General features: G+C 40.0%; 2 protein-coding genes and 1 pseudogene across 16 annotated transcripts; 1 reads left to right on the forward strand and 2 right to left on the reverse strand.

Annotated features, from left to right (window-relative positions):
- Nucleotides 1-12,407: 12,407 nt before the first annotated feature.
- LOC135700178 (uncharacterized) lies at nucleotides 12,408-13,360 on the reverse strand (annotated as a pseudogene).
- Nucleotides 13,361-29,964: 16,604 nt separating this feature from the next.
- gro (groucho) lies at nucleotides 29,965-472,743 on the forward strand. 15 transcript variants are annotated; one of them, XM_065220640.1, is made up of 15 exons: nucleotides 29,965-30,990; nucleotides 214,600-214,691; nucleotides 259,211-259,274; nucleotides 328,574-328,618; nucleotides 408,220-408,357; nucleotides 408,770-408,805; nucleotides 447,788-447,991; nucleotides 457,473-457,574; nucleotides 458,013-458,069; nucleotides 458,466-458,648; nucleotides 458,722-458,966; nucleotides 459,045-459,294; nucleotides 459,368-459,791; nucleotides 459,862-460,061; nucleotides 470,847-472,743. In XM_065220640.1, the coding sequence occupies exons 1-15, from the start codon at nucleotides 30,955-30,957 to the stop codon at nucleotides 470,952-470,954; spliced, it is 2,184 nt and encodes a 727-aa protein (XP_065076712.1). In that variant the 5' UTR covers nucleotides 29,965-30,954; the 3' UTR covers nucleotides 470,955-472,743. The 15 variants fall into 15 exon arrangements, with proteins under 15 accessions (XP_065076712.1, XP_065076713.1, XP_065076715.1 ...); XM_065220641.1 differs by having other exon boundaries at nucleotides 29,966-30,990; nucleotides 408,773-408,805; XM_065220643.1 differs by having other exon boundaries at nucleotides 29,966-30,990; nucleotides 408,773-408,805; nucleotides 447,794-447,991.
- Nucleotides 472,744-472,886: 143 nt separating this feature from the next.
- Nucleotides 472,887-473,823, reverse strand: LOC135700249 (Kruppel-like factor 1). The gene has a single exon (XM_065220694.1). The coding sequence runs from the start codon at nucleotides 473,679-473,681 to the stop codon at nucleotides 472,887-472,889; it is 795 nt and encodes a 264-aa protein (XP_065076766.1). The 5' UTR covers nucleotides 473,682-473,823.
- Nucleotides 473,824-474,339: the final 516 nt, after the last annotated feature.

Below are 474,339 nucleotides of genomic sequence, written 5' to 3' on the forward strand. Positions count from 1 at the left end.
TACGCACTCTTTGCACACTGTCAAAGAATCATTGTACACAAAATCAACTTTGTTCAAATCAAAACAAAAAAACTAACCCATCTGGTGGATGATGGCACAAGCTTCCAAGAAAATTCTATTACAGTGAACCACATCATTTAAATGGATTTCTTCGCCAGTTAGTCGTCTGTCACTTCGTTTGTGTTTGACAGTGTGCAAAGAGTGTATCATTTTGTCAATTTTTTTATGCATTTCAGTTTAGAGTAGAGTGAAAGAGATAGAACCAAAACATTCTAGTACATTTAGTGCTGCCATGTGGTACAATCCATTAGTAGTGTTGCCATGTGGTACAATCCAGTAGTAGTGGTGTTGCCATGTCGTACACTGAAAAATTGCAATAGCAGGTGCGTCACCAAAGTTTTCGACCCGCTCCGTCTGTCACTTTGTTTGTGCTTCGGAGTGTTGAAACACCCTCTAAAGGCGTTCCCTTTTGTCATTCAAAATTGGATTCCTTAGCAACAAAATTAAGGAATGACGCCGATAATGACCATGCATCAGAACCCTAGTCTTAACCACTTCAAACTAAAGAACAATGAATAGAAGATTAGGCATCACATAGGTGAAAACTAATACCCCGTTCACATTACAGCGTATATCACGTGATATACGCTGTCTTGCAATGAGCTCTCATACATCTAGTTTTCACTGGAAATCCCATGTATGAGTGCTCATTGCAAGACAGCCTATATTACGTGATATAGGCTGTAATGTGAACGGGGTATAACTAACTCATTTTTTCCTTGTTTCAAGATCATCCTCGGTCCAGGCAACCCGAGGACTTATCACTATCAACAAGGCATAAAATGTAACAAGGACTAAGATGTGTTCCTTTGATTACTGAAAAATCCTGTACCCCTAGTTTGAAATAGTCAAGACTAGGAATCGGTGGTAGATCTAACATCGCGTAACGTACCACGAAAAGGTGATCTACCCACGTTGCGGGGCAGTAATGGTTAAAGTGTTGGTTAAAGGCTTCACTATACATTTCCATAAATACTCATCCCACAAACAAACTTGAACCCGCCGAGGGGGGTGACACATCTAAATCTCAATTTTAGATGCTCAAAAAATCTCACACTAGCGAATCAATCTTCGAAAAATCTTCTTGCATTTCTCGCATCTGCTTGCATCGAGCAACATCTTTTTGCAGGAAATCTTCAGAATCGTCATCAATCTTCTTTCTATCTACTCAGCGTGCGAGCAGCTAGCCACAGCACAACACAATCTTTCCTGCAGCGTAGATAGAGTCGTCCCCCTCGAACCCGACCGAGAGTTGAATATCCATACATTTTCCTATGAAGTACCCTGAATTGTCTTTTATAGTCATAATTACTTGCGCCTTTTCCATTTCATCCTATCGGAATATTCGTCATTTTTTACTACAACCCTATGACAAACTTTAACCGCCGCACAGACCATGATGAGATCGATTACCTATAAAAAAAAGCATCAAGATGTCATACTAAAAAAACCTATATTAGACTTATTTGCTTGAATTAATCCAATCCCCTCAAATCACTATCGCCCTCTAAGCTGTTAACGAAGGCCCTCATAATCTGGTTTCACATCCACCGGAAGTTACATCGCTCAACTCTGGCATTTCCTTCGAGGTCAAACATTTTAACAACCCTACACAACTGCCCCTTGCGTGTGTGACAGCAAGCTTCCTTGGAATTAAACTCACAAAATATTATCAACAAAGACGCGAACAGGTGACTGATTACGATTAGAAAAGCAAAACATAACCTAAGAGAAACAGAAGTCAACTGGCTTATAAACAACAATTTCGGCATCAACGGGAACCATAATGCTGGGTTTACACAGGGCAAGTCAATTGATCAAGTCAGTTGAATTCAACTCACTTGAACGCGAATTGAACGTGTAAACCATGCCATTCAACTGACTTGATCTACTCACTTGAATTGAAAAAAGTTGAACCAGGCTCTACTTTTCAAGCCAATTGAATTCAACTTAGTTGATCATTTGACTTGCCTAATCTAAACGTAGCTTAACAGTTGGCCAAATTTTTCGTTGTAAGGGGAACTCAACTATCATTGCTCGGATTTGAAACGTCACAGAAGCTGGACCTTATCCGTGTGGGCCCTCCAAAAACAGATGAAGATAGGAGTGGTTATGTTCAAAAATCTCAAACTCTCCTGTCAAGTTCAAAATGGACGATTCGGTAACTCCGAAACAAATTATCAGATATAACATTCCGAACGCTTTTGAGAATGCTACTAGCGATAGGCTGCGGACTATGGAGTTGAAGCACAGACAAACAGACGTAACTCTTTGAAAAACTTGTTCTTGAAAACATCGTATCTCAAAACATATAACCTCAGTAGCGACATCTCTCTGGCTTCTCGCGGAAAACAAGCTTGCTCGCTAACTCGTAAACAATATTGCATGAAAGTTCTATAGAATATATAGAAACGTCAAAGTTATCCGATGCCAGCGCTGCGGCGAGTAGTTCGCGGAACTGATAATATTCAAATCAACCGTTAAATGCATGAACGAAGATACACAATGAAGAGTTACGTCTGTTTGTCTGTGGTTGAAGGGAATAATTGAGCGAGCAGATAAGGAACATGATATTATTACACACGTCTCACCTCTTGTACTAGGGGAATTTACGTATTCTCGGCAACCTAAGCAGCGACCTTCTTTCAATAGCCTTTTTCTCTAAGGAACGCACACATATGCAGTATTGGTTTGTTTACAATCTTTTGCTGTCAGCTGCTCTAACAATTTCAGTCGAAAGAATTGTCAAAAACTGGTTTGAAACGCTTTTACAAAGCTCCAATCTTCTCTAGTGAGAGCGAGTATTGTCGGCAACCAGTTTTTCTTCGGCAACCGTTCCATTTGAACTGCATGTAAATCTGCTGTTCTATTATCGGCAACTTGAAATCAGCTACAATTTGTAGTGCGTGTGTTGCATTTCAAGAAAACCTTGCTAGATTGCTTTTTCTCAGTGGTAAAAATATAGTCAAATTGAAGCTGAAAGCATAAAGAATCGTTTGCATGCATTCAGCGAAGTGTTTTCGTAAGAAAATCCAGTGAAAATAGTGTTTCAATTTGTGTTGCCGAAAATAGTCTGTCATGCCAAAGCCGTCATTTCCCCTAGTACCAAAATGCACAAATGATTTCCGGATAATTATCGATTATAGGGCCGCACGCTATGTATGATGATGATGATGCATGATAGTGGTTTACCACCCATTGTAGCACGGAAACTAAGTCCGACAGCAGTGGGCTCTCTTCTCTGTTTGTCTTGATCAAGCTTAATAACCTCTGATTGTCCTCAACATGTCGCTGTATGAAGGGCCAAAAACGGATTGGGTAGATCGATAGGCAAAGTCGCCTATACGCATCTACGAAACAAGAGAATCTCCTTCCAGCAACTTGATCAGCCAATTGGTCAAAAAGACAAGCCCCCAAACAGGAAGATGCCTTAATGAGTGGGGAGAAGAGCCCGCCCTTTATCCACGAAATGTTATCAACAGGGAGTTGGCATTCCCACTCTCCCCGTCCAAATCGCTTCAATCGGGTGCCCTGTTGGACCGTCCCTTCCCTTTTATTTATGTATTTCAATGTATATACGAGTTGATTGTAATGATTATTGTCAATAATACTTACATATCGATGAAAATCGTGATACTTATCATTTCAGAAACCAATTTTGAATCGTAGACCATGTCGTTCAGCAATCCACTCGTTCCGAGACGTTGCTCTGTGATAAAGCCATATTCTTCATCATGTTCGCTCGTCACCCGGAATCATGCAAATGAAAAAGAGATACAACCAGGATTAGTTTTTTTTTTGCAATAGTCCTTGTTACACATTCTCTGTCTTATCTTTTTTTCTTCCAGTGTTTATAATTTCCTTTTCCTCGATCTTCTTCCTCTGTCGATACACCATCTGAAATTTCGCTATCCTCATTATTATAAATTTTTTCCACTTTCTTTTTTAATTTTTCTTTGTCCTTAGCTAGTTCTTCCCATTCTTCTATATTAAGTTCTTCATATCTATCAAAGTCCTGATTTAATGAAGTAATGAAATTGGGTTGTTAGCGGAATGCTAAATAAAACAGCAAAAGGGTTTATCTTCCATTTAATTCCACTTAATTAATTTTGGTATCCATGACAGATACGTATTTCGACTACAATGTGCAGTCTTCATCAGTGTCATTCCCACTAAAGAACTTATCAAAATCTAACCCCCTTAAGTACTCATCCCCTAGGTAAAAAAGTCAAGATCATAGGTATAAAAATGAAACTACAATGTGTTGAATCGGAACCTACCTAACTAATAAAAACCAAAGATTTAAGTAATGGCTACCAAGCCTTTGGGGATTTTCCTTATTAGAGATTTGTTTAGATTTTTCTCCTTTAGCTTACTTAAATCTTTGGTTTTTATTAGTTAGGTAGGTTCCGATTCAACACATTGTAGTTTCATTTTTATACCTATGATCTTGACTTTTTTACCTAGGGGATGAGTACTTAAGGGGGTTAGATTTTGATAAGTTCTTTAGTGGGAATGACACTGATGAAGACTGCACATTGTAGTCGAAATACGTATGGATACCAAAATTAATTAAGTGGAATTAAATGGAAGATAAACCCTTTTGCTGTTTTATTTAGCATTCCGCTAACAACCCAATTTCATTACTTCATTATGATGGCTACCAAGCCTTTGGGGATTTTCCTTATTAGAGATTTGTTTAGATTTTTCTCCTTTAGCTTACTTAAATCTTTGGTTTTTATTAGTTAGGTAGGTTCCGATTCAACACATTGTAGTTTCATTTTTATACCTATGATCTTGACTTTTTTACCTAGGGGATGAGTACTTAAGGGGGTTAGATTTTGATAAGTTCTTTAGTGGGAATGACACTGATGAAGACTGCACATTGTAGTCGAAATACGTATCTGTCATGGATACCAAAATTAATTAAGTGGAATTAAATGGAAGATAAACCCTTTTTGCTGTTTTATTTAGCATTCCGCTAACAACCCAATTTCATTACTTCATTATGATGGCTACCAAGCCTTTGGGGATTTTCCTTATTAGAGATTTGTTTAGATTTTTCTCCTTTAGCTTACTTAAATCTTTGGTTTTTATTAGTTAGGTAGGTTCCGATTCAACACATTGTAGTTTCATTTTTATACCTATGATCTTGACTTTTTTACCTAGGGGATGAGTACTTAAGGGGGTTAGATTTTGATAAGTTCTTTAGTGGGAATGACACTGATGAAGACTGCACATTGTAGTCGAAATACGTATCTGTCATGGATACCAAAATTAATTAAGTGGAATTAAATGGAAGATAAACCCTTTTGCTGTTTTATTTAGCATTCCGCTAACAACCCAATTTCATTACTTCATTATGATGGCTACCAAGCCTTTGGGGATTTTCCTTATTAGAGATTTGTTTAGATTTTTCTCCTTTAGCTTACTTAAATCTTTGGTTTTTATTAGTTAGGTAGGTTCCGATTCAACACATTGTAGTTTCATTTTTATACCTATGATCTTGACTTTTTTACCTAGGGGATGAGTACTTAAGGGGGTTAGATTTTGATAAGTTCTTTAGTGGGAATGACACTGATGAAGACTGCACATTGTAGTCGAAATACGTATCTGTCATGGATACCAAAATTAATTAAGTGGAATTAAATGGAAGATAAACCCTTTTGCTGTTTTATTTAGCATTCCGCTAACAACCCAATTTCATTACTTCATTATGATGGCTACCAAGCCTTTGGGGATTTTCCTTATTAGAGATTTGTTTAGATTTTTCTCCTTTAGCTTACTTAAATCTTTGGTTTTTATTAGTTAGGTAGGTTCCGATTCAACACATTGTAGTTTCATTTTTATACCTATGATCTTGACTTTTTTACCTAGGGGATGAGTACTTAAGGGGGTTAGATTTTGATAAGTTCTTTAGTGGGAATGACACTGATGAAGACTGCACATTGTAGTCGAAATACGTATCTGTCATGGATACCAAAATTAATTAAGTGGAATTAAATGGAAGATAAACCCTTTTGCTGTTTTATTTAGCATTCCGCTAACAACCCAATTTCATTACTTCATTATGATGGCTACCAAGCCTTTGGGGATTTTCCTTATTAGAGATTTGTTTAGATTTTTCTCCTTTAGCTTACTTAAATCTTTGGTTTTTATTAGTTAGGTAGGTTCCGATTCAACACATTGTAGTTTCATTTTTATACCTATGATCTTGACTTTTTTACCTAGGGGATGAGTACTTAAGGGGGTTAGATTTTGATAAGTTCTTTAGTGGGAATGACACTGATGAAGACTGCACATTGTAGTCGAAATACGTATCTGTCATGGATACCAAAATTAATTAAGTGGAATTAAATGGAAGATAAACCCTTTTGCTGTTTTATTTAGCATTCCGCTAACAACCCAATTTCATTACTTCATTATGATGGCTACCAAGCCTTTGGGGATTTTCCTTATTAGAGATTTGTTTAGATTTTTCTCCTTTAGCTTACTTAAATCTTTGGTTTTTATTAGTTAGGTAGGTTCCGATTCAACACATTGTAGTTTCATTTTTATACCTATGATCTTGACTTTTTTACCTAGGGGATGAGTACTTAAGGGGGTTAGATTTTGATAAGTTCTTTAGTGGGAATGACACTGATGAAGACTGCACATTGTAGTCGAAATACGTATCTGTCATGGATACCAAAATTAATTAAGTGGAATTAAATGGAAGATAAACCCTTTTGCTGTTTTATTTAGCATTCCGCTAACAACCCAATTTCATTACTTCATTATGATGGCTACCAAGCCTTTGGGGATTTTCCTTATTAGAGATTTGTTTAGATTTTTCTCCTTTAGCTTACTTAAATCTTTGGTTTTTATTAGTTAGGTAGGTTCCGATTCAACACATTGTAGTTTCATTTTTATACCTATGATCTTGACTTTTTTACCTAGGGGATGAGTACTTAAGGGGGTTAGATTTTGATAAGTTCTTTAGTGGGAATGACACTGATGAAGACTGCACATTGTAGTCGAAATACGTATCTGTCATGGATACCAAAATTAATTAAGTGGAATTAAATGGAAGATAAACCCTTTTGCTGTTTTATTTAGCATTCCGCTAACAACCCAATTCCATTACTTCATTATGATGGCTACCAAGCCTTTGGGGATTTTCCTTATTAGAGATTTGTTTAGATTTTTCTCCTTTAGCTTACTTAAATCTTTGGTTTTTATTAGTTAGGTAGGTTCCGATTCAACACATTGTAGTTTCATTTTTATACCTATGATCTTGACTTTTTTACCTAGGGGATGAGTACTTAAGGGGGTTAGATTTTGATAAGTTCTTTAGTGGGAATGACACTGATGAAGACTGCACATTGTAGTCGAAATACGTATCTGTCATGGATACCAAAATTAATTAAGTGGAATTAAATGGAAGATAAACCCTTTTGCTGTTTTATTTAGCATTCCGCTAACAACCCAATTTCATTACTTCATTATGATGGCTACCAAGCCTTTGGGGATTTTCCTTATTAGAGATTTGTTTAGATTTTTCTCCTTTAGCTTACTTAAATCTTTGGTTTTTATTAGTTAGGTAGGTTCCGATTCAACACATTGTAGTTTCATTTTTATACCTATGATCTTGACTTTTTTACCTAGGGGATGAGTACTTAAGGGGGTTAGATTTTGATAAGTTCTTTAGTGGGAATGACACTGATGAAGACTGCACATTGTAGTCGAAATACGTATCTGTCATGGATACCAAAATTAATTAAGTGGAATTAAATGGAAGATAAACCCTTTTGCTGTTTTATTTAGCATTCCGCTAACAACCCAATTTCATTACTTCATTATGATGGCTACCAAGCCTTTGGGGATTTTCCTTATTAGAGATTTGTTTAGATTTTTCTCCTTTAGCTTACTTAAATCTTTGGTTTTTATTAGTTAGGTAGGTTCCGATTCAACACATTGTAGTTTCATTTTTATACCTATGATCTTGACTTTTTTACCTAGGGGATGAGTACTTAAGGGGGTTAGATTTTGATAAGTTCTTTAGTGGGAATGACACTGATGAAGACTGCACATTGTAGTCGAAATACGTATCTGTCATGGATACCAAAATTAATTAAGTGGAATTAAATGGAAGATAAACCCTTTTGCTGTTTTACTGATTTAATGATTTCCTCCAAGTAATGCTTGGTCTACCCTCTTTTTTCTTGTTGAATTTGAATCCATACGCTAATTGCAGTGGATGATTCATCTCTCTTCTTCTGATATGTCCAAAATAACTTATTCTGCCTACCCTAACTCGTCTATTTATTGTTTTTCCTGCTAAAATTTTTCATGCATTAAATTTCATATTACTTGGTTTTTTTACAGCTATTAAAAATGTTCCTTAGAATATTTTTTCGTAGTTTGCCACCCTGTTTTTCTTTGTTAATTCCGCTACCTTAGTTCCGTATAATAACGCTGGTGCCAAAACTGTATTATATATAAGCTTTCCTAATTCCCAGCTCGGATGAAATCTTGTACAAAAATTTACTACTAATCTTGAAGTTTTCAAAGCGTTTATAGATCTATGCCTATTGGTTAATTTCTTGTTTAGGGTTGCTGTCAGACAAACTCCTAAATACTTAATATATTCACTAGTTTTAAAAGCAGTTTCATTAAGCATTAATTCGTTTGTCTGTACTGCTTTGTCATTTGGGTATCTGACTAAAATTTGACTTTTCTCCCTATTGATTTTAAGACCTACTTTGTATAGTTCCTCTTCTAGTACTTTAAGAATATTCTCTAACTCATTTATACCAACAATCAATATGAAACTGTCGATTTGAAATTGGCTCACTACTTGACTAGCCTATTGGTCCCAAGCAAATGATTAACGTACCCCATTCTTGTCGAAATTCTAGTACTACACAATGTTTGTTTTGATTCGCTATGAAAGTTTGACAGATAAAATGAGGGGTTATTGGAATTTCCTATGTTTCGAGGGGTGAATCGATTAGCTTGGGACCGAAAATAGTACCAGAGCTGAGCCAAAAAGTAGAGCTCGTTTCTTCGGGACCTACTAGTCTTAGAGTTACCTCTATGTTTATACTTCTTGCTATTATTAATATGTCATCGGCAAATGCTAAAATTATCGGCAGTTTTAAGCAATCTACATCTATCAATTCTAATTCAGGAATATCTCTTGCAACGTTTTTAAGAACATCTTGTATTAAATAATTAAAAATTTGAGGTGACAGGGGACATCCTTGTTTAATTCCCTTACCTCTTTTGAACTCTTTAGAAAATTGAGGGCCGCACGCTATGTATAAAGGCGACTTTTATTCAAAGTGAATGTACCTAAAAAATTTTCATAATTTGTAACATTTAAAATATTTCATCGGTGAAAATTTGATTTTTTTCACGTAATTTTTTTTTAAGGGCTAGAGGAAAAAACTACTGTTTTTAGATTTGTGACATCTTGTTTCAATATTTTTTTAAAAATCAAAATGTATTTTTATGTCAAAAAACATAAAAAATGAAAAAAATTCAATTTTTACCGATGAAATATTTTGAATCTTACAGATTATGAAACTCTACAAGCCGGCGCCGGTGGTGTAGTGGTAAGCGTGACTGCTTTCTCACACCCCAATGGGTCTGGGTTCAATCCCAGCCGAGGTCGGTGGGATTTTTCTGAGGCATAAAAATCTCTGGTCACGTCTTACTTCGGAAGGGAAGTAAAGCCGTTGGTCCCGGCCCATGTGTGTTTGAATGGGTGCGATATCCTACGCAGGTGTGGAAGCTGCCTTCCTGCACATTCGATTGCCGTCAATAGATGGCAATCGATGTCCGTCGGTGATTGGCACTAGATTGCGGAATAGAGACCGACGTTAAATAAAGGAATGAAGAATGAAGATGAAGATTATGAAACTCATGGTCCCAAACTATCATCTAGTGAAATAAAATTTTAGGTACATTCACTTTGAATAAAAGTCGCCTTTAATCATAGCGTGGGCCGTCAACAAAGCACCCTATGCCATCGCTAGAGGACATCTGGTCAGACATTCCAACAGGGACAATGTTCTTCTCGAAGCTGGATTACACAAAAGTGTGCGCCATGTCACAACTTTCATGACCGCGAATGGACTTATGCACCCTTTCGGTCTGTCATGTGCACCCGAAAATTTCCATTTGTCTAGAGCTGAAGGTTGGATGTTGCGGATGGATCATTATTGCTTTAAGGTCGAGCATGTATCGGGAAATGACAACATTGCTGATGCGGTTTCAAGAACTGGCAGCAGACACGACGATCCGCCATTTGGTATGGATAAGGAACCCCATGAGCTATGTTCAGTTACAGCGGACCCAAGAATTATCAATGATCATCTACTAGCTTTGACCACGGTTGAAGTGAAGGAAACATTGATCAAAGATAACGAACTCCAGACTGTTATCAAATGGCTTGAAAAGACCGAAAAATGGACAGAACAAATCGCAAGTTATCAAGCTTTCCAACGAGATAATTTTGTTATATTATGATAGTATGTAGTAGATAGTAGATAGTAGATAGTAGATATTATGTTCGTGCAAGGTGAATTGTTGATGAAGCAGGAGAAAAAGATTATACCAAGTGCACTGCGTACTCGCGCGTTGCAGTTTGCTCACCGCAGCCATCCTGGAATGTCCACTATGGAAAATGTTTTACGGCAATGATTGTGGTGGCCGAGCATGGATCGGGAGGCGGTAAATTTTGTCCGAGGCTTCCCGGAGTGCCATTTGGTAACTGCAGCAAGTAACCTATTGCCTATTGACGGAACTACCAATCGATCCATGGGACTATGTCTCTATGGGTTTTTATATATTTATTTATATATCTTTATTAAGGTGACTTTCAACCCTGGCCTGGTTCGTCTCCTCTATGGATTTCTCTATGGCGTCGGACATACACAATTGGAAAGCCCTTGTTCTCACTGACAACTATTCTCGGTTTTTAGTTGCGTTGCCGATGGATAAGACGGATACGGAAGCAGTAATGAATGCACTTAAGCGGGTTTTTAACATATACTACATACCAAAAACAATGAAAGCGGACAATGGTCCTCCATTTAATAGCACTGATCTCAAAATCTGGCTACGGAGCGTCTGGAGAGTGACACTTATTCACAGCACTCCATTGAACCGCACAGAAAATGGGCTAGTGGATCTCTTCTACAATAGATGCTTTATTAAAATTTTAAGATAATTCCACAATCTCCACTTTATTATCACCGACGAACCGACGTGTCAGTTCATAGAAGCTACATTCAAATTTTTGCCCAAGACGTCATATTTAAAATACGGTATATCCTACCGCCATCTACTCATCCGATTGGGTCATATCGCAAAGACACGAACTCACGTAAAATTTATATTGACTTGGTTTGCGTCTCACCTCGTTTTACAGATCTGATCGAATTGTGGACAAACGAAATGCTCCAGTGGCATGTCGGTTCCAATGACGTTTATATAAGGTCTGGCCAAAGGGCTTATTGGTGTTAGTGAAATGTGCAAATGTTTAGTGGTGTTCGTATTTTATTGCAATGTTTATCTTTTTATTCGAAACAGCTGTTGGCAGTGACGTATTTCTATCTGTTCAGAGATGTTCAGCAATGTTTACAACATTTTTGCTTCTAACACCAGCAAGCTGCCTGTTGGCCCAGACCTTATATAAATGTCATTGTGTCGGTTCGTCGGTGCACGCAGGCAAAAGAACGTAAGAATTCCACAAGAAACACTTGTGAATGTTAGCCATAAGAAATGAGTGTGAATTTCAATGATTTGCCTTATGAAAAATAATGTTGACGAAAAAATAATAAATCGGAGCAGACTGGAACCGGCAAATGGACGTTGAGGTTAGGGGGCTCGTATGTTGACCACTTATCTTTCAACGCTTGTGCAAATGAAATGGTTAAAGGCGTATAAGAACTACCTCATGCTACCCGAAAATCATTCATAAGTCGCGCTTATGAATTTCATATATGTTGTTCATAAGTCGAGCCTTATGAAATTCTTAGGTCTATTTGCCTCAGTGTGGTATTAGGTTCACACTCTTCTTTGCAGCCCGAGCAGGAACTGAACGTTGACAACACGCCAGAGATGACAACAGAAGCTTCTCCTCCTGATGATATAGGTAATGATGAAAAGTTCTTACCCAAACGCCGCAACACAAGAGACATCAAGCGGCCGCAAAGATATCTTAATACGTTATTGTGATTGTTGGACATTGAGTTTAATATTAATTAACATAGGACACTATATGACACTACACTATACAACGGTTATTTTGAAGAAGATGGTGGGATAAAGCATACACAAAAGTAGATAAAGCTCATCTATGTCGACTCGTTCGTGCTTTGTTCAACTTGACTGTGTGTATTGTTTCGTGATCGTTCTCTGCGTGAGAGATTAGCTCTCACGGTATGGAAAATACCAGCGTACGTTGTGTTTAGCCCCGCTACATCTGTTCTGTAATTAACGGTGTTAGATGTGCTGTTTATATGACACATTTCTAGCTTCGATAAAGCAGAACTTCGGTAGGTGCGATCGATTATTTTTGTACCTTCAAGATTGAACGTGTGCTGGTGATCTGCTATGTGTTGTATAAGTGTGGTTTTTGCATGGATGTGCTGCGTCGTTTGTAGGATTTCTGCGAGTTTGTTTATATTGGATTTGTGTCCACTTAATCGTTTTTTTAAATGGTTTGTGGTCATACCAATATAAACTTTTTCGCAATTCCAACATGGGATGCTGTAGATGACGTTGTGTTGTTATTGTGGTAATATTGGATCCTTTACCGGTTGTAGGAGTGTTTTGGTTGTTTTGATCGTTCTTGGAGCTATTTTTACTGTAGGGTATTCTGTTTTTAGGAATGCGGCAAGTGCTGACGTCAAGATTGGGATGTTTGGCATTGATCGGTATTTTACCTGTTCCGAAATTTGGTTGTTGTTTTCGTGTTGTTCATGGGCCGTGGAAGGCTGGACTGAAGGTGAACTATTGGTGTGATGCTGTGATGTTGTTGGTGGTGTTGATTGCGTAGGCGTTGGATCTGGATATTGGATGCTGTCGATAGATTTTCTTGTGATAGCGGTATCGATGATGTTGAGTGCTGCGAAGGTTTTTCCTGAGTTGTATTACGGGTTTGGTTAATTAACCTGTTTATCAACGATGAGGGGTAATTATTCTGTCGGAGATGTTGGAAAATTATTTGTTTCTGTTGGTTTCTTGTTGTTTTAGTGCTCAGCTGTTGAACGCATTTTATGAAGTTGTTTGCGAGGTTTATCTTCATGGTCGTTGGGTGGAAAGAGTGTTAATTTCAAACAAATGAAATATCTTTGAATTGATATTCGGTATACAGAATATCATGCTTTATAGTGCCCAATATTGAAACACAATAAATTAAAAAAAAAAACGTTGAGATGGTTATCAGGCGGATAGTAACTATCCGGATATCCGGATAGTGAAATTTCAAATTTATTCTCTCTTTAACAGTTTTCTTTTTTACTGTTCTAAATATTTGTCAAAAAGTTGGTTTTTAGGTGCCCATGTGACCTGATGTGAAATAGCAGATCTTTTTATTGCCAAAATTTAATAAAATTGAAAAATAAAAATATCCGGATTATCCGAGTCCCAGCACTAGTTACCGCGACGTTCTGCGATTGGATTCCTTCCCCTTCAATAAACGACCAATTTAAAATCATCTGTCATACACAAACTTCCACCAAAAGCCGCTGAGAGCCCCACAGAGAAAACGGTCTTAACGATATTTTTGGGCAGCCATTTTTGATTCTCTCTGTTTACCAACAAGTACTTCGGGTGGATACACGCACACATTTACACATTGCACGAGTTCGTTCGGTACTTTGAACTTGTTAAGTGCGCCCAAACATTTTCGGTTTGCTTTCTAGATTATAAAATATGAAAATAATAGTCAAAATTCCACATTATTTCAATGATTGAACATTGAACCAAGTTCTTCAATGTGCCGTTCACAATAAAAATATCGAATGTTTATATTACGTCGTTGCTGGTACCACACGTGAACCATCACACTCTCTCACACAACGAACGATCAAACACTCACCGCTGGGCAGCCGAAGTTTCTGCTCTCGAGCGAGAGAATGAGAACGGCGAGCGAGCATACCGGCACACATACGAAAATAAAAAAAACGTGCATTCAGTCAGTCGTACCGTTGAATCCATTCGGAGTGTACATGTGTCGGCAGTGTGCACAGAGATAATCAGTGCTCGCTCGTTCGTTCGTCGGAATTTCTGGCAAGTGTCACGCGCGCATTCACGCATTTCACACTTTCACAGCTTGGTGTAGTAATTTACTGTTTGACCATTCCGCTGCCATTCAGCCGTCGTCAGCAGCGCCATCGCCGTCGGTGCAAGGTGATTCGAAGTGCGTGCACTAACTTTGCTTGGAGCTCCTGCCGCGCGAGGGGTGTGTCAATTACGTGTGCTCGTAAGTGTGCAGCGGTGCGGGGTGGGTCCAATTTCAGCGCAGACGGTGGTGTGTGATTTCTCGGGTAAATGACCAAAGTGTCAAATAGCGCGAATTTTCCGTCAGTCGAAGTATCTCAGTAGGTTCGCTCGCAAATTCTTCTAACCGAGTGCTAGCAGTAGTGTGCTGTGATTGTTATGCAAATGCGCAAAAGTGTGTCTTTTCTTCGAAGAGTAGATTGAAAACAATTCCAGACCGAAACGGCGAGAAAGGCAATCACTGTGGTAAAGTGTGAATTTTAGTTCCCTTGTATGTTCGACGACACGACGACGATGATCTTTCGTGACGACGACAAGGTTGCCTTTTTCAACGGAAGCGCCATCTGCGAAGCGAAGGGGTCGCCCGAAGAGGAAGAGTGAAAAATAGAGTGAGAGCGGAGGTGAGAAACGTTTAACATATTGAGGCTTGTTCGCACCGGTCGTTTTGCTTTTGGTTTTTTTTTTCTGGAATGTTTTTGTGTATACCGATTATGGAGAATCTAAAGCAAAATGGGTTGACTGTATCGTTTTGTATAGCAGTGTGGAGAGCGCTTATTGTATTCTCACATCGGACGAGTACCTCTACGAGTACACACGAATTGAGGAGAGTGCTAATTGACTTTTCGAAGTGTTCTCTCTCTCTCTCTCTCAATTAGTTAATTAAAATGAATTGTGCGGTTTTCCTGACGTGCTATTAATCGTTCCTGACTTGGGGTGGTGGATTCCGGCAGTAAAAAAACGAGAAAACCAAACCAAAAGAGTCACATTCTACCAACCGCGAAGTGCAGAAAATTAGCGGAGCGTCAAATTAGCGGTTTCGTTCTCATTTTTGAAATTCTAAAATTGACGAGAAGCAAAGAAGCAAAACAAATATGCTACACTGTTTAACGTTGTACGAGCACGGGATGGCACAGAATCCGTGCGGATTGGGGGAAGGATTCGGCACACTTGAGTGTGAAACGAAACATGACTTCTCAAATATAGCCGCCACTAGTGTGCTTCTGCTGGTGATGCTGCTTGCCAGATCTGAACTGCCCCGTTAAATGGTTTGGCGCTGAGTGAGCAAGTGTTATGGGTTTAAGTGGGCGTGAAAGAGAAGAGATACGAGCGTAATGCTTTTCTCTACGGTTTAGTACTTTGTAGATAAAGTGCGAGGAGTGCTTCTACGAAGAGCAATTCGAGCGAGTTTAGATGCTTGAGGGGTATATCTATACAATGCTGCTGGTTTGCTCTTGAATGTGAGTCGAATTGATTGATTGAACAATAACAGAAAACATGCTCATCATCGTCGCCATCATCGCCGTGTTCGTCTTCTCCGTTAGTGAACGAGTTGGGAGTGGAACAAATTTGGAAGGATTGGATGGCGGTACAAAATTGATCGAGCTGTTAAAAGTAGACTGGAATTATGTACGTACATATAACAGGGAGGGATGTTCCGTAAAATGGATTGGTTATTGATAGAAGCGGATCCGCAGTAGTAGTAGTACTAAGGAGATGTTATGTTTTTCATACAGTGGGCTTCACAACTTGAAAGGAATTTTAAAAACGATCAATCCACAGACGGGTAATGCTGACGCCAGCATTAGAAATTCGTAAATCGAAGAAAGGAAATCATAAATCGAACGAGGCACCATTCATTTCAAACTGGACTCCAGGGCGAACAATCCTCTGGTCAACGTCAGACGACTCGGTTGTAAGGTTGGCGAGCCGTTGGTAACCAACGTTGCGAAAGACTATCTAAATCTGGTAGCCAAAAAAGAAGGTGTAATTAATGGCTACAGCAACCATTACGTGGTTTTGAACGTGTGCAAGGTACAACCGGATCCTCGCGAGTAGTTCCAGAAGAACAAAGCGATTTTGAAGAAGGATTGCTATTGATTGACATTAAGATGAGTGCTCCAACTGTCATTATTCGTCTGATCGATACACAGTTATGCAAGTTTTATGATATTGTACCAAAAAATAATTGTGTGATTGTAGATCAACCCGGTGTAAAAATGCAGCGAGTAACGTAACCAAGAAAAGAAATTGGCAATCATCGATCGAAAATCATGCTCTATTTCATGGACGTTGATGTCTCTGCAAGGGAAATTTGAACTCACAACCGACTTAACCCTCCTCGTTCAAAAGTGATATGTTTATCATTGTCAACATTGGTGCTTAAAAACAACGTCCTTGTTAGGGAAGACATCACGTGGCTGCAATGTGTCCATATAATTTGGTTCTCAGCAGCTCTTAGAGTGGTATTCCTAATCAACCACAGACCACCACCAGCTGTATCGATAGGTACTACTCTGAAGCTATTGGATCTCGGGCGACATTGTGCAGCTCGAAACGAAACATTTTTTGAACAAACACTTGTATGAAAATGTTTTTTGTTTCGTGCTTCGCAATGTGACCCCTGATCTAAAGATATCGGATCGTCAAGAAAGTTCTCTAGACATTCCTGAATATGTCAGATTTTTTAAAAGTTCCCACAATTTCCTGCCAACTGCCCCGAAACTCTTCGGTCCATCCTGAAGCTCCCGCTATTTTCCTGAAGTTTTCGATACATACTTACTTGATGCTCGCGGAATTTCCATCAAAATCTCTTAAATTCCCTAAGCAGTCGTTCCTTCATGAAGTTCCATTGATTTTCAAGAAATTCACCGTAATTTTCTTACGCCCAAACAACTTTTCTGATTTTCATAGGACTTCTCTGTTAATTCCACAAGTCTCCAGAAATGTTTGGAACATTTATGAAATTCTTGGAATATTGTAATCCGGACGTGGCAGTAACGACGAAGAAGGTGGCGGTGAAATATAAGTGGAATCCTAACCTCTCCATCCGGGACTACCCTTGCAAGCTCAATGTCTCCCACTACTGAACCGATATTACAAACAAAACACGTCGGCAAAGCAGCGGTCCCGAAAGCTGTATACGAATCTGCCCACAAAGTCATGGACGACGAAACTTATGTGAAGGCGGATTTCAAGCAGCTTCCGGGACAGGAGTTATATAACGCATCAGGAAAAGGGAAGGTGGCTGAAATTGTCAAAACCATCAAACTATCCCGAAATCTCGTCTGGCAGGCCATATGCACGTGTGGTCTAAAAAGCGGTATTTTCATTACTACGGGAGCCATCAGTCAAGAGATCTACGTTCAGGAGTACCTGGAAAAGCGGCTGCTACCATTCCTAAAGCAACATAATAGACCTGTGCTGTTCTGGCCGGACTTGGCGAGCTGCCACTATGGGAAAAAGGCAATCGAGTGGTACGATGCGAACAACAGGGTTGCTTTACCCAAACACCACAGCCCTCCCAACAGCCCAGAACTATGCCCTAGCGAACGGTATTGGGCCTTGGTCAAACGGAATCTAAAAAAAACTAATAAATTCATGGAAAACGAGCAGCAGTTTAAATCTAACTGGCGTTCGGCGGCGAATAAGATCTATGAGACCACTGTGCAAAATTTTAGGGAAGGGGTTAAGCGGAAGGCACGGCAGTTTGGATTTGGCAAACCAAAAGAATAAAAGAACATTTTTTTTTCTCTTAAATATATGAATTGAACTACCAAAAGAAAAATAATAAGATGTTTGTGTTATGAATTTTGACTGAAAGAAACGATTTTTTTGTCGACCAATTTTTGCGCGATCCAGTCTTTATATTGAGTTTATCAGAACATCAGTAAATTTCCTGAAATTTCTTTGAAGTTAATTTAACTGCCCTGAGTTTCAATGTGTTTCATGCCCAAGGAAAAATTTCGATTTTATTATGGTCTTCCAGTCAATTCTAATAAATAAAATAAACTATGATAAATATAAAATTGTTACTTGAGTGATGTTCTCAATGGAGTTTTCGAAATTCTCATGACATTTTTGGGACTGCCTTGACATCAATGGGCCTGTCATAAAATCTCTGGACTTTTGTAATGATCCGAAAATATGTCTGAAGATTTTAAATCTTTTAGAAGTTCTCTGGACTGAAGGTCATGATGCTGCCTGAAACTATAGAATTTAACATTTACAGATGTTTAAACTTCCCTGAAAGTCTGTACTGGTCTGTTATTGGGACTGTCCTCCAGATCTCTGAGCTTCTCTGGAGATCCCTAGAGCAAGCTTTCTTACAATTTTCCTCAAGTTCTGCTGACTTTTTTGATGATTTCTTGAATCCTCTTATATTTGCTGGATGTCCTTGAAGTCATAGAACTCCTTAAAATTTGCTGCAGTTTCCTCTAATGGATCTGCTTTCAAGATGTACCCAAAATTATAAATACGTTCCTGTCGTGACCGGACCGAGGTTTCCAGCCTCGGTCACGGCTACACGAATCTCGACTGATCTGCTTCCAGTACTGCTGCTGCTCTTGCTGCTGATGCTCCTGCTGCTGATGCTCCTGCTGCTGATGCTCCTGCTGCTGATGCTCCTGCTGCTGCTGCTACTGCTGCTGTTTGGTCTCCGTTGCTTCCAAAGTTAGTTACAAGAATGACCTCTACGAGCTTAGGTAGCTCGTTTTTATACCTCCGTGCTGTGTCAGAATTTCCCCTCACTAAGCATGAGATTTTGTTCGCATCTCTCTATTATCACTTCTGCCACGCTCCACTCTAATTTAGTTTAACTCAAATTGAGTGTTTCATTACTTGACTCACCTCTCAAGTTTTTATTTATTTCATTATTATTATTCCACACCAACTCTATCTACCACATCCTTCCCCTCCTGTACTCTTGAGTACACATGCATCCTATTTTATTATTATTATTATTATCATTATTGTTATAGAATTCATCATTTCCACTACAATATTGACATCAGTTTCAACTTTCATTATCTTCAATATTATCAGCCATAACTATTACTTTCAAAATTGTCACCTGCTTCAGCATTATAAAATACATCGTCATTAATTTCAATATTATCATTAATTTCAAAAACGCCATAAACTTCAACATGAAAACGGACTTCAGCAAAGAGATCAAATTCAACATCACCATGTACATCAACATTTCCAATCACTTCAAGCTTGCAAGAATTAACATCTTCAACATTGCCTGCAAACTCAACTTAACTGACAAGTTATTACTGTTATCATCAGTATTACTATCGCTTTACAAAATATGTCATTAAGTTAATCACTGATATCAATTTCAACAATGTCGTAAACATATCAGTGTTTACCATAAATTTCAGTTGCCTCATCAAACTCAACATTATCATTAACTGCATCATTGCTGTCGTCTGCAACAAAAAAAAAATCAGTGTCAACATTTCCATGAATGTCAACATGCGCATAAATTTCAACATTAACTGAAAAAATAAAAACGTCATCTTAAAAACGCATCTTATTCATCATTATCATCAACTTCAACATTGCATCTGACTCCAAATTCGTACTCACTTTCAACATTATCTTTAACTTCATTAAATGTAATATTATAATCAACTTACATATCCTCGATATCCCATTAACTTCAACATTACTATCAACTTCTATTATGTAATCAATCTCAACATCACAGTACAGTCCAAAATTGCGTTTCATTACCAATCGGCTTCAACACTGATTTTTTTTAAATATATAGCAAATTGGAACTTTGACAGCTGTGATAGAAATCTGCGATAGCCACCGGATGGAAATGATTCATAAGATCCGCACATTCACTTCAATCTTACTTCATTTGCATTAACCAATGACACTCTATCGTCAAATACAATTAAATTTTCAAAATTACAACAAACTTACAATCATTACCGTACACTTCAATATTGCCTACATCTTAAAATCATTATCAAATTCGATGTTACCATCAGGTCCCGCATTGGTACCAATACCAATATGTATTGTTAAACCACAACTACCATAACTACCTTAACTTAGATTTCATCAATACTTCACCTTTGCCAAAAATTTCAACTTAATCATCAACTTGTCTTTTACCATCATCTTCAATATTGCTTTTATAACTATAACAACCTGTGTTGAATACTGCATGGGAACCAGCAAATCCTGATTAGCAATTTCCCGTTTTCCAGCTTTGTTCTGTCTTGCTTTCGGAATTTTGGAAATTGTCCCGGTTTTGCGATATACCTACATTCAAACCAAATGCGATTGAGCCAAAGAGACCACTAGGTTAAATGAGTAATAACTAAGACAGAATAATTTGTTTTACAATCTTGAACCTGGTTCTGCGCTCGAAGTCAACTTGTCTCTTGAATACAGATATCTAACGAACCAACTAACTACCGAAGTCTTCAACACCCGCCTAAGAAAATCCTCTCAAAACTTTAGAGGCTTTTACTTGATTGATCTCAAACATCTTCTTGTAAAGAACGTCCCTTCGCAGAGAACTTATCAGAATCTTTCAAAAATTAATCTGAGATTCTCCTTGGGAGTACCTTGAAAAAATTTTTATAACAAATTAGAAGTTCTCTGCAGAATACTCAAAAAAAACATGGAATTCGACGAAGTTCCATACTTTCTCCAAAAATTTACTGAAATTCCTATTTTTTTATTTCTCATTAATTCTCCTTAGAATTCCCATGCAATTCATACTTGCAAGTTCCACAAATCCATTGAAAGTTTACCCTCAAAACTCAATTCCCTTAGTATCCCTTCGGATCCTGGATCCTTCACAATCGCCATGAAAGCTTCCACAGAGCAACCTAAAAAATTGCTCTGATATCACACTTCTTTCTGAAATACCGTGGAGTTATCTCTAGAATTCTTTCTAAAATTTACCTTACATTACTTTGAAAAAATAAATCTAAAATCTCTTAACAGCTCTTAGACAGCTTGTATCCTGAAAATTTAGTCCAGTGATTTTTTTTTATGGTCCAAAATCTTTTTTTTTTTACCAACATAAAATAACATCAATTAATTATAAACGTATTTGTTTGTTTCTTCTCCCGGCACACTCCACTGTTCCTCCGTCAGGGAGCCTAGCGGGAACATTCCGTTTTTGTTTCCGTCCTCCGGCCATTTCGCCAGCGTACTGGATACGCTCCTACTCCACCATCCCTCCGGGGAGCTTCCTTTTTTTCTATCTGCCGGCCTAATCCACTGCCCCATCAGGGGACACCCCTATATTTTTCTTTCGTCTTGCGGCCTGCTCCACTGGCCATTCTGCCAGGGAGCCTACCAGATACCCTACCGTCCTTCTAACGGTGAGCTTCTTCTTTTCTTTTTTCTTATCTCTCGGCCTACTCCACTGCCCTTCCGTCAGGGAGCCTACCTGGAATGTTTTTATTTTGTCTTCCGGCCTACTCCACTGGCCATTCTGCCAGGGAGCCTACCAGAGACATTTCTCCTCTACCGACCGTCTAACGGTGAGCTTCTTCTTTTCTTTTTTTCTTATCTCCCGGCCTACTCCACTGCCCTTCCGTCAGGGAGCCTACCGGGGATATTTGTTTTGTTGTCTTCCGGCCTACTCCACTGACCGTTCTGCCAGGGAGCCTACCGGTGACATTTCCTCATCGCTCGTGCAGGGTGGTCTATATTCATGTATTTTTTTTTTCATTCTCAGCCTACTCCGCCAGGGAGCCTACTGCAAACAATCATTACTGCTCCGCCCTTCCGTCGGAGAGTAAATTATTTCATTACACTTTACTTACATCGACACGGATTGATCTACCGACTGCGCCATTGTCGTGACCGGACCGAGGTTTCCAGCCTCGGTCACGGCTACACGAATCTCGACTGATCTGCTTCCAGTACTGCTGCTGCTCTTGCTGCTGATGCTCCTGCTGCTGATGCTCCTGCTGCTGATGCTCCTGCTGCTGATGCTCCTGCTGCTGATGCTCCTGCTGCTGCTGCTACTGCTGCTGTTTGGTCTCCGTTGCTTCCAAAGTTAGTTACAAGAATGACCTCTACGAGCTTAGGTAGCTCGTTTTTATACCTCCGTGCTGTGTCAGAATTTCCCCTCACTAAGCATGAGATTTTGTTCGCATCTCTCTATTATCACTTCTGCCACGCTCCACTCTAATTTAGTTTAACTCAAATTGAGTGTTTCATTACTTGACTCACCTCTCAAGTTTTTATTTATTTCATTATTATTATTCCACACCAACTCTATCTACCACAGTTCCCTCATTATCCCGCAGTCTTTTCATGAAACTTCCCCGAACTCCTCGGTATATCCTTTCATTCCTCGCAACTTCTTACAGTTTTTGTAAACCCCCTTGAAAGATCTCTTTTTTTTTCTGAAGTTCTCGCTACGCTTCTGATGATGTTGTTGGCATTTCACTACCTTAAAGATCTCTAAACTTCCCGACGTTTTCTGAATTTCCGTAAATTTCTCGCAGCTTCTGTGAAGTTTCCGAAATGATTGATAAGTTCTCTATGCTTCCCTAATGTCCTCAGTAGTTTTTAAAACTTCTAGGCTCCCGATATTTGCTGAATTCAATGGAACTGCCATAAGGCTGTCGAAACTTACCTGTAGTTCTCGGAACATCCTCGAACTCTGAATCAGAACTGGTCGAAGCTACGTAACATCCCTCAAGATCTTTTACCTCAACTGAAGTTTTGACAACTTCTATGATATAAGTGTCTGCACTTTCCCTTAGCTCAGTCGGTAAAGGCACAGCTACAAAGCAAAACCATGCTGGAGGTGGCTGGGTTCGATTCCCGGTCCAGTCTAGGAATTTTTCGGGTTGGAAAATTTCTCGGCTTCCCTGGGCAAAGAGTATGGTTGTACTTGCCACACAATTATACTGATGCAAAAATGGTACAGGCATCGAAAGCTCTCAATTAATAACTGTGGAAGTGCATCTAGAACACTAGGTTGTGAGCACGCTTGAAATGCGAGGAAGAAGAAAGAAGAAGAAGTCTGCACTTTCCCTAACGTTAAAGGAACTGCCCTGAAGCTATTTGATCTTCACTGAATTTCTAATCATTTTCCTGAAATCTATGGAACTGCCCAGAAGCTATCGGAACTTATCTGAATGATCTTGAAACTTACCCGTAGTTTTGGACGTTCTTGATGTTTTCGGTTATCCCCTCATGTTTTTGGAACTTTTATTTTAAATGCTTAGAAATTCCAAGAAATTCTCAAAATTTCTTGAAAATTCCCGCATTTTGTCTGATGTTGATGGAACAAGGTTTTCAAAATTTTCCTGAAAATATAGGCACTTCATTTAAATTTTCCTGATGTTTATGGAACTCTCTACTTCTTTGAAGTTTTTGGACTTTGTTCTTTGGAAAATATTCTCTCCTGCAGTTCTCAAAATTCGTGAAATTTTTGCAACTCTTTTTCAGCGAAAATTCGTGTATATGGCCGATGCGCAGCCGAGTGAGCACTCGCTGGTCGGTCCACTTGTTGGTTTCCCGTTTAACCTCCTTCAACTTGACTTCCGTTAATTGCGCCCAGCGTTCTTCCCATAGCAGACAAATGGATAATGGCATGGCATCCTTCCTCGGGAGTGGTGGACTGTTCCGTGCTTCGCCGGCGAGTCAATCTGCTTATTCGTTGCCACGGATGCTGGCATGGCCGGGAATCCAACAAAGTTGTATCGGGCGGTTTCGTAACACCCCTCCCAAGTAACGAAAAGTTCCGCATTCAACGATTAAAACCACTTTCAAGTTCCGTAAAGTTCAAATAAACTTCCGACCGAACCTTCAAGTTCAAATAAAGTTCCAACCAAACCTTCAAGTTCCATAAAGTTCAAATAAAGCTCCGACAGAACTTTCAAGTTCCATAAAGTTCAAATAAAGTTCCGACAGAGCTTTCAAGTTCCATAAAGTTCCGACAGAACTTTCAAGTTTCATAAAGTTCCGACAGAACTTTCAAGTTCCATAAAGTTCAAATAAAGCTCCGACATAACATTCAAGTTCCATAAAGTTCAAATAAAGTTCCAACCAAACCTTCAAGTTCCATAAACTTCAAATAAAGTTCCGACAGCACTTTCAAGTTCCATAAAGTTCCAGCCGAACCTTCAAGTTCCATAAAGTTCCGACAGAACTTTCAAGTTCCATAAAGTTCAAATAAAGTTCCGACAGAACTATCAAGTTCCATAAAGTTCAAATAAAGTTCTGACAGAGCTTTCAAGTTCCATAAAAATCCGACAGAACTTTCAAGTTTCATAAAGTTCCAATAGAACTTTCAAGTTCCATAAAGTTCCGACAGAACATTGAAGTTCCATAAAGTTCAAATAAAGTTCCAACCGAACCTTCAAGTTCCTTAAAGTTCAAATAAAGTTCCGACAGAACTTTCAAGTTCCATAAAGTTCAAATAAAGTTCCAACCGAACCTTCAAGTTCCATAAAGTTCCGACAGAACTTTCAAGTTCCATAAAGTTAAAATAAAGTTCCGACAGAATTTTCAAGCCACATGAAGCAATCCGCACAAGTCTTTATTAGTAACAAAATTTAATGTACGTAGATATTAAATGATCAGTGGCCCGAATAAACCATAATTCTTATATTTATGCAGTGCATCAACTTTCTATCCAAACATAAAAAATAATTAAAAAGTAATTTCCTGGATTCGAACCCGTGTATTCGGTATGCGATCTACTAACGCTAACCACTGCGCCACAAATGTGTTGGAATACCATGCGGGCAAATACCAATTTAAAATTCATCAAGGTGTTGTGTTTCGTATGCAAGTCAGTCAGCTGGCACTGAAAACTCCAACAGTAGGCGGGACAACAGCTCACTTTAATATATTTCAGATGACGCAGTGGTTCGTACTGGGGCTCTCACGCAGAAGGACTGGGTCTAATTCATCAAACAGCTCCAATTCTACTACTAATGCTGATAAATCAATACACATTAATACCTGCCTTTGGAAATAACTTTCATAAAAGTGCGAACTAAACATAGAATTGGTGTAGAGGACAAAAACCTTTTTTAATTTATTTTCTAAAAGTTCCGTTCAAGTTCCGCCAAAAGCTGCTTAGAATGCTCTTCAATTATGATACCGGAACTTTCAAGTTCTTATAACGACTTAAAAATGAGGCTGCTTAGAATTCTAAAGACCATCACCAACTAAGCTGCTTAAGCCACAAATGGCTCTTCATCATAACTTTTGGTTACTTGGGCTTCGATCTCTTGGATCCAGGGATGTTATGATTTGCCACTTTCTATGGCCAAAAGGCAACATTCATGGCGGTAAGCTCCAACTCGGATTAACTTTTAATACCGTCCCTGTCTAGATGATCTACAAAATGTTTGCTTAGAGTCGTGTTGATTAGCTCTGATGTCAACATCAATGCAGCCGGACAGTCTTGCCGATTGAAGCTTACCACCATCAGAGTCGGACAAGATGATCAGTTCGTTCGATATGCCCGTGTTGAGAGTCGATTTGATCGCAAAGTAAGAGGTTGTATCATAGACTCGACCGTAGATTTGACGTATGATTACGTGCTCGGTATCAATATTTGGCGAATATGTTAGGGAAACCACTTTTTGCAGGCAATCAGTGATAATTTTGATCACCATTGCAACAGTTGGACATTTGTGTAGTTTTCAATAGCGACCTATTGAAAATTGATAAAGTATTTATTTTAGCATCTTTGTGGAAAAACTACCAATCGATTGGCTTGTTCAGAATTAAAATCCATCCGCTATTGACAGAGTTATAAGTGGTCAAAACCTGACCACTTTTCGTAACGCGGTTGATTTTGTTTTTTTTTTGAAATTGCACCTCCAATATGTTGCCGAAAGAGGTAATCTTACATCAAAAACGCTACATTGTGACGGAAGGCCTATTGCTCTATGCAGGCTGCCGCTAAATACACCCGCACCTACTGCATTGTCACAATTTGACCCGAAGCACGATTGAACCGGTTTGAGAGTAATTCCTGCACAATATGTCGCACTGTGTGTGCTTTCACCTGTCGTTTCACGTCCTACACAATACGTGGCTTGTATTCATGCCACCTTCGGTTGGTGAAACGCGTCCGCGCAGCGATGTTCGAGAGTCGTAGATCGTGCTAGTTGTTCAACAGGAAGGTCGACATTTCTGTGATCCTTCTCCAGCATGCGGATAGCAGTGCGAACTAAAGCCTCAAGAACCATGAGGTCGAACGGTAAGGTACCCGCTTCAGCCATAATTGCTGGAATCGGGCTGGTGACGTACGCTCCAGAGGCGAACCGGATCATCCGGTTGTAGACGGGTGCAAGATTTTGGATGACGGAATCCTACGCTCTGCTGGCGAGTTCAATGCCATAGAGAAGCCGCGAAGTGATGCCCCGATCATTTTCAGGATTCTCAGTCTAGAGCCGCATGCAGTTTCAACTGTCTTGCAGTGTTGTTTGAAAGCCAGCGTCCGGTCGAGAGTAACGCCGATGATCTTCAGTCGCGTCGTCTTCGGTACAACTACCCGATCGATGCAGATATCGTTGCAATAGAAAAATTTGGATTTTGTTGCGACGTTTTTAGCCCACAGCTCTCACCGTAGCTTGCCTATCACGATACAGGGGTTGCTCCTTATTTCTCCGTCCTACAAGCAAGATATCGTCTGCATACAGGAGTACGGTAACTGTATGCGGCACCACTCTGCGATCAAATAGTTCCCTCCGTCTGTAAAGACTCAGTTTTATAAATCTGAAATATTGAACCACTCTTTGGATTAAAGTGGACCCTACACGATTACTTTTATTGACAATAATCGTATTGTCAATACATTCTATATTGACGTCAATATATATATCGAGATTGACAATATTTCTGAATTCACATCATCAATATTATTGTCAATAATTCCCCTTCGCGTCAATATATTGATGCGTGTGGGGTTTGCTTAAGGCTTTTACTCGAAAAAAAAAATGCACAATTTTTATCCGTGTGTAATTTTTTTTATCCGTGGGTAAAAATTGATGAAAATCTGGGTATAACTAGTTTGGAGTGAATTGTTTACATGTGCAATCGGTTCAGTGGTTATTGAGATGTCATCGGAACAAGAAGAAAATCGCCGAAGAATTTTGCGCGCCGTCATGGAAAATCCGACTGCGACCATGAAATGGATCGGAAGACAACTGGGAATCACCCATACAACTGTGTCTCGGGTGGTAAAATCGTTTAAGGAGTCCCAGAAGACCGAGCGGCGGGCTGGAAGTGGAAGAAAATCGAAGACAGCTGACCCTGTGAAGGCCCGGAAGGTGTTGGATTATTTCAAGCGTAATCCGAACCTTTCGATTCGCGACGCGGCTCTGAAGGCAAAGTGTTCCGCCTGGTTCGTTCAGCAAACCATGAAACGAGCTGGGCTTCGTGTATTCAAGGTCCGGGAGGCACCGAACCGGTGGCCAAATCCCGCGCAAGGAAGCTGTATCGAGAGTGGTTAACGAAACCGATGTGTGTGGTTATAGATGACGAAACCTACATCAAGGCAGACGCAATGCAGATACCGGGGCTGGAGTTCTACGTTGCCAAATCACGGTTTGATGTTCCGAAAGACATAAGGAAGAAGAAAGTGGACAAATTCGCCAAAAAAATACTTGCTCTGGCAGGCCATATGCCAATGCGGTAAACTGAGTAAACCGTACATGACAATGGGTACCATCATCAGCGAAATTTACCGCACCGAGTGCCTCCAGAAGCCTCTGTTGCCCTTCCTGCGGTCCCACGGAGACGAGACATTATTTTGTCCGGACCTGGCATCATGCAATTACGCGCGATCGACGTTGGATTGGTACAGAGACAATAACGTTGTTTTTGTACCAAAAACCGTCAAGCCCCCCAAATTCACCAGATATTTGTCCGGTGGAAAGATTTTGGGCCATAATGAAGGCCAAAGTTGGAAAATCGTCCAAGGTGTTTTAGAACGAGCTGGAGTTGAAGAAATAATGGATGAAAGTCGGGTCCACCATTGCACAAAATGTAATGAGGGGTCTTAAGGGAAAGGTGCGGGCTTTCAGCGATGGAAACCCTAATAAAAAATAACCATAAACGAACGATAACCCAAATCATTGAACTATTCCACAAATGGTTTGGATGATACCCAGAACACGTCGTTAAGCAAATTAACCATACAATTTTTATTAGGGAAGGAAATTGAATAAAGTAATTATGCCGAAACATAATCCATATGTATTAGTTCATTCCCTGAAAGTTTCAAGAAAATCCGACTTAAAATAAATTTTAGGCGAACACTTTTGTCTGGTGCATTTTTTTCGAGTACAGGCCTTAGTAGCGGTGAAGACATTATTTTCGTTGATCTCAGTAAAAAATTTTGTTCAAAATACACCTGGCATCCCTGTGCATGAAGTCAAAATCGATAAAATGAAAATCACGCATCATCAGAATCGAGTGTGATTAAAGCGATATCTCATCATCTGATTTGAATGTACCTACAAAACTGTTTATTCTAATAATAATTGATCACCTTAAATTTCTAAATATTTGTCTTTCTTATTAATATAATTTCAGATTATCCATCCCGAACATTCTCCAAAGAAAAAAAAATCGAGCTCCCCGAAATCATGACCCAATACACAACAGTGTACGTATTCAATTAGCTCCGGTCTCTGCGCTGCCACCAACACCACCACCACCACTACCACTTCGCTGTATTCATCCAGCATCCACAAGAGTAAACTATCATATCTCTATATAGTAGGCTAGATCAGCAGATCTCCGAACCGAGTGAGACCAAGAGACAAGCGACGAGAAATCAGTAGTTTGTCTTGTCGGTTCGGTTGCATCGGGATCCAATCGGATGAACGGAAAGTAGCAGCCAGCAGCGTGTGTACGTAATTAATTGCTCAGTTCCGCTCCCTATCCACCCCGCCACCACCTACCGTGTCCACACGTTCGAGCATCATCCGGTGCTGATGGTCACACTCGTTCAGTTACTCAGCTGTGCCGTGTTCAACCTACCACCCCGGGAGGTGTCGACGGATAAAAAGTCATAATAAATAATTAATTAATTCGGTGCCACTTCTGCTTACTGTTTTGCTTCTGTTGTTGCTGTTGCATTTAAAGTAGTTTTGTTTCAGTTTGCGGTGAGAAGCTAATTTGCACTCTTGTTTCTCTTGCCGGCGACGGGCTGATGTTGTATCAACATTGACCTGTCACGGTGTGTTTGTCCAGAGGAGCATAGCGTCACGAGACGCTGAGGTTTTGTGGTTTTGTGCTCGGCGGAAAAGGAAGCGAAGCAAGAATATACGGTAGAAAGGAAAACAATGTCGAAGGTGGCAGCAAAAGCCACCAATTAGCATACAATCGTGTAAATCCAACTACCAGAGTGTCATTGGCAAGGTAAATAAAGAAAAGAAAGAAGGATAAAGATAAGCCAACCGGAGGGTAGAAAAATGAAGAAGAAACAGTGATCAGAAGCAAGCAGTGAGCAGAAATAATAAAATTTATACAACACTCACCAGTACGACGGCATCGGAAAGATAAAACGTAAATATAAAAACACGGGAAAAGGAGACGCGGAAGAAGTGGAGCAAAAACCGAACGAAAGAAAATTACTCGTTTTAACGTCATACAAGCGGCGTGGCGGTCGTCGGCGGAGGAGAGTTTGCGGTCATTCTACGACTGCTTGGGTTGATTGTTGTATTTTTTCTTCATGTTCTATCCCTTTTTCTTTTCTGTGATTGTGTGCAGCAGCAGCAGCCATCGTCGTCGGTAGTGAAAAGAAAAAAAAAAGAAGCAAAAATCTGCAATTATTGCTGAAATTAAGCCGAATAAAATTCTGTTTACCGGAGAGAGAAAAAAAAGCAAAACAAGCTTAAAGTGCTAATAAGTAATAATCAGTATGTGTTAAGCCGAAGCAAATAAGAAATTACCCAAAAGAAGGTGAGTGGTGATTGCAAACGAATTAAAGCATCAATACAAATTTAACGGTTTCCGGGTCGAAAAAAAAGAGAGGAAAAAGCGCTGATTGATAAATTGATTGATTGCGTGTTTCTCTTCCATATAATTTTTTCGATCCGTCAGTGACGTGCTTGCGGATCGGGCAATAAAAAAGAAAAAAAAAAGTGCAAGCGAGTACCAATAAAAGGTAATTAATCGCAATAAAAGTGCGTGTGTAGTAGTGGTTTCGAAGGCAAAAACCCCAGCAGAAGAGTGTTAAATAAAGCTGAAGAAACCTCTTCTCCGGAGGTGCAGAAATTATCTTTCAATTTGCTCCGGTTTTTTTTTTCTTTTGCTGTTGTTCAATGTGAAACCGGTTCGCCGCCGATAATGGCGTGAGAGAGTGAAGATCACACGGCGATCGACGACGCGACAACGACGACGGTACGTCAATCTTGAATCGGAAGAACAACAACACACGAAGAAAAGAGAAGAAGAAAAGCCGAAAATTCAATTAAACAACAACAGCTTCGGGGAGGTGTCGGAGAGGTGCTGCTATTATTAGGCTGAGCTGAGTGAATTGGAGTTTGGAAGGTTCCGAGTGGAAGCCGGAGTCGGGTGTAATCGGAGTAGAAATTCCATTAGTATAGCAGTAAAGTGTGGAATTCAAGAAAAAGGCAGCGGAAAATGTACCCGGCGCCAGCGAGACACCCGTCAGCTACGGTGAGTTGGTTTCGAGATGTTTTGTTGGTTAATGTTTTGCGTCATGTTTTTGGGGTGATTGATTTTAGTTATGCGATTTTTTTTGGGTTCATACAGTCATATAAATCGGTAATTGATGTTTACTTAAGGGAATGGGCTTCTCATATTTTCTTTAATGTTTCTTAAGAGAATGGTTGTTCATTAGAGTGATGCAAAATTTGAAATTTTCGCTCCACAATACTTAAACGATTCCAAATCGGATCCTGACTAACCTCTCAAAATTTGAACCCATTTTGGTGAGAAACTGAGATGGCACAAACCATTTGAAGTTTGTATGGGAATTACTATGGTAAAACCAAGATTTTTGTTCATGTCTATCTAATAATTCACCATATCGGTCTGCTTCAAAAGCTTTCAACTGTATTTGTAGGAAATTTTCCCAGCTAAAACTTTGTTGAAGACTATTTTTCGATTAAATGCAAGGATAGAAAGTTATCAATGGTTCAATACGCTGATGTCTTATGATCATGCTCAATCAACTGCTCAGCAGTCAACATTGGTGTTTCTGGGGCGTTGAATAGGACACAAAAATCATGGCTACTATGTCACACTGCAAAATACAGTGTTGCCTACAAAGCAGCTGCTTGATCATGTCATAAGTTTACCAATCTCTTAAATAATATATAACTTTTTCCTGTCTCGTTTTACATGGAAATGATCTTCAGCAAAGTTGTAGCTGAGAAAATTTTCTATAAGAATGGCCATCGAACTGTTTCGCAGCTCAATTTGGAAAAACACTAGAAGGCTTGTGTGAAGTCTGTTTCTATCCAAATGAGTTGTAACTTTGGGAGGCTGACCAGGACCCAATTTGAAATCATTTAAGCACTGTGGAGCGAAAAAGTCAAATTTTGCATCAGTCTATTGTTCATACTTACAACTAGCGTCGCATAGTTTGCTAAAAATATTTAACCACTCTAGCTTGTCACATACATCTGATTATTGACGCATTTCGCGCCAAATCGAATCGAAGTTGGCAACACCCTCTCAGATTTCAATGAAATTTTCTGGATGTGTAGACTAGGATCACAGGAGTGGAACTTTGGATCAGAAAGTGGCTCCACTTGTCATTTGCGAACACTAGCGCACCTAGCGGTAGAAGGCATCTTCTGCCTGCAGTTAAGATAGGCAGCATGCTATGATAGTGTGAGTGCACATAGAAAGCCCGTGTAAAACGCTACCACAATACATTGCTGGTTGAGCAGAACAACGGACCACTTTTTTATTCATCGATTGTTTGCACTTCCCCTTCTGTTCTGTGCTAGGATGGGTCATCATGATCATTTTTTCAGAACAACGTTTTTTTGGCTCCATTTGGGGTCTCAAACAACTGTGCGAAATTCGGGGACGATTGGTTGTAGCCCGGCTTTCCGCATTGCGTTTGAAATTTGTATGGAAATTAGTATTGGAAAACCTACTTTTTGCATCTTTATTACTAGAGATCACAATTTCGCACAAACCACGCAAATGCCTTAAAGAATAGCACAGGAAGTGCCCAAAAACTTTGCTTAAGGATGTGTGGTTTTAGAATGCCCCTAAACAAAGTTATAGAGGCTTAAAGATTAATGTTTCGAATTTAATGTCAAAAATCCCTTTTTCTGCCAACACTGCCGTCGTACTAGAGCTTCCATCCCGGGATGTCCCGGGATTGTGGCATTTCCCGGGATTTCCAAATCCCGGGAAATAAATTTATAAATCCCGAGATCACGTGAATCACGGGAATTTTTTTTTTATTTGAAACTCTTTTACTCCACTCTTTTTTCCATAGAAGTTCGTGGAACTTTGTAAAACCTCAGGGACCATTATAGATCTTCAGGACAGTAGAATGTTAAACAACTTCGTAGACGATGATTACGGAACATCGCATGAATTATACCTTCGTACAAGTTCAGCAAGCTGGGCAGAAATTCAGTTGTCCCTATCGAAAAATTAAAAGATGTAAGCTATGGAAAAATCTTTGAAGTACTGGGAACTTCGAAGAAGTTGACGGAAAATCCCAGGATTTCGTCGAATTTTCTACATATTCAGGGAACTTTATGTAGACTTTGAGTTCATGGAACTGAGTTTAAGTTCAAGAAACTTCTTGAATATACAGGAATCTTCGTATAACTGATATTCACGGATTTGCAATGATATCTCTGGATATTATTCAAGACTTTACAACTTAATCAAGAAATTTTCTGAAGATCTGCATGTGTTCAAAAATTCAAGACATCTTTTAGACATCCTTCCAAGACGGAAGTTTGATTAGAGAGTATTTAAAGGATATACAGCTGGTCGAAGATTTAAAGACGACTGGATATTTTTCAAGACTTCAGGTTGATCAATTATTATTCTTAAGATATTCAACTGTTCGTAAAATTCAAATTAGGAAATCTGAAGATCTTAAACTGGTCAAACATTCAATTGGCTCTCTCAAGATGGCAGATCGGTTAGGAAGTACTTAAAAGATCTCCAGCTGATCGAAGATTTCAAAAAAGTCCTCTGGATATTTTTCAAGGCTTCAGGTATTATTGTGAAGGTATTCTCCCAAAACTGAACGTTGATCAGGAAGTATTCAAACGATCTCTAGCTAATCGAATATTTCAGTGAAGTCCTGTGAATATTCAATTGGATCAAGTTTTATTCTGAAATATCCGATTTTGGTTACATTATTTATATTCAACATATTCAGGAAGAAGCTTAAAATATGAAATCAAAAACTTCATTTATTTAACAAAAATCTTCATATGCCAGGTAACAATTTTAAAAATCCATCGGAAGTCTTCTTCAGCTTTCGCATGTCTTGAAACAACTTCACAAATCATGAGATGTCTTCAAAATGTCTGCATGAAAAAAATACCTTCACAGAATTTAATATGTCTTCAAAATGAAGATATGTCTTTAAATGTGTTGTCCCTATTAATTGAAGAAATCTCCTTTTTTAATCTTTCTTCGAATGAGATGATACATACGAATATCAAAACAATTTACTATCTTTATTCACTTCCCGGGATCCCGGGATTTCCCGGGATGGTAGAAGCCACCGGGAAATGGAAGCTCTACGTCGTACCAATGATAGTCAGACTCCAACTCAAATAATTTCGGTGTTTTTTTATCTTATCGATTGGGTATGTTCAGATGTATTCAAAAATATGTGCTTCATTTAATAGGCGTAGATATATATGGAAAGGGCTTACTGTATGCTTTCCGGTCCTCACTTTTATCAATGATAGTAAAGATAAAGACTAAAATAACTTCGGAGTTTCCCATCTCTCGAGTTGTTCGGATGGGTTATTCAAAAATATTTGCTAAATCTCATAAAAGCAGTCGTAAAGCGAGTCCCCCGTTCCCTTTCCTACTCTTTTGGTGCAATATACAATGTCATATACATTCACACAAATGTCATTGGATTGTAATGATTATATTTCATTTTAATATATTCTACGATTTCTCAGGGTACTCTTTTCGATGCTGTTCTATCCCCTGAAGCAAATATTGCTGTTGAACTAGGTCTCGGGTCGATCTCTTGATAAGTCAGAAATTAGCTTCACCCTTCATTCAGCCAGTCATCAAGGAAACATCTGTATCATTACTCCGCCGGTTTTTGCATGGAGCCGGTCGAAATTTCGAAAAGGAAGCAGCACTTTTAGAAATGACGTTTGACTTGGAAACCCAACTGAAACGTAGCCCACTTAAAGTTAGCCCAACAAGTGCAATCCGAATGTACCAGTGTCTGAGACTAAACCGGTGAAGACAGTTTTCGTTTTCTCCCGTTTTTGTTTTTTTACGTACGACTACTTCTGTATTTTCTATATGCGGGTGGGCCCGAATGGCAGTTTAATATTTCAAACAAAAGCTTTATAAAGAAATAATATATCAGTCAAACAACATCTCCACACTAACAAATGAACGGATATTAAATATTTACAGTACAACAACTTTCGTTTTAAAAATTGCATATAGTATGCCCCCACCCCCGCTTTCTAACTACGCTTATGAGATTGAGCAAATGTTTTTGAATATTTTTTTGTTTTGTTTATTAAGTTATTTGATAAGGCTCAACCGAATTAACTTTACAGAGCCGAGGATTCTTGGTCACTATACAATACATCTTAAAACTATAGTCAAAAGGTACAACACAATAAACACTTTATCTTCCGCTATCCAAAAAGCCTCCTCCATCAGAACTGGAGCCGCTTCCAGTAGTCTCATTGTATGGCAAATTGTTGTACGCCAATTGTTGTCAGAGCGCGTCCATTGCAGCAATGGACGCAAAACCGTGGTCAGCAATCAGACACTCATCACGAAACGGTTGCTTTCCAAAGTCGACGACGGATCGACCGAAAGAACTGCTGATGAAGAACAATGAGGAGGACCACACAATGGTTGCTGCCGAGAAAACAGACGATCGCGTAGCACACATCGAGAGTGGCCAAGCCGAGTGAACACTGGAATAATTTATCTAAACATACCAAATCGATAAGATAAGAAACTCCGAAGTTATTTCATTTTGAAACTTCACTTCTATTGATACGAGTGAGGGGGCGGGGTATATTATTACTTCCCCTCCCCCCCTCTTCAACTATACATATGAGATAGAGTAATTGTTTTTGAATAATTCATCTGAACATACGAAATCGGCAAGATAAGAAACTCCGAAAATATTTCAGTATGGAATCTGACTCCTATTGGTACACCGGCAGTGTTGGCAGAAAAAGGGATTTTTTGTGTTTAATTCAAACCATAAATATTTGAATAGTTATAACTTTTTTTTAGATACATTCTAGCACCGTACTTTCTTTGGCATAGTTGTTAGGAACTTCTTGAACTATATTTGTACATACTGAGTTGCATGGCTCATTGCAGGTTTTCCCATACTAATTTCCATACAAATTTCCATCAAAATGCAGAAATCCGAGTTACAACCAATCGTCCCCAAATTTCGCACAGTTGTTTGGGACTCCAAATGGAACCAAAAAGAAAAAGGGTTGTTCTCGATTGGTGAGGTAAAGTTTACGATTTTCCTTATAACGATGACCCAGTTTAGTGTAGACTTTGACTAAATAAGCACTTTTGCATACTCAGTTTTTCCAAAATGTATCTAGACTAACATTTGAAAAGAACCAAACTTTTTCGGCCGATTTTTCTTTCAAAAAAAAATGTTGAAAAATGACAACTCCTACAAAAATGTGTTGTATGGATGACTTTTAGGAAACTGTCCAAGTTTTCGAAAAAAAAAATACCGAAAAAAAACCATTTGTGACCTACACTGAAAATAATCGATTTAAAAAATTTAAAGTCGATTAAAAAAATGGCCATGTCTGATTTGGATGAAACTTTTCCTCAAGATATGTAATTATGTTTACTACCATCCGTCCATACATCGCAAGATGGTCACTTTTAATAAAAAAAAAAGTTTTTCTCACAACAACTTTTTCATGTCTGAACTGATTTTTTCAACGTACCATTTTCACACAAAACTAAACCAGTGAAGCTCAAAATCATCTCAGAACCCAATGAAGCTCAATTTGTGATTCAATTTTGTCTAATCAGAAACTAATTACTTGGATTAATCTAGAATTCCATATGAAAAGAGCTATATCATTAGAAAATAATATAATTGATTATATTGTCTACTACTGAGGCGAAATCCGATACTTCTATAGCAACTTAGCGAAAATTATCCATAAAGAATCAGGCATGAATAAAATTTAAATGGAAATCAACAGTTGGCCTATTGAATATTAATAAAGTGTTCAATTTAGCAGATTCTTAGCAAAATTTCTAATCGATTGGCTTGTTTAGAATTAAAATGCATCCGCTTTTGACAGAGTTATATGTGGTCAAAAACTGGCCACTTTTCGTAATATCGTCACTTTTGATTAAAAAAAAAAGACGTGATCCTACTTCAAAAACCTCATTCCGAATTTGAGAAGACATTTTCTTGTTCACTAGAAACGTCTGTTTCTTATGTTTCTTCCATCTCTAATTTTTCCAGCCGATCTTCGCTTTCTTGGATTAGATCTTCGATAAAAATGACCCTACAATGTTTGTTTACAAAATGGAGTTGAGGCCATTTCAATAGTTGGTCTTGATATACTCAAAAATAAACAAAGCATTCTAATATTTTTCATCAAATAATGTTCAAACAATCGCCGTCTGACAGAATGTTTTGATTTCAAGATTTAGTTTTCATTCTCTAAAAGATCAAAGTTAGATGGCTCTCGTCCAGGCCAGGGGATGTTTAGGTCTCTTTTTATTTCTAGGGATGGATGGTCTTTCTAGGAATGTCTTTGAAGTTTTTGGTAATGTGTTAGTGTTTCCAGCTGAAGACTCTTCCCAGTTATAATTTTCTGTAGCTATTTATTAAAACTTGAACTTCGTCAGGATTACTCCCGGAAGATTTTTTCGATAATTTCTGGAAGTTTCTTCCAACTTCCCCTTGAAGATTTCGACCAGCTTCTTCGGAAGGATTCTTATGATTTCTCTGAGAGGTTTCGTCTAACTTTGCAAGGAAGTTTCTTCCAAAATCTCCTGGAAGTTTTTTTTTTAAACTTGCCCTGGAAGAATCTTCTACCTTCTCCCGCAAATTTCTTCCATTGTTCAACGGAAGTTTCATCAACTTTTCGTTCCAACAGTATCTTCAGATTACCCTCACAAGACCTACTGGCTACCGCTGCAAGTGGAAACTATTTCCCATTTCATCCGGGCTTCCCCAACGGAAAACTTTTCTGAATTATTCTGAAAGTTTCATCCGGCTGCCTAAATTTGCATGGAAGTCTCTTCTAACTTTACCCGGGAATTTCTCACAGATTGTGTCAGAAGCGTCTACCGGTTTCGTTTGGAAGATTCTTCGCCAGGAAGCTTTCCTGACTTTGCACTAAAGATTCGTCAAAATTTCTCCGGCAAATTTCTATCAATTTTCCCCAAAAGTTTTTCAACTGTCTTTGGATGTTTCTTCCAGCTTCCCTGACGGTGGTGTATTTCTACATTTTCTCCAAGGAAGTCCTGGGTTGTGTGGTCATTTTTAATATAAAATATGCTTAACTTTGTTTTTGTACAAAAAAACCATGTTTCTCGGGAAGTCAAACTAGTTTCCTGGGAATTGGGAAATGATAATTCTGGTAAAATGCCCGGGCAGGAAACACTAGATAATGTGATTTCAAGACCAAGGAAGTAGGAATTTGGCCGAATGTTTTCAGAAGATTAATTTTAGCTCATGAAAATTAATACTCAATCTCGCAAAATCGGTCAAAGAGGTTTCACATTTTGTTGTACTACATGCCAGAAATGAGGAAACTCATCATTAATAATTATTATTAATAATTACGGTGTACCGTGATTAGCAACATTTTATTTGCTAGCATTCATAAAGGAAGAGGGATTTAAATCTCTGAGAATATTTAGCTGGAAAAAGTCAGACTTAGGGTCAACTCTCTCCAGAAGCGTTCGTTGTTTCCCCTGATACTCCTGCAAAAAGGCATCAATAGACACGTGTTGAAAAAGGTTGAACAGGAACGGTTTGAATTTTCATCGTCTGGTGTTGTTGCGGTGCTCGATATTTAACACAAAAGGAGCATTCTTGAATGCGGTCTTTAATTTAACTTTTCATCCCAGATCAAAATAGGTTAGTTCTGGCAAACTTCACAGTTGATTCTATTCTGAAATTTATATGAAACTAGTTGAGTGTGCCCGGTCTTGCTCGGGATTCAATATTAGCTTGAGTTTATGCGCCGATTAAAAAAAAAGCATGCTATATTGTACGTAGACCCCCCCCCCCCAATTATCTAAGGGGCTACCCCCTATGATTATCTCCTTATACCCCCACATGCCTAATTTGGTTCGATTTGCTTGATTAGTTATGCAGAAATGTCTGTTTCATTTGTATGGGAGCCCCCCCTTACAGAAGGGGGAGGGGTCTCGAACCATCATAAGAACCTTCCACGGCCCCAAAAACCCCTGTATACAAATTTTCACGCCAATCGGTTCAGTAGTTTCCGAGTCTATAAGGGTCAGACAGACAGACAGACAGACAGACAGACAGAAATTCATTTTTATATATATAGATTTGTCAATGAGCGATTGTCGAAGGGAAGTAGGAACCACCACGTGCCATTTTTTCATACTGGGAGTGTCCAGAATCCCACTTTGGATTGACTGGATTATTTGAAATCCCCCTGGACTGTCATGAATCCCCCTCAATATTGAGTGAAATCCTTCCTGTGATTGTGCGGAATCTCCCCTGGGATAGTCCATATTCCTTCTTTGGATTTTCCGAAGTCTACTTTGATATTGTTGGGAAGCCGAACTGGGCTTGTTCGGAATCTCTACTGAGACTGTCGTAAATGCCCTTTGCGATTGACTAGAACCCTCCTATGGAACCCTGTAATAGAACATCATCGGCATGGCAGTAAAGCAAGACAGCTCTGACTGTTCCGTTAGGTCACCATAAAAATCCTCCATCGATTTTGAGGGGGCAGCTTGTAGTTCCTTTTGTACACGTGCAATTGCTCTTCCATTTGCCGAAAGATCTTCCCGGTTAAGCATTGCAAACGCACCGTTTAAAATGTTGTTGCTTTGCTTTGCTTGACAGTATCGGTTGCTATGTGAATTTGATGTTGAGCAACGCGAGTTACCCAGAGTTACTCAAAATTAACTCCGATTTTACTCATGATCAATGGCTGTCTTGCCCCAAGGTTACTCCTGAAAAATCGGGGTTCCAACAGCATTTTTGACGTAGGACTACGTCTGTGGTTTCTATATGGGGGTATACTTTGTAAAAACCGAAAATGGTACATGTAACGAAATTATGAAAGATTTTGAACGTTAATAACTCAGCTGCCCCTGCACCAATTTCAATAATTTTATCATCAATCGATCAGAAATATTTCTACGCAATGATTTTTAACAAGAAACGATTGAAAAAGTGGTAAATGTCAAGCATTGTCCAAAAGCGTCGAAATAACTAACAAATCCAATAATTACGTACATGCATATGCTGCTTCCCCAACACAGTCATCAGAGAATCGAGAGTGTGAAAAATAGGGAGGATGCAATTGCGTAACATTTTGCACACTCATCGCCATATTCAGAACCACACGCCCCCCAATGACCAAACAAAATGCTCTCCAGAGCTGTAATCTTGTAACCAAACTTGGAAGCGGGGTGCAAGTGATTTTGATCGATTCTCTTCATCGACTTTCTGTTTCGTTAATATAACTCGACGGCAAACACATTCATTGATACGTTTGTTGTTCTGCTTCTAAGTTCCTTAATTCAGTCGTCGTCATAGAAATGAAAACTAGCATCGCACTGCTTTTGGTTCTTGGGTTGCTGGCTGCAATTCTGCTGTTCGGCATTTTCGAAGGATCACAAAAAAAAACACGAATTTACACTATTTTCTAGCCTAAAAGTCCAATTATTCAATTAGAGATTAATTGTAAAAAAATTTCCAGCCAGATTGAATATTTATCGAATTATCAATTATTCAAGCGCGTAACCGACATCCCTTTTTATTTCTACTCGTTTGATTTAGCGCAGTAGAGAAAATAAATAAAAGTACTAATTTATCTGAACAGACATAGAGAAGAACCATGACATGAAACATGATCATAAATTCGCCGAAAAAGATGCTAAGTGTCTTTATGCTAAATGCTAATATTTACGAACTTGTTGAGAGAAGGAGTTTAACGAGAAAAACTAAAAAGGGGAGGAGCTTTAGCTGATATTCTGCGACCTTCCAACCTATAGCAGACACCAGTTAATCCAGCAGGGGTCGGCCTAGACGGGCCTAGACTCTTGCGAGTGCCCAATGATTGAACCGACGAATATGGGATTGTCCTGTCCGATTTGCTGATCCAGCTGCTTACACGTCATTATCATCTTCCAAAGGCTTTAAGCCTGTCTCAACTAAAATTCATATCAAAAGGTTCTTTTCAGAGCAATAATAGTCATACTAAAGAGTATAAAGGGAATCACGAACTTAGGGGTGGGTTTTCGTTGTCTCATCAGAGCGTTGTTGCCAGTATGAATTGTAGTTCGGCTCTAGATTCGTCTGGAGTTTTTTAGAGTGTTCTACAGATAATTTTTGGACTGTTATAAAGTCATTGTCAAGGGACTTCCAGAGAGAGAGAGAGAGAGAGAGAGAGAGAGAAAGAGAGAGAGAGAGTTTCAAATTTATTTTATAAGAATTCTGAAAAGAGCTCTCAATCAATTTAAAGCCTGTAAAGTTTTAAAGAAGACTTCAAACGTGTTGCAGAACCAAATTAAAGATCCAGCAAAGGTGCTGATGTCTTAGAAATGACCCATCTAAGCTTCGGCTCAATCGCATTCAGTTTTATGCTTAATTCAAATGTGTATATCACTAAGCCGGGAAAATTTTGCGGCGCCGGTGGTGTAGTGGTAAGCGTAATTACCTCTCACAGCAGGCCTGGGTTCAATGCCAGTCAGCGCCGCCGGGATGTTCTGAGGCATAACAACTCTGATCACGCCTTCGGAACGGAAGTAAAGCCGTTGGTCCCCGGTTCATGAGTTGATGGGTCGATAGGTAGGGTCCAGGTGTGGGAGCTGCCTCCCTGGCGTCGGTAGCATTGGTGATCAGCACGGAAAACAAGATCGACGGAAAACAAATCAAGGAAAAAAAAAAAACGGGAAAATTTCAATGGTCACCATGAGGATGGAGGAGACCTGGATGATTTTATGCCCCCAGTGTTGAGTTCGGAAGTAGTCAGAAAAGAACTTTTAAGGGAGAGATTTTTTTTGACTGTATGTTTTGTATTACTTTTGCGTGAAGTCAACGATTTACATAGTTGAAGATGCTAATTTCAAATAACAGACTAAAGTGGTAATTTTTATATGAGGAGATGAAATTATAGAGCTGATAGTTCCGTTAGAGTACGGCAGTGTGAAAATTGTATATAGAGAGTAGAAAGCGATCAAGGACAATTTTAGGAAGGTACAAATCGGTTTGATCATCTCTCTTTACCAAACTCCCCTGTTGGAGAGGGATGGTGAGGGGTATTCCCCCCGCCACCACTGGCTTTCTACTCTCTATATACAATTTTCACACTGCCGTACTCCAACGGAACTATCAACTCTATACTTTCATCTCCTCATCTATCGTATAAAAATTACCACTTTGACTTTAGTCTATTATTTGAAATTAGCATCTTCAACTATGAGAGAAAATTGCCATGCGAAGGACCTCTTGATCTTGAAGGACGGATCATGAACATGCTGAAAACTTTAAGCGATTAAGCAAGCTTTGTTTGTAGATTTATATTGAGATGGTTGCAACCTGGTGTTTACCACGTTTAAAATTGTTGAATTACCTATTATGTACAATTTTAAGACCACATATTCCTACGATAGCCTCAAGATAGACTTGTCTGAATAATTACACAATAATTACTCCTACTTTGGAAGTATGTCCAAACACTCTTACGCCGTAGGATCCGTCCTAATGAACCACTTTAGCTCAAACACATCTCCACGTTAACATCAAACAATTCCCTCCGCATCTGTCAGCGTTCCCCAACGAAACGGAACGCCAGCCATGCTGGAATAATTACTCCTCCGTCGTCGTCGTCGTCGTCGTCGTCGTCGTCGTCGTCGCTGAGCCACTCCAAGCAGTAAATCCTTCGCTGATTTGCTCCTCCAGGCAACTGGCACCATAACATCCTGATGACTGTTATTAAGCATTGAATTAAGTCTCATTACCTGATGACTTTGACGACGACGACGACCACGGATGCAACCCAGGGTAACCTTAATTATCGGATCAAGGGGGCGCTAGCTTTCGTTCGCCATGCGGTTCTACCTACACACATAAACTCCCCGCTCATCCTCTTTATGCCCGGTCGGGGTGTAATGATGTCAATTTCGATGCGAATCGCATGCTCGCACGCAATTCACTTCACCACCGCACCACACCGGTGTCCCGTCCGTCGTCATTTGCTGCCAGTATAATTGAGCGACCACCAATGTTCGATAACGTAAGAAAATCGGTCCTCAATTGGAGCTCTGTTTGGCCAACGTACGCAATTCGTTCGTTGTTGGGAGAAATCGCGTCGGCTAGTGTTGTTGGGGCGCGATCCCTATCGCTGGCTTGTTCAAACAAGCTCATACAAATCGAATGTGGCACTTATTGCATGATGGACCCGACAAGCGAACAGCATGTTCGCTGGTGGTGGCAGGAATTTTCCACTCGCGGACCCGTTATCAGCCTCAGCGGCAATTGTAAGGCAGAGATCCGACGACGACGCTAAGAGACGCAATCAAACAATGATCAATTGAAGGCGAACTACAGCAAGTACGTACAAGAAGGCTGACAAAATTGCTGTCGTGACCTAATCTCGCACGAGAACGAGGAGCAGCAACAGCCCGGGCGGGCCTGGCTTCGCTCTGGTGATTAATTACTAGCGATTGGGTGCTGCGGAAAAGTGGGTGCTGGTGATAAGGACCGTACAATTTGACGCTCCTATGGAAAGTATCAACTGCGGTGATAACACGGTTGAAGTATTTAAATTCAATTTCGGATGGGCTACTCGAAATGTCCAAAGCTGCAATGATAACGACTAATTGGATCGAGTTTGTGCGGGCGAAGGGGGGGTAAGGAATGCATTAGTGACTTAATTAGAGATAAGAATTTCGGGGATCCCAAATAGGATGTCTTGATTGATGTTTCAATGGGGCTACGTGGGAATCCAAATATATTTTCTACGGGCACTTGTGGCGAACATTTAAAATTCTAATTAGAGGAACAAAAATGCTCTCCAAATTCTTGGGTGCGACACCGAAAGAAGCATAAAACTTTAGTAGAAGCCAACTTTTCCTAAAACAAACCCCGCCAACTATTAATTAGTAGTTTCGTTAGTTAGCCGTCCAACTAAGTCAGACCTGCATGTGCACATCCCGGAATGGCAAAACCGCAAACTGATGGCTTCCATAAAGTGAGCGAGGAAAATAAGCGAAACATTTTTCTCCGGTTTTGTGGGTGGAACGATCAGAGGCGGCAACAGCAGCAGCAGCAAGTAAACGCGATTCGTTTGTGTTTCAATTTTCCACTCGACGGAATTTTCGCCGCTTATTTGTTTTTTTTGCTGCATTAGTTTTCCTTTCGTTACGCTGATGCTTAATCTGTTTGTAGTTCGCTGCGATGCAGAGTTATAATTTTGCAGTTTGTTTTCGCCTCGGAAACAAGGAGGGAAACACTGATAAGCTTAAGACAAGCTGGAGGCAGTCGTTTCCGTTTTGCCGTATTTGCCAGAGAAAATTGATTTGATATTCATTTCGCTTAGTTGGGCGAGGAATAACGGAGCTGCATTTTACTTCATTAACATCCGAGTTTATTTAGAAATCATCCCTCTCAAATACTTACTCATTCATAGAGTTTACATTGGTCGGCCTTTGCTAACCACCCGGGATTCGGGAAACAGCTGATGGCTCTTCCCGGGAATTTCATATTCAAAGAAATAACCGCTGGAATTCGACGGGAGAGCCGGGAATAATCAATAAACCTTGATTTTTTACGTCAGAATTTCTGAATCAACTAATGGAACAGAGCGAGTTTTTGCTAGGAATACTCAGAAGCAGAGATGGGCGGAGAAAACAAAATACAATTTGGCAGCAGGGTTTTGTATGTAAATTATCTTGCAACCCTTGCTAGAAGCCTGCATTTCACATGACTTTTCTTTTCGATTCGATGTACGTGCAAAATAATAATTGAAAGCGTCGCAATATTGTACACATTTCTGGCACCAATTAATCAACTTACAAAGAAAAAATAATCAATAGAATTAGAATATTGTTTTTGATTCCAAAAACTAGTTGAATTTGAGAATGGAAAATATAGGTGATTGAGTTTATATTTGATTGCAAAACTCTCAAATTTAATGTAGTAAGAATAAGAAATCCTCGGAAAATTCTAATGCGAATGTTCGATTGGCTCAGATTTTGACAGTTCATTTGGCTCAAAACATTCTCTCCGCCCATCTCTCCCTCTGAGTATTTCTAATTTATATTATATTTATAGTTCACCGCCTTCGACCACCAAAATATGATTTTTCTGGACGATCAAAAACAGTAATTAACCCAAACGTAATTTCTCACTTCAATAAAGTTAAAATAAAACGTACTTAATTTGAGTAAGTCCAAGATCTAAAAATATTCAATGTTTTGTAGTTTCTTATTCCATGTTCAAGATATTGAAAATTTTCAAAGTGCCTGAATTAAAAAAAAACATCAAATGATTTATTTCAAGTTCGTTATTAACTTTATGAAAGATAAGAGATCTTCTTTGCAGTCCCATTAACTTCACAATAATTGTAGGAACTTTGAAGAAGTTCTGAGGAATGAAAGGAAATGCTGAGAATTTCAGTAAAGCTCCATATACAAACTATGGTTTCATAAGGGAAGTTAACACACTGAAATTATGGGGAGCTTACTGGAAGCTTTAAGATCCTCAAATCGATTATTTTAACATCTGAAAATTTTCAGGAACTTCTATGAAACTCCTAGAATGTCAGAGCACATCACAGGTGTTAAGGGAACTTGAGAAATATAGAAACCTTGAGGGGTGTTGTGAAATTTTTCAAGATGTTCTAAGCACCTCAGAAAAGCAAGATCTAGAGATTTTTGGGGAATTTCAGATCTTAAGAGCATGACTTTAGTTCAGACTTTTTGGAGCAGTTTAAATATCTATAATCGTCAATTTAGAAAAAATTAGAACCCTTAAGATGTTGCGAGAATTTCAGGGAAGTACAGAGACCATTGAAGAATTTATGAAAACTTCAGAAATATTTCCGGAACTTCACAGAAGTCAAAAGTATTTCAGGGAATTTTATCTTCAATAGAATCAGTTAGTTATCTTTATTAAGGAGACTTTCAGCCGAACGCTGGTTCCTCTCCGGGTCACAATGGAATTGAGAGCTTAAGGGAAGCTTCGAGAACATCAAGACAGATCAGAGAATCAAAGGGCAGTTCAAATAATTTCAAGAAAATTGTGGAAGCCTTAAAGAAGTTCCGAAAACTTCAGCAAAGCTCCGGTAGAACTTCTGGAACGTGATAAAAATTATATGAACATCCGGAAAACGTTAGAGTGTTTTAAGGGTGTTATATTATGCAGATTTCAAGAACTTTTAAAAATTCGAAAATTTAGCTAACTTGAATTAGAAGTTCGAAGTTACATTAATTTAAAAAAAATGAAAACTTTTAGCAAGCAGCGATAAATATCTTCAAGAAATTCCAGAGAACTTAGAATTTAGATAGTTTCATGATATTCAGCGAAGTTCCAAGTACTTCGAGGACGATCAGATAGCTTCAGAATAATCCCATTAACTAAATCAAATTTGCAGCGACTTACAAGGAATTCCGTGGAATGTTGGGGTATTACAAGAATTCTCTGATTGATCCAAAAACGTCAGATAATTTTGAATATATATTAATGTGGAGAAAATTTGCCGGACTATTAAACAAATTTAGTGAAATTCTGGTAAGCATAGATAAGTTCAGGGAAAATAAGTGGGCCTTAGTGGTTAGAATACTTAAGGAAAATTGTCGAAACTTCAAGTTTCAGTTAAGTTGCGGGTTCTTAAAATATAGTGGCTGTCTAGAGAACTTTAACACCAGGAAAGTCTAGACTATTGAAGAAGTTTTAAATTAGTGTCGATAATTTAATGGAAGCTTCATGAACTTCAGAAAAATCATGAGAACTTCAGTGAAAATCATAAAACTGTATTAATTATTTCGTTCTAATTCCATGAAAACTGCGGGAGCACAAAAGTTCCAGAAATTTATAAAAACTTCGAAAACTTCACAAAAGGACAGTGGTGTTCAGAAACATTTCGAGAACTTCATAGAAATCTATGGAGCTTAAGGGGAGATCCGCGAACTTCAGGATTTTTTATGAACATTAGCAAAATGCAGGAGCATTTGAAAGAAGTTTAGTAAGTCCGAAAATTGGAGAAATTTCTGGGAGAGGTCAGTTCCATTAGTTTTAGAAAATTAATTAGGGAAATTTAAAGCAATTCCCAGATTTTCAGGTAACTTCAGAGACGTTTAAAAATTTAATTGAGGTCTTCGCATAAGTTCAGATGTTCACTGAAGCTTAAACATTTTAAGGACGGTTCAATTAAATTCAGCGCAGTACAACAAGCTTCATGAGAACTGCAAACACTTTAGAGAAGTTTTGAGAATTTCAGAAAAGAACAGAGAACCTCAGCTCATAGCAGTTCCGTTAACTTTAGAGATGTCATATAAATGTTGAAGAAGTTTAGAGAACTTCTGCGTATTGTTAAACCTTTAAAAGAGATTCATAATCGTTAGAAAAATTAAGGAAACTTTAGGAAGGAAGTCCTATACAGTTCAGGGAAGTTTAAGATTTTGTTGAGTAGTATTGTGAGCATCAGGCTAGTTTCTCAAACTACAAAAGAACTTTAAGGCAGATTCATTAACTTCAGGAAAAAATTGGGAAGTTCTCAGAATAGTCCATTCCATATTCAATGGAAACTTCGATGAAGCTTTCCTCCGAATTAAATTTTCTTTTAGTTTTCCTCGAAATTACCTTGAAATTCTCCAAAATAAGACACCTTTTGGAAAAAAAAATATCAGAATATTCATTGAATTCATTTCAGATTTCCTTTTGAATCTCATACGTTCCCTTGGAATTCTACTCACATTGAAAGTCTCCCAAGAATTCAGTGGCATTTCTCCTCACAAATTCCATAGAATTCTTCTCATAATTTGTTTCGCAAACTCTCCTGAATTTATTTTCCGAATTCCTTTGAAAATGTTCTGGTGTTGTTCTCAGATTTAATTGTAATCCTCCATTTAGTGTTTTCAAAAAAATTCCAAGGACTTATGCTCCGGAATCGTTTTTCTCCCACAAATTTTGGAAATTATCCTCAGATTGCCCTTGGAATTTTCCTTTGAAGTTCACAGGAGTTGTGCTTCTCAGAAATTCATAAGATTTTTCAGTAAAATTCTTACTTTTAATTCAATTCAGGATCACTATTTAGTCACTTATTTCTTCAACATGGTCACTAAAATAACTATTTTCGATAGCAGCTACCAGCTCTGAGACTTCATTGAAGGCTCTGCAGCACGGGTCTAATGGATTATGTTGGCCGTAGTTGGTTCGGTGACTAGGAATCCACAGGGTTAGCTGATTTCGTTGCTGACGGGCAGGTGCATGTATGCACACATTCTGTACAGTCGATGTTGCCGGTTAAAATTTCGAAGATGTACAACCTCTGGAGCATCAACCGCCTGCACTCTAAAGTTTGCATTCCAATAAGTGCACACCATTGATCGTAAGGCGGTAGGTTGAAGGGATCATTTCAAGGTATTTAGGCCCCGTAAAACGTACCTGACGAAGAATTTCTGAACTCGTTCGATTCGTTGGACATGAACATTATGATATGGAGTCCAAACCTCTACGGTATATTCTAGGACTCTTCAGAGTAATACTTTCAAATTTTGTTAATCTAAACATCATAGGCGTAGACAAACTAAACTGATCTAGAAAAAACCAACTAAACCTCCGGCGAAGCAGCTGACGAGTCAGGTCAAAGGCAAACAGTTCGGAGACCCCATTGAAGAGTCTCTGTAAACCACCGATTACGCCAGGCGCAGCATTGAATTGCTCCGTAAGGCTCGGGGTTGAACATTGATGTCAAATTTCTCAAAGAGAACAGGGCAATCGGTGCTTTCTTGCTAAATATCCGCAATTAGCAATGCCCTTGCTGTATGCCACGGCAGTTTACGTAGCGCACATCTCAGGAACCGTCGCTGAACCAGACTTAGCTCTTTCGACACCGTTGTTGTAGTGAGGAGTTCAGACAACCGAGCAGTATTCTAATATGGAGCGATACAAGGAGCAGTACAACAATTTAAGGCAGTAGATATCCGTGAAGTGTTTGGCAATCCTGAAGATAATCCCTAGGATTCTGGAAGCTTTGTCGACGGCATACGAGATGTGCTGCTTGAAAGAGAGTTGTGCATCCGGAATCACATCTAGGTCCCTAATTTGGCTGAAGTGCTCAATTTCAGTGCTTAACAAAGCATTCAGCTGACGTTGAAGGAAGCAACATTCTTCAATTGAGTGAATTCGAAGGAAGAGTTTGAGGTCATCTGGACCACCATTATCTTACCCTCAATCACCAGATTCACGTCGTTGTAGTAAATCAGGAAAATCAGTGGTCCATGGTGACTGTCCCTGGGGTATGCCGGACGTGGCAGCGAACATACGGGACTGGTGATCACCAATGAGAACAGTAGGATAGCGATCGATAAGGTACGGCTGAAACCAATTGCAAAAGGCAGCCGTGGATACCAAGCCTGACCAGTTTTGCGATTGATTCAATTTATCGAAGACTGCAGATAAGTCAGTGTAACGGATGTCAGTCTGAGCCCGATCCGACATACTGTTAGAGATGTAGGAAGTAAGGCACAGCATAGTTAGTGGCAATGGAGCGACCAGCCATGAATACTTGGTCGATACAGTGAGCGAGTAACGGTTCCATAACAACGAGTTCGAACAATTTAGCAACAGTGCAAAGCGAAGTGATGCCACCGTAGTTGCCAACGTCCTGTTTGTTGCCCTTCTTGTGTACTGGACAAATGTGCGCTAGCTGTCAACAGGATGGGAAAACGCCGACGTCCACGGACTGTAGAAACATTGAGTTTCGAGGAAGCCCTGGAAAACATCTCGGGATTGATGTCAATTCTGCTCATGGTTTGGCCAGAGAGTGGTACGTAACTGGCAGTCAGTCACTCAGTCTCTCTTCCGTGAAGACACTAGCAACAGCTGATAGATATCTTGCGTAGATGAGGCTACGTTACCATTATGTATCATAGACTGCTTGGGCCGTGACTGAAGCTTTCTCTGCAATCCACGTCGATACTGAAGAAAGCACCGTTTCGCAAATCGTTTGTATTCGTGATTGATCCTGATATAGTGACGTTGAAGGGATAGTGTGTGGTGCTTGGTGAATCTTCTAAGAGCGGGTTGCTCAAAAATTGTTTCAAAGACCATCAGGTGATCAACAATCTCCGTAAAATAGTCGACAGTCTAAATCACATCCCTAGAATATTTTCTCATATACCAAGCGACACAGACATTATTTCATAAACAGGTAATCAGATATCGCCATAAAGTACTCAGGATGTTTTTCTGATTGATAAGTCATCAGGTTGTTCAGGTGCTATTTTGAAAACATCTGGTTGATCAGGTACTATTCTGAACATGTTAAACTGTCCAACAATTCATATAATGTCTGTCAGATATTCTTTCAGGAAACCAGATGACTTCTAATTTTTCGAAAAACAATAGTTCCAATAATTCAAACCATGTCTCTCAGATATTTTCTTTTGATATCAGATTGCGCAGAAAATATTCCAAAGTGATCAGAGATCTTCATTAAATCCTGCGGTTATTTCTTCTTTCCTTTATTTAACGTCGGTCTCTGTTCCGCAATCTAGTGCCAATCACCGACGGACATCGATTGCCATCCATTGACGGCAATCGAATGTGCAGGAAGGCAACTTCCACACCTGCGTAGGATATCGCACCCATTCAACACACATGGGCCGGGACCAACGGCTTTACTTCCCTTCCGAAGGAAGACGTGACTAGAGATTTTTATGCCTCAGAAAAATCCCACCGTCCTCGGCTGGGATTGAACCCAGACCCATCGGGGTGTTAGAAAGCAGTCACGCTTACCACTACACCACCGGCGCCGGCCGAAATCCTGCGGTTATTTGTTTCAAGCCTTCAGGTTAAACCATTCTGAAGGTATGCAACAATTCAAATAGCTTCTCTAAGATGTTATCTTATGATACCACGTGACTGAGAAATTATTCCAAAGACCTTCAGGTGATCAGATATCTCCAAAAATTTCGTTGTTATTTTTCCAATATTTCAGGATGATCATGTATTATTCAAAAGATCTTCAACTGTTCAACAATTCAAATCACGTCTTTCAGATATTCAACGATAGCACTAGGATGATCAGAAATTATTTAAAAAAGCATTTCCGTGATCTCAAAATGACCAATAATTCAGATCACAACTCTTAGATAATCTTTCAATTAAACCAGGTGTCTCTGAAAATATTCCTAAGATCATCAGGCGATCAGCGATCTCCAAAGCCTTCTCTCGGCCGTTGTCTTATACTTGGTGCCGTCGTAAACCACATCACAAGCATCTTCAATTCCAGAGCCCACTGTTGCATATAGACCTTGATTGACAGCAGCAAACCGTTTCTGGATGTATTGATGCTTACCACTTGCCTAATCGCAAGTCGAGGAGTTCGAGCGAAGCATTGAAACGAATGTAAGGATTGATAATTTCCATCAATGATATTATTCCTTACATTCATTTCAACGCTTCACTCGCCTCTGCACTTGTCTTCGCTCTCACTATGGCGGCAGCCTTAGGATCATCCTGAACAGTCCTTCAAGGACTCGCAATTCTGAGGTCCACCGCCTGGCTGGGACTCAGACGCTGAAGGAACGGAGAAAGTTCATCCTGAAAAGGTTCGGAGACACCTGTCTGAGATCAAATCAGCTCATCAGCAAGCTAGCTGAAGTTATTTGTAGCTAAGTAGGTTATCAATTGTTTAATGCAATCAAAACATACCCCCCTAAGGGGAATATTGTACCCTATTTCTCAAACCAAAACTAAAAAAAAACACCAAATCAAAGACGAAGAGCATGTCAGTAAGATCATAGTCAATGGAAATAAAAGACATTTTAGCAGTAGATAGTAGACTACTTCGCACTCAAAATCAACCTCGTTGAATAAAAAAAAACGCTTGATTGATTACGCTCGTTCGACAGGTAATTGCATTGTCCAAAATGCTCAAGTGTCACAAGGGATTCAGTTGCGGTCCTCTTTATCAGAAATACTAATAATTCATACTTCTTTTTCGTACGATACCGCTGCAATGTCAGGTACCTAGCAACGATTACCGTTTTCGTCATAAACCTTTCTTTACGGTTCCAGAAATGAATATTAAATCAGTCGTCCCTCTGTGCACCGAATGCCGCTTTTCTCTATTAAAATGAGCGAGGGAGATCGCGCACTTTACGCATCCATCTGAATCAGACCGTTCCCGCAAAGGACACGGTGTTCGCTGTACACCTCGTAAATTTATCTAAATTAATTTAAATCGCAGCACAGACACAAACACGCCGCCGACAGCGATACCATGTACGTCGTCGTCGTCGTCGTACAACACTGACAATTAAGTAATTTGCATATATGGAATGTACTCCGCTCTGCTCCCCCCGAACTCGGGCAGCACAGATTCGATCCAACCGAGGCACCGAGAAAAACGAGAGTCTCCTTAATGATGATGTGATGAATAATCAACTCTGGCAGTCAAGCGACACCGATATGGATGTGGCGTACCGAGCTAGGGTGGTTCTCGAATCACACGGACACCCACTTCACTCACACATGTGAAGCGTCTTGAAATGAATCTTGAACTAGAGCCGGTCGCTACTAATGGTTCAATTACGCCGGCGGCGCGGTACTGACGATCAGCTTCGATGAGCTTTACGATGTTCGACGGACCGCTGATTGTGGGCACTGTGCGTAAATATGCGACCGATGATGGGCGTACGGTTTTCGTACTTAAGGTGGTGGCATTTGATTCGGTAGATAACTTAATAACGCTCTGCTATCGGTTTCTTCCATTTCGGTGTGCTTGATTGCAAGCTAGCTTAATGGAGGTTATTGGATTCTTTATCAGCACAGTCGTGCCGCAGATACACTTGTAATGACAAACTATGAGCATTAGGTTGGCCCAAAATTGCACTGTGTCAGGAAATATGAGAGCTCACCCTCCAAATGATAACTAAGGGTATAAGAAACAAACTGTTGTATGACGACAATTTTGGGAAATGTTGTTTATAGGACGCCCGGAAGAGATTTTTGAAAAAAAAAGTCCATTTTTCATAGCTAATAGGTAGCTCCATTTACTCGCTGAACAATGTTAGCACCGAAGGCAGCAGGTATATATGAAAAATTTGAAGCAGGGGTGATGTAGAATGCAGAATTTGTTCCTCGCTGACCATTGTTAACAGCAGAGAAATTAGTAATTAGTCGGGAACGTGGAGTGTTTCCTACCTGTCGCTTAGAACGAGATTGTAGGATCGCTTTCCGAGTCTTACATTCCCAAAAATTGGATTGTGGTTTTCACAACGATTTGAACATTTACATTTCTTAGGATCTTCCTTCACAGGACAGTCGTCCTTTGCGTGAGATGAATCTCCACAATTATGCATTTCCCAGGTATGTAGCATCCCTGGCACTTACTTCACTGGGTGAGATTTTGGAAATTTCCTCCAGTAGTCTTCCTGAAGTGTTCCCTCTTCACTCGGACATGGAACATAAGGCTAGCTTTTTCTAAGGCCTTAAGGTTGTTTAGTGTCTAGTGCACTAGACACTAAGTGAACTAAATAAAAATCATTGGAAATCCCGTTGCGCGAATCGCCAGGACGGGATTTCATTTTCATTTTGATTTCTTGGACTGGCACAACTCCAAGTAATTTTGCCAGTTCATCTTTGATCTGATTCAGGGATTCACCACTGGGTAGACCTTTTAAGACAACCTTGAACACATTCAGTTTTGGTGTCGTAAGTAAAAAAAATGTGTGACTTGAGAAGACGTTTGAATTCGTCCAAGGTTTCAGCCAATACATGGCATTCACCCTGACGGCCAATTTGAAGTGAAAACTTAAATTTAACGAAATTCAAAAGTTCCTTGCGAAGAGTATGGAAATCGGAAGTGGTTACAACAATAGGGGGAACGTTTTCCTTTTTGGCATTAAGCCGGGAATGTTTGGTGGAATTTTGCCTGGATGATGGATCATTCTCATCATCCGTGAGCATATCAAATTGATTGCTCAATGGAATTTCATCAGAAGGGGGATCAAGCGATCGCCCTTTTCTTTTGCGCTTAGGCACCATGAGAATGCAGATAGTTTCTCCAAATCGACTTCCAAGCAGATTACTATAAAAATCCGAAGGATCGGAGAGGAATTTTACCTCGGGTAGGTTCCGAACAAGGATCGAGGAATAAGAGTCGAACAAGGTAGAAAATTTGCAGGTATATTGAGCACTGAAGAGTGCTGTTTTAATTTATTGTAGCTTTAGGTAGCAGTAGCACTTCCTTCAGAAAAAAGCAAATAGATCCACAAGGCAAGAAAGCACGATGCGGGCTGAGCTTAATAACCTCTGATTGTCATCAGTAAATCGCTGCATGAAGGGCCAAAAACGAATGGATGGATTGATAGACTATTCGCTTATTCATTAAGAATCTCCATCCAACAACTTGATCAGCCCATTTGTCAGAATACGAGCCATCCAACAGGAAGATGCCCCAAACGAAAGGGGGAGAAGAGCCCGACCTTTATCCACGAAATGTTTTTTTTTCTTGATTTGTTTTCCGTCGGTCTTGTTTTCCGTTGTTTGAGTACCAATGCTACCGACGCCAGGAAGGCAGCTCCCACACCTGGACCCTACCTATCGACCCATCAACTCATGGAACCGTGACCAACGGCTTTCATTTTGAGGTGTTATGAAGCAGGCACTACGGAAGCATCCCAAGGAGGTCAAAAGTGGGTTTCTGTACAGAAGAAGCTGCTGCCAGATGTTGTACAGAACCTAATGATTGGAGTTAAGAGTAAGGTGCGAGCGTACGGTTATGGTATCGAAGTTGAATGAAATAAATATGCCAATAGCTTACTAATGGGTTATATTTTATTGTCTGATAGTTTGAAAAAGATCGGTCAACTAGCTAATTTTCTACAGGCATAAAGTTGGACTCAAAAAACCATAAAAAATCAACTCTTCGGTTTTGCTGAGAGTCCAATATTTTTTCATGATGAGATAGAAAAACTATTTTTACATTTGAATTTTCTCAAGAATCTAAGGAAGAAACTGATTTTCTTGGATTTTTGATAATTTTTTCCAATGTTTTTAGAGAAATAAAAACGTGTCGAAAATATTTTTTTATTTTCGGGGCGATAATCTTCCCCTTAAACAACAAATTATGGTATTCTAGCATCTAACAATGCGTTTGTTATCCGTCAGTTATTATAATAACTAAATTATGTATTTGTTCATTATCCGTAGATCATTTTTGAGGTATTATTTGTGGTATTTTACCTCTTATGTAATGCTTGTCAATACCATATTTAGGTTGATATTTCCATACCTGAATTTGGTATTCGTAAGTTATGCTGTCCTGCTCGTGTACCTTGGAACCCTTCACAGAATTTATTTAGATTTTTTTCATGAATTACCTTCAAAGAATTTCCTCTATGTAGTGAGGCTGAGACTGTCTGGGGGAGAGGTAGCTCATCGATTCTTCCGGTTCGCCTCCTAGCATCGTGCTATAAGGTACCAGGCGATAACCAGGGTAGTTGATCGATAGCTCGATGACGTCATTTCGTTGGCGTCTGCAATGGGAAATTCTCATAGCAGGCGTTGACGATGGGACGTTATCGAGTTGTTGAATAGCAACTATCGTGGTAACTCACCGATTACCTGTCGATCTGCCAAATTTGGAAAGACGTCTGCATTGAATTGTCTCATATAATAATATTCCGCCCGCTATATCACAAGAAATTGCGAGTAGCTGAGTGGAATGGAGATAAGTTAAGCATTGGGTACAGGACCAAATCTCCCTGGGTGGTGCCAAAAGATGAGCGCAATAGAATCATAAAGTTGCCATAAGGCACGGAATGAGACTATTGCATGGCTGGGTAGTCAATGTCTTCCATTCGTTAGTCATTTCAGGTGGATTAGAACAGGTTTAGGTTTAGGGTGGGCGTTGGCCAGATTTGGATTTTTCAGATGTAATCCTGGATAGGACCCTGTCATTGAACGTCGCGTGAAAGTGGAACTTAATGAAGGCCTAAGTACTTTTTCGTAGTTTTTAGTTTTCGGATTTGAAAGATCGTCGGTTACAGTGGCCTGCTTACTGAGCAGAAAAACGTGGTCCCAGGTCCTTACATATCAAAGAGATTTATGGTAAAATCGCTTGTGTATCGTGTATTTTGCGAAACTCGTTGTTGTCGTTGGTTCCGGGTTTGAATGGATATTATTATTATTATTTATCTTTATTAGGGAGGCTTTCAGCCTTGGGCTGGTTCGCCTCCAGTTTGAATGGATACACAAATTTGAGCAACGGTATAATGTGGTATGAGGAGCTCGGTGGCCTTAGAGCAACCGTTTTTGCCAATTGAGCAGAACATCATGAGTCTAATCTCAAGCCCATCCACATTCAAGATTCGTCAATCGTTTTATTTGTTAACATGAGAACATGGTAATAACAGCAACTCGATGATTAAAAAGGTGCTCGTCTGCCTAGTGGCAAATGTTTTTGCTTACTAAGCAGAAGACCGTGGGTTTAGTCCCAAGCTCCTTCGCGTTATATGTTCGTTAGGACATCAATTCAGCTTATCGTTTACCAAAACGAACCCTGCTGCAAACCCAACCCTCTTATCCAACATCCCAGTGATTCCTCGTGGAAGTGCAGAGGTTTTCTCGGCTTCCATCAAAGCGAGTGTCATGTCAACAAAATCCTTCCCATTCCTTTCTTGACCTGTGTTCGGGCGCGGCCGGCGCTGGTATCGCCTAATTTAAGATTACCAGTTTTTACACATTGAGGATGATTGCTAGTCCCAAGCATCGTCTATTGGTTCTCTGTGTAATTACAGCTGATCTGGCAGTAACAGAGTAGCAACCGTGGGCGGTCAATCAAGCTCAAGCTCAAGCTCAAGCTATGTAGTGAGGCTGAGACTGTCTCTCACTCTAGTTCAGTTTCTTCACAATGCTGTAGAAGTTCTCTACAAGTAATTCTTGAATTTCAAATTTGATTTGAAACTGTCCTACGAACTCCCCCAGAATTACTACATCGAATATTCCTCAGAATTGCCCTGAAATGTTACTATCTTAAAATTCACATTAGACTTCTCCAAACTTCTTCCATCTATTTCTTACGAACTTTAAATCCCATAATTATTATGGAATTCTAGTCAGAAAAACGAATTATGAATTTAACGAAATTTTTCAGTCGGAAAAACTCCTAAACCGGGCAAGGACTCGAACCCAGCCACTTTCAGCATGGTCTTGATTTATAGCTGTGGTTGTGTGTGTATTCCGGCAGTGTTATTTTGGATGAACTCTCTCTACAATGTCGCATTTATGGTCATTGCAGACAGCTTTAGTCCGGGAGTTAGAAAGTGATAGCTCTATTGCAGATCCAGCAACCCATTTCAGAATGTCTGGAGAGTCACGCCAATTCCGAGGTTACTTTCACTTACAATAAGCCCCGCATGTATGCATCACCGTTATCAAATGGATATTGGTATTACATACACGCTTCCAGGTTCGAAAATATTCTTTTGAAACCTGGCACGTATTTAGTTTATGTTTTTTTTTTTTAATTCTTAAATGTATTTAGACTGGTCTCACCATGTAAGTTTGATCCTCCAATGGGCTCCGTAGTTTTGATTTTCTCTAAGCTTTGCATCTCATTTCGTGATGCACTTTTGTCGTCGTAATACTTCCTTAGACGAACACAAATTTGCATTGCCATGGTCATCTCGGTAGAGGTTCGCGTCTAGTGCTTTCCCCAGGAACAGTTCGCGGCCACCAACTACCACCCGTCCAGTCTTGGGCGTATCCAGCGAGCAGTCGAGCACTTTTGCAAGCAGAAAACTTGCTGATTCACGGCAACGTTGGCCACCGAATCACCACCAAAACTCGCGACGGACACATTATCAACACATTCCCGGGTTAATTCACCAACCGGACCGATCTCTCAATAGAAATACACGCCAAAAGTGTAGCATCCGAACTCGGAGAACCGGGCTCCCGGGAGGCAATGAAAACCGACACCGAACAATAGAACTGAAGCTGCGTCGTATATTTTGGAGACAGGCAAAATACGATATATCACTAAATGATAACTTTATGAACACTTGAAACCGGTAGAATTAGGCCGGAACAAATATCAAGTTTTTCTTTTGTCAACCCCCCCCCCTTCAAAAATTTGGAATATCACCAAGGGGGAAATAAAATAAAACTTTCAATGTATATTTATTTTTCGCAAATTCATTTGGGTATGGATACTCGCTTTGCTAGATTTTATTTAAGTTGTTGTTGTTGTTGTTGTTGTATCACCTTGCTCTTTTAAAGAATTTTCACATAAATTGGTACTTGACCAGTACGGCATGACAGGTCCTTGAAATCGGATCAGCCGGTTTCAGTTGTTGAAAACGGATTTTATCGAACATCATTCCTAATCTTCTTTTGCAACTCACTAGGTAAGCCACCTTCAATCTGATCGATCCCTCTTGTTCGTTGCGCACATCTTCGTCTTGTCCCAGTCGGATCACTACAAAGAACCATTTTCAGTGGGTCGTTATCCGACATTATTACGATGTGCCCAGCCCACCGTAGTCGCCAGATTTTTGCATTCGATCAACATTTCTTAACTGCAATGATACTTAATGATTTCTACAGTGATTCAACAATTTCCGAGCTAAATCCAATCTTTTCAAAATTGGTTTAAAATTTTTAGAAGTGAGACCAAATCAGAAACGATTCAGGAAATTCCTAACTGAGGTGACACTTTTCAAAGCAGATTCAAAACTGAGTCTGAACTTTTTTGAAGTGAGTTCAAACTTTCGAAAAAATCATCAATATTTTTCTAACTGAGTCTGAACTTTTCTGCTATGTTATTCAATCCTTTTTCAAGATTTCAAAACTTTCCTTTCAACATATTCCAAATCCAATCTTTAAAGAATTGGTTTCGCATTTCCTGAAGTGAGGCAACATTAGCTGATCAATCCTTTTCCTAAATGAATCCAAGGTTTCCTACATTGATTCAACTTTTTCCGAACTGAACTGAAATCAAACTAGTCAGAACGGGTTTGATATTTTTTAAAGTGAGCTCCAGATTTTTGTTAACTGCTTTGGCATTTGGCAAGGACACAATATTGCTTAGTGAAAGTGTAGAAAGTTTTCCGAAGTGAACCGACAATTTTTTTAGCTTAAATTTTTCAAATGGTGTCCAACCTTTTCTGAAGTGGTTTTAAACCTTCCTTAGGGCGTCAAAACTTTTCTGTTGAGTGATTGAATTATATTGAATGTTAGTCCGAGTTTTCCTGAAGTGATTTACCTAACTTTTAACATAGATTCCACTCCCTTAGATCCCTTCCTCGTTCTTGTGAGATTCATATCCTTTGAAAATTAGGCTGAGATTTTAAAGAATGGACCTTCGTGTGTCCGATGGTAGATTTTTTTAAAAGCAAGCACAATTGTTGAGAAAACTGCGTTTACATCCACAAAAGTACGTATCTATATAGAAATTTAGGTTTCTTGATCAGCCTAGTTGGATTTTGGCTCCGTCCTTTGAAAAACAGACTTGGATGTTATGGAATAGACCTTAGTGAGTTCATACGTGATGGTAGATTTTTTTGAAGCCAGGTTGGATTTCGGTTCAATCTTTTGAAATTTGTGCTTGGATTTTATAGAATGCAACTTGCTGAATACCGGAAGGACAAACCTGGTTAATGTTCACAAAATTCTTCTGTTTTTCCGAACCGATTTCTGGCTTCTATCTTTGAAAAATAGTCTTGTATTTTAATAGAAGTTGCTGAATCCATACGTGAGGGTTGAATTTCATAAATTTTTGAGAATACCGAGTTGAAATTCACAAAAGTACGTATTTTCATAAAAACTTTGATTTTCTGTTCTGCCAAGTTGAATCTCGGCTCCGATCTTTGAAAATAGACTTGAATTTTATAGAATGGACTTTGCTGAATCCATACGTGATGGTAAATTTTTTGAAGCATGCTCAATTTTCTAGAAAACTGGGTTTGAATTCTCAAAAGTACGTATTTTTATAGAAATTTGGGTTTCTTGTTCAGCTAAGTTGAATTTCGGCTCCTTCCTTTGAAAAATAGGAGCGAATTTTACCTGGGTTGCTGACCCCATCCGTATTTTCATAGAAATTTGGTTTTTCGGTTCTGCCAAATTGCATTTTGGCTCATATCTTTGAAAAATAGGCTTGTATTTTTTAGAATGGACCTTGCTGAATTCATACGTGAAGGTTAAACCGGGTTTGTAATTCGAAAAGGTTATTTTTTGGTTTTCCTTTTCTGCTAAGTTGGATTTTGATACTGTCCTTTGAAAAATATGCTTAGATTTTATAGAATTGACCTTGCTGAATTCATATGTGATGAATTGGTTTTAATTGACAAAACTACGTATTTTTGTTAAAATTTGGTTTTTATGTTCAGCCAAGATGGATTTTGGCTCCTTTCTTTGAATATTACGCTTGGATTTTGTTGAATAGACCTTCCTGAATCCATACGTCTAGTTAGATTTTTTGAAGCACGAACAATTGTTGAGAAAACTGAGTTATATTTGGATAGGGAGGAAGTATCGAAAACAGAACGTTTTTTTTCATAAGAACTGTTACTTTTGTGGTATTCCGCTTGATGGTTTATCCAGAAATTATCAATACCCAAAAATCAATTGCTTTGATCCTATTCATCTACATTATTACCAATGTTCTTCCTTGAAAGGAGACAAAAACTTATGCGCGAAATGTCTTGTTGATAACTCGAGTGTTACACATAATAAATTCAACATTTGTTACATTAGTGTCAAAAATCACGGCTTCAAAGAAGTATAAGACTAAAGCGGAGGCTAAGAAAAAATGTTAGCGTTTGAAATATACAGTTTAGATACAATGTATTTTTTTTTGGTTTATTTTTTATCCCCCCCTCCCCTCGACTGGTGCGAGCATCGAGTGACAAAAGAAAAACTTGTGATTTGTTCCGGCCTTATAGAGAAAACACTAGCGAAATACCAAAGAGAAGGGGATCCATCAAATCTGAAGACATCTTGGGATGATTCTAAGAAAACTTCCAAGATGTGAAGAACTGTCTTCAAATTATCTAGTTAATTCAGACATTGATTTTTTTTTCAAAATCTCATCAAACAGTTGAGTCGTTGTGTGAACGGGAAAATACGAAGTGATACTCAACAACACAACACATTCTAAACTCAAAAACAGCACATCAGATTTGTCATCATTCCCTGTTTTGTGAATGCTAAGTTACCAAGACGAACCACAAGTTTAACAGTCAATAAACAGCACAAGCATCCAACACAACATATTGTCATGAATCTGCTACTATCCAGCTGCCAACACTTGAGGTGAGACACACTCCCGCTCTGCTACACCGACTTTGCATTTGTCCATCCGTCCGTTCATCCATATTCATAGAAAATGCACGCGCAATCAACACAGCCCGTAATGGATGCAAACCCTTCTAAACCATCAATCCAGAGTTTGAAGGACCGACATCGGCGAAGGTCAGGATGAAGATTCAAGGTACGCGGGGGGGGGGCTCTGTCGCTTCTCCCCGGTTTGATTTGTAACGCATCTTGCGGTAATTCTACTGTCACACATCCTCCGTGATATTATTTTACAGTTGACAGCTACTCTGAATAGTTTTGCTAGCGCATTCATCGTCGTCGTCGTTCTGTACATGACACGGGACGCCCGAGCAAAGTCGGTTAACAAAATGAAAGCAAATCGGTATGAAAATGTGCTGCTCCTATCATAATGAGAATTCATTTCGATTTCAATTGGGTTCTTTAAGGGTAAGTGCATATTCGCAACGTGTATTGAAAATGGAACCGAAATCCAAAATTCCATTAAATTTTGGAGCACTGGAATTAGTTTAAATAAGTGCGATTACATTAGCAATTTTATCCATTTTAGGCCACTCGTGACTTGTCCAGGCCTTTCAGCGTGAGAAATTTCGGATGCTAACCATTTACGCCAGGCCCGTATTCATTTAAATAGTAACCAAATTGATTTAATTGAATGCAGAATTAGTGTTCCGTTTGATTCCCCAGTGAACTTGCTTAACTCAACCAAGTGAATGATAAAAAAAAGTTACATCATAACAGCAAATTTCGATTTCAATTTGATCTCAAACTTTGCTCGGGCGATGTGTATCATCACCTCATCGTCGTCATAAGCGACCGAGAATTGCGTTGAGGGTGTAAGAGGCCACATTTAACGAGACATGTTCCGTTTTGCTACTTCGGTCCTGCTGCCATGCTGGCAGAGTCGGACTCTCGGCCGTGTTGATACGAAATATTCTCGGAAATCATACATCTGGCAATCACTCAAGCAAACGTGAAAAAACTAAACTCGCATCAATCATCCCACAGCCAGAAGTGCGCCCCTGCCTCATGTCCCTCGTGCTTGTGAAAGATATATTTACGCTCCACACTGTGTATTTATCGAAGTTATTTACATTCTCTGGTTTTAACAAAATAATCATAAAGATGTGTCAATATTTGCACACTCCGCAAAAGCAGCCTATCGTCGTCGTCGTCGTCGTCTTCGTCGCCGGTTGTCCCCGTGCATACCTCTTACGACAACTCGAGTAGCTTGTCACATTGAGTTTGTTCAGCTAGACATTAGCTTGGCCGGCGCACATTCAGCAAATTGAACGAGTGAACGCAACGACGATGACGACCGTATACACTTGTTGAAACACAAATGTCGACACCGTCGATGAGGGATACATTTAGTCTAATTAGAACACTTGTAGCTCGGGACCGGATCTTCCTAATCCGTAGCCAAGCTTACGGAAGGCTGTTTCCGTCGTTCAGAGCAGCGAATATGCGTCCATCTGCTTCTTGAGACGGCGGATGATTTGACTTTTCCAGCGAGCTGCAATTTTCTCACGTTCGGCAAAAACCCACAGCTAATTACCCCCGACGTGGTTGAACATTGCTCTAAGTACCAGCCGCTAATCACAGCCTTAACGGTCAGCCAACTTTTCACTCTCACCGTTACAGAACACGCCATGGTAGTAGGGCTGTGTGCAACTTTGTTGCATGGTTAAATTTTTACCTCTGTTTCATCCATACACCCCCCCCCCCCCCCCCATGATGCATTTGAGAAGGTGATGATGACGGCTTCTGGCGTGTACGGAGGCGTGAGCATGATAAAGTGACTACATTTGAAAGGAATATTTGTATGGTAACTGCCTGTGGTTGAACGGACGGTGAAGCGGAAAATAATTCCATGCCTACCGTGCGTTGAAGTATAATTGCTATGAATTTTGATAGAAATTGATATAACGCTGGCCTGCTCAGGCTTGAATGGATAGGAACGATGTGCAGACGGTCTTGGCTGAAAATCCCAGCTTTGAATTGAAAAAAGGTCTAAGCTAGAACTTGCGCTCCCAAACAAATCAATTCTGAGATTCATTCAAATGTTACCAAATTTTCCGAGATTCTTTGGATACTGATCTCAATTTTCTTCAACGGATTCATCCGAAAGATTGCGTGATATTTCCCGGAAAACCATTAGCCGGAAGACCATTTCCCGGAATGTAAACCATGACTTCGTCTTCCCGAATCTCTCCCTCGGGATGCCTGAAGTTGATTTTTTACGAATTCCTGCGGGCTGTTAATTGAGCGAGTAGCAAAGGGGTTAGTCATATCTTGAAATTCCTTTACTAGCCGTTGGACAAGCTTATGAGTTGGGGGATCCTTCAGTCGAGATAATCTACCTCATTTCGTTTCCTGGTTTGTGAATGTTTGGTAAACCTTTAATCCTAGGTAGAATAGGGTATGAAACTTTCAATTGACTCGTAGTGTTGCAGGTTTAACCATAGATAGGAGAGGGTCAATTTTACGTCATCCAATTGTCATAGTCCTCTTTGTACAAAACCACTACTGCATTACCCTTGTCCGCTTTTGTATAGTATACCGGTTTTGTTTTTAGTTGTTTGGGAGTTCGAATTTCTTATTTTTCGGTTTTACCAAGTGTTCCTTTCCCAGGGCTGGTAGCAGGTCACTTTTTATTGACTTGGTCACTATTTTGAAGCCAGTCACTAAAAAGTCACTTTTTACACCAAAAAGTTACGAAAGTCACTATTTCTCTAAAAATAGTCACTAAAGTCACTATTCACTACTAAAATAGAGTGAAATTTAAAAATATCAACAAAATGTTTAAATTGAGTACTTGGCACTAAGAAAGTCTACAGTAGTTTTAACAAAATATACATATCTGTTAAAAAATTGAAAATTTTAACCAAGGTGACCAGTGAACCGCAAAACTTTAGAACACCAGGAAAACTACTGGGAAATGTCTACAATATCGATAAAAAATCTGGGAAAATATACCTCCTTTCACAGAAAATAAATTGTAACCCTTGGAAACATTCCAAAGGTATTTGTCTGTGATAGATTTTCAAAAGTCTTTCAAGGATGATCAAGAACTTTAAAAATCCAAAGTAAATTTTAAGAGAAATTTAAAGAATTCCAGGGATGACACCAAGATATATCAGAGAAGAATACCAAAAAACTACGAAAGTCTCATGAAAAATTAAGTGTTCTGAGGACCGATTTCTTCTTCTCCGCTTAAATCTTAAGCCAGGTTTAACTATATCCTTATTTTTTTTTTATTATAGTCACTTTAACGCTTTTGGGTCATTCGTGACTAGTCCGGGGGTGAGATTTGAACTCGTGACGTTGGCGTGATAGGTATAGATGCTCACCACTACGCCGGGGTCGCTCCCAATATATATAGTTAATTATTAGAGATGCAAAATTCAGCTCCGAAACAATTTTGGAAATAATTCTAATATAATTGAGAGTGCATTTTAACGAAAGTTCTGAGAAGAATTCTATGATGATTGGATGAGGATTCTAGGTCCAATTCTAATAAGAATTCAAAATTAGTTCTAAAATTTTTGCTTAAGGGGGATCTGATGAAAATTCCATGAAAATCCCGTTAACTCCAAAGATGGTCTCTGCGGATAGTTCTAAAAGAGTTCTGGGGTGATTTCTGACGGTACTTCCAAGAGAATTCTAAATAGTTCGAAATAAATTCCGAGAAGAATTCCAATGGAATCGAAGTTTGAGGGTTCAATCTCAAAGGAATTCTGAGAAGAGTTTCAAAGTTGGTGATGGATTTTGTTTTGAGAATTCTGAGGAAATACTATAGGGATTCTAAGGAGAATACGAATTGAATTTCCAATTGAATGCAGAGGAGAAGTTTAAGATTATTCTAAGAAGAAATTTATGAAATTTCTGAGGTTAATTGCATGGAAATTCTAAGGATGGATTTATGGAAGGAGCCTTCAGGGAGTTCCTAGAAGAATCAATAAAAAATCCAAAATAATCTACTTTAACAAATCATGTGTTATTACTTCATGCGTTAATTTAACGATTTACATAGTCGGAGATGCTTAACGTCAAATATCAGACTTATCAGATCAGAGTTCCGTTATTGTACGGCAGTTTGAAAATTGTATATACAAAGTAAAAAGCGAGCAAAGGACAATTTTGAGGAAGGTACGAATTGGGTAGTTGTTTACGTCAGATGGCGACTTGAGTGCGAAACAATCGATAGAACTGTTTCCGCACATCAGAGGTACATGAGTAAATCGGCGATCGATCATCCCTTTTGCCAGTGGTGGCAGGGGGAAACACCCCTCACCATCCCTCATTAACGGATGAGCTTGGTAAAGGAGATGCTCTAGCCTATTCGTTCCTTCCTCAAAATTGTCCTTTGTTCGCTTTCTACTTTCTATATACAAATTTCATACTGTCATACTATAACGGAACTATCAACTCTTTACTGTCATATCCTCATCTATCGTATAATAGTCCATTCTGTGATGATATTTGATTTTTTTTATAAAACAATCTATTTCCAATAATTCTGTTGATTGTTCTGCAAAGAATTTCAAGAATGCAGTATTATTTTTGTTAAGCCTTATTTTAGAGGCAAGTTTAAGAGTAGGGGAATTATTCTAAAACAGTTCTTGAGATCATTATGAAGAAATTCGTGAATAGTTCATAGCGAATTATCAAAGTTACCTGCCTAGATATATCAAATATTTAAAGATTTCGAACGAAATGGGAATTTCTATTTGCAAGTCATCATGTATAACGTAAGCAAAAGTAAATTATTCAAATCACTTCAAATACTCTTCACAGGAGATTCCGTTGTGAGATTCGATTAAATTAGACGAATTTATGAAATTTTATTTTAAGATCCATGACATAAAAAGTTTATTTCAATATCAAACCGTATTTGAATTTCTTAGTTACCATATAAATGGTTACTTATTTAGTATTTACCGGTCACTATGTATTTACTATTTCCGTAATTTTAGTCACTAAAGTCACTACTATTATATCGCATCAGCACTACCAACCCTGCTTTCCGTTTTGTATTGGCTGAGAAACAATGGCAATGGCAATTTCGTGTAATTGAAGAGGAAGTTTGTGAGTAATTGCAGTCTCCATGTCTACGATGGCCTCTTCCACGTCAGGTTTTGAGGAGATCGCATATCCTAATCCCTTGTTGAGAAGTGTCAGGGGCCTTTTCAATTGTTGGTCTTGAATTTTTCTCCTGATAAATGCTGCGTCGAGAATTCCATGATAATTCTGTTGAGACTTTCAAGATGAACTTCAGGGGAATTCTAAGGAATATTCCATGCGTACATCTGCAAAGAGTAAGTTTTGAAGAGAATTGTGGAGACAAAAGTAAGCGTACTCTCGCGAGAATTATTGAAAATAAAGGTAGAAAATTCTAGCGTAAATATTAATAGCATTCTGGAAGGGATTCTTTAAGTGGTTTGCAGAGAATTACGAAAGCTTTTATGCCCAAAAATTTCAAGAGAAATTAAATAAACTCGTACACAATTCATTGACAGAGTGGCCATTAGATTTAAGTATTTCAATTTCCGTTTTTTAAATGTGATAAAAATATCCTAATAAACACTGCAGGTTTTATCGATGTTTTAAAAGAGCAGCTCTACAAAAGCATGATAAAACCAAAACTTTTACATGGAACATCGATTATCATTTCCGATAACTTTTGACCCTTAGGAAATTTGTTTTGAGTTCTGGGATTGAAATAAGTAGTTTTCAAGGGATTTTATAATCTAATTACTATGAAATTCCTAGGATCATCCTTGAGAAGAATCTCAACGTAATTTTTAGAAGAAATCCAAATAAATTCTGAGACGGATTCTACATGAATTTTGGAAGAATGGTTTGGTCAAGGAAATTTCCAGAAAAAATCCTGGTGAGAATTCCATGATAATTTTGTTCAGACTTCGAAGATGAACTGCAAGGGAATTCTCAGGGATATTCCATGCGTTAATTTCCAAAAGGTATCTTTTCAAGATAATTATGAAAACAAATTTAACCGCTTTCTCATGAGAATTATTGAGAAAACTAAGAAAATTGTAGAGTAAATATTAAGCGTTTTCAGGACGGGATTCCTAAAGTAGTTTGTAGTGAACTGCGAAGGCTGTTATGCACAAAAATGGCAAGGTAATGCCAGCGAGATTCATAATATTATTCAGGAGAATCCTTAAAGCAACTCCGAAGACATCGTGGGATTTTTTTGGGAATCTTTTGAGAAAAATTCCTATACAGTCAACTCCATATTTTCTATAACTCGATGGTACCTTTATTCTTCCATGCATCGCACCCTCCAGAAGTCGATATTTCTACAAGTCGATGTCTCCTTTGGTCGATGTTCTAGGTAGTGTTATTTTGATTCTATAGCTCGATATGTCAAAGGCAACCCGAGCAAAGTAAAGTAACAACCTGACATCATCTTGAAAACAAGTCTTGTTATTCCAGATATCATTCTGTTTTCAGTTGTTATCGCATAAATAGTTTAGTAATCAGCCTCGACTAATTTTGTTATCAGTTGGTATCATGAAAGAATATGAAATGATGCAAAGTTAGTTCAAAGCTCCAAATATTATCCACATGATGATACCAATCATATTTCAGTTATCAGCGTAAGGCTTTAATACCAAATCGATAAAATAATCTGAAATTTTGGCATGGATCACAGGATTTGTTATCAAGATATTTTCAATGATAACTAAATCAGTTCTTTTTGTGATATCACAGAAGTATTCTTTTGTTATAATTTTTGTTATGTTGGCTGTTTATTCAACCACAAAGATAACATGTTTAGTTATAAAATCTTGATAACCGGTTATCACAACTTGTTATCAATTTGGTATAATCCTTTGCTCCGGAAACCTTCTGAATTCCGTGATGTTGATGTTAAAATCAAAGAGACTTTCAAAACATGATAACTGGTTGGCATATTGAGTACCCAGAACCCATCGACCAAATCAGAACTTGTTTCTGGTGTCCTTGGGAAAATGGTCCTTATGTTTGATTCATACCAAAATCAATCATGAGGCTACCCGAACAAAGTAGAATAACAACCCGATATCATCTAGATAACAAGTCTTGTTATCCCAGATATAATTTTGTTTTCAGTTGTTATCGCATAACTTATTTAGTTATCAGCCTTGGTAAATTTTGTTATCAGTTGTTATCATGAAAAATTCACTATATATTTACAAACGATGCAAGGTTAGTTCAAAACATTAAATATTATTCGCATTGAAACAATAAAAAAATAGTGCTTTCAATCCCTAATCATATTTCAGTTATCAGCGTAAGGCTTTGATATCAAAATGATAACATGATTTGAAATTTGTAGAATAAATTTGCATGGCTTACATAATTTTTTATCAAAACATTATCAATGATAACAAAATTAGTTATTTTTGTGATATCCAACGAGCAATTTTTTGTTATCGTTTTTGTTATGTTGGCTGTTAATTCAACCACAATGATAACATATTCAGTTATCAAAAAGTGATAACCGGGTAATAGAACTTGTTATCAATTTGATATTTTACTTTGCTCGGGTAATCAAACATGAGAACTCAGGGCAGAAGTGCCAGGTATGGCAACAAGATCGATTCAAAGTTTTCACATGTCTTCACCTCTAAAATTAAATCATAAAATAGGGGTGCAGGGCAATGTTACCCTTAATACAGTAACTTCATATATTTCGGAATTTCAAAAATCTTTAAACATTTTATATTTCTGATGTTTTAAATTTCATATAATTTATTTGAAATCTTTGAACGCTACTGGGATAAATACGTGCCATAAACACGAATTTTGCAAATAGATGGAATACATTTTGAAATGTTCTCAGACATTTTGAAATTGAATTTATTGAGATCCGGAACAAGTAATTAAGGTTTGAATGATTGAAGAATCTTCAAGACTGTGATATTTAATGCAAATTTCAAATTCATCATTCAGATGCATCAGAAAAAAGAAAATTTGCAATTCCTGGACCTTAAAAAAAAAATTCAAGCTTGAACAACATTTTAAGATTCTGGAACAAAGATTCAGATGTCAACTTTTGAAATAATTTCCTAGAACCTACATTTGAAAACAAATATCAATATAAATGGATCATAGCAAATATTCATGATTCTGGAATTTCTTTCGAGCAAAGTCGGATATCAAAATACTATCAAAAAGGTATCTTATTTTGTTTTTGAAATCATGTTGACAACATATTTTGATATGCTATTTTTTAATTTCGGTTGAATTCATATTTTGATATTATTTTCATATTTCTAAAAAATATGATTAAAAACAAAATTTGATATTTTATAAAAAAAGCATCCACATTTATCACTGAGATCTGCATTTATTTTTATTTTTTCTTCTTACGAGTCAATCAGAATGCTTGTTGTTTTATTTATGAACATCACCAAGACAATTATGATTTTTACAGTGTTGTTTTACAACATTTATTGATATTAGTCTAACTGCGAATTGAATTAACAAATCGATATTAAATTGATTTCTTCCGTCTGTAATACTAATAATCTTCTTCGTCTGTTCGTCTGTAATACTAATACTAATACATTGTCGAATATTGTAATTTAACTTTCGTAGGTTTAGTCGGTTTCTTAGCTCATATTTAAACATGTTGTCATAAATCTCTCGCAATTTGTCATGAAAACGAAACTCTAAATTTAAACATTTCACATCGTCTATTTCTATGCTATATGCATATATATATGCAATGCTTCCAAGGTAATTTTGAGGACCTTTTGATTCCTGGTAAATGCTCAGGAGCTTTCCAATAGAATTCTTAGATAGTTCTGACACAAATTCAAACGAGAAGAGCTTAAATTTAATGCTGAGTAGAATTCCAAAGAGAGGAGATTTCAAAAGATAAGCAAAGGTGAGAATAGTTCCCAAAGAATTCTGAGAAGAAATTCAACGGGAGATCGAAGCATAATTTCACCAGAGAAGAGAAGAAGAACTTATTGAATGCCAATGATAAGGGCCAGGAATTGTGAGGAGCGCAAAAGGTGAATTTAAAGGATAATCAAAAAAAAAAAATCTGAAGAGAATTCCAACGGTTCTGGCAATAATTTCATGAGAATTATGAGGAGAACTCGATGGAAGTTCTGAGAATAAATCCAAATTAAATATATTCTAAAGAAATTCTAAGGAAATCTCCAAGGGAATTCTTAGGAGAGCCTGAAAGGAATTCCATATAGTATTCGAGTAGTGATTTAAGGAATAGTCCCTGACTATTAAGAGAATTATGCCAAAAAAATCTTGCCGAATTCTCTTAAGATGATGCTCTAAGGAAGCCTTAGCGTGAAACTTCAAAAGCACAAATATCAGCTTCCACAAAACATACAAATTTAAAATTGCTACTCTCTGTTTGTAGTAGCACAGCAAACAAGGAGTAGCAATTTCAAATTTGTATGTTTTGTGGAAGCTGACATTTGTGCCTTTAAAGTTTCACGCTAAGGCTTCCTTAGAGCATCACCTTAAGAGAATTCGGCAAGATTTTTTTGGCATAATTCTCTTAATATTCAGGGACTTAAAATTTGCATCAAAAGGCATAAAGATAGGTACCGTCTGGTATGCTCAGTGCTCGGAATCAATATTCGGCGACTGTGTTAGGGAAACCACTTTTCCCATCACGGAAACTCCTCGTTTTCAGATGACAAAATTACTTATTTTCGTGCACAAAACGCACGCAATTTTTGGTTAATTCAACAGATAATAAAAAATGCGAAAATTGCTTGGAGGAATTTCTTATTATTTTTTTTCGAATTCCATTAAATCATATAAATACGAGATGTTTTGCTTTTTTCTAGTGACCTGGAGAAAACTTTACGAAGTGTTTCTGGTTAACTTACATGTGGTATTCGGTCATTGCGAGTATGTTTATGTACCACTTCAATACTGTTACGCATTTGACCACAAATGTTTGGCTGCTGGGTACATTATCAAAGAGCTTTGGTGGTGATGTGGCTGGCAGCAAGGAAAGGGAACGTTCAATGTATGATTGGGCGATCTTGGATCGAGTTTTGGAAGATTCGATCTTTGGAAGACCGATATTCACGAATACAGCAACCTGTGAAGGTTTTCGCTACCTCCCTCCTGTGCTCATTGCTCCTTACCGTCAGGACAACATTTAATTGAATATTATAAAGGAAAGAATTTCTTGGGGTAACAACGTAAACAAGCGTATTGGCCATTCTATATGCAAGAGTATTGATGGTCCGAAAGTGAGGATAACAATAACAAACCAACATTCTCGGCTAGAGCAAAATTGAGGATATCAATCTAAGCACTTGAAAATGGAATTATACAATTATGCGAGTTATAAATGTTAGAAAGGTCAATACAAATAAAAACTATAAAAACGATCCACCAAATATCGATTCTTTGGTACCGATTTAATCAGTGGATCGATTCTAGAGCCAAATATATCTTGACGGATCGATATTTCTCTGAAGATCACTCAATCCTAGTTCAATTAAAGTTAACTCTTAAACAATAATAATTTATGGTGGTCCTGAAAAGGAGAGTAGTTCCACACAGATTCGCAAATCGTTTCGGATCGATGTTTTGTGATGACGACACAAGATTTAAGGGAATTAGTGAGGTAAAACTAGGAATTTCTTCATTCGCGAAACTTCGTCCTTAAATACTGCAAACTTTAAACCAGTACAGGATCACACAATGTCTGCGTTTGTACAAATCCTGAAAATATTTAGTTTAAAAAAGTAAAATATTTTGTATGACTTAAAGTCCTTGACTGAAAGTTTAATTTGTGAAAGAAAAACAACATATTTTTATCTTGGATGTTGTGAGGATTGTCCAGATATTTCGTCAATTGAGGATTTTTTAACACAGCTTCTAATTGCTAATAGAAAAGAAATGATTGATCAACTGTAATCCGAACAGTCGGTAACCACTGGTAGATGTGATATACAAACTATTGTTAAAGATATTTCCAAGATTGGACACTCACGAATAACATCTCAAAAGGTAAAAAAATACTCAAATTATGCGATTAGTGAATTTTAACCTACGAGTATCTCGAAAATAGCAACTTTGGGCAATTTAAGCATTAAGAGCTTTTTTGTTGTAAATTTAATGTGTTTCGCTATTTCAAAGGTATACAATAACTGTAGGAAGTATATTAGAAAATAGTACTTTTTTCAATAATTCATAACTTTTTTGTTTATGAATTGCCCAGAAAATACACATTGTCAGTTAGTAGCACTTTATCGAAACTACAATATAAACATTAAATATAAAAAAAAAAAATGCAATTTGAGTTATTTTAATTTTTTAAAAATAATTTTGATTTTTTTTTTTGTAAATAATAAAATATTTTTTTACGGTGTATATTTTTTTCTTGAAAGGCACAATACTTGTCCGCAATTTCGCCGAAGACACCAACACGATCAAACAAATCGTTCGTGAGATATATCCTGATGAATGTGGGCGTCTTAGTGGAATACACTAAGTATAATGAGAGAGAGAAGGATTAGTATTTTCCATTTAACTCCACTACTTTATTTGCTTATCCTTGACAGATACGCGTATTTCGTCTACAACGTGCAGACTTCTTCAGTGTCTTGTACTGATACTCGACTATTAGTACAAGACACTGAAGAAGTCTGCACGTTGTAGACGAAATACGCGTATCTGTCAAGGATAAGCAAATAAAGTAGTGGAATTAAATGGAAAATACTAATCCTTCTCTCTCTCATTATACGTGAAATATATGTTTTTCTGTTGATGCGTATCATGTTTTCATAAGCCCTTTTCAAGTGTTAATCGTGTACAAAACTAGGGAACCAAATATGTAAAATAGCATGTTGTACAATAACAAACAACTGAGCAAAGTTTCAACATAATCGTAGAAGGTCGATGAAAAATTAAAAAAAATCGTCATTTGAAATGGAACTGCTTAGGACCGTTTTGTCGTGATGGTTGAGTAATGCTGATCTATTAGGATCTTCAACACAGACGGTGATTGAATATGCACCGTTCAGTGAGACCGGATGGAACTAGATTTTGAAATCTGTGTTAGGGAAAGCGCTTTTTGCAGGCAATCAGTGATCGTTTTGATCACTATTGCAACAGTTGGACATTTGTGTATTTTTAAATAGTGACCTATTGAAAATTAATAAATTGTTCAACAGATTCGTAGGAAAATTTCTAATCGATTGGCTTGTTTAGAATTAAAATCCATCCGGTATTGACAGAGTTATATGTGGCCAAAACCTGACCACTTTTCGTTTTTTTTAATTGTACCCCTAATATGTTGCCGAAAGACGTAATCCTACGTCAAAATATCAGGGAAATGATCTATTCCGGGAAATGGTTCATTCTGGAATATGATTTCAGAAATCCAAGGAACTTAATCTATGATTTCAACCAATTTTGCACTAGTTCGATCTGTTGGTACCAATTTCGTCAGCATAATGCCGCGGCTACACTCGATACACAACAACTATGAGCATGGGCCTTATATGTATAAGAAAAGTCATGCACATCCATGGTCTCACTTGTGTAGTTGTTGTATACCAACATGCAATAATAATAATAATAATAATAATAGTTCAATAGTTTTTTTTTTATGTTTTGCATATTTCCAAACAAAATTGAATTTCAGCAAAGTTTTTAAGCACAGTAAATACAAATGTTTGTTGTGGTATCCAGTTGCTCGAAAGCAAATTTTCTCATTTTTAATTTGGCATTAAAATAATTGATATAGCTTCATTACAGCCGGAGATATTTGTATTTTAGTAAACATACTTTCATTAGGTGAAATTTCGTTTTTTAGCTGTATCTATAAAACCATCCTACTGAGATTTTTTCTTACTACGTTTTTGGATTCAGCGCACGATTTTTCATGGGAAATGACCATCAGCGTACGAAGTTCAAATATGCTGTAAACTAGTGTAATAGGTAAAGATATCATAGGCTATCCAGCTCCCATTTAAATAACACGGTGTGAATAAAAACAAACAATTCTTCACGCACATATGGGTTAAGATATGCAACAAACATATCACCATTGTTTAGCTTGCTTTTTACTGCATTCCGTTCCATTCCGTTTTTCAAACTTGAACTATGCTGATGTTGAAATGATCTTCAAAATTCCTGCATAACAGGTCATAGTTTGGACTAATGGCGTTCGGTATTATGGTTTTCGACCAAGTGAAACTCGGAATTGTGAATGGGCTTGAACGAAACGAAATCTATCCGTGTAGTACGAAATGACGTAAGATGTTTTCCAAGCTTCTACTTAATCTGTCGTTAGTGCTTTCGATGTTTCCGAATGTAATTCAACGCTCACATTTTCATCCGACCGACTAATAAAACCAATTGCTTAATTTTCTCAATCCGCCATAAATCCACTGCGCCCGGCTGAAGCAACCCCGGTGATCCGGGTGTGATCAATTGACACACGAAACGCCGCCCGTAAAAATTATTGCTCCCATATATCTCACTCGAATCCACCACATCATCAGCATTCCGATCGGGTCAGCAAAATTCCACATGGGCCGGAACAGCGATCAATCTGAGTTGGACAAACAGTTTTGGCATCAGCATCAGAGACGCGTAGAAAATCGGACCGAAAATTTCGTTCATACCTTTCGGCCGGTTCCCATTCCTCCCCAGAGGTACGGAAAATAAAAACACGAAAAGAAGCAAAGATACACATCAAAGTCACGCCGCCACCGGACCGAGCTCGAACCGTGTGTGTGTGTGAGTTGTTTGAAAGCGAAAAAAAAACCTCACAACAACCCCCAATCATCAATGGGTGGGGAAGGCAAGGACCGAGAGAATAGTCAGCCCCTCCGGGTGGAGCTCGTTGCCGCTGCCGCCACCATTCACCATTTGAATGGAAACAGCAGGTCGTAAAAAGCGTCAGTTTGCATGACTTATGAGCAGCAGCCAGTGATCTTTCATCGTCTTAATGTCGCTGAGTTTTTTTCTTCTTCTCCCTGCTGGTCGTAATATAAACGTTCTGCCCCGAAGAATCGTCCGAAAGAGGACGGAGCAAATCGGTTGTAAATATTTGGTAAATAACGCTCCGGACCTCGACCAGTCGGTCGGTCGGTCGGTGGTGCTGATGTCCGGGCTAATTTGTTGTGGTGCTGGAAATTTGCACTAATCTGGGCGCTCCCGCAGACGAATGGAAGCGTCATAAAATCAACCACCCACCCACAGAATTGAGCAGGTTTTCGGAAATTCGACGAGGGTGGCTTTATTCTTCTACAGGGAATGTCACCATTAGCTTAGGGACAATAGTAAGAAACAGTGCTGTAGTAAGGGTGAAGTTATCCAAGTGATCAATTGGATATGCATCGATGACTCTTCAAAATCCCAATTCGCACCCTGTCTGAAATCACTCTACACGTCACCGACATCACGGCATGAAAACTCGTGTCAGAATGCAAATAAAATTACCACCGGAATTTATCTTTTCCGCTTCCGTCTCCTGTAGCCTGATCCCATCCACCCACCAGTCCATCCGAAAAACCCACAGAAATCCGAAGAATCAAAAGTACACCGCAACAGCAGCAGCTGTGAGAAAAGTTCCTCCATTGGCCACAGTGTGACCTGTGCCTTGTGTCCTTTAGGGGCTCCGTACACGACCGAAAGAGAGCAAGAGTAGGACAGCTGGGAGAGAACACGCCAATATGGCTGGTTTGGCTGCCAGGAAACCCCTAAATCCTCAAACTACCACCACCCAGGAAGCAGCCCGCCAGCGGAGAAAACTCAATTTTACTCAATACATCATCGCTTAACTTTTTGCCATATCACACACTGGGCCACTCACTCTTCCTTCATGTTCCAAGGCTACTCGACACACGACCCCCCACAGGAGACCCAGCTCTCGGAACATCCGTGTTAGTTTTATTTAAACGCCTCTCAGTTTTCCACCGACGACGATGAAGAACGACGATTTTCACCCCACTCCCAAACCCTACAGCCTTAATTTAAGTTGCATTCTCTCAAACCCACCCACCGGGCCAAGGGTGGCCAGGGATCCGAAAAACGTTAAGTGACTATCGGTACTTGTCGACTCGACACGAATAACTGTTCGCTCGCCTTTTCTCTCGCTCTCTCTCTATCCCTCTCGCTTGTTGAGTTGGCTTCTGTGGTTTTGAGCGAGGTGAGGTGGATATGAAGGGTTTCTGCATTTACACACGGATTTAGTCCGAAGTGCAGAGTGCTTGCGGTGGCAGGGTTGCCAAGAATGGGAGTTTTTGTAGGCTTGTGCGAAATTTTAATTTGAGAACCTTCGTTTAGAGGTTTAGAAGACTCGGAATGGCAGTCCAGTCTGATCACAGAGGCTGCGAATGAACAGATGGGTGATCATGAACGACAGGAGGTAGTTTCGAAGCTTCCAGCAGGTCACAAATTGAAGTGGCCTGGATACAAACGTGCATTATGGAGATCGTACAGAATGCGTGCAGAATCAGCAAAAAAAATTAAATCGAGAAGAGGTATGCAACAAACCTGGGCACCACTTGTAGGAGTGTGAGAACTTCAGAGCTAGTGAATGTTGAAGAACGTTGGTGTAAAATTCGTGCTCTAAGTCTAACGACAAGAATTGGATGGATGTCACTTGCGCCATAATCCTCTACATGGTGTCGATTACCTGGAAAAACCTGTAAGACCAGGGTATATCAGATAATTCATTTTTGGACCTGTAATGTCAGGGGATCTCAGGGAACTTAATTCAAATTCAGGAAAATATTTCTTTATAACAGAAATTTGTTGATAAGAATAACTGACTTTGCTGGTTTCAAACAACTTAATTACTCGGTGTAATTTGAGGATGGTTTTCCATCTCAAATTTTTAATCGAGTTGCAAACTTGTGGTTGTTCAATGCTTGATGTTGCATGTTTGCAAGTTGAGCAAAAGTTACTCAAATAAAAGAGTATTTCGATGATTTTGAGTCTATTACAAATTCAGCTCCCACTGGGTGTTATCACATTCCTGAGTTAAACTGAGATAAAAACCCATTTCCGTAGACGCTAGAAGCTGCTAGTTGTTGCAAAATTTAAGCTGCTAATGGGTATGTTTGTCTCTTAATAAATGTTACACCACATTGCGTCTGACAAAATTTAACCTTCGAGTAGATTGGTGCGTCTGCTTGATCCAGCTGTGTCCAACAAAAATCAATCTTTAGAGCGGATTGGAGCGCCTTCGAGTCAATGCAGGAATGGTTAAGAGTTAAGCTGGGCTTAGACAAGGCAAGTCATTGATCAACTCAGTTTAATTCAATTGGCTTGAAGAGTTGAGTCTGGTTCAACTCTTTTCAATTCGAATGAGTTGATCAAGCAAGTTGAATGGCATGGTTTCAACTGAGTTGATCAATTGGCTTGTCTTGGCTGAACCAAGCTTTAAGAGAAGATGATAATGATGTTTTCTGAATACTTCTAGTTATTGTTCCTTATTGAGTTCTTAACAGCCTGACTAGCTCAGAGAACCAATTAAATGAGAATTTAGGATAATGGTCTTGCTTGGGAGGATTTTTTTTGATTGCTTGGAGTAGCACTTTCATGATTGAATAATGTTTCAAATATACGTAGACAAGCATTGCCTTGACAGCATAGACTGGCTTATTGAGTATTCCAGGGTGGCCAGCGAACCGGGAAAACCGGGAATACCGGGAAATATCCGGGAAGTTGAAAAGTAACCGGGAAAACCGGGAAAAACCCGGGAATTCGGTGAGAGAACCGGGAAAAATAAGTTAACCACACCATAGGAATACATTTTCACAACAGAATTTCAAAATAAACCATTAAAATAGAGTTATTTTTTACCGAATGAATGTCTTTCTCTGTTTGCTGCATAATTTTCTTCAGATTCCCGTCTTATTTTTTTTAGAATTTAATCACTCAGCAATATTTCAAAATAATTTATCCGATTCAATTTCAGATGTAAAGTGCATGCAAAATATTGAAGATGCTGGACTTAACAAATATTTGTAAAAACTGAAACTGCCTAACAAACATTGAATGTTTAATAAGAGCTTATTCAGGCAAAAATAAGCTTCTTTAGCTAAAAATTGCTTATTCAGCTGTTAATCAACTCAAATTGTTTGTTGGGTGAACTATTCTTTTCCCGCGTTTTAATTTTATTCAAAATTCTCATGATATGAATTTCAGAATGAACTTGAATTCTGCTCTGATTAAAATTATAGAATTCTTCTAAAATTAACCAGAAAACACTCTGCTTAATAATTACCGTTGAATTCTTTTTGGAATTTCCTTGAAACCCCTGCTAAGAAATTGTTTGGAATTTCCTTAAACCTATTCGGAGACTTTGATTTCATTTAAATCGTTTTCAAAATTTTCTTTTAACTCTAAAAACAGCATAAATCTTTCGAAATTTGGAATTATTTAGAAACTCCTTGGAGTATTTTAAAGAATTAGCATTTTTTTGCAATAAATTTCGTTGGAGCTCTTTGATGAATCTTTTACACTAGGGTTGAAATAATCGCCGAGACACTCTTCGAACTCTGTGTCTGTCTCTTGGTATTCTTCAATATTTAGATTAGATAATTTAATTTAGAACTTGCAATCTTCTCCACAGAAATCCCTCCAAATTCTTCTAACAATGTCTAAGGACTTCATGTCAGAATAATTCTGGAATTCTGCTTTTTTGTTAAAGGTGATAGTTACCCCTATCCGATGATGTTGTTGGTTTGCGTGGGCGTACTTTGGTTCGCGTGTAAAGGGCCTTAGAAAGTTTGTTTACAAATGCGTTTGTGCCGTTATCAAATGTTATGCCTGATTTGTTTTAACCCTTAAAATGCTTCCAAGTCTCAGAGCCTTGACAATTATGCCTGCACGATTATTTAATAAATATTTTTTTTTTCAAATCTGTGATCTTGGAAAATTTTTAAACTCTCACATTTTAACTATTTTTTCTCGAAATCTTGCATCACGAAGATTGTTATTAATCCCAAATGTTGAAGAAAAGTTCTATTTTCAGACTCTACACAAATTTCAAAGCTCCATAATCTTGGGAATCTATATTTTTAGTAAATAATCTTTCAGTAATTTATATTTTCCAGGTATTGGTTTATTGGATTTTGGCGTATTAAATTTCATGAACCATGTTTAGTTTCACGTTGAGCGAACGTCAGTAGGTTTCGCATTTTTTTTTGTGTTCAACTTTGTACATCAGCGTGAGTACTAAAAGGTTAATGTTTATGTTAGTATAGACAATGGAGTGAATACAAATTTTCTTTATCCGAAAGCAATATCAATTTGCTCTAATTCTCATTTGTATCAAGTTCATTCTTCTGAAACATTTTTTTTAATTAAATATCTTATTCTTCACAATTCTGTCTTATAACCTATTCATCCAGATAGCATTTGGCCCAGTGACCTTAATCTCTGTCATTCAATAAATTCTAGGGCTTTGAAATCCTAAGATGTATCGAGCATAAAAAGTGGTAGAATTCGATTTATTAAAATATCTCGAAAGATCAATAAATTGTTTTGAATACATTAAGTGGCTCATTGAGTTGAATTTTTCCTCTAGCTTTAGAAAACACTTTCTGTAATTTGGCTTTTATTTTTCCCACAAATAATCACTGCAAATTTACAGTTGGTCACGTTTTAAAAAATGCGTACAATTTCGTTTTTTGTTGAATATCAATAACCGGGAAATTTTTAAGATTTGAACCAGGAAAACCGGGAAAAAACAGGGAATTTCAAAATGAAAAGTCACTGGCCACCCTGGTATTCTAGGTATTCATTAGAAACCTGGTTAGCTCATAAAATTAGCTTCTCAGTGAAGTTTTAGTATTGTAACGTTGCTGCTATTGCAATTTAGATGACATTAACTTACAGAATATGGAGGTGAAAGCGTTGTTTTTACGATTTTCCAGTGGATTAGCTTTTGGTTAAACGTATTAGCATTTGGTAAAGCGTTTTATCCGGAATAATTTTTTTGCGAAGCTCAGTCTTAAAATGTGCTCAAACAAGTGTTTCATATGTAAAGTGCAGTGACCAGTGAACCGGGAAAACCGGAAAAAGCTGAGAATTTACAGTCACCGGGAAACACCCGAAAGATGACAAATCTCGAAAAATATACCTCGTCCTCTCTTCGAAAATAATGAGATTTCAAGACTCTTGGACTGGACTAGATTTTCAGTGAAGTAATGAAATTGGGTTGTTAGCTGAATGCTTAAATAAAACAGCAAAAAAGGGTTATCTTCCATTTGATTCCACTTAAATAACTAACTAACTAACTAACTAACTAAAAGGAATCTTCAGACTGCACATTGTAGTCGAAATACGTATCTGTAATGGATACCAAAATTATTTAAGTGGAATTAAATGGAAGATAACCCTTTTTTTGCTGTTTTATAGTGTTCGCGCACGAGATGAACGTTTTGTGTCATTTTCTTGATTTATTCTTATTAGTGCTGATTAGATTGATCCCCGTTTTCCGCCTCATATTATTTGGCAAAGTTCCATCCATTTACCCCGAGGCGACCTTGGGTAATCGGTCACCCCACTAACTTCAACCCTTTTCCACTTCAACACACGCACTACCCAAAGTGAGCATGTTGCCGCAAGCTTTGGCTCCTCCCACTAGAAGGATTTCATAGCGGAGCTTAGCAGCCATGACAGCAAAAGAGGAGAAGTAGAATAATTAAGCAAATAAAAGTAGCCACCTTTCGCGCAAAGCGCACATACGCCGAACGGATCATTTAATACAAAGTTTAAACTAAACAAATACGCATTCTCCTTTTCCGTGACAAGCCGAAAACAATCAGCCTTTCTCAAGGCTCACAATGGGATAATCCCTGCAAGTCGAGCATTTCGTAACCCCCATCCATACCTTTGGTATTCCCCTTGAAGAGGGAATTGGCCGTACAGCTGGGATCCTCCGATCCGAGGATTTCCCACACTATTTTCAGTGTCCGTGAGCGGACATACAGGTTTTCAGGATACAGTCTCTTCGAAGAACTGTTGAGAGAATTTTTAGATTTTTTTTCAAAAACAAATGTGAGTAGATTTTAGAACGAATTCTAGAGATTTTTTATAAGGTATTTCAGAGAATATTTTCTAGAACTCCCAAGAGTGAAGCGGATTCCAGTATTCGTGAAAAATACCAAGAATATCTGTAAGAAAATTCCGAGGATAATTACAAGCGCATTTCGAATGGAATTTCTAGAGAATTTTAATGAGAATTAATCATTTTGTTTGTCCATATTCCACAGAGAATTGAGAAATTGAGAGAAGTGGGAATAATTCGCTTTTGGTGCATATTCAGATCAAAAAAAGTGAACGACAATCTTAAAGAAATTAGTCAGGGACTATGTTGTTCAGTTTTTCCCGGAAATTATCGTTGAACAAGCTACAATTAAATAAAAATGATTTTCCCCATACAGTTTTACCTTCTTTACTACCAGTTCCCTGAGAGCCAAAAAATTCAAATTTGAGAGAGAAAATTTGCTCTCACGACCTCAATCTCTCAATATGCCATGTACTTTGTTGACACTCGATTTGTGATTTCCCTTTCACAGATTACAAAATAGAGTACCTGGAACTACAAAACATGTCTGGTACCTCTATATATGCATTTACTTTAACATTTTAAGTCCCTTCTTTTTCATATTCTGCGCAAAAGATAGAATCGGCGGGAAATTCAGTGAGGAGTGAGCTATTTTGTGTGCAGAATGTGTAAAAAAGGAGGGACTTCGAATATTAATCTAAATGCATATATATAGGAGACATGTTTTGCACTGCAGTGTCCTCTGTGAACAATTAACGGAAAACAGATTGTGCGTAGTTTCCGATAGATGTCACGGCAAACAACAGCAGTGACATCTGATGGAACTTGAATGCAGAAGCGTGACAAAATGATTAATTCCATGCATTTTCCAGAAGATTTTAGAGGAACCTCCAAGATGGTTCTGAGCAAAATTTGACGAAAATTCTCGGCTGGAGAATTTTTCCTGCCCGGTGGTGTTGGTAGGGAAGGGGGATTACAAGTTTTGCTCATAAAAGCTAATAGGCCCTTTTCAATTGTTTGTTCGAGAATCTGAGGTGAATTGCATGGGAACTCTACGGAGAATTTCAAGTAAATTTAGAAAAAAATGAAGCTCCAGTGAATTCTTAGAATGAGTTTAAAATTCGAAAAGAATCTAGTGACGAATTTTAAGAATTTTTCGGAGTGCTCTATAGATAATTGTTGGACTGTTATGAAGACATTTTTAAGGGACTTACAGAGAGAATTTCAAATTTATTTTAGAAGAATTCTGAAAACAACTCTCAATCAAATAAAAGCCTGTGAAGTATTGAGCGAAGACTTTGAACGTGTCGCAGAGCCAGATTCAAGATCCAGCAAAGGTGCTGCTGTCTTAAAAATGACCCATTTAATCTTCGGCGCCATAGCATTCATTTGTTATTTTACTTCAAATGTATATCGCTAAACTAGGACAATTTCCAAAATTCCGGGAGAAAACCGGGAAATTGCTTATCGAGATTTGCTGGTCACCATGAAGATAGAAGAGACCTGGATGAATTTATGCCCCTGGGGTTGAGTTCGAAAGTAGTCAGAAAAGAACTTCTAAGGGCGAGAAAATTGCCATGCGGAACTCTTCTCGTATCAGTGAGTAAATCGAGGTAAGAAACGGATCACGGAACTTGCTGAAAACTTTAAGCGATTAAGCAAGCTTTGTTTGTAGATTTATATCGAGATGGTTGCAGTTTCCTTCACACGTCTCGCTTCCAATCATAATATCATCCCGGTTACTGCCTTCTTTTGCATTCTATAATATGTATCGAACGCTTTATTCAACTTGAAATTGTACTGGGTTAGAGATTCATGTGTTATTTAATGAAAAAATATTCAGAAAGGGGCTGTTCATCAACTACTTAGACAGTTTTTTGGAAGTCTTGCCCGCCTCCCCCTGCGTAGACAATTGTCCATACACAATTTTTAAAATTTTTAAGGGCCGTGTATACGGTTTATTGATACCAAAAAGGATATCTGTATCACAGACAAACAGACATACACCCACAATCACTTTCTTCGCAAATAAGGCTCTAGTTGGGAATGTGCTCGCATTTGCCATGGTGGCACCTCTGAAGCGTCAAGCAAGCCACCAGAATTTCACAATGATCAGTGATGTCAGTTCGTTTTCAGGTCAATTTTGTAGATGTCAGCCCTTCATAATGATAACGGGGCGAAGGCATCCCACTGGAGTTAGCGTCGCCGGTGGTGTAGTGGTAAGTTTGATTATCTCTCACTCCAGTAGGCCTGGGTTCAATCTGAGGCATAACATCTCTGATCACGCCTTCCTTCGGGGAAGGGAAGTACAACCGTTGGTCCCTGGTTGATGAGTTGATGGGTCGATAGATAGGGTCCAGGTGTGGGAGCTGCCTGGCGTCGGTAGCATTGGTGCTCATCACGGAAAACAAGATCGAGAATTTGAAAACAAATTATTTTGATGAGTGTAATCTTGTATTCACTTTTACCAGATGTTCAATACATCATAATGAATAACATTGATTGCTGTATACACTTCAAAGTGATGGGTGGTGGTAGAAAGGGCACTTATTAGTGATGCATTACCACCAGTGGCGTTTCCTTAACCTCAATCTACCTGTGCACCAACTCTCAAAACATAAAAAAATATAAAAATATTGCTTGCAATGTATAGACATCGAGTAGACTAGTGTATTTTTCAACCGATTCGAGTATGAATATGGCATTAAATCTGGTTTTGAAAGTTGGTGCACAGGTAAAAAGGGAGGTTACGGGGCGCTACTAATTACCACGTTTAAAACCTTGTTTACAGCAAAAGAATGATCACACTAAACAAACATTCAGTCAATGCTATAGATCTACGGACAATTTAGTAGAACCGACATCACTTACTTGCATCTGTTTTGTATGCATTCAACATAGCTGACGTGTTGATAGAACGAGGGAAAAGCAACTAGTGAATAAATTACATGAACGAGGGATGCTCCTGTTGCAAATCAATGCTTGGGATGTTACCCCTAACCTCGAGATAGCCGCGAGTAATCGGGCCCCGCTTTACTAACGTTAGTTTTAAGTAATTTTGTTATCTAAACAATGAATATCGGCTCCGCAAAGCTACTGCAAATAAGCCTGGAAAAATAAACGAATTATTAAAAAAAATAATGCTTGGGAATTTCCATGATAGGGGGTGCTAGCGTGCATGCAAATTACGCTTGACGATATTTTTTGACGTAGGACTACGTCTGTGATTTCTATATAGGAGTACACTTTGTGAAAACCGAAAATGGAACGTTTAACAAAATTATGAAAGATTTTGAATATTAATAACTCAGCTGCCCCTGGACCAATTTCAATAATTTTAGCACCAATCGATCAGAAATATTTCTACGCATCAATAACAATGCTTTCGACTGACGATTCCCAACAAGCAACTTTTGAAAAAAAATGTAATCTCAAGCATTGAACAAATAAAAAGTGATAATTTTACCACTGTTTTCATGAAAGAAACGTTCTTCCCAAACCCAGTCGTCATAATCGAGTACCACTTGGTTGCACATCATTCTGCTTTAACCTGAAAAGATATAAAAGAGCGCTGTTGTCTAGCCTCAACTCATTTCCGCTTCGGACGGCGTGGTGAGCAGGCCGCAGAATCATCAATAGCAGCAGTTGGAAGGGGATGGCAGTTTAGGCAGTCCACTCTTCTACCCAACAAGCAACAATGACTGGTCGTGGCAAAGGAGGAAAAGGTCTTGGTAAAGAAGGCGCCAAGTGTCACCGTAAGGTTCTTCGTGATAACCGCCATCGGTCGTCTGGTTCGCCGTGGCGGTGTCAAACGTATCTCCGGTCTGATCTACGAGGTGTGCTGAAGGCGTTCCTGAAAAATGTGATCCGTGATGCTGTCACCTACCTACGGCCAAGCGTAAGTGGCCATGGATGTCGTCTACGCTTTGAAGCGATTTTTCAAGTAACAATTTTGGTTTTATGAGGGTTCTGTAGACCATGAATTAGACTTGTATAACACTTTAAAACCTTGATAAAACTTGCAAAGTTACTTACACTCTGTACAGTTTCAGATGTTAAATCATCACCAACTTTGGCAACAAAACGGCCCTTTTCAGGTCCAACAAGCTTATTACAGTAAAGAGTTGGAATAGAATTTATCTGTGCATGTTTGTCCATATTCAGAACAACAGGCCCCCAACGACCACACGAAATGCTATCTAGAGTTGTAATCTTGTAACCAAACTTTGAAGCAGGGGTGCAAGTGATTTTGACATATTCTCTTCATCAACTTTCTATTTGAATAAAATTACTACTAATTTGGTACGCCTGCAATTCAAAAACGGAATGAGTTAAGATAATAGATGATCGAACAATTAAAAGAAATAAAGGAGGTTCACATTTGCTCCGTCAACTAGCGGTCCTACGTCAAGCTTCCGTTCGTGCCCCTAGGCACAAACCCTTCTACTTTTTTTTTAAATTAACTTCTAAGAGTTATGTCTGTTTGTCTGTGTCTGTATGGTATCGTTTTGGTATTGCATTTGCATAATTTGGTATTGGAATGATATTGTAGGAACACTTTTTTTGGTATTATTCTTTGGTGTTTTACCTCTTATTCGTTCCTGCTCGATTGGGGTGCCATCTTGGACCTTAAATACTCTTATTTGAACTCTGGTAAATATAAAGGGCAATTGTAGTTGCTTAGTTCAGTGTGATTTTAGCGGGAATGACATACAATTGAATGCAAAGTACACACAAATCTCATTATATAAAAGAATCGCCTTACGGATACAAAACAGTGAAGTCACTCTACATCAGAACAAATTTCAGTACTAAAGTTTGAAAATTGAAAACTGAAAATATAACATTAAAATTAGAAAACTGTAATTCGAAAACTGAGAACTGAAAACTGAAAATCAAAAACGGAAAATGAGAAACGAGATCTAAAAATTGGAGAATGAAAATTAAACATTGATAATAAAACATAATAAATAAATAACTTACATTTTTTCTCTTTTTTTTCAGGTGAGTTTACCATTTCTTCAAAAAGTTGACCATTAGGCTAGAGCTGGCAAGTATATCTCAAGTTTTTGTTCAAACATATTTTCGACAATCCGACAACACTGTTCTTCCGACCGAGAAAAAAAAACTCTCCTTGGGATAACTTTCCAGCTTTCTGAACATTGGTTCACCTCCTCTTAACCTCAATGTGATATTCTTTTCACCTCCTGGTGCCTGCCACCGACCCCCCCAACCCAACCGAAACGGCAGCGCGGCAGCAGAGGGACCACTTTCCAAGCTCACTTCTGTGCTGGCTGCCAAGAACCAAATGGTGTTGTTATTGCCTCATCTCTTTCTCGCTATAATCTCAAGTGGTGAAGTTCCCTTGGCCGCCTCCGTTTTCCTCCAAAATGCCTTTGTCACAAACCAACCTCAAATCGTACGTGGGGTGAGGGGCAGAGATAGAGAGAGAGAGAGATACAAAGCGTGAAAGCAAGAAAGCAAGAGCTCCACCATCTTGTGCCCCCCTTTCATCCATCGTCATCGCCGTCGTTCGGAAGCAATCCGAACGAGCGCCGCAAACATGGCAGACATTATTAATACAGACATATTTGCAAACGAGCGAAAAACACACTACGTGATTGCTCTCTTGATCCTTCTGGGTTTTTCTGTTGGAACACCGCCACTCCACTCGCTGGATTGCTCTCGAGCTTCATCAGCATGGATTTGCTCCGCACCTATGGCTATGGCTGGTTCTGGTATCGGGATAGGGACGATCCGATGACGACGACGACGACGACCCTTGTCGGTGGTTTGGGTATTATGTATGTAGAGTTAGGCTTAGAAGCGTGCTCACGAGGTCAGGGGTGAAACTGCGCTGCTGGTTAGGGTGGTCATTATCGTGGAATCAACATAGAAGAGAGGTGAAGTCACTGACGAGAGTCGGTCATATTAACACATTTGTCACAGATTGGTTGTGGTAACTTCTGTCAAGTTGCTGCAACTTTTTGTGACGAAGTTACTGGGTAGCCGTTAAAGTGTCAAACTGAGGTACGAAATCCATCCATGATGGTAACCCTAGTCCTTTCGAAAGCCTGCATTCACGGTTCCACCCCTGTTAGATCGTTCGCATCGTTCTTCGTCGGTTCCTGTGCCATTCCTATTCTGGTGTGAGTAAGGGACATGCGCCTTGAAGGGAAAAATCGGCAACCATCGCCGCGCAGTAATGCGAGAACCTTCTGAAGTGAGCAACCTTGTATGGGACAGGAGTTCCTCTCAACTCTATCTCAGCCGGCTGTGCCACGCAGTCAAAGAATGATGGTTGACGACTTCAGTTTCGCTTGGAACTTCGATGCGTTAGCATCGAAAGGGGAAAAGGACTCTTCCTCCACTGTCGTCGTAGGATTGATATTGAATGTTCAAATGAAAACATGATGAATTTTTGAGTGCTGATGGGTCACTCTAATAATAACCCACAAATGTGGAATCATTTGCTCAACTGATTGATTATTCCGTTCAAGTAGCGTGGTAGCAAACCGAAAAACGGTAATACGTTATTCAATCGAGCAAGCACCAAACGTCGCTCGTCGTGGTCTTTGTCGACGACGGGGCAAACCCATTAAATTGATCACACCAATCTGACATTATACACGACTTCGCCGTCGTCGTCGTCGATGGATGATGGTACGAAATAAAAAAGCTTGAATGACCGAATGATACGACGAAATGGAGGGATGGATAAAATCGATACATTATAGGTTTATTATTTCAACTTCATTGATTATATAGGGTGGAATGATGGTGGTTGGAGGGGGAGGAGCAGAAGGTACGGCTGGCTGGGGAGAAACCGCTCTCCGAGTTGGGGTTGGTTTTGATGTGGGAAGCGAACACGAAGCTCTGCCGCACGAAAAGACGAAAAAATGAAATTGCTGATATAGTAGGGTATAAGAAAAACGTTGAGTTCAGAAAGGGGGGGGGGAGAGGATAAGAGTGAGAAGTCAGAGGGCGAGCGCAAAAAACCGCCATCAGTTTGCCGCCAACGATGAAACGATGGCGTTATAGACGACGATAGTGATGATGATGATGATGATGAGCGAATCGATGGAAGGCCATGTGTCATGCGTTCGTGTGGTGGGGTTAATAATTTGCCACATGAAAAAAAAATCGGAAATGAGATGGTTCATCATTTTGATTCGATCTTAAAGGAACCAGCGGGACCGATAAGTCTTAAAAGAAGCACTAGTTTGGCATATTTATTAACAATCCATGAACTCCATTTTACTCATGCATTCAATTGAGCATAAACCCCAACAATTTCAAATTTTCAATACTTTTAATTCAACTGCAAACAATCATTAAAACCCTGAAGCAAATTTCCACCACCAACCTAATTCGAGGCGCAGAACATTAACACCAGCTTGGTCAACCGGAGGGTTATTATCAAATTCGTTATTGTGGGAAATTAGTGGGACCACCTTTTATGATCCGATGAACAGCTCCAAGCGGTAAGCCAGTGCGTTGCGGTGGTGGTGGTGGTGGTCCACCACTAGAAACTACTCCAGTAAAGGTGCACTGGCGCAGGTGGAAAGAGTGGGGTGGAGAACCATCCTCCTCCCCCCTTCGGTAGGTTCCACAAAGACAATAATGTATGTAAATTGAATGTTAATTGATATTGATATGACACGCCAGATATCCAGTTAATTGAGCGTACAGAATTGCACACCCACTTTGTTCTGCTGCCTCCCCGTCCACCCTCCGAATAAGTTTAATGCATAGTTTACAGTGACGGTGACTGACGGCCGGTCGAGAGCACCTACTTTTACGATGGCTTTATCACCGTCTGTTAGTCACCTGTATGTACTACAACTACAACTGACTGACGGTGGGGCTCGATAATTATAGGACAGGTAAAACAGAGTTGTGAGTGAATGGTCTCCGGTCGGGTGGCTCGTGTCCAATTGTGTCTCGGACAGTCGTTTATTTATTTTTTTATTTATGCCAAAATGTGTGATATGTCACATCGATCACATATTCACATGGCGTGTGACATTGAAACTTGTACGGGAGTGTGTTGTTAAACTCGACCACAAATTAGCTACTATTATAAGTGCTTGGTGCTGGCTGGGATCTGTGTCAGTGTCAACTAATGTCACTCAATGAGACTTGAGCTGGAATCATCGATTGTTTGTTTTAATTGACTGAAAATTATGTGTACAATAACCTCTAGAATCGATGGAAAGGAACGTTCGCCAAAGTGATTCCTGTTCATTTTTAAAATGGCTCTACAACACTATCTGAGTAGGTTGAACAGTCCCTAAGACGATATCGAGTTATAGAAAGATAGTGAAAGATAATTTTCTTAAATCAGAAAATTATACTTTTTTGATAAGTTGCTTAACATCAGATTAAAAATCCTAATGCATTTTTTGCTATTGAAGTAGGGTTGTTATCTTATTTTCGCTCTACTAAGCACAACCCGCGCGTTACCTCTCTTTTTCGAACGGATTTGCTCAAAAAATGGAATGATCCTACTATTAATAAGTTTTAATTTTATTTCTCTTTCCATCCGTATCGTTGGATTTGGTAAAGAGTCACAAATTGATGAGATATTGTTAAAAATCTAACACTGCCTCTTGATTCCCAATTTGTGCTACAGGTTTCAATTCCGTCCAAACGCACTAAAACGCCATTGGATTTTCTTCGTTCTACGGACATGGCAGGGAGCAGGTAACTTTTTTAGTGACTTTGTCACTATTTTGAAGTCAGTCACTAAAAAGTTACTTTTCACACCAAAAAGTCACTAATGTCACTATTTCCCTAAAAATAGTCACTAAAGTCACTTTTTTACAACTAAAATAGAGTGAAATGGAAAAATATCAACACCATTTTTAAATTGAGTACTTGGCACTAAGGAAGTCTACAGGAGTTATGAAAAAAATATGCATATCTGTAGAAAAATTAACAATTTTAAGCAGGATGGCCAGTGAACCGCAAAAATTCAAGGACCTTTGAAACACCAGGATAAATACTGGGAAACGCCTTCAATAATGATAAAAAAAAATCTGGGAAATATACCTCCTATCTCCAAAAATAAATTCTAAAAATAGGAAATTTTTCAAGGGTATTTGTCTGGGCTTGATTTTCAGAAGTCTTTGTAGAATTATCAAGAACTTAAAAAAAATTCAAAGGATATTTTAAGACAATTTTTGAATGAATTCTTGGAATGACATTTCAGAGAATAATACCAAAGTACAGACTACGATAGTCTCATGTCTCATGTCAAATTAAGTGCTCTGAGGGCCGATTTCTTCACCTCCGCTGAAATCTTAAACCAGGTTTTTCCATATAGTTAAACCTAGTTGAAGGCTTAAGCGGAGACTGACACATACGAGCGTTGCTTTTGATAATTGCAAAATTCAGCTCCGAAACAATTCTGGAAATAATTCCAACATAATTGAGAGAATTCTATGATGATTGGATGAGGATTCCCATTATAGTAAGAATTCAAAACTAGTTCTGACATTTTTAAGAGAGCTCTGATGAGAGTTCCATTTAAATCCCGCGAACTACACAGATAATCTCTGCGGATAGGTATAAAATAATTCTGGAATGATTTCTGAGGATACTTTCAAGAGAACTTTAAAGAGTTCGAAATAAATTCCTGGACAAATTCCAATGTAATCGGCTTTTAAGGGTTCAAGCTCAAAGGAATTCTTCGAAGAGTTGCAAGGGTATTCTGAGATGGATTTTTGTTTTGAGAATTCTGACGAAATACCATGGAAATTCTGAGGAGAATACGAATTGAATTTCCAATAGGGGGAGAAGTCCAAGATTATTCTAAGCGGAAATTTATGTAACGCTCAACCAGTAACATTAAAAAAAAACTCCTAATGCATAACTTAATCAAAAGGAAATTATTCAAATCACTTCAAGTGCTCTTCATAGGAGATTTCGTTGAGGGTTTCGATATAATTAGAGGAATTGATGAAATGTGATTTTAAGTTTCATGACAAAAACAGTTTATTCCAATATTAAACCTTATTTGAGTTTCTGAGTCATGATATAAATGTCACTATTGGTTATTTATTTATTATTTAAAAGTCACTATTTGGTCACAATTTCCGTAATTTTAGTGATTAAAGTCACTACTATTATATCGCATCAGCACTACCAGTCCTGTACGGATGAAGGCAGAGTAAATAATGGAGAAGTCTCGAATGACTCAAGCAGTGGCGTCCATGTCCGCATCGTGCTCTCTTGCCGTGCGGATCTATTTGCTTTTTGCTGAAGGAAGTGTTACTACTACCTAAAGCTACACTGTAAAAAATTTCTACCTTGTTCAACTCTTATTCCTCTTCGATCCTTGTTTGGACCCTACCCGAGGTAATCCTTCTTGGATATCGATTTGGAAAATTCCTCTTCGATCCTTCCGATTCTTATAGTAATCTGCTTGGAAGTCGATTTGGATAAAAATTTACTGCCGCCATGGCGCCTAAACGCAAAAGAAAGGGGCAAACTCTTGACCCCCCTTCTGATGAAATTAATTTGAGTAATCAATTTGATTTGCTCACGGATGATGAGAATGCTCCATCATCAAAGAAAAATTCTAGTAAACTTTCCCGGCTTAATGCCAAGAAGGAAAAGATTCCCCCTATTGTGATAAACACTTCCGATTTCCATGCTCTTCGCATGGAACTTATGAATTTCGTGAAAGTTAAGTTTTCACTTCAAATTGGACGTTGGGGTGAATGCCGTGTATTGGCTGAAACCTTGAACGGCTTTAAATGTCTTCTCAAGTATCTTACTGAGAAGAAGCCCAAATTTTTTACTTACGACACCAAAACTGAACGTGTGTTCAAGGTTGTAATGAAAGAACTGCCCAGTGGTGAATCCCTGGATCAGATCAAAGATGAACTGGCAAAATTACTTGGAGTTGTGCCACTCCAAGTAATCAAAATGAAAATGAAATCCCGTCCTGGCGATTCGCGCAACGGGATTTCTAATGATTTTTTATTTAGTTCACTTCAAGTCTAGTGAACTAAACAACCTTAAGGCCTTAGAAAAAGCTAGCCTTATGCTCCATGTCCGAGTGAAGTGTGTTCCCACTTCAGGAAGACTGGAGGAAATTTCCAAAACCTCACTCAGTGCCGTAAGTGCCAGGGATGGGGTCACGGAACTAAAAGTTGCTACATGCCAGCTAAATGCATGAATTGTGGTGATTCCTCTCACGCAAAGGACGATTGTCCTGTGAAGGAAGATCCTAAGAAATTTAAATGTTCAAATTGTGGTGAAAACCACAAATCCAATTTTTGGGAATGTAAAACTCGCAAAGCGATCCTACAATCTCGTTCTAACCGCCAGGTAGGAAACGCTCCACGTTTCCGATCAGGTACAAATTCCTATGCTGTTAACAACGGTCAGCGAGGAACAAATTCTACATTCGTACCCGTAGGTACAAATATCACCCCTGCTTCAAATGTTTCATCTGTACCTACTCCCCTCGCTGTTAACAATGTTCAGCGAGTTAATGGAGCTACCTATGCTGCTATTGCAGCGGGTAGAAATCAAAATACTAACCAACGTTCTAGAGGAAATTTTGAAAATTTTGACTAGGAAGCATTACTGCCCCTAAAATGGAATTTTTACAGAATTCATTAATTGACATGATTTCTGATATGCTTAAATCTAACTCCATGTTTGATGCTATTCTAACTGGAGTAAAATTTGCTAATAATATTGTCATGACTTTAAAATTCAGTAATGGATTTTAAAGCTTTAAACATTTTAAATTGGAATGCTTGATCTCTCAAAGATAATGAAGACGAGCTATTTAACTTTTTGAGAGTTCATAACGTGCATATTGCTGTTATAACTGAAACGTTCCTTAAACCTGACCATAAGGTTAAGAAGGACTCAAATTATTAAATTTATAGACATGATCGTCTTGATGGACCCTGTGGTGGCGTTGCCATCATTGTTCATAGACGAATCAAACATAAAATTCTTTCTTCATTTGAAACCAAAGTTTTTGAAAGTTTGGGAGTTTCTGTTGAAAGAAAATTTGGACAACTTACGTTTATAGCTGCCTATTTGCCATTCCAATGCGTAGGCCAGCAAAAGAATTTTCTAAAGGGTGACCTCCAGAAACTTACCCGTCATAGGTCTAAATTCTTCATTATTGGTGATTTTAATGCAAAACACCGCTCATGGAATAATGCTCAAAGCAATTCCAATGGTAATATTCTGTTTGATGCTTGTTCTGCAGGTTATTACACTATTCAATATCCAAACAGCCCAACATGCTTTTCTTCTGCAAGAAATCCCTCCACTATTGATTTGGTCTTAACTGATTCATGTCAACTTTGTACCAATTGGTTACTCATGCTGACTTCGGTTCTGATCATCTTCCAGTAACTTTTGAAATATCCCAAGAAATAATTTGTAATCCCAACAGCTCTACTTTCAATTACCATAGGGCTGACTGGGAGCAATATCGAACATTTATGGAATATAACTTCGATTCAAACATTCCATTGCAAACCAAAGATGAAATTAATTATGCTTTTGAATCTCTGACTACTTCTATAGTTGAAGCAAGAGCAGCCTCAGTACCAAAATGCGAGGTTAAATTCGATTCAATTATAATAGACGACGATCTTCAGCTCTTGATCCGTCTTAAAAATGTCCGTAGGAGACAATATCAAAGAACACGCGATCCTGCCATGAAAGTGATCTGGCGGGATTTGCAAAAACAAATTAAAAAACGATTCTCTGCCCTGAGGAACAAAACTTTTGAAAAAATTGTTTCTAAATTAGACCCGAGTTCCAAACCCTTTTGGAAACTCACAAAAATTTTGAAAAAACCTCAAAAGCCAATTCCAGCGCTTAAAGAAGGTGGTAAAATTTTGATCACAAATTTGGAAAAAGCTCAGAAACTTGCTAAGCAATTCGAGAGTTCCCATAATTTCAGTTTGGGTCTTACTAGTCCTATTGAGAATCAGGTTGCTCGGGATTTTATGAATATTTTCTCTCGGGAAAATATTTTTGATGATTCCTGGGGGACTGATTTGGACGAAGTAAGGTCTATAACTAAAAAGTTTCAAAATATGAAAGCTCCAGGTGATGATGGAATTTTCTATATCCTCATCAAAAAACTCCCAGAGAGTACCTTGTCTTTCTTGGTAAAATTATTTAACAGTTGTTTCCATTTGGCATACTTTCCTGATGAATGGAAAAATGCAAAAGTTGTTCCAATTTTAAAGCCGGATAAAAAATCCAGCTGAAGCTTCTAGCTACCGTCCAATAAGTTTGCTTTCTTCAATAAGTAAACTTTTTGAAAAGATAATTTTAAATAGAATGATGCTTCACATCAATACGAACTTAATTTTTGCAGATGAGCAGTTTGGATTTCGCCATGGGCATTCAACTACTCATCACTCTTAAGAGTTACCAATTTAATTCGTTCAAACAAATCTGAAGGCCACTCAACTGGAGTTGCTCTTCTAGACATAGAAAAAGTATTCGACAGTGTTTGGCATGAAAGTTTGATAGCTAAATTGAAAAAGTTTAATTTTCCACTTTATATTATGAAATTAGTTTAAAATTATTTAACTGACAGAACTCTGCAGGTAAATTATCAAAATTCCAAATCTAATAGATTACCTGTTAGAGCAGGAGTTCCCCAGGGTAGCATTCTTGGGCCTATATTGTATAACATTTTCACTTCGGACCTCCCTGATTTGCCTCAGGGTTGCCACAAATCTTTGTTCGCTGATGACACAGGCATTTCCGCTAAAGGAAGAAGTCTTCGTGTTATCTGCAGCAGACTGCAGAACAGTTTAGATATTTTCTCTTCCTATTTACAAAAATGTAAGATTTCTCCCAACGCTTCCAAAACTCAACTTATAATATTTCCACATAAACCTAGAGCTTCCTTTTTGAAACCTAGTAGTAGTCACATAGTCACTATGAACGGAGTTCCAATTTCCTGGTCAAACCAAGTGAAATATCTTGGATTAGTACTTGACCAAAAATTAACTTTTAAAGACCACATTGAGGGCATTCAAGCCAAATGTAACAAGTATATAAAATGTTTGTATCCTCTTATAAACAGAAAATCCAAACTTTGCCTGACGAATAAACTTTTAATATTTAAACAAGTTTTTGAAGTTGCCTCCCTGGTACAGTACTACCAAAGTACATAGAATTCCGAATGTTGAGACTTTAGCACAAATGTCCAACAATAATAATTAATAATTTCAGGCAAAAATCGTTGCAATCCTCAATTGCAACGATTAATTCCCTTTATACTTAGATAAGATGTAGTTTTAGTTTTTAGTTTTAAGATATCAATTGTTATACTGACATGCAGGTTTAAGAAACCTGTTTAAAATACTGAATTGCCAAGACAGGAACAATGTAAAAATACTTAGATATATATCATAACAATTAAGGCTGGTAAGTTACTGTAGTAACTGGAGCACCTAGATCAAAATGAAATGTAATTTATTTTGAATTTGAAACAAATAAAGAGTTAAAAAAAATGTGTTTTCTTCACAGCCTTTTACGTGGATACTAAATCTACTAATATCATAAAACAACTTTAAAAAATATTGTTCGATGTGTACAAAAAGTGTGAAAATCCTGTTTTGTTACACTGTCCAAAATTTATAAGAAAACCAAAATCAAAGATCATAAAAGTACCTTAAAGAATCATTTTGTAAAGGGTTTTCAAATAGGGATTTTCTAGCTTTGCCAGTTCATTGCTGCCATATTGGTGAAGCTATAAGTGTCAAATTAGCTGTAATTTATTCAGTGTATCTTGCCAACTTACCATGGAGAGTTATAGCGTCCAACAGCACGTGTAAATGATAAAATTATGTTATGAAATAAGTGTTCTTTGCGAGCCACGTTCCGAGCGCTTGGCTCATTTTACGGTCACAATATTCGACCCCTACCGAGAGGACTATTCGCAATGTGGTGAACAAATTCGAGGTTCTGTGAACGCTCAACCACCACCCGTACGTCAACGGCAAGGTCTGCCGAGAATATCGCCGCTGTATTGACAATTGACCCAGGAGCTCAAGCTTAACGATCATAGACAGCGCCTTGTGTTCGCTGATTGGGTTTTGGAGCAGTTGGAAACAGACCCCGATTCCCGAAAAAATCTTCTTCAGCGACTAGGCCCATTTCTGAACAAGCAGAATTGTCGAATTTGGGACAAAGCCAAACCACATGAGGTCCACCAAGTGACAATGCATCCCCAGAAAGTCACTGTTTGGTGTGCATTTTGGGCCGGAGGCGTCATCGGTCCGTACTTCTTCGAAAACGACACTGGCGAGGCCATCACCGTCAACGGAGAGTGCTACAGGTTGATGATTACCGACTTCTTCTGGCCTAAAGTGGACGATATGGATGTGAACGATATGTGGTTCCAACAGGACGGTGCAATGTACCACACAGCGCACGAAACAATTGATATACTCCTTTTGCGATTTCCGGGCATGGTTATTTCGCGCGGAGGCGATGTCAACTGGCTCCAAGATCGTGTGATTTAACCCCGCTAGACTTGTGGGATTATGTTAAGTCGCAGGTCTATGCCAATAAGCCGCAAACCACCGATGCCCTCAAAGCCAACATAACTCAAGCCATCAACGAGATAGTGAGCTATGGCTCAAATCACGAATTTGGTTTTATCATGCTGTTGTAGACCATGGAATGTTATTTCCTTGGAGTATTTCACCATGTTTAGATGTTTCCCTTAAACAGGGAAAAGTATGCGAAAACAACCGAGAAAAGCCTAGAAATAATCAAAAATTTCAATTCCTTAACCCAGTGCCCACCCTTATTTAGACTACTCAATCGGAATTTAAACTGAACAGGACGTCAATTAAGAGCCAATTATGCGCACGGCTACAGTCTGCACTTTAATAATATTGTGACAGCCAGACTGATGTCTTTCCGGGGTCAAGGTGGTTGCAGTAATGATGTTCCTCAATGCTCTGAAAACAACTCGAAACCCTTGCCTAAAAAGTATCCATCGAAGCCAAGGAATGCCGATTGCGAATCATCGCAACAAAACACCCTTTACACGTCTGTTCACAATCACGAGCAGCAAACCCCTCACCACCGCTCTGCTGTGATGCTACATTGTTCCTACTGCCCGTGCCGTACACAATAAAGCCCATATTTATAACAACCCGCGAGGGAAAAGAATCCTACATCAGTACAATAAGTCATTTTCACCGAAGCATGAAACAGGCGTGGTTTTGTACTTTAGGCTTGTACGGGTTTGTTGTTACTGATCGTACGTACAACAGGTAATTTATCGACATTGTGTTCGTGTAGCTTGCTGTAACTTGGGAAGCCGGCCGGGTGTTGTTGCAACACGGCGATGACGATAAGCTCAATTATGATCGTGCTCTTGATTGATTGTCATCGTTGTCGCTCTCGGGGTGTGAGCATGATTTGTGATGGTTAATGGCAATAATGTGGCAATTATGGATGCGGGAAAGAAAGAGAGAGCGCGAACGAAAAAAAAACAATAAAAGTACCCATCGTCTCACACCCCACTACTCGGGTCAGAGCAAATCAACTTTTCTATAATCTAAGCGAAACGGCGCTTCATCTTGGAACAAATTGTTTTATCTGCTCTTTATTAGATGGCGCACACATCCTCGGATCGCCCGGCAAAGTACGAACGAACGAAACATTATTCAGCTATTTGTTGCCGCTACTCTCGAAGCGAGCGTGTAGTCTTTCCTCATTCATTTGCCCTGCCAAATTGATCTTCAATCATCGTACCGAAAGCTAGCTCTTGGCAAGCAAGCTGGTGTTTCTGTCTGTGTCTGGTGAAGGCATGGAGGAAGGGTGGCAGAGCGTGTGAGACACCGATACGCCCTGCTCAAAGTAGTTTCCCAAGTGCCGGTGGGGCTGATGCTTCCAATCCAGTCTCACTTGTGCGAGCACCGATCGATGGCACTAATGGATGGAAGGGAGGCTAGCGGAGGAAAACACCTCGAACGAAAAGTGTACGAGTGAGAAAAACAAATAGCTTGCCGTTCGTCGGTGCTGCTGCTGATGATCATCATCAGCAACAACGATAGCAGCGAGATGCGCGCGAAAATTACCATCAGGCCCAAATGCGGCATGGCATGAACGCGGGGAAGGAGCGGAGGTATGAATGAAAAAGCAAACCAATCAACGAAATATATTAGTTCGAAAATCATCGAATTAATTTATCAATAAAAGCTTATTAAAACGAATACCGAAATGAGGGTGAGGTGAGGAGGGATGGTGAGAAGGTGACGAGAGCACTCAGTGTTGAAAATCGCTCCTCAGTGGGTAGGCAATTCGATGCTGCAACGCAGATCACCAACCAACAGCGTAGCAGCGGCAGAAGCAATGTACGTGGAGATGACTGAGCGAGGAGGGGGGTATTGAACGATAATCGAGAACGTCGGTCTGTTGGAAATGCTTTCAGGCTGGCGTGTGGAAAGTGTTGCCAGTTTTTTGAAAATTTAGTGATCAGTTCAAACTGAGGAACTACGAGCTACTTGAGCGTTGAGACACTTTACTAATTAACGAATTAAAATTGCAGCTGGCAACCATCCGCCGAAGCAATAAACGGAGCAGCATCGAAAGGGAGAAAAATCATCAACATTGGCTCACTGAAAGAGATGAAAACAAAATTGAAAAACATAATAATTCATTAAATTTATAAGAGCACCTCGTGCGCGCGCCATCCAGCGTTCGAGGTTGGAACTCAGTGTTCGAGGTTTGATCTGTTTTCGGCTGAACACTAAGGAGAGGATGGAGTGAATGTGTATGGGAAGATAATTGAGGGACTTAGGCCCAGTTGATGATTGGATGATGGCTCTTTGGTGTATAGTTTCGACCTGTTTAGTTAGAGTTGAGGTTGAGTTTCTTGGATCGATTGTGATATATAGACCAGGGTTTCCCAACCGGTGGGCCGCGGTCGACAGGGGGGCCGCAAAGTCTTTTCAAGGGGCGAGGGTCTTTCATTTTTTTTAATCGGGTGACTCACAATGGGAAAAAGTAAATGAAGTTAATACCGATGGCGCTCTACCAATGCTCGGTAACAAATCAACATTTCAGAAAGAGATTAAAGAGCTTGCTCCATACACCACAGGTGTTCGATATGCCTTTATCAGCAAGAGCAAGACTCTGCCGGAACTAATGTTAAAAGTATTTTATTCTGTCATTAAAATTGTTAACTATGTCAAATCTGGAGTTCAGAACACTCGTTTATTCAAAGAACTCTACAGGCAAATTAATTCAAATCACGTGGTTCTTCTTTTCTACACTGTTGTGCGCTGTTAGTATTAGTATTGTTGCCATGCTCCATAGACTCTAAATGACTGACAAAAGAGCGAACAATCTAAGTTCGGATCTTTAATCAGAAATTATTGCTCATTTTCACTCACTGGATTATCAATGTAAGTTGTATTTCTCTGAGCTGATACAAGAAGATGCTGATGTAATGTGCAATCCGTATTCTTCTTCAATCGATGTGGAAGACTTGATGAAACATATCGAACATATTGGACCTGAGAAATGATTCCTCATTTCGTGATTTGTTTCGTGAAACAGATTTGAACCAGTGGTTCTGGCGTGCCATGTCGTATCCCAAAGTCTCCTATCACACATTGAAGTGTCCCATTTGCATCTTCGTACGTACGTACGAGAGCGGATTTTCAACTCCACATTAAAACCATGACAAGAATCAGATTAAACGTTGACGAAGATATGAGATTGGCATGATCACAAACGCAGGATTGTAACTAGATTTGAGATCTACAACAATCGCACTGTACGAGTTGTTGGCTGTTGTTAACATAGTATTTTGAAATGAAACGAATAACTAACAGATCAAATGAATAGCTTTTATTCATCTCAGCGTAACTTATACAAGGTACCTTCCAAGGGGTCGCAGAGCTGAAAAGGTTGGAAACCACTGATATAGACCGTTTGCAGGATTTCTAATACTTGGAAGAACATGGAAAACCGGGAATTCTCAGGAAAGTTCTAGACCAACAACTGAAATAGGCGGAACAACTAAACGTAAACAATGGCTTTGAACGCAAATTTCTTAAGGATCAAAACACACCCACACAAACTAACACCAATATGTACACTCAATAGAGTAAACTTCCTTTATCGAATGGCATTGCTAGTTTGCCCGGGAATTAACCGGGCATCCAAAACAACCGGGAAATAACCGGGAATTTATTTGGAACATTAGAATAATTAATCGAATTATATTAATTAATATTCTAAGCCTGATATCTCAAATATTTCTCTAGAATATATATTCAAGCCTACAATTTAAACCTTTCCATAGTATAAAATATAAAAACTAAGCCTGAATATATTTATTAATTTTAGAACCTTGAAACCTTTTCATGCCACAAAATCTAGAAAATGTCTCCATTTCTGGGATATTGAATGCATGCCCGTAGAGGATTTCTCCTAGTTTGAGATCTCACTTTTTTGGAAATATCTAGTCCCATATTCTTGGACAGTTTTCTAAAACCAGGTTCTTAATATTTGCTCGCTCTAAGTCTTAGAAACTAGATAATTTTTGTTACTCTTAGATCTTGAATTACAGTGTACGGAATCTTGGAAAAAATATGAAATTATTTCATTGGAACTTATCTTAGGATATCTTTGAAATTTTCGCAAGAATCGCCTTAGAGTCATTACAAAATGTGTTCAGATTTATGTTTACTTTCAGCATTCACCCCAATAATGACTCTTTCTAGTACTTTCTAGAAATTTGTTTGTTAGCCAGAATTGTCTCAGAACTCCTCCCAGAAAATTCACTTTGTATTCTTAATAGTTCTCAGGAAAATTGGCATTAATTTCTCTCCTTAATTTTCATTACAATTAGCTTGGAATTTACGTTGGAAATTACTTAATATGCCAATTAGAATTTTTGAAAAGCATTCATGGAATATCAAAATTTAAGTCCGATAATTAAAAAAAAACAGCAATGTACCCGAGACTGGCATGTTGAATATTTTTGTTAATTTTAAATCCTTGAAACCTTTCAATGCCACAGAATCTAGAAAATGTCCCCATTTCTGGGATATTGAATGCATGCCCGTAGAGGATTTCTCCTAGTTTGAGTTCTCATATACAGTACTGTTACTGTTACCACAAGCTTAAAAGGTTTATATATTTAAAATCTAACGATAAATTGCTGAACAATTATTTTTCAAACATTGCCAATTTACCGTTACGCATTTTAGGGGCCGTTTATAATCCACGTATTGTATTCATAATTTCAAATCGACTTTTGCAAATAATATGTTCAATATGAAATAAATGAATATTATTTCTTCCAAGTTCAATCATTTAAATTTGTCGAACCTCTTAACGGAATCCCTTTATGTAGAGCTTTGAGTGGGTTGATTTATTTCCTTTAAATTCCGTTATAATTGCTTATCTTTTGACAGATACGCGTATTTCGTCTACTACTTGCAGACTTCATCAACACCACTGAAGAATCAATTTTTTATCTACGAGTTATATACTAATCAATAGGTACTAAAAATCAGCAGGTATCCACTGCCATGTCAAAATTTACCTAACCAGGTACCTAAATTCAGTCTCCAACAGGTAGATGCATGCTACGATGTGTTGTTTTAGGTAGTATGCTAAAGAGTCTCGAGTATCCGTTTCCTTGATCTCTATTAAGCAACATCAAAGAAGTTAAAAAAAGACTTAAGAAAAATTCCGGAAAGTCTACGTAATTAATGAACGGCCCCTCACCAGAGGTGTTCGGACTGTTAATATGTGAAAAAGAATTTAGAAAAGCATTCACCGTTCCAGCTATATGGCATTTTTTCTCAGAATTTCTTTGAAAATCTTCTCACACTGTCCTTGAGAGGATCGCTTGAAATATTCTTGGAATTTCTTGAATTCCTCTTTAGAATTTCTTTGGAAATTTCATCAGAATCTTGGAACACTACTCAGAGTTTCATTGGAAATATGCTTAACATTTTCTGGCCAACACTCCCGGAATCTTCCCCCAAATTTTATATGAATTCTATAAGGAATTCTCTAGAAGCTTTTTTCAATATAGCAACGAATTGTTCGACCTATTTAAGATTTATTCGGTATCAAGAGATTTAAAATCTATCGATAAATTGCTGAGCAATGATGTTTCAACATTGCCAATTTGCCATTACACATTTAAATAATTACAAGAATAAAATAGTTTTAAAAAATGGTTTCGCTCTGAAAATGGTTTTTCCTGCAAACATCTAGAGGGCTTAATGCAAATTTTACTCAAATAATTATTCAGCCACTGCTTCCTAATTCTATATTGGAGAGACCATGGGGCTAGGGAAAATATCGAGTTAGTGAGGTAAATTTGTATGCGTTGAATGGTTCAAGTAGCCTGGATTTCCAACGAGCTATAAAGAAATCGAAACGCTGTCCAATCCCTCCCAGAAGTCGTCAGATTATTTGTTTAAGATTTTAGCTTGATCATTTATTATTCTGAAGGTTTTAAACTGCCCAACAATTCAAATCACATTTCCCAACTATTCTCTTAAGCACCAAGTTGCTCAGAAATTATTCCACAGATCTCCAGATGATCATGGATCTCCTAAAATTTCTTAAAATATTTGTTCAATACTTCAGCATTTTGAAGACTTTAAACTGCTCATCAATTCAAATCACATCTTCTAGCTATTCTCTCATATACCAGATTGCTCAGAAATTATTTCAAAGCGCGTTTAGCGATTTACAAAAAGTTCTAAGGATACTTGTTCAAGAATTCTGGTTGGTCATGAATGGTTTTGAAGATCTTCATCTGCCCAACATTTCAAATCACATAGCGGCGCCGGTGGTGTAGTGGTAAGCGTGATTACCTCTCACCCCAGCAGGACTGGGTTCAATCCCAGTCGGCGCCGCCGGGATGTTCTGAGGCATAACATCTCTGATCACGCCTTCCTTCGGATGGGAAGTAAAGCCGTTGGTCCCCGGTTCATGAGTTGATGGGTCGATAGGTAGGGTTCAGGTGTGGGAGCTGCCTTCCTGGCGTCGGTAGCATTGGTACTCAGCACGGAAAACAAGATCGACAGAAAACAAACCAAAGGATTTCAAATCACATCTCTCAGATAATATCTCCAATAGCAGGTTGTTCATAAATTATTCCAACGTCCTCCAGCAGTTGGTAAGGCATCTCCAAAAGACCTTAAATATTAGACTTCAGTTTGATAAGGTATCATTCTGAAGACCTTCAACTGCACATCAATTCAAATCATATCTCCCAGATATCCTCTCAAGCTAACAGGTTTCTCAGAAATAATTGCAAAGACCTCCAGGTAATCATAGATCTCAAAAATTTCTTCAAAATATTTGTGTAAGACTTCAGCTTGATCAGGCATCATTTTGATCTTCGATTACCCAACAATTCAAATAATATCTCCAAGGTTTTTGCAAGATTTCAGATTGATCAGGTAGGGGATATGTATGTAATGTCGGCCTAAGTGTATCTAATTTGGGCCCATACATAAATTCAGCAATCGACTAAATTTTCAATAGTAACCAAAAATATCCATTAGTACCGACCCAATGACGCGTTCATCTAGATAAAATTGATAAATAGCAGATTTTTAGCGATGGGCCCAATCTTATATCCATAAGCCAACATTAGAGCCATTTCCCCTATCATTCTAAAGAAAACCAATCCATAATCCATATCGCATCTCTCAGATTTTATCTCATACGAAACACGGCAGCTTAGTAATTATTACAAACTCCTTCATGTGTTTTAAGATCTCCATAAAGTCGTCTGAATATTTTTTTCAAGACTTCAGGTTGAACAGGTGCTATTGTACTGAAGATCTCAAACTGTTCGTCAATTCAAATCACATCTCTCGGATATTCTCTCATGATGCAAGGTGGCTCCGAAAATAATCCAACGACAAAGGTGATCAGAAATCTTAGTTTTGGTTAATTAAGTTTTCTTTTATGAACATCTTCAACTACACAACAATTCAAATCAAATTTTCAGCTATGCAATGACTCACTTGGTATGGTCCCTCTCAGCTCAGGATGGTATAGTATGGTCACCTCAGGATGCCTTCGTCATCTTACTTTTCTAGAACACTTTGTTTATCTCCACCAGGCACAAATTCGCTCAAAATGGTTGAAATGCATCAATAGCTGTTGCATTAGACTGATGCAAAATTTGAAATTTTCGCTACACAGTGCTCAAACGGTTCCAAATTGGGCCCTGATTAACCTCCCAAAATTTGAACTCATTTAGTGAGAAGCTGACTTGGTACAACGCATTTGAAGTTTATATAAAAATTACTGTGAAGAAACCATAATTTCGGTTCATATCGATCTAAAAATTCACCATTTCACTATAAATGATAGCTGATTTTGTTGAAAATTTTCTCAGCTACAACTTTGTTTAAGACCAGTTTTCGATCAAATGTAAGGAACAAAAATTATTAATGATTCAAGTCACTGATGTCTTATGATTATGCTCAATCAACTGTTCAGCTGGCAACATTGGTGTTTATGGCGCGTAGAATAGAGGACAAAAATCATGGCTTCTATGTCACACTGCAGAATACAGTGTTGCCCACAATACAGTTGCTTAACATTGCCATAAAATTATCAATCTTTTAAACAATTAATAACTATTTAATTTGACGTTTGGCTGAAAAACGATTTTCTGCAAAGTTGTAGCTGATAAACATTCCCATAAGAATAGCAATAGAATTTGTTAACAGTACAATATGTAAAAAGACTAGAAGACAATGAACAAAAAAATTTGTTTTCCCATAGTAATTTCCATATAAACTTCAAATGGTTTGTGCCAAGTTAGTTTCTTATCAAATGAGTTTAAACTTTCGGAGGCTAATCAGGACCCGATTTTAAACCGTTTGAATACTGTGGAGCGAAAATTTCAAATTTTGCATTAGTCTACTGTTGTATTTACCTTATGCTTCTTCTCTTTTAAATTGGTCGAACCTCTTAACGGAATCCCTTCATGAAGAGCTTTGAGTGTGTTGGTTTATTTCCCTTTAATTTCGTTATATTTGCTTATCTTTTGACAGATACGCGTATTTCGTCTACTACTTGCAGACTTCATCAGTGCCAAGTACTCAACACCACTTCTGCTTCTTATTTTTAATTAATAAAATCCAATACTACAGAAAACAAATATGGCTATATGTATGGATAACTATGGAAAACCGAGCCATTTTCCCCGGATAATCGAACCATTTTCTCCGGATAATTGAGCCCCAGATAATTAAACCCTTAGCTAATCGTACCCCCGGATAATAGAGACATACCTGTATTTCCTCCCAATTCTTAGTTTTTTTTTCTTCTAAAACCGATGACCACCATTTTGGATACCAAAATGGCAGTGGACGTCAAATTTTGACATCTACACGTCATAATCGCTCCAAAAATACCCTTATTGTTGGGTATTTCACAGTTTTTCTAAACCCAATGGCCCCCATCTTGGATTCCAAAATGGTGTCCATCAACAAATTACGACCCCTACACGTCATCCCCGTTCGGAAAATACATATATTGTAGGGAATTTGACAGAATTTCTAAAACCGATGGCCCCACAATGACCGCGAACATCGAATTTTGACGTCTACACGTCGTCCGCGTTTCGGAAATACCCATATTGTAGGGAATTAGTCCGAATTTATAAATCCAATGACCGCCATCTTGGATTCCAAAATGGTGTCCAACATCGATTTTCGACCTGTACACGTCGTCCCCGTTTCGAAAATACTCATACTGTAGCGTATTTGACAGTTTTTTCAAAAACCGACGGATTTCAAAATGGCGGTGGACATCGAATTTTGACATGTACAAGTCGTGCTCGTTCCGAAAATACCGTGCCGATTCAAATTTCGGACACTTAAACTCGAATTTCGGACACTTTTGAAAGTTGATTATCTCGGTCGAATATGATCCACATGTCTTGTAAATTTTAAATTTTTTTGACTAGTGCCCTCCACGATCATCTAACATTATTACTTTGTTTCTAACTGGATGTAATATTTAATTAAAAATGAAAGTGTCCGAAATTTGAATCGTCCGAAATTTGAATCGGAACGGTACCCATATTGTTGAGAATTTGTCAGTTTTTCTAAAACCGATGGCTGCCATCTTTGATTTCAAAATGGCGGCGGACATCGCATTTTAACATCTACAGGTCGTCCTCGTTCCGAAAATACCCATATTACCAAATGACCTGGCCACCTACACCGTACGGCGAGGCAGAGGCAGACAACACCGAAGGTAGACAAGCCTCCAACGAGGAACTCGCTAAAGGGCTAAAGACGAAGAAAGCTCCCGGTCCGGATGGAATCCCCAACGTGGCGTTGAAGGCGGCGATCCAGGCGTTCCCGGACATGTTCAGGATAGTGCTGCAGAAGTGTCTGGATGAAGGTCACTTCCCGGACCGATGGAAGATACAGAAGCTAGTGCTGCTGCCGAAACCCGGAAAACCGCCGGGGGATCCAGCATCGTATAGGCCTATATGCTTACTGGATATAGTCGGAAAGCTATTGGAGAAGATCATCCTCAACAGGCTAACGAAATGCACGGAGAGTGAGCATGGATTGTTGGTGAGGCAGTTCGGATTCCGGAAAGGGAGATCAACGGTGGATGCAATTCGGACAGTGGTCGAGAGTGCCGAGAAAGCGTCTAAGCAGAAGCGGAGAGGAGATCGATATTGCGCCGTGATAACGATCGACGTGAAGAACGCATTCAACAGCGCCAGCTGGGAGGCCATCGCCGAAGCACTACATGGAATGAGGGTTCCTGATTACCTGTGTAGCATTATAAGGAGTTACTTCCAGAACCGGGTTCTAGTCTACGAGACGGACATAGTAGAGAAATCAATCCGGATCACGGCGGGTGTGCCACAAGGCTCCATCCTTGGCCCAACGCTCTGGAACGCGATGTACAACGGCGTGCTAACGCTGAAGCTACCCAAAGGAGTCGAGATCGTAGGATTTGCGGACGACGTCGTGTTGGCGGTAGTAGGCGAGACGTTGGAAGAGGTAAAATGCTGGCAATCGAGGCGATCGACACGGTTTCCAACTGGATGCAAGGAGCGAAGCTGCAGATAGCCCACCACAAAACGGAAGTGCTATTGGTCAATAACTGTAAAGCTGTTCAGCGAGCAGAAATTACCGTCGGGGAGAACGCCATAGCATCAAAGCGCGTGCTGAAGTATCTTGGAGTGATACTCGATAACAAGCTAAGCTTCAATAACGACGAAGTCAACTTCCACTTGACGCAGTTCCTGTCTGGTCATGGTTGCTTCAGGAAGTACCTGCATCGCTTTGGAAACACAACGTCGCCCCTCTGTCCGGAGTGTGGAAACGTGGACGAAACGCCGGAGCATGTGGTTTTCGGCTGCCCAAGATTTGAGGCAGTGCGAGTGGAGATGCCGGCCTTTAGCGCGAGAAATGTCGTCAGTGAAATGTGCCGGGATGAGAGGACGTGAAGCGTCGCCAGCAGGGCAGTGACGCAAATTTTGTCGGAGCTGCAGCGAATATGGAGAGATGATCAGCGAGTTAGCAACGCCGGCTAGCTGAGCTAAAGAGAAGTGCTTAAGCACAGCCCCCCCGACGAAATACTCTAGGGGAGTTCCGGGGGGATAGTGGCTAGAGGCGAGTGGTTAAGAGTCCCACACTGTGCCAGAAGGAGAACAAACACGGAACACAGTAACAGGCCGGGCTTTTGAAGTTTTCCTTACTAAAAAAACACGCAAACACACACACACACACACATACATAACGTACATAATTTTCAACTAGCCTCTCAACCCCCCTCCACCCTGCTTTGATCTTGCCACCACCGCACATTTAATTCTCGAAAAATGTCATTATTGAGCTCGACAATCAATAAAATACGAATACGACTGTACAAAACAGTCCACCTCAACCAAAACTAATTGAATCATATAGGCTGACAAAATCGGGTCAAAAAGCTGACAAAATCGGGGGTAGACAAAATCGGGTCACCACTGAATTTCGTAAAAATTGGTAGTTTTGTTCCTTATCGCAAAATATTAGATATTTTGTCATTAGGGTGACCATTTCCATTTTTGGGTGGTCAAAAAAATGCGATTAGACTATCATGCGTCTCCATAGATTTATAACGACTGTAACATGGTCACGATGGTCATTTGATATTTTGATCTCTGAAATCGGCCTAGTGGTTCAAAAGTTAGGAATTTAAAAAAAAAACATTTTTGAAAAAAAAAACGATTTTTTGAACCACCCTATCATGAAAATGGTCACCCTAATGACAATAAAAATACGGGTCTCATATTTTGCGATAAGGAACAAAACTACAATTTTTTACGAAATTCTGAGAACCACTACATCGTTTTGCTATAGAATGGCTGTATGAACACCATCTGAAAGACCGTGGTAATCTGAACAACTTTGCTGAAGACAGTAACCGTCAATACGGCCACGATCTCGAGATACAGCTTAGACAGGAAGTGCACAATAGTGTGCACCGCATAGTGTGAGAGTTCTAAACTTATATGGCCACCATCAGAATGGACTTGCTCACCTGAAGACAGCAACCTTCTACAAGGCCAGGCTCAAGAGATTTTCGAAGTTGGTCCCAAATTCCATATAATATAGCACCCGTCATAAGTAATATTAAAGTAAAGCGCCTATAGCGACGTAGTCCCCAATTAAACCTGAATCGAATGGCTTAGGCTTGTTGGTCTAACCCAGTACAAAAACTTTGTCGAATATTGAAATTAATGAGATAATCCACCACAACCCATAAGCTTATTCGCGGACAGCCCGACAACAAGGATCCGGCAATAAGAATTCCTGACTGTACTAGGTTTATATTTAAGCTCAGCTCAGATTTGCAATCAAATGATTAAACAAATATGGAAATGTTAAATTTTAAAATAGTTAAGAAATTTAGTCAAAAAACTGTCAAATGACTTTTAAGAACTAAAATGCTGTGAAGTTTCACCTCATTGATCCAAAGTAGCATTCTTTCATCGTAAAAACTTGCAGCAACTTGATTGAAACTATAATCAGTCAAATTAACGATACCGCAACCGTTCTGCAACAAAATGCTATCTGGTTAAATCGTTTGCGGTTTCTTAATGTGCTGAGCACATGGAAAATGCCTTCTAGTTTTACTGTCGCTCCATATTACGCTTCCGGCTTGGGTAAGATAATATCACCCAGTAAATTTTCCAGACTGCAACGAATGACTGAGGAGAAGCTGGGTGATGTGCGTCTTCAAAATAACATAAAAATCACGAGCATACCACACAGACTACCCGAAAAATCTATTCTCCATCAAAACCCATTGGAACAAATCTCAACATCTTCGAACCGCACCACCGTTGCCATCTTCGCCATTCCGGCCAACCGACCAACCCAACCGACTGCCTGCCGTCAGGGAAAATTGGATATTATAGCATTAAGCATTAAACAGTCATTAACGTTTACGACCTCATTCGCAGCCATGTAGGACAGCCCGGGGTTGGTCCCCATCCCAAGGAAGTGAAACTTCTTGCTCACTTTAGAACTTCTCGATGTTTTCGACTTCGGCTGCTCGGTTGCGGCCATAAAATTACCGGGAACCACTCAACTGGCTGCACTTGGAACGTGTGCGGCGAGAGGGAGATGGGGATCGACTTGAGTGATGGGTTCGAACGGAAAGATGGGGTGAATCGAAAGGTGTTATTTGGATTCTTCTCTTGGATGGGTGATTTTAATCGACGCCGCCGCCGACGAGAAATGAAAAAAAAAAAAAAAATGAGCCAGTGAAGAACTGCCCGGAATGATTGATACCGGTAATTTCCCAAAGCGATTGTTATCTGGTTCTTGTGTAGCGTGTAGTAGAAGGAGAGCTCGTTATGTGGCGAGGTTGTGCTAAATGAGGATGTTGGATTGAAACGGATTGGATTTAACAATCCTTGGCTTCGAGAGGTTTCAACGGCGGTACGTCACTGTGTTGTACCGTTAGGGACTCTTGATTCTTAGCTTGTAACAGCCAGGCGGTAAAGCGGAATCCAAGAACTCATCATATTTTAGTCCAACAAACGTGGAACAAAATAACGATAATAGCAGTAATCAACAACAACAACAACAACAACAACAACAACAAACAACGGCGGACCAAATAAGGCGAAGAGAACGGCAAAGAGTGAGAACACAGCAAATCTAAAGAACTATAAGCTCCTTCCAAGCAATGTGTCGGTACAATGCTCTGCATTCAGTGGGTCTTGGCTGCACTCGGGAGGGGAAGCACAAAAGTGACCATCAAAGACCCCTTGTCCGGTCCGCGCCGGACTCCACGTGGAGTTGCGAGAGCTAAGAGAGCTGGAATTGTTGCAGCAGAGGCCGGCATTAATGGGACACACCGCAATTGAGTCAAAATTCCACAATTTTCTTCTTCCATTCTTGTACAACTGCATGGTCGGAGAACCGTCTGACCGAAGACCGACCGGGGAGTTGCAGTTGTAGTGTGGACTTTTCCTAGGTGCGGTGCTGGTGCAGTTCTTTGGGACCTGAAGGCCGCATTCTCATGTTCCCCGATGTGGTACATAGCAGCATTGGACAGCGCGCCATACGGTGGTGATGGTGTAGCAAAGTGCGGTTTCATGGGTCATTATTATCGAAAATTGCTGGGCAACGACGATTATTTGCCCACATTCTGTTTCGCTCCTTTTTCGCTTCTCAGGTTCATGTTCAATGGGTCGATATAACGTTCTCCATCCCCGGAACAAGGCCGTCTTCTGTTGACGTTGTACTCCGGTCTACAATGTGTCATTGCGGCCATACCTATGTTCCATCGCGCCATCAATCAACTCAACTTTGTAAAATTAGTTCCAACCCTACCGGTCAGCAGCAGCAGCGGTGATATGGTTGTGTAATCAAAACAGCCACCCATTAAACTCCCAAGTATGCAAACCAAACATCGACCTTTCCACCCACACACACACACACACATACACGGCACCAACGCCCACACCACAACCCCTCGAAGATTCGCAAACATTCGATAATGATACAAATTAGCGGAATAAACACACTCATCGAAAATGAAGTCGAGTTGCAGTGCTCCACCCCACCTCCACACCCCTTAGGGTTCCCGGTGCAGCGTAGCCAAAGTCAACCACATACAACCGACGGGTGGACAATGATGATGTGTGTTATTTGTGCACCTCTAATGCACCTAATAATGCCCGCGAGGGCGTTTGCGTTTGATGATTACGCCGTTGTTGTCGATGTTGTTGTTGTTGTTGTTGCTGCTGATGATGATGGCTGTTCCAACCAACGATGTTCCACTGCCTTGCATTTTGCTTTGATAGTGGTGATAACAATGATGATTATATCCGGGGGTGACGGCGATGTCGACGATGAAGTGATGACTGGTCGATACGCGGGCAAAAAAGGTGGAATTGCGAAAATGTTTGCATTAGCGTTTGACAGGGTTTGCCCAGGGTAAATAGAAGCCCGATGTGCTGAAAGGCTGAATGGAGTGTTCTTGTAATGGAAGTGCCTTCTGGAATGAGGTTGATCAACGCAAATAAGTAGGTAGACTTGTGCAAGGTGTAGATAAAGTGATAGAAAGTGGTATGGATAGGATTGTTCCCTAGAATAATGATTACACTAAGTAATATAACGTTATATAGGGTATTTGAGTACGGGGTTTTTGAAATTTATATGTGCTTTACTCTGGGATTAGTGAAGCTTTAGTTGACCTCGTCCTTGTAGTTCGCCTTAATGATTTTTAGATCATTTTACTTTTCGTAGAGCTAGAAAATAACTCTGCTATAACTTTACTTAAGAGCATTTCTTAATGAGACATCTAGAATATTTACTGCTTCGAATTAAGGCTCAAATGTGAATCATTTGATGGTATTGGTGTTATCAAGAATATCATAAATCATTATATACTAATTCATCAACATCATACATATTTTTTTTCAAACTTTGATGGCTGGGTAGTATTGAAATCATGCAACAGTTATCAGGAAAGGTTATTTCCTGAGTTATTCTGAATAAAACAAGTTTACTCTACTTTCCCCTGCTTTTCTTACAGAGCGAGTAAAGTAAACAATTTTATTCATATGACCAAATAAAACTATTAGAGCATCTTAATCTGACGTTTCCGTTTCCGTTCTATTGGGATTTCGGTTGGGATTATACAGAATCTTTCTTAAGGTTATTTATAATCTCTGTCTTAGTAAGATTCTCCGATTTTCTTTAATTTTCTAGATTTGCTTTTGATTCTCCAGAAATGCTTTGAGATTTCGCTAGTAGTCTCCTAAGAAAACTTTGGAAATTGAATTGCTGCGATTTTCCAAATGTTCTCTATGGATTCTCCAAAACTCCAATCAAGGTTTATCTCCTCAATCTCTAGTGGAATTTATCGGACTTCGTTGCTATGTTCGTCATCTCCTGAATTTCGATTGGAATGTTTTAGAATCTTCCTTGCAGTTATTTGGAAATACGTCTTTGGCTCTCCAGGCTCTAGTGATTCACCAAACGTCTTCTGGGATTGGTTAGTTAGTTGTGGATAATGATATTCGATCCTGCTTGGAGTCTTATTCTGGAAATACTGGTCACACAAAAATAATACGCCGTGATATTTTATCTCTCCATGGAAGTTCAAAGAGCTGTTACTGTTGCTGTTACATATTTCTTGCTGCTGTTTGATGGAATATTCAAGGTTTAAAAGAACAATTTGTGACTTGATTGGCTTGTTCTGAGAGAGGTTAGAATTATTTTAGTAGGTGAAATGGATGTTATGTCGGCCTAAATGCCCCTAATTTGGGCCCATACATAAATTCAGCAATCGAATAAATTTTCAATAACGACCAAAAATATCCATAAGTACCGTCCCAATGACGCGTTCATCTATATAAAATTTATAAATAGCTGATTTTTAGCGATGGCCCCAATCTTAGATCCATATGCTAACATTAGAGCCATTTCCTCTACATTTTTTTCTAATTAGACTATCTTTTTTCAATCTGATATTTCTTGAAGTGCAATGAACCAAATCAGCTAAAAAAAAATATCATTCATACTTGACATATAGGCTAGAAGCGCTTCTATAAGGTACAATTTCATTATGGAATCCGAGCCGCACAGAAGATCGTAGCTTACAGTTGTACTTGGCAACTGTAATGGCCTTGATTACTTCGCTCATCTCTCAAGCATACCACGTTGACTTTTGACCGGTTTTTAGCTAATGTTTTGATAAATATGACGAATCCATGGCGGAACTCAAAAATTGGATTATGACACAAGCTCAGAGCAGGCGCAGATAGAGTACAGTGTTGCCAGTAACTATGAAGATCATGAAAATTTCTAACCATGGGTGCCAATGAAAGTGCCCAGGAGTGCCCATCTGTATTTTGGGCTCACTGTGCGGAGTGACCAACCCCTTGATCTATCTGCAGCAAAATTTTCAACAATCTTCTTTATATCTATTAATCTCAATCGTGACTCACGATGGCAACACAAATTCTTCCCTGCATTTTAGATAGAGTCGCCCCCCTCGGAAAAAATAACAGATTGTATTTGTAAATCGTAGTAAAAGTTTGGCTGATTTGGCTTTATCGATCAAGCCACATAATATGATGATAAATTTTTGAATGCTTCATGGAACAGGAGTTGAATATTCACAATTCTTGATGCACAAGCTGGAAAGTAAAAGCTCTTTAAACTTTCAAATATAGTCAAAAAATCAGGACGTTTTTTTTACGTAGGATTACGTCTTCCGGCAACATATTGAGGGTGCAATTTCAAAAAAAGCCAAAATTGACCGCGTTTTGAAAAGTAGTCAGGTTTTAACAACTTAAAACTGTGTCAATAGCGGATGGATTTTTATTCTAAACAAGCCAATCGATTGATAAATGTTCTACGTGTCTGCTAAAATGAACACTATATCACTTTTCAATAGGTCACTATTGAAAATTACACAAATGTCCAACTGTTGCAATGGTAATCAAAACTATCACCGATTGTCTGCAAAAAGCGCTTTCAAATCCGAATTCCAACCAGTCTCACCGAACGGTACTTATTCAATCACCGTGTGTGGTGGTGCCCGGTCGGTCGTCATCATCAGCATGAGCAGTAGCAGAGGTTTCGGTGCGTGGCGTTGAACATTGTTCTCCAGTACACAATGAAAGGCTGCCCGCAAGCAGCGAGCTGCAGCCCACATGAGCGTCCATTCACCGAAGAAGGAGGAAGAAGCCTCATTGCTACTGATCGGATTCAGTTGCTCGTCGTGAGCCGCTGAGCTCACCAGCCTAATCCGTGTTGAACACCCTAATAGCTCAGCATTACTCAACCATCACGACAAAACGATTCTTTTCAGGACCATCATAAATTATTGTTGCCTCATTGAACGTTCGCTCGCCTTTCTACCAGCCTCATCACCCCCACAGTGCTTTGATAATGTAACCCAGCAACCAAACGTTTGTGGTCAAATGCGTAACAGTATTGGAGTGGCACATAAAAATTCTCGCAATAACCGAATACAACATGTATTCGCCACCTTGTCAATTAGCCAGAAACACTTCGAAAGTTTTCTCATGGACGCCAGAAAAAAATAAAAAAAAAATCTCGAATATCTCGCGGTTGGAAAATTTTAGCAATAAATTCCGAGCGTTTTGTGCACGAAAATGCGTAACTTTGTTATCAGAAACGAGGCGTTTCCGTGATGGGAAAAAGTGGTTTCCCTAACACAGTCGCCGAATATTGATACCGAGCACGTAATTCTACGTCAAATCTACGATCGTATCTTGAATACAACCTCTTACTTTTTTATATCCAGTACTGTACATCCAAAAATATTAATCTTATTTTAATCTGTTGAAGCGCTCCGCCCTGCAATCATTGAATGTTGAATAAGAGCTTATTCAGGCAAAGTCAGCATCTTTAGCAAAAAAATTGCTTATACAGCTGTTGATCAACTTATATTGTTTGTTGGGCATTTAGTAAGATAATTAGATCAATTCTAAACTAAACTGAACACTACCGAACCAATCTCGGTTATTTGAATAACTTTATATGACTGAAAACGTCTATCGGGTCACGATTCTAAGTTATCACTAAAAGAATTACTCTGGCATCTCCTAACAAGCCTATTCGCAACTTAACTGTTTACTTCCACAATGATCTTTTCCAGATAAACAACTTTGCTGAAGGCAAACAAAATCAATCTGAAAAAAATGCTCCTGATTTATCATCAAAAGAAGAATTCTACACAACTCTGTCTATCTCTCTCTCTCACCAGTCAATTCCTATTTAAACTGTTCTCCGCTGAACGGGTCTCCTCCTTTCGTCCTCTTCATTTGTACTCCGGCACCACCTAGTGAGTTGATTCCTCAATTAAACGGTTCACTACTGTACGGATCTCATCCATTTGAATAACTTTGCTAAAGACAGGAAATTTCTATCTGGTCTTGATCCTGAGTTATCACTAGAAGAACTTTATTTGTACTCTGGCACCACCTAATGAGCCAATTTCCAACTAAAATGTTCACTATTGAATGGGTCTCGTCGAATTCACCGACAAACCGACATGACAGTTAAATTTACCTTATGCTCGAAAATCTATAACGGCCGATTTTTTAAACGAATATATAATATTTGTGGAGAATAGATCAGACACTAATCAGCTCATACATTTTGTGTTAGCAAACGTGTTCCACGTACATGAAAACATACGGTATGCGTGATAATGTTTGCACCATTGAGCAACGTCAAAATTAAACAAATTATCAAAAATTTCGTTTTCGAGTTTTTTTTTTATTTATTAAAATGAGGGATGTTTCCTCCCTCTTAAACTATGTTAATCATCGATCGAGTTTCCACTTGCTGCAATAACGGCCTCCACACGCTTCTGAAATGCACGGCAGGTTCTAATAATGTAGTCTGGATCCATTTCTCTCCAGGTACGGGTCAATGTTTGTATGAGGCTTGTTGTACTCGGGTGGCGTTTAGAACAGGCCTTGGCCTTCATGGAGCGCCATATTGAGTAATCCAGCGGATTAAGATCGGAGCTGGATGGCGGCCACATATCCTTCGTTCAGAACGGAAGATGTTCGTGCAACCACTTCTGAGTGCGGTTCGAGGTGTGGCACGGAGCCCCATCTTGTTGAAATACAACATTTGGCTTCGGACCGTACTGTTCTTTGATCCATGGAAGAACATACTTACCTAAAATCCCGATGCAGACCTCCGTGTTGACCTTGTCGCCTTCTGGAATGAACACCGGGTCAATTTTTTTTGCCATCGGAAGCCACCAATCCAAACACCATAACGCTAGCAGGATGCTTGGTCACATACACGTTCTTGTGCTCGTCGACCACGACTTTTACCGGAAGAGAACTAATATACCGGTCGGTTCTGGTATTTGATACGGGATCGACGGTAAACATGCTCTCGTCGGTGAACAGGATTACCGGATTTTTTCGCTTAAGGAAGTTCAAGATTTTCTTGCATCGTTCGACTCGTAGCTCCCGGATGCGGTTGGTAATCATGTGAGTTTTTTTCCGTGCCCTCGACTTCGCTCCGCAATCTTCTTTTACGATCTTCAGTGCCGTAAAGTTACTGATCCCGTGTTCCTTTCCTTATTGAACGCACTGGATTCACCCGAATCTTCCTTTTAATAGCAGCGATAACCCGGGACAGCGATAACCCGAATCACGAATACGCTGCCACTTCGTCATGGTGCAACTGTCAAACTAAGTAAATCATTTTCTTTTATACACAGCCTACTACGATTTGAGTTATAGGTTACGTGCATACAAAGAAAATCAAGGCATTGTATGTACAGGTGAAACAGGAACCTTATTTGTACAATGGTGCAAACATTATCACGCATATGGTATGTTAGAAGTGAGTTAAAATGTCATGGTAAGGGCACTGGACTTCTAAGGGAGAGCTGATGTGCTAGTCCTCAAAGATGGCGAAAAGGCAAATTTTAGTCGTTAACCAGTTCCTAATTTACCATGACTTCAACTATACTAAAAGATTATCCCTAAATCACTTTTTGAGCGCAACCTACTGAACATCCAATCGTCATCAGCCGTGAATTTCCACTGTTCCTATGCATTAAGTATGGAAAAAATATGACTAATTCTCTTAACTCCTTAAGGTGATTCCTTGAAAAGTCCACACATGACCGTCATGATGGCTGATATGCCTTATCACTTCAAGTTTTCTACAGCACAAATCTCGGACACTGTTCCAACATCGATCATGAAATTGAAACTCCCTGTTTGCTGCACTGAAGCAAACGTAAAGTTCCAGTTTCATTGTTGTAAGGTTTGTGGGAACTGATATTTGTGCTCTTGAAATTTTGAGGTTTCCAGCGATTCACCCTAATAGCTTTCACTTAACATCGTTGTGATTCGTTTGTCTAATAAATGTATTTTTCTTCCCTTCCAGGTAAGTTCCATCAATAGACAATGAGACAATATTTGGATTGCAACCCGAACATTTCTTGAAAATACGTGTAAGTTATTTAAAACTACCTACTTCGTTACTATATGTATTTTGCATACTTCTGTGAAAAATTGAAAACATCTGCCATTGAACAGCTTTCCACCTTCGATACACCCTCGGGCTCATGCAGCCACCAATAGACTCCAGTCTTTATTTTTTAATTAGAATTAATTTCAATTCCTCTTAACCTCCCCCGAAAACACCTCGCTCAAACAAAACCGCGTTGGGCACTGGCATCCTCCTATGTTGGGTCGTACAGGGCAATGGAAGAGAACGAGGATTCCACCCTCACCCCCTTGCAAGGCAACATCGTTAAGGGAATTAAAAGCGCGGAACGATGGACCAAAAACAACAAGCTTTGAATATTTAATCGTTTTTCCGTTCGGCATCATCCGGTGTTTTGAAGCAGCAGCAGAAGGGGGTAGACAAAATCCAACGATTGTTCCTGGCATCGCATTCCGCCCCCGACCTGTGTAGGTGTAGGTGTACAAAGTTTTCCGCTGCGGGGCGACAAGGTGACGGTGGCGGTGGTTTTCGGTGGAACCATTTCCTGATGATGATACTCCGCACTTCACTTGCGTGGCAAGTGGAATAAAGTGAAAGAATGGGTTCAGGGAAAGGGATCTTGAGAGTTTCCTCTACTGGGATTTCTCGACTGCGACGATGACAAGCAAATGCGGTGCTCGGTGGTGCTATGCAAATATGTCCCGCACCCTTCCCAGTTCGGCTGCCGAGGACACTAGGGTTGGCAAAAGTGTCTCTGCCGGGTATGGTAATTGGGTCGGAAGTGATCGGAACCGGTGGAAGCACCCTAGCCATGACAACCAACAGAATTTCGACAAGCGATGTTAGGTGAAATTAACCGTACAAATTAGAATGGTTGTCGCTTTCGGAGGGATGGGTGGGGGTTAGCAGAGCGCCTCGGTGCTAGCCATTATTGGGGAGGAAAACATCATGCAGCGGATTGTGAATGGGACCAGGTTCTTCGATGAGTACGTATTATGTTTAGGTACACAAAACAAGTGGGAATCAAATCGTTGTAAAACCGTTTGGCTGGCGACGGGTGGAATAATAATAGAGTTTGTGAAAATTTACTTTATGAATCCGTAATTAGCTTTTGTGTAAACATACTGGAAGTGAAACGCGTTGAGTTGATTTTCCCCCCGCAGTGGACCATTCCCCGAGGGATGCGGGAGAGTATGGGGAAGGCTGTAGGAAAGCATTGTTTCTAGAGAGTAGTGCTGGTTAGGCAGATTCACAGCTCGGAAGAGTGGGTTTGCTAATCTGGATTGTTTTATTTCTGAATAGAATCCACTCACTTTTTTTTAACCGAAGCAGCTGAACTGTTCACAGATGAGCAGTCATAACGTTGACACGCAGTTATCATTGGAATCACAGCAAATTCTTCAAACTTGATATGATCGTAAAATGACAAAATTGTTACTATGGAACATTTCCTTAGGCTTTGGAGTAGTATACAGTACCTTGGAGTTTGTCGATGAGAATTGATTTTAATTTGAACACTATGCAATTGATGCATTTATTGTTTTTCATTAAATTTGATCAGCTACGAAATCGACAAGGGGGGTCCAGAGATGCAGGCAAGATCTTACAAATTGACCGTACATTCTGTTTCAATGGTATTTTTGTTTCTTAATAATGATCACATAGCACCGTAAATTAATCAAAACATATGTTGTGAAGGTTTGAAAAACAAAATATATTTCAACCCTTACGTTAAAACAAACCAGAGCGTTTTAAAATATCGTGTGTGTCTTATCATACAGACGAGTTCAGGATGTTAAATGACGTTATCATCACTAGCGTCATAAACTTGAAAGTTTTTTAATACTTAATTATAGAGATTATTAGCTTGCAGCATTAACTTGAATGTGGCATTTTGGACTTAACTAAGGGTCAAACTACGGTAAAATGTTTCCAATATCAAGAAATCAAAAGTTTTTTGCGAGATTTCATGTGATATTTAAAGTAATTGTCTACATTAAGGTGCAACTGTACATTTTCAGAAGCAATTTTTTTTTTGAATTTCTGCTCAAAATACACTTTGCTGAAACTCTAATTTAATAAGATCATTTACTAGAAATACAATGAGAATTCAATTAACCACCCATAGTATCAAATTTGAGATTTTAAAAATGTCTTTAAAACAAATAAACCATATGATGAGTAATCATGCAGAACGATAGAGTCCTCATAGCTACTTATAGCTAAAACGGGGTAACGTTGAAGATTGAGGTTAAGTGGATCACTAAACCATTTAATTTTCGTTTCTCAACAATTCTTTTCCATGATATTGTCATTAGATAATTTGTTCAGTATTTCATTGAATAGTTTTAAATTTAGGGTGTCCCAGAATGTATAAGCACAGTTTCAACTCGCCCCATTTCTACCCTGATGAAGTTAATCAGCTGTTCATCGATGTGTGTTGTTGTGTACTTATTGTTCAACAAATTTGTGTGCGCAAAGTGCATTTTTTTTTTTTACAAAATCATCAAAATGCGAGGCATTTCCCCCAAAAACGCAAACAGATCGTGCAAAAATGGTGCACTAATCCCAACCTATCATTAAGGAAGTTGGTGAAAATGGAGGAAGTAGGTATCGGAGCAGTCCAAATCGGCATCCGGAAGTTCGGTGAAGAAGTTACCTTTGAAGGCACATCGAAATCTGGCCGAAAACCGGGACCGGTGATCCGAAAAGGGGACCAGAAGATCATCAAGCTTTCGTCAATTAGAACAGTAGCTCTATTCCATATTTGGTCAAAAAACTAAGAACATCGAAGACTAACGTCCTATATGATAGCCTTGTGGGTGGAAAATTGGCGAGTGTTATAATGGACGATGATACGTCAAAATTGACTACAAGACGCTTCCGGGAGACCAAAACTACACAGTCCGTGATGGTCAGAAAGTTGACGATGCGGATAAGTCAATTTTTACCGAAAATTTAATTTGGCAAGCGATATGTGAGTGTGGCAAGTTGTCAAAGCCATTTGTGACAAAGGAGACGATGAACACTGAAATTGACTAGGCCATCAACATGATGGCCTAGTACTATTTTGGTCCGATTTGGTGTCAATGCACTACTCGAATGACACGGTAGCTTGGTACAAAGCAAACAATGTGCAATACGTGACAAAAGAGATGAATCCTCTGAATTGTCCGAAGGCCCGATCAATCGAAACTTGTTGGGCCTTTCCCAAGGGACATCTACGGAAACACTTTAAGGCAGCGAATTCAATTGAAGAATTTGAAAAAGACTGAACCGAAATAGCCAAAATTATCGCCAAGGAATCTGTGCTGAAGCGCATGGGCAGCGTCAGATCAAAAGTTTGCTCCTTGGCATACGATTAAAGGAACTACGGATTATGTTCATCCAATTGAAGAAAATACAATAGAAAACATATAGGGGAAATGGATGTAATGTCGGCCTAAATGCCCCTAATTTGGGCCCATACATAAATTCACCAATCGACTAAATTTTCAATAGCTACCAAAAATATCCATAAGTACCGTCCCAATGACGTGTTCGTCTAGATAAACTTGATAAATTGAGTTCATTAACTTAACGTTGTTTTATTCTAATAATAAACTGTGCTTAAACTTTCTAGGACACCCAATAGTACTTTTGAAACGTATTCAATTTCGGCAACATATTGGGGGCGCAATTAAAAAAAACAAAATTGACCGCGTTACGAAAAGTGGTCAGGTTTTGACCACCTATATCTCTGTCAATAGCGGATGTATTTTAATTCTAAACAAGCCAATCGATTGGAATTTTTTCTAGGAATCTGGTTAAATGAACACTGTATCAATTTTCAACAGGTCAGTATCGAAAATTACACAAATGTACAACTATTGCAATGGTGATCAAAATTATCACCAATTACGCTTTCCTTCACACAGGTTTCAAAATTGAATTCCACCCGGTCTCGTCGAACCGTGTGTGGTGGTGTCCGGTCAGTTGCCATCAGCAGCATCCGCAGCAGCAGCTTTCGGCACGTGGCGTTGAACATTGTTCTGCAGTAAACAACGAAAGGCTGCCCGCAGGCAGTGAGCTGCAGCCCATATGAGCGTCCATTCACCGAAGAAGGAGGAAGAAGCCGCACCGCTACTGATCGGATTCAGTAGCTCTTCGTGAGTCGCTGTGGGCCATCTATGCCACGCGCGTCACCCTCGTTGCAGACAACATACAGCTAACCTTGCTGCCAGCCACATCACCCCCGAAGCTATTTGCTAATGTACCCAGAAACCAAACGTTTGTGGTCAAATGCGTAGCAGTATTGAAGTGGTACATAAGAATTCTCGCAATGACCGAATACTACATGACCTTGTCAATAAATCAGAAACACTTTGAATTAAGGTAAGGTTTTCTCTAGGACGCTAAAAAAATATTCGTATTTATATGGTTGATCATGAATATCTCGCGATTGGAAAATTTCTCCAATCAATTTTCGCTTTTTTTTATCTGTTGAATAAACCAAAACTTTCGTGCGTTTTTTGCACGAAAATGCGTAATTCTGTCATCAGAAAACGAGGAGTTTCCATGATGCGAAAAAGAGTATCCTCTAACACAGTCGCCGAATATTGATACCGAGCGCGAAATCCTACGCAAAATCTACGGTAGTGTCTTGGATACAACCTCTTACTTTTTATTTCGTTGATTTGTTTTCCGTCGATCTTGTTATCCGTACTGAGTACCAATGCTGACGACGCCAGGGAGGCAGCCCTACACCTGGACCTTACCTATGGACCCATCATCCGAAAGAAAGCGTGATCAGAGATATTATTATGCCTCAGAAAATCCCGACGGCGCCGACTTGGCTTGAACCCAGGCCCTTTGGAGCGAGTGGCAGTCACGCTTACCACTACACTACCGGCGCAGCAAGATTGAATTGATAGATAGATATGAACAAGAAATTGCAGGGTGGCCAGCAAACCGGGAAAACCGGGAATATCGGGAAATATCCGGGAATTTGAAAAGTAACCGGGAAAAACCCGGGAATTCGACGAGAAAACCGGGAAAAATAAATTAATCATACCATAAGATTAAATTTTTACACCAGAATTCAGAGTTAACCATTAAAACAGAGTGATGCTTTACCAAATGAATGTCTTGCGCGATTTGCTGCATAATTTTGTTCAGTTTCCCGTCTTATTGTTTTTAGAATTTAATCACTCAGCAATATTGCAAATTGATTTTTGTCGTTTCAATTTCAGATGTAAAGTGCATGGTCCTTGAAAGAAAATATTGAAGATGCTGGACTTTGGAAACAAATATTTGTGAAAACCTAAACTGAATTATTCTTTTCCGGGGTTTTAATTTTTCGTTGTTAAAAATTCTCATGATATGAATTCCAGAATTAACTCGTAATTATCATGGAATTCTTCTGAAATTAACCAGAAAACACTCCGCGTAATAATTACTGTTGTATTTTTTTTGGAATTTACTTGAAACCCCTTCTAAGAATTTAATTGGAATCCTTCTTAGAATTCCTTTGAACCCATTCGGTGACTTCGATTCTTTTGAAAATCTTTTCAAAAATTTCTTTTAACTCTATTCAAAACAGCAGAAATCTTTCGTAATTTTAATTAAAAACGCTTTGGAGTATTTTAAAGATCTTCTTTCTAATCATCAGCATTTTTCTGGCAATCAATTTTGTTGGGGTTCTGTGATGAATCTTTTGCACTAAGCTTAAATTTATTGCCAGAACACTCTTAAAACTCTGTTTCTTGTTGAATTCTGATCATAATTCGCTTGGAATTCTTCTTAAAATTTATATGTCATTTTCCTCACGATCCCCTTACAAATCTCCTCAGAATCACGTAAGAAGTTTTCTTAAAGTTTTGTTTTCCACAACTCCTTTTGAAATCTCCTAAAATTACGTAACAATTTAATTTAAAACTTGCATTCTTCTTCACAGAAATTCCTCCAATTTCAGCTAACCATTTCTAAGGACTTTGTTGAAATGATTTCGGAGGTCTTCAAAGCAACTTGTCTGTGTTCCCGAGCAAGATAGCTCAAAGATTTAGTCTCCTTACACAATGTGCTAGTTTTTCTATATAGTCTGTTTAAAGAAAGTATTACTAAGCGTATTGGACAATAAGAACAGCTGACCATGTTATTGGAGCCGAGTTATTAATTAAAAAGAAAGTCGATGAAGAGATCGATCAATGTAGATTGGTCTATTTGAAAAGTGACGCGAGATTTGACATTTGTATCGTCTGAAAATTCTACTGACATTTATCCTACATATTCTTCTCGTTCACGCATACTCTCACGCTGAAACAAGGGCCCGGTGACTGCATTGACCGCAACGGACTTCATGTCAGAATAATTCTGGAATTCTGCTCAGAACTTCTCCTTCAAAAACTGTGTGGAAATCCTTGTACATATTTGTTTGAAATCCACACTTTGAATTCTTCTAAATTTTACTAAAAATTCCAGGATTTGTCCGCAAGATTCTATAGATTGTTCTGTAAAAATGCTTCCAAGTCGTGACAATTATGACTCCACGACTCATAAGTATGATTTTTTTCAAATCTGGGATCTTGATTTTTTTTTGCATCACGAAGATTGTTATTAATCACAAATTCTGAAGGAAAGTTCTAGTTTCAGACTCTACACAAATTTAAAATCCCCAAAATCTTGGGAATCTTCTTAAATTACATTTTTTTGATCCTTTCAGCACGTTTTTAAAAATGTGTTCAATTTTGGTTTTTGTTGAATATTAACAATCGGGAATTTTTTAAGATTTGATCCAGGAAAACCGGGAAAAAACCGGGAATTTCAAAATGAAAATTCACTGACCACCCTGAAATTGGGTTTTCCCATAGCAATTTCCATACAAACTTCAAATGGTTGGTGCCAACTTATGTGTAATGGTAAGCGTGATTACCTCTCACCCCAGCAGGCCTGGGTTCAATCCAAGTCGGCGCCGCCGGGATGTTCTGAGGCATAACACCTCTGATCACGCCTTTCTTCGGAAGGGAAGTAAAGCCGTTGGTCCCTGGTTCATGAGTTGATGGGTCGATAGGTAGGGTCCAGGTGTGGGAGCGTCCTCCCTGGCGTCGGTAGGATTGCTGCTCAGCACGGAAAACAAGATCGACGGAAAACAAATCAAAGGAAAAAAAAAAACCTTTGTGTCTGTAACCATGTGACATGGTTAATTGAACAAATATAAAGTGAAACTTGTATCCCTTCCAATGAGAAATCAGAAATGAGATCAGAAGTCCGTTCGAAATATTCCAGGTCCATTGGAAGCTAAAATAATAATATTTATTTGATGAAACATATGAGATGGGTTTGATGTTCAGATTGAATTCAAGTTGCTTAAAAGAAAAAAGAAAAAAGATTATGTATCAGTATTAATAAATATAAAAAAAAATAATGTAAAATACATTCCCTTTATTTGAAAAATCTGAAAAATCTGTATGAATCTGTATGATTACATATAAATCTGTATGTGTGGCATCACTGTTCACAACATGTAAAGCTAAAGCTGAGAGATGAATCGACGCAAAAATGATTCCGTTGCACCTCGTTTTATTTGAAAGAGAAGGTATAATATTGCTATCTCTTTTTTTTTCCTCTTCACCGATGGCAGACACGAAGTGGCTGGTACCAGTCGTTATGGATCTTTCGGTTGCGTTCGGGTGTAAAGCAAAAATCATGAATCTCAATCTCACCACAGTTTGGTGAGATTTGCAGCTGGTGAGTTTTGTTTGCTTGTTGATGTTTGCCTTCGAAAATCAAGCGCGATCTTGTTCTTTGGTGTGATTTGATTTTTTGATTTTTTTCCAACACTGATTATGGTGTACATTAAAAAAAGATACAGCTCTTTAAACTAGTTTTGAAGAGAAAACAATCAAGAGGATATACTTATGTCCGGTACTATAGGTCAATCGAATCATTAGACCATTTTGGATGAAATTTGAACTGTAAGAACTAGAACGAACAGCAGTTAACTAAAAATTGTGGATTTTGCATGTTTAGGAAAAGGTTCGAAAACTCTTTGAGATTTTCAGACTGCACAGTCCTAAATTAGGACTGTGCAGTCGTGAAATCTCAAAGAGTTTTCGAAGTCACGCTAAACTGATCGCTTTTGTAAGGCTTAATCGAATAGAAATAACCAGAATAAAGTGCTTAACGACGTGTTCGGGTTTTCATCCTAAACCATTTGTGGAATAGTTCTACCATTTGGGTAATCGGCCATTTATTGTATTTGTTTTTTAAGTAAGTTTTAATTTTAGGGGCTTCTCTTAGCTCAGTCGGTAAAGGCGTAGCTATAAAGCAATACCATGCTGTAGTCGGCTGGGTTCGATTCCCGGTCCGGACTAGGAGTTTTTAGCGTTGGACAATTTCATGACTTCCCTCGGAAAAGACCCATCATAGCCACAGTCAGCATGTGCTTGGCGGAAATATCGCTCTGCTCTTTTCACGCTTCTTGATTCTCTCTCCACGACCATCGATCAAGTTCGATAAGGAATAGAAATAACCGGTGGAAGTCTTCGTCGTCGGAGTTCCATCCCAAATCTAGTTCTCATACCGTCGTTCTGATAGAAATTTATTGAGTAGAGATTATCACTTATAAGTGTCTTGAGAACATCACTGATTCACCGATTCATCAACGCTGACCGAATTGCATATCGTTGTGTCTAATTTATTTGGGCCTCCCTTAGATCAGGTAATGAATGAGGAACTATAAAGCACGACCATGCTGGAGGTAGCGAGTTCGTTTTCCGGCCTGGTCTTTCAATTTTTCGGCTTGGAAAATTTCTCGACTCGCCTGGGCCTATAGCAGTGGTTTTCAACCTTTTCCGTTTCATTCCTCTCCTACCATAAAACCTAGCATCCACTCACTAAGACTAGTATGCTTGAATACTCCCCCTGGTTGAATAACGCTGGTCTAGAGTATCACTACTGAGGTAATGGCTTACGAAGTTCTTAAAATTTTGCAAGTAACAAAAAGTAGTTAGCAGTGATTCAATCGTAGATTTCCAACTTGTTCTTCTTCAGCTAATTATTTAACTCAAAATACTTAAACATCTTAAAAGCATTAGCATAATCTTTCCAGATTAATTCAGATTTTTCATTTGCCTGCCTCTCGCAATCTTCCTGAATGATCTGATCTAATGATTCAATCTCGTTCTTCATCCATTCTTACACTTGTCGTCCGCAGTGGCTCTCATGTTCGAAATTGTTTTCTCTCCGAATAACTACCTTAATCTTTTCATCAGCCGTAGAGGACGCCGGGTGGTTGCGCTCCGTTAAACACTCAATTACCATCACGGGAGCACCAACCTAAGCCAACTCTCTACCTACCGCACATCCAACGACTCTCCGGCTTGTAAATACCGAGCTACCGGTTTTTTCGGCGAGAACCGTTCCAGACCTAACCTAACCACCCAAAACACAATGCCTAATAAAAATTAATTCGTTTTTCCCTTCTAAGCAGCAGTGGGCCGTGGGTGGGAAAGCGAGGGAAAACGAACGGGAATAAAAAGCACCACTAATGATGCCGTTGGCGAAGCATCAAAACATTTGTCGAGTCGCACGCGGCCAGGTTCACCCCACACCAGCGGCTCCGGCGCTCGGCCGGCGTTGTTTATCATCGGTAAATACAGTTGTGTCGATTGCAGAAGATAGAGGCTCTCGGTGAGCAAAATGCGATTCCACAATGCTATAAAGCGATGGCGATGGGTGGGTTGAAGGATTACGAAATGATGGCGCAGTTGAATGTTCGAAAGTGTAAACACGTAGTCTGTGGAAGTTCCCTTCTAAGTACCACACGTTCGCTTTCAATGCCCCCCTTCTAGTACACGACAATTTGTTTTATGTTTGACAGGTGAGTTCACTTATAATGTGCAACAGTCACGCAAGAGCTCTAAGAGGATGGGGGGCGAGGGAATGCGATTCTAAGTATGGGAGTTGATTTATCTGATTGCTTTAAAGTTTATTGTTACTGAGAATCGGGGAAAAGATAATCTTTAGCTTCTCTAACAGTTGTCGCTCAGCGTCCGAGCCGAAACTTTCAACATTGTTGTCCTATCGGCTAATTACCACGCTGCTAACCGTTGTGTTATGGCGTGAAAAGGAAACACAAACTTCACGTTGGGAATGTAAATATTTGTGTTTGGACAAGCTGATGGGGCGTCTATCAAATGGCAGTTCGCAGTTTGGATCACATATAGATTCGATTTTTTCAGCACAGCCGAATCATTTAATAGTAGCAGAACGTTGCGCGTGGTGTGATCGAAATATTCTATAGCGAAGTACGTTATAAGACAGCAATTCTCAGTTCATGGGTTGTGAAAATTCAGACAACTTGATTGAGATCAGATTATTAAAATTCTATTTGTTGTGAATTCAAACATTGATGGGATCGTTAAAATTAATTTAAAACAAGACGTTTTTGAAATCCACATCTTTGACCTCGTGAGAAATTTATACAATTTTATCCAGGGTACACTATTTGTTGACTATTTTTTGCAATTAATGCTATCCAAAAGAAATTAAAATTAACAAATTTAATCCGCTAATGTCGACTGATAACGAACTTTCCAACAGTGTGATTATTGGCGAGAGAGTAAATGAAAGCAAGAGGTGAGTTTTCTGTAAGAGACCGAATGGTTGCTCATCCTCTGCCTTGTCATTTACCATGAAATGTAAACGACTAAATCACATCAATTCAAGAATAGTTTATGATGATAAATCTTCCTAATATTCACATTATAGTTATGACCCGATCATGTCAACCTCTCCGCGCATCAGACTGTTATTTTTCAATAATTCCACATAATTGTAATTTCATACCTTCCTCCTTCAAGATGAATGTTTAAGGTACACATACTTTGCTAGCTGACAAAATGGGGTCATTGCTGTATAATTATTCTCTTTTTGCAGCCTTCATTCAGACTGGATCTATTAATTTAAATTATTTGAGTTTTCTTCCAGCTCCTTGATGACGGAACATCATTAGATTTATACTGTAATGATTCACTCTTACAGCTTTCACCCTAGTTTTGTCTGTTGATTTGATTTGTTTGAATTGGTTTTCAGCTCTTTGGTGTTGGCAGTCGCGGGCGATCAATTTGGCTCATGCTCATGCTCTAAGTTTATTTTCAGCATTTCGATGATGGAACGTCTTCAGATTTATATTATAATGGGGCTTATTACGGGTGTCACATCACGGTGAAAAGTTGTCACTTGTCGTCACGGTGAAGTGATTCCCATTTGATTTGTACGGTAATCACGGCTCTTATTCTGAGTATCACTTGCTTATCACCGTGTAGTGACACCCGAAATAAGGCCCAATGATACACCATTTGGTTTTGGCTTCGAGCAAATCCAAGTATAATGCATGATAACACTGATTCATTTAAAATCATGGTCACATCACTTATCAAGGTGAATCCTGATCCAACGAACCCAACTTACTAACAAAATCTCCTTTTCTGTGTCTTTTGTTGGGGTGGGCCGTGTTTACCCAAAAACAACAAAGGTCACTCTAATATTCCTTTCCTACTCCCACCTGATTGCAAGGACGTGGCCGACGCCGTTATTGATCTACAACATATAGAGTCACTGAAACTTGTACAATGAGAATGGACGGTCACTCCCAGCTCCATTCAGTTGATTCATTGTACAATTTCACTGATTCTGATCAATCACGGAGTAGCAACCATTGATATGTGCAGTCAATCTAAGCTAAGCTAGCTATTGGTTATCTTATATGTATAGTGTTTATAGCACTACATATCTTTCATTATTGAATTTACATCATTTAATATTATTGTAAATTACATTTTATTAAACTTAATTCTTAATCTTAGCTATTATGAGCGGCTCCAGGGAAGCATAGTGCCAGCTTGAAAAGAAATCTGAATTGTTCATTATCTGTTTTGTAAAAATCTTGTGTTTATTGTATCTTGTTACATGGCATTATAACGCATTTTCAATATTACATTACATTTAAATAAGTATTAACCCGGTTACACACATTTCAGGTCATCCAGGTCTTAAATAAGATGGGATCCGTTCTTTTTATCAACAGTTGTGATATTGCATCATATGCTGAAAATATATGAATTATCGCGTATTTCTGTTGTTCATTACATACCAGGTGAGGGCCTAAGCATGTTTTGCCGTCTAGTGTTTTGTTTTTGAGATGCTCGATAACCTTATAGAGGGATTGGTTTTGCTTAATGAGCAGAATATCATGGGTTTAATCCCAAGCTCTCCCACAACATAACACAACACAAACATATTAAGTATCATTCTAGCTAAAAATATTTATTTGCATAATATAACCTGGAAATTTCAGGGTTATATCTTCCTTATTGGGAGCTGAGAAGACATAGAACTTTATCATATTGTATGTAAAATAATTATTATTTTCATTGCAGAATACCAGTTTTTTGTATGCATATAAATGTATTTTCATTATTACGTATTTTAATGTTTTGATATATTTCATTTCTCCATGACATATTTTTACTATATATATAAATAAATACTGGGTTAGAAGGGAGCATCAGGGTATCATTTGACCTGGAACTGGACGATTGGAGTGGTATGACAACCGGAGTCTAGGAGGGAATAAACACTATCATTTTCTTTATCCTACCGATTCGATTGTGATGGTGTGAATTCTACTCCAACAGTTTCATGGAGATTGACGCGCCCTTCTTAACAAACCATCCTGTAGGAAGCTTAATAAGTATTGCGAATTGCGTTATTCGATTTGTTGGATCGTATCGTTGGAAGGAGATTCTTAAATCCCCGTGGATTTCGCGTAAGTGCCTCTGCTTACGGGTCCACCCGACCGTTTTTGGCCCTTCATACAGCGATATTGTGAATTCAGATCGGTAGCTCAAACTGACCTTGCTATTAAGTGGAGCTGCATACAAGACAAGATCTTCGAAGGGATGGTGGCTACCTTACATACATACATACAAATGTAAACGACTAAATCACATATCAGTCCCATCTGTTCACTACTGGTTGGCATCTACTTTCATATTATGTCATAAAACTACGGACTTCGATGAGGAAAAATTTGAAAACAACATCAAGTCAGTTTGTCCCATCATTTTATACGACCCAAACGTTATTTAACAAAACAGAAATTCATTTATTTTTATGTCTTCTTGATATTTCTAGATAAACATTTCAAAAGGTCCTATCTGCATTGATCGATTCTCTTCATCGACTTTCTCTTTCGTCAATAACTCAGCTGCAAAACCTTTCCCTGTTGTATTTGACGTTTTGGACACTAGATAACAACCTCCTTTATCAAACTATGTGGTAGAATTAGCGTGAAATCTGTTTGCATAGCAGTGGTTATGAAAAGAGAAAGTCAATGAAGAGAATCGATCAAAGCAGAAAGGACCATTTGAAGTGTTCATCGAGATTTTTAAAGTTGAAAATTTCAAGAAATGCTTCAATTATTCAGGCGTTAAAGGCACAAGCAGGTTCATTTAATTGAAATAATAGAATCCTGATGAATGTGGGCGTCTTAGTGGAATACCTGTATAATGAGAGAGAGAAGGATTAGTATTTTCCATTTAATTCCACTACTTTATTTGCTTATCCTTGACAGATACGCGTATTTCGTCTACAATGTGCAGACTTCTTCAGTGTCTTGTACTAATACTCGACTGGACTACTCGACCAGTCGAGTATTAGTACAAGACACTGAAGAAGTCTGCACATTGTAGACGAAATACGCGTATCTGTCAAGGATAAGCAAATAAAGTAGTGGAATTAAATGGAAAATACTAATCCTTCTCTCTCTGAAATAATAGACTTTAAATGTTCAAGGTACCGTAAACCGGGGGCAAACTGATCACGGTTTTCAGTAATATGTGAATATTTTCTTTGCTTGCAGTTTATTTTGAATCCATTTAATTTTTTAAACCTGTACTGGTGCACAGGTAACAAAACCTAGGCGCCGAGAGTTTTCAGCATTGGAATCATCAAAACAATAATGTTCCTCATGGATTCAGATACATCCAATATTTCAAGAATGCCATTCACAATTCCTGAAAACGTGAACATGGCTTCATGTTGTCCTGGCTATGGAACTGGAACATCTACACGCAAACCAAAAATCTATTACAATGAATGTTAGTTCCGTTTCCTATCATCCTCTGTGCATGAACATCGCAACGAATGTTAGAAATTGACCATCCAGGCGATGTAATGGTTTTTTGTCTTTTTTTATTTCGTGTTCCATCTACGCTTTCGACTATACCAGTAAGCTTGTAGAACGACGTACATTGTAGAACATTGTAGAACGACGCACACACTTGTCTCGAATCTCTCCTGCAGAAAAAGCATACGAAGTCGAGCATTTTTATTTCGGGTTCAATCTACGCTTTCGACTATACCAGTAAGCTTGTATAACGACGCACATTGTAGAACATTGTAGAACGACGCACACATTTATCTCGAATCTCTCCTGCAGAAAAAGCATACGAAGTCGAGCATGCGAGAAAATGAGCGCTTCATGTTTGCTTTTAGGCTGTCCATAATCAGAAGCATAGAGAGAGCAGTGGAGAAAGCACAGTCTGATAGTCGCAACGTCCGTGGTTCGAGTCCAGTCGGCAACCTTTTTTCTATTTTTTTTCGACATAATTAATTTCACTCACTAATACACTCCACACTTTTCGGTCTCCAATTTTCTTACATCGGACTGCAGCTAGGTATATCGCATCCTCGGTTCATGCGGTCTCCACTTACATCCTCTGATGATGAATCCCACATAATTGTAAGCGAATCTTACATCCACCGGTTGGGTGTAGAAGGACCTGGAAGTCGTAGAAAGTCCGTTTTAAAAATCAAATGATTTGAAAACCGGTGGACAACACTACTTCCTGGTTTCTTCAAGATCTCTCGAGGTTCAATACGAGAGGCCTCCTGAGGCTGTTGCGTGGTAATTTTGGATCGCTTCCAAGGTGAGGCTTTTAAAACGAAATGCCTTCCCTCGCCAACATTGGGGTCAGAGCCCTGGGCATCAACTGAGAGATGGAGTAACTGATCTTAGGATTTCCGCGAAGGACCGCTGCGCGCGAGCCTTCAAAGACCGCTGAGGTTTTTCTCCCTGCTGTTTGTACTTTGGACAATCAGTGAGAGCATGCGGAAGTTCAAAACAATATGGACATTTTGGGTGGCACGACAAGAACCCTCCGTATGTTTCTCCCCACATTGATCACAGCGTGGCTTGTTGCCACAGAAGGCCGCAGTTTGCCCTAGTCGCTTGCATTTTGTGCAATTCATTACCTTTGGTACAAACAAGCGCACTGGTAGTCGGATCATCCCAATCGCTACGTAGTCGGGTAGAACTGAACCGGTGAAGATCATACGAAATGAGTCGCAAAGCGTGTAGATCTTCTTCGTTGCAACAAGTGACACTGAATGCATTTGAATGCAGTCTAGTATTTTAATTTTGTGGAGGCTAGGGTTCTTGAAGACACTTTCAGAAAATCATCGCAAGTCATACTCGCTTCGGTAACAACATCAACTACGTGACTTGGAATATACACTCGATATTCCAGCAAAAATAGGTCAAAGGCAACCATCTTGTTTGCCTGCACACGGTCGGCTACGGCACTGAGGAATTCTACAAGTAGTGGACGAAATACGCGTATTTGTCAAAAGATACCCAATTACAACGGAATAAAATGGAAATAACTCAACCCACTCAGAGGTTGATATGGATATAAGCTATACAAAACAATCGGGTTCTGTTATGCAAATTGGTACTTTTTTCAAAACCAGCACAAGACAAAAACGAGACAGAGATTTTTTTCTCCAGCAAAGTTACTTCAAGTGTATTGTTCTACAACTTTGTCTAAAACAGTGCTAGCTTATCTCAAATATTTAGAACTCATGAGCTATAGGCCGTAGCATAACTTCGGGGACGCAAAGCTCTTGAGCTGGCAAGGTTTCATTTAAAGAAATAAGAACATGATTTGGATTTTGATTATTTAGGGGAAATGGCTTTAATGTTGGCCTATGGATCTAAGATTGGGCCCATCGCTAAAAATCTGCTATTTATAAATTTTATCTAAATGAACGCGGCATTGGGACGGTCCTAATGGATATTTTTGGTGGCTAATGAAAATTTAGTCGATTGCTGAATTTATTATGGGCCCAACTAAGGGGCATTTAGGCCGACATTACATGCCACTCTAGCACGTTCTTCGTGTAGTGGCATGATGCCTAATCCGGCCAGAAGATCGTCGGACCGTCGTGAGCCTTCAGGAGAGGGAGAAGCCGCTTTTGGAGACACTCTTCCAAATACACCTGTCCATTACTCCATTAATTTACAAATCGTGAATAGTTTTTAAATAAGATAATAACAAAATGAATAGTTATGCTCAGAGATAGAGAACCTCACAAAGCGCAGGCGAATAAACTCATAAATCTGAGTGTATGCACGATAAAACTAAAGAGACGTCTTTTGAGCTAAAGCTATGAACTTGATGAGCATATGCAGAATGTGCTATCACTAAAATTGCGAAATTCATTTTAACCTTTGCTGTCATCAATTTTGTTGTTCTTTAGGCTTTAACGAACCGGATATATGCGACTAAATGCCATGTATACTGGATATTCTAGGTTCTCCAAATCGTCCTGGAGTTCAGTTGATTTGTTCTGCTAGATCAACCAGGACTGCAATAATGTCTATAGTGTCGAAATATGTCCAAACAGATTCATAGTCAGAGTTGGTTGAAAATGCTATCTAGAGCTTCTGGTATATATGGCAATAGGTCATGCCTGATCCACATAGACACTGTGAATCTGTTTTGATATACTTTGATACTATAAACTTCGTCCCAGTCATGGTTGAACTAGTAGAACAAATCAACTGACCTCCAGGACGATTTGGAGAACCTATAACATCTAGTATACATGACATTAGGCCATGCATGATCCACAAAATTACTGTGAATCTGTCTGGAAGTATTTCGATGCTACAGACATTGTCCCAGTCTCGGTTGATCTAGTAGATCAAATTATCTGTTATCCAGGATGATTTCCTGGAACCTAGAACATCTGGTATTTGTAAATGGCAATGCATGATCCACATAGACACATAGACACCATGAATCTGATAGGACATATTTCGATACTACAGACATTATTGTAGTCTTGGATGATCTAGTAGAACAAATCAACTGATGTCCTGGATGATTTAGAAAACCTAGAATCTCCGGTATACATGGTAATAAGTCATACAAGATCCACAAAGTCACATATATACGATTCGGCTATGATTTGACAACGTGTACATATTAGAAAAAAAACATCATGAAAATGTCTCACATGACCATTGGACACACCCCTAACGAATATCCGTGTAAATCAGGAACCGTTTGTCCGACGTGGCCAACCAGTGTGACTTATGAAACTGTGATAATTTCTCGATTATTTGGTTGGTTTAAATAGGTAAAAAATTGAGAAAACTAGAGCCAAATTAAAAACAAAATTTAGGACAGCAAAATACGCCAGAGACACAAAGGTTAATTTTAAAGAAACTGTTATATTTGCTAAGACCGAAACTTTACTATTCTTTTCCGGGTTTAAATTTTGCAGTACATAGGGGAAGTGACGGCTTCAGCATGCCAGACTATTTTCGGCAACCCAAATTGAAACACTATTTTCACTGGATTTTCTTACGAAAACACTTCGCTGAATGCATGCAAACGATTCTTTATGCTTTCAGCTTCAATTTGACTATATTTTTACCACTGAGAAAAAGCAATCTAGCAAGCTTTTCTTGAAATGAAACACACGCACTACAAATTGTAGCTGATTTCGAGTTGCCGATAATAGAACAGCAGATTTACATGCCTTTCAAATGGAACGGTTGCCGAAGAAAAACTGGTTGCCGACAATACTCGCTCTCACTAGAGAAGATTGGGGCTTTGTAAAAGCGTTTCAAAACAGCTTTTGACAATTCTTTCGACTGAAATTGTTAGAGCAGCTGGCAGCAAAAGATTGTAAACAAACCAATACTGCATATGTGTGCGTTCCTTAGAGAAAAAGGCTATAGAAAGAAGGTCGCTGCTTAGGTTGCCGAGAATACGTAAATTCCCCTATTTAAAATTCTCATGATATGAATTCCACAATTAACTTGGTATTCTGCTCTGAATTATTATGGAATTCTTCTGAAATTAATCAGAAAACGCTCCGCGTAATAATCACCATCGATTGTTTTTTTGATATCCTTGAAACTCCTTCTAAGAATTTGTTTGGAATCTTTCTTATAATTCCCTTGAACCTATTCGGAGATTTTGAAACTCTTTTCAAAATTTTCTTTTAACTCTATTCAAAACAGCAGAAATCTTTCGAAATTTCATTTAGAAACCCCTTGGAGTATTTTAAACAATTTCTTTCCATCAAATTTTTTTTTTGCAATTGTTGGAGCTCTGTGATGAATCTATGTTTTTTTATACTGCATTATCCAGGCTCATTTGCCTTAGCTTTGCGGAGCCGATATTCATTGTTTAGATAACAAAATTACTTAAAACTAACGTTAGTAACGCGGGGCCCGATTACTCGCGGCTCTCTCGAGGTTAGGGGTTGCAAATTGTAACAAATGGATGGCATGGTAGGGATTGAGAATACAAGTGATGTATCTTTCGCACTAGGTTGAAATTATCGCCAGAACACTCTTAGAACACTGTTCCTTGTTGAATTCTCATCATAATTCTCTTGAAATTCTTCATAAAATTCATCTGCAATGTTCCTCACGATTCCCATACAAATCTCCTCAGAATTATGTAAGAATTTTCCTTGAAATTTAATTTAGAACTTGCATTCTTCTCCACAGAAATCCCTCTATATTCATTTCTGAGGACTGCTTGTCAAAATAATTCTGGAATTCTGCTCAGAACGTCTTGTTCGAAAATTATGTGAGAATCCTCCTCAATATTCGTTTGAAATCAACGCTATGAAATACTTTTAAATTTTACTAAAAATTCCAGGGTTTTTCCGCAAGATTCTATAGGTTGTTCTGTAATTTGTTATGACCCTTAAAATGCTTCCAAGTCCCAGAGCCTTGAAAATTATGATTCAACAACTCATAAGTATATTTTTTTTTTCAAATCTGTACTCTTGATTTTATTTTTTGAAAATCTCACATTTTAATTATTTTTGTACAAATCCATCACGAAGATTGTTATCAATCACATATTTTGAAGAAAAGTTCTAGTTCAGACTAGAGATGGGCGATCCGCTCCTGAGCTGTTCTAACGACTCGATTCACTAAAAATGAACCGCGGGTCATCAGCTGACTTTAGTGAGTTGGGTCTATAGAACACCTCGGGAGTCCATCTCTAGATCTGAGCCGAAGCCGAGAATAGTGGGAGCAATTGTGCTGGAGAATCAAGGTAGATTCCGAATGTACGAGAGGGAGAGAAGTACTAGTTGTCTCTCTCATTCCAACACAAATTCTGCTCCGCTCCGCAAATGCACGCTCATATTTGAATACACCATTAGACTTATGATATCAGTGAACTGATGAGCTGCTGTTCCCAAAAATGACCCGCGGGTCATCAGCTGACTTTACTGAATCGGGTCTAAAGAACAGCTTGGGAGCCCATCTCCAGATCTGAGCTGATGATCTGGAGCTAAAGCCGAGAATAGTGAGAGCAAATCTGCTGAAGAATTATAGCTAGAGGAAAGGCGTAACATCGTGATGTCGATCATATCATCGCGTTTGAAATTTGTGTAAAATTTTCTATTATTTAAAGGTGAGCTGAAGAGCTGTTCAAAAGAATCGACTCCCTTTAATCAGCTGGACGGATCTGATCCGCTCAGCCAGATGAGCTATTTTGCACACCTCCAGTTCAGACTCTACGCAAATTTCAAATCACCGAAGTCTTCGTTTCAGTAAATAACCTTTCAGTAATTATTGGTATATTGGACTGTAGGTATTAAATTTAATAAACCATGTTTAGTTTCACGTTAAGTGAGCTACAACGTCAGTAGTTTTACATATTTTTACGTGCTTAACCTTGTACATCAGCGCGAGTACTGAAAGGTTCAAATTTGAGTTCGTATAGACAACGGAGTGAAGACATATGTTCTTTATCCGATATCCCTAATAATATCTTCTAATTCTCATTTGTAACAAGTAATTTTTTTTCGGAAACATTTTTTAGATTAAATCTTTTGTTTTTCACAATTCTGTCTTATAACCTATTCATCCAGATAGTAATTGGCCCAGTGACCTTAATCTCAGTTACTCCGATGAGCTGGATGTTCGATGGAATTTTAGGTACGTGTTTGATAAAGATAACCCACGGACCATAGCGGTGGATCTCACGACGGTAAGTGCTGCTTTTCAATTTCCCTGGACCGATTTGCGTCTGCGTCTGGTTGTTTTTCATTGATGTGAGGTGTATGTATTGAGCTGCTAGGAATGCTATGATGTCTACGCTGCAGCGAACAAGTCCGAGGTCGAACCGTCCAACGTGCAACGTTGAATGATTGTGCGGCTTTGGCTTGTGTCGGTAGGGATCAACTTTCTGATGGCTGTGTTAGAAATTTGAATATTTCCATATTTCTTCAATGTTAACTATTTAAATATTTAACAATTATAATGTGTGACATACCACACAAATCTTATAACTCTGGTGAATCGAACGACATACAAATCATCAAAATCCATTGATTATTGGACAAGTTAGTAGCATTTAATGTCTGACCAATTTTCGTTGCATTTCCCCGAATTGGCACCCTTCCCGAAAGTCCTGCATCAAAAAAGACAGATCAAATCGGACGATTCGTTCTTGAGTTATGCGCGGTCTTATCTATGCCTGTTTCACCTAGGCTGGTGTTATTAAATAGAATTTCATAATGTAAGGGTGTTTTATTATGTTCACTGCTTACTCAGAATTTATACTACCAAGAACATTAATAACTGACGATGATACATTTTTATTTTTTAATTTTTTTTAAATTGCTCTGTTTTGGTATTTTTAAGCGATTGAAACAGATTTTTTTTTGTCGCGGATTAGTATTTGAAATCGTGGATTTGTTTTGAGAAATCGTGGATTTCGCAGAACAAATTTAGAAAATCTTTCAACAGCTCTGCCCGTTACGAAACTAACATCCAATGAATTTGGAGTTGTTTATAGTGGAATGAGCTTATCTTGCGCCTATTTTGTGCTCTCTTACATATTGCATGACTCCCAAATTGTTGCATGCTCACTCTGTTCTCTTGCTCTTGAAAAAGTCTAGAGCAATTAACCAGTGGTGGCACGAACAAACAAACAAACAAAAATCTCGTATCATTTCTGAACTATTGTCTGCCAGCGACAGAACACTTTCGCACAAAGAAGCAGACAAGACCAGCAACATTGAACATTGCAATATCGAAAATCGCCCGTAAAAAAAGTTAGAATTTTCATGTGGCGTCGCATTGAGTTTAATTCATGGACGAACCCTCCATAAGATGCGCCTTCTTTCAACTAACAACTTTTTTTGAAGGTTCCAAATTGATTAAACTTCATCTTCATTCACTTTTTTATTTTTTTGCCTCCAAATATTTAATAAACTCGCAATTTTTCCGACTGACGCTATCTAGCTGTTAAAATATTACAAAAAAATTGACATCATTGCTTGTCTAGCTACAATAATGACGACTTTTTTTATTGTACCGGATAAAATCTCGTTGGTAATTCCTTTTGGCATAGATGTAAAAAGTTAGGCATTCTCTGGTTTAGAAAGCGCTCCACTAGTAAATGTGGAAGTTGAAAGTTGTCCAACTTGCTTGGATTCAGTTCAGATGACTATTGTGAAAATAGGGGCATCCCTTAACTCAGTCCGTAAAGGCGCAGCTACAAAGCAAGACCATGCTGGAGATGGCTGGGTTCGTGTCCCAGTTGGTCTAGGAATTTTTCGGGTTGGAAAATATCTCGACTTCCCAGGGCATAGAGTATGTTTGTACTTGCCACACAATTATTCTAATGCAAAAATGGCACAGGCATCGAAAGCTATTACATAATAACTGTGGAAGTGCATCTAGAGCACCAAGTTGAGAGCACACAATAAGCTAATATGCATAAGCAATTAGCTTGAAATACGAGAAAGCATAAGAAGAAAGCTATTGCGAAAAATGAGTCAATCTAAAAAATGTAAAATATGTTGAATCTTGCAGCACATACTTAATCCATCTTCTAATTGACAACGTTTCCCCAAATACGTTGCCACTTTTAAACACAAAATGCTTTCACAAAAACAACACCCCTCTTTGGCCCTCTGCATTTGACTTGGTTGTTTTTCTTTTTCCAACGAACCGAAAACTCTGTTGGTTACCAAAGTGATGACAGCGCAATGACAACGACTACGACGATGATGATGATGACTTTCTAAGAACACCCCATCTCCCCCCGCCCCGATCACTCCCATTCAAAGTGGGATTCGGGACAACCGAGAAGCGAACAAACGGAGAAAAGACGAATCATGTTTCCTTTCTTCTCTAGGCCCCATCTCGTGCCGCTCTCTTCCGAAGCAGTGGAATGGGATGCCAGATCTTTGCTATTAAGATAAGCTGCTGGAAGTGGGATAATAAAACGAGAAAAGAGAAAAGTCTCGGACGGCGGCTGCGGCGGCGGTAGCGGCGCTGAAAGAAAATTTGGACAGATTTGCTCCTGTGGCAACTTGCTGCTAATGGGATGTCCTGGTGGGATGGGGAAGGACCGGATTTTCTTGCTTGCTTTCTTGCCTTCCAAGACCAAGGACGACGATGACGACGGTATGGTGGTTGGGGTGAATGTATTTATGGTTCAGTGCCATTCGTTTGTCGGTTGGATGACTTGGACGCTTTCCTCTTTTGGCTTTTTCCTAATGGGAGGTTTTACTTCGCATCGGTTTTTTCTTCTTCTTCTTCTTCTTCTCCCGGCTGATTATGTGTATCCGGGGGGAATGGGACCGAATTAAGTAGGAGATTATACAATAATTTTCTTCTTTTCATTCGTTGAGTGATAAATTGTTTTGCCTTTTGTCACCCCACACATCCACGGGGGAAGCCAGGATTGCTCTCGAAGGGTAATTACTGAGCTAATTAATTTATAAAAATAAACTCTCATTTGCACCAGATCCTTTTGTGTCCAGTTGTGCGTTGGAATCAGAAATCATTGCTCGGCGGGAGCGGGAGAGAAGTTCACCGGCGTGGACAGGCTTTTCACTCCGAGTGTTCCAAAACCGCATGCCCCTTTCAGCAAAATACCATCCACGCCAGTGACCAGCACGTAAAACCAGAAGCCCCCGAAGTGTGAGCATGTACAATCGAGCGCAGAGCTACGAAAATAAATGAATTTATGATTACTCGCCGAGGCATGAAACGATTCTGTTGCCATACATGAAAATTCGAGCATGTGTTCCGGGCATTACCCTTCACTCCCACTACCACCATCCTATATCATCATTTCACGCCGAAGAAGGAGTAGGATGAGGAAAAGGGCACCATGCCATGAAAGACCACCGCACGGCCAAATGGGAATGGACGCGGAGACCAACAGTCGTCGGAATTGGAAATAAAATAAACAGACCAAACCAGAAATATGCACTTGCCCGTTGTTTTCTGGGGGACACGCGACCCATCCCACCGCCACCTACCATACAGCCTGCCGCTGCTGTCGACGTCGTCGTTGGAATTGGGATGAGTGTGTTACCACTTGGTCGAGACAAATGACCCTACTCATTCACTCATTTCGAGTGCTCGGTCGGTTCGGTTGGTGAAGCCGCACATTTGCCGCTAGCAGTTGAAGCGTGCACCCGTGTTTATTTGGGATTATAAATATTCTGCTGCAAATTATCATCATCATCATCATCGCAACGCATCGCATCGGCGAACGCGACGATTGCCAACCAAAAGGGGGTGGGGGTAATTTTGGTGTGCCGGGTTCACCCGGTGCGATGACGACGAGTCGTTTCGAAACGGGATGCGTAAATATTCGACGAAAAATACCAATTAATCACTCTGGTGTAGGTTGAATTCCGACAGCAACGAACGGCAGCCTGAGTTGAGCGAAACGGAAGATCATGAACCAATTTAGTGGGGTGGTTTGAATGTGATTGTTGTGATGTGAACATTTTTTAGCGAGGGTTTGCATTGGAGTTTGAGGACAAGGTTCACAGAATCCCTGCCCTTCGCGGTTTCACAGGCACTAATATCGCGCCATCATAGAGCATAAAACGCATTGTTTGGTAGGTCTTTTAGAGCCAGACTTTCCGTCAAAAATCACTATGGTAGTGTTTTCGAAGAATTATAGGCAAAAATGTGTTTAGGGGTGATAAATTACAACATTTGTACCAACTTTGGGGGCGAACAACAAGAAAAATTCAATAGAGAAGGATCGGGTGCTACTCAATTTTTTGCAAGTAAAACACTCGCTGTTGCGAGGCTGCACTTTTATTTCCAAAGAGAACCAATACAACTATTAAATCGATTCTGTGAAGAAAAAAAATCTCTCGTGCCCATCATTTGAAGAGCCCCTTTCTCATTCGAAGCTCATTGTCACTGTAAATTGAGTCACTCACTATTATTTGATATACGACAGGGGAGTGGGGAAGAAACCCAGCAAAATGATCCCGAACAGACAAGTCCACCCGATGTCGGATCAATGTAAGGCTAATTTAAGGTCGATGCCGACCCAATGTCGGATTGTTGTCGGGTCAATTTTGGGTTTATGTCGGGTTAATGTCGGGTCAACATCGGGTTTGGGTTTGATAGAAGTGAGGTTGGTGTCGGGTTGGATTAGATATTTCGCCGCAATGTCGACCAGAGCTAACCCCCCTTGTGAAGAAAATTACATGTCGATCTTAAAAAAATCTCTTTAGGAAAGGCATCAAAATTTACATATTCCTAAGTTTTTGAATACCATACAGTCACTGCAACATATAGTATATGAATGTCAAAATAATATGCACCCAGCCTAAAATATGCAGCCATTCTTGTAAATCTCTAAGCCACGTCTCTCCCGATTGAAAAGTGCTACTCCCGTCATAACGAGTGTACCCCATTAGGCATAAATACGTTAGGCATACGGACGTTAGGCATAAAGTCATTAGACATAATGGACGTTAGGCATAATGTACGTTAGGCATAATGGACGTTAGGCATAATGTACGTTAGGCATAATGGACGTTAGTCATAAAATACTTTGTTGCTGTGCAACTCTAGAAACCTGTTTCGAGCATGGTAAACAATGCTTAAATTAGGCTAAGCGTTGAATAAAAAATTATACAAGTTAAACAAACATAGTTTATTTAATAAGCATAGTTTGGAATCCATTATTTATCATATCATAAGTAACATAGCTACATATTTACTTAGATCCAAGATTAGTAGCGATAGCATTTAAGTAATCTGACAATGAAAACTCAGCATAGTTTTGAACTAAATCTTGAAATCAATCGCATCTAGAATTAAAAAAATCACACATTTGTTGTAATATATTCCTACACACATATTACAATTGCCAAAGAAGAAAAGGTTTTCCTCAAAGAACAGCTCATGAAATAATGAATGGTGAATTCTGTGATTTTTCATTCAATATGATTCAATAACAAAAAAAAAACAACTATGGTTGAATAAAATATGATGCCAAAGAACAGCTCATGAAATGAAGAATGGTGAATTCTGTGGTTTTTCATTCAATAACAAAAAAACATACCTGCTGCTTCCAGGATTTCCTGCCATACTTTTCGATTCAACGATTCTGTTTTTGTTGTCATCAGAATGAAAACTAGTGGAACCGTCTGCTGATGTGAGGTAGTGATACTTCCATGAACAGTGACGAGTTGCCGAAACGAACAAGGAACTGTGGCAAACGTACGATCTGTAACCCAATACTTTGCTTGTCCAAGACGTTGCAAGTTTCATGAGTTCCAAAAGGCTCTTTCATTATTGTCACCGAAGTCAGCAATCAATAGACGGTCCCCATTATCATCCTTCTGGAATTCATCGGGTAGATTATGCATAACGTCCATTATGCCGAACGTCCTTTGTTGGCAGCAGCCAACATCTCAACCGCATGGGTTGGAAGGATGAGCTCCAGCAGCATCAACTTCTTAAGCCTTGACTGTGAACTGTGCCACAGCAAAATGGCGGATCCAGCCATGCCACGTACGGAGGACGATGTGCAGCCAAAGGCTACCTGCGATCGCTGTTTGCCCTCTCAACCTGCACCCGACTTGCATTGATTAACTCTTTTGAAGAAAATTCTATAAATTCTATAGCAAGCGGGTTGCAATGTCGAGAGAAACAAAAGGTTACTAGCAGGAATTAGCCTGCGCCGAGCGTGCCAAACGAATTGCGAAGATGCCGGGCGAAAGCGTCACAGTAGCAGACTCCTCAGGAAACACCATCAGGATCGTCTTCGGGTTCGGGAAATAAAAAACACTTTATCTTCTGTTCCTCTTCGATATATTCACCTTGATGGTACGATTACAAATGACAATGAGTCCGGTTGTGACCGGCGCTTTTATAGAAAAAAAGGTTTACAAAATATATGAAACGCTGTGATTGGCTGCCCGACCAGTGACGCTTTGGCAGGAATGAGGTACCGGCTGGTGTACAGCAATGACACATAGCGTTCGATGAATGGCTGTTGATTTCGGGTTGATGATTGTGGTGGTCGTTCACGCAACGACGGCAGACTCTCGTTCGCTGCAGCGAACATTCTAGCCCGCGCCGGTTCCCAGTAGATCGGCTTCGCCTTTTTTCGATGACATTCGTTGACGGTTATCTTCAATCGGCAGCAGTGAAACTTTCACGATCGACCGCCGATAAACAGTGTCTCCCACTCTTACGTCTACAACTCTCACTAGACCATCCTCCCCAGGGTACACTTGGACAATCTTACCCAACTTCCAACACTGTGGAGGCAAACTCTTGTCCGTGAGAAGAACTATATTTCCAAGTTTAACGTTTGAGAGAACTATGCGATTTTTTGGTCGGGGTTGCAAACTAGTCAAATAATCACGGTGCCACGATTTCCAAAAATGTTCACGCTTAGCCTGCAAGAGCTGCCATCTGGAAAGACGGTTTTCATTTATCCCATCATACGATGGCTCGGGGATCGCGGTCATCGGCCTTCCGATGATGAAATGGCCAGGAGTAATAACTTCTCCTTCGGCGGGGTCGTCAGAAAGCGAGAACAGGGGACGCGAGTTTAGTATTGCCTCTACTTGGGCCAACAATGTGCTAAACTCTTCAAAAGTCAGGGGGGTTGATTTGAGGATTCGTTTCAAGTGGAATTTAGTAGATTTTACAGCGGCCTCCCATAGGCCGCCAAACTCTGGAGACTCCGGTGGGATAAATCGCCAGCCGATTTCTTTACTGAGACAAAACGATTCGACAAGATTCATTGCAGTTTCATCACGGAACATGGTAAACAAATTATGTAACTCGGTCTTGGCACCGCGGAAATTGCTCCCATTATCTGAATGGAGCTCCCGAACCAAGCCGCGTCGGCTAACAAATCTCTGAAGAGCTGCAATGAAGGCTGAAGAAGTCATGTCAGAAACACACTCTAGATGAACGCATTTAGTCACAAGACACACAAATACCGCTATGTAGGCTTTAACGACGACTGGTTTTCTGATTCCCTGCCTGACGAGAAACGGACCTGCATAGTCCACACCTGTTATTTCGAAAGGGGCAGCAGGCGTGACTCGGCTTGCCGGCAGGTTCCCCATGTACTGCGAAACAGCCTTCGGCTTGACGCGAAAACACTGGACACACGACCTAGTTATTTTTCGAACGGCGGATCGGGATCCTAGCAGCCAAAATCGTTGTCTCAGGGAGGACAGCAATCCTGAGGGACCAATGTGAAAATTTTCCTCGTGGTACGCTCTGATAATAAGATCAGTAAGGGGATGACGTGGTAAGATGTATTGGTGCTTGGACTCGTAGGGGAGGTATGAATTTTGAATTCGTCCACCAACTCTCAAAACTCCATCTTGAATGAAGGGACCAAGTGATCCAATGTGCTTGCAAGGTTCACCGTCTTCCACTCGCTTAAACTCATCAAAAAGGGCCTCATGCTGAATGACTTGAACGATTGTATGCAAAGAGGCACGCAGCTCTGGAATGGTAGGCAAATTATGCGAAACGCGATTTTTAGGATTCTTTTGCCGGCAGTTGTAAATAAAACGCTTTACATAAGCAAGAACACGTTGAAGCTTCCTAAGCGAATCGAACTTGGCAAACAACGGCAGTTTGTCGTTGTTGAGAACTATCATTACGGTTGCATTCGCTGGTTTCAGGTCGGGGAGCTCGAACTCAGGAATGTCGTCAACACTTTGAGCATGGAAGTGAACTGCGTGAAGGAATTGGGGACCGTTCCACCACATTTCGTTGGTGTTCAGAACGCTGGGCAGTTGGCCACGTGTAATCACGTCGGCGGGATTTTCCTTAGAGCGCACGTAGTTCCAGCTCGTGTGAGCATTTTCCTGAACGATCTCAACGACCCGGTTTCGAACAAAAGGAAGCAGTTGGGACGGGGATTTTTTAAGCCAATGGAGCACAATTTGACTATCACTCCAGAGCTGAACATTTGTGAAACTTACTTGAAGAGCGGAGGTTACCTTGAGGACCAACCTTGAAAGCAGCACAGCTGCACAAAGTTCTTTACGCGGTATTGTCATATCCTTGGTTGGGGCAATTTTGGATTTGCTGCAGAGTAGTTTGACGGACACGGAACCATCGGATTGAATGCTCCGTAAATAGATGCATGCTCCGAAAGCCATTTTCGAAGCATCAGAAAAACCATGCAATTCCAGAACAACGCACTCGGGAAGGGTAACTGAACGAGGGATTCGAATGTCATTCACATCAACAAGAGAACTGCTGAATTTCAGCCAAGACTCCAACAGAACTCCTTCCAAAGGGGCATCCCAATCGATATGCGCGATCCAAGCATCCTGGATCATCTTTTTTCCCAATACTATTACAGGGGACAGAAGCCCAAGGGGATCGAAAAGCTTTGCGATACACGAAAACATGCTTCTCTTGGTAACTGGGAGGACTTGATTCGACACAAAGTTCACGGCAAAGAGAAACTCGTCATTTCGAGGGTCCCAAACGAGGCCGAGCGTCTTGATTACCTCATTGGCTGAGAGTTGATCAAGCTGAATTAGGGTTTCTCTCTGCGACTGTGGAACATTATTGAGAATGGGTTCATAGTTACTGCACCATTTGTGGACAGGGAAACCACCGAGCTCTAGCATTTCTTGAATTTGCTTTCGAATTTCCTGTGCTTCTTCGACAGAGTCGGCGCCAGACAATACGTCATCGACGTAACAGTCATTACGGATGACACGGTTTGCCAACGGGTACTTATCTCCTTCATCGTCGCAGAGCTGGAGCAAGGATCGTGTTGCTAGAAATGGAGCTGTAGCCGTCCCATAGGTTACAGTCAACAATTCTAGAATTCGCAGTTTCTCGGACGGACTTAAACGCCAAAATATTCGCTGAAGGGACGTTTGAAGGGGATCAAGAAATACCTGGCGGTACATTTTCTGTATGTCTACTGTTAGAACGAAAAGATACTTGCGGAACCTCAACTTATCAGGTCACTCTGAACTGTGGGGCCGACCTTCAATACATCGTTGAGAGACAGATTTGTAGATTCTTTAGCCGATGCGTCAAAAACTACTCGTAACTTTGTGCTTGAGCTGTCCGGCCTGAGCACGGCATGGTGAGGCATGTAGTACTTCAGTAAGTTTGGGGGATCATCAAATTCGAACACCTCTTTGCAATGACCCAACGACTCATACTCACGAATGAAGTTTGAATACTGAAGACGGAGGTCCGGATCCTTGTTGAGTCGTCTTTCCAACAAATGGAAACGGCGGAGAGCTAACGACCGATTACTTTGCAACTGAGCGGAATTCTCCTTCAAGGGAAGCTTAACAATGTATCGTCCAGTGCTGTCACGGCGATGATTCTGGCGAAACGATTCTTCGCATTGCTCATCCTCCTCAGATCGTGAGCGTTTTACTTCTACTTCCTCTACTTCCCAAAACTGCTTGATGGTTCTATCAAGCGAGGCGAGCGACACCGAATGGACCTGCTGATAATTAGCAACTGCATCTGAGTCCGTCACGACCTCTCCTGATGCGACCCAACCGAGATAGGTTTCGCGGAATTCTGGCAAACCTCTGGAAATAACTACGCTACCCGGTTTCAACAATTTGAAGAAATGTTGGTTACCAATCAGCAGGTCAACCTCGGAAGGACGGTGAAAGTTGGGATCAGCCAATTGAAAACCACAAGGAAGGTTCAAATCAGACACATTAATCGGTTTGCATGGAAGAAGACCAGTGATCTTCGGGGTAACAAAACAATTGAGGGACAAACGGAAGTCACTGTACATGGATTGCATGTCCACTGTCACGAAACGATTGGATTTACTCTGAGTATCGCTCACACCGAAAATTCTCACATCCACTGACTTTCCCTGGAAACCGAGCTTCTCATACATGGGCAACGACAAAAGATTGACCTGCGCACCGCAGTCCAGGAAAGCACGACACGGGACGAACTGCCCATTGCAGTCAACGAGATTCACTTGTGCAGTTAAAAGCAGTACGTTCGGCAGAACGGCTGAATTGGCGAGAGAGTACGACGAAGAAACGGTGGCGGACTGCACACTTTCACTGGAGGTTTGACTGGACATCGAAGCCATATTTGGCACGACCGTGGGACGATCCTGCAGAGTTTCGGGTTTTGGATTGACATTGCTTTCAAATTTAGAGCCTTCATCATGGATGAGAGAATGATGGTGTCTGTTACACTTCGCGCATGTTCTCTTGGATAAGCAGTCGACTGACCGATGCCCGTGACGAAGACAATTGAAGCAAAGGTTTGCTTCCTTTACCTTAGTGACGCGTTCGGGAATAGACAGCTTTTTGAATTCGGGACATTGGTAGTTGAAATGCGATTTTGAGCAGAACTGACAAGACACTGATTTGGGATCTGGGGTGATGGTGTGCACTTTCACACCTGCGGGCTTGTTTGCGTGTTGTGGGGGCTTGGGTGGCGCATTTTTCATGGGAATGGGAAGATCGCTTTCACACCTTTCAAGGACTTGGCACTGTTCTTTGAGGAATTTGAGGGTATCATCGAGCTTTGGTAGCTCCCCATGGGCAAGAGTTCGCTCCCACAGCTTACGAGTGTTTGGATCGAGGCAAGATATCAAAATTTTGTTAACAATCAGACCGGATGTTCCTTCGGTCGATTGTTGCATAAACTTCAGACCTTCAATGTGTCGCGTACAAGAGTCAACTAATTCCCTAAGTTCTTTGTGAGACTCCTTACTCATCTTTTTCAAAGAAAGGAGCCCACCAATGTGAATGTCCACAATGACCCTGGGGTTTTCATAACGCTCCTCAAGTATTTCCCAAGCATGGGCATAGTTGTTGTCGGCTAATGTTCTCGAGTCAATGATGTTGGCTGCTGCGCCAACAAGAGATTTCTCCAAATGATGCAACTTAATGGCATCCGAGTCTGAACACCGGCCAACGATGTCCAAAAACATTGACTTAAATCGAGGCCAACTTTCATACCGACCATCAAAAGTCGGTATGGGAGCTTTCAAAGGCTGCTGCTGCACAATAATTTGATTGTGACTTGAAGATGGAATCTGGTTGTCAGGATTGGCAACCGGCTTGGAAACTTTTTCAATTAACCATTCGAGACGCATCATACACTCCGTATGAAGCTTGTCAAATTCATCCAGCTTGGCATCTTGTTCTTCCATCTTATTTTCCGGAACAATGCCCAAAATTTCTTTGTGCAGCGCAGTATACTCAAGGTAGTGAGAGTCTAGCTTTTTGGAGTAAACTTTGAGTAACGGGAGACTCACCTGTTTGTCATCTTCGGCTTTCTCGAGAGCGTGGGAGATTGCTGTCACTTTGCCCTTCACCTGGCCGCGTTGGTGGATGAGCGGCTTAGTGTCAGCCATCGTCAATTTGGTTGGTGTCCGGTCAACGAAAACGACGTTACTGCAGGAAGAGTAACGAAGTCACTACGGATAGAGTGACTGGAAATGATATTGAGGGATTGATCCGGAACCAGGAGCACTTCGAATGGTTTTAGCACTGATAGTTTTTTGTCGTTTTTAGCACTGGATTGTCTTCTTTTTGTCACTAGTTCATCTGCTTCAGTCAATGTTCCACTATTTCTTCTTCTTGAGTTAATGTTATTCTCTTTTTTTTCACTTCACTTTTCGATTTTTTCCGTCATATCCGGTTTGAAGGACCAACTTGTTGGCAGCAGCCAACATCTCAACCGCATGGGTTGGAAGGATGAGCTCCAGCAGCATCAACTTCTTAAGCCTTGACTGTGAACTGTGCCACAGCAAAATGGCGGATCCAGCCATGCCACGTACGGAGGACGATGTGCAGCCAAAGGCTACCTGCGATCGCTGTTTGCCCTCTCAACCTGCACCCGACTTGCATTGATTAACTCTTTTGAAGAAAATTCTATAAATTCTATAGCAAGCGGGTTGCAATGTCGAGAGAAACAAAAGGTTACTAGCAGGAATTAGCCTGCGCCGAGCGTGCCAAACGAATTGCGAAGATGCCGGGCGAAAGCGTCACAGTAGCAGACTCCTCAGGAAACACCATCAGGATCGTCTTCGGGTTCGGGAAATAAAAAACACTTTATCTTCTGTTCCTCTTCGATATATTCACCTTGATGGTACGATTACAAATGACAATGAGTCCGGTTGTGACCGGCGCTTTTATAGAAAAAAAGGTTTACAAAATATATGAAACGCTGTGATTGGCTGCCCGACCAGTGACGCTTTGGCAGGAATGAGGTACCGGCTGGTGTACAGCAATGACACATAGCGTTCGATGAATGGCTGTTGATTTCGGGTTGATGATTGTGGTGGTCGTTCACGCAACGACGGCAGACTCTCGTTCGCTGCAGCGAACATCCTTTATGCCCAACGTCCATTATGCATATCGTACATTATGCCTAACGTCCGTATGCCTAACGTCCGTATGCCTAACGTCCGTATGCCTAACGAACGTATGCCTAACGTCGTGTACCCCGTCATAACACCGTGCACTACTCGATTGTGCTATACACAAGTAGCACCTGAGCTGTCCAACTACTCTCTCCTAAATATGAAATCTCTCTCTCCTTAGTCTCTTTCTCCTCCCAAATATAAGGGACTCGCTCCCTTATTTTAGAGTTGCACCAGTGTTTTTTGCACAACTCTGAGTTTTTAGTCGATCCATGGTGCCAAGTTCTAACAATATTTGGACACAAACATGTGCTTTTATGTTCTTCACACTATGGAGATTTAAAGATTTGTAGTGGCAAAACTTCTCAAACACTTCCATTAAGTTTGCGAATTTTTATTCCAATGCTGAAACGAAGTTCGTTTTGAGCTCTCTTCCGAAAAAAACGCTCTAGTTACGAATGAACAGAAAACTAATCAAAGTACTGTAAGAGATAGTTAAAAACCTGGAATGAAGGATCCTGTGTACAGAATTAGTCTGATTCCAAATGCTGGAGTTTTGAGAAATTGTTTGTTATGCCTTCACAATGCCTTCCACGGCCGTCTTAACCACCCTTGGGGCCCCTAGTCTATTTGGTATGGCGGGCCCCCTTTGATTTTAAATTTTCAAATTCTAGTGCACATGAAATAAAAATAGGTATTTACGACAATCTTTTTTCGATTAAATTTATTTGTCTAACCTGATTAGATTTGAACACACATTTAAACATAGAGATCAATCACCCTAAGTCTTAAAATCTCTTTAATTAAAAAACTGAATTAACTAAATCTCTTTTCATCATACTTGAAAATTTGTTAACAGAATTATTGATATAAATTTTCATCATTATTTCGTACTCAATATTCATGATCAGTAATTAATTAAGTCTGGTTTATAGCATCCCACAATTTATTTTCCTTCATTTTAATCTATCTTGAGTAGAGCTTCCATCCCGGCATGTCCGGGTATGAAAAATCCCGGGATTTGGACATTTTCCGGAACTCCCAAATCCCGGGAAATAAATTAATAAATACCGGGATCGTTTGTATTCCGGGATTTTTATTTTGAGACACTTTCACCTCTTCAAATATTTCTTGGAATATCTGTAGCAGAATTTGAATCCTGAACTTTCACATCTTATGAACTACATCTCTTCCCTTCGTTTGTCATTTATTCTGATTAATCGAAAGTATTGCACATAATTTTTTGCATATAATCGATGTACAAAAAGCACTCGTGAAAAATACTATCTAGCAGTGAAACAAACCGTGAACATTTTGATCAAATTTTACAATCGCGTATCTAGATGTTACGTGGATGGAATTGTGGTTGAGCGTCGTAAGATATCCATCATTCATAGTTGATCGAAAAACCAAAGAAATGCATTGTTTAGACGGTTGGAAGCAGCAGGTCATTTCCAAGAAAGTCTGTTTCAGTTAGAATATAAAATCTGAAAAAATCTGGAATGCTCTCAAACACCCAAACTACGTAAAAATCCTATTTTAAAATATTGTTGCTAAAGTTGAAAACTGGAATAACCCACCAGCGAAAATCTATTTTACGCTCGATCTATAGGTCAACGTATCATTGTGCGATTCAAGCGCACTTCTTCCGAAGCTATGTATATCGTTAAGAAAGAGAGTAAAATTGATTTTCGCTAGTGGGTTATTCCAATTTTCAACTGTAGCCACAAAAATGTTATTGAAATCAAATTGATGTACCATAACCATAACAACGCTAAGAAAAGTATTTTCACAATGCGTCCAAAAAGCTTGAACATCCGTACAGAGCTTCAAAAAAGGAGTTAAGCCTTATGTAATACTTAAAAATACTTAAGATTTTAACAAAATTTGAAAATTGTAAGAAGCAAAGAAACGAGCAAGTATTAATTGATTGATTTTTAAAGAATAATGAGTTTATAACTAATTTTCGATTTTGTCTTTACTATTTCATGCATCCTAGTACCATATTATGTCTCAAAGATTAGATTAGTTCTTAAAAATACTAAAGTTTTAACAACATCTTTAACCAGAGAATACGCAGACTGACAACGTACCACACACAACACCCAGTAGACCACTAGGCAATTTTATTTTTATGAAAAATTCATTTTGCAGAAGCGGACATCAAATCCTAACTTCGTAGCACACACACAGTTACCTAAACTACGGGTAACTCCACTAACCACATGACCAATACGTCAACATCATCATGATTAATCCACGACGTCAAAGAATAAATTTACTATGTAACTTAAATAAAAGTCTGAAAGCGTTTTTTTTTCCTCAATTCTGGAATTTATATTTTTCCTGCGTCCCAGATCATGGAAATGTTTGCTAGTCGGAATTTCCTTGGAACTCTTCACAGGATATCTACAACATTTTTTTCAAGAGTTTCCATTGAATCATCCTAGAATTTCATCATACTTCTTTTCTGGGTTCCCTAACAATAATCTTGATCTCCAAATTTTTTCAAAAACTTTTTAGGCGTTCGCTGCAGACCACATGCATTCTCTATAGAAATCTCTTGGAAATCGCCCTACAATTCTATAGTTCCCTCAAACTGGTATTAATTCCCAAGATTAGTTAAATTTTGTCTCCATTGTTCTATACGAAATTCCCTTGAAATATTCTTCATAATTTCCTTGGTACACCCTTCTCTGAGGTTCTTCTCTTAGAATTCATTATAAATTCGTCAACATTTCATTATAATCAATCGCGGATTTTCATAGAAACATTCGTCATAATTCCATTGGAATTAGCCCCCTTATGGATTCTCTTCAGTATACCCATTATATTTTTCTCAGATTTCTTTATAAATGTTCCTTAAAAGTAATCTTATGATTTTTTCTATGATTTCTCTTCATAATTCTATTCGCTTTCTCCACACAATCTCCTCTCCATGCAATTATCATCTGAGTTACGATGAAAAACTGCTCAGAATAGCTTGGAATGCTCCTTTGAATTCACAAGGAATTCACCTCACACTTCCCTATCAACTCTTTTCAGAGTAACTATAAAATTCAGAAAATAGTTGAGAATTCTAAGATACTTTAAAAAAATCTAGGAATGCAATAATAAAAGCCTCTCAAATTCCCCTTAAAAAATCTTATTAAATTTCCTCAATAGTTTCACGAACAAACTGCCCCAACTTCGAAGTGCCAGGATCCCGAAATTTTTTCTAGATTCTATAGTTTTGCTCCAAGGCTCATTTTTTGGTTTTCAGTCCTGAACAATTGTTTGATTTCTCTAAGTTCCAAAATTTAAAAATTTTTCGCCACATCCAGGATTCCGAAAAATAAGTTATGGCTAAAATTACTCTAAATAAAAAAAATTATCTCGCAGCCCGAATCTTTTCCAAGCTTGAAGATTTTTCTCAGTCCATAATATTCAAACAATGCCTCAATTTTTAAATTTTCATGATTTTGCAACCCATTAAATGGCTTTTTTTTAATATTATGCGTCGAAATACTGTCGAGATCTTAGCCTTCAAAAAATTATTCAAATTCTCAAGTTTGGAAAGCCTGTTGCAATCTTGAAGCTTATCAAATTTTCTTGGGAGATAAACTAAAAAAATATTAAAATGCTATAAATGTGTTTTGTTAATTTATAAATTTCGAATGTAAATTGAGTTAAAAGTAAAATTTTCTTACATATGCTCGCAAAATTTAGTTTATAATTCCAAAGGTTATTGCTCATACTTACGTGACGGCTTTCTCACCCCAATGGGTCTGGGTTCAATCCCAGCCGAGGTCGGTGGGATTTTTCTGAGGCATAAAAATCTCTGGTCACGTCTTCCTTCGGAAGGGAAGTAAAGCCGTTGGTCCCGGCCCATGCGTGTTGTGAATGGGTGCGATATCCTACGCAGGTGTGGAAGCTGCCTTCCTGCACATTAGATTGCCTTCAATGGATGGCAATCGATGTCCGTCGGTGATTGGCACCAGATTGCGGAACAGAGACCGACGATAAATAAAGGAAAGAAGAAAACATACAACAATGATCATGATATTGCACTTTTGCAGCAAACATGTTCTAACAATTCCTGCTGCAATAGTGTACAATGCAGACATTGATAGCCTTTAATAAGTTTAGTTTTTTTGTTTTTGTAAAAATAAACAGTTAATCAATAGTAGTGCTATTTGTTAAAGGAACACATTTTAAAAATCTGGGTAAATCTGGAACATACTTAAAAAACTCTGGAAATAAACGTGATGTATCTGTGTATCTGACAAGATGACTGAAAATCTGAAAAAAAAAAAAACAGATAAATCTGGAATACTGGCAACGCTGGTTGGAAGTACGTTATGAAGCTAGTGTCGACTGACGAAAAGACTCAGCATATGCAGTGTTTAGAGTCCTTCATTAGAGTCTATTGCTAGTGGAATCTTGTAACATGCTTACTCCTTCCGAAGGAACTTCTACTTATCGCCGACTTCTATTTTGGCTTCTAGAGCTCCCCCTCGCTGTTATTTTCTAACCATTTCTTACGTCCACAGGTATGCATTATCTTTACCCGTTAGTATGTAATTTATGTAATCCTAAAGCACGGCAAAGTAGTTTTTACAAATACATTCATGAGAGAAATCATCCACCACAATCATCATGATCTGCATGGACTATTGTGAAATTTGGCTGAAAAACATAACATCACGTCACATCTTCTTAGAATTCAAGAGCCATTCATTGATTTCAGAGAACTTCAGAGAAGTTCATGGAACTTCTTAGAAGTTCAAGGACTGTTATGGAAGTTCAAGGAACTTCATAGGTCATCAGGATACTTCGTAGAATTTTAGACAACTTCATGGAAGTTTAGGGAACTACGTTGAAATTATGATTTTTTTTTTAGAAGTGCAGGAATTCAGTTAACTCTGAGAATGCTCAGCGAACTTTGTACAACTTCAGTGAACTTCGTAGAAGTGCAGAGAAGTTTGTGTAACTTCAGCAATCTATATATATATATATAATAGACCTGTTCATTTTAAACGAAATGTTCGGAATGTAACGGGTCAACCGTGATTACTGTTCGTCATGTTAATTTGAACTTCTGTGCAAATTTTCAGCAAAATCGGTGATGATTTAGAGGTGCTTCAAGTTAATTTTATGTTTTTAAGGTAATTTACGGCTTACAATATTTGTATCTCGAGACTGAAACAACGAAAGCTGCTGTAACAACTTTCATAGCAAAGTTTAATGTGTTATGTATCAACTTTGTAACCAAAGGTTGACTATTCGAAGTGATTTTATTGAAGTTTGACTTAGTTTCATGCTCGAAGATATCTTAAAAAGTGAAGAATTTTAAAGTATTTGTTCTACGAATTTTCCACCCATATGATATAAAAATGTGTAGTGTACGGCATAATGTTCCTCATATTGTTCTAGAAGTTTCGTTCCAACATAGTTTTCATGTATATTTCATAGATTGAGAGATAAAAATCAGAAAAGAGGCCGTTTTAGCTAAAATTCACAAGACAACAGAACCAATAAAAGTCAATTAGATTGACAGAACATAGTTGCATTGCTTTTCAATGACGACCGATGACTGTTTCATTGATATATGATTTTTTCATAAATATGAATCCTCAGTAGACGTGTTTTTTTTATCAAAGGCAAGTGTCACTCGAACAGCAATTTATAAAATAACGAACATATATTATATAAATGAATTTCTGTCTGTCTGTCTGTCTGACCCTTATAGACTCGGAAACTACTGAACCGATCGGCGTGACAATTTGTATGCAGGGTTTTTTGGGGCAGGGAAGGTTCTTATGATGGTTCGAGATCTCTCCCCATCTGTAAAGGGTGGCTCCCATACAAATCAAACAGCAATTTCTGGACAACTCGAGAGCTAATCAAGCAAATGGAACCAAATTTGGCATGTGGAGCTCATAGGGGTAGCCCCTTAGATAAGAGGAGGGAGTGGGCTTCGTACAATATAGCATGCTTTTTTAATTGGCGCATAAACTCAAGCTAATATTGAATCCCGAGCAAGGCCGGGCACACTCAGCTAGTATTTATATAAATTTAGCGTATTTTAGATAAATTTCAAGAATCTTGTACAAACTCGGAGAGCTTCGTTGATGTTCAGAAATCGTTTCTTTAATTCCGTAGAACTTCGTAAATTTTCAGCATCTTTGTCGCTGTTCAGGGGACAGCGTAGCAAGCCAGGAAATTTAAGAGAAATCCGGAGAAATTCACAGAGCTTCATAGAATTCCATATAAATTCAGAGAGCTTTGTTAAAATTCGGGAAAACTTCACAGAAGTGGAACTTTGTTGAAGTTTAGGGAACCTTGTTTTATTTCAAGAAACTTCATAAAAGTGTTCCTGGACCTTCTCTTAATTACAGAGCACTTCGTTATTGGTTTTTGTGAGCTTATGGAATTCCGTAGAAGTTCAGGAAACATTGTCGAACTTCACGAAACTTGGCAGAAAATAATCGAAAATCCTAAAAGTTAAATAAACTTTATAAAAGTGCTGTGAATTTTGTAGAAGTTTACTACAGAAAGTTTTGTAAAAGATCAGGAAACTTCGAAAAATTTCGGCGAACTTTCTAGAAGTTCGGCAAATACAGTAGAAGTTCGGCAAAATTTGTAGATGTTCAGGAAATTTCGTATCAGTTTAGGAAACTGTGTAACGTTGAGAGCTTCGTTTCGCCAATATATTCAGTAAAATTCCTAGAAGAAGTTCAGGTTCTTTCCGGAAGTCGGGAGAAGTTTATGGATGATATGAGATCGAAAAAAACAATTGTGGATCTTAACACTCCGAACACGATGCCTCCGGAAAAATGTGTAACGGCAAACTTTCAATGTTTGGAAAATCATGACTCAGTCATTTATTCACGAATTTTAAATCTATTTGCGCCATTTGAAACTACATACTTTGAAGATTTATTTGGCATCAATAGATTTAAAATGTATCAATAGATTGCTGAGCAATGATTTTCCAAAATTGCTAATTTGCTGTTACACATTTTACCGGAGGCATCGTGTTCGAAGTGTTAATAAGTTCAGAGAACTTTGTAGGAACTCAGAAATTTTGTTTTAGAAGTTAAGTAAACTTTGTAGATGATTACGGAACATTGTATGAATGTTTGAAATTCGTACGAGATCATGGCTTCCTTTAGCTCAGTCGGTGAAGGCGCAGCTACAAAGCAAGACCATGCTGGAGGTGGCTGGGTTCAATTCTCGGTCCGGTCTAGGAATTTTTCGGGTTGGAAAATTTCTCGACTTCCCTGGGCATAGAAGTATGAGTGGACTTGCCACACAATTATACCAAAGCAAAAATGGAACAGGCATCGAAAGCTCTCAATTATTAACTGTGGAAGTGCATCTAGAACCCTAAGTTGAGAGCACGCAATAAGCTAATAAGCGATAAGCAATAAGCTTGAAATGCGAAGAAGAAGAAGACAAGTTCAGCAAACTGGACAAAAATTCAGTTGAAGCTATCGAAAAATCAAAAGTTGTTAACAATGGGAACATGTTTGAAGTACTGCCCAACAAACAATTTTAGCTGCAGCTTAGCTTATACAGGCAAAAATTAGCTGCATAAGGCAAATTTTGGCTGTATTAGCTAATCTGCAGCTAAACTTGTTTGTTGGGTGGGATCTTCGAAGAAGTTGATGGAAAATCCCAAGAGTCTTCGAACATTCCACATTCAGGGAATTACATAGCTTCTTTGAGTTCATAAAACTGATTTTAAGTTCAAGAAACTTCTTGAAAGTACAGGAATCTTCGTATAAGTTCAGGAAGCGTCGGGACATGCTGGATAACTTTTTTGATATTCACGGATTTTCGATGAGATATTAATAAAGTTCTCTGGATATTATTCAAGACTTTTCAAGTTAATCAAGTAATGTTCTGGAGATCTGCAACTGTTCAGACATCCTTCTAAAAGGGAAGTTTGATTAGAGAGTTTTCATAGGATATATAGCTGGTCGAAGATAATATTCAAATAATATCTCCAGATAGTCTCACAAGATTGCTGGTTGATCAGTTATTGGATATTAGTGATTTCACTCGAACTTAAAGTATTTTTGCAGTTTAAGAATTTTTAAGGCTTTGATAATATTATGGCCATTATGGAGTCCATGGGTAATCAATTCAAGGGACCATGGGTAATCAATTGAAGGGAGCCATGAAAATAATCTTTTAATATGGTTCTATAATTCGGAATCAAGTCATGGAGGGTTGACTGTATGTAATCATTAACGAGAAAAACGAATCAGGATCACATTCTTCAAATTTCCACTCAAATTCCCCCCCCTAAATCTGCACCCAAAAGCTTCCACCTATTTCGATAATTACTTTTCTGATTACATTTCCAACGAATTTATATTCATTAAGACATGCTTCCTCTTCTCCCCTACAATCTTAAACCCTACTCAAGGAAGGTTTCTTCCTTTGATCACATCCACCCTCCCAGCCCAACCGTACGGTTCCGAGAGACGGGGGGTGGTGATAAAATACTTCCGCCCGTTAAAGTTCCGAGTCCCAGGTGCTTATCCTTTTTGCCACAATTTCCCACACTTACACACTCTCGCCGGGTACCTGCTATATAGTGAAACATCTCTCATCTCTCAATTATAAAATCATTAAACCGAAGAATCCTCGTCATCATCGTTGTCGTTTTCCTACTTCTGCTGTGGGTCTTCGGTTGGTGTCAGTCAGTCAGTCAGTCAGGCAGCGAAGCGATGAAATTTCTACATTTACAAACCGATCCCAAACCGGGTGGCGTCCCGGTATGGTGTGGGCACCACAACCATCAACTTTCACCACCGCCGAATCAAGGCATCTCAAAATAATCCCCTGGCTTCCCCGGCACTTGCTCCTCACGGACCTAAATCAGAAAACCGGAAAACAAGCACTGAGAAAGCAATTTTATTCCGACATCCGAAAACGACTCTATTCCCCCTCAGGGCTTCCATCCTTCCACCACACAAAAGAAAAGGGATCCAATCTTTTCGTACAACGCTGATCCCTTTTCCACCTTTCCTTCGGAAAGCCAGGAAGAAACTCGGTTGCATTTTCGAAGCCCGAAACAGTCGAGTCAGCATATTTTCATCGTTTTCAATTTTCCCACTCTCCGCCTCCCGGTTGGCCTTTTTCCTGTCGGTGGCGAGGAACGGGGGGTGCTGCTGGCAGATTCTCAGTATATGTATATCTTCAAGAAAGAAGTGGAAAAAAAAAAATCAGAAACCGAAAGTCAATTCCCGCCGGGAAAAAGGTTTTCAACCCCTCCGCTTTCAGCGTAGTTTTGTGTTTTTTTTTGGCGCCTCAAGTTGGAACGGAACCGAGCAGGAAATCTTTTTCGACAAGTCGAATATCTGATTTTTATCTCTTTCATGTGAATGAACACACGTCGCGGAAAGGGCGGAAGGTTGGGCGGGTATTTATAGGAAGGATGGAGAACTTGCAAATTGGGAAGCGATTAGGGGGGTGGATTTTAATGAAATTCGTTCGGATTTAAGCGGTTCGCATTCGTTTCTGAAATTAATCACATTGCATTTTATTGAAAAATCCTTGCTGTTTTGCTATATACAATCTGTTTAATTCATCCATCCGGCAGCCAAACCACGAAATGTGATTTCTCTAAACCGAATCATCCAGCTCATCCACTTTTGGTGAAACACTTCTCCATCTGCAGCTCGGCAATCAATCATCATAAATTTGCTGTTTCCTCGAAACTACCGAATGGGAGCTACATTCTTCGGATCCCATCGCCCTTTCCTGGAAACCCGAGTGGTGGTGGGAGGAGGTTTCCATAATAATCATCATAATATTTTCATAATAAACATTTCTTTCCGGTTGCACTTCTTCTCCAAGTGGCAGCACCCCGCAGCAAACGGAACCTGTATCAATATAATAACCATAACGACGGGGCGACACGATAGGATAGAAAGGAACGCGCTTCTCAAGGACTCTCTCACCATCTCTATCACTCCGCTCCCCCATAAATCGTCTCTGTTCTCAACCGAAGCAGAGCAAAAGGAAAGCAATCTCTTTCCGCACGACTTGCCATTACAAATGTTCGGCGCTCACATTAGCATATTATATGTTGTAGGGAATCACGCGCTTCTCCGATTTCTTCTCCCCCTCCCCCACTTCGGAACAAAACAGCCGGAAAAGCCGAGGTGAAAGAAGAAAAATGAGTACGAGCTAAATTGAATGAGAATTTTCCGACTCCCCTTCGCTGCTTACTAGAGTTCGCTCAAGGATCCATAATATTCCCATTTTCCTCCATCCACCGCCCCTGACCCGAACGATGATGGCACTGAAGCGCGGAAAACTCCCACATAAAATTTTATGTATTTATACAGCAGCGCGGCGAGAAGATGACGGAGCAAAAGCAGACGAACTAGCTGTAGCAGTAACAATAATAGCACAATGTCTTACTCCCACTTCCCAATTGGGGTTTCGATCTGACAGCTCGCGGGGGCGTCCGTGGAAAGTCTTCTTTATTTATGAAAATTCAAAATTCAGAAATCCCAAAACTTCTTAGTTCTTAATTTCAAATTTGAAAATTCCTAAATCCAGTATTGCTAAATAACTTAATTCTTAATTTTTTATGTTTAGAATATTCCTTAATTCTAATCACATAAATATTTAAATTTATTTATTTAAAAATTTCTGAATTAAACAAGATTAAAACAATAGCTTCCCATGTCTTCACCGGTAGTTTTTAACCTGAAGAATTGGGGTTTGAAGCGTTTTAATAATGTGATTTAAATTAATGATATTATTTGTAATAATGTACGCACCCAGAGGTGATTCCCCTCCCCGAATAATTCCCAACTTAAAATATTTTTTTTAGGATTTTAAAAATCTCACAAGCTCTAGCATCTTTATTCCAAGATCGCTGCAAATCTTTGCATAATTATTGCAGAAATGGGCCATTTGGCCGAATTTGGTAGTTAGAGTTAAATTAAAATTTGGAATTATTTTAGAAATTTGCATTTTAAAACAATCAAGATCTTTTAAGTGATTTTTCCACATTCTAAAAAAAAACAAAAATAGAAGATTTTTCGAAATCCAGGATCTTAAAAAATCCAAGCTTGGAAAATTGTTCAAGGAACTACAACGACGATGTCAGATTTTCGATTCCACGATTCGAACACAAACATAAAAAAAATATTGGAACATTTTTCAAGGTTGAACTTGGAGAAAGAACCTTCATTTGTGGATTTATCAAAAGAACTTCGATGACAATTCCGATAGCATTTTTAGACACACATAAATGATTTCTAAATTCACAGGTAGATTTGAGAAGAACTTCAAGCAACATTTCAGGAGATCCTCCTGATTCTTGGCGAAAAACTTACGGAATATTATAAGGAAATTGTGAGGAGAGCATCAATTGAATCCTAAGGGAATTCCAACGAAGATCTGAAGAAAATTCTGAAGAGTACAACTGAAAAGAATACTGAAGAGAATTTTGGGAATTATGAAGAGAGTTTCAGGTGAAATCTCACGAGAACTCCAAGAATGTTCAGACGAGAATTTCAGGATAATAAAAGGAGAATTCCAATTCTAACCAATTTAAAACAAATCAGGTAGGGGAAATGGCTCTTATATTGGCCTATGGATCTAAGATTGGGCCCATCTCTAAAAAGCTGCTATTTATCAATTTTATCTAGATGAACGCGTCATTGGGACGGTACTAATGGATATTTTTGGTCAATATTGAAAATTACTTATGTATGGGCCCAAATTAGGAGCATTTAGGCCGGGATTTTCAATGGAACTCAAAGGAGAGTTCTATGGAACATTATAAAGGATTCCTGAGCACAAATCCGAGTAATTCAAGGAATAATTCTACTGTTGTTTGGGGAAGGAAAATACGGAGGAAAATAGCAGTAGAATTTTCAGGAGGGATCTGAAAAAACTTCCAGGTTTCCAGGAAAATTTCTTGAGTCTTTGATGAAAATAGTACGGGAATACCAGAGAAACTACCAAGATGGACTTTGAGGAAATACTACTATGATGATTTTTAGGGAATCATTGAAAAAAAAATCAATGTAGGTTTTCAAGATAATTCAAATATAGACAAATCTTCAAGATCCTAGACACCGATAAAATTTCCATGTTTGGGAAATTTTTAAGATTTCAAGACTTCAAAACATTTGTAAATTCTCATGGAAAGGTTTTAATTTTAAAGTCCATGAGATTTCACTTTCGTTAAAGCATACTCACTTCATTCGAGATTTTATACTTAAATTTTAAAATATTATCATATTTCTTCAATAGTCTTGACGTAATGGCTCTAATGTTGGCCTATGGATCTAAGACTGGGCCAATTGCTAAAAATCTGCTATTTATCCATTTTTTCTAGATGAACGCGTCATTGGGTACTAATGGATATTTTTGGTCACTATTAAAAATTTAGTCGATTGCTGAATTTATGTATGAGCCCAAATTAGGGGCATTTAGGCCGACATTACATCCATTTCTCCTATGAAATGTCTATGAAATGTCGGCGAAAACAAAATTACTTCAAAACTGGCATCCATGTGTTTTTGGAAATTAAGGTTATACCTATGGTTGAGGGTTCTAAATTAAACTGAAACTAGAATTCGTAAAATAAAAAATAAGAAATAAGAACTTGAAATACGGAAATAGAAAATATGAAAATTTCGTATTGGAATATGGAAATTGTAAATTTTAACATGGGAATTGAAATTTGAAAATTGGAATATGACATTGCTAATTGGAATTTGGAAATTGTGAATTGGAATTTCAAATTAGAATAAGGTATCTGGAAATTGTAAAAATCCTTGTGATAAAGAAATTAGAGGTGCACCTACGGCTGTGAGTTCTAAATTTAACTGAAGTTGGAATTCGGAAAATAAAAAATAAGAAATAAGAAATTGTGATTTGGAAATTTCATATTGGAATTTGGGAACTGGAAAATGCAATTGGAAATGGAGATTTGGAAATTGTGAATTGGGAATTGTGAATTGGAAATTGTGAATTAGAGTGTGTAAATTGGAAATTGTGAATTAGAAATTGTGAATTAGAAATTCTGAATTAGAAATTGTGAATTGGAAATTGTGAATTGGAAATTGTGATTTGGAAATTGCGAATTGGAAATTGCGAATTGAAAATTGCAAATTTGAATAAAAAAAAATTGGAAATTGCAAATTTGAATAAAAAAAAAATTGAATGTGGAAAATTGGATACATGGATAATGGTTATTGAAAATTGGATATTAGAAATTTCCATTTGAAAACATAAAACTGCAAATTATAACTTGGAATTTGGAAATAGTAATTTAAAAATCGATATTTGAAAATTTGATTAGGGAAATCAAAATTCAAATGTTGTCAGATGTCAAAAGGCTCTAATGTTGGCCTATGGATCTAAGATTAGGCCGATTGCAAAAAATCTGCTATTTATCAATTTTATCTAGATGAACGCGTCATTGGGACGGTACGAATGACAGGGCTGGTAGCGAGTCACTTTTTAGTGACTTGGTCACTTTTTTCAAGTCAGTCACTAAAAAGTCTCTTTTTTAAGGCCAAGTCACTAAAGTCACTTTTTCTCGTAATAAGTCACTATTTTCAACTTTTTTAGAGTGAATTTATTTCAAGATTGATTATTCTTTTCGTTGTGACGTTTAATTGTCTCTCTCTACATACAGGATGTCTACTCATTTTTCTTAGCTTAGCTTAGCTTAGCTTAGTCTGACTGCACGTATCGATAGTTGCACTCCGTGATTGATCTGAACCAGTGAAATTGTACAAAGAATCAACTGAATGGGGCTTGGTAGTAACCTGCCATTCTCAGTGTACATGTTCCAGTGACTCCTACCTTTAAAGATCAATAACGTCACCGGCCACGTCCTTGCAATCAGGTGGGAGAGGGAAGGAATGTTAGTGTGTGACTTTTGTTGTTTTGGGACCGTGTTTACCTCTGCATCCCACAAAAGTCACAGGAAGGAGGTTTTGTTAGTGGGTTAGGTTCGTTGGATCAGGATTCACCTTGATAAGTGATGCGATCTTTTGTTTTGTGTAGTTATTTATAAGTGTTTTCGATTTATGCTCTAAACAGCCGGCTGTCTAGAGATGTAGATCATTATTAGATGTGTGTATACCGATTTAAACCAACAATAAGGATACTGTTGGGGCCCCTCACAAAGTGTGATGATGGTTTATTTTATTTTATCAATGACCAAAATAATTAATTATAAGCGGTTTGAACCGATTTAAACCAACAGCAAGGATGCTGTTGGGGCCACTCACAAAGTGTGATGGTGGTTTACTTGATTGAATATAAAATAATTATTAGAACCGATTTGACCCGATTTAGACCAACGGCAAGGATACTGTTGGGGCCACTCACAAAGTGTGATGGTGGTTTATTTAGTTCGGAAGAAAATGAATATGTATACTTCTTTTTTTTTTATATAATAGAACGAATTTGTACTGATTCAAACCAAAAGCAAGGGTTCTATTGGGGCAACTCACAAAGTGCGATGGTGGTTTATACTATAAGGGCATAAAACAAAATCAAGAGCCATTTCGGTTTCCATAGCTTCCTAGACACTCGGCCGCAAAATAATCTTATCCGACGGAAACGTCTCGATCATCGCTGCACAATGGTTTATTATAGCATTTATAAAGTAAATTTGAATACCTTATTGTTTATTTATTATCCATTTTGACTTGACTTGGTACCGTTCAGTTTTATGATGACAAAGTTGCCTGGAGAAAAGTGACAGTTCAAAATGTTTCGGAAGGGAGTCAGCTAGTGTCGTCCAAGTTCAAGTGCGGAAAAAATGCCATTTAAAGTGGTACAAACAATTGAAAGATGCGAAACATGCCTAACCGTAATTCTTTCTGGTTGGAAAGAAGCTGGAATCCTTCACTGGCCGGAAAAAAAACGCGGTAGCGAAACTCTCTCAAGACGAGTTCTCCATGCCAAACCCAATGTGGGAACGTATCAATTGAGTGAAAAAAAGAGAGTTCAAGACTCGCTTGGAGGCTGAAGCAGAATTGGAACAGATGTAGCCAGTTTCGGATACGGAGGCGAACGAAGGGAATAATCCACCACCGTCAAAGAAAGTTTGCCCCGAAGTCTACAAGTCCCCCAGTCGGAAGGGAAACACAATAAGAGACTTTAACGAAGTTTTCCTTATTCCTGGGCAGGAGGTTGACACCTGTGAAGCTGACTGTAAAATCCAGAATCAGATGAGATTATAATATATGCGACACAAATTCACTTTTTTATAGGGGAACATGTGATGTGAATAGAACCCACCATCAGTGCAAGGATTACATATGACTGCAGATACTTCACTGGTTGTAAAGTTCTGCCTGATGGTTTGTTGCAGCTGGGTGAATCAACTTCATTGAAGACCTTTACAGGATGTCTACTCATTTTTCTGGATAAAATTACCTGAGTTTTCCAAGTAAGTTATTCCAAGATCTAAAAAAGTTTCTTATTCCATGTACAAGATATTGAAAGTATTCAAAGTGCCAAAATTAGGTAAAAAAATAAATGATTTATTTCAAGTCTGTAATTAACTTTATGAAAGAATATAGATCATCGTTGTAGGCCCATTAACTTTACAATCATAGTAGGAACTTTGGAGAAGGAAATGCTGAGAATTTCAGTGAACAAACTGCAGGAACGTAAGGGAAGTTACCACGTTAAAAATATGGGAAATTTACTGGAAGCTGTAAGAACCTCAAAGCGGTTCTTTTAGCATCCGAGACTTTTCAGGAACTTTTATGAAGTTCCTAGAATTTCAGAGAACTTCACAGGTATCAAACGAACTTGAGAAATTTAAGAAAACTTGAGGGGTATTGTGCAAATTTCTAAGAAGTTCTAAGCACCTCAGAAAAGCTGGATCTAGAATTTTTTGGGTAATTTCAGAGCTTAAGAGCAGTTCCCGTAACTATAGTCTAGACTTTTGGAGCAGTTTGAAATCTATAATCGTAAATAGCTTGAGAGGGAGCTTCGAAAACATCTAGACAGTTCAGATAATCAAAGGGCAGTTCAAATAATTTCAAGGAAATTGTAGAAACCTTAAAGAAGTTTCGAGAAACTCAGAGAATTTCCGGAAACTTCTGCAAAGCTCCGAGAGAATATCTGTAACGTGATCAAAATTATATGGACATCCGGAAAACGTGAAAATTTAGTTCTCGGGAATTTCTTTAAGATATCGCTGCTTGCTAAAAGTTCTCTTCGTTGATGTTCTTTAATCAATTTATTAAAGAACATCAACGAAGAGAACTTTTAGCAAGCAGCGATGTCTTCAAGAAATTCTAGAGAACTAAATTTAGATATTTTTAGACAGTTTAATGATCGAGGACGATCAGATAGCTTCAGAATAATCCCATTAAATTCCAGAAATTTAGAAATTAAGAAGAAACTTCACACAGTGGTTTTTAGAAACATTACTTCATAGAAATCTATGGAGCTTGATGAGATGAGATCCGCAAACTTGAAAATTAAAGGAATTCCCACATTTTCAGATAACTTCAGAGACGTTAAAAATTTTTTGAGGTCTTTGCATAAGTTCAGAAGTTCACTGAAGCATTTTTAGGACGATTTAATTAAATTCAGCGCAGTACAACAAGCTTCATGAGAACTGCAAAAACTTTAGAGGAGTTTTGGGAATTTCAGAAAAGAATAGAGAACCTCAGACCAGTTCCGTCAATATTAGATAAGTCACATAAATTTTAAAGAAGTTTAGAGAACTTCAGTGAATTGTTAAACCTTTAAAGAAGATCCATGATCGTTAGAAAAATTGAGGAAACTTTAGTCTATAAAGTTCAGAATTTGAGGAGAAGTATTGTGAGCATCAGGCTAGTTTATCAAACTACAAAAGAACTTCAAGGCAGTTTCATTAACTTCAGGAAAAATTTGAGAATTTTCAAGTGATTCTGAAGACCTCAAAATAGTTCATTCCATATTTAACGGAGATTTCCTCTTCGGAATTAAATTTTCTTTTAGTTTTCTTCGGAATTACTTTGAAATTCTCCACAATTAGAAATTCTTTGGAAAGATTCTCCGAGTATTCATTGAATTCATTCCAGATTTTGCTTTAAATCTCACTCCTTCCCTTAAAATTCTACTTACATTGAAAGTCTCCAAACAATTCATTGGCATTTCTCATCAGAAATTCCTTAGATTTCTTCTCATAATTTGTTTGGCAAACTGCTCTGAATTTATTTTCTGAATTTCTTTGAACATTTTCTGGAGTTATTCTCAGACTTAATTGTAATGCTCCTTTTAGTATTTTCATAAAGACTCCAAGGACTTCTGCTCCGGATTCGTTTTCTCCCACAAACTTTATGAAATTATCCTCAGAATGCCCTTGGAATTCTCCGGTGAAGTTCACAAGAGTTGTGCTCCTCAGAAATTCCTAAGATTTCTTGTAATTCTACTCAAAACTAAGGCTTCATAAGAAATCTAAAATTCCTCAGAACTACCTCGATTGCATTTGATGTTTTTTGAATGATTTTTTTTCCAGAGCTCCTTTGGAATGAGGTCCTTAGAAATTATAATAAAATTCCTCGGGTCTTTAAAACTGTTCATGGAATTTGAATGCAGATTCTTGGAAATTTCTTGGTCTTAGGTCACTTTTTAGTCACTATTTGTACGACTATAAGTCACTATTTGGTCACTTATTTCTTCAACATGGTCACTAAAATCACTATTTCTGACAGCAGTGATCGCTACCAGCCCTGGAATGAATAGTTTTAGTCGCTATTGAATATTTATTCGATTGCTGAAGGTATGTATGGGCCCAAATTAGGGGCATTTAGGCCGACATTAACTCCATTTCCCCTATTAAAACTACAAGGGACAGCCCTATAGGGTTGTACGCGATGGTGACGTAGGACTATGTGGTCTTATATAATAAATGTTATTTGTTAACTGCAGCAGGAGCTTGTGTTTTGTGTAGGAATAGGAATTTGAGCGGGGTTCTCTCTGCGTATACTCTTTAGTATGACGCGCTTGGCATAGATGGCTCACAGCGACTCACGAAGAGCTACTGATTCCGATCACATTGGTTGTGACTTCTTCCTTCTTCTATGGATGCTCATATGGGCTGCAGCTCGTTGTGTACTGGAGAACAATGTTCAACGCCATGCGCCGGAAGCACTACTGATGCCGACGACCGGATACCATCACACACGGTGATTGGAACTGAATCCGATCAGCGGTTGAGGGCAGCCTTGATAGCTAGCTGCTTGTGGGGAGCCTTTTTTTTTTTTTAGAGAACACCACCACTCACTACGCGGTGATTGAATAAACAAACCTTTGGTGAAACCAGATGGAATTCAACTTTGAAATCTGTGTTAGCGAAATCGCTTTTTCGCACGCAATTGGTGATAATTTTAACTATCATAGCAACAGTTGCACGTTCGTGTAATTTTCAATAGTGACATTTAAAAAAATGATTGGTTCTTAATTGCGTAGAAATATTTCGGATCGATTGGTGATAAAATTATTGAAATTGGTCCAGGGGCAGCTTTGTTATTAACGTTCAAAATCTTTCATAATTTCGTTACATGTTCAATTTTCGGTTTTCACAAAGTGTACCCCAATATAGAATTCACAGACGTAGTCCTACGACAAAAAAATGACGTTTGGAAATTGCTAATTGAAAATTTAAAAGTCCACATTTGAAATTGGAAATTAGAATCTGGGAATAGGAAAATGAAATCCAGAAATTGTGAATTGTGAATTGTAATCTGCAAATTTGAATTACGAAGTAGCTTTTTGAAAATTTCATATTGCAACTTGGAATTTGTAAAGTGGAATTTTTAAATTGAAAATTGGAAACCGGGAATTGGAATTTAGAAATTGGAAAATGGAGTTAAGAAATTGTTTATCTAAAATTGATAATTGGTAATTGGTTATTGTTATTTGGAATTTGTAATCTGGAATTCGGAAACTGGAAATTATTATTTTAAATTTTAGAATCGGAAGTTGGAAATTGAAACTGGAAATTGAAAGATGCAGATTGGAAAGTGGTAATTATTATTTGAAATTTGGAATCTGGTATTTGGAAACTGTAAATTGAAATTTGAAATTTGGAATTGGAAGTTTGAAGTAGAAAACTGTCAATTGTATTTTGGAAATTGCAGTTTAGATATTGATATTTAAGAGTTCGGAAGATATGACAAATTAACAATTTCTGAAATTAGAGTTTGGAATTTCAAAAATGTTGCAAATTTAAATTCATAATTGAAAATTTCTTATTGCAATTGAGAAATTGGTAATCGGAAATTAGAAATTGGATTAAGAAATCGGAGATTGGAATTGAGAAATTAAAAATTGGAAATCGGTAATTGTAGTTTAATATTTGGAATCTGGAATCTAAAAACTGGAAATTGAAATGTGGAATTTGGAAATCAGAAGTTCAATTGACAGTATTTAATTATTAACTACCTATTAACAAATTCCAAATCATAATTTCCAGTTTGCAAATAACAAATTACAAATAGAAACTAAAAATTTACAAATTCCAATTTATAATTTCTCAATTTAAATTTCCAATTTCTGATAACCAAATTTCACTTTGTTAATTCCCATAACCAAATTGCAATTTACAATTTACAAATTCAAATCACAAATTTCCAAAATGATCCATTCCTCTTTTCCAACTTCCGATATCCAAATTCCAAAATATCATTTCCAATTTTTGAATTACAGATTCCAAATTTCAAATTACGATTACTAATTTCCAATTTCCAAATTTAATCTCTCAATTCCAATTTCCAACTTCTAAATTTCCAATATCCGATCACCAAATTCCGATTTCAAAATACCAATATTTCCTGATTTCAATAATTTATAAATTGAATTGAAAATTTGATATTGAAATATTGGTATTTTGAAATTTAAATTGTCTAATCGGATATTGGAAATTGTAATTTAGAAGTTGGAAATTGGAATTGAGGGATTAAATTTTGAAATTGGAAATTAATAATTGTAATTTGAAATTTGGAATCTGTAATTCAAAAATTGGAAATTGTATTTTGAAATTTGGATATCGGAAGTTGGAAAAGAGAAATTGATCATTTTTGGAAAAATGTGATATGAATTTGTAAATTGTAAATTACAAAGTGCAAATTGGAAATTGATGATTGAAAATTACAAAGTGGAAAATTCAATTTGGATATTGGAATTTAGAAATTGGTAATTGGGAATTGTAAATTGGAATGAAGAAATCGAAAATTGCTTGGAAATTATTTGGAAATCGGAAATTGAAAATCAGAAATTGAAAATTTTCACTTTCACTAGAATTTGGAAATAGGAAACTGAAAAATTAGAATTGCAAAATGGAAACCGGAAGTTGACTATTGGAAATGGAAAATTGTCAATTGTGGAAATTCAGTTTTAGAAATTCATTTTTTTGAAATTAAAGATTGGAGTTTGAAAAAGGAAATTTGCCAATTACAAATTGAAAATTGCAAATTGGAAATTGCAATTTGGTATGGGAATTTACAAATTGCAATTTGGTTATCAGAAATAGGAAATTTTAATTGAAAAATTAAAAATTGAAAATTTGTAGTTTCCATTTGGAATTTGTTATTTGGAAATTGGAAATTATAATTTGGAATTTGGCAATCGATAGTTGGGAATTGAATACTGTCAATCGAAATTGGAAATAAACGTTTTTAAATTTGGAAATTGGAAATTGGAGATTGCAAACTGGAAATTACAATTTGCACATTTGAATTTAATCCTTTAAATTTGTCGAACCTCTTAACGGAATCCCTTTATGAAGAGCTTTGAGTGGGTTGGTTTATTTCCTTTAAATTCCGTTATAATTGCTTATCTTTTGACAGATGCGCGTATTTCGTCTACTACTTGCAGACTTCATCAGTGCCAAGTAAAAAGTTCTTCATTTGAATTTATAAATTGTGGTTGGTAATCGAAAATTGGAAACTGGTATTTAGAAAAAGGAAAATTGGAATTGAGAAATTAAAAATTGCAAGTTGGAGCTTTATTTTGAAATTTGGAATCTCTGAAAATTATAATTTGGAATTTTTAGAAATAGATTTTGGAAATTAGAGATTGGGATATTTTAATTGCAAATTGGAAATAGAGATTTCAATATTTGAATTTAGAAATCGCAGTTTGGTTATCGGGATTTGGAAATTGAAATTTAGAAATCGAAAATTGGAATTGAAAAATTATAATTTGGAATTTGGAATCTGTAATTTCGAAATTGGATTTCGAAAGTTGGAAATTAGAAATGGGATATTGTCAATTTAGAAACTCAATTTTAAATATTGGAGATTGGAATTTGAAAATTATAAATTGGAAATAGGAACTTGCAATTTAAAAATTGCAAATTGGAAATTGCAATTTGATATTTGCAAATTGAAGATTGCAATTTGGATAGTGAAGTTTTCAAATCGGAAATTTGAATTGATCTATTAAAGATTGGTAATTGGAATTAGGAAATTGGTAATCTCAGCAGTGATGGAAAAGTTCGCGAAAACTCACTATGACTCGCAAACTTTTCCCTTGGGGAACTTCGTGAAATATCGCGAACTTTTCCAACACTGAATCTCAGTATGGCATTTTAATTAGGAATTTAAAAATTGGAAATGCGATGTTGGAAAATGAAAATTGGAAATTTTTAGATGAAAAAGTGTGTGAATTAGTGAAGGAAAATTAAAAATCGGAAATTGGAGTTTCGAAATCGAAAATTGGAATTTAGAAATTGGGAATTATAAATTGTAAATTGTGAATTTTAATTTGCAAATTTGAATAAGAAATTTGGAAAATAGAAATTGAAAATTGCAAATCAAAAATATCAGATTGCAATTTGAATTTGTAAACTGGAAATTTGAGTTCGGAAATTGGAATTTGTAGAAATTGTTTATCAGAAATTAAAAATTGGACAGTGGATATTGGCCATTGTCATTTCGAATCTGAATATTAAAAATTGTGAGCCCCGGAGGCGAACCAGTCTCAGGCTGAAAGCCTCCCTAATAAAGAAAATTTAACTTAGAAACTGTGAATTGGAATTTGCATGTTTTAATTAAGGTGCCTACATTAGTTCCGTCGGTAAAGGTGACGCTACAAAGCAAGACCATGCTGGAGGTGTGTTCGATTCCCGGTCCGGTCTAGGAATTTTTCGGTTTGGAAAATTTCTCGACTTCCCTGGGCATAGATAATGCAAAAATGGTACAGACATCGAAAGCTCTCAATTATAACTGTAGATGTGCATCTAGAGCAATATGTTGAGAGCACGCAGTAAGCTAATATGCGATAAGCAATAAGCTTGAAATGCGAATAAAAAGAAGAAGAAGAAGAAGAAGAAGTTTGAATTTGGACATTGGAAATTGAATATTGGAAGAGGAAATTGGAATTTAGAAATCGGAAATTGAATATTGGAAATTGAGGAGTTCCAGGCCAAAAAGCATCACAAAATTAGATAAGACTTGACCTTGTCCGATTTGCATGAAACATTGCACAATTTTATGTTAGAAGCAACTATTACCATTTTTTTTTTAATAATTTATTTATTTTTACAGGCTCAATCGAATAAACTTTACTGAGCCAAGTTATCATTTGCGTTATACATAATTGATGTCTTAAATCTAGATTTAAAGGAAACTATTCTCATTTGTGTGTTAAATTCTGACCTATTTGAATATTTCAAATTTTCGCAAAACGGTTCTACGGTTTAACACAGTTAAAATTTATCCACAATTCATCCACGAGTTTCATGACTACTGTGATAGCAATTTCGAATGGGATTTTTGTTATATAAGTCGATGGTCCCTTACAATATCGTGTTGATGAGAATTCACTGTAAATCGTAGTATGAAAACGTCACTTCTATTCGTTAGAACGCGAAAATTATGGAAACAATTAAATGAGAAATAGGAAATTGGATGTTGTAAATTGGAATTTGGGACATCGAGTTTGGATATCGTGAATTTTCAACCGGAATTCGGAACTTGTAAATTGTAGTTCCGGGAGAGTGGAATTTGGAATTCTGGGAATTTGAATTTCGGGAAATTTGGAATTTGGAAAATGGAAATTGGAAGCTGTTATTTTGGAAATTGGAATTTATTTGGAAATTGGAAAACAAAATTGGGAAATTGCAATTTGGGAATATGAATTTAGATTATAAAGTAATTGAAAATGTTATAGGGGAAATGACGGCTTCGGCATGACAGATTATTTTCGGCAACCCAAATTGAAACACTATTTTCATTGGATTTTCTTACGAAAACACTTCGCTGAATGCATGCAAACGATTCTTTATGCTTTCAGCTTCAATTTGACTATATTTTTACCACTGAGAAAAAGCAATCTAGCAAGGTTTTCTTGAAATGCAACACACGCACTACAAATTGTAGCTGGTTTCGAGTTGCCGATAATAGAACAGAAGATTTACATGCAGTTCAAATGGAACGGTTGCCGAAGAAAAACTGGTTGCCGACAATACTCGCTCTCACTAGAGAAGATTGGAGCTTTGTAAAAGCGTTTCAAAACAGTTTTTGACAATTATTTCGACTGAAATTGTTAAAGCAGCTGGCAGCAAAAGATTGTAAACAAACCAATACTGCATATGTGTGCGTTCCTGAGAGAAAAAGGCTATAGAAAGAAGGTCGCTGCTTAGGTTGCCGAGAATACGTTAATTCCCCTTATTGTATATCGGCTTTTCGTTATTTCCAAATTGGAAATAAGATATTGTTAATTGGAATTTGGAATTAGAATTGATGACCGTGATATTCGCAGATTCTTCTTTGCGATTGACCAGATAATATTAGTAGTTTAACATGTTACTTTTTGTAAGTTTTTTGGCAGTGGAAAGGGAAAATTAGAGCTGGATTCACTTTGGAAAGTGTTGTTATCTTTCAAAGCCTGATAAGCAAATAATGCGACCCTTTCATCTTAGTAATGTTCAGCGGCCTGGGATTTAACCCATTACATTCTGCTCAGTAGGGGTCTCCCTTAGATCAGCCGTTTAATGGCGTAGTCAAGACTATGCTGCAGGTGGCTTGAAGGTTTGGAATATAGCTCGAATTTCCTGAGACTACTTGCTGCATAATATGTACTAATGCAAAAATGATACAGGCTTAGAAAGCTTATTAAGGAGATTTTTAGTCGTTGGCTAGTTCATCTCCGTCACAATTAACAACTGTGGAAGTGCTCAAAAAACACTAAGTTGGGAATTGGCGTATAGTCCAAGCGGGGACGTAATAAAGCCAAAGAAGATTTTTTTTTTCCTTTGGTTTGTTTTTTCCGTCGATCTTGTTTTCCGTGCTGAGCACCAATGCTACCGATGTGCCAGGAAGGCAGCTCCCACACCTGAACCCTACCTATCGACCCATCAACTCATGAACCGGGGACCAACGGCTTTACTTCCCATCCGAAGGAAGGCGTGATCAGAGATGTTATGCCTCAGAACATCCCGGCGGCGCCGACTGGGATTGAACCCAGGCCTGCTGGGGTGACAGGTAATCACGCTTACCACTACACCACCGGCGTCGTTAGCCAAAGAAGATTAATTCTGCTTAGTGAGCAAAAACGGTCACTACTAGGCCATCGAGCCCGATAGCAACATGAAAATATTCAAATAGAATCGGTTTAATAAATTATGTGGTCGTCAAGTAAATAAGTGGTTGTGTTAAGAATGAAAAATGTGAAGGTTCCTGAGATTGAAGCTACGATTTTCTGCTCAGTAATCGAATGCGGTCGCCACTAGGCCACAGAGTCGCTTATATCACTAAACTAACACACAGCAGCACTCTTCCTTCTCCACAGCACCTGTGGGTGAAAAACTAGCGCAGACTGATTTACAATTGCGGCTCGTTTTTCTTTAAATTATTTTCAATAATTTAAAATCCAGACTTTTTGAAGGATCATTTCAGATTACAAAAAGCTGTCGTCATTTTAGGTGAAATTTCTGGAGAAATTGACGACTGGGTTTTGCAATCTAAATTCAAGTTTTTGGAAATGCATCAAAGTAATTTGCAGCTACCTACAATTTCTCCCAATTCGCAAATCCAGCGGACACTATTCCATGGAACATTCCTGGAAATTCCAAATCGTGAGTAGCCTGAAATAACAATTCCCCTGTACCATCTACAGTTCCCCGTTCAATTTTGTTTCCACTCAATATGCACCGCACCGTCGATGTCGATTTGATTTCCTGATCCAACCACCACCTACTTACCCCCACCCGGTAGTGCTTGTGAGTGAGAAGCTTGTCGACTTCCGTCCGATCCTAGATGCTCCCTCTCTCCTCCGCCTTCCGCATTCTTGGTTCGGTGAACGGTGGGAAGTGATTTTTTGATTTCTTTATTTTCGAATCTCTTCCCACCGCTTCACTAGAAGAGCCCCACCTCCCAAACACATACACATAACACATGCCGTGCTCCGTAGTCTATCCCCGCTAGCGCATTTCGTTTCCGATTTCGTGAATAACAACAATATTGAGTTTCCCGTTTTTCTTGGCTTATGTTTTTTTTTCCTGTGCCGGTACAATTTGTGATGGAGGATGTCGCTTTTTTAGCTCCTTAGAAGAATGCAAGGAGCTCGCGCAAAGGCACGTTTGGTGGATTTTTTTGTTCTAGGAGAACAACAAAGCAATTTGTGTATGATTGTATTCTATACTGGAAACGTGTTCGTCGGTAGTCGGCTGATTGATTCCGAGAACTTTCGGTTGTTTTTAGATTTTCGATGCCAGTTTCTTTTCACCGAAATCGATAATGCGCTTCTGGATACTGAGAAAACATAATTTCAGTCAATCGAAATTGCTGTAACGGTGTACGATGTTTGGTTTAGTCTAATTGATTCCCATTTTTCTCATTTCAGGTAAGTGCCTTTGAAAGCTGTAACTGCGGTAAAAGTCAATCAAGACTGATCAACACATTGAAGCATAACTTCAGGGGTAGCAAATTAATATGGATATAAATCCAGCATCTACTGCTGTCTCCGGTAAGCCACAGTCAGAGCCAATTCAAACAAACCACAGAGGAGATTAGATATCGATAGAAAAACAGAGCTTAAAACCAACTTTTTCCTGCCTCACCTCGTCCAGACATGAAGTATCAATTTCCCCTTTCGAGCAACTCTCTTGCGCCCTCGTTCCGGAACCGAAACCGAACGAGAAGAGACACTTCCAATCAATAAATGTTTTAATCGTATCGGATGAATCTTTGAATAATATTTGCATTTCCCGTCGTCATCCTCCCAGCCTCTAACCACATTCTCACATTTGTTGTATCACTTTCCGGTGGCGTTCCACCACCCACCCCCAGACTGTAAACGCCACACCGAGAAAGTGCATCATCGCTTCGCTCTTTCGCTACTGGGAATTCCGACGGCCGACGGCGAGAGGTGCAAGATGAACTTTGGCTTGCTCTTCTCTGCAGAGCACCATCTGGCAAAGGTTGAAACCTCGAGCCGTGCCATCCTCGTCGTCCGCTTTCCCCATCACATATAGGTTGATCCTTCGGGGCAGACAAACCAGAAGCAGAGTTCTGCTTCAAACAGGCAGAGGATGATGGTTTTATCCTCCGCACATACATACACATGTGGCTCATATCTTATTCATTGTATGTTTAACTAACTTTTCATTCGATCAAATAATCGTCCTCGTCCCGGCGCAAAGGGGAGGCTTTTTCCAGGCGGTCGATTTCCTTTGGATACCACTATATCCGATGGCTTCACATGTATCGAACAGGGCGCATGTAAAATGGATATCACTTCCTTCAGGCCTTTCTGGTCTGCAGTTTCCCTCTCACCTCTTCGACCGATGCGCTGGGCGGTGTGGGTGCAGATTGTGTTGATAATGTTTTCGGCTTAGTCGATTAAATTATTTCTGAACCTGATGACGGTGCTCGGAAACGTTTCCCAGAAGGGACTTTTCCACAATGGGTGAGGATAGAAGGTTAAACAATTTTCAGGTGATTACCGGGCGCTCTGAAGGACACGTCAAGTGGAGACTTAAATTTCGTTGGGAAAACTAGCACACTAGTAATGCCACTTCGTAATGAGGAGATGTGAACCGTAATTCTTCAGACAATGACTTTTAGAGTTAGGGAATACTGAAATTTAATTTAGATCTTTAGAATTCATGATTCTATGATGTCATGAATCTAGAAATCGAAATCTAGAATGGGCCTTTTAATACCGGAGTTGTAGCAATTTAATATGCCATGGATCAGCATCAAAATTGATTTAAATTATTCTAACAAAACACCAACAATCACTTACAAGCAGGGCGAGTCGTGTGAAGAAAATCGACTTCAAAGAGAAATAATTCCCTGCTCCTTTCAACGTTGATGCACCAGCAGCTTTGCAAAGACAAAGTTAGTTATTCTAATGCCCCATCCCATGTCCTGCTACTGAACTCCATCCAGCACAGTGTGTTTGGAGCGTGGCAATCGCCAGTTCATTGTGGCAAGAGGCACCGATGCAACAAAGTAACTTAATCTCCTAACCAATTTCAAAGTCACTAACGGCATTATGGCATCTTTATCCTCTCCCCAGCTGGGAACCGTTCCTTGCGAACGAGATTGGTCAGCCCAATCAGAAGCGTTTAGCTGGAGCATATCTTCTGAGTCCAGTGTGCGAACATGAATGTCTACCAAGAGAGACAAACCTCGAGGTTTGCAAACAACCCGGCCATGGTATGTAGGTAGACGAAGAACCGATCCGTTGTCGTTGTCCTCTCGTGTGACCGCAAACAGAAAACAACTAACCAACTACACCATCACTGTCCTGTTCAGTACGTGGTAAGAATGGTCGTTCGCACGTTGATAAGAAGCAAGAGGATTGCCTTTCTTCGCATACGGGATTAGTTAGAATAGTAAAATGGAATTTGCTTGCCTTCTCGGGAAGTTGATTTTCTATTACTGTTAAGAAGTGATTGTGAAATCAATGATACTAAATTATTAAGTGCGTAAGCATCTTTAACATGGAGTCACACGTAGCCTAGTTAGTAAAGGCACGGTTCGACTCTGGGCGAGGAAATCTTTCGGGTAGGAAATTTTCTCGACTTCCCTGGGCACAGATAATAGTACACAATATGCAAGTTCATGCATTGGTTGACATCGAAAGCTCTAAATTAATAACTGCGGAAGTGCATGTAGAACACCAATTTGAGAACCGGCAAAACGCTCGCTACAGAAGCGTAAAAAGCCTAGATGAGAGAAGAGAGTCAGCATCTTTGAACACCCAGCGTTTACCAAATCTGCAATGGAGACGACATTCACTTGTTTGGAATACAGGAGCTCGGCTAGCTTGATGGTAGCCACTTTTGCTAACTGAATAGAAGATCGTCTGTTTAAGACGGGTTGATCGTAGCAGCAAGTTTAGCGGGAACTTGATCGTAATTGTTTTATAATATAAGGAGCTCGGTGGCCTAGTGGCGACTGATTTTGCTTATTGAGCTGCAAATTATGGCTTCAATCTCAAGCTTTTTCACATTATAAAGTGTTAGTGTAAATCGGATTTATTCTTAATATGAGATAAAGCGTATTGACATTCGGTTGGAGGAACGAGTACGTAATAGAAATAATATTCGATAAATCAACAAAAAGGATACCTTCCATTTAATTCCACTTAATTATTTTTAGTATCCATGACATTTACGTATTTTGACTACAATGTGCAGTTTTCATCAGTGTCATTCCCACTAAAGACTTATCAACAACTTAACCCCCTTAAGTACTCATCCCATTGGTAAAAGTGTCAAGATCACAGGTATAAATATGAAACTACAGTGTATCGAATCGGAACCTATCTAACTAATAATAACCAAAGGTTTTAGTAAAGTAAAGGAGAAAAATCTATTCAAATCTCTAATGAAACAAATTTTACCGAATAATTCAAACCTGTAAAAATATTTTAGCATTTCAGGAAATTTATGAAGTTCTGATAATTTCTGGGAACTCCTGAAAAATTGGAAAGTTCCGAGTTCTTTAGATTAATTTCGAATACTTTAGTGATGTTCCAAGAACTCAAGTGAATATCCGAAGTGTTCAGAGAAGTTTCGAAAACTTCAGGAAAGCTCCAAGAACTACAGAAAAGTCCAAAACTTTAGAAAAGATTACAGGTTGATTCCGAGAAATTTAGAACAGTTCTATGAACTTTAGTGAAAATTTTCGTGAAATTAGATGAAGATCAGAAAACTTCATGCCAGTTGCATTAACTTCAATAAAATTCCAAGAACTTTACAAGACCTTCCAGAAACATCAGAATACTACATGCAGTTCCATGAACATCCAGAAAATTGTAAAAACTGGAGGAAAGCTCCCGAAACTTCTGGAAAACTCTGAGAACTTCAGGTTCGTTCGATTAACTTCATAGTAATTGCAAGAACTTTACAGATGTTCCAAGAATCACGTACAGAAAACTTCACAGAAGTAACGAGTCCCATGAAGGTCAGAAAAAATACGGGGTCTTAACGGAAGTTCCAAGAACTTTTGTAAAATTTCGAAAACTCTATGTTAGTGCCATTAACAACAGAAAAATTGCGTGATCCTTCGGGAAGATCTGCGAATTTTATGGAAACTCCACGAATTTAAAGGAAATTCCGAAAACATCAAGAACGTTCAGAACAACATGGAAGTTTTGAGATATTAAGAGTAGGTTCCGATAGCTTCAGAGCAGGTCCATAGATTTCAGGAAAGTTTCGAGAACTTCAGTGAAGATCCAAAAGCTTCAGAGAAGTTCTATAGAAAGTCAGGAAAGTTGCAGGAACTTCAGGAGCTTCTGTTGCAAAAACTTCAGTTGAGTTTAAAGATCTTAAGGGAAGTTACGTAACTTCGGGCAGTTCTGACAATTCAGGGTAGTTTCATTATTATCAGGAAAATCATGGGAACTTCAGGGAAGCTCTGAGAACTTCTGGAAAACTCTGAGAACTTCAGGTTCGTTCGATTAACTTCATAGTAATTGCAAGAACTTTACAGATGTTCCAAGAATCACGTCCAGAAAACTTCACAGAAGTAGCGAGTCCCATGAATGTCAGAAAAATTACGGGGTCTTAAGTGCAGTTCCAAGAATTTTTGTAAAATTTCGAAAACTCTATCTTAGTTCCATTAACATCAGAAAAATTGCGTGATCCTTCGGGAAGATCTGAGAATTTTATGGAAACTCCACGAATTTATAGGAAATTCCGAAAACATCTAGAACGTTTAGAACAACATGGAAGTTTTAAGATATGAAGAGTAGGTTCCGATAGTTTCAGGGCAGTTCCATAGATTCCAGGAAAGTTTCGAGATCTTCAGTGAAGATGCAAAAGCTTCAGAGCAGTTCTATAAAAAGTCAGGAAAATTGCAGGATCTTCAGGAGCTTCTGTTGCAAAAACTTCAGTTGAGTTTAAAGATCTTAAGGGAAGTTACGTAGCTTCGGGCAGTTCTGACAATTCAGGGTAGTTTCATTACTATCAGGAAAATCATGGGAACTTCAGGGAAGCTTCGAGAACTTCTGGAAAACTCTGAGAACTTCAGGTTCGTTCGATTAACTTCATAGTTATTGCAAGAACTTTACAGATGTTCCAAAAATCACGTCCAGAAAACTTCACAGAAGTAATGAGTCCCATGAACGTCAGAAAAATAACGGGGTCTTAACGGAAGTTCCAAGAACTTTTGTAAAATTTCGAAAACTCTATCTTAGTTCCATTAACATCAGAAAAATTGCGTGATCCTTCGGGAAGATCTGCGAATTTTATGAAAACTCCACGAATTTAAAGGAAATTCCGAAAACATCTAGAACGTTTAGAACAACATGAAAGTTTTGAGATATTAAGAATAGGTTCCGATAGCTTCAAGGCAGTTCCATAGATTTCAGGAAATTTTCGCGAATTTCAGTGAAAATTCAAAGCTTCAGAGCAATTCTATAAAAAGTCAGGAAAATTGCAGGAAATTCAGGAGCTTCTGTTGCAAAAACTTCAGTTGAGTATAAAGATCTTAAGGGAAGTTACGTTACGTCGGGCAGTTCTGACAATTTATGGTAGTTTCATTAATATCAGGAAAATCATGGGAACTTCAGGGAAGCTCCAAGAACTTCACGGAAGCTCCGAGAACTTCAGGGAAGCTCCAAAGGCTTCAGAGAAGTTCCGAGAACTTCAGGTTACTTCCGAGATCTTTAGAGGTAGCTCCGAGAACTTCAAGGAAGTTCCGGGAACTGCAGGAGGAAACATCTGTGAAATTTCGGGCATTTCAGGAAAGTTTCGAGAACTTTAAGGTGGTTTCAGTAGCTTCAGAGAAACTGAAGGAGCTTATAAAAAGCTTTGATAACTTCAAAGATATCCTGAGAGCTTCAGGAAAGTCAATAAAATTTTAGAGAAGTTCAGAAAACAGGTGAAAACTAAGGATAGCTTCCAAGAACCTCAAGGAAAATCGGTCTAGAGATTATCAGGGGAGCTCAGAGAACTTGAGGTTGTCTCAATAGCTTCAGGGACGTCCAGACTTTCGGGCAAGTTAAAAAACCTTGAACGTTAGTTTCGATGGATACAGGACAGCACCATGAACGTCAGCAGCATTTTGAGAAACATTAAAAAGTTCAAGGAATTTCAGGGGAGTCCAAAGAAGTTCTAAACATTTTAGAAAACTCCGGACATAATCTGTGATTTTCAAAGACGGTCATTGATTTTTGGGGAATGTTTAAGAGTTTTAGGGCAGTTCCATTTATTTCCGGGCAATTCCAAGAACTTCAGGAGAATTGCAAGAACTTCAGGAGAATTGCAAGAACTTCACGATGGTTTCGAGATCATATGGACAGTTTAAATAACTTCAAGGAAACTACAGGGACTTAACAAAAGTTCCAAGAAATTCAGGGAATTTCCGAAAATTTCAGTAAAGCTCCGACATTTTAAAAAAAGAGCTGAGAACTTTAGAGTAAGCAGTTTAATTATATTCAGAGATTAACTAGTTCGTTTATTTGGAAGGCTCAATCGTGTTAGCTTTACGGAGCCGATAGTTCATTGTTCTTTGTTTGTAACAAACTTCACTTAATTCTATGTCTAGTAGGAGTTGGGCCGAATACTTGCGGCTTACTCGAGGTGTCGAAGGATAGGATCAGGGGAGGAGCTTGGGGGTAAGGTTTCGTTGTCTCATGAGAGCGTTGTGGCCAGTATGAACGGTATATTCAGAGATGTTCCAAGTATTTCGAGGAAGATCAGAGATCTTCAGAGCAGCTCCGTTAATAAACTGCAGGAACATTCAAGAAGTTTCGAAAAAATCATAGAATATCCGAAAATTTGAAGAATTATCTCAAAATTTCTGTAAATATGCGGGGTCTTCAGGGAAGTTTCATGATAATTAGGAAGATTAATGTTAGGAAGATCCGAGAACTACTTGAAAAAATAGGAAACGTAAGAGTAATTTCCACAACTTCAAGGCAAGCTTGCTTCCACTAACTTGCTACAAAAAATTGTTTTTCGGAGTTATGATAATCAGTAGTTGTAAGTTACAAGAAGAGGTTGTTAAGTATATGTTTGACAGATAAATTCTGTAAATATTGCTTTCAGAGCGTCACAATCAACGATTTTACGACTCGTGAGCGTTCTCCCTGAGTCTTCAAGAAAAGTTTTACAGTTTTATCATCGTCAACGTTTCGATCCAGGGGTTAGGATATTCATCAGGGCTAGTTTTAGTTTCAGATTGTAAAGATTTTTGCGGGTTCTCGTTTGGATTGCCACGTTAGCAGTTCAGCTCGTTATAAGGGGTATTCAACTTTGCACACCTTAATTCGTGCCGAGTGATTAAGCTGTGTCGAAATCGTGTCAGGGTCAATCAAAGCATGCCTATCAAGGTGTCAATATTCCATGAGTTTGGCAACCCTGAAAGTTATGACTTGTGATTACATTCTCTTTATCTGATGGATCATGGCAAGCATTATCATTAGAACGTTAGCGGAATGGAAGGAGGAGGAGCAACTGGAAGCCACCAAACCTATAGGGTATTCATCTAGGTGTTCAAGCAAATTCAACGCATCCATAAAATTCTGTTTCGATCTCCCTGCACTTGCAGGTGTACAGGAGCAAAGGAGAAACCCGATCGATGATTAATGAAATTGCTGTCTATTAAATCCTCCCCGACTAAAGAAAACCCAAAACTCGAAGAGGCGAGAGTTCAATCCCACCCTAGGAATAACATCGTCGCATCAGTTTTAAATCATCTGATCGACTCAGAAATGCGGGTCCTCAGGTGATTCAGAAGAGACGGATTTTGCTAGATCTGAAGAGATTTACGATTCAGAGAATACTTCCAGAATTTGTCGAACGATCCTCAAAATCGGTGGGTTGTTGGTGGGTCGTTGTTTCACTAGTTTACAGTAATAAAGTCTCTCACTAGATTCATTTTTGAGTAAACAAACTATTCAACCGAGTAGTAAACATTGGCAACGATTTGCAAAACGTGAACACTTAACAGTGATGCCATTTTATATTATATTATATGTGTCCTACTTGTCAAAGTGTGCCTTAACGTGCCGAACAGTTTGATATGCTGTGGTTCGGCACAGTGTGCGGAGTTGATTATTCCTTGGCTCGTGCCGTGTTCTGTGTTGTATTTTCCGCCTCCCGGACGAAAGGTGATCGTCAAATGTTATTGTCGTCGTGTTTGTGCGTTGAGATTGTGTTTCAGAAATGCAATCGAAGTGTGCCATGGGCGCTTTTAGACGCGTTTGTTTTCGGTCGTTGGAGTTGTCGGTTCTGATTTCGGTGTTGATCGCGAATTGATTCAGCCGATTAGGGGCTGCGTTTTCTACACTGTATACTGGTGAACTGAAGCCGTTGTGTTGCGAGTGATTTTTGATGGTGTCCACTTCCATTCCTTTTTTTCTCTGCTGAGATCCCTCTAGTCGAAGCAGCTAGAGTGTGTTTAGTGGTTGTTGGGGGTGTCCGCTGCTGTGTGACGAAGGAATGGCCAGAGAGCACCGGTTGAAGAAGTAGCGGCTACATATCTATGGCAGCTTCTCGAAATCATCGTGATGTCATGGATTCCTTTGCAACATATCGGATGAGATCTTTCCTTTAATTTTTTCTTAACGTTCATTCCATTATTATATGAAACGTTAAATGCTGGGTACGGCATGGTTTACCAGGGCACTCGATTGAAGCGAACTGGATGGGGAGAGTGGAAATGCCAACTCCCTGTCTTTAACATTTCGTGAATAAAGGGTGGCTCTTCTCCCCACGCATTGTGGCATCCTTCTGTTGGATGGCCTGTCTTTTGACTGGTTGTAAGATCCTGTTGTTGGAAGGAGATTCTCATTTATCCCGTGGATGTACGAGGGCGATGTTGCCCACGGATTCACCCAAACCGTTTTTGGCCCTTCATAGAATGGCAAGTTGAGTACAATTAGAGGTTATTAAACTTGATCAAGTCAAACGGCGAGGATAGCCCATAGTCTACCGACTGTTGTCTTGATACAGTGAGAGGTAGTTGCATATCATCATCAATATCGTAAAGATTTTTGAGCTGAACGAAAGAACGAAAGAAGGCCAAGTCCAAGTAAAGAAAATTTTGGTAATGATTTTTTTTCTGTTTCAATACTTCTTATATTTCTCTGGTGAACATTTCAGATTGGTGTCCAATATATATAATATTTTACTAAAAGTTGATGTTTTGCGTCCATGGTTTCAAATATCCAAAAGTTTGCATTTTTCATATAAATATAAAAATTTACTTTTACAGATATTTAAGTTTTTAGCGTTTACTCAAAATTACTGTAAACAATTACTGTGTATCGTTTCCCATAATGACTTTACTTTTATCCACAGATTTGTCTCAGACGTCATTTCGATCAAAATTTTCGTTTTTGTGCTACAATTTATTGAAAATGTAAAGGACGCTATTTAGAAAAAAAAATACAATATCCTAAATGGCTGATTTTTTGCTTTCCCATAACAAACAATTATGCAAAGTTTCATACAAATCGGTCGAGTTGGCTATTATTTTGCCTGGAACTGCTCTGAAACTTTTAATGTTACATATTAAGCTGTTTCAATCAAACCGGGAAATCCCGGGAATCTTAATTCTTTGATCCAGTGGCCACCCTGCAATTCGTACCGCACCGTGACACAAAAAAGGCCCCACAAAAATCGCTGAATAAAATTGGAGTGGGGGTTGTGGGATTCGCTTCCAATCGAGATTCATTCAATCGTATCGTGTCCTGTGTCGAGCACAGCTAGTTGACTTGTTCCTGAATCTGAAACCGGGGGCGAATGATTTATTAAGCTTTTCGCTGGAGGGCGTGGAGTGGCTTGATAGGGAAGGGAATTTATTTCACACTTTAAGCATTCCCCGATGTGGAGTGATTTTCGGATGCTGTTTCAAACAGTGTGGAACGTGAGTTTGTTGAATCCTGGGAATGGTTAATTAGTTTGAAAAGTTTTCAAGGGCAACAAGACTGCCTGACAATCTTGCAAACTCCTACCTGTGCATACCGTAGACAGTCGACGCAAGAACGAGCAGCTACTGGAATTCACAGCTCCATTCAGCACACTCTGTTTTGAAAAGCCCAACTCTGTGTGGCGGAACTTGTACCGAAGACCATCATAAACCAAGAAACAGACTTCTTCCCTCTGGTGATGCCTCTTATCCGTTTTTCCCCGACTTCATCGGAGGAGCCTCAAAGCTGAGGCTCAATTTGCTGTGAAATGCTCGAAGCGATTTTCCTTGCGACCGACATGTGTGGGTGGGTGGGAACCGGATGAAACCCGGCGGTGAGTGTTTTTCAAGAAACTTCCCCAGTCAGTCGCTTTCACAATGTTGCACATACCACCCCGGTGCGGTGCGCAAGAGAAGACAGACGTAGGGATTTGAGAAAAGAAAGCAAGAGTAAGGACTTCACAAGAGTTGTTATGTGTCGAGAATATGAACACGATTCGCACCAGCCAGCAGCAGCAGTTGAAGATCGGAGGTGGGCGGACGAGTCTGGTGGAATGGGGAAATTGTTCTCGAAAAGTGAGCTCCGTATCATCAACATCACTTTTCAAGTTTTCTCGCTTTGGCAGTACCATTCTCCGGCTGCCTTGTTGTTGCTGTCGGTTGGTGGGTGGGTCGGTTTGCCGACAGGAGCGTGTGCAGGTTGTTTGGCGAAATGGAGGGTTTGTCATGGGAATGATATAGGGTAAGTGAGCCAGTTATGGCGTATGTACCATTTCTCGGGTAGAGGAGCATTGCAGAATTGTATCAACATTATAACAAATTTTGCAATCATATCTTATTATGTGTCATTTCGCTGAAGGACGTTTCGCCGAAAGACGTTTCACCGAAGAACATTTCGACGAATGGGTCATTTCGCCGAATTTTACAACTTGAAAGAACTGCTCATGTTTAAAAGAAGGAAGCATTCCTATAAATCTAAAATATCTATTAGGGAAAATGGCTCTAATGTTGGCCTATGGATCTAAGATTGGGCCTATCACTAAAAATCTGCTATTTATCAAATTTATCTAGATGAACGCGTCATTGCGACGGTACTAATAGATATTTTTGGTCGCTATTGAAAATTTAGTCCATTCCTGAATTTATGTATGGGCCCAAATTAGGAGCATTTAGGCCGACATTACAGCCATTTCCCATACTAAAATACAAAATTTATAAGCAGCGTTTTTTCAAGTGCCTCAAGACTGATGACAGGATCATGTCGGGTGACAGATCTTCATGTGCCTTGTCTAACCCGATAGACGTCGATCGCTTTGACAGGGTATGTCAAACGGTGAGCCAACCGGCAATTAGATGAGTTGGTTCGTAGGGTGGTCCTCCCAACAGTAAAAAAATGATCGTATCCTGATAAACAACGCCTACTGTGATTCTATTCACTCTTAGATTCCGTGAAATTTTGTAAAATGTTACTCAAAAATGCCTTACCTTTAAGTCACTATTTGGTCCCTTATTTTTTTAACATAGTCACTAAATCCACTGTTTTTATCAGTATTGATCGTTACCAGCCCTGAAATTCTGCTGTCGATTGGCCACCTCCCAATTTTTTTCATTTTGCCCATCACGATGAAAGCTGTACCCAGCTCATGGTGGTTGTTTGGAAAATCAGCAATATTTAGTGAATCAAACCTTACAAGATGATGTTCGCCTTTCACACCCCGCTCTGGCTACGCGATTGCTTGGAAGAGAAGAAGCTGTTGAAAGACACGAACACGACAAGGACGACGACAGGGATGGGGGAACGGTGGTGACGGTTGAGCAGATTTCGAGAACAAGGAAAAACTCAGACAACAATGATGATAGCGTCGGTTGAGGATTTTCCCCAAGTTGCTCTTGCTCTCTCGGGTCTCGGGTACAATGGGATGATGCCATCTCAGGGTGTGGGGCTTTTCCTACCGACAGCGTAGACTGTATTATTTTATTATAGTTCTATTATGGAGCGGCAGAAGTTGTGCTTCCACACGAAGAATGTGGTGAGGAAAGTGGCGGGAAACAACTCAAGGGTTGTTACTAGCACCTCCTCCTTCTCCGGTGGGGATTTTAATAGCTTAACTTGCTTCGAAGTGCCACAACCTATGTTGCCCGTTGCTCCTTGAGGAGCTGTGTGAAATTTTGATTCGATTCATATTTCGTGTTTGTAATTTCGACCTAACTAATCAGATTACCCACCAAACCAAATTTTGCAAATAGACAGCTCCTGAATCTCTGAGCATCTGAACCACGTTTTCCGCCATCAGTCACCGATCTTCCCATTTTCCTACAGTCAACCTGTCGTGAATACCGACCGACCTACGCGATGACGCCTTCTAGGCTGAGCTGATGCGCTTCCGTGGAATGAATAAATGGTGATGAATGTGAACCCATACTCTCTCGCTTTCTGCGTCGTCGTCGTCGTCGTTGTCGTCATCGTGACAAACACACAAATGAGGAAAAAAGTGCCTTCGCTATCCTCCTGCACATAGCAATATTCATCATCATCATCATCGCTCCCATCGCACATTTCTCGCCGCTTGTGTCGAGTTGCTCGCGCGTTAGTGGTTTGGGTGGAAAAACACCAACCCACCCACTCTGTGCCGGTAGATGTACTCACCGGCTGGATAGATAGATAGCTCGACGGATGGATGGATGGATGGATGAGAAGGATCTACCGACCGCGCTGCCACTGTTGATCCCCACCAGGCAAGGCTCGGTGATTTCTCGCTCGCATATGTGTGTAGAGATAGGTGGCAGTGGAGTGGCTTGGATTTATTTTTTTTGCTTTGCTCTAGCTCTATCCATCGTAGGGTACATGACGACCAGGAGTTCTGTCCGTCCTTCTTCTGCCGGCTCAGCCTGGGAACGGAATCACTTCACACAGGCCACACGGCGTACGAGAGCTGGGCAGCTAACCCCCCCAAACCCAGCTAGCCCTACGGATGTCATGTTACGAAGCATCGTGGTTTCGGATCCGGAGTTTGTCGGTTGGTTTGGATGGAGCAAAAAGTGACGGAAAAATATTGTTGTTTAGCGTTGACGAAATGGTGTGACTGGTGGGGGTGGATGGACAGTGGGATTGACTTCGGTTCATAAGGGGCAATACATTTGACAAGTTTCTGAAAAATTTGTACAGTCTTAATGTCATATGATGGAATTTTCTTTTTGCTGTTTTGATCATTTTTTCAATGATATATTTTTTGATTTTGAAAAACATAAAAAAATATTGTTTTAACATAATTTTGCAGAATGATTTTGCAACCGATTTGTTCCAAATGTTTATGCAAATGATACATAAATTGTGTTTCGTTTCATCCAGTAACACAACATTTGTTAAAATATTCGATTTTTTGTGCCCAGCTCTTTAAACTAGATGATTATTCCTAAAGGGTGTCCCATAAAATATGAGCACACTTTCAACTCGCCGCCATTTCTACCCCGATAAAGTTTATCAGCTGTTCATCGATGTGTGCTATTGTTTACTTATTGCTCAAAATCATTTACAAAATGATCAAAATGCGAGGCATTTCCCCGGAAAAGCGCAAGCAGATCGTGCACAAATGCTGCACTATTCCTAACCTATCAGTAAGGTAGTTGAAGAAAAGGGAGGAACTAAGTATCGGAGCAGTCCAAATCGGCATCTGGAAGTTCGGTGAAGAAGTTACCTTCGAGGACATATCAAAATCTGGCCGTAAACCGGGACCGGTGGACCGAAAAGTGCACCAGAAGATTACCAAGCTTTCCTAAATAAGAAAAGTACCTCTGTTCGAGATTTGGCCAAAAAAACTGAGAACATGGAAAAGTAACGTCCAACGTGCCAAGGCAAGAAACGGGCTGTAAACGTTCAAGAAGCAGAAGAAGCCGAAACGGAGTCAGTAACAAGCCCCATCCGTCAAACCGAGGACTCAGAAGCTATATGATAACCTGCTGTGTAGAAAATTGGCGTGGATTTGACTATAAGATACTTCCGAGAGACCAATACTACACAGTCCGTGATGGTCAGGGACTTTGACGATGCCGATTAGCCAATTTTTACCGAAAAAGCGACATGTGCGAGTGGCAAGTTGTCAGAGCCAAATGTGACGAAAGAGACGATGAGCACTGAATTTGACGTTCGGGAGTGTTTGAATCGGCGTCTGCGACCCATGATCTGTCAACATGATGGCCTAGTACTATTTCGGTCAGATTTGGTGTCAATGCACTACTCGAAAGACACACGGTAGCTTGGTACAAAGCAAACAATGTGCAATACGTGCCAAAGAGATAAAGATCCGGTCAATCGAAACTTTTTGGGATATCTACGGAAACACTTTAAGGCAGTGAATGCAATCAAAGAATTTGAAAAAGACTGGGCCAAAGTGACCAAAATTATCGCCAAGGAATCTGTGCTCATGGGCAGCGTCCGATCAAAAGTTTTCTTCTTGGCATACGATTAAAGGAAACTGTCGATGATTTTCATCCAATTGAAAGAGAATACCACTGTATAGCACCTATATATGAAATCAAAATTTGAGCTCGTTAACAGAACGTTGTTTTATTCCAATAATAAACTGTGCTTATACTTTCTGGGACACCCTTCATTTAGATTGTTTATCATTTTAAATTTATTTCATGTGCCTTCACATCGTTATTGGAAATTTATAGCAGCAGTCTACTAAACGTCCTTTACATACTTTTTAATTGGGTGCTCTCTATGTTTGCAATTTTCCCTTCCGTATTTTGCGAATTACATCGTCCGTCGGTTCCTTTCAAATAGCACGTCCGGCTTATAATTACAGTAATTTTTTTGCAACTTAATCAATTGCATAACAAGTAAATCTGTACACGCAACTTTAAACATCGTCCCAATTAAAAAGTTAGCAAATTTGCTCTCACAAGAGCAAACAACAAACAAAGCACACCTCCCCTTGGAAAAATGAAAAGTAACAATGCAACAGTACTGGCAAGGAAAAAGCAAGCAACAGAAATTTTTGTAAATCAATCCCCTTGAAATGTCGTCGTATTATATCCTTTTTATGAACCCCTACCGTTTGCACTCGTTTCCTCCCCCTGGATTCCGCCCACAACAGTGCTGTTTGACAGCACTGAGAATTTGTCCAACCTCCAGCAGCAAAAATGAATCTCCCTTATAAATGTACACAAACTTCTAACAGAGCAGCAGCCACGGGATCCCCTCCGCCCTCCACAGTTCGGGTTTCAGGTTCAGTGGCAAGCAAGTAGCAGTAAAAATGCCAACTGGATGGGAGTACCTCCAGTACCCACCTCCAAAGAGACAAAAAAAGGCAAGCAAAACGAGAAAAAAGGAATTCATGCTTTCACCACCACAGCAACCCCCCCCCCCCCGCCTCCTCATTACCAAACAACCATCGTTCATCTCGCATTTTATGGCACCTCGAGTCACACGAGTTTACATCACACGCAAAAAAGTGCCCCACTCGGTGGGGAGGAGGTTGTGGAAAGACGTACCAAAATCACCCACTTTGCACCTTTCCCTCGAGTTTCGCGAACCGAAACGAGAACGAGAAGAGCACAGCCACTGCTGCCGGCTTCGTTTTGAAATCCTTTCCACATTTTTTATTTATCACAAAAACACAAAATTAACACAGAAACCTCCAACCCCTCGAGGGAGGATTTACCCGGTGTTTTCCCGTTCGTTTGGGAGGCAACATGGGTGGCATGGGGGTGGAATGGGATCACTCCTTTCTGCTTTCCCTCTGCTGCTGCTGCTGCTACTGCTCGGTGTACGGTTTGGTTATCCACACCAACAACAATATGACGAGCTGGTTTTGGCCCGGTAGCGAAGGACGCGGATGCGGGGGGAAGGATGGTAGGAAAACAGCTTATTCGCAGTGTAACAAGCAGTTGGAGCTTTGCCGGTTTGTTCTAGGATTGTGGGATGTTTTGAAGGATTTGTGGTAAAATTTTGCACGTGTAATTATTTTTAGAAAAATGTACCTGTAATTTCTGTTTAAACACTCTCCAGTAGACGGCATAACATATTTGCTGTAAATTGAAAGGGATCGGATGTTTAAACCCTCCAGCGCCCATAGTCACCTGTAGGTAACACCTGCTTTTTGCCTGTCAAGAATCGAATTCTTAACCAAACTTGATGAGACTAGTTGCAAATGAAAGCTATTGTAATCTACTTTGATTATTGCTCTGAAACGGTCCAGGTAGGCATCGGTTTCAAGCAAAAAAGTTCATTTACTGTCTTTAAATGTTACAGCAAAGCCAAATTACTTAATGATTGTAACTGAACTTCATTTGTAATGTCGTCAGAAGTGCTTGACATTTTTCATAGCAAAACGATACAGTGATTCTCAGAATTTCGTTAAAATCGATAGTCCTGTTCCTTGTCGCAAAATATTAGATTCGTATTTTTTATATTGTCATTAGGGTGACCATTTCCATGTTAGGGTGTTCCAAAAATTCAATATTTTTTTTTCAAAAATTACTTTTTTCAAAGATCAACATATCAAATTAAAGGCTTCTGACGAAATTGCAAATGAAGTTCAGTTGTTATTAGAGATGAACTAGCCTAAGGCTAAAAATCTCTTAAATAAAGAATTAAAAAAAAAAAAAAGTTCCGTTGTTACATTGATGAAAGTATCAAGGTTGTCACCACACACAGCTCTGCTTCGGGGTGAATTCTGCCGATGTGAGCCTTCGGCAACCAAGTCCTCAATCAACAGCTACAACATGCTCTGCGAAACGCGAAAAGCCGAAAGCATCTGTATCTGCTTCCGAAAGGGCGTGCTTTTGGCTACCGCAGTCGTCAAACTAGTGGGCCGACAACGGGACTGAACACGTTACCAGAGAGAGCGCTTCTCGATTCAGATGGTGAATGTTGCTTCATTACCGAATCACTCTCGCAAGTCATCAAAGCTTAGCGTACAAAAATATTCGATCAGTGGCATGACTACTCCACCTCTATCGAGTTTCAGGTCGCATTCAGCTTGGCGAATCCCTTCCGACCTTGATCAACTCGGTCCTCGGTTGAAAAGTGTCTGGAAAGACTTCGTACGGCACTCCTAGGTCTCCAATCATCGCCAACGTTGCAACGATTTACATAAGCTCATCGGGAAGTTTTGGTCAATCGAAGAAGACGAAAGCACTCCAAACCATTCCGGCGAAGAAGTCACTTGCGAAGAACACTTTCGACGCACCGTGAAGCGCAACCTACTGCCGTCCTTCGTTTTCGAATGCTGAAAGGTCGCTTTGGTCGTATCCCAGACATAGCGCAGCAATACCGTGACTTCATGGACGAATACCTTGCTTTGGACCACATGAAGCAGGTGTTTGACTATCAGTCGCCTCTGTCTCCATGCTATCATATGCCCCACCATGCTGTAGTTCGAGAAGAAAGCACAACTATGAAGCTGCGAGTGGTCTTCGACGCATCATGCAAGACTCCGGAGGAACCATCGCTTAACGACGCACTCATGCAGCAAGAGATTCGGTCAATCATCATGCGCTCCCGAATCCGTCGAATAATGGTCATCGCTGACGCCAAGCAGATGTACTGACAATTAGTCGTAGCCGAATGTGACACTCCGCTTCTACGAATTGTTTGGACGACATCATCGGATCTACCACTGGGTTTCTATAACTTATGGCCCTGCAAGCGTACCCTTTCTCGCTACTCGTGTTATCCTACAACTTGCAGATGACGAACAGGACAGCTTCCCTGAGACAGCCGAAGTTTCACGTAAGGACTTCTACGTGGACGATCTTTACTCGGGAACAAGCAGCGTCGAAGTTTAAACTTCGAAAGTGGGCATCTAACGAAGAAGCTGTTCTGGAAGGTATCGCACTAGAACATCGAGTACTCAAGACCTCCATTGAACTGGATTATGACCAATCCATCAAATCGCTAGGTCTTCATTGGGAACCTGCGTCAGATCAGCTGAAGTACCGCATTGAGCTACCAACTAACTCACTAAGCGAAAGGCATTATCACAATTTGCTCGCCTCTTTGATCCCCTCGGTTTACTAGGTCCAGTCGTTATTTCCACCAATATCTTTATGCAAGCACTGTAGACGTTGAAAGATGAAAGCGGAAAAAGCTGAAGCTGGGACATCACATCACCAACATTTTTATAGTTTATCATAGGTTTACATCCTATTCACCCTGTTTACATAACGAGCACGGCATAGTGTGAGATACACTTGTTTGTCACGCATTTTGGCTTTTTAATACTTCTCGCGTAGCATTTGAAAAAAGCCTATAAACTTTTGTAAACAGAATTTGAAGTCACAGAAAGTCGAAGTTTTCAGAATTTGTGGAAACTCCGTTAAAATTCTGGAAACATTTTTTAAATCCTTGTTACTCCAATGAAGTTTGAGAAATTTCTCTAAAATTACGGGGATTTTAGAAGTTTCAGAATTTTTCTAAAATTAATCTTTAATTATTGGAACTTTCCTAAAGTTCTGCGAAGAATTTCCCTGGAGAAATTCTTTTCGGATGTTCATGGAAAAACTTTTCTACAGTTTGTCGATGAACTAGCCAAATCTTCAGAAAAGTTTATCCCTGAAGAAGTATTATGAAGAAGTTCTCTGGAGTTCTGAGATGAACTTTTCTCAAGTTCTGGGAAGAACTCCCCTCAAGTTCTGCGAAGAAATTCCCTCAAGTTCTGGGAAGAACTTCCCTCAAGTTCTGGGATGAACGTTCTGCGAAGAACAACGTTAACATTTTGGGAAGAATTTTTCTGAAATTTTGTTAGAAACTTTTCTGTTCTGAGAAGAAGTTTCCCAAGCATCACGCTTGTTGCAAAACGGGTGAGAAAACTTGTATGTGACTTATTTTAGTCACAATTAAGTTGCTGCAAGATCCTGCGACTACTTTGTGCTGCTTGGTTTTCTGAAGTTCTAAGAAGAATTTATCTAAAGTTTTTAGAAGAAATTCCCTCATGTTCTGGGATGAGCTTCCCACAAAGTTTAGGTATAAGCTTCCCCTAAATTCTGGGAAGAACATCCCTGAAGTCATGGGAAAATTTTCCTTAAATTCTGGAAAGTACTTCCTTAAAGCTTTCTGAAGATTTTTTTTAAAGTTCTGGGAAGAACTTCCCTGGAATTGGTGGAAGTAGTTCTTTAACCTTATAGGAAATAATTTTCTGAAGTTCTGGGAAGAACTTCCCTAAAGTTCTGGGAAGAACATGCCTTAAGTTCAAAGAAGAAATTTACTGAAGTTCTAGAAAGAAGTTTCCTGGAATTTTTGAGAAAAGGATCTGGGAAGATTTTACTGGAGTTCTGAGAAAAAAATTCAGGAGTTGTGAGAAAAAATTCCCTATAGGTCTGGGTAGAACTTCCGAGAAGTTCTGGGAAGAACTTTCCTGAAGATATGGGAAGAATTGTTCTTAAGCTGGAAACACTTCTCTAAAGCTCTCGGAAGAACTTTTCTATAGTTTTGAAAAGAATGTTCCTTAAGTTTTTGGAAAAACTTCCCTGCTTTTTTTACAAATGTTCTGGAAAAAAACTTCCTGTAGCTCTGGGAAGAACATTTCCGAAGTTCTGAGAAGACATTCTTTGAAGTTCTGCAAAGAACTTCCCCCATGCACTGGGATGAACGTGCCTCAAGTTCTGCGAAGAACAACCTTTGGGGAAGAATTTTTCTGAAATTTTGTGAGGAACTTTCTGTTCTGAGAAGAAGTTTCCCTAGTAGCACGCTTGGTGCAAAACGGTTAAGACAACATGTATGTGACTTATTTTAGTCACAATTAAGTTGCTGCAAGATCCTGCGACTACTTTGTGCTGCTTGGTTTTCTGAAGTTCTAAGAAGCATTTATCTAAAGTTTTTAGAAGAAATTCCCTCATGTTCTGGGATGAGCTTCCCACAAAGTTTAGGGATGAGCTTCCCTTAAATTCTGGGAAGAACATCCCTGAAGTCATGGGAAAATTTTCCTTAAATTCTGGAAAGTACTTCCTTAAAGCTTTCTGAATATTTTTTTTAAAGTTCTGGGAAGAACATCCCTGGAATTGGAGGAAGTTGTTCTCTTACCTTATAGGAAAGAATTTTCTGATGTTCTGGGAAGAACTTCCCTAAAGTTCTGGGAAGAACATACCTTAAGTTCAGAGAAAAAATTTCCTGAAGTTCTAGAAAGAAGTTTCCTTGAATTTTTGAGAAAAGGTTCTGGGAAGATTTTACTGGAGTTCTGAGAAAAAATTCTGGAGTTGTGAGAAAAAAATCCCTATAGGTCTGGATAGAACTTCCCTGAAGTTCTGGGAAGAACTTTCCTGAAGTTCTGGGAAGAACTTTCCTGAAGATATGGGAAGCATGTTTCTTAAACTGGAAAAACTTCTCTAAAGCTCTCGGAAGAACTTTTCTATAGTTTTGAAAAGAATGCCCTAAAGTTCTTGGAAAAATTTCTTGCAGTCTTTTTTTACAAAGGTTCTGGAAAGAACTTCCTGTAGCTCTGGGAAGAACATTTCCGAAGTTCTGAGAAGACATTTTTTAAAGTTTTGGGAAGAACTTCCCTCAAGTTTAGAAAAGAAATTCCCTCATGTTCTGGGATAAACTTCCCTAAAGCTGTGCGATGAGCATCCCTTAGGTTCTGGGAAGAACTTCCCCAAAGTTCTAGAAAGAACATCCCTGAAGTCGTAGATTTTTTTTGCTAAAGTTCTAGGAAGTACTTCTTTACAGCTTTCTGAAGAATTTCTTCTGAAGTTCTGGGAAGAACTCCCCTGAAATTGGTGGAAGTAGTTCCCTAAGCTTATAGAGAAGGACTTTGTTGAGGTTCTGGGAAGAATTTCTCTGAAGTACTGGGAAGGACATCCCTTAAGTTCAGGAATGAAATTCCCTGAAGTTCTAGAAAGATGTTCCATGAAGTTTTGAGAAAAACTTCCTTCAAGTTCTGGGAAGATTTTACTGGAGTTCTGAGAAAAACTTTTCTGTAGTTCTAGAACGAACTTCTCTATGTCTGGGTAGAACTGCCCTAAAATTTTGGGAAGAACTTTCCTGAAGATATGGGAAGAAATATTCTTAAGTTCTGGAAAAAGAACTTCCCTAAAGTTTTGAAATTAACGTCCCTAAAGTTCATGGAAAAACCTCAATGGAGCCTTGGGTAGCGCATTTCTGAATTTCTGAGAAGAAATTTTTTGAAGTTCTGGGAAGAATTTTTTGCAAGTTCTGCATAGAATTTCCCTCAAATTTTGGGAAGAACATTTCTTAAGTTCTGGATAAAACTTCCCTGGAGTTCTGAAAAGAACTTTTCTAGTGGTTCTGAGAAGGACTTTTCTGAAGCTTTGGGAAGAACATCCCTAAAGTTCTGGGAAGAACTTCTTCGATTCTTTGGGCTTTCCTTATATTTTGGAAAGAACTTCCTTGATATTATGGGAGTTCTGGGAATAACTTTTCTAAAATTCTAGGAAGAACTTATCTTCAGTCCTCGGGAAAAATTGCCTCAAGTTGTGGATAGAGCTTTTCTAGAGTTCAGGGAAGAATTTTTCCGAAGTTTTTTTTCAGCGTATTTTTAAAGTCTTCAGGTTGATCAAGTTTTAGTCTGAAGATCTTCAACTGTCCAGAATATCAAATAACGTCTTCCAGATATTTAGCCAAAAAAAAAATCTACAGATGATCAGAGATTTCTTTGAAATCCTCATGATATTTTTTCAAGTCTTCAGGTTGATCAGGTTATGTTCTGAAGATCTTCAACTGTCCATCAATTTAAACGAATTATCTCCGATTTTCTTCCATTGTCTTTTGTCTTTCTTTAATAGTTTTTGTTTGTCTTGTCCCCCCGGCTCGACGAGTCTTATCGTCGCCCACTGGTCACCATAGCCGGTCAATCTCCAGATGAAACTAGAACCGGACTACCGTTCATACTGGCGACAACGCACTGCTGAGACAACGAAACCTTACCCCCAAGCTCATCTCCTGATCCTATTCTTCGACAATGTACCTCTTTAACCTCGGGTAAGCCGCCAGTATTCGGCCCAACTCCTACTAGAGATAGAATTAAGCGAATTTTGTTGAACAAAGAACAATACACTATAGGCTCCGTAAAGCTAACGCGATTGAGCCTTCCAAATAAACGAACTAGTTAAAAAAAATCTTAGATTTTCACCCATGATACTAGGATGATCAGACATTATTTCAGATAAGCATAGGCCTCCCTTCAAGATCACAGGTTGATCCGGTCTTATTTTAAAGATTTTTTTGAAGTTCACAGACTTCCCTGATACTTGCAGAGATTTTCTTAAGTTCGTAGAATTTTCCTGGTGGAAGCAGACTTTACTGAAGTTTTTAGAATGTTTATGAAATTCGCTGCCTTTACTGAAGTTGTCAGATTTTTTTTGAAATTCCAAGGTTTTCCAGAAATTCGCAGACTTTCTTGAATTAAGTCAAATGTTCTTGAAGTTCGTAAACTTACTTGAAGTTCACTGAATTCTCTGAAGTTCCCAGATTTTCTTAAACTTTGCTGAATGTTCGTGAAATTTTCTGAACTTTTCAAAAATTTGCAGAGTTTTTCTGAACTTTTCAAAACATACCCGGTATTATATCAAAGATTTTTTGAAGTTCGCAGACTTCCCTGTTACTTGCAGGAAGCAGACTTTACTGAAGCTTTCAAAAGTTTCATGAAGTTCGTTGCCTTTACCGAAGTTGGCAGAATGTTTTTGAAATTCGCAGAATGTTTCAGAAATTCGCATACTTTCTTGAATTAAGTAAAATGTTCCTGAACTTCATAGATTTATTTGAAGTTTACTGAATTCCCTGAAGTTCAGAGATTTTTCCAGAAATTTGCTTTTCGTGTGGTTTGCAGAACTTTAAAAAAAAAAAATTGCTGAATTGCTGCAGAATTTTTCTGATCTGAAGTTCGCAGAACCTTCCTAAAGCTTACCGACTTCACTGAAATTGACAGAATACTTTTGAAGTTCGCAGAATTTCCGTGAAGCTCGCAGACTTTCTATAATTTAGTGCAATTTTCTGAAGTTAAATAAAGTTTACAGACTTCCTGGAAATTCCCAGATTTATGCTGAAATTTACATAATTTTCCTGAAGTTTGCAGAACTTTCAAAAAATATACTGAACTTTCTTTTTTTATTACGTCCCTGAGAGTTTGAGCCTACTCTCAACTTAATACTCTTTGAGCACTTCCACATGTGTTAATTCAATTGAGCGCTTTCTAAGCCTGTACCACTTTTGCATTACTCCAGTTCCAGCTACAATTTATTGAAAAATGGCAGACGCCATTTTGAAAAAAAAAAATTACAAGATCCAAAATGGCCGAATTTTTGTAAAAATGTGAATGATTTCTCATAACACACAATTATGCAAAGTCTCATGCAAATCGGAGAAGGTCGAGTTTTTCCGATTCGTCATTTGGCGCTTGTGTGACAAGAACAATCGTACTCTCTATCGAGGGAAGCCGAGAAATGTTTCCTCGCGAAAAATTCCTAGACCGGCCCGGGAATCGAACCTAGCCGCCTTCATCATGGTCTTGCTTTGTAGCGACGCCTTAACTGACTAAGCTCAGGAAGGCCTCTACATACGTCAATGGTCTTAAACTTCAAATCCCATCTCTAACAAGACACAAATGGCCTAAGAATGATCAAACCTACCTACTACATTAAACGTTCGCTTAATAGAAAGGAATATCTTAATATTTAAAAAAAAATCAAGTTTATCGTAGCCAAATGCTAACCGCAGTCAAAAATTCGTTTGTCCGCGACTTATTTTTGTGGGCTGTTAAACAAGGGCTACAAAAATAAAACACAATCGGATATCATTGACTCAACATTAACCATCCCTTGACTACACCCCTGCCCCGTTTTCGAACACCAATTTTGCTTCCATCCTTTTCCAAAACGCTTCTCTTTCGTACGCATCTTGTATAAGGATCAATTCGCTTCTAGTTGCAGCAGCATCAACCACCACCAACCGAATCATTTAGTCCTGTTCGACGCGAGTGTAGGTGGTGGTGGTGGCGATGGCAGTGCAAAAGAGAGTTCAAAAGTGTGCTTTCTAGTGAAAGCATTCGAAGTGGCGATGGTACGGTATTGCACGCGCGTAGGCATCATCGCTTTCCCCGTCCTTCCCGATTTTCCCACCTGAGTTTCCATCCCGAACCCGAACCCGACATAACACCAATGCTAGCTCGATTTTTTTTCCGCTTCCAATTCGCTGGTACTGTTTGTCTATCGGTCGTCGTTGTATCGTTTCGAGCTGGTACTCCTCGGTCGGTAACGCTGCTGCTTCCTGCTGTTGAGGCTGCTAGTTCCACGCTAGCCTGCACACACGGCTCAATGACGATGATGATTGCGCTCGGATTCGCATCCGCTTTTGCAAAACTTTACCCCCCCCCCCCTCCCTCACTCCCTCCCACCATCCATGTTCTCGCTGAACAGCAGCAGAAGCAGCGATACTCATCCTTCCAGCTCCAGAATGCTGCTGCTGCCAAGCCGTCCGTGGTGGCACTTGGGTTCCTCAATTCCGTAAAGCTATGATGCCGCCGACCAACCCTGGTGTACTTGTGTCTAACCGGGTGCGTTTGTGTATGCTCGTCTGTTGCCATTGCCATGTTTGTACAGCAATCAGCAGTCGGCAGCGAACGAGAGGGCGAGGAACGTCCCTTGCCATTTCCCGTCCCTTTCCTGGTCCACAATGCAAACTCGGCAGCTACTACATAGGAAACAACGGGAAGGGTGCGCGGTGCAGCAGCAGATCCTTTTCCAGTCAACGCGAACCTCAAACCACACTAATTCGTCCTTTCCTGACAACGACAACGACGAGTTGTTGTTTGGGATGAGTTGAGTTGAGTTGAGCGTGGGGTGTGTAGTGAGAACGACGAAAAAGGCAGAAATAAAATAACACTCACACACGCATTTGGAACACGGGATCATGGGTTTCGCTGTGCCGGGGCCTGCGATTGAACAGCAGCGGTGGGGTGGAAGAACAGGACGCAAGAGGGGGGTATACATTTCAACAACTTTCATTCATGAGCAGCAAGCGAGTGTGCTGATTTTGGGTGAGTGCGATTGAATGAGCGGAAGAAAGCAAGGAGAGAGCTACTCAATTGTACTTCGGTAGAGAGAAGAGAAATGGCTGTGTGTGCGCAAGGATAGTAGGGCAGTGCTGCCATCGGGAAAAGTATTTTGAACTGGAATCAAGTTATCCAAATTGAACATTCAGTAATCCGAGTTTTGGAATCAATACTGTCTTCAAGAAAAGAGCAGGAGATGCTCGTGGGTTGTTGAGTTATTCGACATAATTTCACATAATCTCTACCTGTGCTCTGAAGAACCAAAAATGTTTTTTATGATTTGAGCTAACAATCTGATTAGAATATCTCATTTGATTCCTGACTGCTTCTTAACTGCTTGTAGGAGTGTTGAGTGTTGATTCTCTGAGCAAGTACAACTGGTATAGCACTAAAGAAATAGCAACTACGGGCTGACAGTCGAGCTCAAGCTCAATCAAGGCCTTCCCATGTAAGGTGGTGACACCTACACTAGTTTATAGAAAAAGCTTTTCTGCTTCTTCTGTAAATAAACGTAATTTCACGGAAACATCTCTTTCCTTTGACCAATTCCAAGCCCAATAAGATAAAAAATAAGACTCGAACTTCTCCGCTTTGCAGGAAACTTTGCATAATTGTGTGTCATTCATCAATCATTCACATTTTTGCAAAAAATCGGGCATTTTGGATCTTTTAATTTTTTTTAAATGGCATCTTGGACATTTTTCAATCAATTGCAGTACTAAAAATTCACTTCTGATCGAAATTAGACAAATGTGCTAAATTATAAGGAAAAGAGACTTCTTTTGATGTAAACCGGTTCCTCTTCTAATGCTAAATCGGCTAATTTCTTTACATACATATACGGTTATAAAATGAGTTATAATTTCCATCTAGGTATCTGCACACATCGGCTTGCGCTCCACATTCACTCTTGTACCTGCTGTACACGCCAAATTTTGAAAGTAAGTTCCAGCAAAACGAACTGCTGGATTATCCAGTTATCCAGAAAATCCAGTTTTGCTGGAAAATCAGTAATCTGAAATATTTGACTGGATGTTCCAGTAAATTTTATTAAATGTAAAATTCTGGCCCGTCTTCGCAGATTGTTTGATATATTACTGGTTCGCGGTTTTGAGTATTTTGCAGTGTTCGGCTTGCAAATTATCATTGGGATGACGTAAATTTTGCTGCAATCATGGAGTTAGTGTTGTAAACTTTGTCGACGAACTTCAAAATCTCATTTCTATTCATCTTTGCAATCCTTTAACCTGAAAACTCACCCAGGGAGGTCCATCAAAACTTCTTCAATAAGACTTTATTTTTTCATTTAACTCAAAATTGTAGTCAATTTGAAGAAAACGGTGTTTGGTATTACAGTGCTTTCCCGATTTTGTCAGCTCCCGATTTTGTCTACCCTTGATTTTGTCTACCCTCGATTTTGTCAGCTTTTTTCCCGATTTTGTCAACCTGAAGATTTTGCTGAACTTTTTGGTTTTTAAGCATGAATTCTCAAGCATTTTGCTCGAAATGACACTTAATTGTTTTGTCGCAACAATAACAGAGGTAACTCAAATAAACCTCCATTATTGCGATACTGCACAGCTGTATCGAGTCCCTCCCGATAAAGATAACTAGGTGGTGGATAGAGCTGGGATGGCTGCAATACAAGTTATGGGCAGATACCCCATTCAAGAAGAAGGTTTTGTTATCGCCAAAACTAACGGAATATTCATATGCAGTTGCTACGCACCCCCAAGATGGACGATGGAGCAGTTCCACGAGACGCTGGTTGGACTTACCGAAGAGCTGATCAGACGAAGTAGTCATCGGAGGAGACTTCAATGCTTATGCAGTGGAGTCGGGAAACAGATGTATTAACGCAAGAGGGCACATTCTGCTGGAAGCTCTGGCGAAGCTAAAAATTAGGCTGTTCAATAAAGGCACCACCAGCACTTTTCGCTAAGGGTTGGCTGGGAATCCATTATCGGCGTTACTTTATGTGGACTGCAGTCCGTCGCTGGTGTATGGTGTAGCTAGAAAATTTATCTGGAGGGAACCTAGGTGGAGCCTGTGCGTTGAGGCTTACTATTAGTTAAATTGTGAAATAATAAATTTGATTATATTTATTTCATAACAACACCGTTGCAACGATTGGGACCTTGATTGGGGGAGCCTTAAAAGCTTACTTAATTTGAACAATCAATGATCGTTTGTTCATGTGTTTTGTAGTGAAATCACATAGAGTCCGGTTCTCATAAATTTAAGCATCTCAAACTTAATAAAATTCTCTAAGTAAGATTGGAATTCCATAGCATTTGTATTTTTTTATTTTGAATATCAGTTAAATCTCCGACATAGGAACCAACATTACATTCTAGGAATTTGAATTTTATAATTTTCTGGCTTCATGGCATGTTCACACAGAATAAATTTCATACATTTTGGAAAAATGTTCACGATATATGTCCATGCTAAATTCTTAACATTCTGAACAGTGAAATAAAAATAGCTTTGAGCTTTATAAATTTTTCGAATACAAATGAAAATTAAAATCAACGAAATAAGATCAATTGTCATAATTCTAAGAAAAATTTCCAAGATTTTATAAAAATTCTAGTACATGAATATTAAAAATAAATGAAAAAAAAAAATTTGTTTGACCAAATGAAAATTTAAATAAAAACTCCACTAAATAAGTATGACTGAAAAAAAAAATTTGGCGGAATTTTGTATAAATTTTAGGGATTAAAAAAAGGTTTTGATATCATAGGCTTAGACAAGCTTTGAATCTCCTGAACTTGAAAATTTGTAATTCAAGACCTTGGTAAACTTACCTAGATTCTGAGATTAACAGCATTTTTAGATAGGAAAATTGTTCGAGATAAGAAAGTAAGTTAAAATTAATATCAAGCAATTTCGAAAGATCTTGACATCTGACAAAATTATGAAAAATCAAGATATAATTTAATTTCATCTGGTTTATTCGATGCATCGGGCTACCTAACATTCGGAATTATAGGGTAAATTTATGAGATGTTGGCCTAAATGCCTAAATTCTAATCGGAAGGAATGAACTAGAAACTTGAATGATTGTGACCCTGTTTGTAACTAAATAATAATTTAATTTATTTTTCAAAAGCAATGATTTTTTTTAAATGGTGTTGGAAAAGTTTTGGAAAAATATCCATTGTGCTTAATTAATATCTTCGTCTATATGGAGATCTTTTGAATATTTCCTGTTGTCTGATGTCGGAAAAAATATCCTGTAACTTATGCAACGTTTCCTGAACATCTACAAAACTTCCTTAAGTTTTTCAAAATTTCCTCAACTTCTGCGAAATTCCCTGAATTTATTCAAAATTCCATATTTTTTCAATCTCTCTCAATTCTACGAAGTTCTCTGAAAATCTTTGTATTTCTGGAAAGACAGCTATCATCTACAAATATTCGTAAACATCTGGAAAGATCCTTGACATTTAACGAGGTTCTCAAAACCTTCAAGAAGTTTAAAAAGCTTTTTTGAAGTAAGATCTCTGAAAAACTGTAACGAAGTGCCCTTAGCTAAAGCGAGGATCCCTAAAGTTTTTAGAAGTTTATTGTACTTTTTGAACTTTTTCCAAATTCCTCACACTTATATGAAGTTTTACGCATGTCCTCAAAATGCTAAGAAATTTGCAAAGTTTGCTGTACTTCTATGTTTCTCTCTGATTATCTGCTAAGTTCCACAAACAAGTTTGACAAAATACCGGTGAGTCAAAGAAAAATACACCAAAAATTCTGGGGGGGGGGGAGCTAGATGATTCTGGAGAGGGCCTGGCTCCCTTGGCACCCCCATTAACTACGCCAATGGGTGTAACACATTAATTGGAGAGTGTGTGAAGAATATACCCATAGTGACCATCAGGCAATCCAATATGGCATCGGCCAACGGAATCCTGTGGCAGTACAGAGGACGAGAACTTGCGACCTGAAGTGGAAGACGAGTTGACAGAAGCGTTAGGGAGAGCATGTGATACGAGCATGCCGAAAAAACTGGAGCTAAATAACAGATGGCCTCCAGCTTGCTGCTGCAACGAGGCAATTAGCACCCTCCGTGCTAGTTGTGTCAGAGCCAGAAGACGTGTTCAAAGAGCAAGAACAGAAGCAGACAGAGAGGAACGTAGAGGAATGTTCCGAGCACATGAACGAGAGATAAAGCAGAGCAAGTCCACTGGAGCTGAGTCGAGACGCTGCTGCCAATGACGCACATAGTGTCATCGTGGAAGGACTTTTCTCGAAGCACAATCCAACGACCTGGCCACCTACATCGTACGGAGACGTACAGGGAGATAACGACGAAGTCACAAACGAGTAACTCGTAGCAGGAAAACTCTTGGGGAGGATCATCCCCAACAGGCTGACGAAATGCACGGAGAGTGAGCAAGGATTGTCGGAGTGCCGAGAAGGCGTCGAAACAGAAGTTGAGAGGAGATCGATATTGCGCTGTGATAGCGATCAACAGCTCCAGCTGGGAGGCCGACGCTGCACGGTTACTTCCAGAACCGGGTTCTGATCTACGAGCCAAATATGGGACAGAGATCGATTAGGATCACGGTGGGAATTCCACAAGGCACCATCCTTGGTCCAACGCTCTGGAACGTGATTTAAAACGGCGGTCTAACGCTGAAGCTACCCAAACGAGTTGAGATCGTTGGCTTTACGGACGATGTTGTCTTACGGTAACAGACAAGACGCTGGAATAGATGGAAATGTTGGCGACATGATTGGAAACCTAATGCATGGAGTGAAGCTGCAGATAGCCCACAACAAAAGCGAGGTGGTATTGATCAGTAACTTTAAAGCGCTGCAGCGGTCAGAAATTACCGTCGGGGAGCACGCAATAAACTATAAATGCCTGGGAGTGATGGTCGACGACCGTTTGGCTTCAACAGCCACGTAGAATACGCCTACGAGAAGGCAGCGAAGGCCATCAACGCGGTAGCCAGAATCATTCCGAAAGTGTCGGGACGGCTCCTGGCTAGTGTATTTACGTTGATACTGAGATATGGAGGTTCAGCCTTGGTTGCAGCGCTGAAAGCCAAGCGGAATTTGTGGAAACCGAACAGTAGTACGTACCGGCTCAACAAACCGTACGCAAACTTCCAAGGACCATACAAATTTTAAAAATTGTGTATGAACAATTGTCTAGGCAGGGGGAAGGGGGTCAAGAATTCCTAAAAACTGTCTACGTAGTTAATGAACAGCCCCTATGTAATCAGTAGAGTGAATATATTTTTAAGATTGTCGTGGTACAAGTAACAATAACATTAAAAAATGAGCTTGTAATTGCGATGTTAATTTTTAAATAAATCTCTATCATCGTTTTCTCATCCGATGATAATGACCGAAGTATCTCTGTAAATATCGCGTAAGATGTTTCATTGAAAATTACATTTGTCAGTCCTGGCTAACAGTGCTAAATCTATTGGCATTAAAATATTCTTTAGGGGAATAGCGCTCCGCACTACTTCGTCGTACTTAGCTCCGTCATACTCCCTAAAATCACTCAATTTACGCAAGAGCGAGTTTATCGTAATTTCCTATATATATTTGGGAATGGCTCTAAAGAACCAAAACCTTCCTTTGTAAAATTGCACCATTTTTGTCCAATAGAATATTTTATATCCAATAGATTTGTGAATTTAAGGGCCTAAACTAACTTTAAGTGATTACAAATCCTACACAGCTAAAAAAAAGTAGTGTAAATTTCCGTTACTATGATGCACATAAATGGAGCGTCATATTAGATTATAGATCGTTTAAATTTATGAGACATATCATGGAATATTCCATATATTGTATGCAACTGTCCACTTTTGTTTGCAACATTTCTGGCAAGCTGCTAGTTTACGTGAAAAGGAAATTTACATGTATGAATGTTTGCATGCATGGATGTTTACATCGCCAGTAAAATTCAGAATTTTTTTTGGTGTGTAGGTCCATCAATGTTGATTAGTCCGCCATGGTACACTTAACGAAGTGAACTAAAGGGTGATACGGTCAAAATTTGGTCAATATCAACTTGACGTATTTCTTTCAATTTTGCATTTAAAAAACCTGAACACCCCTCATTTTGAAGGTGTGTGTGTGTAGAATGTTGCTCCTATTTTGATTTTGGAATTCACTCTTGAGTTGTCAAAATGCCGTCCAAGCAAGAAGAGCAGCGTATCAAAATTTTGCTCGCGCATCGCGAAAATCCGAGCTACTCGCACGCAAAGTTGGCAAAATCGTTAAAAGTTGCCAAATCAACCGTTACAAATGTAATTAAAGTGTTTGGGGAACGTTTGTCGACAGCCAGGAAGTCTGGATCGGGGGGAAATCGAAAACCGGAAGCCGCTGAGACGACAAAGAGAGTTGCCGGTAGTTTCAAGCGAAACCCTAACCTCTCTCTCCGAGATGCCGCAAATAAGCTGGGTGTATCGTCTACAACCGTGCATCGAGCCAAAAAACGAGCCGGACTATCGACTTACAAGAAGGTAGTGACTCCAAATCACGATGATAAACAAAATACGACGGCCAAAGCGCGATCCCGGAGGCTGTACACGACGATGCTGACGAAGTTTGACTGCGTGGTAATGGACGACGAAACCTACGTCAAAGCCGACTACAAGCAGCTTCCGGGACAGGAGTTTTATACGGCAAAAGGAAGGGGAAAGGTAGCAGATGTTTTCAAGCACATGAAACTGTCAAAGTTCGCAAAGAAATATCTGGTTTGGCAAGCCATCTGTACCTGTGGCTTGAAAAGCAGCATTTTCATAGCTTCCGGGACTGTCAACCAAGAAATTTACGTGAAAGAGTGTTTGAATAAACGTCTGCTGCCTTTCCTGAAGAAACACGGTTGTTCCGTACTGTTTTGGCCGGATTTGGCATCTTGCCATTACGGTAAAAAGGCCATGGAGTGGTACGCCGCCAACAACGTGCAGGTGGTTCCCAAGGACAAGAACCCTCCCAACACGCCAGAGCTCCGCCCAATTGAGAAATACTGGGCTATTGTCAAGCGGAACCTAAAGAAGACCAAAAAACTGCTAAGGGCGAGCAGCAGTTCAAGGCAAACTGGCTTTCTGCGGCGAAGAAGGTGGACAAGGTGGCTGTACAAAATCTGATGGCAGGGGTCAAGCGTAAGGCCCGGCAATTCGGATTTGGAAAAGCGGAAGCCTAACTGAATTTTTTTCCTGAATTTTATACTAATTGAACTTGAAAAAGAAATTTAATTTGATTTTTTAAATAAACGATTTCACCGATTTACACGCGTTTTCCCTTGACCAAATTTTGACCGTATCACCCTTTATCGATATTCATAAGATTGTTTTATGCTTTTCAGCCTGAAAAATTCGGTATGAATTTTATTAATTTGCCTTATGAAAAATAATAATACAACGGAGCAGACTAGAATCGAACCTAGGACGCTGAGATTACGCGGCCCGTGTCTTAACCACTCGTCTGTTTACGCTTGAAAAATAAAGTATGCTAAAGGTGCATAAACGCTACCTTGCATGCTTGCTATTCTACAGTGCTACAGCTATAGAAAAAAACACATTCTCGGATAGGCAAAAGAGAGAGAAAGAGACTAAATGCAGGTGGAGCGAAATGAAAGTCCTGTCTCGCAACAGCGTGTGTTTTACTCGCAGAAAATTAAGTAGTAGGGTTTTTGATCTAATTTCCGTCCTACTAAGGACATCCCGCACTTTACCACGCTTTTTGGAAAGCGTTTGAACAAAACATGGAATGTTTTCATCAAAGATAACTTCTAAATTTATCCACCTTTCCATACGTACCGTTGGATTTGATAAAGAGTCAAACAATGTTGAGATATTATTAAAAATCTAACACTGCTTCTTGCTTCTAAATTCGTCCTACGCGTTTCAATTCCGTCCAAACGCATTGAAACGCCATTAGATTTCCTTCGTCCTACGGATAAACGGAGAAAAAGGGGATGCGCTAGGCGCGCTTCTTTTGTTTTGAGAACAATGAGCGTAAATATACATACAATGCGCTCTAATAGGATTTATGTCGTAGCTAATGAACTAACGCATCGGAACAAACGTATTATTGTTTTGTGCATGGTGAAATCATTGATATTATTGATGATTTCTGCTCGATAGAACGGAAATGGGCGATTACGACGAAGTAGCGCTCTTCCCTACCCAAATCAGACCCATTAAAAAGATATGTGAAAGCTCTGGCCTCTGGAAGTTTTGTTTATATACTTGTCGATTCAGTTTTAGAGTCGGCAAAGTAGAAGTCGATAAAGTAGAATAATGTAGAATATTGAACTATGATGTGCAAAGCTATTGATATTACCATATGCGGCATATAAAATCCAAGTGTGTCACAATTCAAATCCATAGTGTTCAGGCATGGTTCATAGCATAAGATTCACACATGAAATGGATGTGTTTCACAATAAGCGCAAAATTAAGCTTGAGACACATGACGATGACGTGTGGAATTTTTTGAGTGCAAGAATGTCGGAACAGAATTTTGGTTTTTGAACGAAAAAACTACTTTTGAAATTCCTTTAAATATATTACACACACTCAAGCACAGCAAAGTCACAAATAACCTACTCGAAATCAATCGGCATAGTTGGTAAATCATTTAGTTTTAGATTGACCCATTGCGGATGCATATTAGTTTTGAAAAGTGGCTTCGAAAATTTCCTTTCATTCAACCATTAAGAAATACATTTTACGTGAGATCAAACTTTATAATATCGTAAACTTCATGTGTTTCTTAATGTAGCTTTAGGCATAGTTACATCAATAATCTCACAGTATTTATTATAGACATTCACAATTCTATTAATTGGTCGATTTTTTTTCCATAAGGTGTTCTATTTGGAATAAATTCCAAATTCTCAACATGCGTGATGCTGCATAAAAACATTAAAAGTGCTAATAAATTTTCAGAATTTACGCACTGTGAGAATACATCATTAACAAAAGAGATTTTATAACGGCGCCGACTGGGATTGAACCCAGGCCTACTGGGGTGAGAGGTAATCACGCTTACCACTACACCACCGGCGCCGTTGAGTTTTTTTTTGTGTCTTTAAGTATTTCCTTAACAACATCAGAAAAATTTCGGGAGTCATAGTTTTGAGAATTTAATTATTCATTTAAAAAATTATCCGAGAATTTCTGATAACTTCTGACAGCTCTGAGGACTGTAAAATGTACTACGGGTAAGTTTTTAAGATCTAAGGAAGTTTTTCAGAGAACTCAATAATAATTTCTGAAACTTCACACTGCAAAAAACGTCGGGATGTTATGAGATTTTCAGGAAGAGCAGTTCCAGAAACATCATCAGAAGAATAACGTGAACTTATAGCAGCGCTGGTGGTGTAGTGGTAAGCGTGATTACCTCTCATCCGAGCAGGCCTGGGTTCAATGCTCGATTTGGAGTTGGTGCCGGGATGTTCTGAGGCATATAACATCTATGATCACGCCTTCCTTCGAAAGGGAAGCAAAGCCGTTGGTCCACGGTTCATGAGTAGATGAGTCGATTGGTAGGGTCCAGGTGTGGGAACTGCCTCCCTGGCTTCGGTAGCATTGGTGCTCAGCACGGAAAACAAGACCGACGCAAAACAAATCAAGGAAAATAATAAAACGAGAACTTTGGAATAGAGATTTCGTTTTTATGGCTTTCTCAGTCTAGGGAAATCCAAACAGTTAGTTGTGCTTTGCCCGACGTTTCGGCCGTTTATTGTGGCCTTTTTCAACGGCCGAAACGTCGGGCAATGCACAACTAACTGTTTGGATTACCCTAGACTGAGAAAGTCATAAAAACGAAATCTCCATACAACCAGGCGAACAACCAAATCAATCACTTTGGAATAGATTAGAGAACTTCTCAGAGTGGTCCACATATTTTTAAAGAACCTTAAAGAAGATCCGAGGAATGAAAGGAAATACTACGGATTTCGGGAAAATGTCATGGACAGACTGCGGGATAGTAAGGTAAAATATGAGCATTTCTATTAAATTTTGGGCACTTCAGGAAAGCTGTGAGAACTTTAAGGTGTTTCCATCAGCTTCATGGAAACTGCAGGAAGTTGTAGGAAGTCAAGAAAACTTCAGAAAAGTGAAAAGAACTTGAACATCAGACAAGCTAGTTCTTGAGATCTTCAGACAGGGCTCACAGATCTTAATTTCAGGAAAGTCTAGACTTTTGGGGTAGTTTAAAGATCTGTAAAGGTTCATTTCTAGACTATAAATTCACGATAGCTCCATGAAAATTTCGAGAAACTTAAACTCCTGAGTAATTTAGAAAACTTTTTATATATTTTGTTCAGGGATTATCTTCAGGTTTAGAACTTTATGAGAACTGCATGAACTTCCGACTAGCGTCAAGAACATCAGATAATCTCAGTGCAGTTCAATTAACGTAACTAGGAACTCAGGGGACTTCCAAAAACTTCAGCAAAGTTCTCAGATCTTCAGAGAAGTCCTAAGAACTTTAAAGAAGTTTTTACATTTTTAGGCACTTTCAAATTATGTTTTGGAATGATCATAGTGATTAGAGATCTTCAAAGCAGCTTCTTTAATTAATTGTTGGAATGTTGAAAAATTCCCGAGAAATTATAGGGGAATTGGATGTAATGTCGGCCTAAATGCCCCTAATTTGGGCCTATATATAAATTCAGCAATCGAATACATTTTTAATAGCGACCAAAAACATCCATTAGTACCGTCCCAATGACGCGTTCATCTAGATAAAATTGATGAATAGCAGATTTTAGAGCAAATTCTCCCAAAAAATAACAAAAATCTCAGGAATGTTTCCAAAAATTTAGGAATATTGTAGGGTTTTGAAGGAAATTTCATACCATGCCACGAAAACTACCATGAGGAACGAAAACTTCCGGTTCGATTTTAGCTGAACTGAATAAACTTAAGTTTTAAAAATTATAGCAAAATTTAGGAACCTCTGGATAGATCAATGAACTTCAGGAAAATGTAATTTTGAAAATTTTACTAGATCCATTGGCCAAAGTTTAGCAAAAATGTGAATCATGAGGGGTCATGCCCCTATTTTGGTCATCGATCGCTAAAGGAGAAATCTGACGAAAGCTTCTAGAAGACGTTGTTCGGCTCCTCTCCAAATGGCTTGCCTCCGAGTTGATCTTAAATGTGGGCAATATTTAGCCATTTATGCACTTCAAAAATGATGATTTTAATCAAGTCCAAAATCCAGCAACACTTCCACCACAACATACACTCTGCTGCAGTAGCAGCTGTTCGCTTCGTACATCGCGAGAGTACTCCTGGGTGATTCCTCCGAGGACTCCGCGCCACCGAAAAACAGCAGAGCGACTGAGAGTGAGAGTCAACAACCGAAAGCAGCGTTATCCTTTCGTCTATGCGACGACCGCACATCCGCACGTAGACACTCGGCACACTTCATTTGTGTGCAAGCTCCGGTGCAGGAAGGATCCTCGACCCGTTACGCTCCCAGTCGGTACCATGTGCTGTTGGTGAATTCCATTCGACCCCCCGATGGTTATAAACAAGCTCTACTAAAGTGGGATTACAGGCTTCGGTGATTATCATTCTTTAATCGAACGTCTTAGTTGTCGTCATTGCGTAAAATTTAAGGTGTGCGTTCGTTTGTGGTGATCCTGAAAGGGCAAAAGAAAAGAAAAATGAAGGAAGAAACATGTGAGTGACAAAGGAAAAGCAAGGAAAAAAGGATAACGTAGTGCGTAAGGAGGAATATCGACGGTGTACAGAGAAGAGACGGGGAAAGAGGTCCCTTAAGGTGGTGAGGAACGTCACGTCGTCAGTCATCGCGCCGACAACCTGACGAACCGGGATTAAGGCCAAAGCGGTGCGGCTCCTGTGTAATTCGGTGGAAAATCGTCCTTCAAATTGGATTAATATCGGTCTGTAATTGAATTGGCCCAGTGCCAAGGAGGAGGCGAGAGGGTCAGTGAATATTCGGGGAGTGTACGTCAACAAAAGCGAGAGTGAGTCGTTGAAGAAAAAAATAAAAGTGTCACTGACAACAAGGGGGTTTGTGCGGTCAGTCGGTCGATCGGTCCGAGAGCGTCTGCGAGAGTGTTGTTGTATGTGGGCGGTGGCGGAGGTGGTCAACAATCACCGAGAGTGAGAGTATTTCTCCTGTGCCGTGCATCATCCCGCAGTGATCGTCGTCCTCCTCAGTGGAAGTCCAGAGGATACATAATAATTCAATCATTTATTAAACATAATCACATTAAAAACAGTTACCGGCAGTCCGTGTGTCGTCAGCCGGTGTGTTTGCCTAGTAGCTTTATGTCTGTGCACGCGTGTGACCTCCCACTTCCGGCGTTCAGCACGAATCGAGTGTATGAATAAAACATCAATATTACGATAATAAAATAAAGCACATTTTCCAACGAATGAATTAATCAGTTTAATTATTGTGTGAGGACGGACGGACGGACGGACGGCTGGATGGATGGTGGTTGTGCGTTGATGGGCTACTGTAAATGATGATATAAAGTCGTTCGACGTTGCGGTGGCAGTGTTTCAGTGATTCAAAGTGTCAACTGGTGGAAACAGCCGTTTTCGTGGATTCGTGGAAAGTGATTAATTTTTACCCTCGCGGCCCCGCTGGGTCACATACACACTCACAAACACACACTAGCATAGCACCACCCAAACAGCAGAGAGGCCGTGCCTCGGATTTTCCATCATTCCAGTACTCAGCAAACAAGTTGTTAATATGACTGCCAATTTGAAGGTGCGCGCGCTATTCATGCGATAATTATATTTAATTTGTGCTTGTAAATATTTTAAAACATGCAATAGTGTGATGAGAGCGAGTATAAGCATAAGAGAGAAAGAGAGAGAGAGAGAGAGAAAGGGGGGGGGGGGTGCGATTGAAATTGTGAGTGAACGAGAAAACCATTATTGTGTGTAACCAAACGTGACACAGTTGTGTCACGATCGGTATTTGATACGTTGGAAATCGGCGATGCCCCCTCTGGAATCCCGTTCCAGCCCGGCTCCTCCCAAATGGTGTATGCGGATAGCAATAAAGATTATGCTAATTAGAGTTCGATGAATTATGATTATCCGATTGAAAACCGAAGTGGCTGGATGGCGGTTTTCCGGTGGGGGTATCAGCCTAATCGGATAATTACATTTACACTTAAACATGATTGCTTTCCAGGTGGGGGTATAAGCAGAGCCCGATTTGATAGGCATCATCAACTGCTTGTTTTCCTTTGTGTTTATGTGGTGGGGTGCAATTAATAATCGATAAGGGGGTAATTTTAGTGCAGGCTAATTTGTGTGTGTGTTTACGATCTAATCAATTCTTTTTTTTTGTGGTTATTTTTACAGGGTCCTCCCCCGCAGGGGCGACAATTTACAATTGCGGAAACGCTCGAGCGGATAAAGGAGGAGTTCAACTTCCTGCAGGCACAGTATCATTCGTGAGTATTGGCAATTTGCGATGTGTATTTTTTTTTCATTGGTGTAAACTGTGTCCATGTGCTTGTCTGGCAAAATATGATGGGTGATTTCGATTTACATAATTCATCGACCAGCAAAAAAATCTAATTTACTACGGAACACCCCCAGAACTGTGCCTTTAGGTGATAAAACCACTCTTTGAAAGTTTCAGCTCATTTAGTTGTAACATGAACTGGCGGTTTTGGTTGTATGCGGTTTATGATCAACATGTAGGGGACGACGGGGTAAGACGGTCACATAAACTCGAAGTAATTTTAACCAAAACTGTATAAAATTTTGTGATTATTGATTTTCAGAAAATTTCCTTCTTATTTGATAATATTTTATCACGAATCAAAATCAGACTAAATAATGAAAGATCATGCGTTGGCCACTAGACCGATGTAAAATTTGAAATATGTACTCCACTGTGCTCAAATGGTTTCAAATCGGGTCCTGATTAGCCTCCCAAAATTTAAACTCATTTGGTAAGAAACTGACCTGGCACAAACCATTTGATGTTTATATTGCAATTACTATGGGAAAACCAAACTTTCTGCTCATTGTCATCCAGCCTTTTTCCATATTGCACTGTTAAAAAGTTCTATAACTATTCTTATGGAAAATTTTCTCAGCTACAACTTTGCACAATGTCGTTTTTCAGCCAAACATCAAATTAAATAGTTATTAATTGTTTAAGAGAATTGATTATCTTCTAGCATGATCAAGCAGCTGTTTTGTGGGCAACACTGTATTCTGCAGTGTGACATAGCAGCCATGATATTTGCGCCCTAACGTTTAGCAAAGTTATAGCTTAGGAAATTTCCTACAAGCATAGCTATCAATTTTAAAAGCAGAGTGAAATTGTAAAATTTGAGATAGATATAAACAAAACAAAAATGTTTTACAATAGTAATTTCCATATAAACTTCATAAGGTTTGTGCCAAGTCAGTTTATTAATGAATGAGTTCACATTGTGGGAGGCTAATCAGGTCCCAATTTGGAACCGTTTGAGCACCGTGCAGCGAAACATTCAAATTTTGCATCAGTCTATTGGCCACCCCTAGGGGTAAGACGGCCACATGAAATATAAAGTGATCCTGGCCATATAAAAGGTTACTGTCTTCGGCAAAATTTCACAGTACGTCAAGGTGGATAGAGAAAAGTAGTACATAGTTTTCGCACTGTGTGGCGCTAATGTGCAAGTCAATTTCCTGTATAAAATATATATTGAGATTTTTACTATGTAGAATGTTTCCGTTTTCGGGAAAGTTGTTCAGGTGATCAATGTCTTTAAATGTGTGGGTTAGTTCATTCATAATTCTCGCACTACGTGACACTAGTCTACGTGTGGATTTCACGTAGATATGCCGTGACAATATTTCTCTTATAGTTTGGACCCTTAGAAATCTTTGAAAAATATGATTGCTTTAGGTTCCAGTAAATTTTAAAGATTTAAAATATTGTAAAATGAACTCTGAACAACATTCCCCAGAGTTACCGTCATACACAAGTTTGGTTGTACCGTAATGCACTGAAATCTAAGTGTCCGGAAAGAATAAATCAAGACACTTTTAAAAGTTAAATATCAAAGCCTACCATGCCCAAAATAGCACGTAAAATTTATTATGACTTTATGTTCTTTATGTTGCAAAGTCGACGTAACTATTAATTAAAAATGAAATGTCCGGATTAACGGCCTGTCCGGTATTCGGTGGATTACGGTACCACCCCTTGCTATCATTTGGAGTGTGTGCCCCCAGCTTTCCTAACAAAGTTGAATTTTGGGCCGCCCTAATGATCATACAATTGGTCAATAAACAAGCCGTTAAACAGAAGCTCCAATAAGTGTGGAGAAGAGCCCGCCCTTTATCCACAAAATGTTAACAACAGGAAGATGGCAATTTCACTCTCCCCATACAGAACGCTTCCATTTGGTCCCTCCCAATCCCCAACATAGGTATATATAATATATAATGAATTCTGAAATAATCAGAGTAAAATAATGTGGACAGGTTTCACCAAATTCTCCTTTGATGGATTCTGTCTCAAGGCATTAACACTCCGAATACGGTGGGTAAAAAACTTTACGCCGACTACGAAGTCTCCGAAAAACGTGTAACGGCAAGTTTGCAATGGCATAACTTAGCCATTTCTTAATGAATTTTAAAAATTGTGGTACCTTTAGAATTCCTAGAGTTTGTAGATGATTTTGATTGCAAAAATATTGAAAATAGAGCCGTCTCCTTTTTTAAAAAGCGAAAAGAGTTGTTACACGTTTTTTTGAAAAGTGTGTTTATAGGGTTTTGCAAGTGGCGCAAGATCTGTAATTTAGATTAATGGGCACAAATGTTCACAATTAGCCAGAATACAGTCATGGTTCCTATATATGGATCCTGGAGACAACGAAACGGTCCTCGAAAAATCCGGAACATCCGTAAAAGTGGTCAATCCTTGAACCTTATCCTAGAGCTCTGCGGTTTTTTGAAAACATTAGGAACCGTGATACAAAAAAAATTGTGGTTCGTGACATAAACATGTCCCTGAATGGCCATGAGACCGTCCTCCGGAAGATCCGAAACATCTGTGAAAGTGGAAAATTCACGAAACTGATCCTAGAGCTCCGTGGTTTTCTTGAAAACGTTAGGATCTGTGATATTAGAATGAATTTGGGATCGTGACATAATCAAGGACTCAGATGGCCATCGAACCGTCCTCCGGAAGATCCGAAAAAATCGGAAAAGTGGTCAATGTGTGGAACTGATCCTAGAGCTCCACGGTTTTTTCGAAAACACTTGGAACTGTCATAGATAAATTAATTTCCGGCGTGACATAAACATGTACCTAGAAGGTCATGGGACTGTCCTCCGCAAGATCTAGAACATCTTTTAAAATGGTCAATCCTCGAAACTGATCCTAGAGTTCTACGGTTTTTTCGAAAGCATGTGGAACTGCGATATAAGAAAGAATTTGGGGTCATGACATAAACATGGACCCAAATGGCCATTGAGCCATCCTCTGGTAAGTCCAGAACATCCGTAATAGAGGTCAATCAATGAAACTAATCCTATAGCTCAGCAGTTTTTTTTTAAACATAAGGAACTGTAATATTTGTGGTCGTTACAAAAACATGGACCTGGATGACCATAGGAAGATACGAAAAATCCGTGAAAGTGATCAAGTGGTTTCTTATATCACAGTGTTTAAAAAAGAACTGCAGAGCTCTAGGATCGATTCGCGAATATGAACCCATGAATCCCGGCAGGTATTGCCCCACGAACTCTCTTGCAAATGGTGACAGGCGGCGGCATATAATTTGAGAAAGTACCTTGTAGGCGGCGCTCAGCATTGTGGTCGCGTGGTAGTTGCAGCAATCCATAGATTGGGCATACAACACCTTCCATCCACTCCTCCGGTAATATCTCCTCCCAAATCTAGGCAATTACCCAGTGCAGCGCTCTAGCCAGTACTTCACCACCGTATTTTAAAAGCTCACTTGGTAGTTGATCTACACCAGTTGCTTTATTGTTCTTCAGCCGACCGATCTCCTCCTCAACTTCTTGAAGATCAGGGGCCAGTAGCCTGTCGTCTTCTGTGCGTACTCCAAGGTCTGTTGCCGTGCCACCTTCGTTTTCTGCTGCATTACCGTTGAGGTGCTCGTCATAGTAATGCTTCCACCTCTCAATTTTATGAAGTGACCATTTTACGGATGTTGTTGATCTTCCGGACGACGGTCCCATGGCTATCTATGTACATGTTTATGTCACGACCACAGATTCATTCTTATATCACAGTTCCTAATGTTTTTGGAAAAAAAAAACTGCGGAGCTCTAGGATCAGTTTCATTGATTGACCTCTTTTACGGATGTTTTGGACTTACCAGAGGATGGCCCCATGGCCATTTGGGTCCATGTTTATGTCATGACCCCAAATTCTTTCTTATATCGCAGTTCCACATGCTTTCGAAAAAACCGTAGAACTCTAGGATCAGTTTCATTGATTGACCATTTTAAAAGATGTTCTAGATCTTGCGGAGGACGGTTCCATGACCTTCTAGTTACATGTTTATGTCCCGACCGCAAATTAATTTATATATGACAGTTCCAAGTGTTTTCGAAAAAACCGTGGAGCTCTAGGATCAGTTCCACACATTGAAAACTTTTCCGATTTTTTCAGATCTTCCGGAGGACGGTTCGATGGCCACGCTGGGACGCTTAGGTCGACACTTGGGATATTAATCCCCCTATGTTTCAGGATAGTCGAGTTTTACTTGAGCTTACTCCAAGGGGTGATCAACTCTGCACACCCTAATCTGTGCCACGAGATTTAGTTGCTGTGCCGAAAGCTGTGCCAAAAGCTGGGCCAGGCGCTGTGCCGAACGTACCAAAGTAGGCCGAAGTGTAACAATCAAGGTGTCAATATCCCATGAGTTTGGCCACCCTGTAGTTATAAAGACTGTTATGATTGTGTTTACATTTGCAATTTCTATGATGGTTTATGGTAAACATTAAACATCATTCACATTTGAACGTGAGCGGAGCGGGCAGTGGAAGAGGAACTGGAATCTATCCAACCAAGCAAATTCGACCCGGCCAAAGGAAACTTATGCAGAAACGAAGGTGTAACCTAATTGATGGTGGACGAAATTTCCTCAAGCTGCCTGTTAACCAGAACTCAAACGGGCGAAAGTTCAATCCTAGCATAGAAACAACATCCTGCATCTATCAGTTCATCTGATCGACTCAGAAGTACGTGACCTCGAAGACATCACCCAAGCCTATCGTGTTGCTGATTCTGATGAATCCTACCACCACCCATTAACAAACGTTCAAGCCTACCAAGTTCACGATCTAAATATCCCCCTACTCCAGATCAGTCATACTTCGGAAATGGTTTGTGATCCAGATAAGCTTCGCATCTGCAGTTCTACTGCAGGCAGAACCCTGTGGTTGTTGTTGTTCATCTACACGCCCAAGGACTCTTTCCGAACAGCAAGTTGCTTAGTGTCGTCATGCGGTGACCCCACTGAAAGCCTCTCTACCGCGAATCAAATTTTAAAGATTGAGCAAGACCCCGCTGGCCTTGCAAGAACTGATCGGTAGGCAACCCATCTAATGGAGGCCTCTTGAGGCAATCTAGTTCAACAGAAGGATGATGCCAGAAATGTATCTGCAAAATGACCGGATCGTTGATGATGGGTATATGTGCTTGATGTCGGACTCACGGAATGGACTGTAATTGCATTGATGTGTTCCTATAAATCCTATAATATTGCGCTAAGGCAACCGTACAAAGGATATTTGAGGTTAATATGTATCAACGTATCCCAACAGTAGAGGGACCACTATGGACATCTTTATAAAGTCAATCCACAGGACTTTCGAAGTTCATACCCAATTGAAACCAATGACTGGTAAGACTGTCTGAGGAAAAACGCAAAAACATGAAAATTTGCATCCCGGAAGACCCTTGACAAGATCGGGATTTGAGCCTGTACGACACCTCCCCCCAAACCTCTGCGATGACTTTTTTCTTTTCTTCATTGGTTACACTGCATAACAATCTTGTACAGCCGCCACAATTTTTTCGTCGTTCAACGGATTTTCGTCCACATGAAGTTCGCCGTTCGCATTCCGTACCGTCGTATCGGACTACCACATATGGCAGTCATTTGACCAACCATCGCTGAGGGTAACGCATTTGGGCCGCCTTGACAAGACCTGCTCTAAATGTGGAAGAACTCTGTTGGTGTGAGGACCTAGTAGAAGCTGTTCGGGACGAAACTACGAGCCGCTGGGAGTTTCGCTACGAATCGGATGAGATTTGATGCAGAAAATACTTACAGATTCTTCCTTAAAATTTTTCGAAAAGTAGCAAGGCACGATCGAACCCATTGTGAAGCCCAGTGGAGTAAACAAAGTAGTCAACCTTAGCAACGATTGGCAAAACGTGAACACTCGACAGTGATGCCGTTTTAATATTATATTGTTTGTGTCCCACTTGTCGAAGTGTGTCGTAGTGTGCCGAGCAGTGTGCCATAGTGTTTCGGTACAGTGTGCAGAGTTGATTACCCCTTGGCTCCTCATATGTTTTGAAGAGTAGTCGCATGATGGGTTTTTGCCCTTTTTAGGAATTTTGTCACTGCCTGCGGACACCTGGAACATGTTCTAGTGTGGTCTTTGAACATTTTATTTGACCATCAGTGATCCTAGTCTAATATTCTTATGTGACATGATGATTGGATGAATTTTGTGACAGTTTTTGATACCAGCATCCTGAGCATATTCTGGCCATTTTTCGGAACCGGCCGTCCGTATCAAAATAATAGATAAACTGAATCTTTCAGACGAATTTATCTTGAATATGACGCCGAAATGGTTTGAATTGGAATTGACTATGCTTTTCTAGTCTGAAACTGAGGCTTTCAAATTTCAAACCTTATATGTGCACATCTTTATTCTAATACTATTAACTATCTTTCGACTATACAAACATCCGAAGTTCACGTTAAACTACTAAATCCAAATTTTTACAATATACTTTAATTTAAATTATCAAATTTTGTTCTAATTTCGAACATTGAACTGTGGTGGTATTCTATTTTCTCTAGCTAAAAACTCGTTCATGAGCACAAGAAACTTGCAAAGTATTCGACAGCATTAAGGGGAACTTTGCCTCCCCAGAAATACATTTTTCCCGGCACGATGTCATTTTAATAAAAATATTGGGAAAACAAATCTAAAATCCAAGAAACTCATTTTTTTCTAGGATTTCTGAAAAAATTTACATAGGGTTAACTACCCCATTTCCGGCCTATAAAGCACAGCCCGCACTTAGTATTTCTTAAACTAGCGCAGTTTAGCACCAAACGGAATTTTATTATCACTGATGGCTTCCAAATTTATTACCTTTCCGTACGGTACCGTAAGATTTGATAAAGAGAAACCAATCGTTGAGATATTGTCAAAAGTCACTGCTTCTTGATGCCAAACTCGGCCTACGGATTCTAAACTCGGCCTAACGCATTGCAACGCCATTGAAACGCCAATGAATTCACTTCGGCCTATGGGATGAAGATAAAAATTGATTCGGTCGGAGCGCTTCTTTTGTTTGTGGGAATAATGGGTGCAAACCTTCAAATCACGCGTTCTCATTGACTTCGTTCGTACCAAACGCATCGTACCAAACGCATAATTGACTTGTTAACTCTGAAATCATGGATTTATTTGAAGTTGTCTGCTCGATAGGCCCAAAATAGGCGATTAGGCCGAAGTAGTTCTCTACCCTATAATAATATTTTTTTAAATTTCATCGTGAAAATTGGACCCTCTACAAACCGAAAGTTTGCTTACCCAAAAGAGCAGGATTTATATAGTTAATTACGGAAAACTTATTTTACGAAATAAATATAGCAATTGTAAGACAAAAGTAAAACTTAAATGCAACGCTAAGAAATTTCTTGACGGTAAAACAATCAACAGAAGTGCTAAAGTAGCTAGAATTAGTTATTGCGGTCATATTTTGAGGAGAGAGCATAATCAGGATTGAAGAAAATCTGAGAAACCCCATATCGTTTTGCCATGGAATGGCTGTATATAGGGGAAATGAATGTAATGTCGGCCTAAATGTCCCTAATTTGGGCCCATACATAAATTGAAAAATCGACTAAATTTTCAATAGCGACCAAAAATATCCATTAGTACCGTCTCAATGACGCGTTCATCTAGATAAAATTGATAAATAGCAGATTTTTAGCGATGGGCCCAATCTTATATCCATTTCGCCTATATATAAAAAAAGAAGTTTGGTAGGTAAGTTGCTTTATCATAAAGGTCAGTCTGCCAACTCGCTGTCTTCAACATTTCGTGAATAGATGGCAGGCTCTTCTCCCAACTCATAGGGGCATCCTCCTGTTGGATGGCCTGTCTTTTGACCGGTTGTATGATCCTTTTGGGAAGCTTGTGGCGCTTCATACAATGTCAGGTTGAGTACAATTAGAGGTTATTAAACTTGATCAAGTTGAACAAGCCTGTTCCATTTTTGTATAATTGTGTGGCAAGTACAATCATACTCTATGCCCAGGGAACATTTTCAACCAGAAAAATTCCTAGCCCTGACCGGAAATCGAACCTAGCCACATCCAGCATGGTCTTGCTTTAAAGCTTCGCCTTTACCAACTGAGCTAAGAGAGCTCCATAAAATTATCACCTTGTTGCAAAAAAAACGGGAAGGTACTGTATTCGTGTTTCAATACACCGTGCTATTCTCAACTAAGTGTTCTTTGAGCACTTCCGTACATCTTATTTGATCATTTGCCAAGTCTTCCATTCCGTCGCAAGCAAGGACTAACAACGTTATACACTGTCCACAAAGAAGAATCCATGAAATTTCGATTAAAAGTGCACCACAGCGGAATCAACTGATTAGACACAGATTATGACGTTAATCCTCCGGAGGGTTAACAGATTTATTGCCTGCTGCCAAACTCGTCGGCCAGAAACCGCACAAAAGCAACACCGAAGGGGACAAAACCATCGCCAGAAAGTTTCACATTTCATCAACACTGTGTCTGTGCGTGTGTGTGCAAATGTGAGTAGCGTACGCATCCCATGTGGCACTCGCATACATGAAGTCTCGTTAATTTAATTGTTATTATGACCCAGCTGCCGACAATTTTCAACCCTCCTACCCACCACCACCATCGCCATCATCGTCATCGTCAGCTTCTCCCGGCAACAAGCAGTAGGTGGCAGAGGGGCCATCATGAAGTCAATTGAAAATGGAAAATGTGGGATGAAATGGCGATGAAATTGATATGGGTCGGGAATTATCCCTGCTGTCGCTGCAAAGTGGGCTTTTAGTGTACGTTTTAACGGGAAATCGCGCATCAAACACTCGACTAGCACAAATATGAGTGCAGCCAATAATTATGTTGCCGCTGTCGTTGATGATGACGATGATAATGATGATGGTGCCCCGGAGTGTGAATTAAAGCACATTCCTCCACGAACCGTCGGGAGCCTCCCTTGGTGGGGGGGATTTCAATAAACTCGAGAGTTTATGATCCTGATTAAAAGCTAATTAATATTAAATTCTACCTCGCGGGTTTCCCCAAAGTATCTATTCGAGTTTTGATTGGTGAAATTGGTAAATTCTGTCGACTCTTTCAATCAAAGCTAATTATGGTGCAAGCCTTGGACGACTACCCTTCGTTCCCGTTGCCAATTTGTACCATCTGCTCTCTATCCCAGAAGCGTACGAGTTGGCCTGAAGCATGGCAAACAATCGAATTAGCTGAAGTTCGAAAAAGAAGCAAAGGGACGATAAACTGCTACAAACGGCAGCCAAGGGGAGAGGAAAACACCCTTAATCGTCTAATTGTACTCCTTGTTTACCTTTTTTTGTTGTTGTTGCGCTTGTCCAATGTGTATCAGCATCAGCAACAGCCATAGTTCTTCTATTTATATTTCAATTACTTTTTCTTTTATGCTTCCTTTTGCCAGGATAAATTCAACCCTCCGTCTAGTACAGCTTTGTGTTTTTCACACCATTCGATAACCATAGCAGAACACAAATGCAATAAAAACAGCAACAAGAACGAGAATCCGCTTCGTCGTGACATTGCTGGCGCTGTAAATTGTTAACTTTTTTGTCTTCCTGCCGTGTAGTAACTTTCCCGTCAGGTAGCCAGAGGCGAAGCAAGGTTTCTAATCCATGGTTCTAGGTACGCAGAAAATATGTGAATTTTGGTCGTCATGTGAAATATTACTTTGGGTAAATTTGAGTTAAACTTCGCATAAACAAAGACATTTTTAACAAGATTTTTTTCTTAATGCCCTTGCATTTATACTCAGAAATCCCTTGAAAATCTTCTCAGAATTTCATTGAAATTGTACCCTCATAAATCGATTTCCTTGGTATTCTTCTTAGAATTTCGTTGGAACTGTCTTCAGAATTCACTAGAATTTTTTTTGCTGCTTTGGAGTTTGTCCTTGAATTAATTTGGAAATATCCTCAGAATTCAATACCCTTGGAATATCCTTGGAATTATCATCAGAACACGTAAAAAAATCTTTTCAGAACATATTTGGAATATTCATACGAAATTGGTAAGGAATTCTTTTCACAATTGTCATGGAATTTTCGTCAGAACAACCAAAGAATTAAATTCTGAACTCTCTCGACAGCGAGTTGCTGAAGATGATTATTTTCCTATCGCTGCAAGAATTGTTGTAGAAGATTTTTATGTTGACGATGTCTTGTCAGGGGCTGAAACCATAGAAAAAGCTATTCAATGTCGCGTCGAGCTTACAGAGCTACTTAGTCGTGGCGGATTTCCCATACATAAGTGGTGTTCGAATCATCCGGCTATTTTGGAATCGGTCCCAGAGAAAGACAGAGAGAAGTTTTTAATGTTCGAAGATGCAGATATCAACCAAGCTATCGAAACCATTGGACTCCTTTGGGATCCATCAGAAGACGTCTCAGATCGCGAAAATTTTCGATCCACTTGGTCTTGTTTCGCCTGTCGTCGTAATTGCAAAGGTATTGATGCAGTAAATCTGGATGAGCAAACTCAACTGGGATGACGTTTTGGATGGTAAATTGCTCCAAACTTGGCCCACGTTTCGTGACAATTTAAATTACATGCACCAAATCAAAATACCAAGATATTTTGGTGCTTCTGATGCAATATACTACGAGGTTCATGGTTTTGCAGACGCGTCCAGTTATGCTTATGGAGCTTGCTTATACATCCGTGCTATTACCCATCATGGAGTAAAGATTTCGCTCGTCTGTAGTAAATCCAAAATTATAATTCCTTGATCTGAACTGTGTCCAAGTAACCAAAAGTTCCGCATTCAACGATTAAAATCACTTCCAAGTTCCATAAAGTTCAAATAAAGTTCCGGCAGAACTTTCAAGCCACATGAAGCAATCCGCTCAAGTCTTTATTAGTAACAAAATTTAATGTACGTAAATATTAAATGATCAGTGGCCCGAATAAATCATAATCTTATATTTATGCAGTTAATTTAAAAAAGAAGAGTTATGTTCTGGATTCGAACCCGCGTATTCGGCATGCGATCTACAATTGCTAACAACTGCGCCACAAAACACCTAACACCAATTTAAAATTCATCAAGGTGTTGTGTTTCGTATTCAAGTCAGTCAGCTGGCACTGAAAACTCCAACAGTAGGCGGGACAACAGCTCACTTTAATATATCTCAGATGACGTAGTGGTTCGTGCTGGGGCTCTCACGCAGAAGGAGTGGGTTTAATTCTTCAAACAGCTCCAATTCTACTACTAATGCTCATAGACCAATACACATTAATACCTGCCTTTAGAAGTAACTTTCATAAAAGTGCGAACTAAACATAGAATTGGTGGACAAAAACCTTTTTTAATTTATTTTCTAAAAGTTCCGTTCAAGTTCCACCAGAAGCTGCTTAGAATGCTCTTCAATTATGGTACCGGAACTTTCAAGTTCTCATAACGACTTAAAAATGAGGCTGCTTAGAATTCTATAGACCACCTTCAACCAAGCTGCTTAAGGAAGAAATAGCCTTTTATCAGAACTTTTGGTTACTTGGGTGTGCTGCATTGTTGCTTACTCGTCTGTTTGTGAAAGTTGTTTCGGCTGTTAAAATGGAATTCCAGTCAATTAATGTTTGGTCGGACATTGTTCTTGCGTGGTTGTAAAAAACCTCCAGCTCAATTAAACCCGTTCGTTCGCAATGGAGTTGCAGAAGTTGTTGAACATTCCACTGATGCCAAGTGGAATTACATCTATTGAGTCACTCAAATATCACACCGTTGAGGGAATTTAAAAAAATGTAACCGTGGAACCGTTTTAACGTCATAACCCCCTATGTACTCTACCTCGGTATCCCCGAATACTCCATGAATTGTTTTATAAAAGCATAATATTAAACAAAAATATGCATAAAATACTGATATTTTTCGAAAAATAAACGTTGAGCAAAAACATTTCTCAAAACAATGATAATAATGGGGTGAAATAGCCCAAAACACCTACTTCTAAGGCTCTCCGGTGTATGAAATTACACACAATTGATTTCCCAGCCTTTTTTCTTTCGGAAAAGTCATTGTTCATGTCCGGAGACCAGCGTTCTTCTGAGAAGTTGAATTTTGAGTAAGTTTGGACCCTTTTTTGCACAAAGTGCGATGGGATGGCTTCGATCGCGCATGATGTATTGCTCGGTTGGTGCGATTGGGCACGTGTGATGGAGTTTAGATTGTTTTCATGATGTCGCGATCGTGATCACATACAAGCTTGGCACTTGACCGATTAGATTCTCATGTATTGTCGTGTGCGAACGCGTCCTCCCTAATACAACCATGAGGGTAGTTGTGGTAAACGGACGGTTATTTTTTTCCTTGATTTGTTTTCCGTCAATCTTGTTTTCCGTACTGAGTATCAATGCTACCGACGCCAGGGAGCCAGCTCCCACACCTGGACCCAACCTAACGACCCATCAAATCTTAGACCGGGGACCAACGGCCTTACATCCCTTCCGAAGGTTCCCGGTGGCGCCGACTGGGATTGAACCGAGCCTCAGCCCTTTGGGTGAGAGGCAATCATGCTTACCACTACATCACCGACGCCGCTCAAACGAGCAGTTGTCATAGCGGGTTCGTTTTCGACCAGCAGTGCACTTAAGAGATTTGTAAGACATAATGAAGAATTGTGAAGGAGAAGAAAAAACGTTTTAAAACGCAATAGAGTTCGGTCGAGATCGCCCAAGATGTGCAATATTCGTGCCCTAATGCTCGATTGAGCATCGCTAGTGAGATAAAATTTCATCGAAGTAATTTAAAAAATGGTTTCACGGTAAGATTAATGTAAGGTAAGCCAATTTTCTTCAAAAAACATCAACATTATTTATCTGAACTCTTTTATTAAAAAATGATTAATTAAGCTTCTTCTTTTACTTTCAAGAATTTACAGGGCTGGTAGCGAGTCACTTTTTTCAAGCTAGTTACTAAAAAGTCTCCTTTTTTAAGGCCAAGTCACTAAAATAACTTTTCTTGTAATCAGTCACTATTTTGAATATTGTGAATTTATTTCAAGATTGATCATTCTTTGCTTTGTGACGCTTAATAGTTTTTCTCTATCTACAGAGTGTCTACTCATTTTTCTAAAGAAAATTACTTGAGTTTTTCAGGTTCAGAACTTTAACGGATACATTCCAGGCTTATAATAAGAAAAAATAAATCAATTTTTTAAATACGTTAAAAATATCCTTTTTGTTTGTAGTTCAAAAACAACTGCAATTACCCAAACGTTTTTAAGGCATGGCTATCAGTTTTAAAGAAACAGCTTTACAATCAAATCCATTGAATTGTAGGAACTTTGGAGAAGTTTTGATGAATGAAATGCTGAGAATTTCAGTGACGCTCCATAAACAAACTGCGGAAGCATAAGGGAAGTTAATACGCTGAAAATATAAGGAACTTACTGGAAGTTTTAAGAACCTCAAAGCGATCCTTTTAGCATGCGAATTTTTCCAGGAAGTTCCTAGAATTCAAAAGAACTTCATATATGTCAAGCGAACTTGAGAAATTTAGAAAACTTGAGGGATAATGTGCAAATTTTTAAGAAGTTCTAAGCTCCTCAGAAAAACTAGATCTAGAGATCTTCGGGGAATTTAAGGTGTTTCGCTGTGAGATTCTTATTCTCGTAACCACTTCGAAACTTTAAGTGCACAAATATCAGCTTCCTCGAAACGTACCACATTGAAACTGTTACTTCACGTTTGCTGTACTGCAGAATACATGAAGTAGCAATTTCAGGTGAAATGGAGCATTAATTTCCGAGATTTGTGTAATTGAAAATTCGAAGTGGAAGTACATGTATAGCCTACGTGGCGGCCATTTGTGGACTCTACGAGGAATCACCTTAAGATCTTAATAGTAGCTCCTGTAACTTCCCGTGACCAGAGTTTTGGAGCAGTTTAAAAATCTATAATCGTAGATTTAGAAAAAATTAGGATAGTTCCATGCTGTGCTGAAAAAAAAATTGAGAACCCTTAAGATGTTCCGATAATTTCAGAGAAGTACAGAGGCCTTCAGAGAATTTATGAAAACTTCACAGCAAAGCTTCACAGAAGTCCAGAGATATTCAGGGATGTTTAAAGGTATTTTACGGGAATTCCATTTATTTCAGAGCAGAACCGAGTTCTCACTAGAATTGATAGCTTTATGGAAGCTTCGAGAACATCAAGACAGATCAGATAATCAAAGGGCAGTTCAAATAATTTCAAGGAAATTGTAGAAACCTTAAAGAAGTTTCGAGAAGCTCAGGGAATTTCAATAAACTTCAGCGTTGCGAGAGAATTTCTGGAACGTGATAAATGTTATATGAACATCTGGAAAACGTGAGAGTATTTTAAGGGTGTTATATCATGGAGATTTCAAGAACATTAAAATTCGAAAATTTAGCTAAGTTGACTTGAGAACATCAAGCAGCGATATCTTCAAGAAATTTCAGAGAACTTCTAATAAATTTAGATATTTTTAGATAGTTTCATGATATTCAGCGATGTTCCGCGTACTTCGCGGACGATCATATAGCGTCAGGATAATCCCATAAACTTAAGTAAATTTGAAGGGACTTACAAGGAGTTCGGTGGAATAGTAGGGGTATTCCAAGAATTCTATGATTGATCCGAAAACGTCATAAGCGTCAGGGAATTATGAATATATATCAGAAAATTTTCCGGAATATTAAACAAATTTAGAGAACTTCAGGTTAGCATAGATAAGTTCAGGGAAGATTGGTGAGTTATAATCTTAAGAAAAAATGTCGATACTTCAATGCAGATCAATTCCAGTAAAGTTGCGGGTTCCTAAAAAATTCTGTTAAATTCAGGGCAGTCTAGAGAACTTTAAAGAAATTCAGTAATCCTTAAGGCCAGGCCTGCCCTACCTTTCTAAACATGATTTTTGAATGGCTGTATCTTTGATCGATAAACATATTTCAAAATGCATTTTGTTTATTTCTCATTCATTCCGGGCTAAAATTCATAATGATGAATAAAATTAGGCTAGAATGGTATCCTTGCTGTGATCCAGAGACCAAGTCAGGCCCACGGGACTATTGAAAAAAAAATTAAATTAGTGTTGACAATTTATGTTAAGTTTCATGAACTTCAGAAAAATTTTAGAACTTCAGTGAAAATCATAAAACTATATTAATTATTTCGTTCTATTTCCATAAACATTGCGGGAGCATAACAATTCCAGAAATTTAGAAAAACTTTGAAAGTTTCACAGAAGGACAGTGGTCTTCAGAAACATTTCGAGAACTTCATAGAAATCTATGGAGCTTAAGGGGAGATCCGCAAACGTCAAGAATTTTTATGAACATTAGCAAAATGCGAAAGCATTTGAAAAAAGTTTAGTAAGCTCCAAAAATTGGAGGAATTTCATTAGTTTCAGAAAGTTAGGGGAAAATATAAAGTAGTTTCCAGATTTTCAGATAACTTCAGAGACGTTAACACGCCGAATACGATGCCTCCGATAAAATGTGTAATGGCAAACTTTCAATGTTTGAAAAATCATGGCTCAGCCATTTATTGTCGAATTTCAAATCTGTTGGCACCACTTGAAACTGCAGACTGAAAAAATCTATTCGGTATCAATAGGTTTCAAATATATTCATAGATTTCTGAGCAATGATTTTTCAAACATTGTAAATTTGCCGTTACACATTTTACCGGAGGCATCGTGTTCAGAGTGTTAAAAAGTTAATTGAAGTCTTCGCAACGTTCAAAAGTTCACTGACCCTAAACATTTTGTGGACCGGTCCAATTAAATTCACCGCAGTACAACAAGCTTCATGAGAACTGCAAACACTTTAGAGAAGTTTTGAGAATTTCAGAAAAGAACAGAGAACCTCAGAGCAGTTTCTTTAACATTAAAGAAGTCACATAAATTTTAAAGAAGTTTAGAGAACTTCATTGTATTGTTAAACCTTTAGAGGGATCCATGATCGTTAGAAAAATTAAGAAAACTTTAGAAAGTCTTATACAGTTCAGGGAAGTTTAAAAATTTGCAGAGAAGCTGTGGGCATAAGGTTAGTTTCTCAAATGACAAAATAACTTAAAGACAGTTGCAATAACTTCAGGATAAATGTGGAATTTTTCAAGTAGTTCTGAAGACCACAGAATAGTCCATTCCATATTCAACGGAGATTTCCATTGATTCCCTCAAAATTACGATGAAGCTGTCCTTTGAATTAAATTTTCTTTTAGTTTTCCTCTGCCTTACCTTGAAATTCTCCACAATAAGAAATCCTTCGGAATATTTTCCGATTATATATTGAATTCATTTCAGATTTCCTTTTGCATCTCACTCCTTCCCTTGGAATTCTAATCACATTAAAAGTCTCCTAAGAATTCATTGGCATTTCGCCTCACAAATTCCTTAGATTTCTTCTCATAATTTGTTTGGCCAACTCTCATGAATTTATTTTCCGAATTTCTTTGTCCTGGAGTTATTCTCAGATTTAATTGTAATCCTCTTTTTAGTATTTTCAAAACAAAAAAAAATCCAAGGACTTAAGCTCCGGATTTGTTTTTTCCCATAAACTTTATGAAATTATCCTCAGAATTTCCTTGGAATTTTTCTCTGGAGGTTCACATGAGTTGTGCTCATCAGAAATTCCTCTGAGTTTTAATTGAAATTTACTTTTAATTCAATACAGGGTTTCTTGAAATTCTACTCAAAACTATCACCCTTTAAATCTAATCCTCAAAACTACCTTGAAAGCAGATTGCATTTGATGTTTTTCTGGAAGATTTTTTCCATGAGGAAAAAGTCCTTAGAAATTATGGGATGAAGTCCTTAGAAATTATAATTTGACTCCAGATTCTTGAAAATTTCTTGAAGTATTATAGCTTTTAAGTCCAAATTTAAAATTTCTAGGAAAAATGCACGTTAAAAAAAAACCATTTCAAGTCTCTGAGTTTAAAGTTTATTTGTAACTGACGATTTATTCACTGTGGATCTATAAAGTTCAAAGTGTGAATGAAAATAACGAAAAAAAAAACGTTTGTATTTAAATTCATTCTTTTCATTAAAATATCCTTAGTAAGAAAATTATTAAATTCTCTGAGACTTTCAGGTATTTTAAGGAAACATAAAATTTCCTGAGGTTTGCAGGTTTTCCAGGTTTTTGCAATAAGTAGACACCCTGACTAATACCGTGGGTTTGGCCATAAACTTTCTATTGAATCTTTCGCTTTAAAGGTCCGTATCGTACATAAGTGTTTATGAAATACTAATTGAATAAGTCTAAAACATCAAACATTTATTTGGTGTGCCATCATAACGACTACTTTTCTTCTCTTAGTTGACTTTTTAGTCGCTATTTTTACAACCATAAGTCACTATTTGGTCACTTATTTCTTCAACATGGTCACTAAAATTCCTTTTTTGACAGCAGTGATCGCTACCAGCCCTGAATTTACGATTATAAACAAACAAACGAAAATTCACGATTTGTCTTTTCGCAAAATGCAGTTTGTCATTCCTTACTACCATCCGATGGTGATGAACATTTTTTTGTAGTGCTGTCAACGTTGAAAAAAAAAATCTCTCTGCATGGGAGTTCGTCACCTAAAAAAATATCCTGAGTACGGCTCTGAAAGTGACTGTATTTAAAGAAAAAAAAATCATGACATTGGGCTTCTTCTTCTTCTTCGCAATCGAAGCTCATTGCTTATCGCATATTAGCTTATTGCGTGCTCTCAACTTAGTGTTCTAGATGCATTTCTACAGTTTTTAATTATGAGCTTTCGATGCCTGTACCATTTTTGCATTATTATAATTGTGTGGCAAAAACAATCATACACTAAATATTCCCGGAGAACTCGAGAATATTCTCAACCCGAAAAATTCCTAGATCGGACCGGGAATCGAACCCAGCCACTTATAGCATGGTCTTGCTTTGGAGCTGCGCCTGTACCGACTGAGCTAAGGGAGGTCGCTATGACATTGGGGTTTGGTGACCTTGTGCCGACCGTTTTTGCTTACTGCTTACGTTTCTGCTTATCAAAAGTATGATCACATCAAGAAAACGCTACGCATGATGGACAAGAACGCGATTATCCGTTTCAAATAGGAATCAAACCCTGCGAGAACTGCATCCTATCTGTACTGTATCTGTATCTGGCTGTACTGACTGTGATTTGCCGCTGACATACGGTTTCGAAAACGAGAGGAACCTTTATTGGAATCAAGATATTCCATTGTTCGTGGTATTTGCGTCAATAAATTGCAAGTTGCTGGACCTGATACTTGGCTACCGTCACCCGGATCCAGCAATCGACTACAGCCGACAATCTTTATCCCAAGCCGGAGGATCACTACAATTGGACACTTCAAACTGGTTCTACTTAGGACGGGACTAGTTTATTTTGAACCAAACCAAGCGAACCAAATGGTTGTCTGCATATTTTTGAGCATGTGATATAATTAATTATTCTACATTTTTGAATACTTAATGATTGAAAATTATGACTTCAAATAGTTTGAAAAAGTATCCCGTACTGATATGATTTTTGAAATCGAGAAAATAAGATTTGAGGAAATGACCGGCACTCGGTTTGTATTGATCATTCTCTCAGTAGAGTGGCCACTGTGGCTATCGAAAAGTCTAAAAAGTTTACAGGATTATTGTCAAAAATTCGTAGCATCGCCGTGACCTACTTTGAACGATCAACAAATGCTGCAGATGAGCTGAGAGCGCTACAGATAGAGAGCAAGAAGGGGAGCTACAAAAATTGAAAAAGTATGAACCGACCAGGTGGACCAGTAGTTACTATATGCTAAACAGTTTCATTCTGCTGGCAGTCAATGTCGAAGTTGTCCTTTTTAGGCATGACAACGTCTCCATGCCTTTTGGAGCGGGTTTAGCTACGGCTACAAATGGTCGCAATATCCTTTAACCAATCATGCCTATCATAAGGGAGCTTGAAGCCAAAAAGAGCTCGTTAGCAGGAAAAGTAATTTCCTGAAATGTACGTTATGCTTTATAATTTGAATTAAAGCCGAATTTTAATATTTTCAATATTGCAGGTCTTGGATTCAATTGAACTAAAAACTGGAAGTGTTAATGAATTAAAAACTACTTTGCTGGATCAAATCCAATATCAATTTTGGAAGATTGAATCAGCAGACAGACTCTCCATGATGACGCTGTTTAACCCACGGTTCAAATCGCTCTACTTAGACCCACTAGTGCAAACGAGGGTGATGAAAATTGTTTCCGATAAACTTAAAGCAGCAGAGAGGGTTAAGCAGGAGCACACGTTGACACATGAAGAAACTACCAACGAGGATCAACCATGCCAGGTTCAAGGCAGCAAACAAAGCCTGTGGAACATTCACGGTCGTTTGGTAGCTAACTTGTTCATTTATTTATTTTTAATAGATTACAAACTTCTCATTCACTTAATCGTGATCGTGGAGAAAACGGTATCATGAAACCTAACCAACCGAGCGAAATGTCTCGAGAGCTTCCCAACTATTTACAACAGAAAGTCATTTCTAGATCATATGATCCTCTTGAAGCCTGGAGTATCATTAAAAGCAAAGCCTCTTACCTCCCAAGGATGGTCACAACTGTACCGTCTGAAAGACTGTTCTCCAGGACTGGCAGAACATGTGAAAACCGGTTCAGACTCAGCGCTACTAGAATGGCGAAGTTGGTGCTTCTAAGCTCTCTTGAAGACACCTGCTGGTTCAAGGAGCTTCAAATATTCCATGAATTTTCAATTTTTTTTTATAATAACACATTTCTTTACTTTTTATCCCCTGCCGTTTTATATAGAAAAACGAAATTTCTCCAAAACCTGTATCGATACGGCAATATAGATAATATCGATACATTTCACCCGATGTGTTGAGCTATCGATACATTTTAATTCGATATATCGATACTTTTCACAATATCGCCCATTGCTAGTCCAGCTAGGGAGCTGCCTCTCTTGCGTCGGTAGCATTGGTGCTCAGCACGGAAAACAAGATCAACAGAAAACCAATCAAGGAATAAATAAAACCAGTCAATTTAGCAATTTAGGTCACAATTAGCTATTTTAGCTGTAAAGACACTAATCGCTAATTGTGATACTGTGGAAGCGAAATTGACAGATTTTATGTGCTATACACAACATTTACCTCCTCTACATGCATTTTAAATATACAAATTATTATTATAATATCTAACAGTTTCATAATTTCGAAAAGTAGCATTTTAGCTGTTGTCTTGGTTTCAACCAGCGCCATTCAGTTCAGTTCCAACTTCCTGGCTCCGCCGCTGCTCATTCCCTGATGATAGCTATTATCGCCAAACACACACGGTTCGCGTGTGTCCATACTTCGTCGAGTTCAGAAACCATTATTACTTCCCGTTTTCTTTCTTTCTCCCTCGTCGTCATTTTTCATCCTCTCGCTCCCTGATACTCGTCCTTTATTCCGGATCGCCGCCACCCTTATCCCGAGGCAAATTTATTCATAAAAGCAGTGCAACCCCTATTAATTCGCGTGATTTCACCCCCTTGTTTTGCCGTGCTGCTGGCTACGACGTCGACAACGACGACGGCAAAGAAAATTATAATGAAATGTGTGTAGATCCTTGGCTGTGTGCGTGTGTGTCCGGAGGGCGCCCACCGCTGATTGTTTTCCACCCCATTTTTTTTTTCCATATCCACTTATTATCCTCCTGGTTTCCTGCATCGGTTGCCGTCATCGTCGTCGTGTTCCATTCCATGTCACCGCACAGCGTTATTTGGTCAATAAATACATTACACACTGCCACAGCACCAGCGTCGAATCCGAATCATCCCGCGCGTCATCACCCCCCGAGCTGGCAATAATCTAATGGAATCTATTACAACACCCGACGGCCCAGTAGTGCGACGACTTCAGCCCTCATTCCTAGCCTATGTAGGTCCTTTTCCTTCCGCTTCGGACGGGAGCACACACACACAGCCCTCTCTGAAATAAGCTGTGAGTTCGTTTGCTCATTCGTTCGTTCCTTCTTGTTTAATTTCACCCTCTCCTCCGGGCGTTCCCATCCTCTATTATTCCATTTAACCAAATTCCACTCATTTAGTCCTTGATAATCATATTTCACCCTTGTCGTCGTCGTCGTCGTCGTCACCATTCGCTGCTGCTGCTGCTGCTTCTTCCCTTGTCATTGTCCCTTTAAGCTGTCATCGGCGATGGATCGTCGCATGCTTTTGTGTGCTTTTATTTCAATCTACTGACTGCGGGTCGTTACTTTTGCTGTTGCACTCCCCGGTTGGCGCCGAGTGCGGTATTAGCTCTAGGTTGATGTCCTTGGTGGTGTGTGCGACATGTGGCATCAAAGGATGATGCTTCACGCTTCCGCGGGGTTTCGTTATTATTATTTCTTTTATTTGCGGAAGGAACGTGTTGCAATTGATTTAATCTCAAGTGGATGATTGCTGCACTTGGGGAAGATACACCGAGGCACTCGAGGCATGTAAATTTCACAAACTGCTCGTTAGTTAATTCAAATCAGAATCATACAGAAATTTGGACGACTATTCCAATTTCGGCAAATTGAGCCTTCGGTGTGATGGCATTTGGTATACTGGCAGTCGGTCGCTTCAAAACGAAAAGTATATTATTGTCAAACGGTATTTATTTTCAACGGAAGAAAGATGTGTTACAAAAAAGAAAAGAAATGTTTAATGATTTGCTTATTTTTATTCGTCCTCGTCATTCTTTGTAGCATTTCTCCCAGAATTGTGATACCAAAATTAATTATGTAGAACTGGAGGATACTTTAAAGCCACTTAGACTTTAATGGGTGAGGGGAGTCCTGCCAAAGTTTACGGCTCGGTACAAATATTTTAAAATTTTAGAAAGTATACGAGGGGAAGGCAGGATCTGCAATGTCTTAAAATTGGTCTACGTGGTTTATGGACTGAATGTAGCACCCAGCTTGTAAGTTACTCATATATTTCGTTAGTCACAGCTGCTGTGACTCGATGGAGACGCATTGTGAACTACCTTGCCTCTTCATCGTTTTCATGCACGTGTGGTGTAGATTTGAAGGTGTTCACCCAATTAAATTAGATGAACTTAGAGTTATTTGCTTTTCATTAGGAAAAGCGTCTGGAATAGATAATGTTAATGCTAGAGTTATTCAAGATTGCTTTCATGTCATTAGCCACATATTGCTGGACCTTATTAGTAAATCATTGCAGACTGGGCATATGCCACAACTTTGGAAATAATTCTTAGTGGTTCCTATTCAAATTGTTGCTGGAACGAAGAGTTTCGTCCCATCAACATTTTGCACTAATTAGAGAAAATTTTAGAACTTATTGCGAAGGTCATTCTTGTAAAACCGCGTTGAATTTGGCTACGATCAATCAAGCGCTTTGGAATTACATACGAGTACTTACCTTACCAATCATGCTAAGGCCTTGTTGTCATCTGCTGTCCGAAGAAGTCGTCTCCACTCTACTCGATCCATGGCCACACTTCACCAGCCTCGTAGTCTGCGAAGGGTCCGCAGGTCGCCTTCTACGTGGTCGATCCTCCTTGCCCGCTGCGCGACTCTTCTTCTTGTTCCTGTTGGCTCGCTTTCGAGAACCATTTTCACTGGGTCGTCGTGCGGCATTCTTACGACGTGCCCAGTCCACCGTAGTGGCCCAATTTTTTCAATGTGGACGATAGATGGTTCTCCCAGCAGCTGGTGCAATTCGTGGTTCATTCGCTTCCTCCACGTTCCGTCATCCATCTGCACTCCACCGTAGATGGTACGCGCAACACCTTTTGTTCGAAAACACCAAGTTGGTCCTCCACGAGCATAGTCCAGGTCTCGTGACCGTAGAGCACCACCGGTCTTATCAGTGTCTTGTAGATAGTCAACTTCGTGCGGCGGTGAATTTTATTCGACTGGAGCGTCCTCCGGAGTCCAAAGTAGGCATGATTCCCTGCCATAATGCGTCTTCTGGTATCATTTTCGGCGGTCACCTGTGAGCCCAAATACACGAACTCATCGACCACCTCGATTTCGTAACCGTCAATTTGAACTCTAGAGAGGGTCTTCCCTAGAACCTCTTCCTTTCATGTATGTTGTCTTCGATGCTATGATGGCAAGTCCAATCCGCCTAGCTTCAGCCTTCAGTCTGATGTACGTTTCCGCCATCGTCTCAAAGTTCCGTGCCATGATGTCGATGTCATCGACGAAGCCAATAAGCTGGATGGACTTCCTGAAGATCGTGCTACTCGTGTCTATCCCAGCTCTTCTGTTCACACCGTCTAACGCGATGTTGAATAGCAGACACGAAAGTCCATCACCTTACCGTAACCCCCTTCGAGATTCAAAGGGACTCGGAAGCGTCAGTTTATCCAGAATCGTGCATAATCTGCCATAGCTGATCTTGGTCGATTGGAAATTGAAATGTATTCGCGGCATTTCTGCAGAACTTCCCGTGACATTGGTCGATTCCAGTTGCCGCTTGTCAACGAATGTGGGCTTATCTGCCAGCCAATGCACCACGGAAGCTCTCGGATCTACCTCACCAGTGAAGAGCCGTTCGAATGGTGTGTCATCTGACCGGTTGTTGTCGGTATACTATCAGAACGTTAGAGGCTTGCGTACCAAAATCTCCCGTCTTCGCTTGCTTTTATCGAGCTGTGATTACGATGTTCTCGTGTTCACTGAAACTTGGTTCAGGTCTGATATCGACAGCGCAGAAATTTCGTCCGAGTATACCATATTTCGATGCGACCGTAGCACATCGACCAGTATTCACTCACGGGGAGGCGGAGTGCTGATCGCGGTCGAAAGGCATATAGTCTGTGAACCTACTTCGCCGATAAATTGTGAGCAACTCGAACAAGTTTCAGTTCGTGTGAAATCTGGACGCCGCTCGCTCTACATCATTGCCATTTATCTTCCTCCCAATTCGTCCCTCGACCTGTATTACGCTCATGTGAACGCAGTGCAGCTAATTTCGGAAAATTCGTCAACAGCTGATGTGATTCTGACACTAGGAGACTACAATCTTCCAAGTTTACGGTGGCAATCAGACGATGACGTGAACGGCTTTATCCCATCAAACGTTTCCTAAGAAATAGAACGTTGCCTCACAGAAAATATGTTATGGTTTGCGTCAGGTCAACGATGTTGTGAATACTAATGGCAGACTCCTCGATCTTGTGTTTGTCAATCTACCGGAGTACTTTGACCTCATTGTACCCTCAACTCCACTTTTACCAATTGACGACCATCACGCACCATTTATCTTGCTTCTTGACGAAAGCTGTAATGGCACAATCACAACGGACGATGGGGATGTGAGATTCAACTTTAATTTTCAGTCGTGTGATTTTGGTCGTTTGCATGACGTGCTCTCAAACATCGAATGGGATGCTCTACTGCGACGGGAATCATTGGACGAGTCTGTATCAGCTTTCTATGATAAACTTTACGAAGTTCTTAGTGACCAAGTACCTCAAAAGAGACAACGAGCTTCTTCAGTCTACAACAAGCCATGATGGACCTCTGAACTACGTGATCTACGAAACTTTCTCAGGAAAGCACGCAGCCGTTTCTTTCTGATGAAGTCCGATAGTGAGCGGAATAACCTTCAGGAAGTGGAAACAACGTACAAGGCACTTCTCTTTTCCACGTATGAAAGTTACATGGCTAAGATTCAATCAGATGTCAAGCAAAATCCTTCATGTATCTGGAATTTTGTCACAAGCCAAAAATCGGCTACTCGCATTCCAACTAACGTTAAATACGACGAAACCATCGCTAGCTCTAATTCGGAAGCAGCAAGCCTATTCGCCAAGCTATTCGAGAGCGTATTTAGCAAATCATCGCCTGTTCCTCGCTTAAACCGCTTTGTCCATATTGCTTCACCAGACATAAATGTACCCGACATTCAGTTTTCCGTTGTCGAAGTGGTGAAAGCCATTGAAGAACTCGACGTTGATAAAGGACCTGGAATGGACGGTATACCACCCTTGCTGCTGAAGAATTGCTCCACCGCACTTGCATCTCCCATAACATCTCTATTCAACCGTTCGCTGCATGACAGGATGTTCCCAGTGGCTTGGAAATCAGCTTCTATCATTCCAATCTACAAATCCGGCAACTGTAATCGAGTCACGAACTATCGAGGTGTTTCTGTCTTGTGTTGCTTGAGCAAAATTTTCGAAAAACTGGTGCATATCGTTCTGTATAACGCCGTATCTTCATTAATCTCCGGCAGCCAACATGGTTTCATGAAACAACGCTCCACGACTACAAATCTGATGTGTTACGTCAACACCTTGTCTCGCGAAGTTGAACATGGACAACAAGTTGATTCGATTTATAAAGATTTCACCAAGGCCTTCGACACTGTACCACATATCTTGGTCATAGACAAAATGGTACACATGGCGTTTCCGGAATGGATAACGCAGTGGTTGTTCTCGTACCTGTCGGACAGAACCGGTTGTGTTGTAGTGAATGCGGTACAATCCCAGCCGTTCAACATCACGTCCGGTGTACCCCAAGGAAGCGTTCTTGGGCCGCTGATCTTCACTATCTTCGTAAATGACTTGTGTATGCTGCTCTCTTCTTTTAACCTTGAAGATTTATCGTGTCATCACTTCTTCAGAAGACTGCATGACGTTGCAAGAGGACATAAACGTTATGCTCGTTTGGTGTAGCGATAATGGAATGCGCGTGAACAGGGACAAATCCAAAGTTATTTCGTTTACGCGACGCACCAGGCCCATTGTCCATCAATTTAAAATGGAATCCGTCATACTGGAGCGAGTTCTATCGATTTGTGATCTGGGCGTTACTATTGACTCAAAATTGAAGTTTAACGAACATGTAGCTATTATAAGCGCCAAAGCATTTTCTGCACTCTGATTTATTCGTCGACATGCTTCAGATTTTACTGATGTGTACGCCATCAAAACGTTATATTGTTCGTTAGTGCGAACTATCCTGGAGTATGCTGCTCCTGTATGGACACCATTCTACGCGACGCAGATCTTAGCAATCGAGCGTGTGCAGAGGAAATTCATACGATTCGCTCTAAGCCAGCTTCCCTGGAATGACCCAGTAAATCTTCCTTCTTACCCCGACCGATGCCGATTGATCAACTTAGAAAGTCTGTCATCGAGGCGAATTAAAATGCAGCGTATGTTCGTGTTTGATGTCATCACAGGAGGTATTTGACTGTCCTGCACTTCTTGAGCAGATACCGATCAACATTCCTCCACGTCGCTTCCGAAGTTCACCTCTACTGGCAATTCCGTACCACAGGACGAACTATGGGCATCACAATCCACTTGATTCGTGTCTCCGGGCTTTTAATGAAGTTGACAAAAAATTCGATTTTAACATGTCCAAAAATGTATTTTCACATAGGATTAGGAATTAAGTCTAGAAAATAGTATTAAGTAGTTCAGTCTGTGCGACTTAGTCGAAGGCGGTGATCGTAAATAAATAAATAAACCTGCCGAATCGCGAAAATTTTATCCGTGGTAGAGCGGGCACCCATGAATCCCGCCTGGCATTGCCCCACGAACTCTCTGGCAAATGGTGACAGGCGGCGGCATACAATTTGGGAGAGTACCTTGTAGGCGGCGCTCAACAGTGTGATCGCGCGGTGGTTGCAGCAATCCAACTTGCAGTCCTTTTTGTAGATTGGGCATACGACACCTTCCATCCACTCCTCCGGTAATATCTCCTCCTCCCAAATCTTGGCAATTACCCAATGAAGCGCTCTAGCCAGTGCTTCACCACCGTGTTTTAATAGCTCACTTGGTAGTTGATCTACACCAGTTGCTTTGTTGTTCTTCAGCCGACCGATCTCCTCCTCAACTTCTTGAAGATCAGGGGCCGGTAGCCTGTCGTCGTCTTCTGCGCGTGCTCCAAGGTCTGTTGCCGTGCGACCTTCGTCATAGTACTGCTTCCACCTCTCAATCACTTCACACTCGTTCGTGAGAAGGTTACCGTCCAAGTCCTTGCACATATCGGCTTGCGGCACGTAGCCTTTGTGCGAACTATTTAGCTTCTCGTAGAACTTCCGTGTGTCGTTCACGCGGTACAGATTTTCCATCGCCTCGCGATCTCGGTCTGCTTGCTGACCCTTCTTCCTTCGGAAAACTGGGTTTTGTCTGTATCGCTCCACATTCAATCTCGTGCGGTGTTGCAGCATTCTCACCCGTGCTGTATTCTTCTCCTCTACTAACAGTTTGCATTCGCCGTCAAACCAGTCCTTGCTTCGGTCCGGGATCGCAGTACCTAGTGCAGCTGCAGCAGTACTACCTATGACGGAACCGATGTCCCTCCAGCCATCTTCAAGAGTAGTTACGCCAAGCTGGTCTTTCGTGGGTAGTGCAGTTTCCAGCCGCTGCGCGTAATTCTGCGCAACTCCGGTGTCCCGTAATTGCTCAATGTTGGGTCGCGGCGTTCGTCTTTGACGGGTGTTATTATTTATTTATTTATTATTATTATAGTCCATCTGACTTGATAGTCTCAATGAAACACTTAAATCTAAATGTAGTCACTCATTAAAAATCAAAAATTTCCCGACAGCAAAAGATGACGAAATCTGGAAGCATTGATATCAAAGTCAAATAGGTCAGATACTTCGTTGAATTGATGAATCATGACGACAAAGGAACTGTTTGCAGCATAGTTCGTTGCATGTACTTCTTCATGTAGCAAGGCTCTCGGACGGAGTGTTCGGGCAGGAGCATATACAGATTAATTTTGACCAGTAACTCAGAAACATCAAATTCTGCGAGCAAAACTTTAGCAACGAAGACGACCTGCGATATGTTTCGTCGCTTAGGAAGAGTATCCAAACCCAGTAAACGACAGCGGTCAGCAAACGGTGGTAAATTCATCGGGTCACTCCATGGAAGATAGCGCAGTGCGTATCTGACGAATTTGCGTTGAACAGCTTCGAATCGTCCACTCCATACTGCTTGGTAGGGATTCCAGACAGCACACGCGAATTCCAGTAGTGAGCGTACCAATGAACAGTAAAGGGCTTTAAAGCACAGAGGATCACGAAATTCCTTAGATATCTTGAACATGAATCCAAGTTGACGATTAGCTTTGTGGATCGTGGTTGAGAAGTGGCGAGTGTATGTGAGCTTTTCATCCAACATGACACCGAGGTCTTTACCGTGATCGACACGTTGAGCTGCAGTCCCAGCAACGTTATAATCAAACAAAACGGCAGTCCTAGTTCTACGGAAACTAATTACGCAGCACTTTGAGACGCACAGGACCATAAAATTACGTTCACACCAATCATTAAAGATTTCAAGAAGGTTTTGTAGTTCTAAACAGTCGGCATAGCCTCGAACGACTAGATTAATCTTCAAGTCATCGGCAAAAAACAATTTACCTCCACGTAGTAGAATAAACGTTACATCGTTCACAAATAAAGAGAAAAGCAGTGGTCCCAAAGTGCTACCCCGTGGAACTCCTGATCTGTTCGAGAAACAGTACGATGAGTAGTTTCCAATGCATACAGTAACTTCACGTTGCACGAGGTACGATCTAAGCCAGCTGCAGAAGGAAACAGAACATCCAATTTTTTCAAGCTTTGATAGCACAACTCTATCAAACGCAGCTTTAAGATCAGTGTAGATGGCATCCACTTGAAGTTTCTTGCATACATTTTCCATACAGAACGACGTAAAGCTGACGAGATTAGTTTCCACGGAGCTCCCAGGAAAGAAACCATGTTGACATGTACTTATGTAATGCTTGCAGGAAGCAAACAATCTCTCATTTATCAGCGACTCAAACTACTTAGATTCAACCCCAAGCGAGGTAATCCCACGGTAGTTTTCCACGTTGCGTTTGTCTCCTTTCTTGAAAACAGGGAACATAGTAGAGCGTTTCCATAGTGCGGGAAATTTCTGTTGACGAAGTGACAGGTTGAAGAAATCGGAGCATTTTTTTAGGACAGCAGATGGAATAACACTCGGACCTGGTGAAAATGATGATTTGGTTTTATTCATCACGGAGGGAACCATTTGTACATCTACGGCAAAAACATCTATGTTTACGACGTCGGTTGGCACCTCACGGACGGCTCGCTCAATTTCTGCTTGCGATGGGGAGTCATTCGAGAAGACGCTTAAGAAGTGCCTAGCAAATAGGCTGCATTTGTCCTCAGTTGTCAATGCTACGTCATTGCCGAGAAGCATTTTTGACGGCAGCCCAGTTTCCTTCCTCTTCGTATTCACAAACGACCAGAATCCCTTGGGGTGGCATTGCAGATAATGATGAGTACGAATTACATACCTCTTGTAAAGAAGCTTGTTGTAGTGGCGATAATCATTGCTGGCAATTGAAAAATTTCGTTTAGTAGGGTACATCGTCGATGAGTGAGAGCACGGAGAGCTCTAGATCGCACTCGTTTCAGGTTGCGGAGAGTAGCGTTAGACCAAGGCGGGTTTCTTGGAGGTAGGCACTTCGGTAGTGAAGCACAAACACAGTCGCGCAAAAGGCTACTATAGCGAGCGGCTGCTGTATCGATATCAAGGTCATTCAACACGTTCCAGTTGAAGGGACCGGGACAAGGAACGCCTCAGCCAACCGAAATCGGTCTTCCGGAAATTGAGCCGAGTGGCAGTCATGGTTTCATCAAATCGAATTTGAGATCCGTTCGCCATAGATTGTATATCCAAAGCAGGGTGGAAATTGTCAAGAGGAATGATGACGTCAGGCGCTTCAGCGACGACACAGTCCAGAAGTGCACTTTCGCTAACAAAAACCAAGTCAAGAAAACGAAACTGGAAATTGGGAACAAGGTTTATCTGGCTCAGTCCACGAAAAGCCGTGCCGTCAACAAGCAAGCGATCGGCAGGAGTAGTTGAAGATGCAATCGGATCTGGAAACGCATAACCCTGGCCTGAGGGCGACCAGATAAGCCCAGGCTGATTAAAATCACTAAGCAGAAGAAGCACATCCGTGATATCAGCCATGGACGATGCAAATTCTGTAGCATCCAGATGAAGCTGCATTGTGCTGCAGTCATGTCGACGTTCAGGGGGAATATACACCGCTCCAATGAGGATGTTCCGCGAAGTGAGGCTGACCTTAACCCAAACCGCTTCAATTGTTGTAAATAGTTCGTCGGCGATTACGCAGGAGGCGAGTGCGTTGGAAACAGCGATGAGGACACCACCACCGCGAGTACGAATGCTGTTGGATGAATTACGGTCTAATCTGTGGACAGTAAAAGAGTCACCAAACAGTTGCACTGAGCCAAGTTTCCGTGAATACATAAACGTCATATTCTCCGTCAAGCGCAGCCAGATAAACATCGTCTGGTATTCTGATAGTAGACTCGTAAACCGCTAGAGGGTTCGGTGCGAGCCGTGTCAATGGTAACTTGTCCAGGATCCGAACGAGAGAACGGTGAACTATCAGGTAGCGAAAGATCACCTGGCGTAGAAAGGCTCGGAGTGGTGGCCATAAGCGAAGATGAACTGACACCAAGCGGTGGATCAACTGTTGAATTCACATGGACGAGATCATACTTGCCGTAAACGAGTGGTTGGGAGACCCCTTCACCATAATCGTGTTATGCACCGTGGAGAGTTTTGAACGCATGCATACTGCAACTAGGTAGTGGTCCGAATCTGCGGACGTTGATAATGTCTGAGAAAAATTTCCCGTTGAATAGAACGTGATCGATTTGGTTTTCTGTGTGTTGGTCAGGTGATCTCCAGGCGGCTTTGTGGATATCCTTGGGGGGGGGAAAAAGGTACTTCGGACTACCATACCCCGAGAGACTGCAAAGTTCACGCATCGTTGGTCGTTGTCGTTCGATAAGGCATGCAGGCTGCTTGGCCCGATTGCCGGTCTATACATTGCCTCCCGTCCTACCTGAGCGTTCATATCGCCGATAACGATTTTGACGTCCCGTTGAGAACAGCTTCTTTCTCGTCGTCGGGTCTCCCTTCGTGTGGGCCGTGCACGTTGATGATGCTGTAGTTGAAGAAACGGCCCTTAATCCTCAACTTGCACATCCTCGCGTTGATCGTCTGCCAACCAATCACGTGTTGGTGCATCTTACTCAGCAGTACAAAGCCGGTTGGTGGTGCCACAGCTCTGGTAGAAAGTAGCCGCTCAATGCCCGCTTTTCCATACCTTTTGTCCCGTCCAGCAAAGTTCCTGCATTGCTACGACTTCGAAGTTGCGTGGTTGAAATTCGACATAGATTAACCTGTCTCGCCGAGGGGCCATCGTGCACAGCTCTGTTTAGAATCCCACGCTGGCACTAGAACGGTGATCAGCCGCTCCTAACATGGAGAACAGACGCTCGGGTTTGGTGAAGCATTTCCTCTATCACCGTACTATGGTTACCGCGCCAGTGTTCGCGTCGCACCTATTCACTTTGCTGTTGCCGGACTGGCAACATTGCTCAGGCTACGCCACCCCGCTGTGTCCATGTGTCAGCTGGTAGACTTTTGTTATCATATGACTCGGGGAGGCGTGAGGTATGAATTTGCGAGGACCAGATCTAGGTATTCCGCTCCTTCCAGGTTGTCAACTCACCATTTTGTAGCTCAACATTACATACAAGCAGGGTGCCTTCCATTCATTTTGACTAAAAAAATGTTTTAGGAAATTATGGAATAATAAGATATTATGATGGTATTTTGTATGTGTAACGTGTAAGGAACAAGAAAAGATTTTGAAATTTGTGTTTAACACATAAAACCTGCAATCGCCTCTTCGCGAAGGGTGAAGAGCAAAGAGTGGGTGAGATAAATGACAAAATCGCTTATTGCGACTCTCATGCAGCAACATTGGCTGGTATTATGTGTCAAACATAAACTCCACAATCTTTTCTTGTTGCTTACACAACAAAATATTATTATAATATCTTATTATTCCATAATTTCATAAAACATTTTTTTTAGCCAAAATGAATGGAAGGCACCCTGCATACAAGTACGTCATATAAATAATTTGAAAGCTATTTGTGTGACAGTTCCGTGGGGAATAACCTTGGAGTGCCCCAGGGAAGTGTATTAAGGCACCTTTTATTTATAATGTATTCTAATGACATGCGACGTGTTTTACGATTTTGCGGCATTAATCTTTTTGCAGATGATACTGTGTTATTCACTGTAGATAAGGAATTAGATGATGCCGTTTTACACATAAATGAAGAGAACGCATTCCCTAAGTAGATGGTTGAAGTATAAGCAGTAGAACTAAATTTATGGTAATTTCGCGGAATCGAGTCAAGAGGACGACTCTGTTGTAATTGATGATTAGACTATTGATCGCGTTCTGGAGATTATGTTGGCGTGATTATTAATGACAAACTTAAGTTCAACTCTGACATTGATGACATGAAAATTTGTTAATAAGTATGGAATTCTATGTCAATTGAAAAACGATTTAACTATTACCAGTAAAATACAGCTCAACAAATACAGTCATCTCTCCTCATCTAGACTTTTGCTCTTCCATTTTATTTTTGACCAATGCAGCACAAATATCGAGAATCCAGTGCTTGCAGGGTAAAATAATTCGTTTGATTTTGAGATTTAATAGATTCACTTCCTCAACTTTGATGCTAGACGCTTCGAAATGGTTGTCGGTGAAGCAAAGAATTGTATATTAGACTATGGTGTTCATTTTTAAAGTAGTTAACGATTTGCTGCCTCGATATTTGTGTGATCGAATTGAAGGAGGAAGTGACTTTCAAATACATAATACTAGATACGCAGATGAAATAAGAACACCACATTTCTTGACCTCCAGAGGAAGCTGAAAAAAAATCTGACGGGAGAGGATAGAAGAACCTTTCAAGCGAAGCCAGAAGAAAATGCCGAGCGAAGTCGATACTCAACCGGAGGAATCAGTAAAGAACTAACGGGGTAGGATGGAAGAAAATTCCAGCGGAAAATTATAGAAGAAACCTCCAAGCTAAGATCAAATTAACATTCTGATGGACCGTTTGGTCATATAAAAGGTAAAAGTATGCCCCGATTCTCAGAAATTACTGGGATGAACCATAAGCTGTTTCTCGATTCCTGGGTAGCCAAAAACGACGAAGAAATGGAAACACTAGTCTAAAGAGTATCAAGTGTAACACCTTTTTAAAGACGAATTACATTGTTGGCTCCGTTGATTCAAACATTCTGACCATAGGCAGATCGGAAATATACACTGGTTGCCAGTTTTGAAGCTAAAAAATCGGAAGACAAAGAATTGCCAAACCGCACCCACGTTACCACCTGTGTCGTTTGTTCGTGACTGCTCAAACGATGATTGCATCTTTGTTATACGCGTATGCGAGCAATGATTGTTTTCCCAAATAAAGAAAAAAAAAACTTGAAAACCCGAGGGTACGGGAAAATCAACCTACTGCCTACTGTAGTGAGTGAGTGAGTGTGGAACAGTCCCGGTGGGAGTTTTGGCTTTCAAGTCTATTTAGTTTTATTTCGTTTCGCTGCTCGTCTGCTGTCGCTGAGCTGACACGGCTTGACATGGGCCTGCCCGACCGAAGCCCACTAGGCTGTACGAACTGTACCGACCGACAGCCAGGAGGGAAAATCATCAGCAAATATTTGCGCAAATGTGCTAAATTAAATATTCAACAGATTTTATACGTTTCGTTTGGCGCATTTTTGTGCGCTCGGGAAAGGGGATTGAGTTTTTTTTTTTTCATTTTAGATATCCACCTGTTTTGAAGCGGGCGAGAGGGTAGAACGCATAGTGAAAAAAATTAAAGGGGTTGGACCGGTGGCTGTTGCCTATTCATTTCGTTTTTTTTTCGACGCGTGTATTTTGTTTCGATTTTGGTTTAGGATTTTTTTCGCAAACGAAGGGATACGTATCAGTTATTTAGTTATAGATAGTCAAGTGAATCAGTGGATTTGAAAGGTTTGTTATGTTTTGCCTGGCAGAGCTTAAATGGATTAAAAAAAATTCATCCTCGCTGCGAGGGGTATGCCAGTTTAAAGCGTGATGAATTTCAAGTGCCTAGATTTCTGGACTACGACTAACAATCTGGAAAGCGGGAAACGTGATATCCGATATGTACCCACCCTGGATGCTACCATCCATCCTATCTAATTTATCATCAAGCGCACACGAGAGTCTATATGAAGCTTCACCGATAGACCGTCACATAGCCGGCATCGTTATCCTTTCATTATACACTCGGATCCCTTATGGCCGAAAAAGGGACCACGATGGAACGAACTGAGCTGAAGCTTCCGGTGACCAACCGGTCCAGAATGCAATCTCTTCGACCACCAGCACCATCCGTCATGCCATCCATCGGTGGACGTTCGCGCGGCACGGCTACTCATTTATTCCATTACAACACACCGCACTCTGACACAAAGGAGTTTCAGAAATGCCATCCGAGATACCCATTCCGGTGAATGACTCCGAGCTTGCACCGTACCGTACAACGGCTGCCCAGCACTGTTACTAGAGTGTGTAATTCAACGCCGAAGGACAAACGGCCTCTGGTGGTCGACGCTCACACCATCATCATCCTCATCCTCATGGTGGTCGCTTTCAAATCCATGACCGACTACGTAGCGAACGGAGTCAAACCACTGAGGACACATCATCGTCATCATCATCGTCATCGTCATCATCATCGCATCGTGGTAGTGGTGGTGATGGCGCTTGTCGTCATCGTTCGGGAAGCAGCTGTGTAAATACATATTACGGAAATAATAACAAGGACTATCTACCTAGTAACCATTGTTTGAGATGCGTCGGATTTCGACCGCAAGAATCGTCCACCCGGGGCCAATTGGAAGCGGAGGTCAAACCGAATGAAGAGGTTGCAATTTGGTAACAAGCGTCAGAACGCAAAATTGTGGGCTTTCTGAATTATGTGGATCGTCTCGTCAGTTCGTCGGATTCCTTAGAATCAGTAAGGAGCTGTCCATATACTACGTGGACCCTTCCCCTCAATTTTCCACGTGGTATATGGACAGCCCCAATTAGACACTCCAGCAAGCAAGGATGTAGCTTGGTTTTGAAATCGGTAGGCGGGGGTAGAACAAAAATTGAAAATGGAGGATTAGGTCAGATGCCAACAGGCTGAACGCCGTAAGAGCGAATGCGATTAGGTCGAAGGAGCTCAAATTCGTAATTTAGAAATTTTTTTGTTGACCAACATATTCCGATTTGCTATTTCCCGGTTTTTTCGTGATTTTTATAGGAATTCCGGAAATGTTCCCGGTTATGCAATATTCATTTAAATTAGCATAAACCGAATGCAATTAAACCGATTCACTATGTTAAATGAGTAATTAAAACGACAGACAAATTTTTCTATATTTCAACTACCTTGAAAATTCGAATAGAACTCTTTAAATGATTGTTTTGGAATGTTATATATTATGAAATAAGTTTGAGAATCTCTCCGAAAATTCCTTGACAAAATTTATTTGTAACAATCCAGAAATTCAATGCTCTTTTTTAAATTCTTTATTAAGGAGGTTTTTAGCCTATGGTTAGTTCATCTCCGGAGAAAGGAGAGGCCTCAGAGTGAGTAACCTCTAAATACATGGTATATTAACATTTTGTAAATAACTTTGGTTGCTGGCTCTTCAACTTACATGGAAAAAATAAAAATATATAAAATAGTGAAACAGAGGAACTAGTGCTGCCGAGGCCGGAGTATCATTCCCGAGCAGATCCCTGATGCTGGAAGTTAGACAAAGCGACTCCCGAAGATTTTGGAACTCCGGGCAGTTGCACAGGATGTGTTCGACGGTGTAGGGTACCCCGCAGATGATGCAGCTTCTGCGGAACGGCAGGCCACCATAGTTATAGTAGAGTTTGTGGTGCCCGGTCCGAAGCCACGAAATCACGCGTTGATCCCTCAGGTTGTCCAGTTTCCTCCATACGTCAGTTGACCCTTTGACTTTGCGGATAAAGGCAGTTCTGTTGCGTAACCACTCGGTCTCCCATGTCGCTCAAATGGTCCGCATGATCCACCGTCTGACGTCCTGTAGGGGTATCTTGTCGGTGAGTCTGGGACCCGATGTCAGCAGGTGATCAGCAGACTCATTCCCTCGCACTCCGTAGTGTCCGGGAATCCATTTGTACACGGTGTTCGGTAGCGCGTACTTGATAATCGCCTGGATCCATGGGTGTTTTGGTGCTTCCGAGGTAGTCGCTTGAACGACGCTGTGTGAGTCGGTTAAGATAAGTTTCGGTTTGTTGGCTGGCGTCGTAGCGACATGGAAGATCGCTGCAGCCTTGGCCGAGAAAATCGAGCACTGCGGAGGAAGACTGCTGCTTTCAGCAGTACCGTCTCCAAAAATCCCGATACCCACTCCGTTTATCGATTGGGAGCCGTCGGTGTACCGGTGTACAATTGTCCAATTGGATTCATGAAGAGTGCCACCTTTTCTCTCCATGCCAATGGACTTTGGCCACTGGTTGGAGGTCGATGTCGGTGGCCGTGCGGAGGACTCTGTTCCCTTCGGTGCTTGAGTTCTAACCAGCTTCGCGGAGGCAACCTACTGTCGATGATGGCTCGCGCCACCCGGAACCGAACATCGCGGTTGTTGGATCGGTTAGGCCGAGAGCATTGGCGTAGCTAACGGGGGTGCCAGGAGGGCCAGGCTCCCTCCAGAATCATCTAGCCTCCCTCCAGAATTATCTAGGCCCTCCTCCAGAATTATTTAGGCCCTTCAGATAAATTGTCTAGCTACGCCAATGGAGAGGTTGAGTCTACTGCGGCACTCCTTTTTGACCTGTTGGAAATGCTGGTCGAAGGAGAGCGTTCGGTCGATCAGTACGCCGAGGACGCGAACTGTTTTCCTGGTTGGAATGGCTTGGTCGTGGATCGTAATTGGGGTGCTATTGACTCGGTCATGAGACGGACATACGTGGCATCGGATGCTCTTCCTGGCGGACAGCTGAAAACCCATCGAGTCGGTCCATTTGACGACGGCAGAGACTGCCGCTTGCGCTTGCCGTAGGGTTCGGATCTGCGTGGGACCGGTGGCCACAATCAGCACATCGTCAGCGTAAACAAGCCGGTCAAATACTCCGTTCATTGCCACCAGAAACAACGTGACTGCGATAACGGAGCCTTGAGGGACTCCGGTCTCCTCGCTGAATCTTTTCGACCGCGAGTTTCCCACCAATACACGGATTGACCGGTCGGGTATGAAATACATCATATGCCCCTTCAAGCCCCAGTTTGTAAGTTTTTCCAGGACGGCTGCCGTCCACGTCCGGTTGAAGGCCTTGGAGATGTCCAATAAGATGATTTCAACGTGGTTGTAAGCTTCCTTGAGGAGTGGAAAAGTACGTGGACGAACCTTGTCGAAAGGCATGTTGTCGGTGGTCGAGCAAGCTGTTGGTCTCAAGGAACATCTTAAGTCGACGGTTCACCATCCGTTCGAATACCTTGGCCATGCAGGATGTGAGAGCGATCGGCCGGAACTTGGATGTGCCCCTGTCTTTTACGTTTGCCTTCGGGATGGGCACGACGAGACAGGTATCCGAGACCCAGAGTTGGTTGAGCATCTCAAGCATGCAACACTTGGATACCCGAGATCGTCAGGTCCCGCAGATTTGCCGTTGCTGCGGCTTAGTGCGTGCTGGAGTTCCTCCCAGGAGTGAGAAAGGCTCGTTGATCTCGAGGTTGTCCGTGTCAGGCGGGATGCTGAACTCGGCGACTGATGTACGGGTAGGCTTTGCCAACCGCTGAAAGTGGCTATCGTAACCGGAGATGGCCGAAATTTCTGCGAAATACCCTACGAGTTCTTCGGCGACGGCTGCCGGTTCGGAGATGGTAACTCCGTTAGCTTGTACATGTAATTTACCGCTGAGAGCATTAACCCTGCTCCAGAGATCGGCAGAGGACTGGGAGGCGTTGATGCTTTCAAGGAAACCAGACCAACTGTTTAGCTTCGCACTTCTCACTTCTTTTCTGCATTGAATATGCAGTGCACGGTACCGGGTTACACAGCAAAAAAATAATTTTGATATCACATCAAAGTGGATGCACTACAATCATGTCGAAAATTTCATGTAATTTTTATGACCACATAAATAAACAAATGCAGTAAAAGCAGCGTAATATCAGTTCATGCATTGTATTAATGATAATTTTGTCCTTTTTAGCAAGTAATATTACACCATATTTTCGACATGATTGTAGTGCATCCACTTTGACGTGATATCAAAATTATTTTTTTGCTGTGTAGTAGCTCTTCCCTGTTTGGGTCATCTCTCGGGGTTTGCCTGAGTTTCCGTAGAGATTTCCGGCGGGCTTTACCGGCTATTTTGGTGTCTTCGCTCTCGTCGTACCGCCAGCGAAGCCTTTTAGTGACTTCTGGGGCCGTGGCTGACGAAAGCTGCATTTGGATGGGGTAGTGATCACTGCTATGGAACGGCTGATCGAAGAGACGTCGATAGCCGTGGCGTGACGTCCGTTGAAGAATGTTAGGTTTCCATGGTTGATCTCCGCCATGTCTTCCTGATCGAGTAGGTCCATTAGGATGCTTCCTCTAGGATCCGGACGAGGACAGCCCCAAGTAGAAATTCAATGCGGTACAGTTTGTTTTTCAAAAATCATTGAATTCATCTTAAGATTTACTATGATTTTTTTTTTAAATAATTCTTCAAACAGTTCACTAAAACTTCCTTTCATAATTCTATTTACAAATCGCTTGAATTTTCCATAGAATTTCCATGCAATTCTGCTCAGATAAGTCTTCAAATTCTGCTTAAAATTAGCATCTTCTTGAAATTATCCTTGGAATTCCCTTAACAATCTTCTCCGCATTCCCTTCGAGCTCTCTTGAGAATTCACTTGAAACTATTTTTAGATTGACCTTGGAATTTGCCCGAAAATTATTTGGAACTGTCCTTCGATTTTCCTTGGAATTATCATCATAACCCTCTAGAAGTTCGTCTCTGAACTTATTTGGAAAATTCATTGGAAAAGGACCAGGAATCCTTTTCACTAATCGGCATAGAATTTTCCTCATAACAAAAAAAAAAAATCAACTTCGTTAGAATTCTTCTATGATCTCCCTTGAAGGTCAAATTCTTTTGGAAAGTTCATCAACATTCTCTGAACAGTTTTTCAAAGTGACTGCATCATTTTATTTTTTATTTATTTATTTTTATTTTTTTTTCTACTTCAAATTAAATTACATTTCATTAGGTGCTCCAGCTACTGGAAGTGTATTTACATCGTTCCTGCCTTGATAATTCAGTATTTCAAACGGGTTATCTAAGCCTGCATGTCAGTACAATAATTGACATCCTAAAACTAAAAACTAAAACTAAACCTTATCTAAGTATAAAGGGAATTATTGTTGGTCCACTTCATCAAAAATTTCCTGACCGATCGCTCTTTCAGAGTCGCAGTTGGCAACACGAGGTCTCAGCTTTGCAGAGAAGAGACGGGCGTCCCACGAGGTTCAGTTATCGCAGTTACCCTCTTCCTTGTGGCCATGAACGGAGTTTTCGGAGGACTGTATGCAGACGATGTACTTATCGTAACTACCGACCTAACAGCAGCACGTAATAGGATCAAGGCCATGGCAGCAGTCTTCGCTGTAGCCAGGTGGGCCAGCGCGGTAGGTTTCCAGCTTTCGGTCACCAAAAACGTCAGGTGCCACGTGTGTCCATCCCGGCACCGTGTCAGCGGGCCACCTATTAAAGTTCAAAGCCAGCCCATACCACTGAAGAAGACGGTCCGTATTCTGGGGGTACTTGTTGACCGGTCCTTCAACTTCGAGCAGCACTTTAAGGCGATCAAGAATGACTGCTGCAGTATGATCAACTTGATCCGCACTATCTCTCGCCCCCACCGGTCTAACAATCGCGACACTCGTTTCCGGGTTGCAAGAGCCGTCATCGATAGTCGCCTACTGTACGGTCTTGAGATGACGTGCATCGCCACCGAAAAGCTCGTGCAGATACTAGCACCAACTTTTAACACCTACGCTACGTTCGGATTATCTCCGGTCTTCTTCCGTCAACGCCCGCCGATGCCGCATGCATCGAAGCGGGTATTCTGCCCTTCCGCCATCGTATAACCGCAGCAATTGCAACGAAAGCCGCTGCCTTTACCGCAATGTCCTCCGGAAATGACAGGATCTTTCTCCTCGATGAGGGGAACAGACTCCTCCGCATGACTGCCAATTCGGAGCTCCCCCCAGTGGCCAAGGTACGGAGACAAAAGTTGGCGCATACCTCCACCAAAAATCGAGAGTCGGATAAAAAGTAGGTTCAAGGCTGGAGATAACTCTGCAGCGCTGAAGAGAACAATAGCCGAACTGCTAGGCTCGGACTACCCAACCCATGCCCACATATACACAGACGGATCGCTTTCCCGAGCCGGGGTCGGAATAGCCGGAATTTCAGCACCGATGAGTTTTCTCCGCCGAAGCTGCGGCCATCTTTGTTGCCGTTACAACACCCTCGGACCGGCCCATACTGGTGTTATCCGATTCGTACAGTGTGATACAAGCCCTTACATCGGAGACCATGACTCACCCCTGGATACAGGGTATTGTGGAGGCCACACCTCCGAACACGTTGTTTTCCTGGATCCCTGGGCACTGCGGTATCCCAGGAAACAGCGAAGCCGACAGCCAGGCAGAGTCTGGACCAGCTGGCCCCCGGTACACCGACGAAGTGCCACTACAGGACATAAAGCGATGGATAGTCAGCAAAATGTGGGAAGCCTGGGAAGCAGAGTGGTGCCAATCCCAATCCCTCTTCATCCGAAGAATCAAAGGAACGACGAGCAAGTGGACGGATATGTCGAAACTACGGGACCAGAAGGTGGTTTCTAGTCTTAGGACAGGCCATACAAGGATCTCACATAGTTTTGGTGGGACGAAGTTCCACAGAATGTGTTTGCGGAACCACAGCATCGGTGGAACACATCCTATGCCTGTGTCCGCAATACCAACAACTACGGGAGCAGAACGCACTTCCCAACAGCATTAGGGACATACTTGGCGACGAACCTTCCACTTTAGCGACAGTTATTTATTTCCTCAAGGACGCTGGGTTATACAACAACATTTAGGTCCTTTTAACTTTCTTTTGGCTGACGGTACATCTCTACCGGACCGGGGATTACCCCTCCTACGGTGGAGCTCCGATCTCTTTCAGAACCCTACCTAACTTTGATGTACCAGATTGTTTTTTTTCTCGTTGCCTGTATTGTTAGTCTTTTCCAAATCCAAATTTCCGTCAGTGTTGGCTGGGATTTTGATTTCGAGTGTAATCAGCTGCAATAGCTGTAGGCAGGGTGCCTTCCATTCATTTTGGCTAAAAAAGTGTTTTATGAAATGATGGAATAACAGGATATTATGATGATATTTTGTTTGTGTAAGTAACAAGAAAATATTGTAAAGTTTATGTTTGACACATACAATCTGAAAATTTAGCTTTGACAGAGTCACAATGAGCGATTTTCTGATCGTCTCTTCGCGAAGAGTGAAGAGCGAAGAGTGGGTGAGATAAATGACAAAATCGCTTATTGCGACTCTCATGCAGCAAAATTGGCTGGTATTATGTGTCAAACACAAACTTCATAATATTTTCTTGATGTTTACATAAACAAAATATTATCATAATACCTTATTATTCCATAATTTCATAAAACATTTTTTTAGCCAAAATGAATGGAAGGCACCCTGGCTGTAGGTATGGATGAAGAAATTGAAGCTTGTGAGCTGTTTGTACCTACGGGTACGAATGAAGATTTTTTTTTCTGACCGTTGTTAACAGCAGATAGATTAGTACCCGAACAGGAGCGTTTCCTACCTGTCGCTTGGCTTTGTGGTTTTCCCCACTATTTGAACATTTAAATTTCTTAGAATCTTCCTTCACAGGACCTTTGACCTTTGTATGAGAGGAATCACCACAATTCATGCATTTAACAGGCATTCCTGGCACTTACAGCACTGTGTGAGATTTTGGAAATTGACTCAAGTCTTCCTGAAGTGTTCCCACTTCACTCGGACATGGAGCATAAGGCTAGCTTTTTCAAAGGCCTCTCGGCTTTTAAGTGCACTAGACTTGAAGTGAACTAAATAAAAATCATTGGAAATCCCGTTGCGCGAATCGCCAGGACGGAATTTCATTTTCATTTTGATTACTTGGAACGGCTCAACTCCAAGTAACAGTGGGCAGCCCTTTCAAGACAACCTTGAACAGACGTTCAGTTTTGGTGTCGTAAGTGAAAAATGTGTGATAGCATGGAAATTGGAAGTGGTTATCACAATAAGGTGAACCTTTTCCTTCTTGGCATTAAGCCGGGAATGTTTGGTGGAATTTAGCTCGGATGATGGATCATTCTCATCATCCGTGAGCATATCAAATTGATTGCTCAAATAAATTTCATCAGAAGGGGATCAAGAGATTGCCCTTTTGTTTTGCGTTTATTTTGAACCATCATGACAGACCTGTTCTCAATTAATACTAGCAATCAACAAGACTAATACAAAGGGTGTATTACTTTCATCATGATAATACATATTCATCCATACAGCAAAAATATGGCATCAATTGAGGATATATTTTCAACCTTGCTGACCCGTTGAAGCCAGGTATTGAATTAATTAAGCTGTAGATCGTAGAACCACTCCAATGAATTTCGAATGATAGATTTTCAACGATAAAAAACAACCACACAAAAGCAAAACCATTTCAAACATATCGAAGAAAACCCCCTTTACATCGAATTTGTCAGAGTGGTGTTGGTGGAAGCGAGCAAACCCAATTGAAAGCAGTAATTTGTTACCATCGTCCCCGAATGTTGCTCCGCTCCGAAATCCACCAAACACCAAACTCAACACCCACTGCCACCCTTATCGCTCCCAGGAAAATCCATTGGCAAGCGAAAAACCAACCCACCTCGACAATAACAATAATGCGAGAATGTGTACACCCAATCGCCTGACCGCAACCGTTTACCGCATTTTCGTATTTAAAGCTGTTTTCGGTGTAAATTTTCCACTGGGCTGGGACCAACCACCGGACCCCAGCTAGGTATAGGAACACAGCTGAGTGAGCTCCCGGGAGCTGGGGGGCCGACCCCGTTCCGGTGTGTTTGAACAGTAGTATAGTGTGACTACCATCGCACCGGAAGCAGAACATGAAGAAGACGAAGTAGCTCAAGGGAAGGGAAGTTGATTGTTTGAGTTTAGTACTAGTAGTTTGCTTGCTAGCACCACCGCCGACCGCCATTACCCTACAGCTGCTGCTGGAAAGTGCACAGACGTTTTCGAACGAAACGACTCGACGTCGTATCGGTGGGGACGGGGGGACGGAAAAATGACTCCCTGGAAAATTGCTTCCCCGAGATTGGACTCCATCGGTACGGTGGGGTGGTAGAGGGATCGATTTGAGCTGTAGTGGAAGCACCGTACCGGGTTGCAGTTTTATATAAGCCGATACGTAGTGGGTAAAGAGAAATGGTGTTGGTGGGGGTAAGGGATTGGAAAACAATTCCTGCCAAGTTACTGCACCTCCGGATGAATGCGGGCGCGGGGTGGGCTTCCTGTTTGTCTTGTTTGTCCTGTCCTGTTCGACGACGATGTGGCATGGTGCGCCGCCGGAGGAAGGTTCACAAAGATGGACAAGTCACGTAGGCGAAGCAAAAATTGATACAGACTCGATGCTTGCGGTGCGGTTGTTTCTTTAATGTGTCGAGAAAGTGAGGGAATTGACTGGAGAAGAGGATGGAGCTGGTGGTCCGGAAGTACAATAGCTGCTGTTGCTGCAATAGCCTGCAGTCAGTGGCGGTGGTGGTAGCAGTTGGCTTGTTCTGAACTCAATGAAGCGATAAAGAAATAAGTAATTTATTGAATTTGCTCTTTTGCTTTTTGTGATGCTATTTGCGCCCCGGTGTGAAGCGGTGGGTCAGAAGTTGGATTTTCGTTAAGAAGTTCCAGATCCCCATGCCCCTAAATATCTGAGACATAGCGTAATAATCGGTGCGGGATAACCCCAAACGCATTTGGAATATCCAACAATTTATTTACTCAAACTCACCAACTCACCGTCACACTCCATTCCCCAGTGCTTCCAATTGGCCGACAAAAGACTCACCCTAATCGTGCAGATTTGTTTTAATTACCAGAAATAATTAATAATTGAAGCGCCCGGAGCACCACCCTACCCAGAGTCAGCTCGGTGCTCAAATCCCAGAATCCCTTCGGCAAAATTGTTCATTTAATTCCGACGCTTCATACCATCCCCCCTTGATGCCACCAAACAACGTCCAACAAATTAAATTTCAAATCATTCCTGCCAAAGTTTCCAACTTTGCAACACAACCCTTCTCGAAAACAAGCACATAAATCTTAATTAATTCGCCCCATTTTCCGCTTCTATTCATGCCTGTTTTTCACTCACTCACTCTTCCCCTCCGTCTCTTTTTCTCTTCCACAGATTGAAACTAGAATGTGATAAACTCGCCAGCGAGAAAACCGAAATGCAGCGACATTATGTCATGGTAAGTCCAAGTTTGTAATTGTTCTTCCCTTCCTGGCAGACAACTGCTCCTGTCACATCGCTCTCTACCACAGCGCATTTGAACGTTCACATGTCTGCTTCGAATGGAACTGTAAACGGCAAAGGAAAAAAAATGGATCTCATCCCCATCCCGGAACCAACCCATCGACCGACGACGGCGTTGATTGCCAGTTCAGTTTCACCCGAACGCCACCCACTTCGGTGCCAGAGTGGAAAGCGAACGACCCTAATACCGAAACATTTATACGACTCATTCTTCTCAATTGCTTTATTTTATTAGTCTCCTCTTTTGCCGCCTTTCAACAGAGCGACGACAACAACGACGACGACGACGACACAATGAAACATCTCTTCGAACACACAGAAGTTGTCTTGGCTTGGACGTCGTTTGGGGTGTGAGACCGCAATCCCTTATCCCCTTATTCGACATCATCGTCGTCAGTCAGCCAAGTCAAGTCGAGTCAGTCTTCGCTTCGCTTTGGGGTAGTTACTCGCCCCGTAGCTGCTGCTCCTTCTTATGTCACACTTTCAATCTCAGCACGGAAAAAGCCACCCACACTGCTCTTCACATTAACCGACTCCGAATGACTGACTGGTTGTGGCTGACTGTTGCCGATGACGACAATGATGCTGACGGTTTTGCGGCCAGGGGTGTAGTTTAAATGTCCCATCTTTATGTCGGGATAGCGTGCAAAGGATAATTCAATAACGTTCATAAGACGTTGTTTATGTTGCTGCTATGGAAATTCGTTGAGCTTCCTGTGCGAAATCCTCTGAAATAAACAATGTATATTCGGGGGAAACCCCATTTAGCATAAAGTCGTTTGGCATATTTTTTATTTCAAATAGCCATTTGGCACAAAGGTTATTAAGCATAATTTTCGAAGAACATGTAAATGAAATATCGATTCGTTTGGCATAATCTTTGAAAGGAGTAAAAGTTTTTTCGATACACGATTATTTTGCCTTTTATATGAGCTGTTTATTTCAACAATGGCACATGAAAGAACAGTTCTTGAGCAGCAGAAGGATAAATAATATTGTAATCGACATTTTGACGTAGGGCTACGTCTGTGATTTCTATATGGGGGTACACTTTGTGACAACCGAAAATGGAATATGTAACAAAATTATGAAAGATTTTGAACATTAATAACTCAGCTGCCCCTGGACCAATTTCAATAATTTTATCACCACTCGATCAGAAATTTGTCAACGCATTGAAAGCAATGCTTCCGACTAATGATTTTCAACAAGAAACTATTGAAAAGTGGTAATGTGGTAATGTGCTCACTTTTTTCATGAAATAAACGTTCTTCCCAAACCCAGTCGGCATAATCGAGTACCACTTGGTTGCACATCATTCTGCTTTACCTTGAAAAGATATAAAGGAGCGCTGCTGTCGTGCCTCAACTCAATGTCGCTTCGATGGCATGTTAGGTAGTCCACTATTCTACCTAACAAGCAACAATGACTGGTCGTGGCAAGGAGGAAAAAGTCTTGGTAAAGAAGGCGCCAAGCATCATCGCAAGGTTCTTCGTGAGAACCGCCGTCGTCTGGTGCGCCGTGTCGATGTCAAACGTATCTCCGGTATGATCTACGAGAAAACACGAGGTGTGCTGAAGGTGTTCCTGGAAAATATGATCCATGATGCTGTCACCTACTTTGAACACGCCAAGCGTAAGCGGTCATCGATGTCGTCTACGCTTTGAAGCGACAGACGCACTCTGTACGGTTTCGGAGGTTAAATCATCACCAACTTTGGCAACAAAACGACCCTTTTCAGGTCTAACAAGCTTATTAGAGTAAATAATTGCAATAGAATTTATCTGTGCCTGTTTGTCCATATTCAGAACCACACGTCCCCAGCGACCAGAAAAAATGCTCTCCAGAGTTGTAATCTTGTAACCAAACTTGGAAGCAGGGGTGCAAGTGATTTTGATCGATTATCTCAATCTTTCGTTAATAACTCGTTAATTGCCCTTTCCTTTTAAGGATTGACATTGGCAAACTACGCAAAGGGAGATTGTCGCTACTTGACAGCAAACTACTCATTATGGGAGGAGTCTGTGTAGCTTACCGGCGTGTGCAAAAATAAAGGCAATCAAAATTTGATTTTGTGATAGTTTCACAAACACAGACATCATATTGAAACACCATCGTGTTTATGCATTATATCATTCCCTGTATATTCCAATTGGTACAGTAAGTGCTTCAGTGTTTACACTTCGCGTTGGATAGAGTCAATGTTCGAAGTGAATCAAGTGTTTATTGAGAAATTCTGTACAAATCTTCAAAATGCCTCAACACATGGCTGCAAAATATCTCCGCGATGATCGGAAGCGCGTGATAGACCAGGAGGCACGTAAAACCTGCGAAACAGGCGCGGACCGTTGCTGAACGCGTTCGATTGTGTCGAGTCAACAAGAAAGCGGTCAAAGGTAATTCTAATTTTAGGATTTATTCAATACCCGCCCAATTTCAAAATGAATTGTTCATTTTGGAGTTCAATTTCTAGACCATTTATTTTGTTAGTAATATATTAGCGAATGGAGCATTAAAACAATCTCGTAGTTCTACGTCCACAATGCGGTCGTGCTTTGGACACAACCCTCAACTTTTATTTATAGTCATAACTCTCTTGGGTCATTCGTGAGTAGTCGGGATGTTCACCTTGTGGCCTGTTGATTTTTTTTTTATTTGAACAAGATCATCCACCCGATGGACCAACCTATGGAGTCACACTTCAATATAACCACTACTATCGTTTTAGTCTTTCGTAAAATCGTCACTTTTCAAGTTGTTCTCTAGACCTATCGAAGTACCAATCAGTGGTCATTAGAGGTTCAAATACAAATAATTTAACGAATTTGAGTACAATCCAAATCGTTTCCGAAAAAATTGTAGCATTTTCGGACGACTTTCTTTGCCACTTTAGATAAATGCGTTTCAATTGGAGAACCCGACAGTGGTCAATTGTGTTCAGGGTTCTCTTCGTTGCTTGCTCTTTTTCACAGATTTGACATGTTTAGAAGACCAGCTGCGCAGAAAGATTTTTGGCCGCAGACAATTCGATCTACGCGCGCTCCACTAATCCAGGCTGCACCGAAATGCATAAGGATATTTTCGGACGTCCATCTAGATTACTATTCGAGGGTCCTGTTTTTCTGAGTTTAAAAAAAAATCCTGGAATTCTGGATTTTATTTTTCGGAATCCCGGAATTTATCCAAGACACGACCGTAGATTTTACGCAGGATTACGTGCGTGGTATCAATATTCGGCGACTGTGGTAGGGAAACCCCTTTTTCCCATGACGGAGACGCCTCGTTTTCTGATGACAATTACGCATTTTTGTGCATAAAACGCAAGGAATTTTTGGTTTATTCAACAGATAATAAAAAAAGCGAAAATTGATTGGCGGAATTTCTTGTTAAAATTTTCCATTCGCAAGATATTCGCGATATAATATAAATTCGATTCCTTTTTTCTAGCGTCCTGGAGAAAACCTCACCTTAATTCGAAGTATTTCTGGTTAATTGTCAAGGTCATGTGGTATTCGGTCATTGAGAAAAATTTTATGTAGGAGAAATGGATGTAATGTCGGCCTAAATGCCCCTAATTTGGGCCCATTCAGCAATCGGCTAAATTTTCAAAGCGACCAAAAATGTCCATTAGTACCGTCCCAATCTCGCGTTGATCTAGATAAAATTGAAAAATTTGAATTTTTGCGACCACTTCAATGCTATTGACCACAATTTTTTGTTTGCTGGGTACATTATCAAAGAACTTTGGGGGTGATGTCACTGGCAGCAAGGCGAGCCAACCTTCAATGAAAATTAACTCTTAAACAACAATAATTTTTGGTGGTTCTGAAAAAAAAAACCCCTTTTTGTCGTGATGGTTGAGTAATGCTGATCTATTAGGGTGTTCAACACGGATGAGACTGGAGAGTTGTATATTGTTTGGAACGAGGGTGACGCGCTTGGAATACTTGACCCCACAGCGACTCACGACGAGCTACTGAATCCGATAAGTAGCGGTGCGGCTTCTTCCTCCTTCTTCGGTGAATTGGCGATCATGGGGGCTGCAGCTCGCTGCTTGCGGGCAGCCTTTCGTTGTGTACTGGAGAACAACGTGTCGTGTAGTGCTTCTCCGGACACGGTGATTGAATAAGCACCGTTCGGCGAGACCGGATGGAATTCGATGTTGAAATCTGTGTTAAGGAAAGTGCTTTTGCAGGCAATTGGTGATAATTCTGATCACCATTGCAACAGTTGGACATTTGTGTAATTTTTAAAAGTGACTTATTGAAAATTAATAAAGTGTTCCATTTGGTGAATTTTCACTTAAATTAGACAGATGGAAAATTTTCGAATAAACCTGCTATTGTACCAGACTTATTTCTGACAGACCAGGAATCAATTTTGGCAAACACCTTCTCGAAAATAGGAAGATCAACAACAGAGGGATTTTCGAATATCTTAATTTATTTTCGAACTGTCAAATTTAAGTGAAAATTTACCAAATGGAACACAGCCTAAAAATAATCAGGATAATCGGTAGAAAGTGATCAACCTCCCCCCGTTTTACAGTACTTTAGTGGGAAGATCAGATAACTTTAAAGCAGCTATATTAATTTCAAGAAGGTACAGGAACTTGCAAGAAGTTTCGAGCATCTATCGAAAATCCCGATAACTTCAGAGTTGTTCCAAAAACTGTAAAATAGCATGATCTTCTGGAAAGTTCCATAACTTCCAGGATGATAGCCGGGACATTAGACAAGTTTCAAAAACTTCAGGGAAGTTCAGAGCAGTTCCGGGAAGTTTGGAGATTTTGAAGAAAGAAGAGAGGAAAGTTCAGATCTGTAGGTTAGTTATAATGACTTCAGGGAAGCTCCGATTTTTTTGGAAAGTCTTTTCTTTCAGGGTAGTTTAAACATGTAGAAGAATTTGTTCTTAAAAGTTTCAATAACATTTCTAGAACTTCAGTGTCAATCTTGAAACCTTGTAAATTTTTTGGATTATGCCTTTCCGGATTATTAACCTTATAAAAGGGAAGTCAATAGAACTCCAAAGGAATTAAGAAAACTTCATAAAATATTAGGGAATTTCTCAAAAGTCCAATGAAGTTTCGAGAATTCCAGTAAAACTACGAGAACTGCAGATAACTTCCGAGAGTTCCTGAAAACATACAGGAACGTAAGAAAAGATTCAAGAATATAAGGAAAATTGCGGCAACTTAACTTCTGGAAAATCCAAAGAAGTTAAACCAAATAGGAGATTTTGAAGGAAATTCCGAAAGAGAACTTCAGGGTAGATCAAAAAACTTCAGGACAGTTCCATTAACCTCAAGGGAATTGTGGTAACTGATAAGATGTTGTGTGCATTTCAGAGAAGTCCAGGAAATTTCTTAAAGTCCACAGAATTTCTGGGAAGTTCAGAGAAATTCGGTGAAGTTGAAAGCATTTCTGAGAAATCCAGAGAGCATCGTAAGGTCGATGGGAAATCCTAACTGTTGTTACTTGCAAGGTTGCAAATGCTCATTTCAGCTAAAACAATGTTTTTCGGAATAATAAAACCAAAGGATGGTATGATGACATGTTTTACTTGTAGCTTACAAGAAGAGGTTACACAGTATGCGTTTGAAACATAAAACCTGTAAATTTTGCTTTCTATGAGTCACAATCAGCGATTTGCTGATCGCTGAGTGAGTGAGTGAGTGAGTGTGTGAAAAATCGCTGATTGTGACTCTCATGAAGTGAAATAAACAGGTTTAATATGTCAAACACATTCTTTGCAAGCTCTTCTTAGGTAAGGTTATTCAAAATATGATCATAGCATCTAATTATTTCATAATAAAAAAAAAAAACATTGTTTTAGCTGAAATGAGTATTTGCAACCTTGGTTACGTGAAGTTCGGGGAAGTTCCGAGAATTTTAAGAAAACTATGGGTTGTTTTAGTCCGATCAATGAACATCTGGAATATTTTGGGAACTCTAGAGAAGTTCCGACAACTTAAGGAAAATGATCACAGATTGGCATGTGATTTGACGTGTTACGTAAGAGTTTTGGTATATGACGAATCTGAACGCGTAAAACAATCATGTCAGGATTGAACAGTGGTTGAGGGTTTGGATTATCAAGGCTACGATCTGGAGTCGAGTTACGAAAGTTTTTTTTTTCGCCTCAAAAATCGATAGCTTGTATGTACGGCTCTCTTGCTCTATACCCATACCTCAATGTCTACTAAATTTTGCGTGTATTTATGCGTTCCTACATTACAATTATAAACTCTCGTGAAAGGGGTGCATGAATTGTTGGTGGTCAGAGGCGCTTATATGAAAATTCAGCTAGTAGCCAGCTGTTCTCTAGTTTCGTGAATTGGCCTCCTTCTCTATTTATGTATATATTTTGGTCCAGGTAAAGGTTTCCCTTTAAAGGAATGTCTTAATGTACACTACGAAGAGAATCATACGGTGAACCAGCCATTTGAGGTCTAGACACAAATTTCACATAGATTTGAAATGTTTTAGATGAAAGCGCAGTGTTCTAGTACAACCTCCAAGTACTGGATGATACTATTAGTAATCTCTTCAACTTCAATCTGAAATTATTCAGAATAGCTCACAGTATTTTAGGATGACCTTCGTGCTATGTTTGCACAGGTTGAGTTATAAGAAATTTGGATACAGGCCACACTTCGATGTAAGAGCGTTCAGTACAGTCCGGAACGTTTTAACAAAAATCGTAGCATTTTCAGATGGTTTTGGTAAAATGGTCGCTTTTCGTTGTAAGGACCAGTCTGTGTTCATTTGAAGTCCAGATACAGCATTCAGTTCAATGTAATCTTTTTAAACTTGATTTGGAGTGAGTAAGAAGAAATCACAGTGTTCTTATAACCCTTCCGTGAATTGGTCACTTCTCCCATTTATAAGGATGACCTAATTGTGACCAATCAAAGGCCAGAAACAGGTTAAACTAACCTTTTATTTGCAACGGCTTATAACTATTTTACGATGGATCTTTGCGTGTCAGCACGACTTAGTTAAAACGGATGTGGATAAGATCAGTTTTGACGTAACTCTATCTTTACTTAGCATCCAAATTCCGATAGAATTTGTTGAAAAAATTCCCATCAATCTCCAAATTCATCTATCGACGACAACCCTGCATTCCAACTCAACTCGAGACCGATCGGAAAGCAGCAGCATACCTATAGCCGTCTGTTTACTCACACCATCATCGTCGTCCTTCTCCCAGTGGAGTGGAGTACCCTGGAGTCATTATCATTCCGGCATACATCCATCCATCCAACCAACCACCCCCCGACCCCCGAAGAAAAGCTGTTCTCTGGCAAACTCAATCAGATCAAGTTTTTCCTTCCTTCCGTCGTCGTCGTCGTCGTCGTCTTTGCCTTCCACATACACAAACATGGCACTGCGATGGCATCCCCAATCAACATCTCATTCCCCCACTGTTGCGTTCGTCGTCGTCGTCGTCGTCCTTGTTCCGGAACAAATTGGCAGAGCAGACACACTCCGTTTGTTAATCGCTCTCGATTTCGATGCGAGCTCACTCTCCTCGGTGCTCTCCTCTCCCCATCTCCCCAAGTCCAATTCAGTTCACGGCGGGCTAGGTGGTTGACTGGAGGTGGGCGGGCGGAATAATTGGTATTCCAATCCGTTTTACCCTCGCCTCGTTTCGAACGTCGTCGTACTTTGGGGGCAAACAATTTCATTTTATTATTTTATATTTATTATCAATTAAGAGGCACATCCATATCGCTCCTAGGCTTCGTTTCGATTCAGGATTTTCTCGTTTTTCCTCTCTCTCTCTCTCTCGCCTTCTGTTGGTGAGATGTGATGCTGTGTGGGAAGAGGCGATCCGGGGTGGGATGGCGGGTGACGATTGTTGGAAGTCTGCTATTTTCCCAATTTCGTTGGAGTTGCTTTTGAGGGGGTGATTGGCAGAAAGTTTTTCGATTACTTTGTCATGCACCGATGGCAAGCTGGGAGTGTGGATATGATTCATAATTAAGGAATGATATTGGAAATGTGCTACACACTAAATGAATGGTAATAAAATTTTGAACATGAGTCTTCTGGTTTTTTTTGCTTTTTCTATCGGAAATAAAATTGCACGAATGAATGACTTCTTTGCCAAAAACTTATTAGAACTTCTCTTTAGAATTCATCAGTAACTCTTTTTGAGGTTTCGCATTTCCGAACATGTTGGTTCCAATCGATTAGTTTGGACATTCGACAGCTTGTATACCTCATTTCGAAGTTGTCAATCAGGATTTCGGAAACTCCACTAAGACTTGTGAAGTAACCTCTGATCAAAAATTAGAAATATTTGTCTGATACTCAATAGGTTTGGAAATTCAATTGGAATGACAGGATGTCGGCAGGATTTATCTAGAAGCTAACTTGTTGAATGGATTTCTGTGGACAACTTAAGAAAATCAGTTAATAATATATAGATGGTCTTCATTCCAAATAATGCCAATCTAACTTCTAGGTTAAGCTTATAGATCCAATTTTAGAGAACGTCCAGAACAACTTCTAAAGTTCGGTTCATAATGACCGGCGAAGTTCAGAAATTTCTCGCAATTAGTGCACTAAACTGCATTTCACAGTGCACTAAACTGCATGGGGCATTTCAGAGGAACTCTAGAGTAATTCCAAAGGACCTCTATTTCCAATCCAGAGCACCTAAAGGGCAAGTTCAGGATATCCTTATCAAGTTTAATGAATCTCGAAGATAAGACAAGTTATCATCTAGAGAACCTCGCTATCATCTAGAGAGGGTCGCCAATTCGTCACGAAGGTTCCCCTTCTTTTTAAGCAGGCATACACATCTGCCGCGACCAGTATTTAGGTCACGTAGGTTATACAGTCCCCTAAAATCGTCCAAAACCATCTAAACTGAAATACATTTGAAATTCCCTGGATTTTCTCTCTCCTTGATTCCACAGTGTGCTCAGAGGTCCTCCAGAACTAGTTAGCAGAACGTTAATGTTTTATCTAGATAACCTCTTAGCAAAGCCCTACTGAACAAATTCAAGTGATTTCTAGGGAACGTCCAGAGGGTCTCCTGGATCATTTTGAAGAAGCATCCAAGGTATTTCAAAAGTCCACTTTGACAAATCTAGAGTAAATTCAGAAGATTTTCAGGTCAATTCTAAAAAGTCTCCCGTGAAATCTAAAGGACCTCTACCCAAGTAACAATTTGGGTTTTATGAGGGTTCTGTAGACCATGATTTAGACTTGTAGTATGCTATAAAACCACGATGTTGCTTGGGTAGAGCAAGTCCAGGTATCATCCAGAACAGGAAAACCCCCAGGGAATCAACTCCGTCAAGAAAGTTAATTATACCATTAAAATTATACCATAGAGGTAACTCTAAGACTAGTAGGTCCCGAAGAAATGTGCTCAACCTTTTGGCTCAGCTCTGGTACTATCTTCGGTCCCAAGCTAATCGAATCACCCCTCGAAACATAGGAAAATCCACTAACCCCTCATTTTGTCTGTCAAACTTTCAAAGCGAATCAAACCAAACATTGTGTAGTACTAGAATTTCAACTAGAATGGGGTACGTCATCGATTTGCTTGGGACCAATAGGATAGTCAAGTAGTGAGCCAATTTCAAATCGATAGTTTCGTATTGATTGTTGATTATACCGTGAAGCTCTCTGCAATCGTTCATGACTTTTTGGATCAAGCTTGAAATTTTCTGGACCCTTCTCAGGCAAAATTCAGAGAAGGTTCTGTGAAATCTCAGAGGTGCTTCAGGGCAAATCCAAACTTAGAGGATTTCCAGAGCAACCCTCACGTTTGACCCAGAGATCTTCTTACAAAAGTACAACATATTGTTAGACATGTTCAGGAAAACTCTAAGGTACAGTCAGAAGGTCTCCATAATTATTTCGGGAAAGTTCTAGAATAATTTCAGAGGATACATATGGAAAATCCAGTGGATAATAAAGGCTAGCTTAGAGGCTTTTCAGGTCAAGTCTGTATTCATGTATTCGAAATTCTACCATGAAGCTCTCTGCAATCGTACATGACCCGTTGAATCGCACTCAAAATTTCCGAAACCTTATCACCAGGTGTCCAGGACAAATTCAGAGGTTCCTCGGGTCAAGTTCAGAGACGGGCCACCTGTGAAATTTCATAGTTGCTTAAGGGTAATACCAGGTGATCTCCAAAAAAAAAAACCTCTCAGTTTAGTCCAAAAGGTTTCGTACACCTGCAGGATGCACTTAGAGAGTCTCCAGGACCATGACGTAGGAGCTCGTGGGAAATTTCAGATCACATCTGTCCAAAGGACACTGAGGCACTTAATCGGGAGATCATCAGGTGCGAGTCAAGAGGCGCTCCTGGTGTAGTCTGTAGGACTTCTAGGGTTAATCGAGATATCCTCCAGAATGAACCTTGAACGAAACAGATCTGTCACGAAAGCTAACCAGACTCATTCACAAAGTATTCTAAATTCTACTGTGAAGCTTTTGGAATCGTTCAAGACTCTTTAAATCGAGATTGAGGTTTCCTGAACCTTATCTCTAGTTTTACAGTTGTTAAAGGACGTGTTCAGAAAGTGTCGTGTGAAATTTCAGAGGTGCTTGAGAGCCTTGGGACCTCCCTTAGCTCAGTCGGTAAAGGCACAGCTACAAAGTAAGACCATGCTGGAGGTAGCTGGGCTCGATTCCCGGTCTGGTCTAGGATTTTTTCGGGTTGGAAAATGTCTCGACTTCTCTGGGCATAGAAGTATGATTGGACTTGCCACGCAATTATACCAATGCAAAAATGGTACAAGCATCGAAAGCTAACGGCGCCGGTGGTGTAGTGGTAAGCGTGATTACCTCTCACCCCAGCAGGCCTGGGTTCAATCCCAGTCGGCGCCGCCGGGATGTTCTGAGGCATAACATCTCTGATCACGCCTTCCTTCGGATGGGAAGTAAAGCCGTTGGTCCCCGGTTCATGAGTTGATGGGTCGATAGGTAGGGTCCAGGTGTGGGAGCTGCCTTCCTGGCACGTCGGTAGCATTGGTGCTCAGCACGGAAAACAAGATCGACGGAAAAAAAACAAACCAAAGGAAAAAAAAAGCATCGAAAGCTCTCAATTAATAACTATGGAAGCGCATCTAGAACACTAAGTTGAGAGCACGCAATAAGCTTATATGCCATACGCAATAAGCTTGAAATGCGAGAAGAAGAAGAAGAAGTTGAGAGCAATTCTAGAAAGCAAACTCATAGATTCTAAGTCCAGTAAAGCCTAAAAGGTTTCCTATACAAATTCAGGTGGTCCTAAGATGGTCTCCAAAATAATTTCGGTGGAGCTCCGTGGTAATTTCAGAGGTTATCGAATGGTTAGTTTAGGGGATCTTCAGGTCTACTCTAGAGACTCTCCTGGTAAAGTCCGAAGGACCTATAAGGCATATCTAGATTTCCTCCAGATCAAGAGGACCTCCAGGGTAATAGATCTGTTACGAAAGTTAGCCAAACTCATTCACGAAGGATTCTTAATTCTAGCTTGAAGTTCCCTGCAATCGTTCAAGACTCTTTGAATCACGCTTGAAATTTCCTGGGCATTTTCTCTGAGTTTCTAGGGCAAATTTAAAGGACCTCTATTACAAGCTCAGAGGGTATCCTGAGAAATTTAAAATAGAAGCATCAGGGCAATTCCAGAGGACTCCCAAGAAAAAATCAAAGAGCAAGTTCAGAGATCCATTAGAACAACATTCAAAGAACCTCTAATTGAAGTCCAAAAGGTTTCCTAGTCAAACTCAGATGGTCCTAAGATGGTTTCCAGAATAAGTTGTTAAAACTCCGTGGTAATTTCAGAGGTTATCGAATAGCTAGTTTAGCGGATCTTCAGGTCTACTCTAGAGGCTCTCCTGGTGTGAAGTCTGAAGGATCTATAAGGCATATCCAGATTTCCTGCAGATCAAGAGGACCTCCAGGATAATAGATCTGTTACCAAAGTTAGCCAAACTCATTCACGAAGAATTCTAAATTCTACCCTGAAGTTCCCTGCAATCGTTCAAGACTCTTTGAATCACGCTTGAAATTTCCTGGACATATTTTCCTGGGTTTCTTCAGAGGACCATTAAGACAAATTCATAGGGTATCCATTGAAATTTAAAAGGAGCTTCAGGCCAATTCCAGAGGACTCCCAAGAAAAAAATCAAAGAGCAAGTTCAGAACAGCTCTAAGAATCGCTAAGCTGAAGTTTCCTAGCTCACTTGAAAATTTGAGAGCATCTCAAAATGGCCGCTATTTTCCTGACAATTAATGGAGCTGCAATTATCTTCCCTGAAGTTCCCTCAACTCTCGAAACTGCCCTGAAGCTACGAAACTTCTGTGACAATGTTGTTGCATTTTCCTTTTTTTTTAATTCTTTTACTACCCCGATTATAACGGTACTTCGCTTAAAAAATTCCTGATCTTCCCAAATATTTCCACATTTTTTTCTAGTATTCTAGGATGCTCCTGAAGTTTTAACAATAGCCAAGAAGTTCTCGAAACTTCTTTAAAATTTTTGTAATTTTCCTGAAGTTCTCGGAACTACTCTAAAGTTCTTGAAATTCTCTTGAAGCTCTTGGTACTGTCCTGATATTAAAAGAACAGCTCTAAGAAACTCCCTAAGCAGAAGTTTCCTAGACTACTTGAAAATTTGAGAGAGTTTCTGAAATTAATGGAACTGTATCTTCCCTGAAACTCCCCCAACTATCGGAACTGCCGTGAACCTAACGGAACTTCTTTTAAAATGTTCCCGCATTTTCCTTCATGAAACTATCTTGAAGATCTCGGAGTTTCCCTAAAATTTTCTGATTTTCCGTAAAATTTTCTAGACCTTTAAGAAGCTCCCGAAGTTTTTTTGATGTTCTCTGGACTCCTGTCTTCTCGAAGATATTCTTGAAATTCATAACATCCCTTGAGTTCTTTGAACTTCCCTGAAATTTACGCTTAAAGGTTCCTTTAATTTTCCTGAAATTTAGACGAAATAATGTATGTTTCAATGAAGTCCTCTTAATTTTCCAGAAATTCTACGAACTACTCATAAATTATCAATACTAATTCTTCAGCAGCTTAGAAATTCCCAAAAAGTCTAGACCTTCCTGATGTTTTACTTGTTTTCCTGATGTTATTCTAACTGCACGAAAGATCTCTGAACTTCTTTAGGGCTCTTCTATTATTCTGAAGTTAATTTAAATGCCATGAAATTCCTAGGTTTCCTTGAAGTTCCTGTAAGTTTTCTGGTGGTTTGAAAACTTCTTTGAAGCTCGCATAACTTAACCCTAATATTCTCCGAGCTTCTCTGGACTTCCCTGAAGTTTTCGAAGTTTCCCCGTTTTCTAAATGTTCTAATGTTCCGGAAAGTATCCTGATACTAATATCACTTCCCTGCAATGCCCTTAGAGATCTCTGAACTTCTTTAATGTTCTTCCCTGAAGTTGGCAGTAGTTTATACAAGTTCCGACTATTCTTCTGGAGTTAATTTAAATACCAAGAATTTCCTATGTCTTCCTTGAAAGTTTCTGCAATTTTTCTGAAGGATGTGACTGCTCTGAAGTTCTCTAATCAACCTTGAAGTTCTCGAAACTTAATATTTTTAAACAGTGAACAAATTTTTGACCTTCTTTTAAACTACCTAGACTTTCTTGCGGAAATGTAAGAAGTTCTTAAAAATTCTCGCAACTTTCATGAAATTAATGGAACTGTCTTGATGTTCCCTGATTTTTTCTGAAATCCAGTGCTAAAGTTTCCCTGTATAGTTCCAGCAACTTCCGTGAAATTAATCGGAGGTTCTGTGAAGTTCTCTCAGATCTCCTGAAATTTTTGAAACTGTCCTAACATAAATGGAACTATCCTGGAAACCATTAAAGATCCCTGAATTTCTCTTGATTTCTGTGAAATTGTCGTAATATTTCTGATATTTTATTAAGTTCTCAGTAGTACTTTGGAATATCCTGAAGATTCCCTTTCAGATCATTGATTTTGTCAGAAAGTGTGGACATTCCAGAAGCTCCTGGAACATCCCTGAAATTATTCGACCTGCCCTTAAGATCTCTGAAAATCTCGAATTTTCTCAACATCTAGCTTCTCTAAGATACCTGGAACTTCTTGAAAGTTTCAATATTATCCTCAAATTCTCAATTGATTTGAGGAGCCAATGAAACCGCCTTAATATTATTGATGCTTCCCTAAAGTTTCCAAAATTTTCCAAAAATTTTCGGAACTTCTCCTATGTTTGTTTATAAAACTTCCGTAAAATTTTCGGTATTTCCTTTAATTTCTTAGTACATTTTTTAAGATTATATAATTGTGAAAATAATGGGACTGTCCTGAAGATTTATAATCTTTCCTGAAGTTCTTGAAATCCTCATGATGTTCCTAGAATTGCCCTAAAATTAATTGATCTTTCCAAAAGACCTTTGAACTTCCCTGAAGATCTCTGGATTTACGTTAATATTAATATTGGATCTTTTGTGAAGCTCTCTAAATTTTTCATTGGTTCACTATGAATTGCCCGAAGTTCTTCGGACTATCCTTAAATAATCGAAACTCCCCGCTATTTTCCTGAAATCGTGTAACTGCCATTAAGCTTTCAGAACTGCCAAGAACTGCACAGTTAATTGAACTTTGCTGAATTGAATTATCCTGAAATCTTTGCGTCTTTCCTGAAGCTATCGGATCATCTTTGAAATGTATAGAACTGCAATGAAACTGTTAAAGGCTTCGGAATTTGTTCTGATGTAAATGGAACTATTATAAGAAAACCTTGCAAAAATTCCAAACTTATTTTTTTCTATAATATTTATTTGATTGGCTCAATACCTCTTGGAGCTAAACGGAGCTGAGGGACTACTATTTTTTATCAATAGAATTATTTTCATCTTGATTTTTTCATCAATTTATGTTTAAATGTTTCGGAGTATTTTTGACATTTGTTTTTATTACTATGGGCGTATATGTAGACTGATATTTTTGAGAACATTAAATGTTTGCTTATTAATAATAATAATAATCGATTTTCGGAGCTGGTTATTCATGGAGTAACCATGAGTAACCACCATGATTCCAAAAAAAAATGTTTGTCAAATACTAAAGGTAAATTCTCTGAGTAAAGTCCAGAAGTTTGACTAGACAAGTTCAGGTGACATCTAAGGTAACTTCAAAGGATCTTCGCTTCCTTTTCGGAGAAGCTCTAGGGTAACTTGAAAGTTTATTTATGGCAAATCCAGGAGGCACAAGGCAATTTCATAAGATTAAGATTAGAGGGTGTCTAAGATATCGTTCAGAATAAGAGAATTTACATGAGAGAATAAGAATAAGATAATTACAAATTCAAAACGAAAGTTGCCCAAACCCTTCCACAAACTATCCCTAATGTGATGCTGATGTTCTTTAAAATAGTTCGTTTAAACAATTATTGAATTGCCTTAGTCCTATTTAGTAGACTCGATATTCCATTGAAAAAGAAAAAAAAAAAGAACTTCAGGTCTCTCTGGAAGGGCAGGTTCTTGGGAAGCCCAACTCAGCACTGCAGAGCAAATATTCGTGGGTCAAGCTACATTTGGTGACCGCTTCTGCCATTGTCACTACGCAACTGAGGGTGTAGATTCGATATTCCTGGTTGCGCAGCGCAGTTTAAAGCACAGTAATGCTTTGGAAGGTTGTTTCCATTGCCGGTCTGAGTTAGAAGCATGCCATGCCAAATTTTAGCGAATCCTATTCTGATCTTCTCTCTGTATGCAATGTAATTGCTCAACAACTGTAATCACCCACAAGTTCCACCATTAGGTACAAGAAAGCACATCGACGGAATAACAACTCCACCAAACATCATTATCATCTTCATCTCAAAACCGAGAGCCACATTCTCGGTAATACCGCGCGAGGGGGATGAGAGCTCAGCAAACTCGTCAATTGACTCGATCCAAAGTGCTGAGCAAATTCCACCGAGCTCCACATCTTGCACTCAATCACAAGACGATAACGCAATTGCCAACGGAGAGCCAACGTTATCAGATGAAATCGCACACCAACAAAACAAAAAACAAAAAACGCCAAGAGAAATTCAGAGAGTGAGAGTGAATCATCCCACTCCATTCAGTAGGTAGTTGAGTGCTCGGGTTTGCACCACTTCCTATCGAGCGAGAGAACGAATCATCGCTTTCCGGATCATTAATGGCCGACTGCTTCTTGCAGCCCAGCCAGCTCCGGGGTATCTCCAGGGCCACCGCGGACGGATGAAAAGGAGAATGTTATAAAACAATCAAAACGATTTGAGTGGAAAACTAAATACCACCACCGACCGACCGACCGGCTGACAAGGAGAAGCTGTGCTTCTGATGCACACCACAGTCTGATTCGGTCGTCCTTTTGGAGTTTTAGAAGGATACTGTGGATGACAAGGTGGGTGGGGGTGGGTATGGGTGTAGCACAGCAAGCAAACAAAGTTGTGTTTTCCGAGTTCGATACGGCTACGACTTGCCAAGCTTTCTGGATTGGGAAGGGAGCAAGGAGAGGCTCTCGATTAGGATCGGAGCAAACATGAGCCTGATGAACAGGCAGGCAGTCAGTCAGTCAGTCAGTGCTTTGAAGAGAGTGAGAAGGATTCACATGTGGCTGCTTAGTAGCTGATCCTTGTTGGTGCTGTTCGAGAGACGCGGGGAACGAGGGTTGTTAAATGGGTTTTCCCAGTCGTGTTATTCGTTTTGAAAGTTGAATCGTTTAACAAGTCGTTTCGGAGAAAACAGAATGGGTTGCTCGTTTCTATGGGGCGTGGGTGATTATCTGGGGAAGTTTAGCTCTTGGTTTGCGAATCCAAATTAGGGTACAAATTTGATTGTATCGATTTCGGTGCTTTGGATGTGGGATGAGATAAGCTTGGCGTAGATTTTCCGAAAGGTCAGCGAAAATGTTAGCTGAGATATTTTGATGGAATATTTGCGTCATGGGTATTTTGGAATTTTGACGATTGCAACACTTTCTTTGACGTACAGTGCTATTCAGGCAGCACATTTTGGAACTACGTTCTATTGATACGTACAAATTATTTGAAAAACTACAACAGTGCTGTAAAATGATCAAATTGCTACGGGCCTTAATCGCAATATCTCAAACGATCATATGACCAAAACACAGCTGCAAAAACAGCTTTAAATTAAATCGCTAAATTCGCTTAGACTGATATGGTCTTTAAATGGAATCGATCTCGATAGATGTTAGCGTATTTTTTTGAAAATGAGTAATTTGGACTGATCGTACCAGCAACTAATTTTTATTTATTTTGGAGCATCAATCTTATAATGAGTTTCGAAAATTTCGGTACAATCTAAAATCGATATGGAGCATTGATCATGATAACTGTTAGCGGCAATATGAATTATTTTGGAGCATCTGTCATTAACAGTTGGCACAAATTTTTGAAATTCGTACTATTGTCTACTGGTTCCAACTCGGATTATTATGGAACATAGGCCTTGATAAGTGTTAGCGTAAATTTTTGAAACGTTTTCATGGATTAAATAGTGACTGTTTTCGGCAACGAAAATTTAATCATTAAACTCATTAGATGATTTTACCAGTACCAATGTATTTAAAAATTCCTTAGTCTTTCAGTTTCAATCTGATTAGATTTTTACGGTTGAGCAGACGCATTTTACAAGGTTTTTCTTTAAATGAAACATGTGAACTTCAAAATGCTGCGGATTTCGAGTTGCCGATAAAAGAACATGCGGTGAACTTCTCAATCCCTAGAGCTTCGTGGAGCGTTGATATCATGTGAGTTGTATGTTGGATGTTCTACAGGCTCAACAAAATTTTGTACGATGTCCTTGTTTAATATACGGAACCGTAGAGCTTCGTAGGATCTGAGCACATCATGTGGGGCATGAGTTGCATTAGCAACATGTCTAAGGTTCTCCAAAGTACCTGGACTATAAATATTGAAGTTTTACAGAGTCAATTCACTATTTTACGATGTCCAGACTAACTTTTTGAAACCACAGAGCTCAACAGCCCCATAATAACAAGTAGGATAGTCACGCGATTGTTATGACAAAGTATTTTGGGATCGGGATCGGGATCGGGATCTTCTAATAATCCCGGAGTTGCAATCTTGAGGTTCTACAGGCTCAACAAAGTCGTGTACGATGTACTGTGTTACAGTTGCGTTAGTTAGTAGCATGAGCAAACAACGTAATAGGTAATTATCAGTTACCGTGTAGCCAAGATAAACAAATAGAACGCAGCCAGTAACACATTTGCAAGAAAATGCAAGAAAGGGAGATTTGCTGCCGTCCTGTTGACAGTTCCGAACGATTTCCGCTTGGCGAAGACTGATATAGCACGGGCAAGAGATCATTTCGGTTCGTCGCAGTGAAACGTGGTGTTTGATTCTCCGGCTCTCCATCCACGTAAACGTGTGCGAATTTGGGAGCGAGATTGCCGGATCACCCGCCGCTGAAAGACCACTCCGATCAGTGAAGTGAACGACGCAAGTGCAAGTCAAAGTATTTTGGGAAACCGTCGTCCTTGTCAGACCAACGCAGGACCAACCACAGCACCATCGGATACGTCACGTCCGTTGCTGACGGCGACGCAGGAAGAGGGTTTTTCTAACAAGCAGGAACAGCCGGCACGTTACGGTCACATCAACCGCGAGAGCAGGTGTTGATCAGCCGGATCCACTGAATTCTACCGAGAGACACGTGGTAACATCCGCCAACCGGTACGTGACCCGAGGAGGGAAAGCACAGAGGTGTATCGAATCGACAGAGAAACTCGGCCACAAGACAGCAAATATCCGGCGTTTGGAGGAAGTACGACAGACGATTAGTCGGCCAAAAGCAACCGGTCAAAAGTATCCGGTCAAAAGCATTCGGAAAGAAGCCTTCACCGGGAAGGCTTCTTTTCTTCCACTGTAGCTTTGCCATTCACCAGGACGTCCACGGTGCTGATAGAATCAAGACGAATACGGTGCCGGAGCGGCCATTGGTCCACCGATCACAGACTAGGGAATAGTTGCACACATCTCATCGGCAGTGATAAAGGATAAAGGTCGCCCTCATGCGAGTGGAGCAGATGTCAAGGCTAAGTGGCCTCCAGTGACGAGCGACTTCATCGAGGCAATATATCCCAAGTGAGTCAACGTGGAGTAAGCAACGGCGACAGGCAGCGGTATGAGTGAGTGCTCTAATGTTAAGGAATTAAAGATAGTTCTAAGCGAATGATTAAATAGATATCATCATGCTATGAAAATTCGATGCCTAGTGCTTTATTTGGATTTGGGAAGAGCTTACAAGTGATTTATCTATACGAATCCGGAGGGCTTAGTGGGACCTCATTACATCATGTGTGACTTAGATTCTTCAAAGTTCAGATGTTGAAGCTCTACAAGCTCAATGATGTCTTCCATGGTGTTTCGATGAACTGTATGGATCCATATAGCTTCACATAATTATTTACGTCTTTCAAATGTTCTGTCATCATACTACTTTGGTTTGAAATTATTCTGAAGACTCAACTGATTAACAAGTGATGTCATTCAAATAGTCTCTAGTCTGATCAAGAAAGGTTGCCGACAATATTTACACTCACCTGAGAAGTTTGGAGAATTGCAAATGCATTGTCAATCTGTTTTGAAGGGCGGATGTACGATTAGGTCAGAGTGCCATTAGGCTGAACGGTCAAGAAAATTATCATCGTTTTTTTTTATTATTTTATTAAAAATTTATTAATTTATTATAGAATCATGCAAGAAAGTAATTCTTTAATAAATTATATCGAATTCTCCATCGAAATTTCATGTATTTCACCTTAGAAAAGTCTCGAGATTCTCTTCGAACCTGTCAAAACTCTTCTCGAAATGTCCGTGGAATATATTTCCTGAACTTCTTAGAATTCGCTTGGAACTCTCACCAGAATTCATTTGAAATTATTTTTTAGAATTATTTATCATGGAATTTATCCTAGAATTATTTTGGAACTATCCTGGAATGGAAATTCTTCTCAAGACATTTTTGGCATTGTCATAAGAAATGGAGAAGGAGAATTAGTTTTCGAAATTCACGGACTTTACCTGGTTTTTCCCGAGTTTACCATCTTCTTTGATCAATGGTTAGTCTGAATTTTAAAATAAGTACATAAATATCCACGACCCCAGTATAGTTAAAAACATCAGGCAATGTCAAGTAACAAAGTTTTTCTGTTTCAAAAGAAATTATAGTGAAATTCAGCAAAATTTAGAGAAGCTCAATAAACTTTATTCAGAGGTGATCAGTAGCCTCAAATCTTGAAGTATGTTTTGGTGCTTTTTTTCCTTGATGTGTTCTCCGTCGATCTTGTTTTTCGTGCTGAGCACCAATGTTACCGACGCCAGGGAGGCAGCTTCCACACCTTGACCCTACCTATCGACCCATCAACTCATGAACCGGGGACCAAAGGCTTTACTTCCCTTCCGAAGGAAGACGTGATCAGAGATGTCTCAGAACATCCTGGCGGCGCCTACTGGGATTGAACCCAGGCCTGCTGGGGTGAGAGGTAATCACGCTTACCACTACACCACCGGCGCTGCTTAATCTTTGTATTTTCTCAAGAATCTTTTTAGAATCATGCCGGATTTTCCATAGAGAATGTTTTTCTTAAATGCCCTAGAATGTTAATCTAATTTTCAAAATTTACTGGCTTTTGTTATTGACTACAGAGCACTAAACCCTATTTAAAAAAAAAACAAATAAATTATCTTTTGCACTGATCCGTGATGTTTAACGGGTGTTCAATAAAATATGTGAATGATTTCAGTGCCGTCCAGCGCTCTTGTGAGAGCATCGCGACTATGTTGACATTTTTTTTTGAAGAATAAACATTATGTTTTCAATAAAAAAAAATACTGAATTCGTTGAAAAAAATAAATTTTACTAGCTATATGACTGAAAAAAATTCTCATTTTTATATTGAACACCCGTTATATCCTGGTTTACATCAAATGATGCAATCAAACTTTAGGAATAAAATTGTTTTTTTTTTTTAATAAAGTAAGGTGGCTGTACCAGTTATGGCTATACATACCTATTATGGTGTCGTTTAGTCATAACTGGTCTTTTTCTAATTTGGCTGAATAAAATTCCCTGAGTTTTGCAGAACTTTAACGGAGGTTTACAATAAGAAAGCCATTTTTTAAATTTGTTAGTTTTGGAAATAAAAAACAATATCAAGGACAATTAACGTAGGGGAAAAGTTGGCTTTGGCAATACCTTAACCTATTATCGTCAGGGGGTAAACAACGTCCTTGAGAGCTCACTTTTGGCATGTGGATACATTATGTTTCAGAGCAACTGTTGGCCAAATTTGAGTGCTTTTGGGCTTTGTTTACCACCCTGACGATAATAGGTTAAGGTATTACCGAAGCCAACATTTCCCCTAATCGCCCCGTAACGTGGGTAGATCACCTTTTCGTGGTACGTTACGGGATGTAAGATCTACCACCGATTCCTAGTCCTGACTACTTCAAACTAATGGAACAGGATTTTTCAGTAATCCAAGGAACACATCTTAGTCCTTGTTACTTTTTATGCCTTGTTGATAGTGACAAGACTCGGCTTTGTCTACCGAGGATGATCTTGAAACAAGGAAAAAAATGAGTTAGTTGTCTTCATCTATGTGATTCCTAATCTTCTAATCGTTGTTCCCTAGTTTGAAGCGGTTAAGACTAGGGTTCTGATGCATGGTCATTATCGGTGTCATACCTTAATTTTGTTGCTAAGGAATCCGATTTTGACTGACAAAGGGGCGCGCCTTTGGAGGGTGTTTCAACACTCCGAAGGGTATAAATAGCGGGACCTTTCAATTAGAGTCGGATCCTTGCGATAAATGCAAGAGTGGCAACTGTAAAAAAATCGAATACTTCATCATTTCTCAATAGTGATGGAGTAATACGACATGCACTAAACTAAGGACACGGGATATACTACAATAGATCAATTTACTGGTCGCAGTAATGTTAGGTCCCGAAGAGAGGAAAAAAAAAAGAATCGTTTTAAAGACATGACAACCAGTTTTAATGAAACAGATGAATAAGCAAATCCATTAAATGTTAATGTTTAGCAATCAATTAATTTTACTTAGCCGAAGGTCTTGAATGTCTTGAAGATATTGAACATTTTTAAAGTGACATAATAACGATAAAATATGACTTATTTCGAGCTTGCATTTAACTTTATGAAAGATTAGAGATGTTCAGTGACGTCCCATTAAATTCATATAAATTGTAGGAACTTTACTGGAGATCCGAGGAATGAAAGGAAATGCTAAGGATTTCAGCTGCCGGGAACATAAGGGACGTTCTTAAATAATCTAATATGTTACAAATATAGGGAACTTCATGCAAGCATTAAGAACTTCAAAGTGGTTCCATTTGCTTCAAAAAAGCTGCAGGAATTTTTCAGAAGTTCAGTTGGGATTTCAGGAACATTCAGAGAATTCAACAGAAGAAATTCAGAGAGGTTGAGTAAATTTTAGAAATTTTTTGTAAACTTTAAGAAGTAAGCTAGATCTAGAGATCTTTCGTTTATTACGCAGATCTTAATGACAGTTCCCGTAGTTGCAGGGAAATCCAGATTTTTGGAGGAGTTTAATATCAATAAGCATGAGATTAGATTTCAAAAATTTAGGACTGCTCCATTACGACAACCCTTAAGACGAAGTCCAGAAAATTTCTGGCTGTTTAAGAGATAGCCAAAATATAGTAGAATTATGAGCTTCAGGGAAGCTTCTCTGATCTGGACCGATCAAAACACTAAAGGGTAGTTTAAATAATTTCCAGGAAATTGCAGAAAGCTTACTTAAGTTTCGAGCATTTCCGGGATATTCCAGAATATTCAGCAAAACATCGAGAGAATTTCTAGAACGTAAGGGAAGTTATATTATCATCAGGAAAATTTGAGAGTATTTTAAAATTTGAGAGTATTTAAAGAATTCATTTGCTCTTTTCCTCACAAATTCCTTAGATTTCTCCTCCAAATATGTTTGGCAAACTCTCCTGGAATTCAAATTTCTTCGGAGTTCTCCTTGAGCTTTTCACAGATTTAATTGTAATCCAAGTATTCTTCTATTTTTTTTGACGTAGGACTACGTCTGTGATTTCTATATGGGGGTAAACTTTGTGAAAAACGAAAATGAAACATGTAACAAAATTATGAAAGATTTTGAACGCTAATAACTCAGCTGCCCCTTGACCAATTTCAATAATTTTATCACCTATCGATCAGATATATGTCTACGCATCTGTTAAACTTGAGAGTTTTTCATTCAAAATGTCACTATTGAAAATTGCACGAATGTGTAACTGTTGCTTTGATAATTAAAATTATCACCGATTAACGGCGAAAAGCAATTTCCCTAACACAGTTTTCAAAGTTTAATTCCATCCGGTCTCACCAAACGGTGTTTATTCAATCACCGCGTGGTGATTGGTGGTGTTCTCCAGTACACAACGAAAAGCTCCCCGCAAGCAGCTACCTACGAAGGCTGGCCTCAACCGCTGATCGGATTCAGTTCATCACCGTGTGTGGTCGTCGGCATCAGCTGGTGCTTTCGGCACGTGGCGTTGAACATTGTTTTCCAGTACACAACGAAAGGCTTGTAGGCAGCTGCAGTGAGCTGCAGCCCACATGAACATCAATAGAAGGAGGATTCAAAACAACATACCGCTCACCATGTATAGATATGTTTAAATCTAACACACCATGGGGGTGTGATTTCAAAAACCAAAGTCGGTCGCGGCATGAAAGTGGTCTGATTTTGATCCAGAGATGATGGATTTTAATTAATAATACGCCAATCGATAGGTTTTTTTTTTCTTTGATTCTGTTTAAATAAAGACTTTATCATTTTTCAAAATATCACTGTTGAAAATTGCGTGAATGTACAACTTTTGCTATTATAATTAAAATTAGCACCGATTGCATGCGAAAAGCGATTTCCCTAACACAGATATCAAAGTTGGTCTCACCATACGGTGTTTATTCAATCACCGCGTGGTGAGTGGTGGTGTTCTCCAGTACACAACAAAAGGCTGCCTGCAAGCAGCGAGCTGCAGCCCACGTGAGCATCCATAGAAAGAGGAAGAAGCTGCACCGCTATTGATCGGAATCAGTAGCTCTTCGTGAGTCGCTGTGGGCCATCTATGTCAAGCGCGTCATACTAAAGAGTATAAACAGAGAGAACCCCGCTCAAATTCATATTCCTACACAAAACACAAGCTCCTGCTGCAGTTAACAAATAAGATTTATTATATAATACCACGTAGTCCTACGTTACCATTGCGTACAACCCCAAGGGCTGTCCCTTGAAGTTTTTTCGATGCTCTGGATTCATTTTTCCCCACAAATTTCATGTAATTATCCTCAGATTGCCCTCTATTTTTCCATTTGGGTTTCTAGGAGTTCTTCTCAGATTTATCATGGAATAGTCTTCAGAAATTTCAATGAGCTTTCATTAATATGCTCTTCAAATCCAATTCAGGATTTTCTTGACATTCTACTCAAAATTATCTCAGGTTTCAAATAAAATCTGGAATTCCTCAGAACCATCTTAAAAGCAGATTGCACTTGGTGATAGAAGATTTTATTTCCAACTCCCTTGGAATGATTCTTAGAAATTATAATCAAATTCCAATAGCTTTTAAAGTAGTGCAGGGAATTTAACTCCAGGTTCTTGAAGTATTTTAGCCCACAATTTCAAAAACCACTTTAAGTTTAAAATTTGTGGAAAATATGGATATTTTAGAACCACTAAAAAATTATATTTTTCAAATTGTTATTTGTTATTGAAGAATTTTTCGCTGCTGATCTATTAATTTCGATTACTGAATAAAAATGGTGAGAAAAGATAAATATTTGCATTATAAAATGCATTACATTCTGAATTATATCCGAAGTACGAGAAGTTTAAAATTCTCTGTGCAATGGAAATTCCGGGTATTGCCAGGAAAAATAAAATTCCCTGTGAATTCCCGGTTTTCCAGACACACAGCCATATCACCTTGTAATCGTCATAAAGTATTATGAACTTTTAAGATATTTCACTTATTATACTTTTGTTAATGATGAAATAAATGATCGAATGTTTCTTGACGCCACGATTTTGATCACGTTACCGCCATTTTGATCTTGCGCCAAATGAAAAAAAAAAAAAAATACGATCACTTAGCTCAAATTTTACGACAACAGCACTGATTGACAGACTTAGAAAACTTACAAAACACTTGAAAATCTTTTAAGATTTTAAGATAAATAAATACAGTTTTGGATTTTACACAACCTGGGATTTGATGAAAAAAAAAACAGTGAAATCCAGTCCCATAATTACATTTTTTTTATAATTCATTGGCTTTGAAGTTTTTAAGGCTTAATGAATATGATTTTCTATTGTTGATATTTATTAAATTATTTGATAAGGCTCAATCTAATTAACTTTGCAGAGCCGAGGATTCTTGTTCACTATACAATACTTCCTAAAACTATAGTCAAAAGATACAACACAATAAACACTTCATCTTCCGCTATCTAATAAGCCTCCTCCATCAGAACGGGATCCGCTTCCAGTGGTTTCATTGTATGGCAGTATCGCCAACGGGGGCTTAGCGCTTCCACGCAAAACGTGGTCAGTACTCATACACTCATCACGTAACGGTTGTTTTCCAAAGTCGACGACGCATCGATCGAAAGAACTGCTGATGAAGAACAATGAGGAGTAAAACGACGATCTCGGGACACACATTGAGAGTGGCCTGCTTCTGTCGACAGCCTAGTGAACACTGAATGATCTTCTATTGGTTGCAATTTTTATTCCACTTTATCATATCTTATCATATTTTTTTTGAGCACATACTACTTCGCTTAGTAGAGTATAGTCAGCGCAGGGCTGGTAGCGGGTCACTTTTTAGTTACTTGGTTACGGACACTTTTTTCATCAAAAGGTCACTAAAGTCACTAATCCTTAAAATGTAGTCACTAAAGTCACTTTTTTACGATGGTTGAGAGTAAAAAAAAAATTACTCTAAAAACTCACATCAAATCACAGATTGGTTTGGTAGAAAATGTGTGTTAGAAAGATTCATTAAAAATTCGTGTAAATTCTGACGGACAAGAAAAGTTGCGAACAGACGGAAATGTTAAATTGGTTATTGACCTATAACAAATTGTCAGAGGTTTCGAAATAAGTTTGAGATTGAGACCCAAGAGCCTGGCCATTTTCCTTAGAGATCTTGCATGTTTTTCAAGCCTGAAATATCAAAAATAGTCTAGGAAAGTGTTCAAGTCCTCAACATTTTGTCAAAGGTAATAAATTTTAATAATCTCTGACACCCGGTAGCTTTAGCATTTGTTCAAGCATCGAAAAAAAAATCAGTTCACAGAATCCGGAGTTCCTTTTTAAGTCCATTAAATTGAATTGCATTTTTTCGTACTAAATAATCCGGTACTACGAAAACAAATGTCCAGGTCCAGGTTTTAGACAAACAAAACATGTCCATGATCATAACATATTTTCTATGTTTCAGAAGCATTTAAATTGTTCAAGGGTTGTTAACTTACATTCTAAAGTCTGGAACGCGCAAAAATTGGTCAACTTCAAATTGGTGTATTTCTGTTAAAAATGCATTAAAAACCCTGAAATGCTGCATTTGGAAGTTGAGTGTATATACAATGGTTGCTATGATGAGTTTTCACCGTTTGCTCTCCAGTTTTCAAAATGACGTCCAAGCAAAAGGTGCAGCGTGTCAAAATTTTGCTCGCGCAGCAAGAGAATCCTAACCTCTCCATCCGGGACGTCGCTGGCAAGCTCAATGTCTCCCATACTGCTGTTCAGCGGGCCAAGAAACGAGCCGGGTTGTCGACGTTTAAGAAGGTGAAGGTGGTGAACTGACATTACAAACAAAACACTTCGGCAAAGCAGCGGTCCCGAAAGCTGTATACGAATCTGCTCATAAAGTTCGACTGTTGCGTCATGGACGACGAAACTTATGTGAAGGCGGATTTCAAGCAGCTTCCAGGACAGGAGTTTTATACCGCATCAGGAAAAGGGAAGGTGGCTGAAATTTTCAAAACCATCAAACTATCGAAGTTCCCGAAAAAAATATCTCGTCTGGCAGGCCATATGCACGTGTGGTCTAAAAAGCATCATTTTCATTACTACGGGAACCATCAATCAAGAGATCTACGTCCAGGAGTGCCTGGAAAAGTGGCTGCTACCATTTCTAAAGCAACATAATAGACCTGTGCTGTTCTGGCCGGACTTGGCGAGCTGCCACTATGGGGAAAAAGCAATCGAGTGGTACGATGCGAACAACGTGGTTGTGGTGCCCAAAGACCACAACCCTCCCAACAGCCCAGAACTCCGCCCTATCGAACGGTATTGGACCTTGGTCAAACGGAATCTAAAAAAAAAACTAATAAATCCATGGAAACGAGCAGCAGTTTAAATCTAACTGGCGTTCGGCGGCCAATAAGGTCGATGAAACCACTATGTAACATTTAATGGAAGGGGTTAAGCGGAAGGCATGGCAGTTCGGATTTGGCAAACCAAAAGAATAAACGAACATATTTTTCAGTAAATATATGAATTGAACTACAAAAAAAAATTAGAAGATTTTTGTAATATGAATTTTGACTGAAAGAAACGATTTTTTGCCGACCAATTTTTGCCCGTTCCAGTCTTTATATGCACAAAATATAGAAAATTATTTCAGGCCTAACAATTTTCTCAATTTCGTTGTCTTAGATATCTCGAATTTTTAATTTAAAAAAAAATGGTCCAAAACTCTAAAATGTACTTTCCTAAATTCCTAATTATTCACGATCGAGATTTTTAGTCCCAGACGCATTCAAATTTTGTTTTATGTCTGTGATCTTTCCATCTGGGATAAATTTTTTTCGTTCCATAATAATGAGATGTTTTAAACTGCGATCTAGAAAAGTTTTCTAGGTCCAAGTCTAGGTCCCACAGTTATGAATTTGTTTCTATGTGTTACAGAAGATTCTCTTCTTGAAAGGAATGGAGATGACCAGTGCGGTCTAGCGGCTACAAAGATGAGAACCTTTTTTTTTTTTATTAATATACTAATCGCTAATCGCATTGCTTCATCTATATCCTAGATATTAAAAATTGACTATCTTAAAATAGTCAAAATTTGTCTAAATATTTCTCTGTGCCTCAATTTTGCGATCTAATCACCAATGAGTGATTTGGATCTAATATCAACTTAGTAAATAGTTTGTTTAACAAACATTGCTTTTCAATTCATTAAACAGAACAAATTTATGGGATCCTTAGACCGTCTGTTTTATTTTTTAGAAACATGAAAAATGCGCATGATGGGTTTGTGAGTTTATAATATTTCTCGAAGTGGCAATCACAATATGAAGATCAAAACCATATCTTTATGATCAATAAATTACATTATTGGTCACTTTTTTATTGTTTAAAAGTCACTATTTGGTCGCTATTTTCGTTATTTTAGTCAATAAAGTCACTACTATTAAATAACATACTCACTACCAGCCTTGTCAGCGGTGATGTAGTGTTAAGCGTAATTGCCTCTCACGCCATAGGGGCTGGGCTTAATCCCAATTAATCATAGGAGTATTGAGCAAAAATCAAAACTAAAAAAAAAGTGAAGAACAAAAATAAAAACCCCGCGGATTTTATGATATGTTGTGTAAAAAACCTAAATTTTCAAGGAAAAATTTAAAAATGTATTGTGCCCTCAGTCTACAAACCATGAAAACCATTGCAAACAAAAACAATCAATATGTTTCAATACAAAAAACATTTTTTTTTTAAATTGTTATATTTTTTCTAAAAAGTATTTTTAATAACCTTTTATTTGATATTTTGATTTTTGAAACCGGCCGAGTGGTGAAAAAAATAATTTTTTGGTCTATTAATGGTCACCCTAATGATTAAATAAAAAAAACGGGTCTGATATTTTGCAATAAGGAACAAAACTACTATTTTTTACGAAATTCTGAGAACCACTACATCGTTTTGCTATGGAATGGCTGAATACTGTGCTTATCGCGATTAAACAATAGTAATTTATTTTCAACCGAAAGACTATTTATGGCTTAAATTGTTGTTGTCCCATAAGACTGACCATCTTGCCCTTTGAGGAGTAGAAATAATTGCCGGAAAATTCTAATTTTTCTTTTGAACTTTTTCCAAGTTTAACAGTTTTGTGTAATTGCTCTTCAAGCATATGATTATAGGCCAAAGGATGTAATCTTATAAAAAATAATAATTTTCTGTTCAAAATTGTGAAAGTAAATTCAAGTTTCGTTGGGGTGACCATCTTGCTTTATTTTCCCCTATGAGACTTTGAGAATTAGGAAATGAAGCTTGAAAATTTTTCAAAAAAATTGTGCTACGCCTATGGTTTTGGGAAATTCTGGGATTGGATTGGGATTGGAGTGGATCGAGCAGCAGGCATCAGCTGAATGTAAACAAAAACTACATGTGTGTTCGTTACATCGAAAAAAAATAAATAGATGCACCAACGCTGCTTCGATTGACGGGAATACGTAAATTCCCCTTCATGAAGAATATCAAACAAATTCTTAAATTGGTAGTCTCAATGATCTAGCCACAGCTACTTCCAGTTCTCATATATGAACCAACAACATCATACCACCACATATCGATTGCCATTTTGAGGCCGAAAACAATGGACGTCCTTTCTGAAAATACAATGTAACCAAAGTGGCATGTTTCGCTCCATCATTCGTAGGAATCTCCGTTCGTTGTCGTTTTTCTTTTTTTTTCGTGCTCGCACCAATCCCTCTGACCACCATCATCGACCTTCTCCGTTCGCTTCGCATCCTTTTAGATATAACACATACCAAGTACAGGAATTCCCCGAATAGCGCGGTGGGTGGTACAGTCGAGAAGATTTTCTGCAGGTTGACACTAATCACATACAAAAAAGCTACTCAATGAGTTGGACGATTTCCGAGAAATAGCGATGGCTGAACTGCACCACCCATCGCGCTACTCGGGCGATTCCTGTACTCGCACACGCCATAGATCTCCATCTGAGCGCGAAACTAACGAACGAACGTAACCAACCTAGGCCAGAGAAAGGCACTTTACAGCTCGCTAACAGCAGAAGTTGCCTGTATTGGGATGAGGTTACCAACCAACCGACCGACGACGACGTCGACACGATGAACCCCAAGCAGCATAACTCATAGTTGCACTCTGCTATGCACTACGCTTCCTTTTTTTTTCACCACCACCGGTGGTTCTTCAACAAACTATACTTGCGCTACTAACCGACCTCGGCCTGACTGCCTTTCTATTTGTTCAGCACTTTTCCATGCGTTGAATGTGTGTGCCGATCTCCCACCCCCTCATTCGCTTCTCGTTCACTATCGCGCTTCAGGATTTTTTTTGCATCGCCGTCGTCGTCGTCATCATCGTCGCTGCCGAGTGATGCATCTCTATGGAAGTCGGTGCAACAGAGTGCCAACAACGTGGGAAACGGGAAGGGGTTTGCAAAAGGATGAAAAATGTAAGTACCATTCCGAAAGGGGTTTTCGATTGCACACCGCACACACACACACATCCGCTCTGGCATGCATCATCATCGTCGTCATTGAAGAGTCGTCGTTGTGCTGCGGGAGTCATCATCGTCATCCTTTCCATGCACCATGAAAGTAAAGGGAAGAGAGAGAGACTGAGAGGGACGGGTGTTGCACCCAATGCTCGTTCAAAGCCACTAAAAAGTGGCACTATAACCCATCCGTGCCCCGGACCTTGCAACGAGCCACAAAACCCATCGCCGCCGTCGTCATCATCGCACACTGACTGGATCCACCAGAGAGGCAGACGATAGAGTTGAACGTTGAGCTTTCCCAGACTTGGGGTACGGAAAAAAAAAAACGAAGAGCGATACTCACACCACAGGACCAGCGCGCATTTACCAAGTTATGTACTCTCGTTCTCCTCTTCGCTAGGACTATCGTTTTTCCAACATATGCCATGTATTCACAATGGAATAAAAGTGGTTTGAAAAGCGCTGGTGCACCGGGAGGAAACGGGAGCAAGTGCACTCTTACAATCCATACGTGGGAAGTACATTTTTCGTTCCTTCGTCCTCTCCGACCTGGTCCAGTCCACCATCAGTTGGTAACTATTTCGCTGTTGGCACAACATCAAGTGTGCACACTGTGGGAAATGGTAGAACTCCAACTGCCGCACGCTGCATACTTCACGTCGGAAAATGGGCTGATGGGGTGGGGTGGGGAGGGGAGGTAGGGTATGATCTCCTATACCCGAGTTGGGAAGTCATCGCTGGCTCTCGAATCAACGGACGGACTCCCGATATTAAATGCAACAAATTTATTATTATGAATGTGAATATTTATGGCACCAACCGACCGACCGGGCAGTTCGTGCTTTGCTGCTCCATGGTGTGACTTAGTACGTTGCGTCTATGTGTGTGTGTGTATGAGCATATACATTATTATAGTGGCAGAGCTGTGTGATTTAGTGACTTGGAACAAAGTTTTTCACCCATAAAGTGTTGCGATGTGTGTAACAGGGTTGTTATATTTGAAAGCTTTGGTGATCCACCATGCGGCTCCATTGTTTCTCAGATTTAAAATAGAAAATCACGTGCAGCACAGACTTAGAGCGTTAATGGCTAAAGGCTCCCAATGACTGATTAATGTTTCTATGATTGATGAATATGGTAAAAATTCACTAATTCACTTGTATTCAACATTCCCAATCGATAGGTCTTGAATTGCTCTAACTCGACAGTTTGATTACGACATCGTAGAATCAAATTGAATATGAGAAATCGGGCCACCAAGACGGAATTTGCAATGTCTGTATGTGCGTATGTGGACGCGTGTTAATTTAGGCAAGCTTTTCCGAGATGGCTTATCCGATCAATATAGTTGATATCTCATTGGGCATATAATTTCGGGTAAAGGGACATTGTTCAAGATTCATGATTTTTCAAACTTTCCAATGTATTCCGATAAGACTAGTTGGATTTAGTAAACAACCCAATTTGAATAGGATCTACTTTTACATCCGTCAAAAGTAGGGCTATCCAAAATTGAGTAATCAAAGTTGGAACTGACAAGATGACATCGTTCAGATTCAGGTCGATGGTGTCCATTCATCAACTTTTCAGTACCAACTTCATTCACTCAATTTTTGATAGCCCTACTTTTGACGCACATTAGTAGATTCTACTCAAATTTTGGTTGTTTTGAAATAGCGTGCACCTCGCGCTGCTTTTGCCACCCCTGAAAACGAATCTAACTCAGAGAATGAGTCGCTTTTAGAATTTTTTGAAAGCGTAGGTTACTCATGTTACTCATACGAATGAGTAAGAGTGACTCAAAACCAGTGCTGATAAAAATCACTTCTTCATCTTACCTGAAAATGAAGACAACCTTAACAGATAGACCAACTACCTTCACGAATTTGAATTTTGACGTAACAAAATTCTCTTGATCAAGGGAACCTCTGAGTATTGAAGTCAAAATTTGTTTTTCTTCATTCGTGGCTGGATGTTCATTATCGCCTCTGTTGTCGTCAATATTAATATTCGTCTTCATCTTGGTAGGGATGATTTTGAGGATCAAATGCAAAATGATTATTTTCATTTTACGCAAACATAGCGCTGAAGAAAGTGTCGTGTGGGATTTTACACACAGATCGATGGGAATTATTGATAATATCGAGGTTTTAGGCTCTGAGGTCAACACTATTCAAAATAATCATAATGCATAAAATGAATTTGAGCATTGTGCTTTTGAGAATTGCTTCTGATTTTGACAATTTTATGTTTGATAATCAAGCTCTGTTGAATATCAACAAACGCGTATTCGTCGATGAAAATTGAACTCATTTGTTCATTTCGATTGTACGTAACAGCGAATATTTCAAAAACAAACGTAATTCATCTACACTGGGTTGAAGTGCTAATCTTTGCGTGTGATGCTAAATGATAAAAACAGACACTGCTCAAAAGTGGGTAAAAGTTACTCACTCTATGAGTTAGTTTCGGTTTCAGTGTACAAACTGAACAATTCGCATAACCATGGTTCATACATCATCCTCATTCGTACAATCGCTATCAGATCTGGTACAAATATGAACAAACAAAGGAACTTCGAGCATGGCTGATTTCCACATTGAAAATCCCGATGAATATTTCAAAAAGTCCTATCCCTTCATCGACTTTCTCTTTTGATAGCGTTTCAAAATTTTAAAAGCAAATTGAATTCGAATTCTTGCAAATTCTAAAGGTTTCAGAATTCTTAAACGCTTAGAAGTCCCAGATATTTGATTTTTTTTTAGTGAGCAATGTTCAAAAGTCTTGCATTTCGAATATTTATGTTAATCATCTATCTTCGGGCTATTCATACACTACAGAGAGTGAGTAACTATTACTCATTCGTATAGAGAAATTTCTAAAAACGTAGGTTACTCATGTGCTGAGTGACGTACGCTTTTAGAAATTTCTCCAGACGAATGAGTAAAAGTGACTCACAACCGGCTAAAAGTGACTCACTATCTGAGTTAGTTTCGTTTTCAGTACACAAACTGAGCAATTCGCATAGCCTTGGTCCATAGATCATCCTTATTCGAACAATCGCTATCAGATCAGGTACAAATATTAACAAAACGTGGCAATCCAGAAATATAGGTAGGTCGAGCATAGCTGCAGCATGAATATTTCAAGAAGTTCCAATCTCATGATCGACTTTCTCTTTTGATAACCGCCAGGGATGCCAGATTTGAAGACATGTCTTGGAGCACACAAGTGAAGATTTTGACTTCATATTTTAAGCAGCTTCTTGAAAATGGTAATCATGGGCGAACGAGGGCCAAACCAGGCTTCATAATAGATAGAAACCTCGAGTGAAGTGATCATATTTCAAAGTAAGAAAAATCTGCTGCGGAAAATCATTTCATAGTCTTGGAATTTAGATGAAAAAAATAATTTATGTTCAAGTTTGAAATTTTAAACTAAAGATCAAAAAATTGCTAATTGTTCTATAACCCTGATTTCAAAAAATGCAGTGTTCTAGAGCTTCAATTGATCATTTTGTCAAGCTTCTGCATTCATGTTCCATCAGATGTCACAGCTGTTGTTTTCGGTGACATCTATCGGAAACTAGACACAATCTGATTTCCTATAATTGTTCACATAGGACACTGCAGTGCAAAACATGTCTGGTACCTCTATATATGCATTTAGATTATTATTCGAAGTCCCTCCTTTTTACACATTCTGCACACAAAATAGCTCACCCCTCACAGAATTTCCCGCCGAATTTTATGTATGGGGCGGGGCATAAAGTATCTTTTGCGCAGAATATGTAAAAAAGGAGGGACTTCAAATGTTAAAGCAAATGCATATATAGAGGTACTAGACATGTTTTGTAGTGTCAGGTACTCTATATTGTAATCTGTGAAAGGGAAATCACAAATCGAGTGTCAACAAAATACATGGCATGTGGAGAGATTCAGGTCGTGAAAGCAAATTTTCTCTCTCAAATTTGAATTTTTTGGCTCTCTGGTAGTAACTGGTAGTAAAGCAGGTAAAATTGTATGGGGAAAATCATTTTTATTTAATTGTAGCTTGTTTAGCAATAATTTCCGGGAAAAAACTGAACGACAAAGCCCCTGACTAATTTCTTTAGGTTGTCGTTCACTTTTTTTGATCTGAATATACACCGGAAGCGAATTATTCGCACTTCTCTCAATTTCTATATGGGGATTTTTATCATTTCCTACCAGTGGAACAGCACCATCTATGTGGAAAACGGTCCAACAAAATGATTTATTATAAAAAAATCTTATTTTTTCCCAAATAAAAACTTTTTTTTCAGTGTCTGGAATCTTGAAAATGTATCTATGTATAGATGTAAAACTGTTTGAAAATGTTTATTTTGGAACCCTTCACAGGGTTTCGATGGGATTAGATCAAGAATCTCTCTAACATCATCTCAGAAATCCATGAGCATTTACCAGGAATCAAGAGGTCCTCAGAATTACATTGGAAGCATTCCTTAGATTTCGCTTAAAGTTCTTCTCACAACTAAAATGGTATTCCAGTCAGAACTCTCTTAGACTACTTCTCGTAATTTCTTTGGAATTATCATTAGAATTATCATTCAAAATTCTACAGAAATTGTCATAGAAATACTCAAGGTTAGCCAGAATCATAAATATTATCTTTTTGTCCAAGAACATTGAAAATTTTTCAAGCTCCATAATTTTGATATTTGTTTTACAATCTGGGATGTTGGAAATATTTCGGTGTCCAACATCTGAACGTTCGTTCCAGAATGTTGAAAATTTCTTCAAGCTTACATTATTATTTTACTAATATCCAGGATTTTGAAAGTTGTCTAATGCTCTATAAATTTTTCGTGTTTCAAAATTTGATCCGTGATTTGACATTTTCTTAAGTCTGAAGATTTTCGTTAGTTCGAAATCTCAATACTCAGATTTTCTCAGATCTCAATTGATTCCATTCCAAAATTTCTAAAACAATTTCGAAAATCCTTCACTTAACAAAATTCTTGCTAATGACATATTTAGCCCAGTAGCTTTCACAGACTTCGAACAATTTCAGTCAAATTAAAAATATTTGAGACTTTTAAAAACTTCCGAGATCATGCTCATGAAAACAAAATAAATTATTGTAGGCACTTGGATCATATAAAAAATTAAATATGTTTTAAGATTCTTGAACCTACGAAGTTTTCAAAATTCTGAATATATAAAGGTTGAACACTAAAAAATCCGGACACATAATGGTTTCACCGGAGCAAGCACGTCGCGATTCGATCCTGCGTGCTTGAAACGAAAATCCCGTTCTATCCGCTCCTGGCAGTTTTGGATCAAATTCCTGGGCAGGAATGTTATGGCTCGGTTGACTGGAAGAGTGCCCAAAAAGAATGCAAAATCAAAAAGAAGTTGAGATTCCCAAAAAAGTTCGTTGTCAGGCAAGCAATCTTCAGTTGTGGGTTGAAAAGCGAAACTTCTGAGACCATGAACCAGCAAATTTACCATGAAGAGTGTTCACGGAAGAGACTAATGCCTTTGGTAAGCTGCCACTACTTATATTCCACCGGACTTGGTAAGTCGTCACTACTCAAATTCCACCAAACAGTGGTCTTTGATGATTTGTCTTAAACCATTTGTCTTCGAACATTTGTCTTGAACGATTTGTCTTCAATCATTTGTCTTGGACCATTTGTCTTGGACCATTTGTTTTTGACCATTTGTCTTGGACCATTTGTCTTTGACCGTTTGTCATGGACCTTTGTCTTGGACCATTTGTCTTCGAGCATTTGTCTTCGACCTTTTGTCTTGAACGATTTGTCTTGAACGATTTGTCTTCAATAATTTGTCTTCGACCATTTGTCTTCGACCATTTGTCTTCGACCATTTGTCTTCGACCATTTGTCTTCGACCATTTGTCTTCGACCATTTGTCTTCGACCATTTGTCTTCGACCATTTGTCTTCGACCATTTGTCTTCGACCATTTGTCTTCGACCATTTGTCTTCGACCATTTGTCTTCGACCATTTGTCTTCGACCATTTGTCTTCGACCATTTGTCTTCGACCATTTGTCTTCGACCATTTGTCTTCGACCATTTGTCTTCGACCATTTGTCTTTGACCATTTGTCTTCGACCATTTGTCTTCGACCATTTGTCTTCGACCATTTGTCTTTGACCATTTGTCTTCGACCATTTGTCTTCAATCATTTATCTTCGACCATTTGTCTTCGACCATTTGTCTTCGACCATTTGTCTTCGACCATTTGTCTTCAATCATTTATCTTCGACCATTTGTCTTCGACCATTTGTCTTCGACCACTGTCTTCGACCATTTGTCTTCGACCATTTGTCTTCGACCATTTGTCTTCGACCATTTGTCTTCGACCATTTGTCGTCGACCATTTGTCTTCGACCATTTGTCGTCGACCATTTGTCTTCGACCATTTGTCTTCGACCATTTGTCTTCGACCATTTGTCTTCGACCATTTGTCTTCGACCATTTGTCTTCGACCATTTGTCTTCGACCATTTGTCTTCGACCATTTGTTTTGGACCGTTTGTCTTCGAGTATTTGTCTTCGATCATTTGTCTTTGATAATTTGTCTTCGACCATTTGTTTAGACCTGTTTTCTTCGATTCTAAAGTAAACGTGAAAAAATGTGTTTATCTGGAAAATTTTAGTCCCAATTTAATACATTTGTGCCAAGTACTCAGGATATCCCATATTTTAGATAATCCTGATAAATGAAAAATCGTCGTCCTTACAAAAATGTATATTGCCTGAAAAGCCCGTTATTTACGATGTCTCATAGTAATAAAATATACTTCGCCTTCTTTCGAAGAACAAATGAGATCCAAGGAATTTGGACTGCATTGAATTTTAAAGATTCAGTCCGTTTGTTTACGATTCAGTCACTATTTAAAAAAATAAATTTATGAAAATTTCATAGGAATGCTATGGAATTTTCATAGGAATTGTATGAAAATTTCATAGAAATTTTATGAAAATTTCATAGTAATTTTATGAAAACTTTAAATGGAATCAGTGGAAAATTTAAAGGGAACAATTCTCAGGTAGTTTTAGGAAGAACTCTAAAAGAGTCTTGACAAGACTTTCTAGCCAATTGTAGTTAAAATGTTAAGGAACAACTAACTCTAGGTAGCGGTGTAGGTGGGGTAGTGGTAAGCGTGATTATCTCTCACCCCAGCAGGCCTCGGTTCAATCCCAGTCGGCGCCGCCGGGATGTTCTGAGGCATAACATCTCTGATCACGCCTTCCTTCGGAAGGGAAGTAAAGACGTTGCTCCCCGGTTCATGAGTTGATGAGTCGATAGGTAGGGTTCAGGTGTGGGAGTTGCCTCCCTTGCGTCGGTAGCATTAGTGCTCAGCACGGAAAACAAGATCGACGGAAAATAAACAAACGAAAAAAAAAAAAAAAAACTAACTCTAGGTCTAGTCTAGCTAACTCCTAGAAGTGCTCTGCGTATAATTTTAGGTAATTTTGCAGATAATTCAAAGTCCAAATTGAATGAGTTTTCCTAATAAGCTCCGAGAATAATTGCAACAGGGTTCTGATTTGTGATTCAAAGGAAATTACGTGAGAAGCTGAAAGGGTATTGAATTCTCAGAATCGATTCAAAACAATTCTGGATCAAATTCCACAGAAGTTCTTAGTGTTTTCTTAAGGGTTAGTTCCAAGGTAATTCCGAAAAGCATACCAATGGAATCGAATGTTCCGGGTAAAGTTGCGAAAGAATTTTGAGAAAAGACTCTAGGGAATTTCAAGGACTGTTTCGAGAAGCATTTCCCGAGAGTTCTGAGTAGAATTTCAAGTGACTTTTATAATCATTCGTAGCTGAGCTCCTAGATAAATTTGAGCAGATGTTCAATATTTTTTCGGAGTGAATTGCAGTGGGATGTTAATGTGAATTTTAAATAGAATTTCAGAAATTCTTGGGACAATCGAAAAATCGAAAAAAATCGAATTAAATATTATGGTGAATTTAGAGCTTCTTAAAAGTAGTGCTGCGTGATCTGAGGATTTTCTTGACTGATGAATTGATTATTTCATTTGCAATGATTATGATTAATGAATAATGATTATATTATGAGAGACATCCCAAGTAACTATTATGGTTTTATGAGGGTTCTGTAGATCATGGTTTAGACTTTATGATTAGTGATTATGATTACGAGCTGAAAAAATCTTGCTTTTAAAACTTATTGCATAAATTCAAAGACAACAAATTAAGAAGACTGGCAACTCTTCCATTTTCTCAATCGAACGCTATGAGACAGGTACAATTGCGTCATCTGCCGCTCAAAGGTAAATGCTTCGAACGAATTTGATAGCAAATATTACATCCTCAGAAGATAGGTTTGCGTATTTGCTCATTTTTCTTTGCGTTGCTTCCACGTTCACTAAAGTGCAGGCGCTATTGTTTCTGTCGCTTGGATTCTGGCAAAGTTGCCAGTCTTTTTGATATGATGTCTTCGATAAATTGCTATTTTAGTAAAGAAAATCGTTTTCAATTCAAACATTTTACTAAAAGTTTATGTTTCAATGGTCAATTTCTCCAAGTGCCCAATTCTGAAAAGTGAGCATTTTGGATAATTGAAAGCTTAGAAATTTACTTTTTTGTTACTGATGGTTTCAACTTTTTTTTTAATTTTTTTTTAAACGCAACTAGTTTTCTACTATTTTGTTTCAGACGTCATTTCAATTATATAAGCCATTTTCGCGCTATGATTTATTGAAAAATATCGAATGCGTCATATTGAAACATAAGGCAAGAGTCAAAATAGCCGAACTCCGACACAAACTTGGTTCATTGTTCCTAGCGAACAATTAAGCGAAGTTGGATTTGTAGAGGGAAAAGTAAAATCGATTCATCACTTGGTGTGGAACTGCACTTGATCTCTTGATCCTGACCGCATAGAAAGTTCTCATGTTGGGCAAAGTTGTTCAGTTTAGTGCGGCTTTTCCATAAAACTTTTAAGTAAGAACTTATTCATGACAGTTACATTATTCCAAAATGCTACAGTCAGTTGTATGGACAGTCAAATGGCATCCTAATGAATATTAGGAAACGAATATATCGAGTCATCGTGGTTCATTTTAAAGCTTATTTTGATATCACCGAAGTCCTCGATTAACAGTTTTTGGTTGGACCTTAAACAAGTATTGAAGGGATAATGTAGTTACGTGGTGGCAGCTTAACCGATTGAGCTAACCTAACCTAACCTCAATGTAGTCAACATTTTTTGTCCATCCCAGCAGCCACTCACTTATTCCATAATTAGCTCCACACCATCGACCGTATTCATCCAATCAACGGAAAAACAGCTTCCGGACCGTAATCATATTCTTTCCTATCTTCATTGTTTCCACCCCATTTTTTCCGTTTCTGCTCACCCTCATCACCTATCCCGGAGGAAAAAAAAAAGAATCGAAATCCACCAAATGCCATGATTGACATCCCAGAGCATCTTTTTCCCGGATCCATTCACTCATGCCACACCCTCGCTCGACCTCTCCCCTCCTCCTACCACCCATCCCGTGCCGTCAGAACGATGAACGACAGGGAAAAGGAAAATATATTATCGACATGGCTGACATGGCACGCAGAAGAAGAGAGCCCATCTCCATCAGGATCAGCTTTCTCGCTGGTAGATCTTTGTCATCTCGTAAATACATTCATCTTTCTTTATTTGCCGCCACTCACACCCATCCGTCCCGGGCAGCCCTTTTCCTCCCGGCCCTAGCTTTGCCTTCAAATATTTATTCAATCTGCTTCCCGCATCCTTGCCCCCACCCCCCGCCCCCCAATCCGGAAACAACACCCACAAGGACTAAAGCAAAGTATTTTCGGTTTTCCACCCAAATGGCATTCACACATTCCCCCGCCCACACACGATGATGAACAGCAAGCAAACTGGGGAAAAGAGGAAAAATGTTACATATTTTCCCCCGAGCATAACGAACACGATTGGGTTTTCCCACCCGACTCGTAAATTGGAGGACGAGCGGTGGGGAGTAACATTCTTGTGAAAAGACTTCGACTTGTGTGCAGAATGTGAAAAACATGCTTCTCCCACCCACCGCCAGCTCTGAGAAGCTGAGAGCTTTACGTATTCCGGCGGTAGGGTGCAGAAACCGAAATGATATATGTAAATAGAGATAAGTTGTAAATTCATATAAAATTCATACAATCTCCCTTAAGGATGCTGCTGCTGCTACTGCAACGGAAGCAGAGGCAGCAGACACCACCACCGACCCTCGTCACGCTTCTTCCACTTTGCTCACTGCCACTCTCGTCGTGTGACTTTTCCTTTCGCAAGTCGTTCAAGTTTGATGAAGAAAAATGGAAAGGACGATTCTTACATTTTCATTTCTTATTTCATTTCCACCCCCGCCCGCTCAGCCACCCACTCAGCGACCACTTTCACTTTGTCAGATTCGTCTCGAAACGATGCCACCTTTTTTTGCCGACTTCCCACCTTCTGTTCTTTTGATGCAGCACATTCACAACAAGAGACCGCCCACCCCCGGGACTCTTTCTCTCACACTTGTCGCCTTCAGGATGGCATGACAATTTGCTCTTTCTTTTTTCAAATAAAATAAATTGTATTTGCTCTCGGAATGTCCTTCCGCTCCCCTTTCCCCTCTGTTCCCTGCTTTGAACAATCTTTCTCTCTATATAAGCACCCTGAAACCACATACCGAGGCAAATTCTTTTTTTGGAGTCCCTTACGGATCTTGAATTCCTTTTTTTTTGTTCGAAGTTGTTTTGTTATGACCGAAGCCGGCAGGCGGCAGGAGGGTGATCAAATTCTTTTTGAATTTTCCTGTTTTCTTTGTCATCTTATTCCGAGGAGTTTAACCGCCCAATAGGGCAGGTTGTTCCTTGGATTTGCAAATTTCAGAATAAGCGCAGGGGGTGATAAAAGGGGTGTCATGCCGAAGGATTTGCCCAGCTGGACGTGATGCACATATGTAAAATGGCCCGTTCCGGTGATGGTGGAGTGAAAGTGATCCTTTATTGGGGTTTCTCTGCCTCTTGCTATTCCGATAAATATATTCATCGGCGTAGGAACTGATTCGTGATGGGTGGCATTTTCAAATCGTGTTGAGTGTCCAGAAAACAAATATAACATTTGATTCATTTGTAGACTTACATTTTTGCGAAATCTTTGGCAGAGACCACCGTTCGAAAAAATGTAACACATTTCAATCTGGCAGATCTTCGGGACCTATCAAAACATGAACAATTGCCAGTTCTCAGTCAAAAATCAAAATCGGGTTTCAATATTATTGTTACAGTAATGACGCGATTTGGTCAGCCCCTCAGACTTGAATCTTTCAATGATTTCCAAATATTTCTCATTCATCTTCAAGGTGGATGTTTAAGGTATACTTTGGTGCAATAAGACTACTGAAAAAGCGCATGGGTTTCGTAGAACATAAGTAAAGATTTTCAAAAAGGGGGTTGACTAAATTGGGTCATCACTGTATTAGGATAATGCAATTGCTGGGCATCAAGTCTCTTAGTATCCTTTTTGATTTTAGAGCTTTTTAAGCCAGCCATGCCTCACTCCTGGTCTGGAACAGTTAGATTCACAAAGAAGACTACGCCTTCCATCTTCACATCTCTAGAGGGGATGTAGATGTGATACCCGGTGTTGAACGCCTCATGGTCAGAAATTCTATCGGTCATCTTATAATTCCGCCCCAAATCTCTCACGATGTCGAGCGCTTTCAAAGGTTTATTTTTGAGCGTAGCGAAATGATGTCTATGAATGGGGCCTTTCTATTTGAGTATATGCTAAGGTGGTGCAGTTATACAATATACCAAATCATGAATTTCTTCATATTTCTCTACATCAGCGTTTCTCAATCTATGAGTCGCGACCCACCGGTGAACAGAGGGCGAAATCGAGCTAAAAAATTTAACATATTTTCGTTGGTGTTTGAGGTCATTAAAACTAGCTATTCTTATGTAAAAAATCACGACAATTCGATTGGTGATGGCTTTATTGTCATAGATAACGGCAAGTGACATATTTTTTATTGGTAATTTTAAGCATTTGATGAATGAAAATTGTCTGGGATACAAATTTCTAATTTGAAAAACATTACGCTGTAGTTAAGGGTCTATTTTACCCTAATTGCCCTTGTACTTCTTGAAAGTGGAGTAACTGTATAGAAAACTATTGTAATACGTGAAATATAATATGAAACTGTTCCTGTCTGGCTTGAAACCAACAGGAGACTCTAGTGCCTCTTGTTCATAATCTCGTTAAAAGTACATTTGGCCCAAATTCCCCCTTAAATGCTTTAAAATTAAATGTATACATAAAAACGAATAGGACTCTCGGAAAATAATGTGTTCTACTGTCTGAGCTATCTATTCTATTTTCCAAAACCATTTACCATACTCATCATTAAGATTATCGGGTTGTGATTGCCGTGTGATCTGATATTAGGCTAAACCGGTACTGACTTAATAAGTTTTAATTATAAGAGGTATTGTATCTTATCTTTTGCCACTTCCTGGTATGCTTCTTAAGAAGATTTCATTTTTTTAATGCTTCCTGGCTTGCTTCATAAGTTGACGCCATCACATTTTTTTTCATGAATTTCCTTGGATGCATCCCTGGATCTATTCACCTCATCGAATCTTCTCCTTCACCACCTCACACTTCTCATCTCATCTTAACTGATTTCAACTCACCTAACCTCATCTCACCTCTTCTCACCTCACTGCATCTCACCTCAACACTTCTGTGATGTGATATGATGTGAAAGGTACACACCAGCAGTGAAAGGATTACCTATGTCTGCAGATACTTCACCGGAGTGATTGTTCTGCCTGATGGTTTGATGTAGCAGGGTGAATCAATCTCATTAAAGACCTTCGGAACACATACGACCAAACGAAGGTATGTCTTCACGTGACAAGGGACTGGCTACCCTAGGAACCCTTGTCCAGCTAACAACTCCTTTGATTCCCTTAGGCTACCTTCCCCTACTCAGTATAATGAATTTATATAATATATATGGAACGAACTCACCAAATCAGTCCAAAAACAACAAATGAATTGTATATGATGTAGTGAAAATAACTAAAACATGAGAATTTTCATGACTTGTTTATAGAAAGGAAAACAGATTGATTTGATTTGAAGGGACGTCCCTTTACTTAAAAAAAAATTAATGAACATTTGAATACGGTCCATCATCAGCTGTTCGACGAAGCTTTGTCCTGATGTTTGAACAGGAGCGTTGTACAGCTTCTTTATCCATTTGGCTAATGCATCTTTTGATTCTATTAATCAGTTGTTTACAGTCTTTGGCTCTCCAGTTGTTTTTGTATACCAGCAAACTCAAATATCCAAAGAAATCTTCAATCGGGCGACACTGGGGCAAATTTGTTGGATTGCGGTTTTTTGGTACATAGGAGATGTTTTGGCTTTCCATGAAGGCTTGTATTTTTCTCGCATAATGCGACGACGCTTTATCCGGCCAAAACACATAATTTCCATCTGCATGATATGTTTGAAGAAATGGAATCAATATTTTCTTCAAACATTGATTTTGGTACACTTCTTGATTAATAGCCAAACCACTGGGCTTGAACCATGGTTTGGAAATTCCTCTCTCAGATATGGCAATATAAAGCATCACCTTCTGCTCAAACTTATGCTTAAACCTATATTTCACATTCGAAGATGCAGTAGAAATGTTATCAGAATAATATCGATCGTTTCCTGGGGTGTGGGTTTTTGAGAGAGGGAAGTAGCTTTCATCATCCAAAACGAAACATTTTCCGGCGTAATTTCGGGTCATCCAGCGGCATTGGGATTTTACGGTTGATATCTGTTGCTCCGTGTATTCTGGTGCTCTTGATTTCTTGTGGTAGACTATTCCTATCTTCTTCAACGTCTTGCAGATGTAAGGTTGCGTAGTCTTGAACTTTTTTGCTGCATCAGAATGACTAATCGAATCCTTGTTGTTAAAAGTACTATGGAGCAATCTAAATCCTTTCTTGTCCATTATTTTAGCCGGTCTCCCACTACCACTCCTACGAGCTGTTCCTGACGATGCCAGGATACGATAGATGGTTGAAACTGGAACATTCTCGCTTTTAAAATGGTTCACAGTGAACTTTTTCCCGTGATTTATGTTCGTTTGATAGAACTGTACAATCCGCTCGCGTAATGCTTCTTGCTTCGACGGCATTTTGAACACAACTGAACAAGTTGGAACAAAACAAAACATACGATTATGTTGGGAAGACAGAGAGCATTGATTCACATAATCTCTCTTTTCTCTGTGCACGTTTGTGGTTTGGTATGAGAGAGTTAAAATCATTCTCATTTTTTAGTTATACCCCGTTACTAATAAAATGGACCGAACTCACCAAATTAGTGCATAAACATCGGTTTTTTATGGATGGATCAGCACTATAAATATAACTGGTTACATCACTCTTATTACTTCATACAAGTTTCAAGGGAGGCTCACACAATAAAAAAAAAACCAAATTTAAAGTTTCTTCTTCATAGACAAGTGTAAAACACTGTTCGGCTCCGTAAAGCTAACGTGATGGATTGCGACTACTATTCTTTAAGAAGACGCACCATACTCACGTGAACAATTTTTTTATGTAATGCGTTTATTTTTTCCAGGCTCGCTTTGTGGAGCCGATATTCATTGTTTAGATTAGAGATGGGCGATCCGCTCCTGAGCTGTTCTAAAGACCCGATTCACTGAAGTGAGCAGATGACCCGCGGTTCATTTTTTATGAACCGCAGCTCATCAGCTCACTGATATCACAAGTCTAAACCATTCAATCCGTCACTTATAGTGAAACTTAAAAAAGGACTTACGCATTGAACTGTCACCGCGTAAACCAAGATGCGCGCATTATACAACATGTGCTTACTATTTGACATGATAACGGTAAAGGAAACTTCCAAGCGGATGATTGAGAGAGAGAGACATATGTACATCACTTTCTCCCCCCATCATTCTCTGGGAGAACGGAAGATCCGCAGTTCCGGATCTGAATCATCGACCGGAATGATTCAGTGGAAGCTGTTTAGGATACCAACTCTCGGACCCGTCTAGCTCTTTGGATCCGTTCTGCCCGTGGACCCGTCCTGCTCTTTGGATCTTTTTTCTATGCTGATGATCTGGAACTGAAGTCGAGAATATTGAGGGCATTTCTGCTGGAGAATTAACATCAATATAGACTGGATTTCATAGCATATGAGACAAGGCGTAACATCGTGTGACACGATGTCAATCATATCCTCGCGTGTGTTATAGATGTAGCTCTATGGCATACACTTTTTGCTTTTACTGATATGTTGTTGGCTCAATTTGCGCGCATTTTGGTTTACGCGGTGGTTGTTCAGTTCTTGCGTAATCCTGTTGCAAGATACGGATTTTTTGGCTTAGACTACTTTTACGATTTAATGTAGTTTTAAGCTTCTATAGCTCTATTGGTTTAGGGTCACCAAAATTACTTATTGCTTTTCCGACTTTGAATTTGTGTATCAATTTCAATAATTTCAATGTGAGCTTAAGAACTGTTCCATATAATTGACTCTCCTTAGTGAGCTGGACGAGTCTGATCCGCTCACCTAGATGAGCTGATGTCCCCACCTCTAGTTTAGATTACAAAATTACCTAAAACTAACGTTAGTAAAGCGGGGGCCGATTACTCGCGGCTATCTCGAGGTTAGGGGTAGCAAGTTGTAACAAATGGATGACAGGGTAGGGATTGAGAACACAAAGTTTGGAGAGCAATGTGCTTATTGATCTCGAACTAAGCGACATACTGATGAAAAATACGATGTTGGGCAAACAACTTGGGTGAACACAAGATGGCACTAACTACTAAATCCTCCGATCTATCCGTTTTTATGAAATATTTCACGAACCGCAGAAACGTTTCACTAATATGACAGCTGAACCTCTCCACTTTATTGCGTGGTTCAACATGTTTACATTCTTCTTCAGTTTGGTAAAATGGCGTCGAATCAAGTCGAAGTACGCAAACGCATTTTGTACGAACGGCAGCGATGGCGGGTATCCCACAGTTAGTTCGAGAATTTTACAGACACAAGAATTAACATTCAAATAAGCTACGTTTGCTGTCGATATAACTCTTTACTGAAATAAACAACCGGTTTTGTTGTATTATGTGTAGATTTTTTCTCCGGCATTATCTTAGTGTCCAAAATTTAACGTGGACAGGCTTTAGCCCTGGAATTTTGCTCAAAAATGTCTTGACATTCTTCTGAAATTTCACTTAAAACTCTGCTTAAATTATCTGTTATTATTTTGCAATAAAAACCATGACATTCTCCACAGGATTTCTCGACAAACTCTTTCAAATTCACTTGGAACTATTCTTGGAGCTCCTTTGGACCTCTTCTCTGGAACTATCCTTAGAATTCCCTTGGTTTACTCCTTAGAATTGTGATTTTTTTTTCCTTTGGTTTGTTTTTTCCGTCGATCTTGTTTTCCGTGCTGAGCACCAATGCTACCGACGTGCCAGGAAGGCAGCTCCCACACCTGGACCCTACCTATCGACCCATCAACTCATGAACCGGGGACCAACGGCTTTACTTCCCATCCGAAGGAAGGCGTGATCAGAGATGTTATGCCTCAGAACATCCCGGCGGCGCCGACTGGGATTGAACCCAGGCCTGCTGGGGTGAGAGGTAATCACGCTTACCACTACACCACCGGCGCCGTTAGAATTGTGATGATGATGATAAAAGTGGTTTACCACCCATTGTAGCACGGAAACTAAGTCCGCCAGCAGTGGGTTCTCTTCTCTGTTTGTCTTGATCAAGCTTAATAACCTCTGATTGTCCTCAAAATGTCGCTGTATGAAGGGCCAAAAACGGATTGGGTAGATCGATTGGCAAAGTCGCCTATACGCATCTACGGAACAATAAAGAATCTCCTTTCAGCAACTTGATCAGCCAATTGGTCAAAAAGACAAGCCCCCAAACAGGAAGATGCCCCAATGACTGGGGGAGAAGAGCCCGCCCTTTATCCACGAAATGTTATCAACAGGGAGTTGACATTCCCACTCTCTCGGTCCAAATCGCTTCAATCGCTTTTATATATGTATTTCAATGTATATACGAGTTGATTGTTATGATTATTGTCAATAATGCTTACAATTTTATGAAAATCGTGCTACTTATTTTACCTTTTTGTGATACCCATCATCATAGAAACCAATCTTGAATCGTAGACCAGGTCTATCAATAATACACTCGTTCCGAGACGGGGCTCTGTGATAAAGCCATCTTCTTATTCTTCATGATGTTCGCTCACCAATCGGAATGCAATGCAAACAAAAAAGAGATACAACCAGGATTAGTTTTTTTTTTAAGTATAAGTAATAGTTTTATCCGCATACCCAAGTTACCATATTGTGTCTCAGTGACATTGTCTCACTCTGCGAACACCAACTTGACTATCCGCTAGGAAACACCAAAGAATATATAGACATAAATCTTAAAACACAGTTTTAACTGATAGTCCTTTACAAACATCAAACTGTCCAATATTGGACCCTGCCAACACACGGCGCCTACACGCTAATGTGGGCCGTCTGAATGGTTCATCGGTTGCGAGTTGCAATATTTCCCAAACTGAAGCGATACATCTCTCATTGTTTCAACTTTATCCTAACGTAATATTATCACCCATATGCATATGGTTATACATCTTTACTATCACAACCTCGGGTAATCATTGAAACTACCTGCATTTCACTCAGGCACCCCTGAGCAACCTGTAATCACCCTCTCATACTCGAAATGTGCCACGACCAACCTGGCACAACTACGCTATACGCTCTGTAGTCCAAGCGAATCTGCTGTATGAAGGGCCAAAAACGGAGGGGCAGACTCTTTCGCGGAACTCTCGGAACAATGTCTTGTTACAGTGATCTCCATACTCAAGGGTTGGTGGACTGGGCTCGAAAATAGGTTTGCCTATTCTTAGTATCGGACAAGCGAACCAAAAATCCTGTATGGCCAATCAGTTGATCGGCCAGATGATGAAAGCACAATTGGGGTTGAATGGATTCAGGCTGCTAATCGGAGACAGCCAAATTCAACGTTGTCGGTGTACGGAACCTGATGGCCCACAGAAAGTTCGAGAATTTTACAGACAAAAGAATTGTCATTCAAATTTACTTTACTAAAACAAATAATCGGTTTAGTTGTGTTATTCGTAGATTTTTTCCCGGAATCTCGGACACGATTTAACGTGGACAGAAATTCTGGAACTTTGCCAAAAAATGTCTTGAAATTCTTCTGTAATTTCCCTTAAAACTCTGCAAATTATCTCTTATTATTATGCAATAAAAACCATGAAATTCTCCCCAGGATTTCTCGAAAAACTCTTTTAAGTTCTCTAGGAACTATCCTTAGAATTCCCTTTGGTTTACACCTTAGAATTGTCTGCCGAAATTCCTTGAAATTCCACTAAAAATGCCCATTTTCTCAAGAATTCATTTAAAGAAATCATCAGGATTCAATTCTAAGTATTATTTTTTATTCTTCAGGGGTAGGGGGAGGCACTTTGGTTCTCTTAATAATTTTCAGATTCTCATGTTAACTACACGAAAAAAGTGATTTTGTCCCCCCAATGTTCAAGCCAAGCTGGCACCACTGAGTTTATATAAGAATTTGAAAATTATTGGGGAGGCAAAAGTGTCTCGTCCACCACCATCCCACCCCCTAAGTTGGCGACTATGAGCGGATGGTAGATAGACAGCTTCATAATTTTCTCACTACGCGGTGCTAATGAGCTGTGAGCTTCCTGCATAGCTACATGTTGGGTATTTTTGGAACGAGGACGACTGCCTCTACCGCAAATCGATGTCCGATACCATTTTGGAGTCCAAGATGGTAGTCCTCGGTTTAAGAAAAATGTCAAATACCCAACATAATAAGTTGATATAAGTTAATATTGAAAAAAAAAAATGTATTCAAGTACTGTACCTCGGTTTTAGCGTATGCGGTTTTGTAAAATTGATATGCTGATTTCATAGAAGCTTATTTCAAATAACAGACTAAAGTGGTAATTTTTATACGATAGATGGGGAGATGAAAGTATAGAGTTGATAGTTCCGTTAGAGTACGGCAGTGTGAAAATTGTATATAGAAAGTAGAAAGCGAGCAAGGACAACTTTAGGAAGGTTCAAATCGGTTTGATCATCTCTCTTTACCAAACTCTCCCGTTGGAGAGGGATGGTGAGGAATATTCCGCAAAAGCAAATAGGTTTAGATTTTCAAACAGAGGGCTGACAAAATAGGTTCATTACTGTATGTTGACGTTTTTTAGTCTTTTCAATGCCATTCTATTTTTGGGTATCAGGCAATGGTGCAGTTTGACGATTTTTTACATATATATAGCCATTTTGGAGTTTTCACAGTCATTTTGGACATATTTTCAGTATTGGTGGGTCGCGATCGTTTAGAATTTCTCATACTGGGTAGCTATTGAAAAGAGTTGTAGCACCACTGCTCTACATGAACATGAACGTACCATATGCACTCAGAGCGCCACAGTGTAATCGAATCGATTTTTTCGTAAAGTTTGAACTGCACTTTCCAAACCATACCTCACCTTTTTTTTTTTTTTTTTTCCTTTGGTTTGTTTTTTCCGTCGATCTTGTTTTCCGTGCTGAGCACCAATGCTACCGACGTGCCAGGAAGGCAGCTCCCACACCTGGACCCTACCTATCGACCCATCAACTCATGAACCGGGGACCAACGGCTTTACTTCCCATCCGAAGGAAGGCGTGATCAGAGATGTTATGCCTCAGAACATCCCGGCGGCGCCGACTGGGATTGAACCCAGGCCTGCTGGGGTGAGAGGTAATCACGCTTACCACTACACCACCGGCGCCGTTATATACCTCACCTTGTTAGCAAACATTTGCAGCAAACATTCCCATATGTTCCACACACACACACACACACACTGTCCACCGTTTGCATAATTGCAAACCTCAAGCAGCAACTCCCCGCAAACGAAATTGAATTCAAAATCTCCGGATCTAAGCATTTTCGGGGAACGTAAATCTGCATCCCAGTGCACACATAGGTACGCACTTTCAGTGCCGCGACGGCCGTGCCGGCTACCACAATTTGAATAACAATAACAATAATAATTTCGGAAACGAACCGACCGTTGGTTCATGATGCGCGAGAAAAGGCTTCTGAGATTTCGATGACTGCAGCGGCAACAGCAGCGCTGCTACCGCAAATTGTGCAAGTCGTACGATAAATATTATTCGAAATTATTCCGACCACATAGCTTCGGGGCCCAGTAGTGCACCGGTTTTGATTGGATTTCGCTTATATCGATCTTTGGTCGGCAGCTCGCAACGCGGGCGTTGGACGAATGTTTGAATGTTTCGATTAATTTTGTCCAAAATCCGGATTTGCTGTGGATGTCCCGCTGCCAAGGATATAAGGACCAGGCTAAATTTCATCATTTGTCAGTGTGTAAATAGACTCCCATATATCTGGCAAAAAGGTTCAGAAAGTGAACCGCACAGTTCGTTGTTTTGCTTGTCGTACCGGGCCGTATCTGTCGTCGCAGGCGACGGCAACCGATGAGGACGGTTGTCCAGGGTTGTGACTGTGGCTATAAATTTATAATTAATATTGTATAAATACGAATAAATGGTGCTACATCATGGGTAGCATCGTCAATCTCGGTGGGAGGGGGGGGGGGATTGGGTTGGGTGGCATTTTCTGAGGGGATTGCTGTTCGGAGGAGAAAGTTCCAAATGGGATTTGTTAGGAGAAAATACATGCCTAATATGGATGGTGCTGTCTGATTGCGGTTGGTTTGAATGACGTTCGATAGATTTCAGTTGAGCTGCCATACGGTGGGTAACGAGGAAGAGGCCTATTTCATCGATAAGGTACAATACTGTGAACATATAGGCAATGTTTTGCTTATAAATCTGCGTACTTATAAATAACTAATTTTGCATGTGATGGAATCCATCTTTGACATTTAGGATGAGACAAACAGACATGTCATGTCACATTAAGTGCTAATTGAGCTGATTTCAGCATCTGTTATAGCGCAATTTTAAGTCAAAATTGATTTCTGAGGACAGTATTGAATTCAAATAAAAAATTTGAACAGAATTTCAAAGAAATCTTATTGTCAACAAAGTTGCAAAGCAATTTTAAGAAGGATTCCGGCAATCAAACTTTTGCATTTAGAATCTTCTATAATAATCTTCTTAAGAGGCTTCCTCTCCTATGCTAGAAGTTTATTTTAGAAACTTATTCTATATTCCTGCTCGTCGCTACGCTCCTCTTACTAAAAAAATAACACGGGTAGAACAGTAAATCTGAGTAGCTTCCAAGGTTTATGGATCAAAATTTGAAAATGGTTGTCTTAAACATGAAAAAAATAGGGTTACGGGATGTAATGTTAGCCTAGCCTCTCACTTCAGCCTATCAAGAAAATAACTCATTCATTCAGCGACAATACACAATAATTATGAAAAACTAATACCACATCTACTGCAAAATTCTAATCCGTAAATCAATTGCCTATTTTTGGGACAAATGTTGAACATTTATTGCTCTTTTTCAAAGAAAAAGTTTAGTGAAATTATCTTAATTTTCGATTTCCATTCGCCATAATCTTGCCGTATTATTGCACTAACGAAAATCTTCGCTTCAAGGCATGCTTGGCATACACAGTTGTACACACCAACTGCTCGTCTGTTAATAACTTTTTACTCAGTTGTTGAAATTTGTTTTTCTTTAAAGTAATTGATAGATTAGGATCAAAGCTTACTATAGATATGCAAATAGTAAATAAATCTTAACATTTGAATCAACACCAATGAATTTTTACTCTTAAAGTCCGAGATGTGCAGCGAGCATTTCTCACTTCAGTTTTTCAACGCAAAAACAAATACAGTTTATTACTAGAATTAAAATTTACGTTTTTCTACGTATCTATAACAAACTTAAACTCTATTCTATCTACTACTTCAAAAAGAACTATGTTTCGTCAACTCTGTCCAAAGTTATTAGCAAATGAGTAGTTCGTGACCAAAACAGTGTATGTCAAGCATGCTTCGGGGGTCATCAAAAAATCTGATAATTGCATGAATTGAATAGACTTACCTTTTTGTAACATGCTAGCCTAATAAATCAACATCACATATTTCATTCTTATTACAAATTTAGAAGATTTCACGCTTTTAGCGCTTTATAACTATGGACCGAACTTTAGGGACATTATTTTGAGACGTGTTCCTAATTATGGCCTACGAACTTTATTTGATAACTTTGTTTTGGTATTGGTTAAACCATTCGCGTTGACGATGACTCTACAGTGGTTCACTCATATAGGAAAATGCCATAAGCAAATGTCGAATTTCGTGAAACATAGCGGATCGTTTTTTATCCTTACACTCCACTGAAAAATCACGTAGGCAAAATGTTAATCTTTGCGTGAAAGGAGGGGTCGACACGGTACACACGCTATTTACAAGTAACCCAAATTTGAGAAGGATCAACTCATATTCGTAAAAAGTAGGGTACCCCAAATTAGGTAAACAAAGTTTAGACTAACAAGATGACGAATGGAAAACATCGACCTGAATGCGAACGAAGTGGTTCATTTGTCATCTTGTCAGTTTCAACTTTGTTTGTTCAATTTAGTGCAGTGTAAGATATGAGTAGAAGTAAATGTCTTTCATATAGTGACATTTAATCATATATGAGTGGGCTTTACTCATATTTGAGTAAAAATTTACTTATTCTATGAGTTAACCACGTTTTTGCTAATTTGAGTGAACGCGATTCAACTATGAGTTAGTTCACCGTGCAAGCCCTTCCAATAACTATCAAGCTGGATAATGCATTGGATCCTAAGTAACATTGATCGATTCTCCTCGTCGACTTACTCTTTGGTTAATAACTTGGCTACAAAACCGTTTCTAGTCGTATCTGCCGTATTAGATAAAGTCTTTTCCATTTAGATTTTGGCCGCACAAAATAGGCCATTTCACCAAGGGGAAATAAAGTACAAAAACGCTTAAGGTATCATTTTGTAGGATTTTTATTTAAGGGAAGAATACAACAAAAAATATTCGTCAGCTTTTCGGATGGTGTTTGGCCACATTTCTTCAATTTGCGCTTTATAACTGCCCAAAATTTTTCAATGTGACGAAAATCTGGACAATTTGGTGGATTGATGCTTTTCTTAATAAAATCGACATTATTCTGCTTATACATCGCGGCAGTAATGGCAGCTGGCTAAGTCAGGCTAGAACTTTACGGGACCTTCGTGTGATTAAATGAACGGCAAAATTATGTTCTGGAGACACTCCTCCTTGTAAAGTTGTCGCTCCAGTGATGACAATCTTTGTTTCCTTTCCGCACCTGCCGATGCCTTGACAAATCATCAACTTGCTAGCGAATTGATCTGCAAAGAAAAATGTGAATTTATCCGGAGCACCCCCCCCCCCCCCTTACGTTTAGCAAAGTAAAAATTTTGGCCCGGGATTTGTCCAAAGTCCATTTTTACGTAAGTTTCATCGTCTATCAAAATACATCCGTTATACTTGGTCAGAACTTGCTCGTACAGCTACAGTACCTTGCACGGTTTTTGGCAACCAGGTTTTGTTTCAGCGTCCTGTTGGGATGTTTGCTGGCATGGTACGAGCGGAAACCTTCTCGCATACAGATTCGCCGAGCTGTACCGTGTGCCGCACTGAACCTTTTCGCCAAATCACGACCGGAGATACCAGGATTCTTTTGGACTGCCCTTATGACCTTCGCTCGTAGTTTTCGGTCATATGTTCCACTTCTACGTTTGTTTTGTTTTGCACGATCCAACGTCAGTGTTTCCCGGTAACGTTCAAGCACGGTATTTACAGTCGATTTTGGAAATTTGAGAGCCTTTGCAATCATTCCTCATGACCACGTTGGATTTTGCACGTGAGCGTGCAGAATTTTTTCAAATCTGTCATGTTCCATCTTCGATAACTTTTGAACAAGTAGGTATATGAATCCTGATGAAATTATCAGTACTAAATAAACAATCCTTCCGGATCAAAACGCTGTCAATAGTTTCTTGCTACGAGGCGCTACAGCAATTAAAAGGAAGCGGCCAAATACTGACTGTAACAGACTTTAATAGGGGAAATGGATGTAATGTTGGCTAAATGCCCCTAGTTTGGGCCTATACATAAATTCAGCAATCGACTACATTTTCAATGTCGACCAAAAATATATTAGTACCGTCCCAATGACGCGTTCATCTAGATAAAGTTGATAAATAGCAGATTTTTAGCGATGGGCCCAATCTTAGATCCATATGCCAACATTAGAGCCATTTCCCCTAGTATCTTATATCGAACTATGTGTTGAAAATAGCTGGAAGTGCCTATACATGCAAAGAGAAAATCTACAAAGAAAATCTGTCAATGTTACTTAGGAGCTAATGCATTGTTCAGCTTGCTAATATTTGACTTGAAAGTTCGTTATATAGTATGTGTGATCGTGGGATGATCTATTTGGCTTTATTTTTATTCTAAAAGCATCGTGATTTATGTTATCTGGATAAACCAAAATAAAAAAAAACACAGTTTCTTTCATCCACATCAGTTCTTACACGAGAAGTGAAAGTGGCATCAACAATGTGTTTAGGTATCAATTATAAGGAGTGAAAAAGAAGCGCGATTTCAAATGCCAAACCTTTGTAGATCGAGATTCATCTTCGATAGGACGAAGTTGCATCCATTTATAGACCCAATTTGAGACATTACATCCACATACCTGGAATGTGTTCATGTTAAAATGATGAGGTTAAACAATTTTCAGTCGTGCCTAATCAATATCCAAATAATAAGAATATTTAAGCTTCCATGTTGACAGTGAAATAGCGACTGCAGCTCAATTATTACATAAGATACGGTAAATCCATGGATTTATTAGTATTTTTGAGATCCCATTTGACCAAGGCCCAATACCGTTCGATAGGGCGGAGTTCTGGGCTGTTGGGAGGGTTGTGGTTTTTGGGTACCACAACCACGTTGTTCGCATCGTACCTCTCGATTGCCTTGTTCCCATAGTGGCAGCTCGTCAAGTCCGGCCAGAACAGCACAGGTCTATTATGTTGCTTTAGAAATGGTAGTAGCCGCTTTTCCAGGCACTCCTGGACGTAGATCTCTTGATTGATGGTTCCCGAGCAGATTTGTATACAGCTTTCGGGACCGTGTTTTTGTATACAGCTTTGCCGTGTTTTGTTTTTTATCTCAGTTCACCACCTTCACCTTCTTAAACGTCGACAACCCGGCTCGTTTCTTGGCCCGCTGCACAGCAGTATGGGAGACATTAAGCTTGCCAGCGACGTCCCGGATTAAGAGGTTAGAATTCCGCTTATATTTCACCGCCACCTCCTTCGTCGTCGCTGCCACGTCCGGATTACGATTGCCGCCGCTTCCAGGCTTCCTGGTGGTCGAAAGACGCTCCCTGAACACTTTTAAAACGTTTGTCACGGTCGATTTGGCCACATCCAGCAATTTTGCCAACTTGGCGTGTGAGAACGTCGGATTCTCTTGCTGCGCGAGCAAAATTTTGACACGCTGCTCCTCTTGCTTGGACGTCATTTTGAAAAACGGAGAGCAAACGGTTAAAAATCATCCTAGCAACCATTGTACATACACTCACGGTGAAAAATCATCATAGCAACCATTGTATATACACTCAACTTCCAAATGCAGCATTTTAGTTTTTTTTTATGCATTTTTAACAGAAATACATCAATTTGAAGATGACCAATTTTCGCGCGTTCCAGACTTTAGTGATAATTTGAAAGGATCATTCACAATTTTATGGGGATTTTCACCGGGGTTTTAAAGGATCGAAGGATAAAGGATTTTAAAGGATATTTTTCAATTTTTTATGGGTCGTTTCATCAATTCTAAAGGTGCATACTTTGGGCTGCATTAAAAACTGCCTCAGTGTCAAGCAGGCAAGGAAAATCATTTAAAACCTACTAAAGCTCTATACATCATTTTGCAAAATTCTATTGATGAAAAAAGTTAGAGGCAAATGAATGTAAATGAATGCATGAAATGAATGTAAATGATTTTCCATGCCTGGTGTCAAGTTCTCAAGCACCACTAGTTAGACTCTACATGTATGTGTAGCCTATTTATAATTGTTTGTGGGTGTCTAGTTTGTAAATTCAATATATTTTTTTGTGGTGTGGATGATCAAACGTTGCAGATTTTGTGTATTAAAAATCGGGATTTTCGTAACAACCTTGCACTTATTAAATTACCAATACGGACTGTTTATAAGCAGCATGGTAGGCAAATCGTTAAACGATAATTGTTTAAATTGGAATTTTTTTTCTATCCATAGGATTGATATTCCACCGGAATTGATCCAACTTGAACCGTTGTTTCCGTTTGCTTTGCCCACTCTTCGGCACTCTTTTGCCAAATTCCGATATCAATCACAAATCGCTCCAACCCTTAGCCACCCTCCTCCTAGAAAAAAAAACAGACACAAACAAGAGTGAAACATCAGAAATCGGCAACCGAGCCCAAACGAAGATGGAAGGGATCATAATTTTCGGTTCAATGAATCTTTCCTCCACTAGCAACAACAGTTCCCCAGTGCCACGCATCATGATCAAAAGGAATGATCCGATAGGGAGGTACGGGAAAAAGTGATTTCCCCTTCATGCTGCCGCCCTGGCTGATGCTGACGTTATCTAAATTTCCGCCCCCCCCCCCCCACTTGGGTCCGCCTAACCGGGGCGCACCAGAGATTACGCATTTCGACGGAGTGGAGTTGTCAGAAGGATGAGATTTATTGATTATTTTTTTTCGCCGTCTTCGTGTTTCGTTTTCCATCATCGCATTTGCGATCTGTTTGCTAAATCCGGATCCAGCAGAAGCAGGAGGGAGGAAAAAAAAAAATGGAAAATCGATGTGCGGAAAATCTTTGATCTTTTGCGAGGGAGAAAAATATGATTTCAAGGTTAGAATGGGTTGCAGGTTGTGGGTGAAAATATTGCGCGAGGAGATTGACTACATTTTTAAAGCATTTGCATTTGATTAGGTGTATGAATTCATTCGAAAAGCAGTCAGTCGCCCTTGTCATTTTAACGGTTAAATGAGTCATAGTGTAAAAATCCAACAATTTTCTCCCAACTCTTTTAATCCAAAATATGGGGTGCAACACTCTTTCCCTCTCATCGCGGATGCTTTTAAGTGCATGATTTTCCGCTTATTACGCGGAAACACGATGATACGGGTTTTCCTCCGGTCGTGTCGGTGGCGTCGCTCCAAACGAGAAACAAGCTAGAAAAGGGAGAGACCGAGAGACGGCAGCAGCAGCGTCATGAAACTTGAAATGGTCGTCCTCAAAGTTGTCCTTTCTCTCGTTTTTTTTTGCTACGAAACGATGATGCCCCACCATCGCCAACGAGAGGACAACATTCAACTGGAATAGAGTCCCCACGGGGCACGCTGGGGTACACCAGACCGGGGAAAATCGCATAAAATAATAATAACTTTATATGAGCTCTGGATCCGGGTTGGTGGATCCTTGCTCATTCTTTTTTTGCTGGCCGAGGCCAGTTATTCGCTTTGCGACAGTTGGTGAATATTTTCACAATCATTTTCGCATGATGCGCTCAAGCGGTGGTGACAATGAGAGATGCCGTCACGACCGACCTGGAAATACGGCAGTTCCTGAATTTTCATAATATATAGATAAAAAAAGAACCTTCAAGTGCCAAATGATGAGCTGTAATAAACTTTATGAGACTGTCGCTTCCTTTTGGCACCTCGAAAGCGTAGGATTGGCATTTGTCTTCATCATTGAAGCAAGTGGCTGTTTGAATTCTCCCCTCCACCCCTCGCTAGATGTACTCTGTAATTGGCCTAGTTTTCGCTTCGGCTGTCAATCCTACCGTCACGAGACCATTGAAAAACTCGCAGCGTAAAAATTCCGATCCAATCAAACCGATAAAAGCAAATCCAATCCCCTCCGTTTTTCGAGTCTTTTTTTTTTGCTCTCTACACTGAATGGCGTGATCTGTCAGTGGAACTCGATTTTCATCCAAACTCGCATTTTCACCATTCACCAGCATCCAGCGCGTAACCAGGGGAAGCAAAAAATCCCCAAAATCCAATCGATTTCGAAAGCAACCGGCAAACTACAACAGACGTCGAAAAAAAAAATAGAAACACCAACTCTCGGGAAGCAACAAAACCATCAATCATGTCATCCACCCGAACCCGAACAGCCGTCCCACACTCCCACTCACCCCCAGAAACAACTTTTTTCTCCCTTGGGATAAAGGTACAGGAGATGCACAGAAAAAATAAACCAGCTACTTTTTCACTCCCGCCCACATCACAGCGCTGACATGTTTCCGTCCTGAATGGGAGAAAAATAGGAATTCATGTGTGTGAGTGCTTGAGCAATGGGGGTGGGATTTGCGGCCCCCTCCCGGGGCCGGAATATTGGTATCGATGTATCCATTCAACTCAATTTACACCGCATTTTTCACCCATTCGCTAATGTTGGGAGGTGGGATCTTTTTTCATGCTACGGATTAGAATGTTGAATGGAAGGAGATCGTTGGCAATGCGATTGGTAAATTCCTATACACAGCTGATTAAAGTAACTCAGAGACTGAGTAATATTGTCTTGCAAATTTTGCTCAGTTTCGTAAAAAGTTGAGTTCTCTGCAGAGCTCTAGGAATAAAATTTTACTCAGTCTCTGAGTTACATTCATCGGCCGTGCATAGTTAAATCGATGCTATTTGCGGGATTCTCTGTGAAGAGCTTTTTGGGTGGGTTGAGTGATTTCCTTTTAAATCCGTTATTCAGGTTGGACTCGATTATCGGTAGCTGACCTTTGTTACTTCTATCGTCGATTTCTCGCAAACAACAACTCAATCATTCAAATTAACATCACTTACAGATGGAGGATTGTATGCTCTGTCCGATGGTTGTGTTACTTTGTGTTATTGAATGGTCATTTGGTGGAAATCGGCGATGGAAGTGACAAAAGTACTGATAATCGAGTCGGACCTGTAATTGTTTATCTTGTTTGGACAGATACACTGATGACCAAACAGTTCGTAGTTGATCAGATCAAGTGAAATTTTCACTAAGATTCAATCGATTGTGGCTTAGGATTAACAAACCATTCTGGTGAATTTGTTCGTTGAAGATCAATAAAGGGGCACAATGGGGCAGTGAACCCGGTAGCGTGGCGTGGTCAAAACTTTTGGCGCCACGGGTATGCATTCTACAGATTTGTAGTCTGCATCCCCAAGGCTGCCACGGAAAGGACGGTTTTGTGAGTAGAAATTTGTAGGGTAAATTAGTTAAGCAAATAATATGACCCTGTCAACTCAGTAATTTATTTATTTATTTATTGTTCCAATGATTCATCTAACATATGGTTGTCTTAAGGAATGAAAAAAATATAATTAAAACAAAAACAGGACACGTTCTAATTCAGGACAGTCTTCTAATAAAAACAGTTAACGAATTAGCGACGGCTCGGATAGGTTCATTCAACCCATATTGCCGAATACGAGCTGCGAGATTTTGTACGCTGTCTAATCACTCTCTCAGGTGGGTAAAAGAAAAGCTGCCGAAGTAATTCGGGGGAATCAATCTAGCTGGTAATCATTTCAGCAGCAAACATAAAGAGCGTTCCGTCTTCTTTGTTCCAAGGTGTCTATTCCAAGCAGACGACAGCGATCCACGTAAGACGGCAAGCTAGCCGTGTCACGCCAAGGCAGATGACGAAGTGCGTAGCGAACAAACTTTCTCTGTACACTCTCAAATCTGGCTACCCTAATAAACAAATACCATAAACGAACTGTATCCCGGATGGGTAAACTATCCCACAAATGGTTTGGATGATACCCCGAACACGTCGTTAAGCTCTCTTTTATGGTTATTTTTATTAGGGTATCCAGCATGCTTGGTATGGGCACCAGACGACAGCACTATACTCTAAGATTGATCGAACTAACGAACAATACATCGCCCGCAGGCAAAGCGGATCGCGAAATTTTTCAGATATTTTGAACATAGAGCCAAGCTACCTGTTAGCTTTAGTCAGGATGTCATTGTAGTACGGTTTGAAGGTCAATTCACAGTCAAATGTTACTTCCAAATCTTTGACCTGGCTAATCCTCTCTAATGGTTGCCCGGAAATGGAATAATCAAATATTATCGGGTTTTGTTTATGGTGAAATGATATCACATTGCTCTTGTTTATGCTGAGCGTCAAGAAATTACTGGAGCACCAACTCAGCATACGATCCACAATCAGCTGCAACTCCTCACAATCAGCGATGCAATTGATAACCACATAAATTTTGATATCGACAGCGTATAATAACCGGCATCCAGATGGCAGTAGACACGAAAGCTCGTTGACGAAAAGCGAAAACAGAAGGGGTCCCAGATTACTTCCTTGGGGAACGCCAGAAACGTTCGTGAACGAGAAGCTCCAATCTTAACGCAAAGCGTAAGATATGAACCACTAGATGAAGGATCCAGACACTCCAAATTTGCTCAAAAGAATGTTGAGGTCTACTCGGTCAAATGCAGCCTTGAGACCAGTGTAAACCGCGTCGATTTGTCCGCCAGAGTCCATTGTCCGAGCGCAGAGCGACACGAATTCGGTCAAATTGGTTGTAACTGACCGTTTTGGGTAGACTCCATGCTGAGCCGTTCACTGATGTGAAACGGACGGAGCTCAAATGCATCTGTTGGAGAATCGCTTATAGCAATCGTGACTTGATTTGGTGAGGCCGAAGATTCATTGAACGAACTCATGAAATGTTGAGCAAAAAGGCGGCATTTCTCCACTTCAGATTCAGAGGTTTGCTAACCGAGAAGAACTGACAATGGCAAACCGACTTCGTTATTTTTAGAGTTGACAAACGACCACAAACACTTTGGATTTCTGCGAAGAGATGATTGCGTGCGGAAGACATATCGTCGATACAGGAATCTGTTGCATTTCCTATAGTCGTTACGTGTGCGGTTGAACTTCTGCTTCGTAATGTACGAACGATTTTGGCAGTATCTTCGTAGCGATTTAGCCCTATATCATTTCAGTCGACGCAAGTGACCGTTAGAATACGGTGGCTTTGGTGCGGGCGGGCAATAGGTACAAATTCAGCCATGATATCCCAAATCATTTGACTAAAATATTCAACGGCATCGTCAACACATTCAGCTAATTCTAATGTTCTCCAATCGATACCGGAAATAGCAGCACTAATCGCAACATAGTCGGTTCTACGGAAATCCAGGGTAAGATTATTTTCGGAACAATCCTCAAAAACGATTGGCGCTGGGAGGTTCATCAGGACGTCTAAAGCAGGGTGGTCTGCATCAAGAAAGATCAGAGATCCGAAACGGTGCATGCCAGAGTTTTAGCTTCGTTAGACAGAACAAGGTCTAGAGAGCGAGCGTTCCTATTCAATACACCATTGATCTGCGTGAGACCATGTAAAGCAAAACCGTCGATAAGCGTTGAACTAGCAGCCGATAGAACCGATTGAGGCTCAACCTGGAAAGACCCATCGTACGACTTACTCCACCGGAGCAAAGGCTGGTTATAATCTCCGAGCTGCAGAGCATAGTCATTGAATTCCAAATTGGAAACAATAGCACCGATGGAGTTCACATGATCCTGAATACCAATGACATCGTGGCGGCGGTCAGGAGGTAAATAGATCACGCCTACACTAATAACTCGACTTGGCGTAGTGATTCTAACCCACAGCTGTTCTAGAGCATCGGAAACAGGTGTCGGATCGATATAACTGTTCCAACGAGATGAAACAGCGATTAGGACGCCTCCACTACGGGGTTTTGCACTGTTGGAGGCATTACGGTCTGTGCGATAAACCGAAAGGCATTTCCGAACAGTTGAGCACTGTATAAACGGTCATCAAGCCATGTCTCCGTCAATACAATGACATCATAATCGCACTCGCTAGCGGACAAAAAGAACGAATCTACCGCAGGAGATGAGCTACGTTTACAGCGCTAACTGCAACAGATGCGTTGTCGGCCGATGGAGCCGTGGTGGAAGGTAAAGAACTGCATACAATACCACTGGAATTCCAACAGACATCAGGAAGAGGCAATCCAACATTAACGTGGTACTTGCCTACTAGAGCAGGTTGGAAGACCGGGTCTCTCTACAACCAACAACGGGTCTGGGACGACTGTGAAGAGCGCAGGCAGCGGTATGCAGGACCGTGTCGGAGAAATCGAGGGCTTCCAAAGTGCTTTCCACGACGCGTCCCGAGAATCCAGTGTTTGAAGCATCCTCAGCGTGTTCAGAATGTGACAGGTACAGTGCGCAGTGGCAGAACAAATAGTCCAACTGTGGGGCGAAACATCTTCAGACAGGGAACACACATTATTACATTGATACTTGCCTTGACGAGCAAGCTGGAAGACCTCTTCTCGCACTCCAGACACAGGGCCAGGACGACTTGGACTGCATTGATGAGGAAACAGCTCGACTGTGCTAGGTGGATTAGAGGCTTCCGTGTTGCTTTCTAACGTGCGTCCCGGAGATTCACTTTTGACTGCTGGATCAGGATGACTGTAACTTCATACAACACTAACCGGCGCGGCAGAGTTCAGTGGCATAGGGACCAGCGTGGTAGTTTCTGAAATGCGTTCAGGTGCAACCAGAGCGACCACATTGGCTGGCGTAGAAGCACTGGTAAGGGAAGTATTATCAGAAGAGACGTGGCTGAGTGAATTTTGCGAGTACTTGCCTGGTATTGAAGTCTGGAAGACCCCATTCACAATTCCACACACAGGGCCGGGATGACTCCGATGGCTGTGGTGGATGGATCAGGATCTTCCATATTACCTTCTACAATGTGAAGTAAGTAATGTGAAGGGACCTGGGATTAAACGCACATCTTCTGCACAGTAAGCGAAAAATGGTCGCCACTAAGCCATCGAGCCCCATACATCACAGAAAACACCAGCGATCGATGATCGGTTAAGCCCGGTGTCATAAAGTCACTCAAATGAAATGATGACCACGGAACAGGCATGTTACGATGGTTACTCATGGTTACTTCAAAAACCGATTTATGTTTTCTGATGAATGTGGGCGTCGAGAGAGAGAGAGAAGAGAAGGATTAGTAATTTCCATTTAATTCCACTACCTTATTTGCTTATCCTTGACAGATACGCGTATTTAGCCTACAATGTGCAGACTTCTTCAGTGTCTTGTACTAATACTCGACTGACAGTCTCGACAGTCGAGTATTAGTACAAGGCACTGAAGAAGTCTGCACATTGTAGACGAAATACGCGTATCTGTCAAGGATAAGCAAATAAGGTAGTGGAATTAAATGGAAATTACTAATCCTTCTCTCGATTTATGTGTTTTTTCATAACTTACTGGACACAGACATATCTATCTTCTTCTATAAAAGCTGTGCATCAAAATGCAATTTTTGTGCGGTGCACAGAGGAGCTCCTAGAACAATAATTTACATTATAATTACCTTTACTATTTCGGGCTTGATCAATTGGGTCTGGCGGCAGCTTGAGCAATTTTAGTAAATCTCTTCTTATTGGAGAATCTTTTTTTTCTCAAATGAGTGAGACCTGCCAGAACAGTCTAAATCTGGCACGACTCTTTCCGATCTGAATGGAACATTCAACATGTTTTCAGCATTGGGGATTGCGATTTTTTCCACAGATCACGAGACCATTTTGACTCAAGACTAATTCTTGAAAAGGGCCTTAGTGTTTTCACATCCGATTTTTTCTAAAAATTCTAGCTCTCAAACTGATTATTTAATCAAAGTTGTAGAGGATTGGAGTTTAAAGGGAAAAACTATACACTGAAAAAAAAAATGTTAAGTTTTTGAAGAAAATAATGTGATTTTTTTTTATTCCAACGTACGATTTTTTTAAAAAAAATCTGCGATTACCTTAGCCCAATGATACAACGTTTGGGATGTCGTTTGAATGTGCCGCCAATTGCATCACACGATCCCTTACCATACGATGTTGCAAAGGAATGCCTCACAGCATCAATGTTGTATTTCTCCTTAAAATTACGTTGTTCCTTCTTGGACTAACCTTTATAAATTTTCAAATGCGCCGGAATGAAAATAATATCACTTGTTACATTAATTTTTTTTGTTTTTTTTTTTCAAAAACTTATCAACTTTTTTAAAGTCCAATCAATTCTCTACAACTTCTTGTTAGTGGCATCGCGAGTGATAATTTTTAATTTCAGTTTATTTACGCGCTGCAAGGTGCGTGAAAGAGCTCGGCACAATCGGTGTTGATGTTGGGTCGCTTGTAACTTTTTTTGTTGTGTTTTCGAAAGAAATTGATCGAAATTGTGCCAGAAGTGCTTCTGAACGTGTTTCGCAGTTGGATGTGGTGAAATTCGTGAATTCGCGGTTTATGTTCAGTGAAAATTCCGTGTCACAAAGTTGCTCAACGAGTTTCCTTTTTTTTGCCGTTCGACGACGACGAGTTTGCGAGAGAAAAATAAGCATCGGGAATTTGCTCCCGGATGTATTGATTTGGTGAGTACGTTCCAGTTGAAGATTGTTCTTATACATATCTCGATTGCATTTTCGAGGGGACGTTCGGAGAGCTTTGAGATTTAGGCGTTGTTGCATTTGCGGGCAAATGAGTTGGTTGCCGGTAAGTGCCAGTAAGTGCTGCCAGCAGATGAATCAAGAGGTATTCGAAACAAAATTGATAAGAAATGTCCATTCAAATTGATTTAATACAGTTGAACAAATTTCAAAACTATATACGTGCCAGATTTGGAAATAATATTTTTTGAATCTGGAAGTGTGTTTATGATACCATTATCCATTTGATAAAGGTAGAGTGAACATGCGGGGCTTATTGTAAGTAAAAGTGACCTCGGAGTGGTCGTGAATTACCAGGCATTCTGAAATGGGTCACTGGAGCTGCAATAGAGCTAACACCTTCTAACTCCCGGACTAAACCTGCTTTAATTTAAGGGTAATAAAAAGCAGTTTTCTTCCATAATAACACTGCCGGACAGTGGGGGTTAGATTGTACACACACACACACACAATCAATTCTCTACAACTTCTTCTCAGACACAATTGTGATACAATAAACGGTTTTAGAATATGATTTTTTTGAAAAATTCATATGTGAAAACACACCTTTTCAAAAATTAGTCTTGAGTCAAAATGGTCTCGTGATCTGTGAAAAAATCATAATCTCCCATACTGAAAACATGTTGAAAGTTTCATCAAAATTGATGGGGCTCGTGCAAAGTCGTTTGCTCATTTGACAGAGAATTGAACGGGAAGCTAGTGAGCTGAAATTGTGCTTTTTTATGATAAAAAAAGAGATCTTTCATTTGGCTTCAATTTTATAAAAATACATTCAGTACGAACAAAGGTACAACCGTTTTATTTTGATTGTACCAACAATGGCTGTTTGTTGACAATAAAATTGCTGTCAAATTCTCATTTTACATTTGTAGTGCCTCAAAATAAGGAGTGTTGCCAAATGTTAGAAGTTTTATCCAGTTAAAACGGATGTTGAAAAGATATTACAAGTGTACGGAAAAATATGGATTGTTGTTGACAATTTAGTTTGCCACTGCCTTATAAGATTTGAGATTTACTGAAATCATAATGAAAGAATTTATGTCGTTCTTAGATTTTCAATGAAGTTCTCTAAATTTTTCAGAAGTTCATGGAACTGCCCATAAATTTTCGATACTAATTTTTCAACATCTTAGAATGCCCTGAATTCATTAGAATTTTATAACAGTTCCCACTATTCTGCAGTTAATTTAATTGCTATGAAGTTCCTAGGTCTTCCTTGAACTTTTCGTAATTTTTCAGAAGCTTTTAAATCTTCTTTGAAGCTCGCGTAACAAACCCTCAATCTCCCGGAACTTCTATGGAATTTCCTTAAGTTTTCGGTGATTCCCTGTAGTTCCCTAAATTATCTACTGTTCTGGAAACTATGCTGAAAATCCGATAATTGCCGGAATATCCCATAATTGCTCGAAACTCCTTTGAAATTTGCAATTTTCCTGAACTTAACGGGACTGCTTCGAAGTTCTCCGATGATCCTCGAAGTACTCGGAACTCCCCTTAATATAATGAAACTACCTAAAAAAAATCGCATCTGCTTTGATATACTCTGGATATGTTTTCTGAGATTTCAGAACTTCCTAAAAATATTCAAAATTTTCTTGAAATTAATGGGACTGTCTTGATGTTCTGTAATCTTCGCTGAAATCTCTGCATTTTCTTGATGTTCTTGAATCTTCCATTAAAAACACGGAACGTTCCTAAATATGTTCTCACATTTTCGTGAACACGGTTTTGACGTTTCATTTATTGTTTTGTCCAAAATAGCATATTTTTAACGCATTAAAAATAGCCTTTTCAAAATACTGGAAATTTTTCTTTGAAATTCTGTAACAGCCTGGATAACTCAGGGAATTTTATTTAGCAAAGTGAGTAGCCACCCTGTTTATTTTAGTCAATCATTCACATTCGAGCTCAAATTCGTAAAAAAAAAATCAAAATGGCGAATTCCATATTTTTCAACAAATCATAACCCGAAAATGTTATTTCCAATCGAAATTATGTCTTAAACAGACATGCAAGAAAAAATATTATAGCATTTTTCATGACATCTACCATAAAAGTGCTATAGTGGCTGGGCATAGAATTCATTCCACGAATTCTTCCAATTTTGACCGCGTTTGTAGATCCTTAATTAGTTCTGAATAAAGACTGTACTCGAAAAAAAAATGCAACCGACAAAAATGATCACCAAAAAATAATTTTAACTCGGATGTTTTTGAATCTGTCAGGGAATTAATAAAAACACGCGCTTCTGGAGGCATTCTTCTTTATATATTTGGCCGTTGATGGTGCCGGTCGTTATGTACGGCTTGCTGAATTTGCCGAACCCACAGATAGCCTGCCACACTAAGTACTTCTTGGCAAATGTGTCGACCTTCTTCTTCCGGAACTTCTCCGGAACATCCAGGCGGGACTTACCGACGTAAAACTCCAGGCCGGGGATCTGCTTGGCATCCTCATTAATGTACGTCTCGTCGTCCATTACGATGTATTTCGGCTGCACCAAACACTCGCGGTACAACTTTCTGGTGCGGGATTTTGCCACCGTGTTCTGTTTATCGGTTCGGTAAGACGCCTTCCTTACCTTGAAGACATGAAGTCCGGCCCGCTTCATTGTCTACTGGACGAACCAGACAGAAGATTTGTGCTTCTTGGCCACGTCCCGAATCAAAAGGTTCGGATTGCGCTTGAAGTAGTCTCTCACCTTCCTTGCGTTCACGGGGTCGGTCGTCTTCGCTTTTCTTCCGCTGCCAGCTCGCCGCTGGGTCGTCTGAGTCTCCTTGAACGGTTTTATCACAAGGGACACGGCGATCCACCTGTGGGACTGGCCTGGATTTTCCACGACCGCTCCCATAATTTTATGTCGAAGCACTTCTTGCTTGGAAGCCATCTCGACAACTACTTGACAGATTGTGATTAGATTTTTCACATGTAAACATTACACTTCAAACTAGTATTACTCAAAATTTCATCAATTAACAATTACCCATGCAATAAAAAGTTATTTACCGAAGAAAGTGTTGCATTTTTTTTAGCGCAGTCTTTATTGAATGTAGTTGACTGACTGCTCTTCGCATTCCATTTATTAACGCATCGCAACTGAAATTCATGGCAATCTGCTTCGGAAAAACCCGACACGTCCTCAAACCCTTCTCACGTCTCGTACCCTGAAAAGGCACATCCTAACCAACAACGCAAGGGGAAAGGTAAAATTTTCATTTCATTTACCATCCCACATACACAGTGCTCCATCATCCATCCGCAACCGCACAGTAGCCGTCCAGCAGATATCGTACATATTTCCGAGATGGGCCCGAAAAGGGGTTAAACTTTCGTTTAACCACACCACGCCCCACCCATTTGAGCACTAACAACAACAGCACCAGCAGCAGCAGGTCCTCCCGTACGGATGAGATCAGTGAAGTGGTAGAAAATTTCCAAACCAAAACGGGGCGGGGAATCGAGGATGCAAGAGGATGTTCTGGTATTCAAATCAAACCCGTACCGGGTACAGAACGACGACGACCGACGACGTGAGTCAAATCCCCATACTCCAACATTTGAGGGGAGGGCAAACATACGTCGTATCGCGCGCACCGTAGAGATAGCAGGGAGGTAGTTTTTGTCGGAAAGCTGCTGGCTTTTCATGATTGAAGTTCGACTGCTGCTGGAACCATTCATTATTTTTCCGTTGCTTTTGAGATCACAAGGAATTCAAAACACTAGCTGTGAATGATTTCCGCTGCGCTGGGATACGATTCTGGTTGCGGTGACAATAGAACAAGGACTTCAAGTGGTTCGTTTGTTGTGTTTGTTTGACGATTCCTAAATTTTCAGCTTGAATTGAATACTTCTGTAAACTGTTTCTATTTCGTCCTAAAATGTGATTTTCTCCTTCTTTTCATTCCAGTATTACGAAATGTCGTACGGCCTGAACGTAGAAATGCACAAACAGGTAAGTCAATTCCATTAATCATCCAATTTAGCCAGTCCTGTTCGTTCTGAGCCGGTTTCCAAATGAATATTGGTCCTCGGCATAAACGACGCAACAACTTCTCCCCTTACCAAGCACGCCAACACGATACTACAACCATCGCGTGGACCTTGCCCCAAACTCGCACTGTTTCCCGTTGTAAATAAGATAATCACATAAAATTAAATAAATGTCATAGCACGAAAAGACAAACTCTCCGCACCTCCTCCCGCAAGCAACTCGTTGCGGTAACGACCGACGGATCACAGGAAAATGTTTCTTCGCGTTCCCCTCTTATCGTGATTTAGCGTGACGAAGAAACCAGGCTCCCAAACACCCCTGCCAAAGCGCGCCATCAGCTCAGAAATTACCCATATCGAAAAACTGGCAACACTGCCACGCCCCGTTCAACACGACAAGAAACAGCGCTCAAATTGCTCCCATCCAGCACCGGCAGCCGGCCTGATCAGGTCAGAGTGGGTGGCGATGGCATTCTCAAGCATTCAGAAGCACCCAAACAGAAAACACCCCTCCACTCTTCGCACATTTCAAAATCGAGCTACCAACCAACCGACCGACCCGGCAGAAGGTGAACAGGACAAAGTGCAAGCGAAGCGAGGGTTATTAAATTAAAATAACAGTAATAGCTGTGAAAGCATGAAAAGTAGGAAAATCATGAACTCGTTTGAGCTGTTTCCTTTCTCGCTCTCGGGCTCTCGCTCTCACTCTCACCAAAAAGGACATCCTTTTGAGTGTCGAGGGAATGGGGCTCGTCCCGTAACCGAAAGTCGACTTCTTCCGATCCCACGGAATTCGAATGTGGGAACGGGAAAATCCACCGGGGACCGCCGGGTGATTGAGGTCGGTGCGGAATGTATTTGCTTAATTGCGCTCGTTCCGACGACGTGCCATGGTGTGCAGTATAGTTTTCTCTCTCTCTCCGGAACTGGCAGCAAATTTTACCCACCTTCTCGGCTTCTTCGGTATGAGAGGAAGGAATGACAACAGGCTGGGTGAAAATTGACATGGATAGGTGGAGCGCCAGCTGGGGGGGGGAAGGAACCGGTGGGAACGGCGGAAGGAAAATTAGTGTTTGTGCGCAACAAAACCGATTTCCCCAGAAGTTGTATACTTTCTCGTCGGGGAGGGTTTTGGCTCGTCTCGCTGTTGGTTGGGGTTGAGGGTGGAAATTTTGGGCTAGTGCTGTCAGGTTTCGAGAAGCGGTTTGCCTTAACTGGCAAGTGAACTGTTGGGTTTTCTGGTGTTTCCGACGGTGCACGGTGGGCGAATCGGTCGAATAAAATTTCAACATTCGAAAGTTAGAAATCAATCAATTTAAAATTTTTAGCAATATTTAAAATTCAGTATTATGTGAAGTTCAACAAAATTCAGAAGTCAAGATAATTTATATTTAAACATAATTTTAAGTCCAACAAAATTCATCATTCAACAAAACCTTATCCTCAAGTTCGTCTAGCGGCGTGATTATCTCTCACCCGAGCAGGCCTGGGTTCAATCCCGGCGGATTTAAGACATTCCCGACACGTATTCCAGACGTTCCCGGTAAATATTCCAAACGTTTTCAACGATTATTCTAAAGAGGTTTCAAGACGTACTGAGTTGGAGACGTTGCCGAATATAATTCCAGACCATCCCGACGGAAATTCCAGACGTTCTCGATGAAGATTCAAGACGTTCCCGACTTGAACTCCTGCCGTTTCTAACATAAATTTAAGACATTCCCGAAATTGCTTCCAGATGTCCCCGATGGAGATTCTAGCCGTTTCCGACTTGATTGTAAGATTTTCTGATAGGAGAATCCAGACGCTCCTGACTCTGGTTCCAAATGCTCCCTACGAAGATTTCTAAAGTTTTCGTCTTGGATCCTAGATTTCACCGACGGAATTTTTAGATGTTCCTTACATGGATTCCAAACGTTCCCGACAGAGATTACAAACGTTTTCAACGATGATTGTAAGTTTTACAATCTTGATTTCGAGACATCCTGAACGGAGATTCCAGTCGTTCCCGATGAAGGTTTCAGACGGTCTCGATGGAGATTTCAAACGTTCCCAAACTTGGATTCGAGATATTCCCGGCTGAGATCCCAAACGTTCCTGACAAAGGTTACAGACATTACTTTAAAATTACATTACAAAAACTTTAACCTTCTGAACAACTTTGCCGAAGACAGCAACTTTCTATCAAGTCAGGATCTCGATCTATCTAGTCTCGAATTTCACATGTATACCAGCGCTATGTAGTGGGAAAATTCAGAACTACAGCCACAAAGTTACGATCTCCTGAACAATTTTGCCAAAAAAGTGCAGGGGTTTCGAAGATTATTAAAAATGATTTTCAATAAGGGGGGTTGACAAAATCGGGGCCTTTCTGAATAATACAAAAAAATATCGAAGATACATGATAAATTATATGATAAATGATGAATTATGAATTATGAATGATAAATGATAAATTATAAATATTAAGTGAGAAATAATAAATAAATCATTTTGCTAGATGAGAAATTATTATTTATAAATGATAAATGATTAATTACAATTTATAAATGATAAATGATAAATGATAAATGATAAATGATGATAAATGATAAATGATGATAAATGATAAATGATGATAAATGATAAATGGTAAATGATAAATGATAAATGATAAATGATAAATGATAAATGATAAATTATAAATTATAAATGATAAATGATAAATAATAAATGATAAATGATTAAATTTTTTAATTATTTGATAATTTTTTTTAAAATGCCATTTTATTGGCGACATTTTATGAATAAAAATATTTTCATTGAAAATATTTCATCATCCAAGCCTCTCACTCCAAAGGTTTCGATTCCAGATTTCATCCTCAGACATGTTACGAATGACTTAAAACATTTTAAATAAACTATAATACAAAACAAAACAAAAATCATGAAGATACATGATGATGAATGGTATGATAAATAATGAATGATAAATTATAAATTATTAATGATGAATTATGAGCTATGACTAATGAATGATAATTTAAGAGATGAACTAGCCTATGACTTAAAATCTCTTTAATAAAGAAAAAAAAATAATGAATGATAAAAGATAAAGATTAAAAAAAAATGCTAAATGGTAAATGATAAGTTTTGAATGGTAAATGATAAATAATGAATGATCAATTCAAATTATCAATGAGAAATGATTAATGATAAATTATGATTAAATGATTAATGTTGAATTATGAATGATGAATGCTGAATGCTGAATGATAAATGATTGATTGATGACCGATGAATGATGAATAATAAATGATGTATGACAAATGATGATAGATGAATGATGGATGATTAATGATGAATGATTTATTTGATTTGATGTATATACAACATTTTACTTGATATAATAACATGTTGTTCCCGACATTTTAATTAATAGTATTTTATCATCCAAGCCAAGTCAATTGATGAATGATAAAATGTATAAGTTGCATGGTAAATTTTAAGTTATACATGATTAACGGTGTATGAGAAATGAATATTATTATTGCTAAATTATGAATAATGAATAATAAATGATAAAATATAAACGATAAATGATCAGTTTTAAGTGATAAATGAGCAATGATAAATGAATAATCATAATTGATGAATAATAACAGATAAAAGCTAAATGATGAGCGATTAATAAAAAATAATAAATGCTAAATGATAAATGATAAATAATGAATGATGAACAACGAATGATGAATGTGGTGAATTATTATTGTGATGAATGATGAAGTTGACGAATGATCAATGTGATGAATTAATAATGTGGTGAATGATTGGTGTGATGAATGATTAATGATGAATATGATGAATGTGATGAATGATCAATACAATGAATGATGAATGTGATGAATGATTAATGTGATGAATGATGAATGATGAATGTGATGAATGATGAATGTGATGAATGATGAATGTGATGAATGATGAATGTGATGAATGATGAATGTGATGAATGATGAATGTGATAAATGATGAATGTGGTGAATGATGAATGTGATGAATGATGAATGTGATGAATGATGAATGTGATGAATGATGAATGTGATGAATGATGAATGTGATGAATGATGAATGTGATGAATGATGAATGTGATGAATGATGAATGTGATGAATGATGAATGTGATGAATGATGAATGATGAATGTGATGAATGATGAATGTAATGAATGATGAATGTGATGAATGATGAATGTGATGAATGATGAATGTGATGAATGATGAATGTGATGAATGATGAATGTGATGAATGATGAATGTGATGAATGATGAATGTGATGAATGATGAATGTGATGAATGATGAATGTGATGAATGATGAAAGTGATGAATGATGAATGTGATGAATGATGAATGTGATGAATGATGAATGTGATGAATGATGAATGTGATGAATGATGAATGTGATGAATGATGAATGTGATGAATGATGAATGTGATGAATGATGAATGTAATGAATGATGAATGTGATGAATGATGAATGTGATGAATGATGAATGTGATGAATGATGAATGTGATGAATGATGAATGTAATGAATGATGAATGTGATGAGTGATGAATAATGAATGTGATGAATGATGAATGTTATGAATGTTGAATGATAGAAGATAAAACAAAAGATAAATGATACATTATAATTATTAAATGGTAAATTATAAGCCATCCCTAATAAAAATTGTATGGTTAATTTGCTTAACGACGTGTTCTGGGTATCATCCAAACCATTTGTGGAATAGTTCAATGATTTGGGTTATCGTTCGTTTATGGTTATTTTTTATTAGGGATAAATGAAAAAAAATATAACTCATTTATTTAAATAGTGCATGTCACCAAAGACCTAAAATGTGAATCATGAATTATAAATAATGAAAGATAAATTACAAGTTACTAATGATAAATGATAAATGATAAGTTATAGATGATAAAACATTAATGAAAAGAATATAAATGATTCAGGATAAATGACAACTCATATATGATATGGTAAGTAGTAACTAATAAATGATAAATGGTCAATGATAAATGATAAATGATAAATGATAAATGATAAATGATAAATGATAAATGATAAATGATAAATGATAAATGATAAATGATAAATGATAAATGATAAATGATAAATGATAAATGATAAATGATAAATGATAAATGATAAATGATAAATGATAAATGATAAATGATAAATGATAAATGATAAATGATAAATGATAAATGATAAATGATAAATGATAAATGATAAATGATAAATGATAAATGATAAATGATAAATGATAAATGATAAATGATAAATGATAAATGATAAATGATAAATGATAAATGATAAATGATAAATGATAAATGATAAATGATAAATGATAAATGATAAATGATAAATGATAAATGATAAATGATAAATGATAAATGATAAATGATAAATGATAAATGATAAATGATAAATGATAAATGATAAATGATAAATGATAAATGATAAATGATAAATGATAAATGATAAATGATAAATGATAAATGATAAATGATAAATGATAAATGATAAATGATAAATGATAAATGATAAATGATAAATGATAAATGATAAATGATAAATGATAAATGATAAATGATAAATGATAAATGATAAATGATAAATGATAAATGATAAATGATAAATGATAAATGATAAATGATAAATGATAAATGATAAATGATAAATGATAAATGATAAATGATAAATGATAAATGATAAATGATAAATGATAAATGATAAATGATAAATGATAAATGATAAATGATAAATGATAAATGATAAATGATAAATGATAAATGATAAATGATAAATGATAAATGATAAATGATAAATGATAAATGATAAATGATAAATGATAAATGATAAATGATAAATGATAAATGATAAATGATAAATGATAAATGATAAATGATAAATGATAAATGATAAATGATAAATGATAAATGATAAATGATAAATGATAAATGATAAATGATGAATGATGATGAATGATAAATGATAAATGATTAATGATTAATGATTAATGATAAATGATAAATGATAAATGATAAATGATAAATGATAAATGATAAATGATAAATGATAAATGATAAATGATAAATGATAAATGATAAATGATAAATGATAAATTATAAATGATAAATGATAAATGATTAATGATTAATGATAAATGATAAATGATAAATGATAAATGATAAATGATAAATGATAAATGATAAATGATAAATGATAAATGATAAATGATAAATGTTGAATGATGAATGATGATAAATAATGATTAATGATTAATGATTAATGATGAATGTTGCATAATTAATACAGTACCACTTCGATTTTGCAACAAGCCCGAAATTTTAGTGTTGCCGTAATCGAACCATGCCAAAATCGAATGGTTTTATTTGGAAACTTAATTTACGATATTGTTGCTTTTGGAGCACCGTGAATCATCTTTATGATATAGACGTTATTAATAATTAATCTTTTATTAAAATTTGTAATTACAAGGTGCAAAACTAAATTATTTTCAAAATCCATTCGATCCCCGTACCAAAAACAAACGGTTTTGTTGCCAACATCGAACGGGTACTGTAATTAATGATGGATGTTGGATGATGAATGATAAATGATACATCATTGATGCATGAAAGTGAATGATGAATGAATAGTGTTTTATTTTAATTTATATAACTGCAACATTTTAGTTGATTTAAAATTTAATTTTAATGACTATATTTTGATTTGATAAAATTTTATAAATGCAACTAAAGGGTGATACGGTCAAAATTTGGTCAAGGGAAAACGCGTGTAAATCGGTGAAATCGTTTATTTAAAAAATCAAATTAAATTTCTTTTTCAAGTTCAATTAGTATAAAATTCAGGAAAAATATTCAGTTAGGCTTCCGCTTTTCCAAATCCGAATTGCCGGGCCTTACGCTTGACCCCTGCCATCAGATTTTGTACAGCCACCTTATCCACCTTCTTCGCCGCAGAAAGCCAGTTTGCCTTGAACTGCTGCTCGCCCTTAGCAGTTTTTTTGGTCTTCTTTAGGTTCCGCTTGACAATAGCCCAGTATTTCTCAATTGGGCGGAGCTCTGGCGTGTTGGGAGGGTTCTTGTCCTTGGGAACCACCTGCACGTTGTTGGCGGCGTACCACTCCATGGCCTTTTTACCGTAATGGCAAGATGCCAAATCCGGCCAAAACAGTACGGAACAACCGTGTTTCTTCAGGAAAGGCAGCAGACGTTTATTCAAACACTCTTTCACGTAAATTTCTTGGTTAAAAGTCCCGGAAGCTATGAAAATGCTGCTTTTCAAGCCACAGGTACAGATGGCTTGCCAAACCAGATATTTCTTTGCGAACTTTGACAGTTTCATGTGCTTGAAAACATCTGCTACCTTTCCCCTTCCTTTTGCCGTATAAAACTCCTGTCCCGGAAGCTGCTTGTAGTCGGCTTTGACGTAGGTTTCGTCGTCCATTACCACGCAGTCAAACTTCGTCAGCATCGTCGTGTACAGCCTCCGGGATCGCGCTTTGGCCGTCGTATTTTGTTTATCATCGCGATTTGGAGTCACTACCTTCTTGTAAGTCGATAGTCCGGCTCGTTTTTTGGCTCGATGCACGGTTGTAGACGATACACCCAGCTTATTTGCGGCATCTCGGAGAGAGAGGTTAGGGTTTCGCTTGAAACTACCGGCAACTCTCTTTGTCGTCTCAGCGGCTTCCGGTTTTCGATTCCCCCCGATCCAGACTTCCTGGCTGTCGACAAACGTTCCCCAAACACTTTAATTACATTTGTAACGGTTGATTTGGCAACTTTTAGCGATTTTGCCAACTTTGCGTGCGAGTAGCTCGGATTTTCGCGATGCGCGAGCAAAATTTTGATACGCTGCTCTTCTTGCTTCGACGGCATTTTGACAACTGAAGAGTGAATTCCAAAATCAAAATAGGAGCAACATTCTACACACACACCTTCAAAATGAGGGGTGTTCAGGTTTTTTAAATGCAAAATTGAAAGAAATACGTCAAGTTGATATTGACCAAATTTTGACCGTATCACCCTTTAATACACAATTTATCAAAGAAGAATGGTAATTTTCAAATTTCAAATGACAAACGATAAATACATCAAGTTCTTCGGAAATATTTCCACCAAGAGACAACTGTTCGCAACTGATCGCACCTCAACCGTTCCCACCTAGAGATGACAAAGCCAAAGCCATGTTTCCTAACTTGATTATAATTCCCGTAGCGTTCTCGCTTTCACAGAACACTCCACCTCCTCGCGAGTTTGGTATTTTATCCAAGTTGTTAGCTCGCTCGGTAAGCCACACCGCTCGCTGTCGTAGACCCTGCAAAGGTGCGTGTGGCGCTCGGGTTGAGTTGGGATGACAACGGCGCTGCTGGAACAAATCCTTACGAAATGTTTGATGCCTGGCTCACCGATGATGATGATGATGATGACGATGACGATGACTACGACAATGAAGAACACTCTTGATCCGCTTGGTGAGGTGGGTGAGTTGAGAGCTGGAATAATAATCAACTCGAGGAAGGTTGCTTCCTTTCGCATGGGGAATGGTGTGGTAGCCCTAATGGAGCAGTTAGAAGAGAGTTGTTGGATGGAATGCATTACACGGGTTGGCGATGAACTTGTGAGACATTTTCCCTCAAGTTTCATCGGGTATGCTAACGCATTCAAAATCGTGTCGACCAGTGTTGTTTACCCTCAGCCAAAGGGACAGGATGATTTTCCACCGGAAGGGGGACCGAGCGGCAAAACGATGGCATGTGCGGTTTCTTGATATGGGTTGTACGTGTAAGATTGTTGCCAACTTGGAACAGCAGCGGAAGCGAAACGTCTTCGTCTTGTTCGAGTTTACTACTTGTAAATTGAGACATTCACAAGGCACCGTGGATGGTGGTTGTGGATGTGGAGCCTGTGTGCATGTGTGTATTAAGCAATAATAATCGTATTAGACACGGAATTAGATTAAAGAGAGTGAGAACCGAGAAATTGAGACTCTTGTCGTCCTTTGGGGGATGGGGCCAACTGGTTGCGGTTGTGCGACAACGGCAGGCGAAGGCTGTAAGTAATTTGATTAGAATGTTGTACGCTAAATTGCTAACTTGTGATTATGCTGAGCAGCTGGCTGACTGTGTGTAAATGGAGGTCGGCAGACTATGAAGAGATATTGCTTATTCATGACGAAATCCAGTACGACTTTGTTCTGAAACATTAGAGAGAATTCATTGTGAGTTGCCATATGCGTTGGTCGGGAAAGATTCAATATCGGTGTTCCATCGATAAGCTCTCAAACCACATGTTGAACAATAGACGAGTTCATACTGCTATTCGTGATGATTCATTAATTAAACCCTTCCAACATGATTCCCTTCATCAACAGACGTTGTTCACCTTTAAAGCAATATTCCTTCTGTTTTCCACCTAAAGGTGCCCAGTCTCATGCAAATATAGACTCCGCCGAGAAAACCGAAGCAACAGCACAGTCCGGTCGGAGCGCAGCATCCCGCACGTCCTGGGCCAGGATTAGGCCGTTTTAACAAGCATAAAAACGTGCACAACGTGGTGGAACTACAAAACGAGTCTTTCCACTTTTTCGCTCCGCTCTCCGCCACACCAGAGGGTATGAGAGTAGCACAACGGCATCGTTCTCTCTGAACTCAATGGTACTTTTTTCACACTTTTCGTTGCAACCGCCCGAGTGGGTGGGGTGAATGATTTTCTTTTTCCTTTATTGTCGCTATCGTCGTCGTCGTCGTTGGTGATCATTCGCGAGGTGCACTTTGGTTTCACTTCATCTTGATTTTCATGGCTTTACGTCCCAACTGGAACTGTACGGCTGCTCTCAACTATATTATACGGTATGCACAGTGATGTTTTTTGCCAAGGAAGAAGAACAAATTTCCAACCCAAAGATATTCCTGGACCAGGAATCAATCCGACTAGGCGTTTGCGGGACTTTACTTTTGTTTCCTATTACTTTCCATTTTTTAACATCGTGTTTCTCCCTATCTAGTGAGAGGATGGCATTGTATGGATCTGTCGCCGAAGTCGTCGTCATCGTTGGCAAGTTTGTGTCTGTAGGCGGTTGCAGCTCTCAGATAACGGTGGCAAGTACCAACCATGGTAGACAACGGGGGAGGATGAGTATCATAGAAAATTCATCAAGTTTTTTTTTATCTTCTGAGGTGCCTTTGGGGTATAGGTCGAGGGGCTAGAAGAAAGTTTCAAGATTGAAAGAATGGGGAAACCTGAACTGGTTCGTGTTGATAGTTAAAAGAACAAGAATATTGTTCTACCAGTTGTTTGGGTGTTTGAATGTTTTGTAATAGATATTTTGATATTCGTTTAAAATTGACAAGCTCGATAGCTTAGAGGCAACCGATAATGTGGATTTAAATCACTGCCCGATCTTGTCCGAAATCTGTGAATGATTTGCAATTTTAAACACCCAGAGAAAAAAATAAATCAATATTATTGACTTCTACCTCCAGCCTCCAAATAAATTCTCAGAAGTTCACTTTCTTCGTGGCTTCTTTAAACAAAATCAACACACACATACACAGTAGGAAAAAAAGTCCTGTCCGGTAGCCACTCTGTCCCGCCTTATGACCACCAGCAAGTCCGGAACAACTTTTCTTTTCACGGCACGTCTTGGATGATAAATTTATTTACCTGCTCACCTTGGGTGGCCACCCCCTGGGTGCAAGCCGACTAACAGACCAACCGACAACTTGGTAACGACTTGGTAAACTGAATCAAAAAACAGTGGGTGGTGAAAATCGAGCGCCTTGAACGAACGATAAACAAAGAAACGGAAAGAAAGAAGCGATTCGGTCGCGTAGAACAGGGCAGCACGGGGGTCGCGAGAAAAGTTGATTGAGATTAATTTATTCGTGCGTGCGCAGCCGTAGCCTCAAACCAGCCAGAAAACTTTTCGCCGCCCAATTCGAGTGACGTTTGGGAGGTGAGGGAGCTTGGACTTAATTTGTTGGTATTTTTTTTTTTGTCACGCTCTGACTTTTGTGGAACAACTTTCTCGACTTTAGTCAGACGTATTAATCACAACGGTGATAAGCTTAGAACGGGTTGGAATGAGTCACATGGTGATTAATTCTTTGAATTGATGGGACATTTAAAGAGTGATGGATGAATGGACTAGATCATCAACAGCGGAATGATTAGTGTCAATCTAAAGATTAATTTGAAATCCCTCAGGCCGTATATTAATTGAAAGCATAATTACAGAAAATTCCTCGCTTAAATCAGATTACCAATCGTGCACAAATTGTTTCCTCTTCAAACGCAACTTCCCCCTTCCGAAGAATCGAAAAAAATCTCATCAAAAAGCAGCGCCAAATCCGCAAGAGACACAATTTGACTCCTGAATAGCAAGTAGAGAAAAAAAAAACAAGTGAAAACAAACGTGGTGGTACTTTGTGTCATCCCAGAGAAGAAGCCAAGCAGAACTAGAACTCTGCACTGCCAAACGAGCAGAACTTGAAACGACTCTCACTCTTTGTGCGCACCTTTGTGCACACAGAAGATGACGTCGAGAAGTAAAGGCAACGCCAAAAGTGACGGCGATGCTTCCATTCCACATCCAACATCCAAGTATCATCAACGGTCCGGAGAAGCAAAAGGAAACGCAAGGTGCCACAAAGGAATGAAAATGATTCACTGCTCAGATTACTCATCTCTTCCGCTTACCCCTCCCCCACCCCCTCACCAGAGTCACTGCGGCCTGAATAACGGAGAACTTTCATCTTCTTTTCATGCTCGGATCAGATCGGAGGCGGAAAGCTCAACGGCAGGGAATCACAAATCCCAACCACCACCTCCCCCGTTCTGACCTCACCGCACACACCGGATCCGCACATTGGAAGGCTCTAATTTGAAGCGGCAAAATTTTTATTTCCCTCGCAGTTGCTCGAGCCGACGACCGGCAGATGAAGGGAAGGGTGGAAGGAAACCGCGCTAGCTTGATGGGTTGTAGTAGGTGGAAAGCCCCAACCCAGTTTCCTACTTAATCAAAGCTTTCGCCGGGTATGGCACCACCTACCAGGTAATGCGGTCGCCACGTGTTCGGCAAGAACGAGCAGTTGAAGGAAAACTCCCCGCCTAAGGAGGTTTCAGGTTTCAGGCATTTTCTTTTTTCTTTAGGAACATTCCGAAGAATTGAGTTTAAGTATTTTTCCCGGTAAATTCTGTGTAAGTGTGTTAAGGACAAAGTTGATCGAATTCTTCCACTTTATGTTTTCAGCGACACTATTCTCAATATCTTCAGATCGAATTCGGTGCTTGCTTCACTGCAGCAAACACTCAGATAAATTTTGAACTTCGCATTGAATGAGCAAGGATTCCATCAATCGTGACCTAAAAGGAACCACGTCATTTTGTGACATTTGATCTTGGAAATAAACTTTGCGTATCCAATTGATATGATCCCACGAAACATGAATCTAGCTATTGAAAAAACGAGTTTTTAGGAAGTCTGGCTCAGGAGAACCTCATTTCCTGGGATCAGGTTGAAGATTTGGTTCATTTGTATTTCCGCTTTTTCTAATCAAACTTACAAATGGCTCGACAGACTTTGAGAACGAGCTTGGAGCACTTCTAAGCAGGTTTAGGTGAACTATAGGGTCTACCTTCAATAGCTGTAAAACTTCTAAACCACTTTCGGACAAGGGTGAAACAAATCGCAAAATCAAGAGCTCTTTTGGTGCGACCGGCGTTGTAAAAAGCCTATTTAGAAGCGAATCTATTCACGTCGTTTCGGTTGTTACACAAATTTAGCTATGTGCATGCTGAAAAAAAAACGAGCAAATCAAAAAAGAAATAGACAATAACAATCAGCAGCTATAAATAGTTGAGTATTGTCAGGATCATCGTTTCGTGTTAAAAGCTTCATGTCACTGGGATGATTATCGTTCTTAATGGTTTGCTGTGATGTAAGGGGCTCGGTGGCTTAGTGGCGACCGTTTTTGCTAACTTAGAGCATTTCCAGCACAAAACTAAAAAAAAATGCCTGTTTCGGCCCGAATATTTTACATGTTGCTACCTAAGATTACATTAGGCATTCAAATATGTCTGCTTTTCGAGACTATGTTTTGAAATGGGCGTATTAAGAAAATCAAAGATTGAAAACGACTTATATGTTCAAAACAACGTCTAAGACGAAGTTGTAGGTGCTTAAATGAACTCTATGAGAAAATACACTGAGAGAATAAGTCACTTATTTTTGATCTTTTTTGATTTTGTATCGGTAATATACCATAATCTTTCGTCTAGATTGATGGTAAACTTAAAGTTACATTTCTTTCAGCAGCAGTTTCTATGAAAAATGTATAACAACTTTTTGTATGTTGAACCAAATCATAACCAAAATTTCCACAACCAAAAGCTTTGAATAAGTAGAATCAAATGTAATCATTCGATTGGCGGTTTTTCTTTGATCTTTTTTTTTTCTTTGGCTTGTTTTCCGTCGATCTTGTTTTCCGTGCTGAGCACCAATGCTACCGACGCCAGGAAGGCAGATCCCACACCTAGACCCTACCTATCGATCCATCAACTCATGAACCGGGGACCAACGGCTTTACTTCCCTTCCGAAGGAAGACGTGATCAGAGATGTTATGCCTCAGAACATCCCGGTGGCGCCGACTGGGATTGAACCGAGGCCTGCTGGGGTGAGAGGTAATCACGCTTACCACTACACCACCGGCGCCGCTTTTTCTTTGATCTTTTTACTTATTTCATGAAGCACTTTGCTTTTTTTTTTGTTTCTTTATTAAAGAGACTTTTAGCCCTAGGCTAGTTCGTTTCTACGAAGCTTTTTGCTAGTTTTAGATCGTGTTTTCACGCCACGAAGTATTTTACTTCTAGTAGCATTAATTTGAGACTATATTCACAACTAGTGATTGGAAAACCAATCACATAATGTCTACTTTCCATTGATGAAGTGTTTTACCAATTTTAAACGAAACCCGTAGTCACGGACCAAAATTCAGCGTGTCACCAAAAACTCAGTTTGGGGAGACTTGATACCCGAGGATTTGCTCACACTTGATCTAACTTTTGGGATGATTAGATCCTCAAAACTGTGGACTTGATATCGGGATGTGTGCTAAAATAAATATCGAAATGCACGTATCTAAGGAGGAATGCAATTTTCATTTTGAAAAAATGGAAGGTAATTTTTGCCATCTCATAGAAAATAGTTCTTTTTAAGATTCGTGTAACCTCGTTTGAGGATATTTATAGAGTCTTTCGTAAAGTTTCCATGTAGGGATGTCTCGTATCGTGAGGGGGTAAATAAAGTATTTGAGTGCTGATTATTTCCATGCGTGAATCATATTCCAGATCATCGTTTTCCAAAACTTAATATTCTTAGACTTCATTTACCCCCTGACGATAATAGATAAAGAAGTTTCAACGCCGTAATTTCCTCAAAGTCAATGCAAAATAAAAAAAAATAAAGTTCTCAAAAATTTCGTTTTCGATTTTTTTTTATTCAGAGGGGGGATATTTCTCAGAGTCTTAAACTATTTATGTTCATCATCGATCCAGTTTCTACTTGCTGCAATTACGACCTCCACACGCTTCCCGAATGCACGGCAGGATCTAATTATGTAGTCTGGATCCATTTTTCTCGAGGTACGGGTCAATATTTGTCTGAGGCTTGCTGTACTCGGGTGGCGTTTAGAACAGGCCTTGGCACCATATTGAGTAATCCAGCGGATTAAGATCGGGGCTGGATGGCGGCCACATATCCTTCGCCTAGAACGGAAAATGTTCCTGCAACCACTTCTGAGTGCGGTTCGAGGTGGGGCACGGAGCCCCATCTTGTTGAAATACAACATTTGGCTTCGGACCGTACTGTTCTTTGATCTACATGAAGAACATACTTACTTAAAATTCCGATGTAGACCTCCGTGTTGACCTTGTCGCCTTCTGGAATGAACACCGGGTCCATTTTTTTTTTTGGCTTCCGCACCAATCCAAACACCATAACGCTAGCAGGATGCTTGGTCAGATACACGTTCGTGTGCTCGTCGGCCACGTATTTTACCGGAAGAGAACTAATATACCGGTCGGTTCTGGAATTTGATACGGGATCGACGGTAAACATGCTCTCGTCTGTGAACAGGATTACCGGATTTTTTCGCTGCGTACTGGCGTTCTGCCCCTCGGACAGAAGGCGAATGTTGTCGTCGTCGTGTTTGTGCGTTGAGGTTGTGTTTCGAATCGAAGTGTGCCGTTGCCGCTATTAGACGCGTTTGTTTTCGGTCGCTGGAGTTGACGGTTCTGATTTCGGTGCTGGATTCGGCCTGGGACGGGACTTGACAATCGGGTAGCGATTTCGAGCCAATTTGCTGTCAAATCCGAGCCAGTTTCTGATTGGTCGATTTGACAGTAGCAATCGTGGAATAAAAAGGACAGAGGGATCGCATCAATCTGGCTAGCAGTGATGCCGGAATCAATGTTGACGTGAATGGCATTGTTAATTTTTTTTATATTTGCGAAAGGAAAGTTGAAAAATTGAGTGCATTGCGTGTTTTAAGCGTTGGATATTGTTGTTTGTTTATGGTTGTTTTTATTGTGTTGAGCAAAAATGATGCACATGTTGCTAAGCTGCGGAAGGAACTCCGCATAAAATCCAAATTAATATAGAATAAATATTTTACATTCCTGGCATCCTTGGTCAACTCCGTCAAACACCACGCACAAGTTTCCGAAGGGCATTCTTCAAAAACATTAAGAAGAGTGAGAAGCTCGATTGTCAAGTCCCGTCCCGGGATTCGGCCAGTGAGGAGCTGGCACTGCGTATTTCAGACTGTGTACTGGTGAACTGAAGCCGTTGTGTCGCGAGTGATTGGTGATGGAAAGTGGTCGCAGTCCTTTTTTCTCTGCTGAGATCCTTCTAGTTGGAAGTGTGAGGAAGGAAAGGCGAGAATGCTGTGTTTGACACCGGTTGAAGAAGTTGCGGCAGCATATCTATGGAAGCTCTTCGAAATCATCGTTGTGGACTGTATCGATAGGTCACTGGTTCCCTGGTCAGACCAAGGGTCTTCACGTTGGAAGTCGAATCAATATCAAGGATCTCTCGCTTGTCTCGCAAATAGCTGGGAATGCCTTTCAGTATTGCCGGTTGGTTCGAATGCAACTTTCGGAGATTAAACCCGGCGGAACCGAGAAGAGATAGAACGTCAGTGCACAGTTGTTGGCCTTCCTTTACAGAATGTGCTCCAGTCAGCATATCGTCAACGTAGAAGTTGTTCTTAATGACATAAGCTGTATCTGGATGAGTCTTCTCTCCTTCTTCAGCACACTTCTTCAAGCATCTGGTCGTTAGGTATGGCGCAGACGACGTGCCGTAGGTTACCGTAGTCAATTGGTACGTACGCAGTGGCTCATCAACGGACTCGTTGATCATGCGGTACATTTTTTCCACATCGCCAACGATCGCGTATTTGTGGAGTCGGAAGTAGATCAGAATACTTAGCAATTCCCTTTATACCACCGGACCCACCATCAACGAATCGTTCAATGAAACTCCTGAATCTGTGGCACACGACGCGTCAAACACTACCCTAAGCTTCGTCGTAGTCCTATCGGGTTTCATAACTGCGTGGTGGGGCATGTAATAGGTATGCCTCGGCTCATCTTCGTCGTCTTTTATCTCTCTCATGTGACCCATCATCAAATACTCGTGAATAAACGCAGTGTACAGAGCCTTCATCTCTGGATTCGCATTTAAGCGTTTCTCGAGCGCCATGAATCGCTTGGTGGCTATTGCTTTACTGCTCCATCACATACTCTTTTTTGGGAAGTGTAACACGGAATTTTCCGTCAGGATCCCTTATTGTTGTTTGTTCGAAGATGGATTCTTCGATGGATAGGCAGCTCTTCGTCCGGCACGTCTCTAGTTCCCAAAAACGTGCAAGCTGCTCATGGATCTCTTCAGTGGTTCCCGACGTTGCAACTGTAACGCTGAAGGTGGAAGCGGGATTCTCGGGTATTTCTCCAGCCACTATCCAACCCAGTTTAGTATTGCATAAGATCGGACCAGTTTCCCAAAGCCTTTTCTGCTCTCCCAGCAGTAGTTCGTAGAAGACTGAAACGCCTAAGATTGCATCAACGGCGCTAGATTCGAAGAAGCTTGGATCGGCGAGTCGAATATCAGCAGGCAACTTCCAGGAACTGATGTCACTGTTGTGTTGCGGCAAGTTCAAGGTGATTCGAGGCAGGACATAAAACTTTATTTCTGTGGTTTCGAATGATGAATAGCGGGACAGGATCTTCGCCAACACCGATTGTTTGCACACCGTCGACGAATCACCGACACCGTTCACTGGTAAATTTTCACGGTGCCGTTTGAAATTCAACCTTTGAGAGATATTTTCCGTAATCATGCAGATTTACGAACCATTATCCAACAATGCACGAACGAGAATCGTATTTCCGGAGCGGTCAGCGAGTTTCACGATCGCGGTTAACAGGAGTGCTGTTTTTCGCTGACTTTGAATGTTGTGTGAAGTAGCAGTGTGATGACTGGTGGCTGTCGTGTAAATTGCGAGGTAGTGGTTAGGATTGGTGGTGTTTGTGGATTAGATTGAGTATTATTCGTCCGGGATTGGCCCTGATATTGCGATTGCTGTTGCACCTGATACGGTGGACGAGGCTGTATTTGAGGGTTCGTGTTCACGGCTTGAGGCCTGTTGGGGCTGTTTTGGGGTTGACTCTGGGTGTTAGAATTGGGAGGAGCATACGGGTGTAGTATGTAGATGATGGTGGCGTTGTCCACACTTCGCATAGGTGCGTCTGGAACAATCTGCCACAAAGTGTCCAGAGCACAGACAATTCAAACATAAACCGAGTCTGCGAATGATCATTTTCCTATCGACTACCCTCATTTTGCTGAACCGGCGACACTGATCAATACAGTGCTGTCCACCATTGCAGATCTGGCAATTGCTTGTAGATGGTATAGCAGTGTGAAGTGCAGAGCTCTTGAATGGTCGTCTTTGCTCAACTGTGCGTCAACTGACGTCGAATGTAGAATTTCACAGTGCTGCTCAAGAAACTCCGCCATTGCTGCATATTGAGGAATATCTTTGGATGCATGGTGTGTCTCCCAGTGGCGGAGAGTTGAGGTATCAAGCTTCTGCGACAGCATGAATGCCAGGATCGTACTCCAATTTTCAGTGATCTCCCCCAACTTCTCTAACTGTTGTAGATTGACCTTGAACGTTGTTCAGAGTTTCAAATGATTCCGACCTCATTGCTGGAACAGCAAACAGCGCCTTCAGGTATTCCTGGGCTATCAGCTTGTGGTTCGCGTACTTCGTCTCAAGAATGGTTCAAGCAATATGGTAGGTTGCCGCGGTAACTTGAACCTGATTAATTTGAAGCAGAGCATCATCTCGCAAAGAAGCTCTCAAGTAGTTAAACTTGTCCATCATGCTCAAATCCCCATTGTTGTGGATCAAAGATTTGAAGTTGTCCCGGAAATTAATCCACTCCTGCAGTTTGCCGGAAAACGTAGGTAATTTCAGCTCTGGATATTTCATACGAGATGTTTGAAGTGGATTGGCAGTCACTGGTTGGCGTTCCGCAACAATTCCAGGATATCTCGGAAGCTTGACAAGCAGTGCAGATTTCAGACGAAAGTAAATATTCTCGAAATCCTTGTAGGCATGACTGCTGTCAGCACGGGCATCAGCATTAGTTGTACCAGCATCATCATCGCGAGAGCTTTTGGAAGTCTCCGCATCTTCAGCCTCATCTAAAATCACGTCGATTTTTACTCTAACGGTACAAAACTTGTCGAAGATTTCATCCAGTTTCATCAGACGCAGCTCAACTATTTACATCCTTATCGCGATCGTCTTGACCACAAACTCTTGCACGTTTTCCAACGACGCCTTCAACTGCTTTTCCTGCTTCACCAACTGCCTCAGATCAGAGGAGGGCATCCTTCAAACTTCAACAGTACACTTCAGAACGAATTTACAGAGTTGGCAGCCCAATTATCAGCCACATAACTGTGGGAATTTGTCATATGGCAAATCGCAACGGTGCCATGTACTAAATCATCAACCGGAGAAACTCAAAATATATTCAACACAAATGCAAATAAATTTTGACCAAACTCGCAATATAATACGGCAAGCGGAACAATGCGCCTTTATCTTGATGGCGTCACATGCAAACCACGTCAAACCAAGCCACCTCAACGACACAATCACACACACTGTAGTTACTTATCTGACTCCTAGATGATAATCCTCCGGGGGTGGATATGATGACGAAAACACAACATCCAGGAATCCAATCAATAGTCCTTGGTTAAACGTATGCTGCGTATTAATCACACACGTCACAATATTCCTTCGGGTTGGCAGCAAAAACCATCGACTACCGAGCACCGCTAACAAGATCAAAGTTCGCTGATCTTATACCGAGTACACTGACCGACGCACTATTCTAAGAACGTGGTCCCGAGGATTGACCGTATCCGGTTCGAAGGACCAAATGTTAAACGAAATCTTCATTAGTCGGAACTGGTCCCCGCGGATCACTCGCGTAATAGTTAGCGTGCGTTCGGATTGATGTTAAAAGTATGTTGTTCTAAGCGACACTTTTATTGCGACCGTAGAGAAAGAGCACTAAAAATCTAATCAAATCGAATGGACTGTATATTCTTTGGACGATGACCGACACAACCAAGATGCTGGAGATCACTGACTATCAGATCTGATCTGCTGTACATGTGACAGTACTCTCCTACCGAAGATCCACCACTACTATCCCTATCAACCACTGCTATCAATACTATATACCTATTATAAAGTCGGTATATTGTTACACATGTACCGAACCATGCGACAAAGAGAAGAGAGATAAATCTTTAACGGCTTGATATGATCTGATCGTACAGGGAGTTCTATACTCGTCTATACTTATCTATCCGTAACAATCGTGATACCATGGATTCCTTTGCCTCATATCGGGTGTGACCTTTCCTTTATTTTTCTATTAACTTTAATTCCATTATTATATCCACCAGGGCACCCGATTGAAGCGAAATGGATGCGAAGAGAGTAAATGCCAAATCTCTGTCTTTAACATTTCTTGAATAGAGGGTGGGCTCTTCTCCCCACTAATTGGGGCATCCTTCTGTTGGATGGCCTGTTTTCATGGGATGGAATTCCTATGTAGTCAAGCTCAGGAAAGACTTACATATAAGCTCCTTGGTCTGCTAAACGATCTGACTATATTGATACTGATGATTTTCAATTTTCACCTGAACAGGTATATTAGAGACGCTAGTTTTTTCAACATTTTTAACATTTTTTTTTCCAATTTTTCCCCGAACTTGTGAATTAGCGCGCAAGTGTACAAAGGTAGCCTTGCTAAGTGCAGTGTATTTTTAACATTTAACATTTCCGGTAAGATATTGCTCTCATTTAAACGTGTACACAGCAAAAATAAATTTTAATACATGCACTTCATGTCATGTCGAAAATCTTATGTAATTTTTATGGCCACAAAAATAAACAAATGCAGCGTAATGTCAGTTCATGCACTGTATTGATGATAATTTTGTCCTTTTTGGCAAGTAGTAATTACACCATATTTTCGACACGATGATTTTTTTTCTGAATGGAATTGCTGTGCTTTACCTAACTATACTTAGTAAACTTTTTTTTTGTTTGGAGCTGAGTAATAAATAAGTAGCGCAACTTGACATATATATGATGTTTATATAGATCTCACCTTGCGCCTTTTTCTTTATACATAAGTTGTATATAAGTGACTAGACGTAAAATTTTAAAGTTGAGATCGTCATAAACCCGTTTTAGGACGAACTTTATTGCTTGGGAAACAGCATGTAAATCTTATCATATCCTTTGGGATCGTTCAGAATCATCACACATAGTTATTATGTTCCAAAGTTGACTAAGTAGACCGTTCGGTATTTGGAGCATTACAGTATTGGATCCAATTAAAACTACTCAATTACTACAATATTAGGAACTTTTTGGTTCATAACTGGACAATTGCGCTAAGTTCTCTAAACTGGACTCACATAAAGCTTCAAGTTGAATCTTTTAATTCAAACTCAAATTTATATTTATGACAAGTCCCATAAACCACAAACTTCATCCCTGAACCGACAGCGCCGGACGCAACTCCAGTTAACCAACCGGCAATAAGGTGAGATAATAAATCGAGGGACGAATAAAGGAAAACAAGTCCCGTTTACGTCCGTTGCCATTTCCGTCGCCGCCATTCCGCATCTACCACTTCCAAGAACTCCCACCACACAGTCCATATTTTCCCCCTCTCCACGTAGCTACCAACCAACCAACCACCCTAACCATCCCCTCTCGTTCGTCTTGACAACTCTGGACAAAAAGAGAAAGAAAGCAAGGGAAAAAAAGGACAGGACCCGCGCCCCTGCCTTGCACTCTCGTGACCGTAATGAATTCTTTTTTCACCTTCACCAACTTTTTTTTTCCCTTCTGCCAGATCCCCCTTGACGCCTCTTGCCGGTCCCGGGGTGAACTTTTATATTTACTTGCTTCCGCTTGAAACGCTCGAACAAATAAGCGTCCAATTCCTCTTTCCACACCCAGTTCTGCCGCCACAGGAAAATGAAACGAGCGAAAAAGTGGCGCTTCCTCGTCCGTATGTAGGTAGGTATGTAGTTGAAGTGGTGCTGTCTGTGTGTGTGTTTACGTGGGTTGGGTCGGAGTGCCTCCAGGGAACCAAGCTATGGGGAGTTTACCGTTTTTCTCACCTTCATCAACTTATTTCCCAAGTTAACAGCAGCAGACACTGTGGAAAATTTCCCGCTGAAATTGATATTTTCAAGGTTTTCCGAGCCGGTGGGTACCTACCTGAAGGTGTGTGTTTGTAGTGGGTGGTGTTTGTGTGATTCCAAGCGCCCTACTCCCCCTCCCCCTTCGCTTCCGTTTCTACATAGATCCTTGTTGGCACGTTGGAAGACTTGTGGCTGCTTAAACACAGTTCAACAGCAACGACGAGGACGACAACAGAGACGTCATGGGACGGGAACGGATAACTGAGAAAGTGGAAGGGAGTTCCTGATGATGTTGTGTAATGTTAAGTGAAAGCAAACCGAAAAGACGGATAAAAGTTGGTGTTGAAATTGTTATGGCTGTACCGTACACAGACTGAATGCCTGCTTGCTCGCTGCTTGTTTGGTTCCGTTTCTGTCGAGTGGGCGGGGGTTCTTTTGAGGTTGTTGGAATTCTGCCGAGCGTGGTGACAGCGGAAGAGAAGCAAGACGATGTGGCTTCTGATGTGAGGGTGGCACGGTGGGAATGCCCACTATGAAATTGTCTTTTCTCACCAAAATGTTCTCAGGTTACTCACCTGGCACTTGACGCTTGTCCTCAAATTAATTCCCTTTGAGCAATCGCACCTAAATCACTCTACTGATTCTGACCGAAATTTCCACAACCCACCGACAGTGTGCCACCCACTTTCGCTCAGAATGTGGAAAACCCTCCGTCTCCAACCAGCAGCCAACCCGTGCAGAAGAAAGAACACAAAACCAAGGAGAACAATTTTCCCCCTTCCTTCCTGCGCTGGCTCCTCGTAATTTTCCCGCTCATCACACAAGCGCCGCGGCGAGGGGCAGCGACGGGGAAGACCCTCGGTTGTTATGCCATTGGCTTTTCCCAGCTTAGCTCGGCAAGCACCCTCTTCTACCTTCCCTCAACTCCGCTCACGTTCCACCACTTGTCATAAGCCTCGAGGGCACTGGGATTTGGTTGCTTTTTCCTTTTGCAGCACCACCACCAACGACAACAACAACAACAACAACTTGGGACGAGGACGAGAGAGCGCCATCATCGTCGTCGTCGTCGTCGTCGGTCGTGCACCGTGTTGTAGGGGAGATCATGTTTATGAAATTAAATATAAAAGAAGAGAAAATGATACGAAAAGGATGAAGTGATGTTGGTTGGCGGGTTGGCGCGCTGGGTGGCAGCTCGAGTGAAGTGCCTGTGTTATTGTGCTGTATTATCAGATCGGTGAATCTCCTCGGTCGCCGTGGCGGTGGGTTGAGTTTGAGCCGAGGGGGGTTGGGGAGCTTTTCCAAGTGTTTACGCTGCTGGAGGTTTATCCCGAGCAGAAAACAGAAGGTCCCTCTTTGCTGCTCGTCAGCCGGAGCGTAGTTTTACGAGACAGGGGGAGGCCAGGGACGGTGCCAAGCTTCTGCTTCTATACTGACAGCCATCAGTTGCCGTTGCCACTTTTTCCTCCAAGGATCAACCACGATGATGACGATGATGATGATGATGATGATGATGATGATGGTGCCGGCGATGATTGTGGTACGGTGCTCGGTGGCGGCGGTGGGTTGAGGTTTATTTGCTGAAGACGAGCGACTCTGAATTTCAACGATGTCAGATTGAGTCGAGATAGGAATGTGTATAGCGGTTTACCTCGCCTCTTCCATTGCACCTCGCCCCCTCCACCACCTCACGGTGCGCGTTAAAGCCATCCCATCCTTTCTGCTCCTGCTGGTTCCGGCCGGTTGGATGGTCGGTTCGTTGGTCGGTCGGTCGGTTGGTATGGCTCCTGTGGCTTTCCGGTCTTATGTAGGTGAACTCGGTCGGAATAGGAAATGTATATTATCTAATCTTCATCACAATTTGACACTGTTTTATTTACACAGCGATTCGCAACTTTTTCGCTCTGAAGGGACGGAGAGTGGGAATATATTAAATTAGTAAGGGAGAAAAGATAAGGCTCTCGGGTCAGGTCATCCGACCGACCTGCTACCCCTGCGCTCAGGAAGGGAAAGCGAAGGATTGGGGCAAAGTAAATTATACAAAATTTATGCTGTTCGCTCGGTGTCTGGCCATTTTCCTTTTTTTTTGTGTTTTGCTTTGTTTTTTGTGCCAGGAGGGTGGAAAAGGAGCTGTAGATTTTCAACGCTCTTTTATTAGCACTGCTGTGCTTGTTGAAGCCGAAGCTTCCCCTGGGAGTGGGTGGTGGTGGTGGTGTACTACTGTGCTTAAGTGAGCGAGCTCGGGAAATGGGAAAAGTGGGAAATTTAATTTGTTTTTGTTAGTTGGAGCTTCCTCTCGGTGTGCTGGTTGGCACGCGTTGGGGACGTGCCGTTAAGGGAGTGAGGATAATTTAATGCGTTTTTCGACGGAATTATAAACTTGTTTGTACTTTCTCTTTTCGCCGCTGCCGCCGGGTTTCGACGACGACAACGATGACCTTGCTGCTCTCGAGGGGACGGACACGGGGGCAGTGCTGTTCTTGATTAATTAATGAAGATGCCTCACGCCTGTTCAAACCATTCAGACGCGGACGGAGTTTTGTGGTGTGCAGTGGAATTGAGATTCTTTTCCAGTTTAATTAGCGTCTTGCGAGATAAGATGAGTCGAGATGCTTGGGACGTGGAGAGGTGTTTTATGTGCCGCTGGGCTGTGTTGTAAATTTACCTTGGGAGGGTAGAATCTTATGAAGGGTAATTATGCATTTGTACCTAAAATTGGGAGGAGAGTCTTTGCATCTGATATGAATTATTTAAGTATTAAATGATAATAAGTAACAGTTCCAGGGACTGGATTTATAAGAAACCCTTTTATATTCTTTCCTCATTTTTCAGCATGCGCCCAAATATTTATTTTTAAATGCGTTCATTTTTCCAGGCTCATTTGCCGTAGCTATGCGGAGCCGATGTTCATCGTTTGGGTTACAAAATTACTTAAAACTTACGTTAGTAAAGCGGGGGCCAATTACTCGAGGTTAGGGGTAACAAATTGTAACAAACGGATGGCAGGGTAGGGATTGAGAACACAAGGTTTTTTCGAGCAATGTGCTCTTGATCTAGAACTAAGCTACATACTGGAGAGAAAGACGAACATGGGGGTACACCAATGGGCAGCTAACAACTTATGAGAACACAAGATGACATTAACTACTAAATCCTCAGATCGGTCCGTTTTAAAAACACATAAATTAAATTAAAATAATCGAGATCTTGGCTCACAAAGGTTGTTTTCTTCAGGCCCTGAGGGATGCGGATAACTCGGATCTAGCAACACAATGTAGGGTGCATGACCAAAACACGTGGTCGATCTCGTGATAACCACTACCACAAGCGCACAAATTGATGCCTGCGAGCCCGATTCGAATGAAATGCGAGTCTAACGAGCAGTGATTGGACATGAGCCTCGACATGACACGTATAAAGTCACGGCTCATGTCCAATCCTTTGAACCACGGCTTGTTCGATACCTGTAGGATCACTCTCATTCCATTTGGTGAGGACTTGCTGACGGTTAATTGAGAAAAATTCCGCAAAGGCGATTTGTCGATCAAAAATATCGCCTTCCATAGCGCCCACTTTAGCCAACGCTTGTGACGATTATTGTTACTGACATGGTGGTACTAGTTTGCAAAAATTAAGGGGACAACCATCGACCGATGGTGATCTGGTATTTCACGGATTTCTTGCAACATGGTCAAATCAAAATTTACAGAGGAACTATAAAAGTCTTGGAGGCAAACACGAGAGGAATTTAATGAAGAAGGGCCAATCTCCAGCGTCATGTACTCGTAATAGCGACTCATGAATCTTGTTTGAGGATTTATGTCAAGCAGCTTCTCAAAGTTTTCTATTACCAATGGGTTCATTACTTCACAACGGATAAGAAACCGGAAGGGCAGTTCCACGAAACGATCTTTCAGTGGGAGAACACCCGCGAGTACTTCGAGGCTCATCGTATGCGTCGAGTGCATACAGCCAAGCGCGATTCGGAGGCAACGGTATTGAACCCGTTGCAGCTTCAGGATGTGTGTCTTTGACGTGGATTGAAAGCAGAAGCTACCGTACTCTAGAACCCTTCAGTTGAAGCTGTAACTGTGCTGCATGATGCTTCCTAGAAAAAAACAACCAACTCAGTTTTCTCTGGAGAGAATTCGATACCTAGCTTCATAGCCAGTAGACAAATTGTCTAAGGTATCTTGCAAAGGTCCAGTGCACTTGGCCCGGTAACGGAAACAACGCCATCATCTGCAAGCTACCTTTGCGAGCAATTTTCGTCAACACAACCATCAATGTCTTATACATAAAACATGAGCCCTGGGGGAGACCCATGTAACTAATTCGTGAAGTACTCCGTTATTGTCAGAACACCTGTAATTACACAGAGAACCAACAGGTGATGCTTGGGACTAGCTATCATCCTCAAAAAGTAAAAACTGGTGATTTCAAATTTTACAATAGGCAATACCAGCGCCGGGCCGCGTCTGAATGCAGGTCAATTGAGGAAACGGGTAAGAATGTGTTGACGTGATCCTCGCTTTGTTGGAAGCCGAGGAACTCTCTGCATTTCCACGAGAAATCACATGAGTATTGGATAAAATTGTTAAATTTGCTGCAAGGTTCCTTCTGGCAAACGGTACATTCAATTATAGTGATGTGTTCGAGTTAAGAAAAAAAAACCGACTAGCGAATCTTGAATGTTAAAAGGCATGTTCTGCTCAGTTAGCATAAACGGTCGCTCTAAGACCACCGAGCCCCTCATATCGCATTACACCACTTAAGATCGAGTTGTTATTGTAACCATTCAAAACCGGCACCGACGACGACGACGCACAGTGGTTTGACCCCATACAAAAGCTGTGATTCAAATCTTTACCACCTTTTTTTAAGTAAATGGATTATTCTGAATCCACATTTTGCGTTCAAACTGATGTATTTAAAAAATATAATATTCTAGGGTGGTTCATTACATTGTCTTAGTCCCTGCCGTGGAAATTTGGTTTAACCTATGTTAGCCTACAAACGACTTAAGTGCCACTCCGATTTGGAGGTCGTTTGAGGAATGTTTGGTTCAGGGATGCCCGACCTGAAACTCTGATTCTCAAGGTGAGTTATTGTTTCTACCAAACAGTTCAAATTCAATTCGTGGACCTAGTCAAACACGACGAGTCTCGACTAGTTTCGAATTTACTCTGCTTAGCTGACTAACTCGAGTTAGGAATTTTCCGAGGGGGAAGTAGGCGGTAAGCGAATTCCAGGAGTAGAGTTGTCTCCGGTCGAGCGTGGAATGTTCGTGTTTCAGCCACTACCGTGCTGGCTTCTCGATACGTGTGCTGCCCACCGTACACGGAAAGATCTTCTCGTGTCGACTCGTCTAACAAGAGTCTGTTGAAGAAGGTCCCACTTTTCCTAACAACGACGTTGAACCAGACACCGACACCGACATCCACGTTAATGGGTTTCCTATTAACGTGAAAATATGTTGCCTTAACGTATTGACGCATTTTTTCCAATGTGAATTCTTACCTGTGCTTTTCACAAGGTTAAGTTTACGGTTTGCCCCTTTCGGTGAGTATTACTAAACTTACTTTAGCGTACTATAAAATTCAAATTAGAATTCAACAGGTTAATTTCATGGCATTACATAGTTATTGTGTAGTTATGGCGATCTCATAATTCGAGTTCCAAAAGTTATCGATAAACTATCTACAAAATAAGATTTAAACGAATGAACATTTACACTTTCACAACTTCAATAGATTTTACTTATTTCACACTAATTTGGCACACATTTTTTATGAAAATTTTCACTAGAACTCACTTCTTCTAATATTTTAAATTTTCCGAAAACACGTCTTAATGAACTGAACATTCCACTAAAAGTGAGGCAAGCCATAGTTCTTTGTTCACACAGAACCCTGATTTTTATTTGACGAACAAATTTGGGTATGCCCTTGAGTTGGCCTTTTGGAATATTTTGCGTCGTATCAGATTCAAACAAATCGAGCAGTAAAGGAAATGAGAAAAACGGGTCAAGCAGAATGTTGCTTCTCACGTCTGTAGGCTAATCAAAGGCGCAAACTAATTCAAACTATAAAGTCAATCTATAGGGTTCGAAACTTATCGTTACACGCTCTAGATCAAGCCAAATTGAAACCCTAGGGTGGCTCCTAAATGTAACCGATAAAATTGATCTTCATGACAATGATTATTTTTAACATAGAAGCGCAAACTTAAGGTTCAGATATTTAGAAAGGTCTTGGCAATTGGGAACAGTTTAGTTATACAGGGTTACCCATGTATTTCGATGATCAATTAGGAAAAATATACTTCGACCTTTGTTCGAATAAAAAAAAAATAAATGTTGGGAAAAATCATAACCCTTGCACTGAACTAGATTTGCAGTGCAGGCTGGAGCCACTTTGAAGAACTATTATGAGAATTCTACCATTTTCTTAAAGCATTTTTGAGGAGATTTGGTATCAAGGTGCAGTTAACTCTCCATAACTCAATATTTAGTGTAACTCGATGGATTCGGTGGTCCTTTAATTTTTCCATAGATCGTACTCTCCATAAGTCGATATTTCCACAAGTCGTTGCCCCCTCTATATCTCGGGATGTCAAAGAGCTTCTGAATTCTATGATTTTGATGTTAAAAACAAAGAGACATTGAAAACATGATAACCACTGTCCATATTGAGTGGCGCAGTATCAAAATCGAACCGTGACAAAATCGAACGAGTACTATATCCAGAATCCATCGGCCACATCAGAACCTGTTCCTGGTGCCGTTGGGAAAAAGGGTCCGTATGTTTAATTCATACCAAAATTCATCATGAGACAAATCAAACTTTAGTTTTCAGTGCCAGGTGTTTTGAGATTTTTTTAAGTAGATCGAATAAATCTAGATAGAGCTGGAATTGAGACGTAACAGCTTTTGTAAACAATTACTCCTTTCGATGATTTCTAGAAAGATAAGGTTTGTCAACGCAAACCAACCACACCATCGGGTAGGGAAAGACTTCCCCTACCCAAAGGTTATGTTAGTTTACGTAGGCGTGTCTTGAGTTCCTAGAAATCATCGATAGAAGGCATTGTTTACAAAGGCTGTTACACCCTAATTCCAGCTCTATCTAGAAATGTTTTCATATGTCTTCACCGCTTCTATTCAAGTTAGAATGTGGGTGGAAGGGCTTTCAATATTTTATTTTTTAAATTGATGTCATTATACAAAATCATAAATTCAGAACAGAAAGATACAGATTGAATACTACCCTTAATTTAGTAACTTAGTAAATTTTCAGTTTTTTTTTAAATTTCGGAAGATCAAGAATTTTTAAACATTTTATAATTTTAGGTACCTACTAGAATTAATACTTTTTTTTATTTGCGTGATCTCCAAAGCTTTTCAACATCTGATATTTTAAATTTTATAGAAACTTTACGAAGCCTGTGAACCCCACTGGGATAAACACGTGCCATAAACACGAATTTCGCAAACAGAAGGAATAAGCTTTGAAGTATAAAAAATAAAATAAAATTGAATTAATTGAGATCCGAGGCAAATTTTTAAGATTTAATTGATTGAAGAATCTTTAAGACTGTGAGATTTAATGCCAATTTTAAACTCATGAGTCAGATTCCTCAGATTCTGAAAAAAAAAATTTATAGGGCCGAATAAAATGTTCAATTGCTGGACCTTAAAAAAGAACAATTGAAGCTTGACGAAATTTTCAAGATTCTGGAACGAAGATTAAGATCTTGACATGTTTTCCATGATCCCAGATTTGAAAACAAATTTCAATTAAATGGAAGAGAGAGATTTGAGAATTTCTCAAGGCGAACTCAAAGGGAATTCTAAGGAGCAGTGCTGAGATTTATCATTGTCATTGACAGACTTTCACGTGATTGGGGAAATGGCTCTAATGTTGGCCTATGGATCTAAGATTGGGCCCATCGCTAAAAATTTGCTATTTCTCCATTTTATCTAGATGAACTCGTCATTGACGCGACACTAATGGATATTTTTGGTCGCTATTGAAAATTTAGTCGATTGCTGAATTTATGTATGGGCCCAAATTAGGGGCAAGACATTACATCCATTTCCCCTATTTACAAAATTGTTATTCACATAGTCACTAATATTAAAAAAAAAAACATTGTCAAAATCTCATTCATTTTTTCGTCAATGACTGGTAACAAAGAGGAGGGGCCTCATAGCCTAGCCAGTAAAGGCACGGTATTATCAAGCCGGAGGCGGTGGGTTCGATTCCCGGTCGGGTCGAGGGAATCTTTCGGGTTGGAAATTTTCTCGACTTCCCTGAGCATAGAGTACCACTGGCAAAAAGAGATGAAACCACCATCCCTCTCCAAAGGGGGAGTTTGGTAAAGAGAGATGAAAAAACCGATTTGTACCTTCCTTAAAAGTTGTTCTAGCTCGCTATTCTAATATCTATATGCAATCTTCACACTGCCGTACTCTAACGGAACTATCAACTCTATGCTTTCATCTACTCCATCTATCGTATAAAAATTACCACTACAGTCTGTTATTTGAAATTAGCATCTTCAACTATGTAAATCGTTGACTTCACGTAGAAGTAATACTAAAACATATAGTCTAAGCTACAATTAAATAAAAATGATTTTTTCCCATACAGTTTTACCTGCTTTACTACCAGTCCCCAGAGAGCCAAAAAATTCAAATTTGTGAGAGAAAATTTGCTCTCACAACCTCAATCTCTCAACACACCATGTATTTTGATTACACTCGATTTGTGATTTCCCTCTCACAGATTACAAAATAGAGTACTTAACACTACAAAACATGTCTGGTACCTCTATATATGCATTTAGATTAACATTCGAAGTCCCTCCTTTTTTACATATTATGCACAAAAGATACTTTCTGGGGCGCCCCATTTATAAAAATCGGCGGGAAATTCTGTGTGGGTGAGGTATTTTGTGTGCAGAATGTGTAAAAAAGGAGGGACTTCGAATATTAATCTAAATGCATATATAGAGCTACCAGACATGTTTTGCACTGCAGTGTCCTCTGTGAATAATTAACGGAAATTTTGTGTAATTTCCGATAGATGTCACCGCAAACAAAAGCAGTGACATCTGATGGAACATGAATGCAGAAGGCTGACAAAATGATTAATTGTTTCGAACAGTCTAATCCACCATTCTAGCAGTGATCAAGTTAACTTTTAGATATAGAAAATTTAATTTTCTTCCATATCATTTTCATTTTTGCTTCGCTTAATCCCAGTCATTCACTCCGATCAGCCAAAGCCTGCTATTCTATTACACCACACTCCGTTAAAAAAGACGTTGCTCATCGCAGCAACCGAACAATGGATCAGCGTGGTCGAGGTTATACCAAGTAACGAAGGGAAATGCGAGAGCACCCTAAGATCTATTGTGTCAGCAACGCGAGAACAATATATTTGTAAAAACTTATTCAATCAAATTAAAATATGTCACTTATAAAATGATATCGCCGCGGTGAACCGGTCCTCAATTATACAGCCGAAAAGCTCCTACCATTTGAGAACAAAACGTATGCGAATAAAATCAAACTATCACTTGCGATGCCCGGGACTATTGATAACATGCAACCGATCCGCTCGGATCCTCATCTAGCACTCAAGTTTTATAAAATCTATATTGATTTGAAAATCCAAATATTAAAAAAAAAAATCATCTATACAACCCCTCTAACGAAAACATTTTATTCTACTCTTTTTCAGGTACGTTTACATATGCTTTGTACACATTTGCTGGCATCAGAGTTGGGTAAGCTTAATGCTATATTCACCGTATTCTACTTGTACTAAAAGTTGCCCAAAAAGGCACATTGAACAGCTAAGGCTAGCTCCTAGCATCAGTGACTGTTGAAGCAGTTGTATTGCTATCTTATAAACCATGGTACTGCATCCAATATCATTGTACTGAATAACATCACCAGTTCACCAAAGAGAAAACGTCAAGCTTAACATTTGTTTTGTAATACATTGTATTCAAAAGCACTGATTTGAGAAAGTATTGAACCTGATACGCTCTCGTTTTAAGGCATCACATTTATCGTGCAAGCTGCAGACAGCAAGGAAACTTCCAAGACTCCATCGGAAACCCTAATTGAGTTATAATAAAAAAATCCATCTCCACTACCCATCCCCTCTGCTAATTGACGAAACGCACTGCCAAGCAAGCCTATTACCACCGATCAATTGTTCCCAGCCGGGCGCAGAAACACTCCTAAACTATTCCATTACTCACAATTACGCCACAACGACAACCGTGCCTAGGTAGCGTCGTCCTGTAAATGTACATTAAATGGGAAGCTCATTTCCGGCCCCGAAAGCTAATAGTTGTAGTTACCGGCCATAATGACCGCGCGGGACTACCTTCTCCGCCGGCAACTTCCCACGAAGAAGAAATGAATGAAAGCCCTCGGTCGGGGTGGCGAACTAAAGTTGCACAGTTTCCCAACTGTAATTGAAGCAGGCAAATGAATAATTGTTTAATTAGAGAAAATATGCTCTCAACCAGAAAAGAACTTTCCGTGCACGTAGACCATTAGGAAAGTTTTTTTTCTCCAGTCCCTGGAGGGTAGGTCCGTCGCTCAACAGCTTTCGTTTTGCCATGGGTGGCGAACGGAGCAAGTCAATAAAAGAAGTGGTAATTAGGATGAGAACTTGTTTCTCTCCCCCACCGAGGTGGCTCGTTATGTGGAGACGCATGGTATTTTGTGGAAGCATTCAAATGGAGCCACCCTTGCCAGCCCGATCAGCCGCAAAAGACCTATCTGAATCGAGCCTGAACCCATCATCATCCCTCCAATCAATTTGCCTCACGTTTTCACCCGGTGAATCGAGAAACATTCAAACAATTATCCCATACACCGCCCAACCGAGCGAGCATGCTGGTGTTTCTCTTTTTTTTTTGCGCTGAATTGGGGTGCCCACACCTGCACACTCAACCATCAGAGGACTAACCTAACAAGGAAAAATGGGGGTGGTGAAGTGGGATATAGAATTGCGCTTTTCTCGCTTTTCTCACCACCCACGAGCGAGCGGAGTGGCTATGTGCGATGGTATAAGTGAGTTACTTTGCCGACTGGGTGGAAAATCCTGCCCCGACCGACATGCGATGGTGTCGTTGCAGGCTGGAATGGAATGGAACGTAACAGTGAAACAACGAATTAAGCTTAATTCGAAGGGGAAGGTGATGCAAGGGAGAGCAAATCCCACCCACCCACAACAAACAACAGCGAAACGAGTCAGCAGCGGGAGAGAGAAAAAACTAAGCAATTGGAAATGAAATTGAGTTTATTAGTAAATTAATTAAGATAAAAACAGAAATCGTTAGGTTGTTAGCTACGTGTGCCTGATTCGGCGTTGTTGAGGGGTAGAGGACCGTTATGGGAGGGATTTTTTATGCTGCTGTTGTTTTTTTTTTTTTTTTTTGTTACTATATACATAACTACGTAGGGCTGTCGATATTGGGATTGGATCGCAACAGCAGGGGAACCAGGGGTTTCGGCTGGGTGGGGAAGTATAAGTACGGCTTGAATAAGGCGCAGGTGAATCATTTAGTGCTGGAAGTTGGTGGGTAAAAATGTAATTGAAAATACGGGTTTGGAAAAAAAAAGTTTGCGAGGATGTTTTAATTGGATGGTAACGACGTGAGATGATGCAGCGTAGTGTGGAATACAAATGCCGATGTCAGGCTGAAGTGGATTAAAAACTGAAGCGTTTATGAGAATTTAAGGATTTGTGTTGGTTTATTTTTTGGTTTGATTTTTCAACCCCCCCCCCCCATTGCAAGGCTTAAACGAAGTGCCCCTCCCGTCTTTATTAATCGACTATTTATATGTTCTGCATTCGATCTGTTCATGCTTACGTAAGATATTTCTGAGACACCTCCCATTTATAAAATCGTAAGTAAGTTGAAATCATTTATTCTAAATTCTTACGTAATTATTGGATGATAAAGGGGTTTGTAAAAATGGTATTTTTTTTCTATTTCTCAGAATGAACTGAGTTTGAAACCATGTCTGCAAATTATTTTATGGGGCATGCATTAAATACGTCACTTGCTGTTCAATAAAAAAAAATGACCCACCTGCTCTCCGTCCTTTTGTTATGTTTGGTTTTGCATTAATAGTCAAACATTTATAAGTCTATTAACCCCTCCCCCCTCGCCCATACATTTTAGAGCATGACAATGGATCACCCCTAGGTATAATCACGAAAATCATCGTTTAAGGACATGGTTGATATAATCCACAAATAGCCAATATGGTAATGGCCATTTGTGGATTCTATAGAAAACTGAACCACTTTAGCAATGTTCGAAATTACTTCGGAAAATACTGAAGCATTTCAGAAAAGTTCCGGATCATTTCGGAAAGTACAAAACCACTTCAAAAAAGTTTGGAATCACTTTGAAAAGTACTGATTCACTTACTCTTGCGAAAGAAATAACATACTTTCTAGAATCATTCAGTATTTTCCAGAGTATAAACGGAATTTTCTGATATGATTCAGTAGTTTTCAAAGTGATTACTATATTTTCTGAAGTGATTCAGTAATTTCTGAAGCGGTTCCAAACATTTTCAAAATGATTCAGTACTTTCCAATCTGATTTAGAACTTGCAGAAGTTATTGCATAATTTTCTGGAAGGATTCATTTCCAAAGTGATTCCGAGCTTTTCTGAAGTGATTCAGTAATTTATTTAGTGATTCCAAACTTTATGAACTGATTCAGTACTTTCCGAGCTTATTTAAGAATTTTATGAAGTGATTCAGTACTTCCAAAGTGCTTCCAAACTTTTCTGATGTGATTCAGTAATTTCTGAAGTAATTACAAACTTTTCGTAAGTTGTTCAGTGCTTTTCGGAACGGTTCAAAACAATTCTGAAGTGATTTAAGGCTTTCCAAAGTGATTCAAAACAATTCTGATTTGATTTAGGACTTTCCAAAGTGATCAAATACATTTTTGAAGTGACCAAATCCTTTCCAAAGTGATCCCAAATTTTCCTGAAGTGATTAAGTACTTTCTGAAATGATTCGTTTTTTTTTCTGGAATGATGTAGTACTTTCCGAAGTGATTCAGGACTAGCAGAAGTGATTACATAATTTTCAGGAATGATGCAGTACTTTTCAAAGTGATTCCGAGCTTTTCTGAAGTGATTCAGTAATTTATTAAGTGGTTCCAAACTTTATGAATCTATTCAGTACTGTCCGAACATATTTCGAAATTTGATTAAGTGATTTCAAACTTTTCTGAAGTGATTCAGCAAATTCTAAAGTAAGTGCAAACTTTTTCTGAGTTGTTCAGTGCTTTCCGAAGTGATTCAAAACAATTCTTATGTAATTTAGGACTTTCCAAAGTGATCGAATACATTTTTGAATTGATCAAGTACTTTCAGAAGTGATACCAAACTTTTCTTAAGGGATTAGGTACTTTCTGAAATGATTCGATACTTTCTGATATGATTCAGTTCTTTCCGAAGTGATTCAGAACTTGCAGAAGTAATTACTTACTTTTCTGAATAGAGTGTGTGTGTGTTTACGAGCTTTTCTGACGTAATTAAGTAATGTATTAAGTGATTCCAAACTTTATGAACTGATTCAGTACTTCCAAAGGCATTCCAAACTGTGCTGAAGTGATTCAGTAAATTCTGATGTAATTCCAAACTTTTCCTAAATAGTTCAGTGCATTCCGAAGTGATTCAAAACCATTTTGATGTGATTTAAGACTTTTCAAAGTGATTGAAAACATATCTGAAGTGATCCAGTTCTTTCCTAAGTGATCCCAAACTTTCCTGAAGTGATTTGGTACTTTCTAAAATAATTCAGTACTTTCCTAAGTGATTCAGAACTTGCAGAAGTGGTTATATACTTTTCTGGAATGATCCAGCACTTTCCACAGTGATTCCGAGCTTTTCTGAAATGATTTAGTAATTTATTAATACAAATCTTCGTTTTCTCGGAGAACATCGACAGCATCAAGGAGACTGTGACATGCTCGTCCTGTAAAACCGTATGTTCGCTATTGATGTCGTACATGAGCCTTTTCGATCCATAAATCTGCCCAGTCTGGACTTTGTTTCTCCACTGCTTGAAAGACCATGTTCACAATCCCAAGTGTCACGTGAAGTGGAGGCTGAGGGCATACCAGCAAAACATGAGTGCTGTCTTGGCCGAAAACCAGCGGTGGTTTAATGCAGCTAGCATATTTTTTACGATTTTTGGAACATGGGTCTTTATTGGAATTTTCCCGAATGTTTCCAATCGTTCGGGGCACTCCACTTTGCAATGCAAGGTTTGATTTTTCTGTTACACAATATGGACAGGGGTGGGTAGATGAATGCGCCATTATTCCAATAATCACGTTATAATCTTTAAATCACCGGCAATAATCGATTCCAAGTGATTTAGCTTCAAAAGACCATTCCAGATTAGAAAAATATATTCATATTTTTCGGCAAGATTTGGAGCCAATGCCAAAATATGGAGGCGTTTCACGCCGCTGTCTTTGAAATAATCTGCGGAATTATTTTGGGTTTTGGATACAACAGAGAGAGTGATCTTAAAAAATCCTCCTCCACCGTCGATACCAAGGTTTATGAAAAGTTCTTCATCACTGGCGTGTCTACTTTTCTTGATGCGTTGAAGCAACTCAGGTATATTATTACAAAATATAACTGGAACATCAGCGCATTGACCAAGATGGACGTTTTCAGCTAGAAAAGAGCATTTTAATTTAGATTTCTTTAAAATATGTTCCTTTTTGAGTTTTACCTTTGGCTACTTCTCCTAGCTCTACAATACTAAACAAATCTCCAAGCTGTGAGTTCAGTTTGCAAAGCTTTCCTTTTAAGCCAGTTTCAAAGATCACTCCACCTCGTTTAAAACCTTTCATGATGCCTGTAAATCAACTAACCAATAAGCAAATCAAAAGCTTCGGCAAATCCTAAATAAAATATTACCAAGAGTCTTCCGATTTGTGCATGTAAATTTTTTTTTACTATTTCACTGTTTTTAGTGAGATTTATGCAGTTACGCCTTTAAAAGGGCATAACTCGAAAATACGCCCTACGATTTTTTTTTAAATTTGTTTCAGAGATGCAGAATGATCTAACGAATCGATTGGTATACTCACTTTTGATGGAACTAATTTTTTTTATAATAACGGTCAGAGGAGCACCGTGGATGAAGCATTGAGAGGTAAGAATCCTTGGACATCCTCATCGAAGTCCCAAGCTAGACTCACCCAGCAGGTTGTAATCGTATCATGAGGGCTAGCTATTTCAAGAAGCGGTTGTACGGAATCGGAGTCAGAGTGATTCAATATGTTGAGTGTATGAGTCACTATATTCTAACTTTGGTTAACATTTGAAGTCGCTGCCTTGAAACGATACCCTGGTATTGAGCTCTATTTGATTCTACTTGAGCAGTGTTGCCATTTACAGGCTGAATTTCAAACATTCACGGCAACCCTGGCTGGCTTTTAACTCATACTCCAACTTTGCTGAACATTCGAAGTCGCCGTCTTGAAACGATATCGAGATAGTGTGCTTTATTTGGATTTACTCTATCTGTGATGCCATATCAGGATTTAAAATCGTTTTGGGCAAATCCGATTGGCTCATACTTTAACTTTACTGAACATACGAAATCACTTTCTTGAAAAGATGCCGAGATATTGAGCTTTAATTGATTCTTGCCAAGCAGTGTTGCCATCCAATGATAGCATTTCGAGTAATTCGAGTAGTGTTGCCACATCGCAGCATAATTCCGGGCCATTTATGGAAAACCTGAACGACTCTTGACACATATTCTAACTTTGGTAAACATTTGAAGCCACTACCTTGAAACGATATCGTGATATTGAGGTCTGTATGATTCTACTCGTGCAGTTTTGCCATCTACCAGCTGAATTTCAAACCATTCGTGGCAACCCTGGATGTCTCTTGACTCATACTCCAACTTTGCTGAACAATCAATGTTACTATCTAGAAACGATCCCGAGATATTGAGCTTCATTGGATTCTACCCGAGCAGTGTTGCCATCTAACGGCAGAATTTGTAACCATTCATCTTCTTCTTCGCATTTCAAGCTTATTGCATATCGCATATTAGCTTATTGCGTGCTCTCAACTTAGTGTTCTAGATGCACTTCCACAGTTATTAATTGAGTGCTTTCGATGCCTGTACCATTTTTGCATTGGTATAATTGTGTGGCAATTCCAATCATACTTCTATTGCCCAGGGAAGTCGAGAAATTTTCCAACCCGAAAAATTCCTAGACCGGACCGGGAATTGAACCCAGCCACCTCCAGCATGGTCTTGCTTTGTAGCTGCGCCTTTACCGACTGAGCTAAGGGAGGTAACCATTCATAGCCATCTTGAATGGTATTTTACTCGTACTCCAAAATTGCACAGCACTTGAAGTGGCAATCATGAGATAATACCGAGATATTGAGCAATTCAAGAGTGGAAGTTAAAAATGTCGTTAGTTCGAATTTTGGTCGTAAAAATAATGGTCGCAAAAAGTATGTCGTAAAAATAATGGTCGTAAAAAGAAGTTGGAGTATATTACTAAATTAATGTAGATTTCAGCAATATTTATATTTTGACGTTGGATAACGTCTTTCGGCAACATACGGGGGTACAAAATTGAAAACAGTCATTTTGGATGCGTTACGAAAAATTAAAAGATTTTGAATGATAATAACTCAACCGTCTCTCGATAGATTTACGAGATAACGGCATCAATCGATTTGAAATATTTCTAGCAATTTGTTGAATGTTTTAAAACTATTGATTTCATTCTGTAAACTATTGAAAAATGGTTAAAAGTAAACCATTTTCTAAAGATGGTGAAAATCGATTGATTTTTTTATATTCTTATATGTACTTTCTCCAACCGAGACAACAGATGCGAGTATCTGACACGTCTGATATTTTCTGTTCTACTATATAAGCGTCCAACAAGGTCGCCCGTTCCATCATTGTCTATCCGATCGTCGACCCAGCAGCAGAGCAGCAGAGCAGCAGTACCAGAGCAGCGGAAGCAGAGCAACGGCAGCAGAGCAGCGGCAGCAGAGCCTGGGGGCGAAAGGGCAACTACGCCGAGTGTGTTGGTGCCAGTGCTCCGGTATACTGGGCCGCTGTCATGGAATGCCCAGCTGCTGCAGTTCTCAGTCGGTCGTATTCACCGTCTGCTCCGCAAGGGCAACTACGCCGAGCGCGTTGGAAAAATGGCCCTTTTCAGGGCCACAACATTATCAAGAAAGAGTTTAACGTACGTATGCGAGTATCTGACACCTCTGATATTTTCTGTTCTACTATATAAGCGTCCAACAAGGTCGCCCGTTCCATCATTGTCAACAACATCAGCCCAACAAAACGGCCCTTTTCAGAGCCACCAAACTTTCGCAAAAGAGTTATTAAGGAATATTCCTAAAATATAATATACACAATTAAGTACAACACATAACAGACGTTATCCAACGCCAACTCTGCGGTCGTATCTAGTATACAACCCTTCCAATTTTTTTTCAATTTTTCATTAGACTTCATTCGCATAAAACAGAATTGAGTGTATTAGAGCAGTTCCACACCAAATGGCGAATAGGAAAAACCCGACCTTCTCCGATTTGCATGAAACTTTTGAAAAAAAATCGATTTTTTGGACCACTCAAATGGAAACGGTCATTCTAATGATAAAATAAAATAAAAATACTGATCTAATATTTTGCGATAAGGATCAAAACTACCAATTTTAACGAAATTCTGAGAATCACTTCACCGTTTTGCTATGGAATGGTTTTATATCTGAATTTTATTCTAATTGTATCTAAATTATTAGGATGATTTTTAGTCACTTCTGGGCTAGTCCATCACCAAACAAATTATAGAGGTAGCAATATTGGTGAGTCTTTTATTTCTGACAAAATATGAACAACTGTTAGCAGACTAAAAATGCTAAAACCCCCATTCTGAAATTAAAAAATAAAAATGCACAGTTAGCTACATAAAATTGTAAATAAATTAATGTAAAAGAATCAAGCTACCGTCCAATATCTAATATTTGCAGCAAGCTACTGGGAAATTTAAATTTGGAGGAGTTCTTCCACCACGCTCGGTGACGCCATATTGTTTTTTTGCATACCTGAAAAACACGTAAATCTCGTTTCGCGGAAATATCGAAGTCCCAAACACACTAACACAAAAACATTTAACCTGTTTACGTGAATATACGGTCGATTTCACCAACATTTTTAATGAACGTGACGTGTAATTCAGGTCAAAGCTACTAACGTCACATAACATTTGAGATTTTCTAAATATCGGACGTTAAGTTTTTTCAGAGTGTATATTCCGTTACAAGCGAGTGTTCAATAAAAAAATGAGAATGATTTCAGTACCGTCCAGCGCTCTTGTGAGAGCATCGCGACTAAGTTGCGTCGTACGGCTGACCAGGGTCCCTTCTCCAATATTCATTGACGTTTTTTTGAAGAATAAACATTATGTTTTTAATAAAAAAATACTGAATTCGTTGAATTTTTTTCTACTTCCTGTGTGACTGAAAAGTTCTCATTTTTTATTGACCACCCGTTAATACCCTGTTTACATATGTGCTGGTTCTCCAATGCTACCAGCTCAACTAACAAGCATGAATTTCAGTTGCTACTGAAATTGAACTGCACTGAAAACGAAACTAACTAAGAGAATGAGTCATTTTTACTCAGTTGTCAGTCACTTTTACTCACTCGTATGGTGAAATTTATAGAAGCGTACACTGAAGCAAAACTTCACGTAATATCCATTGGTGAAATCCTTTTAAATTTCATTGGATGTCCAATGAAGATATCGCTTTGAAAAATCTAATGATAGTTATGTGTAAATGATTTTCATAAGACTATCATTTAATACACATTTTTTTCGGAAAACAGCAGCCACCTGGAAAATGATACGTTTTATAGGGTTTTGGCGCAACTTTATATGAAAATCGATGGTCATTTTCGTTCCGTGTAGGTCACTCAGCCCATGAACAACTTACGCTTTTAGAAATCGTAATGCGAATGAGTAAAATTGACTCACTCTCAGAGTAAGATTTGTTTTCAGTGTGCTGATAAAAACTGAAACCAGTTTACATTATGCTGACAAATTTTTTAGTACAGTTTTAGTACACTATCACCAGCACCAAACATGGTTGAATTGTTTAAAAATGACTAGAGAAAATTAAGCATCGAGAATGCGCTCCCGGATGTATTGATTTGGTGAGTACGTTCCAGTTGAAGATTGTTCTCTCTAAATATCCCTTTTTTGAATACGTTTCATCAATCAAACATTATTATATGTTGGGTTGGGGGGGGGGGGCAGCCTAAGGGTTTCAATGGATTTGTAGACTGGACAAGTGTTCGTGGATTTGCCAGTCCCTTGTCACGTGTTGATAGACGTACATCTTGTCGTTTGTCTTCCAAAGGTCTTCAATGAAGTTGATTCACCCAGCTGCAACAAACCATCAGGCAGAACTTTACAACCAGTGAAGTATCTGCAGTCATATGTAATCCTTGCACTGATGGTGGGTTCTATTCACATCACATGTTCCCCTATAAAAAAGTGAATTTGTGTCGCATATATTATAATCTCATCTGATTCTGGATTTTACAGTCAGCTTCACAGGTGTCAACCTCCTGCCCAGGAATAAGGAAAACTTCGTTAAAGTCTCTTATTGTGTTTCCCTTCCGACTGGGGGACTTGTAGACTTCGGGGCAAACTTTCTTTGACGGTGGTGGATTATTCCCTTCGTTCGCCTCCGTATCCGAAACTGGCTACATCTGTTCCAATTCTGCTTCAGCCTCCAAGCGAGTCTTGAACTCTCTTTTTTTCACTCAATTGATACGTTCCCACATTGGGTTTGGCATGGAGAACTCGTCTTGAGAGAGTTTCGCTACCGCGTTTTTTTTTCCGGCCAGTGTAGGATTCCAGCTTCTTTCCAACCAGAAAGAATTACGGTTAGACATGTTTCGCATCTTTCAATTGTTTGTACCACTTTAAATGGCATTTTTTCCGCACTTGAACTTGGACGACACTAGCTGACTCCCTTCCGAAACATTTTGAACTGTCACTTTTCTCCAGGCAACTTTGTCATCATAAAACTGAACGGTACCAAGTCAAGTCAAAATGGATAATAAATAAACAATAAGGTATTCAAATTTACTTTATAACTGCTATAATAAACCATTGTGCAGCGATGATCGAGACGTTTCAGTCGGATAAGATTATTTTGCGGCCGAGTGTCTAGGAAGCTATGGAAACCGAAATGGCTCTTGATTTTGTTTTATGCCCTTATAGTATAAACCGCCATCGCACTTTGTGAGTTGCCCCAATAGAACCCTTGCTTTTGGTTTGAATCAGTACAAATTCGTTCTATTATATATAAAAAAAAAAGAAGTATACATATTCATTTTCTTCCGAACTAAATAAACCACCATCACACTTTGTGAGTGGCCCCAACAGTATCCTTGCCGTTGGTCTAAATCGGGTCAAATCGGTTCTAATAATTATTTTATATTCAATCAAGTAAACCACCATCACACTTTGTGAGTGGCCCCAACAGCATCCTTGCTGTTGGTTTAAATCGGTTCAAACCGCTTATAATTAATTATTTTGGTCATTGATAAAATAAAATAAACCATCATCACACTTTGTGAGGGGCCCCAACAGTATCCTTATTGTTGGTTTAAATCGGTATACACACATCTAATAATGATCTACATCTCTAGACAGCCGGCTGTTTAGAGCATAAATCGAAAACACTTATAAATAACTACACAAAACAAAAGATCGCATCACTTATCAAGGTGAATCCTGATCCAACGAACCTAACCCACTAACAAAACCTCCTTCCTGTGACTTTTGTGGGATGCAGAGGTAAACACGGTCCCAAAACAACAAAAGTCACACACTAACATTCCTTCCCTCTCCCACCTGATTGCAAGGACGTGGCCGGTGACGTTATTGATCTTTAAAGGTAGGAGTCACTGGAACATGTACACTGAGAATGGCAGGTTACTACCAAGCCCCATTCAGTTGATTCTTTGTACAATTTCACTGGTTCAGATCAATCACGGAGTGCAACTATCGATACGTGCAGTCAGACTAAGCTAAGCTACTATCACCAGCACCAAACATGGTATCTAGTATAGCACATTTCTGAACTCCAGAACAATTAGATGAGCATGAAGACGTCCCTCAGCTCAGTCGGTAAAGGCGCAGCTACAAAGCTACTTCGATTCCCGGTCTAGGAATTTTTCGGGTTGGAAAATTTCCCGACTTCCTTGGGCATTGAGTATGATTGAACTTGCCGCCAAATTATATTATTGCAAAAATGGTACAGGCATCGATTAATAACTGTGGAAGTGCATCTAGAACACTAAATTGAGACCATGCAATAAGCTTATATGCGATAGACAATAAGCTTGAAATTCAAAGAACGAGATGAGGAAGAGTTACCCGGTGGTGTAGTGGTAAGCGTGACTGCTTTCTCACCCCAATGGGTCTGGGTTCAGTCCCATCCGAGGTCGGTGGGATTTTTCTGAGGCAACAAAATCTCTGGTCACGTATTCCTTCGGAAGGGAAGTAAAGCCGTTGGTCCCGGCCCATGTGTATTGAATGGGTGCGATATCCTATGCAGGTGTGGAAGCTGCCTTCCTGTACATTCGATTGTCGTCAATGGATGGCAATCGATGTTTGTCGGTGATTGGCACTAGATTACGGAACAGAGACCGACGTTGAATAAAGAAAAGAAGAGAAGAGGAAGAGGAATAATAAAGCGCCTAATTAATATTGTATTAGTTCCAAAATTGTGTATCATAAACCTATGAACAAGTCCGGATATCTTTCGAATGTAAGAACCCACGAACTTACAAAAAAAAAATCCTACTTGACCACACAATAAATCATCTGATTAAACAGTCCTTTGCTGGCCAAGTGAGCTAATGATCCACGGCTCATTACCCCAATTGAAACAAGTTCATTTAAAATTGATAATATGTACATCATTCAAATCCCCTCGAACTGGTCAAACCATCAAACTATCTCCGGTGTGTTTGTGTGTGCGTGTGCGGAAATGTGTCGACCTCAACACCGCTCAAAACAGACCACCGCAGGATACTAGTTTGTGCAAATTTACTACCCACCCCCCTCCGTCAGCGCAGTCCAACAACAAACTGCCGTGACTGGGAGCCATCAGTCATCCTCGGTCCGGTTTGTTGCCGAAACCACTAGGTAACCAAAACTACAACTTCTACTGGTTGACACACACATTAAACTTTGTGTACACACCTTCTCCGTGTGCAACACATTGCAAACTGTGACGGCACGATTTGCGGGAAGGTGGAATACCAGCAGCTGAGTAGCCCCCCCCCCCACGTTGAACATTAACATAACATGTAATTACCAATTAATTAAAATAAACCATGTGACAATATACAGCAAACACGCGAAAGAGCGACATCCTTTGTTTGGAGGGCACCCGCACCAGTTGTGAGAGAGGAAGGAGCAAGAGTCTCCGGTGATTATAAATCAAACGGGCAAAGCAATGTGGTTACGTTTAAATGTTGGTATAGTTTTAAGAAATATAATTTAAATTTAAAATTAACCAGAATTTGACAAATCGAACAATCAAATTATCAAAAGCTTCCCCGCTCGTTTGCTCTTAATACGTAAAATTTACTTTAACCCAGATTGTCCATTTTAACCCACTGTGCGTCGGAAAACGGGCTGTTGGACGCAGGTGTGCCTCCCCAGCCCGGGTTGAGCAGAAATGACAAACCACCCACTTTTTCCGACATTTTGCGGTCAAGCCACAAGCCCCGAAAACCTGCCGTAAAGCTGCCACCAATTTTCCGCTGCTAACCCAGTGCCACCAGCAGAGATAATGAGAGAGTGGGTGGTATCATCGCGTCCTATCACGTTGTTGATCAATTTCATTGCTCCCACCCTTTCCCATGCACTTGCAGCGGTGGGCTCGTGTAGCAAATTAATTTCATCAATAGTGTCCCAGTTCCAGTGCGAAATGCAAATCGGAAGTTCTGAGGTAAGCGCAGATGAGCCACCGTCCGCCTCCATCGAGCAAGCCCAGCTTCGTTCCGGCAGCTGTTAATTGTTAATGATAATAAATAGTTGTATCAATTAAATTCGGTTTGATTTATAATTATTGCTGGTGGGTGGGTGATTGGTGATGGTGGGCGGTGGTGACCGTGGCCCCCGTGGGATCTCTTCCGGCGAAATCGGAAGCTAATGAGGTGATTTTATTTATTTTTAATTTTTATCGCTTCACACTTTGCTGCCGATGCTGCCAGTCCCAGTTGGTGTATCTGATGAGGGGAGCGATGATGATGTTGATCGGTGTTTGTTGTTTTTAAAAGCTTTCGCAGCTCGACAGTGAATTACCGGACTCCAGCAGCGGACTGATTTAATCAATTGACCGCAGAAGTTTACATTTCGTCGTGGGGCTTTTAAATTTATTTTTTCCAATTAATCACGGTACGGACTGGGGTCGCTGTGAGTCGGAGGGGTGTTATGTGGGGGTGAAATGGGTGGGAAAATGAGAACATACGCGGCTGGGTGGCGAAGTGTTAAACTCGTATTTTAATTGCCTTATCGTGACTTGGTGTGGATGATAAGGTCATGCGTCGTTCGGGTATTAATAGGAATTGAATTTTCAATTTTGAAATTTGATTTTGTTTTTAAATTATGAGTCATTGGTATTGAACGAGAGCGATTGCTAATGGGGTGTATTTTTGCTCTATTTTTTTCAAATTTCTCAGCAAAGTTGTCTGAAGATAACTTTAAGAACATAATCTCTAATTTATTGAATCGAGGGTGAATCCTAAAAAATGGCTGGGTCTAAGGCACCAGATTTCTAGATCAGTAAAAGATAACCCTTCATAGCATATCATTTGAAATTTCTCAACAAAAAAATCCTTAGAATCATCCCAAGATGTTTTCATAGTTACTTCCTGAATTTCCTTCAATAATCTTCTCCCTTGAAATTTTCTTCGTAATTATCAAGGAATAGGGAAAACGGCTCTAATGTTGGTCTATGGATCTAAGATTGAACCCATCGCTAAAAATCATTTATCTAGATGAACGCGTCATTGGGACAGTAATAATGCATATTTTTGGTCGCTATTGAAAATTTAGTCGATTGATGAATTTATTTATGGGCCCAAATTAGGGGCATTTAGGCCGACATTACATCCATTTCCCCAACTAGAAAAAAATTTCCTGAAGAAAAAAAAATCTAAAATAGGCCAGCAAAATAGATTCTGGATTCACTTTGGAAAGTGATGCGGTATTTTGGTTGGTGCGACTCAATAAATTTAGTAATGTAACCACGATCATCTGCTAACAAAGCAATAACGGTTGCCGTTAGGCCACCGAGCTCCTTACTTCACAATAAACCATGATGACCGACTTTAACATCCATATTCTTTAAAATCGTTATGAAAATTTATGAAATAAGCTAGGGTATAATTTCAAGCTTGTTTAACACAAGCCGCTCTTTAATCCTCTTTTTCGATCGGTATTGAACACTAAAATTAAATGTTTCTACCCAGCAAGCCAATGTAACCGTTCGCGAAGAATGCTTGAGGTTGAAGTGAAAGTGGCTTAAGGTGAAAGTTAATGCTTTTCCGTTGATACTAAATCCACACCCGTTCAAACCACACCCAAATTCGAAATGCACCAATACCAACAAGCATTGTAAATTAGAAAAATGGGAAGTATTGAAATTTTAACATATTTGTAAACACAATATTATTGTATAATTATAATAATTCTACTACTGAAATGACTTCAAATTCCAAGATTCCAAGTTCAGGGTAGTCCTACTTAGGCTCAGGGAAGTCTTGCCGTAGTTCAGGGAAGGCCTGCCAAACTTCAGCGAAGTTCTGATGAAGTTCAGAGAAGCCCTGCCGAAAGTCCTTCCGAAGTTCAGGGAAGCCTTGCCAAAGTTCAGGGAAGTTCTGCCGATGTTCAGGGAAGTTCTGCGGAAATTCAGAGAAGTTCTGTTGAAGTTCTGTTGAAGTTCAGGTAAGTTCTGCCGATGTTCAGGGAAGTTTTTACGAACTATAGGAAAGACCTACCAATGTTCAGGGAAGGCCTGCTGAACTTCGGGAAAGCCCTGCAAAAGTTCAGGGAAATCCTGCCGAAGTTCAGAGAACTCCTGCCGAAGTTCAGGGAACTCCTGCCGAAGTGATTTATTAGATTTTTCGAATGGTACGTATGGAGATTTCTTTTATCCAAACAGGGAAATGCAAAACTGACTGTTTGGATTATCCTAGATTGAGAAAGCCATATAAAAGAAATCTCCTGCCGAAGTTCAGAGAACTCCTGCAGAAGTTCAGATAAGTTCTACCGAAGTTCAGGGGAGTCCTGCCAAAGTTCAGGAAAGTCCTGCCGAAGTTCAGGGAAGTCCTGCCAAAGTTCAGGGAAGTCCTGCCGAAGTTCAGGGAAGTCTTGCCGAAGTTCAGGGAAGTCCTGCTGAAGTTCAGGGAAGGGCTGCGGAAGTTCAGGGAAGTTCTTTCATTTCAATTCTTGGAAATCAGAGAAGTCCTGATGAAGTTCAGGGAACTCATGCTGAAGTTCAGGGAAGGCCTGTCGAACCTCAGGGAAATCCTGCCGTCGTTCAGGGAAGGCCTGTCAAACTTCAGGGAACTCCTGCTGAAGTTCAGCGAAGTCCTGCGGAAGTTTAAAGAAGTTCTGCTGAAGTTCAGGGAAGTTCTGCCGAAATTCATGGAATTATCTAATTATCTTTAAAAATACCAAGATATATCAGAATACCTTCTTTAAAAAGGCTGAAATTTTCACAGAATATCATGAAATACTTGTGAAAATCGAGGATCATTTTTTTCCTGATTTGTTTTCCGTAGACCTTGTTAAATTTGAAGATCAAATTGGTTTAAAAAAATATTGTATTGATCAATGGCAAAGGTGGAAGATTTTTACAATATTTGAAGATATAGTTCAATTTATCTAATTATCTTTAAAAATACCAAGATATATCAGAATACCTTCATCAAAAGGGCTGAAATTAAGAGACCACCGGTCATGTTTGCTTTGCCTGACCTGGAGACTGATCCTCAGAGGACCGCTCGAGCGGTATAATTAAAAACCCTTCCTCAATGAAATTCAAAACTTATGACGGAAACTTATCTTTATCCGATCCATTTACCATCAGGGAAAGCCGCAATCTCAAAGAAGTCCACAACTTATAGTCCCAATTTTCATTGAACCTACCGAAACAAGCTAAACCGAATGTGTCTGATGCGAATCCAAGACGAGCCCAAGAACTCCATATCGAGCGAGCCAGCTAAAAAACCGTGACGGAAAAATAAGTAACACAACGAAAAACTTCAAATTTCAATGTGAATATACATCATTCTTCAACATTCATTCGGGTTGGACTAAACTCGGTTTTAAAAAAGCAAACTATTCATGGCCATGAAAAAAGTACGGACATACCTGCGCAGGTTTTTTTCCTTTCACTATGTACCGTTGGATGTGATAAAGAGTCACAAATTGTTTACATTTTTATTAAAAAAAAAAAAACATCACTGAGCCTTGGTTCTAAATTTGACCTACGAGTTTCAATTTAGCACACCACATTGAAACTTTATTGGATTTACTTCCATATGAAAACAACTGTAGAATGGAAACATGGAGTCGCTCCTTTTGTTTTCGAGGAACACAATAAACCTTGTTTTGTAGATATTGAACTAAATTATCGAACAACGGTTCGTTTACGGGAAAATCATAAATATATTTAAGGTTTTCAGTTCAATCCCTATCGATTATTTCTGAAACTTATTTTGAAATCAGCTAATCCAATCACATAAAGCAACCAACGATACAGACAAAATGCTTACTACTACCACCATGACAAACTCTATCTTTGTAACATAGCTTGATCGGAGTTGTAGAAGGATAATGATATATTGCCTGCTGTGTTGCAATAACACGGACATAGCTTGACCGGAACCGAGAAGAGACATAACAAAAATTCCCATTGAAACCCGTGTTCAGTATAACTTCGTGTAGCAGCTTGGCAAAAATTTGGTCTACCGACCCGAGCTATATAGGCAGTTTGTCTTGAAAAAAGGGAAGATTGTATGATTATTGCTTTCCATTTCTGACATAGCGTTATCATTCGCTTGTAATTTTGTCATTTTTTAGATATTTTCGATTCCTTGATTAAAATGCTAGACATTCTCCTTCTGTCAACGTATCCATCAAAGTTTATCACAACTGCCTTGCAACCTTCTTATCTATTTCGTCGAAACCCCTTTGCGTTACTTCAAAAGACATCTTGACCTGCCTTCAAACTCACACATGTCTTTAGAAGTCTTCCGGAATAAACTCCGATCTTCTGCGAATCCACTCTTGAAATCTCGGGAGCACATCTCTGAAACGATAATATTTAAAAACCCAATCTTGCCCACCAGTGAACATTCATGATAATGATCCTCACTTTTGAAGCCTATCTCAAATGCTTCAGAATCATTTCCAAAACTGTTTAGGCCCAACTTTAAAATCCACTGGAGCCGAGATATGAAGGCCTCTGAACTTGTCCATGGAATCATCAGGTCTAGGGTTTGAGTACCGTCCAATTTTTTCAGTGCTAGGTACCGAATACTGTAGTCTGTGAAAGGGAAATCACTATTTTCCCACGACATTAACGCCCCGTTTTCTTATGCAGAATGATTGATGGGCGTGCAAACGTGAATGCCTGAGATCCTCGTTAGGAGCGTCTGAAATCAACGTTCGAAACGTCTGGAATGTTCATTAGGAACATCTGTAATCTGGAACGGAAAAATCTGAAATACCTCCAAGGAACGCCTGGAATCTCCATCGGGAACTGCAGGAATTATAGCCAAGAATATCCGGGAACACTTTGGGAACGTCTTCAGCAGCAGTCTGGGATCTCTATCAGGAACGATTGGAATAATCTTTAAGAACGTCATCTTCGGGAACATCTGGAATTTAAGTCTGAAACATCTGGAGTCCCTGTAGGGAACATCAGAGCGCTCCACCTGGAGCGTCTCAAATCCATGTTGCGATCATCTGCAATCCAAACCAGAATTGTCTGGAATCTCTGCTGGGAATTCCACAAAATCTCCGTTGGAAACGTTTCGAATCCAAGTTGGGTGCGTCTGGATTTCACACTAGAAACGTCTGGAACCTCCATCGGGACCGTAAGAAATCTCCGTTGGGAAAGTCTCGAATCCAAGTTGGGAATATCTGGAACCTACATCGCGAATACCTAAAATCTCTGTTAGTAACAACATCTGGAATCTCCATTAGAAATGTATTGAATCACTGTTGGGAACGTTTGGACTCCCGGGTCGGAAATGTTTGAAACCCCGAAATCTGCATCAGGAATTGCTGGAACCCTGGTCAAGAAGATCCACAAACGATTTTGTTTTTCGCGATCCTTTTTACTCACCCAAAACACAAATCAAAACACCATTCACGCAGAACACAAAACACAGATTCCCTCAAAAATTCTTTCCCCGCGGTGGAAGCCAATTGGGGCTGCGGTCCTGGATGGATCTTCGCTAAGCACGTCCTTGTTGCTTCCTGGAATGTCATTGAACAAGCGAGGCCCTCCTTCAGAGAATGACAGAATAAGGATCTTTGCAGATTCTTATGGAAGGGTCCATTGTCAGATAAGTTGTGACATTTTGGTATGTCCGTTCTGAGGCGTAGCCAAGAAGGGGGTGATCGAGAGGGCCTCCCTTAGCTGAGTCAGTAAAGGCGCAGCTAGATAGCAAAACAATGCTGGAGGTGGCTGGGTTCGATTCTCGGTCCGATCTATGCATTTTTCGGGTTGGAAAATTTCTCGACTTCCCTGGGCATAGAGTACGATTGTACTTGCGACACAATTATGCTAATGCAAAAATGGTACAGGCATCGAAAGCTCTCTCTTAATAACTGTGGAAGTGCATCTAGAACACTAAGTTGAGATGCGGTAAGCAATAAGCTTGAAATGCCAAGAAAAAAAGAAGACCGAGAAGATCCTCCCATCTGCGGGTATTTCCCTTAAATTTTCGTATAAACGTATCTCTTGACTATTCTGTATGTTGCATTCATCTAGTGTGTTTTGCACTTTTATTACAAAAGTTGAGTTTGATTGTATTCTTATTTTCAACGCTGCCACTCACTTCAAAATTGTTGCTTCCAACAACAACCACAAAACGATCATGGTCTTGCTTTGTAGCTTCGCCTTTACCGACTGAGCTAAGAGAGGCCCTTGTATGTGTAGACTAGACTAGACTAGATTAGAAAACTCTTTTGAAATTATCCTGAGATCACTACAATAGATCAAAGTAATGGTCGCGGTGATATTACAAGTATGTCCCCAACAAAGGAAAAAATATCCTGAATTCTGTTAATATTTCTCTTTGAATTCTCGTCATAATTCTCTTGAAATTATTCTTAAATTTCACCTGCTTTCTCCTCACGATCCCCACACAATTCTACCCTTAATCACCTAGGAATTCTCCTTTATGTTATTTTCACAACTCCCATGAAATTATTCTAAGCATTACCTAGGAATTCAGTCCCGAGCAGCCTTTCTACTCCCTATAAACTCCTTCTCAGAATTTCTTAGGACATTCGCAAGTAACCAAAAGTTCTGATAAAAGGCTATTTGTGGCTTAAGCAGCTTGGTTGAAGGTTGTCTATAGAATTCTAAGCAGCCTCATTTTTAAGTCGTTATAAGAACTTGAAAGTTCCGGTACCATAATTGAAGAGCATTCTAAGCAGCTTCTGGCGTTCAGTTTTCAATGCCAGCTGACTGACATAAAACATAACACCTTGATGAATTTTAAATTGGTGTTTGGTATTCCAACACACTTGTGGCGCAGTGGTTAGCGTTTGTAGATCGCTTGTCGAATACAGGGGTTCGAATCCAGGAAATTTCTCTTTTTTTATGTTTGGATAGAATATTGATGCACTGCATAAACATAAGAATTATAATTTATTTGAGTCACTGATCATTTCATATTTACGTACATTAATTTTTGTTACTAATAAAGACTTGTGCGGACGTTTTTAGAAACTTTCAAGTTGCTAAGAAGCTCCGTAGTGAACTTTTAAGATACTTTAAAGTTGCTAAGAAGTTCCACTGGAAACTTATTCGGAACTTTGTTGTGGCCATGTTTTCAGCCTTGCATGAAGTTCCTAAGAAGTGCTTAGGGATGCCTTTTGGATTTTTTTGAACTCTAATTTGCTAGGAGTACGCATCGAAACTTGGAGCTTGAAAGTGGGTTTTATCGTTGAATGCGGATCTTTTGGTTACTTGGGAGGATAGTTCGGTAGGAACTTTATGGAAATTTAAAGTTCTGTAGGAACTTTACGGAACTTGAAACTTCTGTCAGAACCTTATTTGAACTTTATGGAAGGAACTTGAAAGTTCTGTTGGAACTTTATTTGAACTTTATGGAACTTGAAAGTTCTGTCAGAGCTTTATTCGAACTTAATGGAACTTGAAGGTTCTGTCGGAACTTTATTTGAACTTTATGGAAGTTGAAAGTGAGTTTTATCGTTGAATGCAGAACTTTTGGTTACTTGGGTTATCCTCAGAATTATATAGATTTTTTTAACTTCTTGAGCCCTGAACATTCTTTCCAGTTTCAGATGCGATAAAAACTTTCCAAGACCACAGAAATGATTTTGTTTTTTAATATTTTCTTGTTTTTTTTTATAAATAACAAATTTACCCAATTTCGTTACACACAAACGAGTTCAAAAGCGATAGTACAAGGTGTCTACTACCTGAAAAAACCTGGAAAACCGGGAATTTACAGGAATTTTATTTTTTCTGGAAAAACCTGGAATATTCAGGGAATTTTGGTTCCACTCAGGGAATTTTCCAATTATCACTTCATTCGTAATTCAAAAGAAGTTTTTCGTTCAGTTTCTCGAAACGTTTCTTAAAGATACTGAACTTGACAAGCATCTGACAGCTAAGACAACGTGTGCGAACGAGACAAGTTCATTCAAAGAGTCTTGTCACGCTCGCTCTTCGCTGATTTTTATGTGTAGGATCAAAATCGTCGTAAAAAGGAAGCAGCTGAAAAAGAGAGACTGGCAACCATCAAAAGAAAGCGTACGAAGCATGTATTGTATAAGAATAAGCATGCCAGACAGCAGATCTGAGAGCCTACATAGATTTTTTTTTTGAGCTTCAGAGAGGGTCGGAGATCTACTGTTAAATTTGTTGAGCTTCAGGGTAGTTCGTAGATCTTGAGAACAGAACTACAAACAAATTAAAAGTTATTAACTGAAATTCATAAAACCAAAATCACAAGAGAGGTCGTTTATTTTCAAATAAATGTTCAAAGAAAATTTTAAAACTTCAAGCAAGCAAAAATAGTTTCAAATCAATTTGTAAAACTATAAGCGAAATTTTGCAAATCTTCAGGAAAATTCGCATAACTTCAGACAAGTCCAAGAATTTACAGTGAAATATAAAGTATTTCACAGAAGTTTGGAGATCCTCGAAACATTATACAACATCAGAAAAGTTCGTAGGTCTTCAGAACAAAGCTGCAGAACTTTGAAAAAAATTACAGAACTTCAGAAAAAACCACAAGAATCTCAGAAATGTTATTGGATCTTCAGTAAAAATTGCAGAACTTCAGGGAACTTTGGCGATTTAAAACAAATATTTACACGATTTAACGGCGCCGGTGGTGTAGTGGCAAGCGTGATTACCTCTCACCCCAGCAGGCCTGGGTTCAATCCCAGTCGGCGCCGCCGGGATGTTCTGAGGCATAACATCTCTGATCACGCCTTCCTTCGGATGGGAAGTAAAGCTGTTGGTCCCCGGTTCATGAGTTGATGGGTCGATAGGTAGGGTCCAGGTGTGGGAGCTGCTTTCCTGGCACGTCGGTAGCATTGGTGCTCAGCACGGAACACAAGATCGACGGAAAAAACAAACCAAAGGAAAAAAAAAAATTACACGATTTCAGAAAAAATTGTAGATCTTAAGAGAGACATTTAAAACTTCAAAGATGCTCAAATATTTTCCGATAAATTTTTGCAACAATCTTCAAGGAAATTTTCAAATCTTCATGGAAACCCGAGAGGAATTTACAAAACATCAGAGAAGTTTGCAGATCTACTGAGAAATCTATTGAGCCTCAAGTTTTTTTGTAGATCTTGGGAATAGAGTTACGGAGCTTAAGACAACTTTACAGAACTTTAAAGATATTTGCAGGAATTTGACAGAAAGTTTCACCCAAATGTGAGATCTTCAGAAAAATTCGTTAAATGTCAGAAAAGCACCTCAATTCCAAAAACAAATCGCAGCGAAGTACAAAAGTACAATATTTTGCAGAACTCCATGGAAGTTGGAAATAGATAGATATAAAGAACTTCAGAGAAGTCCGTAGACCTTAAGAGAAGTCTGTAGAACGTCAGAAAGTTCGTACGTTTTAAGAAAAATTTTCAAAACTTCAGCAAAACTCACAGATCTTCGGAAAATTCGCCGATCTTTAGATCAAGAATCCACAAAGAAATTTAAAGAACTTTAGAAAAGTTCGGAGATCTACTGTGAAATTTATTGAACTTCAGGGCAGTTCGTAGATCTTTCGAGCAGAAATACAGTGCTTCAAAAAACTTCACAGAATTTGAAATAAATTTTAGGAACTTCAGAAAAGTTCAGAGGGTAGATCGTAAATCTTCTCAAAAATTAGCAGATGTTTAAAAAAAATTTCAGAATTTACTGCCATTCTTGGATTTTGAAAGACATTTACAGAACATCAGGTAAGTTCGCTGATCTTTAGAGATATTTGCACAGCTTCAGAAAAATTAGAAAAACTTAAGAATACTTCCTAAAACTTCCGGAAAGCTCAAAAATTTCTAGATAATTTTTTAATTCTTTAGAAAATTGTATAGATGTTCAGAGATATTTGCAGATATTCATTGAATCATGAAAATCTGCTGAGAAAATTACAGAACTTTCGAGAAGTTGGTAGATAATTAGAAATTCAAGGATCTTAAATCTTCAGGAATTCAGGAACTTTGTAGATTTTTAGGAAAATTTGCAGATCTTCTGAAGGATACACAGAACTGCTAAATCTGTCAGGAAAGATTGTAGATCTTCAAAGAAATTTTACCGGAGAACAGAAACAAAACTTCAGGGACGTCAGAAGGTTTGAAGACCTTGCAGAATTGAGTTCTAAACAGAAATTTTCATAACTCAAGGAATCATTTAGATCTATAGAGTACTTTACCCACTACCTTGTCGAAAGTTGGTATCGACATCCTGGCGAAGTTGTGAAATCCTTTTTCATCTTTATATCGCAGTTCTTGAAGGACAAGGTGACCCAGATCCCTGCCGGTGTTTCTCCCGAGCAACCATATCCTACTCCACAAAGTTCACCTTCTATTTCTCATTTTATTTAAAATAATAAAAGCAAATACGTCTGCCGAAACTAGAGCAATTTTCCGGTAATTCTTGATGGAAGTATTTACTTTTGATTCCTGATACAGTTTTGTTTTGAAATCAAAATTGACAGTTCTTTCGACAGGTGCAAACAGTGTGAACACCATCAAACAGGGGGTTCGACAAAGTGTGTCGAAAGTAAATTCGAGCAGATTTTTCATTATGGCGGCGGTCAAAAGCAGATCAAGAAATCAGATAGTCTAAACGGACCTTAAGAGATTTTAGACTTATGAAACCATGATTTATTCTATCTTGATCTTCCAAACAGAGTTGGATTCAAACATATTATCAAAATGATATTTTGTTTTTGAAAGCATATTGTTATCAAATTTTGATATATCGTTTTATCGAAATAGTATAGACAGGTTTCTTACTTGTATTTATATTCTTGAATTGAAAAAAATACTACACAAATACCAAAAAAAATGTAATATAGATTGACGGAATGCATGCTACTGTATGAATAACTAATGTGATTGCAAAAACCAAATACAATATTACACACATGGATATAATTTCTTTTCGCAAATTATGTGTAGGATAAATGCACCAACAGTGACGGTACTTTAGTGCAATGTGTTCCTATGGTGGCTTATAGAGTCTCCCTAAGCTGCTATAGAAGTACATTGTACTAACGTACCTCCACTATTGGTGCATTTACTAAACATAAATTGTACAAATTAATATTAAACAACCTATGTGCATCTGTTCTGCTGTAATATTCAATAACTTTTTTGCTGTGCCGACTTATAAGTACCATAAGCAAAAACGGTCGCTACTAGGCCATGGAGCTCCCTATATTAAAACAAATTATTACCATTGCCGAGCGTTCAAGCGTGGAGTATTGAAACTATTCAAATAGAATTACTCTGATAATACATGTGTTCGTTTAATGAATCAAAGGCATTCACATAGAATGAACTCCATGGAACGAAACAAACACGATTTCCAATCGGGATCGAAAACGTGTCAAATTACAACACGAATATTGCCCATTCTAATTAATCTCGACTGAACTTTATTACCATTGAAGCGAGTTTGCCTCAATTCGGCGACACATTGATAAATAATTACAGGAATTATTTACGAAAATTCAAACCTCAAATTAAGCTAAATTATCATCCAAATAAACCGCACCAATCCCTAAATTCAGCCCTGTTCAGCGGCTTAGGCCAATCCCGTCCCTTGATTAAAGCGCTTTCTTAAACCCTTTTCAAATCTCGCATTGTGTTCCTTCGTCAATGCAAGCAAGAAGAACTCCAACCTCAAACTTACAAGTGGCCAACAGCAGTCATTGTGGAGCAAAAGCGGAGGATAATGTAAAAATATTTTCATAGCATGTTGTGTGTAGAAACGGAACAAGAACAGAAAAGAACGACGACGGAAGGCATAAAAATCCCTTTCCCCTCTGCTCGGAACTGTAGGTATTATATGTATTGTATATAGAAAAGGAAAAGTTTCCAATCCTTCTTGGTTTGGTGTTGGGTTGGGGCACGGAAAGTTTCCTCCCGTAAAGGCAAAAGATGATAAATTTTTATTTCCCTTCGGGGTTCCTTCTTGCCTTCCACCATTTGGCTCGGGTATAGCAGGAAATTGCGAGACGAAGTAGACAAAAAAAAAACACGAGCAAAGAACCTGACTCTTAGCGGCAACTTTATAGTCCTTAAAATCGATTCTTATTTTATTTGCGCTTCTCGCTTCATCTCGGTCGGAGAAAATTTCTTCACCCAAGTTCGTGCAGGATTCGCCCTCCGGGGGAAGGTTCTGGTTGAGCTTTTATAGGAGGGACAGATTTTTTTTCTTTCCTGACTCTGCCGCGCCGCCACGGTCGGGCAAAGTTGGAGCGGAATTAAGTGGTGATCTTCCTGTGGTGGTGGTGGTGGTGGTGGTGGTGGTGGTGTGAAAAGGACGAGGGCAGAGTGGGGTAAGCTTGATTGAAAAATAATAAAACGAAAAGTGGTTAGCGAGCTGTTACCGAAGCTGAAGTTCTGCGGGAGGGGATGGGCGAAAGGGTAGCAGAACGAAACGTGGCGTGGCATTTGAACTGTGAAAATAGATTTCGCTTGGGGAAGCGGCATGGGGGAAATGGGGGATGAATAAGGACCCAAATTAGGGTGAGGTTAACTCGGAAGGATGGGGAAATCATAATTCTTTGATAAATATTTTCCTTGCTTCTCATTAGGAAGGGAGAGACAATCAATGACGGTTGGGTCGGGATTGGCGGGTTTCATTTTTGCCTGGTTGAGTTTCAATTAGGATTAATAATAATAAAAAAAGGGTTGAGTACAATGCGTCCCTCCGCTCATCCACAGTTGGAATTCGACTAACGTGCAAACGCATGGTGATTTTTTTTTTTGCAAAACTTTTAATAAATTCAAATAGTGCACCTTTCACAGCTGCTCACAATGGAACAAAACAAAACAAAAACTGATTACAACATCAATCGCACTCAATTGGCAGTCGCGCGATTCAATCTGTGGCCGGGTGCATTTTTCCACAGACTTCATATTTCAACATTCCTGCCCCGTCGCCCGCTCTGTCGTCGTCGATTACCATTTTTTTTCACTTTCACAACAAATCCCCCACTATTTGTGCACTTTGCTGACTCTGTCGGTTCGCGAGGGCTGAGCGAAAATCCATCCCCCACCCCCTCCCCGGCCGGCATCGCCATCAATTGCAATCTGTGGAAAAGTATTTATACAAATAACCCACCAGACCCCCACCGAGCCACCAACCATTATTCAACCATAGAGCGTGCAGCGCAACGCCGCGGTGGCGATGATGGTGCGAAATGGAAACAAATTATTGTCGGCGAAACAAATGAATATATAAAAATTGAAAATCAATGTTCAACCGACCGACCGACCGGCCGGAGCAGCAGAGGAACCGGCGCGCAGCAGGTGCAGTTGAAAGGTAGGCGTTGGCATGGGATTTTTTTTTATTTGTAGTGCCTTCACTTGTACCATCAACTGCTCCCCACTGGATCGTGGTGGGTGGGTTGGTTGGCAGCAACCGAGAGCGCCAGAGGATGCACATATTTGTTTGCATGTTGGTTGAAATTAATATCAATGGAATAATTGAAATATTAAAAACAAAATCGAATAAACGGAGGGAGGATGGTCCCTCAGAGACAGAGAGAGAGAGATAGAGAGAGGGTGATTGAATGATGGTCGGTGGATTTAAATGAAGTGAAAAATGAAATTGAAAAGTGATGTACAGTAAAGTGGTTTGAGTTTCGGTATCGTGGTAGGGATGGTTCCATAAATAGTCAGGGAAAAACGCAAACATTATCAAGTGACGGGATTTGGGCATTTTTTTTCTCGATTGTCTCTTCACAATCACTTAAATTGAGATTAGAAAAGTTTTATGATAATCAATGGGAGTTGGAGGAGACTTGTTGGCGTAGCGGCGTAGTATTGAGGCACATAACTTATGTGGAACTCGATCAACAAAAATCGACCCCATTTATGTGATTTCAAGTGGTATACAAGACATCGATGTGTCAAATGGATTATACCAGCTGTAAAATGAAAAAAATGATCAAGAGGCTAGTCAATTCTATTAGAATAGTACTAACGTGGTTTATAGTTCTATGTCCTTTTAGCACTCCTGAACTCATGTCTTTGTATTTATAATTATAGCTAGCTAGCTTTAACAAATTCATCACCTTGCAAAATATGACGTTTGCATTTAAAAAGTAGATATTTTTCGCAGATTGTTTATGCGATGACCTGCCACCCAACTGTTGACAACCTAATTCTGAAAGCGTAAAGTATTGTTTTTCTGTAATTATGGCCAAAAAAAGTGGATATACTCCAGGCGTTCATTTCCTCTAACTAAAAATTTTACGAGGATACATTTTTCAATTTTTTTTCTCTGTAATAAACTTAGAAGAAAAATGTGTATCCCATTTTTTATATGGATATTTCAAATGTTTTGGAACCGATTGCATCAAACTTTGATTTAATTTGGTTTCGTAGGAGGAAAAATACAACCGTGCAATTTTGAAGTTAAGTGCATACATTTTGAAGCCCAGAAAGATGCAGCAAAATTTTTAACGAGAGTCCCGGTTTATAAATATGTACCATGCGAACAATATTCAGTGTTTTGAGCTGATCTTGCATTGTTCCATTCACAAGAATTTTGCTAGTAGGAAGATAAATTAAATCGAGCGCTTATCGATGCAATACCTAAGGTTTCAACTATCTCTATGTTTCTCAACTGCAACCAATTTAAAATTTCTGCTCAAATCTTAATTGTTTTGACGTAGAACTACGTCTTTGTCGACTATACTGGGGTACAAATCAAAAAATATGTGTGCTGAAATAATGTTAGGTTTTGAACGCTTGTAACTTTGTCATTTATAGATGAAATTAAAGTCCAAATACGCCAATCGATAGGATATTACTTTACGAATCTACTGAAATAAATACTTTTCCAATTATTCGATAAAAAAACATTTCAAAAATGTACAAATGATAATTTTATCACTGTTTTCATGAAATAAACGTTTTCCCCGAACCCAGTCATCATAATCGAATACCACTTGGTTGCAAATCGTTCTGCTTGAACCTGAAAAGATATAGAACAGCGCTGCTGTCAAGCCTCTGCTCATTACCGCTTCGGACGGCGTGGCACTGGATCCTGCAGCAAGCAGGAGCAAGTCAGTGATTAATGTGGTGTTTACATCTATGCGAATTTGCTTGCGCTAGTTTACTAGCACTGTGCAAAAAAGTAGTCATAATAATGTAAGCAGGGCATCAGCGTCACAAAACACCCCACCCCTCTCCCTCCCTTTAATGACATGAACTTTGAAGACCACTTTTTTCCGATAAATAACAATTGACAAACTACAATTAAGTGAAGTAAACAATTTTACCCGCTTCTGCACAGAGAGCCAAAACACTCAAATTTAAGAAAAAAATTGCCCACGAGGCATGGCTGTATTTTGATAATATTCAGTTCGTGATTTATCAACAACTAACTGTAAAACATATCTGGTACCTCTATGTATGGAATTAGATTCACATCCGAAGTTCATCCTTTTTTACATATACTGCACAAAAAATACTTTCTAAGTTCCGCCCCTGACAGGATATTCCGCAATTTTTTTCTGAATGGGGCGGGTTTTTTTTTAATGCTTTATTAAAGAGATTTTTAGCCTTAGGCTAGTTCATCTCTAGGAATGGGGCGGGGCAGAGAGTAACTTTTGAGCAGAATATGTAAAAAAGGATGGACTTTGGATGTTAATCTAACTGCATTTATAGAGGTACCACATATGTTTTACAGTCAGCTGGATGCGAAGGATCGTAAGACCACTGCAGAGAGAGTTCGGTGCTATCAAGCCAACATGAAAGCAGTCAGAGGTAATGCGTCACCATCTACTGATTGGGAATAAGGAAGCTGGAGAAGATCCTTCAACTCCAGGTAGGCAATTCAAATAAAGGAGATTGGGTAAAAATGTATGGAAACTGGTCCAAGAATGTACATCAATGACTGATATTTCATTCGAAAGGTATCATTCAGACAAGAAAAAGTTGGTACGAGGTCAAAAAATTTACCATGGGAGAAAAAAGTTACTCAAGGTGTAATGTTAGCAATTGGCCATTTTTGCTCATTTTAAATAGCAATGTTTTCCTTTTTGCATGTGGTGTGTGCGTGCGTGCGTGCGTGCGTGCGTGTGTATGTGTGCGTGTGTGTTTGTCACCTGTAGTCTTTATCATCCCGGCATTCCCTTAGAGCGGTGGTTTTCAAATGCTCCGTGGCTCCGAGTTACAAGCTCGATGATCTCACATACGCTTGTAGGTAAACACGAGCAGCCTTATACCAGTAATCTCTTTAATTGGGTCTCTCGGGGTACTCAATAAAGAAATCTGGCTTTAGCGCCTACTAAGTCAAATTAACGCTACGTATCAACGGAATGTAACAAGTACATAAGTATGAGTAGCCAAATAATGAGTATTGAATAAAAGTATCGGAATTGATGATTGTTAGAGAATTCTATAAACAATTTGATAACAAGGATCCAATAGCACCGGAAAATAATAACAATTCCCGTATATGCTTACCATTATCATACACCATTGTTCGATGCTTTGAATAAGGGAACAACGACCTATGTGAAAATAAATTCACTCTATGGCCTCTATTATATAATTATTCTCTCATTTACTGATCTCGCTCTTTTTTCTGATTTGCTATCAGTTCAGGTAATTTTTCGACGGAGCTCGAGTAGTGTATCGCTTAGAATAAATTCAACAGATTTCCCGCGCAACACAGAAATCATGTTTTGCCTACTTTGTAACTGTTCGGTACTTCAAAGATGTCTTCGTCTGTTAACTAGAGATTTTTTCGAATTACATCCTGATGTGGCCGTTTTCATTGATGATGCAGTTGCACCTAATGAGGTAGTACATCCGTTTATATTTTTGGGATGAGTGCCTCAATAAGCAAAAGATTTTTTTGAGTTGTATGGTTTTAGTGTTATGGAAAAAATATATGGCCCTTATTACGGGTGTGATTTCACGGGGAAAATGAAGGGAAGTGACGAATTCTCATGCACGCTGAAGTGATTCCTTGGTAAATCGAATAGGAAATCACTTCACCATGAGTGACAAGTTATGATTTCACTTCGTTTTTACCGTGATAAGGGCTTTTATTTTGATCATGAATTGAGTGCAATATCAGGATTGTTAATCGATAGCTCGATAACGTCTTTTCGTATACGTCTGCAATGGAAAATTCACACAGCAGGCGTTTAAGAAAAGACATTGTCGACTTTTTGATTGACAACCCTTGTCAATATCATTAAATCTCGCACAAACCAGATTTGTGCATATATATTGTCACTAGAGTTGGAATCCAAAAGCCCACTTGCGACAATCGATTTTACTCTCGTGGTGTACGTTAAAGATAACGTCGCATCTAGTGCGAACTATAGCGCATCATTTAACGAATACAGCGCACTAGATGCGACGTTATGTTTTTTTTTTTTAATATTTATTTAAGAGATTTTTAGTCATAGGCTAGTTTATCTCTAATGCGACGTTATGTCCAACGTAAATCGATTGTCGCAAATGGGTCATTTCGGTTTCCAAGTCTAGCGACAATAAATATAATGCAAAACTTAGTTACTTTATGTGTTGAATTTTTAACCTTTTCATTCATAGATTGTTTTGAAAAACGAGGAATATCTCTGTCATGCTTGCTGGGTCAGAGCTAATCAAAATGGTCGTGCTAGAAATGTACAGCTTAATACCGTGGGATTCCTCGATATTGACGATTATTCACGGCAGCAAATACATCTAATCGCTGAACAATATGGTGCATAGTGATGAAGGAGTTCTGAATTGATTTCTTAGGCAAGGTGATGTTTTTGTTTTGTACAAAGGATTTCGGGATGCCATGAAGGAACTGAGTTTATTCGGCTATGAAGCAGGAATGCCACATTCCAAAATCCGAAATCAAGACCAACTGACAACGGAGCAGGCCAATCAGTCACGGTTGGTTACCATCTGTCGATGGGTGATTGAGGTACTTAACGGACGATTCAAGCGAGATTTCATGTTGGTCCGTCGAAGTTATTTCAATGTGGCTATGTGGCATATGTTTGAAGATTTCAGAGTGGCAGCAACCCTCATAAATGCGTTCCACCTACCTGTTGCGAACAACGCACGGGCTCCCGACTTTCTAGGTATCATTAATGAAAGAATCAACCTACCCAATCGATTGTCTGAATACGTCATAAACAACAATTTGAACAGGCAACGAATAACTTTTTTGCGCATGTCTGGGGACCTACCAAAATCCCAGGATTCAGCAGGAATATTTGTTTGCTAAGATCCAGGATTTATTCTCAATATGCTGGATCACGAAAATACTATAGTTACATTCTGGTTGGTCGAAACTAGGTGGGTAGAGAGGCAATAGGTAATTATTATTGCTCATGCATTTCTGGAGAAAGAACCCTAGGATGTTGCGCACATATTATGACTGTAGTATGGTTTTTAAGATCCGCAAGATTCCAGCCTAACATTAATCATCCTGCTCAATTTTCAGATAATGTAATTGCAAACAAAAATCTTTACTATCATTTTTCAAATATCTGGGAATTACAATATTACGTTTCACCTTCTTACATCAAAATAAAATAAACCAATATCCACAAATGATTTGACCAACCTATGAGGTTCATAATTAATTTAAACAACATCCAACAAAATAACATTTCATAAGTATGCTCTTTTAACGTATGTTAACATAATGGCACGAGATGAACTACCTGAGGTCTAAAAATATTGCTAATAAAGCTTTAAAAAAATGTAAAAAATAAGGTTTTTAATCAGTTTACTAACTCCAGTAGATTAAACAGGCTGTCATTATTTTTTCATATTATTTTAAAACTTTCATTTTAATTTTTTTTTTCAAGCTGTTTTGTAAAATAAAAAATGTTTTTTTTTTATAAACGTTAACATCCATCAACAGAATATTTCGTGATGTAATCAGAAGTTGTCTTACTAAAAGCACAGTGTACAATATTTCAACAAAGTACAGACAAAATGGTAATTTTACACCTATTCAACGTAATCATCAAATCTTCGAATTGTTTGCATTAAATTACATTCAATTAACACAATTTCCGCGTTGGAGGCGAACCAGCCTCAGGCTGAAATCCTCCTTAATAAAGATAAATCAATCAATCAATCATAATTTCCGTAATGAATCCAATGCAATCCAATCAGTTTAAAGAGACGAAGAAATATTCAACCGGCTTGAAAATACTGATTAAAAAATCCTTTGTAGAGCTAGTCGAAAAAAGAATCACCGCATTATCCAATGAGCTGTCAACAGAGAATTTGTTGTCTCTTTTGTTCCTCCACGGTTTAAATGGATGACGGAGTTTGACGTCAAACTCCGTCAACCCTTTAAACGACAAATGCTCTGGGCCTCGCCTGTTTACAGCTCATTGCGCATTACCTTAACCATTGGCGCCTTTTACCACTCTGTAACTCTTTACTCCTATGGTAATATCCCATTAGCAAACATCATTTTGTACGTGAATCATGGTGAACATTTCCTTACCCTTTCACTCCTATGAAAATCCCATAAGATACTGTCGATCTTTCCATGAAAAGACGGCAGCTTGCTGGTACCATGGTGGAATGAAGAGATAAGACAAAGCTTTCATACACAGATTGTCAGATGCTTATGAGATTTTACCATAGGAGTAAACAGTTGCAGAGGCTACTGATCATGCAACCGTATATCTGTTTTTTTTTTTATAAGGGCCAATGCCACAAACGCAAACAATTACTTTTTCCGCGAGAAATTTACGAAAGCAGCCATTCTTTATGTTTTCGACATTGGTCCTTATGAACGCTCAGAGTCGATATCACAAACATTTTATTTTGACAGATCGATGTCCAACTATGCCAGTTATACCACTGAGGCAACACAAAAAAGGGGTCAACTTTTAGTCGGCTATTTGCACATATGTTATGTGCAGTAAGGCACAATTATTTAGCAAGGACGTCCTTCCAGTTCCTCGACTTTCGTTCTTGTCTCGCAATATATACGAATGAGAAAATGGTACTGGCTTTGAAAGGTAGTGGAAGTTTCAGTTAAGACGTAATTAGCAATAAGAAGACGAGATTGGCAATTCGAATCATTAGACGGGATTACAATAGTAATACAGTACTGTAAATATTTGAACTGTACTTGGTCACAAGATCGAGCAAGCAAAAGAAACGGTAGTATGTGAGCGGCGATGTGCGTTTATATTTTTTGATGCTTGCTCTTTTGTTCGTTTGCTATTGAGTTAATTTTACCTCGATTGCGTGTGATCTATTGTTCGATTGCTGCGGTAGGTATGGGAACTTCAGCGCTCGGAAAAATAATTACGTTTTGATTTTTCTACAAATTCTATTACTATTCAAAAAGTAGCCTCATTCTGGTGAGTGAAATATCTTGGGTTGATTGATGTGTCCCTGGTTAACTTTTGAAATTTCTTGAACCAGCTCGCACGGTCAATTCATTCCTCGTTCCTGATGTTTCCCCATTCGTAGGTAGTGATGTCTTCTTGTGTCCGCGGTGTTCCTCTACTTTCCTCCAGTACTGTTTCCGCTGTCACAACTGAAGCGTGTAGCCGGTTGGCTAAGGCTATTTCGGATATCTTTATTTCCTTGATAAACCGTTGTTACACTTTACTAACTAACTAACTCAACAGAGTACTTATTAGACTGAACTATTAGAAAAATTTGTGTCACTAGACTCACTGAATTGTTTGTCAAGAAGAGACTTAGCACTGAACACCGAGCACTGAGCTCTTAAAATTATTCTACCGTCTATCCCTTGACTCCCAGTCACGTCTCTCCGTTGACTCCTCACTCACAACTTCATCTTGAGTCCTCACTCACGACTAACTCTTGACTTCCCTTTTCACAATCCTAATAGAGTTTTTATAATATTTCTTATGTACAAATCAAAGTTCTAGTTTGCGCTTGATTTGTAGTTCGTTCTCTCTCTCTCAGTTTTTGTTTTACAACCGAAACAATTTCTCTCGAAAATTCTTCGTTTGCTTACTTTCTATGGTCTGCCGAGCAGAGGCCCAATCTACTGCATAGAGTCTCTTCCTATTATATAAACGAGCCCGTTTAAATTTTTCAAAATTAAATTATTTCTGCCTCATTCCAGATTTATTAGAATGTTTCGTAGGACTTCGAGGTTTTTCCACCGGAAGATTCATGCAACTTCTCCTTTAAGATAATCCTAACTTTCCCCTTTAGAAGTTTCTTCCGACAACCTCTGGGAGTTTTTTTTCAGACTAGTTTACGATTCTCACGATTTTTTTTCCGATACGTTCTTTCCTACTTATTCCAGAAGTGTCTACCGACTGGTTCTGAAAGTATCTCCAAATTTTCTGTGAATATTGCACCGGGGGCTTATCCAGACATCCCCCAAAACCCCCTCTTTCTAACCTTTCTAAAAAAAATTATAAGTTTCCACTTAAAATTTACACATAGTTAATTTCCCGGGAATGGTTTCCTGGTCGGTGTGATCTATTTTTAGTAAAAAGTATATTTAGCAATTCTTTTTAAGGCTGGAAATTTATCTAGCATCCCTAGAACGCATTGTAGTCTAGACGTATAGAAGTACTGAGCGATAACCCAAAACTTGATATTTAAAAAAAATATGTCTCAAAAACGAAAAAAAAAATAAATCGCTGATTTTGTATGAAAATATAAAACATATTACGCCCTCTGTCTACAAACCATGAAAACCATAAAAAAATGTTTTTTTTAATGTTGTTTCAAAACAAAATCTCAATTTTTTAATATCATTAAATTTTTTTCTAAAAAGTATGTTTAATTACCTTTTATTTGATATTTTTATCTTAGAAATCGGTTGGTTAAAGTTGGTTTTAAAAAACTAATTTTTGGAAAAATCCAACAAAATTGATTTTTTGAACTACCCTTACATGTAAATGGGCATCCTAATGCAAAAAAAAAATAAAAAAAATATGGGTCTAATATTTTGCGATTAGGAACAGAACTACCAAATTTTTATTAAATTCTGAGAACCACTATATTGCTTTGCTGTATAAATAGATTTGTTTTTAATCGCGGTATTTTTACAACGCTGAGCAATAGGTCTTAATGAATATAATCATAACATTTTTGTCAGAAGTCTAATCGATTTGCAGTATTGCACAAAATTGTTCTGCATACACTACCGATCATAAGTTTAAGGACACCCCCAAAAAACCATGCAAATATGTTTTGTGCAATGATCTCTCATACTACGTTCAATTTTCGATCTCCAAAGGTTATTTGAATGGTATGAATGGTATAGCATAAGTGTTCTACTACTACTTTTATTTCAAAATTTGGCCAACCCAATTCTGAGAAAATCAGTCACGATTATTCAGAGTAAATTTTGAAAAATATTGTAACTTTGGGTGAACTTTTAGCACACAAAATTTGAAAATTATATTGAACAATTTGCCAACGAGGAAAGTTCCATTCAATACCTTTCAAATGATCTAAAGAGAACGAAAATTGGACGTAACATGACAGAGATATGAACATAACAAATTTGTCATGTTTTTTTGGGGGTGTCTTTAAATAGGTATTTGATTTTTTAGGTTCGTTCCGTTTCCCATAAATTTTCCCATACAAAATTTATAATTCCACCACAAATCCAAATCATAACCGAATTCTTTTCAAATTTGACACCGTTGTTGGGGACCTCAATGCACAAATGTAATGTGTAATGTAGTCGGGAACAGGGGGTTGTAATCCGCCATTCAAAATTGACCCACTCTATTGTCCATGTTTGGAACTATTCAACAGCAAAATTGTCAAACGGTCAAATAAACTTCCAAAATCCCCCACGTTCAGTCCTCACAAACGCAGCAGCACAGAAAGCTCACATTCCAGCGTTCAAACATTTCCTGTCATAGATCATGACTTTACAAGTGGCTTCTAATTGGCAGCAAACCTCACCCTCTAAATTGTGCAAATTCCATTAGAACACGGCTCATCCTTCCCACTCACACTACAAGCCCGTACAAAATTGGATCCGTGTAAGCCGAAGAACAAATGGTTTCCCATTTTGAAGTGTCCCCATTCCCTCTGATGATGATGATGATGATGATGATGATGATGATTCTGGCAGGGACAAGAGATTTTCGATTTTCGATTCAGTTCGACGAGGAGCCTTTCCATGGTTCGAGAAGAGCTAATATCAAATATGCCTGCCAGCTTGCCCTCACTCATGGGGTCGTCCTCACTGAAGCGGTTCGATGCTGCATCGGGTGCTGTCATGGCAATCGATTTGGTAATATCGCCAGGCACAACCACTTTTTCTGCAAGTGCTCTCCTGCTCTCAAACCCCAGCCGGTGCTTCCGGTGGGTTGAGGTCATTGGCGGTGAAGAAGTCCAAAGGATCCACCTACCTCCACCGAAACCCTCGACACATAGTCCATCATTTGATTTTATCGTTTGCTGCAGACTTCAATGGACAGCCAAAGTTCCTTTCGGGGAAACGCTAAGCGGATACGGGGTCGGGTTCTTTTGGAGGCTGCTGCTAAACCGCAAACTGGACTCTCAATTATGAAGCGGTGGTGGTTGGTCGGTGCGACCTCAGCAAGAAGCGAGAAGCTTTCTGTAGCAGCAGCGAACAGAATGACGATCATCATTCCGGTAATGATGATGCGGTTCCTTGGTGCGACCAATGGCCCGAACACGGAACGAAACGTGGTCAATGATGCGTCAGGCGAAAACTGCATTTGTCGGCAGCGGTGTGCCCAGGCTCGGGGATGTAGATTTCTTCGAGCGTAATGAAATGAGGCCATCCGGAATTGAGTTTTCGGCACGCCTATGCCCCTTCTCTCGTGTGGAAGCAAGCGAACAGCATCCGCTTGGTCAACTCGTCGTCGAGGTCGTTCCTGGCATGCAAGCCTTGCCCAGGGAAACGAGACTAAAACATATCAAAACACTTTTCGGCTTCCTGTGTGTACTTCCTCCTCCAGCATGTCCCCGGAACAGCTCCCCAACAAACGGGGTGACGCTGGGACGAAGAGTGCTCCCTGGAGACACATCCGAATAACCATGTCTGACCGATACGGTAGACTAGCCATTTACCAGAGTTAGAAGCAGCATCACACAATTCCAGTCGGTTGGGGCCGAAAGGATGAGCACAAGGGTTTCCTCCGAAAACATTCAACTCCAGCGGTTTGCAATAAACGACAAAAGCGAGCAGCAGCAGCAGCAGCAGTGTTTTGGAAGCGACTCCATGTAGACTATAAATAGCTCTTTTATCGGGTGGAGACAATCGTTTCGTGGGATGAGGGATGATAGCTTGAGTTGTAGTTTTCGGTTACAAGTTGAAGTGGACTTCGATTCACTTCAGATCTGAATTGGAACGATTTTGGTACACAAAGGGTGAATAGTGGTACAGTTTTGATAGCAACGGTCAGCTCCGGAGAGGATACGAAAGGGGAAAAGTTTGCGATTTTCACTAACTTGGTTGGAAATATAACAATGGATGTGGTAAAATTATTGATTTGAAGTATTTTGCACAGGGCAAAGTTTGATCGATTGTAGCGATGTGGAACAAAAAACTTATTTTTCGGTTTTTTTCCGTACTCAGGAAAAAGTGACACATAGAAATAAACGCTCAAATTGGCCCATATTTTGTATGGAAAAGTGAATCCGATGAAAAATTTAGGTAATCGTGCCAAAATAACGGGAATGTTCTCCTCTTTTGAATGATTAAGGTTTCGTCGTAACTGATTTTTTAAATAGCTTTTCTATCACCGTGGATCTGCATACAATTTGTATACGTCAATCTATAATTTTGAACCTTTATTTTGCTAGAAAAATATTAAATTGTGATTAAATTGCACGTATTGGTTTCTAATGCATTCCACTATGATAGAAACACTACCGCAACTATAGGTGCAAAGGAGTCCAAATCTCAAAAATGTTGATCAAGTACGATACCTGGTTGTATCCAATTAATCATAATATGAAGGGTCAAAACGGAGGGGGGGGGGGCTTAAGCAGAGACACTTACGCGTGATCCACGGGAGCAAGAAGAATCTCCTTCCAACGATAAAAATGTTCCTACCCGATACAGAACAAGCTGTCATACGAGGGGATGCCCCAATGAAGGGGGAGAAGAACCCACCTTCAATTCACGAAATGTTAACAACAGGGAGTTGGTAATTCCACTCTCTCCATCCAAATCGCTTCATTCAGGCCTTTCCCAATGAATTTATACGGATATATGAAAATATGTGGAATATAAGAATATTATATAACTGCTGCTTCATGTCCACCATCTGTCACTGTCTGCAAAAACATCTAATAGCAATTACCTGTGTTGTGATATTTCCGTCAATGAAAACTAATTTTCTTGCGTTCTCATGCTCATCTGGTCTAAATTAGCTGGTCCAGCGAGCACTCACAATCAGCGATTAGATTAGTATGAACGTTGCTCACGTTGTATGAAAGAGACAACACTCGAGTTAATTTTAAAGCATCGAAAATGTGGAACCCTGGAGACAACACGTTGTTATGTAACGGTAGAACGAGGCAATTTTGAATTAGCTTTGTTTAGATCATATTAAGTTTTTTGCAAATTTTCATAATCATTGAGTGGAGCTTACTTAAAAGATTAGAGTTGATAGTTCCGTTAGAGTACGGCAGTGTGAAAATTGTATATAGAGAGTAGAGAGCGAGCAAAGACAACTTTTTTAAGAAGGTACAAATCGGTTTGATCATCTCTCTTTACCTATCTCATCTTGCTGACCACGTTTTGCGTCCATTGCTGCAATGGAAGCGCTCTGCCCCTCGTTGGCGATACTGCCGTACAATGAAACCACTGGAAGCGGCTCTCGTTCTGATGGAGGAGGCTTATTGGATAGCGGAAGAAAAAATGTTTATTCTGCTGTGCCTTTTGACTATAGTTTTAAGATGTATTGTAGAGTGAACAAGAATCATCACCTCTGTAAAGTTAATTCAATAGACCCTTATCAAATAAATTAATGAACAATAAAAATGAAGCTTTAGTGTTAAAATTTATTAGCAAGAGGAAGTTCTGAAGAGGTTAGATTGATAGTTCCGCTAGAGTAAGGCAGTGTGAAAATTAAACAAAAGTTGAAATTGAGCGAAGGGCCATTATAATGCGACAATACTAATCAAATGCGTACTCCTTTACCAAACACGTACGTTGATGGATGAGGGGATTTGAGGTATGTCCTCAAAAGCATAGGCAAAAGAGTGGAAAAAAGATCACGCAGTGGCGTCGCGTAACCTCACTTTTTACCATTGCACTAACTTTAAAAACTTTATATTCAAATCTATTGCAAATCTACAGAATCTTCTAGTTTGTCTGATATTTATCAATTGCAAACAATATGTTGAGATTTGTTAACATTTTAAGAGCTGCTGCACAGGTAGATTAAGGTTAAGGTGCCGCCACTAGGTCACAACCATTTTTGCAACTTCCAAATCCTATTGTCCTTCGATCAGTAAAGGGAACGTATGTATTGCTATTTTAAGGGATATTTCCATCATGACTACATTTTAGAGCATGAGCATGAGCATGATTGACCGCCCTTGAATGCAACTCCTTTATTGACAGATCAGCTGTAATTACACAGATAATCAATAAACGTCGCTTGGGACTAACAATCATACTTAATGTGTAAATACTGGTGTTCTAAAACTAGGAACGCCCGAATGCTTGTCAAGAAAGGAATGGATAGGAATATGTTGACGTTAGACGTTTTGGTAAACGATATACTGAATTGATGTCCTTACGATTCAATAGCGCGAAGGAGCGTGGGATTGAATCCACGGTCTTCTAGCATAGAGGTAACTCTAAGAATAGTAGGTCCGGAAGAAACGTGCTCAACTTTTTGGCTCAGATCTGGTACTATCTTCGGTCCCAAGCTAATCCCAAGCACCCCTCGAAACACAGGAAAATCCACGACCCCTCATTTTATCTGTCAAACTTTCATAGCGAATCAAAACAAACATAGTGTAGTACTAGAATTTCGACTAGAATGCGGTACGTTAATCGATTGCTTGGGACCAATAGGCTAGTCAAGTAGTGAGCCAATTTAAAATCGTTAGCTTCCACCGGTTGCTTCTACTCAGTAAGCAAAATCGGTTGCCACTATGCCACCGAACTCATTATATAAAAAAAAACAACGACAACAACAACTTCTCTTGAGAAGTATTTGATATAGATTCCCGATCGACACGTCTTTCCTGAAACTCAAATATTACTCATTTTACGTACCCGGCCCTCCAATTTCTTTACGCTTTCCATCGTATTATGAAGAAAAGCTGATTTAAAGTATAACTCTATAATGTGAAAGAGCTGAACTGTGATCAAAGTTTGTTTAGTTAAAATCAAGTTTTTTAAGGAATACCCGTTGGTTTCATATCGATTGGTAGCTCGGCTGTAAAATGGAAATGGAAAACTCACACTGTTGTACAAAGTACAACGCGCGAGTACTCGTGTTACAAAAGTTGGCGCGAGTAACGGAGGGTTAAACCTCGATCAAACTTGCAATTTTATTTGGGTACTGCTTTACTCGATGTTATTCAAAATGATGAACAATGAGGAGACTGGCGCATCAAGTGGTAGTGGAAAAAATAGCCGACCCAGTTAAATCATAATTCCAATGTTTTTTGGTGGAATTTATTAAAAAAGATATGAGTAAGGCTTAAATAAGTACGGTGGAAAGTGATTTGATGCAAAAGATTAGTGTTAGAAGTCTCAGAAAGGTCTAAAAGTGTGAAAAAAGAGTTGGCGCAGATTGTGAAAATAAAAATAAAAATAAAAAAGGAAAATGGCGAGAAGCAGAAGGAACCAGATGGCTGAACGACGGTGCAATACGAGAAAAAAAACAAACGGTTGCGTCCTCTGCGTAAGATGGCCGAAAGACGAAAAAGAAGGAATGGATGGTTTGTCCTTCAAAAAAAGCTAAGTACAATAGTTTTGTGTTGCGTTAAATGTAGAGGGTGGGTTTACTCGGGAATGGGATGCAGATTTTCCGGAAAAGCTGCAGCAATGCGGGTGACGTTTCCTCGAATTTGGGTGGAATTTTGCTCATTTGTATGTGGATACACTTTTTGCGCTTTTTGAGTGAACTGATATGAGCAGACTGATAAAATTTCAAAGATTATTTTTATGTGTCCCACACATGAATTTTTGAAATGTGATCAACGAATTATATCTATTTGTCAGACGCATACTTAATATGTGTACACATAAAAGCCATGTGTAACCAAGCATACAATTCTTTTGACTAATAAATTTTATGTGTGCTTCTGGGTGGATTCTGTTTATGTGTGATCACATAAAAAAATCATGTGGAAATTCGTCAATAAAAATGTGTGGAATTGTATTAGTGTAGCATTTTTTGTCCGAGTATAGAATGGTAGAGATAGGCGAGACAACAGCCAATTGAAGCGTTTGTTGTAATGCCATCTAGTGTCAATTTAAAAAAAAAAGTATAGATGTAATGATAGTACACGACTAGAAAATGGTTCCCAGCGACCAGTTCACTTTTCCTTACTTTTGATAGTTTGTCTCCTTTTCTCCTTGTAATGTTGCCAAAAACAATGAAAATTAATGAGATAAGATTAAATTTGTTCGTTTGTGGTTGTGTATGAAAAAACTGATTAAGGTTGTGTTGATTCTGCCATGGTTATTGTATTTGGTGGGCTTGTTCCAGTTATGTCGCTTTCGTTATTGCGGTGTAGCACCGGTGTAGTGTAAACAGGAATAAGCGCGAGTCTTTGACAGCTTAACATCATTAGTTTTTAAACAAAGGTGCATCCTCTATCAACACCCTAAATTATTTCGGTGTACGGCAGTGTAGCACCGCAAAAACGAAATAAATTTCGTATAATTTGAGTGCATCACATGAATTTAAGTTTACTTTAATTGATTATAATTCAAATTAAAAAGACATAGAGGTTTTGGGCCTACGGGAGAAGAGGTAGTAAAATTATTTTCACTCCCGCGAGTTTTCCTCTCAATCACTAGAAGAAAAAAAAAGATAAAACACAACATATTTCCTTCCTTTTAATTTGCTATGGGTGTGACAACGATAGCGAATTCACTATGTTATATTTTCATTTTATTTCAGCAACCTTATCTTCCAGCAGATGATTCGGACAGCAATTTCAACATTAATAAAAAAAAACTACATATGCCAGCAACACTGACTGGGTGTATCCTATGGCTTACCTTCCCTACTAACATAATTCCTAAATTCCCGAGACATTTATGAGGGGTCGTAGAGTTCTCTGCATCTCTCTTAAGTAAATGTTGGACTAACATACCTTTCCTATCCCTACCAGTTGTAAGGACGTGGCCAGGACAATCCTTAACTGTTGGAGCGGGATATGTCTTTATCTGGGAGATAGTAATTACTTCCTACTTACTATCTGTCCAGTAATAGATATCCGTCTTGCTCTTAATAGTTTTGAATTCGTACCACCTACGATATTGTGCAACTTGTTCGATGCTAATGCTAATGCTAACTCTATAATGTGAAAGAGCTTGGGATTAAAATCATGATTTTCTGCTTAGCAAGCAAAATCGGTCACCACAAGGTCACCAAGCCCCTTATTTTACAAAAAAAAATACAACAAAGTTCCTGTTGAACTTGCTGTTACTACGATAAAAACTACTCTTGAGAAGGATTTTTTTTATAGATTTCCGATCAACACGTTTTTCCTAGAACTCAAATATTATTTCTTTTACGTACTAGTTCCTCCTACCGAATGTCAATACGCTTTATCGTATATTGAGAATAAATTCGATGCACACTAAAACTTCATAATGTTTAGCAGCTTGAGATTGACCCATAATTTTCTGCTCAATAATCCAAATCATAGCTTACGCCACCATGTTCCCGTTCAACTTGCTGTTACTAAATTTCGGTCCCGGTGGCGAGCTCACAGACGACGACAACAACTGCTTTTCAGAAGGATTTGATATGGATCTCCGATCGACACGTCTTATACAGACGATCTTCTATTCAGTAAGCAAAAGAGGCAGCCATCAAGCTAAGCTGCTCTATTAATTTTTTGAGACGTTATTTGGTAAACATTGAATTAAATTTAAACAAATAAGTGGAGAGGATCTCATTCGAATGATCTGTAACTAGTCGCCCTCCATGTTAAACTTAAAATCAACCGCTCTTGCAAGCTCAGCGCTTAAATATAATTATACACACTAAGATTATTTTACCGAAATCTGTGAAATTTTACCGAAATCTCAACAGCTGAACGTTCAGTAAACAGTTCGGTGATTTTTCACAGATTTCCTGTAATTTTTCACCGAACTGTTTACCGAACGTTCAGCTGTTGAGATTTCGGTAAAATTTCACAGATTTCGGTAAAATAATCTAAGTGTGTACATATGGGTCATTCCAAATCAAGTGAGAACACCACATGTGGTCGATGTCACCGATTTTAGCCAAACTTGACCAAAACGCTTAAATTGGCATTCTAAACAAATGCCTTTTTTTTATTTTACTCTGAAGTGCCTAGATCCCTCTCGGCTACAACCCTGGATTTTCAAGATTTTTAAAAATTTCATCTCTCAGAAGAGATTTTTTCATAACAAAATAAGCTATTCGTAATCTAAGAACGTCAATTTGAAGGTTTTTTAAGGTACCCACATTTTGTTTTTGTTATAACTACAGTAAACAGATTGATTACCGGCAGGTATCCAAATGGTAAAAAATGGCCTATTTTCACCATGGGCGGGATTTTTTATTTCTTAATATTTTGGGCTCAAATTTTCACCACACTTTGGAAAACTCTTTTACTTGGTGTGTTTCCAAGGGCAAATGATTTGGACAAATGGTTTTTGAGATATCACCAGATGAGTGAGTGGTAGTTTTGAGCTTTTCAGGTGGAAAATCATTGATTGTATTTTCACATTGACCCCTTACTCCCTTATAAAGTGTACCCCGTATTCCCCTAATATCTCATGAACTGTTGGTTAAAGACATAGTATTCTTAAACCATGCATAAAGTGCTTATGTTTTACGAAAAATAGAGCTGTGAAAAACATTTCCTCCAAAAAGTAGGTGAAAATGGGGTAAAATGCTTCAAAACACATACCTACAAGGCTCTCCGGTCTATGGGACCACGTGTAATCGATTTCCCGGACGATTTCCCTTCGGAAAAGTCGTTTTTCATGGCCGGAATTTAGCGTGCTGTTGAGATATTGAATTTTGGGTAATTTTGGACCCATTTTTGCCCATAGTGCAACCCCTCAAAGCGCGATTGTCGTCGTCGGCGGTGCCAGGTTTGAATGGTCACAACAACTCGAATAACGGTATGATGTGATATGAGGGGCTCGGTGGCCTTAGAGCGATCGTGTTTGCTTACTGAGCAGAACATCATGAGTCTAATCTCAGGCCCATCCACATACAAGATTCGTGAATCGTTTTATTTGTTACTATGACTACATGGTAATAACAGCAACTCGATAATATAAAAGGAGCTCGTTGGCGTTGTGGCTGTGTTCGGGCGTGGCTGGCGTTAGTATTGCCTAGTTTGAGATCACCAGTTTTTACACATCCCAAGCATCGTCTATTGGTTCTCTGTATAATTACAGCTGATCTGGCAAGTAGGCAGAGTAGCAACCGTGGGTGGTCAATCATGCTCATTCTCATACTCAAACTTATCTTGAACCTTTTCTTTTCCGGTAGCCATGTAAACTCTTGACCTGGGAGCATGCTTGGCATGCACAGTTGTACACACTAACTGCTCATTTGTTAATAACTTTTCACCCAGTTATTGAAATTTGTTTTTCTTCAAAGTAATTAATAGATTAGGATCATAGTTTACTATAGATATGCACAGAGTATGTAAATCTTAACATTTGAATCAACACCAATGAATTTTTACACTTAAAGTCCGACATGTGCAACGAGCATTTCTCACTTCATTTTTATAACGAAAAAACAAATACAGTTTATTGCTAGAATTAAAATCTACTTCTTTTTTACGTATCTACAACAAGCTTAAACTCTATTCTATCGACTACTTCAAACAGAACTATGTATCGTCAACTGTGTGCAAAGTTATTAGCAAATGAGCAGTTCGTGACCAAAACTGTGTATGCCAAGCATGCCTGGGAGCTGCTTGAAATCCGCCTTGACGTTTATTTCATCGTTCAAACGTAATCAAATTTCTGACGCATTCAATCTGTGTGAGAATAATTTGGATTTCGCTTATGCGTGATCAAAATTTTGATGTGCTGCTCCTTTTGCTTCGATGCCATTTTGACAACTGAATGGAAGCAAAATAGACGCTACATAACTGGTTGCAAAGGACAACAAAGCCATAAGCAACGATGGTTTTTTGATATTTGGAACAAAATTCACATATGGAAAATCAATGAGCGAAAACAGGTGAGGACCAGTAAATTTATCGTCTCTTTCGTTCTCCGGCTGTTTAAATGGATGACGGAGTTTGACGTCACACTCCTTCAACCGTTTAAACAGCGGGACAACGAAAGAGATGACAAACTCAATGAGCCTTACACATTTACATCTCATTGATGGATTTTCAGTAGGCCGATTTGACTGCACATCCCGCCCTGGTACACACAGACCTACAAAATGAGAGGTGTTCAAGTTTTTTAAACGCAAGATTAAAAAATATTCGCCAAATTTGAGTCAACCAATTTTTTACCGTTCTAACCTTTAGGTACTATGAAAATCCATTCAAAATAAGTCTCCTTGTTAAAAAATCTGCGTACAACAACCGCGTTACCTCCCATCCGTGTACCCCTATGTTCGTCTTTTTCTCCAGTATGTCGCTTAGTTCTAGATCAAGAGCACATTACCTTGTGTTCTCAATCCCTACCCTGCCATCCGTTTGTTACAATTTGTTACCCCTAGCCTCGAGATAGCCGCGAGTAATCGGCCCCCGCTTTACTAACGTTAGTTTTAAATAATTTTGTAACCCAAACGATGAACATCGGCTCCGCAAAGCTACGGCAAATGAGCCTCGAAAAATAAACGCATTTAAAAAAAAAACGCGTTACATGAAAAATCCGCGTAAAAATAAACCGCGTTTATTAACAAATCCGCGTAAAAAACAGTCGCACAAAAAACCGTGAAAAAATTATCCTCAGTGTACACAGTTTTTCCGAATAAAGCGAATTGATATCTCTTGAAGATCATGCGATATCTAACATTTGAAAAGGGCCTATCCTCGTTGATCGATTCTCTTCATCGACTTTCTCTTTGGTTTACCATGGCAACATAAACGAATTTCTCGCTAAGCTCGCATTACAGTTCTACAGAAGATGATGTTAGCTTGCGCCTGAACTAACACAGTGAATGGGAAATTCATTTGCAGTCGGGTTATTCGCGAAAAAGAAAACCGAAAAAGAGAATCAATCATCAATGATAGGCCCTTTCTCGTGTTGCGCGAGATATTAACGATTTTCTCTATGAAATACGCTCTTTTCAAATATTAGTTCCCCAGCACGGTTAGAATAGTCCAATTTTAAAGTTCCCATTTAGAAGGGCTTAACTCGAAATACATCATACGAAAAATTAGAGATATTTATTTTTTAAACTCGTATAAAATCATTTTGACTTTTTAATTTTATTTTTATATAATTGAGTATAGGTACTTTTTTTATTCAAAAATATACACACATTCTTTTATGCAAAACATGCGTCTTAGACAGCTTCAAATTCTCTTGTAGATGACTTTCATGAGAAATTTGATGGTCCTATATTTATGCAAAATTCTTAATTTTTCCACACATCCAATAACAAACAGAAATTATCCTATTACAGTAATGTTAGCCATCCGCACATCAGACTTTTCTCTTTTAATAATTTAACATAACCGTAATTCCAAATCTTTCTCATTCATCTTTAAGGTATATTATAAGACCACTGAAAAAGCACGTGGGTTTCGTAACATTTGCAAAGATTATCAAAAGGGAAGCTGACCAGGGCTGTCATCTGATCACTCAATGCGCGCAATGTACTGATTTTCTGAAATAAACAATGTGAGAATCAAGCAAACACAAAGTGGGCCTGTTTTTCACCCTGCGCAAGTGTAAAGCAGCGGAGAAGAGAAGACAAACACACACCCAGAAATAACGAAAGCTCAATGTGTAGCCATCACTCCCACGGCTCCGACGCAAAGAGCACCACTCAGTGTAGGGTTGTAAATGCCCTTTCTCATCTCCTATGCATGCAGTCGTGCAGTAAGCAAAGTCTGCAAAGAATTCACTGCGCCGCACGGAGTGTACCGCTCATTGTGTGGATCGCTTTCTCACAGATTAGATGGAAAAGAGTGTGCAAAGTAAATGGGAGAATCACACACTCTTTGTCGAGTGTTGTGAGATGCATGCACAAAGTTGCTTTGCTAACGCTCTGAGGTGCTTTCCAGTCCTGGAGCTGACAAAATCGGTTCATTTTTGTATCTCAAACTGTATTGAATATTCTAATTTCCCAATAATTGTAATCCATTTGATGCACATAATACTTCAATCCAAAAAAAACCGAATGTTCCTCTACTAACAGCTCCATTCGAACTTCCCATTGCAGACGGAAATCGCCAAACGCCTGAACGCGCTGATAGGACAGCTGCTGCCATTCCTCGCCACAGAACACCAACAGCAGGTCGCACAGGCAGTGGAACGTGCGAAACAGGTCACCATGCCGGAGCTAAACGCCATCATCGGGGTAAGTGACGGTCTTTCCCGAAGAAAAGCAGCACTTCTCGGATTTTCTTTCCTCGTTTCCGTTTTCCGTTTTGATTTTCTTGTTTAGGAACCTACATAGATTTCCAACTCTTCCGGAATGCTAGAAACTGATTTTTTTTTAGTTCACGATTGGTTTTCCGCTTTAGTTTTGGAAATTTGTTCTGGTAGTTCATATGCGCGGCTATTTATAGTTGGTAGCAATATCCCCCCCAAATCGTCTGAAGCGGGTTTAGTTTTCCACTACCTATGTTTGTTTCTATCGTGAATCCCCCAAAACGTGCTCGGTTTTTAAAATGAATTCTTTTTCTCTCTTTCTTCTCTGGTTATTTTGACGATGATTTTCCGTTTTTCTGCGCGCGCTCTTTGACACTCTCCTGTTTTGTTCAACGAAGCAGCAACATCAACAGCAGGGAATTCAGCAACTTCTAGTAAGTGTTCGAATCAGCTTCGTTTCTGTTTTTTTCTGTTCTCGGAACACATAAGAATAGTTTAACAAAACAAAACAAAAAAAAATAACGAATCACTGCACTCATTACACGTTGTTGCTCATGTGTTGTTAACCCTCCTACCACCACTACTAGGTCCGAGGATAATGTTACACCTTTGTTTCCGTTTTAACACTCGATTGTCTTTGTTGTTGCATCGATTAATTACTCCCAACCATTATTCACGTTCGCATTTTCCTGCATAATACTCTCGATGTTTGTAATTGAACCAAACTGTTCACAGTTGGACCCAACACAGAACAAAAACACTTTATTTTAATTTCACTCCAAATTAATCAGCCCAATCTCTGCCCACTTGCCGGCTTAATTTCATTGTCTCTCTCACGTTTGTTCATGTGTGTGTGTGTTTGTGTACGTCTGTGTCAACGTTGAATGTTAATTATTTTCATTAATTGATCGTATCGTTTGATGCCCTCGTGGGGATTTTATGTTTGGTCACTTTTCCTCCGGCATGCATTTCCTACTTACCACCCCCCCCCCCCTCCCACCTCCCACTCCACTCCTCTGCACACAATCAGAAAAACAGTCAGATTATTTTACGCCACCGCACATACCAACAAACACTGCCAATCAACATTGTGTCCTGTTGTGGAGGGAGATATGTACATGTGTATGTGATCCTGTATCAAAGAGCACAATCCCACACAATCAACCACGAAAAGCTTGATCCATTCCACACCCCTCACAACACCGACCGAGTGGCTTAAAATTTCAAACAGCTCAACTCGAGGATTATATTGTATCATTTATGTACTCCGGTGTGGAAAATCAACCGCAGCGAAACATCGGCAGCTCGATGAAAACCACTAAATACATAATGAGGTAAAGCCGTGTGACGTGGAATGTTCGGTTCGGGGCAGGGGCATATGGGGCAGGTAGGACGGATATAGAACACAACATTCCTGATGGGTGAACAAACAATAAACATCAACGAGCGGACGGGTTTATCGTTATCAATCAACACGTGGCTTATTGGAGTTTAATTAACCATCTGACATTTGACTCCCGCTTTCCGGTGGGCTTAACTCCCGGGACACCCCTCACCCAATATGCCCTGATTGCACTTCCGAAATAACCGGGTCCGATTATCTGTATCGTTTGTTGCGGGAGTTAATGATGATCCGCTCGGCTTGCGATGGAAATCTCTGCGAATCAATATTCATGACAAAGTCAGTGGAATTATGTTGATAGCTGTTTAGAATGGGGGAGTGCTTCTTAATAAGCCTTGTGAAAGGCTTGTGAATTTTGTTTTTTTTTTTCTGGTCAATATTTCAAAACAATTCCGGTTTTGTAATTCACGTTTTTATTTTAAAGGGAAAAGAACTTAAGGTCTCTTCAAATATTATCATCAGGGTCTTTTTTACCTACGCTTCATGTTTGCCATCTGAAGGGGAATATTTTCTACGATGGAATAAAAACAATTGTTTCTTATTGCAATAATCAAAATTGCCGAACTTTTGCTCAAAAGTGAATTATTTGGCGTGAAACTGCTCAATTGAGGATAATTCGAGATAAATTCTGATTAGTATTCCACGGTAATATGCCGTAGGTCGGACAGAAGAATGAAATGAACTTGTTTCATCGACGGTCAAGAACAGAATGAAATTTTTTTTGAAACCAATTAAACAGACTCTTGGCAACTAATTCATGGCTTGCTGGAGTCTTCAATCGCTTCATCTTCAACACTCCTCCTCGACGGTTGTACTCCAGCTGCCTCTCGGAATATTTTCAATTTCAGCTTGGCCAATGGTTTCGTCAACATATCCGCCACCATGCTATCGGTTGGGCAATATTGCACCGAGATCTTGCCCTCCTCCTTCATCTGGCGGACGAAATGATATTTCGTATTGATGTACTTTGATCAGTTGTTGATTTTTCCTGATTCCAATTTCTTGATGCACGACTGGTTGTGAATTTGGATCGGTTTTGTCATGAGAACGGAGAGATCTTGCAATCTCAACCCATTGTAACTCTTTGTAACACTAAGCGAGTGCCACAAACTCAGCTTCTGTGCTGCTCAAAGCAACACATGTCTGCTTTCGGGATGCCCAGTGGATTGGACCACCACCAAACACCACCAGAAATCCAGAATTCGACTTCCGGGTCTTCACATCGCCGGCCCAGTCAGCGTCGACGTAAACCTCCATGACAGCTCCTCCTGATCCAAGTACAAGTTCGTGGTCGTTGGTGAATATGAGGTATCGAAGTACAACATGAGTGTGATGTGCACGTTAGTTTTTGAACTCGCTTGTTCTCCGCATTCTATGTTCGACTATGTTCAAACCCATTTGTACACAAGTTTGAACGCAAGTACAATGAACAAGTACAAACTTCAGCTCGAGCCTCGGCTCGCACCAATGTTCAAACTCATGTGCAAGCGAAAATGCTCAGAAGAAGAAGCGAATGTAGAATGTGGGGAACAAGCGAGTGCAAAAACTAACGAGTTCCTCGCACACATTTTGTACCATGAAGACTACTCATAAGAAGAAGTTATGCTTGAGCAATTGCATAAAAATGTCAGTCTTTCGTTTACAATTTACTGACAGCGAGTGGTTTGTCTAGAATTGTTCTTAGGGGCTGTTCATTAGCTACGCTACAGTTCTTTGGACTCTTGACTCCCCCTCCCCCTGCGTAGACAATAGTCCATTGTATTTTTTTTAAATTTATCGACGATGGGCGCCCACTGGTGTGGCGGTGATGTGGTATCGTGCAACATGTCAAAACATCATGCCGAAGTCGTATGGCGTGTGCTACGCGTTGACATGATGTTTTAACATGCTAGCAGATGCCACACCTCCGCCACAACAGTGGACTCCTGGCTGTAAGTTAAAAATCGTTCTGTTGTAACCCAGTTAGGAAGCATTCATTAAGTACGTCACGCTTTAAGCGGGAGAGAGCGGTTCACAGATATGCGACTATCAATGCATTAGGAGGTAAAGAAAAATCGTGACGAATTGAGAGGGGGGTTGATTTACCCTACATTTTGCGTGACGTACTTAATGCTTGCTCCCTTAGACGTGCTCACACGACGCATGTGCGCCAAATTGTTGCAAACAGGGCCCCACAAAGTCACTTTCTATCGAAAATCGTCAAGCGACGATGAAGCTGTCAACCATCACTTTCAATTGAAAGTCATTATGTCTTCTCTTCGAGCAGATCCCCGTCAACATAAACAGAACTACTTTCGATCAATTTTGTATGCTATTTGTTTTGGCTTGACTCGTGTTAATTTCTTCTTTTATTTTCAAATGAACCTTCTTTTGCATTGAAACGAAGCTGTTCGATCCAAATTCGTGCAGTTTTTATGACTTTTGTTGCTTGTTCACTCGGTTCATTTAAGCGTATGCGCATAGATCCGAGGGGGGCGACACATCTAAATCTCAATTCTAGATGCTCAAAAATCTCACACTAGCCAATCAATCTTCGAAAAAAAATATTTCATTTCTCGCATGTACTTGCATCGCACTTCATCTTTTTGCAGGATATCTTCTGAATCGTCATCAATCTTCTTTCTATCTACTCAGCGTGCACGCAGCTAACCAAAGCAAAAAAAATCCTTCATCGTAGATAAAGTCGCCCCCCTCGCATAGATCTGTGCATCAATATGGATATTTTTTTTTTAATCGGGAAGACATCTAGAGATCGAAAATTGATATGCGACGCAATTTTGAAATCCAAGATAACGGCTTCCAGTTTAAGAAAAAATGGGAAATGCTGTCAAATACTAATCAATAAAGGTATTCTGGGAATAGCGATGATGTCTAGAGGATTAAAATCGATAATCGACGCCATTTTGAAATTGAAGATGGCGGCTTCCGATTTACGAAAAAAATGAAATGACTGTATTTCCACTTTTTCGCAAATCGGAAGCCGCCATCTTCGATATCAATATTGATATTTTTGCAATCGGTATGATGTCTACAGATCTAAAATTGATATGCGACGATCCATGATGGTGGCTTCCAATTTCAGATTAAGGGGGAAATACTGTCAAATACCCATCAATAAAGGTGTTTTTTGGAATCGGGATGGCGTCTAGAGGCCGGAAATCGATATTTGACACTCTCTGAATCCTGATGGTCGCCATATTGGATTCAAAAATGGTATCTGATATCGATTATCTGTTCCAAAAATAACCATATTGTAGGGTATTTGACACTTTTTTCTGAAACCCTATGGCCGCCATGTCGGAGTCCAACATAGCATCGGATATCGATTTTCGGCAGCCACGCATTGTCTCCGTTCCGAAAATTCCCATATCTTAGGGTATTTGACACGTTTTATGAAACTTGCTGGCTACCATCTTGGATTCCAAAATGGCGTCGAATATCGATTGTCGGCATCCCCGTTCTGAAAATACCCATATTGTAGGATAGTTGATACTTTTTGAATCCTGATGGCCGCCATATTGGATTCCAAAATAACGTCGAATATCGAGTTTTGGCACCTTGCGTCGTCCCCGTTCTGAAAATACCCGTATTGTAGGGTATTTGAGACTTTTCCTGACCCCGAGGGCTGCTCGTGTGTGAAACCATATACAAACATCTGCGCATACACTTGCGAACAACATCTATACACCAGAGTGTATTGCGTGAAATGTACATGCGTTCAAGATTGTTCAAGCTAAACATTCGCTTGGATTTTTGTTCATAAGCTCAACATGGTACATGTTTTCGTGAAGACTGCCGCTTGTAATGGATAGCTCACCGATCTTCCAAGAATCGGTACGCTGACCGCGATGTCCGGTCGGGTGTTTACTGTCACGTACAACAAACCACCAACCAAACTTGTTTGGCAGTTCGGAATCTTCGATGACTTTGCGTCAGTCAACCCAAAACCGCTCCAACAACTTCTGGATGTAAGCCCGCTGGCGGATGTCTCCCAACGATGTAACCGTAAAACTACGGTTAAGGGCTGCGATGAACTCGTTGTACTCCTCTTCGGTGTGGCAAGCGATGATCATATCGTCCACGTAGATGGCTAAATACGTGAATTGCTTGCCTCGACGTCGCACGTACAAACATGGATCATTTGCTGACTGTGTGAAACCAAGATGCTTTAATACGCCGTCCAGTTTCTTGTTCCAAACATGTCCCACTTGTTCGAGGCCGTACAAGCTTTTCTGCAACAGATATACCGCATCAACACCACCAGCTTCGTAGCCTGGCGGTTGCCGCATGAAAATTGTTTCGTCCAGATCGCCGTGGAGATAGGCGATCTTCACGTCCGCATGCTTCACCACCTGCCGCACCACCGGGGCGAACACTTCGTCGAAGTCCGTTCCATACTTCTAGTAAAATCCTTGCGCAACCAGACGTGCCTTGTACCGCACAATGTTGCCGTCCTCATCGAGTTTGCGCTTGAATATCCATTTACTGCCGACTGCTTTGCGGTCTGCGGGCAGTTTCGCTAGCTTCCAAGTACCATGTTCCTTCAACGATTTGATTTCTTCATCCATCGCCATACGCCACTGTTCCGCCTCTGGCCCGTTCATTGCCTCAGCGAATGTCCTTGGTTCCGCCACAAGCCTGCGTGCCATTCCAGTGGTTTCTGTACCCTCGTATTTCTGGTCAAACACCGGAGTGGCGTTTTCACAGCTGCAGTATCGCTTTCGTATTCGTTGCCCTCATCGATGCAGTCGCATGTTGAGTCATAGGACGAGGTATCTGACTCACACTCCTCCTGAACCGACCCGTCATCATCGGATTCTTCTTCCTCTTCTGGAGTTTCCTGCGATACTTCAGACTCGTATTCCACAATACTCGGTGACGATGAACCCTCGTTTTCGATATCATCCTCCATTTCAACGAATCGAACATGACGGCTGATTACGACCTTCTTCGTTGCTTTATCGATCATCCGGAACGCCTTGTGACACTCGGAATAACCGACAAATGTTAACTTCTCCGCTTTCGGTGCCAGCTTGCTTCGTTTCTCAGCAGGAACGCGAACGAACGCAGTGCAACCAAAAATATGCAATCGTCCTTAATCCGGTTTCTTCCCAAACCAATGCTCGAAACATTTTTTCTCGATGGACCGTGATGGAAGTATATTCTGCAGGTACACGGCCGTGTTGACCGCTTCCGCCCAGAACTGGTAGCCCATCTTTGCGTCGATCAGCATGCACCTAGCCATGTCGACAATCGGCCGGTTTTTCCTCTCCGCGACTCCGTTTTGCTACGGTGCATATCCCGCCGAATACTGGGGCGCTATTCCATTCTCCCTGAAGAATCGTCCCAAACGCTTTGATCTATATTCGCCTCCCTGGTCCGAGCGAATAACCGTTGGACTTCTTCCGAATCGATTGTGCTCCATACTCACGTACTGAAATCGTCGATCATCGTAAGGAAATATCGTGCACCGCCAGGCGATAGCGTGTTCATTGGACCGCATATATCCGTGTGCACTATATCCAGGATCCTTGATGATTGTCCATCGAGTTTTCTTGCGAACGGTAGTCGAGTTAGCTTGCCTTCGACACAGCACTTCACACTTGTGGATGGTCACGCCCGTCGCCGAATGCTCACGCACAGCTCGCTGAATTGCTTCGGGATCACGATGACCTAACTTCCGATGCCAATGGTGGATGCAGTCCTTTTTGTGGTGTGACGCATTCATACCGCGCTCTTCCGCAAATTTCAACTGCTGCTACGGCTGCTACGACTCCGTTACGTTGGATCACGCAACCACTACAACCAGAGAAAACAACCTTGGCAACCAGTCTTCCAACAGAAATCCGATTCGATTCCAAATTTGGAACGTAGTACACGTTGGGCAGGATAACTTCTTGCTGTTCTCCTTCTTCGTTTTGGCAAAACAAGCGTCCAGATCCGATGCCTTTCACCAACGTCTCGCTTGGCTTCAGCTCATCGAAAAACGAACGGTTGCAGCACATGTGGGACGTTGCTCCAGAATCGACGATCCACACCTTCGATTTATTTTCGGTCGTAGTAGCCATAAACGCAAACGGACTCGCCTTACCAATCTTCGCTTTTGAACCTCGACTTTTCTTCGGCTTCGAATTGCTGCTTCTGTCACCAGCTCTTGCCGCTGGGCATTCTCGCTTCATGTGTCCGGGTTTATGACAGTTGTGACACACAACCTTCTTGTCGCCACCAGCACGCAGAATGGACTCCCCACGATGACATTTTTCAGCACGCTTCTGTGCTTCATCCAGCAATTTACGTTTCACCAGTTCCATGGTGAGCTTCTCGTCGGAACGGCATTCCAACGCAGTAGTGAGGGTATCGAAAGAGTCAGGCATACTCTTCAGGCATATCATCGCCACTTTCAAGCTGGATTCGAGGTCCAGGAACAGTTGGTCCATCCGGAAAAGATGGCGCCCTTCCATGTCCCCGTCGTCGTTGTACTCAGCTTTGCACAGCTTTTTCAGGTACGAGACACGAGTGGACATCGACGTCTTCTGGTGATGCTTCTTCAACTCGTTCCAGGTCTTCATGGCGTACCGGATCAGCGGGTGCTGACTGTCGTATACGAGCAAAACGGTGGTGGCCCGTGCTTTGGCATATCCTTCTTCCAACGCGTTCGCTTCCAACGCATTTCCACCTTGAATTGCCAACATTCGTATCCGCCACTCTACAGCTTTTCCAGACCGAACTTGCTTCCGTCCATACCGGGAACGTGAAAAATTCTTGATTATACGGTGGAAAAAACTTTCGCTTGAACAGTTTCTTGAATTTTCTTCACAAAGGCGCATAACCTATGGGAATATGCCGTAGGTCGGACCGATGAATGAAATGAACTTGTTTCATCGACGGTCAAGAATAGAATGGAAAAAAATTATTGAAACCAATTAAACACGCTCTTAGCAACTAATTCATGGCTTGCTGGAGTCTTCAGTCGCTTCATCTTCAACATTCTAACTAGTAAAATCAAATAAGAACTCAAATGGAATCTGAATCTGAGGATATTTTTTTAAATTTATGTACATACAGTGTATCTCAAAGTTGAGCGTACAGCTGTCCTTTAATTTTAGAAAAACGGCTCTCAAATCACAAGACACGTCTCTAAATTTGTGGCTGCTAAGTCATCATTCATTTATCAATTATTGGTAAAGTATTTGTCATTTTTGGTTGAATTTATAAAAAGTTAGAACTATTTTAGAAAACGTTTTTTTCTTGAAAATCCTTATTTTCTTGAAATTAAATGAACCTAGATTTTAGAAATTTTGCTCATTTTAGTCCCATTAAAGATCATTCATATGCCACTAATTTTACTAAAATTCTTCCACCAGGAAAATAGTTGAAAATCGAGCGTTTTACTAAAATAAATCTAACTTCATACCGGCTCTTCCAATAAAGTCTAAAACTATAGCGATAAATCAATAAACATCTGTTCAACCACCAGCCGAGATTTTAAAAAAATATCTATTCATCATGTTTCAAAAAATTATTGCTCAATTTTGCGATACACTGTAATTACCTTTTTCTTAGAAATTAATAAGTGAAATAAAATGATCCAAGAAAATAGACTTAAATTACAAAGAAGTTAAAGTTCGAAAACATTTCCAAATTTTCCCCAAGAATGTTGGGTCTTCGAATTTTCCCACATTTTCCAAGGTAACTTAAATCTGCAGCTTATCTTGAATACGATGCTACCTACCAAAAGCAGTGTAATGTTTCCCCCCCACGGTGACCACTCAAAGGAAAACATCACTCACAAAACCAGATACACCACCTTCGCTCTCTTGACGGTGTCTTCCTGACGCGCCAGCGGTTACAACCCTCGGTAGTAAGTCAATAGCAGCCTCAAAGCCTGGCTACAAGAAAGCATAGTCCTGCGAGGGAATGAGAAAGCAAAACACAACCACCATCATCGTCATACCCATCGCCGTCGTCGTCAGTGTAGTGGCGGGTATGAGTGCCTACCTCATTCACTTCTCCACTCGACAGTTAGCAGCTGTGTACTAACTAGACCAACGCGGGAACAAGGAGCCTTCAAGAGCAGATCTTGAGGAAGCGGCTCCCCTGGCTGGCTTGGCGGGAGTGGTGGTGGGGGCACTGGCGTCGAAGGCATTTGTCTGATCTATCCTGCAAACATTGTACTACCAGTTAGGTACCTACTACTACTAGAGTCTGCTTTCCAGCAGACTGAGCGGGTGAGTGAGTGAGTGCTATACTGCTACTGATGAGGCTAAAGTGATTTCAAGACTTCTCCTTGCAAGATTTCTCCGGGATATTTAGGAGAAAGTGGTCGGTGAGCACTGGGTGTGTAGGGCGGCTTCGGTAAAGTGAGCCATAAATGTGAAGCGTTTCGTGTTCTTTGGGTGTCGACTTGGCAGCTCTGTGTAGCCAAGGCAAGGGATTCTTGCTGTCGGTGTGAGTGTCTATCTATATGGACAAACATATAGTCACGAAGGAGCAAAATGATTATGTGCTTTTGGTGGAACCAAGTTTGAGAAATGAGACGAAACGACGAACGAGGCGAGCGAGCGAGGGGAGGGATGAGCTTAGTAGAGGGTGGTCTGCAAACATGGCGAGAAGGATAATAGAGAAACTTATGGAACGTGATGATGTTGTTAATTAAATGTTGAATGCGAACCAAGTGTGGGGAATTTTTTATTTGGGTTAAGGGAATTTGCTGATAGCTGTGCTCAAGCTGTGAGCTGGGTTGGGAGGACTCTGGCTCCGGAACGATGAGCTTTGATGTGAACCATAAAGAGTTTAGTGATAGGGTTATCGGGAAAATTACTTGGTGCTGATGTTGAGGATATGTGGCATGTCTTTGGAATTAGGGGAATTTAAAGCAGATAGTTGCGATAACATTGTGAGTGTTTCTAGAGATGATCTTCCTAAAATTCATCTATTGAAAAATCGTAGGATACGTTTTTGTTTAAATCGTCCAACAATTAAGAATAACCCATTATTTCACCCTAAGTGAAACACTTTACTCTGTTTCTCTCTGAACTCTAGAGAATGTAACACATTCGAACCCAATTCCCCCTGCTTGCATTGTGGGAGGTGGAAAACCCGGTTGAATGAAATTAAATCGGACGATTATGTATACTACAATGAGGCTATATACGATTATAATTATGCCAGTCATTCGGTTTATGGACCAACGATTAACCGCTGGCAACTGACTCCTGTCAGCTTTCAACATCTGGGCTGGTTGGTGGTGGTTGTGGTGGAATTTTCGATAATACAGCCCCTTTTTCCTGAAACTTACAGGAGTGGGTGGGCTCGTTACTGGTTTCTTATCGTTATCGCACATCGCCTCCTCTCGTTTGGGTGTCGATGGCGTGTTTACACGTAGTAGCCGAGTGGATTAAAAAACGAGGATGCAATTTTTTTCAAGCAAATAGAGGACCAAATTGCTACCATTAACGTCTAATTGCTGCTTCCGAACAATTATCATGGTTCGATTGCAGTGAAACAGTTATTGGATGTTCTTCTGCCATCCCATCTAACGTTGGAGGAGGAAAATTGTTCTACTAATTCGCCTTTTGGCTATATTGAGTTGATGAGCGAGAAACCATTCAAATCTGTGCTAGAATTCGGCCATTTTGATTTTTGTCTCATTTCTCAAAATGGCGCAGCACAAATAAGTCTCATCTAATCGAAATGAAGTCTGAAAATAAGTTGCAGACCAATAGACCCAAGTAGCAGCTTTGGTTTTAACATATTCTTGTAGGCTATGATTTGGTCTTGGGCAGGCATGGAAAATCATTTGCATTAATTTCATACATTCATTTACATTCATTTGCCTCTAACTTTGTTCATCAACAGCATTCCGCAAACATGATGTATAGAGCTTTTGTAGGTTTTGTTATTAGCTACAAGTTTTGCTGATAACTCAAATCTGTATCTCTTATGCATCACGAACTAGAGCGGGCAGAACTTGTTACTGTTTTTCAATGAATGTAAAATACATTCACTGAAAAACAGTAGTGGCTTCTGTTCGCTCTGCTTCATGATGCATAAGAGTTACGGATTTGACTTGTTGACAAAAGTTGTAGCTAATAACAAAACCTACAAAATCTCTATACAACATTTTGCGGAATGCTGTTGAAGAAAAAAGTTAGAGGCAAATGAATGTAAATGAATGCACGAAATGAATGCAAATGATATTCCATGCCTGGTCTTGAGACCTGTTTTAAAACCTCGACAGAACTTACAATGCTAAAAGTGTGCTGATTTTTTTAAACCTTGGTAAAACTTGCACTGTTACTTGGAAAATGACCTTTCCAAAACAATGTAAATTATTAAAACCTTGATAAAACTTGCAATGTTACTTTGGGAGATGGCATTTAAAAAATATAGTAACAACCATCTTTGCTATAAAAAACCATGAATAGCGAATCTTTTCGCTTTGGTTCAATATGTTTTAAACAATATTCATTTAAAAGTTGAAAACGTAGAACATCAAGGTAAAATTTTGGAACTGTATTTTTGCGCAAAAGTTTTTTTTTGTAATTCTAGCACAACAATCAATTTTTAGGACAATACGAATAACTTTCTGCAAAATATTAACATAGAACTTGATCATGAAAAAGTAGTTTCTAGGTTCAGCAAAATGCGATTTCGAGTTAGAAAGTTCGAACAACGTATACAAGACTGATCTAAATTTTTAATTCCTTTTGGCATTAATCAAATTGAGCTTCAATATCTACAGGGCGTAACCAAGATAAGGACAACAAGCAAAAATTTGTTCAAATTCAAAGTGCCACAGTTCCTTGAATAATTAACAGATTTAGTTGTACCTGGAAGCATTCGACGGAGAGTTTATCCTAGTTTTTTGCATGTCAGTCCGAAATTGGAAGTGTTATTTTTCTCCAGCTCATAATTATGGGTTTTGGTTGAAAATCTAAAATTTTAAATTTTTCTCAAAAACTAGAATCTGCAAAAAGTCTATCACCGGTCAAAGATTATCCATTTATCCATATACCACCGAGATACGACCATATCCGTAATTTGTTTGTCTCCTTACAAGTTTGATATGGATATATGATGGATATAACATTTTCTGTACCACAAGGATGCCTCTGGGATATCGGTCAGAACTTGAATAGTACCAAAACCACTCATTCAGCACATCAAACTGCATCATCATTCAATAACTAATCCATTGGTGGTAACATTAACTCTTTAGGACCACATTTAGCCACATCCGGAAATGTTCCGGAAACTCCTCAGTGTAATGGCCAGAAATTAAATAGTACCAAAAATCAGCCATGCGCCACAACAAACTGCACCAGCTTTCAATGAATATTCCATTGGTGGTAGTCTTTAATCTTTAGGGTCACACTTTGCCACATCCGGACATGTTTTGGACATGTTACCGGAACTTGACAAGTACTAAAACCGGGCATGTGACACCTCAAATTACTTCAGCATTCAATGACTAAGCAATTGGTGGAAATATAATACCATAAGGATCACATTTTGCCACATCCGGGCATGTTCCAGACTTATTCCGGAAACCCCCGGAAAAGTAACCAGAAATTGAAAAGTTACCAAAATGCTCATCCGACACCTCAAATTGCATCAGCATTAACAGACTAATTTATAGGTGATTATAATTACTATTTAGGATCACATTTTGCCATATCCGAACATGTTCCGGACATCTCTGGAAAAGTAGCCAGAATTTGAAAAGTACCAAAACCAGTCATGCGACACATCAAATTGCATCAGCATTCAATAACTAATCCATTGGTGGTAACTTTAAATCTTTAAGACCACATTTAGCCACATCCGGAAATGTTCCCGAAACAGTGTAGTGGTCAGAACTTGCATAGTACCAAAAACCACCAGGTTTCAGTGAATAATCCATTGGTGGTAACATGTAATCTTCAGGGCCGCATTTAGCTGGATATTACAGACATGTTCTGGACTTGTTCCGGAAAGTCTCCGGGAACACTGGACACGTGAAATTACTTCATCGTTCCGTGACTATGGTTATAATTAATCATTAGGATCACATTTTACCATGTCCGGACATGTCCCGGACATATCTGGCAAAGTTCCAAATCCGTTCATGCAGTACCTAAAATTGCATCAGCATTCATCTGTGGTAATATTTAATCTTTAAGATCACATTTAGCCTCATCCGGACATGTTCAATACTTATTCCGGAATCTCCCGGGAATATGGTCAGAACCTTGACAAGTAGCAAAAAGGCCATTCGACACCTCAAATTGTATCGGCATCCAATGGCTAATCCATAGGTGGTAATATTCAATCTTTAAGACCGCATATAGCCAAATCAGGACTTGTCCCAGAAACCCCCGGGGAAGTGGCCTAAACTACATCGGTATTCAATCACAAATTATTTCGAAAATATACAGCATTTCGGATGTACTACTGATAATTTAGGAATTCAGTTCCAAACCGTTTCAACCATCAATCAGAAGTTTCTCCAACGTTTTTAGAGTGGTGGTAAAAACTATAGTCGCTATAATCAAAGTCTGCAGGCGCCGGTGGTGTAGTGGTAAGCGTGACTGCTTTTTAACACCCCAATGGGTCTGGGTTCAATCCCAGCCGAGGTCGGTGGGATTTTTGTGAGGCATAAAAATCTCTGGTCACGTCTTCCTTCGGAAGGGAAGTAAAGCCGTTGGTCCCGCTCCATGTATGTGTGTTGAATGGGTGCGATATCCTACGCAGGTGTGGAAGCTGCCTTTCTGCACATTCAATTGCCGTCAATGGATGGCAATCGATCTCCGTCGGTGATTGGCACTAGATTGCGGAACAGAGACCGACGTTAAATAAAGGAAAGAATTAAAGAATATTCATAGTCTGGCGCATAGAATCTCGGAAACCAATTGAGCTGTCAAATAGCGGAACCAATCGAGCAAATCACGACCAACAATAGAAAAGAGCACATCAGCTATTGCGATCAAATCTTCGGAAACCATTTTCTCGTGACTCAAGGCTCACCTAGGCAAACTAACACCATCTTTGGGTTGGCGAAACTTTCCCCTATCCGATGATGCCGGCCATTTGCGTTCGATTGGCGAGGAAAGAATAATCAACGTTTTGTTTATAAAAGTGCATAGTACCTTTTCAATTGTTGGTCTAAAATATATTGAATTGTTTCCGCTTTATGATAGATCGAAATTCTATCCGCCAAACTATGAATATAGCGACTAAAGTAAAAACAGGCTTATCACTCGTGCTTCTGGAGTTGACCAAAGTGATGAAAATATCTCGTCCCACGACTTTATGATGTGAGCAGTGTAGATCGGAGCATTGTCCATCCTGGAAGATTCCATTACCGGCAGGAAAAATGGTCTTCATCATTGGCAGCAGGGTAAAACCCTTCTTATAAAGAAGGGTATGCATGACGGCTAGACTGATGCAAAGTTTAAAATTTTCGCTCCACAGTGCTCAAACGGTTTCAAATCAGGTCCTGATTAGCCTCCTAAAATTTAAACTCATTTGGTAAGAAACTGACTTGGCACAAACTATTCGAAGTTTATATGGAAATTACTATGGGAAAACCAAACTTTTTGTTCATTGTCTTCTACCCATTTTTCAGCCAAATGTCAAATTAAATTGTTATTAATTGTTTAAGATATTGATAGTCTAATAGCATGGCCAAGCAGCTGTTCTGTGGGCAACACTGTATTCTGCAGTGTGACATAGTAGCCATGATATTTGTGCTCTATTCTTCGTACCAGAAACACCAATGTTGCCTGCTGAACAGTTGAATGAGCATAATCATAACAAGACATCAGTGACTTGAATCATTAATAACTTTTGTTCCTTACATTTGATTGAAAAGTGTTTTTGTACAAAGTTGTGGCTGAGAAAATTTGCTACAATGTGCTATCATTTTTAAAAGCATAGTGATGTGGTGAATTGTTAGATGGATATGAACAAAATATAAGCTTTCCCATAGTAATTCCCATATAAACTTGAAATGGTTTGTGCCAAGTCAGTTTCTTACTAAAGTAGTTCAAATGTTGGGAGGCTAAGCAGGACCCAATTTGGAACCGTTTAAGAACTGTGTAGCAAAAATTTCAAATTTTGTATCAGTCTAATGACGGCATTCGAACCTTGGACTGTCCGGACAGAGGGGCGACGCTGCGTGTCTGCTTCTGTTGGTGGAGCTCTGCCGGGGTCCGCCCATAAGCACACCAATGAATCGTCCACTAATGGAGTTCGAATATCTCAAACACCAACGTGACCGGAGATCTATTCCAAAACAAGCACACAACGCTCAAATAATCGTCGCACCTTCTCCGTGACTACAGACCTTCCACCGAAGCTTTCTCGTATTAGAACTAGTACAGTAAATAGCGATCCTGTTCCGCTCTTGCCTGGTCCATCACGCACATACTCGATGTCATCCAATGCAGCATACCAGTCAATCGTGACAGACAGTAAATAGAGTAGATGATGGCACATTCGAGTACCAACCTTCTGGGTGTCTTCGGTCGGATGCTATACTAGCTTCTTCAGCATACTTATGGACATCCATGAGCCCGTCATCTTCGGACACTTTTAAACAGAAAAACGCTGCTCCACCGTACAACGCTCCCCATCCGGTGTACGGAGCCCGGGAGATCTAAGCGCTCAGCTTTCGACATCCACAACAATCTCCGCGATCTGGAACTCTTGCTTAAGGAACCACTCTCCCATCGTACTCGCCTTACAAGAGGTGCACCGAGCTGAGCCATCGCAAATGAATCGTACTCTCGGCGGGAAATACCGTTGGACCTACAAAAGCAGTCAATCCAATGTCTACCACTCGGTGGCTATCGGGATCGCGGAGGGCATCGCATTCTCCTCGATCCAATTCAACGTTGACATCCCATCGTTGGCATCAAGATTGATTAGCCTTTTCCGGTATCTGTGGTTTTTACTTGCCACACGTTCAAGTCCCAGGCCTTCGTTTCAAACTGCAGCGAGCGCTGGAGTCAATTCCAGGCCCATTTCTCGTACTCGGCGACTCCAACGGCCACCATCCCCTCTGGGTGGCTCAATATTCGCAAAACTTTTGAAAAATCTAGTTCTTGTTATCCTCAACGATGGGTCGAACACATTTATGCCGGCGCGCGCCGGTTGAGTAGTGGTAAGCGTGACTGCTTTCTCACCCCAATGGGTCCGGGTTCAAACCCAACCGAGGTCGGTGGGATTTTTGTGGGGCATAAAAATCCTTCGGAAGGGAAGTAGAGCCGTTGGTCGCGGCCCACGTGTTTTGAATGCGTGCGATATCCTACGCAGGTGTGGAAGTTGCCTTCCTGCACATTCGATTGCCGTCAATGGATGGCAATCGATGTCCGTCGGTGATTGGCACTAGATTGTGGAACATAGACTGCTGTTAAATAAAGGAAAGAAGAAGAAGAAGAAGAAGAACGCATTTATTCGCGGCCAAACCGAGACTGCAATAGATGTATCCTCGGCCAGCTCCTCCATCGTTCGTATTTTTTTGGTGGAAAGCCTTTGAAGACCCTGCGGGGAGTGATCATTTCCCAATCACTATTTCTCTGGGAGATGATCTCCCTGAAACTTCACGACGTCCTAAATGGCTTCAACTGGGAGTTGTACTATCAAGTCATCACCCAGCTCTCCAACGACATTCCACCGGCAAACATAGAGGATCTAGAGGAGTTTATCCTACAGGCGGCCAACGCGTCCATACCGAAATCCAGCCCAAATCCCGGTCAGAAATTTTTTCATTAGTGTTCTCCCGATACCAAAACAGCTGTTAAAGCCAGGAGTAAAGCTCTCCGGGCTGCTAAACGACTTCCCAAGAACATCCCGGACAAAGAACGTGCCACGGAATTCTATCGCCCCAGTAGAGATATGTAGCCGAATCAACGCTTTGAACGGGAAAAGGGAAGGTTCAAGGTTTAGCTATCCATCTGCCTGACGGTCTTACGCGCGATCCTTCAACCATTTCCGATGCTCTTGCTGATCACTTCGCTTCCATATCTGCCGACAAGGGCTTCAACTGCCGAAATAATGTCACTACTCTTTCCCTCGATAATTTGACCATCCCGGAGGACAATCCTCCTTTGCCTTTCCGAATCGACGAACTCGACCTGGCCTTGAGTCGATGCAAGGGGTTGTCGGCCGGCCCGGATGATATAGCATCAAGTTAGCTTTTCAGGACATTCTGAACGATCACTGGACGGGAAATACCCTGCCGACGGTTTGGACACACAGCCTGGTAGTCACTATCCCCAAGCAAGGACAGGCAGTCTCGACTCCAAGTAGTTAATCCAGCTTCATCTCGCTGACTTGTTGCGTTAGCAAAATATTGGAGCGAATGGTCAACCATCGTCTGATTCGCCATCTTAACGATCTCCTTGACCACCGGCAGCACACCTTCCACCCAGTTCATGGCACGGGAACGTACTTTGCTGGCCTTGGGGAGGTGTTACAGGATGCAATGAACAAAGATCTGTGAACATCGTCAAGGTGTCGACTACCTGGAAAAAACCTGGAAAATCAGAGAATTTCAGGGAATTCCTTTTTGGACCTGGAAAATCAGGGATTGTCAGGGAATTTCATTCAAAGTCAGGGAAATATTTCTTTATAACAGAAACGTATTAATAAGTATGGCTGACTTCGCTAGTTTCAAACAACTTAATCACTCGTTGTAGTTTGAGGATGAAAGCGCTATTTTTACTATTGCCCACCGGAAGAGTCCGCCCGCGAATTAGCTTTTGGTTAAGCATATTATCCGCTATAATTTTCTTACGGAGCTGGTCCTCAAAATGTGCGCAAGGCAAAACAAATATAATGGGATTAAAAACAAGCGTTTCATATGTGAAATGCAGAGTGACCAGTGAATCGGGAAAACCGGAAAAAGCTGGAATTTGAAGTCACCGGGAAAATCCCACGAATTTAGTTGACAAATCTGGAAAAATATACCTCGTCCTCTCTTCGAAAACAATAAGATTTCAAGTCCCTTGGACTGGTCTAGATTTTCAGGATAATTACAGTCACTTTGAAGAACTATTAAGAGAATTTTAGATTTTTTCCAAAACAAATTTGAGCAGATTTCAGAATGAATTCTAGAGATAACACCAAGGTATTTCAGAGAATATTTTCTAGGGTGCTTTAGGCAAACCTCAAGCAGAGTTTTTACTAGATCTCCCAGGATTCTAAAATACCAAGGAACGCGAGGGTTTGAGGGTACAATTCCAAAATAATTATGCGAATATCTATAAGGATAGTCCGAGTATAATTTTAAGCGCATTTCTAAAGGAATTTCAAGAGAATGTTAATGAAAATTCCATACAATTTTCAGAAGAATTTATAGGACAACTACAAGATAATTCTGAGAAAAATTTGGAGACAACTCTCGGCGGGAGAATTTCGCCTGCCAAATAGTGTTGGCAGGGAAGAGGGATTACAAGTTTTGCTCACAAAAGCTAATAGGCTCTTTTCAATTGTTAGTCTGAGGTGAATTCTACGGAGAATTTCATACACAAATTGTGAAGACTTTGAATCTGTCGCAGATCCAAAATCAAGAGCCAGCAAAGGTGTTGCTGTCTTATAAATTACCCATTTAACCGTAGGCTTAATCGCATTCAGTTTTGTGCTTAATTAAAATACCTAAACCGTGATAATTTCCAAAATTCCGGGAGAAAAACGGGGAAAATTGCTAACCGAGATTTGCTGGATGAAGGAGATTTGGATGAATGTATGCCCTTAGGGTAGAATGCGGATCCTTCCCGTTTTTGTCAACACGAGATTTCTGTATTTTTTGCATTGTATAAAATGTATGGAGCGCTTTATTTAATTTGAAATTGTACTGGACTCTTCATGGGTTAGAGGTCCGTGTGGTATTTCATGAAAAAATGTCCATAAAGCAATAATATATTCTGAGGAAAGTTATAGCGGAGGGGTTGTGTTGCCAAAACCGGGTTTTTTTTTTTTTGAAAATACTGGAAAATCAGGGAGTATCAGGAAATTTTGTTTTCTTCGTTGAGTCGACACCCTGATCTTGTCCCTTAACCTGACAAAAGCCTACAACCGCGCCTGGACCCCACGGATTATCCAACAACTGACTGACTGGGGTCTGAGTTAAATATTTTTTTTAAAGTTTTCAAGTTTTGGGGGTTTCGTTCAATATTCCTATCCGACTAGACTACCATGCGTCTCCATCGATTTATAGCGACTGTAACATGGTCACAACGCATGGTAATCTAGTCGCATAGGAGTATTGAGCGAAAACCCAAAACTTGATAACTTCAAAAATATATAACTCAAAAACGAAAAAAAAAAACACATCGCCGATTTTGTGATATAATGTGTAAAAAAGCCTACCAAATTTACGAAATTCTGAGAACCACTTTGTCGTTTTACTATGGAATGGTCGTATATGTATATCTTAACAATTAAGGCTGGTAAGATACTGTTGTAACTGGAGCACCTAGATTAAAATGAGATTTAATTTGTTTTGAATTTTTAACAGATAAAGAGTTAAAAATTAAAACTAAATCTTTGTGATTACCATGAATAGTATCTTCGAGGCTCTAGTCAAGGTTGTTTACGTATTTGTATATGCGGAAGATTATGTGCTAAAGCCCGATTTAAGGTAAATTTGGACGCACTCAAGTGATCATAACTCAAGAATTAAACAACATACACGATTGATCAAAACGTTAAACGAAAGGGTATTTATTCAGCTTTTAAACAATATATAACAAGTTATTACATTTCACCGTTTCGAACGAACTGTCGCACTTTACTTGTGATCAATGCCATCATGATCTGCACGGTCGCTGGTCACACTGTACCGGCGAACTTATTCCACTTTAAACGCATTTGTTGTGCATTTGTCACTTCTTTACCGCATCCTTGAAGTTTTCGCTTGACAATTGCCCAATATTTTTCGATCGGTCTGAACTCAGGGCAATTCGGAGGATTAATCTTTTTAGGCGACGAAATTAACATTGTTTGCAGTATACCATTCTAGTACCTCCTTAGAGTAGTGGCAGCTGGCTAGATCCAGCCAAAACATAACGTTGGTCTTGTGTTGCCGAATGAAGGGTAAAATCCGCTTTTTCAGACACTCTTTAATGTAAACCTTCGACGTCATTGTATGAGATGTGATGAAAACCTTGGTTTTCAGGCCACAACTGCAGATTCCTTGCCAAATCATTAGTTTCCGAGCAAAAACAAATTTATACCTAGAAGGGACATCCCCACGACCAGTTGCCAGGTAAAATTTTCGTCCGGGGATTTGTTTATAATCCATTTTGACATATGTTTCGTCATTCATTAAAATACAGCCATCAAATTTCGTCAAAACTCGTTCGTATAGTAATCGTGCTCGCTTTTTGGCCACTAAAATTTTGTTTTAGGGAGCGATTCGGATGTTTACTGGCACACAAATTCTTATATCCTTCTCTTGAAAGGATGTTACACACGGTGGAATCGTATTTCTTTGCCAAATCACGTATGGAGACACCTGGGTAGCTTTTCACGTACCTCAACACCTTTCTCCTCAGCTCTTTGTCCCTAGTGCCACTTTTATGATAGATGCGCTGTGCTCTATCCACACTCAGAGCATCCTTGTAACATTTGATTACAAGACTCACCGTTGACTTTGGGAATTTTAACATTTTTGAGGCAGACCACGAAGGGTTTTTTTAGATGATTGTGCACAATTAATTTTCTTTTCTCAAGTTCCATGATCCGTAATTCCGGGATGCGTCGATCAATCGAGAAAAACTTTTCACCAATTTCTTCGTCAATGAAACATCAACAAATGCCTGTCAAACGTTTTTTGTTCCAACCACCAGGGGCGCGGTGGTGTATTAAACCGTGCGTCCAGATTTACTTTGAATTGAGCTTTACTGGCAATCGGCCTCACCCTGAAGCAAATTGCATAGGAAAACCCAAGCCGCAGTTTAAATTTCTACTAGATGGGCCACCCGCGTTATCGACTGAAAAAAAAGTGTTATGTCCCACTTGTGTAGATCTCGCCATCGAGGCCTACCAGAGGCCGTTACGTCGAACGGGGTCCTGATCCCATTCAAAAAGACCATCCAGATCCTCGGAGTACGTTTGGATCGGTGTTTAAGGTTTGCTGATCATTTTAATGATATCAAGACCAAATGCAGCACCCGCTAGAACATCCTCAGAACAGTCTCCAAACCACATAGGTGTAGCAATAGAGACACTCTCCTCCAAGGTTTTCAATTTTGTTAAGTGTACAAACGATGCTTAGTTTGTAAAGGCGCAGCTGCGAAGCGAGGCTGGAGGCGACTGGGTTCGTTTCCCGTCAGGTCTATTCATTTTTCGAGTTGGAAAATGTCTTTACTTCCTTGGGCGTATTCAAGCTTTCAATTAAAATGTGGAAGTCTTTCAAAGAATACTAAGTTGTGAGCAGGCAAAGAGCTAATATGCTTTAAGAAATAAGCTCGAAATGCCATGTAGTAGTGAGCAATGAAAAATAGTGTTTAATTTGTCGTGGATCAGTATTTGAAGCCGCGGATTTTTTTGTTGAGAAATCGCGAATTTCGTGTATCATATTTTGAAAATCTTGTAACAGCCATGCAGCTTTAAAGACCTCATAGGTCAACGCCTGAAGGCTGATAGGTTGAATCCATGGCCATTGCGAACCATTATAGATTGAGTGCAAAGACCTTACGAATTCTAGAAGTTTTGTGAGTCAACTCTGGACACGCTTCGGGAGAAGTCCACATACCATCTTTATAGCTCTTATGGGTCAACTATGAAGGTTAATTACATTGGTCCTTTGGATCAACTCTGGAGGCCTTATGACCAATTTCAGTACTTAGTAAGTTTAATTCGGGATCAACGTAGGATGCCTCTAGAGGACTTATGGAGATGTCTTGTGGGATAAGCTTGTGAAACGTGTGCAGACGTCTTATGAAGTCAGTGCAGAGGCATCCGCAGTTATCGCAACAACAATTACGAATTTGTCATAGGGTTTAAGTTTATGAATACTCAAAGAAAACCTGTTATGTTGCTTGAGAATTTCCCATTTCCTTATTTTCTAAATTTACAACAACCATTACCAGCCATCGCCTTTCTAGTATTTCAGTACTCACCAATATCCACTATAATTATTATTCCTTGTGGAGAAATTCACTCAAAATGAACAACAAATTCAGAGAGCTTTAAAACCAACTACGCAGGCCTGAAGCAACTAATAAAATCATTTAAAATTTTACAGCAATAAACGCATAACGACCATTTCGTCAATAATTTTCCCCAAAGCCATGCTTCATCTACATCGCCTCGGACACAGTGCTCGTAAAATTATCAGTCCCACTCGACTTTTACGATCCACCGGACGCCCCATAACCGTTCGTTGGATAGGGAAGCAGCTGACCACGTGTCAGCCCTGGCCGTCCGTCAAGTGAGTGATATCCCACCCAAGAACAAAAACAACAACTTCAACGAAGCCTACAATGATTATGATTATGACGGTGCTATTGTGTGTGAAAATTCCTTCTCCATTTCACTCAAATATACAGACACACACACACACGTGCAAAAGCACGACTAGCCCCGCCGCCCTGCTCTTCCCCGCAAACTCTCCGACCAAACCTAACGGAAAATATTTTCTGTAACCAATCGCCCGCAAAAGTGTAGCAAACAACGCGAAACACCGAAAACATCAACATTTCCCCGGGACACCTTCCTCCATTCGGTTTGGCCAAACATCCATCTACGCCGAGGACCAGAAAACTATTAAAACAGCAAAAACTGAATCGTGTGGGTTGTGGAGTTCAAGGGTAGATGGGCGAGTGCTGGGAAAATCCCTAAACTTGTCCTGTGTAGAAGAGAGAGAGAGCTGAGTGGCTGGGAGCAGTGTGTCGTTCATCATGCGGTGGATTTACAGTACAGTGTTGCCGTTTCAGCGAAAGATGTCATAATCAGAGCGATTCCAGACAAATTCGCAAATCCATTAATTTTCATTATTTTTTAATTTGGCTGAAAATTTGCCGAAACGTTCCTCATGATCAAAAATGCCATTTTGCATCTTCAGATCACTATTTTAAATCGAGCCTTAATTTTGAAAAAGGGTCTATAGAAAAATGTTAAGCTTATCTTCAGAAAATGGTTACTCGAAAAATGTTCGCCCAATCGGTTTGGTATCTTTGGCAATGTTGTAGGGAGCATTTGGAACTATAGGCCCTTCTCATTAATTAAAGCTCGATTTAAAATGGTGATCTGAAGATGCAAAATTGTATTTTTGGATATGAGGAACGTTTCTAAAATTTTCAGCCCATTAAAAAAAATCGAAAATTAATGGATTTGCAAACTCGTCTGAAATCGCTCAACATTCTTTCAACATATCTCATGGAGGCGCTTGGTAGCTCATTGCTCCGCAAGATTGGCAACGCTCTGCTGGCTAGTCACGCATTGCCACAATTCCCCACAGTATGATAGGCCCACGGACAACGAAACGGCAGAGAAGGGTTTGAGTTGAAACGGAACTTTTGTTTTATGATGATTCTCTCCAACCAACCCCCAAAATATACGAGAAAGCACATTGTACACCAATGACGACAACTAGAGAGTAACAACAGCAACAACAACAACAATAATAATAACGACAATTCACAGCCAGAAAAGGCCAGTAGCAGCCAAAAGCTGGAAACCTGTCAACCGATAAATAGTGGAGCCGGGTTGGTATACTGTTTGGCCGTGTTATGCCGCGCGACCCCACCAGCCAATTCGTGTCCCTCGTGTAAGGATATGCGTGATGTGTGTTCAGCAGCCTCGATCCATATTGGGCTCTTCTTTTCCTGCTACACCATCGTCGTTGTCGTCGTCGTCATCGTCGGGGTCCCTTGGATGGGTAGCAGTCGGGTGGCTGGTGGCAGAGCGAAGCACCAGTTAGTCCGACCATCCGACGACCAACCGATACGATGTATGGCTGGCAATGGTTCTGCTGTTGTTGGGTGGGCCACGACCCGAGAAATATGTGTGGCAGTAAAATATAATGTAATGAAATAAAACCTCGTTTATAACATTTCCCGTGATGGGTTTTTTCCTGCTTGCTCTCGCCTCCTCCCCTCCCAAGAGCGGAGCAGAGGTGGCCGGCGCGGGGAAAGGAAATGGTTTGACCCGGTCGGATGCGAAATTGCTTTATAGATTATGATATGTTGGGGTGGTTGGTTGGTTGGTTGGTTGGGTGGCCGAAGAGCCGTAGGCAACGAGTGTTCTAGCCGTAGTTGTGCACTGAACGGGGTGAGCAGTTTTGGTATATCTTCTGCCATTGGCTGTTTTCGTTTCCTGCCGATTGACAAGTGTAGACAATGGGTGTAATAACCGTATTTCAAGTGCAATATTCGACAAGCTTGGAGCGATGGAAGATTTATTCACTCCATGCATGAGTTGATATGGAACACAAAATTTGTTTTCATGTTTACTAGAGAGCAATTTAATTTTGCTATTAGGTATTGTGCTTCCAAAAACAAATAACTGTTCGAATGATGGATTTGTTCGATTGAAAAGAATGCAAATTATAGATAGTTTTTTAAAGATTTTCTGAGTATCAGATGGCTACCATCTTTGCAAATCTGACGGTTAATGTGTTAAATCTACCAGAATAAAAACGGTTTGGTATAGCATAATTAAAAAAACGATAAATGCTTTGAGCTACAAATTTAAGATAATTTCTATTTAAAAAGAAACTAGAATACATGAACGAAAACAGGTGAAAAATCACAGGATTAATAAAAAAAAATGCTAGAACAAAAATTCATCTACATAAGAGCTACAGTATTGTACCGTTTTTGGCAACAAGGTTTTCGCTTTTCATCTTTCAAAAACGGAATCAAATTTTTGTTCAAACTGACCGAACTATTGATAAAATGTTCAAAACAGTAAAATCATATTTTTTATACACCTAGCAGTGGTAAATAAAGGACTAAACCGATTTTGTCAGCCGCCTTTTTGAAAATCTTTGGTAGGTATTCTGTATGATGGTTGTTCTGCAGGTTATTACACTATTCAATATTCAAACAGACGAACATGCTTTTCTTCAGCAAAAAGTCCATCAACTTTTGATTTGTTCTTAACTGATACATGACAACTTTGTAGATAATTGCTTACCCATGTTGACTTCGGTTCTGACCACCTTCCTGTAACTTTTGAAACATCCCAAGAAATAATTTCTTATCCCAACAGCTCTACTTTCAATTACCATAGAGCTGATTGGGAGCAATATCGAACAGTTATGGAATATAGCTTCGATCTAAACATTCCTTTGCAAACCAAAGATGATGTTAATTATGCTCTTCAATCTCTGATTACTTCTATAGTTGAAGCAAGAGCTGCCTCAGTACCAAAATGCGAGGTTAAATTCGATTCATTCGTAATAGACGACGATCTTCAGCTCTTGTTCCGTCTGAAAAATGTCCGTGCGAGGCAATATCGAAGAACCCGCGTTCCTGCCATGAAAGTTATCTGGCGCGATTTGCAAAAAAGAAGTTAAAAGCGATTCTCTGCCCAGAGGAACAAAACTTTTGAAAATAATTATTCTAAATTCGACCCGAGTTCCAAACCTTTTTGGAAGATCACAATTTTTTTGAAAAAACCTCAAAAGCCTATTCCAATAATTCAACTAATCCTTTTGAGAATCAGGTTACTTGGTAACTCTGAATATTTTCTCTCTCTCTCTCTCTTTTGTGATTCCTGGGGGCCTGATTTGGACGAAGTAAGATCTATAACTAAAAAGTTTCAAAATATGAAAGCTCTAGGTGATGATGGAATTTGCTATATCATCATCATCACAAAAACTCCCAAAGAGTACCTTGTTTCCTGATAAATCGAGAGCTGTTCCAATTTTGACGTCGGATAAAAATCCAGCTGTAGCTTCCAGCTACCGTCCAATAAGTTTGCTTTCATCAATTAGTAAACTTTTTGAACAGATAATTTTGAATAGAATGATGCTTCACATCAATACGAACTCAATTTTTGTAGAAGAGCAATTTGGATTTCGCCATGGGCATTCAAGTACTCATCAACTCTTAAGAGTTACCAATTTAATTCGCTCAAACAGATCTGAAGGCTTCTCAACTGGGAGTTGCTCTTCTAGACATAGAAAAAGCATTCGACCGTATTTGGTATAAAGGTTTGATTGCCATTGATTGGTAGTAAAGCAGTTAAAAACGTATGGGAGAAACCTCTTGTTGGTTCTCGCAACACGCTCCACAGCTGGTGCTAGCGGGTACACTTTTAGACCAGTTTTTCTAGCCCTTCTGGCAACCGCGTCCGCTCAGCTTCACTGACAGAAACGTGATTTTCAATGCCCCACTAGCAACTACATATCAGCCTGTATTAGAATGTTTTGTTGTTGTTCGATCACAAGTAAATTAGCCTGCAAAAGGTAAAGTTGGAAAAAAAGGGAGTGTAGTTTTTTTTTTTGGTTTTTGCCATAGATTAATTCTCCTGATTAGTCGGAATATCGTTGCTGCCCATCGCTGAGCCCTTGGTGCGACGGATGAAGAAAAAGTAAACACAACGTAGGGTAAGCGCGCCAACATAATTTTGGTGCCGTGACAAGGGTACCTTTCGGACCGCGTGCTTAGTGTTACTGGGCGCCGCCATCTTCAAGGCCGGCACAAAACGGTATTCAACGGAAGAGATTAGTTCGTGATCCTGCTTGCTGCTTGTAAAATACAAGGCTTGATTTATCGGGCACAAGGTAACGACCTGTCCATTTGATTTGCGGGTATCACAGGTGTCCTTTAGATCTTCTTTCCCTTCTGGTTGCATGCGCTGATTGATCCCGATTGTTCCTGCTCGACAATTGCTACTATTCACACCGGAGTGTGGCATTGGAAGCGCCATTTTTCATCATCGATCGGCGCACAATTGGACCTTTGTGCACCTTGGCGTTTCTAGCCATTGTGTAGTACAATTTATACAATTTCCTGTTGTATCTTCGCATCGTGGCATCACCTGTTGTGTCGATTTTACTTGTGTGGCTTGACGACTTTCGGTACGGTCGGTACTGCACCGTGTTCCTGTTTGCAGAATTTAAATACAAGGCACCGTACCTGCCTTGGACAAGGTGAGTACCTGTCCAAGTTTCCTATCGCACCCTCCGTGGGTCTACTTGTGGTTCTTTTGTGCGCAGGTGATTCATCGATCCGCTGCACGATATGGCGGAAGTGCAGACGAGAGACGCTGCTTTCATCGTTGGGTGGGGCAGAAGCTCTCATCGGTGGATATGAAGCACAACGGGACCAACTGCAAGTTCCGTTGAGAATCCAGTACTTGGACGGCGTATGGAACAACCTGGAAGCAGTTCAGGCGGAGCTTGAGGACAGCGAGACGACGGATGAAGGAAGGGCAGAGCATGCTACCATTCGTGCGGGGTTTGAATCAATGCTGTTTGAAATAAAAGCCACTCTCATTTCGAAATTGCCTCCCATTGTTCAAGAGCGCATCCCTCCTCCCCCTCAAGTTTCCTCCACTCTCTCTGGGATCAAGCTGCCGACGATTTCTCTACCCGAGTTCGATGGAGATTATATGCAATTGCTTGCATTCCACGATACCTTCATGGCGCTCATGCACTCGAATCCAGATCTGTCAGCCATTCAGAAGTTCCACTATCTACGAGCAGCAGTCAAGGGTGAAGCTTCTCAACTGATCGAATCGATTGGCATCAGTTCCGCTAATTACGCTTTGGCTTGGCAGACTCTGGAGAACCGGTATTCCAACGATTATTTGTTGAAGAAGCGATACCTGCAGGCACTCTTCGACATCCCGCGCATGAAAAACGAGTCCGCTGCAGCATTACATGGATTGGTGGACGATTTTGAGCGGCACACGAAGGTTCTACATCAATTGGGAGAGCCTACCGACACCTGGAGTGCTATTTTGGAACATCTTCTGTGCACGCGACTGCACGATGACACTCTCAAGGCGTGGGAGGACCATGCGTCGACGGTAGCGAATCCGGATTACACCTGCCTCATCGATTTCCTGCAACGGAGGACACGAATACTAGAATCCATCTCCGTGAATCACCACACAGCCGAATCTGCTTCTGGTTCCAGTGGTCATTCTCATCCGTCGAGGAAAAATCAGGTCCACACACAGCTTCGCCTTGCTTCTTGTGCATCGACTACTAGTTCTGGGGAAAAGTGCATCCCCTGTAGCCAGTCACATTCTGAGACGAAATGCGTCAAATTCAACCGACTTTCGCCGATCGAACGACAGCAGCTTGTAAGCTCAAAACGTCTGTGTCACAACTGCTTGAGGGGTGATCGATGAGCCGTAAATGTAATCGACGTCACCATACTCTTCTTCATCTTGGACAGACCGAGAGTTCTCGCAGGACTAGCAACGAAGGTACTTCTCCTAGTGTCGAAGCCGCTCCGAGTTCGCTTTCTCATGCACCATCTGCAATTGAGTCGTCCACACAATCGATGGTTACTGCCTCCGAGAATGTTCCGCCAGTTGAAGTCAGCACAGCCCTGCAGCATCCTCGTGAAAACGTTTTTCTCCTCACCGTCGTTGTGAAGGTCATCGGAGCGTACGGTGTGGAGTATCTAGCCCGTGCGCTTCTTGACAGTGCCTCGCTACCAAATCTCATCACGGATCGGTTGGCAAAGATCCTGCGGCTGCGGCGACAGCCCGCGATCGTGACAGTACAAGGAGCAGGTCAGCTTTCCAAACCTGTCAATGAATCCGTTTTCGCTCAGGTGCAGTCCAGGAAGGGAAACTTCTCGTGTGGTGTAAACTTTCTGGTGATGGATAAAGTAACTGCTGTTCTTCCTTCTCAAAACATTTCCATTGCGAGTTGGAAAATTCCAGATGAATTGTTCATGGCAGATCCATCGTTCAACGAGAGTCAACCGATAGATATGGTTCTAGGCGCAAGACATTTCTACTCCTTCTTCCCCAGCAATGAGCGCATCCAGCTTGACAGAAACCTTCCACTTCTGGTCAACAGCGTCTTCGGTTGGATCGTTGCTGGTTCGACGAATGATAGCTCAGTCACCCACATATCTGCACCATTTATCTCGTGCAATGCGGTCGAAGTTTCGATGATGTCTTTGGAGGAAAGCATGGAGAGGTTTTGGAAAACCGAAGAGTTGACAACCAAGGACAACTACTCAGTGGAAGAACGGCGCTGTGAATCCATGTATCAGTCCACCGTTTCACGAAATGTAGATGGTCGATATGTAGTTCGGAATCCTCGGAAGTCCGACTTCAATGTGTTGCTCGGAAAATCTCGGGACAACGCCCAGCGAAGGTTCGAGTACCTGGAAAGACGCTTGGAACGAAACCCAAAATTGAAGAATGAATGTCACCAGTTCATCAAGGAGTATATGTCCCTCGGCCACATGCGGTTGGTCGAAGCGGATGATGAAAATGCTCCAGCCTACTATCTGCCCCACCACCGCGTAATTAAGGAAGCAAGTACGACGACCAAGGTCCGAGTTGTTTTTGATGGCTCAGCTAAAACTTCTTCCGGTTTCTCCCTCAACGAAGCTCTTTGCGTGGGTCCCATGGTACAGGACGATCTCCTGGACATCATTCTGCGGTTTCGTACCTTTTTCATCGCTTTAGTCGCCGACATTGCCAAAATGTACCGGCAGGTACTTGTACATCCGGACGACACACCATTCCAGCGTATCCTGTGGCGATTTTCCAAGTTATCACCCGTCCAAATCTACGAGCTGCTGACCGTTACGTACGGTTTGGGCCCATCATCCTACCTAGCAACACGTACTCTCCAGCAATTAGCAGAAGATGAAGGCGCTGCATACCCGAATCTCGGTCCAGCGTTGAAGAAGAATTTTTACGTCGATGACTTCATCGGTGGTGCTCAATCCGTCGAAGAAGCGATCCGTCTGCGTACAGAGCTCGACGAACTATTGAAGAACGGTGGATTCGAACTACGGAAGTGGACTTCGAATCAGCTCGAGGTGCTGCAAGGTCTAAGCGATGAACAAGTTGGAACGCAATCCGCTCTTCACTTCAACCCAGATGAATCAATCAAGGCGCTCGGAATAAAACTTCACTGAATACAGAAACTTGCTTTCTGGCCGTGCTGTCAAGTTAAAACATGGAATTTGTTGCAAATTGCACACTGAGCTTGACTTTCTAATATCCAATTTCTAACCGATATGGCAAACTAATTATATTGAAAACGAATATTACTCAGAGAAAAAGTAAAAATATGTTTATTTCTGTTGATTACGATAGTACATTGATTTAACATTTTAATTGATTAGTCTTCATCTTTTCTCATTTGCTGTTCTAATTTAATACTTGCGTTTTCGACTAGTTTACAGAATACCTCTTGGGGGTGTGTTCTGATTGAATTTAAAAATTTGATAAGCTACCTACTTAATCTAAAGCTTAACCTAACGTGCCAGATTCCTAATAATCAGCGGATCGGATTGCCTACAGCAATCTCTGAACCTTTGGATGGTAGATGTTCTCCGTAACTCCAGCGTCTGAAGACCAGCCAGGCGATGGACCTCAGAGTTCTCATTCGTGGAGGACTGTTGAGGATCATTCTCAAAAACTTGTTTTGGATCCTTTGTAGTTTGAGGTGATGGGAACTTGCGCTACTCTCTCAGATTGGCATCCCGTATTATATTACAGGAAGGATTATTTGCTTATAGACAGCAAACTTGTTTTTGAGGATGAGTGGATATAAGGATCTCATCAGGATGTTATGTTTGGTTTTTGTTTTGTTAATGTGGTCCCTGAAAAGCAGCTTGTTGTCGAGTGTAAGGCCGAGGTATACTACCTTTTTTTACCATTCCACCATTGTGCCGTTCAAGTTGATGTTATTATTCACAGACGGAACAAGTCTGGGTGGCAGTCAGAGCTCCGATGACCCTACCCGTATAGATGATGGATGCGTCATCTGCGAACAGTGACAACGATCCACCATCAGGGAGAGCCGGCATCTCGGAGGTGAACAGGTTGAACAAGATGGGACCAAGGATGCTTCCCTGTGGGACACCCGCACCGATGTGGAAAGCATCCGATGTGATGCCATTGAGAGAAACTCTGAATGTCCTGTCCATGAGGTAATTTTTAATTATCTTCACTAGGAAGATTGGAATACCGTATCGCTGCAATTTGTAGACCAGGACATCATGCCAAACATTGTCGAACGCTTTTTCAACGTCCAACAATGCCATGGCAGATGTTTTAGATACAGACTTGTTCCGTCTGAGAATGTTTGTTACTCGAGTGAGCTGGTGAACAGTCGAGCGACCTTTACGGAAGCCAAACTGCTCCTCGAGCAATATGTTGTTTTCCTCGGCAGATGCCAGGAGTCGACGGTAAACTGCTCTTTCGAACAGCTTTGATAACCCTAAGAGAAGGCAGATGGGTCGGTAACTTGAAGGAGAGGATGGATCTTTCCCAGGTTTCCGAATGGGAATGAATTTAGCTGACTTCCAGCACGAAGGGAAGTAGCCAAGTTTTATGCACTGGTTGAAGAATCTGGAACTCAGATGTTTGAGTTCCAGATTCAGGATTTGGTCGAAACCTGGGGCCTTCATATTTTTAGATGATTTGGCATAGGCCAACAGTTGGTCAGCCGTAATCACAGATTCCACAGGAAAGTTGTTCGGAATTCAATGGAGGTTGTTTGCGTTTACCGCAACTGCAGTATCGTAAGGACTAGGCATGTTCAGTCCTAGATTATGCGAGCTGACGAAATGTTGACCTATAGCATCAGCCTTCTCTTCAGGGGTTATCAGATGATCAACTGAATCATTGGGTTGATTCAACGGCACAAGTGGGGGAATGGGTCTTGGCTTATTTTTAAGGATTTTGGTTAGCTTGCAGAAGGGCTTTGCACAATCTGGGAGGGAGCTCATTTTGTTACTAAAGTCCTCATTTGTGATTATAGGCTTGGATTATTTTTGTTAGACGGTTGCAATGGGTCTTCAAGGCAGGCAGTCCAGTACGTTGGTGCCTATGCATGGTGTTACGGAGTCTGATAATGTTTTTAGTGGGACTATCAAGGTTCAGAGTATTGCTCACTAGATACTGGCACGTGTTGTTCCCTGGCTCGGGATATCGCCTCCTCCATGGAAAGCAGGCATCGGTCAACGTCTTCAGGGGCGTCCGGATTTACTTCGTAGTCTACGGCGGTGTCGACACAGTGCTGGAACCGATTCCATTCAACACGATGGTAGTTTCGCCGGGATGCTTGAAATCTATTAGCCGAGAAGCCTACTTTGGCCACCACCGGGTAGTGGTCCGAGCTCAACTCCTGGAATGCCACAGGTTGCGAGATGTTGTGTCCCATGTTGCTTACGAAGATGTCGATGGTCGCATGAACCCCAGACCGACTCAACCGGGTGGGAGTGTCCGGGGCCAAGATGGTATAGTGGCCCTCTTGCAGGTCTTCATTCAGGATGGTGCCGTTTCGATTGCTCCGACCGTTGCCCCAAGCTTGGTGTTTTGCGTTTAGGTCACCAGCGATGATGACGTTTTCGCTCCTCCGGGTGAGTTTGATGATGTCTTTCCGGATGGTCACTGACGACCCGTCCCTGATGTTGGTTTGCTTGGGGCAGTAGGCCGCGATGATGGTGATTGCGCCAAGTGATGTGCTCACCTCCACTCCGATGGCTTCAATTGTTTTCAGCTGAAAGCTTGGCAGTAGCCGGCAACTGATGTTTCGTCTTGCAGCGAAGGGCCATTTCCCCACCCCCGGAGCAGGTGCGGTCAAGCCGGAAGTCGGGAAGGAATACGCTCAGTTTGGGCTTCAAGTGCGCTCGTTGATAATAGCAATGTCGACCTCCCTGGTGTTGAGGAAATCGAGTAGCTCTCTATGCTTGTTCGTCAGCGAGCAAGCGTTCTAATTTTCAATTATTATAGCTTCACGGTCCATACTTGGCGACGAGTGAAAAGGCAGCATGAAGCTGTTCAGATCGAGTCTTGCAGGTTCGCAGGATGACGATCACCTCTGCAACAGCGTTACTAGTTCTTCCGATGTGAAAGGAGATTCGTCAACTGAATCGCTTGAGGCAACACGGGCATGATCTGGCAGGACCGCTGCGGCAGTGAGGCGATGCTGAGCTGAGAGAGCGGCTCGTTGATTGTTGATGGGTAGCGGTGGAAGATTTGGGACCAGGCGACGAGGCTGGATTGCCGGGTATTGTTCATCCGTGATGACTGGTGGTGTGCGTTGGTTTCGATGACGGCCTGGCAAGTTGGTAGTTGCCACCTTCTTCCTGATGAATTTCGTTCGCCTGGGGGCAGTCCCGAGTAGTGGCACGATGAGTATCGCCGCAATTCACGCACTTTGGCTCGGTGTCATCAGCACCGGTCGCTGTCGAGTGGGCCATAGCACACTTGTCGCAGCGTGGTTTCATATGACAGTTTTTCGTGCCATGGCCGAAGGAGAGGCAGCTTGTGCATTGGGTCACATCACGGTGTTGCGGTTTGTAGAATTCACAGTCGATAATGACCTGAAACAGGTCACGTATGTCCCGAGCAAAGTAGAATAACAACCCGATATCATCTAGATATCAAGTCTTGTTATCTCAGATATCATTTTGTTTTCAGTTGTTATCGCATAACTTACTTAGTTATCAGCCTTGATCAATTTTGTTATCAGTTGTTATCATAAAAAATTCACTATATATTTATTAACGATGCAAGGTTAGTTCAAAACTTTAAATATTATTCGCATTGAAACAATAAAAAATAGTGCTTTTAATCCCTAATCATATTTCAGTTATCAGCGTAAGGCTTTGATATCAAAATGATAACAGGATTTGAAATTTATGGAATAAATTTGTATGGCATACAGAATTTGTTATCAAGATATTATCAATGATAACAAAATTAGTTATTTTTGTGATATCCAACGAGCAATATTCAGCTATCAAAATGTGATAACCGGGTAATAGAACTTGTTATCAATTTGATATTTTACTTTGCTCGGGGTTGCTCTTCAGCGCAGCAAGGGTGGTGGAGCCCTTCATGACGTGGATCAGAAACAGTTGGTCACGATAGTTGGTATTGGGCATAGGTCGTCGATTCATTGGGTGGACTGCCTCTGGTTTTAATCCGAGCCTCACCAGTTCATCTTTTACGGCAGCCGCTTCGTACGACGGCAGTCCTCGTAAATGGTTTCATCGAAGGCAAATCGTGGGTGTAAAACTCCACTATGCTGTTCTTCAGCAGGTCACCGACCGACTTGTACTGCTGTAGGCTGGAGCACATGATCTTTGTTCCAACGCTACAGATCTTGAATCGCGGGAACAATTTGCTGCGTCATCCGAAGCAGTGCTGGCATCCGTTTGGGCCTTCTTACTAGGGCCCTCCGATGCAGGAGCAGTAGTGCTTTGTTTGGTGGCAAGTGCAATTAGGCTTCGGCTTGTGTTGTTAGGGACCAACTTTCTGATGGCTGTGATAGGGGTGAGCACCTTGCGGTCGATGAAAATGTATGAGAAAATTGAATTTTTCTATATTTCTCAATTTTAAGCTGTTTAAATATTGAACATTCATAATGTGTGAAATATCACACAAATCTTATAAAACTTCCGAATCGATCGACATATAATTCATCAAAATCCATTGATTACTGGCCAAGTTATTAGCATTTAAAACCTGGCAAATTTTCGTTGCATTTCCCTGGATTGGCACCCTTCCCGAAAGACGTAGTCCTACGTCAATAGTAGATTATGGTTAATTGTTTACTTTACCCTATTTCAATTTTACCCCCTAACAATCACATTTCAACTAAGTATAAGAATAAAAATCATTCAGAGCGAAAAGTTTGAGAATTCATCTTTAAAAACGGAAAAGTTTATTGAAATCTGCAAGCAGCCAAAATCGGGGGTAGACAAAATCTGGAAAGCACTGTATCGTTTTGTTTCGTAGCGACTTTGCAAATTGCAACATTGAACTTAAATAAAACAGCAAAAAAGGTTATCTTCCATTAATTCCACTTAATTAATTTTGGTATCCATGACAGATACGTATTTTGACTACAATGTGCAGTCTTCATCAGTGTCATTCCCACTAAAGAACTTATCAAAATCTAACCCCCATAAGTACTTATCCCCTAGGTAAAAAAGTCAAGATCACAGGTATAAAAATGAAACTACAATGTGTTGAATCGGAACCTACTTAACTAATAAAAACCAAAGATTTAAGTAAACTAAAGGAGAAAAATCTATACAACACTCTAATAAGGAAAATCCCAAAGGCTTGGTAGCCATCATAATGAAGTAATGAAGTTGGGTTGTTAGCGGAATGCTTAAATAAAACAGCAAAAAATGTTATCTTCCATTTAAGTAGTACTTAAGGGGGTTAGATTTTTATAAGTTCTTTAGTGGGAATGACACTGATGAAGACTGCACATTGTAGTCGAAATACGTATCTGTCATGGATAACAAAATTAATTAAGTGGAATTAAATGGAAGATAACACTTTTTTGCTGTTTTATTTAAGCATTCAGTTAACAAAATATTCGTCATTGTCCTAAATTCCGCTTGTAAGTTCCGAAAGTGGTCTGTATATGTGTATAGTACAGAAGCATTAGGAGGAAACCGGTTGCATCAAAAAGATCTGTCGTCTCTACTTGCTTACTAAGAAAATTGCTAGCTTGGGTATTTGATTATTAAATCTAATATAATTAATTATTAAATTTCTGTGCCACAAGCACAGGACTTTTCCTTTTTGCCACCCACTTTCACAGAAGCTTGTGCAAGTGGTACAACCACCACTCGGAGAGCATTTATCCGGTTCCGGTAAAATGTTGGCTCAGAAACTAAATTGCTGGCATAATTATAATCGTATGACCGCATTTAAATATAATCATTTAATTCAATATCACCGAATTTTTTCATCCTCAAACAGGACGTTGTCACACAGCAAAGCACACATAAAGAGAAAGGGGAGCCCAGTATGGTGACTGAAGTGAAGTCCCCCTGAGAATTTCTCGTTTTTAATAGGGTAATGACACGGAACGCTCCATTCTCTTCAATTATATTTATGAGAAATCAATAGGTCGATAGGATCTACAGAAACCAATAGTCGACGACACGCGGAAGTGCAACCACCTCATAAGGTCGAACTGGAAAACACCCATTTGACCCACTTTTGTCGGATCGATTACTCCGGAAACCATTCACCACTACTAGCAGTATCATCCCTCGACACAACTCTGGTACACAAATTCCATTTACACAGTACATCACCCCACGACCGCCATCAAACGTGACAAACTTACCCACCCACCAAGCCACAAAAAGAAAACTCAATGCGATTCTGTTCCAATATAGAGCCATAATCGTCGTCGTCGTCGTCGTCGTAATTCAGATTCAAATACGAATCCTGTTGGCGTGTTGTTTTCCATTCGCCGTCGTCGTCGTCGTCGCGTCGCATGTGTAAATACAGAACTTACACTCCATATCGCGGCGTCCGGACGCAACGACACGATCCGATGGGGGGTGGGGTTTGAGGAAGCGCATTGTGGAAGTGCAAACAATTTCTCGCAACATGTTAAATGTACTGTGCTCTGCTCTACTATACGAAAGAGCTTTATCGCAATAGTTCAATCCATTCAACTAATGTCGGAACTGGAACCCCCTCGCCTCCCATGGCAGTCAGTGCCAAGTGCCGCGCACACGGTGAAATATGAAAATTACCAAAGCCATTTGAAAATGGATTCGGTCCCACTTCCGTCGGCACTAATGTGCGAGGATTGCCGGCAAGCAATCAAGCAACAACAACAACCATCACGGCTTGTACAAGTTCACAACCGCCACACAGTATGAGGAAGTTCATAATTCATTTTTCACCACCATAACCGCCGCCACCACCGGGGAAATGGGGTTAGAGCCATCCATTCTTTTGTTTCCACTTGATTGTGCCATACTAGAATGTCGCGTGATGCGAAGAAAGTTATTTTCTTGTTAAGCCGTGGTTTGTGAGTGGTGTGGCAGCCAGACTTGTGGGAAGTACAATTTATATGGAAGGAAAAGCTTAAGGTGAAGCTCCTCGGAAGTGCCTCTCATGAGCAAGAACTCGAAGTTTATGGTCCGGGGATAACTGTCCTGGTGAGTGTAAGAGCTATATCATCTTGCAACAGTTACTTATCATCGTCTGTGGAGAATAGGACGTCAAATTATTTCGCTGATGCTTATGGAATTATATGGTAATGTGTTGTTTTCGTGTTGAAAATGCAATTTATACTATAATGTAATGGACAGGAGAAGTGTCGTAGTAAAAAATATTCATATCTATGTTAATACATGTCTAGTCGGAATGCTTTGTTTGGCCCGAAAATTCTATTTCACTACCACTGAAAAAGTGCCATCTGCTGCGATATAACACTTTGGATCATGCCCTATTGGAGATATTTACATTATACAGTAAACAGCGTTTATGACATCGAAATATGTTAACGATTCATGAATATAATTTTGTTAATTTAGGTTTCCCGGAATCGATTGGACTGAAAAATCAAAAATTTGTGCCTAGAAAAAGCAAATAATGCACTTCAAGGTTGCTTCATACCATTGTTTCTTATCCAATGGGACAACCTGACCAAAACTAAAATGGGAAGGACTTGCAGAGCTGCAATTTCAATATCCACATTTTTCTAATGCTGCTTTCAATAGGTACACCACCATATATATTTACATGGCGACTCGAACCAGCTAATGGACCAATTAACGTATAATATTTAATATTTGCTTTGGAAAAGAGAACTCCGTGATAAATACCACCGCAAATACCTTTTATTACTACTAAATCCATGTTTATTCACCACTTAATGGTTTGTTGCCATACGCGTTGGTTTATCGCAATATCAATGCTCAATAACAAGCCACTATTTTATCACACTGTCAAACAAACAAAAAAAAAAGTGCCACTCTTCGAAAGTCTGTCTAGATTCAATGATTTCCCACCCCAACCGCATGTGAAAACATTCCACTCATTATCCAATATTGCACCCGTGAAAAATCGCAACCATAAGCCCATTGTTACCTTACCATCCAACAATCCACCATCGTCGCTCACTCCGTCAAAACCACACCAAATGAATAAGTGTCCCGCTGTCATTCTCATCATCAATCAATCGACCGCACCCGTTTCACCTCCCTTTCTCTCTTTTTGTCAGTGTATTTAATCAAATCACCACATTCATGACCGTGGAAAACCGCGACCGAATTCCTACCACCTCCCATGACACACACCCACCCAATGGCCGCTGCTGCTACTACACTGGATGTTGTGTGTTGTATGTGTGTGCCATTTGCATTTATGAGTGTTTTTAGTCATTATTTAAACGAACAGTTTAATCGCTGCCATCCATATTTAACATGTCACACATACCGTTTGATGTTCTCCACTGTCTGTCCTCCCTATCCCTATTCGTGTTAACCCAAACTCCGATCAACCGCTACCACTGACTATGTGGCAACAACCGTTGAAGCATGACTTGTTTGCATGATTGTGTTTTAACAGTTAGGGTGTTTCGCCCAACTTGCTGTGTCGGAAAAGTCATTAGGCCGTTTCCAATAACCACAATGAAAGTTGCAATTTCTAGTCTGATGACTTTTCCGACATTTTATTTTTATTTATTTTTATTTTCGAACCACCCTAGTCCCTTCCTTCATTGAAATTGAGGTGGCACTTTATTGGCGCATAATGATAATCACAACAATGCAATTAAATCATTTATACATTATAATTATCCCCTACCGAGTGCCACCTCTCCGCTCGTCGCCACCCCCCCCCCCCCTGCGGTTTATTATTCCCTCACACTACCGAATAAATGTTCACCATTTCCGCTTTGGAGTCCGGTTTTCCGGAACCGACACGCTGCAATATCCCCATTCAATGTACACAAACTCATACCACCCCACTCACACACAAACAAACTCACAAACTCTCGCTCTCATCTGTGATCCAATGCCGTTGGTGCAATACCTAGTTGGTGGTAATTAATTTCCGATCCTGTGTCGTCATCTCTCGCCAGCAACAGATTCATGCACAGCAAATTCCCGGAGGACCACCGCAACCGATACCCGGTCTCGGAGCCCTGGCCGGGCCGCTGACGGCATTCGGCGGCCCGATGGGACTGCCGCATGGTGCACCGCAGAGTCTGCTGAAGGCACCGCCCGATCTGCACCGGGAGGACCTGAAGATTCCCCTCGGGGGACCATCCGCCGAAGAACGAATGGTGAGTACCTCCTTTTTTTTAGAGATAGCGGCACGGCAGTGCACAGTGGGATATTTCCTCGAAAAAAGTCAATTAATTCAGTACCTCAAAAAAGTTTTTTTTTTATGAGAAACTAGCTGAGTGTGCCCGGCCTTGCTCGCGATTCAATATTTGCTTGAGTTTATGCGCCCCCCTCTTATCTAAGGGGCTTTCCCTATTACCATCTCCTTATACCTCCACATGCCAAATTTGGTTCATCTGCTTGATTAGTTCTCGAGTTATGCAGAAATTTCTGTTTCATTTGTACGGGAGCCCCCCCCCCCTTACAGAAGGGGGAGGGGTCTCATCCATCATAAAACCTTTCCTGGCCCCAAAAAACCCTTGTATACAAATTTTCACGCCGATCGGTTCAGTAGTTTCCGAGCCTATAAGGGTCAAACAGACACACAGACAGAAATTCATAGATAGATAGATAGATAGATAGATAGGGGGTGACCCCGGCATAGTGGTTAACATCCATACCTCTCACGCTAAAGTCACGAGTTCAAATCTCACCCCCAGACAAGTCGCGAATTACCCAATAACACTCTTGTGACTATAATAATAAAAAAAAAGATAGATAGATAGATAGATATATTGAATGTCTAGGTGGTTGTTCACGGTACGAATCATTTTCGGGTGGTTTGGGCGAAATAAGGATCTTTACTCTTTTTTTATTAACCATTTAGTCAAGCTTCTGCATTCATTTTCCGTCAGATGTCACTGTTGTTGTTTGTTGTGACATCTATCGGAAAATACGCATAATCTGTTTTCCGATAGTTGTTCACAGAGGACAATGCAGTCAAAAAAGTTGCAGGTTGTGTCCGAAACATGAATGCGGTGACGTAGGACTACCATATTAATGTTGCTGCTCCATAAACTAATATATTAATAACAAAATAGATGGTTTAGACATTTTACTCCAAAATGAACAAATCATTATTAAAATTTTTGAAATTTGATGGTTATTGGATAAATCCTAAAATTAAGATTTAATTTTTGAAATTAGAAAATCAGTTCCTTTCACTGTTCGGAAAATCATTCATTGAGCCTCACCGACAGAATAGTCTCGTGTGCTAGCAAACAAAGCTCACGCTTGAGATTCCCATGCATTTTCACGCACTCACACTCGCCACGCCAGAAACTCATTCCAGCTTATAAACTCATAAAAACCACTCAAACGTCAATTGATAGTATGCTCATGCATGTCGTGTTAGTTTTCTATCCATAGATGCAAACACATTATGAATAAAGCAAAAATCTAAAGCAATTGAACCTGAAAATTGTGGAAGGAAAAACTCATAGGTGAATAAACTCACGCATGAGACTTGAGTTTTACTGTTTTTCCGAACACTTGTTCCTTTATTATTCATAATTAGGTTCCAAACAGGTTCACTCAACTTTCGGAATCTTACTAAAGACTGTCCCACACCAAATTGCATCACGGAAAAAACGCTGTAGAAAATTACCCATTGGGTATTTTCTTTTAAAAATTTGGGTAGAAGTAGTTTAGAGTGCATTGTTTACACTGTATTTTATCGCTGTCAGTTTTTCGAAAGTTCGAAAAAATGGCGTCACCCGAAAAGCAACGTCGCCAATTGATTTTGCGCAAGCACCTGGAAAATCCTCAACTCTCTCATCGGGACATCGGAAAACATTTCGGAATCGTGCAGTCAACGGTGTGTCTTGTGATTAAACGTTACTACGAAACTCTGAGCATCGAACGGAAGGGGAAATGCGGTCAGAATGGATGTTCTATTAGTGATCAGGATCGCAAGCGTGTCGTGAAAGCGTTTAACCGGAATCCCAATGCTTCGGTCAAAAAGTTGAATCTGTTCAAGTCTTTCGTTCAGAGAGCCAAGGACCGGGAGGGACTGCATACGTACAAAGTGCAGAAGGCTCCAAATCGTGATGAACGACAAAATACGGTGGGAAAGTCACGGGTCCGGAAACTGTACACCCAGATGCTGACGAAGCCTCATTGTCTCATCATGGATGATTATACTTACGTCAAGGCGGACTTCCGGAAGCTTCCGGGGCTTCTGTTCTTCACCGCCGAGCACAAGTTTGATGTTCCGGAGGAAGTAAGGAAGTAGACACTTTCAAAGTTTGCCATTAAATACATACATGATTTGGCAAGTGATATGCTCATGTGGCAAACGGAGTGCGCCTTTTTTGACTACCGGGACTGTAAACGGGGAGATCTAACTCAAGGAGTGTCTACAGAAGCATCTGCTTCCTCTGTTGAAGCAACACGAGCGCCCTACGATCTTCTGGCCGAATCTAGCTTCGTGCCACTATTCAAATGTTCTCCTGGAGTGGTACGAAGTAGAGGTGGGGAAAACAACTCATCTGGCTGAGTGGATCAAACCCATCCAGGGAGCCAATTCTGGAGAGGTGAGAGCACATATGCTGGAGGAATAACATGAGCAATAATCTCTATAACAAAGACCAAAAAAAAAAGTGAGTTGATGAGCTGCGGTCCCTAAAAATGAACCGCGCGTCATCAGCTCACTTTAGAGAATCGAGTCTATAGAACAGCTCGGGAGCAGATCGCCCATTTCTAGTACGAAGCCAACGGGGTCTCTTTCGTACCCAAGGACATGAACCCCAACCCCAAGATGTTCCTGCAACCACTTCTGAGTGCGGTTCGAGGTGTGGCACGGAGCCCCATCTTGTTGAAATACAACATTTGGCTTCGGACCGTACTTAAAATCCAGATGTAGACCTCCGTGTTGACCTTGTCGCTTTCTGGAATGAACACCGGGTCCATTTTTTGCCATCGGAAACCACCAATCCAAACACCATAACGCTAGCAGGATGCTTGATCAGATACACGTTCTTGTGCTCGTCGGCCACGTATTTTACCGGAAGAGAACTAATATACCGGTCGGTTCTGGAATTTGATACGGGATCAACGGTAAACATGCTCTAGTCGGTGAACCGGATTATCGGATTACCGGATTTTTTCGCTTTAGGAAGTTCAAGATTTTCTTGCATCGTTCGACCCGTACCTCCCGGATGCGGTTGGTAATCATGTGAGTTTTTTTCCGTGCCCTCGACTTCGGCCCGCAATCTTCCTTTACGATCTTCCGTGCCGTAAAGTCACTGGTCCCGTGTTCCTATGCCATTTTCCTTATTGAACGCACTGGATTCACCCGAATCTTCCTTTTGATAGCAGCGATAACCCTCGGAACCCGAGCTAACCTCGGACGACCTGTGGCCACCTTCGCGGATAGTTGTCCTTTCTTTTCTCGGTCTAAACCCCGTTTGACGGTCCACCACACACCCACGGCGATTGAAATGTCTTTTTGCGACATTTGCGCGTGGGACAAATCAGGAATACGCTGCCACTTCGTCATTGTGCAACTGTCAAACTAAGTAAATCATTTTTTCTTATACACAGCCTACTACGATATGAGCTATAGGTTACGTGCATGCAAAGAAAACCAAGGCATTAAACATTATCACGCATACGGTATAGCTGATCGGATATTTCAATAAAGTCCTGCTCCTCCTGATATTTGTTCAAGACCTTAGGTTGATAAAGTATTATTCTAAATGTTTTCAATTGTTCAAAAAAAATTATATGACGCCTCCAGAAATTCTCCCAAGATTGCTAGTCGATCAGCAAGTATTCTCAAGATGTTCAGGTTATCGTAAATTTCAGTAATGTCACGTGGATTTTGAGGTTGCTTAAGTGTTATCCTGAAACAAAACTGATTTTGGTTGCACTAATTTAATAACATTTCATGAATAGAGGGCGGGCTCTTCTCCCCACTCCTCCAACGTCGGCGATGTTGCCCACGGATTCTCCAAATCCGTTGTTGGCCCTTCATGCAATGACAGGTTGAGTACAATGGATCACATCATTCGAGCAGTTTAAAATGACGTTTCCTACAACTCGAACTTTAACGTGGAACAATATTTTGATATATTTTCTTCAAGAACCTCGAGATAATAGGGTCTTATTTGTAATATGCTTGAAAAATCTGGAATTTATTGTTTCATTTCCGTAAAATCGCTGGTAGAAGGTCGTCCCAAAACTGCTCGACTATATGATTAATTAGAGGTTATTAAAATTTATCAAGTCGAACAACGAGGATAGTCCACATTCTACCGAAAGTTGTTTTGCTACAGTGAGTGGTAATTCCATATCATCATCACTATAAAAAAAAATCATCGCCTTTCCACTTAAAATTCAAGAAGTCTTCTCCAGTTTCAGCATGTCTTCAAACATCTTCACTTAACACGAAATTTGAAGACAATGGTCGAAAATGGGAATTTAGCTGCAAAGATGCATTTAGAGCCTCAAATTGAAACTTAAGAGAAAATGTGTCTTCAACAAAGTTGTTCGTTATAGTTAGATCCTCATTTTGATCTCAATTAATACTAGGGTGGTCCTTATTATCATTGAAATAAAAATATTAGCTTTTTTATTTGCAGAAATAAAAGTATACATTGTTCGATTAAGTTGTAGTTCAGCTAATTTGAAGCAACTTTGTGAGGTAAACTATTTGTATATCTCTTGAATTGAGTGATTTAGAGAAATTTTCCTTAATCAACTTAGAGTGTCACTAAAAAAGTTTTTTCGCTATTGTTTTTTTTTTTTTTAATTTTTAATTTCTCGACGAAGTTGTCTTTAGATAATTTTTAGAATTTCTGAAGACGCAACAGTGCAGAACTTGTCGATAACTTTTGCTGATCAAGAGTTATAGATATTTTTATTTTTAAAATGCACCTTTTTTATTATTAATATCTCGTGTTATGGCAGACACAAAAAATATTTGTTTACAGCATTTGAATATATATAACACAAAACACTTCGCTGAATGTATTCACACGATTCCGTAGTCTTTCAGCTTCAATTTGATTTCAATTTTAAGACTGAGAAATCCCGTTATGCCATATTTTTTCTTTAAATAAAATATGTGCACTACAAAATGCGGCTGTTTGCGAGTTGCCGATAATAGAACACCTGGTTTACACGCAGTTCAAATGAAAAGGCTGGCGAAGACAAAGAGGCTGCTGTCAATATTCGCACTCATCTGAGAAGTTTGGAGCGTTGTAAAAACGTTTTCAAACAGTTTTGGATAAAAAAAATAGAAAAGTAAGCAGCAGATAAATGTAATCAAACACACGTGTGCGTGACGCGTGACGCTGAGGAAATGCTAGTGTGCGTGACGTTGAGGAAATGCTAGAAGAAGCGCGGACGCTCCTAGATTTTTTTATCTTTGGTTTGCTTTCCGTCGATCTTGTATTCCGTACTGACTACCAATGGGAGGCAGCTCTCACACCTGGACCCTTCCTATCGACCCATCAAGTCATGGACCGGGGACCAACGGCTTTACTTCCCATCCGAAGGAAGGCGTGATCAGAGATTTTATGTCTCAGAAAATCACGGCGGCGCCGACTGGGATTGAACCCAGGCCTGCTGGGGTGAAAGGCAGTCACGCTTACCACTACACCACCAGCACCGCTACGCTCCTAGATTGTCGAGAATACGTAAATTCCCCAACCTTATTACGTTGTTTTTCCTTTTAACTCTTTTACAATTGTATCACTTTCACTATTCAGTTTCACTATTAAGTTTCACTATTGATTTTCACTATTCATTTTCACTATTCGCTTTCACTATTCACTTAGCAAATAATGGAAAATTGATCAAAATTGGTCAAGAGATTCAAAAAAATATGTAATATTATATAATTCTAATTGGAATGTTGGAATGCCAAGAGATTCGGAGTTCGATGGAAACTTTAAGGTTAGTTTTAGAACAATTCTGCAGATGATTCTAAGCTTATAGATTTATGAGAATAGTTCCAAATAGCTTCTGAGGAGAATGTTAAGAAAATGGAGTATTTACCGCATTTCCATGCACATTCTAAAAATAGTATCAAAGAATTTCAAGGAACTTCTTAAGATAATTCTAAGAAGAATAAACAATTAATTAAAGAGGATCAGGTAATAGCTCCATGAGAATTGTAAGGAGCATTTCATGGGAAATTCGAAAAGAATTCCAAATATAATTCCAAGAAAAATCTGAGAATTATTCCTAAGGAAATTCCAAGAGAATTTTGAGTTAATTTGCGAGATACTTTGGAGAACTATTCAATTGTATGTCGCCCGTATCCCAATGATGCAGCTGGCACGCAGCAGAGAGAATGGAGGCCTGAAGCTGCAATTACCAGCTCTGAAATGTAAGTCACTCGCAATCAACCGACACCTACAAGAGATCGAATCCCTTCCTTTTTATAGATCCCTTCTTTTCCACGATAATCCCCGCCCAGCCATCTCAATAGATCTTCCCGACCTTAGACAAATCCTATCAAACTTATCCCAAATTCCCCACCAAATCCAACAGAACCCCTCCACCGATCAAATTCACCAGTACTTCGTCCAGCAAACTGAGCTACCAAGGGTGGAACGTAACAGTCCAGCAAGTGGCTGGTCACGCATATGGCGAAACATTGCATCGAGGCAACTTACTTCAGCGCAGAGGACGAAGCTTTACTTGTTGGTGAACGAGAAGATAGAGCACCGCAAACTGCTATTCGTGATGCGGCGAGTAGATGACGAAAACTGTACGCATTGTGGCAACCGTACAGCAGAAACTCTCTCCCACAAATTTTGTGCTTGTGCACGCGTCGGCCCGGCTTGGACGGTTCTTCAGCAGAGAATAGCAGTCATCTTGGGTGGATGGAGGCGACTCGAGTTCGAAGACTTGCTAAGACCTGCCCTATTAGGAATAAACGACAGACATAGAGTGGCAATTCTGAATATGTTTATTACATATATCTGCTTCGTTAACGATTGTAACGGAAGAATTGATTTAGCTGATTTGAACTTTAATCTTGATGTAGCAAATTGACGGTACAACAAAAAAACTTTGTATGCTAAACTGACAAATAAAACTTCACTATTACAACAAAAAAAAAAAAAAAAAAAAAATACCTGACTTACCTTATTGACTGAAATTTAAGTAAATTCTTGGGAGAATTATTGAAAGAAAACTTAAATGGAAATTCATTTCAATATAATTGTTCATCTTCCTTGATTTGAAGCTCTTGCATGAGATTTTCGCCTGCCCTCAACTTAGTGTACTTGAAGCATTCCACAGTTATTAATTGGGAGCTTTCCGTGCCAACCAATGCATGAATTTATACATTGTGTGGCTAGCACAATGATGCTCAATGCGCAGGGAAGGCGAGAAAATTTCCATCCCGAATGTTTTTTGGTGACGTAGACTACGTTTTACGGGAAGGTAATGGGTGTAAATCGAAAATCTAAAATTGCGATCGTCACGAAAAGGTGTAAGGTTTTGAACGCTTATAACTTTATCATTTATCATTTATCATTTTGAAATTAAAATCTAAATACACCAATCGATAGGAAATAATTCTCAAAATATGCCACAATAAATGCTTTTCCAATTTTCCATAAAAACAGTTTAACAGTATACAAATAAAAAGTGATTATTTTATCACTATTTTCATGAAATAAACGTTCTCCCCAAACCCAGTCGTCATAATCGAGTACCACTTGGTTGCACATCGTTCGGATTGAACCTGAAAAGTTATAAAACCGCGCTGCTGTCGTGGCTCAACTCAACAGCAGTAGTAGGATGGTAGCGGTTCCTGTCAACCGCAGCGTTCACCAGTTTAAATCCCGAACCTTGCGTGACGGGAAGGACGAGATCACTGGCTGCTGGCAGCGAGCCCTGTAGCCTCGATGGCGCAAGCACTCCAAAGTGGATCAACCTCGCCTGAGTGATAACGATCCCGCGTTCTACAAGTCTTCTTGAGCTGTGTCCCAGTTGCCGAGTTAAATTGAGCTCGTGGTTAAAAGTGACATTCTGAAAGTTATTTTCAATGTTCGAAAAATCCGGTGATTTTGATCGATCAGTTTTCAAACAGAACTCAGCCACGGTTGCCAAAGTTTAACTTCTAGTCGGTTAGAAATAACCACGCTCGGATAGTAGGGTTATTCGATAAATTTCCATCTGTCAATTTTACCCACGAGTTAAATTTAACTAGCCAATTGGGACACAGGCTTGGAAGTAAAATAAGCGACGATCCATAAATAAATAGCGTAGCATTTTTTAGACCATTTAATCCCCCCTCCCCCCCACCTGGACAACAACCTAAAGAAATCATTCATGCAATTTTCCGAACACTTTTTTTCAAGCTAAAATTAAATAAAAATGGTTTTTTTCTCGTACATTTTTAACCGTCCCCAGAGAGACCAAAAAAATTAAAGTTATGAGAGAAAATTCTATCTCGAGCTCAATCTCTCAACATGGCATGTATTTTAATGACACTCGATTTGTGATTTCCCTCTCACAGATTACAAAATAGAGTACTTCACACTACTAAACATATCTGGTACCTCTATCTATGCATTTAGATTACCATCCATATACATATTTTGCACTATAGATACTTTCTGCCCTGCCCCATTTATAAAAAAAACGATAGGAAATCCTTTCAGGGGCGGGGCTTATAAAGTATTTTTTGAGCAAAATATGTGAAAAGGAGGGACTTCGGACGTTAATCTAAATGCAAATTAAGAGATACCAGACATGTTTTGCATTGCACTGCCCTCTATGAACATTTAACGAAAAACAGATTATGCGTAGCTTCCGATAGATGCCACCGCAAACAACAGCAGTGACATCTGATGGCAAATGAATGCATGCATGAATGAATGAATGTTTTTAGCGTTCTGAAGGTGAATCACTGTGGAAACCTTATTTCTGATCAATCTCATTATAACATACAAAGTTCAAGAGCACAAATATCAACTCTCACCAAACTTATAACAATGAAACTGGAACTTCACGTTTGCTGTAGTGCAGTAGTCAAGGAGTTCCAATTTCATGAGTGATGTCACAACAGCGTCCAAGATTTGTGCTCTAGAAAGCTTGAAGTGATAGGGAATATCAGTCATCATGACGGCCATTGTTAGACGCTTCAAGAAATCACCTGAAGAAAGCCCTACCTTCATATGCTTCATATCTGATTGTAATTTAGGAACCATATGTATTCGCATTTTTATGAGGTCCTGAATTTAACCAAGGTTTACTAAGTAGGAAATCCATTATATCTAAATACGACCGAAATCATAGGTTACTTCTACTGTATTTAAAATCAATATCTAGAAAAATGCACTAGAATTTCACTAAACAGCTTAACGTAGTCTACATCCACCATGCGGTCGTGTCTTGTACACAACCGCACCATTTTTTTTAGATTGGACCAAGAAACGAACCCGCCTCCTCCGGCTTGGGCTTAGTATTAAAGATCAGAAAAGTTTTTACGAATATTCAGGGAAGAGTAAAGTTATCGTATTCAATATCATACCCACCCCTGACAACATTCCAAAAAATTTGACCATTTCAAAACAGCACCATTGGCCCAATCAGCTTAATTAAACTTCACCTCTTTAATTTTTCCTATTGCAGCGCAACTCCGTATCTCCTGCCGAACGTGAAAAATACCGACCTCGATCACCTCTGGACCTGGACAGCGAAGCCAAACGACGGAAAGAGGAAAAACTAAACCACGTAAGTATCGGATTTCTTCCATTTACCATCTCTTCAAATCACACCTTTTCCTTCTTCAATTTTTGTGTCGTACATCCTCAAATTTCCACATACTAACAAGTAGCTCCTCTCTCTATGCCATAGTTCTCTAAATCACTTCGGGCGGGAAAACTCAATCTATCGAATCCAACTTACTAGCGACCAACAGAGCGAGCACCTGTGTGCGCTAGAGTGGATTGAACAGTTTCTTTCTACACCGCGACCTCAGAACACAAAGTTTCACCACAGACATACTTTTACGGAACCATTTCCAAACAATCAGTTTTCTTTAGTTAGTGCTACAACCCTCCCTTTTTCTCTCCGGATATTTTAGATTTTAGCAACCTTTTTAGTTTCCCCATTTATCTTCTAAAATTTCAATGCGACATGTGTATCAAAATTCCTCATATTATTTTACAGGACAACGAGGGCGACAAAAGCGAACAGGATTTAGTTGTGGACGTCGCAAACGATACGGTAAGGGTTTTCCCTTGACAACACGTAAACAACACAGCAAAAACACAAACCTTCATTTTTCCAATTGTAAACCGGTTTAGTTTGTTCACAAATTTTGATCCGTTTTTTAGTATGTCCTTTCCTGAGTTTAGTTGAAACACACACTAAGCTACTGACACACACACACAGCACACAAATCACAACCTCTATCAGCCACAGTAAAAAGTAAGCTCGCTCTGTTGTTATTGTTGTTGTTGTTGTTGTTGTTGTGTACATGCACTTTAGCAGCTCTAGCTAAACCGATCTAAGATCTAAGTCTGTAGATTTCCCGTCCGTTGTTGGTTTGCGTTTTCCACGATCCACGATATGATCCATATCTAACGACGAACCATGTTCATGATCGTACCATTCTTACAGGGTACACCTTCTCCGCGACCAAACGGTGATCATGCGTCACTGGAAAATCGAGATCGGGACAGTGTTGGGCTGAACGGAAGCGACAAGGCCGGTTCCAGCAGTCTGAAAGGTGTAAACGATCGACCTCCCTCCCGATCCGGATCCAGCTCGTCCCGATCGACCCCAAGCCTCAAAACTAAAGATGTAAGTTCTGTTCTTCCAAGCGATTAATGCTAGGTGATACAGTCCTAATGATTTTTTGTGGCATCTATTGCAGCTCGACAAACCAGGAACCCCTGGTGCAAAAGCCCGCGTCACCACGCCCAATTCTTCCAATCCGGGAGTTCCCAAAGCAGCAGTACCTCCAACGGCCGCCGGTTATCCGGCATCACCATATCAACGACCATCGGACCCATACGTGCGGCCACCGCTGGATCCCTACGGTCGACAACCGATGCCGTTTGATCCGCACGCCCAGCTACGGACCAACGGAATCCCACTGCCCGTCTCGAGTGGTAAACCGTGAGTAGAATTCGTCACCGTCGACGGCGTAGAAATATTCGACACTGCGTAACTAACTTTAACTTCATTCCCAAACAGTGCCTATTCCTTTCACATGAACGGCGAAGGCGGACCACAGCCGGTGCCCTTTCCTGCCGATGCCCTAACGGGGCCGGGAATCCCGCGACATGCCCGCCAGATCAATACGCTCTCGCACGGTGAAGTCGTCTGCGCAGTCACCATCTCCAATCCTACCAAATACGTCTACACCGGGGGTAAAGGATGCGTCAAGGTTTGGGACATTTCCCAACCCGGAAGCAAGAGTCCCGTCAGCCAGCTGGACTGCTTGGTAATACCTTACACTAATCAATGCTGAAATGCGTCCCCTGCTACAATTGTTTCGTTTTTTTTTCTATTCCCAGCAACGAGACAACTACATCCGATCGGTGAAACTCCTGCCGGATGGGCGAACGCTAATCGTCGGTGGTGAAGCATCGAACCTCTCCATCTGGGACCTGGCGAGTCCGACACCGAGAATCAAGGCTGAACTCACCTCGGCGGCACCGGCCTGCTACGCGCTGGCCATCAGTCCCGACTCGAAGGTGTGCTTCTCGTGCTGCAGCGATGGCAACATTGCCGTGTGGGATCTCCACAACCAGACGCTGGTGCGGCAGTTCCAGGGTCACACCGACGGTGCTTCCTGTATCGACATCAGTCCCGATGGCGTCCGACTGTGGACCGGAGGGCTGGACAACACGGTGCGGTCGTGGGATCTGCGGGAGGGCCGACAGCTGCAACAGCACGACTTCAGTTCCCAGATATTTTCACTCGGCTACTGTCCGACCGGTGAGTATTGGTGGCGAAACATAGGATTGACATGCTTTCGATTTTAAAACAATAGTCTTTGACGCAACAGGTGAATGGCTCGCCGTCGGAATGGAGAACTCCCACGTGGAGGTGCTGCACGCCACCAAGCAGGACAAGTATCAGTTGCATTTACACGAGAGCTGCGTGCTGTCGCTGAGGTTCGCCGCCTGCGGTAAATGGTTCGTCTCGACGGGCAAGGATAACCTGCTGAATGCCTGGCGTACGCCGTACGGTGCCAGTATATTCCAGGTAAGTGCATTATTTGCATTTTATAAAATTACTCATTTTTGGCTACAAGACTTTGAGAGTTTGAGAACAGCTACTAGTCAAAGAGTTACTCTGAAATTATGAGACTCCTTTTGCAACTCCAAGTAGGTACACCATGTAGGGGAGATTGGGGGTAAAATGCCCATGCCAAGGAAGATCTCTGTTTAATCCTCAGAGTTAATCGATATTTAAGTGCAATGCCATCTATATGTTGGATTAGGCTATTGGCAATACCGTATGCGTGATAATGTTTGCACCATCGTACAAATAAGGTTCCCGTTTCACCTGTGCATACAATGCATTGGTTTTCTCTGCATGAACGTAACCTTTAGCTCATACCGTAGTAGGCTGTGTATAAGAAAAAATGATTTACTTAGTTTGACAGTTGCACCATGACGAAGTGGCAGCGTATTCGTGATTTGTCCCACGCGCAAATGTCGCAAAAAGACATTTCAATCGCCGTGGGAGTGTCCCGGTGGACCGTCAAAAGGGTTTTAGACCGAGAAAAGAAAGGACAACTATCCGCGAAGGTCGTCCGAGGTCAGCTCGTGTTCCGAGGGTTATTGCTGCTAACAAAAGGAAGATTCGGGTGAATCCAGTGCGTTCAATAAGGAAAATGGCAAAGGAACACGGGATCATTGACTTTACGGCACGGAAGATCGTAAAGGAAGATTGCGGGGCGAACTCGAGGCACGGAAAAAAAACTCACCAACCGCATCCGGGAGCTTCGAGTCGAACGATGCAAGAAAATCTTGAACTTCCTTAAGCGAAAAAATGCGGTAATCCTGTTCACCGACGAGAGCATGTTTACCGTCGATCCCGTATCAATTTCCAGAACCGACCGATATATTAGTTCTCTTCCGGTAAAAGACGTGGCCGACGAGCACAAGAACGTGTATCTGACCAAGTATCCTGCTAGCGTTATAGTGTTTGGATTGGTGGCTTCCGATGACAAAAAATGGACCCGGTGTTCATTCCAGAAGGCGACAAGGTCAACACGGAGGTCTACATCGGGATTTTAAGTAAGTATGTTCTTCCGTGGATCAAAGAACAGTACGGTCCGAAGCCAAATGTTGTATTTCAACAAGATGGGGCTCCGTGCCACACCTCGAACCGCACTCAGAAGTGGTTGCAGGAACATCTTCCGTTCTGGGCGAAGGCTATGTGGCCGCCATCCAGCCCCGATTTTAATGCGCTGGATTACTCAATATGGCGCGTCATGAAGGCCAAGGCCTGTTCTAAACTCCACCCGAGTACAGCAAGCCTCAGACAAACATTGACCCGTACCGGAAACTCAATCGACGATTAACATAGTTTAAGACTCTGAGAAACATGCCTCCTTTGAATAAATAAAAAAAAAACTCGAAAACGAAATTTTTGAGAATTTTTTTAATATTGACATTGTTCAATGGTGCAAACATTATCACGCGTATGGTATATTTCAATTGATATGCTTGCAAAAATAGCTAAATTTTTGTTTAAGTTGCAAACATTTGAAAAGCAAACAAAAACCTGTTTTCGAAATAATACGGGACAAAATGCGCATATTGATTTCATGCCACGAAAGCATACATTTAGGCTATAGGTAGCTATGTTCTTTCTCTATTTAATTTAAAAGGTTCACGTCTGATGGATATTCTCAAGAAACTTCATATATTTGGAACTCAAACGCTAAGGATGGTAGTTTTGAGTTATTCTTTGCTCTGATAATCATTCAGGATGATTCCCAAGGACCCATTTGACTATTATATGGAACATGGAATTGAGGTCATGAATATTTTAAACCGACTTAGGGAGATGAAGAATATGAAATTGAAAAATATTAAGAAAACTCCATTTATTTGGACTCAAACACAAAGGGTGGTACTTTTGAACTATCCTTCGACTTGATAATCATGCAGTATGATTCTTACATTCCCATTTGAGGACTACTGGAACATGGAATTGATGCCATGAAAATTCTAAGCTAAGCGGCGCCGGTGGTGTAGTGGTAAGCGTGATTGCATCTCAACCCAAAAAGGTCTGGGTTCAATCCCAGTCGGCGCCGCCGGGATTTTCTGAGGCATAAAAACTCTGACCCATTTGAAGATTATTGGAACATGGAATTGACGCCATGATTATTTCAAGCTGACTTAGGGAGAAGAAAAATATGAAATTTAAAATTCTTAAGAAAACTTCATTTATGTGGGTGATAGTTTTGAACTTAGTCATTTGGCCTGAACATCAATCAAGATCATTCCCAAGGACCCATTTGACTATTCCTGGAACATTAAACTGATGCCATGGATATTCTAAGCTGACCTAAAGAAAAGGAAAATATGAAATTTTAAAATTTTAAGAAAACTCTAGCGGCGCCGGTGGTGTAGTGGTAAGCGTGATTAACTCTCACCCCAGCAGGCCTGGGTTCAATCTCAGTCGGCGCCGCCGGGATGTTCTGAGGCATAATATCTCTGATCACGCCTTCCTTCGGAAGGGAAGTAAAGCCGTTGGTCCCCGGTTCATGAGTTTGATGGGTCGATAGGTAGGTCCAGGTGTGGGAGTTGCCTTCCTGGCGTCGGTAGCATTGGTGCTCAGCACGGAAAACAAGATCGACGGAAAACAAATCAAGGAAAAAAAAAAAAAAAAGAAAACTCAGGACTGACAATGGAATCTTTCCTGAAACCATTCTAAATTTTGTTCATGGATTTCCTAAGCTTTTATGGAGTAGCTTAAACTTAAATTATGATCACTGATCTTATCTTATGTTCTGCTTTTCTTTGATCCACTATATTTTATTAAGGTTTCTGAGCCTCTAAAACCCTGAGCTTCTCTAAGGTTCCCTGAATATCTTGGATTATTTTCGGATTTCTCGAAGTTTCCCTGAATTCTTCAAAGGTTCCCTGATTTTATTGAAGGTTTCGAAAGGTCCTCTTTAAAACTTCTCCTCATGCTCCATACGCCTTCTTCGAGGCATCCGAAAAACAGTGGATCTCTGTTGAGACAGCCTTCGGAATGGCAATGCGTACTTGATTGAACAGTGAAAGCTGTTCTTGGAGTTTTCTCCAGGGTTCACCCACCGTTGAAGGTAGCGGTTAATCCCAACCAAGCCTTTGATTATCTCTCTCACGTAATGCCGACAACTGTTGCATGAATATTTTTGCCGATGTTATGGCGGCTCCCAAGAGCCCCAGAGGGTCAAACAGAGTGGCATATCGTTTGATCAGTGATGTGTCAGTATTCAAGCTTGGGATTGAAAACTGAAACCTGAGCGTATCCCAGTGTTTTGATCGAGGTATCTGGATACAAGACAATACCTTCTGATGAGCGAATCGCTAGATCTTCCTCAGGAACTCCTTCCAGCACTGCCAGACAGTTGGATGCCCAATTTCGCAACTTGAAACCACCAGCTGACATCATTGAATTCAGCTGAACTCGTAACGTCGTCCGCTCATGTATGCCATCATACAGGTAGGTGTTTACAAGAACCGCTTTCGCGGCGGGCGGATATTTGCCCTCCTCGTCCAGAGTCAGCTGATGAAGGTAACTCGCAACCGAGTGAATATGATCGGGCAAGCGACCACCAAGGTCAAAACACGTCTTCGCGGGATGAGGATGGTGATTGATGTTTCGTCTGGTTCCGTGCTTTCGTTATCGTCCTGGACTGCTGGGATACAAAATTTATCTACTGGATGAATCAGCAGTCCTGTTCCGGTTTTCAAGGTGACCACCCTCACAGTTCCGTCTTTACCGGGGTGTGTCTTCTAGTGCACGGGAGGTTGGTTCTCATCCTAGCGTTCCGATGTCGATGGGAATAGCTGGTTTCTACCGTTTTACTCGATATTGAAGCTGTCACAAGTATTCTCTTCGTCAACGCTTCCACAAATCCTGCACCCTTCGCTGGGTCAGCGCCATTGGTTTAGACGATTGAAAGGGACATCTGTGAAGTCTAGCTCTAGAAACGCTTGTAGTGATTCGCCGACCAGAAAATGAGCGGGCGTTAATGGCTGGAGATCGTTAGGATCATCGGAGACTTGTGTCAGAAGCGTAGCCATGTCTTCCGAAGATACGAGTGTTTCTCCTACAACCTTGGGGGAACGGAACCGATAGATCCGCTGATTGTTCCTCCAACACTCGAGTCTTATCCGTGACCTTGCCAAGGTGATTGGGTTTGTGAGGATTCAATGTAGTTTGGAATCCTTGCAAGGTATATGGTTTCAGGAAATCGAATAAAAAAAACATACTCGCGGTTACATTAAAACGAAGACAACAAATCAAGAAGACTGGCAACTCTTCCATTTTCTCATACAAACGCTATATAAGACAGGTACAATCGCGTCATCTGCCGCTCAAAGGTAAATGCTTCGAACGAACTTGATAGCAAAGGTTACATCCTCAGAAAAAGGGTTTGTGTATTTACTCATATTTCTATGCGTTGCTTCCACCTTCACTCAAGCGCAGCGCTACTGTATCTGTCGCTTGGATTCTGGTAAAGTTGCCAGTCTTCTTGATTTGTTGTCTTTGATAAAAACCTAACTGCAATCAGCACATTTGTTCTCCACTTAACACATAACATTTATTTACTTTGATACTAAACGTCAAATTATAAAACGCATAAGGTCTACCGCCGTGTTCGACTTGAGATACACCTACACGCTATTTGAAAACTACCCAAATTTGGGTATAATCTACCCAGATCGGTCAAAACTGAACATACCAAAAAATGGGTCAACTGTGTTGGGAGTGACAAGTTGACAAATGAACAACGTCGATCGGATCCATGTCAATGTTGTTCATTTGTCAACTTGTCACTCCCAACACAGTTTACCCATTTTGGGTAGATTCAGTTTTGACCGATCTGGGTGGATTCTACCCAAATTTGGGTAGTTTTGAAATAGCGTGTACAACCAACTGACGAGCTGTTCCACGAACGGCCTCTCCTGTCCGGTGATGTGTGCGTACTCCGTAACTCCAAGTATGGGATGATCAAACCCGGAGAATGATACCCAAAAATTACATCGCACTCACTCGTTATTGTGCAGAGGGACTTCCTATTTGGGGTGGGTTACTCTCCAACAGTCATACTTTTCATTCTGAATTTAACAATCTAATTGGCAAATCAAAGTTGGCTCTCGTGAAGAATAGAAGAACTATGAAAGTGATGATGGTTTCAAAATTTTCCACGGGGAAGTATACGAGTGCAATCTTAAAATGCTTTTATTTTAAAAATGGAGCATTTTATTTAAATCTGGTTACTGCTACAGTGGAAGAAAAGCGGAAGTCTATGTTTACACCTAAAAATCTGAAAAGAAATTATGTTTTCTGTATTATATGTCTATTGAGTAGTCCTGAAGTTTTCTACTAACGTAGCACTAACCAGATTTAAATAAAATGCTCCATTCACAAAATAAAAGCATTTTAAGATTGCACTCGTATACTTCCCCGTGGAAAATTTTGAAACCATCATCACTTTCATAGTTCTTCTATTCTTCACGAGAGCCAACTTTGATTTGCCAATCATGGAGTTGAAGTTGGAGTGGGTATTGGCAAATCAAAGTTGGCACTCGTGGAGAATAGAAGAACTATGAGAGTGATGATGGTTTCAAAATTTTCCACGGGTAGGTATACGAGTGCAATGTTAAAATGCTTTTATTTTGCAAATGGAGCATTTTATTTTAATCTGGTTGTCTATGTGTACACATAAAAATCTGAAAAGGAATTATTATTTCTAGATTATATGTCTATTGAGTAGTCCTGAAGTTTTCTACTAACGTAGCACTAACCAGATTTAAATAAAATGCTCCATTTTCAAAATAAAAGTATTTTAAAATTGCACTCGTATACCTCACAGTGTAAAATTTTGAAATCATCATCACTCTCACAGTTCTTCTATTCTCCACGAGTTCCAACTTTGAATTGCCAATAATTAGAGTCGGTATACATGCGAGTCACATCAAGAGTGAAGCCCTACCTATTGAACTTTCAAACCGGCTACCTATCGTGCAAAGTAAACAAACATTACGAAGCAATGAAATTAGAAACGTTATTTCGCGAGGCATCCTTCCTTTGACGGCTATTGCGGTATCATCTGCGAACTGGAAAAACACCCAACCGTCTCCGAGGGGAGGAATGTCGGAAGTGTAGATGCTGGAATGGAAAACGTGATCGAAAGACAACCGTTCAACGATACCTTGAACGACCTTTGCTGGAGGTAGTTACGGGTGATTTTAACCAGATGTAATGAGAAGTTGAAGTTACAAAGCTTGTACACAAGTCCGTCATGCCAAACATTGTCAAACGCCTTTTCAACGTCTAGCAAGGCCATAGCTGTGGACTTGGATACAGCTTTGTTACTTCGGATGTTATTCATCACCCGTACTAGCTGGTGATTGGTGGAGTGCCACTTCCTGAACCCGAACTGTTCCGGAAGGAGAATGTTGTTTTCCTCGACAAACTTGAGCAAACGATTGAGAATGAGTTTCTCGAACAATTTGATCAGCGCTGAAAGGAAGCTGATTGGTCTGTAGCTTGAAGGCAATGTTGGATCCGTACCGGGTTTGCGCATTGGTATGATTTTTGCTACCTTCCAGACGCTTGGAAAGTAATGCAGTTCCAAGCATCTGTTGAAGATAGCGGTTAGAAGAGACTGCACTTTCACGCTGAGTCTCTTCAAGATCAAGTTGAATATACCGTCAAACCCGGGAGCCTTCATATTCTTGGTACATTTCAGCGCTGAGTAAATCTGTAGTACTGTAATCTTATCGGCCGGAGGCACGACACAAAGTACAAAGGGAGGCATCTAGGTGTTGAACGTATTGCGCAACCTGATCTTCGAGCGGACTTTGGATAGTTGAGCCAAGCAACTGCGATGAAGCGACATGCTCGTCGATCGCATTTGCTTTCTCCTGTGGGGTGATTAAAAGCCGATCGTCATCATTTTCGATTCTGATAACTGGAACGGGTTTGGGATGAGTTTTCAGGACCTTGGCTGGTCTGTAGCGGTGAGTGATCGCAACAGCTTCCGTTTAATTTTGCCAGCTTTGTTTGTAACTCACACACGTGCCGAGACGAACTTGGAATGCGTAGGCATTGTTTTAATTGTCTTCTGTCGTTTCGCTTTTTCTCATCATCATATTGGGAGATTGCCGTAAAAGCGCAACGCAGATGTCACCACTGCATGATGATGATAATGTTGACAGAGTTCATACATATAAAATTCGTGAAAATTAGCATTTAATAATAATTTCCATCAAGCCTGCGTAAAATCTTTCCAATATAACATTCGAATTGAAGAAGGAAACGTTTTTACAATCAGACTGATGTGCATCTTTGACTTTTCCAGATGAACTTTCATAAGATTTATTCATTTCATTTCACGGCTCCATCAATGCTGCATCGTAAATATGATGTAAACAGAAGTAAATTGCTCAATTACTCAAAATGAAGATGATTTGTCATCTTGTTATCACTTTGAAAACCATCTAGCACCATTTTATAGTGTGGTGCGTGTTGAGTAAATAAATCAAGTTCCGTTGCGTTTTCCGTCGAAAATTGTGAGTATCAATATGTTTGCCTAAAAAAGGCCAGAATGAACATTCATTGAATATTGGCGTCCTATACAACCAATTCTCCATTATCACCAGCATGATACAATCTTTCCTAAGTAAATTCACTTAATTCCCACTTTCATCTTAGTGGAAATCTCACATATTAACAATTTTCCGAAAAATGCAGCTGCGCAGGAGGTAACCTCTCCCTGTGGGTGCAAACTTGTTATGCATAATTTTCCATGAAAATATCTCTGATCCATACCGAAATAATAACAGTTAGTTTGCAAACACGTTTTCTTACACGATTCAAGCAAAATTTTCCACGGGAAATTATTAGTTTTTGTTTATGGACCGATTTGGCCCAAAAATCGTCTGTTTTACTTGGAAAATTTGGAAACTATCCTCCTTCTAGTAGTTCACACTTCGAAATGTAGGTGGCGAAAGCTTGGAAAAGTTTCACTGCAAGACGCCAATTGCAGAAGTCTTCACTGTTTTCGTTGTGTTTTACATCATCAGCACCGAGTGTCACGTTTTGCCTGTGAGCAGCGACCATTACTGGTGATTGTTGTTTGCCATGGCTCTACCTCTCACTGCGTGACAAAACGTTCTGTCAGCGATACTCGGTTGATGCGTTGACGATTGTCGAGTGAATGTCATGATATTTTGCATCATTGCTGCCTGTTCACAGATCGGCCATTTCACGCCATTTTTGTCCAGATCTCCATTCCTCTGAAACTGGCGTCTACGTACATTTCTCAAGTGAATCAGTAATTGGGTATGGGAAACAATAGAAACAACTTACTCACAGGAACTTGTCAAACACATGCCTCGTCAGACACGGATATGGCCTGTTTGAGTCCTTCCAACGCCCGGTCGATGCCATCTACGGTGTCAAGCCACGGATCTTGGTCGATGCCTCTGTCAACCACACGTCCAAACTGCACCCAGTTGACGTGGTGGTAGTCTTTGTGCTCGCTTGGAGCTGGAGCCACGTTGATGTCGACTTCAGCTACCACCGGTTGGTGGTCGGAACTAAGATCGTTGTGCATCTCCGGCTTGTATAGTCCGATGTTCGACGTCAATCTATCCAGCGGGACAAACTTTACGAATTTCAAAGTTGATACGTGTTTTGGAATGTACCAATAGCGCACCATAGCGTACCTTCAAGGATGTTGAACGTACCTCAAAGCTTCCCGGAAAACTCGTGTCCCGCTGGATAGACATATACGATTTCAAACAATGACCAAGTCGATCGACCAGATTTCTACGGAAATGTGACGTACCGTAAGCGCTCTGGCTTCCGACTTTCTTCAGATGTTTCTTCCAGAAGTTTCTGCCAGCGTCTCCAGGAAGTTTCTTTCGTCTTCTCCAGGAAGTTCAATTAATTCTCCCAGAAATTTCTTTCGTCTTCTTCTGGAAGTTTGACCATAAGCCAAAAGTTTTTTGTTCGACTTCTATTGGAAGGTTTTTCCGAGCTTCTTCTCGCTTTCCCTGGAAATGGCTACTTCTGAAAATTTACTTCCGGTTTCCGAAACTTTTCTGGCTTCCTTTGGATGTGACATCCGATTTTTTCCGATAGTTTAGTTAAATTTTCGCCACAAGTTTCTCAATTCGTGTCTTGGAAGTTTCCCGGATGTTTTTCCAACTTTTCTTAGAACTTTCCTCGAACTTCATCCAGGAGAGCTTCTTTCGTCTTTCTCTGGATGTTTTATTTTTCAGCTTCGTTCAGAAGCTAATTCAAACATTCTCCGGAGTTTTCTTCCGGAATTTTCCGATCATTGTACAAAAGCTAAAATTTTGCTTTGATTAACGGCTTTCTCAGTCTTGAAACACTGCAACGACTACGATGTAATCTGCTCGACTTTTGGCCATGAGTTGTGGCCTTTTTCAAGGGAAAATATTGTTCGCCGTTATTGTCAATAGTTTAGTCGTTGTTGTGGCTGATTTTCCATATTTTGATTTCATTGAAAGATATTTATTTGAAAAAAACTACTTTCTCACAATTTTGATCACCACTTGAGAACAACGATAATTTAAAAAAATTAAATTTAAAAAAAATTAAATACTGTTTTAAGACTGAGTCGTCACCATAGTTAAAATTTTCGCTTTCATAAACGGCAAAAATATAAAATTAATTAAATAGTAAATACCGATAAATACCGATTTTTTAATACCTTTGATACCGATAAGCTTTAAAACAATCTGGCATCGCTGCTTCCCATCACACAAAGCAACCGACACTACTGAAGGCCGGCGCACAATAGATACGTTTTCAGGTTTTTTGACAGTTAGCCCATGCATTTTATCAGTCAAAAAACCCGAAAACATATGCATTGTGCGCCGACCTTGACGACGCTATTGAACTGGAAACCTTCGAACAACTCGACAGAGCGAGCATAAACCGAACTGTACTGCTTGACGGTCAAGCAAAGAATCTGATCTGATGAATTACTGTTTTTCTCTTGACGTGACTTATATACAGACTCTAAGGCTGTGAACCTGGGACTGTGAACCATTTGCCGAGTTAAACTTAAAGGCCCAAACGCAATGTGGACGGAAGCGGAACGGAAACGGAAAGTTTGACAGTTGTCACAAATGGCATCAAGAAGCCTAACCGATGTCGATTTGGTTCTAACTAGTTTTCAATCCGACAAGTAGGCTTACTCAGATCGGGCTTTTCCGTTGCCGCTGCCGTTCCGCTACCGCTGTCATTGCGCTTCTTAACTCGTGGTTAAAAGTGACATTTCGAAAGTTATTTTCTATGTTCGAAAATCCCTGTGCTGTCGATCGACCGGTTTTCGAGAAAAAACTTAGCCAAGGTTGTCAAAATTTAACTTCTTGTCTGTCAGAAGTAACCACGCTTGGGATAGCAGGGTTAATTGATAACTTTCCATCTGTCAAATTTTAACCAAAAGTTAAAATAATCCACCAAATGTTTCAGAGCCTAAGTATAATCTCACCGACTCCGACTCCACAGCCCACAGGTTGAAATAAATCAAATGCAAAGAATTGTGACACCCATTCTTAAACACCCTGTTGATCACGATCCGGTCTGTCGCGATACGATAACACCCCAATTAAACTTGAAATAACTAGGCTTTTCGAGTCAACTAGTTACCATAATCTGACTAGATTCGAAATGAAATATGTCAGACCAGCAACGTTGGGTGACTTTCACAATAATTCCCCACATTAGACGAACTCTAATGATTAAATTTTCCCCCTCTTTTTCTCGTTCCAGTCCAAGGAGACCTCTTCAGTACTTAGTTGTGATATATCGACCGATGACAAGTACATCGTCACCGGTTCCGGCGACAAGAAGGCCACCGTCTACGAGGTCATCTATTAAAAGAAAAACACAGTATAGCTAAAAGTGCAGCCCATCCCCCTGTTACATCGAAACCCAGCAGCCAGCAACCGTGAGTAACATCACACTATTCTCTTACTATAAGAAGACGCAGATCGACAGCAGCAAAAGCGTAACCCTTTCGGGACGGAACATTTCTAGAACAAAACAAAAAAAAAATGTTGGCTCATTTTCTACCCCGCAAAGGGTGTGGAAATTATTCATTGATATTTCAGTACACATGTTATAAATAGTTGATTCGTAATGAACAAATGATCTTAAATATAAAATTTAAGGAAATAATTCTTAAAGCTTTTCGGCTAACACATCTTGTTTCAAACTGCATGGATGCAATTAAATCGTCCTTGGTAAATTATGCGTTGTTGATCAAAACACGTGCGATCAAATTTGACATTATACAAAGTCATGATTCCGATTTCTTAAACAAAAACACAAAACAGTTCGTCTCGAAAGGTCAAATCCTGATTTGAATGTAAAAAGTAAAACAACCAAAACAAAAAAGTGACTTAAATCAAGGAACAGATCCAAGAATCTTATTACATACAGCAGCTGTATCAGTTCAGTTTCTTTACGCAGCTTATGAGCGATAGGGCGGAACAACGCTCGAGTAGACGTGCAGTTAAGAATTGATATCTTCTCACGCGCAAGCTCCTTGATTGGATACACACAAACACTTCTAGTAAATGAGCAAACAGATTACAAAAAAACTACTAATGCTACAAATGCTAAGTGGTAAGATTATGATCTAAGTAATTTAAATTCAATTAAAGGAAGAAAAATCAACCGAGCAAAGCACTCCTTTAATTAAACAGAAAAATCAAAGAATTAATTGTAGAAACTAGGTGGTAATCTGAAGCGTGTAAGAGCAAACAAAGGGAACCGATTAATTTAATTATCAAAATTCTTAGTGATTATCATATAAATTAATAGAAGAGTATTGTACAGTATTTGAGAAACTCGTAATGTTAATTATGGTTATAAGCCCTCTCCCAGTAAATAAAACCGACGAAAGAAAAAAAAAAAACAAAAGATAATGCAAAAACAAAACAAGCGTTGAGCGAGAGATCCCTCGAGGTTTCAAGTGGAAATTTATCTCAAATTTAACGGAAAATTTTAAGAAAAAAAACATGCTTGATGGAATCAAAACTTACATCTAATTGTTTTCTTAAATCCTTCTTAGAAAAATAACAAAAAAAAAAGCGAGATCGTGTCAATGTCATTTTGTTGCATTTTTCCTATTCATTTTCGAGAGAAAAAAAGTGTAAGATATTTCAACCTTTAGTGACCAAAATACAAAAAAAAGCAAAAGAAGAACAAAGCGAGCGATAAAGTATAATTGTTATCGAATCACCACGAATTGACACACAGAGAAGAACAGAAGCACTCGAACCCCTGTTTTCATCACTCTAACCACTCTAACCTAATGCTTACTAAATTCCAACCAAGGCAGAGGCAGAATTAAACAAATACAACACAAACACAAGATAAAGCGAGAGAGAAGAGAGCCGCATATGAGGAAGAGACTTGAACAAAGGAAAACGGAACTACAAACAGTGCTAAAACGAAAGGATTCTCAAAATTCACTCCCACACACAAGACTAGTGGTGCACACGTATCCTTGGCAAGGATGGGAAAGCCCAACTGGTAAATAGCGAAAAGTACAGCTTAAGACGAAACGACGGGAATTCTGAGAAAAAAAAACCAACCACACACTGGAAAGTTCAATATAAATATTATAAATGAATATTTTTAGACATGAAAATATTGAAAATTTTAGGTCGTTGTCACTTTATCCGAACAATCCATGAGTTCTTCAAAACAAAAATGACCCAGCACAAACTTTCACTCCGAGCAAATCGCATCCATTTATTTCATCATCACCACTCTAAACTAGTCCACACATCTCCATCCATATCACACCTTGTTCGCACTCTTCGGCTTCCGTCCCGGTTTGCCCCGGGGCAGATTGATCCACACTGCTTTCGACTTGCCGGCGGCGATCTTCCTCTCGTGCACCTTCCGGTGCTTGGCCAGATGATCCGAACGGGAGAAACACTTGGGACAAAAGTCGCACTTGTACGGCCGAATGCCGGAATGGGACCGGAAGTGGCGCGCCAACTCATCCGATCGGGAGAACCGCCACTTGCAACCGCTCCACTTGCAGTGATACGGTTTATCGCCCACGTGCCGCCGGAGGTGCGCCTTCAGGTGTACCGGCTTGGCGTACACTTTCCGGCAGGATTCGAACGGACAGACGAAGCTCGGCGCCGGTTGCTCCTCCGGCGTTCCCTGATCGTTAGTCGACGGATTCGGTTCCGATTTCCGCAGGAATGCATCACATGAATCGTCGCAGAGAAACGTTCGCTCCGGTAGCCGGAAGTCGTTGTCCCAAATTTGGCTAAAGTTGACACAACTGTACTCAAGGATGAAGTTCTCCACATGCGCTTCCAGATCTTCACCGATGGGATCAGCCTGGTTTGTCGCAGTCTTCGATTCAACGACCTCATTGACCACCAGATCATCTCCCTGTTGGAAGACATCGAACAGATCTTCGTGAAACTCGGTATAGAACTGATAGAACCCGTTGGCGAGAAAATCCTCTGTTGAAGCGTCAAAACTGTCCATCCTCAACCCTTCGACAATCGAACTGCAACTGATCATCGCCAATAGTCTGTAACAGACAAAAATTTCCCCGGATGATCCAGACATGTCGCCGGATGAAATTGATATACGACCGACGGACGACAAAGTCCATGACGTCTACCGCTGAACTGATAAAATGCACAACACATGCCAAATGACTTCTGGAAAGTGTACGACGCGATCCTATATGAATATCTAGTGCTACTCAATGTCTCCTGATTGGACACGAGCTATAAACCAGAAGCCCTTTTCGCGGGCATCGATCAGCCGAAATAATCCTCATCGACAGACACACGGAACCCCAGGAGAAAGAAGCAAAGATACGACATGGCTAATGACCTCTATCTACCGCGTGTCTTCCAGCTTCAGAGCAAAGCAGCAGCAACACTCTATAACAAAATAGCGACACGTTATCGCACTTGTTTTGCCATGTCGTTTATCCGTGAAATGCGACTAATGATGATGCCGCCATCCTCAGCCAAATCAGAATAGCTGAAAACCAGATGCACTATGCCGCTTTTTTACTCTCGATTTTCTGTCGGTTAGTGATAAAATCAGGCGCGTCGAGCGACGGTGTGATGACTTCCAGGAGGTCAGCTCTGTATAGTTGGCAGGGAATATCAATTCCAATGGACTTATGCTATTAACAACATAACGGTGACTTCCCAGACATCTAGAAGTTGTATAGCAATGTACATATAGAGTATCGTAAATTGCTACAGAA

This window comes from Ochlerotatus camptorhynchus, unplaced genomic scaffold (assembly GCF_037179485.1).
Source record: "Ochlerotatus camptorhynchus isolate MF236.1 unplaced genomic scaffold, CSIRO-AGI_Acam_v1.1 ptg000130l, whole genome shotgun sequence".
In the NCBI taxonomy this organism is placed as follows: domain Eukaryota; kingdom Metazoa; phylum Arthropoda; class Insecta; order Diptera; family Culicidae; genus Ochlerotatus; species Ochlerotatus camptorhynchus.

Coding starts and splice junctions, on each gene's coding strand:
- gro (XM_065220636.1), top strand. CDS start 30,955: ATGTACCCGGCGCCAGCGAGACACCCGTCAGCTACG. Junction 214,692..259,210: donor CTGCAGGCACAGTATCATTC/GTGAGTATTGGC, acceptor TCTCTTCCACAG/ATTGAAACTAGAATGTGATA. Junction 447,992..457,472: donor CATCCGCCGAAGAACGAATG/GTGAGTACCTCC, acceptor TTCCTATTGCAG/CGCAACTCCGTATCTCCTGC.
- LOC135700249 (XM_065220694.1), bottom strand. CDS start 473,681: ATGTCTGGATCATCCGGGGAAATTTTTGTCTGTTACAGACTATTGGCG.